Source organism: Ochotona princeps, chromosome 16 (genome assembly GCF_030435755.1).
Source record: "Ochotona princeps isolate mOchPri1 chromosome 16, mOchPri1.hap1, whole genome shotgun sequence".
Classification (NCBI taxonomy): domain Eukaryota; kingdom Metazoa; phylum Chordata; class Mammalia; order Lagomorpha; family Ochotonidae; genus Ochotona; species Ochotona princeps.
Genome location: NC_080847.1, coordinates 30,227,030 through 30,803,745, shown reverse-complemented (window position 1 = coordinate 30,803,745; position 576,716 = coordinate 30,227,030). Strand labels below are relative to the sequence as shown.

General features: G+C 39.8%; 3 protein-coding genes and 1 long non-coding RNA gene across 9 annotated transcripts; 2 read left to right on the top strand and 2 right to left on the bottom strand.

The window, feature by feature from the left end:
- The first annotated feature begins 803 nt into the window (after positions 1-803).
- On the top strand, positions 804-1,842 carry LOC131482199 (uncharacterized). Of its 2 annotated transcripts, none has more exons than XR_009246800.1 (3): positions 804-909; positions 1,023-1,194; positions 1,761-1,842. It is a non-coding gene; the product is annotated as an uncharacterized LOC131482199 (long non-coding RNA). The 2 variants fall into 2 exon arrangements; XR_009246799.1 differs by having other exon boundaries at positions 1,756-1,842.
- Positions 1,843-28,618: 26,776 nt separating this feature from the next.
- NETO2 (neuropilin and tolloid like 2) lies at positions 28,619-84,473 on the bottom strand. 2 transcript variants are annotated; one of them, XM_058674762.1, is made up of 9 exons: positions 84,366-84,473; positions 72,491-72,547; positions 69,388-69,528; positions 68,588-68,836; positions 61,895-61,939; positions 61,684-61,811; positions 49,894-50,122; positions 31,521-31,634; positions 28,619-29,936 (listed from the first exon to the last, which is right to left on the bottom strand). In XM_058674762.1, the coding sequence occupies exons 1-9, from the start codon at positions 84,397-84,399 to the stop codon at positions 29,356-29,358; spliced, it is 1,578 nt and encodes a 525-aa protein (XP_058530745.1). In that variant the 5' UTR covers positions 84,400-84,473; the 3' UTR covers positions 28,619-29,355. The 2 variants fall into 2 exon arrangements, with proteins under 2 accessions (XP_058530745.1, XP_058530746.1); XM_058674763.1 differs by having other exon boundaries at positions 61,916-61,939; positions 84,366-84,460.
- A 13,049-nt stretch (positions 84,474-97,522) lies between these two features.
- On the bottom strand, positions 97,523-308,601 carry ITFG1 (integrin alpha FG-GAP repeat containing 1). Its single transcript, XM_004583824.4, has 18 exons — positions 308,394-308,601; positions 306,230-306,302; positions 302,104-302,249; positions 299,957-300,014; positions 298,732-298,806; positions 277,697-277,791; positions 232,021-232,082; positions 223,906-223,987; positions 206,995-207,089; positions 201,663-201,835; positions 176,611-176,761; positions 176,168-176,276; positions 166,843-166,886; positions 148,529-148,607; positions 106,687-106,811; positions 105,940-106,022; positions 101,082-101,199; positions 97,523-97,922 (listed from the first exon to the last, which is right to left on the bottom strand). Exons 1-18 carry the CDS (start codon positions 308,599-308,601, stop codon positions 97,863-97,865), a joined length of 1,836 nt encoding a protein of 611 aa, XP_004583881.2. The 3' UTR covers positions 97,523-97,862.
- Positions 307,969-537,868, top strand: PHKB (phosphorylase kinase regulatory subunit beta). Of its 4 annotated transcripts, none has more exons than XM_058674471.1 (32): positions 307,969-308,081; positions 311,076-311,187; positions 353,954-354,043; positions 356,410-356,548; positions 360,431-360,530; positions 367,800-367,907; positions 370,117-370,197; positions 397,936-398,051; positions 410,387-410,450; positions 417,768-417,863; positions 418,983-419,180; positions 423,740-423,797; positions 425,728-425,805; positions 428,249-428,407; positions 441,889-441,983; positions 475,134-475,189; positions 475,672-475,765; positions 484,977-485,060; positions 485,480-485,584; positions 486,814-486,896; positions 487,016-487,106; positions 496,222-496,283; positions 496,372-496,534; positions 497,643-497,724; positions 503,225-503,282; positions 505,826-505,916; positions 509,196-509,398; positions 521,733-521,867; positions 531,576-531,705; positions 534,898-535,005; positions 536,736-536,876; positions 537,505-537,865. In XM_058674471.1, exons 2-32 carry the CDS (start codon positions 311,133-311,135, stop codon positions 537,637-537,639), a joined length of 3,258 nt encoding a protein of 1,085 aa, XP_058530454.1. In that variant the 5' UTR covers positions 307,969-308,081; positions 311,076-311,132; the 3' UTR covers positions 537,640-537,865. The 4 variants fall into 4 exon arrangements, with proteins under 4 accessions (XP_058530454.1, XP_058530452.1, XP_058530453.1 ...); XM_058674470.1 differs by lacking the exon at positions 307,969-308,081 and adding an exon at positions 308,840-308,981; XM_058674469.1 differs by lacking the exons at positions 307,969-308,081; positions 311,076-311,187 and adding an exon at positions 308,769-308,981 and having other exon boundaries at positions 537,505-537,866.
- Positions 537,869-576,716: the final 38,848 nt, after the last annotated feature.

The following is a 576,716-nucleotide window of genomic DNA, read 5'->3' as shown; positions in this document are numbered from 1 at the left end:
CACAAGCAGTGGCTTAACTTGCTACGTTAAAGTGTTAGACCCTTAACAGTGTTACTTCTAAAGAATGTCACCAACCTGAGGAGATCTATTGCAAATCAGTTGGTAGGTGGAGAGTAACATCCTGGTTTGGTAGATAAATATGAACCAAAGAGATTATCCCACAGATGTGGGCAGGTAGGGAGTGCTGGCAAAAGGATCTGAGATTTCTTTAAAAATATGTTTCTTTTTTTTGAAAGTCATAGTTGCAGAGAACAGAGAGACAGAGAAAGATCTTCCATCTTCTGATTCAGGCCTGGGCCAAGCCAGGAGCTTCATCTGGGTCTCCCACAAGTGTGGCAGAGACCCAAACACATGAGCCATCTTCTGTTGCCTTCCTTAGGCCGTTGGCAGGGAGCTGGGGCAGAAATGGAGCAGTTGAGATATGAACCAGCACCCATACGGACACCAATGTCACAGGTGTTGGATGGCATTACAAAGCCACAGCCCTGGCTCCAGGGGAGGTTTTGACATCACTGTCCAACTGCCCTGCACCCGCTGGGGTGTGACCATTGCGCCCTGCCTATGCAGAAGCTCTGGCCAGCACAGGAGCTCCCACAGAACAGCCAGCCATGGCCGAGTGATGGCGTGCTCTGCACCACCAAGCCCCATGCCCTTCCATGGAGTGGAGACGACAGTTCTCCAATGTTCCAACTTAAAACTAGAAGCAACTGGAGATATCCAACGTGACTGTACGTTGTCTCCTTGTAGGGCTTCTTATGTCATTATAATAAAATGATCAGAAGCCATGGCACTTCCAAGATTTCCATGGAAATAGGTGATGCTCAAACCCCACCCCAAACTCTGCTCCTCTGAATGCTCAAGTATGCCTCAACCCGAACAACACCCCAATGTCTCCTGAGAGAATAAAAGGTGACCCAAACCTTGTTGGGGGGAATTTTCTGAGTTCCTTTGGCTCTCTCCTGCCATTTTCCTTTGCTTTAAATAAATTCTGCTCTTCTGTACACTTCTATACCTCTTCCTAGCCTTTCTTCTTCTGATGGAACCAAGGCCTAAAGCAAGCCTAGCCAGGACCACCCTACAAGAAATGCAGGAAGATCTGGGGTGGAAGAGGGGCCTGGTGGGCTCTATGCTACACATCCGGAGCGATGAAATCTTCAGCTTTGCAGGGAAGCCACGCTGCTCTGCTCGCTCCAGGTGCTGTGCCACACATAGATATTTTGTGGGATAGAAGGTCTGTGGGATCGTTTCTTAGGGTAAATCAAACGCGAGGCTTAGTCACGGTTGGGGTCAGCCTCCAGTAGGACCCAGAGCAGTGGAGGGGCAACAGGTGCTCTGAGGGCTTGCTGAGGCTGCAGCCCGGGGAGAGGATGCTGCCTCCCCATAGGCAGAGGATCTGAGGATCCCAGCCAATTTCGCTTAAATTTCAAAGACTAGCAAGGCTCTAGTTGATGTCTGGATCGTATCTACAACTGTGAGGGCTGGGGAGGACAGCTTTTGTGACCCATAAAACCCAGAGTGTCTGGGGAGCTTTGCCAAGGTTGCGTGGTAACTGCGCTACTGTGGAATTCGAAGCCTGCGTTCCTGGGCTGTGGGTCCTTGCTACTCCTCAAGCCGAGGCAAACCGCATCGTGTCAGCCCTTCCTTGCTCTTCATCTGTGAGCTTCCCAGGGGCTTCTGGTGATCACTTTGTTGCGGCTTAGTAAACCAGAGGGGGTTTCTTAGCTCATCTTTGAAGTACCTGTGTTGTGTCTGAAGTTGAGCAGGTGCCCATCCTCGGCTGGACCTGGGCACACAGATGCACCCTCTTTCCTGCAGGAGCTCACAGCCAGGCTGGGGGTCAGGGAGCAGGTGCTGGCAGGAGGAGGCTGACAGGGGGCTGTGAGAAAGCCGATTGAGTACTTTGGCTGCCCGGTGCCTTCAGTCTGATCCTGGGCTCCCACAATCACAACCCTGAAGGAGCTGGGGTGGAGGATGGGGAGGAGGAAAATGTCCCTCATTTGCAGTGACAGGACTCCAGGCTATAAATAGCAACAGAAATAGAGCAGAGAGGTCATTTTCTAGCTCATGTAGACTTTTTCTTCCATCCGAGACAAGCATTTTGATGATTCTATCCGAACTCAGAAAATCCGTACCGCCTCCGTAGTCCCCCACCCCTGTGTCTGCAGTGGCCCTCAGGGCTGCTGACTCTCCTGGGCTGGGGGTCCTTGTCCGGGGTGTGCAGACCAGTGGGTATGGAGGAGGGGCAGCCACCACCCAGGCCCCCGTCCTTCCTCCCTTTCGTTCTCATGCAAAGTACCTGCAAAACTCATCAAAGGCAGCAGCTGAATGGGAGAAATTGATTAGCCGATCTGGTTTGCATAATGCAGTCATTGGCATTAGCAAATTAAGTCAGCTTGGCTTCCCTCATTGCCAGGCTGTTCGAGAGACGGAGAGGAGACACAGGCTCACAGTCCCAGGCCTGGCAGTTCTCCGGTGATCATTAGTAACAACAATCAACTGCTAATACTACTCTACAGCGATTCCTTCCAGTCACATTTGCAGGCTTGGTTCTGGCATCTAGGGTAGAGTTAGTGGGGGAGCCTCGCTCTCCCACCTTGATGAGCAATGGAAGGGGAGCCCTGGCAGGTGGGCAAGCTGCGGAGGGGCAGGGTGTGGCCAGCCACCTGCCCGTGCCACCCTTACCATCCATCTTGGTGTCCTCATGCCAGCTGAGCTTAGGCGAGAGCCAGGACTCGGGCAGTGCCTTCACCACAGCCTCCCTGGCAGGGGCCCCGGTCCTCACCATGCTGGAGTGAATCCGATAAAAGTGAACACTTGTGGCGTCTGCCCAGCCAGCAAACACTTTATAAAAGGGTGCTTCAAGAATGTCATTGAGAAATAGAATTCAAAGACTAATTTCAGTGAAAAATATTTAGAAATTCATTTAGAAACACATTTCTGCATAATGTGTTAGCCATACACATTTTATTTTTTTAATACATTTTATTATTATTATTATTATTTTATAGTACAGTTTCGTATTCCCTTATCCCCTCCCCAGTTCCCTCCCCCCGCAGTTCCTCTATATCATTACTAACATATAGTTCTTCATACTCAGTCATATGTCCATCATTGCGGGCATGGACAATGGCAGAGAGTCCAGAATCCTATTGTCAACATATAGTAAACAGTTTCATTGTAAGTCCATCTTTGTCTGGAAGCAGAAATGCATACCACACTACATCCTCACATCTGAATGTTAGTCTCCATTTCACAGCTACTGTACATCTCCTTAAATGAAAAGTCATAATACAAAATCAACAATAGAAAGAAAAGAGGAAATTTACAATGCCATGAAGTTAAATGACATGTTACTAGATATGACAGTCTCCATTACACAACTACTGTACATCCCCTTAAATGAAAAGTCGTGATACAAAATCAACAAATAGAAATTTACAATGCCTGAAGTTAAATGACATGTTACTAGATATGACAGTCTCCATTACACAGCAACTATACATCCCCTTAAATGAAGAGCCACAAAACAAAATCAACAACAGGAAGAAAAAAGAAATTTACAACACCAAGAAGTTAAATAACATGCTATTAAATGACTAATGTGTAGCTGAAGAAATGAAAATCAAGAACCTTCTTGAAGAGAATGATGCTACTGTATGATATACGAGTCATTGAATGATTTAATCAGAAGGAAGTGTTTTGAAGAGATGAAACTAACAGAGAATAACCAAACCCATGTGATATAGTTTCCGCTAATCTTTGTTGAAGTGTGTCTCCTCCAGACAATAAGCAGATGGGTTTTGTTTTTAATCAAGTGTACTACTCTATGATGTTTGATTAAGCTTAAGCCATTTACATTCAGAGTTTAATATACATGGGTGTTACGTTGGTCTTGTCATTTTAGCAATGGGTTGTTCATTGGTTTAGTCTTCTGTTGTCATTTTACTGGGATGTTCTTCCCGTTTGCCTTTGGTTTTGGTAGGTGCTATTCCTCTTCTCTGCCAAGAGAACATCTTGAAGTATCATTTGTAGGGCAGGTTTGGAAGAAGCAAATTCTTTTAGCTTTTCTTTACTGTGGAAGAATTTTATTTCATTTTCAAAGATGAAAGAAAGCTTTGCTGGATATGTTATGCTAGGCCATCAATTTTTTTCTTTTAGAATCTGGAATATGTCACTCCATTCTTTTCTGGCCTGTAGAGTTTCCTGTGAGAGATCTCCTGTGAGTTTAATTGGCATTCCTTTATATTGTCAATTGATTTTTTTCACGTGCACATTTAAGGATTTTTTCCTTATGTTCAATTGAAGAGAGCTTGATGATCATATGTCGTGGTGAAGATCGCTTTTGGTCAAGCCTGTTGGGAGTTCTGTGCCCCTCCTGGATGTTGTTTCCCAATTCTTTCTCTAGATTAGGGAAATTTTCTTTTATGATTTCATTAAAGACATTTGCAAACTCAGTTTCTCTTTCTGCATCTTCTGGGACTCCCATAACTCTTAGATTTGGCCTCTTAATAGTGTCTTTCAATTCTTGAATACTTTTTTTGGCCTGATCCAGCTCTGCTTCCAGCTTTTTGTTTGCTTCCCCCTGGTGACAGGAAATACCTTCCAATTCTGAGATACTTTCTTCTGCTTACTTCATTCTATTTTGGAGACTCTCCACTGTAGTTTTAATTTGCTCTACTGTGTTCTTAATTTCTGATATACCAGCCTTGATTTGCTTTATTGCTTCCTTAAATTCTTTGAACTCTTGCATGAACTTCTCATTGTTGATCAGAATCTTTAAAATGAGTCTTATGGATTCTGTGTGCCCCATTTTCTTGACGTCTTCCTCAGTCAACTCTGAGGTTGGCATAGCGTTTTGCTCCCTTGCAGGAGAGTTTTCGGCAATATTCATTGTGCCTTTGTCTCTTCTTTTGCTCTTGATCATTGTACTTCTGGTTAGCAGAGTCTTCTCCTTGGGGCAGGTTTCTAAGCTGTGTCACCCACAGGTCTACAATGCGATTCTACTTATTGTGGTTGATACACAACTTTTTGCTTGCAGCCACTTGTGCCACAACCTCCAGCGAGTTCCAGTTCTGGGTTCTTATGTCAGATTTCCACTGTGGTCTCCACAGCCCCAGCTCTTGTCTCATCACTCACCACCTCCTCTGATACCGTGGTGAGGCTGCACTGTTGTCTCTGCAACCTTTCTCCCACTTCCGGTTGGAGCAGGTCCCAGGGTTAGAGAGACACCAGGTGTCCTATATAATTAGGTTGTTAGTGGCTCTGATCTTGCTGGAACCTGTTGGACATTAGATCTAGGTGCCACACGGACCTATTTTGACCCGTACGATGCCACAGTCAGTATTATTTTCCTGCGGGACCAGTGCAATCTCGGACCTCAGCAAGTTCTCGCGAGATCAACACATGCATAGTTCACTGTTGTCCCCTGCAGTCCCAAAACTATTGCCACTGTGCGCAAAATGGCAACTGCCGTACAAGCACTAAGGTTCTTGATTTGCTGGCCGTCAGATCTGAGGGCTATCCAGACCTGCCCTGGGTGGAACCCGTAGAATGCCACGTCGTTGCAGTTCACCCAGACAGAAATGAGCTCACTCCCAGCTCAGCACATGCTCAGTCCTCTCCCTCGCCCTTTCCTCCTTACGCAAAATGGTGCCCAATTCAGCTCTAGGAGGCTGACTGGACTGTGAAATCCACTCTGTTCTCATACTGCCCGTCTGAGATCTGCTGCTCTGTCTCTGCTCCTGGTCAAATCAAACGGACCAGCAGAACAGACAGTTCTTTGTCTGGGTTCACCACCCGAGCTCCTAGTGAAAGTCCCTTCCCACCTGGTTGCTGGTGGAGTTCCAGCTGCTGTGGAGTTCAGATCGCCGTGCTGGAGTATCAGTCACTGCAACACCACACCGTTGTGTCCACTGCTTTCCTGTGTGTGTCAGTCTCCAGGTACCCCTCTGCTGTTGTTCTGTCCTTTCCTATTTCCTGAAATATGTCCTCTCTGCTTCATCCTGGTTAAATGTTTTTCCGTCTGTATAAATGTGTCCTTACCCTATTCTGCCATCTTGATTCTCGGATCTCAGGTTTCTAGATGCATTACACAGAGGAAGACAGTAACAGTAACTACCTTCCTGAGTGACTATTAGGGCTCCAAGACACATTTCAATAGAGTGCAACATCCTGAGAATTCAACACATGCTGACTGGTAAAGGCGGGGACAGGAGTGAGGAGAGTGGAAGTGATGGCTGGGCAGCCGCAGTGCATGTCCAGACCCAGCTGGGATCAGACATGAGGCCCCTGTCTCCTCTTCACCTCGCAGAGAAACCCAGAGAGCAGTGTATGCCTCCTCCGGCCCCACCCGCGCTGCCGAAGACTGGCAGGTGCACGTGGGATGCCTGGGACCAGGGTTTTATATTTGGCAACTGCCATGGGAAGGGAATGATGCTGGAGAGGGTGCTGCATTCCTGAGAATCCGAGTTTGTCAAGTGACTGAGTCTATTCTGGTGAGCCAGCCAGAGACGTGTGATTTATTGACATTTCAGAAAAAGCTGTCAGCCCATCCCAGTCAGCTCGTTCCAACGGAGGTGCAGCTCTCCCATCCTCCTCCTTGCTAGAGCTGGCACCACAGGGTGGGGGACCCTGAACCCATCCTGCTGCTGGACCTCCACCCCCTTTCAGACGGTCAGTGAGAACTCAGTGGCCTGGGGCCAGATGTAGCTGGGAGAGGAAGAGGTTAAGTAAGCAAAGTTGTAGCCAGAGACTGTTCGACGCGGTGGGCAAGGTGCAGCTGTAGGGGCTGGAAGTTTCGACTTGGACCTGTTGCAGCCCTTTTATCCTCCTGTCTGTCCATCTGTGATTCAACACACACCGAAAGGAGGGTCTGACTTCCCAAGGTGGTTCTTAAGGTCCCAGGTCTGTCTTCAACCCTGAGGTGTGACTGAAGTCCCCACCTGGGCAGCATCTCAGGCCACCCAGAATGAGGGAGAGAGAGAGAGGAAAAGAGAGAGAGGATGGACATGTGTTTGTATATGAATGCATGTGAACATGTGTGTGTGTGTGCATGTATGGGCATGTCTCCGTGTACATGTGTGTGCTATGTGCACAAGTGAGCCAATGCAGCATGCGGGTACATACGAGTAAACCTGCACGCATGTGCTTGTTACACACATACATGTATTTGGCAACACGTGTGGTTGCCAAATGAGGTTCTCAGATCTAGGACAGAGGAGCGCTAGGTGCCAGCTCATCTGAGTCAGTGTTGTGTTGGGCGGAGCCCTCCAGCACTGTCACTCCCCTTTGGCCTCTGGGCTGTCTGAAGATGCTCTCAGAGCCCCTGATGACTTGAGACATTGGCTGGGAAGCAGGCCTGGGGCGGAGGGTCAGGTCATCTGGCTTGGCTTGGAGTGAGCCAGATGTGGCTTGACCCAGAAAAACATCAGCTGCAGGTCTTGTTTTCAGCAAAACAGAAAAGGGCACACATGTTGGCAGCAAGTGCCCACAGGAAAGGAGGTGGGCTCTTCCTGTAATTCCCCGTGTGTACCAACTGGGTAATCTACAATTAAATTCAGTCCCAACACCATCCAGTTCACACAGACTCCAAAGTTTCAAGCTCAGTATCATAAGCCTACTCCCTCTCCCCCACGTCAGGTGCCAGTCACCCAGAATCTCTGTCCAACCTGATTACTCATCGGGATCTTCCAGCTTGGTGGCAGGGACCCAAGAACTCCAGCAAGCTTCTGCTGCTCCCTAGATATACCAGCAGCGAGCCAATTGGAAGTGGAGGACCTGGGACTTGACTCGGTGCCCATACGGGATGCCAGCATTGCCAGTGACAGCATAGCCATCAGCACCATAATGGTAGCAATGGATCATTAATCTCCAACCTCATCCAGCCTACTCCTCTCCAGAAATGGGCAGAGAGGAACTGAGGCAGCAATGATTTTGTCTTTCTGGGAGTCAATTTCATGCAAGGAGCCCCGCTGAATAATCTCTTTAGAACATAAAGACTCCCAATATTCAGGTTTTGGGAGCTCTGGCTAGTGGCCAGGAACAAGAATCCAAAAAAAAAAAAAGTCCCTTTAATCACAATATTACATTCTGTGAAACACTGTGTTTGATACATTAGCTATAGTTTAATATTGATTACATAGTGAAGCAAACTAGCCTGTGTTGCATCTCACCTGAAGGCACGGAGAGTTACCCGCAGTAGAGCTGCTCTTTGCTCAGTTTGAGCTTTGGGAATTGGCAAAGGGGCAGCGGGTGCACACACCAGCTCCTATTTACCAGACAGAGGTTGTGCCTAGCACACAGCACGTGCTCATGGTGACATGGTGCCCCTGAGAAAGGAAACAGCTCCACACCCTGATCTGGGCTGAAAGGTTGCCTGGCATCTTACCTTGTGTGATTTAAGGGAAGCTAATTAACCTGGGGAGTGGAACAATATCTACCTTACCATGGTGCCGTGAGGCCAGAAACAGAGTAGCACAGACAGTATTGAATGAAGAGAAAACCCTCACTAAGTACCATTTCCTTCTCCCTCTCCTGCATTTGATAAACCTATTTGCATCACACAGAGGGGCGATGTTGCAGGGATAGGTAACCTGCTACACCATAGGGCTGGCCTCCAGCCGGGGCGTTTTGGAGCAGTTCAACTGACCTTTTCTCCTCCTTTGGATATTTCTCATCCTATGGCTGTTGTTTGGCCTCCTGTGAGCTCTCTTACATCACAGGAGCCTCTCTGATCTCCTCAGCTGGCCTGGAGCCTTCCGGCCACCACATTAGATGTGTCTGCTTCACGGTCAAGGTGCACTTGATGAGGACCGGACCTTTTGCCTGTAGTGGCTGCAGCCCTGGGCTGCCAGCACAGCTGAAACCCACAAAGTTCAAATGGGCCAGCTGGCTGTCTGAAAGTTCTTTGCTTAGCAGCTTTCATTTGGAACCCATCACTATTCGTCTAGTTAACATACAGCTAATTAGGGGTGGGGCTTTGTCACTGCCCTGCAGGTCTCCTTATCACTCACTGTATTTTATGGTAGCTGCTTACCTCGCATCAGCTTTCTCCAAGAGTGTCTAGCGCCACATAGTTGGGATCCTGGTCTGCCCTGTGCAGTATTGCAGGCTCTGTGCCCGACCATCAGAAACATACAACCAGCACACTACAGTCATTGTTGAAGAGGGAAGTCAGTTCTGAGCACAGGTCCAAGGTCAAATGCCAAGGAGGAAATAAGGGGCAGGGAACCACAGGTGACAGGTGGATCCATGCAATCAAGGTTTGGGCCACACACCATCGGCAGGCAGGGTGCTGGGATCTAAGGGCACCGAAAACAAAGCTCTCGCTATGGGGCTGGCTCCAGCACTCACCCCAGCACCAAGAAGACACTCACCTGGTTGCCAGGGATTGACTCCACACCCACAGATTTTCAGAATTCTCAGTGAGTGCTTACAGACCCTCAAATGTAAAGGGCAACATTATGTAACATTATGTAAGTCAATGAAAGAGACAGAGATGTGCCTGTTAGATTCTCTGGCTACAAGCGAGGAGAACAGACTTGGGATGATGGAAGTGAACATGTAACCAAAGGCAAAGTAGAAGAAGCAGGTTTGGGATGGGCAGCAACAGCACAGCTCAGATGTCCTCTGATGGAAGATTGGTGTCACCTGTCTTCAACAGGTGAATGATGGTCCTGGGGAGGTTGCATAGAATGGGCAAGGAGGTGCTCCCATAAGGGATGAGCATTCGTGGATGTTGGTACCCTCAAGTAGATAAAATTGATGCTTGTTCACAGAAGGAAATCTAGGAAACACAAGAAAGTAAAAAGTAGGATCTGATGTCATGCTTCTGTGGGTTAAACCTTTGCCTGTGATGCTGGCGCCCCATAGCACAGTGCTGGTTCATGTCCTGATTGCTCTGCTTCTGACATTGCTTCCTGCCAATGCACTTGGGAAAGCTGCAGAAGGTGACCCAAGTACTTGAATCCTTGTCACCCATGTGGGAGATCAGGATGAAGCTTTTGGCTCTGAATTTTGAGCTGTTTGAATATGGCTATTGTGGACGTTTGGGGAATGAACCAGTAGATGGAGATTTCTTTATCTCTGCCTCTCCTCGCTATCATTCTGCCTGTAGTAACCATCCAAATATACACATTTGTATTTTAGACCCAAGTCTTTTTCTGCTCAGTTTAGCTGGGAGGCAATACAGAAAATTAGTCAAGATAATGAGTTCTGAAGCTGCAACACTGGGTGACTTCAGATATGCAGTTTGACCTAGAGAGCTATTGTGGATAAAAGAGAGGTGTTCTGAGGAAAAATACAGCAATGTCTGTCAGACAGTAAGTACTTAAATGCCGATGAATGCTCAACAAATATTTGATGTGATTAACCTCACAGAGAATCTATTATACTGCCATGTTGTCTGTCCCAGCTCTTCCCTGGAAACCCTTGGGTTTAACTTATCTCAATTTGGGGCTTCAGGTATATCATCCAATATTTCAGGGAGTAATTATTTATCTGAGGGACAAGCAGAGAGTTTCCATCTGCTGATTGATTCTCCAAAGAACCAGGGACACCACCCAGGTCTTGCTCGAGCCATCACTTGCTGCCTTCTGAGCTTTGCGTTAGCAGAGGCTGGAGTCAGGCGCGGAGCCAGGATTTGAACCTAAGTAGTCTGATGTGGGATGTGTGCAAACACCTGACCCCCTAGGGAGTACTTTTTTTCCCCATTCCATGTCTTAAAAGCAAAGTTAGCATATAGATTATCTGGAGTAATTTGGGAAGTGTGGAGGGGAAGAAGACAGTGCACTTAAAAGCAGATAAAGCATTACATCAGATGGAGCTGACTGCTCATTCAGGTCTGTTTGTTTTCTTCTAGTAACAGTATTCCCTTGACCCCTTTTCTTTTGAAAATGCTTTCCTAACCCAGGTGGTATGAACGGCTCTGTCTTGTTGACAGTCTCTGCCTTTTTGAAGTTGTAGGCCTAGCCAATTAGAGGTTCCCATTGGCCTCAGAATGTGGTTTTATAATTGCTGCTGACCTCGGGTTCTTGAAATTTTTGTCTTTGGAATGAGGGGGCTAAAACGATGTGAACACATGTTTGCCACGTGGAGAGAAGCAGACACCTGCAGAGATGCAGAGATAAGCCTGGAAGTACCCAGTCCCAGCCCCAGAAAGCCTGGGTTTTTGCAGAATGTCTGATTTCTGTGACTTTCCAGTATTGTTCCAGCCATGCAAACTGTATAAATTTCCATTTATTTTTTCTTAAAATGAGTTGTGTTGGGCTGTTGTTATTTTTAAGTCAAAGAATCTTGACTCATGCTTTGTTTTAAAAGGAAGGTGATTGTGTAATCATTCTTAATTTTGTCCATTCTGCCTCTAATGAGAAAGAATGTCTTCCCCACCTGGGCAATCCTCCATGAGCATGGGAACCCCAGACTTTTGGGGATGGGATTTGTCAGTTTCGTATCAGGATATCCTTGGGGCTTTACTCTGTCTTAGTGATTGCTGATGTGATGATCCACAGCATTCACTCCATCCGGCGAAATTTGATTCTCTCATGTCTTTGGAGTTGTTTGAAGAAACAGTGGTTCCTTTTATCTCTTCTGGTTTTCTTGGAGCTTGTTCTATTCCCTTTCATCTCGAGCTCAACACCACGGAAAGCTGTAATGGACTGAGATCCTGAAGTCTGCATGTATACATAAGTATACTGGCATCTTCCAAGCAATCAGAATTGCTTGGCACCTGCCTAGTGTTCTTACTCCCTTTAACATCACAGGCTTTTTTGTGTGTGTTTTTAAAGATGCCTGGCTGATGGTGGGGCTTAAAAAGTCTTCAGTGTTTGGTGGAGGTGCAGAAAGAAGGCTGTTCCTACTTAGAGACCCAACAGGCTCCTATTGTACTGCCCGCCTGCAGACTTGCCGGCCAGGCACTGTTTGGGAAGCCTGCCCACCTTCTCAATCTGCCCCTCTCGCGTTTCATCAAAATGCTCAGAACACATCAGGGGAACTTTCGTTTAGTCAATTTCAGTGCCAGACAAGTCGTCGTTTGTTGTTTCCTACATTCACTCTCTTACTGCTTTGAACCCTCTACCGGGGGGTGCCTTATCTAGGGGCAAGGGCAGCAGACCTTTAGCACCCTGTAAGAACACCGCAGGACACAGTGGAGAAGGCTCTCCAGGCCAGGGTGAGGGGTGCAGGGCCCGGGCGGAGCCTGTCATCAGTGCTTAGGTGAGAAACCAAACAGAAGCCACTGTGTTCCCTGCATGCACTTCCAGAAAGGTCTAGAGTTGTGACCTATTTGGGTTTTTAGTTCACAGAACTCCTAAGAAGAAATGAAAAAGGGTGTTTTCTCTCCTCTAAATAGTCCTTGACAAATCTTCACTATGTAGTTTGTTCTTGTTTTTATACTTTGTTTTGGTTCAGGATTAGGTAGTTGATTTGAGACCTCTGTTCTTTATTCTTTTTTATTTTTCTCTTTTAATTTATTTTGGAGAGAGGGAAGCAGGGAGGGAAAGAGAAGGAGAGAGGAAGAGAGAGCTTGAATGGGGAACAGAACCTCCGTCTTTTGTTTCACTGTCCAAATGCCCACAACAACCAGGATTGGGATAGACCTAGGCTGGCAGCCAGGAATTCAGCACAGGTCCACTGAGTAGAAGAAACACTGCTCATCACAGCTGCCTCTCAGGGTCTACACTGGCAGTAACTGTGCTCAGAACTAGAATCAGGAGTTAGGCATGCAGCATGTGGGTGTCTTAAACAGTGGATTAAATACCTGATCCCCGTTCTTCTTCTTTTCTATTTTTCATATGTATTATTCTTTTTCTCACATGTATTTCGCACCCACTGTTTCACTTTCCAAATGGCTGCCACAGTCAGAGCTGGGCTGTCCATAGCTGGGAGCCAGGAGCTTTTTCTGGACTTCTCACATGGGTGCAGGGACCCAAGGACTCCTGTGTCGCTGCTTTCCCATGCTATCAGCAGGGAGCTGGATCAGAAGTGGAGCAGCCAGAACTTGTGAACTGGTGCCCGTTTGGGATGCTGGCACCATGAGTGGAGAACCAGTATGCTATACCACTGTACCCTCCCTGTTCGTTTTAAGAAGTTGCTTACCAATATAAGCTTTGCTCTTAGTACAGCTTTTATGGCTTTCTATGAGTCTTGGCTCAATGTATTTGTGCCTTCCTACGTCTCAAGACAGCTTCCAATTTCCCTGGTGATTCCTTCTCTGGCCCGTTAGTAGAGTAGGCTGCTGAATTTTCACATAACAGTCGTTTTTGTCTCTGGCTTCATTTTCCATGGTTTCAGTTACCTATAGTCCAAAACTACTAAATGGAAAACATGAAAAATAAGCTGTGTGCTAAGCTTTAACAAGAAAGCTCACACTGTTGTGCTCTGACCTTCCTGAGAAGTGATTCATCCTTCGGTGTGGCACCTCCACATAGAGTGCACTGTCACCTGTGAGTCATTCTGTAGCTGTCTCCATTGTCAGCTCAGTGGTCATTGTGTCACAGTACTTGTGTTGAAGTAGTCCTTATGCTACCCAATAGCCCTGAAGTGCAAGCGCAGTGATGCAAGGAGGCAGTGGACCGGAGGACCAGTGGGAGCGCTGTGCTTGGCTTTGGTTCTAGCTACCGCTTATAAGCACTCACTCAACATGTCCCCGGAGGATGGATGAAGGCAGCTACTGTATTTTTCAGTTTTCCTTTTGCTGTTGGTTTCTAAGTTTCATTCTATGGGTGAGAAAATATGCTTTGTGTGATCTCAACTTAAATTTGTTGTTTTGTTGCCTAACATGTGGTCTGGAGAATGTTCTGTGTCCATCTGAAGGGTTTTCTGCTGGCAGTAGCAACAGAACTCTCTCCTTGACCAAGTTTAGGCTCCTACAACAACCTAAGCCTTGACTTAAGGTATCTGTCCCTATTGGGCCAATATCATCCTATGATAGCAAAAATCTTGTTAAGTCTGTTTACAGATCTTTCTCCCCTTACCTTCAGGAGCAGCCTACCATTGATACTGATCAAATTTCTTATCATCCTCATCCACCAGGTAAAATCCAATAGCCTGGGCTTGCTCAGCAAGAATCCTGAGATTACCCCGCCCCAGCTTTATTCCTTATTGCTTTCTTGTAGTAATTTTTCATCCTCTGACCCCCACTTAGCCCGTTGGCTGTATTGTCTTGTCTATGTTGTCTTCAGCACAGACATGGAGGTCATTTCCATGCTGAGGTCTCTTTTCTTCTATTATAATCATTCCTGAATAAAATCTCTCAAACTACTTTCAGGTTCTGGTTCTCTTTAGCATTGGGAAGATGTTTTAGGAATATTCATGTAGATACACATAAATGTACAAGTGCCCACACAGCCTCTTTTTGGCTTAATTTGTTGGCATTTGCAAATATAAATGCTACCATACAACTTCAGTACAAACTAGTCACCCAGTCATAGCTGAGCAGAAAACCTCCAAAACTTCCAACTAGTGCTGTTCTGAGCCTGCCTGGAGCTCCAAGGCATCAGCTACACACACCAGCTGCATACCCCACCCAGCTACATACACCAGCTACATACCCCAGCTGTACACACCAGCTGCATATACCAGCTACACATACCAGCTACATCCATCAGCTGCATACCCCACCCAGCTACATACCCCAGCTGTACACACCAGCTACATATACCAGCCGCATATTCCAGCTGCAACACCAGCTACATACACCAGCTATGCACAAGAGCTACATACACCAGCTATGCATACCAGCTGCATACCCCACCCAGTTACATACACCAGCCCCAAGGCCCCGTCAAGATTCAACTGAAGTTCCTGAACCTCTCTCCCATGCTTATCACTAATTCTGACTTGAGATGATATCCTGAAAGACCTCATATTCCTTGATTGATTCTTGGTACAACAAAAAGTACATCATCTTAAGAGATGTCAGGATAAATAATCCTAATTGGTCACTCTCAAAAGAAAAGGACATCAAGTGGCTGACAAGACAGGAAGACATATTCAAAATAACTTATCTTCAGAAAATGCAAATGCAATGAAATAATATCATACCTCACATCTGTTAAAATGACTATTAGCAATAAATACATTGGCAGCACCTGGCACAGAGGTGAAGTTGGTGCTTGGGATGTGTGTATCCTGCATTGTGGTGCTTGAGTAAGAATTCTAACACTTCCTGATTCTAGTTCCTGGTTACTGCGCATCCTGAATGACAACGGGTAATGGCTGGGCTGAAGCTAGGATCAAGCCAAGGGCCCAGAACTCAATCCAAGTCTTCATGTGGTGGGTCCAAGGACTTGAACTATTATCTGTTGCTAGGTGTAGCCGTAACAAGCTGAATTGAAATCAGAGTCTTTGGGACTCAAACCATGCACTCTGATGTGGACGCAGGAATCCCAAATGACTTTATAGAAAATAAAATGAGTATCTGAAAAAGAGAGGGAGACAAAAGAAAGAATTTGTTGGTTCACACCCCAAGTGACTACAACAGCTGGAACTGGACGAGGCCCATCCAGGAGCTAAGGACTCCCTCTGGGTCTCCCATGGAGATGACAAGGATAAAAGCACTTAGGTCATAATCCATCATTTTCCCAGATTTATTAGAAGCTTGCTGGATTGGAAGTGGAGCAGCTTGGACTTGAACTGACACTCTAATATTAAATGCCAACATCATAGGCAGTGAATTAACTCAGTGTGCCACCATGCTGGCTCCCTAGCTGGCTTATTAAACACCCGAAGATCACCCAGATTTCAGACATCTTCCTACAAAATAACTTTATCTCTTAAACCCATTTTCTATGAGTTTTGAAGTACCCTTACAGTTAGTAACAATGTACTATATTGTTGAAAATTGTTCAGAGTTAGATCTCAAGTATGCAGGATGAAGGAAACATGGACTGCCCTCAATTATTTTTGAAATGTTTTGTGAATTGAAAATTTCTTCAAAATAAAGTTACAAAATAAAGACAGGCATAAATTATGTGCATGCACTGTAATTAAGGGATCTTTAGATACCGTCAAACATGAAAAAATAGGATATAAGTAAGTTAAAATTCCATAGATGGATAGAAATATGAAACAATTAAAACTATAGCAAAAAGCTACAGGAAAAAATTATAGGGGGAAATAAAACTATAGGAATAGAAATAAATAAATTAGGAAATGGACAACCAATAGAAAAATAATTTAGACTACAGGCTAATCCTTGGTGAAGGTCAGTATGGTTACAAACTTTTAGCTGACTGTGATGGAAAAAAGGAGAAAAGATAGAAACCTACTAATACTAGGAATGAAAACAGTGATGTTGTACATTTTAAAGATGTTCAAAAGAAAATAAGAGAATATTATGAACACCTGAAAGCCAGTAAAATCAGCAACCTAAATAAAAGTTATAAATTCTTTGAAAGTAGCCTCAAGAAATGAACGAAAAATTAAATAGCTCTATTTGAATTAAAAAGTGAATGTCTCACTCAAAAGGTTCACACAAATGGAATTGCAGGTTTAGATGATTTCAGTGAATGTTGTAAAACACTTAGGGGTGAAATAATACCAATTCTTCACAAAATCAAAAAATGCAGAAGGAAGTAAAATTCTTCCCCATCCATTTCATGACCTGGGATTGTCTTCATAGCAAAATCAAAGACATCTCCAAAACCTTACAGATCAATATCCCTCATGAATAAGGATGCAAAAAATCCTTAAGAAAGTACTTGGAATTAAAGTTAGGAAGACGTATATACGTATGTATGAACAAGTTATAATATATGAACAAGTGAGTTTAATCCTAAGAATGCTTTAATGTTTAACATTTGAAAAGGTACTCAATTTAGTTTACCATATAAAAGAGGAAATGCATGTAAACACTTCATTATATGCAAAGAAGGTTTTTGATAAAAGTCCACCATCTGTACAAAATAAAATCTGTTAGGGCCGAGGCTAATTCTGAGCCTGCAGCTCTGGCATTTCTGCTAAAGGCCTGGGAAAGCAGCGGACTTTGGCTCAAGTCCTTGGGTCCCTGCACCCACGTGGAAGACCCAGAAGAAGCGTCTGGCTGCCCAGCTTTGGATCAGCCCAGCTCTGGCCATTGCGGCCAATTGTCAAATGATACAGTGGATGGGAAATCTGCCCCTCTCTCTGTAATGCTGATTCTCTTTTCTTTTCTTTTTTTTTTTTTTTTAAAGATTTATTTATTTATTTTTTTTATCACAAAGTCAGATATACAGACAGGAGGATAGACAGAGAGGATGATCTTCCATCCGATGATTCACTCCCCAAGTGAGCCGCAACGGGCCGGTGTGCGCTGATCCGAAGCCGGGAACCAGGAACTTCTTCCGGGTCTCCCACGTGGGTGCAGCGTCCCAAAGCTTTGGGCCGTCCTCAACTGCTTTCCCAGGCCACAAGCAGGGAGCTGGATGGGAAGTGGAGCTGCTGGGATTAGAACCGGCGCCCATATGGGATCCCGGTGCGTTCAAGGCGAGGACTTTAGCCGCTAGGCCACGGCGCCAAGCCCTGTAATGCTGATTTTCAAGTAAAATAAATAATTTTTTTTTGGTGTGGCAAAGGTTTTTTAACTTTAAGTTGAAAAAGAAAATATTCTCACAAAGAACAGATTCAGCTTACCAGCTTTGAGGAAATATTCAAGGTTTTGTTGGTATAAATAAATCTTTTTTTAAAAAAAATTAAAGTGCCTGGGGCCCAGCATGGTAGGTTAGTGGCTAAAGTCCTCGCCTTGTAAGCTCCGCGATCCCATACGGTTCTAATCCCAGTGGTCCCGCTTCCCATTCAGCTCCCTGCTTGTGGCCTGGGAAAGCAGTCAAGAACGCCCCAAAGCCTTAGGACTCTGCACCTGCTTGGGAGACCTGGAAGAAGCTCCTGGGTCCTGGCTTCGGATTGGCTCAGCTTTGGACATTATAGCCACTAGGGGAGTGAATCATCAGATGGAAGATTTTCCTCCCTATCCCTCTTCCTCCCTGTATATCTGACTTAGTAATTCAAATAAATAAATCTTTTTAAAAACAAAATAAAGGGCCCGGAGCCGTAGCCTAGCAGCTAAAGTCCTCGCCTTGAACGCCCCAGGATCCCATATGGGCGCCAGTTCTAATCCTGGCAGCTCCACTTCCCATCCAGCTCAATGCTTGTGACCTGGGAGAGCAGTCGAGGACGGCCCAAAGCTTTGGGACTCTCCACCCATGTGGCTTTGGATTGGCATAGCACCAGCCGTTGTGCTCACTTGGGGACTGAATCATCGGACGGAAGATCTTCCTCTCTGTCTCTCCTCCTCTGTGTATATCTGACTTTCCAATAACAATAAAATAAATCTTTAAAAAAAATGAAAAGGCAAGCTACATAAGCAAAAATTTGTTACCTTGAGCAAATCAACAGAAATAGCAAAGAAATTCATATATATAGAGATATATTTGAATAAAGATTATGAATTATATTCAAAATACTTAAATAAAAATATAAAAACAAGGAGAGGGTCACATATATCTGATACAAATCTTTATTCAGAATATATAAATATTATTCAAAAATAATTTAATTTTTAAAACTTTGCCAAAATAATCTGTACAAAGTTTGACCAAAGAAGATACATAATTACATGTACAGATGTACAACATTAGTTATCAGAGAAATGAAAATTGAAACAATGTGGTATACTCATTTGCATGATTAACATTAGTTACTCAAGTGACTGAGTACAAATAAAACAAATGGAACTCTCAGACATTGTTGATGAAATTGTAAAATGTAATTTTGAGAAAACCATTTGGTAATTTTGTAGAGTGATTTTGTAAAGATACTTTGTAGCAAGATAATTCTCCGCCTATGGTGTCAGCATCTCATATGGATGCTGGTTTGTGTGCCAGCTAGTTCACCTCCGCTCCAGCTCTCTGCTGTGGCCTGGGAGGACGGCCTAAGTCATCGGAACCCTGTGCCTGTGTGGGAGACCAGAACAAAGCTCGTGATGTGCTCAGTTCTGGCTGCTATGACCGTTTTTTAGAGAGTGAACTAACAATGGAAGCCATCTCTTTCTTTCCTTCTCTCTGTAAACCTGCCTTTCAAACAGAAAGAAAATAAATCTTCAAAAAGTATATGTTATTTTGGGCTTGGCATTTGTGGTGTACTGGATTAAATCACTGTATGCAATACTGGCATTCCATTTGAGAGCACCAGCTTGAATCCTGACTGCTCTACTTCTGATCTAACTTCGTGCTAATGCAGCTAGGAAAGCAGCCAAAGGTGGCCGAAGCATTTGTGCTCCTGCCATCCACATGAGAGATCTGAATGGAGTTACAGCCTCCTGGCTTTGGCTAGGCCCACTCCTAGCTGGTGCAGCCATTTGGGGAGAAAACAAACAGATGGATAATATTTCTGTGTCTTTTCCTCTGTCTCTCTACTTTTCAATGACAATCTTAAAATTTTCTTATGTGAAACTTAGAAAACAAACATCTACTCTGCGGTGATAGAAAACAAAGCAGTGGTTGCCAAGCATCGAGGAAAAAGGCTCCAGGACATCCTTGGGGGTGATAAAATGGTCGACATTTATGATGGGTGCACATATATTTCAGAGCTCGTTGAACATGACTTGACTTACATGCATTTTACTACATGTAAATTAGACTTAGTTAATTAAAAATTTCGTGTTATCTGTGGTTTGTGGAAAATTCTCAATCTGAGAACTAAATCTAATGTGGTCCTGGATCTAATCTTGCAGAAGCTAGCAGAAATCCTTTCAGGAAAGAGGTAATGGGGTACAAAGGGGTAGATCACCATGTGGGATGCCTGCTTTCCATACTGGAGATGCCGGTTTGAGTCCTGTCATCCTACCTGCTTTCCTGGTACAGCTTTCTGGCAAGCAGCAGGTGATGGTTCAAGTACTTGGGTTCTTGCCACTCAATGTGGGAGACTTGAGCAGAGTTCTAGGATCCTGGCTTCAGCCCAGCCCAGCATTTGCTGTTTGTGGGTTTTTAGGAGAGTGAATCAGCTGATAGAGTATCTGTTTTTCTCTCTCTTTCTATTACTGTGACTATTTAAAAAAATCAGAAAATCAGCAAGCATCCAAAAAATATGATGAGTATGGGTCAACGAAGACAATAATAGAATTGAAGCCTCATTTTAGGAATTACAGGACACAGAATACAAGGTATGTTTTCAAAAGGTTAAGGAGGGAAAGAGAATTAAACACACAGAAAAGGAAAAGTACTATTAAAATTACAGGCAGGTTTAAAATAGAACTAAACAGAAATTTCGGAAATAAGTGATAATGTTATTTAAACTAAGGACTCATTGAATGGTTAGAAGATTAGATGAGGTTGAGAATATGTATCACAAATAAAATATGAAGAGATGGAACTATTTAAAGATTAAAAGCTGTGAAACATAGAATTTTCCAGAATTGTTAAAAAATACATGTTAGATTCAAGAAGCATATGGGATTCAGAATAATAACATAAAAATAAATCCACATGTAGACATAGTGAAACGTAAAAGCAGATTTTCATAAAATCACTTAAGAAGGAAAAGAAAAACTACGGATACAGGAATTTAGATTTACAGAAGAAGCTGAATGATCATGAAATCAACAGAGGGGAAACAGTTGCCAGTAGAGAGCCTCACACACCTTTCAGCTCTGCCCAGCGATGAGGGGCAAGTGGAGACCTGCGGAAAAACAAGTGAGAACATCACCAGAAAAAGTGTCAGCAAGGAAAGTGACCACAAAAGCAAGACACGGGATGTGGCAAGAGAAAACGAATTGATGCTGATGGAGGAAAACCTAAATATTTCCCATAAAATAAAATGCTGACCTACAATGCCAGCCTCAGAACATGATTTCTTAAGCTGGGCTCTGGGTTTGTGGCTGCTCCTTATTCTTAATGCATATTCCTAAACCTTGAAGCATTTTTTTTTTGAAATAGAATTCAACAGCTTAGTTGTAGTTAAGAACAGAACAAAAATATCTTGAGTCCAAGAGCATTGGCAGTTGTTGCCCAAGGCCTGCCGCCCTTCACATCCCTGCAGGGGACCCTCAATTACTTCCAGTGGCATTTTGTGCTGTCACAACTGTTAGTACTACTCTAGAGGTCAGGGTGCTGCGGCTTCCTGTAGCCACAAAAGGGGCCACAAGCTACAAAGAATTAACTGGTTCAATCCATGCAATAATGCTGAGAGTGAGACACTGTCCTTTAGGATACAATGTTTATATATTTTTTTAAAATCTAATTTTCTCCTTTCTTTTCTCTTAAAAAAAAATCACATGGTGACTTTGTACCCAGTTTTCAGGTACATAACAATTTTCAGTCAGTAAAGATGCTTGAAAAAGTCATCAGGAAAACAATCAATTTCATCAATGCACAGAATAATGAATGTTTTGAAAGTGTCCAAGAGTTAATCTTTGGGTGGTTGTTAAAGCTTCATGAACAAAGCCACTGTAGGCTGCATTTGGTCATGCTTTAAGATGAAGTTTCCATGAAACAGTTAATTGCTTCCTGTCTCTTCAAGAAAGGGACAAAAAAGGTAACTGAGAAAGAAGCTGTTTCTGTTTCCTTGTTAGTGGCACATTAGTATTCGACAGTGGTGCCACACTAAATTCGGGGGCTGCTACTGAAATGTCGGCGTTAAATTCCAACTTTACACATTGGGCACGCTGCCGAAGGCAGCTCAGCATGTGAACGTGTAGATTACGGCCCAACAAATCAATGCTCTCCAATTGTTGGTTTCTGTAAACCTACAATTAAAAACAGTATGCAATCACTTTCTTTGCCTACCTGATGAGAGGAAGAGAAGCAAGCTATTTTTTCCCAGGATTGGGAGGTGAGAACACCAGCTTAAAATAGAAGCATCCTCCAATACACCCTTTAGGACGTGGCTTTTGATAAAAGCAGTCCCTGCACATCTCTTGGCCTACTGCCGACCTGCAGCTCTCAGGGCAAACCTTCCACTTTTTTTTTAACTACTTTCACTGGCAAACTTACACTTCCTAAGGTTTATGTATTTGAAAGGCCAGAGGGATGTGAGAGAGAGAGAAAGATTTGTTACCTGCTGGCTTACTCCCCAAATGGCATCAAAGGCCAGGTTTGGGTCAGGTTGAAGTCAGCAGCCTGAAGCTCCATCTGGGTCTTCCACAAAGATGGCAGTGGCCCAAATACCTGGGCCACCATCTGCTACTGATGCTAGATGCAGCAGCAGGGAGTGAGATCAGCAGTGGAGCAGCTGGGACTGAAACCAGTGCTCCCATATGGGATGCCAGGATCACAAGTGGAGGCTTAACCCACTGTGGACCCCCCTGCACCCACAACAAAATTAAGTTTCTTGAGAGTACTTGGTTTGATGCTGTAGCATTTCCTTTAAAAATCTGCAAGCACTTTGGCCTAATGAAGAAAAAACATGAAATCCTCAAGCAAAGAGGCAGTGATAACACAGCAAGGATTTAACAAAGTGTTGTGGTGAGGATTAAGCTCTTGGAAGGTAGGCCTTCCTCCCAGCCCCGCAGCTGATGGGAGGCTGCCGGAGCACTTCTGGCACAGGCCCGGTCAACTGGCCCTCAAGAGTGGCAGTATGTCAGAAACGATTTAGGATACAGTTATACCCACAAAGCAGGCACACAGGTTTTCATTCAAAGGAAGACTTATGGAGATACAGCTAAGGATACAGTTTTATCATTTACAGTAGGTAGCTCTGCTGTTAGCAAGCTACTGATGTCCAAATAATAAAAAAGTTCTGTCTTTCATGAAAACGATTTCTATTTCATCACAACAGAAAATTCTCTGTACAGAAACATTTTGCTTAGACTTCTAATTTTAGGGATAGGGTGGATCCTGGACACATCCAGCTTTTACCCTTGTTTTCTGAGCCAGTTACCAAGAACCAACCTTTCACATCAAGACAGGCCCTACAGTCCAGGAAATTGAGAGTTAATGTTATTGGAAATTTGAAAGTTATTGAATAATGGGAATACCTTCATAGAATCTGAATAGAATGTCATCTTTTATTTCTTTTGGATAACTTCATCTTACTCCAGGAATTGATGAGACTTAAAAGGACACTTTGCTAGAGTTTGGATTTAACTGTAATCACTGTCTTGCTGTCTTGAGGGGGAGAATCAGTCCAGTGCTTGTATTTGTGGCAGCAGAGGCTGAGCCACTTGCGCAGGAGGGGGACCAGTCTCCCTGTTACTGCTCCTTGGAGCCTGCTGGTTTCATCAAAAGGACATGCACATGACTGGTGAGGTTTCCCTGCAAGCGGAAAGCACATTACACTTCCCTCAGCCATTTTCACCCCAAGAATGACGCTGGCATGTGTCACTGCTTCCCTCTTCTAGCTTTGTATCAATTACCTACAGTTCCATTAAAATTCACCCCAAAATGTAGCAGCTCCAACAATATGACCTCAGTGTATGTGAGTCAGTATTGAGCAGAGTGAGGCCCAAGGCCACTGTCAAGGCACTGGCTGCACCAGGGGTGGAGCCTCTTTCAAATTCATACTCTTGATGATTCAGTTCTTTGAAGGCTATTGCAGATGACAGCCTGTTCCACGTTAGCTGCTAGCTGGAAGTCTCCGTTTCTCATTCCACAGGCCTCTCTAAAAGCATCTTGGGACAGAAATGGCTCCATCAGATCAGAAAAGCTCGTGAGAGGGTAAGAGACAGAATCCAGAACCTTTCTGTCAACTAATTTCAGAAGGATCTTTGCCAAGTGGCAGTGTGTCACCAGAGCTAGCTTTCAGTGAAGTACAGTGGATGTAAGAGTATGACTATCAGCAGGCAAGAGTCACCAGGAGCCATCTCAGAAACTGCCTTCTGCGAGCTTTGAACTGAAAGCTGATGACTGAGGCAGGCACTGGGGACAGCAGTTAAGACTATGCTTGGGTCCTTGTAACAGGATATCTGGGTTTGAGTCCTGCCTCTACTTAGGATTCTACATTCCTGCAAATGTGCACCTTGGGAGGCAACAGGTGATGGCCTAAGTGATTGGGTACATGCTACCTACATGGGAAACTTAGGCTGAGTTTTTGAATCTGGGCTTCAGCTTGATCCAGTTCCAGCTGTTGCAGGCATTTGGAGAGTGAACCTACAGATGTTACATAAAACAGGCAAAAATTTTAAAAAGTTGATGACCGAGACAAATTGCCTTCGTACAAGAAACTTGAAAGATACAGGATGAGTTTGAGCCACTTGCAGTCAGTTTTTTAATCGTTGTGTTCGTTTTTAGGGCTCAATTGTCTTACACATACGGCAGAGTGGTAGAAAAATTGAAGATACAGAAAAAAAACTCTGTTCACACAACTTTTTTTGTTTCAAGATTTGTGAATATTTTTCTGAAAAGCACTTAATGTAACATGACAATCTCATCAATGGAAGAAATAAAGCCAAGATTTGAAAAGCCTGGTTCAATACCTGAAGTTCTGATGAAAATTCTTTCTGGCAATCAGCAGCTACTTAAAACGTTTCAACAAATCATTTACCAGCTCAGAGGCCTAATGGCATCAGATGTTACAGAATGTGGCAAAGCTTGGAAGGTGAGAGCCCTTGTAAATAAGTGTTTCTTGATACTAAATAGCACAGAAAGAAAAACTGCTCTGTAGATTTTATTCTTCTGTGGCGCTCTGATCTGTATCTGATGACTTGAATTCAGAGGAGTTTCTGCCTTTCTTTGCTCTCCGTTTGTTGCACAATTTTCTCTACAGGTAAATTCTATTTATCTGTCTTCACTAAGCTGATGCTGTGACCCGGGTATTCTGCATTTCCAAAGGACAGCCTGTTCGGACAGCCCACTCTGCACACTGTTCACTGCTGTGTCAGTGACTGGATACAACTAGCTGGATCCGGCAGGCAACCTAAGACACCTGTGTGTGTGTGTTGTCCAGCTCTTCATTTGAAGCTTACTTGAAAACACAAATGATACCAGTTGTAATAGCTCCATGTTGCTTTTTTGAAAAAGTAATTAATTCAAAGCGCCACAGAGTAAGACACTGATTCATTCCCCAGATGGTCATAACGGCCAGCACTGGGCTAGGCCAACGCTTCTTCCAGGTTTCCCACATGGGTAGCAGGGGCCTAAGCACTTAAGCCATTTTCTGCTGCTTTCCAGGAAACTTCAGAAGGGAGCTCGATTGGAAGAGGAGCAGCTGAGGCTCAAACTGGTACTGATATGGAATACCAGTGTTGCAACTGGCATTGCAAGGCGGTCCTTTAAAAAGCTTCTATTTTTGATTGTTTTGGAAGCCACTAGATAGAAAAAAAATGATCCTACACTCTTTGGAACTGCTGCAGACTTACTGAGGCAAGAAAATGAAAACAGTTTTTAAGGGTCAAGATTGCTACAGTAAAGAATCAAATCCAAGAGTAAGTACATGTAAATTCTATGATCCAGAGGTTCATAGCTAGTAACAGTTTATTGTTTTTTGAAGGGTTCCTTCCTGACAGCATATAAACATGCTCCCCAGTCATCATGTCTTTGGCTTTGATAGTCATTAAGCCAACCGCAGAAATACATAGAAAACGTAAAGCAAATTCAGAATTTAAATTACTATTAGGAGTATATAGAAATAAGTTAATTTTTCATTAAGAAAAAGTCATCTCCTTAAGATATTAGTTATATATCCCAGGTTAATTTAACATTTTAATGGCTAAGAACTCAAAATCATTCTTCAAAACTCCACAGATACAGCACACAGATGTTTAATTTTCTTGCTTAGATTTTTGAGAGATCACAAAAACACTCAGGCTGTGTCTGGTATCAAGTCAATAGATTGTTAACAAACATTATTTATTAAGAATTCACAGTAATTGTCTTACAGTTTGCAGATGCTAAGGAGTCATGGCAACAAGCCAGAGGATAACATGGTGTTACATCTATAAACAAAGAAAGATGGCGAAGTATAAATGCTCTGAAGAAAACTAGCACAACACATTACATTTCAAAATCAGAATGACTGACAAACTTTATGGAACATCTGGCCTGTTTTAGGACTGCTTGACTTACAGCCGGCAAAAGCAGGGTGACAGCTGAAAAACAAGGAACAAGCCCTGGGGACGGATGGCTGAGGCATGGTACTCACTTGTCTTGGGCTCCAGTCTTCTCGTCAATAAGGTTGCACCAGATCATCCTTCTTGGATCCTTAAAAACACTGAAGAACCCACGTTTCTTCTGGATCTCTTCAGCATTACTTTAGTATGTTTAATAAGGTAACAGGGCCAACACAGCAGATACCATTTTGCAATGACAGCAGTCTCCACTGAGAATCACTCCTGGGATTGTGACCAGGCTTTCCCTGTCCTGTCTCATCAGTTGACACAATCCTAAAGCAAAGATGCATCCTCCTCATCAGTCAGAAAAATGTTTAGAGAGGGACATTTAGGAAGTTTTTTTACTGCTCAACAATACAAAATGACAAAGACATTGACAGATGTGATGTTAAATCAAAGCAGTATTTGATTTAAAATCTTATGTGAAATTATTTTCTTTCTGTTCAATCTCCATTCTTTCCCATCCCATACAAAAAGAATACCTTTTTATTCCAAAATACTTAAAGTGCTGAGATTAGTAGGTTACCTTGCAATTTATGGGCAGTGAGGGTTGACATTATGTGTTAAATTTAGAATGGAAGATAATGATGACAATATCAAGAAAGTGTATTTAACCCTGTCCTTGAATTGAATAGCTCTTCCAAGAACCGTATTTTGTTGGAAGATAATAAGGAGTCTTCAGAAAGTTCATGAGAAATGTTCTTAAAAAAACTATGCACGTGTTTAAAGAATTTTTTTGGTACTAAAATACTTACCTTTTGATTTCATTTGTTTTCCAGGAACTTTTTGAACTACCCTTATATTTGTCAATGGGGTAGTGTGCAGGAGATTGTAACTTCCACCAGATGGCTAAATTTTATTGCCAAATTTATGGCTTTTGCTCTAATTAAATAATCTGTAAAGCAGTTTCATTGACCTCAAAGATGAGGAGTATATATACAAAATTAGCAGTATTCTAATAATAGCTTTAACCTTGATAGCTCTGTTCTCTTTCCCTACACCCCACCCCAGATGTAGCTAGGAATGAATGGGGGGAAGCTCCTTGGAGCAATGATGCACAGTGGTCCAGCACAGGCTGAGCTGCTCATCGTCTGGTTTGTGCGCTCACGGGCGTGTGATTTACACCTCTGTGACCTTTGTGTACACTCTGCTCTGTGTGTTTTAAGTTGAGGCTATGATGCTCCTTATAAAGATTCTTACAAAAAAGAAGCTTCTGCTGGCAAGTTTGGATTTTCTACAGCGAAAAGAAAAATTTTGCAGAATATTTAGAAGTAAATACACTATCCAAACGTCTCTTGAAACTATGCATTTCTCTGTATGTTGTGAGATTTTTCAAACTCTTTTAAAAAAATCAGGATACAAAGTGAGAAAATAAAAACATTACAATTATACATAATGTAGTTATGCACACGGTCATAACTATTTTCTACTATAACCTAGAGATTAAAATGGATATATTTTTACATAGGAAGTAATTTCCTTTTTGCTTAAGATCACAGTTGGAGTAACTATGAAAGGCAGTTAAAAAGTTGACTTTCCTAAGTAACCTATTTAATGTCTGAATAGCAAAATTATTGAAAAAATTCAACTATCCAATTGGTTTCTCATGTTAGTTCTCTGAATAGTGTGTTCTTTAGTTTGTTTTGCTTTCCAAATTGTATTTTTTTCAACAGGGAAACATGCTAACTTAAAATTAAATAATAATATACTCTGTGTATATTATTCTATCTCCTGCACATTTAATTTTATAAAATTAAACATGTCTTAAAAACACATCTTGAAGCAGTATGTGTGTATATATTTAAGGTTAAAGCTTTCATGAATCTAAGAGAACATATCTATATATATTTAAAAGACTCAGTGGAATTCAGTGAAGCCCCAACTTCTCATTTGAGAATTTACAGGAAATACAGAAATGAGAATTATTCTATTATTTGTAATTTGGTAAACAGGTTCCTTTTCCATATATATACATTTTTAGATCTCAAATCTCAATACATCATAGAAGGAACATGTAACAAGGCATATGATTTATGCAGTGATATAAAGCAATAAATATAAGGTGAGAAACTGATAATAAACTAAATACAGTTAACAAAGTCTTATGAAGACATAATCAAGTTCTTTACAACAAATTGTATACAGCCCCATGATACACTACCTATATTCAAATCTACTAATGTGAATACTGAATGAAATCTGTATTTAGTTTGTCCAGTATCAAACAATACCAAAAGTAAAAACAATGAGTTCCATATTATGTTTAAAACTTATCATTTTATATACCATAAGAAACGTAACATCAAAAATGCTGTTTAAAAAAAGGGAAGTTGTTACTTCAGCTAAGAGCTAGAAAAATGTACTATCCCATGTTAAGATGCAATTTAAAAGTTTACAGTTGCTCAAGAATTTCCCACTAACTTCCATAAACCTTGGTTCCTGTATGTCGTAAGATAAAACCCAGTGCTAAGTAATCCACAGAAACAACAGGAAATAGATTGGTGATTGGAATCATTGCAAATCACGTAATTACTTGCTTCCCCAAAATGAATGAAATGACTGTTTACTGGAATGAACAGGCTTTCACTGGATATGACCAAATTCGAGCAATTTTGAAGGCTTCCTAGAAAGCTGTTGTGTTTCTCATATTTTAGTTATAACTGGTGATGATAATGGTATACATTGTGGGGTTATGAAATTTTCTAGGGTAACTTACACAAAATATAAAGCTGATAAATCATATCATTTACTACTTCTCACAGAAAAAGGACTGAGAATCAAGTAACAAAAGATGGAAGTAGAGAAATAAGTCCAAAAACAGATGGATGAAATACAACTCTGAGTCTTAATTGGCACTTATCACAGTAACTAGCTGTAATTTCAACACACTTCAGAAGAAAGGCTTATGCTGAAGAGTGCGGCAAATGAACCACTTATTTTTATATAAAAAATCAAAAGCTAAAATTTCTAAGTTCATAAAACAAACCGACTTAAAGAAAAATAATACGAATGTAAAGGAAAATCTTCTTTTTCAGTTTATTTTTGGATCAAAATATTGACAGCTGTATTATCAACAGCAGCACTCCTGCTGTTAATACTGAGCCAGCCTGGGCCGGACACGAGATGGCCACTCCCCTCTCCTAGCGCCGTGCAGCACCACACGGTGGTTCACTTGTATTGACTGAACACGTATATACTGCCTGATACAATGAATAGGTTAACAGCAAATAAAGGTTTTCCCAGTTTTGCCAGGGGAAGGGGACTTGTTGCTGGAAACAGCATGGGTATTCTGTGGGCTGCATACACACGCGTGGAATGACCATGTCACCTTAAGTCGAAGATTAAAAGTCGATGGATATGGATGCTTGTGCAGAATCTTCTCGCCCCCTGACATAAATTTCACAGGGAATCTCCTCCATTACTCTGTCTTCTAGGGCTTGTTCAGGGCATTCATGTGCCTGTTTAAAAGTGTAGCTACTTTTTTTGAAGGTGCTATTAAATGTCTTCATTGGCTGTGGTTGTGCAAAATCATTGCGGAAGGGCAGCTCCATGGAGCTGAGATTGGTCCTGCTCTGTTTGACACTGGCTGCTTGCGACCCACAGTGATGGTCGTGAATGCACCGGGAGGCAGTGGAGGAGCGCCGCAGCTTCTGGTAGTTGTCCAGCTCTTCCGACAAGTCTGCCAGGTCCGCAGAAATTTCTTTGTCCCTTAGTGAAAACAGTTCATAATGAGGAGGATCAAACACTTCTTGGAACCCCGTTTTATTAAAAGCAGTTTTGCAAGCCATGACCTTTTTTCGAGGCTGCTTCACTTGTACTAAAATAGAAATAATGAGAAGGACCAAGACAATCCCTGATGTAATGCCAATAATTGTTCCGTGAGTTTTAGTGATTTGCTCAAACACTCCTGCTTTTTTCTTTTCTGCAGAGAGAAAAAGCGTTTTCAAAATTTGTTAATATGAGTCTCAGCACAAGCTGGTAAGGTAATTTTAAGTAAAAGAGAACACTTGGGTCAAATATGCCCAAGGCAACGCAACTTCAAAACAGGTTTTTAAAACAAGATTTAAAAATCCTACAATGATTTCTGGTTAAACACAATGTAGCTTGACCGATTATAGGAAAAATAAAGTACTTGCTTCCTTTACTCAGAAGGTACACAAATGCATACAACTTGTGAATCAGATGCAAAGAATACAGGAAGTGGCACAGTAAATACTCTCGTTCTACTAAACATAGCTTTCTGCTGTATGGTAGGTTTCAGCCATGCTTAAGGATACCCTTTATATTTCTACTGATGACTACAACAGAACAACCAACACGATCAGGCTAATCCAGCCACCTGTTTCATGTTCTGTTTGATTATCAGAAAATACTTCAAGTACTGAAGACACCACATACGATTATATCACTTTGTCATATATTAAAACTATTAGGCTCTTGAAAGACAAAACTTTACGTATTTATTTTTCAGAACATATACAAGAACTATAGCATGAGGAATTTTATGGAAAATTTTTAAAAAAGCAGTTTTTAGAATGGATCTGTTTTTAGGGTATAACACTGAATCTGTCAATCGATTTTTTTTTAAGATTTATTTTTATCAGAAAGGCAGATTTACAAAGAGAAAGTGAGACAGAGAAACAGATCTTCCATCTGCTGGTTTATTCCCCAAATGGCTACAATGACGGGAACTGAGCCAATATGAAGCCAGGAGCTGGGGGACTCTTCCAGGTCTCCCATGAGGGTGCAGGGTCCCACGGCTTTGGACTACCCTCTGCTGCTTTCCCAGGCCACAAGCAGGGTGCTGGATGGGAAGCAGAGTAGCTGGAACGTCAACTGGAGCCCATATGGGACTCTGCTACTTGCAGAGGGAGGATTAGTCAACTGACTAATTTGATCCTATTAATTCATTATTTTTTAACAGAGATGTCTTCCATCCACTGATTCATTTTCCATATGGCCAATCTGAAGCTAGGAGGAAAGTTTCTTCCAGGTTTCCCATGTGGGTACCGGGGCCAAAACAGTTGGGCCACTCTCTCCTGCCTTCCTAAGCACATGAGCAGGGAGCTGATGGTAAGTGGAGCAGCTGGGACCCAAACCTGTGCCCATGAGAGGCTGGATCTGTAGGCAGAAGCCTCTTAATTATGCCACTGTCAGCCTTGATCTTTTATTAAATAAAATATTCTAGGCTACCTTTTAAATGATCTAGACAATGAATAAGATATCTTCAGAGTACAAAAGTCAAATTTTGACAATAAGGGCAGAAAGTATCACGACACACTTCCAACTTTTTTGCAAACAACAACAAAAGTTTTTGTTGAGAGTATTTCTTTGTGCTTGTACCATATCCAAGAGATCTACGATCCACTGACAAGAACACTTACAATTCTCCATTGCTGCTAATCAGCTACGCTAGGTAAGGTTTTAGAAAAAGGACATTTAATGTATCTTAATTAAAAGCACATTATTTTTTCTCAAAAAAGTTTGGTTTTTGCATAGTACTCACCTTTACAATGATTTTCATCCCAAGGGTATGCACAGTTTTGAATACCATTGCAGACTAAAGAATTATTGATGCACATGTTGCTATGGCAAAAAAAAGTACTGCCTGTGCAGGGAGCTGTAGGGGACAAGAAAATTACGTCGCTACAAACAGCAAAACTACAAAAAGCTTTTATTTTACTTTTTAGTGTCTGATTTTGCAAGAGTACTTTCTGACTGCAAAGGACCTCCCATAAATACACTCTGTATCACACAAACAATATAAGAGCCAAGATTCTGATGCAGATTGAAACGTTTTCTAAGGCTGGGCACCAGCCTTTTTACTGTAATGATGACATGAATTATATTCTCATAGCTCTCATGGGTCTAGTATATGGGTCAGGTAATGTTTTCAAAACTTTAAAAGTTGAGGAAGATGTGGAGTCAGAATTCTGTGTACATTGCTGGTGGGATTGTAAAAGGTGTGGCTGCTGCGAAAACTGGCAAAAAGTTAAATCAAATTCTCTTAAGATCTAGTACTTCCAGTTTTAGGCATAAACACAAAAGAACTGAAAGCAGGAAGAAAATACATTCTTATTATGTCCCATCCCGAACTCCACTCATTATATTAACAGGGCTGTTCACAGAAAATACCCACCTGTCCCAGGGGTTTTTCTTCCTCCCTCTCCCCCTGTTTAAAAACTACTCTCTTTATATTGACTTCCACAAATAACAGACCATGTATTTGTCTTTCTAGGTCTGCCTTATTTTAGTTAGTGTAACGATCTCCAGTTCCATTCACTGCCACATGGAACCTGATCTGACCTTGGTCTGTTCTCAATTGTGCAACATCTGAGCCCTTCAGGCACTTCTGTCCCAGCCTTGGACAGACGGTAACCCTTTGTCTTCCTCCCTTTGGATCAACTATACAGGAACTGTTAAAAATCAGCACATGAAAGTTGCCTGCATCCCCATGTCTATTGTGGGGTACTCACAATAGCTAAGATAATGAATTCACTCAGATGCCCATCAACTGATGACTGGATAAGAAAATGTGGTATATATACATGATGGAATACTATTTAGCCATAAAAATGGAATCCTGCATTTCACCATTATGCTTAGTAAACTAAGCCAGTCCCCAAGAAACAAACACATTTTGCAGACTTGAGGTAAGTAACATACAAAGCTCTGAAAAAAGGAGCAACATATATGAGCAAAACTGCCATTCTGAGATTTGATTATTGCCCTTGTCTATATTTTTTAGGAACAGTCGTTTTTCTACTTACTACTTGTTGAACTCTGTGTTCAGCAGAGTGTTAGGCTTGTGTTTTTAAAGAAAGCTGAAAGTGTATCACCGAAAAAAGCTAAGGAAATTGGAAGGGAGAGTGCCAGAGAGGGAGGGGGATAGGCTAGGGTGGGAAGTATCACTACCCTCTTAGAACCACATGTGTGAGATCCAGAACATCTGTTCTTAGATACATTCTAAAAACACTGGAAGCAGACCTCACACTTGCGTATCAGTGTTTCCATCAGCATTATTCACAGCTGTCAACAGCTGAAATCAGCTTAGGTTTCCACTGACAAATGGATGAAAAATGGAAATAATGGAATATTATTCAGTCATAAAGAGAACTAAAACTCAGAGAGATACTATAATAAATGATGTCTGAAACATGCTAAGTGGAATGAACCAAATGCTCCATTTAACCTAAGAAGTGTTTGATTATATATTATTTACTACGGGACAATACATGATTCTACTTAAATGAGGTACCAAAGAGCCAAATTCACAAACGCAAAGGAGCAGTGTGGTACAGGGACCTCGACAAAGGGAAATAGGGAGCTCGTGCTTAATGGTATGAAGTTTCAATCTGCTATAATGAAAAAGCTCTGAAGATAACGGTGTGTGGCTGTACAACATGAATACACCTAATATCACCGAATTAACTATGTACAAAAGTGACTGAAATTTTGTTACATCTATTTTACATGACAAACAGGCAGAAAATCCTTTCTTTTATACTTTAAAATATTTCAAAGGCAGGGATGGACATCTGTCTGCTGGTTTACTCCCCAAATACCCACCATGGCCAGAGCTGGACCAGAATGAAGCATGGAACTGGGAACTTATTCCAGGTCTCCCATGTGGGTGGAAGAACCAGCCACTTGAGCCATCACTGCTTCCTCTCAGGATGGGCATCAGCAGAAAGCTGGAATCGGGGCAGGAGTCAGGCCTCAACCCCAGGACTTCAACATGGGTGTCTCAAGCTGTATCTGAACTGCTGCACAAATAATGACCCCTAGATTAAAAAAAAAAATCTTAAAAAAATGGGATGAGTATCCTGTAATTTCTTATTTTGTAAAACCTCCTCCCTTTTTTTCAAGGTGGGATATCTTTTTCCTTAACAGTGACCACTCATTCATCTTCCAAGATCATCTCAAATATTACCTTGTGAAAATCCCTGAGTTTCCTTGGTAGCTAACCACTTATGTTTGCTCTTGTTATAAACCCTTCCACCTGGCACTTCCTGTTGTACACATGAAAATCTCATTAGGATTCAACGTGCTTACTTCTACTAGGAAATATGATCCTGGAATGTGTGGACTTAAGTCCAACACAGCAGTAGAAACTCTTTTCAGTGCAATATTTTCCCATCAAATAAGTTTGTAGAGGTAATCCCTTCCCAAAAGGCCTCAGTGCTGAAGCTGAACTAATCCAAAGCTGATGGCCAGCAGCTTTTTTCCAGCTTTCTACATTGGGTGCCTGGTGTCATTCTCCACTGCTTTCTCAGGCTATATGCAGTGAATTGGAAGTGGATTCCAGGACTCTATCTGGCACCCATATGGAATACCACTCTGGCAGGCAGAAGCCCAGCCCAACACACCACAGTGCTGGCCTCTCAATACATATTCTGTGCCATTTTTTCTTTGGATAATGTGATTATGTGATTTACATAAATGCAATAAATATTTCAATAAAACGGAAAGAATTTCAGCTGATTATTTGAACATAACATCAGGGCCAGAATTTCGCCAACCTGGTTAAGATGGAGGTCAGTTATCCCACATTAGAAGCCCTGGGTTAGTGTCCTGGCTGCAGCTCTTGACTCCAGCTCCCTGCTAATGTGCATCCTAGACAGAAGGCGGCCATGGTGGCCCAGGTAATTGGGTTCCTGCCACCCACTTTGGGCCCTGGTTCATCCCTAGCCCTGATTACTGTGTAGGTGTTCGGTGAGTGAGCTGTCTCAAAAATTAAAAAAAAAAAAAGTGAGAAAGGTAAAAATAAAATTATAATCAAAGAAAACACATTTATCAACTAAAAAATTCCATATTAAAAAATGACTTTTATTTGAAAGGTGGAATGCCATAGAGACAGAGATATCTTCCATCTGCTGGTTCAGGCCAGCCGAGGCCAGGAATGCTAGTCTGGTCTCCCATTTGTGTGGTAAGGTCTCAAGTACTTAGGCAGTTTTTGGCTGCTTTCTCAGGCACATTTTCAGGAAGCTAGGCTAAAGGTGGAGTAGGTACTCTGAAACAGAACACTGGTGCAGGAAGTGCTGGTCCCAGATTTTACAGTTTTAATTCTAAAAAATCTGCGCTTCATCAGAACTGAACATTGGAACTGGTGTGATGGCCAAACTTGGTAATCCTCCACCTTCAAGCACGTGGAGGCATTCCACGTGGGCACCAGTTCATGTCGGGCTGTTCTGATTGCCACTCAGTTCCCTGCTTATGACCTGGGAAATTAGTGGAGGATGGCCCAAAGCCTTGTGACCCAGCACCCATGTGGGAGACCAGGAAGAAACCCCTTGGCTCCTGGGTTGGAAAGGGGTCAGCTCTGGCCATTGCAGCCATTTGGAAGATCTTTGTCTCTCCTTCTCTGTAAATCTGCCTTTCCAACAAAAATAAATAAAAGAATTGAACATTATACTGATAACTTGAATATTTTATAGTTTTTTCAACATGAGAGAAATATGAACATTTTTTTTGACTAATAAGTATTGGTTCTTTCCCAAATATTATTTTTCTCTTAATTCATATACAAAAAAGAGTCACAGGGAAGCTGCCTGGCCTAGGAACTAAGACACTGGCTGGGATGCCTTCACCCTGTCAGCATGCTGGGATTTGAGTTCCAACTCCACTCCTGACTCTAGCTTCTGGTCGGGGCTCACACCCATGCGACAGACCTGACTGTGGTAGGCATTTAGGTTAGTAACTCAGCAAATGGGAAGTCTGTTATCAGATAAGAAATAACCTTTAAAAAGACAAGAATTTAGTATTTTTTTTTCCCCTCTGAAGAGACTCTCTTTAACATGCAGCTGCAAGAAGTTTGGGGCTGTTTAAGTAATATCAGTTATAAAACTGGTATTTAATAACTACCTGTCTCATCCCACTATTTCTTTCTAATTTCTGAATATGGGCTAGAAAGAGTTACTACTTAAACTGGGCTCCCAGAAAGATCCTAAAACATTGGTTAAGTGTAGTGAATAGAAAATACAAAAAATTGCTATTATAAAAATCAATCAAAACCTCTTTAAGTAAGATAGGATTCTATAGAAAGTATTATTCCTCCAAGTTCCAGGGCAGCAGATTACTAATCCATGGTAGGTCACTGGGAACCAGGGCTTGTTTGCCCCTGCCCCTATTAACTAACCCCCAGATAATTTAGGCATGACTTCTTTATTTACAGATGCTTAAACAGTCTCAAAGCCACACTTACCACAGAATTTCAACTACAGTAACTACAAGTGGTTTCACGATTTAAGAGTCTAAAACTGCCAAGGACTAAGTAATTTGGCACACAGAGCCGTCCAGTCCATAGTGGAAAAAGCAATGGGCTAGTCTCAATATTGTTTGTTACTAGTTCTTCTATAGACTCTAAGCAATACCACTCCTACCCTCAAGAGGGGAGTGGGTCTCTGTTTTCTAATGTAATGGGAGTACTTCTAGTTTTAAAATTTGATGACTTCTGAAATAAGCAGGAAAAAAGTGGCAGTATAGCAGCCGAGACACTGCACGCCAGGGCCTAGATTCCAGGCCCTGCAGCCTCTGAGAATGCAGCAGGTGATGGCTCGGGTAGCTGGGTTCCTGCAACTAACACGGGAACGCTGGACCAAGTCCCCAGGCACTGCAGGCACTCGGGAATTGGAGCTCTCTGCATCACTCTTTCGCATAAAATAAAACTAAGTAAATGAAAAACTGATACTATGAACTTAATGATCTTAATCACACTAATCTTCTCTAAGTACAAAAGCATATATACCTGATAATTTACTGAGAGATTTAACTTGTTAAACTATATTTAACTTGCTAGACTGCTGCAATAAGTGTTTTTTGCTTCAAAGCTCACTGTAAGGTATTAGTTATAAATGTATAAACCTTTATGACTTCAACTGAGCTAAGAGTGGCTTTTTAAAATAAGAACCGAGATTATTGGTTATTGATATGTGATACTAATGATTTGCTTCAATTCAAAACTATCATAAAACGGCTGAACTGTCTTTATAAGTAAGGAATAAGTGACAAAAATAGTGCCAGTTATGAAACAGTCTCTACTTAGCCGGAGGACTCTACTTTCTGCTTTTTCTCACTACTGGGTAATGGTGTGGGAATGAGGGGAGGCTTAGGATTCCAGCTCCCCCCTACTTTTGATGAGATGTGGAAATGATGCTTAAAGATGGCTCTGTCTGTCAGCTAAAACCTGCAGGGGACCTGTAGGCAATATGTCACTGAAAATCACATTATGGATTTATTCTAACAAAAATATCTTCTGCTGCTTTCACAGTTTTAGTCCTAGAAATTATCCACATACTTTCTTAAAGAGCAAGGTACATATTAGTATTCAGTGCCTGGGAAGAAGCTAAACATATCCTGATTGCTATTCTATACCAGCCATTTTAACAAAGCTATACTATTTTAGTCACATCTGCAATCTACCATGGGTAGGCATGAAGTGAATCTCTCATGCAGAATTAACTCAAATAAACTTCTAAAACACTGTTTTCATGGTTGGATTCATAACGATTAAAAATCATTGCAAGCTTAGAAAAGAAAGAGAAATAGCTCAATAACTTCAATTAATGATAAACATGTAAAAATTTACTGAATTGAGATATGAAATTACTTTTCAAGTACAGATTTTAAAACTGGGACTTTAAAAAATAAAAATCTATGAAATCTCTTATTTTGATCACTCCTATGGTTTCTTTTTTTTTTTTTTTTAATTGGAAAGCCGGATATACAGAGAGGAAGATCTTCCATCCGATGATTCACTCCCCAAGTGAGCCGCAACGGGCCGATGCGCGCCAATCCGATGCCGGGACCAGGAACCTCTTCCAGGTCTCCCACGCGGGTGCAGGGTCCCAATGCATTGGGCTGTCCTCGACTGCTTTCCCAGGCCACAAGCAGGGAGCTGGATGGGAAGTGGAGCTGCCAGAATTAGAACCTGTGCCCATATGGGAACCCGGGGCTTTCAAGGCGAGGACTTTAGCCGCTAGGCCACGCTGCCGCGCCCGATCACTCCTATGGTTTCTTAAGAGCACATTTCTTCTTGGGTAATAAAATTAAATTAGGACATGTGGCTAGATCTACAGAAGTCTTATAACTTCGTCTTAAATATCAGTTAATATGAAAGATATCACTTATGGGAGACTTTTCACCAGTTTAATGAAAATATTTTAAAATATTTATTTTATTTATTTGAAAGTGGAGGGGAGAGTGAGAAGTGATTCCATTTGTAGGTTTATTTTCTAAATAGCTGCCAACAGCTAGGCTCGGTCAGATCATAGCTAAGAGCCAGGATCTTCTTCCTGGTCTCTCATTTAGGTATCGGAATCCAAGGGCTGTCATCCATGGCTTTCCCAAACATATTAGGAGGGAGCTGAAGTGGATCAGAAAGGGAGCAGCTGGCACCTGAACCAGCACCCATCGAGAATATCACATTGCAGGCAGCTCCTTAATGAACATATCTGAACTAATGGAGAAATCACCAACTACATACACGGAAAATGCCACAGAAGTCATAAGCAGTGGAACTAAATCACCCTAGAGGTTTTGCTATATAAGATTTTGATGGGGACTACCTAAAAGAAATAAAATGTGAGCCAAAAATACGAACAAGAAGTCACATTCAGGAGTAAAAATAAATACATAGGATTTTACTAACATAGTTTTATTCAACCAAACTGATCTATGCAATACAGGTAACACAGAAATCCCTAAGGCTGTTAACCTTAGCAAGGATGGCCTTTGGCTAGCACCTGTGAATTTACCTTCCTTCATTCACTGACAAAGGTAGCCCTCAGTACCTAGAGCATCTGTAAACCTTTCCTAATGACAAACACCTATTTGCTTTTGGGACTTCAGAATTTTGACACCTGGAAAGCAAAGGTGTGCGCCTAAGAAGGCCCAATGAAAACCTTGGGGGATGAGTCTCTGACGGATTTCTCTAGGCAGAAATACTGCATACAAGATACTGCTTTCATTGCTGTTAGAGAATCAGGCACGCTCTGATTGGCCCTCATGGAAGAAGCCTGTGCAAGATGTTCTTGACTCTAACCATCTTTTCCCTGGCTGATAAACTCACTGTAATCAATCTGAGCTATGAATGCAAACACATTCTGGGTCCTGTAAATTCTAGCAAATAACCTAAGAAAACAATATTCAAAACATGTTCATCTTAACTTGAAATTAATATATAATATTATTAATGGGACACTTTACTTACTTAAAACCAAGTCTGAAATCTGGCAGGTATTTTTGTAAATATGGCTCATATCAAGTTAGATTGATTACATTACAACTACTCAAAACCTGCACTGTGCTATCAATCTTACAATTGTACCACACTTATCAGTTTGGATGTAAAGCCAAAATACCTGTTATGCTTATGAGCACAATGGATAAAATATAACATAATTTCAGAATAAATGTGATAGAAACCTATACCCTCGGCTATTTCTGGGACTTTGACATATGTATCTAACGGGCAAACAACGCCAACAAAAATAAGGCAGTGATGAAGAAATGAGGCAACAAAGCTATAAACATACAGAAAAGTAAAATGGCATAAGTCTTTTGTTATTACTGGTTGCTTAACTCTCCAAGGAAAAGCAAGAGATTGGTTTCAAAAAAAAAAGCAAGACTATCTGCTGTCTGTAAGATACTCACATTAGATGTATAGATGCCAAAATGAAAAGTGAAAGGATAGGAAAATTCCATGCACAGCTACTAAATAGCACCATTAGTGTCCACACTAATGTTAAACAAAAAATGGACCTTAAGTCAAAGCTGTTACAGGTGACACAGTTGACAGGAATTTGGATAAAAGGTTCAACTCACCAGAACAATATTAAAGGGGCTGGCATTGTAGTGCAGAATGCAAAGCTGATGTTGGTAGTGCCAGCATCTCATATGGGCTTCCAGTTTTGATCCAGCTCCCTGCTAGTGCGCCTGGGAAGTGGTGGAAGTTAGCCCAAGGGCTTGGGTCCCTACATCGACATGAGAGACCAGAAAGAAGCTCCTGGATCCTGGCTTCAGTCTAGCCCATCAGTTCCACCAAAAGCAGACAACTGGGGAGTTAAACAGCTGACAGAAGACCCCTTCCTCTCTCTCCCTCTACCTCCCCGCTGCCCTTCAAAAATAAATAAATCTTAAAAAAATATTATAAACATTCAGGTGCTAGAAATTACATGAAGCAAACTGATAGAGGGACAAATATTTGGGACTTCAACACCGTCATTTTCAATAATGGGTGAAGTCATGAGACATAAGATAAACATGGAAATAAAACATTTGCATAGTCTAAACCAACTGCACAAGGTGGACACATAGAAAAAACACTCCACCACACACAGAATGAGGCTCTTCCTCAAGTGTGCACTGAGCAGTTCATCCACATGGTCAGTCAAACATGCCTTAATGCATTTTTTTTTAAAGATTTTATTATTATTGGAAAGCCGGATATACAGAGAGGAGGAGAGAGAGAGAGGAAGATCTTCCATCCGATGATTCACTCCCCAAGTGAGCTGCAACGGGCCAGTGCGCGCCGATCCAAAGCCGGGAACCAGAAACTTTTTCCGGGTCTCCCACGTGGGTGCAGGGTCCCAATCCATTGGGCCGTTCTTGACTGCTTTCCCAGGCCACAAGCAGGGAGCTGGATGGGAAGTGGAGCTGCTGGGATTAGAACCGGCGCCCATATGGGATCCCGGTGCGTTCAAGGCGAGGACTTTAGCCACTAGGCCATGCCGCCGGGCCCCTTAATGCATTTTAAAAGCATGAAATTAGTTCCCAGAGTGATAGCTTAGAAGCTAAAGTCCTTGCCTTGCATGTGCTAGGATTCCATATGGGCGCCGGTTCTAATTGGCTCAGCACTGCCCATTGTGGCTGCTTGTGGAGTGAATCATCGGACAGAATATCTTTTTTTTTTTTTAAAGATTTATTTTTTTATTTTTATTACAAAGTCAGATATAAAGAGAGGAGAAGAGACAGAGAGGAAGAGCTTCCGTCTGACGGTTCACTCCCCAAGTGACCGCAACGGCCGGTACTGCGCCAAGCTGAAGCTAGGAACCAGGAACCTCTTCCAGGTCTCCCACGCGGGTGCAGGATCCCAAAGTCTTGGGACGTCCTCGACTGCCTTCCCAGGCCACAAGCAGGGAGCTGGATGGGAAGTGGAGCTGCCGGGATCAGAACCTGTGCCCATATGGGATCCCGGTGCGTTCAAGGCGAGGACTTTAGCTGCTAGGCCATGCCGCTGCACCCAAGAATATCTTTCTCTCATCTCTGTACATCTAACTTTCTAATAAAACCAAAATAAATCTTAAAAAAGCCTGAAATTACATGAAATTTCTTTTCTAATCACAATGGAAAAAAATTAGAAACCAAGAACTGAAGAAAAATGGTAAAATCTACAAATTTGTGAAAGTTAAGCTGCACATCTCACACTAATTTCAAAGTTGTGATTTCAAAGAAAACAGAAGGAAAATTATAAAACACCTTGATATAAATGAAACTGAAAACACAATAAAGCATATGACTGGTAAAGGCAGTACTGAAAGAGACATTTCTAGCTGAACTGTAAGAAAACGTCACAATTTTATCCTTCAAAGGACTGGAAGAGCGGGCAGAATCAAGATGGCGGAATAGGGGAAGGACACGTTTAAGCAGATAGAAAAACATTTAATCAGGATGAAGCACAGAGGACACATTCCAGGAAACAGGAGAGGACAGAACAACAGCAGAGGGGTACCTGGAGACTGACACACACAGGAAAGCAGTGGACACAACGGTGTGGTGTTGCAGTGACTGATACTCCAGCAGTATTCAGCTGACGGTGATCTGAACTCCACCAGCAGCCGGAACTCCACCAGCAACCAGGTGGGAAGGGACTTTCACTGGGAGCTTTGGAGGTGAACCTAGACAAAGAACCGTCCGTCCTGCTGGTCCATTGGATTTGACCAGGAGCAGAGACAGAGCAGCAGATCTCAGATGGGCAGTGCGAGAACAGGGTGGTTTTCACAGCCCGGTCAGCCCCCTAGAGCTGAATTGGGTGCCATTTTGCATAAGGAGGCAAAGGCAAAGGAAAAGACTGAGCAAACACTGAGCTGGGAGTGAGCTCATTTCTGACTCAGTGAACTGCATCAACGTGGCATTCTACAGGTTCCACCCAAGACAGATCTGGGTAGCCCTCAGACCTGATGGCCAGCAAATCAAGAACTGTAGTGGTGGTATGTCAGGTGCCATTTTGCGCACAGTAGCAAAAGCTTTAGGACGACAGGGGGCAACAGTGAACTGCACATGTCCTGAGCTCGTGAGAACTCACTGAGTTCTGTGGATTGCACTGGTCCCGCAGGAAAATAATATTGACTGTGGCATTATACAGGTCAAAACAGGTCCGTGAGGCACCCAGACCTAACATCCAACAAGTTCCAACAAGATCAGCACCATCAACAACCTAGCTATATAGGACACCTGGTGTCTCCCTAATCCTGGGACCTGCTCCAATCGGAAGTGGGAAAAAGGTTGTACAGAAAATGGTGCAGCCTCAGCATGGTATAACATGAGGTGGTGGAGAGTGGTGAGCCAGGAGCTGGGACTGTGGAGACCATGATGGAAATCTAACATAAGAATCCAGACCTGGAATTCGCTGGAGAGAGTGGCACAAGTGGCTGCAAGCAAAGAGTTGTGTACCAACTGCAATAAGTAAAATCGCATTGTAGACCTGTGGGTGACACAGCTTAGAAACCTGCCCCAAGGAGAAGACTGCTAACCAGAAGTATAATGATCAAGAGCAAAAGAAGAGACAAAGGCACAATGAATATTACTGAAAACTCCCCTGCAAAGGAGCAAAATCCTATGCCAACCCGAGTTAACTGAGGAAGACATCAAGAAAATGGGGGACACAGAATTCAGAAAACTCATTTTAAAGCTTCTGATCAAAAATGAAAAGCACATACAAGAGTTCAAAGAATTTAAGGAAGCAATAAAGCAAATCAAGGCTGATATATCAGAAATTAAGAACACAGTACAGTGAATTAAAAGTATAACGGAGAGTCTCCAAAGTAGAATGAAGCAAGCAGAAGAAAGAATCTCAGAATTGGAAGATATTTCCTGTCACCAGGGAGAAGCAAACAAAAAGCTGGAAGCAGAGCTGGGTCAGCCTAAAAAAGTATTCCAGAATTGAAAGACAGTATCAAGCAGGCAAATATAAGAATTATGGGAGTCGGGCCTGGCACCATGGTCTGGTGGCTAAAGTCCTCGTCTTGAACGCACCGGGATCCCATATGGGCACCGGTTCTAATCCCAGCAGCTCCACTTCCCATCCAGTTCCCTGCTTGTGGCCTGGGAAAGCAGTTGAGGACGGCCCAATGCATTGGGACCCTGCACCCGTGTGGGAGACCCAGAAGAGGTTCCTGATTCCCGGCTTTGGATCAGCGCACATCGGCCCATTGCGGTCACTTGGGGAGTAAATCATCGGACGGAGGATCTTCCTCTCTGTCTCTCTTCCTCTCTGTATACCTGACTTTGTAATTAAAAAAAAAAAAAAGAATTATGGGAGTCCCAGAAGGTGCAGAAAGAGAAGCTGGTTTTACAAATATATTTCATGAAATAATAAAGGAAAATTTCCCTAATCTGGAGAAAGAATTGGGAAACAACATCCAGGAGGGGCACAGAACTCCCAACAGGCTTGACCAAAAGCGATCTTCACCATGACATATGATCAACAAGCTCTCTTCAATTGAACATAAGGAAAAGATCCTTAAATGTGCACGTGAAAAAAATCAATTGACATATAAAGGAATGCCAATTAAACTTACAGGAGATCTCTCACAGGAAACTCTACAGGCAAGAAGAGAATGGAGTGACATATTCCAGATTCTAAAAGAAAACAATTGTCGGCCCAGGATAACATATCCAGCAAAGCTTTCTTTTGTTTTTGAAAATGAAATAAAATTCTTCCACAGTAAAGAAAAGTTAAAAGAATTTGCCTCTTTCAAACCTGCCTTACAAATGATACTTCAAGATGTTCTCTTGACAGAGAAGAGGAATAGCACCTACCAAAACCAAAGGCAAATGGGAAGAACATCCCAGTAAAATGACAGCAGAAGACTAAACCAATGAACAACCCATTCCTAAAATGACAGGATCAAAGTACCACCCATGTATATTAAACTCTGAATGTAAATGCCTTAAGCTCAATCAAACGTCATAGATTAGTAGACTGGATTAAAAAACAAAACTCATCTATTTGTTGTCTAGAAGAGACACACTTCACCAACAAAAATTAGTGGAAACTATATCGCATGGGATTTGATGTTTTCTGTTAGTTTTATCTCTTCAAAACACTTTTTTCTGATTAAATCATTCAATGACTCATAGATCATAGAGTAGCATCATTTTCTTCAAGAAGGTTCTTGATTTTCATTTCTTCAGCTACACGTTAGTCATTTAGTAGCATGTTATTTAACTTCTTGGTGTTGTTAGTTTCTTTTCTCTGCCTGATGTTGATTTTGTTTTGTGTCTTTTCATTTAAGGGGATGTATAGTTGCTGTGTAATGGAGACTGTCATATCTAGTAACATGTATTTAAATTCATGGCATTGTAAATTTCTATTTTTCTTTCTATTGATTTTGTATTATAACTTTTCATTTAAGGGGATGTACAGTAGCTGTGAAATGGAGACTAACATCCAGATGTGAGGATACAATGTAGTATGCATTTCTGTTTCCAGACAAAGATGGACTTACAATGAAACTGTTTACTATATCTTGACAATAGGATGCTGGACTCTCTGCCATTGTCCATGCCCTTAATGATGGACATATGACTGTGTATGAAGAACTATTCTTTAGTAATGATATAGAGGAACTAGGTGGGGGGGTGAATTGGTGGTGGGATAATGGAAATACCAGGAGCCTATGGAACTATATCATAAAATGACAATAAGAAGAAGAAAATTAAAAAAAAAAGCTGGAAGAGCAAAAGACAATGTAAAAGTAATAAAGTGATAAATATTAAAGATTTAAAAAAATAGATATGAAAACCTCAAAAGTTGGTTCTTTGTTAAGACAGTAAGACTGATAAACCTTTGGCTACAAAAAGGGGTCCAGTTGTAAAAGTCAGAAATGCAGGTGGGAACTATACTGTGAACCTTGCATACATACAGAGAATGAGTGATGTTAAGAACAATCGTATGTCAAATATAACACATCGTTAACCTACATTAAAAATTCTTAAAAGCATATATCTCACTAAAACTGTACCACAAATAAAAAATCTAGTAAATCTTACCACTGTCAGGGGCTGATACAGTAATCAAAACCTCTCAAAAAGAAAGGGTATTCATGATGATTTCTACGAAACATGAAAAAGTGTAACAACAATCCTTCAAGTCTTTCAAAAAGCTGAAGGAATAGAAGCACTTTATACTTACTCCATTAAAGTTAGCACTACCCTTATACTGAAGCTAAAGATACAGAAAATGAAAATATACAGCAATTTCCATTATGGAAATCCTCAACAAAATACTACTACAGAATTCAGCAACATGTAAAAGGATTATACACCATGATCAGCTGGAATTTTTTTTTTTAGCAATTCTGTAAATATTTTATTCAAATTACAGTTTGAGATGCCACATCTACATTCACAGCAGTTTCTTTCTTTCACATATATATATGAATATATATATTTATTTTAAATTTTGAATTTTTGAATTATGTGGTACAATTTCAAATAGGCTGGGATTCCCCAAACTCCCACCCCCAATCTTTCTTTCTTGTTTGTTTTTTAAAGACATCTATTTTTATTTGAAAGGCAGATTTACAGAGAGTAGAGACAGAGACAGAAAGATCTTCCATCTGCTGGTTCATTCCCCAAATAGCCACAATAGTCAGAGCAAAGTCTCCCTGAAGACAGGAGCCAGGAGCTTGATCAGCTGGAATTTATTCTTAATATGCAAGGATTGCTCAATGTACAAAATTAATCAAAGTGACATCACACACATTAATTTAATGAAAGGAAAAATCATACATGATGATCTTAATTGATAAGCAAAAGGGTTTGACCAAATCCAATATTCTTCTGTGACATAATAATAGATCAGGACTAGAAGGAAATTTCCTTAACAATGATAAAGGCCACGACTAAAACACTCACAACTAACATCCTAGTCAGTCCAAGTTTTTCCAGTAAGATCAGTAACAAGAAAAGATTGCCCCTCCCACTTCTATTCAACATAATTGTGGAGTTCTATCTAGCACGAGAAAGCAAGAAAAGGAAATAAGGCATCCAAATTGTTAAGAAAAACACAAAATTACCCCTAAATGCAGATAATATGGCATTATATGCAGAAAATCCTAAAGATCACACTCCACTGCCAATGAATTAAGTAAAAATATAGGATGTAAAATCAATAAATAAAATCAATTGCATGTTTTCTAAACATTAACAATAAAAAACAGAAAAGGAAATTAATAATCCCATTTATATTTACATCAGAAACAGTATACAGCTAGAATTAATGTAATGAAGGTGAAAAAAGATTAGTATGTTTAGAAATACATCTGCAGGAAGAAATTACAGAGGACTAATGGGAAGGTATTCTATATTCATAGACTGGAAGACTTAACGTGAATTAGTTGGGTGGGCAAAGCCCTCTGAGATAGTAGATGTCAGAGAAAGTGTAGGTGAAGTTTATTGGTGGGGAGATGAAAAACGCTAAGACGAAAGTTACCAACCAAGGAACTGGGAAAGAGGTGGATCCTAACAATGTTATCCCTAAGCAAGAAGAGAGGAGGAGGCGGTCCTTCCTGGGTTGCACTAGGAAGAAAACCTCCCCTGAGGGTTTTCCAAACATTATCTGGAAGAAGTGTGGCTGTAAAGGTCGCTTTGCAAAGACTGTTTCGGGCTGCCAGGTGGGACCAGAGACTCTGGCACCTGGTGAGGAAGAGGAGAGCAAGCAAAGTCAGCAGAACTTGAACAAGCCTGACCATCTCAAAGAATTCTAGAAAAAGAACAAAAAGAAACTCATCTGACAGCTGAGACTGCGAGTGACTCGGGCAAGAGGGCCAGGCACACATCCTGACAGCAAGACAGCAGAGGGTAGAAACAGCAACAGCAGCACAAGAGCCGTACGGAGTGACAGGCGGAGGAGCAGGACCGATGGGGGAGAGATTAAGCAGCCAGCAGGCCTGTGCTGGGAAGCCCTAGCTCCTGAAAACTTCATGTGGCCTGCTAAGCCACTGACCTTGCTCCCATGGGAGATGGCTTTTTTTTTTTTTCCTGCAGCATGCAAGCTGAAAAGCAACTGCTTAGCTGTTACTGTTTCCTTATTACTCCTGGTTCCTTTGCAGCGATCCCAGCAGAGCACCCATTCATTCACCCAACTTCCTTTATTCCTGGAAGAGCCTGTTACCCTCCCCAGCTGCTACTGCTTGGGCTGAATTCCCACCAGGAGTCTAGACTAAATCCACAGGTCCTGTTGTGGAGTTATATATGGCTGTGTTTGGAAACGGTGATTTGCCCCCTTCCCGTTGGTCTGACTTTGGCCAATTTGTGGGTAGCCTGTGGCATCTAGCACAGGGAAAGAAACGGGCTGGCAACAGAAAGGAGAGCACTTTTTCTGCTCCCCAATACCATTCTCCTGTGCTAGAAATGACAGCCAGAAATCACAATCAGGAGCATTTGCAATGTGGTTACGCTGGTGTATGACAGCTCAACAGACCACTGTACCAGCGAGCTAACCCAAGATCATCACTCTCTGTTGTATCTGCGATCACGTGAGTCAGCTGGTTCCACTTCAGGTCCCTGCTTAAATTCCTGGCAGTTAAAAAGAGAAAGGAAAAATCACCAAAACCCTTCAGAAAGGGTACTGGCAACATCTAACTACTTGTGACTTACAGCTTTTGATCAAGACGTAACTTCAACCACATTTAAAATACATATTCCACGAATAAAGGAATTGTTATTGTTAACAGGTACAAAATATCTGGAGTAACTCATGTGATAGACAGCCTGAGTAAAGATGGGACAATGTTCTGCACAGCTAAAACAGAAAATAAGAATGGTCTTCTATGGGATGATTTCCAGTACATATTGGTAAGTGAAAAATGCCAATCCAGAGAATACTGCTGCACTCATGTTAAAAAAGGATGGGTGAGATAAGCACAAACATACCCACGTGCCTGTCACGAAGGCCTACACAGACCGAGTAAGAACAGCACACCAAGAATGAGGGGACGAGCCTGGGGCAGTTGAGACGGCACGGAACACACCTTTCAAATCTTTTTGTGTAACTCAGGGAACAAGCGTCATATCCAAAATAAGAGCAATTTAGAGTAACCATGGTGTGACAGGAGGCAACAAATACAAACAGTCTCAAAACTGATCTAAGCAGATTATAAATAAGGTGACATGACCACACGGCGAGAGAAAAACAGTCAGATTAAGGAACTATTTTGACAGTAATGCTAAAAAGAACTGCACACAGACAAAATACTCTGATAGGAAATGTGTCACAGGGATAGGGTTAGTAATCCTGTAATTATGTGTATAATAGGGTAGAACAATTTTTTTTTATATAATTAGGGTTGCATTTCTTACTACAAGCAAGGGACCCCTGGAAATGTGAATGGTTCTAGGGTTGTTTCAGACAGTGGTGCCAGAAAGCGAAGGATTAAAAAATAATTGTGTACACTTACATAAGAGGCAATCTCGAGAAAGTCCTAATGACTAAAGCTTGATCTCTAACCAATAAAATAACATATTATGGAAAAGCAGCATTATAATGTAACAGAATAATAAAATCCTTATGAACTCACACTGGTTTAAGTAACTGAATAGAGTGAAGCTGAGCTGGCTCTTACAAGAGAATTCTAATAAATACATGTAGAAAGGATCGTGGAACTTGAAAATTAGTAATAACTATACAGGTAGAAAGCACCACTGACCACTGCAATGAATGAGTGCAAGGTTACTCGCATGACCTCAAAGAAACAGTAATTTGACAGTGCAGACACCCTTCAGATGGCACCTTAATGACAGGACTGAAGCTCATGCCCCTGGCAGTGGTCAGTCAGTGCTGTGGACTCCTGCTTCACTGGTATGATCTGCTGAGAAAGTCTCAGCATTTCTGTGGTGTTCCTGACAGCAACGCATATCCTTAATGGAATCCATATGAAAACACTGGACAAAAGTCAAACTGATGAGTATCTGCACTAAATAACTTCTTCGCGCACTCTTCAAACGTATCAGTATCATGAAAGACCAAGAAAAACTGACCACCAAAGACAGAGCGGAGCAGGGACGCAGGGATGCAGGACACCTGAAAGCAATATAGGAAACACCACCGGCAGAACTGGCGGTATCTGAATGAGATCCACCGATTAGGCAGTTGACACTGTATCCATGCTCACTTTGCAGTTTTGCCGTGATTTTGCCAAGACACAGAAGAACTCTAAGGGGAATCTAAGCAAAGTACATATGAGAATGCTACAATTGTTATGACTTTCTGAAAGTTGAAAACTTAAAAATAAAGAAAAGAGCATGTTTAAATTTGGGGGACTGTGATTTGGTATGTTCATAATTATTTACCAAGCTGAACAAATATTTCTAATTATTATCTTTATATCAGATAATCTTGAGGAAGTGTCTCTACAAACGTGTAATGCTTACCATTTATTTGAGAAGTGTAGTGATTATTTTTAGCCGTTAGGCCATGCCGCTGCCCCCCCATGTGGTGATTATTTCTAACCACGACAGTGAACTCCTTGAGAACAGACTCAGATGCCTACATCCTCTGTAACTTGTAGTTCCACCAGGTTAATGTTCACTAAGTATATTGTAATGGAGTAAAAATTATGTCAAATATTTCAATGATACATGAATTAGTTACTTACGCTCAATAAAGGAAGTAAAGAGCATTCTAAATCTGCTAAGCCGGCTGCCTTCATCTGCCCACATCCGTATCACTCCAACTCCTGTTTTCAGCATCACGTCATTGGCCACAGTGCTGCAGAACTTAGCCTTCAGATTTTCAATAGAACTGCTTCCATCATAGACTGCGACGAAGTTTCTCTTGCATTCATTTGAGTGCTCCATTTGATAATCTAGGAACCTCAGATAAATCTGCAACATTAAAACAAAAATACTGCTTCACAAAAAGATCATTTGCGTTTTTCTATTATCCACCGACAAAATCACAGACTGAATAGTATAGCTGAAAGAAAAACATAATAGACAAAAGCCTGAAGCCTGAGTAGTTAATAGAACTAAAAAATTGGTTCTTTCATAATGGGAACAACCATGAAGAAACTGGAGTTCTGTGTTTTGATTATAGAGAAAGATAGCTTCTTGCTCCAGTGAGGCATAACTAGACTACGGATTTCCCTTTTGCAAAAGCAATTTCAAGGGCATTCAGCTAGAGGTTAAGATGCAAATTAAAAGGCCTAAATGACTGTGTCCGGGTTTCACTCCTGGCTCTGGCTCCTAAGCAGCTTCCTGAAGCGAATTCAGAATCTAGAACGTAGTAGTGATGACTCAAGTAATCGGGTTCTTGTTGCTCACATGGGAGACCTGGATTCAGCTGCTGGCTCCCTGGATTGGTTCCAGCTTTTTCCCTTAGGAGAAAAAGCAGTCTCATGGTACCAACAAAGAACAGTCACTCATAATTCTATCAAACAGTGCGATTAAACAGTGAGCTTCTTTCCAGTCTGTACATTTTAAAGCCTAAGTTTCACTGTAATATGTGTAATACACAGAAAGCCTGCCTTTGCTGTTACACATCCAAAGTGTTCTTTTACAGTCTATACTCTGTACAGCCATATTCACTCCTAGGTTTTTCTTTCAGGATAGAATTCCTGTTTCATACCTCCTTTTTTTCAAAGATTTTACTCTTTAAATAACTATGTCAACATTTCAGACAAAATATGAACTATACCATCCAAATAAGTATTATTAGCACCGTCTTTAAACTTTACAGACATTTGGCTACTTAGCACTAAGATTTCTTAAAATACATTTGGTCCATTCTTGTTTGAAGATTTCCTTTGCATGGTGGGCTTACAAGGACTTTAAGCATTAATGTCTGGAAGAATCTAATGAAGTCATGTCATGATTTATAGGTACAGAGACTCAGCAATGTCACCAGGTTACTAAAGGCAAGGATCTGAGTTCTGATTGGTCTAATTCTGAAGTATGTGTCATTCCCAATGTATAGTGTGTCTTACACATTGACATGTCATATTCTCCAGTTGCTCCTATGTGACTCTGCAATTTAAAGAAAATTATGAGTACAGAATGAAGATTTTCTCTGAATTCCATTTGGTTGACGTAGCAAAAAACCACCTCCATCCTTTCAGGTGCTACATAAAACAAAAAAGGTCATGTCACACAGCTTTTCTTTTCTAAAATACTTTGATGGGAGAAAACTAAAAGCAATTAATTAACAAATATAGTTCAAAAAGTTAAGTTTACTTTATTGAAATGACCAGTATGCCACTTTCATGAGATTGATGAAAAATGACTAATGAAATAAGATTTTCATTTAAAACTACAAAGTTCATCGGGATATATTTTAGCATTAACGTGTTTATATATAAATACCATATTTATGTAGATATTTACCATTGACTCTCATTAACTTTTCAATTATTCTGTAATCAAACCACTCTGCTCATGGTTCTATGATAGTGAGCCATCACTTACACTGTAATCATAAGGTCTTCCAACAAGATTACAAGTTAAATTACACCCCACACAACTCTTGCTTATAGAAGGTAATGAGTTAGTGACTGGATTTCTAAAATTGAATTGGCAGAACCAGGTATGGCCAGTCAAGTATTTACTTTCTGCTTTTATTTCAACAGCAAGATACGTACCCTTCAAAGATATATATCTATATCTATATAGATATATAGATACCTATATATAGATATAGATATATATCTCAATACTTAAATATAAACATTGTGATAAGAATGGCATTCTTTCCTATTATGAACCAGTTAATAATTCAACCAATTTTCAGAAAACATTTTCAGAAATGGAACCCTCAGAAAGTTACCACTGATAAATGGACTACAATACTTGGATACGCTGCATTGTCAAAACACTGACATCTTTTTTAAAGAGTATTTCTCTTGAACATCATCCATTAACTGTTTCATCTCATTTTGAATACCCGAAAGTTATGACCTGTGTAACATTTTTTCTTTAAAAATTTAAAAACCTTTAAAATTTAAAATGAAAATTCACTTAACAATAAAATCTAATCACATTCCCATGTCAACTGTGCATCAAATTTTAACCGTTAATTTTCAAAAAAGCAGCATTCTCTAGCAGTCAATACTTGAAATACCTCCAATTTATATAAATATGGAATTATTTCTTTACAAATACTTCAATGAAGAGTAAGATCTAAGAAACAATGTTTGAGTTTATTTAAAGTATTTAATTCTTGTACTGCTAATGTTCTCTATTTTCCCAATATTCTTCCTAATTAGCTATTTTGAATGATTTAATTCCTATACCTTTTGAAAATTTTTGTAAGATTTATTTGTTTTTATTACAAAGTCAGATATACAGAGAGGAGAGACAGAGAGGAAGATCTTCCGTCCGATGATTCACTCCCCAAGTGACTGCAACGGCCGGTGCTGCGCCGATCTGAAGTCGGGAACCTGGAACCTCTTCCAGGTCTCCCACGTGGGTGCAGTGTCCCAATGCATTGGGTCGTCCTCGACTGCTTTCCCAGGCCACAAGCAGGGAGCTGGATGGGAAGTGGAGCTGCCGGGATCAGAACCGGTGCCCATATGGGATCCCGGCATGTTCAAGGCGAGGACTTTTAGCCACTAGGCCATGCTGCCGGGCCCTACCTTTTGAAATTTTAGGAATCTTTAAAATCACAACTGATGGAGGCCATGCAGTAGGTGTGTATAGCACGAAGGTGTGAAGAGAACAGCTCCCTGACTGGCAGGGCCCGGGGAGCTACCAGCTGCTTAGCAGGGCTAAGTGGATTCATCTCTGACCACCTAGACGCAGTTTTCACTCCCCCTCGCATGGACTCTCAACCACCCCACTATGTAATCTAGTGAGGCATTGTCTGCCCCTGTGAGATGGCTTTTACAACCAACATGAGCTTAAGAGTTAGTGTTACTGAGGATGTCCTGGTGAGTGGGCCTTTAACTACACACAGGAGTATAATTAAGTCTGTGCTGTTTACCCATTGCCAGAAAATCTGGCCCAGATATTTATCATGCTTTCAGGGGAACGGCTTGATAAGAGGAACCCTAAAAGTTATCCTGTTACTGTGACCCTAAAAGGCCATACTGCTATGACGAAGAATATAGCTACTGTAACCCTGAAGCCTATCCTGCTAAGGCAAAAAAATATGGTTACTGTGGTCTTAAAGGTTAGCCTGTCCTTGCAATTCTTTAGAATATAGAAAATGTAGCTGTTTTAGTTGTTTTCATAAATTTTTAGCTAGAGGAAATACAGGGTGATTTCACTAACATCATAAAGATATATTTTTGATTATTGTTTGATCACTTATGAAGTTGTAGAGCCTGCAGTTGTAGAGGAATGTAATGTTTATAACTTTTTGTCTTAGATCTTCATGTTTTTTCTCTCTTGATGTATTTCTCCCATTTAGTGATAGATAAGTTGTAGAATAAGAATTGCATTAGGAGTGTATTACTGCATAAGATGTGTTGTCTACTGAGAAACTCTTGGTTGCAACGTTGGAATGGATAATGCCTTGTCTAATACTGAAACAATTTGTAGAATTGTCTTTGGAAACACTCACTCATCCATTGTAGAGTTGAAACTTAAATAGAGTAACTTAGCTCATTGCTAACTGCAATTCTTTCCGCCGTTTTTACCCTTGCTTTACTTGTTTGGTTAACAAACTGTGAGCTTACAGACCTATGGCCAACTAATGTCAATAATCCTGATCCCCATAGAACAAGGCCCCAGTCCTTTTAACTCATACAAGATAGGGGTCTGGTTGATGCAGATGGCGCCTAGGTTATAGCCCAGACCTGAGGAGAGCAGATGAAGACTGGCAAGCCAAGATAAGCAAGGAATGTGGAATCCTTCCTCAATCATTTCTCAAGAAGTTGTAAATTGTGCCCCCCTGAAGCTATGTTAATATGCCCCTAAGAAAAAACTTTGTACTGCTTCTATATAAATAAAGCGGACAGCTTTCTCGCTTTGTCCACTACGATCAAGGAATCTGGTGGTCCGTCTCCTTTCTTTCTCTCTTCAGGCCTCATCCACGCACCCTTCCCGAGCTCCGAACCTCGGCTGGAGCTGGACTCCGGCACACAACATTTTGAAATATTTTAAATTGCATCAATTACAGAAAGAAATCATCATTTGCACATTCTCCTAAGGGTTGTCTGGCTTCCTTCTGCCTTCAAGACAAAATCTTCCATGAACATTGCTGCAGTCTCCTTCCACACACAGGCCTACACCGTTGCTGTGTGCAGCACATTGTTTTCAGCTTTGCCAAAGATCATCAAACTGCTTTCTAAAGTTGTAACAAACTTAACAGCTACAGCAAGAATTCCATTAAAAGGATTTCATTCCCCTCTGCTGCAGCCTCTTGTGCTGCTCCTGTGCAGTCAAAATCGCCTCCAGCCTTCATCCCTGGTGACCACGGTCTAATTCCTGTCCCACAGCTGGCACCTAAGTCAAATCGTCACATATTTAGCCTTTTTGGAGTCTAGATTCTTTCACCTGGCATGATATATTTGAGAATTTATTTTTATTGCTGAATGTATTTCACTATACAGATGTATCAGTTTATTTTGAAAATAGTTAAATAACTGGGTCGCTTCCAGTTTCTAGCTAGTAAACATTTACACAAGGGTTCCTTGTGTGAACATCAGCTTTCTTTTTTCCTGTATCTATGTCCAGGAAAGACTGCCGAGTCATATGGCACTTTCATAGGAAGCCAGATGTTTCCCAGAGTGGCTAAATGATTTTACATTGCTGCCAGAAATGTACAAGAATCTCATTTGCTTTACAGTTCCCAGCACTTGGTGTTAATTTTCTTAAAATTGTGGTTTCTTTTTAAAACAAAGGGAATATACTGTCACAAGATGATTTTAATTTGAATCTCATAATGACCAAATCTTTGGTGAATGCCAGTCAAAAATCTGCCCATTTAAAAACTGATTTTTATTCTGAGCTTTGAGTTATGGACACTTTGCAAATTTGCAGATGTTTTCTCCCAAGTTTGGGTGCTTGTCCTTTCAAGAAGCAGCTATCTTTCACAAAGTTCTAAGAAAGGAATACAGTTTATACATTTCTCCTTTATGGATGTCCCTTTGGTGTTATATCTAAGAACTCAAATTCAAAAATTTTCTTGTAAACATTTAATGGGCCCGACGCAGTGGCCTAGCGGCTAAAGTCTTCGCCTTGAATGCGCCGGGATCCCATATGGGCACCAGTTCTAATCCCAGAGGCTCCATTTCCCATCCAGCTCCCTGCTTGTAACCTGGGAAAGCAGTCAAGAATGGCCCAAAGCCTTGGGACCCTGCATGTGCGTGGGAGACCTGGAGGAAGTTCCTGGCTCCCGGCCTTGAACTGGCTCAGTTCTGGCCATTGTGGTCACTTGGGGAGTGAAGCACTGGACGGAAGGTCTTCCTCTCTGTCTCTCCTGCTCTCTGTATATCTGACTTTGCAGTAAAAAATAAATAAAAATCTTAAAAAAACATTTTATGACATCATTTGTGTCATGAAGTAACAGGTATAGGTCAGGGTCCATTTTATTTCAAACTGTCCCAGCACTGTTGGTTGAAGATTACACTTCACCACTGAGCTACCTTCAGATCTGCCCAAAATCAACATATTTGTATAAATCACATTTCCAGACTTCTACTTTGCCCTTTTTTCAGTACCACATTGTCTTGGATGCTGAAGTTTTACAGAAAACTCTTAAAATTACATAGCAAGTCTCCTACCTTTGTTCTTAAAATTATTTTGACTTTCAACTCTTTCCATAAGTTCTAGAAGTAGCATGTCAATATTTATCACAAATGTAGCTGGGACTTCAACTAAAATTGCTTTCCTCTCTATACATCAACCTTGAAAGAACTGGCGTTTTAGCACTGGTGAGCTGTCAACACATACTAAGAGCACATTCCCCACTTGCGGTTCTGTGGCCCCTGCCTTCCCTCCCCTGTCCCATCATGACTGATAAGTTTTCAGTTTACAAATGCTGGGCATACTCAATATCGGGAGAGTCTGTTAGTTCTGAATCATACTATTTCATTAATTTTGAGCTTCAATGACTTGCAGCTGGTACACACAAATTAATTTTTCTATACTGGTTTTGTGTCCTGCAACCTTGCTGAAGAGATTCTTTTGTTACAGGAACTTTTTAATAGATTTTGCAAATAGACAATCATACATCTACAAAATAACAATTGCTCCCCGTTTTGAAAAAAGATCTTAGTTAAATGAGATGGGGAAGGGGAGAGAGCACCTTTTAAGCCCTGATTGATTCCTCCAGTAACTTTAACAGCTAGAGTTGGGCCAGGCCAAAGCCAGGAGGCAGAAGCTTCATCTGGTCTCCCACAAAGACGCAGAAGCCCAAGTGCTTGGGGCATCTTTTGTTGCCTTCCCAGGTACATGCATGGAACAAGAAGGAACTGCACAGGTGCCTACATGGAATGCCAGCATTGAATGTGGCAGCGTACCCAACTCCTTGGACCACCCTCCGTGGCTGTCTCAGGCATATCAGTAGGAGCTGGATCAGAAGTAGAGCAGGTAGGACTCAAACCAGGATTCCAGTTATCCAGGGAGAGGCTAATCTACCTATGCCACAGCTGCAACTTCTAACGTGGTGTTGAACAGGAGTAAGCGTGCTGTCTTGAAGGGGAAGGAATTCGAGCATTCATCACAACATGTTGTGACAGCCACTGGTTAGTAAGAATTGTAGATAGTCGATGAGTCCTCTGTTAGACCTTTCCTGAGGTTTTGGTCATGAGTGAGTATTAAATTTAAATAAGTGAAAAAAATATTTTCTAGTCTTTTACAAGGTAAAGTACACTAAATTTTCAAATTCTGAACCAGCCTTGCTTTTTCTGGACTAAATCAAAGTGGTTGTGCTGGATGTTTTAGATATTACTTGACTAGTTGTTGCTAGTATATTGAGGATTTTCGTATATATTTTCTTGAACGCTCATCAGTTTTTTTACATTTTACTTGTGGTATCAGTAATATGTGTCTGATAAACTTGGAAGTGTACCTATGTCATTTCCTGAAGTGTGTGAAAAACAGATACTATATCTTCCTGAAGTTTTCAGAACAATCTGCTAGTGAATCCACTCCGCCTTGGCATTTTATTAGGTCTCTATGAATCTCATGTTTTGGATAAGTATAGGATGATTCACGTTATGTATTTCTGAAAATGTCTGGACAGTGTACCTTTTGAAGAATTTGTCCATTTCACATAAGTCATCTGACTTCTGAGCAAAAGCTCTTATTTTTTAAATGTTTCTTCTTTACCAATGTTTTCTTCTCCTAGGATGTAAATGATACAAACATTAGACTTTCTGAAACTGCTTAATGGGTTCCTGAAGCTCAATTTGTTTTTAACCTTTTTTTAAACTTCAGATTAATTCCTACTGACTGACTTTTAAGTATACCTCCTCTCATCTCCAATCAGCTGTGGTGCCTATAGAGCATACTTTTAAAAAATCTTCATGTATTTTTCCTTTTAGCTGAAAATTTCTACTCTTTTTTTTTTTGGTGGCTTCATAGGTCCTCTCAAGAAAAATTAAATTATTTATCTGGGAGAGGTACTGAGAGAGGGAGAGAAAAACAGGCATGTCTTATCCATCTGGTTATCCATCCATCTCCAAACGGCTGTGACAGCTAAGCACGGGCCAGGCCAACACCAGCTTCATTGTCTCCCACATCAGTGATTGCGTCATGTTCCCAGGCCACTGGCAGGGAGCCAGATCAGAAAGGCAGAGCAGCTGGGACACGAACCAATGTGTGTACGGAATGCCGGTGTTGCAGTTGGTAGCTCTGCCAGCTACGCAACAATGCCAGTCATTGCAGTTAGATTTCTATGTTGCTTCACTCTTCCCAGGTTTACCTTTACCTTACAAAGTAGTTCTACTGATACTTTAAAAGTTTTGGACACTCTGTTAATTGGATCCTTTTAGCGCTGTGATCTGCAGAGTGTCTTTCATTTAGGAATTGACCAGATTTTCCTGGTCTTTGGTTGAATAAGAATTTTCTGGAAATTTGAGAGGGAGCCTCCAAGTACATGTGCCTTCATCTACCAGTTCACTGATCAAACAGCTGTAACAGCTGCAGCCAGATCTGGGAGCTAGGGAGGCAACCCAGGTTTCCTATGTGAGTTACAGGGACTCCATTATTTGAGACACCACCACCACCTTCCAGGATCTGTGTTGGTGAGAAGATGCAGTGTAGAGCCAGAAATGGGAATTGAACTCAGCCATTCTGAAGTGGGATGTGGGCATGTTAATTGCAAGGCTAAACACCTGTTTGTGTTGTAGTTTTGCTTGCATCTGGATACTACAGTTTACATAGTTTGAGTAAGTCCCCCACATGTTCATATGTCATAAGCTCTGTCCTTAGTGTAGCAATGTTGATAGATAGTAGAATGTTCAAGAGGTAAGAGCTAGTGGATGATGACTCATTATATGACGTGGCTCCGGGTAAAAATTAATGCAGATCTCTTAGGACACCACCTAATTCTCAGAGTTGTTGGGAAAGGAACAATCATGGCCCCAGTGTCTCTCTTGCCCTACCTCACAGCATGACTGTCATAGTCTTCTCACACACACCCCCACTATGCCATCCTCCCTGTCATGTAGTCCAAGCATCTCCACCAAACTCCTAACCAAGGGGGTTATGCTCTTTGACTTCCAGCCTCCACAGCTGACACAAATACTCTACACATTACCTAGCTTCAGATCTCTTATCATAGCGTAAGAAACGGAGTAAGAGTCTCAGACAGCCCGAATATCATTTTGTGAGTTGTGGATTCTGCCAAGACTGTATAAACTGCTGATTTTTGTTATTTGTATTGTTTCATTAGGCAATCAAATGAGGTTTGGATAGCAAGTTCTGTCTCACTTTGTGGGGGTGGCAGTCCCAATATTGGCTCAATTTTCAAAGCATTTGTGGTCTATGTGGGTTTGCTGATTCTCACTTTAACTGCATTGTCAGGATCTGTTCTGACAAGCATTAGTAGATGTTCAAACTTTCTTTGTTAGTCTTGGGCACGGAGCAATTATAAGAAAGGTTTAACATATGCTGTAGAGAATATACAGGTAGTAAGGCAACATATCCATACTGTGTCGGTCTTTGTGCCTAGTCCTTCTATGCTTCATCTGCTAATTACTGATGCAAAAGAATTACCCACTGCAGCTGTAGATTTCTCAACTTATCCTGGTGAACATCCATTTATATTTTGTGTATTTTGAGGATACATTAGTATATACAATTTTAAGTTACTTTATCTTCCTTGTGAATTACTGATGTTCATGATTTCCATTTTTTAATAGTTGTATCAGCTCTCTTTTGATACCTGCCTGGCATTCCTATTCTATTTATTTTTTTACTTTCAAAATTTTCTTGTAAACAGGATACACCTGGATTTTTATTATAGCATTTTATTCATTTATTTTTTTTTCTCAGAAATACCCTTGTTTTTCAATGAGGCTAGTAGGTTATGGAAATTTAGATTAAGAAATAATTTTTCTCTACACACTTCAAAACAATCTTCTGTTGTCTTTAGGCTTTCATTTTTCAGAAAAGGTGTTTTCTTTTCACACAGTTAGAGAGATGGTTCTTTCGTCTATTGGTTCACTCTCTGAAACGGCTGCCTCAGGTAGCACAGAGCCAGGGGCAATCAGGAGCGTCACCTGAGTCTCCCACGTGGTTGGAAGGGGCCATCTGCTGCTGTGTTCCCAGGCACTGGATCTCCAGTGGAGCAGCCTGTGCAGAACCAGCGGCCATACGGGATGCTGGTGCTGCAGGTGTCAGCTTTACCCACCAAGCCACATAACAACCCCAGGGTTTCTATTCTACTACTGATACTTTTGGGTGTCAATCTTAGAATTATCCCTTTGAGAAAATCTTTTTTTCCACTCTGCTTGTTTTAAGAATGTGTCTGTCTTGGGTTTCAATGTAAGGTATCACTTAGAAACTTTTTTTTTCACTTGCCTGGAGTCATTATTTGTCATGCTGTTAATCAAATCTTGAAATATTTTCTAGTAACAGCAAAACAAAACAAAAACAAAAACAAAAACAACTATCACTCCCTCCTAGCACTATGTTTTAGGTAATTTCTTCTGATGTATTTTTCAGTTAACATACTTTGCAAGAAATACCTGCTACAGTCACGAGGGGGAATGGATGGGAAGAATTGCCCAATAACTTTAATGTATGGAAGTTCTCTCTACCTTCATATTTTTTTCCTTAGATACTGAAAACTCTTAAGTTCTTGGGGAATCTGAGAAACTTCTGTTTGTTAACTCTTATTCATGGTGGGTTATGAACAGAGATTCTGCAGATTTTGGGTTGTCAGCCTGCTTGCCTTCTATTCGATGTAAAATTATATCCCATATCTTGATAAAGGTTAGGTCTAGGTATAAAGTCTTAAGAGAGATGCCAGCCTCACTAGTATCTTAAAAAAGGCTCAAGAAAGCAAATCTGGCACCAACGTGTCGTAGTGGGTATCTCTTTTTGTGTTCTATCCTTTCATGTTCTACTTTGTGGGTTCCAGCTTTATGAGAAGAAGTCTCAGAGGGTCACAGAAACCCTACGCCTTTTTTTTTTCAGTGTGTGATTAGAACTTGGCATATCACCCCTCCTGCAACAACAGGTTACTGAAATCAGCCAAGGTAATCTGAATCATCAATATAAATGCTCTAATTTATAGCTGTCTTCGTTCATTTCTGGAGTATACATATGATTCTAAAGGGATATTTACTCAATATTTTCCATTTTTTTTAACAGCTAAGTTTTCTGGGTATTTAAACTACAGTATTTATCATGACTGTAGAGCTGACTTTCAGGGTATGTTCTCCCACTCTTTCCCTCTTCTTTTTCCTATTTTTATACACATATACATTAAACGTAATTTTAATTCCATTGATTTCCCTAGAATAAATTAAAGGCAGAAAGCAAAAGCAGTTAGCAAGCAATCTCAAGCTGTCAGAGTTATTTAAAAACATTCTTGTCTGCAGTACTTTTCAATAAAACTCTCCATGATTATCAGAATATGGTACAGTAAGAGAGAACTAATTCTCAACAAGTTTGTGTTTTACACTGCTAGGGTCACTGTGTGATCTTTGACAGGTTACTTAAACATCTTGCAGCCTTTGCGTCCCTATAAAATAAGGCTTTTAGGAATCCCACTGATCAATACCCGCACTCACCAATCACGAATCCACAGATTTTAAGAATCTTAGTCTTTTAAGATTAACACATTTAACATATGTATAATGCTCCTGAACTTTACATTTCAGTTTATTTAAATAAAACATGAATCTTAATAGCACCCTCAAAAGTGACAAGGTTTTAAAATGCTTAGTATCAGATTATATAATGATGATCTTTTTTGCACAAACTGAAATAATACATCTAACAAACTATCTCGTTACACATGTCCTCTGAGGTGACCCGTTAGATAGCAATACCTTAGCTTTTGGAGTGGCCTTAATTGTCCATATGCAATCAACTGCTTGGCCAGGTTTTGTTTTTTCTTCTTGTTCCACCTGACTAGAACGTACTATTCCATCAGCTCCTGAGAGCTCAAACTGGCAATCTAGAAGAAATAAATCAATGATGTTGAAAGGAAAATAAGATTGCTTCAAAAAGTCACAGGGAGAAAGAGGTAATATACTAAACCTGGGATGGGATTTAAAATACCTCCTAGGTAGGTAAAATCTGGATCTGTAACAGAAAAGAGAAGAAAGTCACAGCATTGAAATAGTTACTGCACAGCCAACATCTTAAGTTATTCCTAAAGCCTCAGTAAACACCAAGGTAAGAGAATTTTTCAACAACATTGCATATATATAATTGGCCACTTGGAAACTCACTTATATTTATGCTTTTAATTCCACGATATATTCAAATGTATTTATGTTACTTGAAAGCTCACTTCAATGGTCAAAAACAGTTGCCAGACAATTATATATAAAAAAAGTTTGCACAATACAGTGGACTATTATACACCCTTAAAAAGAAATATAATACCTTTTTGCTCAATCATATTAAATTTACCTTCTAAATTTTTGTTTAAAGAATAATTACTGTCTTAAGACACTACAAATCTACTTACCACCACTGAATTGTGAACTGAGAAATGATTAAACAGTAAACTTTGTTAAATGCATTCTACTACAATAAAAATAAGTCAATACAACTAGAAAACTGGTATTTTAAAAGCATGTGAAACTCAGACAAGAACTTTATTACGTCACATTTCCAGAATGAAAACGCTGAGGAACTGTCTCAGAATCATCAGCCTGGCAAACCTATTTAAGCACACACTTCACTGTAAATAAGTGGATGCTTCATTCTTTTTTAAATTGTTATCTTTAATCCCAGACACTGTAGGAAGTTATCGAACTACATACTGAAAAAGTAGGAAAATATTATTAGCTTAATTTACAAAAAATCTTGTAGACTGTTCTTTTAAGACTAAACTTTTCCTTGCTAAAAGGGAAAAACCAATATATATTTCACACTAAATCCTTTGTGGAGAAATGTCAAACAGAAATTTAAACGGGATCAGGGAAGGGAGAAAGTCATAGGTACTATCTGGCAAATTAATAAGAATCTCTTCATAGGTAGGCATGAATTCCAGAATATTGTAATCATTGCTCTGGAATATATATAACTGTAACAGTTATCGCCTGAAAGTGACAGTTCATTAGGAGCTTCCATGTCAGTAATTACCACCAATAGCTTAGAGAACTTTACTTTAAAAATGCTAACTTCTCAGTATTGTTAATGGATTTCAGAAAAAAATTGTAATCCAGTCCTGGTTTTGCTATTATGTAATTCAAAAAAAATCAGTTTAAACTGGCTTATTATGTAATTCTCCTGACATTTCTGTCATTACTTTAAAATACTGTGTACAGAAACTGAGGCATGATGAAATGCAAATAAATGGTAAAAGTCTAACTCAAGTATTTTATAATTTGTATTTAACTATATGCCATATAAAGATGCTCTCATGATATTTAAAACTAAAGGAAAGAAACTGTTTTTCCTCAAATTAAGCATTTTTACATGTATAGCTGGCAAATTAAACCATTTTTCTGTCATTGTAACAACATATCTGAGGTAAGCTACTTTACACAGAAAACTAACTTATCCAGTGCTGGAGGGTTCACGGTCATGACACCTCCATCAGACTGGCTCTGGTGAAGGTGTCAGTGGGAGTGGCATTAAAATGGAGATCATAACACACACACACACACAATGAAGCCAAAGAGTATGGACTGTTCCTGCTTCTCCTATGGGGTCCCATCTCTTAAAATGGCCTCACCACCTGTATAAGCACTACACTGAGGACCAAGCCGTGAGGACAAACCACATACAAACTATGGCAATTGGCTGACTTTTGTTTTTTAATGTCTAACAGCATTGTTTGATTCCTGCTTTTTCTGTTTTAAAATAATCTTCCATGAGAAAGAGTTAGAGATGAAAGACAAAGATTGATCTTCCGTCTTTCATCTCTGTAACTCTCTCTGGCTTCTGGCTGTCCCAACCAAGGGAGGTGAAGCCAGAAGCTAGACTTCATCTAAGTCTCCCACGCGGCTGGCAGGGGCCAAAACACTTCGGCAATTTTTCCACTGCAATTCCCAGGCCACTAACAGGAAGTTGGTTTGGAAGTGGAGCAGCAAGACAGGAACCAGCACCCAGGTGGGATGCCAGCATCCCAGGTGTCCATTCTACTTGCTGCGCCATTAAAGCTGGCACCTATTTTTTTTCTTACAAGAGGTCTATACTTACAAAGAACCAATTCATGTGTAAAATTTTGAAACAATGTCACAATGACACTGAAGTTTCAATACTTCAGTTAACTGGTATAACAATATAAGCAAACATCTGACCAATAAAACCAGATCAGTTATTTCAATACAGATTATTGGCTCTTAAGTTTATGTGAACTGCTACAAAAGGCAGAATATTCCATGTATAGCCTAGTCAAACATTTACTTTCCCTGGCATTTTTTAAAAGGCTCACTAGTTACTTTTTTAGATTTTTATTTAAAACAATTGTATTTATTATTGAGGCACACAGATGGACAGAGTATTCGTATCTACTGGATCACTCTCTAAATACCTGTAACAGCTCCAGGCCAGAGCAGGAGCCTGTATGCGAAAGCAGAAACAAGGTCTCTCGGAGTAAGTTGTTCTGGTTGCTGGTTGGTCTTGTGGTGGATCTCTTGCATGCATTTGTTAAGGGATCTTAAAAAGAAGTTAAATCTTTAGTCCTAGTAGGGTGATCAGCAGGCCACAACATAAGAGGAAAGAAATGCCCGGGGGCAGTCAGCTAACAACATATGCAAGGATCCTTTTGAGGGAACTCCTTTTACGGACTAATACATTCTGTCGATTTTGGAAGTTTCCAATTCAATCTAACTACAAGTATTTATCCACGTATAGCACAAGTTATTTGTGATAGCACAAATAGTATCTTGTACAGGAAGGCAGTAACCTAATGCAGTTTGGTCATTCAGGGCTACATAAGCAAGGGACTCTAAAGATTCTAGTAGCTAAAGAAAGGGAATGAATAATTGTAATGCTGTAGAAAAGTTGGCAAAGGGACGTGGACAATCCAGTAACACAGAGCAAGAAAATAATAGCAAAGAGGGTTCTGCAAGTTTGAACTACTTGCAGGTTCATTTGAAGGCTCTACTGGTCTGGTGTCAATTTATGGGAAGCAGGTTGCTCAGCTATTGTCTGCTGCTTGTTGTTTGATTCTGGTCACTTTGATCTTTGTGCTGGGGATAGATGTGAGATGTACTTAGCAGGAGGGTTAGTGGCTTTTTTAAAATTAAGAGATATAGTTCCATTAGTTTATGGTTTCCAACTAACTTCTAGAGTTAATTAGGAATACCAGAAAGTTTCTTTCAACAAGTTGGAGATAATTTTAAGTTGGAGTTTTTTCCAATAAATTCAGCCTCCCAGCCTCCCAGCCTCAGGTTGTATATGTAGACTTTATCTACTGGGAGTGTGCTGTTCAAAAAAATCTTTGATAAACTTAGTATTGTGTTGTATAATGTTAATGACCTACTTTCAGGGAGCTTCCTTTATAGAGTATGGACTGATGAATTCCTTCATCTAGGTACACAGGGTGGTGGTACTGATCTCAAAAGACGCTAACTGGGATGGTTATCTAGCTGAGAAACTCACAACCTACTCTCAGGTCTGAGTCTGAGTTCCAGCTCCAGTTTCCAGCCAATGGACATTCTGGGAGGGAGCAGGTGATGGCTATCAAGTATTTGGGCCCCTGCCACTCACATGGCAGTCCTGGACTAAGTTCCTGGATCCTGGCCCTGGGTCTGGTCCAGATCTAGCTGTGTGGGCATTCAGGGAACAATCCAGTGGATAGGGATTCTCTCTGTCTCTAAAAAGAGAAATAACTTATGCTTCCCTGTAGGAATATAATGGACAGATCTTGAGCCACGGCAGACTAAATGCTACCTATGTTATTGCCAACTGGGTTTATTCTAGCAGTCCAGAATGGACATGTGGATGAACGGGCTGGATTTTACAATCATTTTGAATTAGTCTGCCTTGTCTATCTGCTGCCATGGCTATGGCCTAATGACACAGAAACACTTAAATTGAATATTAAAAACACGCAAACAGTAATGAGCACATACAGGTACCTCCATGGTTTGGAAAGCTGACTAAAACTTCATTCCCAGACTCAAAAGAGCCACTTGGCAAGGGAAAGTGACGCATGGCACATAAACTCCTGGGAATATGATGGGAGACATTTGAGCAGAGAGGGCAAGCCTCCTAATAGTAATGCTGTCCGCACTGCATCATTTAGTTATTCCAATGGGGAGTTCCTAAGGGTTAAATTTCCTTTTGTGGATTGGGAGAATGGGGTATGAATTTGGGTCTACAAAAAGATGTTGCTTTTCCCTAAAACAATACTCTTCTCCCCTCTTCTTATATCATCAATAAAGTCACTTGGTCCTTTATTAACCGAGAATATAGGCCAAGGGTTTGAGAAATGGTAGAAACTAGGGGAACCTTCAGAGGCCATGGCATGTAAGATCTCCTGGAAGTTGTCTGTTACCTTATTTCCTTTGCTCTTGTCTGTCTGAGCAGATCGCTGGCTCTGATTTTTAATGACAGCTGGACCTTTGGAGCTTGAATTATGTTTAAAAGGACAAAGGCATGTTCTATACTCTTAATGCAGTATCCCAAGAAAGTCAGGAAGTCTGTATCCACAGTATGCCAAAATTAGGAGTCCTACCAAAAGAATACCTACTGTCTATACAGAGATTGGCAATGTTTTATTTAGCTATTATGGCTTGCTCTGGTGTGGGCAATAGAGTTCAGCCTGCAATGTGAACCTGGACTCAAAGAGGGACCCTTGTACTCTAGAATTTCATGCCAGGAAACTAACTTCTCATTCTAAGTGGAGAGAGATGTGGTAACTGCACTATCCTGAACTCAGGACTAAAGTGAACTGTGTCTGTTTTGAGAAGATTTGTTCCCATTAGAGGGCCACTGAGTGGAATCAGATGAGGTGATTTTTAGTAAATTGTGCATAGGCTCAGGCATCAAATCAAGGAAAAATTCAGTTGTCAGTGTGGGAAGTAACTTGCAAATTTCATAAACCGTGGTTCTTAGTATAGGGAAGAGGCAACGTCAACATGCTTAGAAGAAATGTAGGATCATGTTTAGATCCACAGGTGTCAAGAGGTAACCCCAACATTTAACTAACATCTGTCAGAACTGAAGTTTTTCCATTGGAATCTTATAACTTAACAGTCCAGATTATAGAGTAAGTGGATGATATTGGCAAGGCTAGGACAGGGAACACAAAAGCAGAGTACTGTGCTATACTGGAAAGCTAGATCAGCCTGAAGGATTTGAGAGAAGTAGGATAAAGTCTTCAAATATTTCCTTAAGGATGGACTGTCTGGGTATACTCTTTCTAGGCAAAGGCAAAGAGGTGCTGGCTTGTTGGAGTCTACCAGTACACTCAAAAAGGCACCAGAAGTCAGCAGCTAAAAAACTATTGGCAGGGGAAAACACTGGGCAAGGGATCAGGGATCATGGTGTATTGGAATCCAGGAATACAGGTTATTCCTGTATCCATAGCTGAATGGATCTGAAGTCTTACACAAATATCCAACTTATTTCATTAGGTTTGCAAATGAGAATGACAGGACAGTTCCAAGAGTTCAATGCATCCCATTTAGAGCTTTAGGGCTGACGCGGGTACTGGCTGATATTGGAGAAGTGCTTATTATATCCACCTGATTTCAACTGGTGGTGATGAATGGATATTGGACTGTGCCTTCAGGCAAGCGTGGGCAGAGTAAGAGTGACAAAACAGGAGGAAAATTGAGTACAGACTGCCTCTATGATGTCACAGGAAAGGTCTTCTGATGGGGATAGTCTGGCATTACCTTTCCCCTTAGGGAGAAGGACACAGGGTAGCTTTCTAAAGTCTTTGAGGGAGAAATGGAGGCAATGGAACATTTATATAGACTTATAAATACATACATATATATCACCTATAAAGGCTTACATTAAAAAGTAAATACATAACTTATGGTTATAAGTTATATAAATGCTATATTATATAAATGCTATATTGTTGAAACAGTCACAGGATTGAACACTTGGGGACAGAATGGGTTAAGTTAAAGATTTTGAGATGAAGAGAAAAAGAAGTAAAGACGGAGGTAGAGATTGCAGTGATGGTGATGTGGCCATAAACTCAGAAATGTTGGCTAGCCACTGAAAGCAGTAACAGGCAATAGAGTCTCTCTAAAAGGCCTAGTAAAATTAACTTCACACCAGATTTTGGACTTCTGGCCTCTAGAACAGAGAATACGTACTTTTTTGTTTAACTTAACCAAATTTCAGATTAATTCTGACAGCCTCAGCAAATGAATACAGCAAGAAGTGAATTTCAAGCACAACTTTGCAATGAACTTTCACAGCTGTTAGATGGCGCAGAAGGCATTCAGACTCAGGTGTGGAGTCCTCCAAGTACAGAGCAGTTTTCTATTAATCGCTACATTTTCTAGAGTAATCAAATGAGTGGTTTAACAGATCCAATCGGAAAAACCTACTAAAATAACTTTTGTGGGGAATTATGAAAGACAACTGGCTTATTAATTTTGACAATGTATTTAACATTGCTATGAACAAAAGGTAACATCTGATGCTTCAAAACCCAAGTGATATGGCTCAATTTTACTGTTGTTATTTTTAGCCTTCAATCTTCATGATTTAATATTTATTTAACTTGATAAAATATCTTTTCTAATCTTATGATTCCAAAATCAGAGATACTCAAAATTAAAAATATAATTTAGTATTTACCTGGAATAAATGAGTATTTTGCTCGAAATCCCAGTCCTTCAAGTTCTTCATCAGAACTAAACTTAATCCACATGAACCTCCCTGTTGATCTAATTAATGGAGGGCTTTTCATGCCACAGTAACGATCTATAAGAGGGGAGAAGCCAAAAGGGCCGTCTCGAATTTCCAAGTGATCAAATCGACATTCAAATGATGGCTCTATATAATAATGTTCATCAAAGGTCAATTCTATTCTTTGACGTGGAGCAGCTAGAAAACAACAAAATCAGGGGAGCACAAATTAGAATATAAACATGCTGACACAAAAGACAAAAAGCAAAACAGTCTGACTAAGGCTCATAATGAGAATTGTTATATAAGTCATAATAAATTTTATATTTTATGATAAAAATGTTGCTCTATAGAACTACAATAAATTTTTCCCTTTGGCATATGATACTTATTAAATTAGCTAAATTTACTCAATTGATTAATGAGTTCAGAAGCTAATGCTTATTTCATGATATCATGTATCATGATATACAAAAAGAAACAGAAATAAAAACAATTCACTAATGTAGACAAAAATTTCATAAAGTCCATTAATGGATGCCACTTAAGTCTCCTATCAAGGACATTTTAAATATAAAGTTCTTGTAAAACTGCAACTATTACTTTGTTAATTGTTTCCTACATAGAAATCTGTCTATCAATCCAGTAATTTAATTCAAAATACACTACAAGTTTATACTTTGTCCAAGCTGGTTTAAAGTAAAAGTTGTAAAAATTTACTCAACAAAAGGTAGAAACTGGTCAAATACCTTCCAAAATGTAGATACATTCCTTGTTTGGGGGGTACGAATCAGGATAATTTGGTGACGCGAAATGACCTCCATTGCTGGTTCGAATCCAAATGCCACACTGTGTTGCTGGACTGTGCTTGATTCCAATATTTTGTCCATCTCAGGAAAGAAAACATTATTCAAAACATTAATCATAGCAAAATTGAATAACATTTTCTCTCTCTCCAATGTTCCAAGTAGCTGCCCACTCTATGTTACATGCTTATTTCCCTAAGAACCACTGCCAAATTTTAACACAGTGAATTTGAATGCAACAGAAGTGAGACTTGTAAGGTTATATACTGTGCTTGTTGGAAAAAAATTGCTAGAGAGTAACAATGTTGTCAAAAAAGATAAAAGAATGTTGTGTCAGAGAGAGCAGGAAAATAAAATGTTTATATTCTACAAGGAGAAAACTACATGTGAGAATTTGGTAAAAATTAATATGAAATAATAAAATTCTGTTTTGACTTGTAAATAGAAGGGTTTCTGGAATTAATTTCTGACATGGCATCTTTGTATTTAACACCAAAATCAAATAATTTTTTAAGATTTAAAAAATTAAAAATTACACTGGAATTTCAGTTAAAAATTACACAACTCTGTCTCTTCCTCAAATTTTAATGCAAGAGTAGTGAGAGTATTTCTAATGGTTTAAATGCTAATGTACAAAGTAGCAGAATAGTAACAACTATTACAATAGGAAGTGGAATGTGGAGCGGCTTTTTAAAAACATGAGACTGCCCAGAAATTTATTTAGAATCTGTTCCACTTCCAATACCTTTGTATAAATCTACGACGTTACTGATCTATTACAATATTAGAAAACCAGAAAACACTGTTTTGAAAACGGTGAAATAGTGTTATTGAACTAGAGAACTACAGGTACCTGAGAGTGAAAAGATCAACTTGAAAACAGGGAACTTAGTGAATGTTAATAGACTGTGTGATACTCTCCTCTCAGCCGCCTCCTGCTGAACTCTCTGAAGGCCTTTTGTTAAAATAAAAGCTTCTAAGCAGGAAAAAAGACTGTTCTCTGAGACATTCAATCACTCAATGATATGGACTCAAGAGTGTCCGTACTTTAGGTTACTAGACAAAGTGAAAGCCAGGGTAAGTCACAATCCCTAACACACTAGCAGACAGGTAGGTGGCCATCAGTTTTATGATCCTTCTCAAAATGCAAGCAGGTATTCCAGGATCAGACATTTGAAGAAAGTCTAACATGAAAAGCAAAGCAAAACCAACAGCAGTGGGGGGTGAAGGAAATGCAAAGGATTTGAAGAAACTCTTTAAGAAGAGTTTTAAAAACAAAACTATAATCTCCTCAAAGAGAAAGAGAGCAAATTATAGTCATAAAACAAGAACAAAGATACTCCCCAAATGAAAATGAACAAAAAAACAGATCCAGTACACAAGAGGGTCCAACACAGTGGTGCGGAAGATCGAGCTACATCCCACACTGGAAAGCTGCTTTGGTTTCTGGAGACTTTGCTTCCAATCCTGTTTTGTGTTGGTGTGCCGGGGAAGGCAGCAGAAAATGGCCCAAGATCCTGGGCCCTTGCCAAACGTGGGAGACAAGGATGGAGCTCCCAGCCCCTGGTTTCAGCTCGGCTCAGAGACGGCAACTGCAGCTATTTGGGTGGTGAACCAGTGATGGAAGACTCGCCTCTCTCTCTTCCTTTCAATAAACCCTTGAAAAACGAAAGCTTCCAAAAAGGAAAAAAGTAGTAGTATTTTAGAGCAGAAGTTGCAAACTCTGGCCATGAGCCAATTGCACCTCCTGCCTGTGGCTGTAACTGACACGCCCACCATTTGTGTATTACTGTCCTAGGCTGGCCTTCCTAACAGGAGAGTTCAACAGCGTTGCAGCAACTGTAAAACCCATAAAGTTTTACATACTATAAGATAAAGCTGAAGAAGTCTCTCAGAAAGTGAAACTAAGAGACAGCAGAAAAGACAAAAAAACAAGAGGACAACAACCAAATAGAGATCCCTAAGAAGGAATAAGAGAAAACACAGAAAAACCCTAAAATTTAAACAAAAATAAAAAAATAAAAGTTTCCCAAAGATATAATTCATGTATAATGTAATCCTGAATACTGATCTAACCAGAATGATAGATGGGACGGATTGTAAGTATGTGGAAGACCTAGACACACATCTTATGTGATGAAAAATCAATATGAAATGTCTATGATGGAAATAATCAAATAACAGTGAAAAGTGTTATTAAAAATAAAAAGTACCAAAAGAATCCGTTAAAATAATCATTTTCCTGGATCAAGAAATGGGATAAGATCAAGGATGAATTCTTAATTAAAACTCTAGTATATTTTGATTCTTATACTTATATGTAATTTAAAGAAATAAAAAGATAAGCACTGGAAATGTCTTAATCTCTGAAACAAAAATCTGGCTCAATCGCACTAAGTTAGGGTGGCCATTTAGTGCAGTAAGACGCCAAGCTGGGACAGCTGCATCCCACACCACAGCGTCCAGCTCTGAGTCCTGGCTTGGTTTTTGATTTCAGCTTCCTGCTAGCACACACTCTAGCAGGCAGGAGACGATGGTTCAAGTTACTGACTCCTGACACCCAGCTGGAAGACCCAAACTGAGCTCCTGGTTCCTGGCTCCCACCTGCCCAGCCCTGGCCTTAGTAGGCAGCTGGAAGACTGAACCAGTGGAATGAAGTTCTTTCTCTCTGATTCTGTCCTTCAAATTAAAACAAGCAAAACTGCAGTATTTGAACTTTCATTAAATTAGAAAATTCATTAACATGGGAAATGGGAGTTTTATTTTTGCTTAGTGTGAAAATATGAACCTAATATTTGGACACTACCCACATTATACTGGATCAACTAGTGTTGCCAATTTTTAAAACTTATCAGGGCAGGACTTCATGTTGGAAAATTACTCCAAGTGAGTTTCTCCTAAATCCAACTGAACTGGGGTTGATGGTTAATAAAAAGCCTTAGGCCACTGCGATACTGAGGATTATGGAAATAGTAAACAAAACCTGCATTTCTTTCAAAGAAGCCATCCCCCCAAACATGCAGTGCTATCACTGTAAGTACTTTACCTGGGGTCTTCTGTGCCACAGCAATCCCTTCCACTACAAGCACTGTTACTAACAACACTAGAAAAATAACAGAAAAGAAAACCAGTTACAATATTCAATCAGTATTACATTTACTCAGTATATGGAGGAAAATCAGTGACAACAAAGAAAATCACTTTCTTCTATTCACAGTATTTGTAGATATTAAATGTTCTTTTCTCATTTACTATTTGACCCCTAAAGCAACCTAAGATATACTAGATTTTATACTTATTTATATAAACACTAATCATTGATACAATCTATAGCATTCTTTAACCAGGTTAAGATTTTTTTTTAATTACATTTTTGGGACCGGCACCATGGCTCAACAGCTTAACCCTCTGCTCTGTGACGCTAGTATCCCATATGGGTGCCGGTTCCTGTTCTGGCTGGTCTATTTCCGATTTTAGCTCTTTGCCTGTGGCCTGGGAAAGCAGTGGAGGATGGCCCAAGTCCTCAAGACCTTGCACGCCTGTGGGAGGTCCAGAAAAGGTGGCTTTGAACTGATGGAATCACCCTGTCTGGTCATTGGGGCCATTTTGTGAGTGAACCACTGGATGGAAGACCTTGTCTCTGTCCCTCTTTCTGTGAATCTGCCTTTCAGATAAAAAGAAGTAAATCTAAAAAATAAAATCATTTTTAAAATGTAACACCCTTTGCTAGCTTTAACCCTTGCTCAATTTACTATACTCCATCCTAGAATGTACATGCATTATGGCTTACTCTGCAAAGCGCTGTGCAGTGTAAGTCCAACTAGATTATCCGATGGCTCAGAACACTTGCAACAAGAATGGAAGGAAGGGGGCAGCACACTCCTGGAAATCAACTCAGTTACGGTTGCGCAGTATGATGTGCTGTTGTGTTACAAAAGCTAGCTATATTCAGACATCAAAGCTATTTTTATCCTAAGCCCAACATTTCTGAAAACCAATCGGCAACATACTGAATAATTTGTGTTTTGAAGGTTGTAAGAAACATTTTACTACTATGAATAGTGCACTCACTCTTTCAATGGAGGACCTACCAGTCTGGTATAAACAGCTGTGTGAACTGGAGTTCTTATTCACTCAGTCAGCAGCACTTACAACGGATTGACTGGGGAGAAGGTGAAGAATGCAGCAAAATGGCTGGGCTGGGAGCTGTGGAGGGCAGGTCTTCAGCCCGGCAGTCAGGAACCACTGCATCCCACCCAGATGTTACTGGGTTTTATTTCTGGTTCTGGCTCCTTATTCCAACTTCCTGTTAAAGAGGACCCTGGGAGATGGTGGCGATGGCTTCACCGGTAGTGTTCCTGCCAACCAGGTGGGAGAACTCCGCTGAGTTCTTGGATTCTGGCTTTACAGACATTTGCAGAGTGAGCCGGTGGAGAGGGACTATCTCAGTTCCTGTCCTTGAATACATTTTAAAACCTTTAACAGTAGATGAATCTACACTGGGGCTCAAATTTTGCCTTGAGCCAGGTGTGAGGTCTTTTCAGCTCAGTTTACTTATTTATAAAATGTGGATGATTTATTAATAACATCAACTTCATTAGTAGTAAATATGTTTACATACAACATTGCAAACATTAAACGAGATGATGGATCTAGTACCTTTTTCTGCCAAATACTCTGATACTGGGATAAACTAGCATTCACAGGGAGCCCATAGATCTTTAAAGCCAATCTACAATACAAGGTCAAAGAAGATTTAGTAGAGGTTAGGCAGAAAGCACAATGGAAGCAGAGAGAACAGAGCCATTTATTTTGCAGGGAGTTAAAGGGAACACAGTGATGAAAAATTTTGCAACTTCTAAATATACCCAGACAACAAAATATTAAGCTTCTTACCACTGCTTATACCAACAGTGCCATGATGTACATGCAGAGCAGAAAGTTGGAGTTAAAACTACACCTGGTGGATTATTTTACTACAAAACACAGGGGACAATGTAGAGAGAAAGGGTTGTAGGGGTGGAGGGTGGGACGGTGAGAGGGAGCAAGCCCTATGCCTGCAAAATTGTAAAATGGAAAACAAGAATAAAAAATTTTTGGAGCACACAATATATTCTGGTTGAACATTACAGGACTTGAACTTGGGAGAGGGAGAAAAACAACAGCTTAAACAGAATCATGCAGGCATGAGCATTAATCAGGTGACAACTCGAGGCACTGAAGAATCTGCTAGCCTTGACTGACAGTCACTTAGCCCAAAATGAACATCTCCCACCCCAAAGTCACCAATGGACAAAGGTAGGTTACGGTCCTCGCCATTCGTCTTCTGATTATCTGACCTCTTCATCTTGGACTTCTTGCACTTGCTGACCCGTGTCTGCTCTGACTTCCCCCAACAACTCCAACCTCCCTTCCCTGGGTTGCTAGCAGTGTGGAAGGGCTCCTGTTACACGGAAACAATTCCTTCTTTTAAGTCATACTCTTTGTGGGAAACATTAAAAAAAAAACCAGAAGATTTATGACCAAAGAGAAACACAGGGTAATGTATTAGATATTTGATCATTCAGCAAATTCATCTGTTTGGTATGAATTTATCTTGTTAAAAGGCACTTATTTCCCAAGGTATTCTGATGATAAATAACTGGCCAAAATGTTGTGCTCAGTACACCTCAGTACACCTTTCCCTCAGGAGTCACAGGCAAAACTATGTAGCATTTTTCACATTTACAGTTCAATTTTAAAACAAGTAACCCTAAAGTCAGGCAGGGCAAGAAATCAACAAACTGAAACTAGAACAACAGTATGACTATAAAAAAATTGTGCCAATAAAACAGTAGAATGAGCATTTGTAAAATAGCATATTTATGAAACATTCAAAGAAAATTTAGAGTAGAACAATCAGATTAAAAATGATATTACAAGTCAAGTACACCCACTGTATTCTTTTCCACTTAACTGAAAGGGCTGTTGGCAATTTTCTTTTTCCTCAAATAATTACTATTCAAAGCTCAACCAGTCAGATAAGCTGTGTCACTGAATATAAAAATGATAATATAAAGAGTAACATAAATTTGCACAGCAATTGGGAACAGGAATATTTACTGGTACACTTTCAGGGGAGAGTTGACTTTATTATTCTAAATTCTACATAATAAACACAGCTTATCAGGTTGTATAAAAGGATCTGTATTCACCTGAGCTACAATCAGATTGATATTAACACCGATTCCACAAATGTCAAACACTGAGATTACTGATATGTGAAGCAGTTCTGTGCTGTTTTGTTCCGTCTTTAGTCCAAATCCATGTGCCACTACTACCTCATCCTCTTAGCAGAAGGATCATTAATTCCCAGGTCAATATATCTGAATTCAAAGATAATGTATTCAGGAAGATACTAATTCCTTAAGGTAGATACCCAAATGGAAACCATTCTCTGCAATGGTGCAGCTTGGGTATGCAGAGGACTGCGTGTCGTCTGACTCCTTAAAAAGGCAGTGTTTATCATTTACGATCAGGTTTAATTCAGGCCTTGTAACCTCCTGTGTGCAGCCCTGATTTCAGTCATGGAGACAGGTGCTGTTCAAGGTGCTGGGACACAGATGAGTAGAAGAGCCACTGGCCTTGCTGTACCTTTTATAAATACCCTCATTCACCACTGTTCTAGCTCTAAGCAGAGAGCCTTGTCCCTGGCCCTTCCAAAGACTTTATTTTAAATTGTTTATTAAAAAAGGTCACAGTTATTCTTTTCACTGTTTCTCACTGCAGCAACTATGGCCATTGCAAAAAAAAATTGCTGGAAATACAGTAATATAATTGTTTATAGTTAATGCTGTTTGAAACCTAGAAACTCCAGTAGAATAACTTGGGGAATATTATGCCTACTACAGACAACAAGAGTAAAATAAAAACAAATGAACAAATAGAATACAGACATAATATACTTGTAGATAGTAAAACAATGTTGTAAAAGTGACAATTCTTTAAGTCATATTTATCCATATTTTAATCAATTTTTCAGACAGCTTTTAGGAACTTATTAACAAATTATTTCTGATTTTCATTTTGAAAACTTCTTATTGACCCAAAAAAACCTCAGAGATAACACAAATACATAAAATTAAAACAAAAATAACAACTTATTGTAACATCACACTCATTTAAAAATACAACAGTAGGCCTAGCGCAATAGCCTAGCAGCTAAACTCCTCGTCTTGCATACTTGGGATCCCATGTGGGTGCCGGTTCGTGTCCCAGCTGCCCTACTTCCCTTTCAGCACCCTGCCTGTGTGTGGCCTGGGAAAGCAGAAGATGGCCCAAGTGCTCGGGACCCTACACCCGCACCGGAGACCCAAAGAAGCTCCTGGCTTTGGAGCAGCTCAGCTCTGGCCACTGTAAGCCACCTGGGGAGTGAATCAGTAGAGGGAAGATCTGTCTCTCCTCTTTGTAAAAATCTGAATTTCCAATAAAAATAAATAAATATCAAAAAAATACAGGAGTACAGGAAGAAATAGATTCGTTAACAAACACCTGCAGTTCGCACTCCCTAAGAGGGAGGGTGATGAACCAGACAGGTCTTTCCCAGGGCGTATAGATAAGGAAACGAAAGGAAAAAAGCTCCAGAACAGAGACACACTCAAGAATTTATTAGATTATATATGCAGCATCTGAATTTCTTGGTTAGAGCTGTTTGGAAAAGAAATCTGATCTGTACTTCAAGTTGCACACAAAAACAACTAGATTTTAAAAGAGAGTTCACTTACTGAAGAGAGAGACATAAATGTTTTAAAATTTTACATATTTTATTCATATTTATACATAATTGATATATCATACAAAGAGCATCTCTAAGTTTGTGAACTTAAAAAATAAGGTGAGGGGTGAGCACCTGGCCTGGTGGGACTGCCGGCTGAAGGGGCAGCTCCTCTGTCTCCAACCCAGCTTCCTGTCCACATGCCCTGTGGGAGGCAGTGGGAATGGTTCCAGTGCCAACCACAGGCGAGATCTGGATTGGATTTTGGGCTCCCAGCTTTGCCCAGCCCAGAAAGAAGTTCTCCCTGCTTTAAGTACAATAAATAAATAAAAGTGAATTTTTTTTTGTTTGCATAAGTGTTCGAGAGAGAAACAAGTCTCCCATTTGCTAGGTCACTCCTGAAATGTGTGATGTGGTCAAGCCCCTGCCAGACTGAAGCCAGGGCCCAGACTCCTGACACGTCTCCCACTCAGGTGGCAGGGACCCATGTGTTCCTGCTGTCTCTTAGGGGGTGCAGAAGCTGGACTTCATGGCAGAGCCGGGACTCAAACCCAGGCACACCAATATGGGATACAGCAACGGGTGTGTTAAATGCCCAACTCCCACTTACTTTTGTAATACTTCATTTATAAGTTACAAAAAACGGGAAGAAAAATCATGCTAATAAAAAACACATGAAACACAAAAACAAAATAATTCAGTCTATATTTTAAAAATCAAAATTCTAGTGTTGGTTGACATACGGGAAATTAACATACAATCACATCCTGCCAAGGGAGTGTAAACTAGCACAACCAGGGGTGGGTGCGGGGGGAATATGTGCCAAGACTTTTAAAAGCGCATGGACTGCACCCCATAACCCTAAGTCCAGGTTTGGTAACGCAGTCACTGTGACAGTGGTTCTCACCATCTGGAAGGCCTGGGTGGGAGGAGGCATGTGGAATCCCACAAACCCCAATCCAGGATGATGCTGGAGGTGCTTCACCTGGCATCACGCTCTGAGGAGCTTTGAGAAACAGGAGAATGAGAGTTTATTTAAGCAGAAAGAGGCTGTTTGTTCTCCCATGGTGGTGGGAGGGACAATATGGATGGGATAAGCCAGGGCCAGAGGTAGGCAAAAACGAGTTTGGCGACCCAGCGCAATAGCCTAGTAGCTAAATTCCTCCCCTTGCATGCGCTGGCAAAGGCAGCTCCACTTCCCTTCCAGCTCCCTGCTTGTGCCCTGGGGAAGCAGCAGATGGCCCACAGCCTTGGGACCCTGCAACCACACAGAAAACCTAGAAGAAACTCCTGGCTTCAGATCAACTCAACTGCAGCTGTTGTGACCACTTGGGGAGTGAATCAGCGGAAAGAAGATCTTTCTGTCTCTCCTTTGTAAAACTGAATTTCCAATAAAAACAAATCATTCTTTTCTTAAAAAAATGAGTTTTGGGAATGATCTTCAGGTGAACATGATTTATTTTCTTATTATGCCTCTAACAGACACTTCCGGTAGCTTCTGGTAACACTTGTCGTGAACTTCTTTCGTTTCTACACAATTATCTTCACAGCATCTAAAACCTGACGTCCCTAGAGCTCTTTCCAGACTAATCTTACTTGACAGCACTCATCACTTTCACCGCTGTTACTATTTGACAACTCTGGCTTGTCTGGGTGTTGCTGTCTGATTTTTGCCTACTCCTATAAAGTTAGCTTTAGAATTGACATGAGTAACAGAATAACCCAAGCTAAAGGCTTCAACAAACTAGAGATAAGCAGTCCAGATCCCAACCGCAGGCTGCACTCCTGTGAGGGAGTTTAGCTCATTATTCAGCTGTGACTTTCATTTCCAAGGTTACCTTACGGCTCAACATGAATGCTGAAGCACCAACCATTATTTCTTCAGGACAGCTAACATGTCTGTATTCTGGCCAGCCACGAGCACATATACCCCTAAGAACACTTTCAGGGGGCCAGTGCTGTGGTGTAGTGGGTACATCCAGGAGGCTGGCATCCCCACATGCATACCAACCTGTGTCCAAGCTGCTTCACTTCCTACCCAGTTCCTTGCAAATGGCCTGAGAAAGGCAGAAGAAGATGGCCCAGTGTTTGGGCCCTGCCACCCACATGGGAAACCTAGAAGAAGCTCCTGGCTTCGGCCTGGCCCAGTGCTGACCATTACAGCCAACTGGTTAGAAGATCCCTTTTTCCCTCTCTGCAACTCTTTCAAAAATAATCTTTAAAAAAATTGCCAGAATATGCAGTTATTTCAAAACCCAAAAGTTTAATCAAAAGTACTTCCCCCTCAACTGTACACACCATTTTCTATTTGCATTTAATTGGCTGGACTTAGTCACACGGCCGTACCTAACCCTAGGGGAGCTGGTTTGAGCAGTCTTATGCTTTACCAAATCTTTGGAGAACTGCTTAAGAGTAAAATGTGTCTGCAGAGATTGCCACAGTTACAAAGTATACAGCAGTCGATGCAGTTACAAGAGATGAGCAGATCACATCACGATCTTCATAAGATGGTCCCACCGAGGCTCCTCGTGTTCAGAGTGAATCCACACTCCTCACGTGGGATGGCACCAGCTCAGGCCTTGACCGCCATCTCCCGCTGCACAATCCTTCCTCACAACAAACTCTCGCCTTAGGGCCTCGCTGTGCCTTCTGCTTAGAATCTTCTTGCATGGCTGGCTCTGTCCCGACGGGATGGTCTTGTGAGGCTTCCTGATTTCTAAATAATGTCTGCATTCTGCACTTCACCCTGTGTTGTTTACCTGGCTCCTCTAGCCCTGAGCTTGTTTCTTGACTTCTTTCTTACTTGGGGAGGGGCTTTGTGTGACGCACGGATGAGAAGACTGCCTGTTCTATGACAGCACTCAACGACCGTTAGACGAAGGCACGCTGGTGTGCTCACACCTCTGTCACCACGGCTCTGCACGGACAGGCACAAGTCTTTAACAGGAGCCAGCTGCTTCTCCCTCGGAGCTAGGTAAGGGGCTGGGAAAAGAACTAAGATCTCCCTGCTGCTTCCGACAGCTAGCTGCTACTCTTTCCTTATGCTGGCTCAATTTGCCTTTGCTTGTGATTTAATGAACACCTTTCTTTTTTTTTAAAAAAAAAGATTTATTCAGTTTATTACAAAGTCAGATATACAGAGAGGAGGAGAAACAGAGAGGAAGATCTTTTGTCCGATGATTCACTCCCCAAGTGAGCCGCAACAGCTGGTGTGCGCCGATCCAAAGCCGGGAACCAGGAACCTCTTCCGGGTCTCCCACGCGGGTGCAGGGTCCCAAAGCTTTGGGCCATCCTCGACTGCTTTCCCAGGCCACAAGCAGGGAGCTGGATGGGAAGTGGAGCTGCCGGGATTAGAACCGGCGCCTATATGGGATCGCGGGGCATTCCAGGAGAGGACTTTAGCCGCTAGGCCACGCCACCAGGCCCAATGAATATCTTTCTAAAGCCGTTCTGATTCCAGCGCTTACATGGTAAACATAATCTACCACAATCTAACTACCTGCTCATGACAATTTTCTATAGTGAAGAGAGTTCAACCATAGTCCACTACTTCTTTTTGATAGACTAGTTTGCAAAAAAGAAACAAAACAACAAAACTGTGCAAATTTAGCCTATCTCAGTCTTACTAAAGTAGATAGATGGTGAATTTAAGACTCGATCCTGCCTCCACATGCAAGTCACACTGCCAACAGTTTTTTTTTTTTTTTAAAGAAACCCTACCTGTAGGGATCTTATTCCTGCAGAACACAACAAACTACTTATGGGTCAGAGTACACAGACACATCAGCTTTGTAAGCTCTGTTTTCACTCTAGGAGTCTCACGACATCCATGGCAACCACCATCAAGTTTTAACATGATCAGAACGTGGTTGAGAAAGGACCTGGTATCTTCCAGTGCTATCATTTTCAATGCATCACTCTAGGCATGCTCAAAGCACGTGCTTTAATGTCATTTTTTCAAGAAAGAATTACACACTTAGATTAGCATACTGCACTCCATCAATGTTGCTGAAAAGTGAGCTCTGGGGGATGCAAAGCCACTACCTTTTTTTGGGAAGTATTTTTCAGAGTTTCTTCAAAGCCGTGCTGCTCTTAAAAGACAACCTGAATTAGAACATCTAGGCTCTTTCTTCCCCACTCAAAACCCTAATAACTGAGATCACAAAATACTTTGACCAGAATTTGTTTGCAGCACTCAGTTTTCTTAAGATTTAAGTTTGGCCTTAAAATGCAGATAAACTGGTCCTAGATGAATATTTTCTATAATAAAATCACTGTTTTAAAAACCTTCTGCCGGGAGCCGGCATGGTGGCTCACCAAGCTAACCTTCCTACTGCACGTGCAGGCATCCCATATGGCACTGGTTTGTGTCCCCACTGCTCATCTTCTGATCCAGCTCTCAGTTTGTGGCCTGGGAAAGCAGAGGAGGGCCCACGTGGGAGACCTGGAGGAAGCTCCTGGCTGCAGATCAGCTCACCTCTGGCCATTGCAGCCATGTGGGGAGTGAATCAGCGAATGGATCTTTGCCTCTTCTCTCTGTAAATCTGCCTTTCCAATAAAAACACAAACATCATTTAAAAAAAACCCTCCCAACTGACAGTGTCAGTACAGTTCTATTCAACACTGAATGAGAAAGGCCAAAAGGCTGATATTAAAAACAAAATGTTACTATTAAAGGGGTGACTTTTCGACATGATATTTACTTCTCCAGCTTATGTTCTTGGATGCAACTTAAACATGAAGAGCAGGAGTTAACACTTGCCGTATCAGACAAGATTTTTTTAAAATATAGTGCCAAGGGATATCTGGGCTGTTACATCACACATTTAACCACATTTAAACTCACTTAAGTGTCGCTGAGTCTAGGAGTGTGCAGAATGAATAAGAACATAAAAAGGCTTTATAATCTTGATGTACTTTCATGGGATAATAATGCTTAGCTAACTTTGACCAATGTTAGCTCATTTTTGTATGATATGGAGGAATCAGAAAGAGTTACAAGCGAATTATCCAGTTTCAGTAATACTGCCCACTAAAGGTTTAAAAGCCCAGCAGAGTTATTCTTCGTCCTCACTGCTGAAAGTAAAAGATGAAATATCAATGGCATCTTCAAGAACCAAGATTATTTTCTATTTTAAAGCTCACATACTCATTACGGCTGAAGTGCTTTAGTAGAAACTGACCATAATATTCCAAACACGGCTATTGGCACGTAATATCTACAATTACACAAATGTTAAACAGCTGTTTCAGAAAATAACTTATCCCACATTGAAGCAATTCGCCTTTCAAGGATACTTAAGGGACAGTTTTTCATGCCCAGCGGCACACAAAGGATTTTAGCACTGGAAAGGCCAATATTGTTAAAAGGTAATTTTTAAACCTTAGAATTTTTTTTTAACATAGAAACAAATGCAACAACGAAACCTAAATCCTGCCTTCACTCTTGTCTTTCTGGCTCCAAGATTCCCTCAGAGTCAACTTCTTGATGCACACTGAATCTTCACCAACCTAATCCCAGTGTTCAGCAGCAAATACCTACAAACACTCAGGGACAGCCTGCTTGCCAGTAAGCTCACAACAACACAACAACAACTTGACAACACTTGTGTTTGACACATACTCTCATTAAAGAAAGGAGACCAATACCACATTGTTTTCACTGTAGCTCTGCCAATACCATCAAATTCTTTCCTGAAAGGTATAACCAAAGGCTTTGCCAGGGTGGCCAGAGAGGGCAGTGTGTACCAACGGTAAAGACAGAAAAGCCGCAAATCCCTTCACCAGGGGAGGAGGCTACACTCCGCCCTGGCCAGCTCAGGCCGGCCAAGTTCTGCAGGTACAGCCCACGGACCCACGGGACCGCCTCCCGGGGCGACCCCTGGGATGGCCCACCAGGACGGCCCTGACCAGCCCACTGCCGCCGGGCTGAAATTCGGACAAGCAGCACCATCGGAAACCGCCTTGCGTGCCATTTCTTAAGCTCAGAAAGACCTCGATGCTCCAAGTGCATGAGGAGTTACACATACGGCTACAGGCTGTCAGAGCTTCTAGCCAAGGGTCACAAGCATTTATGAATTGGCAGGCTTCTTCATCACCCACAACGTCCTAAGCACAAGCTGTACCTATTACGGAAGTACGTAGTGTTGGCTAGTTAGACGTTTCAAAAAGCCGAAATACCAATTACGAATTTAGAAGTAATCTGGGCACTAATTTGTCTGATACCAAACCAAAATTACTCATTAACTCCCTACGAAAGCAAATTTTTAAAAAAAAGTGTCGATCCGAAGTTAAAAAAAAATAAACTACACAAGGCATACGGTCCCTGTCTCTCTATGTAAAAACATTACAAACATCCATTTTCAATCTAAATCGGAAGTCCTTGACCGACTAGTGCTGCTACTGCATACCCTCTGAGAACTGAAAGAAAAGGGTTTAAACAAAACGGTTTATTCAGCTGAGTTTCAGAAGCAAGTTTGTGGTGCCACTGGCTTGGATCAGCTACGCGGACACGCATTTATCTCCATTCCTTCTGGGCAACGTGCAGCGGCTACGTGCGTTTTTGGAGCCCGGGGCTGGGAGAAGCAAAGGCGAGCGGCGGGGTGCTGTGCGGGCTCGGGCCGGGCAGCGGGGCGTCCCGGGCAGCCGGGTCCGCAGTGATGCCGCAGCCTTCGCGGCCGCAGCAGGTGGCACCCTCTGCCCGCCCCACGCGTGTCCCTTCGGGGTTTCTATTATTGGCGCGGAATCACTTTTTACTGTGACTTTTTTTTTTTTTTTTTTGGTCTTGGTCACACACCGGCCTTCGCTTCGCTGACAACTTTACAAAGCAATCGGAGGCAATTCCGCCCACCGCCGGGGCGCGCGGGGGATGGGGGGGAGCAGTACCTGAAGTGCCCCCCAGCGAGCGTCGGAGGACCCTCCTAACGGGACGACCACCTCCCCCATCCGACCTCCTCCTCCTGACGACCCTCCACCCGCTCCAGCCTGTCCGCCACACACGCAGGGCTGCAGGTGCAGCGCGGGCAAGGCGGTCGCCGGCGGAGCGTTCGGAGCCGCCGCGAGCCCCTCAGACAAAGAGCCTCCTCGTCGGGTGTCGGGTGCCGGGCAGGGACGCCGAGGCTCCGGCCGCGGCCCGCAGGGGGCGCCGTCCACAGCCCCGGGCGCTTACCTTTGAGGACCGAGCAGAGCTGCTCCAGGGCCATGATCCCGACCGGCCCGGCGCTTCGCGAAGCCTTGTGGCGGCGGCGCGAACGGCGCTGCGCGGCGGCTGGAGCTCCGCTCCGTCCCTGCCGCTCGGGCCACCAGGACGCCTCCCGGCGGGACAGGGCTTACAGCCCGCGGCCCGCCATGGTCCTGGCCCCAGCGGTGGGCTCCGGCGCTGCCCTGGGTCTCTCCGACGGTCGCCCCGTGCCCAGCCCGGGAGCCGAGGAGCGCGCGCGGAGGCGAAGGCACGGGCCGAGAGCAGCTGAGCAGCTCCGCCCGCCGCGGCCGTGGCGCGGGCTCCACTCAAGTGGCGGGCGCCAGGCTCATTTAAAGCTGGGAGCGCGAGCGCCGCGTGCCGGCCGCGCGGCCTGTGCGCATGTGCCCGCCCTCTCCCCGGCCCCGCCCGCGTGCCCCTCGCGCCCCTCCTCGCCTCGCCGTCGCCTTGGCGGGTGTCCACCCGCAGCCGGGGCGACCGTTAGTGCTGGGGCGGGGCGGGCCCGGAGGAGGGACCCCCGAGGACCGCGGCCCCCAGAAGCCGACCCGGAGGGGGAGCTGCCGCAGGCTCCGGGGAGGGGGCAGCAGGTGGTGCGCTCGAGGCCTCGTGCCTCACGGATGGGGACGGACACCCGCTGCCCTGCCCCCCACCCCTCGTCTGGGCCGCTCTGGCCCCACCGGTCCCCGTCTCCTCCGTGAGCCCCAGGGGGCTCCGACCCCCAGGACCTCAGTTCAAGGTCAAAACTCCGCCGGCCTCGGGCGGGGAAGCTGGCTGCTGGCGCAAGCGGCCTGAGCGCTCCCTAGGTCAGCACGCCCAGATCAAGCACTTGACATTCCCACACACTTCCTGCTGTGGCTCGCCGAGGTAGGCATTTTCGTGAACGGAAAAAAACCGAGCGCAAAGAGGTGCAGTGTTTTGTCCTGAGCCACCGAGTGAGTGAGTGAGGGAGCAGGGCTCTCTGCCCCGTGAACGCCAAAGCTGGTGCTGATGGGTCGTTTCGCCTCCCCGATGAAACTTTAAAACACAGCCTGCGCAATTGGTACTGTGATTCTATTTTCTGAAAAACGCTGATTGTCCTAAAATTCCATTGCTCATGTATCACCTTACTCTCCCGAGCCCTGCCCCCCCGGACACGAACCTGTTGGACGTTAAGTACATGTGCTTAGCAATGGTTGTCACTGGAGAAAGAACCAAACGGAAGTCCTCCCATCCTTGATTGAATATTTATGCCTGTACTTGACAACTAGTTGGACTTCCAGACCACTGGAAAAAAAATTCCAGAGGTCCGAGGCTCTTTCTCCTTTCCTTGTATCCCTCCTGGAAAGGCACAAAAGTGTCATTCTCAAGGATTCCAAGTGGAAAAATGTACGTGACACAAATTAATATTACGCTGTTTTGCCTTATGTCTTCTATAATGTGAAAATTTGTGTTCCTGAGGACAGTCATCTGTCATTACATTAGGATTGCATACAAGAACAACTAGTAGAAAACATCGAAGAAGCCTTCCCACAGAGCATAGACGAGGACAGTAAGCTATTCCGGCTATGAAGTGTCAGTCACACTTAATGATGGACAGTAAGAATTGAGAGGATGGAGCGATTTCAACTTCTGGAACAATGTAGATTCTTCATGCATGGCGATTGAAGAGAAAAACTCAGTGTGTGTGATGTCATCAGAATGCTTGGCGAAGGAGGTGTCTAGAATGGGAAGGCCGGATGGCAAGCTTGGAGGAGAGCACCCCAGGCAAGGGGAAGGGGTGAGCACCGAATTCGGGGCGGACATGTTTAGAGGGGAAGGTTGAATAGGGTGGGCTTTGATTCTGGAGAGACTTGAACTCACGGGGGTCTGGTTCCAAGATCCCCATGGACACCCAAGTCTGCAGGTGCCTCGGTGCCCCGGAAAATGGCACAGCATTTGGATGTGACTTGCGGATTTCTCCTGTGTCCTTTAAGGCAGCTCCAAGTCCCTGAGGAAATGGGAACAGTATGTAAATAGTTGCCATACTGATTGGCTTCAGGAATCCTAACAAGAAAAAGAAGTCTGTGTCTGGTGTAGTCACTTAAAAAATCTGAGCAGTTTCCACTTGAGGTGGGTTGAATCCACGATGAAAAAACCAAGGATTCAGAGATAGATTGTACTTGCATGAATGACAGGGAGAGGAAGTTACTTGTACTTGATTCAGTATGTCCGAGGAATAGTTTCTTTTTTTAAAGATTTATTTATTTTTTATTGGAAAGTTAGATATACAGAGAGAAGGAGACACAGACATAAAGATCTTCCATCTACCGGTTCACTCCTCAAGCAGCTACAATGGTTGGAGCTGAGCCAATTGAAAGCCAGGAGCCAGAGCCTCTTCCTGGTTTCCCACACGGGTGCAGGGTCCCAAGGCTTTGGGCCGTTGTCCAGTGCTTTCCCAGGCCACAAGCAGGGAGCTGGATGGGAAGTGGGGCCACCACGACACGAACCGGCACCCATATGGGATCTGGGCGCATTCAACGTGGGGACTTTAGCTGCTAGGCCACTGCACCGGCCCAGAGGGATAGTTTTGTTAAAATACAAAGGTTTATTCTTGGGCATTGCATGATGATGACTCAGTTGACTAATGCTCCTCTTGCAGCGCCGGGATCCCACATGGGGCAGTTCACGTCCCGGCTGCTCCATCTCCCCATCCAGCTCCCTGCTGTGGCCTGGGAAAGCAGTAGAGGACAGCCCAAACCTTGGGACCCAGCAACTGCATGGGAAACCCGGAACAGGCGCCTGGTTCGAATTGTCTCAACTCCACTCATTTATACATTTAGGGAGTGAAACAGTGCATAAAAAGTCTTTGTTTCTTCTATCTGCTTTCCAACAAAGATAAATCTTTAAAAAAAGGTATATTCCCACCTACTTGAAAGTCAGATACAGGTACAGAGAGAGCTATTCAGTGATTCACTGTGCAAATTACAACAGCTGAGGATAGATCAGACTGAATCCAGGAGCTCTCCTGCGTACACAGGAGTAGCAGGGACCCAATCACTTGGGCCCTCATCTGTGCCTCTCAGGATGCACTAGCAGGAAACTGGATCAGCAGCAGAGAAGCCGGGACTCAAACTAGGACTCTGATATGGGATGTGGGTATCCCAAGTGGCAGCTTAACCCACTGTGCCACAACACCTGCGCCTCGAGGGACAGTTAGTGTAACTAATAGAGATCCGCGGAGGTTAATCTGACAGTTCAGTTGAGGATGTAATAAAAGACGAGAGACTAGAGACACGGTAGCAATACAGAAAGTAGATGCAAAGTGCTTCTTCATTTCACTTATTAGCTCTTCCTGGTAGTATCATTTCGATAAAACCTAAAGAGGCATCTCTCCTGGAGTGTATGTTGGCTTGGGAATAGGTTGTAATTGAGAATGCTCATTTTGTGGCTCCCTTTTAAGACACCTTTTAGATGTACTGGTGTGATCCTCTGTGGTAGATTTTTCGAGGAATGTGGTAAAGCACAGATCGGTGCTACTGTGTGACCGTGTCAGTAAATCCAAAGGAAAGCAGTTTGCATCTGTCTCAGCTGAGGGGTTCAGTGTTGGAGTATTTGTTTTCCTGGATGGTCACCTAGGAGCGCCTAGGCTGTTCCAAGATTACATGCCAGTTTCCAGGTGGCTGAGACACTGTTCTTTCACGGCATCCTAGCTGATACTCCAGGGTGGATTTCGCCTCTACGGTCCCTCACAGAATCAATCCTATAGCTTAAATGGTTTTCTCTGGGCAAGTCCCCTATAGCTCTTGGATGGGGGTGGCATTGGTTAATCTTTAGAATGAATCATTTTTTTTTTTGAAAAATATGAACTGTTTTGTACCATTGTTTGTGAGACAGATTGATGTCAACTGTTTTTTGCTGTATTTCAGCAGGGCTAGCCGTTTATTAGATGGCAACTTCGAAAGGCAGGTTGGTTTGTTTAGAGTTGGATATTGACTGAATATTTTATGTCTCTCCAGTGTTGGTACGTCTGAGTCCTAAGTTGCAGTGTGGTTGTGATTTAAGATGGGGCAACTATGTAAATATTAAGGTTAAATGAGGCTGGTAGGATGGGCCTTGGATCTGATTGAATTACTGATCTTCTAAGACGATGCACCAGGGAGCTTAACCTCTCACTTCATACCCAAGCACCAAAGAAAGGCCCTGTATTTCAGAGTACCAGTTCAAGTCTTGGCTGCTCTGCTTCTGACTTAACTCGGTGCTAATGTGCCTGCAAAAGGAAATTGAGTTCCTGGTTCCTGTCTTCAACCTGGCCGAGCTGTGGCTGTTGGGCCGTGTGGGCTGTGAATCATGGATGGAAGTTCTCTTCCTTTTTCTTTCTCTTTCTTTCCCTAACTGCCTCTCAAGTAAATATTTTAAAAATAAGCCAAATTTTGATAATGTGGGAAATCAGTTTATACTAAAATGTGAGTCTCAGAGCACTTTACTTACAGAGTGAAAAGGTGGGAGCAGTAATGATGAAACATAATATAAAAAATAAGGATCATAACATCTGAAGAGTTGTCTATTATTCAACTAGAGGGATTTTTTAAGGAAGTACAAGGATGTAAAGTTTTAGTTAGTGTGCCTGGGTCGCTATGACATAATAGCTATTGCATCCTGCTGGCTTCAATAGCAACTTATTTTCTCACAGTTGTTGGAGTTTGGAAGTCCAAGATCAAGCTGCCAGCAAAACAGGTTTCTCTTGAGGATTCTTGCTGGTTTGCAGAGCACTGCCTTCTCCCTGGGTTTTCTTGTGGTCTTGGTTCTGCACACGGGCATTCCTGCTATCTCCTCTTAAATCACTAGTTCAGAGTTGGTGTTGTGGCAGCGTGGTTAAGATGCCGATTGGAATGCCTTCAGCCCATTTGGGAGTGCCTGGATCCAATCTAGCTCTGCTTTCCATCCAGGTTCCTGCTGATAGACACCATAGGAAGCAGCAGATAATAGGTCACGTCCTCGGGTCCCTACCATCCATATCGTAATCCTGGGTTGGGGCTCTGGGCTCCTGGTCTGACTCAGCCTAGTCTGGTAGTTGGGTCTGGATATCTCTGACAGATTAGAATATCCCAACTTCTAGAATTTTCATTATTCTTTTATCATTTCTTTTATTACAGTTTTCCAACTATAGAATCCTTAAACAATAGTTTAATTTTTCCTATTTTTGAACTTCTGTTATATCTTGCATTCTGGCTAAACCTGGTGTGTTCTGAATGGAATTACTTCGTTAAATGTTATGGCTTCTCATACTTCACGACATAAAAATCCATGCTGATGGTCATTTTGGCATTTATAGCCTTTGGTCATTGCATTTCTGTACTTATTTCCTAGAGTATATACAGAAGTTTCTCTAAAGTAGAATTGGTGTATGGATTTACATGTCATTAACTTCAACATATACAGATAAAAAGAAGGGGCACTTTTTAAAGTGATACAAGTACTTTATACCAAAGTCCCCCAAACAGTATATGAAACTTCTTTTTCATTCCATGTCCTGGCTTCTTCCATCTGGTGGTTCACTTCCTATGGAGATGGGCTGGTCTAAAGCCAGGAGCCAGGAGCTTCTTTCGGGTCTCCTATGTAGGTTCAAGGTCCTAAGGAGTTGGGCCACCTTCTGCTGCTTTTTCAGGTCATCAGGTGTGAGCTGGATTTGAAGTGGAGCAGCTGGGACTCGAACTGGTGCCCATATGGGGTGCCGGCACTTTAGTGGAAGCTTAACTACCACGCCATAGAACTGGCCCCTAATTTATTCTTGAAAGGCTATTTTTAATTTTGCTACCCTATAATGTTACATCCAAAGGAAATAAAATCTGCATATGAGGAAGTGATCTACAACCCTATATTTATAGCAGCACAATACACAATATAGAGAACACATGGAAATAATACAGATACCTGTCCAAAGAAGAATGGATAAAGAATCTGTGGTATATCAACTCCACGGAATACTACTAAGCCATTAAAAAGAATGAAATTATGCCATTTGTAACAATATGGTTCCAACTGGACCTGGTGTGATGGCTTGTCCTCCCTTTGCATAACACCGAGATCCCAAATGGGTGCCAGATCATGTCCCAGCTTCTCCACTTCCCATCCAGCTCCCTGCTTATGGCCTGGGAAAGCAATGGAGGATGACCCATAGCCATGGCACATACAATGCCATGATACAGTTAAATAGCAGAATGTTGGACTTATGACTGTTGCTGAAGGATTATACTATTGTAATAAAATAGGAGAAATGGTGTATTGGAGGATTAAAATGGGCAAGGACAGGGAGGTGGAGGGGGAAATCACTATAGCTGTAAAACTGTATCATGCAGAGTAATAATATTAAAAAGACCCAAATATGTGAGTTTTATCTCTAGATTCTTTTATTTCCCATTTTTCACTGTTTCTCTGTCTCATTGTCAGTATTATACTGTATTAATCATTATAAACTTTGTACTGTTATCTAGTAGTTCATATCCTTGTTCTTTTTCCAAGATTGTCAATGAACTACTTCAGCAGTTTTGTCAATAACAACAGTAAAAACGCACTGGGATATTGAGTGACATTGTATTTGATATCTTTGAAATTTCTATCCACAAACATGGTATAGAGTGTCCTTATTGAAGATTTTTTATTTTAAAAAATTACATATTTGAACTACAGAGAGAAAAGTGTATCTTCCACAGGATATATTTAAAAAAAATATATTTTTCTTTCTTTGAAGGGAAGAGTTATAGTGAGAAAGCAAGCTAGCAAGCAAGCCAAAGAGTGAGCAAGCTTCTGTTCACTGGTTCTCTGGCTCGGACTGGGCCAAATGGTAGCCAGGAATTAAGACTTTCATCTGGGTGTCCTACATGAGTGATAGAGGCCCAGGCACTTGGCCATTTTCTCTTGCTTTCCCAGGCACATTAACAGGAAGCCACATCAGAATTGGAGAAACTGGAACTTGAACCACTACCCAAATGGGCTGTTAGTTCTGTGGGCAGTGGCTTGCCTGCTATGTCCAAACAGTGGCCTCTGTTGAAGGTTTTCTAAATACGTTTCAGTAAAGTGTTATGATTTACCTTGTGTTTTACTGATTCCTAGGTATTTGACCTTTTCATACTGCTGTTACTGTTTATTTATTTAAACAAATAAGTAGATTTTTTTAGTATAGCATTGATATATAAAAAATGAAGTTGATTTTAGAGTGTTTAACTGTTTTCCTGAGTACCTTTACTCTTTTTCAGTGTGTGGCATTCCAGTTCTTTCTCATCCTTGTTGGCACTGAGGACTAGCAGTGTTCGTTTAGCAATTGTCATAGGTATGTAGTGATTTTATCATGCATTTTGCTAATTGCTAACAATGTCGAATATATTTTCATGTTCTTATTTGCCCCTCATATTATCTTTGTTGGAGGGTCTGTTCAGCTTCTTGCCCACTCTCAAGTTTTTTTGCTTTGTTGAATTTGGAAACTCAGTATTCTGGAGATGTCTTTTTGGATATGTGATTTATAAATGCTTTCTTTGCATATTTAGTATTTTTATTCTTTTGACCGTGTCGTTGGCATGCAAATATGTTTTTATTCAGAGGAAGTCATACTCACTAATGCTTTTTCTTTATTTTATTTGAATATTTAAAGTTTTCTCATACTATTGTTTACATAATTGAGAGGGATATACACTCATATGGGCCTGTGATTAGGAGGGTGGTTTGGGTTTGAGGAAGGTTCATGGGATAAATCAGTTTTTTTTCTCTTGTGTCCATAATGGGATCACAGGAAAGGCGCCATTCCTTGCTGTCAAACTACATTAGCACCTGGAGGTGGGAGACAGTCATTTCATGACACTTTAGAGACTTCAATGCAAAGGGTGTTACTTGAGTGATTTTGATAGTTCTGAGAAACAGTTGGTTTCATTGCTAAAGGCTTCAGAAAATGTTTCCAAGGTCTCTTCATTGGCAATGTCCACCCAGGAACGTGCTACAAAGCTTGACCAGGAGATTTATCCAACCCGTTCTGCTTTCCATTCTCTGACAAGGAAATTGATGTCTCCTGCTGGCCTAGGTGAACAGACTGTCCCATGTGTATCTGGACATGCTGTCCACTGCAGAGGCATCAGCAACTGAGGAGGTACAGTCCCAACACATGTACTCCCAGGTTGGGCCTGGGATTTTCTCTGTAGCTTGAGTATGAGTCAAGTGGTCTAGCTGGGGAGTCGCCCAAGAAATCTTGTCTGGGGTTACCTCAAACTTGACTTGTGTGCACCAGCCAATGCATGGTCATATGCCTGTTCATTTTTGCCCAGCTTTATAATCACATGAACCCATGGGTGCTATTGTCTAACTCAGTCAGTCCACCACAGACCTGATCCTTATACATAGCAATGGGTGCAATGACCTAGTTGGGGTAACCCTCCAATAACTTTTACCAGTCCTGCCTCCAGTTAAAATTTTTGCATGTGCCACCTTCTGCTGTGGCCTAGTCTGGCCCAGCCCATATCCCATCTGGCTCTCATGCACACCCATGGGGACTGCAGCTTAGCTCAGCCTGACCTGCCCCCAGACCTGGCCCTCACATATACCAAAAGTTGCTGCCACCTTGCCCAGCCTGGTTGGTTCTCCAGTTGGTTCCACCTTGTCAGCCTGGTCCTCCCCAGTTGGTTCTCATGCTCACCAGTGCGAGGTACAAGTTAGTCAGGGGAGTAACATCTGTTCTCCTGCCAGGAATGTTCCCAGACTCCAATTTTGCACCTGCCATGGGGTATTGTGGTCCAGCCTGACATTACTTGCACCCCTTCGCAGCACTTGCCAGCTGGTGCTGCAGCCTAATTCAGCTGGCCCACTCACATTCTGGTTCTTGTGTGCACCAGCAGCAGCAGCATTCTAGCCGAGCCTAGCATGCCCCAAGTTCCTGCTCTCGCCGGCAAGTGCAGTAGCCTAATCCAGCCTGGCCCATCACAATCCTTATGTGAGCTGGCCGGTGTTGCCTTCCAATCTGCCTTGGTCTGCACCCAGTCCTGGCTCTCACTTATGCCAGTGTGTTTTGTGGACTGATCCTACCTGGCTTGCCCCAGACCTGGCTCACATGTATGCTCATAGGTGGATTGGCTCACACATATGCTAACAGCTAGATTGGAAGTATAACAGCCAGGATGTGAACTGTTGCCCTAGTATAGGTTGCTAGCATTACAAACAGTGACTCTAATTTTTCTATCTGAAATGACGTTTAAAATATTTATTTGCTTTTATATAGGAATGTGTGTGTACGTATTGGCCACGTATCCTGCAGCTTTGCTTAAGTCATTTATTTGTTCTGGCGCTGTGTGTGTGTGTGCGTAGCTTCTACATAGTCATATTTTGTGCTAGCAACAGTTTATTTCTTCCAACTTACATACCACTTTTTTTTACTTGTTAGTTCTGGTTAATATTTCTAGGACCATTTTAAAAAGTGTGTTAGTGTGAATAGGTCATCCATTGCCGTCTCTCACCATCAAGCATATTTTTAATTGTATGTAATTTAAGAGTGACCAATATTTTTTATTATTAAGGCAGATATCCTTACCCTTTATTATTAAGGGATTACTTTTTTTAGAAAGATTTATTTTATTTTTATTACAAAGTCAGATATACTGAGAGGAGGAGAGACAGAGAGGAAGTGGAGCTGCCGGGATTAGAACCAGCGGCCATATGGGATCAAGGCGAAGACCTTAGCCACTAGGCCACACCGCCAAGCCCATTAAGGGATTACTTTTTAAAAAGATTTATTTATTTTAATTTGAGGTTTTTTTTTTAAAACAGACTATACAGAGAGAAAGAAAGGTTTTCTCTCCATTGATTGACTTCCTATATGGCCACAATGGTCAGAGCTGAGCTGAGCTGAAGCTGGGAACCAGGGTTTATTCCTTGCCTCAAACCTGGGTGCAAGGGTCTAGGGCCTTAGGCCATCCTCAACTGCTTTCCCGGGCCATAAGCAGAGGGCTGTGGAAGTAGAGCAGCTGGGGCATAAACCAGAGCACATACTGGATTCTGGCTTGTGCAGGTGGAGCATTAGCCTGCTTATGATTTTGCTGGCCCCAAGGCAGTTGTATTTAGTTTGCATATACTTTTTAAAAATCAAGAATGGATATTAGATTTTGTCAAATCATTCTTTGTTTACTAAGAAGATGGGTTTTCTCGTTCATTGTTAATTTGCTGCATATTATGCAGGAACTGGAAGACAGAATTAAAAGTAAATGTAGACTTTATTTCTCTACTTGAACTCCATCAAATTAAAGATGGTTGGAATCTTATCTGTTGGGCTAGGTTGATTGATAGTGTTTTTCAGGTCATCTTGATGTTCTTTCTACCTGCTTTTTCTGTTAGGTATTTTAGAGGACTGTTGATATTTCCTGCTTCCATTGCACGCTTGTGTTTCTCTGCTGTCAGCTTTTACTTTACAGATTTAATTTGTACACGTCTGGGGTAGTTATATGAACAGTGGAGTCAACCTCGGTGAAGATGCTCTCCTTAGAGCAGGCTGACCCCCCTCTTTTTTTTTTTAAGGTGGGACTGTCTCATGACAGTGAAAACTATTTTCTTCTTTTTTTTTTTTCAGAAGAATTATTTATTTTATTGGAAAGGCAGATGTACAGAGAGGAGGAGGAGAGAGAGGAAGATCTTCCGTCCGATGATTCACTCCCCAAGTGGCTGCAATGGCTGGTGCCGTGCCAATCCGAAGCCAGGAGCCAGGAACTTCCTTTTGGGTCTCCCATGTGGGTGCAGCGTCCCGCGACCCTGGGCCGTCCTTGACTGTTTTCCCAGGCCACAAGCAGGGAGCTGGATGGGAAGTGGTGTCGCCAGGATTGGAACCAGCAACCATATGGGGTCCTGGCGCATTCAACATTAGACTCAATCCTTGATTTTTGATGCAGGGTCTAAACACTACATTATAGCATCTATAACAACATTCAGATTTTTCTATAAGAGTCTGTTTTGGCGATATTTTCTAGGAATTGGTTCATTTTGTGTAAACTTTTAAATTCATTGCCACAAAGTTTTTCTCAGTTTTCTCATTTTTAATGTTTGTTTTATCTAGTGCTGACTTTTTCCTTTCCTTAACTTAGGAAAAAAATTTTATTTGAAAGGTAAACAAACATTATTGTTATTCTTATTTTTAAAGGTTTATTTGTTTCCATTTTAAAGGCAGATTTATAGAGAAAAGGAGATACAGAGAGAAAGATCCACCATCTGCTGGTTCACTCCCCAAGTGAGCCACAATGGCCAGTGCTGCGCCAATCCGAAGCCAGGAGCCAGGAGCTTCTTCCAGGTCTCCCACGCAGGTGCAGGGTCACAAGACTTTGGGCTATCTTTGACTGCTTTCCCAGGCAAATGGGACATGAACTGGCAACCATTTGGGATCCTAGTGCATGCCAGGTGGGGATTTAACCAATAAGCTGTTGTGCCGACAACAGAGATTATTAAGGTTTCCTTACTTCCTCTAGTTCCCCAAAGAAGGAGGATCACAATAAAGAGCAAGAGAAATGTCAGAAAATGTTAACTTTTTGTTCATCAACATAATGGGAAACAGACTAAAAGTCCCAGCATCTATATAAGTTGTCATTGCAGATTTGTGGTCCTTTAAGGTAGGTATCATTCACTATCCTCACACGGATGAAGACGCTGAAGTGCAGAAAAGTGACTGATACAAAGCGACTAAACGGAGGAGTTCTCTTTCCGCTGCAGTATTCAAAATCAATGTGAAGTCATTGTCACTGATTCTCACTGTTGTGATACTCTTTTAATCTGATGCCCCATGATAAATGACCTTTAATATTTTGTTTGCAGATATATAAGTAGGATTAAAGTCATTGTGTATTTGATTATCATCAGCAGTACTACTTTTGGTAGATCCTGGCTTGAACGGGAAGAATTACGCTGTACCAATGACAGATATTAATTCTAATTGACTTTAAGAAGTAGTACCTGGCACAGGGTTGTGGGTCAGCAATTGTTTACTGAATTTAACCTAGCACTGCAGTCAGGAGGGTCCCATCTTGTCTTTGACTCATAATGACATAACTGAAAGCCAACATACCTCAATCTCCTTGTCCAGAGAATTGATTTACCCATTTTAACTGCTAAGGTGTGTTCATGCTCCCAAATGGTTATTTCAAAACTCATGACAAACTATTTCAATAAGGAATATTTATTAAGAAGATACATGATCATGCTATGTTTTGGGTAAACCACTAAACATACTAGTCAGTGAAATGCAAAGAAAAAAATCAGAACAAAATCATTTTCAGAGAAGTTTTGTGTTTTACAGTGATCACATAGCCATTGACACATTAGAAACTTATTATCATTGATATACACACCATTTCCTCAGTCTTATATCTAAGTCTTTTGAAAGTAACTTTTTTTGGCAACATTTTGTTCAAAATAAAAAATTTGCATTGAAGTCTGAATGTAAATTAGACTTTTCCAAGCCTCTGAGAATAGAAATGATTTAAGATCTGTAGATTTAGTTGCTGTCTAAGTAGTTTCTTCAAGAAATAAAATACTCTTCATTTATCACATGGTATCACATGAAATTTTTCAAATAAAAAATTTTAGGGCACATGAATCCTTGCAAGATGCTACAGTACAGTCTGTGTTAATATGTGTTAAGTAATCTTTATATGAAATGTCAACCTCCAAGAATTTAGGTTTTCCCAAATATATTTTCTCATGCCTGATGCTAAAATTCTGTTGAGTCTATAAACTTTACTAATTGGTTGTAGAAGTCTAGTAAAATCAAGTAAAATAGTCATAATGACAACTATCACTTGTTGAGCACATATTCTATGCTAGGCACCGACCATGTTAAGCACTTTGCATATATTGTCCCATTTAATGTTTACAATACCTCAAACAAGTAGGTGTTATTAACTCCATGTACAAACAACAACACAGAAGTTTAACAGAGATTAAACAATAGCCAAACTAAAAACTCAGTATTAGAACCAGGAGTTTAAGGCAAGTCTGTCTTACTGGGAATCCAAAGCCGGAATACTCAATTATTGTACTTTATCCCACTGCTGAGACTCCTGACCCACTCTAATGAAAGTGAATGCCTGACACTAATTTCTGCAATACATGTGCAAAAAGTGTAATCTGCGTCATTAGAATAAGAGGTAAGACCAATCCATGTGGCACAGAAAAAAATCCTGTCCATTTAAATATTTGTATTTACACATCTTTTTCCACTTTCAGTACTCTAATAAGATTATAAATATGTGAATACAGACATGCAACACTGTCCACAAAGGAACAAGAATATACAGAACCCAAATTTTTGCATACAAAGTGCTGTTTTAAAAAAGGACCTTGTGACATGTCAGACACATTTATTTGAATACTTACAACAATTACCATGGATGTAATATAAATAATGTTTAAAATCTCCTATTTTCTTCTCTATGCCGGCATTTAGTGTTTCAACTAGTCAAGAGAATAGCCACTCCATCATGTAATGTTAAAGGCGAGTCACATAGCATCAAAATGAAACCGATGGGCCTCTTGTCGCTTTTCTCTGTCATCTGCTTTCTGAAAAAGAATTTAAGACTATATATAAGAAAACGTGACAAGACTGAAATACAATTTCTGAAATATAAAGTGATTGATTTCTTAAAAGCCCTTAGATATTAGTTTAGGTATGATGATATGATACAATAACCTTTTAAAATATTTACAGTTTGCAGTAGCTATTTTATAACTAGCAAGTGAATTTGAAAACCACCAAGAAGTGTTGCTTAAATACTTATTAGAAAGTAAGGAGCAAAATGTTATATTATCTAAGGGCATAACCAATTCTTGCATTCACCTCCTCCATTCTTAGTACTGATATTAAATGAACCTTAAGTACTTAAAGTTAGTTTTTGGTCAACCTATCGATTTAGCAGAGAATTATTAAGCCTTTCCACCCAGCAGAGCGCTTTGCATGGTGTTTTTACATGTCCTGTGTTCTAACCTTAAAACAGTAGTGCTGTAATTAGATCTCCTGAGAAATTAATTTTCTACACAGGTCAAAAGCTATATAATACCTATTATTTTATTTATTAATGCATTAGAAAGGTAGTTATGCACAAAGAGGGACAGACATATATAAACACACATTTATACCTTTAAAATTCTTGAGCTTTGTTTGAAAGGTAGAGAGGAGAGAAGGAGAAAGAGACAGAGATCTCCCACAGATTGTTTTATTCCCCAAATGCCTACAACAGCTGCGCTGGGGCGGGCTTGCAGCCAGGAGCCAGGAGCTCCATCGTAGTTTCCCACAGGGTGGCAGCAACCCGCATGCCGGCTGCTTCCCAGGGTATGTAAAGGAAGGAAGCTGGGATCAGTAGGAGAGCTGGGACCTGGATCCAGGCACTCCACCGGTGCGGGTGTCCAAGGAGCACCTCAACTGCTGCCCCCGAGCCATGGCTCTTCATGCTGTGGTTTTGCTAATGTAAGGAAGTGGCTTTTTTATTCTTTCTGTAAAGTAAATCTTGAAACATTTATCAGAAAGATTAATTCACTCTCTTTTCATACGCTAAAAGAGCAGCTAAGATAAAATAATGGTAATTCTACTCAGTAAAATATAATTTCGATGGGCACAACTCTCCAAAGAAAGAAACCATCTGTTTTGGTGACATAAATAAGTTGTTTTTGGGGAGTAGTACTGGAACGCACTCATATATTTAAAATATATACTCACATATAGAAAAAAAATGAGCTTTTATAATTTATACCTGAAGTGCTAACAAATTATGATAATTATCATTTTCATCATATATATACTACATAAAAATCTACCCTTTTGCCAAAATTCTGTTTTCAATTATTTAGGGCTTTATCCTAAAAAACAGAGATCAGTTTATTAAAACGAAGCATATTTGATAGAAAAAAATGTTTATTATCTACTGTTTAGTGGCTAAACATTGGGGAATTCATGGAAATTCTGGAAAAAGAATGTCCATAGTTTTTTTTTTTTTTAAGATTTATTCTTAGTGGAACGTGGGATTTACAGAGCGAAGGAGAGACAGAAAGATCTTCTCTCCACTGGTTTACTTCCCAAGTACACAGTGCAGGAGCTGAACCGATCCAAAGCCAGGAACCGGGAGCTTCTTATAGGTCTCCCGCATGGGTGCAGGGTCCCAAGGCTTTGGGCCATCCTCTACTGCTTTCCCAGACCACAAGCAGGGAGCTGGATGGGAAGCAGATCAGCAGGATATGAACCGGGACCCATATGGGATCCTGGCGTGTGCAAGGCGAGGATTTTAGCCTCTAGGCTCACATCACGCCCTACCTTTTATCAGTAGATAATGAATACTGCACAAGCTCATTCAATCATTTTTCAGGCTACTATGAGACTACTTCTAATTCAGATTCTCTAAATACCAGGTGATTTAAGGGATGATCACAATTACTGAACATCATCAAACGTGCTAGTCCTCTGTGATGTGTTTGCATTGGTAAGAGATGCTGCTAACTTCTTGGAAATAGAAACAACCATCAACGATGTAACACTCTGGGGACGGGCATTTGCCACAGAGGTTATGCTGCCCCTCGGAACACCACCATTCCATAGCAGAGTGCCTGTACGACTCAAGTGATGGATGTTCAAGTACCTGCATTCCTGCCATCCCTGGGGGAGACCTGGACTGGGTTCTGAACCTCTTTTTCAGCTGGCCCCATCCGAGTTATTGTGGGCATGTGAGGAGTAAACCAGCAGCTGAGATATCAAACATGTAAATATGGCCAAGCATTCCCTTAAAGCAGCATACCTCACTTTTTTCCCCCCAAAGTTTATTTACTTCAATGGCAGAATCTCTCTCTCTTTCTCTTTCTCTCTCTCTCTCTCTCTCTCTCTCTCACACACACACACACACACACACACACAGAGAGAGAGAGAGAGAGAGAGAGAGAGAGAGAATATCTTTCATTTGCTGGTTCATTCTCCAAATGGCTGAACTGGCTCGAGCTGCACTGGTGTGAACCCAGGAGCTTCTTCTGGTCTACTGTGAGGGTGCAGGAGTCCAAGGATATGGGAAATCTTTTGTTGCTTTTCCAGGCCATTAGTAGGGAGCTGGGTCAGAAATGGAACAGCTGAGAATTGAGCCAGCACCCATATGGGATGCCAACATTACAGGATGAAGATTTACTGGCTACACCACAGCGCCAGCTCCTATACCCCACATTAAATTACATGCAGGATAAACTTAAAAAATGACAAATCTCAGTCATGTGAATAAAGTTGAAAACACTGTTTTACAAGAGCAATCTCTCTCATTGTTGCCCTCTGTGTCTTTCAAGTAAATCAAAAACACTTAAAAAGAGAAAAAAAAAAAAGAGGTGGGGGAAGGCTGGTGTTGTGGCACAGTGGGATAAAGCACTGTAGCAAGAATATCAAGAAGGTATAGTGTCCCGGCTGTCCTATTTCTGATGCTGCTCCCTACTGTTGTGCTTGGGAAGTAGCACAATGTGGCCCAAGTGCTTAGACCCTTGCCACCCATGAGGAGAGCCAGATGGAGTTCTTGGCTCTTGGCTTCTGCATGGCACAGTCATGCATGTGCGGCCATTTGAGGGGTGAACCAGCAAAAGGGAGATTTTTGGCTCACCCTCTCTTACTCTCTCTGTGTCTTTTAAACAAGCAAATTTCTTAAAAATAATAACGCATTACTTTAATAAACCAGATTTAATGTGTAATTTAAATGAACAGACCTTTTCCTGCCAATGTAAAATGCCAATTATTGCCAAGATGAAAACACAGACACCAGTGAGAGCTATGGCCGTCAGCAGAACAATGTTACTTGGTGTGAGGTATAATTTGGCACTCCAGCTGTAGGTGAAGAGAGAAAACAATGACAAATTTTAATTGAAAATAACACATTTCCATTGAGATGAAAAAGTAAAATAACCTATTCATAAATCAAACAGTGCATTTATTCATTTATCCATTCATTATGTAGGACAAAAAGTGCTAAGATCATTGATTCTGTAGAGGTCATATTTTATACAGAGTTGAAGTAAATGTTTTATCATACGTATTGATATTTTTCTCCATATTTCATCCTATGAGAATTATTCTTAAATAAGCTTATCAATGTGCACTTTGACAATCTTTGACATATATTTTACATCTTGATTGATGTGAATTTGAAACCTTTAACTCTGTGGCTCTTAAGGCTATGTAGCAAGTGGTCTAAGACTTCTGTATTCTCTTCTTTTTTTTCCTTGTCCACATATGCAGTATGATCAACTAAAACAACTACCAAATCTGAGGGGTTTTATATAGAGAAAAACCTTGTGAAAAACCTCTATCATTTCCATGTCATGAAATGTTACAGAGGGATCACATTACTATTGTAACTCAGATTGAGACATCTTACAAAATTACTTTTTGTCTTTTGCTGCCATTGGCAGCATACAGATTTAATGTCTTTGGCACAAATCAAACTGGCTCTTTCCTTCTAAAATAGTCATATAACACAAAAGCCTGATTCATGTCTTTGTCATCAATACTGCAGATAGTTGCATACATAGGGATTTTTGTTCTTGGAAATAGCTAATAGATGTGTTTCCATTTTAAAAGCTAAATAAAGGTAAACTCATTCTGATGAATAGCAAGCTAGTCATTATTGATTTATTTTGAGATAATTAAAATTTGTTGATCCATAAGTTAACCTCTAGTCAGTAAATTTCAAAATTACACCTTAAATAAAAATCAATTTGGTTTTATTAAGTACATCAATTTGATAGGAGCATGTCTTTGAAAAGAGCAAAAGAAGTGAAAAATGTTGAGATTATGGAGGTGGGAACTATGACAGAATTTTCAGGAAATCAGATTAGTAAGTAAACTAAGAAAACAGATTTGTTAGTCAAGGTCAGCTATTTTCAGTACTTTACTCACAGTGAAAAGGTAAGTCCTTTTATGAGATTGTTTTGAAAGTTCTTTTTATTTCTACTTTTTATTTATGCAAATGGAACAAATTGCATCTATTTCATATATGCAGTTTTGAGAACAAAATGGTGCTTCAGTCTGCCCTCCCTCCTTTCTTATTTGTAAGTTTTGCAATGACACGCTTCTTGAGCAAAAGACCCTAGTTTAGTGGGAATATAGACAACAGCTATAAGTAATAATTGAATGAAAAATGACCATGGTGTATGGTGTATTTAAAAATAATCAAAGATCATGAAAACAATGGTAGTATAAGATTCCCAACCACTGATTTGACACTTGTGGAACACAAAGCTTTACGAAGTATATTTGCAGCAACACTGGCACAGTCAATTCCCCTTCCTTTCCCTCCTCCTTCCTTTCTTGGCTCTCTCTCCCTCTCCTTCCCTGCCTTTTCCTTTCCTCGTCCCTCTCCTTCTATTTCAGTTCACACATACAAGGGAGGACATGTTGGTATCTGTGTTTGGCTTATTTCACTCAGCATGATGCCCTCCAATTGTGTTCAATTTGTTGCAAATGGTGTAAGTTCATCCTTTTGAAAGCAGAACATTCCATAGTGTGTATGCACTACATTTTCTTTATTCAGTCATCTAGTGGTAGATACCATGCTTGGTTCCAAATTTTGACAAACACAGTGCTATGATTCTCTCTTTGATGCAAAGTGTTCCTGTCTTTTGGGTATTATACCCAGTCAGTCGGACTGCTGTCTAATAAATGGAAACTCTATTTCTAATTTTAAAAGAAATTACACCATAGCTGTGCTAATTTACATTTCCACCAACAGTGTGTAAGTGTTCTTTCTCCGCATACTCGACAGCATTTGTTGCTCTGTTGGGTTTTAGCCATTCTGACAGGGGTGAGATGTTATTTCTTTGTGGCTTTGATACCCTTCTCTGATGGCCAGTGGTGTTGAGCATTTTTTATGTTTGTTGGCCATCTGTTTTTCCTCTTTTGAGAACTGTCAAGGTCCTCTGCACATTTCTTAACTTGATTGATTCTGTTGTTTACTTTTTAAAGTTGCTAGCATATTTTGGATACTAATCCTTTGTTAGAAAGGCAGCTTGCAAATATTTTCCCCATTTTGTGGACGTCTTTTTCTGTCTATGAATCCATTCTGTCTCTGTGCAGAAGCTTCTGAGTTTGTTACAGTCCCATTTGTTTCATGTTGTTTTCACTGACTATGCTCTGGGGGTCTTGTCTGAGGAGTCATTCCCTACATTCATGTCCTGGTGTGGTTCCCCCACAGTTTCTTCCAGCAACTTCATAGTCTTGGGTCTAATTTTATAAGTCTTTGATCCATCTTGAGTTTGGTGTATGGTAAGAGGTATGGAAAACTGTTCACATGTACACATTCAGTTTTACCAGCACCATTTGTGAAATTATCCTTATTCCACTGTATCATCTAAATACTTCTATTAAAATAAGTCAGCTGTAAATATGGGCATTAATTTCTGGGCTCTCTGTTCTAGTCCAATGATTTATTGGTTTTTATGCAGGTACCATGCTATATTAATTACTACAGCTTTTAGTATGCTTTGAAGTTAGGCATTGTGATGTCTCCAGCTTGATTTTTCTTGCTTAGAGTTGCTTTGGGTATTATTCTGGGTCATTTGTGAATTTAGAATTGTTTTTATTAATTCTATAAAGATGTCATTAGCATTTTGATGGGGGCTGTATTGAATCTCTAGGTTGCTTTAGGTAGTACACACATTTTAATGATACTGATTCTTCCAACACATGAGCAAGAAATATCTTAGCACATAAAGATTTTTTTCATTAATGTTTGATAATTTTCATTGTAGAAGTCTTTTACCTCTTTGGTAACATTTATTACTAAGGAGTTGATGTTTTTTTGTGGCTACCATAAATGAGATTTCCCTTTCTGTGAATTTATTATTAGCATGTAAGAAGCTACTGATTTTTTGTATGTATATTTTGTACCCTACAATGTTACTGAACTGGTTTATCAACTCTGATTGTTTTCTCACAGAATGTTTAGGTATTTTGATGTTCAATGTGTCATCTGCTAACATGGAAAATTTGACTTCTATCTTTTAATTTTAGGTCTCCTTGCTAAAATGGTTCTGCTTTTAAAACAATTTTTAAATACATTTTAAGAAATATTTATTTATATTGAAAGGCAGAGTTATAGAGCGCGAGCGAGAGACACATAGAGAGATCTTCCATTTGTTGGTTCACTCCCCAAAGAACCACAATGGCCAGAGTTGGGAGGACGTGATGTCAAGAACCAGGAGCCTCTTCTAGGTCTCCCACATGGCTGCAAGAGCTTTAGCTCTTGGGTCTTGCTCCATTGATGCCTTGGCCACTAGCAGGGAGCTGGATTGTTAAGTAGAACAGCCAGGACTTAACTGGCACACAAGTGGGATGCCGGCACAGTAGGTGGAATCTTGATTTGATAGGCTGTGGCACTGGCCCTTAAAATAGTTTTTAAGAATCAGAAATACAGATTATTTTTGGCCAAAAAAAAAAAAAAAAAACGGACAAAAAAGGCTAGTTTTCAGTTTTCTACTTAGAAGTAGTCTCTCTGACCAGAATCTCATAATCTTTTGAGACAAATACATAATATCTTGTGAATCAAAATAGTTGTATACTTCACATACTCTGCTGTATTCTATTTTTTATTTTTTATCTTGAGATTGTTCTAAGTGTCCATAACAGTAAATAAAAACAAGTCATCATACTGAACAAAACAGAAGTGCTACATTTTATATGGTTTCAAATTCAATGCCTAGATTTTCAAGTTTTGTTCACATAGAATATAAACGTACTAAAAAGAACAAAACAGAATTGAACCAGGACTAAGTGTTGCTATTGGTGTCACCCTATTTCAAGAATAGAGTTCCACTAAGGTTTGTTTTCTGAAGGAATTTGATTCTGAAGTCCATATATCTACTATAAAATACATCTATCCAATGGAGTACTGATAAACTAGCTCCCTGGGGTGGTCATCTTTGTGACTTCACTGAATCCAGATGGGAAGAAATGCACACAGCTCAGGAGGTGGCATGAGCTGGCACAGCCCAGGGTACAGAGCAGGTGATTACCCTGACACCCATGTGGGAGACCCAAACAGCATTCTTAGCTACTGGCTTTAGCGTGGCCTACTCTAGCTTTTACAGACATTTGGCGAGTGAGCCAGTGGTTGGAAGATCTTTTCTCTCTTTGTTTCTTTTCCAATCTCATAATCCAGTCAGCAACAGAGTTAAGCTTTTGCAGTACAAGGTCAGTTGACTGCAAACTTTCTGCCAAACCAATGTGGCATGTCTGAATATAGTACTTCTCAAATAATTTACATATCAATGGGTATTAGAAATATATAGCATCCTGAAATTTTAGAATTTATAACGGAAGACATTTATTTAAGGGGACTTTGTATAAATCTTTAATCAGTTAACCTGCTGCTTTCCTGATAGGATTGAATTTGTTCTTCATGAACAATGTCAGGAACCTTTTGTATAGGTACACTTACGCACTTCGTTTGCTGTGTGCAAATGAATAGGTACTGAGGAGAACAGAACGAGAATGAGAGTTTTAAAAAGGCATAACAGTAGCTATGATTCAGAGCTGACAGCATTATTTCATTTCAAGAAAGGACATTACCTTCGAGGGACATTGTGAGGATATGGAATGACAATTAGCTGGGAATTTGGAATGATTGCAGTCCACTCTTGTTTCCGTACAGACTAGAAAAACAATTTATACCAATTTATATCATATAATATCAAGAATACTAAAAAACACAATTACCTCAAGTAAGGAAAAATCTCTTTGAGAAAATGAAATCCGAGGTATTGATTAGCCTAAGTTTACATACATTAAACTCCAAACAGGGCTCTTCTACCATCTGTTGGAAAATTTTCTGATCTGTTCAGGGAAGGATTATGTTATGTCTTATGAATCCATTTATTTGGCAAATAATTTTGACACTTACATAGTAAGCACTGTTCAAAGTGCTTTGTACAAATGATGGTTGGATGTAATATACAAGTTAGGAGGAGACTGAAAATAAAAATAATTAATACACATACCTATTTATGTATGAAACAGGCATAATATTTTACAGATTAGTGAAAATTATTTTACTTATATATGTTAAATGGTAAAACATGTTAGGAAGAAAAGCAGGAAGGAAGGATAAGAAGTTGTGAAATTTAAGGGAGAAAGGAGGTAGAAACATTTTATGACATCTTTAAAATAATTATGATAAGCTTAGATAGGTTATTATCAACTGAAGTTTGAAATGTTTAAATTGAAGATTCAACTGAATTCAAGTTATACAACATAAATATTCAAAAAGTGAATATATTAAATCACAGGCTAAGTATAAACAAACTAAATTTTCCTTACCCTCTCTCCAGATGGACGGGGAATACCAACATAAAGATGGTCAAGAAAATTTGCACTTCGACCTAAGCCAAGAACACTGTATGGTAGTTGGAGGGCTAAATGTGCTGACTGGCTGAGTTGTCCAGCTAGATTTATTAAAGAAAAACAAAAGACAAAAAATATTATTGGAAACAGTGTCCCTATGAAATCTTAGAAATTCAGGCATTACAATTTATTTCTTACACACAAAAAATATGAAATGAAATAGCCAATCCAGTACTATACACTTTTATGAGATATAATTCATATACCATAAACATAACCCTTTAAAATATACAATTATGGGGTTTGAAGTATACTAAAAGACTTGAGCATCACCATAAGCCTTTTTTTGTTTTGTTTTATGATACAGTTCCATAGGCTCTGGGGTTACCCATGTCCTTCCCCACACCATAAGCTTTTTTTTTTTTTAAAGATTTATTCATTTTATTACAGCCAGATATACACAGAGGAGGAGAGACAGAGAGGAAGATCTTCCGTCCAATGATTCACTCCCCAAGTGAGCCGCAACGGGCCGGTGCGCGCCGATCCGAAGCCGGGAACCTGGAACCTCTTCCAGGTCTCCCACGCGGGTGCAGTGTCCCAAAGCATTGGGCCGTCCTCAACTGCTTTTCCCAGGCCACAAGCAGGGAGCTGGATGGGAAGTGGAGCTGCCGGGATTAGAACCGGCGCCCATATGGGATCCCGGGGCTTTCAAGGCGAGGACTTTAGCCGCTAGACCACGCCGCCGGGCCCACCATAAGCTTTTAAAAGAACATTTTCATCATTTAGAAAGAAGCCCAAATTCTAGCTATAGGTAATCACACCTCCGTTCTGTCTGTACATTTGCCTACTCTGAAGATGCCATGGATGCAGTCAGCCAAGATGTGGCCTTTTGTGCCTGGCTTATTTAGAACTGGTTCCAAGGTTTACCCATTTTGTGCTATTTTTCAATACATTGAAGTGCCAGGAAATATTCTGCTGTATGATATATTCTATACTCTGTTTTACTGACCAAGACATGGACATTGTTAATTTCTACATTTTGGTTAGCATACTCCTTGCTAACACTTCTTAGTGTAGGTCTTGATTATGGCCATCTTTTTATTTTTGATGATAGCTATCTTATGAAGTAGGATCTCCCTGGAGTTTTTATTTGTATATCAATGATTTGGAACTTCTTTTCATATGCTTATTAGCTATCTTCACTCTGTGAGGTTAGGAGTGATCTCCTTTTCCGTTCTGAAATGTAATGATTTGGATGTTCTGTTTTCCAATAAAATTTTGCAGCTTTTCAAAGTTTCTAAAGTTTTCTAGCTTCCCAGAAGTTCCTTTCATTATTTGGATCCTTTTTGTCTGCTCCATCTTTGATCACAGATTTAGTACCTGGATGTTGTCAGCAGGTTGCTGTTTGTGGTTGAGGATTTCATGAACTTATTCTTTCCTCCTATATCTACCCCTCCACCATTAACAAAATACTATCTAGTCACCCATGTTAAGACCACCAAGAACTTAACTCTTGAATCAAATCAAATAGTCAACACTCTTACGATGGACATTTTCTGGGGATTGGTTATTTCAGATAAAATACTGATAATACTATTGGGATGGAGACTTTATTGGAGTTCCATGGAAGTCAGTATTGGCTGCTGGCAACAATCCTCTATTCCTAAGTCATTGGGGGGCAGGTATTTGGCCTGCTGGTTAAGATGGCCACAATTCATTTTGCAGTACCTGGGCTCAGTGCCTGGCTCCACTCCTGTTATACCTGGGGCACGTTCTTGGTCCCCAGCTTCAATCCTGGTCTACCTCCTGCTACTACAGAAAAATTTGGGGAGTGATTTATTGGATAGGAATTCAATCAATTTCTTTCTGTGTTTCATACACAGACACAGTCTATCAAATTAATTTTTAAAAAGGAGAATGGGTGTTTGGTATAGCAATTAGGATGCCCCTTTGTATGCCCCACATTCCATATCAGAGTGCCTGGGTTTGAATCATGACTCTGCTTCTGTTCCAACCTCCTGCTAATACAGACCTTGGCAGGCATCAGGTGAGGACTCAAGCGGTCAGCTCCCTACCACTCTATCTGGGAGGCCTGGACTCGGTTCCCAGCCCCTGGTTGTGGCCTGTTTCAGCCCCAGCTTTGTGGGTGAGTCAGCAGAAGAGACATACGTGTTCTTCTCCCTCTGCCTTTCCAATAAACACATTTTGTTTTTTAAAAAGATGAATGTAAAAATAATTGTATGGAAACTTTAAAAAGTCGATCTCTACTATGATTCACTTTTACAGAGTATGTGTACTTGCTTTTGTTGTTGTACATGCTTCACCTGAGCGGTTCGGTGGAAATGTCTGGCCTGTGGCCCTGAAGAGCCACAGAATTATTTGTTCTGGCCCTGTCAAGGCAACTGAGGGCAGGACTTGAAATACATCTATAGCAGGCTAATTTTTCAACTGATAATTGTGCATGACCCATGAATGTTGTTATAAATACTCAAATGGCCCTTACCAGAAAACAATTCCCTACCCTGGATGCTAATTAATGTAGAAATACTTTAAAATTCATGGGAACTCTGCTGAACATCATCAGTATTACTGAAACATAGGAAATAACTGGAAAATACATACGCTTGATTGTTTGTATAGTCCTTGTGTTGGAAATCTTAAGATGTAATGGAAAGGAGCATGGATCTAGGGTCAGGCATTTACACAACTGAAGCGATGCAGCTGAAGTTGTGAAGCCACACACTGAACTGCAGAAACTGTAGAATGAATTTGACTTGTGCAGTTTTGCTAATGCAATAATACCTAAGTGTCTCACACAGTAAACACTTAATAAATGCTTTATTAACAAATACATTTGAGATGAATTAAAATTAATCATAATGATTTTATGACAGTACTAAGTCACTTAACAGACATCAAGTTAGTGTTATAAACTATTTTTCTAACATTACCTGAACTAATTTCTTTTTTTTTCTGAACTAATTTCTAAACTAAATATAGAATTTCATCAATATTACTCCACTAAACATTATACAACAAAAATTTAAAACTGCATAGAAAATAAGAAAACCATTATAAAGAATAATCAAAGGAAAATTAGCTAGAATCTTGTAAGAGATATCATTATATTTTCGTATGCTTAGTCACATACTTTTTTCCACATACATGCACAGATAAACACATCTTAGTATATTTCAGTAACAGTTTAATTGAATATTACTTTGTTAATATTTATTTATAATAAAGTTTTAGTAGAGATAGATTAGCAGAAATATTATGATACAGACATTCCATTGATTAAGGGGAAACCAAAGATAACATAATGTAAATGATATTATTGTATGTACCCTTAAAATCAATTTCTAAAATGTTATCTATGCAGACATTATAAAAACAATTTCTTCCTAGCTGTAGGGAACTGCCTAGCTTGCTTTGTGCTTAGGCCAGGCTAGCCCAGGCTGCAGCACACACAAGAACAGCACTTGAGAATCGGGCCCGGGGGTGGGCCAGGCCGCAGCACCTGTCAGCACATGCAAAGGCAAGGACTAGGGGCAGACTGTCCTGGGGAGCAGCCTAGCATCTGCCAGCACACGAGGTCCTGGTCTGGGAACAGGCTTGGTGGAAAAACTTGGGAAACTCTCGTACTAGGCTGCAGCTCCCATTGGTGAGCACAAGAGCCAGCATTGGGGAGAGGCCAGGCCAGGCAGGGCTATACCACTTTGTTGGCATGTGTTGGGCTGGAACATGTGGGAGCTGGGATGTCTGTGGTATGTGCGGGGCTAGACTACTTCACTTGTTGGTTCATATGAGAGTCAAAGATGGGGGCAGGTTGGGCAGGGCTAGGCTGCAAACTCACTGGTGAGCATGAGAACCAGGGCTGGAGGCTCGCCAGGCTGAACAAGGCAACAGTACCCATTGGTATAGGTGTATGCTGGGTCTGGAGGTGGGTCGGACTGAGTTAAGTCACAGGGTGCTCACTTGGGTGTGAATGAGAACTCGATGGGACGTGTGACAGGCTGGACTAGACTGCTACACAGGCTGGTACAAGCAGGAATGGGCTGCGGGTAGGCCTGGTGGGAGTTACTGGGGGTTGCCCTGATTGGGCTGCAGTTCTCACTGAGATATGTAAGGACTGAGTTTATTATGGACTGGGTTTGCATAAGAGATGCGGCTGGGGCGGAACTGACCAGGCCACTGCATTCACTGGTGTGTGCATAGGCTGATGAGGGTCAGGGACTGAATGGGACCCCACACTGGCTGGCTCACCCAAGAGTCAAGTCTGGTGTCACTCAGGTGAGGTTTCTTGGGGAACTCTCCAGCTAGCTCACTGGACTCAAATCCAAGCTACAGGGAAAATCAGTCTGACCTTGAAGTGTGTGTATCAGGACTGGGCTCTTGGCCAAGCTTTGTAGCAGGTGTCTGTCTGAGTATTTGTATGCACTCAGGTGGACTTGGTCAGCCCAGCAGACCTTGGATAAACTATCTCATCCCTGGAGCAATGGAACTAACAATATCTCAGAACTACCAAAACCACTCAACACCCCTGGGACATTATTCCTCACATTGGGTCTCTAGGATGACATCAAATGACTGTCCCCATCCCTGGGTGCTGATGTAGTTTGGCAGCAAGGAGCAGCCCCTTCCCCCCCTTCCCTGCAGATAACAGGAGAAAAAGAGAAAAATTAAGAAACATTTGTTCCAACCCCTCTTCCTGCATGCCTCAACCCTGCCCCCCTAGTCAGTGGCCCACACAGGCATACATTCACCTCAGCTGTGCAAATAATGTTAAAAATAAAATATTAAAAAATGAAAGAAATGATTTTCTGGCCTATGAATTAAAATGTTAATTTTTCATTATTGGAAATTTCTTAGTCTTTCACTAGTATAAAGAATGTGTTAGTGAATATCTGTGCATCAGTATTTGCAGCAAATTATTTTCTCATATTGCTAGATATGGACTAGTTGAATGGTAAGTAAAAGTTTGAAAATATTCTAGTTTTTTTTTTAACTGACTTTATATATCTGACAGGGAGAGACAGAGATTCTCCATCCATTATTTGATTCTGTAAATGCCCACAATAGTCAGTGCTGGCTCAGGTCAAAGCTGGGAGCCAGAAAAATGCATCTGGATCTCCTACAGGCAAGAATTTAGGCCATCATGTGCTGTGCATTAGCAGGAAACTAGAACAGAAGTAGAGCAGCCAGGACTTGAACCATCACTTCAGTATGGGTTGCCACTGTCCTAAGTGACCTAAGTATACCACATCACTGGCTCCTGAATTATAGAAAACCTCTTAATATAATACAATATTTTAAAAGAGAGACTATTACTACTTTAGCTGTCTATTAGCTTTCAGTGAAAATATTCAATCTGTTCCTTTTTAAAAAATGAAGTGGAATTCACATAACAACCATTTTTACTGTAACACTAAATATGCCTAGTATGTACACAATGTTGCACAAGCATAATCTCTCTAGATAGCTGGTTTCAAATCCCATTCCGCTCACCTTGGTAACCTTTGATTTCAGTCTTTGTGGACTTGGCTACTCAGAATTCTACTACATGTGATCATTTATGTTTGCTTGCCATCATTTAACACAATGTTTTCAAAGATCACATATGATGTAGCAAATACTATTCTTCCTTCCTTTTTAGGTATGCATATTTCGATTTATTTATTCATCACTCCACCTGATGGACACTTGATTCTGCTTAGAATTTGAGTATATACTCAAGGGGAATTGGGTCAAAAGAAAGTTCTAGGTTTGATTTTTGAAGAATTCCTACAGCAGCTGCATCATTTCTTTTTCCCAACAGTAATGTATGAGGGTTCCTATCACATCCTCACTGACACTTGTTAAGTTCTTCCCTTTCTATTAACACTGTAGTGATGGTTGTGAACTACTGTGGTTTCCATTTATTTCCTTTATGACAGTAATGTCAGTTGGCCATTTATTTCTGTATATTCTTTGGAAAAATGTCTAGACTCTTTTCTTTGAATTTCTGTTGTTGAATTGTGAATGTTCTTCATGTATTCTGGTTACTAGGAACTTATCAGAGAATAGATGTGCAAATATTTTCCACCATGTAAACCAAAGAGTTGCTGTATCATGTTCTTGAAAATGTTCAATGCACATAAGGTTTAAATTATTATGAAACCCAATCCATTTTTTTATGTTGCTACTAGTGCTAAGACTCCACTGGCAAGTTGGAGGAAATGCAAATTTGCACATTTTTTCCCCAAGAATTTTACAGAGGGCAGGCATTTGGTATAGTAAAGTTGCTGCTTGGGACTCCTGCATCCCATATGGGAGTACCTGGTTCAAATCCTGGCTCTGCTTCTGATCTGGCTTCCTGCTGACAGGCTGTGAGCTATAATGAAATCTGAGATCCTGGCTTTGGAGCAGATAAGCACTGATTGTTACAGCCTTTTGGGGAGTGAACGTGCAAATACAAGATTCATTCTCTCTCCCTGCCTCCCTCTCTCCCTCTCTGCCTTTAAAGTCAAATAAAGGGGGCAGCCCTGTGACAGCGCAGGTTGAGCTGCCACTTAGATGCTGGCATCCCATATGAAAGTGCTAGAAGTCCTAGTTCCACCACTCCTGATCCAGTTCCCTGTTAATTATGTCACAGCAGAAGACAGTCCAAGTGCTTGGGTTCCAGCCACCACAAAAGGCCAGAATGTATGTCATGGCTCCTAGCTTCGGCCAGACCTAGACCAGGCTGTTACAGCCATCTGGAGTGTGAACCACTGGATGAAAAATTAGTACCTTCCTCTCTCAGTCCCTCTGCCTTTCAAATAAACATGTACTGTTGGAACAATAAAATTATAATAGTGAATTTATTAGCTCTTACATTTAATACATTCATTTGTTCTTAACTGCCAGGCTAGATGCTTTATTTTTTTGTCTGTTCTTGTAATATAGAAGGACTTATTGAAGAGACTATTCTTTCCTCATTGAATTGTCTTGGCATCCCTGTCAAAAACCGATTGGCCATAGGTGATGAGTTTATTTCTAATCTTTTAATTCTGTTTTCTTGGTTTATATGTCTATCTTCAAGCCAGTGCCACTACTTACTATTGGTGTAAACTTGTAGTAAGTTTTGAACATGTGAAAGTTAAGTTCCCCTAACTTTGTTTTTCTTTTTGGAATCCCTTGCTGTTCTATAAGAATTTGAACATTGTCCTTTTCTATTTCTGAATAAGATTGTTGAAATTCTGATAGATTTTCATGTATCTGTTGATTGCTTTGTAGAATACTGACTCCTTAACAATATTTAGTGTTTTAATCCCTGAACACAGGCTATCTTTCCATGTATTAATAACTTCTTTAATGTTATTCAGAAAAATTTTTGCATTTCCAATTCACAAATGTTTCAGTTCTTTGTTAAACTCTTTAGTAGATATTTCACAATTTTTGTTCTTTAAAATTTGCCTTTTAGAATGCTTATTGCTCGTTTATGGAACATAAGTAGTTCTTTGGTGTTGATCTTGTTGAATTTATCAGCTCCAGTAGTATTTTCAGGTTGATTATCTGCTGCTGCTTTTCCCCAGGTCCTGCTGGATTGAAGTGGAGCATCTGGGACTCAAACTGGCTTTCCTGTTGTCATAGACTGCACCTTTACCCAATATGCCTCAATGCAGCCCCTCCTGAGTCCTTTTTTTTAAATTATGAAAAGGTATTGAATTTTGTCAGATGTGATTTTTGCATCTATTGAAAAGATGATGTTGTTATTTTCCTTTGTTCTGTTAGCATTGTGTAAATATTGATTTTCTTATACTGAACAATCCTTTTCCTGGGACAAACTTTACTAGCTTACGATATATAGATCCTTTTACTGTGTTGTGAATTTGGCCTGCCAGTGCTTCGTGGGGGGTTTCCCATCAGTGCCCATAAAGGATCTCAGTGTGCAGGTTTCCTTCCTTGTCTAATCTTTGCGTAAGGGTGGGTTTACAAAGAGGGTAGCAGAGAATGTGTTCCTTCCTTGTCTCTCTCTGTAAGAGTTTGAGTGATTAATGTTAGTACTTGTTCAGTGGCTGGTAGAATTCACTCAGTTGTCTGTTCTGTTTAGGGAGGTTTTGATTTCTGTTTGTTTCTTTGTTTGGTAAAGGTATTGAGGTTACCTAAGCGGTTGATGTTACTGGTTTGTACTTTTCTCTTAACATCCCTCATATCCTATGTCCATTTTTTTTTGCATTAGTTATTTTCCTGTTCTCTTTTTTGTACTCAATTTAGCAAAAGGATTTCCAACTTTGCTCATTTTTCTGAAGAGGCACATTAGAAGAAAATACAGAGGAAATATTTCAGGACATTCGTCTGAGTAAAGAACTTCTGGATATAACAACAGAACAGGCAAGCAAATAAATAAAATGATAGCAATAAATAAAATAAAATAAAATAAAATAAAATGATAGCAAACTAACATGCTTTGGTACAGCAAAGCAGACAAACAATAGGGTGAGGAAAAACCCCACAGAATGGGAGAACATACAAGGGGCTTCAAAAAATTCATGGAAAATGGATTTAAATGCAAACTTTATTTTGTTATGATTTTGAAATACAGGCAGTTTCTTTTTATTACCCATTTCTGCTGAACTTTTTGAAACCCATTAACATATGAAAACAGTTCAAATGATAAGGGTTTGTTTTTTAAAATATGAGGAACTCTAACATTTAACTCAACAACAGCAGCACACACACACACACACGCATGAGCACACACAAAATAATTTGAAGATGGGCAAATGACCCAAATGTTTCACAAAAGAAGATATACAAATGGCCAACAAGGATATTTTAAAAATCTCAATATTGCTAATGGTGAGGAAAATGGAAATCAAAGTCACAATGAGATATCACCACAGTTAGAACACCGATTATCAAAGAGACAATGGGGAAAGGAGATTTTAATGAGAATGTGATTTAGCACAACCATTGTGTAAGGCAGTATAGTGATTCCTTACATCACCAGAAAAAAAAATCTAAAATAGGAAGGGATTAATTAATTAATATGCCTGATACCGCTATACTAGAATATTTATTGCACCTCTGTTTATAACAGCCTAGATAGGGAATCAAACTAGGTGTCCATTGGCAGATCAATGAATAGAGAAAATATGGTATAAACAGTGGAATATTACTTAGCCCTGAGAAAGAATAAAAAATTCTGTTACTTAGAGCAGCATGGACAGAAGCAGATGATATTACATTTAGTGAAGGAAGTCTGGTGCAGAAAAGTAAATGCATGTTCTCACTCAAATACAGATGCTAAAGTTGTTCTCATAGAGATTAGAATGGTTACCAGGAACCAGTGGGTGAATGGTTACAGTGGTGTAGCTTAGAGGAGTAACTGCTAATGTTCTATAGCAGGATGGGATAAGATTAGATATTTGAATATTTCAAAATAGTTAGGTCTGAATGTTCCTGATTTAAAACCTTGATATTTGTTTTACTGCTCTATAGATTATATATGTCCAAGGCAACTGACATGCCAGTTAGCTCAATCTGGTAACACTGTACACAGGTATTAAAATGCCACATCATATCCCATATGAAAAAATGACTACATGTGACCTAAAAGGTTAAAAATGACTTTACATTAAAAATTAAGCCACATTTTGTAAGCAATATTGAGAGGCTTAATAGGTCCTAAATGCTGATGCTTTTCATATATTTAAAATACTTTTGCCAACAGTTGTATTATTTCTTTAGAATCAGGAAGTTGAGAAGTTAAGACAATCTGACCCACAAATGGGCCCGACTGGAATCCATCATGCTAAGAGAAATGAACCAATCCCAAAAGGTTAAATACCACATGTTTGCCTTAATCTGAGATGAAAAGATGACAACTTGGAAGATAGTACCTGTATATTGTAATATTAGTGCAATCTCTAACAACCTGTATCCAATGCAATAAGATAAAGCGATATAATCTATAAACCAACAATTAATGTCAGAATACTTAAGATCTACATCAAAAAACTGTAAAACCTACTATACCCTCAATACGCTATGTTAACCGGTAATGGGGAGGGAGTGCAGGGAAATCTTTCAGGACCATAAAAAGAGTGAGAAAAAAGTACAATATAGCCTATCAAGATCAAATCTGGTAATTCATAGACAACAGACTCAAAGCGGCACTAAACAACAATAAAACTACTATACCAATGCATGAGGGGGGAATCGGGTGCAATCCTGACAACTTCTTAACAGGAGGTCATGTGCATGGAGCAGGGGGGCACTCCAGAGTGGAGCAGGTGGTAAGGAGGAAGCTTGGATCCCAACCACGAAGACTCCCAGACCTTCACCACAAACTATTAATACGAGCAACAAGGACTATATCCCAACTGCCAAGGAGGCCACAGGGAATTGGATGCCCTCGGAGGCCGAGTACTCTGAGGTCACCCACCCCCAACCGGAGCTTCCGCTGGGGATGAAAGAAGTCCAAATACTACCGTGCAAAAACCAACGTCATCGGAAAGACAACCAGAAGCCCTGAGTGGTCCGCAGACACAGAAGAACAATAAATGTCCTTCGGGACCAGGGAGGAGAGCTTTCTCTGGTCCGAGCCTGGCTCCACCTCTGGACCCCCACCCTCCCTTGCAATGACCATCAGGATCGCTCCGAAAACCCCTCTCAGCAAACAAACAATCATACAAACTAAAAAAAAACTAAAATAAATAAACAACAGAAAGTAGAGCTTGAAATCTGACAGGAAAGAGCTGGCGTGGATTGGCTCATGCCTCGCTGGGGGGACACAAAGATTAGTCACTCCTCACCATGGTGTTGAGGATTTTCCTGCACACACCCCCCCCCAAAAATGTTCTGCACCTTAAATGTCGACAAATGTCTTGTTAGAGTTACAAGCCAGTCTAGATTATCCCAAAATCTGCCAAGATCAGCAAAATTATACTTCAACACAACAAATGGCTAAATACTAAAATGAAATAGACACGGGACAGCTGAATGGTACCTTATAGCCATTTTAAGGTATATAGCAGCCGGTCCTGTATACAAACTAAAATTGAGATGTCAATGAGCTAATCATAGGTTGTGGTTAGGACTTGCTGTTTTTTTTTTTTTTTTTAACATACTGGTTACTCAAAACCATGTCAATTCCATAATGATGCAAATTGCTGTTGATGTTATATTGGGACTCTTAATTGACTGTGATGATATTCGACCAGCTCTAACTTCGGACCAGAAATGGTCTCCCCAAGAAACTGTTCTCCCCAAGAAACTGGACTCCATGCTTGGTATATGTTTGCAAGGAAAGAATCTTGATTGAATTTGAACTGTAATACTGCATCAAGGTGGAGGAATCCACCAGGGGGGGGGGGAGGGGAGAGGTAGGGGGATTCCCAGAGTATATGGAACTGTCACATAATGCAAAATAGTTAATAATAATATATATATATATATATAAAGACAATCTGACCCAAATCACACAGCTACCAAGTGGTAGAGGATGGAGCTGGGATTTAATTTCATTAATAAAATTCCAAATCCCATGCTTTTTCTTATCAATTGAAACCTTATCTTCAATTGAAACAGAAGTGTGATATTTGTTTTACTGCTCTATAAAAAGCACTTCTAATGACAAAAACATTCTTTTCCAATGCCAGTTGTTGTTTTTACCGTTAGCATGTCTACAATATTTGTAGGGTCTAGAAATGATCCGGAAATCTGTAGCATTTTAGACACAAGCGTGGATTTCAGTTAACATGGCATTTGTTCGTCTCTGATGCCTAGGCTCCAGCCATACTTCACTGTTATAGTGTTCAAGTTCCTATTCTATACCCAAAGCCTGCTCTTTTGAAGCAGTTCTGGCTCACGAAGCTGACTAATCTTGTTAATTTTCAATGTTCTTTGCTGAGGAAGAATGTAATCTGATTGTATCTCTGCAGGATAAGATTAGGCAGAAGACAACGCTCTGGGAATAGACTAGCATTTGACACTAAAATAAGCTCAGCTTCCCTGGCTCAACTAGGTAGTTAAAAGGGTGATACAGCGTGAAAAGGTTACAGTTCTCATTGTAGAGCTATGATAAGAAAAACATCATCCCCCAGCTGTAGGTAACTGCCTAAATTGTCTTGTACCTACGCAACCAACAGCTGGCAGGCACTCTGGGTCTGGTAATGCCAAATCTTATATTACCTATACCAGTGTCCCAGAATCACTGCCTATTCTATTTTTCTTTTTTCCCCCCTAAATATTTACTTTATTTTTATTGGAAAATCAGTTATACAGAGAGGAGAAGAGACAGAGAGAGAGAGAGGAAGATCTTCCATTCGTTGATTCTCCCTAGGTGGCTGCAACGGTCAGAGCTGAGCCAATCCGAAGCCAGGAGCCTCTTCCAGGTCTCCCATGTGTATGCAAGGCTTTCGGCTTTCCCAGGCCACAAGGAGGGAGCTGGATGGGAAGTGTGCCCACTGGGACTAGAACTGGTGCCATATATGGAATCCCATCATGTGCAAGGGGAGAATTTTAGCTGCTAGGCGACCATGCTGGGCCCTCTATTTATTTATTTTTTTAATCTATCAGGGAATGGCGGGGGATGCTGAGCCAGGACACACAGCCCTAACTCCCAGGTGTACTGTACCATTATGCTGTCTGGGTGGGTTGGGGCCTGTAGATTGCCAAGGGAAGGGGATGTGGGGACGTGTTGGAGTGGGAGCCACTGAGGGCCTGTTTCCCAGCTGAGCAGTGACTTCTGGTGGCTTCCATGGATGAAGCTACTACACTCTCAGGTAGGCAAGCGAACTAAGATGATCTGCCTGTGGGAGACCTGGACTGGGCCGAGCAGCATTGCCCACTGCCTGCTGCCACATGCAAAAGCTGGGGCTGAGGGGCATGCCTGACTGGACCAGATCACAGTACCTCACTAAGAGTGTAGGAACAGGAAGTGGGCCACACCAGGCTGGGCTGCAGCACCCATCAGATGCAAAAGAACTGGCAGATTTCATAGGGTACTTTAGGGCTTTAGCAGCGCTGCAACACCCACCAGCTTGTGTCAGAGTTGTTGTTGGTGGTGTGTTGAGCCAGGCTGGACTTCAGAACTCATGGACACCCCATGGTGAGCCAGTGCTGGGAGGAGGCTGGGTTGGGACAAGCTGTGCCACCTGCTGGTACATCCCAAGGCCAGGACTAAGGGCAGATCATGCTACGCAGGACCATAACACCCACCAGCAAGCCTGAGATCTAGGGCCTAGGAGGAGAAATTGGAGAACTCCTCTACCAGGCTGCAGCTGCCACTCGGGAGCATGGAAGCTGGAGCGAGGGGTGGGCTGGGCCAGGCTAGGCTGCAATAGTTGATGAGAGCTGAGATGGGGGTGGGTCATGTTATGCTGGGCTGAAATATCCATTGGAACATGCAAGATCTAGGCTGGGAATGGGCCTGGTAGGGGAACTTTGGGGACCCCCCTGCTAGGCTGCTGCTCCCAGTGGTGAGTGTGAGAACTAGGTTGGGGGCAGACAGGCTGTGCAAGAATATAACATCCATTGGCATGCATGTGGGCTGTGTCTGAGGGTGTGCCAGACTGAGCTGGGCCCCAGCACCCATGGAGTCAAAATGGGTGTGGGATCTGCTGGGTCATATCAGAGCTGGGTCTGGGGGTGGGCCAAGCTGTACTATGCTACAGCACCTGCTGGTGAGAGCTGGAATGGGTGTGAGCCAATTAAGCTAGGCCATAGTATTCACCGGTGAGTGGCAGGACTGACGCCAGGTTATGTCAGGCTGGGCTGCAGCACAAGTCATATTCCGGGTGGGGAACAGGTCTGGTATGGAGAATTTACCTGTTAGGCTGCAGCTTTTGCTGGAAAGCATGAGAGCCAGAGCTGTAGGCAGGCCAGGCTATGCAGGCCAGGCCACACATTCTTTGCCATACTTGTGGGCTGGGTCTTGTGGGAGGATTGGAGTGGGTCAGTCCTCAGTACATGCTGGCATGAGTGAGAGCCCAGGAAGGAGTTCAGGGAAGGCTGAGTTTGGACCACAACACCCTCTAGTTCACATGAAGGCTGGGGCTGGGGTAGGCCAGGCACCTGCTGGTACTTGCAAAAACCAGAATGGGTGCAGCACCAGCTGGCTAGGGCTAGGGATGAGTTGTGTCAGGCTAGATGGCACTACCCCCTAGTAGGCACAGGATTCTGGATTGGGCACTCCTCTGCTATGCTACAGTTCCTGCTGGTGAGCATGAGATTCAAGGCTGGGTGTGGGTTAGGCTGGACTGGGAGGCAACACCCAACAGTGTGTGTGTGTGTGGTCCAGGTCTAGGGGTAGGTTGGGCTGAGCTATGCCTCAGCACCAATGGATGTGTGCAAGAGCTGGATGGGATGTGGGTCAGGCTGGGCCAGGACACAGCATAAACTAGCACATGCAAAAACTAGGGCTGGAGGCAGGCCTGATGTAGGGGCTATTGGGGGTCACCCCAAATAGGCTGTGGTATCTGCTGGTGTGTGTGAGAGCTAGGCCTGTGGTGGGTTGGGCTGGGCTAGGCTGGAGCACCTGCTGGTGTGCATTAGATGTGGCTGGGAGCAGAACTGACCAGGCAACTGCATCCACTGGTATGCGCGATGGCTGGTGTGCTTGACAAAATGAATTTGCACTGGCTGACATACACAAGAGTCAAGTCTGAGGTCACCCCAGGTAAGATTTCTTGGAGTACTCCCCAACTACATCACTGGACTCAAACCCCAACTGCAGGGAAAGTCACAGGATATGTGCTCCGACCTTGGAATGCATGTGTCGGGACTGGGCCTCCTTAGCTGCTGATGTCTGTGCAGTGGACAGTGTGGCGATGCACACGGGGGACACGACAGCCAGTCGCGCAGGTAGAGTGCTTAGTCAGAGAACAGAAGGCAGAAAGGTTGAATAACTCTCCTGGCCATGTTTTGTAGCCGGTGTCTGGGTCAGTGGATTACTGAGGTGGACTTTGTCAGCCAATAGACTTTGGAAAGATTTTCTCAACTCTAGTGCAGTGAAGCTGACAAAACTATCAAAACCACTCCAATAACATACTAAGAACATTATTCCCCACATTGGGGTCTCTAAGATGACATCAAATGACCCCCCCCCATTCCCAGGTGCTGATGCAGTCTGAATGCAAGGAGTGCCCCCCTCCCATTCCTCCGCTGTGGACACAGGAGGGGAAAAAGAAAGAAAACCCTGAAGTATCTGTCCTACCCACCGACACTCCCCACCCTAACAGGAGGCACACATGGGTGTACATCCTTCTCGACTATGTAAACAATATGAAAAATGAAATTAAAAATATTGCTCCATATTATGTAATTTTCAATTATATTTTCCTATTAGAAACAGTATGGTGTTAAAATAGAAAAAAATGTTTCTCTTTGAAAATTTGTAAAATTGAGCATGTCAGACTGGATAATAATATAAATAACAGAGGTTTACAAAAACAACTGTGAGAGAAATAGTATATTCAGACAGTTTTAATATTAAATATATTTCATTACATAGGGACTGTAACATAGAAATAATTTGGCCAATATGGTATCTTCTTAGTAAATGGCATACACTCTTTCTTTTCTATTTTTTAAAAAATTTATTTATTGTTATTGAAAAATCAGATAAATATAGAGAAGGAGAGACAGAGAGGAAGATCCTCCATCTGATGGTTCACTCCCCAAGCGGCTGCAACAGCCAGAGCTGAGCTGATCCGAAGCCAGGAGCAGGAGCTTCCTCCAGGTCTCCCTCACAGGTGCAGGGTCCCAAGGCTGTCCCCGATTACCTTCTCAGGTCACAAGCAGGGAGCTGGATGGAATGTGAGGCCAGCAGGTCACGAACCAGCGCCCATAAGGGATCCCGGTGTGTGCAAGGTGAGGACTTTGGCCACTAGGCTACCGTGCTGGGCCCCTGTATTTTTGTTTTTAAAGGTTGTTTCTGTTTGTTTGAAAGTTTTAGAGAATTGGAGAGTGGAGGGAGGAGGAGGGAGGGGAAAATGTGAGAGCAGGAGGGAGGAGGGGGTCAGGGGGGAGAGAGGGAGAAAATGAGGGGTGGGGGGAGAGAGAGAGAATGAGAAGATGTTCCTTCTGTGAGTTCACTCTTGCAGTGGCTACAATGGCTAAGGCTGGCCTAGGAGCAGCAGTCAGGAGTCAGGAGCTTCTTCCTGGTCTCCTACTTCGGTGCAAGGGCCCAAGCACTTCAGCCACAATGTTCTGCTTTCCCAGGTGCACTGGCAGGGAGCTGGAGTGGGAATGAAGCAGCTGGGACTCCAATCAGCACCCATATGGGATGCTGGAGTTGCACATGGTGGCTTTATGCCACAATGCTGGTCCCCATTTATTTTTTTTGTTAATGACCCGTTTTGGTTTCCTAGTTCCCTAAGATAATTGTGTGTTTATTATTCTGTTGCATTCTGCCTTGTTTCCAAGTGTAAATGATAGATGCTGTCATAATCAAGATTCTTTCTAGAATCTACATTTCTAGAAATGTAGCCTGATAAAGAAACAGAGCAATACTATGTTCTAGGTATCGACACATTGTTTTTTATATACCAATCTAATCAAGAGTAATTTGGGTTCTATTAAAATCAATGCTTCAAAGCTCTTTTCATACATTTTTAAATGTTTAATAAAGCATTTTTATTAAAAATTTTAATGTTTAGTAAAGCATTAAAAAATTCATTTCCCCCTGCACTTCCAGTCTATTTTGATTGCTAGCAGGGTATGTTTCTGATATATTTATTAAAATCTTCCTTTCTATCACAATTATTATAATCCCTTGTTCCTAAATGGCAGCTGAAGGTAGTAATTTGTATTGTTTATTTGATGAAAACCTTTTATTTTAGCCAGAAAAAGTAACTGTTTATCGTCTACTCCGATAATACTATTTCCCTGATATTTTAAAATAAGTCACATTTTGCAATATGATGAAATCAGTTTTAAAATCTACAGTCATTTTAGAAATTTTATGAAAACATTTAATCTGAGACCACAACTTGTCCTAAATATTTTGAATAGCATAGAGTATCACAATTGTTAAACATTGATGATTTTCAGTAACATGTTAGTGACCATTTTTATATACAAAAATTATCAACTATGCTAGCAGTGGCCAAGGATAGCAAATGATGCAATATAAAATTTTGTTTAACATTTACATTCATTGTTCAAGTATTTAATCAAATATTTAGAGTTAACTCTCACACATAAAAGAGTAATGGCTAACAGGTTAGCTGTTGTCAACAATTTAAACTTGTCTGTGCAATATCATATAATAAGCTGACCCTAGAAAAGACAAAAGAATAGACTTGGAATCCAGGAAGAACCAAGTTTGGACTTAAGTTAAAAAAATGGCATTTAATTTTTTTAAAAAAAGATTTACTTATTTTTTCTTTTGTGGGAATATATGTAAATGAAGTGAAGTCTGTATATGAGAAAGTGACCTGCAACCCTATATTTATAGCAGCACAATTAACAATAGTGAAGAAATGGAAACAATCCTGATGCCTATCGAAAGAAGAATGGATAAAAACCTGAAAAACTGTGGTCATCCACTCCATGGAATACTATATACTCATTAAAAAGAATGAAATGCTACCGTTTGGAACAAAATGGCACCAACTGGAGGCCAATATGTCCAGTTAAATAAGCCAGTCTCAAAAGGACAAGTATCATAAGTTCTGACATAAGACAACCTTCAGGCAAAATCCAACCAAACATATAGGAAACCAAGTATATATGTATATTCTCACAGATGAACTGTATAATAAATAGCACACCAGGCAGTGAAGATATGTGGCAGTATGCACCTCTACTCCAAAATAAAAGGAATCCCAATGAATCTGTTCATAGGATACTAGAATGTCTACCATTGTCTGTGCCTACAATTGCACGATACACTTAAATAGCAGCATGTTAGACTTGTGATTTGCTTAAGGATTACACCATTGCAATATGGGGGAAAATGTTGAGGGGGAAATGAAGAGGGATGTAGAAGACATTAAAAGATGGAAAAATTTACCATGTTCCTGGATCTACATAATCAACATCATACATACCAAAAGTTATATAAGGATTATATATATAGGGTCAGAGTGATCCCAATCGAAATTGCCTCAACACTCTTCTCAGAAATAGAAAAGAGGATACAGAAATTCATCTGGAAACACTAGAGACCATAAATAGGCAAACCTAGCTTCAATAATAAAATCAAGCTGGAGGAATCACAGTTCCAGACCTCAGATATATTACAGAGCAGTGGTCATCAAAACAGTCTGGTACTGGTCCAGAAACAGAGTAGATCAAAGGAACAGAATAGAAACTCCAGAAGTGAGCCCACACATGTACATCCAACTAATCTTCGACAAGAGAACTGAAAATAATACACTGAGAAAATTTTGTTTAACAAATGCTCTTGGGACAATATCTGCTTGCAAAAGAAAGAAGCAAGACCCCCACCTGTGACCTGATACAAGAGTCAGTTCTAAATGGATAAAGGACAAATTTAGCCCCTAGAAAGCATCTGACTATCATTGGATAATAGAATCAATTCATTTCGTCACTCCTCTGTAGTATTTTGGAATTATTTCTGAATTTAGCTTCTAGACAGCATGAAAGGATACAGTGATTAAATGTGTGTGTGTGAAATATGAGGTAGAACTTTCCAGCAGACAATACTGAGGAACTTCTTATCCAGTTATTCATCTTGGTACTGTGTTTCCAGGCATATCCTATTGGCTTGCACATGATATGCACTCTGTAGATGCCTGATGCAGTAAACTGAAGGTCTGGTAGTAAGTAAAACACAGAATTTGTTCAACTGTTTAACTTCAGTTTCTTTGAGATCTATGGCATGCTGTTGAAGATGGCCTTAAAAATATGCTATCTAAATTGTGGGATGCAAAGAAATCTGCAAGGAAAACAGGAAACTGATGACTGTGGTATTACGGAAGACACACGGTATCTGAATGCCAAGACATGTATCATAACACTGGTTTGTTTGGTTTTTTTAGTAAGTTCCTTAATGCCTGCCCTTTTAGCTCTTTGTTTATTCATGTAAAAAGCTTGCTGCATGAACACTGTGTGATTTCCCACAGAGATGAAAACGGATACACACTTTACCCTGGAAATGTCCATGGATACAACAATGAACAATACAATTAAGTGTTTCCTTATCTGAAGTGAGCACAGCTAACAGTGTGTGGCCATTGTAACAGTTTATAACTTCTGACGTACATACAAATGCATTGCAAGATCTAAAGCATAGTGCAAATACTGGTTTTCATGATTACCTTATAATCATTCCTTACAGTTTCTGGGTTTTTTTTTGGCTTGAATTTCAAAATATTAGTTTCCAAAAAATAATGTAATAATTGTTCACGGTCATGAAAATTTTGTAGTTTTTTTTCCCAATTTCCTATATTTTGAGTAACCTAAGAAATGCAGAACCCTGGCTGAAGCTATGTCTGTTAATCTGTTTCCTAATTATGCATTTAGAATGTTACGGGTTTTTTTTTTGGTCTCTTCTATGTTGTTAAATTTATATATAACTTTCCTATCACAAAACCCAATAATTAAAGCATTACATTTAGTAATTTTGTTACCATTATGCCAGTCTGTTTTCAATCACTACAAAAAGCAAACCCATTCGTACATATTAGCAGTAATTTTTTCCTCCTTCCAGTCTCTGCCAACTACTAATCTTGCCTATGGATTTGCGTATTCTAAATACAACCATCTAACGTGGCTTTTTGTTTCTTCTTTTACTTAGAATCAACTTTTACAAGATACTGTGATACATAGCATGCTTAATGCTTTTATGGTTGGCTAACAGGTTTTTCTATGGATATATCACATCATTTGGTTTATCCACTCATCAGTTGATGGGTATTTTTTTTTTTTTGTTTTGTCTGTTTTTTTTTTTTAAGATTATTTAAAAGGCAGGGAAAAAGAGAGAAATCTTCCATTTACCAGTCCATTTCCCAGAATGGCCCCAAGAGGCTGCCACTGGGCCTGGCTGAGGCCAGGAAAGAGGAACTTCATGCTAGTCTCCCATGTGAGCAGCAGTCAAGATTCTGAATACTTGGACCATCTGTTTTTCTAGGTGCCTTAGTAGGAAGCTGTATTGGAAGTCAAGCAGCAAGGCACTCTGATATAGGATGCCAGTCCCATGCACCAGAGCACCTGTCCCCACTTTTTGGACAGCTGTGAATACTGTTGCAATGAATCATGTGTTTTCAGTTCTTTTGAGAATGTACCTAGGAGTGAAACTGATGGGGAATATGCTGTTTAATTTATTTTAAATAATCTGAATTTGGTAACTGCTTTTCTATACCTTAATGCACATCAGAATATGATGAGGGAATGGCAAAGAGCCATTAACAATGCATGTTAAAAATAATGTAAAGAGAAGCCATAAAAGCAATCCACAGCATCCATAAAACCAAACTGCGTCAGGTGTTATGGCCTGTGGAGCTCTAGGTTAATGGTCAGTGTTCCTTTTCAACTGCCTTAGGGAGGTAAACTTTCCTGAGGTTATGGGCGGTTATGATTCAGATGTCACTCAAATAATCTTTTTGTTGTTTTTAAACTGGACAGCGTTTTATAAATGAGTTATCTGAAGAGTGTGGCTCATGCACACAGGAGGGCTATGCCTTTTTGAAGTGCAAAACAATGATCCTTTTGCTCTAACGGACCTTTTTAAGTAGCAACAAAAAAAGCAGAAGGCAGGACACCTGCTTAGTTTGAGAATGGAATAAAAGACATGTAACTACTTTACAAACCAAAGAGAGATTTTAAAAAATTAATGTTCCTAAAGTGCAAAATAGCTTTTTACTGAAACATACCATTTTTTTTAAAAAGATTTATTTATTTGGAAGACAGAGGGGAGTGTGAGACAGAAAAAGATCTTCCATGTACTGATTTATTCCCCCAATAGCAGCAACAGCCAGGAGGGAACCCAAGAGCGAGAGATTGCACTCTGGTCTCTATTATGGCTAGTAGGGGCTTAAACAAGTACTTGGGCCATTTTCCACTGCCCCTGCAGGCATCAACAGGAAGCTGGATTATAAAGCAAGCAACCAGGAATTAAATTCACACTCTGATAAATGGGTACTGACAATTTAAGTATGATCTTACCTTGCTGTGCTATAACGCACTGACACATGACTTAAAAATAATTAAATACCTATTAACATGTTAATGCAACTTGAAGAGAGGCACTTATTAGTTAACAATGGACAAAACCCATAAAATACATTAAATTTACAATAATTTCTTTTACATTTTAAAAAAGATTTGTTTAATTTATTGAAAAGGTAGAATTACAGAGAGGGAGGGACAGAAAGAGAAAGATTTCATCTGCTGGTTCACTCCCCGAATGGCCACAACAGGCTGGGTAGGGCTATGCAGCGGCCAGCAACCAGAGCCTTTGCCAGGTCTCTCCTGTGTCACAGGGGCCCAAGGACTTAAGACTTCTCCACTGTTTTCCCAGACACATTAGCAGGGAACTGGATCAGAAGTAGAACAGCCAGGACTTGAACTGGTATCCTTTACAGGATGCTGGCATTGCAGGGTTAACCCATTATGCCCAGCATTCAGTCACTTATTTTACATGGACTAACTTCTTAAAGCACCTGACTAAGGTAACTGTTCTCACTTTCTGCCTTTCTGTATTGATTTCAAGTCTGCACTGCCCTCAAACATCTTTCTTTATTGATGCATTTCTATCTTTTTAAATTCTAATACAACTTTTCCTCTGCAGTTATTATCTTTTAACAACAAACCAGGAGCCAACGAAACAAAATTCTGTAGTTTACAACTGCAATGATGCTATTTCTCCCGATTGGGTGGGTTAGTGGCACTGTCTTTTTTGGGGTTCACTTAGCTGAGTGGGGATAACTGCACGGCCCTCTGGAGTGCCTTTCAGACTTAAGGAAGCTGGAATAGTAGTCTTCACATGCAGTCTCAATGCAGCAGAGCAGAAAGGCAAGTCCCAGTGTGGCGGGGTTTGCCTTAGTCATAGCTGTGATATCATACTGGAAAAAGCTAAGTCACTGTGGGAGACGACCGCCGTGATATGGGGAGGTATGAATCACTGGTGGCTGTCAGTTTAGTACTTAGCATCTGACTTTCAATTACAGAAAGGTTGTGTTTTCTTCATTTTTTTCCCTCATTTTTCAGCTTGGGAAATTTCAGTTGATATCTCTTCATTAGTTATCTCCTTGACTGTCCACGCTCCTAAGGAGCCAGTCAAAGGCATTCTTCATTTCACTATGATGTTTTTGATTTCTAACATTTCTCCTTTACATTAGAGTCTTTAGCATCTTAACCATAGTTATCTTAACTCCTCAGAATTACACTTTCAAAGTCTGGCCACTGATCATAGCTCCTTCAACTACTTCTTTTGCTTTGTTCCATCTTCCGATGCTTCAATTATACACATTAGTGTATTTCACACTTTGAAAGTTTCTCATTGTTCTTGAACATTAATTTTTTTCCCTTTTCTCATTTTGTGCTTACATTTTAGTTTGCAAAAACTATTACTGATATGTTTGCAAAATCATTTATTCTTTGGTGATGTGCAGACCAGCAGATTACTAATGAACCCATCATTAGCATTCTTTATTTCAAGAATGTTACAGGGCTTTTTTTTTTTTGAGGGAGTTAAGATTTATTTATTTTACTTGAAAGTCACAGTTACAAGGAGAGAGGGAGAGAGAGTGCCCGTATGGGCTGCTGGTGTCACAGGCAGAGGATTAGTTTGCAATGCCACTGCACAGATCCCCCATTATAGTGCTTTTGATGACTATTATTTCCTTTTGAGTCTTAGAACTTTATCACTATGCCAAGAATATAATTTGTTGACAAATATATGCTTTTTCCATTGGGACATATTTATTGGGTCTATTGTTGTGGCACAGTACATTACAACACCATCTATGACATGAGTACTTTATCATGGAATAATGGGTCGAGTCGCTCTTGTTCCAGTGCTGATCCAGCTCCCTGCTAACGCATCTGGAAGCCCACAGTCTGCTTTAAGTGCCTGGGCCGCTGGCACCTGTGCAGACAACCCATTTGTAGTGCCCGGCTCCTGGCTCTGATCTCACCCAGCCCTGGCCATTGTGGCTATTTGACAGGTGAACTAACACATGAAAGAGTGCTCTCTTTTTCTCATCTCTGTGTCACTCTGCTTTTCAAATAAAACAAAAAAGGCCATTTTTGTTATATTAGGCATTTAAAAAATTTTTGTCTGTTTAACCCCAAGCCAATGACACATCTGAGTCTGGTTCTGATGTTTGCTTTGTCTGTTTAGACTGCTGTATTGGACGCTGTATTAAAGTTGAAGAAAGAAGATTTTCAGTGTGAGGTTTTATTTTAATCTGGCTAGGATTTGGGCTGTGTTTAGTGTTTGCTATAGTGTAGTGGCCAGCATCTTCAACTTCCTCTAATCTCTTTGCTTTTGTCTCCGCTGTTACGTTGGACTTCATTAGGAACTCTTCCTAAGGTACAGTCTGCTCTCAGCGATGTCAACACAGGGCAGTTTGTTAACACTGTTATCATACAGAGTCTTGTTTTGGTGGTAAGGTGTTGGGGAAGCAAAGCATTTTATAATCTTATAATTAAACTTCACAGTTCCTTAGCAACTCTGGATCTCAGGTGAGATAGTGTGGAGGGCTGCAGTGAGGCTAATTCCTCCACAGAAGCCACTTCTCTGTGAGCATAGTTTTGTCCTGAGGAATGCTCTGGGTATATATATTTCAACATTGCTATTCTTACCTTCACCCCAACACAGGGGATTTTGAGGGATCTTCCTTATGAGAATCTGATAGAGTTTCTAGAAGTAAAACCAACGAATTAACCATGGGGTCCATTTTAAATGTTTTTCTCTCTGTTTTTATTACAGAGATTTTGTATTTAGATACAGATAATATCGATAAGCTCTATAGTACAATTTGTCCTTATTAGTCTCAGAATTTACACTTTGATAGGTAGTAAAATCAGCGTGTTGTTAGTGACTTTAACAAAAAGTTGTAATAAAAATGGCGAATTTTTTTGCGCCATTAAACAAAAAACGTTTTTATCCTTTTGCAGATTTACTTGAAACAGTTATAAGATGAACAATTGGAGGGCAAGTATTAGCCTCCAAGTTTACCAGGTACAACAATGCCATATCTGGGCTAGTGTTGTAGCACAGCAAGTTAAGCTACTGCCTGTGAGGCTGGTAACTCGTATGAGTGACAGTGAGTCCTGGATGCTCTGCAATTGATGCAATTCCTTGCTAATGTACCCGGAAAAGCAGCAGAAGATGGCTCAAGTGTTTGGACCTCTGCACCCATGTGAAGGACCTTTGGCCAGTCTTTGTGGCCACTTGGAGAATGAACCTAACAATGAAAGATTTCTGTGTTTCCCTCTTTATAGCTCTGCATGTAAAAATAAATAAATAAATTCATTTTAAAAACAGAATTACTTTGAAATTTACATTTACTGCACAAAAGTGTAAGGGCTATCAAGTTAGAGGTGCGCTATAATGATGTACTTGCACACAGAAGAGGTTACAAATTAAAAGTATGCTATACATCTTCCTAGTATAGAAAGATAATCTACCTTATACAGATTAGTAAGCAGAAAACAAAAATGTTGTATTCTTAAACGTCACTTTAGTTGACATGATGGGGATAGTTATATAGGCTCCTAAATAGTTATTCAATTTTAAACCACAGAAAAAGTGGAATACTTACATTTCAAACTTTGTGTATATTTTTAGTTGTTTTTACAACTACTTATTTATGAGGTCTCTAAATGTGGGCACTATAAGCCCCTCCACCCCCAAATTAAGGTTCTTAGAAATTTAAATTCTGGAGAATCAAGATGGCGGAACACGTAAGGACACATTTAAACTTATGGAGAAACATTAGCCAAGGTGAAGCACAGAGGCCACATTGCGGGAACTAGGAGAGGAGAGAGAACAACAGCAGAAGGGCACCTGGTGACTGACAGACACAGGAAAACAGCAGACATGGTGTGGTGTTGCAGTGACCAATTTCCCAGCACCATTCAGCAAGAGGAGATTGGAACTGCACTAGCAGCTCGAACTCCAACAGCAACAAGGTGGGAAGGAGCATTCATCAGGAGCTCAGGAGGTGAACCCAGACAAACAACTGCTTGTGTTGTTGGTCTGTTTGATTTCACCATGGGCAGAAACAGAACAACAGGTCCCAGACAGGCGGTATGGGACCAGGGTGGATTTCACACCCAGTCCACCCTCTGGAAATGAATTGGGCGCCATTTTGTACAGGAAGGCAAAGGCTATGGTCAGTACTGTACATGCACTGAGGTAGCAGTGAACTCATTTCTGGCTCAGTGAACTGCAACAATGTGGTGCCCTACAGGCTCCACCAAAGATAGGTCTGAGTAGCCTTCAATCCTGACAGCCAACAGATCAAAAACTCTAGTAGTGGCACATCAGGTGCCATTTTCTACAGTGTGGAAAAACTTTAAGACTGCAGGGACAACAGTGAGTAGCACATGCACAGAGCTGGGAGTGAACTCATGCTATCACAGGAGGTGGAAAGTGGTGAGCCAGGAGCTGGGGTTACAGAGATCATGGTGGAAATCTAACATAAGAACCCGGACCTGGAACTTGATAGAAGGAGTGGCACAAATGGTTACAAACAAAGAGCCTTATGCCAACTACAATAAGTAAAATGGAATTGTAAACCTGTGGGTCACACAGTTTAGAAACCTGCCCCAAGGAGAAGAATCTGATAATCAGAAGTACAATGACCAAGACAAAAAAGGAGACAAGGGCACAATGAATATTACTGAAAACACCCCTGCAAAGCAGCAAAACCCTTTGCCAACCTCAGAGTTAAGAGAGGAAGACATCGAGAAAATGGGGGATACAGAGTTCAAAGCACTTGTTACAAAGCTACTTATCAATAACGAGAAGTACATAAAGCAGGCGTTCAAGGAATTTAAGGAATACGGAAAGGAATCAAGTGAAAGCTGATATATCAGAAATGAAGAATACAGTGGAGCAAATTAAAAGTGCAGTGGAGAGTCTCCAAAATAGAATGAAGAAGGCAGAAGTAAGAATCTCAGAATTGAAAGATATTTCTTGTCACCGGGGGAAAAAAAACAAAAAGCTGCAAGCAGAGCTGGACCAAACAAAAAAAAGAATATTCAAGAATTGAAAGACACTATTAAAAGGCTAAATACAAGAGTTATGGGACTCCAAGAAGGTGCAAAAGAAAAACTGGGATTAAAGGTGTATTCAATGAAATAATAAGGGAAAATTTCCCTAATCTAGAGAAAGAATTGGGAAACAACATCCAGAAGGGACACAGAACTCCCAGCAGGGTTGACCAAAAGCGATCCTCACCAAGACACATGACAAACTCTCTTCAATCCAACATAAGGAAAAGATCCTTAAATGTGCACGTGAAAAAAATCAACTGACATGTAAAGGCATGCCAATTAAATCCACAGGAAACCTCTCACAGGAAGCCACACAGGAGACCTCTCACAGGAAACCACACAGGAGACTTCCCACAGGAAACCACACAGGAGACCTCCCACAGGAAACCACACAGGAGACCTCTCACAGGAAACCACACAGGAGACCTCTCACAGGAAACCACACAGGAGACCTCCCACAGGAAACCACACAGGAGACCTCCCACAGGAAACCACACAGGAGACCTCTCACAGGAAACCACACAGGAGACCTCCCACAGGAAACCACACAGGAGACCTCTCACAGGAAACCACACAGGAGACCTCCCACAGGAAACCACACAGGAGACCTCTCACAGGAAACCACACAGGCCAGAAGAGAACAGAGTGACATTTTCCAGATTCTAAAAGCAAAAAATTATAGTTTGCCTCTTCCACACCTGCCCTGCAAATGATACCTAAAGATGTTCTCTTGATAGAGAAAAGGAATAGCGTCCACCAAAATAAAAGGAAAATGTGAAGAACATCCCAGAAAATAACAACAGAAGACTAAATCAATAAACAACCCATTGTTGAAATGACAGGACCAAATTATCACCCATTCATAATAACCCTGAATGTTAATGGATTAATGTCATTAATGAAATGTCATAGATTAGTAGACTGGATTTAAAAAAACAAAACCCATCTATTTGTTGTCTACAGAAGACATATCTCACCAAGAAAGATCAGTGGAAACTATATCTCATGGATTTTGATTTTTTTTAATTTAGTCTCATCTCTTCACAACACTTTCTTCTGATTACATTCTTGAATGACTCATAGATCATACAGTAGCATAATTTTCATCAAGAAGGTTCTTGATTTTCTTTTTCATTTCTTCAGTGACACATTAGTCATTCAGTAGCATGTAATTTAACTTCATGGCATTTCTAATTTCTTCTCTTCCTCCTGTTGTTCTGTTTTGTAGTTTTTCTATCAAGGGGATATACAGTAACTGTGTAATGGAGACTATCATATCCAGATGTGAGGATACAATGCAGTATGCATCTTTACTTCCAGACAAAGATGGACTCCCAATGAAACTGTTTACTGTATTTTGACAATAGGAGGCTGGACCCATTGCCATTGTCCATATCTGCAAGGATGGACATATGACTGTTTATGAAGAACTATGCTATAGTAATAATATAAGGGAATTCAGTGCAGTCTGGGTAGGGAGCTTAGGGAGGGGGCAAGGGAAATCCCAGGGTCTATGAAACTGAATCACACAATGATAATAATAATAAGAAAATAAATTAATTAATGGTTGTGACAGTTTAGGGAAAAAAAAAAAAGAAATTTAAATTCTGCAGCCCCATACCAAATCTACTTTACTGAACCTCTGGTCCTAGGACCCAAGATAGTGTTTCAGTTTCTAGGAGATCTGATATGTGTTAAAGTTTAAGAAACATTCTAATCAAAATGAAAAAAAAAGAAAACATATGAATTAAGGAGAAAGCAGTTAGATCACCAATTTATTAGGCCTTCAACTTATTTACCCTAATATGTTTACAAAACCTTGTGAAATAGTAATTACAGATTTTTAAATTCTAAGTTTGGAACCACCATAATAAAGAAAATATTTGTTCTCTGAAGATTCAATGAAAGATTTGCTGTATATAACTGACAGAAACAGAAAATAATATTTTAGAATAACTATCATCTCTGTAAAATTAGTAAAACTTCTTGAGGAAATGTTCACTTTGCGCATACTTACACTGGAAATATTCTTACTGAATTTCACTTTGTACCACATACTTATTCTCTGATTACTGATGGTAACACAATATAAATGAGGAGCCAAGCAGTATGGTGGGATGAACTGAGGATGTATCAATCATGTCCCCAAAGTCTTCTAAATGGATCCCACAAAGCTGCTCAGATATGCTGCAATTATCATGATCTTGACATTGGTCTGAAGTGTACAAATCTTCAGTGTAATCTCACTAGCCCTTTAATGAAAGGACTTACATTGTATGGTTTGTGTATTTTTATCAAGGGATATAGCATGAATTCAAGATGGCTGGTCATGGAAAACAGGTGTAGCTGAGTTCTAAGGATAAGACCCAGTGGAGTGGAGAGCTGGAAGAAGAGAATGGCTGGGCAAGGTGACTGAACGTCCCTGGAGTCCAATGGAGGGAGGCAGCTGCCACGCAGGCAAGGAAGAACTGCTGAAAATGCTCAGGATTGCAGCCGGCAGCCCAGGAGGGTGAATGCATAGTGCAACCAGAGTTGCAGAGAAAAAGCCTGGTGAGTTTTGAACCAATACAGGAAGACTTCTGGTGGGAGTCTTCGTCTTCCCCAAGGAGATGGTTGGAGGCAAAGGAATTCAAAGGACAAAACACTGGTGAAGGAAAACAAACCAGAGGAGGAACTCACAGGCACAGGTTTGAGTGACTCCCTGACTGAGGAGGACAAGACACTGGGAAGGGTGCAGCTGGGGAGTGGACCAATTGAGACAGGGAAACGCAGTGTGAGAACTGAATCTGTCCACTCCTGGAGGATCTGTACGCTGACCCCCAGAGAGATACTGGGATCACTGAAGAGGGAGACACAGGATCTCTGGGGGACAGAGCATGGACTCAGACACCAAGAGGTGGGAAATTGCGGATTCCTGGTCACATAAAACAATGGGGCACAAAGCTGAGGCTCTTGTTGTGTCTTCCTGTCGCTTGTTCCAGCCACACTGCTGGTGCTTGTGTGTTCCACACCAGTCTGTGTGTCCCTGAAAAAGGCAGGTCATGGAGAACCCTTCCCAAGCAGGTGCACAGAAGGTGTTCCTATGCTTCAGCACCTCCTGGACCCCAGACAGTTATCCCAGAAAACTCCAGTAAAACATTAGAGACTGAAGGCCCACAGGGGCACATATATTATCAATAGCAACAAAAGCCCACTGATCCAGAAGGCCATGGGGAAAGGTAGAAAAACAGGAAGTAACAAAGATGAGGGAGCTAGCACTTCTCTCAAAAATGAAAAAAAGATGACATCAATCTTGGAGCTGCAGGATGAAGACATTAAGGAACTCCCAAACAGGGAATACAAAAAACCCATCATGAAACTCTTCAAAGACAATGATACACAATGACAAGAGTTCAAGGAATTTAAACAGTATATCACCAGAGAGATAGATTCAACAAAACAGGTTCAAACTGAAATATTTGGGCTAACACAATAGAAAGCCTAAGCAACAGAATGAATGTTTTAGAAGAAAAAATATCAGAATTGGAACATAATCAATTCGAGAACACACAACTAATTAAACACTGGAAGAAAATCTGAATAAAGCCAAGAAATCTATCCAAGAAATGCTGACAATCAAAAAATCAAATATCAGGATTATAGAAATTCCTGAAGATGTGGAAAGAAAGGCAGGATTGTGGGAGATATTCGATGAAATTATAGTACTTCCCAAACACTGGGAACACAGTGGAAGCCAAATACAGGAAGGGCAGAGAATCTCAACCAGATCTGATCCAAAAGACCGTTACTCAGACACACCGTTGTCAAGCTCCCCAAAACTCAAAGTAGGGAAAGAATACTGAAACAACCACAGAAAGGATCAGATAACATACAGAGGAAAAGCAATGAGAATCACTGCCAACTTCTCAGAAGAGACCTTTCAAGCAAGAAGAGAATGGAGTAATATTTTTCAGATCCTAAAACAGAAAAATTGTCAACCTAGCATAATATAGCCAGGAAAACTCTATTTGTATTTCAAAATGGAATAAAACAGTTTCAAAGTAAAGAGAAATTAGAATATGCCAACACTAAGGCAGCACTGGAAACACTGCTCAGAAAGGTGGCTGAAGTTAGAAAGGAAGTTATTCATAATCAAGGAAGGCAATGGGGAAGATCTTCCCATTAAATAACAAAAAAGAAACCAGAGTTAAAAAGAGACTCCAACACAGAAACACACAAACACACCAGGACTTAATTGCAACCTTTCAATATTAACCCTGAACACAAATGGCCTAAACTCATCAATCAAAAGACAGAAATTAACAGAATGTATAAAAAAGCAGGACCCATCTGTTGCTTACAAGATACAAGGAAGCTGAGAGTGAAAGGATGGAAAAGGACATTTCACACCAATTGAAAAGAAAAGAGCCAGTGTAGCTATTAGATATAGACTTCAGCATGAAAAACCTTAAAAGAGATAAAGAGGAACATGACATAATGATAAAGGGAGCCATCCACCAAAAGAAATAACAATAATAAGCGTATATACAACAAATAGGAGTACCTAGCTATATGAAACATTTACTGATGGACCTAAGGGTATGCAGTAATCCCAATACAATAATAATGGGGGACCTTAACACTCCATTAATAGATCGACAAGACAGAAACCTGTTGTGGGATAAAGAGTTGATTCGTGCTCGTTGGGATGGGCAGGAACAGGAACTGGGCTTGTGGCTAAAAACACCTAGACTAATTGGACTCATCTGTATTCAATATCCTGCTAAACGAGGGTGTGGGGGAAGAGTATATAAGGAGAGGTGAAGAAGCAATAAACAGACTTTGCAGAGACTTCCACCATCACTGTGCTCCTGTCAGTGCTTCATCCCCAGACCCTCTCCCTGTCCATGTTACTGGCTCTGCTGACCGGAGCAGAAACTCAGCAACAGATCTCACATAAACAAGGGATTATACCATAATACTGTTAATGCAGAATTTGTAATTTAAAATATCCATGAAGTGTAAATCATTTTAAAATTCTCAAATGATTCTTTGATATGTATAATTATTTGTAGCATGAATTGTTGAGTTTTGTACCTTTTCAGATATGGAATCTATAGATTTATTTCTATTTATTTGAAAGCAGAGCATTAGATATCAATTGAGAGAGAAGTCTTCCACCTGTGGATTCACTCACCAAACAAATATCCACAACAGCTGGGTGTAGGTCAGGCCAAAGCCAAGGAGCCTGGAACTCCATCTGTACCTCCCATGTGGGTGGCAGGGGCCTAAGAACTGGAGCCATCACTGCTGTCTCCCAGGGTACACATTAGTAGCTAGCTGGACTGAAGCTGAATGCAGAGGGGACTCAGTCCCAAATTCTCTGAAAGGAGACAGGCTGTCCAAGATGGCAACTGAACCAGTTGTACCACAGTGCCCATCTAGGGACTAATGGAGTTAATGATTTTGATCTTTGATGTAAAGTATAATATCGAACTTGTAGCCCTTATGTTAAGAATCAAAAGTTATAATTTATATAATAGTAACCTACCTTGCAGTTATTTTGTTTCAGCTTAAAAATATGGCTGGTTAGAAATTTAGCACCTGACCAGGTAGCCTAGCGGCTAAAGTTCTTGCCGTGAATGCACTGGGATCCCATTGGGAGCCGGTTCTAATCTGGGTGGCCCCACTTCCCTGCTTGTGGCCTGGGAAAGCAATTGAGGATTGCCCAGTCTTGGGTTCCTGCTCCTGCATGGGAGACCCAGATGAAGCTCCAGGCTCCTGGCTTCAGATCGGCTCAGCTCTGGCCATTGCAGTCACTTGGACAGAAGATCTGCCTCTCTGTCTCTCCTCCCCTCTGTATATCCGCCTTTCAATAAATAAATAAATAAATACATTCACACACACACACAAAATAAACTTTTTGGAAAGTGAAAAAAAAATACAACTATTACAATGTGACAATATATTTTTCTGCCTAAAAGTGAAATAAAATAATATGTATCTTCTAGATTTTAATGTAGGTATTTCATTTTTAAATTTTTATGGCAAAATGATTACTTTTATTATTAATGATATATATTTCACCCAATTTAGGGTTCAATAATGAATGTTACTCGATAAATATACATATGAAGGTACTTATTTTTTATTACAGTTCAATTACTTGAGCATGTTTCTATATTGTTGTTAATTTTTTCCAACCCTTATCCAGGCAGAATAATTATGATGGGTTATCTGGCTTAGAAATTAAGACATTGGTTGACATTTGTGCCTTAAAAAAGTATCTAGGTTTGATGCTTGGTTCCCACTAATGGAAACCCTGGGAGGTGGAGGTGATGGCTCCAGTGCAGCTTTCACTCACATAGGAAACATGGACTGAGTTCCCTCCCACACTTTGGTTTCTAGCTACTCCTGGCTGTTGAGAATCTCTGAGGACCATTTTTCTGTCTTAAATAAATAAATCATAGTGGCCAGCATCGTGGCATAGTTGGTTAAGTCTCGGCTGGTCCACTTCTGGTTCAGCTCCCTCCTAATGTGTTCGGGAAGCAGTGAAGGATGGCCCGAAGCCTGGGGCTTCTACATGCATGAGACCTAGGTGGATTTCCTTGCTCCTGGCTTTGGCTAGTCATTAGGGGAGAAATCCAATGGATGGAATATATCTGTCTCAGTCTAGATCTCCATCAGTCCGTGAATAAATTATATGGAAGAGATGGTAAGTTCTTTTCCTCAGAAAGTATGTCACAGAAAGTTAGAAGAAAACTTGTAGTTTTAGTTACAACTCATAATGAAATGATTTTAACTCTGTGGTACCAAAACCACTCCACTGTATATATTTCAGATGAAATGTGAGTAATATAAAACTTGAGTATTACAGGTCATTTACCAAAAATTTTCATTTTTGATTCTCTGACATATTATGCATGTGAATTATACTAACTTTATGCATGAAAAAAATGAGAAAATATATAATTTACATGGTAAAACTGAATGAAGTTTTTTTTTTTAAAGATTTGGTTTTAAGTTTTATTGGAAAGTCAAATATACAGAGAGGAGGAGAGACCGGAAGATCTTCTGTCTGCTGATTCACTTCCCAAGTGGCTACAATGGCAGGAGCTGCAGCAATCCAAAGCCAGGGGCCTGGAGTCTCTTCCGGGTCTCCCACATGGGTGCAGAGTCCCAAGGCTTTGGGCCGTCCTCGACTGCTTTCCTAGGCCACATGCAGGGAGCTGGATGGGAAGTGGAGCAACCAGGATCAGATTCAGCTCCCATATGAGATTTCAGCGCATTCAAGGTGGGGACTTTAGCTGCTAGACTACTGCACCAGGCCCTAAGTTATTTGATAGACAATTGAATTTACTTTTACACTAGATTTTTAGAAAAGAAAAGTTGTTAAAGAAGCTGAGACTGGGCCAGGTTTCTAGCACAGTGCTTAAGATGTTCCTGTGATGGTCACACCCCTTACCAGAGTGCTGGGTGGCAGTCCCAGCTCCTCCACATCTAATCAGTTTCCTGCTAGTATACACTCTATACGACAGCAGGGCATGGCTCTGGTACTTGGTTCCCTGCCACCCACATGGGACTTCCTGAATGAGTTGTGGGCTCCTGATTTCAACCTGGTTTCAACAGCCAGTACTGACTTGTCGCTATTTGTGAAGTGAATCAGTGGATGGCAGTTTTCTTGATTTGTCTTAGTCTCTCTGCTTTGCATATAAAATAAAAGTAACATTAAGAAAAGTAAAAAAAAAACAAAACACAAAAAACACAAAAACAAAAAACCAAAAAAACCAAAACAAACAAAAAAAACACACAAGCAGAAATTATACCAGTAAAGCTTCATATGTTTTAAAAAGGAATTTTAGGGGCCCGGCGGTGTGGCCTAGCAGCTAAAAGTCCTCACCTTGAACGCCCCGGGATCCCATATGGGCGCCGGTTCTAATCCCGGCAGCTCCACTTCCCATCCAGCTCCCTGCTTGTGGCCTGGGAAGGCAGTCGAGGATGGCCCAATGCATTGGGACACTGCACCCGCGTGGGAGACCTGGAAGAGGTTCCAGGTTCCCGGCTTTGGATCGGCGCGCATTGGCCCGTTGCGGCTCACTTGGGGAGTGAATCATCGGACGGAAGAGCTTCCTCTCTGTCTCTCCTTCTCTGTATATCTGACTTTGTAATAAAATAATAAAAAAAAATAAAAAAAAAAATAAAAAAAAAGAATTTTAGAACACAGATTCAAAAGGAATTTACTGAAATTCTAAATAAAATGAGTAATGCTAAGACATGTTCGTTAGAAGCTGTCCTTTCCACTTAAACACACAGACACACAAACATGTGTTTGTAACAAATCTGTTTTCTTAATTGTTGTTTGAAAACCTTTCATCATAGTAACAGGATCTTGCAAGGTCAATGTTGAAAGTATACAACCTCAGGCAAAAGTGGTTTTCCCACTGGATAAAAATCACTTTTGCTTAGCTTGCTTTAGAAAGACACTACAGTAGTTATAATGCTAGCTGTGCTTCCCATGAAGTTAAAGTAGGTGGAAAGGATGAACAGTGGAGTGGAGGTGAATTCCCTTGGCTTTCTTCTGATACTAGGTATCAAATGCAGTACGCATCAAATGTAATTTGAAGAAGTTAGAAATTTAGCAATGTTAACAGATGTAAATTGAAGGAAAAGCAACCAAGCCTCACCATCTTTAGTGAGAGGACCAGGAAAGCAGCAGCTTCGACCAGGAAAGAAGACAGAAAAATTTTACATAACTGATCCTGGGCAAACTCTGATGCTAGCAAAGGGTACTAACCAGGGTTAGATGGTTACTCACATTACCAATGATCATCATCTTCCTCATTTTTGGAGATAGTGGAGACAACAGGGGCAGTCTGGCCTTTCATTCCTACCCTAAGGTAATGAAGTCAAATGACAGAGATAATGAAAGAAGAAATGTAGGATCATCATGGGGGAAGAGCAATGTATGCAAGTCATGTACGACAGCTGAAGTAAAAAGGGTAAGGCTGGTACAAGTGTAAGTGTATGTAGAAGTATATCTAAGTCTAAGTGGAGAATGGAAAACAGATGCAAAGAAAGCAAGGCTTTAATATGCCATTCAGGGTGGTGGTCATGAGTCAGGCACATGGTGAAAGGCAGTATTTATGTGTTTATAATACCTAGAGCACTCACTATAGAGGTTTAAAAATCAGTAAACAAGCTACAAAATACAAGATAAAATGGCAAGTAATCTATAAAAAAAAAGAAAAAGCAAACAGCAATATATAAAATGATGGACCCATGTCATTATTCCAATTATTTATTAAATGCGAATGGCATAAATAATGCCATCAAAAAGAAATGGCAGAGTACATTATTTCAAGTTTTATATGAAATCTACTTTATCAGTTCTTTTTTTCACGGGTCATGCTTTTGGTGCTGCATCTAACATTTCTTCACCAAATCTGAGTTTAGTAGATTTACTAGGTTACACTATAGAATTTCTATACACTGTGTATTATTATCATTCATGTCTTTCAGTTATTTTTAGTGATGTGTGCAGTGTATATTTCATATATTTTATATATGCATATATAATTCTATAAAATTTGCTGAAGACTCTTAAACTTATGGTTCGATTTTTACATTTTATCTACCAACTGTACATTTTCTCACACCTTGTTCTAAATCAATGATACACGCCATTCACAGTATGAGAAAATATATTGTACATTTTTCCCTTTCTCCCAATTCATTGACACATTCTTTTCTTTTCTCTCCTTTCTCCTCTATTTGACTTCCTCAGTCAAAGATTTGATCCTTACACATGTGTTGACCCAGTTTTCGAAGTATAGGGTCCAGCACAGTAGCCTAGCGGCTAAAGTACTTTTCTATGATTAGGTTTATTATGTGACACCCTCATTAGGATCTCTGTTCACGTCTCTATCCACACTATCTACAGAAATAGTACCATAATATCCAATAAATATTGGTTGAATGAATGAATAATAAAAAACAGGAAGGTCAATGTGATGGACAGTTTCTTGGGGGCTATTTAAAGTTGGTCAGGAAAGGTCTCTATCAGGATTCAAACATAAGTTGAGCTGTGAGTAATGGGAACTCAGTTAACTGAATTTATAATTAATAATAGAAGCACAAATATACACAAGATGATGGCAGTCTGTGCTAATAGTGCAGTGATGGAAAGAAACTGACCAGTTAGGATTGTGTTGAATCAGGATTAGCTTGATTTTTATGGAGTAATATGTGAGAGGTTAAGGAAATGAAAGTGAGAGTGAATCTTAGGATGAACCAGTTAAGCATTATACTAAAATGCAATAGGGTTGACATAAAAAAGTTGTGTGTGTGTGATACCATTATACTTATGTGAGGTGTTCAGAATAGGTAATCATATAGACAAAACAGCTTATGGGTGCCAGACGTAGTGGGGCAGGGATTATCTGCTGATAGGTATGTTATTTTATTTTGATGTTGGTGACAATGTTCTAGAACTGGATAGCAGTCTTTTCTATGCAACTTTGAATATATTAAAAACCACTCAGGGGTGGGCAGGTGTTTGTCGAGTGGTTAGGAAACTGCCTGAGTCCTTGCTGCTTCTTTTCCATCCAGTTTCAAGCGCTGTGGAGAAAAGGCAGTAGATGATGGCTCTAGTACTTGAGTCCCCGCCATTCACATGGGAGTCTTGGATTGAGTTCCATGCCACTGGCCTCTGCCAATCCCAGCCTTGGCTGTTATGGGTATTTGGGGAATGAATATTTCTCTCCCTCTCTCTTTGTCTGCCTTTTAAATAAAATGAAAATGTTAAAAAATGTATAAAGTCACTGACTTGCACATGTGAAAGCATGGATTTATGTTATGTAAACTATACTTCAAAAAATGAGTCAGGAATTTTGGCTTGAGTAACAGCAGTGTAGCCATCTTTTACAGAGAAAGATGAATGGGGCTTAAACTAGATGTGGCAAGATGGGTGATCTTGTGTTGTTTGCATCCAACTGGAAAAACGAAGTTGGAAGTTTAAATACTAAATGCTGGAGACATCTGACACTTTCTAAAGAATTTTTGATCACCATTATTAGGGTGTGTTACTAGTAACTTGCTTGGATCCATGCAGTCGGTGTGAATAACACGAAGGTGTGAAGAGAACAGCTCCCCTGCTTGGCAGGGCCCAGGGAAGCTTCCAGCTGTTTGACAGGGCCCGGCAGATTTCTCTCTGACCACCTTGACGCAGTCTTCCCCCCTTTTTGCATGGACACTCAACCACCCCACTAAGAATTCTGTAATCTCTTGAGGCATTGTTTGCCCCTGTGAGATGGCTTTTGCAACCAACGTGGGCTTGAGAGTTGATGTTATTGACAGTATCTTGGTGAGTGGGCCTTTAACTGCGCACAGGAGTACAATTAAATCCATGCCATTTCTGGACACCTTATTGTGTGCCTACCCATTGCCCTGAAATCTGGCCCAGAGATACAGCATGCCTACTGGGAAATGGCTTGATAAGAATTTTACAAACTAATGGATGTGATGGGCAGGCTGAAATTGCTATGACAAAAAATATAGCTACTGTGACCCTAAAGGCTGAGCTTGCAGGCCTAATGGCCAACTAATGTCAATGGCCCCAATCCCCATAAACCAAGGCCCCACTTATTAACCCACAGATAATTTAAGATAGGGGTCTAGTTGTCACAGGCGGCACCAAGGTTAGAGCCCAGACTTGAGGAGAGCAGGTGGGGGCTGGCAAGCCGAAATAAGCAAGGAATGTGGAATCCTCCCCCATTCATCTCTCAAGCTATTGTAAATCGCGCCCTCCTTGAGGCTATGTCAAACTGCCCCTAAAAGAAAACTCTGTACTGATTCTGTATAAATAAAGTGGACAGCTCGAACTCGGCTGGAGCTGGACTCAGGCAGTAACTGGCAGAAGAATTCAGTGATGTCGCTCAAGCATCCTATGATAAATAGAACAACCCCCACAACAAAACTTCTCCAGCCCAAAATGCCAGTAGGATGCCTGGAGCAACCCTGACTTGGGCTATGGAAGTCATAAATAATATTGTGACTTTAAAAACCCATGAGTATCCAGTTTTGATTTGGGGATTTCTTTCACATCCTTCTGTTTATCTAAATTGTAATATTATTTGCCAGGGATTTTATGGCACTGCAAACAGAAAGATGAATTAGGAAAGGATTTGAAAGTTAAGGAGCTTATGTTTCAGGAGGGAAGACAGAAGATGCAGATCCAGATGGTCTTAGGCTCATTTCCCCTCTTTTATTATTATTATAATTTGAAAGGTGAGTTAGAGAAAAAGACACATACAAACACAGGGAAGCTGTGAGGAAGACAGGGAGAGAGAGATGTTCCATCTGCTGGTTCACTCTATAAATGCCTGCAACAGGTGGAACTGAGTTGATCCAAGGGACCCAAGGACTTCAGCCATCTTCTACTGCCTTCCCACGACATAAGCAAGGAGCCAGACTGGAAGTGGAGCAGCCATGACTCAATTGGTGTTCCAATGGGATGCTGCACACTACTGGCAGAAGCTTAGTGTGCTCTGCCTTGCCAGCCCCTCCTCTATCTTTTGATGGCTGAACAAGGAGATGGCTAAGTAAGGCTGAGACTATACAGGTAGATTTGTCACTGTCTCAAATATTAGAACTATCTGCTCATTTCATCAAACATTCTTATAAGTATTTTATATGATTGAGGATATTATAAATGATATAATTTATTCTTTCAATATTTTGGACACATATTTTCCTCAGTTTAGCTGAGGGCTTAAATTTTTGTTCATGATACTTTACTAAGAAATTTTGTTAAAGATTTATTTGTTTTTATTGCAAAGGCAGATATACAGAAAGGAGGAACGAAGAGATCTTCTGTCTGATGGTTAATTACGCAAACATCTGAAATGGCTGGAACTGATCAGATCCGAAGCCAGGAGCCCAGAGTCTCTTCCAGGTCTCCCACGTGGGTGCAGGGTCCCAAGGCTTTGGGTCATCCTAGACTGCTTTCCCACGCCACAGGCAGGGAGCTGGATGGGAAGTAGGGCTGCCAGGACTAGAACTGGCGCCCATATGGAATCCTGGCGCATGCAAGGCGAGGACTTCAGCCACTAGGCTTCCATGCTAACTTTCCCTAGTCCCCCTTTTTAAAAAAAAGATTTATTTATTCATTTTTTAAATTGGAAAGTCAGATATACAGAGAGGAGAACAGAGAGGAAGCATTTTGAGATTTTAAAAAAGTGAAAGTTCTCTCATTCATTTAAAAGACAGTGATGGGTAGTGCATATTATTTCTTAAAGATGAATTCACTTATACGAAGGAGAGAACAGCAAAGAGAAGAAGAGACAGGGACGGAAAGAGAGAGAGAACAAGCATGGGCTTCCATTGTTGGTTTGGTTCCCGAAAGGCCTGGTCCAGGCTAAAGCCAGAGGGCACAGTTTTAAAAAGCAAGTAAAAATTACATTTAGAAAGACTGAAAGTAATCAACAGGCATAGACATGGATAAAGGAGCAGTGATTGTTTTGTAATCTTGCTTCCCCAAAGAGAAGTTAATTTGATGTACTCGCTATTACATTTTTATTAATGAAATTTATTCATTTAACTGTGTATATAATACTATTATTTATAAAGATTCATTTTCATTTTCACCAGTAAGCTTAGATTTTTGTTTTTGGCAATGTGATGATAAACTGCAAAATGTGTATCTGGAAACTGCAAAGTAACATTTGTCTTTTTCATATGTTAATGACTTGACTGAAGGCATCCAAGTGCTCCATAGCTTCCGGATGGAGCTGCAGTCACTGGGAAGACCAAGACAGGACTGGAGTGTTAGGACTTCTCTGGGCAGGAGAATGGGGCTGAAGGCTGAGTGGATCACCACTTCTCAACGCTTTAAACATCTGTGCTGATCTGGCGGTCTGTGTGACATCCTAAAGGACTGGGCTCACAAGCTTCTCAAGAGCTGAACCCCTGGAGGTCTTTGGAGGGTGGTGTGCTCCTTCACACATGGCCTTGTCCCATAGGGACCATACCCAGACCGTATGTCTTGAAATATAATAAAACAATAAATGAAAGTGTTTCCTTGAGTTTTGTGAGTTGCTAAAGAAAATTAAATGAAGGGGTTATGGGAATCTGAATTTTCAGCCATGACTTGGTCAGAAGCACTGATGGCACACTCTGGGCTGGTGATTAGCTTTGCAAATGCAGAAGAGGCAGTTTCATAGGACTGAGCGCCCTCTACTTGTGGAATCTGAAACTATCTCTAGGCAGGGGCATAACACTAAGTGAACTGGAGGATGCCAAGCTAGTGACCATTTCATAACTTGAGTGCTAGCAGAGAAAAGAAGCACCTGTTTTGAGGATACAGAAGTCTTCTACATGGAACTTTGTGCTGTGACAGCAGAAGAAAAACCTTTGCTACGCAGGTGTCTAGCTCTGCCTGAGTTATAATATCTTTACGAAATGAAATATCTTCATCTTATTTTCCTGTATTAGGGAATATCTTAGGCGGCAGCAGCATTATCCACACTTGAAAGTGCAAAATTAACTGATGAAAGATAAAATCATCTGCTCCTGAGGCCCTTTTTTATACAGAGTTTAACATGCACATGGACAAAAACGTATATATGCAGCTTCTTTAAATTCCTTACATCTTCATTTTCAGTTTCCTCCGTTTTCTTTGACAGTGGTTATTTAAAGCATTGGCTATAACTGTGCAGCCAACTTCTCAGATCTTTAAGCCAGTTTTCCCTCACTACCATTTATTTAGTGTTTGAAAGGTAGAGTTAGAGAAACAGGGACAAAGAGAAAGACGAAGGGAGGAAAAAAGGATGAGCAGAGAAACCGATGTGAGAGAGCCAGAGAGCTTATCCTTCCTGGATCCCTCCCCACATCGCTGGAACAGCTGGGGATAGGCCAGGCCACAGACAGGAGCCTGGAACTCCCTGTCTGTCTCCCACATGTGTGCAGGGGCCCAGGCATTTGCAACATCTTCTGATGCCTTCCCAGGTACGTTCAGCAGAGAACTGGATCAGAGGGGGAACAGTGGCGGCTTGAGCTTGCACTCACATGGGATGCTGGCATGACCGTAGCCCTAGCCCCAGCTAGCCCTCTCTTAGGAAAAGGTTTTATACTGAAGCAGCAATGACAAGTTAACCAGTTGTCAAAAGCAGATATCCTTTGCTCAGTTTTACATGCCTAGACAGCATATCCCTTTATTATTTAAATGTATACCTAGATTTTTTCCCCTTATGTTCATATATCCAAAAACCTATGTTTTCAGTGTCTATTTCACATGTGGACCAACCGGCAGTACTTGAGATTGTAGTATTTATTAATTATATTCCTAATTTCTAGTTCTGTTTTGTATGGTGAGTTTAACTAATTTACTCCTTGGCTCTTTTTTTTTTTCAAGGTAACTCAAGTAATTTCTGCTAATCTCAATTACTTCAACTGAAAAATGAAGACAATGAGTTGGCTCCATCACAACAGGAATTTATAAATAATTATACATTAGCATTTGTTTGAGGACCACTTATAACCTGCATCAAACTACAGAAAGACCAAGTGTACATAAAAAATTTTATTAAATAGTGAACAAAAGTTGCCACCATTTTACCTTAACCATATAATGACCAAAAGTCTCTTTATATATTCCGTACGTTGTATGTAGTCTTACCTGAGCCATTTTTCAGATAGCCGTTTGCGTCTACAGTTGTATACATGATATAAGGTCCTGGCTGATTCACGCCAAAGGGCTGCAAAAAAGAAAAAAATATTAAACCTTGGAAAGTAAGTGAATGACTTAAAGTTTTAGGAAAATACATGTTAAATAAAGAAGAACCTTCTTACAACTAAATATTACACAGATGAAAATTCCTTAAAGAATACTGCCATGAAGAGGCACAGATTCAAAAGCAAATTCAATTAATAGAAAATTACTAATTAGAGGTTTGATATTTGTATTCATTTAGCTTATTGTTTTAACTAGGTATTTCTCAGGGCCAATATAATGTGTGTGTGTGTGTGTGTGTGTGTGTGTGTGTGTATCTGTGTCTTAAGTTTACATATTTTACTTGAAAGTAGTACATCTAGAAGGAGAGACAGTTTCCATCTGCTGGTCTACTGGTTGAGCTGAACTGAAGCTGGCAGCCAGAGGCTGGCTGGTTTGTTTTTTTTAAAGATTGTGTGTTCTTTATAAGGGTGAATATTTTAAGTGAAAATTTTTCATCATTTGCAGTTCCACTGAGAACAGAACTACAACAGTGTTATGACATTTCTGTTGAACACAGCACTGCTTTTCCCTTCAGGGAGGGAAGGGCAGATTTTTCCAATAAATATCAAAATAAATAAAATACATCCACAATAATTGCAGTACAATAAAAAAACAGATGATTAGTTTTGCCACATTTAATCTGCTACATATACACAATACATCATTTTCCAGTTCACAAACATCTGACGGTTATCCGACTATCAGATCAGACTATCAAGTCTAATTATAATGATAAGACTTATCTACAATTTGTATATTGTTTCCTCTTTTTGGAACATTCCTCAATTCACCAATAAAATGCTATATTCCTTCTCATAAGAAATCAAGACTGATTAAATAGCATATAAAGAAACATACGATTGCATTGATTTAGGAAATACTTTAAAATTTTTTGAAAACTTTTTAAATTGTTTTATGATACAGTTCCATAGGCTCTGGGATTTCCCTTGCCCTTCCCTAAGTCCCCTCTACCCTTACTGATTTCCAGTATTACAATGGGTGTTCCTTCATTAATAGTCCTAACTCCATCACTCCACTACTGACGTGTTTCCCAATGTAGGCATGGACAGTGTCGGAGAGTTCAGCATTCTGTCAGGATTTTTCAGTTGTTTTGCTGAAAGTCCATCTTTGGTCTGGATGTAGAGAGACATAGTACACTAAATATGGAACGCCTCACGAATTTTCTTGTATCATGCAATTTTACTATACATGCTGCCAAAGTGAGCACAATTTTCTGAGACCTTTTGACAAAATGTTAGCCATTATGGTGGAGGAGTTAATGATATTTAAATAGGCTATTGATGTTCTAAATATGATTTCCATCCGTGAAAGGTAAGAAACAATGATTTTTTTGTTATTACAATACCTGCCTGATATTTTAAGAATTGTAGACATTCATATGCTTCTAATGGCCATGAGAAAACAGGCTGCTTTAAGGATGCAATTCTTCATAAGACTACTACTAATCGATCAGAACTACCATATTACTAACTGAAGAAAAGATTTGTGAAGAAATTCACAAAGCATTGAAAATAACTCGGTCACAAAGTATTTTTGCATATGAGATGAATATTACATTTTGTGTTGTTACATAATACTTTCATGGAAAATACTAAAATTTTATATCTATATTCCTGTGTCGCAAAGGAGCAAGAAAAAGCAATGTTCTTTGGCTGTCCACTTATTTTGGCGGGGTGGCTTAAAGATTTATTTTTATTTAAATGGCAGAATTAAAAAGAAAAGGAGAGAGAGAGAAAAAGAGAGAGAGAATGATCCTCCATGTGCTGCCTCACTCCCTAAACGATTGCAATGGACAGGGCTGAGCTGGTTTGAAGCCAGGAGTTTCCTCTTGGTCTCAACTGTGGGTGTTGGGGGGTCCAAGGACCTGGGTCATGTTTTGCTGCTTTCCCCGGCAAAAATGTAGGTAGCTGGATGGGAAGTGGAGCAGCTGGGATAGGAACCAGTGCCCACATGGGATGCTGGTGCTATATATGGAAAATTAGCCTGCTACAGCACTGCACTGGTCTAATAGGTGTCCAGTTTTAAAGAATCACAAATATCTAGACAGAAATTAAGCTATCTTCTTCATGCAACTGTGAGATTGTGGAAGTAGTTTTATCATAAAAATATTCTATAAGATATTTCAGTTACAATTTGTTGTCATTGAAATATAACTGCATGCATCTATATTACTTCCTTTTAAATAGATTATGCTGAGACTGACTACTATAGAGCATCATTATAGTACAGTTTTCATTCTACTGCTGATTAACAATGGTTTTCATTTTTTGTGCAACCATAAACATGACAACATTCTTAGATATGGCACCTGATGCATAAATGCAAAAGCTTCGGAGGGCTGGCTACCTAAGAGGTAAAACTGCTGAGGCATACAACACATGAATCTTCCAATCTTTCAAGCAGTGCAAACTTTGTCTTATCCTAGTGTTACCACTTTATTGCAGTACATAAGAGGTACCACTGCTTCACAAATTTAGCAACTATCACTTAAATGTGGAATACACTTCCGTTTTTAAAAAAAATTTATTTTCATTGCAAAGTCAGATATACAGAGAGAAGGACAGACAAAGGGGAAGGTCTTCCATCTGTTGACTCACTCCCCAAGTGGGCGCAATGGCTGGAGCTGAGTCAATCCGAAGTCAGGAGCTAAGAACCTCCTCCAGGTCTCCCATGTGGATGCAGGTTCTCAAGGCTTTGGGCTGTCCTCAGCTGCCCTCCCAGGAAACAAACATGGAGCTAGATGGGAAGTGGGGCCACCAGGATTATAACCAGTGCCCATACGGGATCCTGGTGTATGCAAGGCAAGGACTTAACAGCTAGGCTAGCACGCCGGGCCCAGAATACACTTTTTAAAAAACGATTTATTTATTCTTATTGGAAAGTCAGATATACATAGAGGAAGACAGACAGAGAAGATCTTCCGTTTGATGATTCACTTCCCAAGTGACTGCAATGGCTGGTGCTGCGCCGATATAAAGCCAGGAGCCAGGAATCTCCAGGTCTCCCACACGGGTGCAGGGTCCCAAGGCTTTGGGCTGTCCTCAACTGCCTTCCCAGGCCAAAAGCAGGGAGCTGGATGGGAAGTGGAGCTGCTGGGATGCAAACCAGCACCCACATGGGATCCTAGCATGTTCAAGGTGAGGACTTTAGCTAGGCCACCATGCTGGGCCCCAGAATACACTTTTTTAATAAAAATTGTTTTTGACCTCTCTAGGTTTATTTTGCTGGATAGAATATGCAAATATGATATCCATATTTTAATCTTGTTTTATTATAGAGAGGCTTGGAGATATTTAGGAGGTTATATTTATCACTATCTTATAACCTCAAATTTATTTTATGTACATAATCTATTATATATATAGGAAGACAGGTGGAAGGGAGAAGTCACTAAACAATTTCTTAAAATGCATTAAGAGTTTTAAATTATTTATTCCAGTTTGAAGTATTCTGCATACATCTCAACTTCTTAATGTGAAAACTAAAAAACTATTTTAGGAGCCTGAAGTATGGAAATGTCAGTTAGTAGTGATAACAACAAATCTGTGAAAATAGCAACTTCCTTCTCACACTTCTCCAAAATAGTTCACTTAGTGATTGTTATGGACTGCATGTCTACATCCCTCAAAATTCACGTTGAAGCCTTCATCTCTATTGTGATTATATCTGGACATTGGACACTTGAAAGATTTAGTTAGATGAAATCATGAAGGCGGGATTCTCATGATGGGATTAGTGATTTTTAAAAAAGGGGGCTTTATTCATTTTTATTGAAAGGAAGATAAACAGAGAGGAGGAGAAAGAGAGGAAGATCTTCCATCTGATGATTCACTCCCCAAGAGGCCACAATGGCTGGAACTGAGCCAATCTGAAGCGGCTCTCCTACTTGGGTACAGGAATCAGGCCATCCTCCACTGCTTTCCCAGGCAACAATCAGAGAGCTGGATTGAAGTGGAGCAGCTGGGACACGAACCAGCACCCACATGGGATGCAAGTGCCACAGGGTGGAGGATTATTCTACTGATATTTTTATTGTTTGTGTTTTCCACATAGATGGAGTAAGAAAAAAGGGAGTAACTACATATGGGTATAATTTCCTACACTTGATCTTAGCCAAAAGGCCGAGAAGTGATGGGTATAATTTCCTAAAAAAAATTCCTTATTTATTTGACAGGCAGGAAGGCAGGCAGAAAGGCAGAAGTGCTCTATCTTGCTTCACTCTCCAGATGCCTGTAACACCAGCAGTGGGCTAGGCTCAAGCCAGGAGTGGGAACTCGGTCTAGTTCACCATGTGGGTGGAAGTGGCCGAAATAGATGAGCCATCGCCTGCTTCCTTTTTGAATGCACAGGAGGTGGAAGCTGGACACTTGAACTGAAGCTCCAACTTCCTGGTTTTGGACTGGCCCAGCTCTGGGCATCTGGGCCATTTGGGGAGTGAAACACTGGATGCAATATCTCTATCTCTTCCTTCCCGTCTCTGTAACCCTACCTTTCAGATAAATAAATAAATCTTTAGAAAAAAATAGCTAAACTGAACTGATGTGAATAATCTAGGTCTGACATTTATACTTTTAGTAGTCTAAGCAGTTCTTGCTCAATGAAATGAGTTCCTAAAAACAAAAGCAATGTTTTATCTTTGAACTTTTTGTTGATCCAGAATGTATTTTCAAAAAATGTTAACTATCAACAAGGTTTCAAGACAAGGAGTTATTTCTATAGGTGCTGTGTATTATATCCCATCATCTAACAAATGCTTCTTCTATGTCAAAATTTTAGTACACATTTCTCACAAGCTTTAAAATTTCTGTTTAATTTACCTGACAGGCCAAAGTACAGAAGAGGCAACACACACACACACACACACACACTCACATAAGACCTTTCATCTGCTGGTTCAGTCTGCACATGCCCACAAAGGTAGGACTGGGGATGCGCCAAGAGCTCCCTACAGGTGTTCCAAGTAAATGCAGGGATCCAAGCCCAGGGCCATCTTCCACTTCCCACATGGGAAACAATCATGGCATTCCTAAACCTTGGCTTTGGCTTAGACGCTGTGGGCATTGTAGAGTGAATCAGTAAATGGATGCTGACTCTTTGTATTGCTTTTTCTTTTTTTAAGATTGCTTTAACTGGAAAAGCAGATCAGGTTTATGAACAGAAGGAGAGACCGAGAAGTATTTCCATCTGCTGGATCACTCCCCAGATGGCCTCAATGGCTGCAACTGAACCAATATGATGCCAGGTTTCCTATGTGGGTGCAGGCTCCCAAGGCTGTGGGCTGTGCTCTACTGCTTTGCCAGCTCATAAGCAGCGAGTTGGATGGGAAGTGGAGCAGTTGGGACATGAAGTCATGTCCATGTGGGATCCCAGTAATTGCAAGGTGAGGATTTAGCCATTGAGCCATTGCACTGGGCCCTTTCTGTATTTCAAATAAAATGAAAAGCAGAAATGTCTGATTTTTTTTGATTCAGAGAAGTTAAATTAAATTAAATAATATTAATTTCTCCATTTTTTTCCTCATAGAAGGAAAAAAGACTATTCCTGGCTCCCATGTCTGATTCCACGATGTGATATATTGATGTAATGCAGTCTGTTGTATCACACAGATCTTTCTACCCGCATGCCTATCTGCTGATATAAACTTGGATCTGGAATATCCATTTTCTTCACAGACTATCTTTTTCAGTAGCCTGTCTAAATCTTGATGGTTTCTGTGTCGATGCCAAATACATGATTATCCAATTTGTTTCTAGGTCTGGGTTCCTACAGTGGAGTCCACCTACATTCTAAATCATTGGCTCTGACTGGTAATACAAAAGTGGAAGAACATAGAAACATATTATTATATTTGGAATAATCAATACTAGGTTTAATTATGTGATATAAATTTAGATCCTAAAATACTAGAAAAATAATTTTTTTCTAAGAGGGCTTTATTTTCTCCAAGGTAGTTTTTCGTTTATCTTGCCCATATTTTAAATAAATATTCATTGTCATCTTTCCTTACCTTCGTTAATATTAGAACCATTATCAAATCTAGTTCAATATGAAATTTTCTACAGTTTCTTTGGAGAACTCCCTAATTGAACTGCCAGACTCAGAATCCCAACTATGAAAAGCCAGAGGACAGAACAGATCGATCAACTACCCCAGCCATATGTTGGCAGTGAAACACTGGGCAAACCGAGACTCTAAGATGGACTATGTCAATCAGTGGATTCTTCAGCGACCTCATCATGTTTGGAATGGTGAGATTGGCAGCAATTCATAACTGGTGAACTATCAAAAACCACTTGAGCAAGAACCTTGGAGCATGTCCCACATCAGGGACCTGGGATGGGTGGGAGACTGGGTGGGGCTTCTCCCTTAATATCCCTCTTTACCCCAAATACAGGAAAAAATGTGGAAGTAATACTCTTTGCTGTGGCCCTTGATCCTTTATGCCCTAATTAACTATGAAAAGATTGTCAAAAATAAAGAAAAAAAATGGAGTTAAAAAAAAGGACGGACACTTAGCCAAAATAAAGACAAATTTATTGTACTTTGGCAGTTAAGGGTAAGGAATAATAAATAGATACTTGAAGCAAGGTAAAGAAAAAAATTACTGATATAAGGAGCATGGGAAGAGGAGCAGATTTCCGTAGGGTAACGAGACTTTCATTGAGGAAGTCTCTGGAAGGTACAGAGTTAGCAGTTTTGGTGAAAAGAATTACCAAGTGACTGATAAAGTCCAAAAAAACTTTTAAAGAAAATAAAATAATCAAAACATTACTTGGATATTTAAAAACAAAAAAAAATCAAGAAATATGAATAAAATATCCCTAATTCTCAGAATAAAATATTCTGATTCTCAGCTATTTATGTGGTAGCTTTCACTAAAATATTGAAATCTTCATTAATTTACAAAGTTTTAAAAAGATTTATCTGACTAAAATGGCAAGATAATTAGAGTTCTAGTCTTACATAAGACAATTGGAACTCAAGCATTTGATTGGAATTTACTGTCCTTACTTCTCCAGAGATATACAGAGACACAGGAAAAAGATTACATTTACAAATAACAGTAGTTTTATTCATTGACTGATTCGTTGTTTATAGTCCCTTATGATTTACCTAGATGAATTCCTTTGATTTTAACAAGTCTTTAGGATGTGATAAGTTAAGCAGAGTAATGGTCTTCCTAAGACCACATTCATCATCTGACATGGTGATTTTCAGAATCACTTGAATATATGCTCTTTATTGTAAAGAATGATTTGATGACAAGTGTGATTAAGCATTTCAAGATGATGAGATTATACTGGATTATCCAGGTGGGCCTAATTCCAAAGGTTACCATGCATATCATAATGAAGGTTTCTTTGGTTGAACATAAATAAAATATACATAAATGTGTATGTGAGAAATATCAGAAAATCTATCGTGGAATGCCACTCAGACTCATAGCTGACTTCTCACAGGAAATCTTATAGGTAAGAAAAGACTGGAGAGACATAATCCAGATCCTAAAAGGAAAAAACCCTGTTAACTCCAAAATAATATTCCAGCAAAGCTTTTATTTGTAATTGAAAATGAAATAGAAATAAAATAATTACAAAGCAAACAGAAATTGAAAGACTTCAACTCTACTAGACCAGTCCTATAAATACTGCTTAAAAATATACTACAAAAAGAAAAAAAGAATTACACCTACCATAACTAGAGAACAAAAAAGTGGAGAACATGTAAAATCAGAAAAGAAATCTAAACTTAACATTGAGAAATCCAATGCTAAAATTACAGGACTAAATGGATACCTGTCAATATTAACCCTAAATGCATATTTACATCATTCAAAAGACATAAATTAGCTGACTGGCTCACAAAACGGGACCTATCCATCCGTTAGCTACAAGAAAGACAACTTACCAAGAAAGGAAATATAGAAAATTAAAGTGAAAAGAAGGAAAAGGATTTTCCAGGCCAATGGAAAGAAAAAAATTAGCTGGTGTAGTTACTCTAAGACAATGTAGACTGCCATGAAAAGCATTAAAGAAGACTAAGAAGGACACTATATAATGATCAAAGGATCCATTCAACAAAAGCAAATAATGGTGATCAGTGTATACAGCAAATGCTAGGGTTCCTGGCTATGTGAAGCAATTGCTAACAGATTTAAAGGAAGATACAGACTCCAAACAAGAAGAATGGAGGAATAACTTCAATGGACAGATGGATGAGACAGAAACTTAGCAAAGAAACAACACAGCTCAATTATACAACAGAACAAACAGACTTAATAGCTACAGAACTCTTCATCCTACAGACACAGAACACATTTTTTTTACCAGAAATGGAACATTCTCTAGGATAGACCATATTATAGGTCATTAAGCCTCAGAAAGCATGATAGAATCAAAATTATGTACTTTCTCAGAACATCAGGGAATGCAATGAGAGGCCAGCCAGTGAAAAACATGCCAGAAAATATGCAAACACTTGGAAACTGAACAATATGGTGGTGAATGAATAATAGGTTAAGAAGAAAGAAAAAGGAAACTGGAAAAATTCCATGAAACAAAGGAAGAGGTCAGCACAACATTTCAAAATTTATGGGCTGCAGCAAATGCAGTTCTGAGAGGGAAGTTCATTGCAATTAGTGCCTATATCAAGAAACTAGAAAGAAGTTAACTATACATTTATTTGTTAGTAAAGATTTATTGATTTTTATTGGAATAGCAGATTACACAAAGGACATACAAAAAGAAAGATCTTCAACCCGCTGGTTCAGTCTCCAAGTGGTCACAATGGCTAGAGCTGATCTGATCCAAAGCCAAGAGCCAGGAGTTTCTTTTGGGTCTCCCATGTGAGTGAATGGTCCCAAGACTTTGGACCGTGCTTTACTCGTTTCCCGGTCCACAAGCAAGGAGATGGATGGGATGTGGAGCAGCTGAGACACAAACTGGTTCCCATATGAAATCCCTGTGCATGCAAGGCAAGGACTTTAGTTACTAGCTACTGTGCTGGACCCGGTAACAATACATTTAAAGGATCTAGAAAAACAGCAAATTGATGGCAAAAATAGCAGGAAAAAACCACCAAAATCAGATAAGAAAGAAACAAACTTGACAACAAAATTGATAGACAAGATCAATAGGGGCTGGTACAAGGGCTCAGCTGTCTTACCCGCTCCGCTGGCTGTATGCACTGGCATCCAGTATGGGTTCTGGCTCATATCCGGATGTTCCACTTCTCATCCAGCTCCCTGTTTGTAGCCTGAGAAAACAGTGCAGGATGGCCCAAATCCCTGGGACCATGCACCCTTGTGGGAGACATAAACTGGGCTCCTGGCTTGGGCTTGGTTCAGCTGTTGTTTGTGGTCATTTGGAAGTGAACCAGCCAATGGAAGATTTTTCGGTCTCTCCTCTCTGTGACTGTGTGTGTCCAATGAAAATGAAAAATCTTTTATTTTTCCTCTAGTTTTCTCTTTTAAAATGTATTTTTATTTTGAATTTTTGAATTATGTTGTACAGTTTTGTATAGACTGGTATTTCCCACCAAACTCCTACCCCCAACAGAATTTTCCCCATTTTTCTACAATGGTATAGTCCTTCATAAGGAATCATAATTCCATCAGTCTCTTATTTAAGTGTACTCTGACACTGCTGTTACAAACAATGTCAGACAGTCTAGCATCCCTTTGTCTACACATTACTAACAGTTTCACTGAGAATCCATCTTTCATATGGAAACAGGGATGCATGTTACATTATACCCCCACATCTGGATATGGTAGACCCCAGTACTCCATCACTATACATTTCCATAAATGAGAAGCCGTGAAACAAGGTCAACAACTGGTATGAGTGAGAACAGCAGGCACCACACCCACCACCACCACCAAAAAGATGTGAAGGAGCTCTACAATAAAAACTATGAAATATTAAAGAAAAAAAGAAAAAAAGAAGTCATTAAAAGATGGAAAAATCTGCCATGCTTGTGGATGAATAGAATCAACATCAACATAATCAAAATGTCCATATTACCAAAAATAACCTACATATTGAATTCCAATAAAAATCCCAACAACATTCTTCTTAAGATCTAGAAAAGATGGCTCAAAAATTCATATGGAAACACAAGAGACCATGAATAGCCAAAGCTGTCTTAAATGATCAACACTTGCTGGAGGAATTTCAATACCAGATTTCAAGACATACTACAGTGTATTGGTAATCAAGAGCCTGATACTGGGTACAAAAACAGGGAAGATCAATGGAACAGAGTATAAACCTGAGAAATGAGCCCACACATCTATAGCTAACTAATTTTCAACAACAGAATTAAAAACAGCCAAGGACAAAGGATAGTCTCCTCAACAAATACTGTTGGGATTATTGGTTATCCACTTGCAGAAGTAACAAGACTCCTAACATTTCACCTCATACAAAAATCAGCTCTAAATATATTAAGGACCTAAATCTGCACCCAGAAACCATAAATATACTAAACAAACACAGGAGCATCCCATAAGGAATAAGTGTAGAAAAAAAATTCTTGGAAAAAACACCAAAGCACAGGCAGTTAAAGCCAAAATAAACTAATGGCACTACATCCAACAAAGAAGCTCCTGTACAGCAAGGAAACGGTCAATAAAATGAGAAGACAACCCACAGAATGGATTGCACTTTACACAACAGATAGAACATAAATATCCAAGATCTATAAAGCTGCAGGAACTCAACAAGAGCAAAACAAACAATCCTGTTAAGAAGTGGGCAAAGGATATGAGCAGAAATTTCTCAAAAGAAATTCAAAACGCTAATTGCCACAGGAAAACTGCTCAGTTTCCTAGCTACTAGAGAAGTGCAAATAAAAACTACAATGAAGTTCCATCTAATTCCAATGAGAATGGCCTAATACAGAAATCAGGAAAATACCACAATAGTTGGGAAGGATATGGGGAAAAAGGTACCATGATCCATTGTTGGTTGGAATAGAAACAAGTACAACCACTGTGGAAGTTAGTATGAAGAGTGCTCAGAAAACTGAACTACCTATTTAAGTATCAGAAAATTTGTACTTGTGACTTGTACAAGGGACTATTGCGATAATGTGGTGGAAAATTGTAGGAAAGCAGGATGGGTGAGAGGGGGAATGAGTCCCTAGATCTACAAAACGTATTGTGGGAAAACAATAAAAAAAGAAACAGACAAGCAGGGTAAGCATCATGATGTAACAGTTAAGCTGCTGCCTATGGTGGTCACATCCTATATGGGTGCTGGTTTGTCTTGGTTGCTCCACTTTCGATACAGCTCCCTAGTAATGTGCCTGGAAAAGCAGCAGATAATGGCCCAAGTACTTGGGCTCCTGTATGTGCATTGGAGACCAGGAAGAAGCTCCTGGCTCTTGGTTTCAGAAGCTCCTAGCCACAGTCATTGTGGCCATTTAGGGACTTAACTAGCAGATGGAAGACTCTCTCTCTTCTCCTTCCCCTTTTCTTCCTCTCTTCCTCTGGGTGTGTCTTCCTTTGTAATTGCCTTTGAAATATATAACTTTTTTTTTTAAAAAAAGAATAATAGAAGATTTAAAAACTCAGATGCAATGAGAAAAGACAAATGAAGGTTGGACAAATATTCATCAACCGCGGAACAATTACCAAACTTATACTATATATCTAGTTAGGAATGTAAGAGGGGAAAAGAGAGAAAGGAACACAAGGAATATCTGAGGCAATAACAGTTGGGAATTTTCTAAAATCTATGAATACCACATCAGAATTAGGAAGCTCAGAAAAGAACCAGGATAAATATTCATACTTTATACCCAGCCATATTATATTCCAAGTGCAGAAAATCAAAGCCAAAGAAAAAAAGTCTTGAAACAAACCAAACGAAAAAAAAAAAAAAAACAATAAAGATGACTAAGTGATCCATATATGTCCATGTCACAATTATGAATGCTCATGTGAGATTGGGGCCTCAATTTATACTAGTAATAGTATCAACACGCAGGGCTACAGGTTTTTTCTTCACTAATTCCCAGTGGCCTAGGTATAAGAGTGAATAAGAGAAAGACTGGATAAACCCAGTGTTGGAATTCCTCCAGGAACTGTTGCAGTACTTCACAGGCTTAAAGGTAGTTGTAAAAGAATGCAGATATGTAGTAGCTTGATACAGAGAGCAGTAAAGAGTAGGGTGGCTAATCAAAGCCTAGCAAAAGATTCACAGGGCTGAAAGTTGGCTGTGGGGCCCAGCGGCGGTGTGGCCTAGCAGCTAAAGTCCTCGCCTTGAACACCCCGGGATCCCATATGGGCGCCGGTTCTAATCCCGGCAGCTCCACTTCCCATCCAGCTCCCTGCTTGTGGCCTGGGAAAGCAGTTGAGGACGGCCCAATGCTTTGGGACCCTGCACCCGCGTGGGAGACCCGGAAGAGGTTCCTGGTTCCCAGCACTGGATCGGCGCAGCACCGGCCGTTGCGGCTCACTTGGGGAGTGAATCATTGGACGGAAGATCTTCCTCTCTGTCTCTCCTCCTCTCTGTACATCTGGCTTTGTAAAAAAAAATAAATAAATCTTTAACTAAAAAAAAAAAAAGAAAAGAAAGTTGGCTGTGGTCAGAGTTGGATAAACAATATTGAGATTACAGCAGTCCGTATCACCCACTGGCAAATCCGATCACCAGATCAGAGTGTGGGATGAGCCGGGTTTGGTCGCGACAAAACCAGTACACATTATGGAATGCCAGGGCGTGGTTGCCTGTACTGGATATGAATGCAGCACCCAACCAGCACACATGAGATCCAGGAAGGAAGGGAGGGGCAGAACTGGCGGGGGGAATAAGGGGCTGGTTCCCTCGCCGGACAGCTACTCCCAGTGGAGAGCGTGGGCTGGGATAGAGACAGACTAGACTATGCAAGGCTACAACACCTGTGCGCTGCATGTGGACTAGATCAGGAAAAAGCCAGGCTGGGCTGATTATTCCTGCTGGTGCAAGCATAAATTAGAGTGGGTGAGGGATGTTTGGGCATAGCCGCAGAAGCTGGCACTGGGGACTAATTCTGTCAAGTCAAATCACAGAACCACCTAAAGAGTGCATAAACCGGGACAGAGAGACCTGTGAGGGAAAAAGTGGGTTCCCCCTTCTTGGGTCACTATTCCCGTGGGAGGGCATGAAGACTGGGATGGGGGCTGGGATGGCTAGATAGAGAGGCACTCAACAACACCCGTGAGGGCTGGATGGTTGAGTTGGTTAGATAGAACTAAGCTTTAATACCCATTGACACGTACAAGAGCCAAATGGGATGGGGGACAGACTGGTCTTCTGCTACACATACTGGCAAACCAGGGTAGGGGGCGGGCCTGGTGGGGGTTATTGTGGGTCGCCCCGACTAGGCTGCAGCTCCCACTGGTTTGTGTGAGGGCCGAGTACGTGCTGGGCAGAACCAGACTGGACTGCAACACCCATTGGTTCCAGTGCAACTCGGGACTGAAAACAGAACCAACCCAGCAATTGCAACCACCAGCTGATCGTGGTGATGGACTGTGCCGGGCCCTGTGCTTGCTAGAGCATACAAGAAACTAGTCTGGGAATACCTCAAAGTTTCTTTGGAGATCTCCCTAATCGAACTGCTGGACTCAGAACTCTAATCAAGAAAAGACAGAAGACAGAGCAGATCAATCATTCATCTCAGCTATATGTTGGCAGCGATATATGGGGCAAACGGAGACTTTATGATGGACCATATCAATCAGTGGACGACCTCATCGAGTGAAACTGGCAGCGATTCATAACCGGAGAACTATTAACACCACTCGAGCACATATCTCAGAGCATGCCCCACATCCGGGACTCGGGGTGGGCGGGAAACCGGGTGGGGCTTCCCCCTCAATATCCCCCTTTACCTCAGATACAAGATGGAAACAATGTGGACATAATAGTATTACCCACTTCCCTATCCCCCTGAACCTTTTTTTTTTCTTTTCTTTTTCTTTCTTTAACTGTAATTAACTATGTAAAGATTGTCAACAACACAATAAAATAGATTATAAAAAAAAAAAAAAAAGAAGTGGGACACTGTTACATCAGCTTCACATCACAATTGTGAGACCGAGGAGATAAATTTTTTTTTTTTTTAATTTCTACCCTTGATCTTTAACAGTCCCAGTCCCAGATATGAATGCTTCAGCTGATGCTACACTCAGGTCATTCAGCTGCCCATTTTAATCAGGAGGCTTCCCTGGCTCTAATTTTATGTCTCTAACCATTCACCCAGGCTTCTTCCCTAGAGGATAAAGTCATGAATTCCAAGTGACATTCTGTCTAGGTGGAGTTTTTGTGAAGAGATCCAGCCTGAGCTCAGCTTTGCCTTCCTCTCTCCAACTCTGTTTTCCTCTCCCCAGTCTCTGCCACATCATGGTATAAGATTGTGTTTGTGCGTGAAGATCCAAGGCATTCCTCCCTCCTCTCTACAGCTCACTGGGGACCTCGGAGCATTTCAGCATCCTCTAAATCTGAAGATGCTTAAAGGATTGAAGAATCAGGGTTGAAATTGATGCAAATTAAAAGAAAAACTGGAATGGTTACAAAGGTCAATACATATAGATGAAAAGTCTTTGGCCACTGTGCTCTGATTTGAACAGGAATTCCTGTAGATATTTATATCTGAAAGTCAAAGTTAGTGCAACTAAGAGGGTGGAACCCAAATGTAAGCACAGCACAGTGGGAGGCTCTTTGGCCACACACTAGAGGGTGTGGTCTACGGAAGTAGTTCTCACAAGTGGATTGGTTACAAAAATCAAGGTGGACCTGATCACTGCCTACTTCCTGGCCACTTGGTGACCCTTCCCCTGCACACCTCATGTTGCTGCCATCCCTGACTTCACCATGTGGCCAAACCAAAGGTGGGGGGCACTTGATTTTGGATTGTGAGCCTTCAAATCCAAATAAACCCCCTTTCTTCATAGGTAGCTTTTGCAGCTATTTTGTTACAGTGAAAAATCGCTGATGAGTAATTTCTGAATGGCTTCTTTAGATTTAAGAATATTTTTCAAAGATTTTCCAAGACAGGTAGCACCATTTAGAGCTGATTTGGCATCCTGACACCAAGAGCTGCTCCTGTGAGACATCCCTAGGAATGGCAAGACACCAGACCAAACAACTGGCAAATATTTATTCTGGTATATTCTAAGATCCACATGAAAAATCTTGGACTCAGTTGGAGGCAAAAATTCAGCACCATAATAGTCAAACAGACATATATCTGTGAATTCTTTGTGCTCACTGCCTCCTTAACAACTGCCATTACCAGAAATTCTTGTATCAGTCAAAACTAGAACTCACAGTCAACTCAGGGTGTTACTACTAGCTCAAAGGAAACCCATGGGATTAGGGTGGGGATATATTTCTCCTCGTTCTGAGCTGATGATCAGAAGAATAACAAGGCCCAGGATTCAGATGAACTTTGTGTTCTTCTCCCTTATTGGTTATCTTTTTTTGAGTTATTTCAAAGTGGGGTAGGTATGAACCCAATCCAATGTGTAGATCAGCAGACAAGAATACCAAAGATTCCCCCTGCTTATCTGACTAAGTGGGGAAGTTATCTTTCAGATCCAGCCTGGGGTCGAGGAGATAAATTTGAATAAGAATGACTTAGTCTTATGTTTCAAAACGCAGATGGAGGAACATGGATGGGATTAGTACCTGAACAGTCTTTTCTGTAGCGCCCACACCAGTAGCAATGCCAGCCTCAGAACTACTCAGCTTCTAAGTTAACTCAGGTGATAAACAACTTTGTATGTTGTGTACATTTTCCCCTTACACTCATGTGGAGTCACACCCAGTGTATCACTTCCTACTACGATATAATGTCAAAGAAACATGAAGAAGGACCAAATTTTCACAAGTGGGCATAGTGTATAATGCTGTGTAATGGTGTATTTATTTCTCTTGTATTTGTGATAAAACTGTGATTTGAGATGTCAGTGAGCATGGAAGTGATACACGCACAAAGCAGTTCAATAGGATGATAATTTCAAAGAATGTCATAAGAGGATGGCTTTGAGGCAGATGCATCACCTTCAGAGAAACTCAAAAGTTCTACACTGCAAGAATAACCATCATAACAGCAGCTCTGCATGGTATAGATATGTTACTTCTCAATGATCTTGTCTTTGTGAGAATCAGCTTAATTTTGAATATTAAGCAGAAAGATAGTTTATAGGTTTTCGAATTTGCTGGGGTTTAGGTGTGGGTCACCAAGGGCCCAATGTGACTAAAGGCTTGGTCTGTAGGGTGGTGGCATTACAAGATGGGGGAATCTAGTGGAAGGACTTGGGACAATTGGGGTAGGCCATCTAGAGGCTCTGTGTGACACCAGTTCCTAAAATTTTTTCTTCCTGGCTTCCTGACTCAAGCTACAATTGCTTGCTCTCACACATCCTATACCATCCATCATTTGCCATGAGGTCCTAAACGAGAAGGGAGCCAATGCTGGTGCCTGTAACGGCTGGGGCTGGCCTGAGGACACAACCAGGAGCCAGAAATTTAATCCAGGTTTTCTATCTGGGTGTCACGAAGCTAATTAGCTCAGTCATCACTGCTGCACCCCAGGGTCCATGTTAGCAAAAGCTAGAGTCAGATGTATTGTGTACCTAGGCACTTTTGATATGTGACACAGATATGTAAATAAACCTCTAGGCCAAAGCCTTACCTTGTCAAGTATTTTGCAGTACTTAAAGTGAAACTAATACAGAAACATAGTATGCGTTATTTAGCTCTGCCTTATTGAAATAAGCTGAAATGAGTGAGTTTGGGGCCAGTGTTACAGTGCAGCTGGTTTGGCTACAGTATGCTTCACTGTCTTCCCCTATCAGAGTCCCACTTTGAGTCCCAGCTGCTCGGCCTTCCATCCAGCTTCCTTTCTGTTAATGTATCTGGGAAGGCAGTGAAAAACGGCCGAAGTACTTGGGTCTCAACTACTAACGCAGAGACCAGATGGTTTCTCCCTGCCTTTCTTTGTAACTGCCAAACAAGCAAACAAACAATAAATCTTTTCTAAGGTTCAGGGAGTTCAATTTCCAACTTTATTCTTTGTATGACTAGGTAATGAAAGAGCCACTGAATGTAGATATGGTAGGATCTGAATGTTTCATTTTAATTAATGCTTAAATACATCTCTGTAATGCTGTGCTAGAACATGCGTCTGAGGTGCATTTGGAGGTTGCTGTAGTCCCTGTAGGACTGACACAGGAATTCACGGAGCGGAACCGAGTGCTGGCTGCTAAGACTCATAGCTGGGTCCTACCTAGAACCTTTTCTCAAAGGGGCTGCCTTGTATAAACTATAACCCTTTCCTGAGAGCTGACTGCACACAGGTTCTGACAGACGCACACAGCTCTGTCTCTTTGCCTCAATTGTGGCCATTTGTGAATGGCGACTCATGTGAGAGCTGCTTGTGCAACCCAGACGAATTTCTGCCAATTCTGTTTCTGAATACAGGAGCAATCCTTGGGTCGGATCTGTTTTCACTCATGTTAAAAACTGAATTTTATACCTAAAATATTTAAACACAAAATATTGCTAGTGTAGTGGTTTAAGAAGATAGTGAGAATATGAGACTATAACATGGGATGAGAGTATATGAATATGAGAATATGAGACTGTAACTATAGCATTAGGTTGTAATTCCACTATTTAATAATTCTGTGATGGGATAATTTAACTTTCTGATTTACAGTTCTCCAGCAAGCAAGGTTACTGAAACAAAGACCTAAGTTGATCATTGCTGTTCACTTTGGCTTTCAAGTTAAGTTAATATTCCTTATCAAACTTCATATGAACTGGCTACTTCAAAAGCCATGTCTAATTAGTTTCACATTTTGCTGTTTCATTAGATAGCAAGTCAATATTAAGGCTATACCAAAAAAGTCACTGATTACTAATATATGAAACACCTGGTGCAATGTGATAGGTACACACATAGGACATAATTCTTGATGTCAAGAGATTACAAGTATTAAAAATGCCAAGACATTCAGAAAATGTCTCTAAGGATATCAGAAAAGTCTACATAAGAGAGGCCAGCTTTAAGGTGTGAGGTGTTTTTGGGAAAGTACTTTACCTACAGTAACCTGTAACTTGTAACAACTATATTGTATAAAGCTGTTATGTGGAAAATTTTTACAGAAAAATTTATAACCCAGAGTTAAGTTTACTTACTGTTATCTTACGAGGACAGTCATTGGAACAGAGACCACTAAGCACTGTGGAAAAACACAGAACAAGCTATTAGTACTGTTATAATGCAAACTGATATGTAAAGTGAACTTCAATTTTGCCCCTAAATTCATTAATATGCTCTACTGATCCATGATTATAAGCACAAATCATTTTAATTTCTTTAGATTGAAGCAAATTAAATTCCTCTTTATCTACTTTATGCCAATATTTTAGGAGTATTTATTAAGCTCTCAAGATGATGCTATTTTGTATACTCCATAAGTTAGTTCAATTATGATTGTATCATACCATACCCACTGTTGCCTCTATTTTCCAATTAGTTAAATTGCAAGGATGACTTGCAATCTGACAGAGGTCCCAAATACAAATCAATGGAATAATACAGTAACAAATAGAATTGCTAGCACTTATATTTCATTTTAAACTGTACTTCTTTTCACTTATCCAGTCAAACTTTGTTGGTTAATAATTTTGATAATCCTCAGTATGGAGAGCATTATAGAGAGCATAACTATAAAATAATGTTGAAATCCATGCACAACAGGAATTTTAAAAAATTTAATTAGTGAGAAAATTGCATGAATTTCAAACTTTTTGCTTCAGAATGAACTTATCCTTCTAATGTTTTACTTACTCATTTGAAAGGCAGGGAGACACAGAGGACGCAGAGACAGAATATGCCTATGTGCTGGCTTACTTGTTAGATGCCTGTAACAGCTCTGGGGCTTGGTAGGGGCCAAAGCTGGAGGCTGAGAATGCAATCCAGCTCTCCTGTGTAGGCGACAGTTGGGACTCAGCTACTTGCTTTACCAGCAAGATGGAAATCAGAACCTGGAGCTTGGGATTGAATTCTAGGTACTGCAATGTGGAACAGGCACATCTTAATTGCTAGGCTAAATGCCTGCTACCAAAACTTCTGAGCCCCTTTTCCTTGAATTTTTTCTTATATACCTTCATAGTTGTTCAAGGAAGGAACAAGATTGATTATTCAATAAATGATACTGGATAATTAGTTCCTTGAAGGAAAACAAACACAGAATTTTTCTCATAACACAAAACTTAGATTTGGCCAAGACACAATAATGAAAGAACTCATATTTCAATAACAAAATGAGCCAATTCAATTGAAAAAATGCACAAAAGCATATGAACAAACATTTCTCCAAAGATATACACATGGCCAATACGCTCATGCAAAGACAATGAATATCATAAGTCATCAAGTAAATGGAGGGAAAAACTACTGAAATTACCCATCTTCAGTTACAGCAAGATTATTTACATTAACCAAGAGGTTGACTGAACCAAAATGTTACTGCAGATGAAAGAACAAATAAAATATGGAAAATAATACAATGGACTACTATTCAGTCTTCAAAAGGTAAGAAATTCCATCACATTTTACACATGGATTGATCTTGAAGCCATTACAATAAAGGAAACTTAATCACAAAGAAAAAAATAATTTGCCTTCCATATCACATTTTGCACTTGGCATTCAACTAAATGGAAATCAAATGCACTGGAAAAACAAAACAAAACAAAAACAAAACATCCTGCATCTGCACAAAGCATGGGCAGACTTTGTATTGGTCATTATTTCCTAAACAATCTAGTGCAAATATTTATACAGTATTTATACTGTATTAGATATAAATCATCTAATGATGATGCAAGGCATATACAGAAGGATGTTTACATGTCATATGCAAACACTATGCCATTTTATGTCATAATGACAGGGTTTAGGTAGTTGAACACTTGGAGGTTCCTGAAGAATGCCACTATGTAAGAGGCACAGAAGCGCTGGGCTGCCAACCATGACCTTGCCCATTGGACCTTATTCACCTATATAGTAAAGAATATCCATTTATAATTTCTCATAATAAATGAGAAAAAAGTAAAGGGTTGCTCTGAATTCTCTGAAGGTATCATGGAACCCTGACATATAATCACTCAGAAACAAATACAGGATATGGCCTGGGACTTGTACTGTGGGACTGAGCCACAACCTTGTGGGACCTAAGCTCTTCTTCAGGTATAAAGAACTGATTGATTAGCTGGTGTATGTGTGTGTATGTATAAAACCCAAACATTTTTATGACTAGAGGTTAAAACTTGTTAGAAGTGACTATGAAATGACAAAAAGAATAAACAGCCGCTTCCAGCACCTAGAAAGTATAATGTTACAGACTCAATGTTTGCGGCCCTTACACATTTGTGTCTAAGCCCTAACCTCCAGCAAGGCTGTATTGGGAGGTAGAAAAGATTAATGGTTAAGAATCGTAAGGTACAGAATGAGTATTTTTTCATTATAAGAACAGACATAAGACAAAAGGCTGTTTTCTGTCTACATGCAAGGCCACACATTAAAGGTTATGTGAACAAACATTGGATGGCAGCCATTTACAAGCCAAAGCAAGGCCTCAGAATGAAATCTACCTTGCCAATTTTTTGATCTTAGACTCTTTAGCCTTCAAAACCACGTGAAATAAATTTCTTCTGCCACCAAGACTGTGGTATTTTTTTAAAGTAGCCTGAACAAATGAATACATGCACGTATTTACTTTTAATTTTACATAAATTAAATCATACAAAACACTTCTTTAATAATTCACTGCTTTTTGGGTTAACACAAACTTTTTTCATTTGAACCTTTTGATTCTTTACCTCACAGCCTACTTTATTCTGTTAAAAACACTATTGGAAGTTCACCCTTACAGACCTGGTGTAATTACATCCAGCTCTTTGCATAGCTGTCAGTTTCCTTGGGCCAAACTGATAGAAACAGAAATTCTGGGTCCAATCTTAAAGTTTTTAGTTTACAAAGTGAAATCAATCCCCAGAAAAGTGACGAAATACTGTTTCAGCAGATATTCACTGATCTCCTGGTAAGTACCAAGCTTTGAACAGGAATTTGTTCCACCTTGTATCAAGTCTGTGAAATTAAGTGTAATTGTCTCTATCCTGTCTCTCTGTTTTTTTTCTCCCTCAAGATGAAAGTGAAATTTGGGCACATATATTAGTCAAGGTCACAGTGAATGGAACTTGTTTGCAAGATCATGTGACCACTGCCTTTAATAAGACACTAATTCATTTAAAGAACACATTACTCTATTATTATGCAAGATGGGAAATCGATGAACCATTGGATTACTTTCTGTGTAAGATAAAATGTCTTGTTTAGCATAGTTTAATCCTTACTCTAAATTATACAGTCTCATTATATGTATACATATATAAAGTCTATTAAAATTTTGTTTCTGTGTCTAGTTTTGTCTTTTGGAATGCTTTCTGTCAAATTGAAGTTTCATGTTATCAGAAGGGGATCAAGATTCAAAATATTATGTTAACTTTTCCACATCTTAGAACTTTCTTCTATTGATTAAGTACAAAAAGTCCTACACGTCATTTATATATGATATAAGAAGAGATACCTACATTATTAGTAGAATGTGCCTTAGCTTTTGTAAAATAGATTCAAAAATAAACGATAGTAATTCTTGAGCTTAATTACCATGCTGATTGATAATAGCTCAGCTAGAAATTCAGAACTCCCAAATTACTATTATAAAGGCTAACTAGTTCTCAGTCTGAAATAATTATTTCCTCTACAGACCTTGAGTTTCTACCAGTGACTTCTACATGGCACCTGCTGTAACAGGAAGGCAGACTTAGTGTAAATGGCTTCTGGGTTCTCCTGGTAATGTATGTTCTACACGGAAAGAAATTATGTCACTAGCAGTTTTCAGTATCATACTGCTTTTATTATTATACTGTTCTAGAACTTAAGAGAAAAATGTTTAGCTTTGGCGTTATCATTAAAACTCTCTGTGACCCCCAGGTCAGTCTTCCTATTAAAGAAAAAGAGAGAGAGAACATAGCCATTCACATACATATGGCTTAATCTCATCTTCTCAGAATTCATGAGATAATGAAATTTAAAAATTTCTGAAAAATGGGAAAAGCATGAGATTTCTTGAAATTTACAGAATATATAAAGAACATTTATTCTCATTTTTTTAGGCCATTAATGTGACAAAATCATCAGAAAATTATTCCAATCATAATTTATTAAAATCATATACAAGTCGTTAAAAAACGAAAAGAACTAAATTATACACTTTTGAGAAACACAAAGTACTATAGTCACAGATTATATAATGACATTTTGGCCAACAACAGATCATGTAGATAAGGGTGGTTTCATAAGATGATATCACCTCATGACATCATAGCAATCCTGTTTTATGGGAATGTATTCTATGACCTGTGTATACAACCAGATCACCTACATGACACATTTCTTAGGATGCACCCTACCAGGTGAGACATGTCTTATCAGTTTTGATTTGTATAGTGTTTGCATTGTCTCTGTCCTCTAGTTTCTTCTTGGACCACATTATTCATTTTAGCTCTGCAGGACGTGAGTGTTGATTAGAGTAAATCTCAGAGGACTACCTGACACTGACCCTGGCTAGAAACCATAACTACTCAGGCATCCTATTCATCCAGTACAAGAAATTTCTGTCAAGTTGGCCTTTACTAACACAAGGCGAAGTCATGGGCAAGTTATTTCACTCCTTCTCCTCGCCCCTTTATTCTTTCAGGAAGATCTTTAAAGTAATGCAGTTGGATGAAATGATCTGTTCATAAAACTCTCGAATTTTATTATTCCAAAACAGGGTTTGTTTTGCTTAACGTTATATTCTAGCACAGAGAGCAGTATTTAGGAATTAAAGGGTCTTTGCATAAGGCTGCTTTTGTTTGGTATAACCACCTAGAAAGGGGGAAGGTCTGAATACACAGGGTCTGAATGAATGGGGCTGGATCCAGGATGATAGATCCTCTGTAAGATAAGATATGCGAAGCTGAACCAGGGGAGTAAGTGGTTATTCTGTAAGGTAAGTGCTCTTTCTCCTTACACAATACATAACATGTAGGTTGAATATCCCTCATGCAAAATGCTTGAAATCACAAGTGCTTCTGGATACTAGATTCTGTGGTTATTTGCATATACATAGTGAGTTAGCTTGAGGATGGGCTCCAAGTCTAAACATCGAATTCACTCATGTTTCACGTGTACCTTATACACACATCCTGAAGGTAATTTTATACATTTTTAGAGCAAATGTATACATTTTGGCTGTAATCCAGCATATGATGACACGTATAGTTGTGGTAACACATCAGCCCTCCCCAGTTTTTGAATTTTAGTTTAAGTATGCTCAAGTTGTATTATTAGAATAAAAGGTAACTGTAGGCATTTAACCTAGGAGGTAAAATAATGGTTAGGATCCTAGTTCCTTATCAGAGTACCTAGTTTCCATTCCTGGCTCTTGCTCTAATTACAGCTTCCTGCTGATGCAGACCTGGGAAGACCGTGGTGAGAGCTCAAGTAATTAGAGCCTTCCACTCACGTGGAAGACATGATTGTGTTCTATTTAGTTGTGGATACTTAGGCAGAGCCAGAAGATGACAGCTTGCTATGTTTTACAAACTAAAAATCAAAAATATGAGAAAACCTATTAAGGATATTATCATATGAAACAACATACTGACTAATTGGCAGAAGTTGAGACATTATCTTCTGCCTTCCAGGGTAAAAATGAATGGGAAAATGGAATCAGAACCAGGGCTGGACTTGAACCTGGGTGCTTTAATAGCTAAACTGCTGAGTGATCTCCTGCCTCTCAGTAGGTAATTTGCTGGTACTTCTCAGTAGTGCCCAAAGTGACTCCAGAGCATCACACACAAAACCCCAAACGAATGAGTTTAATGGGTGAAACAAAACAAAAGTGAGAAAATCTGCTAACCTCTTTCTTCCTTTAACTGCCTTTTTCTCCTTTCTCCTGGGGGCACAATGAACACATGACGCACTACAGGCAGGGAGCTGGGTCAGAACTGGAGCAGCAGGGACTTGAACTTGTCCTTATGGGATGCTGGTATCACACGTGGCAGCTTTACTGGCCATACCATAGCACTGCCCTGTCATTTACTTATATGACTAAGCATCTGCTACAGCAAAGAACTTACAAAGTCAAGCATCAAAGCTGATGATGTCGGATGTCATCGTATTAATTAGTAAATCTGCAGTAAGGATAGAAAGTTCAGTTGCACTGTTTTCTAAGAGCACAGAATGGAATTTTCTGCATAAGAATATAAGAGTGGTTTTAGAGCTTGAATTAAAGAACTTGCTGAATGCAGAGATAACATGATTTGTCCGAATACATACAAATTAATGCCTCTTTCACTTGTTATCTCTGTTTCTTAATGTCCAACATCTGAAAGCATTCATCTTCATCCAGACATACTTATTAACATATTGCATTCAGATGAAGTAAATAATTAAATAAAATGTGTTTTCTTTTAAAACACTTCACACTTGAAATAAGTAGTTCTTTAAAAAAAAACTTATTTTTTATTTTGCTTGAAGGTCAGACTTAGACAGAGAATGAATGAATGTGAATCTTAAATTTGCTGGTTTATTTCCCAAATAGCCACAAGAGCCAGGGTTGTGCATGGCTGAAGCCATGAGTAAGGATCTTCAGCCAGCTCTCCCACATGGGTGCAAGGGGTTCAACTAATCAGGCCACCCTCTGCTGCTTTCCCAGGTGCATTAGTAGGGAGCTGGATGGAAGTAGAACATTTGGGACTTGAACTGGTACTCATATGGAATGCCAACATGCCACGTGGTGGCTTTACCCAACTACTTCGCAACCCTGACCTTGAGAGAAATAGTTCTTTTAACTGACAGTGACAATACTATCACAGTGTACCACAGAGTGAGATGCATGTACAAATGATAGAAATTAGTTAAACCTTAGTTTGGAGTGATTCTCAAGTAAGCTTGAAAAAGTGAGGGAGAATAGGATATTTTGGAGACTAATAGTATGCTATTGTTCATTAGTGATTTGATTCTATTGACCAAGTTCAAGGACAGATCTTTTGGTAATGTTTTTTTGCTTTAGAGATGGTATGACTGCTGATGAATCTCCCTTTGAGAACCACACTTTGCATCAGTTAGTGACTATGCTGGAATTAGTAATTTCTACCTACAAATACCAAACTCTTACTCCAATAGTCCATTGCTAAACTAATGAACTGACCCAGATTATTTAAATTATATACATTCTAGAGTTAACAAAATTTAAATGGATTTGTCTTTTTATCCATAATCTTTAAGAAGGAAAAACATGCTAAACTGTATAAATTAATAACATAGCCAATTATACATATTTTTAGCTTTAAAACAGTCAACTAATGTCTGTTGAAGACAGCAAAGGAGAGGAGATGTTTAAATGGCTGATAAAAAAGTAACAGAAATGATTAAATGAATGTATTAGTATTTTGTGGCTGCAGTGATAATAAAGATGAGAGTTATTTCAGTCCCTCCAAGTCAGACTAAATTTGCTATTTAGAAAGGAAGATTACATATTTTGTCATTTTCTTCTCGAAACAGGCATTCATCATTTTGTTATTCTGTGTTCATTTCAAAACTGCAATAAATATTTTTATAAAGCAGATATGGTATTTCATTAACAAAAGATCTGATAACAGCTATTTTGGTATTGACTATAATAATAAGACACCAAATGTCACCTTCCAAAACTAAATTATAATTAAAACAAACTTTGAACAAACTAGCAATAGGATGAACTTCTTTAATATGATACAGAATATACCTAATGTTGTACTGAGTGGTGAATGATGGATTTTCTTCCTAAGATTGGAAACAGGGCCTCGGCCTGGCTCAATGGCTCAGTGACTAGATACTTCCCTCGCAAGCACTGGTATACCATATGGGTGCTGCTTCATGTCCTGGCTGCTCCACTTCCCTTCCAGCTCCCTGCCTGTGGCCTGAGAAAGCAGCAAAGGATGGCCCAAAGCCTTGGGACCCTATACCCCCATTGAAGAAGCTCCTGGCTCCTGGTTTCAGATCAGCTCAATTATGGCCATTGTGTCTACTTGGGGAATGAGGCAGAAGATGGAAGATTTTTCTCTTTCCTTCTCTCTGTAAATCTGTCTTTCCAATAAAAATAGAAAAGTATTTTTTCAAAAAAAGAATTGGATATAGGGTAAGGGCAACTAAGTTACTCTACTACCCTCTTGTAACACATCGAGTGAAATTCTAGCCAGCACACACACAAGAGACAGAAGACACACAGACCAGAAAAAAGGAAACAGAATAGTCCTGCCTGGTAGATGCATGCCTGTCTATGCAGAAAATGCCAAAGAAACTAAACAAAATCCAAGAGCCAATTAAGTGACTTAAGGTTGATGAATAAAAGATCCATGTACAAAAAGCAATCTCAATCACCATTTAGTAAAAGCAAACATGTGGAAACCAATAAAGTGTGTACTCATTAAAGAAGATAAAAATAGTTGGCCATACATTCATAAAACATGCACATGGTCTTTATGATGATCACAGGAATGAAGTAGTAAGAGACAGGGTGATAAGACTGGGAAGAGGGCACAGTGTAGAAAGACTTTACACAATGAAGAAAAGAGGAGACAGGCTTTTCACCGCTAGGAAAGATAATGCACAAATACATGAAAGACTGAAGACAGCCCTGAAGTACTAGATGACACAAGATGAGCAGTAGAATGCTACCTTATGAAAAGGGGTTATAGAAATAGTCATTATTTGTCTCATACAGAGTACAAGCAGGAGTCGAGGACCCTACGGGCAGAAGGTAGAAATCTGATCATAAAGAACGACATTAAAATAACCACCAAAATACCTTCCTATGAAATGCCAGTTAGCTACAAATGGGACAACTGAATTTAATGTGGAGAAACCTGGTAGCCATTAAGATGAGCAGGCAAGCAAGTGTTAACATCAGCTGGGGGGACAGGTGTTTTCTGCCACGAAGCAATGAGTAGTGCACAGCATTGCTTCCGCAGCTCCTTGCAGTACAACTTCTGAAAGGAATTCCTGTTCTGAGTTGGGCAGTCCGGAAGCCAAGTTATCTTGTAGAGTGTAAAACCTGCATTGTTTAAAACTGATAAGCCTCTGCAAAATAAGACTGAGGAACTGTTCCAGACTGATGAAATTTGAAAGAAGGTGTGGCAAGTATGTGTGACAGATATTTGCAGACAGAATCCTAAACCAGGAAAAGCTGCTGAAATCTGAATGGGATCTATGTATAGACAGGATGGGGTACTGAAGTTTATTTCCTGATTTGCAGATTTGTTAATAAGTTATATAGAAACATGCCCTTCCTTTTTGGAATGTTCAATTTGAGAGGAGAGAGAGAGAGAAAGAGAAAGGAAAAACAAAGGGTCAAAAACTACTCACCAATGACTTTAACAAAATAAGCATCTGCTTCAAAGTTATTTTTTAGTGTATGGATGGCAAAATCATTCTTTGTATATCCTTTACTTAGCACTACAATGTCCAAAATTCCCTGGAAAAAACAAACAAAATGGTAAGAACTAGTAGACCAACTAGAACGTGATCATTACAGTGATCAGCGGCAGATTCACCAGTCTCAAGGCATGATTTTGCAGTAGTTTAATACAAATAAACACTCACTGATAAACTATTTTCATATTTGCCTGAAGTGATCACTCATGTTGCCAATATTTTTGTTACCTGTGCTATTTAACATCAAAAGGGGTTTTCTTTAATGAACCCATTTGCTTTTGTTATGTTATCTACATTTTTATGGTCAAGTAAGGGTGAAAGCAGAAATAGAAGTGGATAGCAAACTCAAACACAGAGGACAGCTTCAAACTCACATCTTCGTAAATGTCAAAGAACGTGGCAACCATGGCATCTCTGATTTGATTGAGGTCCGTTAGCTCCCAGTAGACTTTGAACATTCGATGCACTTCCTCACAGCTTGCGTTATTACAAGGGACATTCTCCAGCAAAAAGGCCTGCTGATTGCTGAATGACAAAGGAGAAGCACTTAGTGAACATACCATTTCAGTTCTGTGCAGCATTAGCTGTGCTGAGTTTCCTAGGATCAAAGCAGATGGTCAACCGTGTATAGTAAAACTGAATGAAAAAAAATCTTTGACTCATTGACTATTGCACTGTGACACACACATACCCCATAAATGGCTATCCATTTCCAATCTAGGGCGGCAAAAACCTGACTTTTGAGGCTAGGGAGTTGCTAACATCTCTGTGTGGAGTTTCCAAGTCATCTGTCTTTTCTCCCTTGGTACTCCACCCTCACTGACCACTCTTGTTTCTCCCACCAATAGCCCATCAGAGTTAAGGTTTCTGCATAATCCTGCTGTTTCCAATGGCAGCTCCATTATAACAGTTAAATCATCACTTATGTTAATGCAGTTATTGTGAGGTTGTTGCCAATTTCTCTCTATTATACTCACACACATATACAGGGAAATTATTTTTCTTGGGAACTTGTACAAGGGTTGACACAGATGACCGTCATCTGGTCAAAGAGTATGCCAAAGTTAAATAAGTGAATCCAAATGGTTCTCTATAAAATATATCAATTTATACTTTCAATAATGTGTAAGTTATGTCCTTCAATAATGTGTAAGTTATGTCCTTCATATATTGTCAACGTATGCAGCATTGCTTCTTACTCTTTCTAGCTGAACAGTTTAAATATAATCTCATTGTTTTGATTAGGAGGAAGAGTGAATATTATTTTTAGGTTCTTTGGATTTTTTGTTTCTTCTGTGAACTGGTGCTTACAAATTTTTTCTTATTGATATTTAGAGCTCATCCTTGTTAACTTCATATGCTACTTCAGACGAATGCTGAAAGGATGAAATGAGAAAATGCCTGGTGAAGTGTTTAACACAGTACCTGAAACATAGCAAAGTACACATTCAAAAAAAACAGCTGCAACTATTATTATATAGCATTGTTGCTGCAAACATTAGTTCATAGTCTTATTTTGTAAAACATTGTCTGACATCTTTGATGAAAAGTTTTCTGAGATTTCAGTCATTTGCACCAATATTTTTATTTATGGCATATAAGAAAGGTTAAAGAATGTCCATCAAGCAGATGAAAAATGATATCAAATAACAATCTATAAAATAATGTAATGGAAAGTACTGGAAAAGCAAATATATACTATAATTCTTTGAAATTTAAACTTGGAGGCCAGTGCCATGACGTAGCATGTTAACTCTCTACTGTGACCCGAGTACTTCAAATGGGCACAGGCTCAACTGCTGGCTGCTCCAATTCCAATTTTGGCTCACTACTAATGGCCTAGGTAAGTAGCAGAGAGTGGCCCAAGTACTTGCGCCCTTGCATCCACAGGAAGACCCGGAAGAAACTTCTGGCTTTGGACCAACTCAGTTCTGGCTGTTGTAGCCGTTTCAGGAGTAAACCAGCAGATGGAAGATCCTTCTGTCTCTCTTTTTCTCTGTCTAATTTGGCCTTTGTCTCCCTCTCTAACTGCCTTCAAATAATTAATCATTGAAATGATATTAGATTTTTTAAAAAATATTTATTTTTATTGGAAAGGCAGATCCATAGAGACGAGAGACAGAAACTGCTTCTATCCGCTGGTCCACTCCCCAAAGTAGCGGCAAAGGCTGGTATTGAGCATATCCCAAGCCAGGAGTCAAGAGTTTCTTCCGGGTCTCCCAAGTGTGCGCAGGGTTCGGCCATCCTTGACTGCCCTCCCAGGCCTCTTGAAGGTAGCTGGATGTGAAGCGGGGCAGATGGAACAAGAAACGTTGCCTACATGGGATCCTGCTGCATGCAAGACAAGGACTCCAGCCACTAGGTAATCCTGCCGGGCCCATTCATTAAATTTACTGCTTATGGTTACCACTAGTTAAATAAAATAAGATGTAAAGATGACCTACACTTCAATTTTTTGAATAGGCATACTTTTCTTATTTTTATTTTAAATGTTTAATTGACAAAGTCTGCTTATTTTAAAAACCCCTCAAATTTTAAAATGGACGAAGATCTGAATAGACATTTCTGCAACTATGATACACAAATGGCCAACATATATATGAAAATATATTCAACAGCATTAGCCATCAGAGAAGTACAAACCAAAATAACAATGAGACATTATTTCATAACTATTTATATTTTTTCATAATATGACTATGATATAAAGAGCAATAATAACTAGTGTTGGAGAGAACATGGAGAAACTGGAGCCCTCAAACATGGCTGGTAGAAATGTAAGATGATACAAATGCTTAGAAAATAACCTGAAAATTATTCAAAAGGCTAAAAATCATATTGCCACTGGACTCAAAATTCCATTCCTATGTATAGCCCCCCCGAATGAAAACATATGTTTAAGTCAAAAGTTGTATGGATGAATTTTCACAGTAGCATTATTTGCAAGAGTCAGAGGGGAAACCATGCAAAAATATATCAACTGATTAATAAAATGCAATGAAACATTATTTGTCCATAAAAATGATATATTATGCTGATAACCTCATGAATCTTAAAATCATGCTAAATAAAAGAAGCCACTGACAAAGACCCACACATTATACAATTCTCAATAAAACTACTGTATATAGGGCCCGGAGGCGTGGCCTAGCAGCTAAAGTCCTTGCCTTGAACACCCTGGGATGCCATATGGGTGCCGGTTCTAATCCCGGCAGCTCCACTTCCCATCCAGCTCCCTGCTTGTGGCCTGGGAAAGCAGTCGAGGACGGCCCAATGCATTGGGACCCTGCGCCAGCGTGGGAGACCCTGAGGAGGTTCCAGGTTCCCGGCTTCGGATCGGCGCAGCATCGGCCCGTTGTGGCTCACTTGGGGAGTGGAACATCGGATGGAAGATCTTTCTCTCTGTCTCTCCTTTCTGTATATCTGACTTTGTAATAAAATAAACAAATCTTAAAAAAAAAAACTACTGTATATAAAAAAGCAATATCCCAGACCCAGGCATATAAACAGAAGGTGGAGTAGTTGTATTAACAAAAGGCAATATAGTCTTTAGAACACAGAATATTACTAGAATAGAGTAACTTTATAATAAAAAGGAGTCAGTTCTTTCAAAGAACATAAAACCATAAACGTATATCTAGTAACATGGCAAGAAATTACATTAAACACAGAACGGGAGAAAGTTAACAAATTTCACAAGTATGGTAAAAAATAATGTATCTCAATAATTCATAGACTGAAAACACTTGGTTTAGCCAGTGTTCAAGCAGACTTGAAAAACATAATAAAGCAGTTTGATCTGACTATATTTACTGAAAACATACTTACTGCAACATCAGGAAATGCAATCTTTTGAGGAACATATTATATATTTATCAGGAATTAATATTCTCAGTCACCACAAAATAAGAATCCACAAATATAAAAAGAAATTTAAGGCATATGATATATGTTCTCCGATCATAACAGAACTTAAGTTAGGAAGGATTAACAGAGATACTTCGCAAATTGAACCACAGGAATGAATTAAAACACAATCATAAATAAAAAGGGAACTCAGAAGTACTTTGAAAATGAAGACACAACATATTAAGATTTGTGATATGCCACTAAAGTGATATTTAGAATCATTCCTAATACTAAACACATTAAAAAACACAGGTCGCAAATTAATGACATATTTCTTTAAGCAAATAGAGATATAAGAAGAAATTAAAAGTGGAGTAAGTATAAGGAAGGAAATAACTTAAGTAGAAAACAGCAAAAGCAGAGAAAAAAATCTATGAAACTAAAAGATGGTTGTTTGCAAATAGCAATAAAATTGACCAGCCTCTAGCTAGAATCGCCCTTGGAAAAAATCGTTAAAACATCAGTATCAGCAGTGAGAGTTGATATCATTACATATCACTGATTATAAAGTATAAAATAATATTATTATATTAGTGTGTTTCTATTGCTATATCAAAACACTTTAAGTTGAATACTTCCTTAAAAAAAAAAGAGAGATCTGTGGCAAATAACTAAAACCTTATTGTTTCCTCCTACAAACTGGGTAAAAATGACAAGTGCCTCTTTGAGTCCTGGGAGAATGAAAAAAGAGGATATATGAAAGTAGCTAACACAATGTCCAGCTTGTAGGAGAATCCAATATACTCAATTGATTGTCACCATAATGCCCTGAGGGGTTAGTAAAAATAATCCAGCTGGTTGTTTTCTCTCCAGAAATAGATAGGATTTAGTAAAGTATTTCATTTTATGAAAGCCTGTGACAGACATCTTAAACTAGATTCATCTACATAATTCATATAAATATTTTACATGACTCCACAACCAGTAAAGATACTTCCAAGTCTAAACTGAAATAAACTTGGGGAGCATATCTGTTTTGTAATGTTTCTTTTGCAGATATTCTTGTAAATTTTAGAAAATAATGTCATGATTGAGAGTAAGGAGGAAAAGATCCTCCATTTATGATATAAAAATCACTTTGAAATCCTGAATTAGAAGAGTATAAATCAAATAACAATGTTTTAACTTTGTAATATGGCAAGTCAAGGAATTAATTTCATTTTCCAACATATTTCAACAGGAATGGCTGTAGTCTTCACTCTCCAAGGCTCTGGCTACATTGAATTACATTATCATCACATAATGTTACTGAATTTCCTTTTGATATCATATATGATCCCCCTGAAATCAGTATCTGAAACACTTAATTCTTGGTTTCCCACTTGAGTCTTGTAAGTAGGGATTTGCTTATTAAAAGTGCTAAGGATGTAAAACAGAAAACAGATTTAGCTCACAAGCTTCTGCTCTGCTCGGGTAAGGGTCTAATATGAAACCGTGTCACAGGAGTGTAGCATGAACACAAGAGGTAAATGATGAGTCCGAAGAGAGAGACTTTGGGGTCAACTTCAGCATTAGCACTTTCCGAAGCCAATGGCCCAATGATGTTATCACCATCTACCAGGCCTCACTTCTTAAGGGTTCCACTGGCAACAGATTTTCAACAGGGAAACTTAATGTCAACAAAATGAAAAAAAAATTGTTTAAGATGCCATTGGGAAAGTGAAAAGATGATCAACACAATGGGAGAAAAAAGCTTAAATAGCATAATAATGGATCTGTATGTAGAATATATAATATTGTTACAACTCAATAAAAAGTAAATAATTCAATCTAAAAGATGGGAAAGAATCTGAACAGTTTTCCAAAGGAGACAAATGACCAATAAGTACATGCAATAAAATCAGCATCATTAGCCATCTGTTAAGCCAAACCATAGGAAGATAACACTTCACACTCACTAGAATGGCTATCGTGAAGGCTGAGGGGATGCATATTTGGCACATTAGGAGCCCATATCCCAGATTAGAGTGTCTAATTTGAATCCTGGCTTCTCTGATTCCAATCCAACTTCCTGCCGATGCTCATTCCAGGAAACAACAGATGATGGATCAGCCAGCTGGCTCCTTGGCATTCTCATAAGAGACCTAGACTGAAATCCAGCCTCCTGGCTTCAGTCTGGTCCAGCCATGGATGCTGCTGGTTTTGGGGGAATAAATCAGTAGATAAAGATTTCTGTCTGACTATCAAATGAATGAGAACAAATTGAGGGCAGGAAGCACATAATTGCTAGTCAAGATGTAGAAAAACTGGAACCATTGTGCACTGTGTGGATGGAAATGTAAAATGGTGCCGCTCTTTGGGAAACAGTTCTGCAGTTCTCAATACATTCTAAAAATGTGTTTTACTCCTAAGTAAACCTCAAGAGAAATGAAAACACACCCACAGAAAAACTTGCTTACAACTATTCACCAGAATTATTCATAATAACCAAAAGGAAAAATGATCAAAAAGTCCATATAATGTAATGTTTGCTGACAACAGAAAGAAGTTAAGTAGTGATATATGCTGCTACATAGGCAAACCTTGAAAACATTACACTTAGTCAAAAAGGTGTATCATAAAGTACTGCACATTGTATGATTGAATTTTTTTTTTAAAAGATTTATTCATTTTATTACAGCCAGATATACAGAGAGGAGGAGAGACAGAGAGGAAGATCTTCCGTCCGATGATTCACTCCCCAGGTGAGCCGCAACGGGCCGATGCGCGCCGATCCGAAGCCGGGAACCTGGAACCTCTTCCAGGTCTCCCACGCGGGTGCAGGGTCCCAATGCTTTGGGCCGTCCTCGACTGCTTTCCCAGGCCACAAGCAGGGAGCTGGATGGGAAGTGGAGCTGCCGGGATTAGAACCGGCGCCCATATGGGATCCCGGGGCTTTCAAGACGAGGACTTTAGCCGCTAGGCCATGCCGCCGGGCCCGTATGATTGAATTTATATGAAATATCCTAAATAGACAAACATGCTGAGATAGAAAGTACAGTAGTGATTTCCTAGCACTGGAGAGGGTGGGAAGAAACATGGCAGGTAGAAAAAATGACAAAGGTAATAGGAGTTTAATTTTATAGCGATGAAAATGTTACAAATGTGATTCTAATGGTAGATGCATAACTTGATAAATGCAGGAAAAACCACTATATTGTGTAAGAATATGGTAAACATGTGAATTGAATGGTGTTTGAATTGTGATTCACAAAGTTGTTTAGAAAAATGAAAGTAACTGCAGAAAATTTAACTGTACGGTAAATGTCAGCACATCAAATGCCATATCAAATATCACTTCTCTGTATAAGCCAACATTCATACATCCAGGTTGCAGTCTGAGGGTGGTTTTAATTTCAAAGGCCATAAAATCAGCATGGCAATACACTACCACTTGACAATGTTTGGTTTATTCTGGGTTGTTAATGTGCTACATGCATCTGTCTTATTTCTCATTAAGAAAGGTAGCTGACGGATCATTTAACTTGAAGTTTGATTTTCTCCTTGGCTGCTCTTAGAGCTTGAGTGTCCATTTTAGTCATTTCTACTTCCACTGAGTTCTGTTCTAGAATGTTCTGAACTCTTCTCCTAATTTCCTAGTTTCATTATCAGTCTAAACTCACAGAGAAGAAAAAGAGCTACATTTTTTATATGGCAATTTGAAGAAAGACAGTTCTACAGAACTAGGTAGAAGAGAAACAAATTCTAAAGAATCACAAACAAACATTTCATTTGAGTGGCTGCTCTGAAACTCATGTTCCCTACTGGTAAATGCAGAATGGATATAAAACTTCCACTCTAAAATACTACAGATTATTGGGTGTTTAAAACATACATTACTGACAAAAATCTTCAAATAAGGCGATTAAATTGATATTCAGAGTAAAACTGACTTAAGCTTTTGGCAAAAGCTGTACCTTAATTTCCAAGACACTATTTCGGATGAGATTCAGTAGGCAGAAAGAAAATGTTTCCCGAATGAAAGAAGGAAGTGAGCATCTCTTCTAGAGCAAGTCTGATTTAAAGGGAAACTTATGGGATCTGAGTCTGAGAATGATGAACATTCTGGCAGATAAATGGTTAGTGAAAGATCTTACCATGTCTTATCTTTAGTCAAAGGCATGTCTAATATTGGCTAATATGGTGGCCACTACTCTTTTTTCCTAGGTATAATATTTGCCTAGGAAATATATTTGCATTTTTTATTATATAAAATGAAATATAGTAGGCATTTTCATTTTCGTTTGGGTAGTGATATAAAAAGCCTACTCAGATTTCAAGAATGCACAATTCCTGTATGCCACAACTCATAAAGTAAATATACAGAAGCAGCAAAGAGAGGAACGTTCTATTTTAGCTCTATTATAGTTGGTGAGACCACGAAGAGGTAGACAAGGAAAAGAGGGAGAAAATGGAAAATGGAAATAAAGAATGGATTTCCCATTTCTGATTTTGGAGATAGTTGCATCACCTCAGATCAGCAGAACAGCCACAACAAGCTTAGCAGAGAGATGACACTTTCCAGGGTGCCAGAGCTAGAACACACAGAACAGTCCATCAGGTGGTTACACAAGTATGAGGTTTGCAAACAGTGACTAAAATAGTCCAAATTAGACAAAGACAATGCAGACTGAGAATAAAGGGCTAAAAACAACCCTAGAAACATCAATATTTAAGGTCACCAGAGAAAGTCTCAGGAGAAAAGGACAGGAATAGTTAGGGAGGATATGAACTCCAGAGGAGTTCAAGGACTGAGCCACCAACATCCAAATGCAGGTAAGACCAAGTGACATAAAAGGCTGAGAAGGGCCCACTACATTTATCACCCAGAAGTCACTAACTGGTTTCAAGCTAGGCTTTTAGTAGGCTAAAGTGTGACTGTGGCAAGGCGAGGCATGAATCTGAGATATTAAAAACCCGAGCTGAATTAAGTTTAAAAGAGTTCAAGCAAGGAAAAGAGTTCATGAGTCAGGCAGGCTGTTCCAGATGTGGGTAGGAAGCATTTAAAGACAGAAACTACTACTGAACTTCAGGGACAGCTGGACTGTTTACAGCTGGTGTTTACCGTAACTGGGAAAGGTCTGATCAGCTGGTACTCTGTGGCCGAAGGTATGCTGCAACTCAGCTATTTGTTACAAAGGTATACTCCTAAATTAGGCTTTCAGTTTACGAGGTTGTGGTACAGAGATTTCCTCAGGACAAATGTGATTTAATTTGAGAGAAAAATAAAGTAGGGGGAGGGATCTGGAGTCCAAAAAACAATGTTACGTGGTCCCCCTGCCCCGCTTCTTTACATTGAAGGGAAGGAATGTAAGAGAGAATGAAATGAGATTTTTAGGATAAAGGAAAGGGGATGACTGATGCAGCAATATACAAGAGGCAGAACTGAAATGGAGAGTTTCAGAGAAAAAAAAATCAATGAGAAAAATGTTATAATAATTTAAGGTAAGAAAAAAAAATGAGTTGAAGTAGAGAGGCAACAACACAATTGGAAGAGAAAACAAGCCTGAAAATCATATTATAAATGAGGATTATAGTTACTTGGCAGAGAAGAGTAAAATGTAATTCCTAGTCTAAAATGTTTGGGTCCATGAATTGGTCTTTGTGATAAACAGGAAAATTATGAAGAAACTGGATTAGACGAGAAAGTAAGTTTGGTTTGAGGCAAGGCAAATTTGAAGAGATGGTCAGACATTCCCCTGTTACGTAAGACAAGGTCTGACATGAAGATGCAGCAGCCATTCACGTGGAGAAACCAAGACAGAGCACACTATAAGCTTGAGTAAGAGAGTCAAGGGAAATAAAGGGGAAAAAAAAATCAATAGGTCTATGATTAGACCTTGCAGAATGTCCTCAGCGGATAGACAAGGAATTATAAGAGAAAGTAACCCACAGGTGTAGAAATATATTTTAAATAAGAAAAAAAAACTATCACTCAACAGAAGTGAATAATTTGTTTGAACATATGTTTTTACATAAAAATCAAATATAATATGACTTTAAAAAAAGAATGTAGGACAACCCAAGAATCCTATAAATGAGATTGGTCAAATCAATCCAATGAAATATTTTGAAATTATTAAAATGGTATTATAAAACATGAGTGAGTGACATGTTAGACTGTTCACAGGCAAATGAAGAGGTTATAGAATTGCACTGATGGTATGATTTTACCTTGCAATACAAATAAAGCACCGTAATCACACTGATGAGGACACAGAGGCAGAACAGAAACAGATATCCATAATGTAACGGGGACTGTGAATTGATGGGTGAGAGTTTTAGTATATGTTATCCTACTCATTTGCATGTATTTTTCTAAACTAAGTAGTAGCAACTAGTTGTTCTCTCCCATCACCTACCTTACTTCATGGTATAGTCTTGGCATTACCTTATGTTAGGCTTGTTAAGACTTGCTGTTTAGCATCTACGTTCCTTAATTTTTCTCATTTACACTTTTCTCCTTAGAACCCAGAAGTCTGGATTAATAGAACAGGCACTCAGTATATAAAGTCAAACACCAAAAGCTTAACATATTGTCAACTCTTTCCTAAATTAGCCTACGTTTGAGCTGATCAACTATGATAGAATTATAGGAAAAGTGTGAAGAGAGGCGGTATGTCTGGTAGGAACATAATCCATAGTAAGAGCTTGAATCTGAAGACAGACACCTCTCTGATTGTCTACTGAGATATTCACGAGGCCCAGAGAGGGCTGGCTGTAGCACTGAAAAGTGGATGAAAATGAATGGGACTAGACAATGTGGCTGATTTTTATAAAATAATAATCTTGTAATTTACTTATGTACACAATTGCATCTTCCAATAAGCTCCTTCTACATCACTTATTTCAATATAATTGCACACATGTTTTGATTTCTTCTTGAGGATGCTAACATTCAATGTCAGCAGTAAGTCTGGACTTCAGTATTACTGTTCATATGGGTAAATGGACTGTGGTAAAGGAATACATCCTGGGTTCCTTCTTAAGAAAATAAACTTAACTAACCCATGAGTATGGATTATCCACTAGAAATCACAAGATATCGTGTCACTTCAGCCAAATATTTGCTTTGCTTTACTTCTCATCCTGTGAAAGTTATCTCTTCAGCACCTACCCCTAATCACTTGTGGTCTGGTGCTTTTCAACCCATAAATCAATTCTGTTTTAATGATTACCTTAAAATAATAATGTGTCTGTCTTTTAATAGCTGGCTGATACACTATTTTGTACAGAAATCAACATACAAAGAAGTGACATTTAACTGAATCATACTTTTTATATGACATATTTTAGTGAGACATAATTCACACATCACAAACACCATTTTAAAGTATAGAGTATAGTGACAAGGTTGCAAAACCATCATTATTAGTTACGTTTTATCCCATCATACAGAACTCACCATCTGTGCTAGTCTCCCTTCCATACAGGCAATTCAGAAAAAGAAATTTCTTTCTTCTTCTTTTTTAAAGATTTATTTTATTTTTTATTGGAAAGTCAGATATACAGACAGGAGGAGAGGCAGAGAGGTAGATCTTCCATGTGTTGATTCACTCCCGATGTGGCTGCAATGGTTTGAGCTGAGCCGATCCAAAGCTAGGAGTCCAGAGCCTCTTCTGGGTCTCCCATGCCGGTACAGGGTCCCAAGGCTTTGGGTTGTCCTTGACTGCTTTCCCAGGCCACAAGCAGGGAGCTGATGGGAAGCAGGGCTGCCGGGATTAGAACCAGCGTCCATATGGGGTCCCAATGCATGCAAGACGAGGACTTTGGCTGCTAGGCCACTGGGCCTGGCCTCAGAAAAAGAAATTTCTAAAATGGTTTAATATTAGTAAGAAACTGAACCACTCAGACTACCCCCCTGTGACTGAGCAAGGACAAAGGACTTAAGACAGATTTTAGTCCTGTGTACACTTGACTGACAAGAGATTCCAACCTCCTGTATTTTCCCTTAACCAGCTTGATCCTGCCTGCCATGATCATTAGCACAGCCTCTGCTCAAGAGTTCAACCTTAGTCCAAATCCTCTCAACTGTATCAATGGCTCAGCCTTAGTCCAAGTCCCCTCCACTATCCTAAGAATTCAGCCTCAGCTCGAGGACTGTCCCACGCCCCACTCAACCATCTTACCCTGTGTAAGTTTCCGTCTTGTATGACAGTGTGCTCTCCCTGCATCCCCAGGTAGCTTTCTGCCACGAGTTTGCCAGGAGTAAGTCCCTCTCAGACCCACCCCTCCAGAAAGCAAACAAACAAGCAAAAAGCCAAGCCAAACAAACAACACAACCCTGTTCTTGCTGTGAGCTCATGTTTTGCTTCCTCTTTATTTTGCTTTTCTTTTCTTACACCGGGTATGTGTTTATAACCTACTCTAAAACCAACTTCTATGAAATACTAGCTCACGAAGGCTAAGAAACCTATATAAACCCTAATACCTGGTAGAAAGAACTGACTTAATTTAATTTTCTTGGGAAAGAGCTGACAACATGCTGACTTCAGATAATTACCTACCTTATCAAAGGGCATTATCCCATCAATGAAATGCATTAAAATAAGATTAGGCCTGGGAATGTATACGTAATCACCTATTAAAGCTTTTATTAAGCAGAGGAAAAAAACCATTTAGATAATTAACTAAAACTTGGGTGGGAGAAGAAGCTGATATAACTGCTTCCTTTAGAAGAACAAAAACTTTTTGACATATTTTCTTGGCTCTAGCTTGACCCCAAGTAACCCCAGATTTAACCCCTGCATGTTTGTTACTTTTTAACACTTCTCACAAATTAGATAAAATTATCTTTCCTTGGGGCAACTGGGATGAGTCAGATGGACTAGCAGCAGTGAGGTCAGGTTCCTGTCACAGTGAGAAAAGAGGGAAGAGTTCCTACAAGACTGGACAAGTTGCTTGTTTCTTCCCAGAGGCTGCCTTCAGCAAGAGAAAGTACCAACCCCATGGCTCTCAGTTTCTAGTTTTATCATGAGAATAACAAAGAAAGAGGGATTCCACTCTTCTGAAGTTTTGGTGCTTTATTAAGGATAAACTAGAAAGGATTATGAATTTGGTCCTCCAATAAATTTTGTGTCTATTGTTTGGTTATTTCTTGTTATATTGTACCTTTTAAAATAGCAGAGAAGAACCTTAAATACCTTGGAATAAAGCTAACCAAAGATGTGGAAGACATGTGTGATGAAAATTAAAAAGCATTAAAAAAAGAAACAGAAGAAAATATTAAAAAATTCCGGAATCTATCAACATCATCAAAATGTCCATATTACCATATGTAATATACAGATTCAATGGAGTACCAATCAAAATCTCAAGAATATTCTCAGAGCTAGCAACAATGATGCAAAAATTCATATGGAAACACAAGAGACCATAAATAGACAAAGCTATCTAGAAGAATAAAAATAAAGCTGGAGGAATCACAATTTCAGACCTCCAGACATACTATAGGGCAGTAGTAAGCAAGAGTGCCTGATACTTGCACAAAAACAAAGAAGATCAATGCAAACAGAGCAGAAACTGCAAAAGTGAAAATCATAACAGACCAGTCAATCCAGAAACTATCATCTTGATTCCAACTGGATGTACAATGTTTGGCATACTAACTATCATTATATAATGTGTGGTTTAATGGCTGCAGAAGTCGAGTAAGACTGGAGAACTCTACTTTTCCTATGTAGTCTTCTATTTCATCCCATAGTATAAAGCACATGTAGAGGGAGAACCACACAGACTCATGTATGTGTGTGAGCTAACAATTTAAGAGTAATTCTGTCACTTTTAGATAATTTCAAATCCTAATTTGCAATTCTGCTATACACAAGAATATAAACAGGCAGGCTGTGATTATGGATGACTTTCATTTATTTCTAGAATTCATATAAATTTGTAAGAAAGTTTTGTATTCTGTTAAACCATGCATGGTTGTGCTATATATTAAAAAGCAAACAATCTCTTCTGCAAACAAAAGCCATTCACGGTCATGAACAAGTCAACAGTGCAGAATAAATCAGTGTTATTCAACACTGTGATGAAGGTGCTTGCCAGTGCAAATAGAACAGACAAAGAAAAGCTAAAATAGTTACATAACAAGGAATGCAATTATCTTTACTATCAAATGAAATGATCTATCTATACAGGAAATCCAAAAGAATGTACAAATTACTTAAATAAGAAAATGGAGCAGCGATGATGAATACAAACTTCACATATGAAAAAAACGCCTCTGGGGATGATGTTTAATCTAGTGATTATGGGACATCGCGTCCCATACTAGAATGTCCAGCTTCCTGCTGAAGTGGTGATGGGTCAAGAGACTTGGTGTCTGCCCCACATGTTCCTGGCTCTGGGCTTCAGCCTGGGCTAGTCCCAGCAGCTGCAGGGACCCGGAGCGTGAGTAGCTAGAAGGGAGTTGTCTGTGCTTCTCAAATAATTAAAGAAAAATCCACAAACATGCAATGCATGCCTTTTTTTTAATTAATTATTTTGCATTATGTGACAGTTTCATAGGCTCTGGGAATCCCACCACCCTTCCCCCCAGGTGGATTCCTCCACCTTGATGCAGTATTACAGTTCAAATTCAATCAAGATTCCTTCCTTTCAAACGTATACCAAGCATAGAGTCCAGCTACTTATTGTCCAGATGGGTTGAACAGTTTCTTGGGGAGACCATTTCTGGTCCGAAGTCAGAGCTGGTATAATATCATCACAGTCAATTAAGAGTCTCAATATAACATCAATAGCAATTTGCAACATTATGGAATTGACATGGTTTTGAGTAACCAGTATGTTAAAAAAAAAAAAAAAGCAAGTTCTTAACCACAACCTATGATTAGCTCAATGACATTTCAATTTTAGTTTATATACAGGACCAGCAATACATGCTTTTTTATATATCAATAATAATCTTTAGAGAATATAATAAGGTTATCAGTAATAACAGTGAATCTCTTAAAATATTTAGGAAAGATTTAGTGGAAGCTGTGCAAGGATTTTATGAAAGTGCTAAAAATTAAGAATACTTAAATAAAATGTGAATAAATGTTAGCAACCAGAACATTCATCACAAATATGTAAATTCTTCACAAATTAATCTGTTAATAGAACCAAATTAATGATAAACAGAGGGTCTTTTTCTTTCTCAGATAAAAACAATCCTAAGTGGAATAAAAAAGAAAAAAGGTTAAGAATTCACTCTTCTGAAGAAAAAAATTACAATAGGACCATCTCTCCCTATCTAATATCAAACAGTATTTTGGATTGAACATAATTCAGATAGAATTAGTGCAGAGACGGACAAAGTAAGGCTGCAGAATAGAAAGGACAGAATTAGAACTGAGTTCAAAGAGAAACTTGGCGTACAACACAGGTGTCGCACACACTGGGTAAAAGCAACCCACTGGTGAAATACAGGACAAGGAGCTGGCCGGGAGGAAAAGAACACAAGCAGATCTCCCGGATACAATGTACAAAAATACATCTTTTGTTACAGCAAAATCCTATCCATGAAAAGCAAAATCCTAAAAGTTGTGTGGCGAAATATGGGAAAATATTTTGATGACTATAAGGTATATTATTATTACCTAAATAAGATCAAGAAACATCAGACTATATATAAAATAATTTGTATTCACTTTTTTTGTGCATTTAGAGAATGAAATTAAGTATCATCATCTCTAATCTCTGGCTTTATAATTGCATAAGAAGTGATACTATTTATACCAAGAATCATGGTGCCTTATATACAAAGGCAGACATTTAATGCCAGGTTATATATGCAACAGAGCCACACAGATCAAAATAGACACTCGATGCACGTATTTTTCCCAATTATAAAAATTAAATAAAAACATATTTACAATATAATGATAATAGCAATGTAATGTAAGAAGTCTTAGTCCAAACTTGCAACAAAATAAACTGCAAAGTATCCACAAGTTGTTATTAAGAACTGAAATGTGATGAACCAGTTCAGGTGTGACTTAGTGTAAAATACAAGACTATTTCAAAATCTGCAGAAAAAACTATGCAAATTTATAAAACCAGCTATGTTTTAATTTCATTTTTCAGGTACATTCCACAGTATGCTTGTGCATAATGATTTTGAAAAACAGGTACACAAATGTTAGATGTAGTAACAGAAATGTGTTTTGAAGAAAATATTAATTAATTCAGTATTTTCCTAAGAGTGTGTGTGATGTATAAGCATATATAATTATTTTAGCTCTTATACTTGGGAGAGGAAAGGGCATGATTTTATTTCCCGCTCAGAATTGTCCATAATTGGAAAGAGTACCCCTAGCAAGCAGTCTACCTTTAACATTGTCACTCAATTATATAGAATAAGGCAGCAGAAATTTGCTTCAATTTTTAAATAAAGCTTTATGTAATTAGCTTCCACTCATTGTCCCACTTCATAAAGGGGAGCTAAAGTTTATGTACATTTATGGGTCTGAGTTTTGTCTTCTCTCGCCATTTAAAATAGCCTTCATAAAAGAGATTACCAATGGGGTTCCTGTGTATGAATTGTTAAGTGCTTAACAGACTTTTTTTTTCTTGTAAATAAGAAAAACACAAGGAAAGGTAGAGAGAAGACAAGACTTACGGGGGTTTCAGAAATATCTGAATAATCTGAAGCAATCCTAATCAAAAAGTAAGGATTTCTCTAAGTAGTTATTTCTTTTCTTTTCTTTTTTTTTTTTTTGGTCAAAAATTTATTTATTTTTATCGGAAAACCAGATATACAGAGAGAAGAAGAGACGGAGAAGATCTTCTGTCTGATGGTTCACTCCCCAAGTGACCACATTGGCTGGAGCTGAGCCGATCTGAAGCCAGGAACCAGGAGCCAGGAGCTTCTTCTGGGTCTCCCATTTGGGGGCAGGGACCCAAGGCTTTGGGTCATCCTCTACTGCTTTCCCAGGCCACAAGCAGGGAGCTGGATGGGAAGCGGGGCTGCTGGGATACAAACTGGCGTCCATATGGGATTGTGGCACATTAAAGGCGAGAACTTTATCTGCTAGGTTATGACACCTAGCTTTCTAAGTAGTTATTTTCAAGGTGATCTTTTGCTAAAGATCAATTTAAACCATTGTCATTATTTTCTTTTTTGGTTATATTGACTGTGCGGTATTGTGTCTAAGAGTTTTTGAACTAACCCTAGTTCACAAAGATTTTCTGTATTTCTTTTCCAAAACTTTTATAGTTTTATGGTTCAAATTTAATTTTTTGAATTAAATTTCATAAATGGTGCTAAGTTTAGGACAACGTTCTTCCTCTACTCCCACCATAAAGTTTAGCTGTTGTGGTACCACTTAGTAAAGATCATCTTCTCTTTGTAAAAAATCAGTTGGCTGTACTTCTCTAACTTATTCTATTTATCAGTGTCTACTGCCTTATCAAAACCACTCTATTTGTATTTATAAATTAAATCTTCAACCCAGGTCATGTGATTCCATCAATGTTATTTATTCATTAGAAAGTTATACTTACAGAGACATAAAGAAGGAGAGAACAAGCGTGCGAGAGAGAATGAATGAATGAATTTTCCCTCTCCTGGTATACTACCTAAGTGGCCGCAATGGTCAGGGTTGGGCTAGGACAAAGCCAAGAGCAAAAAGCTTGTTCTTACTTTCTCATGTGGGTGCAGGGGCACAAGCACCAGGACTACCTCCCACTGCTTTCCCAGGCCATTAACAGGAAGCTGGATTGGAAGTGAAGCAGCCAGGACTCAAACCAGTGCCCACATGGGATTCTGGCATAGCTGACGGTTGCTGGACCCTGGAAATTTTTAACATTTCATTTAAAATTTTTATTTATTTCAAAGATACGGGGAGTGAAGAATGAGAGAAAGAGTGCAAACAAGCACTCCTACCCTATGATTTATTCTCCAAATGCCTGCCAACAGTCAGAGTTTGGCTGGAAAGAAGCCAGAGGCTGGATATTATAGCCAAGTCTCCCATATATGTGCCAGGAACTCAACTAACTTGACCACACTCAACTAACTCCACTAACTCAACTAACAATGACTCTTAGTAGCAATACAGATACTATAAGTGCTGCTCATAGTAGATCAAAGGAAATAAGGAACACATTATTGAAAACCAGAGGAAAGAACAGCCTTATTAGTGAAAACAGCTTTGCTGATTTGTCCTACAGTTATATAAAAAGCAGAATTATAAACAGAAGTGAAGTATTTAAGGTTGGTATAGTTTCATTGTACTAAAAACTGAGGAGAGAGAAAGAGAGAAACTGAAGGAAGCATTTTTCATCAAAAAAGTATCAGAGCTTGATTTTGGAAATATTTGGTTTCTACAGGAAAAAGGTGAAAACTTACAGAAGGGATTGTCAAGAAAACATGCTCTGGACAAAGTCAAGGACATGACTTGACAATCTTTTGTCAGTGCCTTGGAAAGACCAAAGTTCAGCATATTCAACCACACATGGAGGTCTCTGAACTGGTATACAACTTACTGTGCTGCGTCAGCTTTCTCAGGAGAAAATAGAAACAGAGAATGACAGTGGGTTAAGTTGCTACTTGGAACACCTGCATTACCTGTCGAAATGTCTGGTTTAAGTCCTGACCAGCCTTTCCATTTCTTCCTGCTGGCTCTGGCCCTACCCAGCACTAGACATTGTGGGCATTTTGGGAGTGAATCAAGAGATGAAAGAGTCTCTTTCACTCTGAGGCTACTTCTCCAATTAATGGCAGTCCTCTGATACAGAAAGAAAAGTGAGACATTTTTGAGAAAGTCATATCAGCAGAAACATTGCTAGTGACAGGCACAGAATGAAAGGAAAGAAGTCTGTCAGATTACAAAAAACTCTGTACATAGCTTGATAAACTTATGCAGGTGTAAATGTGCTTATATCTTTCATGAAAAGAAACCAACAAAAAAGGAATACTCCAAGGATAAATCAAGCATGGGTCCAGCTGATGGAAGTAAGCCAGAGGTTTATTCCAGGCAAACAGAAGCACTGGATGACAGACACAAGAGACAGGGATTTATTTAAGAAATTGGCTCACTGAATTATGGTGGCTGAACATTTCTAACACTGGCAGTCAACAGAAGACACACAGGAGCTTATATCTATACATAAAAGATTCTTTTTCAATGAAAGGACATGAAGTAGTGAAATATCCAACAATACAAATGTACTTAATGGAGTGTGCCTTGAATTTTGAAACTGAGGCCAGTGTCCCTTGTATCATTAATGTTCTCCCTTTTGGAAGGTGAGTAACTACAACTATTGCTCCATACTTAACACATCACTATATTTTTGAAAGCAGATAACTGGTTTATTAGTTTCACAGGTCTACAGATAGAGAGCAGTTTGTTCCTCTTTCTATGGACAGCTGACCTTATACTGAGACACTTAGCTGTGCTAAATTCAGATCACAAGAAACTGTGGCATATATACGCCACAGAATAGTACACAGCCATTAAAAAGAATGAAATTCTACTATTTGAAACAAAATGGTCCCAATTGGAGACCATTATACTAAGTGAGGTATGTTAGTCCCAAAAGGTCAACTACCATATGTTCTCTTTGAAATAAGGCAACCACCATGCAAAATGGAAAGAAAATTGATGTTATCGGTAAACAAGTATCTACATATATTCTCATAGATGGACTGTATAATGGAGATTAGCCTACTGGGAAGTGAAGGTACGTTGCAGTATGCATCTTTACTTCCAGATAAAAAGAGGACTACTAATGAAACTGGTTAAAAATACCTTGATAATTCTAGATTTTCTACCATTGCCTATGTCTACAATGCCATGATACACTTAAACAGCAGAGTGCTAAACTTGTAACTGTTAATGACGGACTGTACTAATGTAATAATACAGCGGGAAATGGTGGGAGGGAAAAACAGAGAGGAAGAAAAGGAATGAGGAAGGGAAGAATACCAACGCTTATAAAACTGCATCCTGGAAAAATAATAATAGTAATAATAAATGTTTAAAAGAAGAAGAATTTTAGCATGTGATTCATTAGTAAAATCTTATCACAGAAAAAAAATGGACCTTTACAGATTTTAAAGGAGAATCTGGAGAAAGGCTAGCCGGCACAGTAGAATGTGCTGTTTGTCACTGCTGAGGCAGCGAGTCAGAAGCTCTCAAAATATAATTTGGCATCATTTTATGTTGGCACACTATGTTAGACTAATATTTTCCTTCATTTGAAGTGCAAATGTTATTGGACAAGCAAGATACTATGATCATCAATGAAGTGAAATGAAAGTAAAAAACATGCAAGATATTCTACCTTGGAAGAACTGATTTCAAAAAAAATCACATCACATTTTCTTACTCAGGCGGCAGCATCAATTTTAGGAACTTCAGCAATAAAATGAATAGTATGGTTAAATTTAGTAACTTATAAACCAAGTGTTTCTGTTCTACTTATTCAGCAATTTCATCAAATATCCTTGGTAAACATACTGAAGCATTTTCTGATCTTCAACAAGCTGTGATTGTAGGTAATTTATCTACCTAGAGGTATTGTTTAGTACCTAAAAATCAGTTAGCGATTCAGGTCAGAAGACATTTGTTGTAAGTTGTAATGTTAGAAACAGGCTATGCTTAGTAGCATCTGAACAGATGGAAGTACTAATATAGTATGTGCGACAAACGTATCTGGAAAAACTATTAGGAAATACTTCTAGGTAGAATATTTAAGTAATATTTTTCTTCTGTTGCCATTAAGGAGGCCTGTCAAACTTGTACATCTATGATAAAGAATGCTGAATAACCTCATTTCAAACAGAAATTATGAGCTACAATTTGATTTAATTTCAAGTGATAAGGAAACTATCTGATATACTGCACACTGAAAATGAAAAACTAAAGTGGTTGAAAATGTTCAGACAGACTTAGGCTCCTCAGCTTTGTGTAACTTCTGGAATATAATGTAACCTTTTCCTGGTGATTCAGAGACATCAATGCTAAGCTAAAATTTTTTTATAAAGCAAGGCTTCAGATAAAAATACAGATTATGGGCACGGTGTGGAAGCCTATTGGCTAAATCCTCTCCTTGCAATCGCTGGGATCCCATTGGGTAACAGTTGGTGTCCTCACTGCTCCACTTCCCATCCAGCTCCCTGCTTGTGGCCTGGGAGAGCAGAGGAGGACGGCCCAAAGCCTTGGGACCCTGCACCCACATGGGAGACCCAGAAGAAGCTCCTAGGCCCTGGCTTCGAATTGGCTCAGTTCCGGACTTCATGTCCACTTGGGGAATCACCAGCGGACAGAAGATATTGCTCTCTCTTTTTCTCTGTGGAGCTGAGTTCCCAATAAAAATAAATAAATAAATGTATAATAAAATACAGATTACAACTGAATAGACAATTATTTAACATCATCAGTGAAAGTCTTCTGCAATTACTCTTGACAAAATCTCAGATGTCAGTCTGCTGCTAGTCATTATCCATTTTATGGTGACTTGAGTGTGTATCACTGATACATTTAAATAGTAGTAGCCACATAATCCCATTTGATGGCAAGCAACTTTGAGAAACACTTGTTCTGGAATATACTGATGGATTTTTTTTTTTTTTTTTTACTGTCTACAACACAAGGAACTGTTGGATGTCATTTATTTTTCATTCTTATTCCCTTTTTTCCTAATGTCAGAGTGACTTTTCACTCTGTTCATAACACTACTTGAAACCTCTGCCCCACATCTGCTACTTTTGCTTATTTCCTTTTTGCTTTTGCCTATACCGTTTTCATTTTATGAAAGAAAAGGTTTGGATTTTGAAATTTTTTACAAAGCAAAAAATTTATCTTTGTTTGTAATTCACAGAGACAGTGGGAGAGGAGATTGCACGTGCTGGTTCACTCCTCAAATGTTAGCCACAGCCAGGGCTGGGAGAAGCTGCACCAGGAACCTGGACTGGCGGCTGCTTAGGTCTACAGTGGGCTGTAGGAGCCCAAGTCCCTGAGCCATCACCTGCTGCCTCCCTGGCAAGTACCAGCTCAGAAGTGGAGCAGCTTGGATGCAGACATCCCAAGTGGTATCTTAATGTTTACATCAACTGCTTATTCCATGGATTCTAAAAATTTTGAGCTCTGAATGGTGACTTATCAGCTGTGTGATATTGGACAAGAGGATATTTTCATATGTATAAAATAAAAATAATGTAGACTGAGTGGTCCTGATTCACTATACTGGAAGCTGAAAGTGTTTTTAATTCAAGTTCTGAAGTGTTTGCATTACCTGCGATGAGATTACTTAGGATGGAATTCAAGTCTAAGCAAACAATTCATTTATATTTTATATACTTACTTCTTATGTACAAAGCCTAAGGGGGATTTTAAAGAATATTTTAAATAATTTTTTGTGAAATAAGGTTTCATGGTGTGCTATTTCTTATTTGAGATGTCTTATCAGTACACAGCTTTAAGGTTTTGTAATATTTTGGAGTTTGCATTTCAGGATTTTTAGATTATGTATGCTCAGCCGATTCCAGTCCACAAAAACCTGCATGTTATTAAAATCACTTTATAAGCTAAAGATGTTTTCTCCCTGGTCTTAGCTAACAGGAAATATTTTGCCACTTACTGCTCTCTGAAAGAGGTTTTGGATGTTCTCCTGGCTGATGCTCAAGGCTCTCCTTCACGGCCAAAAACTTTGTTGTTAAAGCTGAATCAAGGCTGGATCTTCGTAGGACACGGAGTTTTGCTAAAAGTTTCATCCACTATGTAATTTATTAATAATACTCTTCTTAAACGTATTAATATCCTGATTATAGCATGTGGGGGTGATATGAATGAGAATAAAAACTAGGAATCAGACTTAAATATTTTTAAATTCTGAAAATAAGGAATATGAAGTAAAAATGCCTGACAAAATGATATGTCTAGACTACTGTACCATGTTAATCAAGACACATAATTATGACAAATGAAATACAATTTATTTTCCTTCTCTGAATTTAAACAATGACCTAGCAACACCTAGAACATTAATATAAATGCTTGTCAAATATCCCTACAGAACCCTAACAGCAACTCTAAATTTAACTTTAGATCCAATTTTACCTATGACATTATGGCAGTTAGTGAAGTACTTATGGAAAAATTCTTCCTAACGCAAACATAAAATGAAATTTCTGGTATTACAAAGATGAGCCTGAAGTTATTTAATTAAAACCCTTAATTTTTGTATTACTTTTGAAGTAATTTTTGAAAATTAAAAATTGTGACCAGAAATGATTCATGACAATTGTTTAATTAGATTATTAGTACCAATACTCATCATTATAATTTATCCTCAAATTTTTTGTAACAAAGCTTTAAATTCCAAACTAAAGATTTGCAAAATAAAATATTTTTTAGCTTTATTTTGTAAGTTATTTTTTAAAAGCAATTTCTAAAACATAATTTCATTTTTATTAATGTTTAATAATAGATTGTTGGAAAAAATGCTATTTGCCTATCTTAAAGAGTCAAAAATTCTGAAAACAGAACGTAGCCATGCTGATGAAACACAGAAAATGATAAACAGAGACCACCAAGCAGGAACGGAACAAGCACAGGATAAAAATACAAAACCAATACTGCAGTGCAGTGGCACAAATGTAAAACAGTGATCTTCACTCATGCTGTTAAAATGTCTTTATAAATGCAATGATGTAGGTATTTTTCATACAATATTACTTCAAAGGCTAACTTATGACAAATTAAGTATTTAGCTTGAAATAAAAAGCAAGTAGCAAGCACCCTGCCTCCCCCAAACCCTTCTTTTCAAAACAAGGAATACTACAAAATATGTGAATACACTATGGTTTCAGAATTTCTTTTCATAAAATATGTTACAGATCTTATTCTTATTCACATAGTTAATCCTATCTGAATTTCAAAATCTTGAGAAAATAGAAACAAAATTCTTCAGATAGCATCCTCTGAAATTAGAAATATCAACCAGCACTAACAATCAGCAACATAGCAATCTTGGAAATCAGGTAAAAATTACAAAATGCTTTTTTCAACAACAGTACGTGATCTTACCAGGCAGCATCATGCTGAATTCGTCTAGACACAACCTGTCTCCTGTTCAAATAGACTATTCCTCATCTACTGGTTGAATGGATATATCTGTACTGAAATCTATTCTCAACATTCATCTAATCCAAGAGAACAGAAATGAAACTGTAAGTAGTTGCTCTTACAAAAGTATCAAGGTTATTATAAATAAGTCTGATGGCATTTAATAATAATGCTTCTCACAGAGCTAGTGTTCACTGCTGAATTAGCTGTTGATAAAATTATTACTGAATAGTAAAGGAGCTTAAATTAATAGTTGATGATTAAAAAAAGAAAATATTGACAAACAACTTACGTGAATTGTAAATTATCCATGTATTTTACTAGACATGAGTAATCACAGATCTAAATTTATTTAAGAAGCAATTTAATATTTTTCTGAATAGATCTAAAGTCCACAATAAAGCAATTTTGCATTTTCATATGCTATTCTACATTCTAAATGTATAATAGTAATGTTCAATTCAGATATTTCCTTGGTTGTATTATATTTACTTTATACGCATAAGCTATCGGTATATAAAGTGTAACAACATGAAAATCATGTTCCTGGAAAATTCTGTAAACACAGTGTGGAGCTGTTATGACTTAAAGCAAAATCCCAAGAAAAGTTTAAGTACAGATCTTCCACTAATAATACACTTTTTTCTGAAAGTCAGATTTCTAGACATTATTGCTATTGAAAGCAGTATAAGTCTTATTTTTTTTTTTCTGGAGGACACTGTATTGCATCATGAGTCTGACAGTTAATGTGCAGCTGAGTCATTACTGATTCCAGGGTCAAGAAATGATTTCATGATCAGAACAAACCACAGAGAGATAAATGAAGCAGGAGTCAGAAATAATAAGGGCCTCTAGTTATGTGCTGATCACACCATAAGCTATTAATCTCCAGGGGCAGTCATATTTATGGAATCTGCCAAAATTATACTGATACTTCTATACTTAAAAAAGAGTAGCTGCAGCATTCAAAATCCATGATAATATCCTAAATAACAATAATCACATTAGAATTTTCAGTGTTATTACAAAACAACATTTTCTCAGTCAAATCAGTACATGCTGAGTATCTTACTGGGTAGTTAATTCACTTTCACTTCATTTAATTTTGACCATAACTCCATAATGGAGGTGCAATCATTGCTTTGACTTTATAGAAGAACAGTTTCGGTCAGCTTTTCCAAGGTTACACAGATGGTATGTCAACTTTCAACCCACCATTTTCTTTAGTTTCTAAATGTAATTGGGTAACTTGCCTTTCAATTTTTTTTATATCTTTTAAAGATCAAGTCCTTTGAATGGAAATTAACTAATTAAATTTAGATTAGAGGGTCATTTTTGTCTTGCAACTCTCTGCTCCTTGCTGAGAGAAGTTCAGGGATCAAACCAAGAAATAGTAACTGAGCCCATCATCTCCTCACTTAAGGGACTGCACTCAGAGAAGCAGCTTCACGGAGGTTTTCCAGTCTATGCCATCCCCATACCTTCCAGACGTATTCTTCAGTATGGCCAAAGCATCTGGATAGCCGTCCATGTTGTAATCTCCAATATGAAGGGTAATTGGCATTGATATTTCCGTTAGTCGTTTTTCATTCACAAATGGCACAAAGCCCCAGAGTGTGCCCTTATTGCTGAAATTCTGCAGGACCGGAACCCACTACGGATGAAGAGAAAGAACATTAGATTTTCAGTAACCTTAGAATAAATATTCAAAATTGGCCAAAGAAACCATCAATTAGAATTTTTCAACATAAGCATTTTAACCCCTGATCTGAACAAAATGGTGGGTTACTGCAACTTAAAAGTAGTCCCAGAGTGTATCACTAGTCATCTTGGTACACAGCTGGTACACAGCCAGAGGGTTTACGACTCAGTTGATATTAAAATGCATCTAGTTGTATTGTCCAGTTTAAAATTCTCACTGAATGAATTATAACCTCAAAAGAGTATTTTTAAAAATCAGTCATCATTATCTAATAATGATGGCATTTCAAAAGGACCAACTGAAGAATATGAGAGTCTCCTTGATTCTCTTTCATATGAAGAATCTCCCAAAAGTCCATGGAAAACACATATTATGAAAAAGCTATGTGTGGATTTCAAAATTTTGCACCCAAATAAACTTGTACTGTGTTGTTATGACATGTCTGAAGGCACTAACCACAAGGCATCAGGCTGAGAAGAGCCCCTATCAGAGCAACATTAACTGTGATAAATGTACAGCAAGAATAAATATAAAAAATATAAAATGAGGCTGGGGTGGAAGAGTGGTTAAATCACTGTTGCTTTACAAAAAGTGCCTCAAAGAACAGCAGCCTGAAACTGGAAAGCTCAGTTTCAGAAGAGATGAGACAAGCAGGAAGCCTGAAGAAGCAGACCATCTATATCCATTTGTGAGGAAAAACTTAATTTTGTTGTGACACCCTAAGTCAATGCTAATTAAGGCCGAAACAATGACACCACAGACATTATAATTGGTTCAGCTTAAGCAATTTCTGTTTACACGGGAGCTGTTGTGGGTGAAGAGGGGGATGTGGGGAAGGGGTTTGATCGATTCCACCGGTAGTTCACTCCTCAAACATGCACAAACGCTGCAATAAGCTAGCCCAAAGTTGCTGGGTTGGAACTCAGTCAGGTGTTCTGTCTGGGTGGCATGGAGTCCAATTACTCAAGCCATCACTGCTGCTTCCCAGTGTAAGTATTTGCAGGAAGTTTGATTCAGGAATACTGAACTCGGGCATTCCAGTGTGGGGCAGATGCCAACCACCTGTCCCATGCAGCATTTTGTCACAGAACTGAAACAGGTTGCAGCATGGCTTCATGATTCTGAAGACCGAGCACAACGAAAACAATGAGCAGCAAGAGTGAAAAGCAGGTCAATGAAAGCAAAGTGTGGTCAAAAATAAATGTCATGGAAACAGTTTTTTGGAATGCTTAAGGCATCTGGCTTGTTGACCTTCTAGAGGCGAAAAGAACAATAATATTTGTTTCTAAAAAAATTAGTCAAAGCTTTAGCACAAAAAATGCTTGGGAAAGCTTTACCAGAGTCTTCCCTCATAGCCACAATGGTTCTGTTTATTCCTCTCATTAAACAAGGGCAATTTTTTTTTTTAATTTTAATAGGAAATCATCTCACAACCCTGATTTGGTTCATTCTGACTTTTTTCCCCGAACTGTACATATGTTTAAAAGACAGTAATTTGTTTCATTTAATAACATAAAAAAGACTGCCACTGACAAGGTCAAATTCTCAGGAATTTGGGCCAGTTCTGTGTAGAGGGTTAAGCCTCAGCCTGAGGTGGACATCTCACTTGGACACTTTGTCCCAGCTGCTCCACCTCTGATCAAGCTTCTTGCTTGTAGCCTGGGAAAGCACTGGAGGATGGTCCAAGTCCATGGGACCCTGAACCCATATGGGAGACAGGAAGAAGGCTTTGCATCAGCCCACTCCAGCCATGGTGGCCATTTGGGGGTGAGCCAGTGGATGGAAGAGCTCTCTCTTTCTTTCTCCCTTTCCTTCTCTGTGTAACAGTATCTTCCAAATAAAAATAAACCTTAGATAGGAACATTTTCAGTAGTTTCAAGTTCCTTAGGTATAATTGTTTTAAAGTAATCCTTGAACTAGACAGTTCTTACATTTAGACAAAGTTCTTATTTTAAATTTTTATCTTACTTCCATTTTCTCACAAACTCTTTGAAGTGCCCTTGTATATGTAGATGATTTTATTCATGACCCCAAACCAAGAAGTTCCCAAGGCTCCCCAGACAACACTGCCGCAACTAACAGATGTTTCTCAGCCAAGCAGTATGAGCTTTCTCACTACAAGAGTAAGAAGTTAGACTTAAAAATTCTTTCATTTCTATATTTATTATAACAGAATAGACTGATTTCAAAATGAGCTTTTGGAAATTCTTTTCTCTCATGATTGCACAGATCTTCACCTTTAAAATAATTTAATGTACAACTACAAATCTGAGGAGCTAAAACCATGCCAATAAAATTGTAGATGTTTCCACAATTAGCTTAGAGTACAGATGCAGAATATGACCTGGAAATGCAGCAACAGAAGCTGGCACAGGTGACTTGAAATGGCAGGAGGCCAAACACGCCTATAGATTTCTTTTCCTTCTAAGCAGATAACTCATTTACATGGCTGCGAGCAGAACTACATTAAAAATGGCTTGTGGAGCTGCTGTGTCGTGTAGCAGATGTTGCACTTGACATTGTCATTTTACATTGGTGCTTCACTTCACTTCCAATTTACTCTGCTGATGACCTGGGAAAAGCAGTGTTTGGGACCCTGACACCCATGTGGGAGGCTGGGATGAAGGCTGTGGCTCCTGGCATTACTTTGGTTCAGCCCTGGCTGCTTCAGTCCTCTGGAGAGTAAGCCAGCAAAGGACTCCTCTCTCCTTTTCTGGAACTCAGACTTTCAAGTATACAAATATCTTCTTAAAAACTGGCTTCTTAAAAGAAGGCCTCGTAAACAAGGCATATCCAACATTTGACAGGTTGTCTGAAAAAACTGTAATTTTTATACTATTTAAAAATTGTTTTATAGAAATTTTAATGAAAAAGAATGACACACATGATTATTAAAATTAAGTTTTTAAAAAATGTGGTTTTTATTTTTAATCCCTTTTGCATTCTTTTCTGCAAGAATCAAAAGGTATACTGGGGCTGGAACTGTGGTTCAGCATGTAAAACCATTCCCTGTGACACCGGCATCCCATATGGGCTGTGGTTTGAGTCCTGGATATTTCACTTCGTTCCAGTTCCCTGTTAGCACGGGAAAGCAGCAGGACACGGCCCAAATGTCGGTGCTCCTGTCACCCAGGAGACCAGAGGAAACTCTGGACTGTGGGGTTCAACCTGGCTCAGACCCAGCTATTGTGGTCATCTAGGGAGTGAACTGTAACTGTGTCTTTCAAATAAATCAATCAATCTTTAAAAAATATAGTGTTTCATATCATCAAAATGCTTTAATAGTTTTGAGGTTGGAAAAAAATCTGTTGGTTTTGCTTTGGAAGAGGATGGGAAATTTCACAAAACATCGTTACCGCAAATTTCTGAGGATGACAGTTTATTAATCAGGATAAATTCCTATTGAGGTAAATGTATTAAGGCCTACAAAGTAAAAGGAAATGTTCTTTACTGTAAAATTCCTTAAAAAAATTTTAAGGACTTTGGTAATTAATCTTTCTAGAGAAATATCTGAGTAGGTCTGAAATAATCTTTTTCTTTAAAAGACTTTTTCATTCAGTTGAAAGGCAGAGTGAGAAAGGCAGGATGCTCAAGGGAGATATTTCAGCCAATAGTTCGATCTCTAAAATGGCTATTAGCCACCAATCCTGGGCCAAGTTGAAACCAGAAGTCAGAAGTTCCATCCTGATCTTCTACATGGGTAGTAGTGGTCTAAATACTTAAACTAGCATCTGTTGCTTTCTCAGGAGCATTAACAGGAAGCTGGATCAGAAGCAGATAGGCAGTGTGACATGGTAACCCTATATCGAAAGCAGAGGTTTAACCTGCAGTGTCAAAACACTGACCCAAAGTGAAAATATTTTTGCAAGTTTTTACTTTTTCAACAACTACAATTAGTTTTAAATATCTATGAACCAATAATGAGGTATTACTGTAAGTGATTCATACTTTAAAAAAGTTCAAGATAATCAAACTTCTGGTTTTACTAAATACTTTCAGTTATATGAAGATTTTTTTAACTGCTTCCGGATAAAATCTATCCTGAATTTTATAGCTCCCAAGGGCTATAAAAGAAACATGCTATTCTATCATTTGTTACTCCCCCAAAAGAAAATAAAACAGATTTATTCTATTACCATCATAACCTCTCACTCCTATATTAATCCTCCAGTTTGACTATCAGATTCTAAACTGTACTCATGAGCTATGGGTAAAACTAATTGTCGGAGAAAGAAGGAAATCCAGATACTATAATAAATGCAAAATTCGTGGGGTAGGCATTCGCCCTAGCTTAACATCAGCATCTCACAGCAGCGTGCCTTTGTTTGCTTCTCTGTTGCAGCTGCCATGCTAGTTTCCTGTTTTGCAGACCACGGGAGGCAGCAGGGACTGCTTAAATAATGGAATCTTGCCACTAATGTGAGATCTTGATTGAGTTCCTCATTCCTCACTTCAGCTCAGACTAGTCCTGGCCATTGATTGGACAGTAAACCAGTTGATATCCCATCACCATCATCCAAAACAAGGTTATGAAACTAGGTATAATGTATTTCTAGGTAATTCTGTGTCTAACAGTGTTTGACCATATTTCTGGCATTTAAAATGCTAACAGAACATAGGATCCAGAACTTTTTTGATCTAAAGATTCATTCATTTCTTTATTTAAAACACAATGTTAAAGAGAGAGATAAATTTTCCAAATGCTAATATACGCCCCAAATAGTCACAAGGGCTGGGATTGGAGCAGACTGAAACCAGGCACCCAAAACTCCACCTGGGTCTCCCCCGAACGTGGCAGGGATCCAAGCACGCAGACACTCTCCTGTTGTTTCCCCAGGTACATTAGCAAAGAGATGGAATAGAAGTGGAGCAGCTGGGATTTGTCTGCTGTAAATATGGGTTGTGCCATTGAATCAGAGGTAATTATAAAAGCACATTTGCCATCAACATATAGTAATAAACAGATTTAAGAGTGCTTCATTATATTGAAATAAGGAAGCCAATACCTTACTTTTGAGTTTCTATCCTGATTTTTCAGATACCTTGTTTAGCTGTTTGAAGATTTTTTCAAAGTGTATTAATTGGTCATAATGAAAAACTAGTGGACATACCTGCTTTGCTCCAGAGAGTGCTAAGTAGATGATGCTTTTGTGGCAATTTTGATCCTCACAGCCGGGTAGTAAGTGATCCATGTGTCCATCTCCATCTGCCAAAGGAAAGTTCATAAGCCCATTAACAGGCACAAAATCAAGTTTTCTTGTATGACAGGTTAAATGCTTTTACATTCAGAGTCTACATCACCTCGGTTAAAAATGAAGAATCTGACACATGGCTTTATAATGAATGTGATTCTATTAAAAATCCCTCTGTTCCTTGCTATATCTTTATCTGGACTGCATGCTTATCTTTGGTTAAATATTTATCAGAATTGGAAGCAGAAATTATATCAGAGTGTAGCTAAAATCATCAATTTTTAAAAATGTAGCTTTTTTACTTATTTACATAATTATTATTATCACCACAGGAGAAAAACAAGCACACTAACAGTAAATTGCTACATGGTCTACTTCTAATGTGAGACTCTAGAATTTATACATATTTCAAGTGTTTTTTATTCAGCATGAACCTCAAGTGCTATAATCTTCTCAGTAGTAGTTTTTTTTTTTTTTTTAAGATTTATTTATTTTTATTGGAAAAGCAGATTGAGACACAAGAGGAGACAGAGACAAAGATCTTCCATCTGCTGGTTTATTCTCCAAGTGGCTGCAATGACAGGCTGGAGCTGAACCAATCTGAAGCCAAGAGCAAGAATCTTTCGGGTCTCCCAGGTGGGTGCAGGGTCCGAAGGCTTTGGACAATGCTGTATTACTTTCCCAGGCCACAAGCAGGGAGCTGGATGGAAAGTGGAGCAGCTGGGACATGAATCGGCACCCATATGGAATCCCAGGCATGAAAGGCGAGGATTTAACCAATAGTTTATTGCACTGGGCCCCCTCAGTAGTATTTTTAAGAATAAAAAATGCAAATGAAGAGAATACAAATTTTTTTTCCAACTGTCTGCTTTTTACAAAGTTGCACATCGTTTTGCAAACACCTCTAGAGTAATAGTTCCTGATGAATGTGAAGTCAGTTGTTCTATTGAATCCTGCTCCCCCACTTTTTTAAGATTTACTTATTTTTATTGGATTATTTTATAGAGAGAAAGAGACATGCAGAGAAAGATCTATTGGCTGGTCCACTTTCCACGTGGCCTTCATGGCTGGAGGTGAGCTGATCTGAAGCCAGGAGCTTCTTCCAGATCTCCCACTTGGGTGAAGGGTTCCAAGGCTTTAGGCTGCCCTGTACTGCTTTCCCAGATCACAAACAGGGAGCTGGAAGGGAAGTGGAGCAGCTGGGACATGAACCCTTGAACATACAGGAACCCGGTCTATGCAAGGCAAATACTTTAGCAAAAGCTAAGGCACTGGGCCCCACTGATTCCTTCTTCCTACTGTCTCTTCTACTTAAAGGGGTTTACAAACAGAAAGGTAAACCTACTTAGGGAGACATTCAGAAAGGATTCGTCATACAGCTTGTAAATTTAGGGGCTGATTTTGTTTCTTTAATGAATCATTTACTTGATAATGTACATTATGTCATTTAACATAGATGTAGATGATATATTTGGAAAAAAATAAAAGTTCAATCAATACAGAAATTACCTTTATAGTATAGGTTTACATGTTTATATGTTAGAGATGTATAATAGGTCTAGCATATCTCCAACAATGTATTTTTCAAAAATTAAGCCACGTTGGATAAAAAGCTAGCTGCTGGAATCTGACCTTTGCTGGAAAAAAGGAAAATGGCACAGAAACTAAAAAATATATTCATATCATTTAGTGTAACTAAATGACTTAATTATTTGTAGCCCTCATAAATAATACTAATAAACCTTATTTATAGGCTCAACAATTACTCAAATCAATATATGAAGAACAACCTCAATTACATTATCTAAATTTAGACTATTTGAGAAGTAAATGTTGCAAAGAGATACTGTTCTAGTTGAAAAGCAAAAGGTTTTCCAAGAAGATAAATAAGTATTATGTCTCTAAGTGACATATAAAAAACAGCTAGCCAAGTTGAAAGAATTAAACACAAAGACGTTATTTATTAGCTGGCTCTACTGATACTTAGGTTTCATTAAAAGCCAAGCACATCAGGAGAACAGCACTAAGTGTTGCCCTTCAGTTTACCTCAGTGACAAAATACTCAAATTTTATTCTTATTTCTACTTCCCCTTTCCCTAGTTCTTCTTTCACGTAGTTTCATATTTCCCATGAATAATATGACCACAAATTAAACAATGTTTATATGAGTAATGAAAACACCATAACCATGTCATTGAGTATAAATAAAGAGTAATATTTTATATATGCATACACAAAAATCTAGGACTCCATGCAGGGCGCTGCTTTTTAGACTAAGTGTAAGCGATATAAGTGTGCATTTTATGTTATGAGGAAATGCTATAACTAAGAGCCCAACTTCAAGACTAAAAGGAACTTGCATTTTTCAAGGAAACATTTTTCATAGAATATCATGTTTCAGTTTTCTGATGTGTTTTAGAATATCTTTCTAGTAGAGAACAGAAATAAGACAAAGACTGCTGATTAAGCATTTAACAAGACTTTTCCATGGTTCACATTTTGCTCCATTTTTAAAATCATTTGTGTTGATTCTCCCCCTGAAATATTTATTTACAAACCATGCATACAATTACACGTGTATTTCCAATGAAGAGAGATTCTTCTAAATAGTCATAACAGTTACCATTTAAGATACATGCCTCTACCTTCTTTCTATGCTCCAACTTTGCCTATTGATCTAATAGTAATACATGTAGGGGGGTAGGGGTAAAGTCGCCAGTTAGGGCACCAGCATCACATATAAGCTGATTTGAGTTCCAGCTGCTCCACTTCCCATCTAGTTCTCTGCTAATATATATCTGGGGAAAGCAGCAGAGTATGGCCCAAGGACTTTGGCTCCTGTACTCATGTGGGAGATTCAGAAGAATCTCCTGGCTCCTATCTTTGGACCAGCCCAGGTCTGCCCTTGGTGACCTTTTCGGGAGAGAACCATCAAATGGAAAATCTCTTTCAGCTAAGAACTATAATTTGTTACACCAAAGCTCATATAAATAATGTCCTTTAGGAAGTGACCATGAAGAAAGTGATGCCGGGGCAGGTGTCTTGTTTAGCATTGTGACATACAGAGACATTATGACCGATCCCACGGAAATACAAAGAATTGTCAGAGATCATGGGAATAATTTCATGGAAACAAGTTTGATAACCTAGAACAAATGGAGAAATGCCTAGGCATACACATGACCAAAACTGAATCATGAAGAAATAGAACAACTAATGACAGTAATAAAAAGCCTTGGATGAAGAAAAATCCAGGATTGGATAGTTTACTGTGTAATCGTACCAAATATATAAAGAATGAACACCATTGTAACTAAAGTATTCCAAAAATTAGGAAAGAATTCTTTAAAATATTTTATGAGGTCAGTTTTATCTTAATGCCAAAACCAGAAAGACACAACCAGAAAATTGTAACCGTATATGTGTGGTGAAGAACGATGCAGGGGCCTCAATAAAATGTTAGCATGTTGAATCTATACCACATTAAAAATATTATTCATCATAATCAAACAGACGTATCTGAGGGATGCAAGAATGGTTGAGAATATGCAAAAGAGTAAATATGGCAGACCACATTCTACAGTGAAGGGTAAAAAGTCATATAACCATCTCAACAGATGGAGGAAAGACATTTTATAAAATCTAACACTTTTTCATGAGACAATTTAACATCTGAAAAAAATCAGGTACAGAAAGAATGTATCTCAACATAATAAAAGGTCACATATCAGAATCTAATGGCTAACATCATATTGCATGGGTAAAATTTGCTGAGAGCTTTCTAACATCTATAATATGATAAAGTTGCCCTCGACACTACTTTTATTTAACACAAGATTTGGAAGTGTCAGCCACAGCAATTGTGTGTGTGTGTGTAGTGGGGCAGGGGAGAGGAGGTGTTATACAAGTAAAAAGAAAAAAGGAAGTCACATTTTCATTGTAAATGACCTTATATAAATAAAACTTCAAAAGCTCCAGGAAAAAAAATAATAAATCTAACACATGTTGTATAATTCAGCCTACAGCACACAGTAGCAGTTATACACCAAAAGCAAACAATCTGAAAAAAAAAATCAAGAATGTAACATTATTTTTAATGGCCATAAAAAATTACTAAAAATATAGGAGTAAAAACAAAGAAGTGAAAGACCTCCTCTACAGTGGAGTTTATACCACGCTGATGAAAACAGAGAAAGAAACCAGAAGCGCCATTCACCCCATGTGCAAGGACTGGAAGAATCAATATATACCCATTCATTCTAGCACTTGTGTAAAAGAAATATCTGGTAAAATCACACATCAATTGCTTAGGAAACATGGATTCACTGAGGTATCCTCAGAATGTTGACTCATACATTGGATAACATCAAAAATTCACATTTATTCACATCACAGCACTAGCACCATATAAGACTTTCAGATACTGGGAGGCCGTCAACTCAATGGTAGGTCTATGTTTTGCAGAATTCCCAAGTTTTGTTTGAAAGGTCGCATTTTACATTAGCACAAAACCTTGTCAGTTATTTGCTTGAAGTGACAAGTTTGGTTTTTTTTAGAAGAAAATGAATCGCTAGTTTGTCAAACATATGCTTTTAAGTACAGAAGTGTGTTATATTATTACAAAAGAAAATCAAATGAGTGGCTAGTTCAGCTTGCAGCTCAGTAATACCAATATCTTTTAGCAAGACAACCATTGCACTTGCTATGCAGCATAAAGTATTTTGTGTTAGTTCTTATTCCCCATAAAGAATTTGGAGAAAATATACTTACAAACTTTTTCCTTATGACCTCTAAGTATTACTAATAACTTTCACAGTTCTTCCCACTCTGGTTTTAACTTCATGCTTCATGTCCCACACCACCCTGTTTTCTTTAGTAGCTTTGGACAAATATTCTTATTTTTACATGCTAGCTTTATCTGAAATTTCTTTCCATATTGAATGTGAGTGTTGATTTTACTGAGTTCAGTTATCCCGTGCTAATTATTGAATGGTGTATAACTTTCAGAAGGCACATTCAAAGTCTTTATCTTTTATTATCTAAAATTGTAAAATTATGAAAAGAAGTATAACCTGGCAATCATACGGGATCACTGTGAGAATTCTAAGTGGAAGAATCTGGAAAATATTACAAGTCAATAAACAAACATGGAGAATTTATCTTTCATTCTCTTCTCTATCACTTTGTTATCCTGTGTGGTCACTGCAGAGGTGACCACGCTTAGCAGATTGACACCAGAGTGAAAGTGTTTAACTCTTGGAAGGACAAAATGCTGCCAGCGAAAACAGTGAAACACTTGGTCATAAAAACTCAAAGCAATACTTTAGGATTTGCTGAATATTACTCCATATGGAGAGAAAAAAAATTAAATGGGATGCCTGCAAATTCTGAGCTACAATCTGGAATCCTGAGTTCAATGGCAAAAATAAATCAGTGTATTTTTTTTTTTTTTTTTTTAAAGATTTTATTATTACTGAAAAGCCGGATATACAGAGAGGAGGAGAGACAGAGAGGAAGATCTTCCATCCGATGTTTCACTCCCCAAGTGAGCCGCAACGGGCCGGTACGCGCCAAACCGATGCCGGGACCAGGAACCTCTTCCAGGTCTCCCACGCGGGTGCAGGGTCCCAAAGCATTGGGCCATCCTCTCCTGCTTTCCCAGGCCACAAGCAGGGAGCTGGATGGGAAGTGGAGCTGCCGGGATTAGAACCGGCGCCCATATGGGATCCCGGGGCTTTCAAGGCGAGGACTTTAGCCGCTAGGCCATGCCGCCGGGCCCAAGTGTATTTTAATTATAAAGTAGAACATGGCATGACAGCTCATGTGGAAAGCAAGTCTAAGTGTCTTCTTCCATCATCTAGAAAACTGACTGACAGGTGATGGCAGTATACAAGAGAAATACATAAAAGACATATGACCAATTGATCATACATGATTTTAAATAGAATTCAAGGCTTTAACTTTTACTAAATCAGACCCAAGTTTAACAGGATTTTAAAAATTTCATTTCTTGCTAAAATAGAACTAGAATATAGATGGAATTACAGCTTTCCCATCACATTTGTCAAGAGACATTTGGAAGACATGACAGTTTGTACATTGCCCTATAAAACTACATTTAGGGCCCGGCGGCATGGCCTAGCAGCTAAAGTCCTCGCCTTGAAAGCCCCAGGATCCCATATGGGCGCTGGTTCTAATCCCGGCAGCTCCACTTCCCATCCAGCTCCCTGCTTGTGGCCTGGGAAAGCAGTTGAGGACGGCCCAATGCATTGGGACCCTGCACCCGTGTGGGAGACCCGGAAGAGGTTCCAGGTTCCCGGCATCGGATTGGCGCGTACTGGCCCGTTGCGGCTCACTTTGGGAGTGAAACATCGGACGGAAGATCTTCCTCTCTGTCTCTCCTCCTCTCTGTATATCCGGCTTTCCAATAACAATAAAAAAAAAATCTTTAAAAAAAAAAAACTACATTTATCATTCATTATTAATATAAGGCTGGAAACACAGGTAGGACGAATAAAAAGTTGCCAAAAACCTGTTTTCTTTTACATCTACTAAAAGACATGAGGAATATCATGTTATACTTTTCAGAGGGCCAAATCATTAGCAAAGCAAAATTATGACACAGAAATATATTAAACATGGCACAAAATAAGTATAATGGACTCAGTTGTTTAATGAAACAAAAAATGTTCATAAACCAAATGATAACAAAGATACAAGTACTATATCAATCAAGGAAAAACAAGAGTCATTCTATCTATACTATTTACAAGGAAGGAATAAACTTCAAATCACTTAAAATATTCATTTTCAAATGATATAAATGATAGATTCACAACTACATACATAGGCTTACTTTGCTTCAGACATTAAATAGCATGTAGGTTAATTTTATATTTAGCTCACATAAATACAAAATGAATGCACCTATGAAACAGAAGCCAAGTCTGTACTGTGCCAGGCTTTACAGAAACGTCTTCAGAAATATGCAATGTTACAAAACATGAACATAATCAAACACAAGAACTGTATTTCTGAGACTACTGGTCAGAACAGACACGGGAGGGCTGGGAAGTATAAAATGGGAACAAGGATACAGAATGCCAACAAGATTTCTCAGTTTTTGAAAACACACATTTCTAAATGAGAAAACTAAACTATTTATGACACATAACAAGATGTTTTGAATTATGTATACATTGCAGAATGGTTAATTCCTCATTGCATCACCTCATTCTTTTGCATTGAGAATGCTTAAATTTGTTCTAATAATTTTCAAGTATATGATACATTGTTAATAACTGCAGATATTAGGTTGTACTTAACATAAATTTAGGCTTTGTGAATTGCTGCGCAACAGGACTCTCGTGGCGACTGTTTTTTCTCCAAGTACTTGGAGAAATCATTCTATTTATTACTAAGACTGAAATGAAAAAGCATTTTTCCTTTTCATTTAATCCCTGAATATTTTTTAGGCTTCAAAAGTGTCTCCTGAAAACCTTTCTGTTGATGCTGTTCTGTTTTGCTCTAATTCCTTGGTTATCAGGCCTTGATGAATTATTTCCCTCTTCCGGATTTTATACAGCAAAGTCATTTCCTCTGCTTCTTGTTCTGACCAGCCGTGGTTCTTGCCGTTATGTGAATCATGGCAGAAGACTACTCTCTTCATGAGTATGGCAGTAATGGGATAGAAAGGCCCAGTTCCAGTCCTGTCACAGTTCACAACCATAGAAATGCCTCCTAAGCATTACATACAGTAATAGCCTGGTTTATCTTACCTTACTAGCCTGAAATAGGACGGGAAGAAGGGTAGACTAGATTATTCTTTTTTTTATTAAATTTATTCATTAATTACATTGTGTTGTAATTACATAGAATCTGGGATTCTCCCCCCACCCTCCCCCCGTGGTGGGTTCCTCCACCTTGTTGCATAACCATAGTTCAAGTTCAGTTGAGATTCCCTCTTTGCAAGTATATGCCAAGCGTAGAGTCCAACATCTTATAGTCCAGTCAAGTCCAACTACTTATTGGGTAGACCCTTTCTGGTCTGAGGGCAGAGACAGCAGACTGGTCAAATAAAAGCACTAACATACCATCTGCAACAATTAACATCGTTATGGAATTAATTGACGTGGTACTGAGCAGTCAACATGTTAAAAATAAATGCGATTTCTTAACCACTTTCTGTGACCCCCCATTCACAGTTCAATTTTAGTTTATATACGACATATGATATAACATCCATAACATAACATGTTATGCTTAACAGACTATTCTTAAGATTAAAACCCAGTATCCATTATTTTATATTAATTATCACATGTGCCATAAAATTACATTTTTAGTTTTCCTTAACAAAAATACTGTATTTATGCATGGACATAGCATAATTTTTCTAAAGTGCCCACGTATCATGAAAAATGAGGAAACAGTTCCATTAATAATCCTTTAAGAATTGTGAATGTATCTTTAAGAAATCGATCGTATTATTTAAAATTTGAAGGGGCCAGCACCATGGCTCAAACAGGCTAATCCTCCACTTTAAAGCACTGGCATCCCGTATGATCCCATATGGGCACTATTCATGTGCTGCCTGCTCCAACTGCTGTGCCAGCTTCCTGCTGGTGACATGGGAAAGCAGTGGAGGAGGGGACACGGAGGAAACTCCTGGCTTCAAATCAGCTCAGCTGCAATTGTTCCAGCCATTTGGGTAGTTAACAAGTAGACGGAAGATCTCTCTTTCCCTTGCTCTGTAATTTTGACTTTGAAAAAAACAAATTTCAAAAAAAGAAAATAAAAAGAAAAACATCTAAGCCTAGAAGGACCTAGTTCCAATCTCAGCTGTCATTTGTTGGCAGTGTGCCCTTGGGCAAGTGATTTATCATTGCTTCGCCTTAGTTTTGTTATCTGTAAAGAGCAGAGTACTTCAAGATTATCCTGCAGAGATGAGATGATGGTCACACTAGTAAGCATGCATTTAGTGTTTGCCTATATACAAAACACTGTTCAGTGCTATTCATGTATCATTTCCTTTAATATCTACTGTGTTATTATCCTGTACTAAAAGAATCAGATGCCAGAGGTTAAGTAGCTTAATTTAACTCTGATTCCGGAATTGGTAAGAGGCAGACCTCAACTGAGGCCTGTCTCCTGAGCACATATTTTCTGTCTTTGTTCTTTACACAGCACATTAAGAGTTGCACAATTGGCAGGTACTGTCGGGTAATGAATGCTCAGACATGTCCAATGGTGCCACTACAGTATCAAAAGCAGCTGCTTTACGTAAGCAAAGAGTCATCAGAGCAAAGTGGAAACAAGGGAACAGCCTCTTAGTTGCTGTTGCAGAGCCTCGATGTTGAAGAGTGTAGCCCTTTGAAGAGTAAGGAATGGCTCCTACTAACATGGACGTTGAGAAGACCTGCTAAGACGGATTTTCTGAAAACTGCCTATGCTCATCTTTCATCGAACTATCAATTGTCATGAAATGCACCTTTGAAATAGCACCAGTAAAACTCTACATAAACACGGTCTAGTCTAAAGATAAAAAAGGATAAAATTTCGGAAATACATAGATTGGCTGGAAACATTCTTTCAAAATACAAACATTCTGGTGATGAGAGTATTTTAAATGTTCTTAGTTTTTTGGCTCTATGAGCATCAGAAAACTAGCAATTTTAGTTAAAACACAGTTTCAATTCTGTTTAGAACTATTGTTATAATTTCTACTTGCACATATTTTAGATCAGCAATGAAATGACCAAATGCATAGTTTTTAAGCTACTCAATAACTCTGTTATTTGGGTATCAAATTCTCAGGTCTCAGTTTCTTGTCTTTAAGAAGTAGGCCTTTTTCCCTCACGTGAGTAAATGATTCTAATGGAGAGACTATTTGAGCTACCTCTGAAAAACCGTTTTATTGGTTCATTGTGAGCCTTGTGCCAATGGGATTGAGGCCGATAAAACAGCTGATGAAATGACATTTCATCATTATCATGTTATTCACTTTCAGATGAGAATCTTTTATTATTCATCATTTTCAAAAGACAAATATAAAACCAAATATTAGAAAGAATCTTATAGCAATTATGATCTGCCTTTCATGACCACTAAACAAAACCTTTCAGCCAGTGACAGATGTAAGGATCCTTTTCCATAATGGTGATTTATTTACATATTTCATACACATTTCCCTAACTATTGATGCCTTTTATTAAACCACCAGTGAAGAAAATATAAGTAATTTCTCAGTAAATTTAAAATATGCAATGTTAGATAAAAAATTATGTCCTTAATTTCTATCATATTTGAGATGAGAGCTGAACCTCAGAAAAGTCACAAACCACATGTCCAGGACCAGATAAAGAGGATGAGCCAAGCTGACACCTGCTACACGATCCTTCAATTGTACAAGCTCATGTTCTTATTCTTAGAAACAGGTTATAAGTCAATCTGTTGGGCAAGACACTGCATTATGTCAGGATAATTGTTCAGGCTTTCCAATCGTCTTCTGCTGTATAGCAGTAGTTGATTCAAAGGTACCAGAGTCTCATTTTATCATAGCAATCTACATATACATGTATCGTAATTAGAAAGTATTCTAAATAATATTGTTAAGCACTGAGGAAAACATGCAGGCTTAGAATTAATAGGCCCCTAAAAAATAGCAAAGAAAATTCTGTCCTTACATTATGAGGCAGATTTCTGATACTATACCAAACCACGATTCATAAAAGTAAAATCAGATTAACTTGGCTATATGAAATTAATCATTATTTTTTAAGATAATATTAAGAAAATGCAGATAATCCCTAAATTAGAAAACATTTGCACACCACACATGTGATAGGATAGACAACAGAACAAAAAAATGGGATTACTTTGTCTGAGCCGCAAAGGGAATGGGTTAACCTATACAAGGCACTAGTAAAGCACATACTGAACCCACTATCTATTCTCCAGCTACCTTCTACTCATCCATCTATCCACCCATCATTCAACTCTTTAGTAGCTGGAAATTAAACCTACCTACATCTAAATAGTACACTTGGGTTTTACTTATGAATGTGGTATTTATACTGAAGGAAAATATTGAGCTGTAGATGACAGAAAATGAGGTCAATATGGAATTGGAGCTGTTTGAAACAGTGGGGAGTACTTCTAAAAAAGGAGGCACCAGGCTCTTCACATTCTCAAGCCCATATGCTGCTCTGAGAGCAGGGAATTCCCCTTAGGAAATAGATATAGGTTTGAATAATTTCTAAGAAGAGCCAAAGGTGTCTACAAAGAATCATTTTTATAATACTAAGGCCATTAAATAATGAAGAAATGTACACAGTGAAGTTCAAAGGGTAAATTTCTGGGTTGCTCTACTTATAACATGTTCATTCTTTTTTTATTTTTTTTTGTTAAAGATTTATTCACTTTATTACAAAGTCAGATATACAGAGAGAAGGAGAGAGAGAGAGGAAGATCTTCCGTCCAATGATTCTCTCCCCAAGTGACCGCAACGGCCGGTGCACGCCAATCCGATGCCGGGAACCAGGAACCTCTTCTGGGTCTCCCACATGGGTGCAGGGTCCCAAATCTTTGGGCCGTCCTCGACTGCTTTCCCAGGCCACAAGCAGGGAGCTGGATGGGAAGTGGAGCTGCCGGGATTAGAACCGGCGCCCATATGGGATCCCGGGGCGTTCAAGGCGAGGACTTTAGCCACTAGGCCATGCTGCCGGGCCCCACAGGTTCATTCTTACGATAAAGTTATAATGTGTCGACATGTTCCAATTAAGTTGTGGATGATGTTGGAAAGTGTTATTTTCCATAAAATCCATTGTATTTATCTACAAAATTCTAACAATACTGAAAAACATAATATTAACCCATAGAATTTTTAACTGTTTTACTATTCAAAGGGAAAATTACATAGTTCTAGCAATATGTATTACAAAATGCCAAGTACAGTAGAGTTCTGAGCCAGAAAAACAACTCTGAGCTAGGAAGATGAGAATGTATCATATATAATCATAATATAGCAAGGGACACAAAATACTGGTCTTTGTTATATCTATATAGCTTAAAAGAAATAGGCCAATCTGCTTTAAATGCTGACTATGTTTAAAAATCAAGACTCTGAAGCATCAATTGTACAATTTTTAAATGAATTACCATTTCCAATCAAAATGCATTCAATATATTCATCACTGTCACATCTGGTATGCCTCCCTCAACTAGATGCCTCATATACATCTCGGTTACAAAGCACAGATTCTCAGTTACAAAGCAGAAAGTCAAGGGATAATCACTTTTGCTATGGTAGCCAGCATACTGTACTTGCAACAGTGACATGGAATGAATGAAAATACAAACGGGTTGGACTTAGTATCTGTTTGAAAAAGCACCACAAAATTAGAATACTCTAAGAGCTTCTTATCACTTTAGATGTTATGTGTACACAAAAAAATCTCAGCTTTACTAAAAACATAACTGTATTGACAGTACTGTCTTTTAAAAAATATTTATATGTATTTATTTGAAGGGCACACACACACACACACACATACAGTGAGACAGGTAGACAGGATTCCTTATCCACTAGGTCACTTCCCAAATGGCCATAAGGCTTAGGCTGGGACAGGAGCCCCAAGTTTCTTCCAGACATTGACATAAATGCAGAGGCCCAAGCACTTGCGCCATCTTCCCACATTTCCCATGTGCTATACAGAACTAGATTATGAGTGGAACAACCAGGTCTCCAACTGGTACCCAAACACTATGCTTGCATCACGACTGCAGGTTCAGGCTGGTCCACCACAATACTGGCCTCTGGATCGCCTTTCGTTGATGGAACAGGGACAGGGAAGGCTGAGGGAGACAAAGGTCCAGGAGGCTAGAGAAAGAATTCCATATTCTGGCAACTCCGATTTGGACCATGTGAGAACCATACTGGCAGTACGAAGAAACCAAACGGGTATTATGAAATTGTAAGAATACAGGTGTCCAGGTAAATGTTAAATTAAAAGAAACACTATTCAACGACCTCATCGTGCTTGGAGTGGTGAGATTGGCAGCGATTCATAACTGGTGAACTATCAAGACCACTTGAACAAGTATCTCAGAGCGTGCCCCACATCCGGGACTTGGGGTGGGTGGGAAACTGGGTGGGGCTTTTCCCTCAATATCCCCCTTTACCTCAGATACATGAAAGAAACAATATGGAAATAATAGTCTTACCCAATTCCCTATAGCCCTTGAACCTTTTTACCCTAATTAACTATGTAAAGATTGTCAAAAAAAATTATTGATAGTGTATTAAAAAGTTTCATAACTATTGACTAAAAAAAAAAAGAAACACTAAAGACAATGCGTGTTTGTTGTCCATTGGTTGAAATTCAGAATTAAATAAAAGAGAAACATGAAGATGAATAATCACACTTTAGAAGGGTCCAAGTAACCCACGTTACAGTTAGATGCCTCCTTTGAAATCATTAATTATCTATTTTAGAGATTCATGACAATTTTTAGTTCAATCACTTAAGTTTCATCAAAATAATTAAAAATGATAAAACATCATTAGTTTTCATGATGCATATGAAATTCAGAAGTTTTTGTTCATATTAAAGGCTGAATGTACCTAGGACATATCCTAAACATGGGTTCTATTCTTAAAAAACCAGTAAGTTACTTTAACTAGAATATCTACACACTTAGGTAGATAATTCATCCAAAACAACTCATTTGGTTTTTACAATGTAAGTCACCTTGCAGGGTGAGGGATACAGAAGAGTGAGTAAAACGCACCACTGCATATATGCTGGTGTGTGTGCATAAGTGGAATGCATACCCTGCCACTGTGTGCATGGCTATGGAGATAAGGGGTCTTGGAGGGTAGGGTTTGTACGGGAAAATCTCCAAGAGGAGTTGAAATTTTAACAAAGCCAAAACGTGGTGAAGCAGTAAAATATGAGGATTATCTGGAAGATGAGAATGCCATGCAATGGATTAAGCAAGGGCCCTCAGGAGCAACTGTTTGAAGAACAGCTTGGAGGCCAGAATGGCTACAGTACGTTGGCATTCAAAGGCTCAGGGAGAACAGACTAGATGCTCTGGATAAGCTTTGTTTACCCTTTATTCATCCTTTAAAAGGTAATTTGAACAAGAATAAAAGTGTTAAAAACCATGTCCTCCAGTATTTGTATATCTGACTTGTATTTTGTTTCAGTGTCAAAAGCAACAAACAACCCAAACTTCGCCACGTCTAATACACAACTATTAGTTAGTACACCTCATCCTACTGCTTTCACATCTTACCAAATGAAACAAGCATCCAGACAGCTATTCAAATGAAAACACTTGTGTGGCTCTTCTCCATAGGGCACGTAGCACAGGGCCTCCTGTAACTTCTGGTAAGTGCAGGTGGTAGTTCGAGTTCCAGCTACTCCAGAAAAAGCAGTAGACATGTCCTGAGAGCTTAGGCCCTACCACCTATGCAGCAGACTCAGAAGCTTCTATCAGCTATTTGGGAAGTGAACGAGCAGGCAAAAGGTTTCTTTAACTTAAACCTTTCAAATAAATTTAAAAACTATAGTTCAAAATAGAGACTCACACTGAAGTTTCTACTTTCTACCGCTATTGAACTTCACGTGCTTGCCATACTGGGTCTATCGCTATGACAGTAAGTTGATTCAGTAGCTGAGTGAAGAGCAGCAGCAATGTGAAAACCCAAGGGAGCCTAACAAAGACTTACAAGAAAATTTATTTTGCTATTCGTTTAACTCCAACCCTGTGCTTCACTGACATTTGCTATTCACAATAGCCTTGTGAGGTAAATACTATGTCGTTTCTATTTTATTTCTTATATTTTTCAAAGATTTATTTTTATTGGTAATGTACATTTACAGAGAAAAGGAAGTATAGAGAGAAAGATCTGTCCACTGGTTCACTCTACAAGTGGATGCAACAGCCAGAGCTGAGCTGATGTGAAGCCAGGAGCCTGGATCTTGTTCTGGGTCTCCCCTGCAGGTGCAGGGTCCCAAAGCTTTGGGCCGTCCTCGACTGTTTTCCAAGGCCACAAGCAGGGAGCTGGATGGAAAGTAGAGCAGCTGGCACACACACCAGCTCGCATATGAGATCCTGGCACTTGCAAGGCAAGGATTTAGTCACTGGGCCATAGCGCTGGGCCTGACATCATTTCTATTTTATCAGTAATGAAACAAGTAAGTGAACCCTACTATATTTTATTTACATAACCATTGATGAACCTAGGTTGAAGTGTTTGTTCAGAAAAAGAGAACAGCATGGCAAGAATCAACTTCGGAGCCTGGTGCAATAGCATAGAGGTTAAAGTCCTCGCCTTGCACGCGCCGGGATTCCATATGGGCGCCAGTTCTAATCCCAACAGCTCCACTTCCCATTCAGCTCCCTGCTTGTGGCTTGGGAAAGCAGTCGAGGACGGCCCAAAGCTTTGGGACCCTGCATCCGTGTGGGAGATCCGGAAGAGCTCCTGGCTCCTGGCTTTGGATTTGCTCAGCTCCAGCCATTGCGGTCACTTGGGGAGTGAACCATTGGACGGGAGATCTTTCTCTCTGTCTCTCCTCCTCTGTATATCCGCCTTTTCAACAAAAATAAATAAATCTTTAAAAAAAGAATCAACTTCGGACATATTTAGATGATATTTATCTCTACATTGGTCTCATATCATATAAAAATCCTTGAAAAAAGATAAATGAGAGCCATGAACGTTTTAGAAGTTCCTAAATGATAAGAAATGATGACTGTGTGAAATCTTATGGAATACAGAAAATCACATTTTCTTTTTGGGTTGGTCATTCGTTATGGATGTCACTGTTGCTTGGGATTATAACGCAATTTTAATTTTTTTTTCTTTTTAACTGTATTTATTTGAAAGGTTAGAGGGAGGGGAGAAAGAAAGAGACAATTTCATTTTGTTGATTTACTCTCTAAATAGCTGCAGCAGCCAGGCCTGGGTCAGGCTGAAGCCAGAACTTCGTAATTCAATCTGAATCCTCCAGCTGGGTGACAGGCACCCAGATGACTGAGGCACCACCTGCTGCCCTGGAGAGCCCCAGGAGCAGGAATCTTGAATGAGGTACGGAGCTGGGATTAGAACCCAGGCACACTGCTATGGGATGTGGGTGTGTCAACTGGCAGCTTAACATATCATGCTCCAAAATGACTTAATAATCATATATCTAAAAGTCAAGTTTCAAAAACACAGATTAACTACTTCAAGTGTAAGTGTATTGTTTTGATACAAAAAAACTGAGCACTCCTAATTGAAAACCTAAACTGTTTTGAAACTGTTTAGGTGTCTGTATCTGATTTTATGTAATAGAGGTATACTAATACTAGATGGACTAGATGCAATACACAGATGTACTAGCATAAAGTAACTTCCAGATTATGTGTATAATGTGTCCTTAAATATGAAACACAAATTCACTGTTTAGACTTGCATTCTAGCCTCAAGAACTATCTTATTATAGTTATGAGAACACTTTAAAGCAGAACAAAAATGTGAAATCTGAAACACTTCTGTTTCTAAGCGTTTGGATAAGAGAGTCTCAACCTGCACATGAAAAATTTGGTATTCACTAGAAAAGCCTAATGAAAATTTTTGCTTCGCACATTATACCTGAAAATTGGATTAAGTTATATTTTTAAAACACACCCTTATTTTACTATGGAGCTGACCTCTTGCCATGCGTAATATCAGAACAGGCAGCTTTCAAATATTTACTCAGCCCTGAAGACTCTAAAGCCATTTTTTGAAGACATCAGGAAGAAAGGAAAAATTTAAAAGATTAAAAACAGTCTTACCAAAATCTGCAAAAGCTGATTGTCCAATCACCAGCATATTTTGAGGTTTTTCAAGTATACTACTGATAGAGAAGTTTCCATCCTGTGAAAGGCATATAATTGTGATTATTCCAACATAATCCATTCATTTTCCAAGTATAAAATACAACATTTTAGTTGATACAGGGAAATTAACCATTTGAGGCTTTTATTATAACGTACAAAATTAATTCCTCTTCTTCTATTCCATTTTTATTAGAAAACAAAAGAAACTGCCATGAGTCGAAAAAGAATACACAAATCTGAAATGTCTTCCTTGCTGTCATTTCTGGTATAATAAACCATCATCACAGTTTGAGACATAATTATAGTTGTCTACTTTCAACGATTATGAATTGCTGTGAAGATGTAGAAGTATAAAAGCTGGTTTCTTTCTTCCAAAAGTTTCCAGTCCAGTTGGAAGGCAGGACTTGAGTCAGAAAGAAAGAATAATAAGGTGACATATAAGCAGTACAAGTAGTTAACAAAGACATATTTATGGATTCCAAGAGAAGAAAAAAAATGTGTTAGGGACAATTAGAAAAAGAAAACAATCTTCATGTAAGAGGAGAATTCTATTGGTCTTAAATGGCCAGTTCCTTACTGACTCACTGTTATGTATCAATGAGAAGGATAGCAAAAGATCCCAATAGCTGCCAGGCACTAAGCAGAAACAGCTTGATTAGAAAAGAAGACATGAGATTGCTGATTGCAGTTATTCTGTCCAGAATTAAACAGCACACATCTGACTTCAAGAGCAATACACATTTCTTGACATTGCTGCCTTTCCTTCCTACAATTTTTGATTACTACACAAGAAAAGCGATCAAACACTGAATGTAGAATTTGGAGTCCTGATGTTGTCACAAATACCTCTGCTGTTTGATATACTGATTGTCATTTCTATACATTTTTATTCAGGATGGCTATGTATATACTTCAACATTATTTTTTCTTTTGTTGCTCCTCTAAAGATACTTATCTATAAGCCAACTCCTTAAGAAATCATCTCTGCAGGGCCCGGCGGCATGGCCTAGTGGCTAAAGTCCTCGCCTTGAATGCGCCAGGATCCCATATGGACGCCGGTTCTAATCCCGGCTGCCTCACTTCCCATCCAGCTCCCTGCTTGTGGCCTGGGAAAGAAGTCGAGGGCGATCCAAAGCCTTGGGATCCTGCACCCGCGTGGGAGACCCGGAAGAGGTTCCTGGCTCCTGGCTTCGGATCGGCGGAGCACATGTAGTTGCAGTCACTTGGGGAGTGAATCATTGGACGGAAGATCTTCCTCTCTCTCTTTCCTCCTCTCTGTATATCTGACTTTGTAATAAAAATAATAAATAAATCTTAAAAAAAATCATCTCTGCAGACCCACTGTTACGACAAAAGCCCCAAATGAAACATAAAAGTACCATGAATAAGCAAATAAAATCGAACTGTAAAAATTTACCAAACATTTTAACACTGCAATATCCCATGGACAAATCTATTCACCCTAACATTATTAAAGTATTTTATGTACTTTTGAAGTGATTTTTCTACAGAAGTCTTTATTATAAAGTACAATAAACCTCAGCTTCCCCTCTGGAAATAGCAGGGGCCTGCAGTTACTTAAGAGATGATATAGCAAAATTGTTACATGTCTACTTCAAATGTTAAGTGTTTGTATTTTATCTTTACAAAAGCATAGCATTATATAGAGTTGACACAATGTTTCTTACATGAGTGGAAGTATTTCTCTCAAAATACAGCAGCCTACCCTGAGATACAGGTGAACAGCAATCCAGTATAATGACTCAGGTGAATGAATCCCCTTGCTATAGGCCTGTGAAATACAGTAAGGATAGCTAGCAGTATACACCCTCACCATTCATCCCTACATAGAAACACCGTAAACTTCCCAGGTGACAGCCTCCTATGTCTAAAATGTCACATTCCCTGGAGAAAAAAGTACATCACTTTTCTAATTAATGAAGAAAGAATATGCAGAACACCTGCTACGCATGACAGAGCTGGAGAAATGACAATGATTTATTTAGATAAAGTTCCCATATTATTTCTCTGTTTTTTTCCCTCCACTTGGCAGTACAGATCTATACCATTTAATTTCCTTCAGGTTAGTATCATTTTCACATTTCGTATTTCACAAAAATGACTTAATGAACTATTTCAATATTATTACTTTTCCCAGGTTTATACTTTTAAAAATGCTGATTTAACTTATTTGAAAGACACAGTACAGAAGAGAGTCGGGGGGGCGGGGATCTACCCATTGGTTCAGTCGAGGAGCTAAACGCTGTCAAACTCTGTCAAAGTTCCCACATCGGTGGTGGAGGACTCAAGACAGAGTCACCACCTGCTGACACCCAGAATATGCATTAGTAGCAAGCTGGAGCAGAAGCTGAGAAGCTGGAACTGAAACCAGGTACTCCAAAATGGGATGCAGGCATCCCAACAGAGAATCAACCCACGTGCCACAATATCCACACTCTGAAGTACAGCATGGCTAAGTTAGTTTCAGAGATGAAACTGCTACGCAACTGCTTAACACGGGAACATGACTATGTGATTATTCTTCATTCCCATGCCACATACACAGAATATTGTGGTTGTAAGTGCACTCGATTAGGGGAAAGTTTAGTGGTTCTAGTTCCAGTTTCCCCGGATGTTGCATCATTTGGCGATGTCACACTGCTCTGGGGTTTGTTTCTTCAGCTTTTGAAGGTATAAAGATACTGTCTAGCTGCTGAGTTCTGGAGAAGAAATGCAGGGACAGACAACAAAGTGCTTTGTAGCGCAGTACGTCAGGCATCTAGTGGACAAGGTAGTTGTCGGCATTTTTTTTCACTGTGTCATACACTCCAGTGTCTGCCCTTTTTCAGAAGACTGACTTTATCTGAAATGCAGAGTAACAGAGGGTGAAAGAGAGAAACAGGTCTCCCTTTGGTTCGCTCTCTAAATGCCTGCAACAGCAAGGGCTGGACAAACCTGACGTCAGCAGCCAGGAATTCCACCTGGGTCTCCTATAGGGGAAACTGGAATCCAAGCACTAGCTTTATCATCTGTTGCCATCTCAGGCTCATTAGCAGGAAGCAGAGTCCTCAAGATTTGAACTGATACCCTAAAATGGAATGCAGGTGCCCAAGTGGTGGCTTAACCCACTGTGCCACAATGCCAACCTGTCTGTCCCGTTTTTTACTGTTTTCTTATGGAGGTCACTGCTTTTAGTTCCAGGTTGGTTTAACACTCTAGGAATTTGGCTGCAGCAATGTCTTTTTCTTTGTTTACTTGGTTTCCAGATTTCTTGGGCAAGAGTAGAAATTTCAGAGTGTGCCCTGTGACTAGTGGGGACAGAGCTGCCACAACAGCTGAAAATACCATAGTGGGGGAGTTGAGGGGACACATGGTCTGGGGACAAATTGGAATGGGGGCCACAGAGGGTTCATTTCACATGCACAAAATGACTTCCAAGGGCTTCCACAAACCAGGCCACAACACCCAGAGGTAATCAAAAGGGCAGAGACAGCGTGATCAGAACGGGGAATCTGGAGGGCCTTCTTGGGTCAGGTCAAAGCACCTGCCAGTGCGCCAAGAGAGCTGGGGCTGGGGAAGGACCAGTCAAGGTTGGTCATGGCAATAGATTGGGCTAGCCATGTTGGAGGGCAGGTCTGGGAATGGTTCTTTGTGGTTGCCCCGACCAGGGCACAGCAGCCACTGGCACATGTGAAGCCAAGGACTGGGGGCAGGTCAGGCCAAGCTAGGCCACAACATCTGCTGGTGAGTGTTGTGGCTGGAGGCCAGTCATGTTGGACTGGGCTATAGCACCCTTGTCGTGTAAGAACTAGGGCTTGGGGGTCGGGCCGATACGGGATCTTTGGGAACACCCCTCTTAGGCTGCAGCACCTTCTGCTGCAAACAACAGGCAGAGCCAGGGGCAGGCCAGGCTGGACTAAGCTGCAGTATTCACCAGTGAGAGCTAGTAATGGGGAGAGGTTGGCCTGGGCTAGGTTGCAGCACCCACCTGTATGTGTGAGAATCAGGACTGTGAGTAGGCAGAGTATGGGTTTATAGGGGTTGCCCTGACTAGGCTACAGCACCTTCCAGGAACCAGCAGAACCAGGGCTGTGGGTGGGCCAGTCTTGGCCAGGTCATAGCACCCACCAACAGGAGTGAACAAACTGGAACTGAAGGTGGATCAGGTAGGAGTTCGCTTTGGGGTCACCTGGACTTGGCAGCAACATACTGTTGAGCATATGAGCCAGACATGGGGGTAGGCCGGGCTGGGCTAGACCGCAGTATCCTCTGGTTTACATGAGAGTCAGGGTTGGAGGCAGAACTAACCCAGCAGCTGCAACTGATATGTGCCTTGGCTGCTGCAGGGGGTTAATTTGCTGCCCAAATTGCCTCACAGGAGGCTGAGATGTGAGGATCTCCCAGGTGAGGTTTTGTGTGGGCTCCCCAAAGAGACCACTGCACTCAGCCCAGACCTCAGGGAAAAATCACATAGATACGTGGTATGACCCCAGAGCACATTTGCAGGACTGGGCCACCTCAGTTGCTGACTCTGGTGCAAGAATACTCAGATGCCCAGGAAAGACAAGACAACCAGCTCACCTAAGCCAGTAGATTCCAAGCAATTCATCAAAAGATGTAAAGAAGGAAAGGTTGAACAGCACTCAAGGCCATGTTCTACAACAAGTATCTGGGTCAGTGGACATACTAAAGTAGACATGGACAATCAATAGCTCTAAGAGAGTTTCTCGACTTTGATATAAGGAAGTGAACATTTCAGAACACACTCAGGCATTCTTCCCCGTGTCTGGCCCTCAAAGAAGACATCAAAGGACAGTCTTTTTCTTGGGCACTAATGTAGTCTGACAGCAAGGAGCAGTGTACTTTCTTGCCGCTTCCTGCCACCCCCATCCCATCCTGCGAACACAGAAGGGAAAACTGAAACATATATCTCACCTACCTTCCAGCCCACCCTGACTCGCTCCATCCTAGTCAGAGGCCCAAATTGGTCTGCAACTACATCAGCTTTTTTTTTTTTAAGATTTATTCATTTTTTTTATTATAGCCAGATATAAACAGAGGAGGAGAGACAGAGGAAGATCTTCCGTCCGATGATTCACTCCCCAAGTGAGCCACAACGGGCCGATGCCGCCGATCCGATGCCGGGAACCAGGAACCTCTTCCGGGTCTCCCACACGGGTGCAGTGTCCCAATGCATTGGGCCATCCTCAACTGCTTTCCCAGGCCACAAGCAGGGAGCTGGCTGGGAAGTGGAGCTGCCGGGATTAGAACCGGCGCCCATATAGGATCCCGGGGCTTTCAAGGCGAGGACTTTAGCCGCTAGGCCACGTCACCGGGCACTACATCAGCTTTTCAACAAGTGTTAAAATAAAATAAAGTAAAAAAACTAATTAAAAAAAGAATAGAAATTTTAGGGACAGATCCCCTAATTTTGTCCCAGTTTGTTTGTTATCCTCGTTGCTAAACTGAGTTTTCCATTTATTTCTGCAATGTATTTTGTAGGATTTTCGTAAGAATTAATAAGATAGTTCACATAAAGTACTCAGTATGGTACCTAGCAGATAATACACATTTAATTAACAATAACTATCATTAGCAATAGTGATAGCAGTAGTAATACCATTATTTCTGCTATTACCCTGGTAACTGAACTGACCACTTCTGAGAAGGGAGACTTTTTCTGCCATTTTCCACTGGATTTCCAACCACAACTGCTATGTTGTAACCAGTATCCTTGCATGACTGACTATGAATTATATTTTTAAACATTTATTGCCAATAATGCAACATTAATACTGTTAAAAAATTATCAGGAAGCAGTATGTGATGACTACTCTGTGACTCTACTCTTACTCACTCTGGTACCTCTTTTGCGTCAGCGATCCACTGGCAATATTTGCAGACATTTCTGACCATCACAGTTGTAGGTACTCACCAGTAACTAATTAGCAGACACTAATGATAGTTCTATGCAAGCTACAATACATAGGAAGTTCTCCTCCACAAGAGATTACCAAATGATGATAGTGTCAAGGTTAAAAATTTGGAATAAAGGGTATCTGGCATTGCCATTTTTAAAAAACATTTTTTCTACTTTGTTTCTTGTGCACTAGCCCAACATTTTAAGCTTCCTTGGAATGCCTCTATTCTAAAATAAGGTCACTTCATTGTTTTTTTCTATTTCCGTTCTAGGCCACCAGTACACATTCTAAATTACTGTTGCATTAATATTGATGCTCAGTTTGCTCCTTTAATCATTCACCTCATTCTAGGTGACTATAAATTCTAACTAAGCTATCTCTATTACTTAAGACTTTTTACATCAACCTATCTGATATGCAGAAGCCAGATTAACTGCTAGTCCATGAAAACTTTATTTGTCTGTCTTCCTTAAAAAATGTAATAGCTTATCAACACATTTTTAAAGAATCAAATTACTTAGTTTAGAAATACGGCCTTTGCTGATCTTGTTTAAACCAATTTTTCTAAGTTTAGCTTTTAATTTTGCTTTTATGTTCGGGCTCAAATCAGCCACTCTCTACTTTTTCCGTCTGCTTTCTTTCTCACAATCACTAAAACCCTGCTCCCCTGGACAAGCCACTGCAAGTGTCACATCTTTCCTGAAGCCTTCACAGTAACTATGGGTGGAAAGCAGCTACTCAGTCTCTCCTGAAGTTTAAGATTTGTACCTGCCATTACAGTGGTCAGAACCATCTACACTTACACCTCAGCACCCTTCTTGTACTAAACACCCTGATCACCTCTGCATCTCCCAGAACATGATCATAACACTGTGTCTACATCAGACATTCTAAAAAAGATTTGTTGTAGTTATCACTGTTACTAGCTAGTATCTTTACAGCTTTTGCATTATTTTTGGTGGATTAATGTCATACGATCAGATGAGCAATCGCTGAAAATAAACATTTATTTTATAAAAACTGTACATTATCTCAATTATCTATATTCCTCTTAATTTGTACTTAATGATCTACTTGTGAACATGTTAACACTGTTTTGCTTCACTATGGTCAGTTTGAGATAACTTTCTTTCCTTGTAGAGTTCAGTTTTAGCAAGAATCCCAAATTTAGTTTACCCCCAGTTTTTTACTCAGTATTTACCCAAATTCTTTATCAACGAAAATCACCCAGCTAATATCCAATCATTTGGCCTCCATTCAGCAAGAACTTTGTTAAGCATAGAATTACCCTAGGTATTAGTAATTTCCCACACAACAGCCACAACTCTGTTCCTCGGGGTACTGAGTTTTCCCTTTGTATTTGGAGTACACATTGATCTCTTTTTCCTATTGCAAAATTCATAAAGTCCCCTTGAGTAAAATCTGCCTTAGTGCTTCACTTAATCTTCACAAACATTCTATAAAGCAGGGATTATAAAACCTAATTTCCATGTGAGGAAATTGACAGATGTTCCTGAGTTGGCCACTGGATCCACTAGCAATCCTATTCTTTACTATGCAACTTAAAACTCAACTTACATTTAAGGTGGTTTACTCTTCATTAATTACTCTTTCTTGTAATCTATATCAAGCTAAAACTCAAATCAAATCGTGATATCAGTTTGGGAGCCTTGCTCTCAAGTTAAAAAAAAAAAAAAACCCACTGGGAAGACTTGTTCTTAATCCTTGTCAATTTGGCAGTAACTTTAGTGTGGTTCTTACTTCTATATATATGCCTGCAGACAGAGGAAAAATTAGCCTTTAAAAAAGGCTTTCTTCATATACCATCATGCTGACAAATTAAATGACAATAACCTCTCTCAACAGCTGACAGCCTAGCAGGGGTCCTGTTAACATGTGCATTAGGGCAGACTGATTGGCTTAATTGGCAGTCATGCCTAAAAACCTGCAGAGGGGTTGGTGCAGAATGAATCATTTTCTTCAGCAATATTTAGTAGTTTGAATGCAGCAAAACGGCCACAGGCTCTTAAAGTTGTTCTGCTTATTGTTGAAACCAACGGACCAAGTGATTACTTTCATTTTATTTTCTAGAACTGTGCTTTTACAGAAACCATCATTTAAAAATGCTTAGAAGGAAAAGATTTCTTACCAAATTTTCCCATATTTCAAACTGGGGTTTACCAGAGCTAGACAATGTCGTGAGGAATAAATCTAGAAGGAAAATAAAGGAAATGTAAGGTTCATAGTTAAACTGATGGGTACATTAAACACCAGGAAGAAATACAAAACATCAAACCAATTACTAACAATTATATTTAAACATATTTTAAGTTACACTGTAACAAAAAGAAAGTAGGTGATCTTGGGCCAGCGCAATCAAAGAAATTGATTTGGTGTTTATCTTTCAAAAAATTCCTTTATTTTCAAGAGCAAGAATGCGTAGCATTTTCTGAAGTACACTTTTTAATCATTTCAACTGCAAGTTGAAAGGTGGTTTTATTATAATCACATTTTGCACTCTCACCCTAAAATTCAAATTTCATCTATGTATCATGGTCAAGGTTCAGTATTATTTTATCAAGTATTTCAGCACCCAAAATATTTAGTATTAATGTTAAATGAAAACTAAAATTGTTTCAACTTTTGAATAACAAAAGCTTGCTTTACTGGAAAACACAAGAATCTTAATAACTATTTGGAAAACAATAGGCTAACAGTCAATCAAACTTCCTGTAATACACAGGTCGGATGAACTAATAATTCTGAAATACTTTCATAGAAGCAACCTGATTTAGTGAATAGTAAAGGTTTTACAATTCTGAGGAGCTGGATAAGGTAATAAGCAGTTAGATCAGGTCCCTGCTAGAGTGAGAAAGAAGTTTCTTTGTGAGTGAACATTTGCTTCTTCCCGTAGGGTGCCCTGAATGAGACAAGGGTGCCAATCTTACTCTCTGAGTTTCCAGGTTTAGGAGAATAGCAGGAAAGCAGCAATACCACTCTCCTGAGTTTCCAGCTTTATCATGAGAACATAAAGAAGTCACTTACCTTACTCTTCTGATGGCATTATTGCTTTATCATGAGTAGACTACACAGGACTACAGTTCTGACCTTTGGTGGGTTTGATTGATTGATAGCTGCTATTCTGTTCACCCAAACTGTCTTGCAGCTTGCTTTCTTGGAGCCTCACCCCAGCCCTTAACCTCCTGGCTGAACACACACACTGAGCATTACCTTTGTTTGACACTGCTCTGCTCACTGTACTCAGTGGAAAGTCTTACACATACGGAGGTAGCTTCCTTCATCACTGTCTCCCCGTGACTGGGTAACTCTCAGGGGGATTAAATGACATTTTTTATTCTTTAAAAAGTGGAAATTACTCAGCGTGACAGAAGGCCATGACTATTTTAAATAAAAGATTTTTCTCCCTCATATCAAATGTGCTTTGAAAACTATCATTTACATTTTAATGTTTTCTGTGAGGGTTTTACATGGAATTAATGACAATGATTTGTGTAGTAATTATAATGCAAAGACTTTAATAAAATCCCCAGAAAGATAATTTTTTCACTCTTATAATGAGCTAAATTAAGAACTCCTCATTCCAGTGGGAACCATCATGTCAAAATTTCTGCATCATTTTCCGTAAGGTAGTTAGATAGGAAGTTAGAAATTAGCCTGTGTGTATGTCTTTGTGTATGTGAGGCTAATGAAAGAAAAGTTTCCTCAGGGAGGTAAGTAACAGTCTTGGAAACACAGCTTAGAAGCAGCCCAGTATTTTACACTACAAAGTCCTGCTCACGCAGGGAGCCTCAGCCTTCCCCATAAGAAAAGCTCTAGCTGAATCCTCTCCATTCAACCCCTAAGTGGTTTCTCAGCTTGGTTAGGCAATAAAAACTTCACAGAGTTCACCCAAAGAAGGCTTGGTAGGGGAAGTGCCTGGGCTCAGAGTCATGTTTACCCAGTCTGGTGATACTGTTGCCAATCAGCACCTCAAAGAACTGTGGAACCTCCAAACTAGAACCACTTGCATAATGCACAAAGTGCCAATCACTTCATTGGAGTGTTGGAAGAAGGTAGGTATTTATGGCAAAGCACACAGCAAAAAGCAGGGCAGCTACTGTTTAATTCCCAGGCTCCCCAAGGAGTTAGGAGTAAAGATTTCCATAGATAGAAATTGTGGCTTCAAGGTGCATGATCAGCCCAAATCCAAGCTCTTGGATTGTCAGTGGAGTTTGTGACTTTCCTTTGATTGGTCATTGATGCTGTGATCTTTAGGGAATTTATGATGGCCACATGAGCTCAGTTGGTCTGGGGACTCTGTGAAGGCGGCAGTTAGGCTCCTCCACCCAGACCTGGAATTCCCCTATAGAAATTATTTCAGGACACACTTGGCCATCGAGGTTCTTATCTATTTGAAATGTGAATGACTCCTTGAGTCTGGTGGTAAAGAACCTTAGAAGGTCCCATAAGTGAATTCCTTTTGGTAGAGAACAGGAAACAAACAAACAAACAAACAACTTAGGTTAATGGAAGCAGACAAGAGGCTGGGTGCTGCTTTTGCATTATAGGGATCTGGTGTCAACTGAGTAGACATTTTGATAGGAATTTTATCTAATTTATACTCAGGAAACCATTTGTCCTGGAGAACAAAGTGGAAGCAAAAGAGAAGAACTAGACCCCATTCCCTTATAGTCTGCTCTGAATACAGGCTGTGTGCTTCTAAGCTGTAAGCCTGGCCTGCCAGATGTACTCTCTCCATTAAACCAGTTAACCTTGCTTTCTTCATTCTGATTAACTGGTCACTCTCCCAGATTCTGTCTGGAGCGGTATCTGTCCATTTTGATGGATGCCCCATTCCACTAAACCTTGCTACCTCACTTAACACTCCTCTGTCTCATGTCTGAATTCTTCATTTTGCAAAGACAAAAACCTACTCCACTCATCTCCAGTAACATTTCCATCATACTTTGGCCACTAATATAGAAGTGTAGTCTTTTATGAGCATTATCACTTTCTCTGATGCCATATAAATACTCCCAATGAATTTTATCTCCATATTCATTTAGTAAATTCTTAAAAAAGAAACCTGAGGTTTTTGTGATGACATTCCAATTTGGTCTTACTTTTCCGTGCAGTCTCTTCACTGCTATGAGTATGATTAAAAAACAATGGCACAGGGTCCGGCGGCATGGCCTAGCGGCTAAAGTCCTCGCCTTGAAAGCCCCAGGATCCCATATGGGCGCCGGTTCTAATCCCAGCAGCTCCACTTCCCAGCCAGCTCCCTGATTGTGGCCTGGGAAAACAGTTGAGGATGGCCCAATGCATTGGGACACTGCACCCGTGTGGGAGACCCGGAAGAGGTTCCAGGTTCCTGGCTTCGGATCGGCGCGCACCAGCCCGTTGCTGCTCACTTGGGGAGTGAATCATCGGGTGGAAGATCTTCCTCTGTCTCTCCTCCTCTCTGTATATCTGACTTTGTAATAAAATAAATAAATCTTTAAAAAAAAACCAATGGCACAGATTGACTTTCATTCTTTTTCTTCGAGTATGTGTAGCAAATCCCTTAATATCAATTAAAGGTTGTCTTAACGATGTTTCTAGGTTTATTTCTTGTTATCCTCTCAGAGTTATATTCCATGAACAATACTGTCACCAGATTGCATCGTAGTCTTTCACATCTATTGTGTACAAGCAATCCTCTGTGCTGCCCTTCTATACAGAGCCAGCTGATGAGTTAACTCTTTAGAACTGGCTCAAATGCCTCCTTCCTTCCTAAGGAGTTGCCTTTCCAGGGGCTGGTTCTGTGGCATAGTGAGTCAACCAGCTGCCTGTAAGGCAGGCATCCCATATAGCATGGAGTAACTGTTGGAGTTACTTGCCTCTTCACAGGCATACTTCTGCCACTGTCACTCTCCAGTGATACTTCTATTACAGTGACTATTAAAACAAATCGTAAATTCTTTCATATATTCTTTGGTTTTGTTGTTCCTATTATTTGGATATGGTATGTGTTCAACTGATTGTTTAATAACTAAGGGACAGAATGCTATATGCATATTGTGATTCCTGAAATCTTGCTTGGATGCTCGAAAAACAGTTACTCTACTATGCCTTTAAATGGACATTATTGGGTCTTGTGTGAAATCAATTACTTAAACTTCAGTATGCATGATGACAGTGACTACGATACTTAAGTGTTTAAAAGCTGTTCTATTTTTTGGAAGAAGTAAAATTCACAGAAAGTGAAATGTTGGAATTTATTACAGGAAAAGTTGTTAAAACTGAAGAAAACCTGTTGAAACTCTTAAACAATTTGCGAATAAAGGAGGAGCCTTATTGCCAGTAACAGTTCAAAGGCTAAATGTCACACTAAGCAGCACTTTCAAGGGACTGGAAAAACTTTCCTGTACACACACATGAGCTAGGTAGAGACAGGGCAAGTGGTGGATGATTACTTTGTCACTGATGTCACATTCATCTCCATATGTATTTGCATAAAAGGTGATAAATTAGGAGCTTCTTTTTGCTCCCTAAACACCTGGGAATTTTGAGAAGTGTAAGACACCCTGCTGACTCTATTTCCATAGTTTCACTAGCTACTAATTTAGAACCTTGAAAAGTAGTACAAGTTAGATGAGGGAATGGAAGGAAAACATATAAAATCCTTCTTAAGCATATCATTTCATTATTCAGTTATGCAAAGAACAAAATTGATTATTCACTCTCAGGAGAAATAGAGAAAATTAATTATTAACGATTCAATATGAAGAGTTATGCTTCAGATTTGGAATGAGCTAGCTGCTAGAAAAACATTTCAGTCAACAAAGCCATAAAGTTCTCACTGCTCTATATTGTTCAGAGTACTTCATACAATTAAATGGAAAGCATTCAGAAGACATTCATGGACACTGTAAGGCTCCATCCAGGTTCCCTCTTGGAATGGAGATCTGATTGACTCAGATGGTGGAAATACTGCTAGTAGACACCTAGATTTGCACTCAGCCTTTGCAAAAGCTTTTGAGGATGACTACATACAAAATCTGATGAATTCACTCAAACTGAGGCCAACTCTGCAGGATATTTCTGCTCTCAGTGCTCTGACTGCTGGATTGCAGCTGCACTCTTGCTCCCCTTCCTTACACTGGTACCAGCTGCAAAATGTAGTCTTCTATCACAGGAATCTCACTCTCAGTCCACTTCCCAGAGACCTCAACCAGTAACAGTTGATGACAAAGGTGATCCCGAACGCTTCCCCTGACACAGGCTGGCTGTAAGGATTCCCTCATGGGGGGGTGAGCCTAAACAGCCCCACTGGTAGCACTGGTTTTGCCAGTGCTGTCTTGGCATGGTATTTTGTTGGAAGATAATGCACTACCTGAGAAATGGGGTAAATTAACTGTAGGAACAAATGGAATTAGATATTTTAGATTCAAAGGAAGAAAGAGAAGAAAGGTACAAAGGCTGTGCATGGTAGCTCAAAAGGAAATACGCAAGTTAAAGGGGATAGAGGATTACATGACAGAGAGATTTTCATCTCTTTGTTGGGAGAAGGGCAGGATGGACCAGACACACTGAATTCCCAGATTCACTTAAAACGTCAAGGTCTGCTGAAGTAGCCTACCATTCACATTAAACGGCTAGCATTCTCTCCTATTCAGAGGCAATGAACTGTCTCCCCCCCCCAAAAAAAACACTCCAGTTAAAAAAGAAGGGTTAACTCAGACATTGATCTGGCAAGGAATGTGAAGAGATACATCAGAGATAAAGAGGCTATTGCTTGAACTAATTCAGGACCTAGGTAACGTGGTAGGCAGAGTTCAGTGGAGTATGCACATAAAACTATACTATGTGAGTGCCTGGTCAGGGTAGAAAGTAGGAAAGATGGAGTGTGGCATGAAGAGTTGAATTGGCCATTATGTTGGATCCCCTTATTCCTTGAAGTGATTAATTCTCTCTCTCTCTCTTTTTTTTTTTCTTTTCTTTCTTTCTTTTTTTTTTTTTTTTTTTTTTTTTTTTTGGTCTTGGAGGTGAACTTTTAAATGTGAACAGAAAGGAAGGTAGTTTCAGCTGTGCTTGAGATACTGGCTTGCCCACATACCCTGTCAAGAGAGCATTGGTTTCAGTTCTGGCTTTGCTTGTCATTCCATATTCTTGCTAACACATACCCTGGGATGTAGCAGTTGAGGGTTCCTGCAACTAAATGGAAGATCTACACTGAGTTTGCAGCTTGCATATGGAGCTCGTCCAGGGCTGATAATGGTGGATATTTTTACAGTAAATAAGAAGATGCGTGAAAAATCTGCCTGTTTGAATTTTAAATAAATAACATAAATAGGGTTTTTAAAACATGCAAGAGAAATTGCTGACATCAGTGGTACTGACTTGAAGAAACACTCCATAAGGAAAGATTCAAGCAAGACTTAGTGAAAAATTCAGGATGCACACACTAAGGCTAAGTATTTTTCCATTATATTTCCTTAAAAAGTTAAAATAGTGGGGTCCAGCACAATAGCCCAGTGGCTAAAGTCCTCACCTTGAACATGCTTGGATCCCATATGGGTGCTGGTTCTTATCCCGGCAGCCCCGCTTTCCATCCAGCTCCCTGCTTGTGGCCTGGGAAAGCAGTCTAGGATGGCCCAAAGCCTTGGGACCCTGCACCCATGTGGGAGACCCGGAAGAAGTTCCTGGACTCAAGGCTTCTAACTGGCTCAGCTCCAGCCGTTGCAGCTACTTGGGGAGTGAATCATCGGACAGAAGATCTTCCTCTCTGTCTCTCCTCCTCCTCTTTGTAGATGTGCCTTTCCAATAAAAATAAATATATCTTCAAAACAAAACAAAACAGTGTAACATGAAATGCTTTACCCTTAGAAAATACACAGTCAAGTAAGAGTACACAAAAACATTAGATGATTTATACTTCTGTGGTAAAGGCCTGTGCAAGGTCAGAAAAGAAAAACCTTGCCTTGGGAATGGCATGTAGCCATTTGCATGTAACTATTTCAGTCCTTGCTCATTTGCACAATGATGCTAGCCAACAGCAGAACAGCACTGAGCTCAGTTGGTGCGAGTAAAGAATATTACGTGTATAAGGATAACTAGTAAACCTTATCAGTAACTATGTATATATGTGCAGTTTTGATTAATTTCTATAGTCACCAGGTAGCATTAAAATATCCAATCAAAAATGTGCGTAACTATCTATGGAAGACAATAAAGCTAAAACCATATATATATGAGAAATTTGTTTCTTTGGCCATGCGGCTGGAGTTGAGGAGGAGCTAGGAGGATCGGGTGGACGCCTGAGCGTCTCAAACCTCGGGCAGCCATGCTGCCCGGGGTGCTCGGGTGCCCTGCCACGAGTCCAGCCTAGCACAGCCAGGCTTACCACCACGTACGTAAGTACATGGGGTGAGCCGTTCGCGGGCGGCTTCCTGATCTGCTGGAATCCTGGTTTGATGGCCCTCTTTTAGGAGTGGGAGGGTTGTCCCAGGGCTCTGAGAAGCGGATCTGGACCTCCTCAGCGCACCATGCGGCTGGAGTGGGGGAGGAGCTAGGAGGATCGGCGGACGCCTGAGAGTCTCAAACCTCGGGCAGCCATGCTGCCCGGGGTGCTCGGGTGCCCTGCCAAGAGTCCAGCCTAGCACAGCCAGGCTTACCACCACGTACGTAAGTACATGGGGTGAGCCGTTCGCGGGCGGCCAGTGCGCCATTCGGCGCCAGGCTGCGCCTGCTGGCCACCCGGCCAGGAAATTCTGGAATTTGATTCCTTTAATAAGCTACAGGAGTCACTCCATGCTGAACCCACACTTCTCTGAGAATGTGTATTAGTCCTTAAGAGTCTCAATGGCAGTAAATCTTCCTCTGAAGAACCTGTAGTCACTTTATAGTGCAGATTACCAACACCAGTCCCTTCAAAAGCAAAATTCTGGGCTTGTCCAGCAGGATACCCCATTACCTGATAGGAGGAGCGATCAGCAGAGTGGTCACAGAAGGCAAGACTATGAAATTGTCTGGCATTTGAGAACCATACTCGGGGCTAGAATGTGTCAGGTATGGGTGGACCAATCCCTGTGCAAACTCTGACCCCACTGGATGGTTTAGAAGGGCCGGAGGAGTCTATGCAGGAGGCATGAGAGTCTATGGGGCGCGCTGGGCTGACCCAGAGCAACCTCTGGCATACTTAACACTGGCTGGGAACAGGCCTGGTTGGGGAGCTTGGGGGAGGCCCTGCTGGGTGGAGGTTACCAGTAAGGGGCGCAGGAACTGGAAGGGGGCTGAGTTCTGGTCGAGTCACAGTTGTACTCCCTTGGCACAGACATGTATTCGGACTTGATGTACCATGCTGGGTTAGACCGCAACACAGTGTGGTGCTCTGGAGGACCAGGGTAGATGTGGGACGGACTCGGCTAGGTTTCAACCCCAACTGAGCCATAGATGAGCTATATGTGGGTATGGATGAGCCGTGGCTGGGCTGAAACTCTCAACAGCAGGAACCAGAATGGGTTGAAGAGCGGTGCTGGCCAAAGGACCTGCTGGTATGCGTGAAACCTGACCCCAGGAAGGGGTCTGATGGAGGAATCTGAACAGTTCCTCTGACAGGACACTGACCCTACAAATAAACGCAGGAAGTATGGAGGTAAACAACCCAGAAGAGGCTTTGGAAAGTGACCCACTGGCATACATTTGGCTCAGGTTGGGGGCAGACCAGGCTGAGTCGGTTCACGTCATCCACTGGCAAATCCGAGTGCTGGAACTGTGAGGGGGCCTGGCCAGGTTAGGTTGCGATAACAACAGTACAAAACACCAAATGCCAAGGTGAAATGGCCTGTGCCAATAGGGAATGCAGCACCCAACCAGCACACCTCCCACTGATTTAGGTGAGGGACGAGTGTGTGATGGGCAGAGCCGGGAAGAGCTGCAATACTCATCGGATCCAATGGAGGTCGGGGCTCAGAATAGAACCAACCCAGGGGTTACAACCACCAGCTGATCGGAGTGATGGACTGTGGCGGGCACTGTGCTTACTAATAGTACATGTAGGAGCCTGGACTGGGAACACCTCAAAGTTTCTTTGGGGATTCCCCTGAACAAAATGGAGGAATCAAAACATTAACCAAGAAAAGATGGAAGATGGAGTAGATCAATCAACCACCTCAGTTATATGTTTGCAGCGAAAAACTGGACAAGGGGAAACTCTAAGATGGACTATGTCAATCAGTGGACTCTGCACCAGTCTCATTGTACCTGGATTGTTGCTGATCTAATTGATCAAGGTGACGCTCTGCTGGCTCTGCCCTCAAACCTGAGAGGGCCTCCCTAAGAGGCCGTTGAACTTGACTGGACAAGTGGGATGCTGGACTCTGTATGGTGTGAGCTTTTAATTAGGGAGTCTCGGTGGAACTTGGGCTGTGGTTATGCATCAAGGTGGGGGGACTCACCATGCGGGAGGGGTTTGGGGTGAAGGGGGGAGAATCCCAGTACCTATGAAATTGTGTCATGTAATACACTGTATTAATGAATAAATGAATAGAAAAAAAAAACAATGAAAATGCAGCAAAATGGATTCAATCAGAAAGTAAAAGAAGCCAGTCTCAAAAAGAAAAAAAAAAAAAAAGAAATTTGTTTCTTTGTTTAGAGCTCAACCTTTCAGATGCAAATCCAACTGAATCTTATATTGCCATAATGACGATGATGATAATAATAATATTTCTTGCTAAAGTCCTGAGTGTCTCCTCTCTGTTATCAGAAAATCTTTAACATTTCAACTATCTGTATTTATACCTTGAAAGGAATAATCTATTGAATTTTTTAGGATATAGTTTTAAAAAACTATTTTTATTTGAAAGGCAGATTTACCAAGAGAAGGTGAGACAGAGAGAAAAACCTGCAGTCTGCTGGTTCACTTCCCAGGTGGCCACAACAGACAGAGCTGACTCAACTGGAAGCCAGGAGCTTCTTCTTTTTTTTTTTTAAAGATTAATTTTTATTACAAAGTCAGATATACAGAGAGGAGGAGAGACAGAGAGGAAGATCTTCCATCTGATGATTCACTCCCCAAGTGAGCTGCAACGGTTGGTGTGCGCCGATCCGATGCCGGGAACCAGGAACCTCTTCCGGGTCTCCCACGCGGCTGCAGGGTCCCAAGGCTTTGGGCCATCCTCGAGTGCTTTCCCAGGCCACAAGCAGGGAGCTGGATGGGAAGTGGAGCTGCCGGGATTAGAACCGGTGCCCATATGGGATCCTGGGGCGTTCAAGGTGAGGACTTTAGCCGCTAGGCCACGCCGCCGGGCCCCAGGAGCTTCTTCTGAGTCTTCCACGGGGTATAGTGTTCCCAAGGCTTTGGGCCATGCTTCACTGCTTTCCCGGACCAGAAGAGGGAGCTGGATGGAAAGTGGAACCACTGGGGCACCAACAGGTGCCCATATGGTATCCTGGCATGTGCAAGGTGATGGTTTAACCACTGATCCATCATGCTGGGCCCAAATCTTCTGATTTTTAATCTTTATTAAGTACAGCATAGCCCTTTTTTTTTTACATTTATTATTATTGCTATCATTTTATGATACAGCTCCATATTCCCTATTTTGGCCGGTACGATGCTACAGTTGGTATTATTTTCCTGTGGGACCAGTGCAATCCACTGATGTCAGAGAGTTCTCACGAGCTCAGCACATGTGCAGTGCACTGTTGCCCCTTGTAATCCTAAAACTTTTGCGACAGTGTACTTAATGGCACCTGACGTACAACCACTACAGTTCTTGATCTGCTGGCCATCAGGTCTGAGGGCTACCCAGACCTGCTCTGGGTGGAACCTGTAGAATGCCACATCGTTGCAGGTCACTGAGTCAGAAATGAGCTCACTCCCAGCTCAGCGCATGCTCCGTACTTTCCCTTGCCCTTTCCTTCTTAAGCAAAATGGCGCTCAATTCAGCTCTAGGGGGCTGACTGGGTTATGGAATCCACTCTATTCTTGCACTGCCCGTCTGAGATCTGCTGCTCTGTCTCTGCTCCTGGTCAAATCAAATGGACCAGCAGGACGGACAGATCTTTGTCTGGGTTCACCTCCTGAACTACCAGTGAAAGTCCCTTCCGACCTAGTTGCTGGTGGAGTTCCGGCTGCTGGTGGAGTTCAGATCACCATGCTGGAGTATCAGTCACTGCAGCACCACACTGCTGTGCCTGCTGCTTTCCTGTGTCTGTCAGTCTCCAGGTACCCCTCTGTTAGTGTTCTGTACTTTCCTATTTCCTGAACTATGTCCTCTCTGCTTCATACTGATTAAATGTTTTTCCGTCCGTTTAAACGTGTCCTTACCCTATTCGGCCATCTTGATTCTCATAGCCCTTCTTTGCAAGTGAAAGGTTCTCTTTTTAAAGCTGGCATCAAAAGTGCTGTGGTTTGGGTATGGTTTGATAGTACAATAGCTCAAGTGCCATAAGCCTAGAATTGATGTGGCAGTGCTGAGGTGGGAGAACCTTTAAGTGGTGGGACGCAGGGGTAGGTCATGGGGGCACTGGCTTTGGAAGAATTTACTAGTGGTAATACTCCAGCTACTGTGAGCATCAGCTAGTACAAGCCTGCTTCCTCTCTGGTCTCTTGCAGCATCTCTCTTTCTCGAACTGCTGTCACTGTGATGCCACTGTCATAAGAGCTGAGCAGATGTCAATGCCCTGTTCTTGAATCTTCAGAACTGTCAGTTACATAAAGCTTTTTTCGCGCCCGGCGGCGTGGCCTAGCGGCTAAAGTCCTCACCTTGAACGCCCGGGATCCCATATGGGCGCCGGTTCTAATCCAGGCAACTCCACTTCCCATCCAGCTCCCTGCTTGTGGCCTGGGAAAGCAGTCGAGGACAGCCCAATGCACTGGGACCTTGCACCCGCGTGGGAGACCCGGAAGAAGTTCCTGGTTCCCGGCATCGGATCGGCGTGTACCGGCCCATTGCAGCTCACTTGGGGAGTGAATCATTGGACGGAAGATCTTCCTCTCTGTCTCTCCTCCTCTCTGTATATCCAGCTTTGTAATAAAATAAATAAATCTTAAAAAAAAAAAAGCTTTTTTCCTTAGGAAATACTCAGCTTTGGATATTTTATTACAGCAACTGAAAACGGACTATGCTAAAAATAATGCATCAGGAATTTTAGAAAGTTAAACCAGAAGTTTAACTGTGCGAACTAAATTGTATTAGGAAAGTCATCACAAAGCTTAATGATTAATAATAACATAGTATCCTGTCAATACACTATGATATAAAAAATTTAAAATTGTGATTTCTGGCACTGTCTATTCCTTCTATGTGACTATCTATGTTGAAATTTTAAGAAAAAGTATTTCAATCAGAATTTTTATCTTAAATTCTTAAATTTTTTTGAAAGGCAAAGTTATAGAGATTCCCACTTACTGGTTCACTCCCCAAATGACCATAACAGCTAGAACTGGCCGAGTCTGAACCCAAGAGCTTCTTCTGGGTCTCTCACATGGTTGTAGGAACCCAAACACTTGGTCCATCCTCTGCTGCTTTCACAAGCACACTAGCTGGGAGATGGATTGCAAGTGGAACACCCAGAACTTAAACTGGTGCCCAAATGATAAGTTGCAGGTAATGGAGGTTTCAGGTAGTAGACTCACTAAGGCTCAGTGCTGGTCTCACCAACGGAAATTTTAAAGTAGTATTCATAATGTCATTTCTAAAAAAAGTAATATTATTGTGGCTTGGTTTAAAAAATATTGTTAATAAAATATTTGTCACAGTTTCTGGGAGTTTCAGGCATATCCACCAAGAATGTTTCAAAGCAGTATTTCTATGCTTGGGCTAAGAGGATATGCCAAGCTCTTGTTTATATCTGTCCAATAGTACTTCCATTTTTCTTAGGTCAATTTATATTATAAGTGTAGCCTAACAGAGTGGAGAAAGGGTATATTTAAAATAAGACTCTTTCCCCTCATTTGTTAATTAAAAGAACACTGAAAGGACTAACAGAAACCAATGAAAGCCAACAACTTTGTGCAGCAGCTGTTTAAATACAATTTTTTGAGGTATGCAACCCTAACTTAAGTAACAGGGCCTAGTACAAATGAAATGGTCAGTCAGTAAAGAGGCACTGGCATGCAAAGTGAGTGTCTCAGAGGGCAGACACAATGAGAAGCAGGGGACTCAGTGACCCAAAAGAGTTCACCAGTGACTAAAGAGGACAGCACCTAAATTCTAGTAGATTGCTATTGTTTTGGTGATATAATTTTTAACATAAAAACTTATAGGCTTAAAACAGTAAAACTTAATTCAAAACATTTGAAATGTAATGCATACAAAAAAAATTTTAAATACATCTGCAGAATGATTTTGGGTCAGACAGAAATCCCAACGTGAAACCTCTAAATGTTAATGGCATAATTACATATTTGTCTGCAGAGATCAAATCTTGCTTGTCTTATTTCACAGTATTAAATAATTCTGTCAGGGATCAACATTGTGATTCAGCAGGTAAAACTGCTGCCTGCTATGCAGGCGTTTCATATAAAGCCAGGCTTGTGTGCAGGGTGTTCCAATTCCAATCTAGCTCTCTGCTAAAGGCCTGGAAGCACAGGAGGATGGTCCAGCTGCTTGGGCCCTTGCCACTCCTGTGGAAGACCCAGATAGAATTCCAGGCTCTTGTCTTTGGCCAGTCTCTGATCAATTTGCTGTGGCCATTTGGAAATAGAATCTTAGATGGAAAATCTCTCTCTCATCGTCATTGTCTCTTCCTCCCTCTAACTCTTTCAAACAAATAAATAAAATCTATAAAAAAAAAGTCTTTCAGATAATACTCTTTACTAAAGTACTAATTCAGTAAGATGATACCAAGAACATGTTTGAGTGTGTTGTCTTCATAGACAAGATACCATTCTTAGGAAGATGTCTAATCTTGGAGGAATCATTTTAAAATTTCACTTTGACTTAGACATATCTTCCCTTTCATTCCTATAACGTGCCTCCAAGAAGACGACAGCTCTGACTATCTGACTCTCTAACTTGAGAGTCCAAGTTAGGCAAAGTCAGACTCAGAGCTGTAGTCTGCAGTACAGGCACATCACACTGCTGAAAGCTCTATACCAGGTAAAGAGTAAGTAAAATCCCATCCTAAAATTCACCAGGATCGGAAGTACTTAAAAGTACATCCCAGCATGTATATTATGAACATGAAAATACTGCATTGAAACAATAACCTCCAAGTCAGGCTGCTAGCAGTAAATATTGAAAGGCTCTATTAACTGTGTTGAAATAAAATATCTAACAAGGTCACAATGCACATTTGTGAAGTGTTGTCAATGAGAACTGGGCAAATTCTTAATACATTTTTTATTCTAAGACTTGCATATTGAACTGTTGAAAGAAATGCATTCAAAATAACTATGAGTGAATGATTTTCAAAGACACATTGATACTTTCAAGCCTAGTATTATATGTAACACATACTATAACTCAAAATCACATTTTTTTTTTTTTACGTCTGTGACGCTAGGAACTTTAGGAATTTGGGGAAATACTAAAGTTTCAATATTTTTAATCATGGAAGGTTTGTATTGGTTAACAGACATTCATTCAGAATTCCAATATGAAAGGCCTCTTTACCTCCACGGAAAGCCTTTTTTTAGAAGGTAAAGACCTCAAAAAAGATGCTAATACTTAGTAATGAAAAGAATTGGAGCTAGAAACTTAGTATCACTATGGTTTCCTAATTTTCCCATCAACTCTCATTTATGTCCAGTTGCTTGCAGTCATTTCAGCCTGCAGTTGGGTCTCCTTTTTCCACTGGCCTCTTTTATTCCCAAACCTCATCCTTTCTTACCACGTCCACCTGTGCTTAATACTTGCCTACAAAAGCTGTACTATATGAAAAAAAAGTGTTTTTCTGGCAGCTAGAACATGGGATGCTGAATTTTTCTAAATGAAAAGATTATATATCAATATATGCTAAAGTTACAGGGTGTCCAAAATAATGCATTTGTAAATACATTTCTGTGTGAGCTGTTTCATTTTTAACAGAATTCTAAATGTTCAAGCTATGCTGGGCACTTACACAGGGCTTTAAAGTTAGAAAAGAAGCCCCCATTTTCATCACAGAAACAGTGGCCAGGTATTTAAAAATCAAATGCATTGTGAAGGTAATTTGTTTCTGAACTAGCACAACTGAACCAAGATGATGAATGCCCTAACACTTAGGCGAAGCAGCTACAGAGTCTCTCTCATACCTGCTGTCACACTAAACCTTAAAACACAATGCAGATGGCTGACTGAGTTTAGGAGCTTATTTCTTTTCTAAAACCAAGGGTAGTTACAAACGCAGAAAGAATTTTTTGAAATGGTTTAAACTCATAATCACTGAAAAGCAAATCTCTGAGAAGAGGCAGTTAAGCACCTTTCCAGAAACGCTTAAGCTCTGCGCTATCTGTTCCTTCTAGCTGTCCTGTTTCCTTCCTGTATACCAAAGAGGAATATTCTGCAGTTTACAATAACAGTAACCACAATGAGATATCCTGTCTATATTATTTATACACACAATGTATTATGTGTGGAATAAATTATGTGTGGAAAAGAGTATTTTCTAGTATGCAGAGATGAAAAATTCTTGAAGGAAAAACATTCCATTAACCATAAAGGAAAAGCCAAAGTCTTAACCACCTGGAGGAGATTCACTCTTCTTTATAAAATGATGTGGTTAGACTAAACAATCTTTGAGACTTTTTTTCACAACATATTCACTTGCTCATGCAATATCTTTTAAGTTATCTTTTATGTTACTGACACCCAATACAGCTTTAGAGACAAACACCAATGTTGCATGCTGCATACTTATGAGGAACTCTGTCCCAGAGGTGTGGAAACAAATACCATGAGGCAAAGGCAGTGTCTCTGCCAAAATCACAAATGTGTATTTGTGAGAACAGAGATCCTGCAGGTGCTCACCCCTACAAGGGGTCTGCAGAGGGCTTCACTGAGAAGGTAACATGGGCACTGACCAGAAACTTAATTAGTTTTAGAAATTATTAAACTCAAGTTAGTGAAAACATAACACTAGCAACACATGAAATTTTATAGTTTGTGAAGCTTTTCATATAATAAGTCAGTTGGAATCAGATTATTAAGAAATTTCAGATTCAAATAACTTAATATAGTTATTCCAAAAAATCAATTATATATGGCTTATTGTGCTACAATAACATACATACTAAGTACTTTCGACAATCACAAAATTGCTGGCACACCCATTTCAGCTGTACACAATCTGAAGTTAAAAATAATTCTGGGGCCCAGCAGCGTGGCCTAGCGGCTAAAGCCCCGGGATCCCATATGGGCGCCGGTTCTAATCCCAGCAGCTCCACTTCCCATCCAGCTCCCTGCTTGTGGCCTGGGAAAGCAGTTGAGGACGGCCCAATGCATTGGGACACTGCACCTGTGTGGGAGACCTGGAAGAGGTTCCTGGTCCCGGCTTCGGATCGGCGCGTATCGGCCCGTTGCGGCTCACTTGGGGAATGAAACATCGGATGGAAGATCTTCCTCTCTGTCTCTCCTCCTCTCTGTATATTCAGCTTTCCAATAATAATAAAATCTTTTTAAAAAAATAATAATAATTCTGAACAATGAATAATTCTGAGCACTTCCTTCACATTACAGTGTTTAATAAAGCATGCTCTAAATTTCACATGAAATTACAAATATATTTCTCTTAAAGCAGAAGCACAACAGCAGTTAAACATAAAAATTAAAATATATCAAATGTATTAAAATGACCTGTCAAACAGCTACTGAAATAAGAATTAAGAAACTCAATGTTAACTATAGCAGTGTAACTTAAACAATCTGGAAAGCAGAGAGTTGTAATGCAAATAGTAAACTTCACAGTGACTAATTAACCTCTAATCAACCTTACTGCTCCCTAGGCTTCTCTGCTACTGCAACACAAGAATGTTATTTATAGATCATGCTCAGAATGTTCAATTTAATAAGAAATAACTTAACCTTTCTTTGTTAATGTCAAAGGGTCTCATATGAGAACTGGAACTTTAAGCATTTGAAACTGAAAACTTAATCAAAACAATACACCAGAAGGACAAAAAGGAATGGCTTATTATGGGAAAATTCTTTCTTAAGATTTATTCATTTTTATTAGAAAGGCAAATCTGTAGAGAGGAGGAGGTGAGAGAGAGAGAGAGAGAGAGGGAGAGAAGGAAAAAGGAAAAGAGATGATCCATCTGCTGGTTCATTCCTCAGTGGCCGCAACGGCCAGAGCTGAGCCAATCGAGAGGCAGGAGCCAGGAGCTTTCTCCATGTCTCAGACATGGGGGAAGGGTCCCAAGGCTTTGGACCATCCTCTACTGCTTTCCCAAGGCACAAGTAGGGAGCTGGATGCGAATTGGGCAGCTGGGACATGAGCCAGTACTCATATGGGATCCAGGTGTGTGCAAGGTGAGGATTTAGTCACCGGTCTATCATGCTGGTCCCATGTTACTCCATCCTGACCTTGTACATGGCTGGCAAGGGAACAAGTATGTGGGTTATTTTATGCTGTCTTCTCAGGTAAATTAGCAGGAACTGGATCAGAAGCAGAGCAATTGAGACTTAACGGGTCCCAATTTGTGAAAGTGGGTCTTCCTGGCTGCTAGCAAGGCAAGCCAAGAAGATCTGAATCTATCGTGTCTATCAGGCACTGGTCACACAGAAGGAAGCACATCACCGCTCCAAGCTCTGCAGCCCTGGCTCAGGTACTTTGTGTAGGATATGCAAGCTGTAACAATTACGCAGCTCTCCAATGAAGAGCCTAAATTTATTTGAAACCTAGTGTGGGGAAGTCAAAGCCCAAGAGTGTATTCAAAAACCAACGGAAGTTGAGTAGAAATCAATGAAAAAAATCCCTGTCAGCTTTATGAAAGGAAAATCACAGGCCAACTGGTCCACCACAGAGAACCAGGGAAACAGTTGCAAAAACACTTTCTGGGATCTGAACAAACCTACAACACCAAAACTATAACACTAACCTGCAAAGGAGTCCAAACTAAATTACATCAGATTTTAGAGCCATTTATGTGCCCAGGTATTGTCAGAAACAACAGAAAATGAGTTGCAAATTATAAAGTCTTAATAGCTAAGTGTGACCAGGCAGAGATAGAGCCTTATTAACATTGATGTCATTGAGAATGTTTGGGTGCATATGCAAAGCTGCAGCCTTTAAGGAATAATGTGAGACTTCAGATGGCAGAGGAGACACTCTCCATTAAAGCACTACAGTTAGTCACTAAACGATCAAATTCTGATAATCAGTATGTGTTGGGGCAGCGCGGAGGGGGTGAGGGTTGCTACGAAGTATAAGAAAGGGGGCAAGTGGGCGGTTCAACAGGCTAATCCTCCTCCCTCTGGTGTTGGCATTCCCTATGTCCTGGCTGCTCCACTTTGGATGCAGCTCTCTGCATGTGGCTGGGAAAGCAGCAGATGATGGCCCAAGTCCGTGAGACCCTGCATCCACATGGGAGAACTGGAAGAACTCCTGGCTCCTGGTTTTGGATCACCTCAGTTCTGGGTATTGCTGCCATTTGGAGAGCAAACTGGTGGATGGAAGACCATTTTTCTCTCTTTCTCTGTGAAAATCTTTCAAATTAAAAAAACAATTTCAAAAACCATAAGACTGTATCCACTATTTCTTGATATCTGGCTGCTGACAAGTTTGACCTTTTCCCCTGCACACCACACCTGGGCAAGCTGACAGGAACAACTGGGAGTGAACTCAGTTGACGTGGGCCTGCAGTTCATAACATGGAAGCCCTTTGCCCATGCACAGTAACCTTACCCAAGCCCCAATCCCAAATCATAAAGCAAGGAAACAAAGATCTCTAAGCAAGTCTCCTTTCCTTGCTTGCTTCTTTTAAAATCATTTTTTTGAAGATTTTTATTTTTATTCAACATGGGTGCAGGAACCCAAGGACTTAGGCTATTCTGTATTGCTTTTTCCAGGCCACAATCAGCGAGCTGTATGGGAAGTGGAACAGCCAGGCACGAACTAGCACCCACATGGGATCCTGGTGCTTGAAGGGGAGGATTAATCAACCAAACCATTGCACTGAGCCATCTTTGCTTTCTTAATCAATCTGCAGGTCACGTTGGAAGGATGGTCCTCATACTCTCAGACAGCCTCATTATGTGAATAGCAGACTTTTTCAGTCTGTTGATAGGCATACCATTCTCAACAACTGACTCAAATTTTGGAAGGGTAAGTGCTGAAGCTTACTTCTTTTGTGAGATGGACTCAATATTTTTCTAAAATGACCAATTAGAGAAAAAAATATGATGTGTATATGAGAAAAGAATACCAAAAACCTGGTGATAGAAACTACTGTGAGAGGACCAAGATATCAAATTTAACAAACACTTTAATCTTGCCATTCTAAGAACATTTAAAAAAATAAGCCAAATAATACTTAAAAAAAAACAAATGTTCATGTCATAAGAGAAAATATCAGTAAAGAGATAAATGATAAATTAAAATTATTGCTAAAAATATGTATGTTTAAAAAATTCAGAGGGGCTCAACATTTAGATTTCAACTGGCAGAAGAATCCGCAAACCTCTTAAATTGAGAGAACATTAAAAGTGAAAAAACAATAAAAAATGAGGCAAAATAAACATGGGATTAGGGGAATGTGGGACAAACATGATATGGAAGACTATGGAAGACAGGGAAAAGAGAAAAGAATATAAAAAATATTTGAAGAAGTAATGTCTGAAAAATCTCAGATTTGATGAAAGGCATTAACTTACATACCTAAGAAACTAAAATGCATCCATGCACAATTAACACACAGAGATATACGACCCAAGATCACATTAAAAAATGTCAGTCACAGAAAAAAAGAAAAACCTTAAAAGGCGTGAAAGGAAAACAATTTGTTAGGTCTGAGGAATTCCTAGCAAGATTAATGGCTGACTTCTCAGCACAAACCATGGATCCCAGCAGGCAAGATTGCAAATTCAAAGTGACAGAAGGAAAAACAGCAACCAGAAAGGCAGTATTCAAAAATTTTTTCCACAATTATATATCTTGGAAAAAAGTCCAAAAAACAGGCTTTACAATCATGTTTAGCTGTGTGATTTATGGACCTTTGGTCTCTATTTCTTCTATTATCCACAATATGGGTATAATATTCTAATTTATTTTAAATCAACCTCAGGTCTAAATAGGAAAAGGATGGCGTCCGACACACTGCTTTGCACTAAGGTGCCTACCAAGGAGCCATCTCTTATAGGTATAGTGATAAAAAATGCCCAACACTGACTTTACAGAATTTACAGGGTCTCAGTGAGAAAATACCTAATAACCCAAACACAAGCAATGGAAAAGCCACCGAGTCACATATCTCTGTTCACTAAAGGCACTAGCTCCTTGGTGCTCTAATTCAAGACACAGCCTACGCACAATTGACAGGTTGCTCAGGAAGAGACCCAGTGTAAAAGCCGCTTTCAAGTCAAGAAATCACAAGTCGCTAATGGGGAATAATGGAGCGAGTGAACCAGTCAGGAGAGGGAAGGGAATGACAACAATGTTGGAGGAGGAGCACATCCAGAATGGAAATAGCGCTGGCACTTTCGGGTAAAAGACGCTCAAAATGCTCAGGAAGAGATGTGGAAGTCCACAGGGTCCCCAGCGTTCCCGAGATCTCTAACAGCAGTCAAGGACAAATTCTCCTGAAACGTCTGCTCCTCTTCCACCAAGTAATTTTCATGGGTGCCCGAGCTCTTTTTCCTCTGAAGGAATTAGAAACCTGCAGTATAATGCTATGAGGCAACGTGCAATATGCTATCTGCAGGGCCTAGTAGAGCTGATCTGTCCTGTAAGCTCAGGAGTGGGTCACTGAGAGTTTGGAGAGATCCTACAAGGATAAGTAGCAAGTAGATAACAGCCAAACTTGGTTCTTCTTTAGGGCTGACTGAATTTTTCTCGCCAAAGGTGGTTATTGTTGAGAGTGCCTTTATGCTATCATATTCAAAGCTTGTCATTAAATATTAGGCCATACAACTATAACAAACTATCATGGATTTTTACTGTTTGAAGATTTGGGGATTAAGCAAAACATGGGCAACCAAAACACATTAAAAATATTGGTGTCGTTTAACACATATAGGTTAGAATTTAGTTCTCTTTAGGTAAACTGAAATTCTAATTATGAGAATGGTTTAGGACACATTTCTTTGGGTAAACATTTTAAATAATTTGGTCTGCACTCTGATATTAGTACTTACTATTAGTACTTATTTCTGTGTGCAACTAAAAATGATCTACTCCAGAGTATTAGGTTTGCAGTACCAATTATTTTATGTTTAGTAGTTCACACCCTAAATGTTTTTGGAGGAAACCTATTTCTTCCTTTTATCTGCAATATAGTTTTAGTGGTCATAAAAGATTAACTTCAGAGCCTGGCAGCATGGCCTAGCAGATAAAGTCCTCGCCTTCTATGCCCCGGGATCCCATATGGGCACCGGTTCTAATTGCGGCAGCTCCACTTCCCATCCAGCTCTCTGCTTGTGGCCTGGGAAAGCAGTGGAGGATGGCCCAAAGTCTTGGGACCCTGCACCCGCATGGGAGAATAGGTTCCTGGTTCCCAGCTTTGGATCAGCACAGCACCGGCCGTTGCGGCTCACTTGGGGAGTGAATCATCGGACAGAAGATCTTCCTCTCTGTCTTTCCTCCTCTCTGTATATCTGACTTTCTAATAAAAATAAATAAATCTTAAAAAAAAAAAAAAGATTAACAGGGCCTGGCGCGGTGGCCTAGCACCTAAAAGTCCTCACCTTGAACACGTGCCGGGATCCCATATGGATGCCAGTTCTAATCCCAGCAGCCCCGTTTCCCATCCAGCTCCCTGCTTGTGGCCTGGGAAAGCAGTTGAGGACAGCCCAAAGCCTTGGGACCCTGCACCTGTGTGGGAGACCCGGAAGAAGTTCCTGGCTCCTGGCTTTGGATCAGCTCAGCTCCGGCCATGGAAGCCACTTGGGGAGTGAATCATCGGAAGGAAGATCTTCCCCTCTGTCTTTCCTCCTTTCTGTAAAAATCTGATTTTACAATAAAAATAAATAAATTTTAAAAAAATTTTAACTTTAACCTAAAAGGACAGAAAAATTTAAGGTTAGGCCTAACTAAAATATCTCAAAGATAAACTCTGTGCTGCTTTCAAGGGGGAAAAAAAGTGTGTGTTTGAAAATAGTATATATTGGTAAGTTACTGATTGACTGTAACTCTAAGGAGTTTAAACTTCAGGAGTCCCTGCCTTGGCTTATTCTATGCTCCTGCTAGATTTGCTTTATAATCTGTCGTTAACTGATAAATTGTCCTCACATGTTAGCATTTATCTTAGGAACAGAATTCCATTTCATTTTTGTTTTAAAGATTTTATTATTATTGGAAAGCTGGATATACAGAGAGGAGGAGAGACAGAGAGGAAGATCTTCCATCCGATGATTCACTCCCCAAGTGAGCCGCAACGGGCCGGTGCGCACCGATCCGATGCCGGGACCAGGAACCTCTTCCGGGTCTCCCACACGGGTGCAGTGTCCCAAGGCATTGGGCCATCCTCAACTCCTTTCCCAGGCCACAAGCAGGGAGCTGGACGGGAAGTGGAGCTGCCGGGATTAGAACCGGCGCCCATATGGGATCCCGGGGCTTTCAATGCGAGGACTTTAGCCGCTAGGCCACGCCGCCGGGCCCTCCATTTCATTTTTTAGAAAAGATTTTATTTACTGGACAGGCAACACAGTGGAGAGAGGAGACAGAGGGACAAATCTATTGTCTTGTTTGTTTACCAAAGCAAGAAGCTAAGAATCCATCCAAGGGTGCCAGGGAATCAGTACTTGTGCCATCTCACACTCTTACTGCAGGCCTATTAGCAGGGAGGTGGAATCAGGGCAGCAGAGACTCAAATCAGCAATCATGGGACTGCAGTGTCATTAACAATAGTTTAACCCACTGTGCCACAATACTGGCCCCTAGAATTCTACTTTAAGCCCACAACACACAGGAGTACTGGGTACTGTGCATGGTACGGGCATTATGTGCTTTCTGAGAGTGTTTATGATCTTATTACAAGCCACAAACACTGTAATTGAGGTTTTGCTTCAAGATTCCAAACTGAGGGCTGGCACTGTGCTGCAGCTGATTATAGCTGTAGCACCAGTATGCTGTTTCACAGTTCACATCTGAGCCCTGGCTTCCTGGCTTCTGATGCAGAATCCTGCTAACTCCCCTGGGAGGGTAGCAGAAGATGGCCCAAGTACTTGTGACACTATCACTTAACAAAGGAGAAGAGGATGGAGTCCCTGGCTCTTGGCTTTAGTCTGGTCATGGCTGGACATCGGAGGAATGAACTAGCTGATAGAAGATCTCTTTACTCCTCTTCCTCTTTCTTGTTCTTTCAAAAAACTGTCTTTTAAAAAAACCCAATTGAAAAACAAAAAGATGGCTTCTTTAGCAGAAACAAACCATGCTAAATTACTTTTACTTGTTGTGCCTCTTAAACTTAATTTCTAAAAATGGGTACTGACAAGCAACGGCCAAATTTAAGCATCTGACGCTGTGGATGACACCTGAAACTTCTTGGTGCTAAGGAAGTAGAACAAGATATCTTGTAGTTCAAAACTAAAGCTCAGTGTTCTTCCAGTAAGCTTTTTAAAAAGCAGTAATGGAAAAATTAGCTTCCTTGGTTTAAGGGACAAGCAAAAATGATGGAACTAAATTTTTTTATACAGTTTTGCTTTAAATGCCAAAACACATCATCAATTAAGGGTCCCAATTAGATTCAGTAAATTTCTACTAAGAGAAATGTGAACAGCTTAGCCAAAATATTTTCAAATGACTTATTTAAGCTGAATGTTTATTTCCATATTCTTAACTACACCACTATAATACTGGCATATCATGCACTGCTTGGAGAGTCCATAAGATATTCTCACTTCCTTAAAGGCCCTGGAAGATCAAACATTCTACTCAGGGGAAGAACGCAGGGAAAAAAGCTCGATACCAGTTTACCTTACAACTACACCTGTGAAAAGGTAACTGGCAGAATTCAAAACATCAGCACAGATCTCACTTGTGACTCAGAGCAATCCTTAGGTGTTTGGAATACATAACAGAAGTGAGACATTAAGTATTTTTGACAAACAAAAAAGCATGGTTTTTTTTATTTTAAATTGTGTTTAAATGTGTTTTTGTTAGCATATAATCAGTTATAGTCAAATATATAGGGACGCAAATACTGTTTTAAAATGGAGTTTTCTATTTCAGAGCTCAATTAATACTAAAAAATACTAAATTTCAAGATGTGAAAATAAACCCAAATTCAAGAAATTGCATCCATTTATAATGCAGAAAATATACTTATTGCCTCATGTCTGCTGTAAGCAGTATGCAGTCCTGGATATCAGATTAAGACCACATCTATATTCAGAAAGCTGGTGCAAACAAATATCAGGCCGTGCAACACAGTCTGCTACTAATGTTGCATCAGTCTCTCGGTAAAGCATTGCCTAAAGTTTCAGATATCTGATGACTCAATTCATAGCTACTCAGTTTTCTAGAGGATATTTCATTCTTACTTTTTAAGATTTATTTCATTTATCTGAAAGGCAGAGTTAGAGAAGGAAAGAGAAAGAGATCTTTCATTCTCTGCTTCACTCTCCAAAAGGCTGCAAAAACTGGAGCTGGGGCAGGTTGAAGCCAGGAGACAGAGGCTTCATTTTGGTCTCCCATGTCTGTGCAGGGGCCCAAGCACCTGGGTCATCCTCTCCTGCTTCCCAGGTACATTACCAGGGCGCTGGATTGGAAGTGTAGCTGGGGGGCTCAAACTGGTCCTCATATGGCATGATGGAGTTGCTCAGAGTGTTTTAACCCACGGTGCCAACAACACCGCCCCCTGGATATTTTGCCTTTATGCTACTCTTAGAGGACAGCAGAAAATATTCAACCACTTCTTAAGTACACTGGTGGGAGAGGACGAGAGAAGAAAAGTCTGTATTTTCTCAGAGGAAAAGATACTCTGCAGATGTTCATACTCAGAACAACCACACTGCTAAGTACTGAAAGACAGCAGGTACAGCTGTCAAGTGCCGCTAATGTGTGGGTACTGCTCCAAGAGTAGCAGGAAGGGGGGATGGGAAAGGAAGGAAAAAAAAAAGGGAAGGAGAAAAAAGTGAAGGGAATAAGGCAGATCATCTGCCATGTACAAGAATGAGAGGCTACAAATTCAAGCTGTGATGAGAAGGAGTAAGTGAAAGAATTAAGAGAGTTTGTAGACTTCAATTTAGAATATGAGATGGGCAGTACTGAATCTAAATGATTTTGATGTATTTTCCTTAGAGAAAGACTACAAGCATGTGTATACAGATAAGATTAATGTGTCTGCACAGAAGAGAATGAAACAAGCTATTTTTAAGAGGGTGTGAAGTGATGTAGTATGGACAGAGAGCAAAACGGAAGCTGGAGAAAGAAGGGGTGGATATGAAGCAGTGGAATCAGTTCATGAACTGCAGGTTCCAATAAGGTCCACCAGTGTTGCCAGGAAGGCAGCAGGCTAGCAGACTAGGAGGCTAGGAAGTAGCACTGGTACAACCTGGTGGTGATTGGGAAGACAGCATGAATGAACTGAGATGTTGGAGGTAGGGAAGTGTTTGGCTGGTTCACTTCTGCAGATGCTGAGATAGCTAAAACAATGTCAGAAATGCAGACAGTTATCCAGTTATCCAGTTATCAGATGTTAGTAAAGGAAGGAGAAGATGATTGCTACAGAATTGCACAAGTAGGCCAGAATCAATTTCAATGTGGAACTGGGGAATAAAAATCCTGATCTCTTAGCAGCAGAATGCATGTGGTATATTCCATTTGAGACAGCAAAGGGGATGTTTCTAACAACTATGAAAAAGAATGTGGGTGAAAGAGTTAGCTGTGGATACATGTTCAAGAAGATAGGATGGAAATGCTAGAGAGAAAACCCAGTGGGATTTACAAAAATGAAGGGCTTTACAAAGACGAAGAGGATAATCACCCTTACCAGGAACTGGTGGTACAGCTGTCAATGTACTGAAGGAGTCTTGAGATGAAGCTTGAAAGGTAGACAGGAATGATGTAGACAAGGAGAGCTTGGTAGTTCACAAGATAAAGCAACAGTCTTCATGCAGGGGCTATTTGGAACATTTGGTAACATGCTTGGCTGCTATTAGCATTCTGAGGAAGAGGCCAAGCACATTGCTAGACTGCCTACAAAGAATGGAGCACCTCTTCATAAGAAAGAAGTCCTTGGCTCAGAATGTTGCTGGCGCCACAGTTGAGAAATCCAGAGGTAAAGCAAACAGTCAAGGCATAGCAATGAGAAAAATTACAGAATGCTCGGGAAGAAGCAAGTTTGTTTAGCTGAAGCATAGGCTGCCGTGGGGGAACAAGAGCTAAAGCTGGAAAGGAGGCTAGGACCACACTGCATGAGGGCAAAAGGGGCCACCAGAAAGACAGCCGCTGGAGGACTCTGAGAGCAAATGTTACATCATGGGGGGAAGGGGACTTCTCTAAAATTGCAACCTTACCAATACTTTGCTTTTCTAGTTTATAAGCACTTAGATGCACAAATTTAATTAACCTTTAATTGTTTAAATATACCACAACAGTAAGGACTTAGGTGAGACACCACATTCTGAGTTGACCAGGCACTCAAGCAAGCAACTCTGAAATTAAGATTCTAAGCAACATTTCTTTAAAAAAAAAATTTTTTTTAATCTCATCCTTAGAATAGGATGAGATACATTTGGTTATACAACATGATGTTATAAGATGCATGTAAAACCTTCACTATAGTGAAAAAGGTTTACTGATATGTTGTCTCATATAGTTGCCATTGTGTCAAGGGGAGTTATAAACTACCGATTTAGCAAACTAATACAATACACTAAAGTATAGTCTTCCATCAAGAACACTATGGTTTATGAAGACTAAAATCACTAGATCCTTAAGACTTACACTATATCCTGCTACTCTGTATCCTTTTACCTCCATGTTCTCATCCCCTACCTCCAGACTCTGATCCTGGGAAACATCGTTTTATTTTACTCTCTGTCTCTATATTTCAACTTTTTTTTAAGATTCACATATGAGTAAGTGTGATATGTAATAGTGTTCTTTTTGTGTCTGGCTTACAGAATTTAGCACAATGGCCTTCATGGGAAAGGGCAGGATTCTGTCTTTTTAAAAGGCTGAATAACATTTCATTCAGTTGGGTGTATATACCATTGGGTTGTATTTTATTTCTTTAAATAGACATCTAAGCTGATTTCCCATGTTTTCTACTGTGAACAATTCTGTAATGAATATGGCACTGAGGGTATCTTTATGAAGTATAAATTTCATTCACTTTGGGTATATAATCAGAAGAGGATTAGCTGAAACATAGGGTAATTGAATTTTTAAACATATTTAGAAAGTCCATACTGTCTTCCATAATGATGGCATTAATCTACATTCACATTTACAACATCCAAAATATTCTTTTGTACATATCCTAATCTCGTTTTTGGTAAAAATCTCGTTTTTGGCAAATCTCATTTTTGGTACTGTTAATAGGAGTAGATGATATTTACCAATAGTTTGCATTTGTATTTTCCAAGTGATTAGTGACGTTGACCTCTCTTTCATATACTTGCTGATAATTTTCATGTCCTCACTGGAGAAATATTTATTCAGGACACATTTTGATTGGTTTATATCATGTTGAATTGTGTGCATTTATAAATTTTGTATATTCACTCCTTATTTGATATATTGCTTGCAAAGGTGTTTTTCCAAATCTGTAGGCTGCCTTTTCATTTTTAATATGACATTGCAACCCCCTGCCAACTACTAAAAATAGAGAAATATGCAAATTTTTAAGTTCTTCTAGCTCCCTTTCAGTGTCTGTTTAGAAGTGCTCAGAGACAATGAAATGGCAGGAAGCAGATAAATAGCACAAATTCCTCCAGAAAAAAAAAGATTGTGGAAAGTGTATTAATTAAAGCTAAAACATGGGACACTAAACTTCTTCGATCATTGCAATTCCTCCTCAAGAATCACCAGGAAAGAGATCCTCATTAACAACACAGGTTTGGTATTCTGTATTTTTTTTTTCTGCTCTGTAACTTTGTTGGTTCATTTCAGTCAACAGTTACTTTCTGATATGATGATAATTTATGAAGGTCTGAACAGAGCCAAAAAAATCCGTTTCTATGAAGAAAACATTAACTTAAGTATCCTATTCTGTTTCTCTCCCTGAAAATAAATTAGATGACAAACAAGGTCACAAGGTAATTATGCCCCCAAATGAATCAGATCCTTTCTGACAAGCAAAGAATTGGACCTGCTGGCAGGCATTCTGTTCACCATGATAACCACAAAGCCTGGCTGTCACTTTCACCTACCTTCTCCAGGGTACCAAATGTAGTCTGAGTGACAATAAATAGCTAATACCATTTCAAAAATACTGTTTATACTCGGGGGAAGTTTATTTTATTTACGAGACATTTATCACAGAACCACATGCATGGATCAGGTTAGCTAGGACTCACAATGGAAGACTTTCCCACCATCAGGAAGTTAATAGCATCTCCCCTGTACTTTTAATCAGATAAGTGTTTTTCTTCACAGATCAAATTCTGAGGCCTAGGAATACTGTGACAGACTGTGAAGGGTATCAGAAATATCATTACCAAGATGCAAATTCATTTACTGCTATCATCTACTAACAGATAGTACATGCAGGCGGAAATAAAATAAATAAGTGGAGAAATACTAGAGAGAGCTACTTTCATTATCTTTAAGAAAGAACATTGTAAGAGACAAAGCTTTGTAGGCAATAATTTCTGTCAGACAAAGTTCAGAAACTTTCTTATCCATCTGTTATCACCTACAATAGTTTCCCTTCCTTTTCATGTAGCATATAGTTGTAACTCACATTTTAAAAATCCTGTAGTTAGCCTATGGGTCCCTAATAAAAGTAATGATTTTGTTTTGTTTCATATGATAATTGCCTTTTTGTTCAACTGGGAAGTCAGTTTTCTAATACTTTCAAAGATTGAAGGCTACATATAATTATATGATTCATTTTCCAGATATTAAGTAAGTCATCTCTGTCAGCGGGGTCATGCATTCTTCTTAGTATGTATGCTGTATTGTCAGAGTCCAGTGATAATTGGATGGCATTTTCATTTTATCTGTGCTTATAAAAGAATGGAATAAAGGAACAAATAAACTTTATTGTATATCTGTGCTTCAGGCACTGCCTTGGATATTTTACATGTTTCCTCTCATTTGATTCTGTATTCTACAAGGCGGGAAATATTTACATTCTCATAAAACTCAGGATAAATAATTTGCCCAATGCTTTCACTGGTACAACCAGGATTGTGTCCACTGTACTGTACAGCCTTTCTTCTTAACCACTGCAGTCCCTGATGTGATCACTTTTCTTACTCATTCATGTATGTATCATCAGACACCAGCATTTCAGCAAGAACCAGTGCAAAAATGGTGAACAAGACAGAGTCACTCTCTCCAAGGATTCATATACTCACGAGGAATGAAGGAAAGCAAAAAAGCAATTCTAACACAGTACTGGATATTGTATCGTGGGTTAAGGTTGGCCTCACAGAAACGAGAAGACTTAGTTAAGCTCGGAAAGATATGCCAAAGTCAGCCAGATGAAGAGGTGGGAGAGCTAAATGCATCTGGAGCACATCCAGGCTCTATATTGCAGGAAGCATGAAAGAGATGGAGCTCGGAAGCGCTAAGACATTGCACAGAGATCAGAGTACAAAGGCCCTGTGAGCCAGCAGAAGGAGCATGGAATTCCTTATTCTAGTTATGAGGTGTCACAGTGACCAGTTTTGAAGTTTATATATTTTTATTGAAAAGACAGATTTACAGACAGAAGGAGAGACAAAAAGATCTTCTATCTGATGGTTCACTCTCCAAATGCTTCTAAGTGCCAGAACTGAGCTGATCTGAAGTCAGGAGCCAGAGCTTCGTTTCCCAGGTGGGTGCCCATGCTTTGAACTATCCTCTACTGCTTTGCCAGGCTACAAGCAGGGAGTGGGATTGGAAGTGGGGCAGCTGGGACATGAGCCGGTGTGCAAATGGGGTGTTGGCACTTGCAGGTGGAGAATTATCCAGTTAAGCCATTGTGCCAGTCCTGTCACGTTGAGATTTTAAACCAATGTATTATAAGATCATATCTCTACATGTTAGGATGTTATCTGGAGGCTGAATTGTGGGGTTGTGGAGGGAGACTGACAGCTTCGACAGCAGTGATAACACCGTAACAAAGGCAGGAAGAGATTATCTGTGGTCTAAATCCAGGTAGTTGTAATGGAATGCACAGAAATTAATGGTTTCAAAAGTTTCTTAGGAGGTTGAACAATAAAGATTTGGAAATTGGGTGTGAGGAATATTAAGAGGGGAGACTGAGAATGATTCCTGAAAATAATGAACAAGTGAGGAGAAGTTCTTGGTATCCACCTGTGATGGGGGGCAGTCAGTTGATGGCCAGCACCTGCTTGTCAGGTTAAAGGACATTGGACAGCACCCCACCCATCCTACCTCCTGTGGAGGCTTCAGAGGCTCCTCCTGCACACCCTGCCCCTCCTCCTCCTTGCGCCACTGAAGTTGACTGACAGCATGGAAATGGCTCAGGAGGCTCCTAGCACCTGGCCCCATTCTGCCTCCTATTGTGCTCGGTTAGGTTAATGAACTGCAGGAAAACTTTGGGCTCTAACAGATCACTTCCTTCCTCCATCACTCAGTTAACTGAATGTATGGAAACTTTGTTCTGTGTGGCTCTCAATCTGACTGGAGGATGAGAATTTATATACTCCTGACTTTGGCAGCCCAGCTTGAGGCAGTGTAGCTTCAGGAGTGTAGCAGGAGCTGCTGGTGCCAAATCGGGTGCCACATCTCTTGCCACTCCACAACATCTCAAAACAGGAAACAGCAAGACTTTGAAGGAAACTGTTTCGGAGTTTGAAATGCCTATGTGTAAGAGGAGTTGTATGGTTTCTCGGACAGATCTGAGATAAGAGATGTAATCTTAGGATTCAGTGTTACTGATGTAAGCTATGGAGTCAATCAATTAAGTTCCCAATAGGAGAGTGATATTAAAAGCGCAAAGGGTTGAGTAGAAAATTCTGGGCTTTACCCCCACAACATTTTGAAAAGAGAAAACCAAGTTTCAATGTGATCAAAGAAGAGAGGGGTTATGATGAGACACTGTAAGAGACAGATTGCCTCATGGATAAATAGCAGAAAAAAAAGAGAGGAAGTTGAGTCAGGAGTTCTGGGACATCAAGATTAAATAGGTCCACTGGATGACTGAAGGTGGGCACAGAAACAGCTACTCAATGGAACAGACAGTAAAAGATGAAAATCAACTGGAAAATGGCCTGGGCAAAACATTTTTAATGAAGCCAAAGACAATTAGTTCATTAAAAAACAGTGACTTAATGCAGGTCTGACAATGCACCCTTGTCAAATCTCTAGACACAAGAAACCACGCCAGCATGTCCTCCTCTTGCACTGTTTGCCGTGGTCCTTTGCATTTCACTCTGAGACGAGCTCTCACTCTCCAAACTCCCACATTCGTTCTGAAGCTGATACTGCTTGGTATCTTTCCCACACGGTATCTCATTTCTGTGTCTGTTCATGACACAGATGATACTTCACAAGGACACATTTTTTGTTCCTAAGAGGCTGAAAACTCCACATTTGCAAGAATGGACAGTTTTATTCACAAACGCACGTGGTATCTACATGATGTTTGATGACTGAATGAGCAAAGTAGCACATTTTTATAGCATAAATCTGAAACTACAAATTCATTTTTATATACAGTGCTTTCAAATAGTCATTATCTTTCAGTGGTTCAGGAAACAACTTCATCAGGATTTCAAATTAGAGTATTCCATATACAGTATGAGTAAGCCTTGTTAATTCCTGTAAAAGAATATTTATAAAGAAATTCCTACGTTAAAATGCAGTCCCTACAGGTGAGTGCAAGAATCAAGGCAAGGAGCAAGCCACCCAGACCATGCCAGGTAACAGTACCTACCAGCATACACGTGGGTCAGGTCTGGGGACAGACCAGGCTGAGCCAATTCATAATATCTACTGGTAAATCTGAGAACCAGGACAGGGTGCAGGAGCCAGCTCAGGCCGCAACACCAACCAGTTCACATTAGGACCAGGACAGGGATCATAATGGGATGGGATGAGCTGCAGCACCTATCAGGAGGAGCTGGAAACTTGGGGGCAAACTTGATTGAGCCAGGTTGCAGCATACAATAGTGTATGATAAGGTGAGGTGAGCCATGCCAGCCTGGGTTCAGTAGGTGCCATATTTTTGCACCCTGGGGGCCAGGGTGCTGGTGGGGCTCAGGTCACCTGGCCAGGATCCTGCCCATAAGGCAAGCTGAGTTCATCAGCCTCGGGGTAGGGAAATCCAGTAGGGCTTGGGTAGACTGGCCCAGTTGCTGGGGCCCACCTATATATTTGAGTGCTGGTTTGGTGAGCCCCAGGGGCGAGGGATCTGGCAGGGCTTGGGTTGCTTGGCCTGGGTCCTGTGCCCACCTGTGCAGTGGGTGCTGGATTATTGAGCCCCAGTGGAGCTTGGGTCGCTAGGCCCAGATCCTGGGCCCACCTGCATGGTAGGTGCTGGGTTCATGAGCCCTGGGGGTTGGGGACCCAGGGGAGTCCGAGTTGCCTGGCTCAGCTTCTTGGCCTACCTGACAGGGGGGTGCTGGGTTCCTGAGCCCTGGAGGCAAGGGATCCAGTGAGGTTTGGGTCACTTGGCCCATGAAACCTGGGGGTGGGGGATCTGGTGGGGCTCAGGTCATCTCACTTGTATGCTTGGACCCACCTGTGGGAGAGGTGCTGGGTTCATGAGCCACAGGAGTGGGGGAACTGGTGGGGCTCAGGTCACCTAGCTTAGGTCCCTGTGCCTGCCCGTGAGGTTGGTGCTAGGTCCATGAGTCCTGGGGGCAGGGCGGCCATTGGGGCTCAGGTAGCCTGTCCCAAGTCTGGGGGCCAGCCTGCAAGAATATGCCCTCCTTAGTGAAAAAGGCAGAGTAGTGGATGCAGAACCTGACAAACATGGAGACTCTTTTGGAACTGTAGCAGAAAGAGAACAGCGAACTGGACCACTACCCCAGCCAAAGGATGACAACAAAAAGCTGGGTAAATAAGACTTGAGGTAAAAAGACTTGAAGTCGACTATGTCAGCCGACGGACACTGGGAGGGTTGCATCATCCTTGGTGAAATCGACAGCATTACAGAATTATCCAAACCACTTGGTCAGAACATTCAGAACATGCATACACTGGGACCCTGGTTGACATCAGGTAGCAGTTCCCCATCCCTGGGTCCTGGGACATATGGGAAGCTAGGTATTGCTTTATCCTTGCCCTTCCCACAGAAACAAGAAGAAATAGCAAATTTGGAAACAATGATTTCACCCAGTTATTCCTAACCATTGGTCTTTCCCATCCTAATCAACCATGTAATTATTATGAAAAAACAAAAAGAATATTTATAGAACCAAACATGGTATAACTAAGTATATATAGATGTGCTATAACTATTTTCCTACTAAATTTTCCTATTAAGTAAGAAACATTTAAGGGGCCAGCACTGTGGCACAGTAGGTAAAGATCAAGTTTGCAAAGCAGCCATCCCATAGGAACACGTATTTTTGTCCTGGCTGCTGCACTTTAGATCCAGATTGCTGTCAATGACTTAGTAACAGCACAAGACGATTGGCGAAGTGCTAGCACCCCTGCCAATCACGAAGGAGACTTGGATGAACACAGCCCTGACCTTTGTGGCCATGTGGGGAATGAAAAAGTGGGTGGAGGGTCTCTCCAAGTAACTCTTTCAAATAAACAAATACATCTTGAAAATAATTAAATAAATAAAAGTTCTAGCGCCACCATATCAGGATATGGGGTAGTTTCCTGATTTTTATAAATTATACTCTCTAGGGGAAACAAAAGGGGGGGAGTTACTTAAAAACTAGGCTGTGAACAGAAGAACCCAAAGGTGTACACATTGGGATCGCTGGCCAGTGCTCTTCACAGGGTTCTGGCTCTCGGCACCCAAAGCCTTTGTTCATGGTTCTTAAATTCAGTGTTCTTCCGTGACTATGTGTATTTCGCAAAAACTTCCATTTGGTGTCAAATACCCGATTAGGTACACTTATTTCATTCAACATCAATAGCTTCTGAGAGTCAATTTACTGGTTAGTGATTTAAATGACCTAACTGGTCACCCACATAAAGAAGTCGGTTTAATTACAAAACACAAATGAGCATCAAATTTTTACCTTTCTACAGAACCAAGGAAGAAATTTGTAATGTATCTATGGACTGAAACACAGTTGCATTTTCAATAGATGGAAAGTAAACCATATTTCAAGGAATAAATGTCACCAACAATGTGAGTCAAAGCCAGAAATTCTATGGTATTACTTCGACGAATATACTGTACTATTTTATGAGTAACATTAGAAATGTTTTTTAAAAGATAACAAACAAATCTTATTAACTACATACTCTATGAAAATATGAGTAAAATAACACTTGTTACACTTTATCTTCATATTTTTAAAAGACCACATTTGCAGTTTATGTTGCTATTTACTCATAACACACATATACCCACTTATTGCGCCCCCCACAAAGGTTCTTCTAGTTTGTCAAAGCATAGCATGTCAGCAATATGTTGTATGATGTACCTTCTAATTTTTCAATAGGTGAAAACAATTAGATTATTCCAGAATGTAAGACAGTCTATAAAAAGTGACTGAGCTTTTCAAAAATGTTATTATATTCTGTTTCGTAACAAGGTGACCCTACGGTTAGATCAAAAAAGATCATGGAACAATAAGTACTAAATATATGTGGATGCAGGTTTTGCCTAGATCCAAATAGGGAAGAAAAGAAATTATCGATAATATGCCTAGGCTAATTGAGAAAATGTGAGCATGTGCTGGGTATCAACTGATAAGAAGGAATTACCACTAACCTTCCTATATTGGTAACGGTATTTCTGGTATTCTTCCCAGGTGCTTACTAAATATTTAGTGTTGAAATGGGAAGATGCCCACAACTCATAAAGTTTAGGAGGGAAATAACAGCAGATTTCTGAGCTTCTCTAATGTGTTCATTCATTTACAGAAACCGATGACACTATGTAAAACTCTCACAAATACCAAAGATTTCAAAAATTAGAAGACCCAAGTACCTGAACTTTTACCTCCTGTCTCCTAGGACGTGCAACATCAGGAAGCTGGAACTGGAAGCACAGCCAGTACTCAAATCTAGGGGTCTGGTGCACGAAGTGAGCAGAGCAAGTGATATCGTAACTGCTACACCAAATATCCATGCTCTAATATTCTATGCTCAGATAGACTTTCTGTGGGCGGAGTGATGGGAACAGGGGTGGCTGTCCTTGGATTACACCATGGTACTAATAATTAGTATTCACAGCTATGAAATAAGCCAGCATAACATTGCTATACCAGGATATTATTGTATAGTCTCTCTGAAAAGTGTTTACTCCATGAGCCAATGTGTGTAACTATCAGAGGAATTCCAGCAGACCTGCAGTAACACCTTTTCTATTACTGTTTCTCTAGCGCTTCATCTTTATCAAAGAACATAAATGATAATATCAAAAACAATCTCCGTTTTTAGCAAACATATCTCTTCATCTCTGCTGATAAAGATCAACTATTATTCAGAACAGGATTTGAATCAGTTCAAACTGAATGCATTTAGAAATGATTCATAAGATAGCTTTGTGGTATCCTAAGGCTATTTTAAGCTGTACTTTTAGAAAAAAAATGAACAAAAGTAGGGAAAAATGTTACCATTGTTTTCACTATCTTCTTAGATTAAAAAAGCCAAAGATTCTAAGATTTGTTTATATTTCTGATAAATCCCTGGTGGTTTTTTAGAGAAAGACCATTAAATAATGTGTGTTTGAACTCTGGCAAACAAACAATGGTTTCATCAATCATTTCCTTTTTAAGCTGTTACATTTCTAGCTAAAAAATGCATACCAATTAAGAGCAATTTGAACAGTTAAAATTACACTGTACTATAAAATTGTTTGTATTGAAGCCTATGTTATGTTAGCAAAAATGTGACTATTATACAGTAGTTATCAATCAAATCTCTATTTGGTGCCTGGCATTATTCTGGGCACAGGAGAAGCAATAATGGAAAACAGTCCACTCTCCTACAGTTTACATTCCTGCATTGGATGAAACAATAAAAATAATAAGTATATGGTATTTCAGCAGATACAAGGATGTTGGAGTGATGGAAGTTCATAGTTTTGAATTATTCACCTAAGAAAATAGCAGAAGAAACAGTTATAAAAATTTTAAAGTTTTAATATCTGAGGCCAACATAATGGGTAAATCTATTATCACACCAGTATCTGATATAGGTGCTGGTCCGTGTTCTGGCTGGAAAATTTCAAATGCATTGCCTTGCTGATGGCCTGAGAAAACCAATGGAAGATGTCCTAAGAGCCTGACACCCTCCTATCCATGCAGGAGACCTGACAGGAATTCCTGGTTCCTAATTTTTATTTAGAACAGCTCTAGCCATTGTGATCATCTGGGAAGTAAACCAAAGAATGAAAATATCTTTGACTGTGCCTGGAACACTTTCCATTAAATAAACAAATCCTTTTTAAAAAAGTTTTAATTCGATGTTTAGTATAGCTTATTTGCCATAGTCATGCTATTTTTAAACAAGTGAAAATAAACTGCATTTACTGTCCTTTCCTTCTCTTATTGCTCTGCACTCATTCTGTTCGAAAATCCAGCCATTTCCATGTCCTCAACAGTGTAGAAGATCTCTAATCTTTAGGTTCTGATCTTGACCTATTTTCATAAACCATAGCATCAAACTGATACCTGCCTGCATATATATCTTATTCCCAAACATATCTTTATTTAAACTTAAATTTGTCCAAATAAAAAATATCAAGAGAAGTAAGCCATGCAACTGACCTCAGGTACTAATTCCTAAGTAATTTCTTTCTCAACTTGACTTTGAACATAGTTTGGACACTGTCAGACAAGGACCTGCAGTCTGGAATTTTGAAAAAGCACTTATCTTTTAGTCGTTAGAAGAAGTGAAATGACAATATGGTTAATTGTTTGTGGAATAAAGTAATGTGCCAGAGCTAACCTAAGTGACAAATGGCATTTCGGCTCATTTGAAATGGTGGGCTTTATTTTCTTAAAACGGATTATTGAAGTGAATGAGACCATAGTGATCAGATCACTATGCCAAATAATTTACAGAGTATTAAACAAATTCAACCTTTGAAGATTATTTCAAAAGCTGTTTAAGACATGAATCAGAATTCCCAGTGGTATGAAAGTCTTTTGGGTGAAAGGATAACAGAATATTAAAGTAGAAAATTTAGGAAGAGCTAGCAAGCAACAAGGGAGAAGAGCAACTCACAAAGGAAGCATACTGAAATGGTTAACTTACATATTAACAAAAACTGCATTTCAATCACCTGAAAACCGCATTTTCAAATCATAATGACATATCACTTTTTACACATCCGACTAGCAATCATTCAAAAAACAAAAATGTCTTGCATTAGCAAAGGCAGCAGAGATGAGCACAATCATAAGCCCTGCTGCAGAACCACACAAAAATTAAGCTAAAGTTTCCAGTAATTTAGCCAATTATTTCACGTTCAGAAATTCTACTATAGGAATGTTAGAGAGATGAGCAGATAATAAGGCATCAGAGCCTTAAGTTTGGTAAATAAAAATGTAAAAAACTGCAATTAGAAAGAAAGGAAGAAAGAAAAAAAGAAAGGGAGAAAGAAAGAAAAGATTTATATTACAACCACAACCTGGATGAGAATCACTGAAAGTCAAATTATTTGGGCAATTATATAAAAAAATAAGGAATAATAATGTAGCAAAAGATTAAGCTGTACTTACTATTCAGAACTCATTTTACATTAAAAGTCTTCCTTCCTTTAGACTGCCAAATTATGTATCTTCAGGAACAAGTCACTATAGACAATGAGAAGCATGCAACTCTCCACTGTATTTTTATGTGCTAAATTTTCAGTTCAACAGTATAGGGTTTTAGGTCCCAAGAACAGTTCCTAGTACTATTCCCAGCCAGTTCAGTGTACCTCAGTTTGTAATGAATAAGCACTTAATTCATTCTGCCACGTATCACAGGTAGACCTGTCATATTCTTCCAGAAAACACTTAAAAGAACCTTTATTGTTGTCAGCAACCTCCAGGACTGCTTCATTCATTCGCAGTTAGTATGTTGTATAAAAATGTCACTGTAAAATCCAATTATGTTTGAAAACTGGTAAATAGCAGGCAGAACAGGAAATGGGGGAAAGACTCGGGAATTTATCTTGTCTGTCACAACAGTATTGCAGATGACAAAAGAGATGATGGGATTGCCTTTTTCTACAAAAAAAATTCCAATTAATAATATATGCAGAGAAGCCACAGATGTATGTCACATATTTCCACCTTCTACTAAAATAATGGGTGTGGGTGTGATGATCATCACAGCTATTAAAATCACTGGAGTGCATTAGAGTTGATGACCCATGCTGAGGAAAAGTGGGCTGCTAATTGATCAATTTTAAGATCATAAAATAAAGAGAACTTAAACTATGTGTTTCCTAACAAACTAAAGCAACATCTAGAAAGCATTCCTGACACTGCTTGACCCAGTGGAGTCTGACTGTTACTGAGGCACTGAATGTAGTAACTATATGCCAGGGGAAACACATGAACAGGTACTATGCTACCAACATGGAGATACAATCAGAAAAATGCAGACTAAAATTTTATAGCACAGAATAACAGACCCTGTTTTAGCTTCTGGTTTGAAACTGTGGCATTTTGGGAACTTGAGTCTCTAGATGTGCATTAGCAGGAAGCTGGAATTGGGAGAAGAGGTGCCATTTAAACCCAGGCACTCTGATACAGAAATGTAGACAACTCAACTGGATTGTTAACCACTATGCCGAATCCAAAGCCCACAATGAAGAGTATAATCTTATTTATTAGTGATAAACATGAATGCATATGTAGATGGATTAAAATCTACAATTAAAAGATGCAGACTGAATGGATTAATTAAAAAATTAGAACCAAGAGTATGTTAACAGTAACAAACTGACTTCAGCAAAAAACAAATAAAGGGATGGAAAAAGACATGCTAAGCAGCTAGAAATTAAAAGCTAGCATGAATAAACTACATTTTCATGAAAAAATTGAATTCAAAATTTTAAAAAGGAGACAGAGATTGAATCAGTAAATAAATCCCTCTCAACCAAGGAAATTTCTGGGTCGGAGGGCTTCGCTACAGAATTCTACCAAATGTTTCAAGAAGAAATATTTAAACCCCAATCCTCCAGAAGCTTGTCCAAACAACAGAAAGGGAGGTGATTCTTCCAAATTCTTTCTATGAAGTCCTATCACCTTAATACCAAAGCTAGATGGAGACATAATTGAAAAACAGAACTGCAGACCATTATCCTTGATGAACAGAGACAAAAAGATCCTCAACAAAACTAACCATAAGGATCCAACGGTACATCAGGCAGATCATTCACCCAGATCAGGTGGGACTTATCCCTGAATGCAAGGATGGTTTAATATCCACAAATCAATAAATGTGATATACCACATCAACAAAATGAAAAATTAAAACCATATGATCATCATAGATGCAGAGAAAATCCAGTACCATTTCATGCTAAAAATGTTAAATAACACAGGCATAGAAGGAACATTCTACAACACATGAATATACAAAATACTGGATATACAAAATATCCAATACCAGCATCATACTAAATGGGAAAAGACTGAAAGCTTTTGCACCAAGATCTGGAACTAGACAAGGATGTACACTCTCCGCACTGCTATTCAATATAGCATTGGAAGTCCTGGCTAAAGCTATTAAATGGTAAAACAGGAAAAAAAATGAAAAGGAATCCAAATCATAACTGAGGAATTAAAATCTCTGCTTGCAGATGACATGATTCTACATAGGAGAAGTGAAAGATTTGATCAAGAAACTATTGGAACTCATAAGAGAATTTGGCAGGGTAGCAGGATATAAAATTACTGAACATAAATTGATGGCAGTAATATACACAAATAAGTCCATGGGTGAGAAAAAACTTGTAAGTACAGAATTAACCTAACCGAAGATGTGGAAGTGCTTTTGATTAAATTTAACAAAATATTAAAAAAAGAAATAAAAGAAGATATTAAAAGATGTAGAAACTTACCATATCATGGATCAGTAGGATCAGCACCAGCAAAATGTCCATATTTCCAAAACTAACATACAGGTTGAATGCAATCCCAATCAAAATCCTAACAACATTCTTCTCAGAACTAGAAAAGACGATATAAAAGTTCAACTGGAAACACAAAAGACCATGAATAGCTAAAGCTATCCTGAAAAATAAAAATTGAACTAGAGGAATCACAATTCCAGACCTCAAGGCATACGGCAGAGCACTGGTTATCAAAACAGTCCGGTACTGGTATGGATACAAAGACGATCAAGGGAACAGAACAGAAACCCCAGAAGGGAGTCCACACATGTACAGCCAACTAATCTTTGATAAGAGAACTGAAAATAATCCAGGGAAATAGCCTGGTCTCTTCAATGAATGCTGTTGGGACAACTGGATAGCAGCCTGCAAAGGTAAGAACCAAGACCCCACCTGTCATCTTACACAAAAATCAGGTCTAAATGGATCAAGGACCTAAATCTGTACCCAGAAACCATTAAACTACCAGAAGAAAACACAGGAAGCATTCTTCAAGATACAGGAATGGGGAAAGACTTCTTGAAAAAAGACACCAAAAGCACAGCCAGTTAAAGCCAAAATAAACAAACGGAAGTACAAGTCTAAAAAGCTTCTGTGCAGCAAAGGAGCTGAAAATACAGTGAAGAAGCAACCAGCAGAACGGGAGAAAATCTTTACACACCACACAACCAATAGAGGACTAATGTCCAGGATTTACAAAGAGCTTCCGAAACTCAACAACAGCAAAAATAAACAATCCTGTGAAGAAATGGGTAAAGGAAATGAGCAGACATTTTTCAAAAGAACAAATTCAAATGGCTAACAGACATATGAAGAAATGCTCAGGCTCCCTAGCTGTCAGGGAGATATAAATGAAAACCACATTGTTGTTCCACCTAAGTCTAGTGAGACTGGCCTACATTCAGAACTCTACTAGAAATACCTGCTGGTGTGGATGGGGGAAGAAAGGTACCCTCCTTCACTGCTGGTGGGAGTGTAGGGTAGTATGGAGGAGTAGATAAAGAAAATGTGGTACATTTACTCCAAGAAATACTACTCAGCCATTCAAATGAATTAAATTCTACCATTTGCAACCAAATAGTACCACTACAGCCCATTATGCTCAGTGGTACAAATATCACATGTTCTCTCTGATATAAGGCAACATTCATGTAAAATACAAGATCAATAGCCATGATGTTTTTGCTACATCTGAGAGGATCTGATGTTATTATTTTCATTCATTTAAAATAGTTTTTTTTTATTTACTCATTGACTCATAGGTCACAGAGTAGCATCATTTGGTTCAAAGGGTTTTTTAGTTTCTTTTGCATTTATTCAGTGACACATTGGTCATTTAGCAGCATGCTATTTAACTTCATGTTGTTGTTAATTCTACTTTTTCTTCCTGTTGTTGATTTTTTAATGCATTTTCATTTAAAGGGATGTATAGTAACTATGTAATAGAGACTATCATATCCAGATGTGAAGATACAATGCAATATGCATCTCTATTTCTAAATCAAAGAAGGGATCCCAATGAGATTGTTAAACATATCTTCACAAAGGGATGCTGGACTGTCTGCCATCGTGTGTACCTATAATGTCAGGATACATTTAAATATTTAAATGATGGAATTACAACTGTTTATGAAAAACTATACTACTGTGATGTTATAGGGGAAATCAATGGGAGGTGGTGCGGAAGGGAGAAGGGAAACCCTAGAGCCTATGGAACTATATCATAATAAAATACATTTAATAATAATTAAAATTCTAGCAAACAACCTAATATTGGAACACAAAGAAGTAGAGAATAATCAAACCCAAATTAGTTGATTATTGAAGAAAAAAGAAAGATCTACATAAATTTTAAGATTGCAAGTAATTTTAACTCTTAACACAGAAATACAAAGGATCACTCTAGGGAGTATAATAAAGAATTGTATATTAACAAACAGAAATGGATAAATTTCTGGACATATACAACTTCCACAACAGAACCATGAGGATATAAGACAATAGGAATAAATTAATAATAAGCTGCAAGATGGGAGTCTTTAATGCTTGGAACCCAAAAAAAGAAAAGCCAAGTAATAGATGCTTTCACTGTTGCATTTTAGTTTCAAATAACTTTTTTTTCAAACTATATTAATATAATGAAAGGAAGGGAACATTCTACATTTACTCTACAAAGTAGGATTAGTCGGAAACCAAAATCGGGACATAACAAGAAAAGAAAACCGCAACAAAACTTCCCTTTGAACAAAAATTTCTATAAAATAATTGTGAATAAAATCAGACAGCCCATAAATAAGACTACACAGCACAATCATGTGGAATCTATTCCAAAGATTGAAGGATGTTTCACCATACTCAATTCAATAAGCACAGTTTATCACATCAACAAAATTACGTATAGGGCCTTGGTGCCATATCTCACCATGTTAATCCACCACCTGCAAGCCCCATAACTGTGTAAGCGTGCCACTTTGTGTCCCGGTTGCTCCACTTCCCATCCAGCTCTCTGCTTGTGGTCTGGGAAAGCAGTGATGAATCGTGCAAGTCCTTGGGACCCTACACCTGTGTCGGAGACCTGGAAGAAGCTCCTGGCTCCTCGCTTCAGATCTGCTTGGCTCTGTCTCTGCAGCCATTTGGGGAATGAACCAGCAGATGGAAAAGCTTTCATTCTGTCTTTCCTTCTCTCTGCAAATCTGCTTTTCCAATAAAACTAAGTAGATCTTTAAAAAACAAAACCCTATAGGATACAGGATATAAAAACAAAATCGTCTAACTAGACACAGATAAAGCATTGCACAGAATTTCTTCATGATAAAAAGTCTAAGAATAACACAAACAGGTAAAGAAGTAATGTACCTAACATGATAGAGGCCAGAAATAAAAAACTCAAAGCTTACACCACATCAAGTGGGGAAAAGCTGAAATTGTTTTCTCTAACACGAGGAACAAGACAAAACTGTCCATTTTCACCATTTATTTTGGAAAGGTAATGGATGCCTTAGCCAAAGCAATTAGATAAGACACAGAAATAAGAGGTGCTCAATTAGTCAAGAAGGAGGTCAAATAATCCGTGACATGATTTTATATTAAAAAAAATGACCAATTAGCAAACAAAAACACAAAAATGTAGATTAAATGACAAAAGAAAGTTGGTAATTTATAAGGAATAAAATTAACATTTAAAATCTGTTTTACTTCACACAGCAGCTACCAGAAAGTAAAAAAAAAAACAAAACTTCAGAATAAATTTAAGAAGAGAAGGAAATGACTTGTATAATAAAATTACAAAATGCTGACAAAAGAAATTGAAGATGATACACACGAAATGAAAAAAGTTCTTATGTCCTAGACTTGTAGAATTAACTTTGTCAAAATGTTCATAACTTCCAAAAAAATCAATAAACACAGTGTAATGCCTAGATAAACACCAGTTATATGAGTCAACAAATTAAATCCAAGATCAAATATGTGTGGCACCACCAAAAGAAATTCAAATAGTCAATGCTATTCTGAGCATTATTAATATCTGACTTCAAAGCATCCTACCTAGCTTTGGCAATGAAAATATTGCCATTCAAAACAGAAAGAGAACCACGGTACATAACAGAAAACCCAGATATAAATACCTACATTAATAGCCAACAGATTGTGGACAGCGGTAACACGTACATGTATTGAAAGGATCTTCAACACCTAGTGTTGATTAAACTAGTTATCCATATGCAGATGAAAGAAAACAGACCATCACTTCTTACCCTATGAAAAAACAATTTAAGATGGATCACAGAAAAAAAAAAGATGGATCACAGACGGAAACTGAAACTACAGTACTTTGAAACAAGAAGAAAACACTGAAAAAAAGTTTCAGGACATTTGTCTGGGCAAAGATATCTTTTGGCTGTGACTCCCAAAATACAGGCAACAAGCAATATTTGACAAAGAGGAGGAGAACAAATGAGAGAAAACATATGTAAATGATCTGATAACATACTAATTTCTAGAATGTATAAAAAATTAAATAATTATATAGCCAAAAATAAATAACGCAGTTACAAACTGGGCTAGGAGTTAAATAGACATTTCTTAGGAAGATAGGAAAACTGCTCATCGGTATATGTGCAAACCACCAATCAATAGGAAAGCATAACTGAAAACCACAATGAAGTATCATTTCATTCTGATTAGAATGGATTTTACAAAAAAAGGAAATTAAACTAGAAAATGTCATTAAAGATACAGAGGAAGGGGAACATTCACATATTGTTGATGACAATGTAATTCTACGATGCGGTCATCATAGAAAACAGTATTGCAGTTCCTTTAAAAAAAAAACAACTAGAAATAAAACTGTTAAATGATCTCTAGCACTGCACTACTGAGCTTATATCTAATGTTACTAAATCATATGTTAAAAAGACATGTTTATTGCAGAATTGGTCACAAAAGTCAAGATAAATTAATACAAAAATGCACTGCCTGATGAATACATAAAGGAAATGTAACAAATGTGAGGTGACTGACAAACAGAAATTCTCAGTTATATGCAAGGGTTCTTCTCAGAGTTCATGGAAAAACAGAATTAAAGATAAGCTCATTCAGCATAAATTTTAAAACAGATGTGTAATTTTTAAAAACATTTACATATTTACTTGAAGGGCAGAGACAGAGAAGAGATAGGAAGGCAGAGTAGACTAGCCAGGTTAGGCCACATCAGGCCAGCCAAAACCAGCAGCCTTGAACTCTACTGCGGTCTCCCAAGGGAATGGAAGGGGGATAAACAGTGGGGCTACATTCTGCTGCATTTTTTCAGACCTTCAGTAGGGAGCTGGATCAGCAGTGGAGCAGCCCAAACTCAACATGGTATTCACATTGAGAGGCTGGCATCTCAAGCAGTAGCTTAATCACAACACAGCCACCCCAATCCTCCACCAAATGTAGACTTAAGATTGTATTCATCTGAAAGGCATTTAGAGACAGAAACAGAGATAAAGATCTTCTAGTTGCTGGTTGACTCCCCAGACAACAAGGACTGCGCAGCGTCAGGGAGAAGCCAGGACTTTCAGTTAGGTCTCCCATGTGGCTGTGAGGGCACAAGCACTTGGGCCATCTTGAACTGGTTTCCGGGAACAGTGAGCTGGATCAGAAGTGGGAGAGCCAGAGCTCCGAATGGTACCCATGTGGGATGTGCATGCTGCAAGTGAGGCCACAACCCCAGCCCACTCACCCCCATAATTATTTATATATATATATTTTCCATGAACTTACGAAGCACCTTCGGATGTGGAAGCTAAAACATGATCTTACAGAAGTAGAAAATAGAACAGTGGCTATCAGAATCTAGGGAGGGTACAGTTGAAAACAAATATTTCATATTTTTGCAACTCACCTGCTGTAAAATCTTGAGTCATATCAATAAATGCATGAGAATGTGGAATTCGCATTTTGCTTTCCGTTGTCAGCGCAGGATGCCAAGATAAATTTCTACATAGGAAAACAAAAATCACATTTTTAAGATAAATATCTAATGAACACAGTTTGAAAATGCAAAAATATTCATGAATGTAAAATATTTTGAAGTTATTTTGAAATATATTCCACATATCATAAAACCCACTCTTTTGTAATTATCATGGTTACTAGTGTGTTTGCAATGTATCAACATCTTTCGACCTGAAAACATTTTCATCATAACCAAATGAAAAACCTACATTCACTGGTCCCTCTTTAATTCCCCCTCCCTCTAGCACCTAGAAACTAGTAATTTGCCTTCCACCTCAATACATTTCCCTATTCACGATATTTCCTATAAGTGGAATCATACAAAAAAAGGACTTGTGGCATCTTACTTTCACTTAGATTGCTTCAGAAAATTTCAGCATTTCTGCTCTTTTTATGGTGGAATAATATTCTATTATCTGGCTATGCATATATATTTTTAGATAATAATTTTTATTCATTTTTAATGGTTTATTTTTGTTGGAAAGTCAGATATACAGAGAGGAGGAGAGACAGAGAGGAAGATCTTCCATCCAATGGTTCACTCCCTAAGTGGCCACAACGGGCTGGTGCTGATCTGATCTGAAGCCAGAAGCCAGAAGCTTCTTCCAGGTCTCCCACATGGTGCAGGGTCCCAAGACTTTGGGCCATCTTTGACTGGTTTCCCAGCTTACATGCAGGGAGCTGGATGGGAAGTGGAACTGCTGGGATTAGAACCGGCATCCATATGGGATCCCAGCACGTGCAAGACGAGGACTGTAACCACTAGGCTACGCTGCCAGGCCAGATAATAACTTTTAGTTTAAAGGTAGATTTTACAAAAAGAAGGAGAAGCACAGAGAAAGTTCTATCTGCTGATTCAGCCCTCAAATAGTTGTAACGGCCAGAGCTGAGCCTATCTGAAGCCAGGAGTCAGGAACTTCTGCATCTCCCATGCAGGTGCAGGGTCCGAAGGCTTAGGGCCATCCTTCACTGTTTTCCCAGGCAACAAGGAGGGAGCTGGATGGGAAGTGGAACAGCCAGGGCACAAAGTGGTGCCCATATGGAATTCTGGCACTTGTAAGCTGAGGATTAGCCAGATGAGCTATATTGTGCCAGCTGCTGATCACCCATCGTTTTTCCAGATTTTATTTATTTTTATTGGATTTACAGAGAAAGAGTATACATATTTTGTTCATCCACTCATCTGCTCAACATTTTGATGTTTCCACTTTTTTCTTCCATGAATATTCATATGTAAATTTTCATACAGTCAGTTTTCCAATTTTTTTGGTATAAATGTAACAGTAGAAAGAATTGCTAATTCATGAGGTAACTTTTTGAAAAACTGTTAAACTGTTCTCCAGATTGGTGCTACCATCTTATATTTGCAACAGCAATGTAGCCAGGTTCCAGACCTCTACATTTTTGTGAAGTTATTATCCATATTTGCAGGTGCTGAAGAGGGTGTGAAACAGTAGCTCAGAACGGTTTAATTTGTATGTACTTTTCTCTTGTTTAATCCTATTGCAAATGTCTTCATGTGTCTTTTTGAGCATTTGAATATTGTTTTGGGACAAATGTCTACTCAAATCCTTTGCTTGTGCTAAACCTGCAGTTGTAACTGTACTTTATGGATTGCAGACACTAGACCTTTATCCTTTACCTGACTTGCCATATGCATGTTCTCTGAGCCTGTGGGCTGCCTTTTGTTCATTGTAGCCTTAGTTTCAGCTTTTGAACAATAAATTTGAGGAATTCCACACTACCTACTTTCATTTTGTTGCTTGGTCTTTAGGTATCATACTGAAGTACTGACTAATGAAAGGTTGAATAATTACCTATTTCCTTCTAAGAATTCTGTAGTTTTATTTGTGTATCAATGTCTGTGATTCTTCTGACTTAAAAAAAAAAGAGAGTAAGAAAACTGGGGCCAGTGTAGCAGCATAGTATGTAAAGCTGTTATTTGTGATGTTCATATCCCATACGGGTGATGGCTCATGTCACGTCTGGTCTACTTGTAATCCAGTTCCCTTGACGGCCCCAGTTTGGGCTTTGCTACCCATTTGTGAGATTCAAATGAAATTTCTGGCTCATAACTTTGGCCTGGTTACATTATGGTCACATGGAGAGTGAACACAAAGACAGCAAATCTGTCTCTTGTCCCCTTTATCTTCCTTCCTCTTTCTCCAACTCTTACTTTCAAATTAATATTTTTTAAGACAGTAACAGACTTCATAGCTTATTTGATTACAGAAAATAATTATTTTCTTTCAAAATATTAATTCCAAAGGCTTTAACAACGCAGCAGAGATCAATGCTTTCAATGTTTTTTCTGCCAAGGATTATGTGGACGTTGCAGCATCACTTTTGGGCCACACCAACTATCAACTTTCAAAAATCAGATACACACTTACTAATTTTTAAGTCTTGCCTGCAGTTTTCTTGGCAGGACCAAATGAGATGCTTTCAAAGGACTTACACGGCTTATGGGCTGCACTTTCCCCACCACTGCTTATACAAATCAGTAAAGGCAGAGCAAACAGAACTGCGGTGTATGTCCCACACTGGAGTGTGTGAGTTCTAGACCTGGCTCTAGGTTTTGACTCCACTTCTCTGCAAATGAAGACCCAAGGAGGCAGCTCAAGTCATGGAGCTCCAGACTCCTCCTGCAAGACTTCAATTGCTTTTCTGATGAGTGGCTTCGCCTTGGATCAGATCTGGCTGCTGCCGGTCTTGGGGGACTCAACAAGCAGCGGGGAGATAGTTCTGGGGCGCGTATGCACTCGTGTTTTCTTTCTTTCTCTCTGTCTTCATCACTCAAATAATATTAAAAACACTTTTAAATGAAAACTGTGAAAGTTACATAAGGGTAAATCTTCATGATCATTGATTTGACATCAGGCTCTAAAGGACTAAGGATTAAGCAAAAAAAGGATTAAGCAAAAAAAGAAGAAAACAGATTATTAAACCAATCAAAGTTAAAAACATCTGTGCAACAATGGACACAATCAAGAAAGTAAAAACACACTAATGGAATGGGAGAAAATACTTGCAAATCATATGCAAGGATCTAGTAACTGGATTGTAAAAGTACTTTCCCAACTAATTTCAAATTTGACAAAGGGCTAGACATTTCTTCAAAGAAGAAATATACACAACCATCAAACACATCAACAGACGCGCAATATTATCAGGCACTAGAGGAATGAAAATCAGAACTACAATGAGAAATTATTTCAAAACTATTAGGATAGTAATAACAACAATTAAAAAAAACCAAAACATCAAGAGTTGAAGGAAATGTGAAAAAAAAAGCCAGAAATTTATGCATTGCTGTTAGGAATATTAAGGAATTGGGCCCAGGGTGATAGCCTAGCAGCTAAAGTCTTTGCCTTGAATGCACTGGGATTCCATATGGACGCCGGTTCTAATCCCAGTGGCACCGCTTCCCATCTAGGCCCCTGTTTGTGGCCTGGGAAAGCAGTTGAGAATGGCCAAAATCCTTGGAATCCTGCACCTGCATGGGAGACCTGGAAAAGCTCCTGGCTTTGGATCGGCTCATCTCTGGCCATTGCAGCTGCTTGGGGAATATCTTCCTTTCTGTCTCTCCTCCTCTGTGTATATCTGCCTTTCAAATAAATAAAAATAAATCTTAAAAAAAAAACCCGAATGCAAAGTATTGCAGCTGCTTTAGAAAATTGTTCGGCAGCTCTTTAAAAAGTTAAATTAGGAATTACTACATGAAGTTACATTTCTACACCTAGGTATAAACACAAAACAGATGAAAATAAGCACCCAAACAAACACTTTTACATTTTAGTAGAGCTATTCACAACATCAAAAAGTAGAGATATAGCATTCAGCCAGTAACAGTGTGTTATACAGACAAAATGTCATGCAAGTGACCCTTGGTTTTCTACCTATCCTGTCATAGTTGGTGCAGAATGAAAACGTTGAAACAAAAATTGCCCCAGACCTTCACCACAAACTATTAATACGAGCAACAAGGACTATATCCCAACTGCCAAGGAGGCCACAGGGAATTGGATGCCCTCGGAGGCCGAGTATTCTGAGGTCACCCACTCCCAACCGGAGCTTCCGTTGGGGATGGAAGAAGTCTAAACACTACCGTGCAGAAACCAACGTCATTGGAAAGACAACCAGAAGCCCTGAGTGGTCCGCAGAAACAGAAGAACAATAAATGTCCTTCACGACCAGGGAGGAGAGCTTTCTCTGGTCCGAGCCTGGCTCCACCTCTGGACCCCCACCCTCCCTTGCAATGACCATCAGGATCGCTCCGAAAACCCCTCATAGCAAACAAACAATCATACAAACTAAAAAAACCTAAAATAAATAGACAAACAACAAAAAGTAGAGCTTGGAATCTGACAGGAAAGAGCTGGTGTGGATTGGCTCATGCCTCGCTGGGTGGGACATGAAGATTAGTCACTCTTCACCGTGGTGTTGGGGACTTTCCTGCACACCACCCCCCCCCCAAAAAAATGTTCTGCACCTTAATTGTTGACAAATGTCTTGTTAGAGTTACAAGCCAGTCTAGATTATCCTAAAATCTGCCAAGATCAGTAAAATTGTACTTCAACACAACAAATGGCTAAATACTAAAATGAAATAGACACGAGACAGCTGAATGGTACCTTATAGCCATTTTAAGGTATATAGCAGCCGGATGCGGCCCGGGCGCGAGGGTCCCTGCCACGATTCCAGCCTAACACAGCCAAGCTTTCCACCACCTGCGCAGGTACATGGGGTGCGAGGCTCTCGGGCGGCCAGTGCGCCATTTGGCGCCAGGCTTCGCCTGCTGGCCGCCCGGCCAGGAAGTTCTGGAATTTGGTTTCTCTGATATGCTGCATGAGACGCTCCGTGCTGAACCCACAGTACTCTGAGAATATGTATTAGTCCTTAAGCTTTTCAAAGGCATTTAATCTTCCTCTGAAGAACCTGTAGTCACTTTATAGTGCCGATCGCCAACATCAGCTTACTTAAAAGGCAAAATTCCGGGCTTTTCCAGCAGGATGCCCCATTACCTGATAGGATGAGGGATCAGCAGAGGGGTCACAGAAGGCATTACTATGACACTGACTGGCATTCAAGAACCATACTCGGGGCTAGAATGTGTAAGGCATACGTGGACCAATGCCCTGACACTCTGACCCCATTGGACGGTTTAGAAGGGCTGGTGGAGTCGATGCAGGAGGCATGACAGTCTATAGGACGCTCTGGGCTGACCAGAGCAACCTCTGGCATAGTTAACACTGACTGGCAACAGGCCTGGTTGGAGAGCGTGGTGGAGGCCTTGGCTGCGTGGAGCCAACCACTAAGGGGCACAGGAACTGGAGGGAGGCTGAGTTCTGGTCGGGTCACAGTTGTAATCCCTTGGCACAAATATCAATTCGGCTTTGACGCACCATGCCGGATTAGACCACAGCACAGTTTGGTGCTCTGGAGGACCAGGATAGACGTTGGACGGGCTCGGCTAGGCCTCAACCCCATCTGAGCCATATATGAGATATGCGTGGGTATGGACGAGCCGTGGCTGGGCTGAAACTCTCAACAGCAGGAACCAGAATGGATTGAAGAGCGGTGCTGGCCGAAGGACCTGCTGGAATGCGTGAAGCCCGACACCATGAAGGAGTCGGAGGGAGGAACCTGAACAGATCCTCTGACAGGACACTGACTCTACAAATAAACGCAAGAAGCATGGAGGTAAATAACCCAGAAGAGGCTTTGGAATGTGACCCACTGGAATACACTTGGCTCGGGTTGGGGCAGACCAGGCTGAGTCGGTTCACGTCATCCACTGGCAAGCCCAAGTGCTGAAACTGTGTGGGGGCCTGGCCGTGTTTGGTTGCGATAAAAAAAAAAACAAAAACAAAAACAAAAAAACAGTACAAAACACAAAATGCCAAGGTGAAATGGCCTGTGCTAGCAGGGAATGCAACACCCGACCAGCACTCCTCCCACTGGTTTAGGTGAGGGACAAGAGTGTGATGGGCAGAGCCGGGGAGAGATGCGATACTCATTGGTTCCAATAGAGGTCGGGGCTCAGAAGAGAACCAACCCAGGGGTTAAAACCATCAGCTGATCGGAGTGATGGACGGTGGCGGGCACTGTGCTTACTAGTAGTACATGTAGGAGCCTGGACTGGGAATGCCTCAAAGTTTTTTTTAGGGGGATTCCCCTGAACAAAATGGAGGAATCAAAGCATTAATCAAAAAAAGATGGAAAATGGAGTAGATGAATCAACCACCTCAGCTTTATGCTTGCAGCGGAAAACTGGACAAGGGGAAACCCTAAGACGGACTATGTCAATCAGTGGACTCTGCACCAGCCTCATCATACCTGGACTGTTGCTGATGATATGTTGGTGCTTCTAATTGATCGAGGTGACGCTCTGCTGGCTCTGCCTACAAACCTGAGAGGGCCTCCCTAAGAGGCGGTTGAACTTGAACTGGACAAGTGGGATGCTGGACTCTGTATGGTGTAAACTTTTAATTAGGGAATCTCAACGGAACTTGAGCTGTGGTTATGCATCAAGGTGAAGGAATTCATGATGGGGGAAGGGTTTGGGGTGAAGGGGGGGGAATCCCAGTACCTATGAAATTGTGTCATGTAATGCAATGTAATTAATGAATAAATGAATATTTAAAAAAAAAAAAAAAAAAAGGTATATAGCAGCCGGTCCTGTATACAAACTAAAATTGAAATGTCAATGAGCTAATCATAGGTTGTGGTTAAGAACTTGTTTTTTGTTTTTTTTTAACATACTGGTTACTCAAAACCATGTCAATTCCATAATGTTACAAATTGCTGTTAATGTTACATTGGGACTCTTAATTGACTGGGATGATATTCTACCAGCTCTAACTTTGGACCAGAAATGGTCTCCCCAAGAAACTGTTCAACCCATCTGGACAATAAGTAGCTGGACTCTATGTTTGGTATATGTTTGCAAGGAAAGAATCTTGATTGAATTTGAACTGTAATACTGCACCAAGGTGGAGGAATCCACCAGGGGGGAGGGGCGTGGGGAGGGGTGGGGGATTCCCAGAGCCTATGAAACTGTCACATAATGCATAATAATCAATTAAAAAAAAGTAAAAAAAAAAAAAAGAAAAAAAAAAAAACAAAAATTGCAGCTCTACTGAACATGTGCAGATTATTGCTTATCATTTAATTCTAAAGAATTTGTAGACAAACTTACATTTTATTAGGTATTACAATTTACATTCTTTTCTATGGCCATGCTACCCCAAATGTGCCCAATCTTATCTAATCTCTGAAACTAAGCAGAGTCAGGCCTGGTTAGTACTTGGATGGGAGATAATTTACATTCTATTAGGTGTTACAAATAACCTCCAGATGGTTTAAAGTATCAAAAAATTGTGTATGTCATACCAAAATATTTTGCCATTATATAAGGGACAATGCCATTATATAAGGGACAATCCCCTATGGATTCCAGGGGATAATATAGACAGAATGGAATATTACTTGGCTATAGAAGGACTGCAAAACTGATATACAATACAATATGGATGGACCTCACATAGGCAGGATATGAAAGCAGGCAGAAACAAAGGCTGCATAATGTATAAACCCATTTCTATGAGATAGTCACTAGTAAATCCATAGAGATTAAAAGCAGTAAGTGGTTTCCAAGGGATGGTGACAAGAAACAAGAGAGAGTGACTGATTAATGAGATCAGGATTTCCTTCTCGAGTGATGACAAGGTTGTGGAAATGCAGCTGATGGTGGCAACACATTGAAAGTTAACAAATGACACCAAATTGTACTTAATAACCTGCATAGCTAGATTCTATTGTAAGCATAATTGTTAGTTTGTTAAGTGAATTTTACCTCATTTACACATACATATAAAGCAACCAATAACAAGTTTCATTCATATATCACCAAGCCAGTGTCTCCTAATGTTAACATGTAATATAACCATAGCATAATTATCAGAAGCAGAAGATAACACTAGGTAGACTACTATTAACCACAGAAGAAAGAACAAGTTTAATCATTCTCTATAGTCCTTCATTATTGAGAATATTCTCATGTCAAAGGCACTGTTATCTATCAATACCATGCTTCCTTCAAAAGTCTGTTTGTCCTGTGTTCCGAGCACATTTCTATACTAACAGCACTTCGCCTGTGTTAAAGTTGCTTGAGGAGGCATCCACAAGGCTTATCCAGGATCTGGTTCCCATGGTCGGCAAGTAAGTGGGAACTGAACCAATGTCTCAGTAGCATGTCCTACTCTTTCATGAGAATTTGCTATGTAATTCACAGTATGATATTCCATTCCAATTTGGAACCAAAGATGCGACTGTACCACACGGAAATTTAAGACTGTTGAAGTCCAGCTTAATTGACAACATGGTATCCAATTGACTGGACAGTAAAGATTTGATGTCTTTTGAAATCTGACACATGTGGCAAGTGTAATTGAGGGAAAAGAATAACAATTCACAGAGTCACAATTTTTTCTATATTCAAGTGTCTTTTTTCTACAAACAGTAACTGACCACTAAATGCTTCCCCATGACCTTCCACACTCATTTTATTGCATATCGGCCCTAGCCCATTTTAATGTAAGCAAGACTGTAAAATAAAAACCAGGAAATTCACATAAATTATTTTAACATTTTAATGCAAAGCCTATCATATAAGAGCATAATATTCAGAAACATAAAAATAGAAAAATTACAATTAGCATCTACACTAATTTAACCAAGCAATTCATTTGATTATTATTCTTTCATATTATACAAGATAAGAAATCTTTGAAGTATTATCTGTTAAATCCAATTTCATAGCGGTCAATTTCTCTTTCTTCCATGGTTGCATAACTGCTAGTCATTAAGAATTTTTAATTACTAACAAAATTATCAGAATTAGGTGAAAGTGTCTGATTAGTTTGTCTTTCACTTCAGCAGACTTTTGTAATTTTCATAATTAATACAGACCAACAATGAATTTAAAATACGGGTTTTTATACAGTTGAACTCATGAGGTTGACAATGTGACACTATTCTTAGTAATCATCTGAGCAATTATTTATACGATTCTCTATAAAAAATTTTAATACACTACTTTGAAATAACTTGATAGCTAGTTTTGGAAAATCTCAATAAACTCTGGGCATTTTATTCTATTAGTTATTTAACCAAATATGTATCTGAAAAGAAGAATGCAGAATTCTGACATAACAAATCATAGTGTGATATATTTTATGTCAAATTTAACATAAAAAATGAGTTTTATTTGACCCATAATAGTTCCTAAAAGTTTTAACTTCATTACCAAACATAAAAAGAAAAATCACAGCACACTCATCAGATTTCATATAAAAATCAGGTTTTCCCACTTTTTTCCGAATCAGAAGGTATGGGAAACAATTTGCCCTTATCAGATACTGCTAATGCCTATAGGCAGCTTAGGCAACAATCTTCCCAAATTGCTATATTCACTTTGGTTTATTGCCTGGTAAATTTGAATAGTTGAATTTCTGACTCCTAATAAGATAATAATTATAATTATAATCATGATTTTTTTGAACATTTCAAATCAAGTTCTTCAAGTTCCTCAGAGCACTTTGTTTTATATTTATTGACTATGCCCTGTAAATTTACACTGACACTGGGGATCCACAAAATCCCCCATGAGCCTTGGGACCGCCTGTGTGGTGGGTGTTGCACCCATGAGCCTCAGGGGTGGAGGGTCTGGCTTGGTCCTGGGTCTCCTGGCCCAGGTCTTAGGGCCCACCTACATAGTGGGTGTTGGGTTCATGAGCCCTGGGGGTGAGGGGTCAAGCAGGGCCTGCGTCTCTTGGCCCAGATCCTTGGGCACACCTGTGCAGTGGGTGTTGGATCGGTGAGCCCCAGGGGTGAGGGGCCCAGAGGTCTTGGTCTCCTGGTCCAGGTCACCAAGCCTGCTTGCACAGTAGGGGCCAGGTCTGTGAGCCCTGAGGCTGGGGCTCCAGTGGGTCATGGGTCGCATGGCCTAGGCCTTGGGCCTGCTTACACACTGGATGCTAAACCTGTGAGCCTCAGACACTGGAGTGTGGAGGGCTCTGCGTCTCCTTGCCTAGGTACTACAGCCTGCCTACATACGTAGTGGGTGCCATGTCTGTGAGCCCTGGAGGGTGGGGGTTCCAGCAGGGCCTGGGTCTCCTGGCCTAGGGCCTTAGGTCTGCCTGTGCAGTGGGGGCTGGATCCGTGAGCCCCAAGGGTGGGGGACCTGGAGGGACCTGGGTCTTCTGATCCAGGTTACCAAGCCCGCCTGCATGGTAGAGCCAGGTCCATCAGCCCTGGGCCATGTGACCACCTGTGAAGCAGTTATTGAATCCACGAGCCCAGTGTGTGTGGGGAGGGCCAGCATGGCCCTGATCACCTGGCTCAGGTCTTTGAGCTCACCTAGGAGAACTGGTCCTCTTCAGTGTAGAGGATGGAGTGCTGGATGGCAGACCATGGTGCACATGGAGGACATGGTAGCTCACTAGGGCCTGAAGAGGACATCTGGAACCATTGCAGAGAATGGAGAACAGAACATATGGACAACTACCCCAGCCAAATGGTGACAGCAAATACCTGGGTGATTGGAGACTATAAGGTTGATGGTGTCAGTCAATGGACATTGGAAAGGATTCCTCGTCCACAGATCAGTGAGACTGACAGCATTTAGAAACTATCACATCCATCTGGGCAGAACCTTTGGAATATGCACCTCTGTGATTCTGGGTTGATACCAGGTGGCCCTTCCCTTTCTTCAGGTACTGGGGATGATTAGGGGACTGAGTATGGTCTATCCCCTTATCTCCTCTCTCCCCCCCAGAAAAGGGAAGAAGATAAACAAAGCTTGGAAACAGTGATCACAGCCACTTCTCCCTGACCCTGGATCCTTCCCACCCTGATCGACTGTGTAAGCATAAACTAAAATAAAAAGAGAAATAAAAAAAAAAATCTACACTCACATCCCGCAAAGGCAGTAGCTACCTTAGGCTTTATATTATATAAATGTTTGTTTATCATTCTGATGATTTCCAATGTGGAGAAGAAGGAATTGTTTGCTTTGGTTGTATCCTTTAAGAACAGCTAAAACTGAATATATATATATACACACATACATACACACACAATTATGTATCAGAATTATTTCACTTAAAAATTCATAGATGAAAACAAAAATCATTTTTCTTAATACCATTAAAGTTGCTCTGTGTATACCGTTTTCAGCAATAAGAATCCCAACATATTTTTTAAGCAACTGAATTCATTTATACAATAATCTTTTCATATATGTGTTCAACTGTATTTGAAGGTTAAGGTCACAATTACAAACTTCTCTGATTATAAAGGAAGAAGCAGCAAAGATGAGAAGTTGGCAGCTCTAAACTGTGTTGAGTCTATCTTGTGACATTTTTTGACCTGTGTAGAAGATTTCAATTGTAAGCTTCTCCTAGCCACAGAAAACATAAGAATGGCAACATGTAATACTAGATAGCCTCACCCTTCATCTCAAAGAATAGTATTTATCAAAGGATGAAATTAAATATAATTAATGTCAACAGTAATTTTTGGTTGCCCATAGTAACCACTCTTTGACATGCCTGCCTGGTAATCCACCCAATTTTCAATTATTATTATTTTAGAGCCAATAAAACCAGGTATTAGGAGACAAGCATGGCATGAAGAAGCTGTCTGGCCAAAATTATTATTTATTGTTATTTAGCCCAGTGCCCTTCAAACATTTTTTCTTAGATATTCTCTGAAAGGATTTTGAATATCTATGTAGTCCCGAATTTATAAAACCATTTCTAATACAATGATCTAGCACTTTTCATAGTGTAGTTTCAGTATAGATGATCTCTGAAGTTAACAGAATTATTGAAATGTTAACATAAAATAATAAACAATTACTTTCAAACATGTATCTGATGGAATATAAATACAAAGTGGAGTCATTATTTATAACTACCAAAAAAAACAGGACTTTAATATCCAGAAACTGTACTTTTCCCTGAATCCTTTAATTTGAACTTCTATTCCAGTTTTATAAAGAATTTCATTATGGGCCTGGCAGTGTGGCCTAGTGGCTAAGGTCCTCGCCTTGAACGTGTTGGGATCCCATATGGGCGCTGGTTCTAATCCCGGCAGCTCCACTTCCTCTCTATCTCTCCTCTCTGTATATCTGACTTTGTAATAAAAATAAAATAAATCTTTAAAAAAAAAAAACAACAAATCTCTAAAAAAAAAAAGAATTTCATTATGAAGTAAAATGTTTTAAAAATCTTAAGTCTTACTAGTAACAAATATTAAGATAAATTTTCTGAGCAAAATCATGTCTGAAATCATTTTTTAAATGATTCTCAATGTTTATAAAGATCTATTTGAAAATGAGTTTACTAGTGTCTAATTTTTGAAAATGCATATAGTTTGATAATAAAGGTACAATTTGAAGAAACATATTTTTTAAAAAAGCAGATGAGTATTAAACTATATACATATACATATGTGTGTGTGTTAATGCTAGGAGTAAGATCCAGCTGAAAGCCTATTCCTATTTTTCAGTTTTACAGATATAAATGTTAAGAAACCTGTTTGATTAGCCCTGGCATGATAGCGTAGTGGTTAAAGTGCTTGCTTGCACGTGCCGGGATCCCACATGAGCACCAATTCTAATCCTGGTGGCCCCACTTCCCATCCAGCTCCCTGCCTGGGACCTGGGAAAGCAGTGGAGGACAGACCAAAGCCTTGGGACCCTGTACCCGTGTAGGAGACCAGGAAGAGCTCCTGGCTCCGGGCTTCAGATTGGTTCAGCTCCAGCTGTTGCGGCTGCTTGGGGAGTGAACCATCGGATGGAAGATCTTCCTGTCTCTCCTCCTCTCTGTATATCTGACTTTGTAATAAAAATAAATAAATCTTTAAAAAAAAAGAAAAAGAAACCTTTTTGAGGTAAATTGGTAAGTATGAATGAACAGGCATTTATTATAGCAATGATTCAATTTTTTGCCTAGTTACATTGAAGTGGAAATCGGCTGGTGTGTGCCTAAAAACCAAGCTCACAAGGACCCAGCAGTCACACGCTAAGAAACCAGGTTTCACAGGAACAGCAAGGTCAGGTGAAGACAAGAACACTGAGAGTAAGAAAGTAGATAAGGAATGCTGGCTTTAACAGCTTGGCATTTCCCTAGGCTCGTTATAGCCCCAAAGCTAACCACTGTGTATTTGCTTCTGTACCCCGATTGCTTGTCCTAACCACTGCCAAACAGTTCATGCAACTGCTCTATAAAAAACAGTGACGGGGGTGGGTTCCAGGATGGGGCATCTTGCTCGGATCCCAACTCCAGCCACCAAGTGCACGTGGTGAGCTGTTCTCGGGCCTGCCTGGGTTCGGGGGCTCCTTCCTTTTGGGGTGAGTACACTGAGGGGGGAAGTCTCCGTGACTGGGTAGGTCTGGGGCCCACCCACCGCCCTCATTGGGCGGTGAATGGGATTGGGGAGGGGCGCGACCTTGGGCCTGGGGGTTTAAAATTCCAGCAGCCTAGAGGCTGTTGGTGGGCTCCAGGATGGGGCACTCCAGCTACCAAGTGTACATGGTTAGTTTTGCCCAGTGTGCCATATGGCTCCAGGCTCTGCTTGCTGGCCGCCTGGCCAGGGAGCTCTGGGATATTGGTTGTCTGAATCGCTGCTTAGGTAGCTCCAGGTTGATCCCACTGTGCTTCTGGGATCTGAGTCAATCCTAAAGATTCCCAATGGCAGTAACTCTTCCTTTGAAGAACTTGTAATCACTTAACCATGCTGAGTGCTGAACACCAGTTCATGCAAAAGATAAGGATCGGGGCTTGTCCAGCAGGATATCCTTTTACCTGACATGATGATGGATCAGGACACTGGTCACATTAGGCAGGGCCATAACATTAACTAGCACTCGAGAACCATATCGGGGGGTAGATTCTGTATGGGATGTGTGGGCCACACCCTGTGTAAAGTCTAGCCCCACTGGTAATAAGCCCAAGAGTTTGGGTGGTTTTGGACTAAGCTAGGTGTGACCAAGGAGCCTGCCATCAATCACAGGTAAAGGAACCCTCAGCAGTCTGGACTGGTCAAGGCAGCAGCACCTGAATGTGCATCCTGAATAGGGTGTGGGGTAGGCCGGACTGCAACATTCACCAGCTCATATATGGCCAAATGGAAGGCAAGACTGCGCCAGGCACTGGCCTAAAATCCATTGGCATGTATGAAAACTGAGTCTGGGAGGGGATCAAGTGGAGGAGCTTGGGAAACTCTCCTGGGGAGTCATAGCTCCCGCTGGTGAACATGTGGTCCAGACCTGGGGGTCGGACAAGCTGGGCAAAGTAGCTCCAACAGTTGGCTAATGTGTAAACTGGTAATGGAATGAGATGTACCAGGCAGGACTGAGCAAACCTTAGCCTACAAGCGAAACTAGAAGCCAAATGGAGCACAGATCAAGCCGAGCTAGGCTCTTGCATCTACTGGTCTACGTGAACCACAGTGTCTAAGGCAGAGGCCAGGACAGATAAGGGACTGACCCAAGCTGAGTCAGAGCAGCCACTGGCATGCGCGGGATCTATGGCTGGGAACAGGCCTGGTTGGGGAGCTAAGGGGACACCCTAACTGGGTTGAGGTTCCCACCAAGGGGCGCGTGTGCTGGAATGGGGGCTGCATTCTAACTAGGAAACAGTTGTAGTCTCCCGTGGCACTAGTGTGGACTGGGATTGGATGCACCAGGCCAGACCAGACCCCAACATCATCTGGTGTCCTGGAGAACCAGGGTAGATGTGGGATGGACGGACTAGGCTAGGTCTCAACCCCCTACTGAGCCATGTGTGAGCTGTATGTGGGTATGGATGAGCCATGGCTGGGCTGAAACATCCAACAGCAAGAACCAGAATGAGTTGGAAGCCAGCCAAGAAAAGCCACTATTCCTGCTAGGACAGGAGGTGAACTGAGTAGGGCTGGCTCATGGATGCCCTGGTACGTGCAAAATCTGGCATTGGGAGGGGTTCTGATGGAGCAGCCTGAGCAACTCCTCTGGCAGGACACAATCCCTGCAAGTAACCACAAGAAGCATGACAGGAAACAGCCCAGAATAGGCCATGGAAAGTTTCCCACTGGCATACATTTGGCATGGGTTGGGGGCGGACCAGGCTGAATCAGTTCATGTCATCCACTGGCAAATCCGAACACCAGAACCAGAGTGTGGGTCAAGCCAGGTTTGGTAGCAACAAAAACCAATGCACAATATGGAATGCCAGGGTGAGGTTGCCTGTACTGGATGTGACTGCAGCACCCAACCAGCGCGCGTGAGATCCAAGAAAGGAGGGGGCAGAGCCGGCAGGGGGATTAAGGGGGTGGTCCCCTCACCGGACAACTACTCCCACTGGAGAGCTTGAGTTGGGATGGGGACAGACCAGACTAAGCAGGGCTATAACACCTGTGCGCTGCATGTTGACTAGATCAGGGAAAAGCCAGGCTGGGCGGATTATTCCTGCTGGTGCAAGCATAAATTAGAGTGGGTGAGGGTTGTTTGGGCTTAGCCACAGCATCAGGTGGCAGAAGCTGGCACTGGGGACTAATTCTGTCAAGTCAAACCACAGAACCACAACTCTCTCAATCACAGGGATTGAGAGAGACCCGGGAGGGAAATAATGGGTTCCCCCCTCTTGGGTTACTACTCCCGCGGGAGGGCATGAAAACTAGGATGGGGGCTGGGGTGGCTAGACAGAGAGGCACTCAACAACATCCGTGAGGCCTGGATAGTTGAGTTGGTTAGATGGAACTAAGCTTTAATACCCATTGACAAGTACAAGAGCCAAATAGGATGTGGGACAGACTGGACTAGTCTGCTATACATACTGGCAAACCAGGGTAGGGGGCGGGCCTGGTGGGGGTTATTGTGGGTCGCTCCGACTAGGTTGCAGCTCCCACTGGTTGATGTGAGGGCCATGTACGTGCTGGGCAGAACCAGGCTGGACTGCAAAACCCACTGGTTCCAGTGGAAGTCAGGACTGAAACCAGAACCAACCCAGTAATTGCAACCACCAGCTGATCATGGAGATGGACTGTGCCGGGCCCTGTGCTTGCTAGAACATACAAGAATCTGGTCTGGAAATAACTCAAAGTTTCTTTGGGGATCTCCCCAATCGAAATGCTGGACTCAGAACCCTAGCCAAGAAAAGACAGAAGGCAGAACAAGTCAATCAACCACCTCAGCTACATGTATTGGCAGTGAAATACTGGGCAAATGAAGACTCTATGATGGACTATGTCAATCAGTGGATTCTTCAACGACCTTATTGTGCTTGGAGTGGCGAAGATGGCAGCAATTCATAACTGATGAACTATCAAAACCACTTGAGCAAGGATCTCAGAGCATGCCCCACATCCGGGACTTGGGGTGGGTGGGAAACTGGGTGGGGCTTCTCCCTCAATATCCCCCTTTACCTCAGATACAAGAAGGAAACAATATGGACATAATAGTCTTACCCACCTCCCTATAGCCCCTGAAACTTTTTACCGTAATTAACTATGTAAAGATTGTGAAAAATATAATAATAATAATAAAAAAAAACAGTGACAGGAAGAGGACCCGGGCCCAAGCATTCTGGAGTGATCCAGCCTGGTGCCCTCTGGAGTAAATACATGTTAATTCCTTTCCACAAGTGGTTACTCAGTCTCTGGTGGTCGATTTTCACAATAATATGCGTGAAAACCAATTATGTGTTACCAGAATTTATTGCAAAGGTCTTCTTTGAAGCCTTTGAAAGGAAGGAATCAGACAGACTGACTTGCAAAAGGATGTAAGAATTCATTCATTAGAGCCATTCATTTGATCAATTTTTGATAAGTATACCAAAGAGTTACCAAACAACTGGATTATACTAACTACCCTGCATTTAGAGAGATCTTGTATAACCAACCATTCACACCAAAACTTCTTTTACTCTATTACTCAACAATTTTGTATGTTGAACACAATACAGCAAAATGGTTTCACATTGTCATAAACGTTAGATACATATTTCCATCAAAATCACCCTGGAAATTTAATACTAAGAAAATATGCTAATCTTCTGTGGATAAAGGTGTTATGGTTATGTGTGCTTATACATATACATGTGTATATGATATTCATGAATGAAAATGTGAAAACAGAACTGGGGAAAAGATGAAGATAAAATAGCAACTAATTCTTAGTTGGTAACTACTGAAAATAGGTCATAAGTGCAATATATGCAAAGTGAATATATCATACATTCTACTTTCATACACAGTTGAGATTTTCCAAAATAAAAACTTCAAGATCTGCTAGCTAAGCGCGTTCAATTTGGGAAAAAGATCAATTAGAGGAAATGCTTGCTAAATAACCCAATCTGCAAAGTTAGCCCTTACTGTCAAATCAATTTCTATCAGAAAGAATTTGACCTTGACTTTTTCAATGCAAATAAGTGTGTGAATGGGTTTTAAGGAATATTGGTAAAATTGCTGAGAAATGACAAAGTATATGTTGTAGAACAGTCAAGATTAAAACAATAATTTATGTATTTTTATAAAATGTTACCTAATTGGATAATAAAGCAATATGCTATTCATCATTAGTTACCACTTTTCAATGCAATGTAATGTACCTAAAATAACTTAGTTATAAAAAGCATGACAAAAGACAGACCCTTTATACAGTAATTGTGCTGCATATTCAATTCTGAGGTCTAACTTTAGAATTACCTAAAAATTAAGCATGAGAGTAAGAAAAGGCACTCTGATTTTATCAAATTTTTCTGACTTTAATAAAAACACAAAAATTTAATTGTCTCACAAGCTGGTATGAAATTTTCTTATTAATTGACTAAAAAATCCAATAAATTTCCTAATTTAAAAAAATGCTTTACCTTAAATGGTATTTTCTTTGTATGGTTTGAGAAAATGCCAATTATAGAAAAATACCTTTCGATACAAAATAAATTATACAAAAGTTTTATACATGGGTTTGACAGGACTGGAGGACATTCTGTTGTTTTGTCTCATGTATAGTAATCATTACTCAAAATTACTTTGGCAGAAAACGTATCTCAATTCCAGTTAATGATATGCCTTAAGGAAAGCACTAAGAATCACTGCTGATGTCTGTCTTTGGGAATTTTGTGTTTCTTTTGTACTCTTTTTTGTTTGCTCTCCCCAGATTATCAACAATATACTTTTCGATAGTAATTAGGGAGCAAAGAGGAATTATTATTAGAACAAAACCTGGTATTGCCAGCACAACCTCACAATAGCATTTCTGCATTTAGAATACTTCATGAACCAAAATATTTGATTTTTTTTAATCAAAATTTTTCTTAAAGTGAAAAATGCATGAAGACAAAAAAAAAAAACCCTTGAAGTTCTATATTAATTCGTTATTTTGATTAATCATAAAAGGTTTATCTTTCTTTGGTACCTACACATTTTCATTTTGCAGGAAATGCATCATTAGTAAGAATCAGAAAGTGTAAAGAATATGGCAGATTAATGTGGAATATGAGGAAGAGAGTAAAAATGGGTTAATCCTCAGGCATGTTCATTTTAGATAACCACACCTATGAAACCCAAAGATTTTAGGAAATGATTTGCTTAGTACAACCTGTACCCACATACTCCTTAGCAAGTCCTTACACAGTCTACTGTACATTAACACAGCTACCACACTGAACTTCCAAAGATGGACACATATTTCTTTTTTTAAATGATCTTCTGGCTTTCAGTTTTGCCACTCCCACACCATTTCCCACAGAATTGAAAAAATCCTTTAATCTGTTTTGATCAGCAGCAAAGCTGCAGAATGAAGGTAGTGCGTGTACAGAAATGAAGGCTTCCCAAGTGGAAGCTTCATTATTAACCATTTATTTCCATATTATAAAATGGTCACTTAACTGTTGAATGAGCCTTGTTAGCCACTGCTAACCCAATAAAAGAAGACCATTTAAACAAAGTGTCAATCCTGCAGTTAATACATGTTTTAAAATCCAAACAGGTTTGTTTGAGAGTCTTTCTTTTCTTCCTTCTCATCCAACTTGGAGCCACAAGGATGATATGTAAACTGTGTGATTCCATGGCACGCCTCTTCTGAAGGGGCAAGGTGGACTATAGGTAGTTCTCTGCTGTGTTGCAAACATGGAAAGGTAAATAAACGTGTTCTATAGTCTTCAGTTAAACTATTCCTTCTCAGACACAGAAAGCAATTAACCATGATGTCTGTCATGAAAAGCTCCTTGCTATCACAACTGCTACCACAATTATGTATTAGGAAGACTGTTCTTTATTTTTTTATCAACTCCAGAGGAATTATCATGAATTTGAAATTCAAGTTTCCAGAAAGCTCTCTGTAAAGCTTTTCTGTCCCCGGACAGGAAGAAAGGCCCAGCACACATACTGGCAAAGAACAAAGCATATATGAAAAGATTACAGTACTTACAGGAGTGGTATGTATATTTTTAAGCAACTATTGGCAAATGGAACAAAGATAAATAAAGCTTATTAACATGTGGAAGCCAAAATGCCTAAGGTGGAAGATTTCATCAAGATAATATCTAAACTTCCCAGTAAAATTATACCCTTCCAATTCCAAAACATTTAATCAATATTTAAACAGCAACTTGTACAGTTTGTATTGCTAAGGTAGAGGAGGGTAAAAGCATTAAGTAGGCGTTATATAGAAAGCAGTTACAGATAAGAGTCAAACTGCTAGAGAGAGCTTATGTGCTGAACAAATGCTCTTTTAAAAATCTTTAGGAAACATTTCCAATTGGGGCAAGTCCCTGTGGTAAAGGGAGTAAACTGTCCCTTGTGGCCCCTGCATCCCGTAGCAGAGTTCAGGTTAGAACCTCCATTTCCTGTTAATGTGGCAGGACAGGTAGCTGAGGGTGGCTCAAGTCCTTGGGTTCTTGACCCCTCGTGGGAGACCCAGACAGTTTCTGGTTCCTGGATTCGGCTTGGCCCAGTCCCTTTTGAGGGCACTTGGAGAACAAATTAGTGGCTAGAAGTTGTCTCTCTCTTTCTTTCTCTCTCTGTGTCTCTATCACTCTGCCTTTTAAATAAGTAAATCTGTGGGGAAAAAAATGAAGAGGTAGGTGCTGTAGCACAGTATGTTAAGCTGCTGCTTAAGATCCTACTATTGGGCCCGGCGGCGTGGCCTAGTGGCTAAAGTCCTCAGCTTGAACGCACCGGGATCCCATAGGGCACCGGTTCTAATCCCGGCAGCTCCACTTCCTATCCAGCTCCCTGCTTGTGGCCTGGGAAAGCAGTCGAGGACAGCCCAAAGACTTGGGACCCTGCACCCACATGGGAGACCCGGAATAGGTTCCTGGTGTCCAGCTTCGGATTGGCGCGCACCGGCTGTTGCGGCTCACTTGGGGAGTGAATCATCGGACGGAAGATCTTCCTCTCTGTCTCTCCTCCTCTCTGTATATCTGACTTTGTAATAAAGTAAATAAATCTTTCAAAAAAAAAAAAAAAAGATCCTGGTATCCTATATCATAATGTTGGTGTGAATTCCAGCTACCCTGCTTCCTATCTAGTTTCCTGATCATGTACTAGGGTAGAGTGGTGGTGGTGGGTCAACATGATGGTTCAAGTCCTTGGGTTCTTATTATTCACGTAGGAGATCTGGATGGAGTTTCTGGCTCTTGGATTTGGCTTTTCACAGCCACCTGTGAAGCATCTGGGTAGTGACCCAGCAAATGCTGTTTGTCACTCTGCCTTTCAAACAAATAAAAATCTTTAAAAAGAATAAAAACAAGTATTTCCAATGAGTTGAATTTTCACCAATGGTTGAAGCAATCAGTTCATACAGGCATACAGTCTCTACAGTCCTACAGTATAGATAAAATTAGTTAGATGGTTATAATATGTACTCACCCTCCTAATAGTATCTGTGACTGGCTGGATTCATTTGTAACACCAAATACATCAGGAATTAAATCACCATTGAAACTGAAAAATAAACGTTTAAAATATTAAGCAGGTACTTCCTTAGACTGGCACTTCTATTGCTGCTTATTAAAGAAGATGAAACAAAATAAACTTTGGGAGGTATGTACATTACAATGTTTTCTAACAATTAGCTGTAATAAATCAGAGGTCTACAGATGTGTTATCTCACTTCTAAGCCTCAGTGTGCAATCCTGTCCCTGAAGCCCCAAGTCTGCAGAGCTTGCATTGTGGTCTGGCACTGGATCAGCACTGGGGTTTCTGGGGACTGCCTCTCAGTGACAGCACAGGGTGGAGCTTATTTCTAAGCCATGCTTGACTTAGAGTGTCACCAAGACACTGACTTCTGTGTAGAAGTTTGGGGTCATCTACAACCTCTGCATGTTCATTTACATCCTTCAATGCTAATTTCTAGAAACTTACTTTAGAATCATGACCAAATTTACTTATTTACACAATCGTAGGAGAAGTTGATCCTTTGTTGACAAAATTAATACTGGCCATTAAATACAACAAGAACAAAGGAAAAAAAAATATACAACTCTAAAATAAAACAAGCTGAGCGCCCTTAAGGAAGTTAACAGCTCATACAGCCAACAGGCCCTGACCTACCTTCAATACTAACTACAATACTAATAACTGTAAGGCAGGCAGTACTGAACAAGACTGTGGACATTAGACATCTAAAAGTGAATTCTACCTCATTACTAAATATTCTGCCAGAAATCTGTATTAAATTATAACTCCAAAAAAAAAGAGTTGTTAAAAGGACAAACATTTCTCCTTCATGCAGAAATCTTTAAAAACTCCTGAAAGAAGCCTGCATAGCTCATATCTGTCAATCAAATACAGCTTTATTTAAGAACAGCTACTTAACTCTTTGACAAAGTTAACATTAACAGGAATTGAAAATAGATACACTTCAATCTACAGTAACCAAACAGCAGCATACATCTTTTCCATCTTCAAAAACAATGCATTTTATTTTTCTTTCCTCCACCTTGACAAGCCTCCTTTAATCAAGATCATAGGCTTGTATAAGCTTCAAGAGAAAGTGAATTTAGAATCTACTTATCAGGCTGATTTCTATGCAAAAGATTTGTATATTTGTCACCTTAAAATCATACCAAAGAAAGCAAAAACTTATACTTACTCCATAATCAGTGGTTCATCCGGAAAAGTCCTATTAAGCACGGTCATATTGTTAGGATCTGCAAGGAGAAAATGCACAGAAATTAGACGACATTTCACATTAGCTTTCTCTCTGTTTTTATGCAAAAAATGCTTTCAGTCAAGGTTATCTCTTAATTCATATATTATAATTAATCAAACACCAAGAACCAAATCTAAATGGACATCAAGACTGAAAAGACAAAATACTGACAGAATCCATTTAGATTGAACAGGACTACAATGGCTTTGTTTTTCTAATAAAATATTTAGTTATTTGAAAGAGTTACAGAAAAAGAGGCAGAAACAGAGAGAGATCCTCTACACACTAGTACATTGCATGCATGGCTACAACAGCCAGGGCTGGGCCAGGAGCTTCAGATGGGCTCCCATGTGGATGTCAGGGGAGCAAACACACCAGTAATCTTCTGTTATTTCTCCTGGGCCATTGGCAAGCAGCTGAATTATAAGTGGAGTAGCTGGGATAAGAACTGCATCCCATATGCCATGCTGGCATCCAAAAGCATGGAGGCCACAATGCAAGCCCAAACACCTGGTGCCTTTTGAAGATTCTACCTGGGTAGCTTGTAGCTGCCTTTCAATCATACAATTTACCAAGGAAATCATGGGTAATCAACGAGGTTTGCTGTAAAGAAGTCAATATACCCAAGACTACTTGACTCTGACACACCCACACTCGTACAAATTGGTACTTCATACACGGTACTCCTTCCTAAAATACTTCTTGTGTGTAAAAATATGGCGATTACTACCAAATTCATATTGCCATATGTGACAGTAAACACAACTACACTTGTTCACCTTGGAATTTGGTTTAACGAACAAAGTTGTCTGTTTAGGAATATATATAGAGTTTCAGGCAAGATTTACGCTTTGTGGGTGGTTACAATAGTCTTCCTACGGCTATTTTAAAACCGTTTTTGTGATTTTCTGTCACAGATAGCCTATACACTGAAACTATCATTTTCCCAGATACTCTTAAACCTGAGACGCTGAATAAAAGTTAAGCTTTAACAACTAGATACACTGTGAGTTTTAAAGGGAGCAGTGAGTCGAAGGATGTGCCTCTGTTATTGCTAAGTTCTCACTGTCTGCTCCTTGAACTTGCACGTCTCAGAGGCTGGCTGCAGCACCCCATTTTCTGGTGAGAATCACTGTAGGCATAGCAGTATTCCAGTGGGGCTAAGCGCATGGCCGAGTCTAACGGCCAGAGGAGCCAGCAGCTTACTTGCTGCCAGAGAATAATATTCCTGAAAGTTCAATCCAGAGCTTATTGGGTAGCCGTCACGGTATTTCTATATGCTATTAAAATGTTTTGGTAAATCTCTTCAATAAGTCATCAAGGGTGGATTTCATTCTCTGCAATTAGCTCAGCACAATTCTGAGCTGAAAAATCAAATAAGAAAATGGATATAAAACCAATTTTTAAATTCCTAATATTCAAGAATAGTATTTTTTTAACTGATCTTAGAACAATCTTGTTATGCTAAGAACACCTAGTATTGGGGCTTGGCGGCGTGGCCTAGTGGCTAAGGTCCTCGCCTTGATCCCATATGGCCGCTGGTTCTAATCCCGGCAGCTCCACTTCCTCTCTGTCTCTCCTCCTCTCAGTATATCTGACTTTGTAATAAAAATAAAATAAATATTAACAACAACAACCAAAAAAAAAACTTCAAAAAAAAATTAAAAAAAAAAAAACAAAAAAAAACCTAGTATTGAGCACAGCACAATGGCTCAGTGGCTAAAATCCTAGCCTTGCACACACCAGATTCCATACGGGCATCAGTTCATATTCTGGATGCTCCAATTCCCATCCAGCTGCCTGCTCGTGGCCTGGGAAAGCAGCAGAGGATGTCTCAAAGCCTTGGGACCCTGCACCCATGTGGCACATTCGGAAGAAGTTCCTGGCTCCTGGCTTTGCATCAGCTCAGCTCTGGTCATGGAGCCACTTGGGGAGTGAACCAGCAAAGACAATTTTTTCTCTGTCTCTCCTTCTCTTTATAAATCTGCCTTTCAATAAAAATCAATCTTAAAATACCAGATAATTTTTTTCCATCTTTTAAAAAAATATTTAATGAAAAATCATAAATACTCTTAAAACAAATTCACCTAATGTTTGATTTTGTCCCCAGAAGATAACAGCTCCTAGTTCACTGTTGCCACGATTTTTGGGAAGATATGTCAGCAGGACATCCATTTGTGAATCTCCATCATAATCCCCAGGCACTACACTTGTTATCAATTCACTGTAATTCCTAAAAGAAAGCAGCATTCAAAAATATGCATACAAGTTATTGAAGAGGACATAATCTGCACTTCTTCCATTCAAAATATTTTAATCCAAAATTTAAAATTCTGCAAACTGATTAATCTTAATGTCTTCCTTATTATTATGATTTGAGAGGCTTAGGGAAAGACAGTGAGATGGGTTGGGGCATATGAGCACTGGCACAGTTTCCAAATGCTTGCAGGGACTGGGAATGGGCCAGGCCAAAGTCAAGAGACAGACACTCAATCTAAGTTTCCCACATGGGAGACAGAGAGGCAATTACTTACATCATTACTGCTGTGTCTCAGAGTCTGCACTAGAAGGGCGGGAAGCCTACATAAAGGACATTTTGACCTTCCGCCCAGCTCTTCTCTCTTCTGACATTATCAGCCAGGAATGTATAGCCCATCAGTCCAACCTAGCAGTTTCCATTTAGCTCTTCAGCATTTATTCTTAAATGTGAATATACACCTTCCATTTGAAGGAAATGTGACTATTATATCACATCAAAACAGTGAAAAATAGAGCTAACCAAAGAGCACCAAAGAAAATCTCAAAATTATACCTGGGAAAAAATTATGCCCACATAAAACAAACAGCAGGTCAAAGGAAACAAACAGCAAAAAAACAAAGCAATAAAAATAAAAAATATTTCAGATAATAACAGCAAAAATCTATACAGAGCCAGCATTGTAGTGCGGTGGGTTAAGTTAGCAGCAGCAGTGCTGGATTCCAAAGCTCAGTGCTGGGTTAAATCCTGGCTACTCTGCCTCAGATTGATGCTAATGTGTCCGGGAAAACAAAGGAAGACAGCCTGAGTGCTTGTGTCCCTGCCTTCCTTTGGCACACTAAGATGGAGGTCCTGGTTCCTGCCTTCAGGACTGGCTTTGACAGGGCTGATGTGGCCATCTGGGAACTGAACCACAGTATATAAGACTGTTGTGCCCAGATTTTGAGATCCCCAGAAATCACCAGGAATCTGAAGTTGATCCAAGTGCACAAGAATGGTATATTCAAGTTCAGCACATCAGAGCCTGGGTTCTTGGTTGAGGGCAGCAAACTGGTCGGCCATGACCAACACCCCTTACCAGAGTATGGCCTTGAACAGCACATTCACAGGGTTTTTATAGGGGCAGTCCACAACAGCTTGACAAGGGGCAATTCACAATAGCCTGCAAGGTGAGGGGAAATATCACACATTTCCTACCTATCCTGGCTGGACAGCCCATGCCTCCAGCAACTGAGCACCCACTAAATTACTTGGAGCCACCTTTGAGATAACCAGACTTAGGTGGGTCTTGATTCATAAGAATTGGGGCCCATCAGTGCTAAGGGTCACATAGGCCATTTGGCCAGCAAGTTCACAGTTTCTTAGTAGCAATGAGCCATGAACAAATGGCTGGGATTTTGATACTGAGGTTCTTTAAGATCTCCCTCTGTCTGTTATTTGCTTCTTCTACCTGCCATCTGCCATTCAAATAAGCACATAATAATAATAATAATAATAATTAAAAAACAAGGTCTAGAATATAAAGTTGAGAAAATTTTCCGGAAAAAAAATGAAAAAAAATCAGAAAGAAAAAGAAAATAAGACAAAGAAACAAAAGAGGGACCCAAGTAAACCTGTAAGTTACGGATATAAATTCCTAAGAGAAAAACATAAGTACTGTTAAAGTCCCCAAGATGAAGACCTCTCCCTTAAATGGGTCTACCTAAAGCCCAGCATAACAGCTGAAAACCAATTTACAGAAATCTACACCGTCATGACATCAGAGCAAAGGGGATACAGAAAGGTCTCAGCATCAAACATTAAAAATAAAACAAGATATATTTGGAGGAGCAGGAGAAAGAATAGGATTGAAGCTAGAACATGACAGTGAAAGTATTAAAAATGAGTATGGAAACATGAAGGACTTGCCATGCTTCCTTTTTCAAACATCCCCCAAAGAATGTACACTAGGGAAGTAAATGGAGAAATGAATAAGAAAGTGACACAAGAGTCACTTTTAACAAATCAAAAAACAGCGAAGAGAAAGTCCCAAAACTGTAAGTAGGCAGGACGCTGGAGGAACGGTAGAAGTACAGGCTGGGTAGAAGCCACACAGGACCCATTGGGGAAAACAAACAGTGCACAGCAGACATATAGCAGTCATGAGGAAAAAACAGGCAAAAAATTCAGAATACATACATAGAAAAGCATACAATCTTTTTCACAAAGCAAGCATTTTGTAGAAATGGGAAAGATGGCTAACAAGTGAAAGGTTGTGTACTACTTGGTTCTGACATGTTGTTAGGGCATGTGTTAGTGCAGCGGTTAGCACAGTACTGGGGAGTCTGAGTGTGTGCTAGTTCTGCTTCTGTTTCCATGTTCCTACTCATGGAATGACAGGTACTTGAGTCACTGCCATCCATGTGAGCAACCTAGATTTGAGTTCCGAGCTCCCACCTTTTATCTGGCCCAACCCCAACTGTTGCAAGCAACTGAGGCGGCAAACATTTCAATGAAAAAATAAATCTCTGCCTCTTAAAACGTATAAAACATGAATTAATGGCTAAGATATAAAAGAATGATTACTAACTCAAATAAAAGTTGAAACTACGGTGTGACAAAAGCACAATTCAAACATGTTAAATGGATCCTAGCAGTAAAGCAGTTCATGAAGTGGGAAAAAGAGGAACGAAGGTCATTTTTACTTTGAAAAGTATCCCTTCCAGGCTGCTGGTTCACTTCTAGTATATAGATTCAATTTTGTTTCTTTCCTACCCTAAACATCCTACTATCCAGTACCCAAAAACATTTCTCAAAAGGGACGTGTTCCTGTTTATCCATTTATAACTTTCCTCTCCCTTTTCTAATTGAAGATCAACTTTTTTTTTACACGTTTCAGCTTTAATTAAGCATTGTAATGTTGTAGAGTCTGAGCACCAATTATCTCTCAGAGGAATTTTTAAAGGTTTCCTAAATCTTCCATACATTAATTCATCCTACACACAGTTAAGAATTAAGTCAATTAAAAATACTGTTTCCCTTGTCAGTTCTTTGTACCAGAACCTGAAGTGGTCTTTAGCTTCTCCTGGGCCCCAGCTGAAACTCCTTAGCATATTTATGAAGGTCACTCTGCCCTGATTTTATCTTCCCAGTTCGGAATGCTCAGTTGTGCATACTCTTCTTTTGTTAGACATATCTTTCTGTACCTCTTCACAACTGGTGCCTTTAACTGCCATCTTTCAATGCTGTTTCCAAGCTTGAATGCCTACAGCTAATTTTTATTCATTTCATTCATACATGGTCAGGCTCTCTGGAAGCTGTCACCCTGGTTTGCAATGACCCATCTCTTCTTCTTTGAATTCAGACATCAATCAATCCTTTTTTTCTTGTACTTTCATCATCCTGTTGGCTCACCACCATGGAAGGCTAGGACAGGGTGGGGGGGGTCACTACTGCTTGTAATGCCAATCACACAAAAGAAAAATAAACTAGTATTTGAACATTTAAAAGAATCCAGATGTTAAAAGCCTGATCTGAAGTTAAAAAAAAAAAATCCTAGACTTTTATCAACTAGCTGTCAAAAAACAAACAAAACCTTGAAGGGGTTCTTTTGCTTCACTACACACCTTCCCTTCTGCCACACTCAACTGGCAACATGAAGAGTTTCCTGTGAGTGATCTGCTTTCAAGACACACAAAAAGAGGAAGCATTCTCAACACATTCAAGGAAGCAAAGCAAGACAGGACATTTCTAATGGAAAAGACCCGAATCCACACAAATTAATACTTTAAGCCGATTTTGAAGCTTTAGTAAGTTCATGTTTTTTTCCTAAGAAGTTGCTACTACAAATAACCAGGAGTTCTGCATCACAACACCATGTAATGAGACTGCTTTTAAAAGCCTTCTAACCAGCCACTGCACATGTGTTTTTATACCAACAACTAACATTATACAGAAACAAACACAATCATACTTACATCAAGGATAGGTTTACTTTTGGTTTAAAATAGGGTGCGTTCTGGTCTGCCAAAAAGACGACTAAATTATTTCCTAAGAGAAGCAAATATATATTAGAGAATGTTTCCTGGCAGACATCCTGTAAATAGTCACAAGCTTTCTGAACACTGTTCTCCACAAAAACAAACAAACAAACAAACAAACCCCTTTCATTAAACTTCAGTTCATTTGCCTTGTAAAGGATAGTCCTATTCAAAAGGATAGGGAAACGTTTAAATGCCATATGGATAGTTATGAATGATTCATAACTCAGTTGACTCATACTGCCCCTGAAAGCTCCAGGATCCCATATGGGTGTGGGTTCAAGTCCCAGAAGCTCCACTACCAATCAAGCTCCCTGTTGGGGCTTGGGAAAGCAGTGGAGGACGACTCCAGGTCTAGGACTCTGCACCTGCATGGAAGGAGCTCCTGGCTCCTTGCTTTGGCTCAGCTCAGCTCTAACTAATGTGGCCATTTGTTGGAGTGAACCAGCAGATGGGAAATCATTGTGTCTCTCCTTTCCATAAATCTTCCCGAAAAAAAAAAATTTAAAAATCTTAAAAAAAAAAATTGAACTGCTATAGACTTACTGAATTTTGAATCCCATTGGTGGCTTGTCCCAGCCAGACCAAATGATTTCACGGGCCTATTACAGCTGAATGGCCAAACTTTTTCCAGCAATAATCAAATAGAATGCATATACTTAACTGTAGCACAGCTCAGTATTCACAGCAATAAACAGATGGGAAGCATGAACTAGTAAAAATGGTTGATCAAGACAAACTTATGCCAATGAACTCTGCCTAGAAGTCAGACTGGTTGTTTCTTTTGGGATTCTTTTAAATCAACCAATCTTGTTGGAGCTGTCTTGACAAGACACAACCACTGCTCCTCAGAGATGGGTTTGGCTCCTCACCGAGGCAGCACAATGAGGAGACAGAGACAGCCTACTGACAAGGCCACAATTAGGCAAGGAACAGAAAAAAACTGCATTCTTGGAGTTCAATGAGCACTCCTTGGGACATCCTCTCAAAATTGTTCAAACACAGGACATTCTTAAACACAAGTCTTTGTCTCCAGGTTGGAGAAAGACCTGCAGGTTTGGCAGAACGCAGCTTCTCGCCGTAAGAGGAGTGATACAAAGTCAGGAAACACCCACAGAGCACACGATGTTCAGGGGTCCTGGAAAGGGACTCAATAAGTTTGGGTCAGGGTCTTTCCGGTCAAGTTTCTTTTTCTTTCTTTTTCTTCTTCTTTTTTTTTTTTTAACAGATTTTTCTGGGCCTTACCTTTAAGTGGCACCTAATTTTCTAAGTGCTCAGTAATGTTAAGAAGCCTACCCTGCCCTCCCACCCCACATCAGGACCAAGATTTTCACAAAAAGTTTTAGTGATGGCTAAAGCAAAAACCGAAAACAAAACAAACAAGCCTCCCCAAACCCACAAAACGGAAACAAACAAACAAACAAACAAACAAAAAAAACCACACTTTTTTGAAGGGTCAGGTGTACACAAAGGACTAGCCCCTCAGGGAGGTAAACACATTCCAAGGAGGCACTGTGCTTATAGGTGGTCCCTGCACAACAAAGGTTCCAAGAGTTGTGGGAGTGTTCGGTGCCTTGAAGACACTTCAGCCTCAGATAAAGCTGGGAGCCTCAGAAAGGCAGGAGTGGGTGAATCAGGTAAGTGGGGAGGTAGGGGCAACTTCCCTGGGAGAGCAGCCTGTCAAGTTCCATTTTTACAGCTCATCCAAGAACAGTGCAGGCTCCTTGGCAGAGAACATGGAAGCAAGCTACAAAGACTCCTGGGAATCAAGAAGAGCTGTGGAACACAGGTGATTCCACGGGCAGGAAGGGGCACGTGGAGGGGAGGGTGCTGGCTTCTAGGGAAGAAAGGCAAAACACAACCTGGTTGTTGTCATGGCTTTGGAAGACAGGTCAAAGTGTGGGTGGCTGGATCAGGACATGAGCTGCAGAAGATGGAGATGGGGGTGGGGAGCAGGTTGTCAAGGAAGCTAGAGATGAAGGGTGGGCCGGGAGAGACGGGCCAGAAAATGCAGAAGGACCTGTCGTCCCGACAAGGGATATGGGAACACCGGGATGGGCGCACGGACAGCGGACATGGGGAGGGCCCGGCAAACACTGACTTTCGCGCAGCACGAAGAGGTCCGTCTGCTTGTCGGAGTTGAGGTCCCCGAAGGCCGCCAAGGTGCCCCAGGCCTCCGCCCCAAAGAGCTCGGCTGTGACGTTGTGCAGTGCCCGCGCCGGGGCCGGCCCGACGCCCAGCAGCGCGAGACCCCCGAGGAGAGGCGCCAGCAGCACCCAGGTGCTCGGCAGCCGGCCCGCCGCCGCCATGGCCGCCCCTCGGCCCCCGCCCGCCGGCTCGGCGGCGCGCTTGACGGCAGCCGCAAAGCACCGCGCGGACAGCCCGGAGAGACAGCACCAGCCCCGAGGCGCCCCGGAGCCGCCGCCGCGGCCCTTCTCTCTTCCTCAGGGCTGCCTCTCTGACGCGGGGAAGGCCGTGGAGTAAGGGCGGAGGGAAGCTAGCTCCGCGCTCACTTCCGGCTGGCCCGACAGTGTCGCGCGAGAGGGCGGGGCCGGCCAGGCGGTGCTGACAGGCGGCCCCGGGGGCGGTGGCCCGAGCGGCGACCTGAGGGCGATGGCGGGGGCGACGGGGCTGATGGCCGAAGTGAGCTGGAAGGTCTTGGAGCGAAGAGCTCGGGCCAAGCGCTCAGGTTTGGCTGGCGGGGCGCCCCCGCTTACCCCCACCCAGTGGGTGGTGCTCCACCCCCCAACCCCTGGGGCGGGAGGCAGGTGGGGGTCCCGGGAAAGAACCTGTGCCCCGTGTGTACCCATTAGAAAGCAGGAGGTGGCCTTGGGCTTGTTGCCCAAGGAGGTGACTGCCCCCTTCTCCTCTAAAAATAAGTTGACGCTCTGTGTTGCCCACCAGCTTGGTCCGTGAGTGTTCCTCTTCCAAAAGTAGTGGCAGTTCCAACTTTGCCAGGAGCCTGGCCCCTAGAAAACTGGGGGCCACACACATTCCCAGGCGACCCCCTGTGTGTGATCCTCTTTAAAAATAATAATAGTAATAATAGTAACAACTTCGTTTTTAGTTATGGCTATGACCTGTCTCCAGAATGCCGGCAACCACTTGTTGCCTTATTTTGTTTCATAGAGGCGTTCGCATATCCCACTAGCTCTGAGCCCAGAAGGACAGAAACTGAGGGAAACAGGATAGAGCCAGGATCCTACTAAGTCAAGTTGAGCATAGTTGGGTCCTTAAGGAAGCTGACCCATTCCCTAAGGGCCACAGGACCTTTAGTTTCCAGTGGTGTTTTTCAAGTCCAGGACCATAAAGGTCAGACAACCTAGTGCAGGCAGTCAAAACAGCTCAAGTATCCTGAACTGCCTTGTTCAAATCGCCAAGTCAGGACTTTAAAGTTAGCACTTGTGGGTGATTTCTCTTAAGAGCGGATTGAAAATATCGTTACTCCTGGCTGTTTGGATATATTCTTCAGCAAAAACAAAAGTGTTCCCATTAGCAAGAGAAATGGTAGAATGAAAAGCCTTTGAATAAAAGACTTCTCTTGTAAATGATTCATGGAATATATATATATATATAATTGTGCAATGTGAAAGGCATTGATAGAATAATTAGCTGCAGTTGCATTGATGAAAAGATTTGTTTTTCTGCTCTGATTATGTTTTGAGTTCTTTGAGTTTGTGAAGTTTTGATTGTTGGGTGTGCATGATGCCTTTTTTAGTTTATACAACGTGGTCTAGTTTTATAAATCATGACCCAATCTTTGTTTATAGTTTTATCCAGGTTTTAAACCTGCATAAAGTTCTGCACTTGTGTACTTATGTAAAGCTACCACTGACAACACATGAAAGATTTTCTGAAAAATCAGTCCTGACTTACATGTTAAAGTCCGTAACTGCTACTTGGAGTAGTCGTGTGTATTTTTGTTTCAAATTTTTTTTTTCTTAGAATTTTTTTGTGTCACATGTAAGTGGTGAATAGACTTTATAATGTCTATCTGGGCTATGAAAAGAGGGATTGATTGATTATGTCTGGACAAGGAAAGTAACCAGAGTTTTCTTACAGGAAGCTGAGCCCTGCCCCCAACGTATTTCTGTAGCATTTTTCTTTCTCCTCCATATGCACTTAGTGTTTCTTTTCTTCTCCAGTCTTCATTTCCTCCGAAATGCATGCTATAACATGAAGCTTTGAAAACCTGACTTCTTTTATCAGACAAAAACACTTAAATCCAGTTTCAAGTGCAAAGTAGATAGTATCGATGCTGAATGTTCCTTTGTGTTTACATCAGAGTAAAACAAGATAGCTAGTTGAAAGTTATTAGTAATGCTTGAAGTTTCAGACTCTTCTGTTATTTTGAAATACAGATGATAAAGTTACTTGACTAAATCATCTGCTCCCTGTGACATTGAAGACCATTGATTTGATGGTATCTGTTACTGTTAGTGTCTCGGAGTGGAGGTTGCTTTGACACTGTGTGCTAACCTGACTCTGGCAGGTGCTCCTCACAGAGTTCTGAGCATTGTTACATAGTAGCATAATTACTGCACAATGGAGGATGCTACTCTTCTGTAACGGTTCATAAGTGGATCGTCTATGTTTTATGCCTCCTCCATAGCAGCATATGTAATTCATCAAAGGAAATCAAATTTTCAAGTCATAAAAGAGAAAATGAAATTACATAATGATCTGCAATTATTGCCTTTGTTGTGCACTGCATCATGTTAATAACCGCTCACACTGCTTTCAATTAATCTAATGCTGATTGCTTCTAACCTTTACTAAACAGTTTCGAAATTGCTGTAGTTTAGCCTGCGACGCTTGTGATTAGAGACAACAGTTTGAAATGGCCAGCTCACCTGATGCGGTCGTCTCTACTCCACCCACTTTCTTAAGGTCTGGTAAGTGTGAAGACCCCAAAAGGGTCACTTGGTAATTTTAAACAGCTTTGTCTCTGAAACAAACTTCTCCCTAAACTATTATTCTCTTTTTTTATTTCCTCTTATGTGGGCCCGGCTAAGCCCGAGCCCCATTTCTGCCAGCAGGTTTGCATTGTATTTTGAATGTTGCTTGTGGTGTGGAATTTGGAAGTGCAGAGCAGAGCTCTTGCCCTGATGCAAGGTGTTTGACCCTTGCAATTCTTTTGTATCTGGAAGCATAGCGTATGTTCTTGAATGATTTTTGTCTTTTTAGATAATGAAACTTCACAAATTAAGCATTTCTGATCAGCCTCTCAATCGTCTACTCTGCATCAACTCCCCATTGCCATAAACTTGCGCCAGGTCTTGAAATGACTGTTGTGAAGCAAAGTGCTTTCCTCTCCGTCCCATACATGCCCAGTGTCAGGGGCAGGTGTTGGCACAGTGGCTCTCAGTGTTGTTTTGACATGCTCCCTGGCTCCCCAGATAAATGCACAGGGTTTTGAACACAGTTTCAGGTGGATCATGGACCTAGGATTGACAAGGTATGGGTTCCTATGAGGAATCCAAGCCTTTGGATGTAGTTTTACTTTGCAAAAGAAGAAATAGGTTAAGTGATCGTGAATGAAATGTAGACACAAGTCCTGAGGCCCTTTTTAAGATAGGTTATGGTTCACCATGGGCTATTGAAAACATGTGGCTAAACTCCCTGGGGGGAGTCAGTTGTCATGAGCCTGCTCTTTTTCTTTCATGTGTCTGATGATGAATATTCAAATTTCAGGATTCCTTCACAAGTGAGGGTGAGAAGACCCTCCCATCCCTTATCCCCCCACAAACCCAGTAAGAATGAAACACTTTATGGCTTCATCATAGCCATTGTGAAATTATTCCTCTCTTCCAGAGGAGAATAAAATGGAAAATTTATATCCAGTCATATTTTAGCAAGCTAGAAGAGGCAGATTTTTCAGACAAGAACTATGAAACAGTTTAAGAAAAAAAATTGTTCAGTCAAAAGCAGAAAATACGAAGTTTGTAATTTAGGAACTGAAATAATCCCTGTTTGGTTGTCATTTACTGAATGACAGAATATTTCAACAGTGCTAAGAAGTGATTCTTTCGATGGAAAGACTAGAAGGGCATGTCTCTGGAGTGTTTTTACTTTGTTAAGCACCAACCTGTTTTCCATCTTGGCTTTCCTTCTAGAGTTGGTTGGATTTTCGCCACTAGAAAAGTCATTCAGTTAGGGAAATAGGATGCTTAAGATAAACTTTTATGCATCAGTAGTTCTAAGAATTTCCAAGTGCAAGAACTATGTTTGAACATTGTGTGGAATGCTTGATATATAAAAAGCTTTTCTACAACTATATTATTAAATTGAGATTGAATGCACTAAGAAGCAAAGTAGAAAAATGCCAGTCTTCAGTGTTTTAATCCATTTTAATGAGTGGTTCTTCATAAATGGTTTTCAATGTTTATGTTTTTTGGGGGCTATTTCTCTATCCACAACTAAGTGAGAATATAAAGTACTGCTTAAAACATTTGCCTGTTAAAATAACTACTACTCTGAGTGATTTGCGTTGGTAATCTATTTGCTGATTTAGAAATACATATATTTTTAAATGAGTTGTTTCACCATTCCAGTTCCTTGGGCATTATCATTGCAGAAGAGTGTTTTATTGCATGATTTAATTTACCAATCATTGTAAAACATGTTCTGAGTTTTACAGCTGAGCTTTTTGACTGTTAGTTTTGCCTACAATCTATCTGTTGTTGCCAAAAATGAAAGCCTTGACTTGTGGAACATCACTATGTACCTGCATTCGTTTCTATATTTTAACCATCCTGGATATGTTTGTGCTTTCTATGTTCTGTTACCTCAGAGCTTTTGTTGTGAGTTCCTGTGTTCTCATGTGTGCATGAAATTGTGCTTTAACTGCTTACGGGTCAGGGTACTGGGGTTGAATGTAAATTGTATTGACTGCTTGAATCAGAGAGATCTCGAGAGAGAAGTTGTTCTATAATGAGCTTCAGAGCACAATGTTCGAGGTGATTAATTTATAAAATTCAACAAGTGAAGTAAGTAAATAGTATTACTGATGAAGCTCAGTGGGTTCTTTCCTCAGCTTTGTAGAGAAATAAAAAGCCAGGAAACAACGGCAAAAGTAAAAGATTTTGTATTCAAATCAAAGAGACGGGAAAACACTGCCCCATGAAAAAGCAGGGAAACGGAGCGTCTAATTGGACACATTAGGGGAAACAGGTTGGACATTTTGAAAGTTTTTTTTCTTTCTTCAAGCATAAAGAGGGATATGGGGTACCCGGCTGATGAGGGTATTGATTATCGTGCCCTGTTCTGGGCGGTGGCCTGCAACCTCCCGCTCCCTCAGTCTGGGCAGAGGAGCAGAGAGAAATGCCCCTGGCTTTGGTTGTCTTGGCAGCTCCAGGGTCTTGTTTGTACAGCCAGTCCATCCAGTACTTGCACACAGTGAACTATGAGATGGAGCTAAGAATTGTCCCCCGCCCATCTCCTGCTTCAAGGCCCTAGATGCGACCTCAGTTAGTAAGCAAAGAATGGGTCATCTTGCACCTCACAGTGTTTTCTTTCTCATCTGGTCACTGCATGATCTGTTGCCTTAGCAAAGTTGACCAGCTGTAGCAATCACCTTGGAATTAAAGTTAATTTGCAGTAATGAATGTAGCATATTGGGATGAGAGAAGTGGCTTGACATTTTTGCTTTTATTCTTATAAGGCAAGGTATTTGAGAAGTTACTCCTTTTTTTTTTTTTTACATTTTATCTTTTTAAAATTTATTTATTTTTTTATTAATTACATTGCATTATGTAACACAGTTTTATATGCACTGAGATTCCCCCCGCCCCTCCCCAAACTCTCCCCCCATGGTGGATTTCTCCACCTTGTTGCATTACCATAGTTCAAATTCAGTTGAGATTCTTTCATTGGAGGTATTTACCAAGCATAAAGTCCAGCATCGAGAAGTTACTCCTTCTTAAAGCAAATCATCAGCTTACTTGTACCTTGGCTTCCTTAGTACCTCAGCATCGCATAAGTGGGTTTCAATATACGGCCTGCGTTCTTGCCTATACTTGTCTCTCTTTAGATTAATTATCTTCAACTTAATTTTCCTGGAATATCAGTACTTGATAAAGTTTGGTTGTGCATATAGGGCCACTCTCATTTTTTTTTTGTTTCATGCATTTGTCTAATACTGCTCTTTTTAGGCTTTTAGCATAATTTAACAGCCAGATATTAACACATTTTTTGCATCTGGAAGAGACTGTGGGTCTTAGGCTTGTGGATTTTATAGATTGTAACCCCCGTTTAAGACACTAATGGAGAAACACATATTATGTGTACAACTACGACTTGGCTCTCTGTTGTTTCCTGCCTGTTCAATCTTGAGTAACTTCCATCTTTAAAATTAAGGTCATAAAACTTACCTGGGGAAATTGCTGAGAAGGTTAAATAGTAATATTATATGGAAAATGCTTGAAGTTTAATTCCTGTTCAACAGGTTTTAGTTTGTCTCTTTCCCAAAACTATGTGTCTCTTTTTTTATGAGATTGCTGATGCAGATAAAATAATGAATTACACGTAGAGACATGATTGGTTAAGGGTCTCTCATTCGAATAGGTACCCTCCAAGTAGCAATTTGATTAAAGAATCCTATCATGCTACAATATACTTAACTTTAGTCAAATAATCCAAAATCTATAATTGATGGAGCTGTATTATTTAATGGTCCTTTCCTTTGTAATTTTAACTCTTGTTTTTCTCTAAATCATCTCATTTTTAACAATGTTCACTATAAAGAAATTTTTTCTGGCAGTTTCCGTGGAAATTCATACTAGCAGCAAGTAAAGCAGTAGTTTTCTTTTATATAGTCAGACGGTATTTTTGGCTTACATTGAGCTGTGCAAATGATTTGTTTACTATAGGATGGAATTGGACCTGCCAGCATGGCCTAGTGGCTAAAGTCCTCAACTTGCACGCACCAAGATCCCATATGGGTGCCAGTTCTGATCCCAGCAGCTCCACTTCCCATGCAGCTGCCTGCTTGTGGCCTGGGGAAGCAGTCGAGGACAGCCTCTCTCTCTCCTCTCTCCTCTCTCTCTCTCTCTCCTCTCTGTATATCTGACTTTGTAATAAGAATAAATAAATCTTAAAAAAAAAAGTTAGAGGAGGAGAGACAGAGAGGAAGATCTTCCGTCCAGTGATTCACTCCCCAAGTGACTGCAATGGCCGGTGCTGTGCCAATCCGAAGCAGGAGCCAGGAACCTCCTCCAGGTCTCTCACGCGGGTACAGGGTCCCAAGGCTTTGGGCTGTCCTCGACTGCTTTCCCAGGCCACAAGCAGGGAGCTGGATGGGAAGTGGAGCAGCCGGGATTAGAACCGGCGCCCATATGGGATCCAGGCTTGTTCAAGGATTGGACCTTAACAGCTGAGCTATCGTGCAGGGCCCAGACTGCTTCTGTCTTGTGGAAGACTGCTCTTCAGCAATGCTGGCTTCCTTTGGTCACTTAAAACACATCCCCTTTTCATGTTAGCTATTCCCTCTGGCAGGGTAGCTCTGTATATTGCTGTTTGGGTAGTGATTCCTTCTTCTTCTTCTTTTTTTTTTTTTTGCTTCCAGTCTTAAACTTATCCTCTTAGAAAGACCTTTTCAGCCTAGATAATTTTATGTGACCTCAGATTCATCACAATAATCTCTAATGTGTTTTTCTTTTATTTACTATTTTTTTTTCTTAGTTTTCTGGTTTGTCTCCATCTGCTAGTCTGCATGAAAGCAGTCTTGATCTGTTTTGTTTCCTAGAGCCTAGAAGAGCACCTGGAACATAATAAATGTACAATAAATTATATTGCTTAGCAAGTCCTATTATTTATCACAACTAATTCCTCACTGCCCCTTTTGAGATGCAATGCCATAATGTGATTTGTGTATGGACTTTAGTGTCATACAACTGAGCTCAAATATGAGTACTGATACCATGGGAACTGCATCTAATTGCTTTATTTAAGCTTAAAACTTAAAATTCATGATGTATGTCTAACATGAATTATTTTGTGGAGAGCAAACAGTGTCTATGGACGTATGCAGTAGTACTCCTAGAAATACTATTAATAACAATATTGGTTATTGTGTTGAGGGTGATAGCATTGACAGCCCTTTAAGCTGCTAGTCTTCGTTGAGTATTTAAATTTTGCAACATTCTGTGCTGTGTTACTGTTATTATCCTTTTGAAAACAAAACACAGGGAAGTAACTTACTAAGCTGATGAATAATCAGGCTGGGATGCAAACAAAGCAGAGTTCTGCTGCTGGCCAGTGCTGTCTTTCCCCCTTCACTGTCAGCAGTGCCTGCCACTTTGTACATAGATGGGATTAGTTTGCAATTTGATGATGTTATTTGTTCTCATTTGTTTCGGATTAATCTATGTGTATTAGGCCTTTTGATGTCATCCGTGTTTGTAACACAGATGCTTCTAACTTGGAGTGGGGTTACCACTCAATAAATACATCATTAGTTGAAAATAACTTAATTGAAATTCATTTATGCACCAAACTTAACCTAGCCTAACCTCTTCTTTCCATGTGCTCAGAACACTGAGATTAATTAGCCTACAATTGGACAAAGTCATCTAATGCAAAACCAATTTTATGATAAAGTATTGAAGCTTTCATGTAGTTTACTGAATTCTTGTTTGCAGAAATGCTGGTGACACAGTTTATTGTAGAGTGTCATGATCACTTGGCTGTCTGGGTACTGTGGCTGACTGGGTACTGTGGCTATCTCCCACTGCCCAACTTTGTACAGCAATATCATTATTACTTTGGGGAAGGATAAGAATTCTAAACTGGGCACGCAATTCCTAATGAGTATATATTGCTTTCAGACCACTGTAATGTCAAAAGATCATCAAGTTCAACCACCATTATGTCGGAGACCGTCTATACATTATCCCAATCTTTGCAAGTTCACAACTTCTGTCTAATGATATTCTGTCATTATCTCTTGTCACCTCTGTAACTAATATATCCTACAGGCTGCAGCCTGTATGATTTTTCTAAAATTAATTTTCTAAAATTAATTACTCCCTTGCTTAGTATCACTCATCAGTTCCCTCTGAAAGCATTGGGGCAGGGACTTAAAAACAAAAACACTCCAGAAGTGACATTTAAGTTGAAGAAGGAAATGAGCATCAAGGGAGAAATGGAGATGAGGACATTCTAGACCAGGATCTAGCTCGAGATGAGGACATTCTAGACCAGGATCTAGCTCGAGATGAGGACATTCTAGACCAGGATCTAGCTCGAGATGAGGACATTCTAGACCAGGATCTAGCTCGAGATGAGGACATTCTAGACCAGGATCTAGCTCGAGATGAGGACATTCTAGACCAGGATCTAGCTCGAGATGAGGACATTCTAGACCAGGATCTAGCTCGAGATGAGGACATTCTAGACCAGGATCTAGCTCGAGATGAGGACATTCTAGACCAGGATCTAGCTCGAGATGAGGACATTCTAGACCAGGATCTAGCTCTATCTAGATAGAACGATTGTTTTTTCAGGAACATTAGGAAGGTGGTTTTGGACCAAGCATTTTGAATGATAAGAATCAGTATGGCTCAAGGGCTGGGATGGTATATATGTGTCTGTGTGTAACACCTAGCATGATGCCACACACAAGGGAACGTGGCCTTTATCTGGTAAGAAATGGCTGTGGAGGCACAGATGCTAATGGTGTCACCAGTCTGTTTTCAGAAAATGTGGCTACTTGACTATATATAAGTACATATATAGGATAGAGTATATATATAGTGTGTGTGTATATGTATATATACACATATAGTTAGTGTGTGTGTGTGTATATATATATATATATATATGTATATGTATATATAGCACATGTTATGGCATAGCTTGCAATGCCAACATTTTTCTTTTTTTCCCCCCCCAGAGCATGATGGTTTTTATTGTCAAAGTTTCTTCTCTTTGAGTATTCCTACTGTTTTTTTAAATTTTTATTTATTTTTTAATTCATTTTATGACACGATTTCATAGGCTCTGGGATTCCCCCAACCCATTCCCATGCCCTCCCCCAATGTTGGATTCCTCCACATTGTTGCAGTAGTACAGTTCATATCCAGTCATGATTTCTTCGTTGCGAGCATGTACCATGCATAGAGTCCAGCATCTTATTGTCCAGATAAATTCAAAGGTTTCATTGGGAGACCATCCCTGGTCTGAAAGTAGAGCTGGCAGAATATCATTGCCTCCAAGCAAAAGCCACAACATAACGTCAACAACGATTTACCACATTATGGAATTAATTGACGTGGTATTTAGTAACCATTATGTTAAAAAAATGCAAGTTCTGGGCCCGGTGGCGTGGCCTAGTGGCTAAAGTCCTCACCTTCTATGCGCTGGGATCCCATATTGGCGCCAGTTCTGATCCCGGCTGCTCCGCTTCCCATCCAGTTGCCTGCTTGTGGCCTGGGAAGGCAGTCGAGGATGGCCCAAAGCTTTGGGACCCTGCACCAGTGTGGGAGACCTGGAAGAGGTTCCTGGCTCCCGGCTTTGGATCGGTGCAGCACCAGCCATTGCAGTCACTTGGGGAGTGAATCATCGGAGGGAGGATCTTCCTCTCTGTCTCTCCTCTCTGTATATCTGTATATATTAAAAAATGCAAGTTCTTAACCACATCCTGTGACTACTTCATTGACATTTCAATTTTAGTTTATACACAACCGGCTGCTATGCACCTTAAAATGGCTATAGGGTACTATTCATCTGTCTCATGTCTATTTTCATTTTTATATTTAGCAGCTTATAGTATTGAAGCATGATTTTTACTGAACTTGGTGAATTTTAGGATAGGATAGTCCAAAAAGGTTTATAACTCAAACATGCCATATGTTAACAGTTGAGGTGCAGAACAGTGTTAGGAGGGGTGTGCAGAGAAATCTTCAATACCTTAGTGAGGAGTAACTAATCTTTGTGTACTACCTAGTAAGGGATGTGTGAGTCCAAGCTGACTGTTTCCTGTGTGTTCTAAGCTTTCCTTATTGATCTCTGTCTATCTGATCTAATGGGGGCTCCGGAGCAACCCTGATGGTCATTGTAAGAGAGGGTGGAGATCCAAAGTTGGAACTAAGTAAGGTCGAGAGAAAGCTCCTCTCCTGAGTCCTGAAGGAAGCTTACTGTTCTTCTGTTATTGAGGACTGCTCAGGGCTCCTGGCCGTTGTTCCGATGACCTCAGATCCTGTGAGGAAGGATCTGGGCTTCTTCCATCCCGCGTGGGAGATCTGAAAGGGAATGGATGACCTCAGAGTTCTTGGCCTAAAAGAGCACTCCAATTCCCCGTGGTCTCCTTGAATGCCAGCATTTCTAATGGGTGTCAGTTTGTTTGCTGGTTGTACCACTTCCCATCCAGCTCCCCGATAATAGACTGGGAAAAGCAGTGAAAAATGCCTCAAGTGTTTGGGCGCTTGCCATCCATGTGGGAGACCCAGATGATGCTCCTGGCTCCTGGTTTTTCCCTGGTCCACCCCTCGCCTTGTGCCTGTGTCCACCTGTGGCTTAAACCAGCAGATGCAAGAGCTCTCTGTAACTCTGATCTTCAAATAAATTGATAAATCTTTAAAAATATATATCTTGTAAAAAATATATGTAGCAAAATGTTCGGATAGTTATTTTAATTATAATAATTTTGTCCATATTTTAAAAAGTGCCATTGACTATCCTGTACCTGATGCATAATCTGGCAAGTTACACAAAGTACTGAATGTCTTTGCTTGATTTTGGTTGAAAGGGGTACCTACTAAAAGTAGGATTGTGGGACATAGAAAGATTTCTTTTATCTATAATTACACAGTTAGGAAATACTGTAAGGTTTTGCAAAGGTCTGTTTTCAAATCACTGTTTAGAAAGCAAATCAGAGAAAATTATAACTACATATATTTACACTACTTTTGAAAAGTTGGCAAACGCTTTCTGATAATTGTTTGTAGTTTCGTGATACATTTTTAAGCAGTTCATACTTGTTCTTCTTTTTATCTGATTAGGCCTTGACACCTTCACGTTGTAGAAAGTTTTTAAAAGATGAATAGATGTTTACTATTTTTAATCTTTGTATTCTTTGCTTCATTTGGACTTTATTAGAATTTTTAAAATACAAATTGCTTGACTACTTTTTAAAAATTATTCTTTTTTAACATCTTAATTTCATTGATACCTTCTTTTTTTTTTGGTAAGGACTTTGCAAATTTTCTTGAAGAAATTACTCCTTAGAGCTCATGAAAGTTAACTGATTTTCCACAACACTGAGAGGATATTCATATATGTAGGATTGATATTAGTCATTGCAATGGGCTCTGATATGTTTTATGTTTCTTGTGTTCCTATATTTTGTCTTTCAAAATGAACATCATTAGGTTTTAATTTATTATATGGACATTTGCTTGTGTTTTGTTCTATTGTTAATAACATCTCACTATTTACCTATCCATTTTTTTGCCATTTAAATATTCAGATTTGTAGCTTAGGACTAAATTTTGCAAATATGTATAACCAAATTATAAAGAGGAACATGCTGTTTGGATGATAGATCAAGTCTTATTATTGAAGCTGTTCACAGAAACTGGAAAGAGTATGCTTAGTGTCTGGGGTTGGAGAGTTGAATATTGGGCAGTCATCTAACATAGTACAGCTTCCTGATATGCTTTGAAAGTGTGTTCATGTAAAATGCTTACGTTGTATTCTTTACTATGTTTTCATCTTCCTCAAGCAGTTGAATATTTCTCTGCATATTTAAATTTAATTTTCATACAGTTATGGGTATTTTGTAAGTTTGGCTAGAGATATCTGATGGTTAAGTAGAGGTAAACAATATTGGTGTGTAGAGAGGATGAAGTTGGCTTTCTGTGACTTTATGTACTGTTCTCATGAGGTTTTATCTTAGTGGGAATCTTATTCGTTTTTTATAATTCACATCTGAACTGATGACTTCAGATTTGCTGTGATTTCGGTCTTGCCCTTTTAAAACTACTGTCTTTGTGAATGTTTCTCTCATGATTTTTCACTTGTGTCATTAAGTTGAAGTTGTGCAAGTCCAATTCTTCACAAATTAAGAATAGGAGATGAAAACAAACTTTAATATTTTCTTCAATTTTAAATATTTTGATATAGTTGCTTGCATATCTATTTTGAAGATGAAAATTTTGGCACAATAATAGGTAATAGGGTCTCTTTTTTCTTTTGTAATTTGGTCATACATCTTGCTATTTTATTAAATATCCTTATTATTTCCTCTTTCCTTGGGTGAGAAAATAACAGTCCCCTTTTAAATAACAGTGACCTTTAACTAAATGATTCTAATGGACAGCACATTTAGAAGTCAGTTGCTTTTATCTGGAAATTTGGAGTGAAAAACCTGGAGTTCTAGAAAATTGTGTTGTTCATCTTGTTGCTTTGCTAAGTTTGGCAGTAAAGCCATTCCCATTGACTGAGATTCCTTTTAACTCAGCAGGTTTTCATGCTTCTAAATAACACCCCAAAATAAAGTTAATTATAAAATAATCATTTAACATGATTTTATTTGGTATGTCCAACATTGATAGGGAGCAGTAATTATTTTCATTGGTTGTTCTTTCTGTTTTGCAGACTTTGCCATTGAGTTTCTTCTCCCCCTTTTTTTAAAATGTATTTGTTTTTATTGGAAAGGCAGATATGCAGAGGAGGAGAGATAGAGAGGAAGATCTTCCGTTTGATGGTTCACTCCCCAAGTGGCCATAATGGCTGGACCTGAGCTATTCCAAAGCCAGAAGCCAGGAGTAGCTTCTCGGTCCCCCACGTGGGTGCAGGGTCCCAAGGCTATGAGCCGTCCTCTACTGCTTTCTCAAGCTGCAAGCAGGGAGTTGGGTGAGATCTTGGTGCTTTCTAGGCAAGGATTTTAGTTCCTACATATCACATCAGGCCCTGATCTTCTCTCTTTTTTTTTTAAAGATTTATTCATTTTATTACAGCCAGATATACACAGAGGAGGAGAGACAGAGAGGAAGATCTTCCGTCCAATGATTCACTCCCCAAGTGAGCCACAACGGGCCAGTGTGCGCCGATCCGATGCCGGGAACCAGGAACCTCTTCCGGGTCTCCCACACGGGTGCAGTGTCCCAATGCATTGGGCCGTCCTCAACTGCTTTCCCAGGCCACAAGCAGGGAGCTGGATGGGAAGTGGAGCTGCCGGGATTAGAACCGGCGGCCATATGGGATCCTGGTATGTTCAAGGCGAGGACTTTAGCCGCTAGGCCACGCTGCCGGGCCCTGATCTTCTCTTTTTTTAAAATAAGGTTTGACTAGCATGTTGACTTTAAAATCTTAGACCTTTACCTTTTCTTTTTGTTAAATAACCTTTAAATGATCTGCTAATAATGAAGACACTTCCAAGTTAAAAATTGTTAATATAGAGGCATTTAAAATAAAATTTTGCCTTATTTCACATTTCTGAGGGTCATTATCTTTTCTATATAGAATCTTTTCATGAGTTTTTACTTGTTCTTGGCATGATTTCAAAGATCCTGTTGTTGTGTCATATTATTTTCATGGAAAGACACAATGAAACTCAATTAATTTGTTTTACCCACTGAATCCCAATTCTCAATAGTATAGCTTGCAGCTTTGATAATCATTTGCTTAATGAACACAAGGATAAAAATCCTACCAAATAACCTGCTGATTATTAATGTTTGAAGGAATCAACAACTATTGGGGTTTTAATTTATCAATGGACTTCCTTTCCTGCTTTACTTTTTTTATACCAAATACTTATACCAAATGTAAGCATTTCCTAAATCTTTAACTCCACCTTTTTATCATTTTGTTATTATTTCTTGAATATTTCCTTCCATCTATATCCCTGCTGTCACGTCTTAAGACCCTGCAATGTTTGTTTTGACCAAAAGTGGACTCTTATGCCTTCAAACTACCATCATACTTATTTTTCAAAAGTTTGGATCTTGTGACATCTCTGGCTCTCTTCATCTAAGCGATAAATTGAAAGGCTTTCACCTGCTGTTCAGTACCCACAGTGTTGGACTTCTGCGTGCTGTTCCAGCCTCCATTCCCGTTTTCCCGCTCTGCTGCAGCACTGTTCAGGGGCCTGCGGCTCACAGCTGGGTTACTTTCTCTCTGGCTTCTGCAGCTTCATCGTGAGATTCCTTCTGCGTTATCTAGCCTTTCCCTGGAAGCGCCGTGCTTTTGATGATTTTGCCTCAGTGATCTATTTTCTTTAAGTATTTTCTGACAGCCCACTTCTCTGCATCTCATTTTTCAAAGAGTTGCTCTACTGATTCGTATCATGCTTTATACATATGTCTTTTACATGTAATGTGACTATATTGCAATTAGGTAATGTGTCTGTTTTTTTTTCTGGACTAGAATCTGTTTGGTCAGCGTCTTGTTTCTTGTAATTTGGCATATAGGGATTTGTGCCTTAAAATTGTTAGGTAGGAAATTTGAGTGAAATAATGAATCATACTAATTGGATTAGTGAAGCTTTGATATAGAATTAACTTTACAGTACTTTGTTGGCTTTATCATATTGCCTTTTTTTAATAAGAGTTTTGTTAAATTTTAATTGTTTTAATTAATAATTCATATGGTAAAAAAAAATCCTTCGGGCATGGCACAGTAGCCTAGTGGCTAAAGTCATTACCTTGCATACCCAGGATCCCATATGGGTGCCGGTTTGTATCCCGGTGGCCTTGCTTCCATCCACCTCCTGCTTGTGGCCTGGGAAATCAGTAGAGGATGGCCCAAAGCCTTGGGATCCTGTACCCGTGTGGGATGCCCAGAAGAGGCTCCTGGCTCCTGGCCTCGGATCAGTGCAGCTCCAGCTGTTGCAGCTTCCTTGCAGCTTTGATGGACACACGATCTCTGTTTCTCCTCCTCTCTCTGTATATGACATTCCAATAAAAAAGAAATAAAATAAATCTTTAAAAAAAATCCCCCACTGCTCAAATCAAGAATGTTTAAATATAGCTTTCAAGAAAAAAAGGTAATAAATGAAGTGATAAAGGAAAATAGTGCCTAAGTACATAATAACGTTATGGTTTGATTATGTTAAAGTTAGTGCCTTCTTAACCGTGTCATCTGTGAGGACAAACCATATGACTCCAACTGGTTTTGTACCTGCATAAAAGTCTTTAATAATCTCTGTATATTGGTTTTTGCCTTTGCAGAGGAAAAAGATGAAAGAAATCACATAGATGATTCATCTACATTGTTATGAAATATCAGAATTTTCACACATGTAGAAGATCACACATATTTGATTTAGAAGGCCTTGTGTATCTGCATAGAGTTTACCCATGATACCACAGAGTTTGTATTTGGCATTTACATTTTTTAAATATGGTAATAAAAGAGAATAAGATAATGCACTTTTAACTGAAGTGGAGAAAATTCAACATCCTGAATCCTACCATCAAGAATAAGAAGTGAGATGGAGACCAGCATGGGGCATGGCAGTTACAGGCACCTCCTGCAGTACCAGTTCGCGTCCTTGCTGTTGGACTTCTGATGCAACTCTGTGCTAAATGACCTGCAAAGCAGCAGAAGATGGACAAGTGTTTGGGCCCCTGCTCTCCCCCAGGAGATTGTGAGGAAGCTCCTGGCTCCTGGCTCCTGGCGTAGCCCTGGTTATCATGAATGGGAAGTGAAGCAGTAGATAGATCTCTCTTTTTCTCGGTCTCTCTCTCTCTCTGTGTCTGTCTCCGTCTCTGTAAGTCTGACTTTCAAATAAAATTTGAAAACAGTGATACATAACCTATTTCTTGGGAGAATCTTAAAAAAAACAGTGCTAAATAATGCCCCAGAGAATAATGCATGTTTTCAATGTTAGACTTTTTTAGATCAAAGGCTAGTTATTGTTATATTTGTAAAAGAAGGCTTTCTTTTTATTCTTGTACATTGCAGCTACCTTGAAACGGAAGTAAGAAAAGGATTAATCTAAGTACAAAACAGCTGCAGAAAGTGGTAAAGAATGGAAACATTCCAATAGTCAGCTGACATCAACAAAGTGTGGTAATCAATACTAAATTACTCACACTACACCTTCATGTCTTCGAGAGAATGTTCAGTAAGATTGATTTTTTTAGAAGCTGCTAATGCTACATTAAATAGATGTGATTTTCATAAGAAGAAATTAAACTTTTGTAGAGAGGAACTTAAGGAATATGCTTATCTTTTTGTTTGTTTCATTGTTACCTGAAACAAAGAAGCCATGCACAATTTAATGTTTAGATCTTACCTCTTCTGTGTACTACCAGTGTAACCTTGGTCGAGTGTCTAAACAATGGGTTGTTTCTATTTTTAAGATGACAATAGGGCCCAGCACAGTAGCCTAGCGGCTAAAGTCCTTGCCTTGCACGTGCCTGGATCCCATATGATGTTCTAATCCCAGTGCTCCGCTTCCCATCCAGCTCTCTGCTTGTGGCCTGGGAAAGCAGTTGAGGACGGCCCAGAGTCTTGGGACCCTGTACTTGCGTGGGAGACCCAGAAGAAGCTCCTGGCTCCAGGCTTTGGATTGCACAACTCCAGGCTGTTGAGGCCACTTGGGGAGTGAATCAGCACATGGAAGATCTTCTCTGTCTCTCCTCCTCTCTGTATATCTTTCCGATAAAAATTTTAAAAATCTTTAAAAAAATGACAATAATAGGATTCACAAATAAGGTTGTTGAGAGGATTATATAAAATCGTGCCTATAAGTACTTTGCATAATGCAAGTGCTTACACAATGCTATGTTTTATTATAGTGCAGCTAATAATGCTTTTATTATTTGCCTGTTCTAGCTCCTTAGTTAACATTGGACTGTATTTTTTATTGTTGTTATTTTCCTTGATACAGTTTTTTAGGTATAGCAATTCCCCCCTTACCTTTTATTGTCCTTCTCATTCTTCCCTCCATCACTATTTCCCCCCATATTATTTTTTTAAAGATTTATTCATTTTATTACAGCCAGATATACAGAGAGGAGGAGAGACAGAGAGGAAGATCTTCCGTCCGATGATTCACTCCCCGAGTGAGCCGGAACGGGCTGGTGTACGCCGATCCGAAGCCGGGAACCTCCTCCGGGTCTCCCACGCGGGTGCAATGTCCCAATGCATTGGGCCGTCCTCGACTGCTTTCCCAGGCCACAAGCAGGGAGCTTGATGTCCCCCCATATTATTACAAGGCATAGTCCTTCAGCAACAGTCACAAGTCCAACATTCTGCTATTTAGGTGTATCATAGCATTTTAAGTATGTGCAGTCGGAGAGTCTCAGAGCTATCAAACAGCATGTATCAGAACTATCAGAACTGTCAAAAGCACCCAAGTGATACCTTAGAACATTCTCCATATCACGGTTTCTAAGATGATGTTAAGTGGACATCTTCCATCCCTGATGTGGTTTGTCATCTGGCAGCAGTCCCTTCCCCACAGTAATGTGTGTCCCTTGCTCCTCCCATCACCCTATAGGAGAATGGGGAAGAAAAGGGAAAACTGGAAGTATTTGTTCCAACTACCTTTCCCCACCCCTCGACCCTCCACATGCTAATTAGTGGTCCTCATGGGCGTGCGTCCTTGTCAGCTGTGAAAACAACATCAAAAATAAAAACAAAACAAGAAACATTCTGTAGATATTTAAATCCGTTTGTTCTGTTGTGTGCATGAGCTCTGTATTTCCTTGCTGAGTTTCTGTCTGCTGGGGTCTTTGTTGCTCCACTGTATCCACCAGTTGCCAGGTTTCCCCTCTGCCATTTGTTTGCCCATTCCTGTGTCCTGGGATTATAGTCTCTGCTTCTCCGTCGCTAATCCTTCTCGCAGTCTTAACTTGTCCTCACCCTATTCCGCCATCTTGCATCTCTCCTAGACTGATGTGTTTATGTTTAGTCTGTCACGTTGCATATTGACAGTTTTCACTAAACTTTATGTTCTTGGTAAACTTTATGTTCTTGGTGACATAAGTAAGACTACCAAGTACAGAGCCTGGAGATCTTATTTTTGTTGTTAGCTCTGCTCTTAACTAGCTCTGAAATTTTAAAATTTCTTCCATTTAAATAGAAGCTTAGACCACATTTTGTTATTATTTAATTCTGCTTTAAAATACTATGATTATTCACCGCTGATTGCTAAGTGGGGCTGGGAAAAGTATTTCTAGGATCTTAAGGCCTATGTTTGGTTAATTTTACAATAGATTTTTTTAAGATAGGGAATTGATTAGGCTTGCTCAAAGTTGAAGTATTGATATAGCTTTCGATTTGTCTGTATCACGATGCAAGGGTCTTGAAGTCAGTCTTTGTGAACAAGATTCTTGATAAAAAGGCAGTTTCAGTTGTTTCATGGACTTTATTTTCGTGGCATTGTAGAGTTGGTTTTCCTTAAGAAAAGTAAGTTATTTGATTTTTTCTTTTTTGGCGTTCTCAACATCTCACATCCTCTTCCCTCTTCTCCACTGTTTTTTAAAGATAAAACATAAATGCAAATTGTGACTCAGCAGCTCTAGGGCAATTGTTGAAAATCTCCAACAGTAACAAGCTCAGAGGCAGGGTCCTTGCTACTGCAGGTTGGCCTGCACTTGAGTTCAGCAATGTGTGTTGAGAAGCAGTCATTTGTAACACTAGCCTGCAGGTATCAGGCTCTGAAGTAAAGCATAAGAATCCTTTTTGCAAAAAAAGTAAATTTCTTTTAATTCCTTTTTCCATGAACCTTTCGAAGTACCCTTGTAAATTACTGCTCATACAGATACTTTTGGAAGTGACTCTTATCTCTTTCTCGTTATCTTCCCAACAGAAAGATTATAGTGATATAGTAGATGTTCCAAGGAGCTGACTACCTCCAGTTTGTAGTGTTTTCTCACTAGATTGAGTGTAAACGATAGGCAGAATTGGCCGGCACTGGAAGTCAAGTTGATCTCCAAGCAGCACTCTCCACTCGCTGATCCAAATTAAATTTGCTTTTCTACTAATGTCTGAAAAACGGAAATCCTGGCTGCTTTAAGGTCTTAGAAAAGGTTCTTGGTGGTGGAAGAACAAGGCTAAGGTTTTATTCTGCCTCCTTTCTCATCTCATAAAGTTTACAGCTCATAATTTAAACAGAACAGCTAGTAAACATGTGCTGTAGAAATCCTTTTTTCCTAGATACTCTTGTAAGAATACATTGATGATCTTTTAGAGTGAACATAAATTGGGGACAGGTACCTCAAGTGCAGTAATTTTCTTTGAAATGTAGAAGCAGCAGCAAGCCGACTTCAAATTAACTACAAAATACTGACAAGTTCAAGGCAGATTTTCATTATAATTTCATGTTACAGAATTAGTTTAGTTTCATTTATAGTACTACAAGTTGAATACCTTAAATATCTACTGTCAGGACTCTAGTTTGAGTTTCAATTTTTTCCTTTAATGAGGTCTTCGTAACTAAATTATAATGTAAGTCTAAGTAGAGCAAAAATTTTGATAGCTTTAGTGTTCTTCCAGTGTCACCTTCTTTCACTTTTATATTAAGTAAAAAAAACTAATAGTCCATAAAAATTTACATTTAGAATAGACACTAAAAATTTTAGGTCAAATTATACATAGATGAAATAGTGCTTAATGAGTTAGTACTTAAAATATACCTGTTTTAATACAGTTTTATAATTTTAAGTGTGTACATTAGGATATAGTTTGAATTTCATTTTGATATCTCCATTCTAATGTGGGTATTGTGGTATAACAGTCATTTTAATTTTTTTAGTAAAAAGATTTATTTTACTTGAAAATCATAGTTATGGGGCAGGGAGAAACAGAGATGTTTTATTTGCTGAATCACTCTTCAAGTGTTTGCAACAGCTAGAGTCAGGTTGAGTAGGGTCAGTCCAAAACTGGGAGCCAGAAAATTTTTTTGAATTTCACAGATGGGTGCAAGGGCCCATGAAATGCAGCCATGCTTCACTGCTTTCCCAGGCCATAGGCAGGGAGCTGGATTGCAAGTGAAGCATTCAGGACTCCAGCCAGAGCTTGTATGGGATGCCCCCAGTGTAGGTATAGGATGAGCCTGATCACTGTGCAGGGCATTTGTCCTTGCTTCAACAAGAGGATTCTGAAATTAACTTAACAAAACAAATTATTCAAGAATTCTTTGATTTCCTATCTTAAGTCCAGTTCTGTCCTAAATAGTGGAGGTGACAGTTTAGAGCAAGGAAAACAATGTTTGATTCATATTATGCAGTTGCCTTACTTAGCCTGGTCCCCTACATCTCACTAAAAATCCTGTGAGGTTATATAATTTCTCTCACTTTTTAAATAAGATGAGCTAGCTCAGAGAAAAGTCCTAAAAGTTGCAAATTTACTTATCTGTAAGTGCAGACCATTTCTTTCTAAACTCTTGTACTTTCTAGGGTCTCTTAGGTGTTGAGACACTCTCACTCCAAAAATTTGTTGATATGCTGGGAGGCAGTGTTAAGTAGGTGACCTCTTTTTCCTGATTGAACAGGGAGACAGTTGTCATTCAGTTTGTTGGGAAAGTGGCTCAGAACAGAGCAAAGATAGGATAGGAATTGACAGCCAAATCGAATTTATTGTTGAAGAGAAATTTGTCACAAGTGGCCAATTGCAGACATGCAAAATTGTGCAAACCACAAAGTAGTGGCCCAGTGTTTCCTCAGATTACAAACTAAGCCTTTCATAGCTTATGGGTCTTGGAGCATTTTGAGGGGTTTGAGAGTTCAGAGAGGCAGGTGAATGAGTAGAGCTGAGGTTCTTTTGAGCAGGATTTCAAAGCTCAAGTGGACTTTTCCTCCCTGATTTGGGAATAGATGGATGGAAAGCAAAGTGGAGAGAAGGGTGGGGAACAATAGAAGACTCCAGGATCTTTTGACATGCAGAAGGAAGTCTCAAGGGGGCATTCAATCTGTTGACTGTAGGGGTGGCATAAGGCTGAGGCTTGTCTCTTCATTAAGGGGAAATGTGAAAGTTGCTTGTGAAAAATGTGGCATGGATTCGGCACAATTAAGATTGGCTAGGTAATTATTAAATTAAGAAAGACAGTTCATCATAAAGCCTCAGGACAGAACTGTAGCAAATTGCTGAAGTCTAGGATTGTACTGAGGTATAGAATGGAACATTCAGTGATGTTTCTGCCATGTGTTACTTAACCAGTGACCCAAACTTTGCTGCGTTTGATGGAAAAAAAATTAACTAGCATTTATTACATATAAACTGTGTTGTCTTTCAGAAATATTTCTAATTTAATTTGGGTTGTAAATGTCATGATTACATTTACTTTGTAATTTATAGCTTATTTTGTTTTCTGTAAATCAAGATTTATTCAGTTCATGTCTGTTGCACACCATGGTATTACAACTATGTTTAATTAGTAGTTGTACAATTCATATTAAATGCACTACTGAATTTTGCTAAGGTAAGCACTTAGACCAGGTTCACCAAAGTGGTAGATGATAAATGGAAATTACTCGAGTCCATTTTTCAAAATGCTAAATGACTTCACAGTGTTATTTCAGTAGAATAAAATGTGATCTAGGGTGGATGTTGATCCCAGTTGTTAGAATGCCTTTTGGGAACACCTGAATCCCATTGAGACGTACATGGGTTTGATTCCTCTCTGGTTCCTGATTCCAGTGTCCTGCTGTTGGGGAACCTGGGGGACTGTGGTGAGGATTCAGGGTGTTCAGTTCTTGCCAACCAAGTTGGAGACCTGGACTGATTTCCTGAAAACGAACCTGCTTAACGTAAAAGAAGGACCCAACCTCTTTTCTGTTTCCTTTGGCCCAAGGTGTCCTTGCCTGCCATTTATCAAAAGGAATTCACTGACTTGCAAGAGTGATCCAGCTGGCCTTCCAAGGTTCTAAGCACCAGACTCCAGGAATCATTTGCTTCTCCAGTAGATGGGAATCTCCATGGTCAGTGTTGTCCTAGAAGTGATTTATGCAGGGAAATTCTAGTTCTTGACAGAATGTAACTTCTACCTGATTGTAAACCCCAGACCAGCTGGAGCTTACTTGGCTATCGTAACAGCATCACTGATCTCTCAAAAAAGGATCATGGGTACTATTGAGCAAGTAGGAACTTGCGCACAAGCTAATCAGGCATTTCTCACCCCCAGATTCAATCTGTAAGAACCTTCATCCCTAACTCCAGGAATTAAGCAAAAGCTGCCCAGCTCCTTTGCAGTGAACTTTGCAGTAAATACCTACTTTCTTCCAAAATGCCAGTGTCAGTGATTGGATTTCTATGTGTTGGTGAATTGTACCCAGTTTGTGGGTTCTACAATGATGCCCCAATCAGTTTGAACTGTGGCAACACTCCCAGCTTTGGCTGTGGTCCAACCTAACCGTTATAGAGAAATTAACTGGCATATAGAATATTCACTCTATCTTTTTCAAAAATTTTAAATCCAAAAAAGTGATACCGCGATATACCTGCCATCAATTGTTTTTGTTTTTCCAGCAACTCGAAGGCATAATGCAATTTTAAGTGTGTGCTCTAAGTATTGAGCATGGCGTATAGTGAAATTCTCTTGCCCTCCATATATTCAGTTAATATTGGGCTAGGACTATCATTCAAGTCTTAGAAGTTTGTAATTTAAAAATTTCTCATGTACTATATGAAATAATGACTTTGGATTTCTCTTGAGAAATTATTTATGTTCAGATATTTTGTTTGCTTTTTAGTACAATCCACTTTAAGGCTGCATTTGTTTATTCTTGAAATGTGATGCTGCTATTGCTCAAATTATTTTTCACTCATCTTTTATGATTTCATTCATATTCCTCTTTATAAGCAGTAAAGTGGAACAGATTGTTTTGCTTTATGGTCACAGTTTACATTATTAATTACATGATTATTTATTATACTTAACTTCTATTTTGATGAATCGCTTTATTCATAGCAGCAAATTCAAAGTAACTGTTGGAAAAGTTTAGACATCAAAAAATAGTGATTTTATTTGTTCAGTAAGTATTTGTTAAGTGCTTGCTGTGTGCCTGGCAGTGTTGGTAACTAGGTTGTTGAAGTGAATAAAACAACAACTGTTGAAAATGTTAAATAACTTGTGTATCTTCCTCCCAAAAAGATGTTCTAAAAGCTTTTTGGAAAGATTGGAATAATTGGAATACAACTTTGATCTCATCAAAACCTTACAAAATCATAAGACATATAACAGGGATTCTACTCGGCTATAAATAAGAAGAGAAAATGAAATTACTAATTGAATGATAGGTATTGGTAAGGTCAACACATGAATCATCAACCAGACTTAATATACTTAAATAGATTTTATAGGACATGTTCCTTCTGTAAAGGTCATTGAAAGAACTTAATACCTTTTTATGAAAGCTGAAATAGAGATGGTATAATGGCCTTTTCACATCTCATTTGGGTAAGTTGAATAGGCAAATTTTATTTCCTTTTTATAAAGTTGTGTTATTCATGTATGCCATTTCATAGATAACATTTAAAGGTTTTTTTTTTCTGTTTTACTTTGCCTTACTGGGTATCCACTTGAGAGAAACAGACAAAATCTTGAGGGTTCAAATGAACTGTTATAATAAAAAGAGGTGTTAGTTAAAAGTTTGTATATATATATATATATATTTATGTATGTCCATATGTAATTTTCAAATAGTTTACGGTTTAAGGTAGAAAATAAGAGTAGAGATTTAGAGTTCTGACTTAAGTAAAGCATTTTTGGAGAACAATATGGTAAAAGGAAAAGAGCACACCTGTAGTTTGTAGATAGCCCTATGTTCAAATTTCATCTGCCATTTGATTATTTCTGTATAATCACGGCTGCACAGCTTTGTCAGATAATGAAATGGTTAATCTATCTAAATAAACATGTACAGTGTGTGGTGGGTAAGCAGTCAAATTTCTTTTTCCCATTAAAAATTATATGCATTAATGAATTACTATCTTCTGAATAGTATTCACACAATTAGAAGCATACAAGGGTACTTCAGGAAGTTCATGAAAAATGTTCATTATTGTCAATAGCACTTTTCTAAGAATTTTTTAAAAAAAAGATTTTTTACAATTTTTATTCAAGGCAAAACTAGAGAGAGACGAGGGGGAGAGAGAGAGAAAGAGAATCTATCCACTGCTATTGGACTCCCTAAATGGCTGCAGCAATGCGGGCTGGCCAGGCTTGTGTCTCCTAAGTGGGTATAGGGGCATTTGGGCCATTTTCAGCTGTTTTCTCAGACATGTTAGCAAGGAGCTTCATCAGAAATGGGGCAGCCAGGACTTAAGACACCTTTATGGATGATGTTGTTAAAGGTGTGCCTTAACATGTTGTGCCACAGCACTGGTTCCTCTATGAGCTTTCATATAATGTAAAAAAATCACTCTTCTCCCCCTTGTGCTAATCTTTAAAAATTGATATGTTTTTAAAATTGTATATGTGTGTGTGTGTATGTATGCGCATATATGTACAATTACAAATGTCGTTTGTATGGCTATGGTTATTGCTTGGTTTTGCAAAATATAGGCTCATGATGTACACATGTCTTAGAAGGTGTTATACATTTGTCGCACCATGTTGTTATGATGGCCTACTTGGAGGTATTTCATCAAATAGAGGTATTGCTTCATTCATTTGCTGTCCTATTTAGGGCACATTTATCAGTGTTAAAAATGTGCATCATTGAATTGAACAAAAAATCATAGTTTAAGTTTTATTTCTTTATTTCGTGAGGAGATATCAATGATTTTGAACATGAAAAAAATGTTGAGTCATTCCAGTATACTGGGAATCTTGACATGTGAAAGTTATTAAGTTAATAAGTATCCACTTTAAAGTGATGAAGATGTTTTCAAACTCCTTTAACCCTGGAAATCTTGCTCAAGGAGGTGAGACTTCATGATGAAATTGGATGTAGTGGCTCAGTGATTCTACATGGGATACACTAAACATAGATTATTGTTTTGTGGGAACCTTTGCTCTCTTAGAAGCTCAAAAATTAACCTTGAAATAGTTTAGTGATGAGCTGGTAATGTGGCTTGCCTGCACAACGGTTGTGTATTTTCATATACAAGCCTATCTCTTTACTGTGTTTACCTTGTTTACTCACCCAGAACCTTTCTCACCTTCCTCAGCTTCCTATATGTATTTATGTGTTCCCCAAATGTGCAAACCTCTTCAAACTATGGAATTCTCTATGTAATAAAACATACGCAAATTATGCTTAGTCATTTTTGTATTGTTTATTTTGGATTTTTTTTCCTCCACATCTTACTTCCATATATATTTGTAAATTTACAAAGCAAAGAATTCCCATATGCGCCACACCCAGCTTCATTGGTATTATCATCTCATCTACATATATTTGTCACAATAATCAACATTACATTATTCAATTTGAGGAATATTTTTTGAGCTCCTACTTATGAGGGAAAACATGTAGAATTATCTTTCTGTGTCTTGCTTATTTAGTGTGCTAGGATGTCTTTCAGTTCCATTATTTTACTGCAAATGAAAGGATTTCATTATTAAGGCTGCATATTGTTGCATTGGGTGTTTATATATTTTCTTTATTTACCTAATGCTGGAAATATTGGTTGAGTTCCTGTCTTAGCTGTCATGAACAGTGCTGTTATAAACATGGGACAGAAGGGATCTCCTTGATGTAATAATTATGTATTTTTTGATATATGCCCAATAATGCAATTGCTGGATCATATGAAAGTTTTATTTCTAATTTTTAAACAGATATGTATTATTTTCTGTAGTGATTACACTAATTTGTCTTCCCAGGAGGATTTCCCCTTCCTGTATCCTTTCCAATACTGTAACATCTGTTTGATGATAATAGCCATTGTCACAGGGTTGAGGTTTTTATTTGCATTTTCCTGGAACCAGCGATAATGTGTACTTTTTCCTAATTTATTGACCATTTATATTTCTTCTTTTGAAAACTGTCTATTCAGGTACTCTCCCCATTTTAAAAATAGTGTAGTTGTGTTTTTTTTTGTTGTTGTTGTCTTGTATTTTGAATTCCTTTATGTTCTAGTATTAATTCTCTTAACAAATGAGTAGCTTGCAAATACTTTTTCCCATTCCTTCGGTTTTATCTTCAGTCTAATGTTTGTTGTGGAGAGGTTTCTGCTTTTGATATAGTCTCATTTGTCCAGTTTTGCTTTTGTTGCTTGAACTTTTGGGTGTTACATAAGAAATCATTGCCAACACTTCAGTTGCCTTGAAATGTGTCTTTTGTTTTCTTCTAATAGTCTCATAGTTTTAGCATTTAAAATTTATGTCTTTGATTCATCTTGAGTTCATATTTGTATATGACACAGCCTAGGGATATAATTTTTCTATTCTACATTTATATATCCAGTTTTGACTTTTCTTGAAAAGACTTCTTCCTCCGATGTATGTTCTTTGCACCTTTGTAAAAATATCAGTTGGCAGTAAGTATGTGGATTTATTTCTGGGTAGTGTTTTGTTTTGTTGATCAATGTGTTAATTTTTTTATGCTAGTATCTTGGTAATACTATAGCTCTGTAGTACACTTTGAACTTAGATATTTTGATACCTTCCCGTTGAATTTAGTTTTCCTTGGGTATCCTGTTGGTATTCTGGATCTTTGGTGGTTCAGTATACAATTTGGGATTTTGCTTTTGATTTTTGTAGGAAATGTTGGTGGCATTTTGATAAGGAGTACACTGAATTTGCAGATTGCTTTAGGGATTATGGGCATTTTAACCATAATAAATTCTTCTAGTCCATGAGTTAGAAGAGTTAAGAATGTCTTTTTTTAATGTGTCTTTCATGACTTTATTTTCTTTTTAATATTTACTTACTTATTTATTTGATAGGCAGAGTGACAGAACAAGAGACAGATGGATATCTTCCATCCGCTGGTTCATTCCACAATGTCTTGGGATGTGCCAGACAGCAGCCAGGGGCCTGGAATTCCATGTGAATCTCCCATATTGGTGCCACGGTCCAAGTTCTTGGGTCATCTTCCACTGCTTTTCCTGGCACATGGACAGGGAGCAGGATTGGAAGTGAAGCATCTATAACCTGAACCTGTGTTCCAACATAGGATGGCCGCTTCAGAAGGGGCAGCTTAACTGCCTGTTGCCACAATGCTGCTTCCCCATTCTCTGCTGAGCATTCACTTCTTTGCTTAGATTTATTCCTAAGTGTTTAATTTTTTAAGCTATTTTGAATAGGATTTCATTTCTTTCTTGATTTCTCCTTTCAGCAAGATTATTATTGATATATAAATATGCTCTGCTGAGGCCATGTTATGGTATAAGAGGTAAAGCCACCTCCTACAAAGCAGATATTTCATATGTGTGCCAGTTTTTGTCCCTTCTGCTCCAGTTCCATTCCAGCTGCCCGCTGATGGCCTGGGAAAAGCAGTGGAAGATGTCCCAAGTGTGTGTGCTCCTGACACCCAGGTGGGTGACAGAGATGAGGCATCTTGCTTCAGCCATGCCCAGCCCAGGACGTTGTGGCCATCTGGGAATTGAACTACTGTAGAAACTGAACTTTATCTCTCTCGTTGTCCCACTCCACTGTTAACTCTGACTTTCAAATAAATAAATCTTTTTCAAAGCAATGCTACTGTTTTTATATGTTCGTTTTGCGTCCTGCAGCTTCTCTGAATTGGCTTATCATTCTGAACAGCTTTTGGAGTGGGTGGAATGTAGGTTTTACTTGTATATCATGTCCTCTGAAAAGCTGAATATTTTTATTTCCTCTTCTAGTTTTTATGTCACTTATTTCTTTTCTGTAATTTTGGTTGCTAATACTTCGAATACTATGTTGAATGAGAGATAAAAGTGGACTTTCTTGTTTTGTTTTAGACTTATGGGGAAATGCTTTCAGCTTTTCCCCCTCCAATATGATATTGGCTCTGAGTTTGTCATATTTAAGCTATGTTCCTTGTATACCTAATTTCTATAGTGATAGTTTGTAAGCATAAAGAGATGTTGAATCTTACCACATGTGTCTTCTGTGTTTATTGAGATGGTCATATTGTCATATGGTTGTGATTCACGACTGTTATTGATTTGTGAATGGTGAACTGCTCTTGCGTCTCTGGGATTAATCCCACTTGATCATGTTGTATGATCTTTTTGTTTTGATGTATTCAATTTGCTAGTATCTTGGTAAGAATTTTTGCATCTATGTACATTAGGATATTTCTATTTATATTTTATCTTTTTTGGTTTTGGTATCAGAGTAATGATGTCTTCATAAAATTTTGGGAGATTTATATTCTTTGAAATATGTTGGAATAATGTGAAAAAATGTTGGAGTTATTTCCCCTAAATTTTTTGTAGAATTCAGTAGTAAAACATTTAAGTACTGGAGTTTTTTAGGTAAATTTTTAAATTTATAAAGCATTCACCCAATGATTACAGAATGCAGATTCTGTAATCAACCCATGGAACATAGGCAAGATCATATATTAGACCACAAATAATGTCTCGGTAAATATGAAAGAATTGGTATCAAGTCATCCATCTTCTCAGGCCACAAAGAAAGAAAACTGGAAATTAAGAACAAGTTGAGCAATAGACAATTTACAGATACACAGAAGCTGAACAGTGTGCCACAACATACCAAAGAGTCATTGAAGACATTGAAAAGGATATCAAAATTGAAGCTAGTGGAACACCCAGAACACGTCAGATTGAACCCTGTGATACCATGAAAGTAGTATTTAGATGGAAGCTTATAGCAAAAAGATCTTACGTTAAAGGGAAAGGGCGCCGGTTTGGTAGTTCATGAGCTAAGCAATAGCGTAAAGTGCCAGCATTTCATGTGGGCACAGGTTTGAGCCCTGTCCACTCAATTTCTGATCCTACTCCCTGCTGATTGCCTGGGACAGCAGAGGAGGATAGCTCAAGTCCTTGGGTCCCTTGGGAGACCTAGAAGAAGCTCCTGACCCTTGGCTTCAGATCAGATCAGTTCTGGATGTTGCAAGTATTTAGCTATTTGGGGAGTGATCCAATGGGTGGAAGAACTCTGTCTCCATCTCTTCTCTGTGTAAATAAGATGAATAACTCGTTAAAAAAGGAAAAAAGATTGCAAATAAGCAATCTAATGCATTTCAAGCACTTATGAAAACAAGCATAGGAGCTGAAATTGTGATGGAATAGGTCAAATCATGACTTTAATCATCCCTGTCCCATGTCAGTGTGCTAGTTTAGAGTCCTGGCTGTTCTACCTCTGATCCAGCTGTCACAGGACACATCACTTAGTAAGGGGCTCTAAATGCTGATACTACTCACAACCTCCATACCAAGAAGGTCTTGTATTAGTCAAGTCAGATTATTCTGACCATACCTGCAGGTTGTGAAAGTCCTTAAGGTGACCTCAGGAGATCCTTTGCTTTTAGGGTGTAGCTGTTCCATTTTTTATTTTTTTGGAGCAGGATGTCGGAAAATTAATATATGTCAGGTCAGGAGGGGGTTAATTTGTTGAGTCCTGCTTCTGTCCTGTCTCACAGGGATTTTTGTTATTTACTGCTGCTTTTTTATTTTCACACAGTTCTGTTTTTGTTTCTTTTTGTTGTTGTTGTTTTTTGTGGGCTTTTTAGTCTTATCACTTTAAATCTTTAAAAAATCTTCTCCCTGCTTTTTTGAAAGGCTTGTTCCTGATTGAAAAATCCAAATCAGTAATATATCCTATATCTGTAAGATTGTAGAATTAGCTGCTTTCCATCAGCTATGGCAGAAGAAAAGTGTAAAATTGCAATTATAAGAACCGGTAGATTTTGACTTGTTTAGTTGCCAAAGGTAAATAAGAACTTTAAATGCAAATGAGAGCTATTTGTTGATCATTTCTGTGAGCTAAGATTCTAGTTTTACAGGTTTTAGTTATATTTCTGTTAGTAAACGAGAACCAGAGAAATATGAATTATGCTATTTGTGGGTTGTTTTTTTTGAAGATTTATTTGTTTTATTTGAAAGGAAGATTTTTATAAAGGCAGATGAAAAGCAGCTCATCTGTTTGCTGGGTCACTCCCCAATTAGTCCCAGTGGCCAGAGTTGAGCTGCTCTGAAGTTGGGAGTTACCTGATTTTCCCAGGCTCCCATGTGAGTGTGGAGTCCCAAGGTCTTGGACCATCCCATACTGCTTTTCCAGGACACAAAGTAGATAACTGGATTGCAAGTGGAAAGGCCGGGAAATTAGCCAGTACTCTTCTGTGATTCCAAAGGCTTGCAGGTGGAGGATTAATGTGTTGTGTCACCAAGTTTGCTCCTGCCATTTATGTTTTAGTTTAAAGTATCAATATCCAGTATTGGGTGATTTGTAAATTTTTCAAATGTGTTGCTTTAGACAGGGCTTTTATAGATATGCATATACATATAAAGGCCTGGTAATTGTAAACATTGTATGCCTGTGGTAGATTTGAGATCCTGCTTAAAATTATTATATCTGAAAATTTAAGTGAGTCAAATGTTACAATATTATTCAATGTGAATATATTGTCTTTGAAAATTATATTTTATTCTTTCTTTTTTTATATATATTTTATTCTTTCAACAGGACATTTCTATTTGAATCCTATAGCTCAGGACTCATTCCTAAGGCTTAGCATAAGTGGATGTTTCTATTTAACATTTTGTGAGTAAAATTCATCAATTGAGAGGCAGAAAGAGGATGAGAGCAAGCTATATTAGACTACACTCCCAGTGGATCCAGGTGCCTTGATACATCGAGAGCTGATTTTGTGCAAAGTGACAGGTGGAGGTCTTGCTCTACGCCAGGTCTTACTTTTGCCAGGAAATATCCAGTTGTCTCACAGCATTTGTGGAAGATTAGTTGGTTTTACATGAGTGGGCTCATTTCTTGGTTTTCTATTCTGTTCTGTTATCTTGGGGTTTTGTTTTTGTTTTTGTACGTACTAGTCTCTTGATTATCACTGCTCTGTAGTGTGTATGGAGGTCTGGAATTGTTCAGGATAGCTTTGGCTATTGGTGGTTTTTGTTTGTTTGTTTGTCTTTAATCATTTTTTGCAGCTTTGAGAAGAATGTTAGGATTTTGATTAGGATCACAATGAATCTGTAGATTACTTTTAGTAATATGAACATTTTGATGATGTTCATTCTACCAATCCAGGGAATATGCTAAATTTCCCCATCTTTTAATGTTTTCTCTTCCTTTATTAATTGTTTTATAATTTTCATTGTAGAGATCTTCCACATCTCTGGCCTGTGAACAGGGATAATTGACCTCTTTGTTTCCAATTTGTGATCCTTTAATTTCTTTTTCCTGCCTAATTGCTCTGGTCACGACTTCAGATGCTGTATTGAAAAGAGGTAGTGAAAGCAGATATCCTTGTCTGCTCACCTATCTGAGTGGGAAAGCTTCCAGTCTTTCCCTTTCAGTATGATGCCAATGTTAGGTTTTTTATATATTGCTTTGATTGTGTTATAGAATATTCCTTCTATGCCTATCTTGTTTAGAATTTTTAACATGAAGTGATATTGCATTTTATTAAATGCCTTCTCTGCATCTGTTGATAGTCATGTGGGTTTTATTCTTCATTTCATTTTGTTGATATGGAAAATCAAATTTATTGGTTTGCAACAAGTTAAAAGATCTCTGCATGCCAAGGATAAGTTGCACCTGGGTGAATGATCTGTCTGACATAGTGCTGCGTTCTGTAGGCTAGCATTTGGTAGAGCATATGCATGAGTGTTCATCAGAGATGTTGACATGGACAGTGACATGGATATTGACATGAATATTAATCAATATTAAGGTGATGTTGGTTTCACAGAAAAAAGTCTGGAAGGATTGCCTCCATTTCTGTTGTTTTGAATATATTGTAGAGGATTGGGTTAAGTCCTTCTTGACATGTTTGATAGAATTCTGTAGTGATGGCATTTGGTCCTGGACTTCTATTTGTTGATTGGGATTTAATTATTGATAACATTTCTTCCCTAATTATAGTTCTACTTAGTCTCTTAACTACCTCATGATTCCGTTTTAGCTAATGGTATGTCTCTCTGGTAATCTGTCATTTTTTTCCCCTCTAGGTTTTATGATTTGTTTGTTCAGTTGTTTATAATAGTTATTGATTATTCTCTGTATGTTTGAGGTTACCATGTTATAAACCTTTTTTTTGTCTCTGGTTTTATTACTTTTTTCTTTGTCTTTTTCTGATTAGTTGAGCAAATGATGCTTCTATTTTGTGGACTTTTTTCAAATAACCAGCTTTTGAATTTATTATGTATTGAATGATCTATCTGTTATTAATTTATTGAATTATGTATTCTTATGTATTTGAATTTTAGCTATTATTGTTTTGGTCTCTGATTATTGATTTCTTTCTTTTCTGCTAACTTTGAGTATATTTGCTGTCATTTTTTAAATCCATCAGATGTATTTTTAGCTTCTTTATTTGATGCCTTTCTAACTTCTTTTTTTTTTTTTTTAAAGATTTATTCATTTTATTACAGCCAGATATACACAGAGGAGGAGAGACAGAGAGGAAGATCTTCCGTCCGATGATTCACTCCCCAAGTGAGCCGCAATGGCCGGTGCGCGCCAATCAGAAGCCGGGAACCAGGAACCTCTTCCAGGTCTCCCACGCGGGTGCAGGGTCCCAATGCATTGGGCCGTCCTCGACTGCTTTCCCAGGCCACAAGCAGGGAGCTGGATGGGAAGTGGAGCTGCCGGGATTAGGGATTAGAACCGGCGGCCATATGGGATCCCGGGGCTTTCAAGGCGAGGACTTTAGCCACTAGGCCACGCCGCCAGGCCCCTTTCTAACTTCTTGATGATTGCTATGATTGCAATGAATATTCCTCTTAGCACTAATTTGGCTGTGTCCCTTATTTTTTTTTAAGACATTTTATTTTTATTGGAAAGTGAGATATATACAGAGAGAAGGGGAGAGAGCAAAAGAAATATCTTCCATCCACTGATTCATTCTCCAGGTGGCCACAACGGCCAAAGCTGAGCCGATCTGAATCCAGGAGCCCGGAGCTTCTTTCGGGTCTCCCAGGTGGATGTAGATTCCCAAGGCTTTGGGCCGTCCTCAACTGCTTTCCTAGGCCACAAACAGGGAGCTGGATAGGAAGTGGAGCAGCCAGGATTAGAACTGGCGCCCATATGGCAAGGACTTTAGCCACTAGGCTAATACACCAGGCCCACATAAGTTTTGTTATGTTGTTTTAATGCCTTCATTTGTTTCAAGCAATTTTTTAACTTCCCATTTGCTTTCTTCTGAACCTATTGTTTATTCAGCAATAGCTAGCTACGCAGGTCTCCTTTCTCTTCTCCTGTGATCGTGTATTGGGGCCACACTATTGTACATTCAGCCTTTCAACCACTCTTGGTTTTTAGTGGTGGTCTTCATTGGGGAGGTGCCAATTGTGTACTTTGTGGACCACAGGATAGTCAGTGATGCCCAGTTCTCTGTTTGTGCTCCCTTCTGGGGATTTTTATCTCCCTGAAATCTGTTAGTGGCTAGGTCAGAGAGCAACCATGTGTTATTTTGGCTGGAACTTGAGCAATATTACTATTATTTTCCTGGTGGGACTAGTAAAATGCATTTGTTTTTTTTTTGTTTTTTTTTTTTTTTTGTTTTTTTTTTTTTTTAACAATTCACTGATGTTTTTATTCTAAATAACTTGTTGATAATTTCCCCATATGCAGCCAATCAGGTATTTGTCAACTAGCCAAGGAAAACCACCATTCTAATACTCAATGCATCTTGAAGACACTCTGAAGTACACACACACTCTGGTTAGCTAAGCAGATCCTCGCTTCTTTTTTTTTTTTTAATTATTTATTATTTAACTTCATTAATTACATTGTATTATGTGACACAGTTACATAGATACTTGGATTCTCCCACCCCTCCCCAAACCCTCCCACCATGGTGGATTCCTCCACCTTGTTGCATAACCACAGCTCAAGTTCAGTTGAGATTCCCCCATTGCAAGCGTATACCAAACATAGAGTCCAGCATCTTATTGTCCAGTCAAGTTCAACGGCTTCTTAGGTATACCCTCTCTGGTCTGAAGACAGAGCCAGCAGAGTATCATCCCAGTCAACTGAAAGCTCCAACATACCATCAGCAAAAATTTACATCATTATGGAATTAATTGACATAGTAATGAGTAACCAATATGTTAAAAGTAAATGCGAGTTCCCAGCCACCTTCTGTGACCACCTCACCTATACTTCAATTTAGTTTATACACAACATATAACATTCAAAACATAACATGTTATACATAACATCATATCATCTTAAATTAAGGCAAACATGTGGTATTTAACCTTTTGTGATTGGCTCATTTCCCTTAGCATTATGGTTTCCAGTTTGGCCCATTTGGCCACAAAGAACTGCATTTTGTTGTTTTTAATAGCTGAGTAGTATTCCATGGAGTAGATGTACCATAGCTTTCTTATCCAATCCTCTGTTGATGGGCATTTTGGTTGCTTCCATGTTTTGCAATTACTGATTGTGCTGCTATGAGCATAGGAGTGCATGTTGGTTTCTCATAAAACAAGTGTTCTGGATATATTCCTAGGAGTGCTATTGCTGGATCATACGGTATGTTGAATTTGAGTTGTTTGAATATTCTCCATACTGATTTCCATAGAGGCTGTACCAGCCTGCAGCCCCACCAGCAGTGGAGTAGGGATCCCTTTTCCCCGCAACCTCGCCAACAGGTGTTGTTGGTGCTTTTATTCATGTGGGCCAGTCTTACTGGCGTTAGGTGGTACCTCATTGATGTTTTAATTTGGATTTCCCTTATTGCCAGGGAACTTGAGCATTTTTTCATATGTTTATTTGCCATTTGGGTTTGTTCCTTTGTGAAGTGTTTGCCCATTTCCCGTGCCCATTTCTTGAGTGGCTTGCTTGTTTTGACATTTTGGTTGTTTTGTAGCTCTTTGTATATTCTGGAGATCAGCCCTCTATCACCTATGTCATGTGCGAAGATCTTCTCCCATTCTGTGGGTTGCCTTTTTACTTTGTTGATTGTTTCTCTAGCTGTACAGAAGCTTCTTAGTTTGATGAGGTCCCAATTGTTTATTTTGGTCTCGATTTCTACTGCATTTGGAGTCTTTTTTAGGAAGTGAGGGCCTACCCCTAAGTGTTCCAGTGTGTTTCCAACATTTTCTTCCAATAGTTTGAAGGTTTCTGGATGTAGGTTTAGATCTGTTATCCATTTAGATCTGATCTTAGTGTATGGTGAGAGATGTGGATCTATTTTTTTGTTTCTGCAGGCTATTAACCAGTTGTCCCAACAGCATTTATTGAACAGACCTTCCCATTTGCCTGGATTGTCGTTTGTCTTTTTGTCAAAGATTATTTGGCTGTATCTGTGTGGGTTTCCTTCTGGTGTTTCTATTCTGCTCCATTGATCTTCCTCTCTATCTTTGTGCCAGTACCACGCTGTTTTGATAACCACTGCCCTATAGTATGTCCAGAGGTCCGGAACTGTGATTCCCCCTGCTAACTTCCTGTTTTTCAGGATGTTTCTAGCTATCCGTGGTTTTTTGTGCTTCCAGATGAACCTTTGGATCATTGTTTCCAGTTCCATGAAGAATGTTTTGGGCAATTTGATTGGGATTGCGTTGAATGTATATATTGCTTTTGGTAGTATAGACATTTTAATGATATTGATTTTACCTATCCAGGAGCATGGGATGTTACTCCATCTTTTGAGGTCTTGTTCAATTTCTTTTTTAAGTAGTTTGTAGTTTTCTTCAAATAAGTCTCCTACATTTTTGGTTAGATTTATTCCCAGATATTTCATACTTTTCTCTGTTATTTTGAATGGTATCTTGCTGGTTAAGTCTTTTTCCATCTTGGGGCTGTTCGCATACACTATGGCTGTTGATTTTTGTTCATTAATTTTGTACCCTGCCACTCTACCAAACTCTCGTACAAGTTCTAGCAGTCTCTGTATTGAGTCTCTTGGCTCTTCTACATAAAGAATCATATCATCTGCATATAGTGAGAGTTTGACTTCTTCGTTTCCCTTTTGGATTCCTCTGATTTCTTTTTCTTGTCTTATGGCCTCAGCGAGTACCTCTAGGACTATGTTGAATAGTAATGGAGAAAGTGGACATCCCTGTCTTGTTCCAGATCTCAGTGGGAAGGGTTCCAGCTTTTCTCCATTCAGTATGATGCTGGCGTTGGGTTTTTCATATATGGCTTTAATTATGTTGTGGATTTTTTCATCTATGCCTATCTTGGTTAGGGTTTTTAGTAGGAAGTGGTGTTGGATTTTGTCGAAAGCTTTTTCTGCATCTATTGATACTATCATGTGATTCTTGTTTTTCAGTTTTTGGATGTAGTGTATCACATTTATGGATTTGCGAATGTTGAACCATCCCTGCATTCCAGGGATGAATCCTACTTGATCTGGATGAACGATCTGTCTGATGTGTTTTTGAATTCTGTTGGCCAGGATTTTGTTGAGAATCTTAGCATCAATGTTCATCAAAGAGATAGGTCTGTGGTTTTCCTTCTCTGTTAGTTCTCTGTCTGGTTTTGGGATTAAGGTAATGTTGGCTTCATAGAATGAGTTTGGAAGGGTTGCCTCTTTTTCTGTTGTTTTGAAGAGTTTGTAGAGGATTGGGGTCAGTTCTGTTCGGAATGTTTTGTAGAATTCTGTAGTGAAGCCGTCTGGGCCTGGGCTTTTCCTTGTTGGGAGGTTTTTAATCACTGATTCAATCTCTACTTCAGTTATGGGTTTGTTCAGGTCGTTTGTTGCCTCTGGGCTAAGTTTTGGCAGGTGGTAGAAGTCTAAGAACTTTTCCATTTCTTGGTGATCTTCTGATTTGTTGGAGTACAGTGCTTTGTAGTAATTTCTAATTATGGCTTTAATGGATGCGGTGTCTGTTGTTATGTTGCCTTTTTCATCTTTGATGCTGTTAATTCTTGCCTTCTCTTGTTTTTTCTTTGTCAGTCGGGCCAGTGGGGTGTCTATCTTGTTTATCTTCTCAAAAAACCAGCTTTTTGATTCATTGATTTTGTGTATGGTTTTTTTAATTTCTATCTGGTTGATTTCCTCCCTTGTTTTGATGATTTCTTGTTTCCTATTGTGTGTGGGGCACTTCTGCTGTTGTTTTTCCAATTCCTGGAGGTGTGTGTTTAGTTCTTGTATTTGGTGCTTCTCTTGGGTCTTGACATGAGCTCCAATTGCGATGAGTTTACCCCGTAGCACTGCTTTGGCAGTGTCCCACAAATTTTGGAATGTTGTGTCAGAGTTTTCATTGGTTTCCATAAATTTTTTGATCTCATCTTTAATTTCTTCTCTGATCCATTGTTCGTTTAATAGCATATTGTTCAGCCTCCAAGAGTTTCTGTATTTCCTGGGGCATTTTGAATTGCTGATTTCCAGCTTCATTCCATGGTGGTCTGAGAGGGTACATGGTATGATTCCTATCTTTTTGAAGTTATTTAGGTTTGCTTTGTGTCCTATCATGTGGCCGATCCTGGAGAAGGTGCCATGCACTGCTGAAAAAAATGTATAATCTGTGGCCTTAGGGTAAAAAATTCTATAAATGTCAACCAAGTCCAGTTGTTCTATTGTTTGTATGAGCTCTGTTGTTTCTTTGTTGAGTTTTTGTTTTGTTGATCTGTCTATTGTTGTTAGTGGGGTGTTAAGATCACCCACTATTATTGTGTGCATATCTATGTCTCCCCTTAAGTCCGTGAGTAATTGCTTCACGTAGCTAGGTGCGTTTGAATTTGGTGCATATATCTTCACAATGGTAATTACTTCCTGATGGATCAGTCCCTTCACCAATATATAATGTCCTTCCCTGTCCTTTTTGATGTGTGTCAGATTGAAGTCCACATCATCTGAAATTAAGACAGCTACCCCAGCCTTTTTTTCTCGTCCATTGGCATGAAATATCTGTTTCCAACCTTTCACTTTCAGCTTCTTCGAATCTCTTCTGGTTAGATGTGTCTCTTGTAGGCAACAGATAGTTGGGTGCTGTTTGATAATCCATTCTGTTAATCTATGTCTTTTGATTGGTGAGTTCAGGCCATTTGTGTTAAGAGTTAAAATTGAGAGGTTGTGATTTTGCCCTGCCATACTTGTTTTTGTGGGTGTTGATATCTGTGTAATTGCCCTTCCTTGTATAGACTTTAGTGGGGAGATCTTCCTGTTTGCCATCTTTGCTTATGATTCACCTCCTTTTTTTCTGGAATTAGTGCATTTCTAAGGAGATTTTGTAGAGCTGGTTTTGTGCTGGCATATTCTTCTAATTTCTCTTTGCTGTGAAAGTATTTGATTTTGTTCTCAAATACGAATGAGATCTTTGCTGGGTACAATATTCTTAATTGACAGTTGTTCTGGTTCAGGATTTGGAAGATCTTTGTCCATTCTCTTCTTGCTTATAAAGTCTCTTCAGAGAAGTCAGCAGTGATCCTGATTGGTTTTCCCCGGTATGTGATCTTTTATCTGCTTTGTACTTGTCTCAGGATTCTTTCTTTGTCTTCATTGGAGTGGAACTTGAGCACCATATGTCTGGGTGAAGATCGCTTTGGGTCATATCTGCTGGGAGCCCTCTGACCGTCCTGGATTTGGGCTGGGTTCATGTTCCAAGTGTTTTGGAAGTTTTGCTGTATAATTTCGTCGAGCACCATTTGCATTCCTGACTCTTTTTCCGCTCCTTCAGGAAGGCCAATAATCCTAATATTCGATTTTCTAAGGTTGTCTTTCATTTCTTGTATGGTCTTATTGGCTTTGTTCAGACTTGTCTCCAGCTGTTTAATGAACTGGGTATGTTCGTTTTGTGTGTCTTCCGTTTCAGAGATCCTCTCTTCTGCTGTATTTGTTCTGTTGGTTAGGCTCTCAATTTTGTGCTCTAAGTCAAGGATTTTACTTTTCATTTGTTGTATTTCTGAGGCTATGTGGTTCTTGAATTCCTTGAAGTCCTCCCAATTCTTCTCATTGTCTCTGACATATTTTAACATTATTTTTTTGAATTCCTTGTCTGGTAGATCTTCTATGTCTTCATCTCGGATCTCCGAAATAGACATTGGCTTTTGATCCTTTATTGGTAGGGTGTTGGCACTCTCATCTGGATCATTACCTTTTCTGGTATTTCTTCCCATTGTGTTAGTGTTTCTTTAGGCACCAGTGTGCTGAGGGGTCTCCAAGCACTATCCTGTAGAGATCGGAGTCTGCAGGCGTGGAGTAGCAGGGTGTGGGAATTTTCAAGGCACTTTTGGTGCGTCTCCAGAACACTGGACCTCAGGCAGCCACTTCCAGGGCCCAGCAGATTCAAAGCGCACTCTCAGCTCGTCCCCTACAGGTATGCTACCACAGGGCGTGGGGGAGTGAAGGCACTCTCTGTGCGCGCCCCCTGTGCGCGCGATCACAGGGCTCGGAGGATTCTAGGTGCTTTCTCGGTGTGTCCCCAGTGCCAGGGACTGCAGGGCGTGGAGGTTCCAGGTGCTCTCTGAGAACGCCTCCTGCACGTGGGTCCGCAGTGCTCTCCTGGTTCGTCTCCCAAGCACGGGACTATAGGGCTTGGGGTGTTCCAGGTGCTCTCTGGAAGCGCCTCCTGAGCAGGCCCGCCCACCCCAGCTCTTGCAGGGGACCGACTGCCCCAGCGCTAGCACGGGACTGCCCAGCCCAGAGGCGTGCTTGGGTTCCTGTGGGATAGCACCGCCCAGCTGAGTGCCAGACCGCAAAGGCACGGGGGAGTATTCAGTATGCCTTTTGCCTTTCTCCCAGACACAGTTTTGGCAGTTTCAGGGCACTCTCCCGGTGTCTCTAGACGCTGGATTCTCGGGGGGGGGGAGGGGTGGGGAGACGAGCACCAATTGTGTTCAGGCTCTGTGCATGCCCCTGGGGGGGCCAACTCCCGAAGCCTCCAACCCACCACTGTCCCCACCCAACTCACTCAAACCTCAGGTTCTTGCAGTCTGCCTCTTCCTCTGGTGGGAACCCTCGCCGCGGGTGCGTCTCCTGGCTACTGGTTGCTGGTCCCGGCGGGTGTAGGCGGGTGTAGGCGGGTGGAACCTGGAGGCTGCGGCGGTCCCGGTGGGGCTTGGCGTCCAGGGTTGGCGGATGCCGGCGGGTCCCGGTGACTCAGGGTCCTGGTGTCCGCAGCGGGCAGAGGTCCTGGCGGGTCCTGGTGACCAGGGTGAGCAGATGCCAGCAGGTCCCTATCACCGCCGGTCCTCACGGCCACAGCGTCTGCGGGTTGGTCGGCGGCTTTCAGCGTCTGCGGGTGAGTCGGTTGGCGGCTTTCAGTGTCTGCAGGTTGGCGGCTTTCAGCGTCTGCATTCAAAGGTGACTCAGCAGGTCAGGAGCAGAAAGTCGTCTTCCCTGCCCTTCGTTTTGTTTTTCCCTGGTTGCTCTTCCGAGTTGTGTGGATTTTTTTGGTTCCACACTGTCCAGGGAGCTTCACGTTCTTCTCCCTGTAGTTCTATGCTGCTCCACTTACACTTTTGTCGCGTTCTAGCCCTCTCTGTCTGTGAGCTCTCTCACAGTCTTCCTCCTATGTCGGCCATCTTGCGAGTCCCCCGTAAAATGCATTTGTAGTATCAGATTGCACTGAAGACCCTTGGAAAGCCGACTGTGGGTTCTCCCAGAACTTACTGCCTGCACAGTTGACTGTTGCCCTGCTCCCAAGGGGCTTTGCCAGAATACTTAAAATGAGGCCAAATGTTCCGCCTGTATCAGTGCTGGAGGGCTGTGTGGTAAACTCCAGCCTCTGGTCTTGGCTGTTCACAGCGGCTCTGTTCTCTGTTTCGGCTGAAGATGTGATGCCAGTGATCAGTGGGACCCACGATGCCTTGGTGGGATTCACCGCCTGTGTTCCCAGTTTTCTTGCCTTTCTGCCTGTTGGTGGAGCTTTGGTAGCTGGTGGTGTTTCCACAGTTTTTGTTTTGTTCTGTTTTGTTTTTTTGTAATGAGAAGAACAGGATACAATTATTTAAGGGGAAATAGTTGAGGGCCCGGCAGTGTGACCTAGCAGCTAAAGTCCTCGCCTGAATGCCCCAGGATCCCATATGGGCACCGGTTCTAATCCCGGCAGCTCCACTTCCCATCCAGCTCCCTGCTTGTGGCCTGGAAAGGTAGTGGAGGATGGCCCAGTGCTTTGGGACTCTGCACCCGCGTGTGGGAGACCCGGAAGAGGTTCCAGGTTCCTGGCTGGCAACACCAGCCATTGCGCTCACTTGAGGAGTGAATCATCAGACGGAAGATCTTCCTCTCTGTCTGTCCTCTCTGCATATCTGACTTTGTAATAAAAGATAAATAAATCTTAAAAAAAATAGTTGAATAAACGATTCAGTATCCACAATATGAAAAATAAAGCTGCCATTTGAACAGCGTCTTAGAGTGACTTTAATGTATATTTCATGTTGGATGGGAACAAAATTCAAGTACGGCTCTCCTATAGCATGAACCCATTTTTAATAAAACAGGCAGATAAACTCTCACATCATGTGTGTGTATATGTTTAAGATTCTATAAATTGGGTCAATAAAGGCAGAAGTGAGCCAGCAATGAGATAAGATGCAAAAAGTGAATTTCCACATTAAAAATAGTATTCATAAGGGATTTGCATAAAGTTCATGGAAATTGTGTGCTTAGGAAGACTATGTATGGATTTCAAAAAATTTTGCATGATAAGCTTATTTCTTAACTGTTTTTCCGTGAGCTTTAAAATTTTTATTATTATTATTTTTAATTGAAAATTCAGATTTACAGAGAGGAGAGACACAGAGGATGATCTTCCATCTGCAGGTTAACTCCCAAGCTGCTACAATGGTGGGAACTGCGCCAATCTGAAGCCAGGAGCCAGGTGCAAGGTTGCCAGGTCTTGCTCTGTCCTCTGCTGCTTTCCCAGAGCACAAGCAGGGAGCTTGATGGGAAGTGGAGCAGCCAGAACAGGAACCCGTCCCCACCTGGAATCCTGGCATGTGCAAGGCGAGGACTCTATCCAGTAAGCTACTACGCTGAGCCCTGAACTTTTTTATTTTCATTGAAAACAAAGGAAAGACACAGAGAGTAAGAGCTCCCGTTGGCTGGTTCACTCGCCAGATCACTGCAGTGGCCAGAGCTGAGCTGATGCATAGCAGAAGCCAAGAGCTTCTTCTGGTTCTCGCACGTGGGATGCAGGATCCCAAGGACATGGGCCGTCTTCCACTGCTTTTCCAGGCCACAGGCAGAGAGCTAGCTGGGAAGTGAAGCAGCTGGGATGTGAACTGATGCTCATCTAGGATCCACGTGCTTGGAGGCAGAGGATTTACCACTTGAGCCATTGCACCTCTCCTTTATGAACTTTTGAAACATCCTTGTATATGATGATTGCATTTGTGATGTATTTTTATGTATGATTCTAATAATTTAAAGAAATTTCTTAAATGCACCAAAATGTTAGTGATAATTGTACTAATGTCATGCAGTTTTATATGTATTTATCTGTTATTTTTAATTTGAAAAGAAATTACTGTAATTCAGGAAGAAAATAAGAATCAAGTGAGAATTTGATTTATGGTATAATTCTTGTGAAAGAATAACCTCAAATTACCTTTTAAATAGGATTTACCTCCTATTGATACAGCTTCTTTACCTAAACATTTTTATGTGTATCATTTGTAACATTTTAGTATGTAATGTGTTGTTTCTTAAAGCTTTCCAACCAGAACTACTAAACATGTGTTCAGGCATAGATACATTTTTATAGTGTCATGCCCTCTTAGATTCACTTGTTATTTCCATACTTACTTTACTGATTTTTTCCCCTGCTAATAGGATTTAATGTATTCTGCCACTCAGTACCTTGTACTTATCTTTAATCATCCTCATGCCCTTCCTCCTATGCTGTAACCCTGGTAGCATGCTCCATGTATGGCGCAGTGTTACGTTTACACTGTCTTTATTAATTGAATGACTAAAATGTATTTGTCTTAGTCTATCATTGTGTATGAGGAAATGAGAAAACCAAGGGATCATCAAAGACTTGCCGAGTCAAATTTTTCCATGCAGTGAAGAAATTTGAGTGATATAATGTTTTCCCCTCATGTTTTTTACTCCTTTTAAAACAACTCAATTGGTGATTTTTCCAGAAAAATTAGATGACTCCATTTATTCTTAAATGCAGATTATTTTAGTTTTACATAGCTTGCTTATTCATATGTATATTTATTATTTAATTATGCTTTAATGTACATTCAGCTGTGTATGATTTTATTTCTTTCTAAAACCCTAGCTCCACCAATAGAGCTGTAAATAAACAGTGAAGCCATTTTGCATTCATATTCCATTCCCCAGCCAACATATCCCTGTGCATCTGTGTGCATGCATACAATGTATGTAACTCAGGATTATGTGGCTGATGTTGCTAGTACCTTTTTGACTTGTGAGCTTCACTGGCAATGTACGGACTCCAGAGCTTTATTTATTACATACGGACACCATGGGGGCCTTTTGATTCCTTCCCAATTGCTGGCCTGCTCACGTTCTTTTACCTACTAGAAGCTAATTGAATGCAAGAAGAAAGCAGGACATGGTTAGGTCCTTACCTCTGTGCAGGCTGAGGCACAGAAGCCTGATATTTTCCTATTTATGTTTGTAGGTCTTTCTTCACTTTGGAACCATATCCATTTGGTGCCATTTGGAAGAATGTTTTTAGAAAATCACTTCTCTCAGAACAGGTCATTTTTTACTCCTCACTTTTGTCCATAAATCATTTCTTTTCAACCAAAGAAAATCAAACTATTGTCTTTTCCTTACATTCCTTTACAGTGTTTACTATTGGCCTTAGTATCGAAGGTACTCCCAATACTCTGGCTTTAAATGGTATAATTGGTGTAATTATGTAATGAAAGATATGCTTTAATTATTTAAAAAAAACCCAAAATCTCATGCCGACATGATCCTCTCTAAGCCTCTGGTAAAGTATAGGGTCATTTTGTGCGCACTGTTATTATTAGTCTGTGTGGTATGCATTACCTGTGTTAATTGTGACCTTGAGGTGTTTATGATTTCCGAGTGCTTTTACAAGAATGAGAGTATTTTGTCTGCTATGAAGGTCAGATGTCTTTCAGTCAGTAGTTGAGAAAGTGCACTAGTCAAGTGAACAATTTTGTTTCCATTTTGTGAAAAATCATCATGATCATTGTATAATCTGCAGCATACTGTGCTAACACCTTGGAGTACTCCTCGTGACCGAGAAACGCGAGGAGCTCTGCTTGTAGTCCTGAGAATCAGGCAAGGGTGTTATTCAAGAGCTTCAATGTGAAATCTAGTTGAACTTGCTTAGAGAGGATGGTTTTGGAATCTATGAGCGTTATCTGTTTTCCTTGACGATTTGGGGTGTGATTATTTGACTAAAAGTAACCTGCTGAAAGCAACCATATTAGGAGTAAGGTTTGAACTTAAGGACACATATTATGTGTATTTCTTAAGAACTGCAAGTTATTGATCTTTTGGCCACCTTGTATGTACTAATGATATTTGTATTGTTGAGACTAGTGTACACATTACCTAATTTGATTCCGTACTGGGGTTGCGGATGGGAGTGTTTTGTGACATTTAGTTTTTCTGTATTTCCTTTCATGGTGCTTTTCCCAGCAGTGAGATATGCTAACTCACATATAGAAAGGATAATTGGGTTAGGTAGTACTTCTTCATTTCTTTACTTTTTCTTCTTCTTCTTCTATTTAACTTGGATAGATATTGCAGAATTTGATGGATTTTCATCTTTTTTTTTTAGGCTCAGTTTATGAACCTCTTAAAAGCATTAATCTTCCAAGACCTGATAATGAAACTCTGTGGGATAAATTGGATCATTATTACAAGATTGGTAAGCACAACCTGAGGAAGACATATCCTTAGTTAGTTGAGATTGGTATTTACTGAGTGCAGTGTAGAATGCATGTTATGTGGGTGATGTTCTGTTAATTGGATATTGTGGTAGTTTAAATGCTTAGGTAATTACATATTCCAGGTATGCATCAATCTTGGGTCTGTATAGGAATCTCGCAGGTCATATGTAGCTCGAACTAATTTAAGAACTGTCCCAATATCTTCTGTGCATTTAAACTTTGTAAGCATTACCAGATTTGAGAACTTGCTACTTATTCATACACATATATTTCATGTACATATTAACTCTTACTCATTTATGTTTACCTAGTTCCCATTTCATATACATTTCTAATTTGTTGATATATAATAGATAATTTCAAGTTTTATTATTATTAATTGCATTTCATTGATTTCTTTTTTCTTTTATTTTGCTTTTTTAGCGTGAGCCTGGCAAATTTAATACGAATAAGCGACTTTCAAAAAAAATTTTTTTTAAATTTATTTATTTTTATTGGAAAGGCATATATATAGAGAGAGAAGTAGAGAGAGAAAGATCTTCCATCCACTGGTTTATACCCCAAGTGATCACAATGGCCAAAACTGAGCTGATGCAAAGCCAGGAGCCAGGAGCCTCCTTTAGGTATCCAACTCAGGGTCCCAAGGCTGCTTTCCCTGGCTATAGGCAGGGAACTGGAAGCGAAGTGGAGTATTTTGGAGCCATGAACTGAGACCCAAATGGGATCCCAGATTGTGCAAGGCAAGGACTTTAGCTTCTTAGCTACTGTGCCAGGCTCCATAACTTTGAAATTTGTATATGTGGGATTTCTGTTTGCTTGACTCTAAATGCAAATTCCCATTCATTTTTTCTAAATTTACTACTTGTGTCATTTTGTGTCCTAGTATAGAAAATAACATTTAACTTGCCTTCCCCTACTAGATTTTTGTCTGTTTCAACCTTGTGTAAAACTTGAATTCTGTTTCTTTTGGTGAAGATTCTGACATTCAGCGGTATTTGGTGCCCTAGTGAAGATGCTGCTTGGATGCCTGCATCCTGTGTTTCAGCGCTTGGACTGAGTCTTGGCTCCCTCTTTCAGTTGCTGCTTCCTGTTAATGTGCTCCCTGGGAAGCTCAATTACCTGAGTCCTTGCAGCCCATGGGGAGCCCCTGATGTTCAGGCTCCTGACTTTGACTTGGCCCAGTACCAGCTGTTAACAGACATTTTGGGAGTTAATCTATAGATAGAAGATCTTTCTATAGCTATGTGTTTGCCCCTTCTTTTCTCTCTTTCAAATAAGAAAAAAATCTTGGCATGCTTTTGTGTATGTTGTCATTGTCTTGGTATTAGTAACTAAATAAATGGAGTTAGAGTTTTTAAAGAAATTTCAATTAATTATTTTGGACTATGGAAGTTGAGTTTTTACTCTGAGAAAAATAATGGCTTCCCTGGCATTCTGAGAAAAACAGTTATAAAATCAGGTTAATGTGCAATAAAGACAAGTAAATTTTAACTCTGATCGATGTCGAGGAGGAGAGTATTTTATTTTAGATCTTTGAAAAGCCATTCTAGAAACTAGTCAACACGCACCAATCTAGATTATATTAATTTACTGTATTTTGGAAAACCATGCCTATTGTAGTTAGAAGTAAAGCAGCTCCCGAGGAATGTGATTTTAGTTTGCTTGTTTTCTTTTTTGGGGATTATTTTATGAAAAGTTATAAAACATTTAATTCTAGACTTAAGCAAGATGTTCACAATTACTTGCTGGCTACTATGTTCCTTTTCTATAAAGATTCAGTTTTGAAATGTTATACATGCTTAATCTGTATAGATGATAAAGAGAAGGTACGTGTTCCTTTGCACACTAGGCTCTCATTAGTATCTGGCTACTTTGTGATCTTTCCTCCTCCTTCATGTGTTGGTAAATTACTTATAGTATTAAGATTGTTTTTGTGATTTAGCAGATATATGCTACTGTTTGTTGTACATTTACTTTAAGTTTCCTATTTAATTGATTTTTAAAAAATACTGTGATTGCTTTTTTTGGTGGTGTTACCTGATTTTAACTTTATATGACTTCTGTCTCTTATTAACTTGACCAGGATATGCTGAAGTTTCCATAAGTGCCTTAATTACCTGAGCCCTCTCCTCCAAACTTGAAAGAACCCCTCCTTCTAGGGTCAATTTACACTTAGGTTACAGGGACATGAAGTAATTTTCACATGTATTTTATACTACAGCTAACTTTAGAAACAGCAAAATTATTAGAAATAGGATAAGAAAAGCAAAAAGGATTAAGATCTTTCAGTCTAAGGTAGATGCCTAGATGTGTTATTCATTCTCTGACTTGTCTTCCTCTGCAGTCAAGTCAACATTGCTGCTGTATCAAAGCCCAACCACAGGCCTCTTTCCCACTATAACCTGCGGTGGTGATCAGAAGGCGAAGATCCATGACAGCCTGTACTGTGCTGCTGGGGCCTGGGCTTTGGCTCTTGCATACAGGTGAGCTGGTGTGGAACCAAGACAAATTGAGCAGTTGACTGTCTTTTGGTTGTGTTACTGACTCATTGTGTGACTTGTTGCTGCCCATGTCCCATTTGTGGCCTGTAAGCTTTCATTGACTAAGGGTTTACATTACATTGTTTCTTTGGTTTGATGAATTTATGGTCATTTTTTTCCTGTAGTTTTCTTAATCACCATGTCTTTTTTTTTTTTTTTTAAGATTTAATTCATTTTTATTGGAAAGTCAGACACCTAGAGAGGAGAAGAGAGAGAAAGATCTTTCATCCGATGATTCACTCCCCAAGTGAGCGCAACAGCAGGTGCTGCGCCAATCCCAAGCCAGGAGCCAGGGACTTCCTCCAGGTCTCCCACACAGGTGCAGGGTCCCAAGGCTTTGGGCTGTTCTCGACTATTTTCCCAGTCCACAAGCAGGGAGCTGGATGGGAAGTGGAGTTGCCGGGATTAGAACCGGCACCCATATGGGATTGTGGTGCTTTCAAGGCAAGGAAGGACCTTAGCCACTAGGCCACCATGCCTTTGCAAAAATGACATATTTTCCTTTTTCTCATTATGCTGATTATTTCTAATTATAGAAGGAATTGATGGTGAGTGAATTTTTTTTTTGTAAAGATATTTATTTTATTACAGTCAGATATACAGAGAGGAGGAGAGACAGAGAGGAAGATCTTCCGTCTGATGATTCACTCCCCAAGTGAGCCGCAATGGCCGGTGCGCGCCAATCCGAAGCTGGGAGGCAGGAACCTCTTCTGGGTCTCCCACGCGGGTGCAGGGTCCCAATGCATTGGGCCGTCCTCAACTGCTTTCCCAGGCCACAAGCAGAGAGCTGGATGGGAAGTGGAGCTGCCGGGATTAGAACCTGCGCCCATATGGGATCCTGGGGCGTTCAAGGCGAGAACTTTAGCCACTAGGCCACGTTGCTGGGCCCAATGGTGAGTGAATTTTTAAAGTCATAAAATTGGAGCTTTGGAGCAGGTTTTGGGTGTAGTGTTTACAATGCCAGTTGTAATGCCAGTGTGCCTTATTGGAGTGCCTACTAGTTCCATTCATTCTTGCTTCTAGCTTCCTGCTAACTTTGAATACTGAATGGCAGCAGTTCAATTAGTTAGGTCCCTACAACACACCTGGGAAGCCCAGATTCAGTTCCCATCCCTACAGTGGGAGAACTTGGGAAGAATATTTCCAAAGAACAGATGTGCAAATGTCATGACAAATTAAAACAAAACAATACAAAACAAAACCAAGCCCAAAGAACTACTGCTTTCCCAATTGTTCTACCGGGAACTAGTTCAAAAGCAGAGCAGCTGAGACTCAAACTGACACCCATATGGCATGCCTGCACCTGTGTGTGGATGGCCGCTTTATCCACCAACAGGAGCACTTCCTCCGAGGGTAAGCCAGTGTCAATATAGCTTAATGTTCAGTGCCTTCTGATTTGCCGCATCACATATACTGACTTATGCCTAACTAGAGTCTATCCATAGTAAATAATCAGAAACTATTCAATGGTGACTTCTTGCAAACCCATTTGCCTGGTCTCAAAAAACATTGGTGTCTGGGACCAGTGTTCTGGTTAAGGCTGACATGCCTCTGATGCTGACATCCTGTATCTTAGTGCTGATTTCAGTCCTGGTTGCTCTACTTTTCTTGTTCTTTTTTAAAAAAATATTTATTTTATTTATTTAGAAAGAATTAGAGTGAGAGAGGAAGAAATAGAGAGAATCTTTGATTATCTGTCTCACTACCCAAATGGCCACAATGGCTGGAAGTGGGCCAGGCCAAAGCCCAAAGCAAGGAAGAAGTTCTGCGCCTCCTACTACCTGGGTATGGAGGTGCACTTATGCCATCTTCTCTTGCCTTCCCAGGTGCAATTGCAGATAGCTGGCTTGGAAGTAGAGCAGTGGGATCCTGATCCTATACCCACTTGCAATGCTGGTGCTCCAGGAAGTGTCCTAAGCTGCAATGTCACAAAGCAGCCCCTAGGTGCTCTATTTTTGATTCTGTTAATTGTACTGAAGCAGCAGTAAAAGATGGCCCATGGACTTGGGCTGCAGTACCCATGTGGGTCACTCAGATGTGGTTCCTGGTTCTTCGCTTCTTGCTTTCGCCAGACCCATCCTCAGCCATTTAGCCACTTGGTGGTTGAGCCAGTGTTTGTCTAAGTTTTCTCTCTCCATTTTTGTGAGTCTGCCTTTTATTTAAATAAAACGTATGATCGTGGCTAGGTTAAGAGACTGAACAAATGTAACAACCAACTATAATATATAATTGTTGACTGGTTTAAACTTTAAAAAACAGTAAGGTACATTTTGGAGATAATTTGTAAGTTTTAATTTAGACTATGTGTTAGATAACATAATATCAATGTGAATTTTTTTGTTCTTAAGAGATACTTTTGGAGAATGTACAATTGAAGAATTATGATTACTTTCAAATACTAAGAGGAAAGAACTAATGACTATAAACCTATGTTATCAGCTGAACAATGAAAGTTTTATTCTTTATTCCATCTGTTTGAGGTTTTTCTTTCTTTTTATTTATTTGTTTTTTTTTTTTTTTTTGTAGATTTAAAGTTTTCTAAATAAAAGGGTGGAGGAAAATGGCATTACTAAATGTTAGAGTGTGGGCAGCTTGTGGATAAATGTCAGCCATTAACCTTTTTCAAAAAGGCTTCAAACCATCTGATAAAGACTTTAAAATCCTTACTTTACAGGATGCATTATTTGTGTGGCATTTCTGTCTTTAAAAATGCTTGTGTAATGAGGCAGTGGGGTAACAAACTGTAGAGCAAACTTACAATAAATTTTACTGCAACTTACTTTTTATTGACACTCACCATCCTGTTTTAAGATGTTAATCATTCTCTTGGGCCAGGCACAGTGGCCTAGTGGCTAAAGTCCCCGCCTTGCACGTGCCACGATCCCATATGGCCATTGGTTCTAATCCCGGCAGCCCCTCTTCCCATCCAGCACCCTGCCTGTGGCCTGGGACAGCAGTGGAGGATGGCCCAATGCTTTGGGACCCTGCACCCACGTGGGAGACCTGGAAGACGATTTTGGCTCCTAGCTTTGTATCAGCTCAACTTCAGCCATTGAGGCCAATTGGGGAGTGAATCATTGGATGGAAGACCTTCCTCTTTCTCTCTCCTCCTCTCTGTATATATGAATTTCCAATAAAAAAAAAATCTTTAAGAAAAGTTGCAACTTTTAAACAGAATCTTAACCTAGTTTAATGGATTTTAGTTGTCCTTTATTATTATTATTTTTAACAAGAGATATAAACTGGAGTCCATTGATTTGAAATTAAGACCTAAGAATACAAAACTCTATGCTCACATATACAGTGTATTTTGTACAGTGTGTTGAAGACATGCTTGACTCTGACTAAAGTCGCAAGATGGTATTAAACACATAGCAGATCAAAGAAAGCATGAATTTATCTTACCCTGTACTTCTTTAAATCCTCGTGGCCATTGCATGACCTAAAGTAATGAGTATTAAAATTGCCCTCATTCTATAATGATGCATTTTTTAAAATATCTTGATGGATTTTTTTTTCTAATATGGAATTATTGTTTAAAGTTTCAGTCAAATCATTGTACAAAATATATGCTATTTTAAAAGCCTTTGGCTTACTTCTTTAAATAAAAAAAAGGAAAATATGTACAGGATTCATCATAGGATTTTTTTTCTTAATTGCAGTACTTCTACATTTGCTGGGAAAATGGAATTTCACTGTGACAGAATTAGTAGACATCACGGGAACACAGGATTAGCCAGATAGTTAAATACTTAATTATAAAAAGCTTTGCTTCCTTGCCAGATGTATTTCCAATTTGTTTCATGAGTTATCTCTCTCACCCAGGCGCATTGATGATGACAAGGGAAGGACTCATGAGCTGGAGCATTCGGCTATAAAATGTATGAGAGGAATTCTCTACTGCTATATGCGTCAGGCCGATAAGGTAAAACACTGCGGTGCGGACTGGAGTTCTCACATCCTTCCGAAGGATTAATTTAACCAGTATTGCCATAGCATCTTCCAAGGAAGAATTACTTTAAAAGGTAAAACCATATCCTAGGGTATTCCAGAGAGTTTAAAGCAGCCTGTGCCATCCAAGCTGTGGATCTGAAATCCTGAAATAGACACCTTAAGCAAGAGGTGATTATAAATTATTACTTGAGCTTACTGTTGGTTCATGTTTTGCACCTGATATTTCCTTGATGAAGAGCTGATTTTTTTTTTTTTTTTGAACTTAACAAATGTCCTTAATTCCAACCATTATTTACTATTTGAAGAAAATTTATGTCAAATTGCCTTGGGACATGTAAATTTCTCTGGCTAAAATGAACTCTAAAATTTAAAAATATGGTGTTTTCTTCATTTACATGCACAATCCAGAAAGTCTAAGAAGCTGAAGTAGATGGAGTTATGTGAAAACTAAAGGTATCCAACAATTTTTGAAACTGTAAGCTGTATGTAAACATAATGTGCTGTTTTGCCTACTTATCTGTATCTCTGTGTCCCCATATGTTAATACAGTCAGTGCCTGTATGCATTAGGGCACTGTGGATCCCCAAGAACAACCCCAGGTTTGATGATTCACTAGCAGGAGTCATATGACTCGGTGCATACTCATAGTATTTGTTCTGGCTTCTTAAAGTAAAGGGGAAAAAGCATAAGGAGAAAAAGACTGGGGACCATGATTAGATTTAATAGGCTTAATTGCCCTGGCAACTAATCGTGACAGCACTTGTAAAACGTTATCTACCAGGTCATATAGGTGCCTTTTCCTAAAAAACAAAATTCTAGGTTCTCAAGAGTGGAATGTGTTGTTTAACATAACTTATATTGTTTTATAGAAAGAATTCAGGCGTAATGAGCCAGTCAGTCTTATGTAGAGAGTTTAGAAACACTTCTCAAATCCAAGTTCCTTCATATTGGCCAAGGGTATCAGTTCTAAGATGAGCAGTCTTGGGCCTACCATGTAAATTTTTCTCTGATCGGTTAGTGTAAATGAGTGCACTGATTACTGATCTGTGCAGTGCGTGTAATATTTGACAAATTACTTAACTTCCGGGCTCGGCAGTGTGGCCTAGTGGCTAAGGTCCTCGCCTTGATCCCATATGGCTGCTGGTTCTAATCCCGGCAGCTCCACTTCCTCTCTATCTCTCCTCCTCTCAGTATATCTGACTTTGTAATAAAAATAAAATAAATTTAAAAAAAAGCATATACTATATAAAAAAAAATTACTTAACTTCCCTGTGCCTCAGTTTCTTTGCATTGCTAATTATATGTACATTCAATATTTCCTTTGTAGAGTTGTTATAAAAATGAAGTTATGTATGAAAGGCAACTAAGTGATCATGCAGTCAATATTTGTTGTTATAACCATTAATATTAGCTGCTTTTCCTTCTGGACCATGCAGTCTGCATTTTAATGCACAACATTAATTACACAGGCAATTTTGAATGCAAATTTTTATCTTATCAATATGGGAAGTTTGAATTTATGCTTGGAAAGAATTTTAAAACTGATGGCATATCTTTTAAAGACCTGTATTTGAAGTCAGAATTTTTTAAAAAGTCATTTATATTCTGCCAGAATATGATAATGAGGAAGTTATTTGACAAAAAGTGTAAATTCATTCATATACTGACAAACTTATAACTTGTCAATTAATATTTGACTTTGCAAATCATTATTTCAAGGGTGTTTAAAAGTCTGCTGAGATAAAGTATTATATATTGATATACTTGTATTAATCAAGAATTTTTATTTTGATGTAGTTGTGGTAAAATTATTTTTTCCTCAGTGTGTCATGTTGCTCATGTTTATTTGCTATGTATCATTTCATGAATTCCTAATGTCTTTATTTACCCATTTTCTACCTAGAAAACAACAGACTTTAAATTGTTTAACAGAAGAAATCAATGATAGAGTAGCTTAGGATTCTTTGTGGCATAGTCAGTCAATTGTTAGCGGCCTTATCTAAATATTATTCGATTTTACTAATCAGTGAACACAATTATGGATTTTTTAAAATAGTCTGAGTGTGCTTAATCTGTTTTAAATTCCTTCAATTAAAATATTAGCATTCCTTTCCTTGTGTAGCCATTATGATAGACCAAATAAATTTTTCAAGAATATATGTGTCGTGCTGAGTTTTCATGTATACCACAATATGCCTGGGTTTTGATACTGTTGTGTTTATAACTGCCTTACAAATTTTGAAGGATCTTCAGTGCTATAATCTTCTTGCCCTAACATTTTAATATAAGAGAGGGTTGTAATTCACATGTGAGTCTCATAAACTGACTCAGAGATTGTTCCATTAATCCAACTCAGTCCTCACTTCTTTGTGCTCACTGTTCTGTTCCTCTACTCTTTGCCATTTTCCTCATCATCTATAGCAGTAAGAAATATGAACATATTTTAAATGTGAAATATTTTAAAGTTGCTACAGGACACATTTGTAATGTTCCTTTGGTATTAAAAACCATGTTTTCTGTCTTTTGAAGTGAAACCATTACCTAAAAGTTCTAGGGCTTCTTCACACTTACTGATGTCTCATGCCTTGCATGCTTCTTGATACATTTTTTAAAAACATTAGCTGAGCACCAGGCTGGAAGGCTCAGTGGCTAAAGTCCTCACCTTGCCCGTGCCGGGACCCCATAGGGGCACCAGTTCATATTCCGACTGCTCCACTTCTTATCCAGGTCCGTACTTGAGGCCTGGGAAAGCAGTCGAGGACAGCCCTAAGTCTTGGGACCCTGCATCTACATGGGAGATCAAGAAGAAGTCTGGATGATCTTTTTCTCTGTCGCTCCTTCTCTGTGTAAATCTGCCTTTCCGATAAAAAGGAATAAATCCTTAATTTATTAGCTGAAAGTAATGTTTTAAGTTTATTGCAATATGTAGTACAATTTATTGCAAATTGGAGTACATTATCATTGCTTTATATAATATAAACTAATCTACTCTTGATTAGTTTTATTGTCTTGATGAATATCTCAATTCCTAATCTCAGGTATGTTTTACACTAATGACTCATAAATATACATATATATGAGTCATTGACCATCTTTTCTAATGTATCTTTTCACAAAATTGCTGTGTATTTGCAAGGCAGAATTACAGTGAGAGAGGGAGAAACAGAAATCTAACATGTGCCTTCGACTTCCTGAATGGTCACCATGACCAGGCATGGGCAAGGCCAAAGCAGAAACCAGGAGCAGAATCCAGGCCTCCCACCTTGGGCGGCAAGACCTGCTGCGCTCCAGTTTTAGTGGCAGGGAGATGGGTGGAAAGCACAGCACCTGAGACCTGAGCTGATGCTTCCATGGGATGCCAGGGTTCTCGGTGTCCCTAGTTTCCTAATACTTCAGGAGATCATTGAGAGAGCTTCTCAGGTTGTTTTCACATGTAATTAGTACTTCAGGCTGCAGAGATTTCCTTTATAATAGGCTGTGAATGTTATTGTGCCTTATTATCTACTTAAAACATTTGTTTATAATGTTAAGTCATTTCTAATTAATGAGAAATCATTAAAATTTTATAAGCTTTATCCTTCCAGGATTCCCTCTTAAGATAATTATTTTCCTTTAAGCACACATTTCAAGGTTATAAAATATGAATGGATGACAAAATACCCAGCTTCGTGGTCCTATTGAGCAATTGTTTATTCATAATAGTAATAGTTTTCACAGAAAATCTAAAGTTAAAAAGCTGAACAGGGCCCGGCGCAATAGCCTAGTGGCTGAAGTCCTCCCTGTCATGCACCTGGATCCCATATGGGCCCCGCTTCCCATCCAGCTCCCTGCTTGTGGCCTGGGAAATCAGTTGAGGACGGCCCAAAGCCTTGGGACCCTGCACCCGTGTGGGAGACCCAGAAGAACTCCTGGCTCCTAGCTTTGGATTGCTCAGCTTTGGCCATTGTGGCCACTTGGAGAGTTAACCATCAGACGAAAGATCTTGCTGTCTGTCTCTCCTCCTCTGTGTATATCTGACTTTCCAATAAAAATAAATAAATCTTTTTAAAAAAAAAAAAAAACTGAACAAATGCTATTCTAGATCTATCTTTGCTTGAAAAGTTTTGTGCATATCATTCTTTATATTTAGTTCCCAAATGCAACACTGAATAAAATACTAATTAATGTCCTTTTGTTTTTGCCTGCTTTTTAGAGTACTTTTTGTTTGTAAATGATATACAACATGCCCCACTAATCTTCAAAATTCTAGAGTTTAGGTCTAATTTTTTTTTCTGAAATTCTAAATTACTGCTCTTGTAGCAGCTTTAAAACGCAAAACATGGTTACATAATTCTCCATTTGATAGTCTTTAGTCATCGACTCAAATTTTTCCCCTGACATAGTGATTCAGTGTAAGTTCTCCTACTGAATTCTTGAATGTCTTAAAGACAAATGACAAATACCACTTTTTTAACTGTAGCAGTACCTCTATTAAACTGGTAAGGCCTTATCCTTTTAGAGCGCTGTCAATTAGGAAATATATATTTTATTTCAATTTAGTGACGTTCTTGTGTAGGAGCCCAGAATAATGTTCAGGACTTTGAAATAATGGCCATGATAGTATCAAAGGAGTGCTCACATTGATTGCTATTTGTGTAGTTCAGGCTCTTGCATTTAAAATAGGGTAGCCACCTTCTTTGAGTTAATATTGAATGACTTGAGTACTCTGTCATAGGAAAGGTACATCCCTAACTGAATTCTCGTTTTTTGATTTGTGTGCAAAGGGAACTTGGGGAAAAAGATAAAGGTAAATCAGCTCTCCACAACAGTACTACTTAGTATATTTACTATGATAGGCAACATAATATTCTAAATTGTGTTGTCGTGCAGTATAGTAGCCAGTAGTCTCACCTGTCTGATTTAGCACTGATTTGTCACGGGTAGCTGGTAGATAGCAACTATGTGCACAGTGTAGCTTCCAGAGTTTTACTAGCTAGTAAGAGTCAAAAGAAAACTATTCCTCTACTCACAATACTTCTGACATCAGCTATGTATATTTTTCACACCAAAGAGAAGCACCAATTATCTTACAATTTAATTTTACTAAAAATTTTATTTATTTGGAAGACAGAGGACACAGACAGCGGTGTTTTTCATCAGTTGCTTCTCTTCCCAAGTGCCTGAAACCAGAAACTTGGAACAATATCCATATCTCCCCTGTGGGTGATAGGAAGCCAGCTACCTTGGCTCTCACCTGCTGCCTTCTGGAGTGTACATTAACAGAATTCTCTTAGCAGATTTGAGAGCAGAGGGCAGGAATCAAATCCAAGTACTCTGATATGGGATGGAAGAGTTCCAAGAAATATACCCCCTGTGCGAAAAACTAGGCCTTCTATAAGTTAACTTGATTCTGCCACAAGTTAAAGGGTCAGTCCTACAACACGGTCCCCACATTAGACAACAATTACAAATGGAAGCTCCCTGAAGGTATCTGCAATTTTGCCTGACTTAGATAAAGCCAGAGATCCTCATGATTCTCTTAGCAGGCTTTAAAAGTTGTTAGAGCAGTCCACAGAAGTCAGAGCACGTGCTATTTATCATTACTTTTACTAAAAGATACGATGAAAGATACAAATGAACTGGCTGATGATGTGATCTGTAGGACAAGATTGGAAAGTGTCCTGAGTACCTGACTTTGGTGCCTGTCCTCTGAGGTCTGCAGGCCTCCGCCATGTTGATGGATTCACCAACCAAGAAACTCCAAACCTGTCCTCCAGGTTTTTATGGAATATATATTATTCCAGCATGACTATTAAAATTGCTAGCCATTAGTTACTACGTAAGTTACTAAGAAGATTGGGTGAAATACGGGGAAGGGACAATCTTCTCATCCTGTGGTTGGATTCTCTGGTAGCAGGCAGCACCGTCTACCTCCATTCTGAAGCTGCTCCTAGGCCTATCAGCAGACCCTTCAAAGGGTGGGCATTGTATCACAGTTGGTTAAGCTGTCACCTGGAATACCTGCATCTCATATTCAAGTGCTGGTTCAAATCCCAGCTATGCTTCCTCCAACCTAGATCCCTGATAGTGTACTTGGGGAGAAGCAGATGGTGGCTCAAGTACTTGAGTCCCTGCTGCCGAGATGGGAGACCCAAATGGAATTCCCGGCCTTGGCCCAGATCTGCTTGATAGGCCACGAGATTGGTTTTTAAGGATGAGAAAATTTTATTTGAAAGATGGAGAAGACAATCGCGTTCTTTCTTTTTTCTTTCTTTTTTTTTTGCCTGGGAAATTTAGACTTTAATCAGAAAAAACAAATGACATGAATTATGGAGCTAATAGTGAATCAAATGAAAAAAAAAACTAGATGACAATGTTTAGTTTCCTTTTGCAGAAATCAGTGATACTACATGATCCTAAAGAGATACAACCCATTCGGCATTATTTGTATACAATGGGTACAAATGACAATAGGGTTCAAGATGGCTCCTTTGCCAAATAAAAGGAGGCAATTTTATAACCATCTAGGTATCGTCATCATCCCTTACATCTCTTCAGAGAGAAGAAAAATCATTGCCTTTACATAGAGCAATGCTTAATTGTATTTATTTTCTGTTTCCTATTTATCTTATCCTCTGAGATTTACACAGTACTTGACACGTTTGGCCAGGGAGAATTGAACCAGGCTCTAAGGAAATGGTTGTGTCTTTTTTGTTGTTGTTGTTGTTGACATTTGTGTGTTAGATCATTTATCAGTATAATTCTAGAATATATTTTCTGTCAAGTTAGTAAATATGGATGTGACCTGTGTTCTTTTAGAGCTAGTGTCTGAGCTGTGAGCATATGTACAGAAAGGAAAGTGAAAGCTTTTTCACAGATGCCTAGGTTAAAATCTGTGTTCCTTAGAGAAATTATATTCCAAGTTTGAACACTTAAGAATTAGAATGTAAAGTAAATCAGCATTTTACTCCAAAGTAAAATAAGATGCAAAGCCTGGAAAAAGCCATTTCTTCTTCATTGCCATGCTCGTGATTGCACTCGAGTTGCTATGCTTGCGTAGTAGTAGTTCACACTCATGTTAACTATTAAATTTGTAGTAATGAGCTTTGTTCTTTAGAATGGTCCCATTTCTGCCTTGTTCACTCTTCCTCCTAAGACTTTGCTTTCTGCATTAAAATATTTAATGAAAAATAGTATGTTTACTAGTCTTAGATGAATATGTGAATTATCAGCCTTATCTGAATTGTGTATTTAATTGCAGGTACAGCAGTTTAAGCAAGATCCACGCCCAACAACCTGTCTCCACTCTGTCTTCAATGTGCAGACGGGAGATGAGTTACTGTCCTATGAGGAATATGGTCATCTTCAGGTAAAAGGGAGAAATCACAACTTTTCTATGAGTAGAAATTTAAAGCTGTGTAATTTTTAAGAAAAAATATATTTTATGTTTTATTTAAAATGAAAGTTTAAAATGAAGCTTGAATGCAGAAAATAGTGAAATCCTAACCACAGGTATGGGTTAGTGACTGTAACTGATAATATATAACAGAAAATCACAAGTTTTTCTTATTTGCCATTCCAATCATAATATTTGAAATGTGAATAAAAGTGGAAGTGTGCCACTAGAAGGCTGAAGAAGAGCCTGGTGTCAGTGCCCTGAGAGGATACTTAGGTGAGGCCGGCAGTGCAGTTAAACTCTTTCCCACTGTATTGATGAAGATCACTGAAAAGTTCATGTTAGTCTCAGACTTTAAAACCAGAATATGAATCGCTTCTCTGCCTTTTGGCTAAGATCAAGTGTAAAACCAGAATATGACCTTGTCAAGGTCGACACTCACTGGACCTTGAGACTTGAGAAGTTAGGAGGCATCCAGGATAGACCGGAAATGCCAGGTACTAGTGGCACACATTGCTGCTTTGTCCAGGATTTCCTGGGCACAAGGAAGTTACTGTGCCAACTTTCTCTCAGTTGCCCAGAAAGGAACAGGAGCAAACTGAGGCAGACACAAGTCACCAAGACTATTAAAGAGAAATATTTATATATGTTAGGCTTGTCTAGGGAGAGATTTACATCTTCTTTTCAATGGACTTAAATTGGCATTTGCATTTTGATGGCTAAGTTAAAATTTTGGGCTGCCCTTTTTCACATTTAATAACCGCTTTATTGAGACATAATTCACATAACATAATTCACCTATTTAAATTGTATCATTCTGTGGTTTTAAGTATATTCACAAAGTTGTCACAATCAATCTTTGTCATTCCAAAAAGAAACCCCGAATTCCACAGCTCTAGGAAAAACACCAGTAAAGTATCTTTGTGTATTTACTAATTCTTGATACTCATATAAAGGGATTACATAATGTATGATCATTGATATGTAGTATCTTTGATTTAGTGTAATATTCTCAAAGTTCGTCACTGGAGTCCTCCAGAGAGACAGAGCTAAAAGGGTATGTGTGTGTGTGTGTGTGTGTGTGTGTGTGTGTATACACAAGAAGGTATTTGTCAGAGGAGTCAGGCCAGAGGACCATAAGGCTGACAAGTCCGATGCAGCCATCTGCAAATTGGGAAATTAAGGCTACCAGTAGTCCAAATTGAAAAAAAAAAACCCTCAAAACCAGAGATCCTGATACTGTAACTCCTAGAGGGACGACTCAGAAAGCCCAGTGTCCTCAAGAAAGCTGTCTTAAAGTTGGAGAACCTTGCATACTCATCCCAGGGCAGGAGAGCACATAAGAGAGAAGCAAGAATTTGCTCTTTGCCTCTTTGTAACATGGAGACCCCAGCCTACTGGATGATGCTGTCTCCTGTTGGCTTGAATCTTCCCCACTCAGTCCATTGGTTCGTAGGTCAGCCACAGCTGGACATGATCTTTGATAGCTTTGTATGTATTTCTTTACCCATACAGTTTGTGATCCAAACCTTCAGTGGTTATGCAAGGTTGGCGTGTGCTGTGGCCTCTACCTTTCCTCCTCCTTTATCTGATAATTTAATATTCCACTGAGGCGTCTATGACCTTTTTTTCATTAAAGTGGGAAGTAGCTATGATTTTGTGGTTTTTTTAGATTATGTATCTTTTTAATTAGTAGACTCATATTGATGAATACGAATGTGTTATAGAAATTCTGTGTTCTCTGAAGATAAGGCACATTCCAAGATGCATTGCGTATTGTTATTTCTGTGCTGGCATGGTTATAATGTCTTGCTTACCAAATAAGTTTTTACTCACCTGTGTTTGAGATAGATTACTGTTCTGTTGCTTCTTTTGGGGTAAAGCTGTTCTAAGGTAAAAGTAAATTGCACTCAGAGGTTGAAAGTATATGTTAGCAAAGACATGCTGTAGAGATACTTGTCAGTAGTTCTACTTTCAGCCACTTTCCTAATCAAGGAATAGGAAAGGGATTTTAGAATTTTACGTTCAAAGTTTTGATTTCATTGTGAATTAAATTTATACTTCCATTATTCCACAGGAAAGGAAATAGTTTTTGAGTGACAGTATTAAAGCAAAAGACTTGTAATTTTAGCTTGAACATTTGATTTCATAGTATATTTTTGTGTTTACTGTGACCTTTCAGATCAATGCAGTGTCCCTCTATCTCCTTTACCTTGTGGAAATGATTTCCTCTGGACTCCAGATCATCTACAATACTGATGAGGTAGGGTTTCCTCAAATTCTCTATAACTCATTTTCATCTCTGGTGATACCTTGCTTTTTTTTACTTTTAATAATGTGTTTTTAGTTTCATAAAGATGAATCATTCTTAGATTCATATAATCAGAAAATATTTTAGCTTTCAAAAGTGTTTAATATTTTAAATTCATTTTTTAGAATGTGCATTGTATAGGACTTGTAGTAAAGCTTTAATCCTTTATTATTTCAAATGATCAAATGTAGCTTCGGACAGTTTCAGGAACAATGGAAGAGAACTGCAGATACTCTCAGCATCCTCATGTCTTTTTGTAAGCCATCCTTTTAACAGCAAGAAGAAACATCCTATTGTACTGTATTGATTTGTAGACCTCAGTAGGGTTTCTTATGTTTTCTAAAAGAAGACAAATGCCATATTCTTGTTCTTAATGGGAAAATTGTAAAGAATTTATATTCCAACGTTGAGACACATTTATTTCACAGATAATAATGCTTAAACCACACTCAGGCACACATGCTGACACATTTGGAAATGTGCCACAATGAGGCTTTTTTAAAAACAGCTTTTATTCTTGATGTGGTTTGTATAATGAAAACTCCATTAAGAAGTAGGCATACTGTATAATTACATTATGTGCTAAAAACCCAAATTATCTTTGGACTGTACTGAGAGTACTAGGAAATAGATAGTCCTCCTGTCAATAGTTTGTAGTCTTGTACAACTTTACATTGTACACATTTACAGCTTTATATAGTGGATAAAGCTTATTTACAGGTCAAGACAAATTATGCAGAAAAATAATATGAAATTAGTAATTTCAAATATGGCTTCTCCAGATGATTTATCGTATAATTTCACCTTTCAATATATCCAATAAATCAGTTTTTTTTCTTTTTAAATTTTTTTAAGGATTTATTTACTTGAGAGAGTCAAGATGGCAGAATAGGGCAGGTCCACATTTAAACAGAGACTCATTAGCTAGGGTGAAGCATAGAGGGCTCATTCAAGGAAATAGGAGAGGACAGGCTGATGGCAGAGTGGGACGTGGAGATTGATGGGCATGGGAAAGCAGCAGAGACAACATTGTGGTGTTGCAGTGACCAAATACCCCAGTGGTAGTCAGCGAGCAGTGATCTGAGCTCCATCACTGGCTGAAACTTCACCAGCAGCCAGGTGGGAAGGAGAGTGCACTGGGAGCTCAGCAGGTAAACCCAGGCTAAGAACTGCCCGTCCTGCTGATTTGCTTGATTTGACCAGGAGCACAGATCAAGCAGGTGGTGTTAGGAACAGGGTAGATTTCACAGCCTAGACCCCCACCAGAGCCACATCGGGTGCCATTTTGTGTAGAGAGGCAAAGGCTGTGAAATGGGACTATGCATGCACTAAGTTGGGATAAAACTCATTTTTGGCTCAGTGTGTTGCAGCAATGTGGCATCCTACAGGCTCCACCCACCATATATCTGGGCAGCCCTAAGGTGTAATGGTCAGCAGATCCAGAACTCCACGAGTGGCACATCAGGCACCATTTTGAACAGTGTGGCAAAAGTTTGAGACTGGAGATACAACAGTGAGCTGTGCATGATTTGAGAGCAACTCACTTCCAGCTCAATGTGTTACACTGGTCCAACAGGGAGAATAATACCGACTTTGGCATCCTACAGGTCAAAATATGTCTGGTTGGCCCTCAGACCTAACGGCCAGCAGGTTCTGGCAAGATCAGCACCACCAGCAATCTAGTTATTTGGGACACCTAGTGTCTCCCTAATCCTGGAACCTGCTCCAGCAGGGAGGCAAGTTTTGTACAGACAGTGGTTCAGCCTCAACCTGATTTCACAGGAGGTGGAGAGTGCTGAACCCGGAGCTGGAGCCATTGAGACTGTGGTGGAAGCCTAACACAGCTCAGACCTGAAACTTGCTGGAAGGAGTGGCGCAAGTGACTGCAAACAAAGAGCCATGTACCAACTGCAATAAGTAGAATCGAACTGTAAGCCTGTGTGTGACACAGCATGTAACATATTGATATTAGACAGATAGTAGAGGGCTTGCATTAACTCTTTTAGTAATTGAAGCTCCTTCTATATAAATTTATTCTTCTGATAAATTTAATCCTTTATAAGGTGTCACTTGGGACCATATTGTTTTTAAATTGTGTATTAGATCCTGGATCAGAATTTCTTCTTGTTACTAAATATATTCTCATCATAGGACAAAGAGGACAAGTAGCTAGGAAACTACCATTCATTCTCTTCTCTATTTACTATCAAATTTTAGATTTGCCACACACTTTGTTTTTCTGAGGACTGAAGAATGTAGAGGTGGGAGATAGACATGTACATATAGACATGTACATGAGCATATGATATATATGTAGTGCTGTGTATTTTGTTGTGTATCTTTGGGTTTTTTTTAAAGATTTATTTATTTTTATTGGAAAGTCAGATATACAGAGAGGAGGAGAGACAGAGAGGAAGATCATCTGTCCGATGATTCACTCCCCAAGTGGCCACAACGGCCGGTGCTGTGCCGATCCGAAGCCAGGAGCTAGGAATCTCTTCCAGGTCTCCCACGTGGTTGCAGGGTCCCAAAATCTTGGGCCATCCTCAATTGCTTTTTCAGGCCACAAGCAGGGAACTGGATGGGAAGCGGGGCTGCCAGGATTAGAACTGGTGCCCATATGGTATCCTGGCACATTCAGGGCGAGGACTTTAGCCGCTAGGCCATGCTGCTGGGCCCGATCAATACTGGTTTTTTTTTTTTATTAAAAATGAGTACGTATGAAGGAGACGAAGTTTTGTAATTCTTCCTTGGCAAGCCTATTGTCTGTTTTACTTAATTGAAGAGTAACTCTTTATTTTACTTTTTAGAAAAGGCTTATTTATTTTGCTTGAAAGAATTACTGAGAGAGAGGGAAAGGAGAGGGATCTTCCATGGAAAATACCTCAACTGGGCTGGACTGGTCCAAAGCTGGCACTCAGGATCTTATTCCTGGTCTCCGACATTTGGGCCATACTCCACTGCTTTCCCATGCCATAAACAGGGAGGTGGACCAGAGGTGCAGCAGCTGGAACATGAACTGCCACCCTTATGAGATGTCAGCTCTGCAGGTGAAGGAGCGGCTTGCTCTGCCACTGACAGCCCTGAGAATGATGTTCACCTAAGTCATCACCTAAGTCAATGGAAATAACACATTTACATGTAATAACTGCTACATCGAATTCCCTGACTCTGCGACATTTATATAGATAAATCTACAGTTAGATTTTAAAAAATAAAATCATGTGGAAATGAGTCCAGAAAATCTTTATTTTAAATCGAAGATACACACACAAATTTGTATAGCAGTGTGATTTGTTTTCCATTTAGAGGTAGTATTTTCTTGCTATTATAATAGAGTTCGATTACATAAAAATATGTATAATTATGTTACAAAAGGAACTTCCTATACTTTGGTTGATCTCACAACTCTAAGTTGTAAGAATACATTGAGGGCTTGGCAGGTTCATGCCATGTGCTGTAGCTCCAGCATCCCATGTGGGCACTAATTCATGTCCCAATTTCACCACTTCCAACCCAGCTCTCTGATCCTGGCCGAGGAAAGCAGCTGAAGATGCATCCACGAGGAAGGCCTGAATGATCTTGTCCCCTGCTCTGTCTCAGCTCAGCTGTGGCCGTTGCGGCCATTTGGGCAGTGAGCTTCAAATGGAAGGCCTTCTCTTTACCTGTTTTTCTCTCTCCATAAAATCTGCCTCTCATATCAAAATAAATCTTTTTACAAAATGCATTGAAAATGATAATTTACATGATTAAATTTCTGTCTTCCCTTTCTGTGTTTGGTTTTCTTTTGTTTTTAAGATATTAACCTGTTAGTTATGTGTTTCTGTACTACATCTTATGCTAAATCTTACATGGAAGTGTAGAAACTGCCTAAATTGACTCTAATGTATCTTCTCTGGGATCATTCTGTTAACATGACTCCAATTTTGTTAGCCATTTAAAAGTATTTTATCTGACAAATTTGTGAATCAAACATATACATGTGAGCTGACACTCAGAATTTTCATTTGCTGGTTAAGTCCCCCTTAAGCATTGAGCGTGGGCCAGGGCTGAAGCTGGGAGTGGGAAAATTAATCTTGGTTTCCCATGAGCCATCTTTGCTCCGTATTGGGAAGAAGCTAGATCTAGGAGTTGGAGCTGGGAATTGAATCAAGGAGCTCCAGTGTGGCACATACACAACGACTGGGCTAACTGCCTGCTTTTTAGTGTGGTAGCCTTTAGTATTAATGAAGGGTCATAGTCAGTGTCTCGCCATTTTAGAAAAAAAAAAAATAGCCAAGTTGTTTTTCTTAAAAATTCTAAATTAGTGCAGTAGCTTAGTGGCTAAAGTCCTCACCTTGCATGTGCCACGATTCCATATGGGCGCTGGTTCATATCCCAGAAGCCCTGCTTCCCATCCAGCTCCCTGCTTGTGGCCTGGGAAAGTAAATGAAGAGGGCCCAAACCCTTGGCACCCAGCACCCATGTGGGAGACTTGGAGGAGGCTCTGGGCTCCTTGCCTCAGATCAGTGCAGTTCCAGCCGTTGGGGAGTAAATCAACGGATGGAAGATCTTCCTTTCTGTCCTCCTCTCTGTATATCTGACTTTCAAATAAAATTAAATAAATATTTTAAAAATTTTTTCCAAATTTTGGCTTAACAAACCTTTACTTGGAGCCTTCTATAGAGTTAGTTGTATTGACAATATAGTTTGTCAGGTGGTTCTGTATGTGTTTGAGTGTTGCCACCATAAATGAAAGTACATTTATGCAGGAGTTCCCGATCACTTATTCAGCTCTTGAAGAGGGCAGGATTGATTTAAGAGAGACTAGTTACATTAACAGTCAAGGGGAATTGTGTTTTGGACTCTGTTGGTGGATGTAATTGCATTTTGGATATACCATACAGGTAGAATCAGTAAAATTAAGTTATCAATGTCTAAGTAGCATGAGAAATAATGAGTAAAAGATCATACTGCAATTGTGGACGTACATATTTGGTTATTAACTGACATATTGGAGAACATGAGAAGAGGGTTAGGTGAATAGCAGTAGCATGGGTAGCAGTTGTTTTTTGGATCTGTTGTATTTGACATGCCAATTAGACAATGAAGTAGATGTAACTCAATGGTGATTGGATAAGCTGGTAGGAAGTTGAATAGTGGGGTCTTGGATGGACCCAAGAGCCTGGGAGCCTGTGATATGATGGCATAGTTCTTGGAACCCGACAAAATTAATTTTGGTATGTTATAAAATATAAGTTACAGAAAATACTAAGAGAATTCAGCAAGGGAGGTTATGAAGGAAAGATCAGTGAAATAGGAGATTGAAGTATTTTAGAAACCAATGGAACAAAATGTGTGAAGCAGCAGGGGACAATCGGCTAACCAATAATCTCTAGAGGTCAGATTAACACTGTTGTCATTGATTAATTTTTTAAATTTTCTTTTAATTTCTTCAGTGACATGTTATTAATTCACTAGCATGTTATTTAACTGCATGGCATTGTAAATTTTCTATTTTTATTCCTGTTGTTGATTTTGCTTATGGCTTTTCATTTAAGGGGATGTATAGTAACTGTGTAATAGAGACTATCATATCCAGATGTGAGGATACAATGCATTCTGCATCTCTACTTCTAAATCAGAGATTGGCTCCCAGTGAAACTGTTAAACATATCTTCACACAAGGATGCTGGACTGTCTGCCATTGTGTGTACCTGCATAATTACAGTTTCATTGTTTGTAACTGCAAAACCTACAATACCATTGTTTGTATCTGTAAAACTAAATTGCAGAATGATGGACTTATGATTGCTTATAGAGGACTATACTATAATAATATAGGGGAAATCATTGGGTGGGGGGATTAAGGAAGGAAGTAAGGGAAATTCAAGAACCTGTTGAACTGTGTCATTGAATTATAACAATATAAAATTGTAATAATGAAAGTAAGATGATAAGCAAACCAGAACAGTTTTGAAAGCGAAAGAGGGCAGTGCACCAGGAAATAGGCTAACTCGGGTTTATGCAAACATTGTCATGAAGTCTCTGCGAAAGGTGTCGGTAGGAACAACCTTGAAGGAGCAGAAGGGAGACTAGGCAATAAGCACCCGAGTTTTCTTTCTGCATCCCGGGGTACTGATGCGGTTTCTCCCCTTCCCTCCGGCCTACCCCCAGATACAGGAAGAAGAAAAAGGACATTGGAAACTTTCTCCTAATCCTTGACCATTCCTACCCTAATCAATAGTCCACCTGGGCATACTCAATTATGCAAATATCATAAAAAATAAAGTTGGAAAAAAAAAGATAGGATTGCAGAAATGAGATAACATGAAGACAGGGATGCAGCCTCAGGGAGGATGTTGTTTGAACTGGTAGATGAGCTGATAGGAAAGATACGAGAAAAGTGTTACAAGGCACGTGTGCTGTACAAACTGGGTATATGAGTGTGAGCAGGCAGTGACACCAGTTGCATTCACCTTTGATTGTTCCTGTTTTCTCAATGTGATATAAAGCCAGAATGGCACCCAGGTACGAAAAAGAACCATTCTGAAGGACAAAGGATCAGTAGGTCTCCCCATGAAACTGTTGAATTTATCTGGACAATAAGATGCTGGACTCTCTGCATGGTCCATGCCCGCAATGGAGCAATAATGACTGGTTATGAACTGTCCTGCTATAACAATATGGAGGAATCCAATATGGGGGCAAAACTTTTTGGAGGGGTTGGGGGAATCCCAGAGCCTGTGAAACTGTGTCGTAAAATGAAATAATAATAATAAAAATACTGTTTCAATAAATAGCATAGATGTAGGAAACGAGAAATGTGGCTTCATAAGTTATTCATTACTGTGGTCTCTGAAAGAATATTTTATCATGTTTTATTCTTAATTATGGAAATTGGAAGCTTGTGTACATAAATGATAAAAGCTATTTTAGCATTGTCATCTTTAGAGATTTTGTAGTAGATAAATCAGCAAAACAGTTCCTAATGCTAATCAGAGATTCTTTTATTATTTTAGGGGTATTCCAATCTAAAGTGGAAAACATAGGAAAAATAGTGCAGTAGTGAGGACTACACCAGTATTGCTTTTAAATATACAGATCTAAGTATTAGTTAGAAAGGCAAAGCAACAGAGATCGAGGGAAACAGTGATTTTTGTTTTGTTTTGTTTTTGTGATTTTGTTTTAAAGATAAATGTTTTCCTTTGAAAGTCAGAGTTACAGAGATAGAGAGATTGCTATTTGCCATTTTGCCACGGTGACTGGATCTAGGCTGGGCTGAAGTCAGGAGCAAGGGATGTTTTTTAGGTGCCGCGTGGTGGTACAGGCCCCTGTGCACTTGGGCCATCCTCTGTTGTTTTCCAAGCACAGTGGAACTTTGTCAAAATTGAGCAGCTAAATCTCCAACTTGGAGCCGTGTGGAATGCTGACAGGTGGTGACTTCACTGGCTGTGCCACAACACCAGCCTCAGATTTTTTTGTAAAATAATTTTTTTAAAATTAATATAAAGAAATCATTTTTGTGCATTCTTTAGTTTTAAGAAGATGACAATATTTTTCTCATGGTACTCCCCTGATTATTCTCCTGCCTTGCTCAGTTTTTGCAGACATGATTTTAATCTGCCAAATATTCACAGGCCTAATGCACCCCTAGTCACAATATTCAAGAAGTATAAAAGAGGAGGAACACAGTTTCATTCAAGTATAAACATACACTACCAATAATTATTACATCCCGAAATGACTATTTTATTCCTCTGCATTTTTTATATTCCTTAATACCTGCTGCAAATCAGAGGAAGTGGGTGATGTTTATCTTTTTGAGACTTGTTTCATTAAGCATGGTGGGTTTCCATTGCATCTGATTTCTTGTAAAAATCAGGATCTCATTATGGCTTACTAATTGTCCACAATGTATATACACCATATTTTCTTTATCCAATTTCAGGTAATGGACATCTGGGTTCGTTGCTATCTTAGCTATTGGGAATTGAGCTACAGTACAGGGACTTTCTATTCTGTAGTTCTACCCATGCATCAGCATTTTTTGTATAGATTGATTTTTATTTATTGAGAAAGAGAGAGAGAGAGAGAGATCTTCCATCCATTGGATCACTCCCCAGATGACTGGGGTGTGCCAAGCTGAAGCAAGGAGCTAAGAACACATGTGACTCCAACAATTTGGAGTCTCTTCTGCTTTTCCAGGCGTGTTGTGGGGGGAGCTTGGTTGGAAGCAGAGCAGCTCAATTTTAGCAAACAGCTCCTCGCCTTTGCCCAAGTTCTCAGTGTGACTCCAAGGCACCCATCTGCAGTGCACAGCTTTCACTTTCTGGTTTTCCAGATCCTCAAGTTGAAGCAAAGGTGTAAGGTTGGGTTCACAGGTTGTTTCTAGTGTTCTGTAAGCTGTACATGTGTAGACAGCCTTCTGATGTTTTAAGAATACCAGGGGTAGGGCTCGGCGGTGTGGCCTGGTGGCTGAGGTCCTCGCCTTGATCCCATATGGCCGCTGGTTCTAGTCCCGGCAGCTCCACTTTCTCTCTGTCTCTCCTCCTCTCAGTATATCTGACTTTGTAATAAAAATAGAATAAATCTTTAATAAAAAAAAGAATACCAGGGGTATTCTGCAGGCCCCGGTCTCCCAAGGATTAACTCCACAGCTTAGCTTGTTTCTCAGAGCATAACAGGATTGGTAATTTTGGCCTGATACATATAGCCACTGGCTTAACCGCAAGTTCCTGCTTCCTATTTGTCAAGTTATCTGCCAGGGGATTGGATAAAACTCAAGGGATTTAGGGTGGCCACTAGAGGATTGGATAAACACTGGGAGGAACTGAAGGGATTTAGGGTGGCCACTACTGGGAGGAGCTAAGCAGAGTATAAAAGAAAGTCTGGAGTTGCAATAAAGATCATTCTGTCATCGATCGGCATTGGGTGTACTGCGTGTTGCCTTGTCTTGTCTCTCTGCGTTGTCTGCGTTGCAACCCTAGTCCCTCCGCTCGGCTCGGATTACGTGGCGACGAGGGCGTTGCCAACAGTATTCAAAAGATTTGTGGAAAATATGTCTAAAGAAAATTAATTTATGAATTTCAATACATTGTAGCACCAACATTAACAACTTTAAATATCTTTTTCCTAAACTTTAAAATTATTTTTCTATGAATTCAATTCCCATTAGTAATTATGTTTAATGTAACATTTTTCCTCTCCCCATAGCACTTTCAACTTGAAGTTTATTCATTCTGTGTGACATCTGTTAACCCAGGAATCCTAATACATTTTTTTTTAAAGATTTTATTATTATTGGAAAGCCGGATATACAGAGAGGAGGAGAGACAGAGAGGAAGATCTTCCATCCGATGTTTCACTCCCCAAGTGAGCCGCAACGGGCCAGTACGCGCCAATCCGATGCCGGGAACCAGGAACCTCTTCCGGGTCTCCCACGCGGGTGCAGGGTCCCAAAGCCTTGGGCTGTCCTCGACTGCTTTTGCAGGGCACAAGCAGGGAGCTGGATGGGAAGTGGAGCTGCCAGGATTAGAACCGGCGCCCATATGGGATCCCGGGGCGTTCAAGGCGAGGACTTAAGCCACTAGGCCACACCGCCGGGCCCCTAATACATTTTACAAATCATTTTTATAAAATAGCTTTAATATTCTGTGACATGTAACTGCATTTAAAAGTCTATGTGCAGTACATCTAATGGGCGCCCATGTGCTTGAAATATGCAACCAAATGCCAAATGAAGTAAAAGTAATTTCTTCATTATCCAGTATTTAGCAAACACCTATTAGCAAACACCCATAGCATGCCTTCTTTTGGATATATAGACTTCATGAAATAAGTTGTTAGAGTCTTAGTGTTTTAAATAATGCTCTTCTTCAAAATGCTTATATATATTTTGAATAACATTTCTAAGTTTTTCAAAATTGATTAATACCTTGACATTGCTATCACTTCATTGATCTTATAATCAGTGAATTTATACATATATCCAAATTAGTACCTTTGATTTTTTTTACTATATTTAAATTCTTAAGTACTTACATTCATTAATTATAGAATGTTATTGAATAAATTTTGGCTTGTCATTGCTAATAAATGACATATGAATGAATGAAATTGATCTTTTACCTGGTTCTTCCTAAATTATGGCTCACTCTGAAGTCTTAGATTAATTCCTCCTGTGTTGTTTACTGTGGCTCCAGTACCTTAGAAAAAAGGGCGCTTGTTTCCTCATATGCTGAGTTGCCTGGAAATGACTAATAGTTTATCTTACTTTCTTTATTACCTCAAAGTGGCTGTTCTAAAAAGAATGAAGATAGTTCTTAAGAAGGGATCTGTTAGCTTCCTTTAATCAGAAATTGCTGCTTTTATCAGAAATATCAAAGACTTTTCAACTGGTTTTTGCTTTTTCCTCACTGATCAGAGTGCTTGTATAGCTCCCTCTACCTGACTATGGTTGCTGAGAAAACGGGGACTTTTTTTTTTAAGCATATTGTAAGTCACATATGTAACTAACATTTTCTGGAAGCCAAATAATAAAGATAGATGGAACTATTGTTACAATGTGCTTTCCTATGTACAGTATATGTAGAATAATAATTCAGTATTTAATAAACATGAAAGATTGTATAACAAGATATTTTAGATGGTGTTTTGCAATATCTTCAAATTCTGGTATGTATTTTACACTGAAAGTCCCTTTAAACTCTGACTGCATGGTATGTACTAGGTAGACATGTTCATTATGCCTACTTTATCTGCTACATGTGATTGTTTTAAAATTATGGGAAAAATGTTAACTGATTGGAAGACATTTGTCCTGTGAAGGAGCAATCCCACCTCCAGATTTTTTGTCTGTTTCCTCCATTCTGTATCCTCATCCAAAGTCATCCAACTGACTGTCTCTTGAAATTTTCACATCTTGGAAACCTTTTTTCCTATCCCAAATGGTAATTCATCCTTGCTTTGTTGATGGCTGTGACCTGTTGTTACTGAAAATTAATGCAACTTGCTGCTCATTGGTGATCAGAGCTTTTTATAATACTTTGGCTGTTTGAATAGTTATAATTTAAGTGTGATTCACATATTTTAATGAGGAGTCAAATATTTTCATTTCAGACATTGGGAAGCTTACATAACATGTTTTTTAAGCTTTGTTTATTTGAGGTCCCAGTGTGCTAACCTAGTGGCTAAAGTCCTCACCTTGCATGCACTGGGATCCCATTTTGGGTGCCACTTCATGTCCTGGCTGCCCCGCTTCCCATCCAGCTCCCTCCTTGTAGCCTGGGAAAGCAGTCTAAGATTGCCCAAAGGCTTGCGACCCTGCACCTGTGTGGGAGACCCGGAAGAAGCTCCTGGTTCCTGACTTTGGATCACCTCAGCTCTGGCCATTCCAGCCACTTGGGAAGTGAATCATCAGGTGGACGATCTTCCTCTCTGTCTCTCCTCCTCTCTGTATATCTGACTTTCCAATAAAAAGTAAATAGATCCTTTAAAAATTTGTTTATTTGAAAATTAGAGTTGCAGAAAAAGTGATCATCCATCTGTTACCTCATAATTCCATCCAAGGCAATTTGTTTTATTCTATAAATAAGATAAATGAAAAGAATAAAAGCTATTTTATTCTTTTTTAAAGTTTTATTCATTGTTTATTGGAAAGTGGGATTTACGGAGAGAGAAGCAGTTACAGACAGAAAGATTTTCCGTCTGCTGGCTTACTCCCCAAGTGGCCACCAATGGCCAGAGCTGAGCTGATCTGAAGCCAGGAGCCAGGACCTTCTTCCAGGGATCCCACATGGGCACAGGGTCTCAAGGCTTTGAGCCATTCTCGTCTCCTTTCTCAAGGCACAAGCAGCGAGCTGGAAGGGAAGCAGAGCTGCTGCGATGGGAAATGGAATAGCCAGGATACGAACCAGTGCTCATATGTTCTCTTGACACATGAAAGGCAAGGACTTTAGGCACTAGGCCACCATGCCAGACCCTATTTTATTCTTCAAATAAAACTAATTGTCACAAATTTTTAAAATATTTGTAGCAGAATAAAATAACTTATTATGAAGCAAAATTTATGTTTTGATCAAGTATGTTTGTTGCAAGTATATCTAGAAGAACTAAAAGGAAAACTTTTGACTTTCTCTTTTTACTATGCCATGAAATTTTCACTTTGTTTATTTAAAAACTTTAGAAATGCCTTTTATAGGCATTTTAAATTGTTCCACTACTTGATGTCCAGTGTAATAGGACATTACAATAGGACAATAAAAAAATCCCTTTTCTTTTTTTTAAAGTTAACTGCAGTACTCCAAACTTCGCAAAGCCTGTGACTTTTGAATAAGAGTTTTTTTAATTGGGATGACATAAATTACCCATTTCCCCCTGAAATTTTACAGTTCCTGAGTGACAGTTCTCTATTACAGAACACTTTTACCTGCAATAGTGTAACTGTTAAAAGAATAACTCCTCTCCAAGGATAAATCATTTTTATAAATTTAGATGTCAGGGTACAGTTTATATGAGAAAATAATTATTCATTGATTTTAGTGTTCCTGAAATTTATGACCACACATTATTGCTGTTGTAGAAGAGGAGTGTCATTTTCTTCAATAATATCAAAACATTAAAATGATAATTAGCTTTTCTATCAGCTTTGACAGAATGTGTATATTTATGCCAATTTCATTATCCAGGAATTTGAAAAAGCAGGAGTTCACGTCTGACAGTCCACACTGCAGAAAGCCCAAGCCTTGCTGACCCCACTGCTTCTCATAATCAGGCCATGGGGAAGAGAGGCTGGAGCCTAAATACCTAAGCGACCTGTGGAACTAATTTGCCCCACCAACCTGTGCTATAGATGTGAGAAAAAATATATACATATATTTGTGAACCCAAGCACATACAATAAAGTAACAAAAATGCACAACTTCTTGTTACTGGTGTTTGTAGCTCGAGGGAAAGCCCCCATGTAAGGATACATAAACATTTGTATAAACAGTCATGTGAGGAGCAAGCTGTAGCCATACGGAACAGTTTGTAATTGGCAAGGAGTATGGCTTAGCCAGGATTCTTGGCCTGTGGATTAGCCAATTTACATAATTTCTGGACTTTAGGTTCCTAGAGCCCTAACTCCACCTGTAAGATTTTTGATTCTAGGGCAGTAAGGTGGGATAGATAAAATCTAGAGTGTGAGAAAATGATTGTAGTCAGGAACTGCTAATTTAGAAAAAAGGAACTGGCCAGCAGATAACAAGGGCTTCAAAAGTTTGGTTAAAGATAGCGTTAAAAAACAACATGCAAACAAAGAAAGCAAAGGATTGGCCTATGTCTTAAAGTGACCAGATCCCACGCAGAAGCCTAGATCTAATACCTACCACCAGCTTCTTACTCCAGCTCCTTGCTAACTCGCTAAATCATGGAAATCAACAGTGACTGCTCAAGGAATTTGGCACCTACCACCTTTGTTGGATATTTTTGAGTTTCTGTCTTATAGCTTCACCTTGACCCAATCCCAACTGCTAGAGGTATAATTCTTACTGCATCCATGCCTCCATGTGAGTAAGTGAAATTACGATAAAAGACACTATTTTTACTTTGATTATGTATCATAGTTGATTTATAGACCATACATTCAAGTGATTTGATAATATAAAGAATAAATGTTAATCATTACAGCAATATCTTCACTGGGAACATACAATACTATTAATGTAGCAGCAAAATACCTATACTTCAGTGACTTATTTATTTGAAAGAGTTTAAAAAGGGGACGGGGAGGAAGAGAGAAAGTTAAATCTTCCATCCTCTGGTTCACTCCCCAGAAGGTTGCATCAGCCAGGGATGGACCAGGGTGAACCAGAAGCCAAGAGCTTCTTCCTGTTCTGAATGGCACTATCCCAGGTCACTGTCTTCTGCTCTTCCAGGTCATTAAGCAGGGATCTGGATCAGAAGTAGAGAAGAGGGATACGACTCAATGCCCACCTGTGCTGCCAGTGTCACAGGTGACAGCCTTACCCACTGCGCTGTTCCCCAGATAGTTGTGTTTGGTCTAAACCAATAGTGTGCAAATAAAACCGAAAATGCAGCTTTCATGACTGTACTGTCACATCACAGGTCATTTCTGCGATGAGATGTGTTTAGTTATTTTCCCTGCACACAGTTCTCAGCACAAACCAGCTTATAACCTAACTCAGTTCTGACACCATCTGAAGATGAAATTAGATTTCACAGTTTAGGGATCCATCCCCCCAGTGCTGTCTTTGGACTTTAGACACCAAGTATGAGTCTCACGTTGTGAAGTGTACTACAGCTTTTTCAAAGATCCTAACAAATGCGGAAGGCAAGATAGATGTTAAATGTACTGAGTGCAGAAAATAGTAAAATCCTAACCACAGCTGTGGATTAATTACTGTAACTAACAATGATATAAAAGAAAATAGCAAGTTTTTTATATGCCATTCCTTTCATAATATATTAAATATATATTACATATATAACATATGTGTAATGTCAATAAAGGTAGAAGTGTGCCACTAGAAGGCTGAAGAAGAGCCTGGTGTCAGTGCCATGAGAGGATACTTAGGTGAGGCCGGCAATGCGGTCAAACTCTTTCCCACCATATTGATGAAGATCACTGAAAAGTTCATGTTAGTCTCAGACTTTAAAACCAGAATATGAATCGCTTCTCGGCCTTTTGGCTAAGATCAAGTGTAAAACCAGAATATGACCTTGTCAAACTCGACATTCACTGGACCCTGAGACTTGAGAAGTTAGGAGGCATCCAGGATAGATCATGCGATTGCAAGTTCCCGAGACTTTGGGCCATCCTAGACTGCTTTCCCAGGCTATAAGCAGGGAGCTGGATGGGAAACGGGGCAGCCAGGACATGAAATGGCACCCATATAGGATTCCAGTGCATGCAAGGCGAGAACTTTAGCTACTAGGCTACCATGCTAGGCCCGATGAAAACATTCTTACAAAATAGGTATATATAATAGTCAACTATTAGAAGCATTCCCTTTAAGTTCAAGGACAGGAAAAGAATATTTATTATGTAAGTTTTATTCAATATTGTGCAGATAACCTTAGGTGAGAAAGAAATGCATATGAATAGGAAAAGTGGAAATAAAAAAATTTCAGTGGTGTTACTGTTTACATAATAAATCCAAGTGGACTGCTGTTTAAGCTATTAGAAATCATAAAAAAAAATAGCTTAGCCACAGTGCTTAGATGTATTTTTTCACAAGGGAGATTGTTTACTTATCTGTAGAGATTGATAACTGGTTTGGAAAATAAGCGTGATTTAAACTAACATTGCTGTTATTTACCAAGAAATGAACGTAACAGCAAATGGACAATATTGTACAACTTAAGTGGTAGCAAAGAAGAGGATTTGCATAAATACTAATGTAAATCACGTAGCTAGACACGCAGGCTTAATATTGTAAAACTAGCAAATCTTAAGCTTCTTGGAACTTGACAGATAAAATCTGAAATTCTTATAGAAGGATAAAACATGAATGGCCACTATGAAGAAGGGAAAGCAAAGGAGACTCACTTTAATGCCCTATCATACTTGCATGTCCAATATACATGGAATTAAACCATGTGATGCTGGTACAGTGACAAATAGCCCATAGACTAGAACTGAGAATCCCAAAAGAGATCTGGTACACACTTCAGGCTTACATATACATCAGGAGCTAGAATTATAAAAACGAAGGCCTCAAACAGCAGCACAGTGAACGTTTCAATAAGTGGTACTCCACTGTTCTTAGGAAATAACTGTGGCTGCCTCCATTTACATGAAACCCAATTCCAGGTGTGAATGATGAATGGGAAAATATTATACCTGCAGAACTGTGATGTTCAAACTTTTTGATCTCAAAATTTCTTTAGACTTAAAACTAAAAAAAACTTTATGGAAGTTTTATTTGGTATTTGTTTATTTTGCATGTGTCATAATCATTGCTGTAGAAATTTAAAGATGTATTAAGATGATTAATTTGAAAAAATCCATTTGCTAATGTAAATATGGTATTTTGTGAGAATAAACATGTTCTCCAAAATAAAAATGATTGAGTGAAAAAGTAGCATTACTCTACATTTTTCGATAGTTTTTGTTTTGCTCTTAAGGGAAGAAAGACATCTGGATTCTCCCAGCTGCTTTTCCCTTCTGTCTGTTGCCATATCACATACCACATAACCCCTAGAAAGCTCATTTTTACATTTTTGAGGGAATAACAATGAAAATATTTTGACTTCATGGTCTGTCCAAATTCCAGTATCACACTTTGAAAACCATTGTTGAGGATACTTTAGACAACTTTCTTCCCACTCCAGGCCAAAATGATGCCTTCTTCAATAAGACATAATAGTATAAACTACACACAAGGACAAATTCATGATTTTTATTCATTCAGGTAACAATTGTTCATCAGAAACAACAATAAATAAAATGAAAATAAGCTGATGAGAAGATGTTTGGAATACATGTATCTGACACAAGTTATGCATCTAGAATATATAAAGATCTGCACTAATAATCATTGATGAAAAGCCTAGTTACAGCAAATTAGGCAGCATAATCAAGGGAATTCAAATAAAATCCTGATGATTTACCAATTCATATTCATCATATTGGTGTAATAAAAGAGTTGTTTGATTCTAAGTATCTGCAAAGGATGCCAAGCTGTGAGAATTCTGTAAGTGGTTGGGCTGAGCGTATATTCCCATCACTATGTGGAGAACAATTTGGGAGCATCTAGTTAAGTGTAAGGTGCATTTTATGATCATGCTGCAAAACCGCTTTCAAATAAAACTATTGATTAGAATTTCCCTATTTGCATACCAGGGATAGGTTGCAGAAATGCCAAATTCTTAAATTCCAGAAGGTGTTTTGGGGGCTGGGCTTATTCTGTCTTCAAGTCCAGCAACCTCTCTGCCAGCAACCTTGTCTCATTACCTTAGTGTGCTGTACAGATTTACTTTTTGTGTGCTGTGAAGTCACATGGTTGGGAAGTTCTTTCCTGGAGACATTCTAAATGTTGATTGCAATAGTTGTGCACAAAAATGTGTTACTGTAGGAATTCAGTGAAGAAATGTAGAAGAGGGAAATGAGACACAGTCCTGTGAGCTATTAAAAGGTTAAGATTCCCACTCCGTAAATGAAAGTGCCTTTTGTTTGGTTCTTGTATCCAACTCATGATTAAGGTTCCCACTGTATAAATGAGAATGCTTTTCTTTGATTCTTCTGTCCAACTCATGATTACAGTTTCCTGCTAATACAGATCCTACCATTCACACAGAAAAAGCTGGATTTAGTTGCCTGCTTCTAGTGTTGACATCGACTCAGTTCCAGCTGAATGTGAACCTGAGTGTAGGAGCTTTCTCTGTTTATACCTATCTCTGTCTCTGCTGTAAATATTTTTAAATAAATGGTATATTTATTCATTTATTTAGAAGGTAGACTTTTACAGAGAAAGAAAGGAAGAGTTTTCCAACTAGTGGTTTGCTTCTCAAAGGCTTTAACAGCCAGAGGTATGCCTATGTGAAACCAGGAGCCAAAGCCTTCTCCTGGGACTTTGACATAAACACAGGGACTCCAGCACCTGGGCCATCTTCCACTACTTTCCCAGACACATCAGCAGAGAGCTGGATTAGAAGTGGAACAGCTGGGATTTGAAGCTGCATCCATCTTGGAAGTGAGTGTTACAGGTTTCAACCTCACCACTATTCCACTGGTGTTAGTCCCCAAATAGCTACAGTAGAAATTTCTGTGAATGCAATCTACAGTGGCATAAACCGCTGTAACTAAGTGATCAAGATTATGGTTACAAGGAAGAAAATGTATTAACATCATGAAACTTGGGTTATGATGCACTAAGAAAGTCACAGCAATATTTCCATTTTATTGCCAAAAATAATTGCCCTAAGTCCAGGACATGTGATCAGAAGTATCAAGATCTGAAGCCAGTTTTATAGCACTGCTGATTAAGCCGCTGCTGCCTCAGTGCCAACCTCGGATATCGCAATATGGATTAGAGTTCCAGTAGCTTCACTTCCAATCCATGTGTCTGCTAATGTGCTTAAGAAAGCTGCAGAAAATGACCCAAATGCTTGGGCCTCTGTCCCTGATGTGGAAGACCCAGTGGGCAATCCTGGTTTCTGGTTTAAGCCTAGACATTAATAACATTAATAACATTAATGGTTATTAGGAGTGTGGTACAACATAAGACCTCTTTATCTCTTGTTCTTTCTGTGTTACCCTACCTATCAAATCAATAGACATGCATTTTAAAAAAAAGTATCAAGGACATAAAAACCAGGGGAAGAGTGAAGAAGTAAACTAAGGAGATATGTCAACCAAATACTCTAAGGATTATAACTACTTTACGTTGGATTTCAGGAAAGGTTTTTCTGAGGTAAACTAAGGTTCCCCAGAATTTTTCCTTTTAAAGCAACTACTGTCTCTGGAAGAGGGAGGTGGCTCAGTCACACTAAAGAATGTAAAATAATAAAAGCCTTAAGGATTTAAGAACACACAAGAAAATAATTAAGATGGCAGAATAGGGTGAAGACACATTTAAACAGAGAAACATTAGGGTGAAGCAGAGAGGACACATTCCAGGAAACAGGAGAGTACAGACCAAAAGCAGAGGGGCACCCTGGAGACTGATGGACACAGGAAAGCAGCAGAGATAACAGTATGGTGCTGCAGTGACCAGATACCCCAGCGGCATTCAGCAAATGGTGATCTGTACTCCATTGGCGGCCAGAATGCCACCAGCAACCAGGTGGGAATGGGACTTCACGAGGTAAACCCAGACAGAGAACTGCCTGTCCTACTGGTTTGTTTGATTTGACCAGAAGCAGAGACAGGGTGGCAGATACCAAACAGAAGATGTCGGAACAGGGTGAATTTCACATCCCAAACCTCCACTAGAGCCAAATTGGGTGCCATCGCGTGTAGGGAGGCAAAGGCTATGGGACCGCACTACACATGCACTAAGGTGGAACCAAACTCATTTTGGGTTCAAGGAATTGCAACGACATGGCATCCTTCAGGTTCCACCAAAATAGGTCCAGATAGCCTCCAGACATGGCCAGCAGATCAAGCACTCCACAAGCTTCACATCAGGTGCAATTTGGTATAGTGTGCTGGGACAACAGTGTGCTGTGCATGTGCTATCATTCTGCATGAACCAGAACTAGGAAAAATGTTGTAAAGACAACAGAGTAGTAATAGCAAAGGATCACAGGAGGTAGAGTGCTGAGCCAGGAGCTGGGGCTATAGAGACCATTGTGGAAATTTAACATAAGAACTCTCTGGAAAGAAGTGGTACAAGTGACTGCAAACAAAGAGCCAGGCACCAACTGCAAAAAAATAAAATCAGACTGTAGACCTGTGAGTGACAGAGCTAACTCTGAAAACTCTGTAACAGAGAAAACTCTGCTAACCAGAAGTTCAATGACCCCGAGCAGAAGAAGAGACAAAGGCACAATGAATATTACTGAAGACTGCCCCATGCCGGAATGCAGCTCCAGCCGAGTTCGGAGCTCGAGTAGGGTGTGTGGAGTCGGCGATAAGAACAGACATGGACACCGTCACTTGGTGCCTCTTGTAACAGCTCAAGAAGAAGCTGTCCTTTTTATTTACTCAGACACATTACAAGCCTCTGCACAATTGTTTGTTCTGTTTTTACTTCGTGGCTAAGTGGGTAAGCACAGATGTTTGATTATTTTATTTTTCACTTTGTGGTCAACCAAGTGCTCTTGAAGGTAATTTTGTAAGTTACCATAATCATTTTCTTCAAAGCAAGCCACTACTCATTCCTCAGTAGTAGCCACTGGGTGACAGCCAGGGCTTCAAGGCCAAAGCACAATTACTAATACATTCCTACTGTATTTCTATTTCTACAACTTGCCCATCATGTAATGGGAGAAATATGTTACAAGGGAAAAAACAAAAATCCAAAAGTTTCAAATGTTAAATCCCCTTGTAAGTACAGGCTCTATAACCCCATAAACAATCAAATAATAATCAAAAGCATGTCTCTGATATTAATGAAATCACCCTATGATTCCTTTAGTTAAAAAATTATAAAAGCGGCTAAAACAGCTACATTTTCTATGCTCTAAAGAGTTGCAGGGACAGGCTAACTGTTTAGGGTCACAGTAACTATAGTTTTTGCTATAGCAGTTTCAGCTCATACTCCCATCACTTCCATTAATTTGTAAATTTCTTATCAAGCAATTCCCAGAAGGCATGCTACATGTCTGGGCCAGATTCTAGGGCAACGGATGGACACACAGTTAGGTGTCCAGAAACGGCATGGGCTCAATTGTACTCCTGTGTGTAGTTAAGGCCCGCTCACCAGGACATTATCAATAACATTAACTCCCTAGCTCACATCAGTTTCAGAAGCCACCTTGCAGGGGCAAACAACAATGCCTCAGTAGATTACAGGATTCTTCGTGGGGTGGTTGAGTGTCCAAGCAAAAAGGGGGTGGAACTGTGTCAAGGTGATCAGAGAGACATCTGCTGGGCCCTGCTGAACAGCTGAAAGCTCCCCTGGGCCCTGCCAAGCAGGGGAGTTGTTCTCTTCACACTTTTGTGTCATCCACACTTACTGGTCGGACCCCAGCACCCCTGCAAAGGAGCAAAAGCCTTTGCCGATCTGAGTTAACTAAGAGATGCATTGAGAAAATGGGGGATACAGAATTCAGAAAACTCTTCATACAGCTCATTATTAACAATGAGAAGCACGTAAAACAAGAGTTCAAGGAATTTAAGGAATATGTCCACACTGGAAATTAATCAAATGAAAGCTAATATTTCAGAAGTTAAGAATAAAGGGGAGCAAATTAAATGTACAGTGGAGAGTCTCCAAAATAGAACGAAGAAGGCAGAAGTAAGAATCTCAGAATTGAAAGATATTTCTTGTCACCAGGGGGAAACAAACAAAAAGCTGGAAGAAGAGCTGGACCAAAGTAAAAAAAAGTACTCAAGAATTGAAATGCACTATTAAAAGGCCAAATACAAGAGTTATGAGAGTCCCAGAAGTTGTAGAGAGAGAAGCTGAGTTTGCAAATGTGTTTAATGAAATAATGAGGGAAATTTTCCCTATTCTAGAGGAAGATTTGGGAAAAATATCCTGACGGGGCACAGAACTCCCAACAGGTCTGATCAAAAGCAATCTTCACCACTACACGTGATAATCAGGCTCTTTTCAAACATAAGGAAAAGATCCTTAAATGTGCACGTGAAAAAAAAATCAATTGACATATGAAGGAATGCCAATTAAACTCACAGGAGATCTTTCACAGGAAACTCTGCAGTCAAGAAGAGAATGGAGCAAAATATTCCAAATTCTAAAGCAAAAAATGTCGGCCCAGGATAAAGTACCCAGCAAAGTTTTCCTTTGCCTTTGAAATTGAAATAAAATTCTTCCATGGTAAAGAAAAGAATTTATCTCTTTCAAACCTGCCCTACAAAGGATACTTAAATATGTTTTCTTGGCAGAGAAGAGGAATAGCATCCACCAAAACCAAAGGCAAATGCGAAGAACATCCCAGTAAAATAACAACAGAAAATTAAATTAATGAACAACCCATTGCTAAAATAATAGAACCAAATTACCACCCATTCATATTAACCCTGAATGTAAATGGATTAAAATCATCAATCAGAAGTCGTAGATTAGCAGGCTGGATTACAAAACAAAACCCATCTATTTGTTGTCTACAGGAGACACATAGAACCAGCAAAGATCAGCAGAAACTGTATCTCATGGATTTTTATGCTTTTAGCTTCATTTCTTCAGAACACATTTTTTTCTCATTAAATTCTTCAATGACTCATAGATCATACAATAGCATCCTTTTCTTCAAGAAGGTTCTTGGTTTTCTTTTTCATTTCTTCAGCAACACATCAGTCATTCAGCAGCATGTTATTTAACTTCATGGTGTTGTAAGTTGCTATTTTTTCTTCCTGTTGTTGATTATGTTTATTGGCTTTTCACTTAAGGGGATGTTTAGTGACTGTGTAATGGAGACTATCATATCCAGTGTCGTGTTGTTTAACTCCATGGCATTGTAAATTTCTGTTTTTCTTCCTGTTGTTGGTTTTGTTCTGTGGCTTTTCACTTGGAGGGATTTATCATGACTCTGCAGTGGAGACTGACATGTCCAGATGTGAGGATACGATGCAGTGTGCATCTGCACTTCTGGATCAAGGATGGACTCCGAGTGAAACTGTTGGATGTGTCTTAACAATGGGATGCTGAATCTCTGCTACTGTCGATGCCCACAATGATGGACTTATGACTGTTTATGAGGAACTATGCTGTTGTAATGAAATGGGAGAAGTCAGTGAGGGTGATGGATTAAGGCAAGGGGTAGGGGAAATTCCAAGGCCTATGGAACTGTATAATAAAAATAGTAATAATATGAAAATAATAATAATAAAAAATGAAAAACAGATACCAGATGGATGGGAAAATATTTTTTAATAAGCATTTATCTTCCAAGAGGGCTTATGTTCAGTTTTTGAGCCTTTTCTAGCCCATGAAATCAATTGATCAGACCCTGCTAATTCAACCTAATGAGGGATTAATAAATCTGTATCAGTCTAATTTTTCAGTTAATGTTGTTGTATGATCCTTGACTGGTTATAAATATCCAAATAACCCTTATCAGAAAAAAGTTCCCCACCCATGAAGGGGGAAAATCAATTTACAAAACTGTATTGATACTGTCAGAAGGGAGATCCTGGAATGTTTCCAGTAGTAAGGGAAATTTATTAAATCAGTTATATAATATCCATCTTTTCCATTTAACATATATAATAAAAACGTCAGTTAACTTTATATTTAGTGTTTGAATTATTTCAGTGAACATTTATTAAAATCTTTATTTTCAAGGGCTTTCATTGAGACATTTGCACCTCACGTCTTATATAATTTCACCATTATCTTTAGTTTTTTTATTCCCAGATTGTCCTACTACATATTGTTTGTATTTGTATAAAAATTTTTAGTTAATACACAATAACCGTAAATATATATGGGATATAGCATGTTAATTTAATCTGTGAATTCAGTGAAGAATGAGCCAATCTGAATAATCAATATTACCTCAAACATTTGTCATTTCCTAATATAAGAACATTGAAAATTCTTTCTTCTAGATATTTCACAATGTATATAAAATTGTCATTGAGATTTTTTTCTTTATTTGAAAACTCATTTTATTTAAAAATATTTTATTTTATATTTTATTGAGGGAATGTGGTAGAGACAGAGATCTTCCATTTGCTGGTCCACTCCATAAATGATCAGTGCTGGGCCAGGCCAAACCCAGCAGCTAGGACCTTCATGCATGTCTCCCACATGAGTGGCAGGGGCCCAAATACCTGGGTCATCTTCTGGTGCTTTTCCTAGGCCATAGAAGGGCATTGGATCAGAAGTGGAGCAGCTAGAACATAAACCGGGTACCCATAATGTGATAGTGGTGGCAGATTTACCTACTTAGCCATAATACCAACACCTATATAAAACATTAGTATTAAATATAGCCACCCTGTAATAGTATAGGAAGCTGGAACTTATTCCTCCTGTCCAACTTCACTCTTGGACTTGTCAGCCAACCTTCTGTAGATGTATTTAAGGGCCTGATGCTTACAATTGACCTATTATTATACTGTTTTGTTAATACTGATTTGTTAGAGTCAATGCTATCAGTTTTATGTATATAGACATATATACATATATCTTTGCCTTTGGAGTTTATGGTAAACTAATTAGAATAATGTTCGTTTCTTCAATGTGAGAGCTTTTCAATGCTAATTTGCCATATTTCTTATCACACAACCTTTAATTTCATGAAGTCTCTCAAGATTTTGTGTTTTTCAGCACAGTATTACTTTAAATCAGTTTATCCCAAAATGTGGTTGACTGGTTCCTTTTCAGTTGCTCTGGTTTGAAAATATTACAGATATTTGAGTCACCGTTCTACATTTTTTTTAATATTCAGAAAATGCTGCAGACCACATTTATAACTGACTGTCCTGGTTCTTTTGGATTAGAAATAATTCTTGGGCCCAGCGTGGTAGTTCAGTGGCAAAATCCTCACCTTGCATTCACTGGTATGCCACTTGGTGTCAATTTGTATCCCAGCTGCTTCACTTCTCATCCAACTCACTGCATTTGGCCTGGGAAAGCACAGGTGATGGCCCAAAGTTTTGGGAACCTGCACACATATGGGTGACCTTTTGGTAAAAGTGCCTGGCTCCTGACTTCAGATCAGCTTAGCTCTGGCTTTTTGCGGCCACTTGCAGTGTGAATCAATGGATAGAAGATCTTCCTTGCCCTCCTTCTCTCTGGAAATATACCTTTCCAATAAAATAAATAAGTCTTTAAGAAAATAATTCTCCAGACGCTTTTTTTCAGAGTGGATTTCAAAGATTTAGACATCAAAGCAGTGCAACCCAAATTAGGTATCAGTATGCCAATCAAGCAAAGCTTAACTAGCAACACTGGGTCCATAAACTAGATACAGAATTGAAATGAATACTCACCACACCACAGTCTTGGAAATGATTAAGATTTTTATTTGTATATTCCAACAGTCTTGTTTTCTCAAGTGTCTAATTTTTAATCAAAGGGCAATATTATTTGTGTGGGAAATGCAACAAATTTACATGTTTGAGTTCTGAGAATCATGTTTTCAGTTTCTTATAAGAACCATTTAGAGCATGATGTTTTTCAATTTCAGATGTTTTGCATTTAAAAAGAGTAGTGTTAAACTAATTTATACTGTGTCAGAAGTCCCGTAGAGTTTAAGGTATAACCACATAATCAGTACACTAATGATTTTGTCCTGAATTATATACATATTTGCATTAATTGGTATACTAAGGGAAATGATTTCATCTTAATAACAGGTTTTTTCTGGGAAATGAGTTTAAAAAAATGTTTTGCACAGCTTGTGATACTTTGGAGTTGCAAATAAGGGGTAGTGAACCTGAATACTACTTAAAAAGGAGAAACAAACACATAAAGCAAAAATGAGTTGTGTTCCTACTATAAGTGTAGTGAGGGTTAAAGTCAGACACTCAAGCCAGAGAAGTTATGCCTTGGGGCTATAGGAAGATTCATAAAAAAAACTTTTCAGTTATTAATGTGAAGCTGTCAAGATTGATAAGACTTTTGACCAAACGTGTTGCTAAATGTCTCTTTAGAAAATTATTTATTTTTATTGGAAAGGCAGATTTTTACAGAAAAATGGAGAGACAGAAAGATCTGCCATCTGCTGGTTCTCTTGCAAAATGGCCACAATGGATCTGAGCCAGTCCGAAGCCAGGAGCTGTTCATGAGTCTCCCAAGTGGGTGCAGTGTCCCAAATTTGGGGCCATATTCCACTGTTTTGCCAGGTCTCCATCAGGGAGCTGATGGGATGTGGAGCAGCCAGGACTTAAACCAGCACCCATATGGGTTTCTGGCACTTGGAGGTGAAGGATTGGCTTGTTGAGCCATCCCTAAATACTTAATACTAAATTAAATACTTATTACTAAAATACCAAACCTGAGCTGCTTTTGTTTTCTTTTTAGATTTATTTTTATTGGAAAGGCAGGTATACAGAGAGGAGGAGAGATAGGAAGGAAGATCTTCCATCTGATGATTCACTCCCCAAGCGGCCTCAGCAGCCAGTGCTGCGCCAATCCAAAGGCAGGAGCCAGGAGCTTTTTCCAGGTCTCCCACGCTGGTGCAGGATCCCAAAGCTTTGGGCCATCCTCAACTGCACTCCCGGGCCACAAGCAGGGAGCTGGATGGGAAGATGGGCTTCTGGGATTAGAACTGGTGCCCATCGGATCCCGGCACATTCAAGGTGATGACTTTAGCCATTAGGCTACCGCGCCGGGCCTGAGCTTCTTTCTTAAAGGCCATCATTGTGGTGCAACAAATTGAGCCGCTCCACTTCCCATGCAGCTCTCTGCTGATGTCACTGAAAGAGTGATGGAGGTTTACTGGGGCGCCTGTAGTGCATGAGAGTCCGGAGGAGACTCCTGGCTCCTGACTCTTGACTTTGGCCTGTCCCCGGCCCATTATTGCTGTTTGTAGAGTGAATCAGCAGGTGGATGAAGTCTCTTTGTCTTTCCCTCCCATTCTATGTAACTCTGCCTTTCAAATGAATAAATCTTAGAGAGAGAGGGAGAAAAGCATAAGAATCAAGTTTGTTTTGTCTTACTGTTTTTGGAGGGTCACAGTCTGAGATTCAGCAGCCCCTTAGCCTGGCTGGATGTGTCTCAAGGTAGGATCACATTACTCGCTAGGAAATAAGCAGAAAGCCAACTCTTCCTCTATCCTTCCTGTGGTCTCTCCTGAGAGTGTTGTCAAGGGGCTGCACCTTTGCTCTGGAATCACTTGCTAGAGCCTCCACCCTTAATCCATAACCAGTAATTCATTAATGTGTAACATAAAGCTTGGGTGTTTAAATGTCTGCTTAAGTTTGAGGAGCTAAATTCTGTTCAAATGCAACAGAATTGATGTGAAAACTCACTAGTCATTGTGGCAGTATAAATATTGGGATTAGAGGAGATGCATAGTATCAAAAACATTTTAACAAATGTAGCTTAAAATCTAGTTACTGTTTATGTGTGACAGATGTTGCTATGGAAATAAGACCACCAGAGACTCGATAGCCACTTGTGGAAAGGAAGTAGCCTTTTTTCTAGAGAACATTGGCCAAAATCTCTCTCTGATGGATGAACTCCAAGGTTCTTTTGCCAGTAAGCTTTTCTAGGGTTAAATCACAGGTTTTTGCATGGGCGGGCAAGCAAGCAAGGGAATGCAGTAGCAAAGACTCAGCTGTTAGCCATGAACTGTCAGGACATTACTCCACAGTCCCTAGCACCTTCTAGTCTGCAGTGTAAGCTGTCCTCTACGTGACCTACGTGTGAGCCTGTTTTTATTGGGGCCTTTATGCAAGCCTAGTTTTGCCCTTCAGATAGTTGACAAGCATCGTATCTAAATTTTAGAAAAGGTGCTTCGTGCACTCAGTAGAGGGCATTGGCTTCAAAAGCTAATGTGGAACAAAGTTCTCTTAAAGGGTTAAAACAGAGAGGACTTCCTCAAAATGGAGCTTACCCCATTGATAAGAGTCCATTTCCCACAGGTAACAGCAGTATCTGTAGCTATAAAAAAGGCAGGAAGATTACATTTTTGGAGAAATAACAAACCCAAGACTTCCTATTGATTTAACACGGAACTGGCAATTTGCAGAAAAGGGTAATACATTTTCATCTCCAAAGTTTCAGTTTCACTTAATATTTTGTTTAGGTCATTTAGATTATGAATATTATATAGTATCAAAATAGTGTTTATATTTTTATTAATTTTTAAGATAATATTCAGTTTTCAGGAGCAGTAATAGATGTTTCATTAAAGAATTTTAGTGGGAGTATTGAGAGAATTTAGATTTTATTCCTGGACTGTATAATATTAAGTTTTTACACCAAGTAGGCTTTATAGAAATCTCAACAATATTTGAATGTTCATAACAATGCAGTAATCTCAGGAATTTCAAGATGTTAAAAAATGTGTGTTGGGAGACGAGTATGTATTTGAAATGCCGATGATACCTAATTGTTCTCTTCAGTGTCCTGAAGACCCTGTTATTGCATATGTCCTCATGTGTCCTCTCTCTTCTTGTAGGTCTCTTTTATTCAAAACCTTGTATTTTGTGTGGAAAGAGTTTACCGTGTCCCTGACTTTGGTGTATGGGAAAGAGGAAGCAAATATAATAATGGCAGTACAGAGCTACATTCCAGGTAATGTGCTGATTTCTGGGGTTTCCTTTTTTTTGGTAAAGGTTTATTTTTATTGGAAAGTCAGATATATAGAGAGGAAGATCTTCCATCCAATGATTCACTCCCCAAGCGGCCACCACGGCCAGAGTTGAGTCACTCTGAAGCCCGGAGCCAGAGCTTCTTCCGGATCTCTCACAGAGGCACAGGGTCCCAAGGCTTTGGGCTAACCCAAAGCTTTCCCAGGTCACAAACAGGGAGCTTTTTTTTTTCTAAATACATTTTATTATTGTTGTTTTTATTTTATAATACAGTTTCATATTCCCTTATCCCCTCCCCAGTTCCCTCCCCCCCCCAGTTCCTCTATATCATTACTAACATATAGTTCTTCATACTCAGTCTTATGTCCATCATTGTGGGTATAGACAATGGCAGAGAGTCCAGAATCCTTTTGTCAAGATATAGTAAACAGTTTCATTGTAAGTCCATCTTTGTCTGGAAGCAGAAATGCATACCACACTACATCCTCACATCTGGATGTTAGTCTCCATTTCACAGCTACTGTACATCCCCTTAAATGAAAAGTCATGATTCAAAATCAACAGTAAAGAAATTTACAATGCCATGAAGTTAAATGACATGTTACTAGATATGACAGTCTCCATCACACAACTGCTGTACATCCCCTTAAATGAAGAGCCACAAAACAAAATCAACAAAATCCGGGAGAAAAAGAAAATGAACAACACCATGAAGTTAAATAACATGCTACTAAATGACTAATGTGTAGCTAAAGAAATGAAAATCAGGAACATTCTTGAAGAAAATGATGCCACTGCCTGATCTACGAGTCATTGAATGATTTAATCAGAAGTGAGCTTAATGGGAAGTAGGGCTTCTGGAATTAGAACCAGTGCCTGTATGGAATCCTGGCTGTTAGCTGTTGCACTGGACCCTGGGGTTCCTTTTTGTTATTTAAAACCTATGAAATTTCAGTATGAATAAAAATCAAAGCCTTAGATTGGGACTGTGTAAATTTTTTTAACCATGTTAATTTTCTAACACACTTTTTCCACCTATGACTTGGTGAATTCCTCTTAAAATGAGAGTCTGGGAGTCCACTCACAGAGCCCTTAAATAAATGAGGACAAGTGAGAGGGCCCTTGCCCAGTCTCCTGAGGTATTATGCATATCAGCAGCCTTTATCATTAGTCTGCAGTTGGGTTTTTCTGCTTAACCATATCATTTTCTTTTTCCACTCCAAAATTATATAATTTGAAATGTCAAGCACATTGGAAGTTTGAAGCTCCAGTTGTATATGCGTTGCATGTAAAATTTCCTTCCCTGTTCTAGAGCTATTTTTATCCTAACCACAGATTCCTATACCCTTCAGTAATACAACATTCAGTCTTGACTGTAGACACTGTGCTCAACATCTTGAACTGTATTTTAGTGTGTTTGAAAAAACAGCAATAGTTGATGACTGATACTGTTAAGGGATTTCCTTTAATCCTTACTTTTAAATAGCCTTATTGATTCATGGTATTTTAATAAATCCTAATTTTATGCCTTGGAAGTCATGTTCTACATTGTAGCTCATCAGCTACACATTTAGGAAAAGATGTACTAAACGAAATGAAACAGGTCTTTGGCCCAGCAGTTCCGATGCTGCACGAGACACGTGTGTTACTGCCTGAGTTTGAGTCCCAGTTCTGCTCTGGATTCCAGTTTCCTGCTGATGTTCACCCTGGTAGGCAAAAGATGATGACTCAAGTGCTTGGCTCCCTGTTACATACGTAAGAAACCCACTTTGAGTTCTGGGCTCCATGCGTGAGCCGACCTAATCTTGATATTGGTGCACATTTGGGGAGTAAAGCAGCCTTTCTCTATTCTTGTCTGTTTGTATCTCTCATTTTCTCTCTCTTTCATATACAATGAAAAGAAGCAAGTAAATATTTAAAAAAAAATAAAGCAAATATCGTCACTGTAAGCTGGTTTGGGTTATTGATAATTACGTAACATAGAAGGAATAATTTAGAACGTAATGGTTAAGAAGTACCTGCAGCTGGATACTTTTTGAACAGGCAGACTAATCACATATAAAAAATAAGCTGATATAACATATTTACTAAAGTAAATACTGCTCCAGATCATTCAACGTATAACCAAAAGCAAGGTTTTATAAACTTTGTGTGCCTAGGTTTTCTCAACTATACAATGAAGCTCATAAGTTTCAAATTTTAAAGTTATTCCAATGGTTCAGTTAGTCTAGCTAAATGATGGGACTCTTTGGCATTAGTAAGAACTAGAGTGCTAGAATGCTTGCACATTAAAAAGAATTTTCCATTAACAAAGCCTGAAATTAAAAAAAAAAAGTTTTGGATTAAACCTGATACTCCTACACCTTTCTCTTTAAGTATATATATATATATATATATATATATATATATATATATATATTTTATAAGATTGACCATTTTTACAAACAAAACAGTAGCAACCAGTGAGGAAGTTCGAGTAATGTATGGAAGCTCAGTTCACACATTATACAAACTAAGAGACAGTAAATATAGAAAGATAGTATTTGTTACATTCGCTGACCACCAGGGAAAGAATAACTCAGCCAACTATATGAAAAGAATTGAGATGGCTTTTATTTCAGGGAACCACGGTCACGGGCTTCCCTTCCCCGTGCAGCAGAAAGGGCAGAAGTGAAGGAGCCAGCTGCAGAGGAAGAAGAGCACGGAGGAGACGGGGAAGGGGCTTTCTAAACTCTCCTTGATACGGAAGCCGAAATGGGGGTTGCCATGGCCCTTATTAGTGTGGGGATATGGGTCTGCCCCTCATTCTTGCAACGGTGGTCTCATTGCCTGAGGGGCCCACCAGAATTCCACCATCCATTCTGGGTTTGGTCAGAGGTGAACTCCGCCCTCCTCTGGTTACCGTGGTAACCATCAGTATTATATTTCTGACATCTTCCTAATCAAATTCTCAACATTCTAGGTATCAGTCAAATTATAAGAAAGTGAGTCTGATTAATTAGGCTGCGTTTTAAATGCTTATCTTATTTTTTAGTTGTCATTTTGAAGTCTCTTCCTTATGTTTTACTACTCCCTACGTATGTAGTGATCTGATCGCACTGACATTAGGTTCAGATTAAATTTTTTGTGTTGTTAAAGATTGATTGATTTGTGGATTCGTGAGCCCCTGGGGGTGAGGGATCTGATGGTGCTCGATTCGCCTGGCCTGGATCCTGGGGACCACGTGTGAGGTGGGTGCTGGGTTCATGAACCCCTACGGTTGGGGACCGGGTGGGGCTCGGTGTGCCTGGCCTGAGTCCTGAGGCCTGCTTGTGCATTGGGTGCTAGTTTTCTGAGCCTCTAGGGTGGAGGATCCAGTCGGTTCCCGTTGCCAGGCTCGGGTCCTGGGCCCACTTGTAAGATCAGTGCCGGGTTCTTGAGCTCCGTGAGTGGAGGATCCAGTGGGGTTCAGGTGGACTGGCCCTGATCCCTTGGCCCACCTGAGCGGTGGGTTCTGGGTTCTTGAGCCCCGGGACAGGAGTCTGGCAAGGCTTTGATTGCCTGGCGTGGGTTCTGAGATCCGTATGTGAGGTGCATGCCAGGTTTGTGATCCCCGGAGGTGGATCCGATGGGACTCAGATTGTCAGATCCTTTTTCACTGCCAGCGAGTGGAGGCAGACCCTGCTGCACGTGGAGAGTATGGTAGCCCCTTTAGCACCGTAGCAAAGGAAGAACAGAGCAAATTGGACAGCTACTGGAGCAAACAATAACAGCAGAAATCTGGGTGAATGGAGATTTGAGGTCGACTATGTCAGCCAATGGACATTGAGAGTGTTGCCTCACCCTTGGATTGGAGAAAAAGAATTTCAGAACTATCCAAACCGCTTGATCAGAACCCTCAGAACATACACACTACAGAGTGGGACTCTGGGTTGATATTGGTGATGGGTCCCTATTCCTGGGTACTGGGACGTCTGGGGAGGCTGGATGTGGCTTCCCCCTTATCTCTCCCCTTCCTCCAGAGAGAAGAAATAGAGAATGAAGAAACAATGATTTCACCCACTTTTCCCTAATCCTCAATGCTTCCCACCCTGGTCAACCATGTAATCATCTTTACAAAAAAGATTGATTGATTTGAAAGTTGTAGTTACAGAGACAGGGAGTGTGAAACACACACACACACACACACACACACACACACACACACACAGAAACAAACATAGCAGAGACAATCTTCCATCTGCTGATTTACTTCCCGAATGGCTGCAATGGCCAGGGCTGACGCAAGCCTAAGTCAGAAGACAAGAGTTTCATCTCTGTCTCCCACATGGTGGAAGGGGTCCAAATGATTGGGCCATCTTCTGCTGCTTTCCCAGACATTAGCAGGGAGCTGGATGAGAAGTGCAGCTTTAGGGAACAAAATCACATATGATGCAGGAATTGCAAGCAGCAACTTTACCTGCTGTACCACAATACCTGTTCCAAGAATGAACTACGTACACCAGAAGTTTCTCTGTGTCTTAAAAATGTGGTGAACTCAGAAAGAGCCTTGTGAGACTGTTGGGACAACCTACTTGAAAACTAAAGTTTTCTAAATCTTCTCATGTCCCTGAGGTACCAGTCCTCAAGTTGAACAATTAAGGATTTTGTTTTAGGGCTGAAAAAAACATCATGTGAGATTCTTTGCTAATTTTTGCAAAATTAATCTTAATTGTACTAGACCAGTTTTGTTCAGATGGCTGGGAAATGGCATTTGCCACTTAGTTTTGAATGATGGGTTTCCATTGATAATTATCTATGGCATAATATTTTATAACACCCACGAAGAACTTTAAGTTTTTTTTTTTTCCCAAATGTTTCTCAGTCCAGGTCACCACAAACCTGTTTTTGCTATGTCATTTCTGGTGCCAGTTGGATGTGTTTGGGAACAGCAGGAGAACTGTACTCCATGGTGCCTAGGAACACAGTGATGGCAGTGATGGGAAGGAGGCTGGTATTTTTCCTTACCGAGACCTGGGTAATGGAATATATAGCTGCTGCTGGGATCAAGTTATAGCATTTGGTCAATTGCTGCTATAGATTAGCTTTGAAGTCTCTTGGCCTAATTGGAACTGTATCTTTTTATACAGTTAATGCAATATTCTCCTTATGCTGTTCTCAGTTTCGGACAGCTTGAATTAATATATACGATGCTTTTCAACTTGTCTTTGGTTTATGCCCTGATAAACCCATCACTGATTGAAAATGTAAGTCAAAACTGGATTTAGGGTCTGTCACTGTGGCCCAGCATATTAAACCACTGCCCACAACACTGACACACTCTCCATGTGCAGTAGTGTCTGTGTCCGCATGCGAGGTGCATGCCAGGTTTCATGAACCCCGCAGGTGGGGGACCCGGTGGAGCTTAGATTGTCTGATCCTGGTCCTTGGACCTGCCCGCGAGTGAAAAAGGCATAGCAAAAATCCAAGAGCCTTGGTTTGTTTAATGCTTTGCTCAGATCCATGTTGATCTACTTTGGACTTCAGATTTGCTGATATCTCTTCAATCCAACTTCTTGAATTATTTGCCGTTTCTTAGATAAACTCCAGAAGCTTTGTTCTGTTTTATCTCAACAGTACTCCCTACTTGTTGAGCAGAATCCACTGTAACTGCAGTTCCGACCTTCCTAGGGCTTCAGTGAAAGGTGCTGTTGCTCTGAGTCATGAGGATTCTCTTGAGATTTTTCCTGTGCTGCCATTCCTTGCTTTCCTGATTTTTCTCCTGACTTTCCTGTAACCGGAAGTAGGTATCACTACCTCTTAGGGTATCCAGAGCTCTTTCAGGCTTCTTTCTTCTGTTCAATATGCAAGTCTTTCCATATCCTTCTATTTTTATTTCTACGAGAATGCTTTTGAAAAAAGAGTGGAAAACTGAATTAAAAGTATTTTGGTGCAAAAAAGTTTTAAGTCCATTCATGGTTTTATGATGCTATATACATTTTGATGAACTTTTTGAAGCGTCTTCAGTTGTTATTTTCCTCCATGCTATCTTGCCTGTTTTTAGTGCCAATTCTTAACACACAGTTACATATTTAAATAGTATATTTTTCAGCTCAAAATTACATTTATTTATTTGAAAGGCTGAGTTACAAAGAGAAAGAGAATCTTCCATCTCTTGAGTCACTCTTCGCTCCCCAAATGACCACAATGGTTAGGTTTGGGCCAGGCTAAAACCAGGATTCATCCAGGAACTCCATCCTGGTCTCCCAGATGCGTGGCTGGAGCCCACATAGTTGGGCCATCTTTTATTGCTTTCCTGGGAGCATTATCCAGGAGTTCTAACTAGAAGTGAAACAGTTGGGATTTAATTCAGCACTCCTGTGTGACGCCAGGGTCCCAGACAGTAGCTTAGCCCACTGCACCACAAAGCTGGACTCCTTTCCACATTTAATTCAAGTATGTTAATGTTTTAATTTCTCCCTTCTCTTAACGTAATGTTAAGGACCTTCCTGTTCTTTGAAGATACCTTTAAACCGATCCCTTTTTGTTTTGGAAAACAAATGAATATTATGGAATGTGAATTTTACTGTCAAACGTTAACCGGATTTTTGGTTGTTGGGAAGCAAGAATGAAAAACTGCATTTAATAAGTTAGTTATATGGACATGTGCCCATGTAAAAAGAAATACTATTGAACTATTAACTTCTAGATTACATTTTAGAACATAATTCCCTCTGTTACTTTGTTTGAAAACTTGCTTTAAAAGCAATGATATTTAAAATTTGTTTTTTTCGATTTTTTAATGTTCTGTTTACTTTTCATAAAAGGGAAAGCTGGCACTAGAACATTAGATAAATAACTTGTGGGACCATTTTACTCAGTTGAAGATTTTTTTCTTGGCTTTAATTCCATATAGTGATTATTATATCTAATAATTTATATTCATATTATAAAATATACAATTTCTATATCATATTATTTTTAGATGTAAATTATTACGTGTTTACTCTTAGCTCATTTTTGATGTTCCAGTCATTGAACTTCCAGAAAAGCTGCCATTGACCTATTCTGCTTCACTTTAATTGCTTTCATCATTTTGAACAATTCATGAACATACCTTGAGGCTGCAGTCCTGTAATATCCTGGCTCTTTTAGGATATGTGATTGTGTAGCTCATGTTGTTAAGGCATGGTATTAATTGCAGGAGATTATTTATTTATTTCTCACATCTGAGAGTTCCTTTTGTGGATTCTATGATGGGTTATAAATGCCTTAATCCAAACTCATCATCTTTTCTGTAAAAACTTTGATTTATGTTACAAATCACTTTTTTATGCACTTTCTCCCATGCAAATGCTAATTTATTTTCATCCTTGTAAGTTCACAACAAAAGATGTTTTCATACAACCATTAACCAATAGTGTTGGATTAATAATAGTCGTGTAGTATGTATATATTTGATGCCTAAAAATACAATAAACTAATCTCTGAGAATATCTTAAGTTTTTTAAGATTTGTTTATTTGTTTGAAAGGCAGAGTTACAGAGAGAAGGGGAGAATCGGAGAGAGTGAAGTTTTCTGTTTTCTGCTTCATTTCCCGAATGGTAGAACTGAGCAGTGATGGAGCAGGCGGAAGCCAAGCACGTGGAACTCTCTGCAGGTGTCCCATGTGGGTGCCTGGCGTGCGAGCACGTGGCCTTCTGCTGCTGCTTTCCCAGGTGTAACTGACAAAGCCGGTTCCAATGTTGAGCAGATAGGACTCAAACCAGCACTCATTATGACGTGCTCAAATCTCCCTAATTCTTTTAACAATGTGTATTTTATTTGTTGTTCAGATATCTCTCTAGGAGTTATCTGAGTTTGTAAATATGCATTGCCACAGAATTAAATAACCACTGGATCATAAATTAGCATAGTTATGAATTTCTGTTAAGTCTAATTATTTGATGAATTGCACTGGGAAACAAAGTTGAAATGGAGATAACTAAATAAACATTTACTCTAGCCCAGGTATGCCATTGTTCCTTTTAGAATGCTAGATATTCAGAAGACAATTTCCACTTTTGTCTCCTAGTTCTTTTTGCACCTTTGATAAGGAGAGAACCTTGGGCTGGCTACGTGATACTGATTGCAGTACAGAGTTTCTTATGTATGAATATTTACATTTTCATATTATTCACAGTATTGTAGTTACGTATATTCTTTCTCACTATCTTCCTCCTTTCCTTCCTATCTTGCTTTCTCATATATCAGTTTAATTTTTTTTTTCAATGATTTTTCTGTGTAGACAATATTTTAGGATAGGTCTGTTATTGGCAAAACATCTTTCTTTTCTTCATTTTAACAAGTTCATCTTTAAGATTTTCTTATTTTTCTTGGAAAGTAACATTCACAGAAAAAGAGACAGATAAGTTCTTTCATCCACTGGTTCACTCCCCAAGTGGTCACAATCTGCAGTGGCCAGAGCTGAGCTGATCCGAAGCCAGGAGCCAGGAGCTTCATCCTGGTCTCCCACATGAGCGCAGAGTCCCAAGGCTTGAGCCGTCTTCTACTGCTTTCCCAGGCCACAATCAGGGAGCTAGGGAAGAGAAATGGAACAGCCGGGATCCGAACCTGCACCCATATGGGATGCTGGCGCATGCAAGGCAAGGACTTCAGCCACTAGGCAGGCTATCACACCAGGCCCCTTATTTTTCTTTTATTTTAAAATGTCTGGATTTTGAGTTTCTAAAATGTCGTTTACTTTTTGTATTTATCTGTTGGCTTGAATGGCAGTATGACCTAGAGAGGTAGAGTCAGAGAGAGAGAGAGAGAGAGAGAGAGATCTTTCAACACTCCATCCAGGTCTCTCATGAAGGTGGCAGGAACTTGAGATATTGTCAGTTCCCTCCTAGGCGTGTTGGCCCAAAGATGGCTGAAGGTGGAGGCAGCACTCGGCCTCAGGCGGTCCAGCACTTTAACCTTTCCTGCTGCTCTCTCCTCCTTTTTTCCCTTAAGGCTGTATTTGCTGGTATAAGACACTGAGTAGGAAGTTCTTGTCCTTCAATTATCAAACTGCCTTATCCACTAGCCTTGCAAGTGGTTTCTTGTAAGTAATCATAACTGTCACTTTACTCTGTTCCTCTCCAGCTGTCTTGTTTGGCTACTTTCCCCATTTTTTTGTTTTGTTTTTGTGTTTAGTTTTCACAAGCCATTATGTTTCTTAACATGGATTTTTTTTTTATTATATTCTTTTTGATTTTAAATCAGCGTTTTCAATCTATAACTTCTTATCCCTTAGTAATTGGCAGTTTTTCTGCTGAGTGTTTTTGGACACTGCTCTCTTAATCCTTTCTTTAATGAATGTAATGACAGAAGTGTTAGATCTTTATTGCAGTCCCTGATCTCTGTTTGTCTTTTTCAGTTGTGTTTTCTCTTTGTCTAGAACACATATTCTGCGATTGGGCCTGCCCAGTGAGCTTCCCCCCCCCGCCACTAACTATATTTTTCAGTTCTAAAAACCTTACTGAGACATCTTTTTTGCAGTTAAACTCTATTGACCTTTTTTATTTGATATGTGCTTTTTCTGGTTCTAGCATGAGTGATTTTTGCTTTTCTGAGATTTATTTATTTGTTTGAAAGATAGGGAGGAAGGAAGAGACAGAGAGAGAGAGAGAGAAGCAAGAGAGCTCTTCCGTCCTCTGGTTTATTCTCCAAATGACTCAACCAGTCCAAAACTATGAGCCTGGAACTTCATCTGATCTCCCACGTGGGTGGCAGGCTCCACGTGTTTGGGCCATCTTCCAGTACCTTCTCAGGCACATTGTCAAGGAGTTGAATCGGAAGCATAGCAACTGGGACTTTTTTATTGTAGAACCCTGCCTTCACAGTCAATGGTTTAGTGTGCTGTGAGGCCCAACACTGTTCCCAGTATGAGTAATGTTTTTAGAAATTTAGGAGTTTTTGAGTATTCTTAAGACCATGGATCTTTTTAAAGTAGGTTTTTGACACCTCTCTGTCAGGATGAAGAGGGACATGTAAACTTATTATTGTCAGGTGGGCATATAAGAACAAGTTTCTTGTTTGAAATCCAAGATAGAGACTGCTCAGTGCTGCTGCATCTGAAAGGAATGCCTAGCTTCCTATTAGGCCTCAGCTTTTCGGACTGTGTCACCAGTGGTTCCCATTGGCCTCCGTCTATGTGATAGGAGGAGAGTCACCTTCCCATTGCACCTGCTGCGATACCGTCCCGTTGGGAGGGGAAGATTCATTTCAGTGCTGATGAGTGGGAGTGGAGGCTCTTCATGGAGTCACAGCTGATGGTTGATGTATGTGAATGGCGGGAAGAGGAATTCTTACCATTCAGATTGAGATGTCAAGGATGCCATCCTTGTACTTGTCTGCAAACACCATGGCTAATGGTTGAAGGTCTGAGCACAATGCCTCGGTAGATTCTTGAGTACAGAGGTCGGTGAAATAGGATCATTCTTTCCTGAATGATTATGATCTAAAGGTTCTGTTTTACTAAGCCATGTTCTTCAGTCTTTTGATCAGAGATCAGGTTCTTATTGGGGCTTTTTGTGTACAACTGTTGTTACTTCCCAGTTGTCTCCCTCTTTATAAGCATGAGACCATGTTTACAGAAGAGGTTGCAAAGAAATCCATGAAAGTTCTGACAGTATTTTATTCAACAACCTTCTTCTGAGACTTCTTGTGTTTGTTTTATATATAATGGACAATGGTTTTTTGTTATACTTAGTGAAAAAATAGCTAAAATTTGCCAAGTGCATCTTCCCATTACCATTTATTTTAAAAATAAGTATCTGACCTATTTACTATCCTGTAATGAAGAGTAGTATTTGCTTGAGAACAGCTGATGTAAAGTACTACAAAAAATGTAGGTCATGATGACATAAATAGCTTAGAAGAATTGTTCTGAGGACGTAGTATGCAATTAAACACTTGACAGGCTTTTTATTGCTGATTATTGAACTCAGAGGAGGAAGAATTGGCATTCCTCATAAGTTCTGGGTGATGCGGCTGTGCTGCTGCTCTGGGGACCTTACTTTTTATAATCTCAGTTTTGCTTTTGTTTTTAATGCATAATTGGTGATACCATTAATTTTAAATGATGTTAATGGCATATGTAGTTGCTTTGAGTAAGATTTAAAACTGTGTGATGTATAGTAGCTGTGTAATGGAGACTGTCATATCTAGTAACATGTCATTTAACTTCATGGCATTGTAAATTTCTATTATTCTTTCTGTTGTTGATTTTGTATTATGACTTTTCCTTTGAGGGGATGTACAGTAGCTGTGAAATGGAGACCAACATCCAGATGTGAGGATACAATACAGTATGCATTTCTACTTCCAGACAAAGATGGACTTACAATGAAACTGTTTACTATATCTTGACAATAGGATTCTGAACTCTCTGCCATTGTCCATGCCCACAATGATGGACATATGACTGTGTGAAGAAGTATACTTTAGTAATGATATAGAGGAACTAGGTCGGGGTGGGCAATTGGGGCTGGGATAAGGGAAATACCAGGAGCTTATGGAACTGTATCATAAAACAACAGCAATAATAATAAAATATAAAAAGGTGCACCCTAAAAAATGTGTAAAATAAACTTCAGATAGGATCAAATGTATCTGCAGATATTTATAAACTGACAAAAAAAATTGTTATGTTTTTAATGAAATGGATTTTCCCATTATCCAGTGGTATTGTATGCGACATTTGAGAGGCCAAAAGAGTAGGACATTAAGGTAAATGGTACTCATTTTATTACAAAGAAAAGAATGTAGCAAAAAATCAGAGATATGCTCATCAGCTGATTCTGTGTGAATAAAGCAATGCCTGTTTCATTTAATCCCAGAAAAAGAATATTTGATTGAGTACAATAAGCCATTGTGGTAAGCTTAACATTGGCAAAAGTCTTTTTTAAGACTCAGAGTTGACATCCAAAGCTCTGTTATATTGATCCAAACTAATGATGCTCAACCTGCTAATTAGTGTGTACATCATAATACGTAATACACTCGCCACTAAGTTTCATCCTTTTTGTGTGTGTGCTGTTGAGCTGGTGAACAGAAATGATACTGGAATTACAAGCTGTTTCTATCAATAGTATTATCATTAGTTTAGATGAAGGATGAACCTAGAAATATTTTTCCCAGAAAATGATTAGGAATAAAAAGGAAAAATTTAAATAGTGAAATGTCAGAATGAGGTCTCTCAGACATTCTTCTTGTTACAGAGGTTGTTATAAATGTTAATAAAGAAGCTAGGTTGTGAATATTCACAAATAATGATTCATATTTTGTAGCCTGATATTTCACAGTAATAATGTGTTTTCTTTTCTCTTCCAGCTCTGTTGGCTTAGCAAAGGCAGCTTTAGAAGCAATTAATGGATTCAACCTTTTTGGTAACCAGGTAAGAAATAAAAACATTGGAGGCCAGTGCCATGGTATACCAGGCCAAGCTTCTGCTTGCGAGACCAGCATCCCATATGGGCGCCAGTTTGATTCGCCATTTCAAGTCCCAACTGTTCCACTTCCAATCCAGCTTTCTGCTGGTGGCCTGGGAAAAGAAGCAAAGGATGACCCAAGTCCTTGGGCCCCACTTTGCACCCACATGGGTGATCTGAAGGAAGTTTCTGGCTCCCAACTTCAGACCAGCCAGCTCTTGCCCTTGCAGCCATTTGGGGAATAAACCAGCAGGTGGAGAATCTGTCTCTGTGCTTCTCTCCCTGTAACTCTGCCTTTATAATAAAAAAGAGAATAAATATTTTTTAAAAAATGAAAACTTTGATTATTCAAATTTAAGTTTAGTTAACTTAGCTATTCAGTCATAAATTATTTGCAGGATAGATGATGGGGCCTAGCACCTTAAGAGACTGTGTGCAAAGAGCCTCTACCTGCCATCTGCCCCCCAGCCCTATCCCATGTTAGAGTTCTGGAATTTGTTCCTGTCTCCAACATCCATTCAGCTTTCTGCTGCCCTGAGCCCTACAAGGAAGCAGGTGATGGTTCAAGTACCTGGGTTCCTGCTACCCAGGCAAGAGATGGATGGAGTAACTTGTTCTTGGCTTCGGCCTGGCTCAGCCCTGGCTTTAGTAGGCATTTGCAGGTGAACCAATGTGTTCCCTCTTGCTGTGTCATTCTGCCTTTCAAAGAAATAAAAGCAAATAAGTTTCTGTTAAAATAAAGCAAAAATATAATCAGAATCTCTGAAATTTACGTAATAGCTCATGCCTAAACAGGTTTTCTTTTGAAAATTTCAGTTTTCTAACTAAAAACCATGACTTAATTTTGAAAAAAAAAAAAAACAAACTCTTGAGAGCGCTGTTTTATTTATTAACTTTTCCCTGTAATCTCTTATGCATTTCTTAGGAGTTTCACATTTTTAAGTATTTATTGACATTAGATAACACATTTTTTTTCAGCTGTCTTCAGGTTGCTTATAGTTAATATATATCATTGGATATTTCTTGCAGAGCAACATTTGTGTAAAATATACAGTCGGAGAATTGGACATTTTGATCTTAGTATCGCCCTCAATTCCTATAAACAGATGTCTGAAATCTCATTTTCCAAAGGGATAGAAGGACTAATCAAGCTCTAATCAACTGACCATGGACTGATTTGTCAAGAGAAGGCAATGTAATGTCGAGGCTATCAGTCTGAATCAAAAATGTATCCTAATTTTCTTTAGCATTTTTGTGAAAATTCCCTTGATCGCAGGCAAAATGAGGCTTCTAGCTGATATCATAACTAACCCTGAGCTGTTAAAATCCTAAGTTGATGAAGGTACAGTTTAGGAAGCTACAAGGAAGTATCAAAAAGGGACATAGTTTTTGGTTAGGCAGGGAAAATTTTATATATCTGAGGTCTTGAATTTAATTAGTTTCAAATTGCAATATGGTAACGCAAAGCTCTTTTCCATTTGCACCCCAGCTTCCTCTAGCAGATGGGCTCTAGTTGTATTCAGGGCATGAGAAATGATTATACAGAAGATTAGAAAGAGAACAGTACCTGTTTCTCATCTGGATCCCTAAATGATGACCCTGGATTACTCATTTCCCATGTACATAGATAGATAAATAGATACATATGGCAAGACTAATTGTATTTTTTTAAAAGTAGGAGCAAGAGTTAAGATTACTTTATGCTCTGTATTTCTACAAATGAGTTCCTTGACTTTGATCCATTACTTATGTAAGTTTTAGCTTTCTCATATAACAGAGAGATAATGATAATAGAATCTGATTAAACATTTTCATGCAAAATCAATTTTTTTAACAGAATTATTGCCAAAAAAATCAATATTGTATCTTGCTGCTGTTATGAATGAAGTACTGATAAACTGAAGATGGGAAATTCAGAGTTCGGACTGACAGCCGCCTAAAGAGAGTATCTCAAGGAGAATGAGAGAAATCATGGCATAAACGAAAGTGGTGTAACAAAAATCTGAAAGATACAGGCTTTCTTACGCTACCTTCATTCCATAACAAATAGTGAACTGAGTATCAGCATTGGCTGTTACTCACTAGCGGCCAGCAGTACTTGTAATCTATCACATCCTTTGAAGTACCTGGGTTTTAGTGTATGTTAGTTTCATATCTCTGCATGCATTCCACTACATTTATGCCCTCTACGTATATGCCTAACTCAACTCATCTGTTTTTCCCAGGAAGTTTTTTTTATAGATTTCTCAACTGTAAGTCTAAACCACTGAAAATTGCTTTCTGTGCATCTAAATTCTGAGTTATAAATGTACTGCCAGTATTATTCCTCAGCTAGTTTTTCAGTTGGAATCTTGGATTCATTTGAGGAATTTTAAAAAGTTTTGACGCCTGGGCTCTACCCCCAGGGATTCTGATTTAATTGATGTGGGAGGATGCCTTGGCATTGAGGTTTCTGAAAACTCTCCAGGAATTCTAATATACAGCCAAGGATGAGAACAACTGCTCTAAGGAGAGTTCATTTTGGATCCCTGTTGAGACCATGTCCATTTTCAATGGAGCTTAATAGCAAATGTGTATAGAATTGGCCATCTCTTGATCATTTCAAATAGAAATAATTCCTTAAGCCACAAGAAGGGCTGCTTTACAGCTAGAGCCATTTCCTTTTTCACAGGATAGTCAAAGAATCAATGTCCTAGTTTTACAAATGTCCTTTTATCTTTTTTCCTGATGTACAGAATTGAGGAAAATTTTAGCATTCTTACCTGTATAACAGTAGAAGTAATAATGTTCCTGCTAAACAGTAGCAAATTTATAAGTGCATGTGATTTTTTGTTGTGTCATTCCATGTACTTGAAAGTGTTGTGATCTTAGTTAAACTTTGATAAGAACTGACATAAAGTGTTCTTCATCAAATGGAAACCCAAAGAAACAACCTCAAAACTTGGGAGATTTCATATCATGTGTGTCTTTAGAGTTATTTCTGAAGATTGTGGATACAGTGTTCTGGGGATTGGATCGTGTGTCCTTAAGTGATTTAATTTAGAGCTTTGAAAAAGTGTATGCCCTATTGGTGGTAACTCAGGAGAGGCACAGACCTTTGGAGACCAAAGGTTTCATCTCTAAAATATGAGTCTTCTACCTCAGAGAGTTGAGGTAGCTCTTCTCTCTCTTTTTATTCTTCCAACATTCACCTTGTGTATTATTCAAGAAAATAGCCCTTTGCCTAAAACTATGCATTTTCTACAAACTGTATAATAAAATGGCCTACAATTATAATGTTTAGTTTACCTTAAGACTGATTCGGAGTAGAGTCATGTTAAGAAACAGATACATCTTCTGTTGACGAGATCAACAACATTTCAGCACTATTGAAACCACCTGGGCAGAACCCTCCTCGTGTGTGCTATATTGGGATCCTGGATTGATATTGGGTAGCCAATCCCTATTCCTGGATGCTGGGATGGTTGGCAGGCTGGTTATGGCTTATCTCCTTATCTTCCCTCTTACCCCACCCTCAAAACAGGAAGTAGAACTACAAAGTTTGGAAACAATGTTCACACCCACTTTTCCCTAACCCTTGATCCACCTCACTCTGATCAAGTATGTTAATATCTTAAAAAAAATCCTCTTGTAATCTTCAGTATGGGAATCATGTATTTAATTATTTCAGATCTTTTCTGTATTAATATACTGACAAGTATATACACTTATCAATATTTGACAGTATTTTAATAATATTATTTAAGTAAATCATAGACATAGTAAGCAACATCTCTGAATTTGCGGTTTAAATCTCAGCTCTGCTTTTCTGAGACCCTGATGCTGAGGTTCATTTTTCTTATAGTTTGGGAATCCCTTTAACAATATGTGAGCCGAATTCCCTTTTAAGGAGAGGAACCTGGACTGTGAGAGGCCCTGCTGGAAGCGACTCTTGGATCTAATAGAAAAAGTTACTTGTTTACACACCCGTGCCACCATAACTATGGTGTCGAAGGGGATTCCTGCTCATTCTGGCATGCTGCTTTCCATATTCTGCCAGAAAGCCTGCAGGAACTAGCAAAAAAATCTGACAGTATTTAACATGGCTGGTTTTGCTTCCAGAATAAGAACAGAAATGGTCATGTGGAGTAGATCTACTGACCATTTTCTTATTGTTTTGGTTTTTGGTCCCAAATGAGAACAGCAAGTCCATTAGTCAGTCCCACTGAAATGAATAAAATTAGGAAGAGGAAGATCCAGACAAGCCTTCAAACCATTTTACTTTTCATTTAGACTGTGAGATCAGGGGTCATGGATAATATATATGGGCTTAAAGACCATCTCAAAGTATTTGTTCTGGTCTTGATAATACAAGAAAGAGGTAGTTGGGTCAGTGAGCCCCTTCCTCATTATTGACATTCACGTCCTCATCATGCTGGTCAAGTAGGATACTCATCTAGTGTTTTCACTAGTCAAAAACAGTTAAAGAAACCTAGCTGGGGAATAAACGTTGAGCTGTCAGTCTTAAAATATGTTGTGTACATGGAATGAGGATATTATAACGGGGTTGTGATGATTTTAAGCCACGGTAGAAGAAAATAAAATATCCAAAATTAATCAGGTACTCTGAAGTGACATGTACACGTAAAACACCCTTTCATATTCCTGACTTTGATTGGACAAATCAAGATACTGACAAATGAGCTGATGCCAAAATCTAAACGGTGATGACTAGAGTGATTGCTCATGTTATGCAAAGTATTCAAAGTGATACTGACATCTAGCTTCCTTTGAAACTTGCAGGCCTAAAATTAATGTGCCTGGTGATTTAAAGGAGGTGATAATTAAATCCTTGTTTGTGCTATCCTTTGCTGACTTTCTAAAAACACTTGTTTCTGGATGGATGATTGTTTCGTATTCCCTGGGTAATCTTACCCTTCTGAAAATCTGGACAATAATGCCAAAACTGTGGTATATATTTTAAAAGGGCAGATAAACAATAAAGTTAAGTGACCTTTAAGTTAAAATATGTGAGCACTCTTAGTTTATTTTTCCCTTTGGGCATGTTTCCTGGAGGCTGGCAGAAGAAAACTGAGGCCTGAATAAACACTTCATGAAATTAGATAAATAAACCATTTATGTGTGGCTAGAAAATGCAAGTTGGCAGTTAATGGTAGTTAGATAAGAGAGAGAATTGCCAAATTTTCCATTTCAATTCATTATTTATACAATGTCCCATGTAGATTGCATCTCTTAAAAATCCAGTTCCAGGGTAGCAATTTGGCGTGCAATTAACTTTAATAATTACTGGCCTAAAGATAGATTATAACTCTTAATTAATTTGTGTATTCATGGGCACCTAATGTATTACACTCATCTGTTTTCCTGCTGCTTTGTTCTAACCATCCTACTTCTGTTTTCTCTGAAGTTCCAATCCTAGCTTCAGCTCTCACAATCTCCATAACGTGCCCAAACATCCCTGGGGATGTTGCATAATTACTGTTCTTCCATCTGAGCCATGTGGAGCTTAGCCATGTATTGCAATGTACAGTTTTTCCATTTCTTTGGTAAATGTCTTGTTGAAGATTGTGTGTCACCAGAGTTAGTTCCTTGAGAACACAGGTCGTTGTCAGATCTGGTTTGTTTTCTACCAAGCGAGTGTATGGCACTCTGCTAGCAACAGCTTCTGCTGGAAGCTTTGTGGGACAAGTAAAGAGGCTGGGACTCTAAATGACGAGAAAATTTAGCATCGGTCTGGCTGTTGAGACACATCCTCACCCTCCCCTGTTCATGTATTAATCCACCTGTCAGAGTTAAAGATTTTGGAACTCGATGTTATAAAAGAGAAATCATTCTATTTTAAGAACTAATAATGTTCATGTATGAGCTTGAATTAATAGGAAGTATATCTGATGTGTCTGATGTTTGGATTTAAGGTTTGTTGCTACTGAGTTTTGAAGTTTCAGTCTGATTGGAGATATTTTAGTTTCAGGCTGAAATTGGAATGACATCCAGAAAGTCAAACTGAAGCAGCATGAAATTTATGGTAGTTCTCTTCCTCCCCCTACCCCACACTGTATGCTTTTCTGAATATTCTCTTATAATGAAAGCAGTCTTTGCATTTGCATTTCATTCTGTGCTTTCAAATGCATAGCTCCTCATTAAAGGAAGCCATGTTCACTTAGAATTCTGCTATTGAATGTAGAATCCACTACTAGCTAAATGCTGATTAACCCGATAGGCAGAAACATTGATATCGTCTCTTACATTTTCTTTTTCTTATTAACGATTCAGTTATTTATTTATTTGAAGGAATTATACACACACAAAGATCTTCCAGATGGCCCAATAGTCAGCTCTTTTACCAAAGCCTGGGGCCAGGAGCTCTATCCAGGTTTCCCACATGGGTGCAGGGTTGAGTCATGCTATTTTGGTTTCTGGATCATTAACAGGAAGGTAGGTAAGATGTGGAGCAGCCTGAACTTTAACCAGCACTCATAGGGGATGCTGGCATGACAGGCAGTGGCTTAACCCAGTATGCCACAATGCTGGCTCCAACACTGTCCGTTACACCTGTGCTGCTTGTCAAGTTTTGCTGTTACTTTTCAGAGTTTTTTCAAGCATACGGTAAATTTTATAACCTAGTGATTAAAACATACATTTCTGTATAGGGGTCTTGATTGTAAACCTTTGCTCTGTGTCTATGATACTTTAAACTTTTCTTTTAAAAACTTTACTGAGTAAAGTCAGTTTAATAATGTCTGCATCTGGGGATTAAAGAAGCCATGTGAAGTGTATACCACAGTGCCTGCCTGACACTCAGTAATTGAGACTCTCTTCATCTCTGTCAAGTGCTTTGTCTTATATCCATAGTCCTAGATTATTTTTAAGATTTTTTTTAGTCTGATTATATAGTCAGCATTCTTTATAAGGAGTATATAAATCAGAGTTTGTAAGTCTGAATTAGTTCTTGCTTTGTCTCTTGTCATGGAGGGAAAATATTTGCGTTATAATAATTATCCTTCATTGGTTATCATATAATTAATACATCACATTTGATTCCTCAGAAAATCATGGAAATGGAGAAATATAAGGCAATCTTTTGTGATTATAAAATTAATACATAATGTAACAAATTTGAGAAATACTAAAAATTTGAGAATTACGAGAAGTCCAAACATTCAAAACCTTTTGGAGCCCTACAATCAAATGCAGTCACTATAAAAATATTTTTGAGTTGCTGAATGTTCTGTAAGTCCATTTTCTTAAGGATTTAAGGATTTTTGTTTTTGGTTTTTTTGCAGGGCTGTTCTTGGTCTGTTATATTTGTGGATCTTGATGCTCACAATCGCAACCGGCAAACTTTGTGCTCACTATTACCCAGAGAATCAAGATCTCATGTAAGTTGTTTTCATGATAAATTGATGTGGACTGTCATTTAGGATTTGTGTTTAGTTCTCATTTGTTTCAGAAGAGGGCACCATAAAATGTTAGAGGTCATCCACAGAGACAGAAGACTTGATGGATATCGTCTTATTCTTCAGCCTTTTGAAGTCTTAGAGAGTGAACATTTCTGGAAAAGCTGTTTTGTCTTTTGAGTCTTTTGTAGAACAATAGAAAAACAGAATCATTTTTGAAATAAAGTAGTATCTACCAAAATAAATCATTTTTTTGTCATGGCGTATTTGAAAATTTTGTGGTTTTTTTGGATAAGATTTTTCATGTTCCTGTTTCTCTTCCATTTAATTCCCTTGTATTTTTCATTGGCTGATAAACTTTAATGTGCTTATACTACCTTATTTCAGATTTTCCTAGGAATTATTAGTTTTATTTTACAAAACACTCAAAGTGTAACAATTTAATTATTTTTAAATAGTCATGTTTTAAAAATCCCCAGTGCCTGTGAAACTGTGTCACATATTGCAATGTAATCAATAAAAAAATATATATATAAATTAATGCAAGATAATGATAGAAAAATAAAGCCCAGAGATATATAAGGGTCACTGATTTTAGCATTCATTCACATAATCTCATGGCAACAGTTTTTTTTTAACGTTTTTACATATATACATAATATTTTTATTTTTTGCAGAGCCAGAACACTATTGTTCATAATGATTGGCATTCTGTTTCTGTGAATGGACAGAATATAAATTTTAATGTCTGCTAACTACTTGCCTAATGTTGGACATTTTGTCTTCATTGTTATAGGCTGATTTTTATGAAAAGCCAAATTGTGATGGCAATTAGTGTTGACTTTTTGCATGCAAGTGTAACTATTTTGGAATTTGAGTCCAGTGTTAAGTAACGGAAATACTTTATCAGTGAATACAGTTTTGTTTCCTTTGTAAGGTTTATTGAAGCTTGCTATAGCAATGTCTGTCAGGCCCTTGGAGCAGAGCAAGCTCACTGTCAGTTACCTACGCTATCTGACTTTTCATCTCTGTGCCCTTCCTTGGGCTGCATCCATAGAGTGCCACGGCAGGTACTCACCCTCCTTTTCTTAACGTCCCCAGAACACAGATGCTGCTCTCCTCCCTTGTATCAGTTATCCTGCATTTGCCCTGGATGATGATGTTCTGTTTAACCAGACACTTGATAAGGTCATTAGAAAATTGAAAGGAAAATATGGATTTAAGCGCTTCCTGAGAGATGGCTACAGGACTTCACTGGAAGATCCCAACAGACGCTACTACAAACCAGCCGAAATTAAGGTATCAAAAGCTATTCCATGGATTGGCATTTAGCCTGATGTTTGTGGCACTTGTTAAGATATCTGTGTTCCACATCAAAGAGTTTACAGTGATGGTTTGATGGCTGCTTCAGCTACTGACTCCAGCTTCCTGCGAATATAGAGCCTGAGAGACACCAGTGATGGCTCAAGTAACTGGATTCCTGTCACTCATGTGGGAGACCTGGATTGTGCCCACCTGTTGTGGATAATGGGGATTAAGTCAGCAGGTGGGAGTGGTCTCCAGTTTTCTTGCTCTCTCTCTCTGCTTGTCAAATTAATGAGTAAATAAAAATTTTAAAAATTCCACATGGCTGGGACGGCAAGTCTGAGCAAAAGTACACATTTAGGAGGCTGGCTTATTGACTTCTATATTCTGACTCTGCCAAAATAGCAGTCATGGTCTTGAAGTAAATTAAGTAACTTCTTTGATCAGTATTCTTCATTGGCAAAATACTGGTATCTACAGCATAAGATTCTTGTGTTGATTAACTGACTTAATATAATGTATGAAAGGGCTTAGACCAGTGGTTGGCACATGGTAAGTTTTCAAGGTTAGCTTTTATTACAGGTGCAGCTCATTTGCTCCAATTGGGCCATATTGATTAACTTCATGAACAGTTTTTCTATTGAATATCCAGACATTTGCCTGTCTGCCCTATAAATTTTTCAAAGAACAGATTTTTTAAATTTTGGTTAACAAAAATGAGATTCATCCTTAAGTTTTCATGGAAAATATATATTATGAATAAACTGCATAGATTTTTTAGCACCAAAATGAATGTTTTTTAATCTAGTTTTTGTACTTTTTTTAAGTACTCAGTATCTGTTTGTTACCCATATTTCAGTTCATTAAGAAATTGTCTCATTAAAACTGATATTCAAGGGCCTGGCAGCGTGGCCTAGCGGGTAGAGTTCTCGCCTTGAACGCCCCGGGATCCCATATGGGCGCCGGTTCTAATTCCGGCAGCTCCACTTCCCATCCAGCTCCCTGCTTGTGGCCTAGGAGAGCAGTTGAGGACGGCCCAAAGCTTTGGGACCCTGCACCTGCATGGGAGACCTCTGGGAGGCCTCAGATCCGCACAGCACCGGCCCGTTGCGCTCACTTGGGGAGCGAATCATCGGAGGGAGGATCTTCCTCTCTGTCTCTCCTCCTCTCTGTATATCTGACTTTGTAATAAAAAATAAATAAATCTTTTAAAAAAAAAAATCCCTGATATTCAGGCTCAACACAATGGCTCAGTTGCTAATTCCTCGCTTTGCAAATGCCAGAATCCCATGTGGGCACAGGTTCATGTCCTAGCTGCTCCACTTCCCATCCAGATTCCTACACCCACATCGGAAACCTGAAGGAGGCAACTGGCTCCCAGCTTTAGATTGGCCTAGCTCCAGCTATTAAGGCCATTTGGGAGTGAGCCAGTGGAAGGAAGATCTGTCTTTCCTTCTCTCTATAAATCTGCCTTTTAAATTAAAAAAATTTAATCTTAAGAAACGACTTCATTTAGACAGCAGTCTTTACAGTATGGCTTTCAAAGTATTTAGTTTTAGAAACATATTTCAGAAGCGTTGTACTGCTACCTTCAGGTTTATGTTAACCACTTTTAAGCTGTCCTAAAAACTGTTACATGCCCCCAAAATTAATCGTCTGTGACACTGCTATAAGATTTTTGCTACAGTGGAACAGATTGAAAATTACTTTTGTAAGCATGTTCACAACTTTGAATCACTCACTGAGGGTAAGTAGTGTGTGCATGAGTCGGTAGATAGATAATATTGAGGCATCAGTAGACCTTGTAATTTGTTTGGCAGTTAACATTCTACTTTTCTAAAATTCAGCAGGCACTTAGGTGTTCTAGACAGCTAGATGAGCTATTTATTGTTTAATTTCACAGTTGATTATAATTTTGGGGCATTTGGAACCAATTTTATTACATACATGTTCCAAATTTTACAGTAGCATTGTTAACTATTTGTTAGGTTGGGCACAAGATGGACTTATCTCTGAAATGACTTCAAGATATTTCTTCTCTAGTTACTTCATTACCTGAGCTGACTTACAACACATTTTAATTATACCTCCTGCAACTTCCATCATGTATACTTGTAACTTTGCGTCAGTACAACAATCACCTGCTATGCCACTAAGCATCTCAAGGTGCCACCCCAAACCCGGGACATCCATCTTGGTTCATCTTCATCACCGCTTTCGCTGCTTGTCAGTTCTTCTGTGCCAGGAACTTTAAAGCATTTTTAACTTTTTTTCTTTTTTTAAAAATTTCAAATTACCAGCATTTTCCTCTTATTTCCTGCTCGATAGCAGGAAATATTTCTACATGGCTTCTTCTGCATTTTTCCTATTCATACTTATCTCCACACCCCTTGTCTTACACATGGTGCTCTGTTTTCTTCTTTACCAGGCTACATATGTATTCCATCATATTCTTCCTTACTTTCCTGGGAATCTCATTGAAGGTTAGTTTCTTTCTTTAATAGATGCATGGCCATCTCTATTTGTTTCTCTCTTCTCTGCGCTTCCCTTCTATTTTACTCCTCCAACTTAGCTTCTTTAGCATAAGTACATTGGGGCATATCATTAAACAAGCAAATAAAACCCCCTCATATTCTTACTTACTTTCCTGGGATTCTCATTGAAGGTTAGTTTCTTTAATAGATATATGGCCATCTCTATTTGTTTCTTCTCTGCTTTTCCCTTCTATTTTACTCCTCCAACTTAGCTTCTTAAGCATAAATACATTGGGGCATATCATTAAAGAAGCAAATAAAACCCCCTCTCAACTCCTTTTCCTATCTGCCTCCCACTGTCTTTCTCCTTGAAGCCACCTTTCCAAAAAGTGTGGTCTACACTTCGTGTGTTGGTTGCCTCCAGCTCACACTTGTTCCCTATGGTCTGGCTTTTCCTCCCAGCATTACCCAGGTAATCCATTTAGGTTACTGGATACTGGGGGTGCGTTTCTGACCTTATGCTACCAAATGACTCCTTGGCGTGGAATGTGTGAACCAAGTCTTCTCTTTTGGAACACTCTGTTGCCATGACCTATTCCCTCCGTAGTTCTCACTCACTTCCCTTGTCCAGTCTCCTTTCCTCTCCTGCCTCCTGTTACACATTGCTCTTCCCCAGGCCTCCATCCTCAGCCCAATTGGCCTTTCATTTCATTCCACTTATTCCTGAATCATCCCTCTGAGTGCCCTACCCATGGCTGCAGCTGCCTTTTGCCATCTTTACTTAAATGCCCTACAGTCTACCTGTATCAAACTTGACACTCTTCTGCCTGAGTCCCAGACCTGAGAGTCGTTCTAGGCTGCCTCTTCTAGCTCACATGTCTGTCATTCACCCATGCTGGCTGGCTTACCCCCAGCCCCATGAAATCAGGCTTCCTTTTTAAAAAAAAATTTCTGTTTTTTAATTTTTTTATGATATAATTCTGTAGCCTTAGGGCTCTCCCATCCCTCCCTTACTATCTCCCCTACTCCCCCCCTGATTTCCCTGTATTACCACAATTCTATAGTCCTTCAACAACTGTCAGAATACCAGAATGAAGGCTAGAATATTTAGCCACCTGAAAATCCCCTTTGGTGACACTTGGCAATTTCTCCAGACATTTTTGATTATGAGAACTTGGTGGGTGCCGCTGACATCTCTAAAGAATGTGGTCAGGAATCCAGGACAGCCCTTGCCCACAGCAAAGGTGTATTTGGCCCCAAAATATCAGTTGTACTGAAGTTGAGAATCCCCAATTCAAGTAATCGTCTTTTCTCTCTAGATTGCTCTGGTAACCTTACAAACAATTTGTTTACTTCTTACCCTACAGCTCTCTTCACTACTGCCAGCTGTCTGCCAAAACAATTAAATCTAATGAATAAATCTTACCCTGCTCAGCATTCCTCAGTCACTGTTACTTCCAGTCAGTCTCAGCCTTTATGCTTGGCCTGCAAGCCCTCTGACACAGCTGGCCCAGCCTGTCTTTTGTGCTTTAGTTTTCACTCCTTTTCTCTGCATAATCCAGAGATACTGAGTTGCTGGTACTATCCTGAATACACCTGATGTCTCTGCACATGTGTAAATCGTACTGTTATTGCTGTGTGTCAAGTTTTCTTGTCTTCCCCAAGAAGTCCATCCAGCATTAGTGGAAACATCTTTGCTACAAACTTCCCAACCCCCAGGAGAGGTTCACATGTTCCATTTTGTATGTTTCTGATAGACTATGTGCAGTCGTTTGGTACTGCTGGCCTCCCCGCTAAGCTGTGAGCTCTTGAAGGCTCTTGGCTTTTGTCTTCATAGCTCTCTGTCCAGTCGACACCAGGCATTAGTAGATAGTAATTACTTATTGATTGACTGCTCAAGGATGAATTGAATTAATGAGCTTTGGCAAAATAGGATCCTAAGAAATTTTAGGAATAACAGTATACTTATAAAATCAGCTGAATTTTAAAATATTACTCTAAATAAATCATTTCCATACACCTGAATTGTAATTTTTCTGATTTGTTAGGGGAATCCTAATGTTTTGTTTTCTGTTTTAGCTGTTTGATGGCATTGAATGTGAATTTCCCATATTTTTCCTTTACATGATGATTGATGGTAAGTGAGCTTTTACGTAGAATTAAAGCTATGGGGTATAAGTTACTCAGAGAAGAAAAATAAATATGACTTCTTTCAGTTAGCAAAATAAACTGTACTTCAATAATGCTTACTGCTCTGCATTTCTATATGGTTATGATTTCCTAGTGGGTATTAAATTATTAAAAAGTTTAAGAACACTCTGAAATATTTAAAAATGATACTGTATACTCTAGAACAGAGATCATCTGATTAAAGCTTAGTTTTCAAATTTAATTGCTAACAAGACTTTCTAAAAGGAATTTCTTGGAAATTTCTTGAATTTCTTGGAAAACTATCACACACATTCGCATAACAGTTTTAGTTTTACTCTTTAGTTTTGTCTTTTACATGGAACTGATGTAATTATAACTGGGCTAATAGATTTTTCTGTGGTAAAATCTTTGCAATGCTTATTCAACTCAGTTGCTAATGGGCTTTATATTTTATTAGGAGTTTTTATTTTTTTTTTTCCTTCTTACATTGTTTTCTTTCTTTCTTTTTTTTTTATTAATTACATTGCATTATGAGACACAGTTTCATAGACTCTGGGATTCCCCCAGCCCCTCCCTGTACCCTCCCCCCATGGTGGATTCCTCCACCTTGTTGCAGTATTACAGTTCAGATTCAGTCAAGATTCTTTCTTTGAAAACATATGCCAAGCATAGAGTCCAACATCTTATTGTCCAGATAAATTCAACGGTTTCCTGGGGAGACCATCTCTGGTCTGAAGGTAGAGCTGGCAGAATATCATCCCGATCAATTAAAAGCCCCAACATAACATCAACAACAACTTACCACAACATTATGGAATTAATTGACATGGTATTGAGTAACCAATATGTTAAAAAATGCAAGTTCTTAACCACATCCTGTGACTACTTCATTGACATTTCAATTTTAGTTTATATACACAACCGGCTGCTATACACCTTAAAATGGCTATAGGGTACTATTCAGCTCTCTCGGGTCTATTTTCTTTTTAGTATTTAGCAGTTTATAGTGTTGAAGCATAATTTTGCTGAACTTGGCAGATTTTAGGATAGTCTAAACTGGCTTATAACTCTAACAGGGCATATGTCAACAGTTGAGGTGCAGAACAGTGTTAGGAGGGGTGTGCAGAGAAATCTTCAATACCCTAGTGAGGAGTAACTAATTTTTGTGTCCCACCTAGTAAGGGATGTGTGAGTCCACGCTGACCATTTCCTGTCTGGTTCCAAGCTTTCCTTGTTGTTCTCTGTCTATTCCAATTTGTGTGTGTGTGTGTGTGTGTGTGTGTGTGTGTGTGTGTGTATGTGTGTGTTTGTGGGGGGCTCCGGAGCAACCCTGATGGTCATTGTAAGAGAGGGTGGGGATCCAAAGTTGGAACTAAGTAAGGACAAGAGAAAGCTCCTCTCCCGAGTCCTGAAGGAAGTTTACTGTTCTTCTGTTTCTGTGGTCCGCTCAGGGCTCCTGACTGTTGTTCCGATGACCTTGGATCCTGCAAGGAAGGATTTGGGCTTCTTCCATCCCGTGTGGTAGATCCAAACAGGGGTGGGTGAGCTCAGAGTTCTCGGCCTCTGAAGGCACTCCAATTCCCTGTGGTCTCCTTGGCAGTTGGGATGTCATCCTTGGTGCACGTACTGATAGTCCTTGGTGAGGATCTGGGAGTCTCCAGGGTTGCGATACGTGCCTCCTCCTGTCCACCTGCTCCACTCTGTGCATATGACCTCCCGTTAAGAGGTTGTCAGGATCGCTCTTGTTTTCCCCTGTATATCTTTGTAGTTTTACTATTGTCTAATGCTGATTCGAGTCTTTTGTCTATGAGTTACCTGTTATGTTACTGATAGGTTATACTTCATGTCTTCCTCACACATTCTAAGGAGTTGGAAGATTGCTCAGTTGCTAATGGGCTTTATATTTGACTTTTTAGGAGTTTTTAGAGGCAATCCCCAACAAGTAAAGGAGTATCAGGATCTTTTGACTCCAGTGCTTCATCAGACCACAGAAGGTACAGTCTTTTTTCCTGCCAACATTTCCTTACTGTCCTTTTGACATGTATAAAAGAATCCTGCATAAAATACTACACTTTGTATTGTATCGAAATATTGGATGTGTCTTACCTGACATTATAAAGAATAGTCTGCATTAAGTTGTTGGAATTTTTTTAAAGGAAGTCATTAGACAAGGATGGGGATAAATTCAGGAGTTCATGGTTATAGTAATTCTAAGGTAATTGCCAAGTGGGCAATGTTTTTTCATCTGCTTCTTATTTGTAAGTTCTTTCTTTTGTAGTTTTACAATAATATTATCTAGGTCACCAAAGATGCCATGGTAAGCCAAGTGTTTCCTGTCCTTAGAGAGGCTCCAGTCTGGCCTAAAGTTACTAGCATTACAGAGAACATTTAACCTCATCTTTGGAGTTGCTTCTAGAACATTTGGCATTTTGTTTGCAATGCCTGTTGTGGTCCTAAAATGTCATTTTTTGAGGGTTGAATTAATATTTTATAAGTGATCACAATGCTGAATTTAATAAGTAAGGTCAAAATGCACAGTTTTATGAGTGAGAGTACATTGATTTCTTTCCAATACCAGCAGCGACTATTAATGGAAAATAATTGATGTTCCTGTGTATCTGGAGAAGTAATTCTCAATGGAGCTCCAAAGATGATGTACTAGATATCATTGGGGTTTGGAAATGGTAAAAGTGTAAGAATATATTCTCATGAGTAGACATCTTTGAAGGAAGTTAAAATTGATAATGTGATTATTAAAACAAAACAAAGAATGTTTTGATGAACACAATATAATGTGTAACCTGCAATCATATCCTTGGAAATATTCCTTTGTTACATGCTGTTTGTTATATTCTTTGGGATTCTCCACAAATATCTTAAACACTTCATAGTTAGTCTCACCCTTTTGAATGTTTATAATTCTAAAAGTTGTGGATAAACATTGAATGCCAAGAAAATAATAATTTTAAAAGTCAATTATGTATCTGTTATCACAGCATGAAATAATAATACAGTGTTCTTTGTAACTCATGTAACATATGAAATCTTTTGTATTCAAAAGTAGATTATGATGCCTTTGAGGCAGGGTGGATGAATGGATGGAGAGAGACACACAGATAGCTCACCTACGGCAGAAAATCTGATATGTGGTAAACACTAATAATATAATGTTATAACCAATTCTTGATAAGATGTCCAAATCATCAGACTTGGGACCAGCACTGTATGCAGTCACTTTGCCTATTATATCACCGCACTGGCCCTGCAAAAACTATTTTTACCAGGTCAGGTGGCCATCTTAACTACTGACCAACTTTGCTTCATCATGATAATAAAAAATATAACCATGGGAGGAGACAGGAAGCTCATGAAACATGCAGTGTATGTCACAGCTTGTTATCCCAGTTGTGCATATGGGAACAAAGACCTACCCATAACGTGATAAAGGATCTACCTGTTAGTAACATGTACTGCCCATGTTGGATAAATATGATGTAAGAATCTACCCCTAGCCCCTGTGGGCACAGCTCTCACTCTCTCAAATATAGCTCAGTTAGCCATCCAATGTATACTTTTTCAGGGATCAGAAAATCCTACTGTGCTTTGTCTGTGTCCCATCCTCCAATTCTTTCTTGTGTTAGTAAGAACCTGGGTCCCTTGGCTCTAACACATTGAGGTGGTGGCTTAATTCCCCACAGGTTTCATCAAGCTCAGACAGTGTTGCTCAGAATATTCTCTTTGTCATAAACATTTTTACTAGTCAGATGCTAGAGACTAGTGGCTAAATAAACAAAATTTGAGGGAAATTGGTTCGTGTATTTTTTTTAGTGAATTAAGTTTACTATGCACTTGTGTTGCAAAAAGTCTGCTGCAACACATTGTTGTGTCATCCGTACACATCCTACTCCTTAATATTTTTGGTTTCTGCAAAGAATCTTTTTAAATGAATTTTGCCACAGGACAAAACAGATTGTTTTTTCTTGAATGATACTAAATGAAGGATAAGGGGCTTAATGTTAGCAGTGATTTATTTGCTTGAAGCAGTGTCTCAAGGTTATAATTCTTCATTGGACATTACAGTGGGTATCTTATTTGTGATGCTTCCACGGACTAACCCTGTTAAGATATCTCCCTATATAGTTCTAAATACTTAAATATTAAACATTTGTTTATATTGGTAATGGAGATTATGTTCCCATCACTGGCTAAAGTATGATTTATGATATGTTATCAAATTATTTTAAAAAATCAAAACAATCTTCTTTATTTTTAAATTGGCCATGAAATCAAGATAGTCCATCTTCTGTAGTTGGTCAAGTGTTACCACCTTTACAACCTTTCTCTTTTCCTACTTCTGATCATTGTAGTTTCTTGAAGGGAAGCCTAGAGAGGACACAGATTTGTTATATTTTAAATACTTATTTCTAAACCCTATAGGATATCCTGTGGTGCCAAAGTACTATTATGTGCCAGCTGACTTTGTAGAATATGAAAAAACAAGCCCTGGTAGTCAAAAGCGATTTCCGAGCAACTGTGGCCGTGATGGAAAACTGTTTCTTTGGGGACAAGCCCTTTACATCATTGCAAAACTCCTGGGTAAGTGAAGAAAAAAATTTTTTAACCTCATTATCAAGCCATTAGTAACTCTGTGTCTTTACTAACGTTTTTCATGAGTTTAAGAGATGTTTCATGCTATTAAGAAGTCTTTGGGAAAATTTTCTTTATGTATAAATGTATTAATGCATTGATATCACTGAATGATGATGAAGTCAAACAGGTGTATGTATTATGATCATTTAGGTGGCTTCATTCAGTAGTTAGATTTCTAGCAGATGTCTATGGATGCCTTAGTTACTGTTATATGAGGTAATAAAATTCTGATTTAATGTAACACTCCAACTTGGTCATAGCTTCAGTAAACCATTTGCTGTAAGGAATCGGTCATCTCAAAGTTCTCTTTTCCAATGAATACATATTGGGAATTTTCTGTTAGCTGCCCATTATCCATACATTTTGAAGTTCTCTTTTAGCTTTTTCTATAACTACCACTGCACCAGAGTACTTTTAGAAATGCTGCAATTAAAACAAATTTGATAAACAGAAAAAGGCATATGTATCATTCTTTGTGAAAATTTCAAATAATATTAGCATTTGCACAAAAGGAATTGTATCACTTTAGAGCCAAAATTCCTTTAAAGCAAATAGATTATGAAATAGGCCAATTGTAAATACTGTACCTGCACTAGAAGAACTGCTTTCAGTATGAAATACTGTTATTATCTTAGTTGTTTCTAGAATTATAGCATTATTTCTAAATTTGTGCTACAAGAGTAATCATCTTTGGTTTCTTTTTTTACATTCCATTAGTGAAGAGTATTTCAAAGGCCAGATTTCCAATTTGAGCTTTATACAAATGATATGTAAGAGCTGACAGAAGCTAACTAAAAAAGGGAAAATTAAAATAATGCTATTTTCAATATGCTCTCATCCTGTATTTTCTGATTCTCTGTATATACTTAATGCCAATTTAAGAACATGTAGAAACTTTCTCTTGATGTAAAGAGAAAGCTTTTTGACATGGAATTGATATTATTGATATAGATTTTGTGTTTAGATTTTCCAAAGGGGGAAAAAGTACACATTAGGTAGTTTCTGTAGAATCCAGTTGAGGGAAAGTTTATTTCTGGCTAGCATGTTATTTCTAACTTGGCATAAATGCCATGGTAAATGGTATAGATAAGCATAACATTAAAAATTTAATATTCAAGGTATAGATTTCTATATACTATGCTTGGAAATAATAAATAGACATTTATTTAATGACATTTTTTCCTGTGATTCTGAGACTAATAAGACCTGGTACTTGGGACTTGCAATTTTTTCCTGCTTTTTGCTGAATTTCTGGCCTGGGGTTAATATAATCAGAAAAAGTGCTGTTTGAACAAAGTATCAGGATGAAATTGGCACGCTTAATGTATAGGAAAGGCAGAATTGATTCTATTGCACATAAATAAATTGAGCTTTGAAAAAATGAAAAATATTTCTGAAAGCATTGGAACTTCCTTGTTTCAAAATAAATGTGTTCAATCCAGGCAACATTTCCTCTCATTAAGACCAGAATGAGCATAATTTCATACCTTCATTCCTGCTGCACCATAGAAAGAGCAATGGTAGGGCTTCCTTTAGAGTCAGTTTCCTTTTCTCTGGTGAGCTTCTAAATGAGGCAGTAATTCACGTGCAGAAAGTAGGCTGTTTGCTCTGGTCCCTTTTTGACATGAGACAAAGTGCATATTTGTTAGTACCCTGGTCTAGCCTGATGTCATCGGGAGATCAGCTTACTGTCTAAGATGAGGAAAGCCCCAGAGGATTCTGTCACTTAGTTGCTCTTAACTATTGTATACTTACTTCCCTCAAGATCCATCAAATGAATACAGATTTTCATTAAGATTCCAGGCACCACATTTAGTAACGAAGTATATTTTATTCATTAGAGGAAGTTCAGTTGGATATCTTCTGAACATTTTGTGTGCACTTAATTGGATTTACTATTTTTGCATGAAATTCTTTTAAAATGTCTTGAATATATGACACTCATTAACTCGGGCCAGTTTGTATCACAGTGAAATCTAATAGGAATATTTTTGCTCTAAGTATAGTTAAAGTGAATGGGTGCGCAGCAGAACTGTGTGACTTAATATGCGGTTTTCTGAAACAAGGCCTGTACTTTCCTACTGTCTTTTTACAAGGTAGTGAATTGGAGTAGACATTGTGGTTCAGTGGGTTACACTACTGCTTGGAATGTTTATGTGCTATATTGGAGTGTTGGTTCAGACCCAGCTACTTCTCCTTCAAGCTTCCTGTTAATATACACGGCATCTCAGTGGATGATATGCAAATACATGGATCCATGCAACAGATACGCAAGATATGTTCTTATTAAATGTTTTAAACAGAGAAGCTGTCATATAATTCTAACTGTAAGAATTTTTTTCTTCTACACTTCAGTTACTTTTTCTAATATATATGCATCTATGCATTAGTCATTGACATTGATGACACATCCAGGTACTAGTGAAAGATTCTAAATCATTAAAGATTATCAACTTACAATCTAAAGCAGGTAAAAAGAAGAATTTTTAAAGGGTCATTTATTTTTGGGCCTAGCACGTAGCCTGCTGGCCCAAGGCCTCACCTCCTACGTGCCATGATCCCATATGGGTGCCCGTTCATGTCCTAGCAGCCCTGCTTCCCATCCAGCTCCCTGTTTGTGGCCTGGGAAAGCAGTCGAGGATGGCCCAAAGCTTTGGGTCCCTGTACTCACATGGGAGACCCAGAAGAAGCTCCTTGCTGCCTGCTTCAGATTGCTCAGCTCCAGCCATTGCGGCTACTTGGAAGAGTGAAACATGGAACAGAAGATCTTCCTCTCTGTCTCTCCTCCTCTCTGTATATCTGACTTTATTTATAAATTTTTATTTGTATTTGAAAGGCCAATTTTACAGAGAGAGAATGAGAGAAAGAGAGAGAAGGTCTTCCATCTGCTGGTTCACTTCCCAAGTGGCCACAACAGCTGGAACGGGGCCAATCCAGGGCCAGGATACAGGAATTTCTTCTGTGCCTCCCCCTGTTAATGCTGCATCTCAAGGCTTTGGGTGTGGGCAATCACCCCGGGCCCTTGCCTGCTACCTATTGGGCATGGGACACCACCTACCTGAAGCACAGCTTCCATCCCTGTATGGGAAATGTGACCTCTGACATGACTGGAAGGTCAAAGGAAATAGACATGCCCTTTAGGCAATCACAGTGTTATTATTGCATGGGGGGAAGGAGGAGGACTGCTGGAAGATGCCCTCCTGCCTTCCCCTCCCTTAATCTTTAAAACTTGTAACTTGTGCATTATAGAGCAGACATTCATCACCAGCTTGTCTCCAGAGATTAAGGCTAATGAACACCATCACTTCACCCTCGGTGACTTTGGAGCCTGCTGGCAGGTTTAAACCCTGAGGTTTGGGTCATCTGTTGCTTTCCCAGGCTATACATGGAGAGCTGGATTAGAAGTGAGGCAACCAGGACATGAGCCAGCATCCTTATTGGGTGCCAGCACCACAACGCAAAAAATTACCCTGTTTTGCTACCATGTTGGCCCCAACAGAAGAACTTTTTAAGATGAATATTTTAAAGACGTTAATTAATACCGAGGGTTAAAACAAGACCTTTTGAATTTAAGCCTGGATTTTTGAGCAATGTTAATTAACTGTAAAATTTTCCCTCGTACACCCTAATTTTCACAATGAATTTTATGAAGAGTATTTTAGGGGATAAGTATTATTTCACTTCCTTAGATGATTTATATAAGAACCTTTTAAACTGATAAATAGAAAAAACTCATTTTTAATCATTTTAAGATATACGTAAAGTTCTCAATTTCATTTCTTGAGTCTTTTGGTATGTCATTATTTGGCACTTGATTTACTCTTCCTTAGAAACTATTTTAGGTGATTATTAAGTCCAAACAAAGTTGTAGCCATGTGGTATAAATGACTTTTCTGACATAATCATCTTGTTCTCCACTTCTCCCAGAGCTTCTCTCTCCCTTTTTCTCTAATCGTTTCACTGGTTTGAAAGGCAGAGAGCTCCCATCCACTGGGTTGCTCCACAGGTGCCTGCCACAGGCCCAAGCCAGGAGCCTGGGTCTCAGCTTGGGTTGTCAGTGGCAGAGAGCCCTGAAGCTGGATCGTTGACTGCTGCTTGCCAGGGTGCACAGTAACAGAAACCTCGAATCCAGAGAGGAGCCAGGACTCACACTCCTGTGTGGGTTCTATGTATCCCAGACAGCATCTTAGCTGCTATGCCAAATGCTCTGTCCCTTCTTTTCTTCTTTGTGTTCTTCCTCTGCCCTGATAGAAAAACCAGCCATTAAGGGATCATGAATTTAGGAACCAGATAATTGGGGTTTAAGTACAAGTTTCACCATTTCCTGCAGTTAAGATTTGGAGAATTCTTTTCCATGAACATCAGTTTCCTTATTTTTCTCTTATGAGAATAATCCTAAGGAGATGTAAATAAACCATTCACTTTAAGAGTCATACTGATTGAGCATCTCAGGTCTGAATATCTGAAATCTAGAGTGGTCCAAAGTTCAGATCTTTTTGAGTGCCAGTAATATGCACACCTGACATGTTCCAAACTGCCATCAAGCTAAAAATACTGTCTAAAATTACCTTCAGATGGTACATATAAGGCATATATGAAGCATGATTGAATTTGTTTAGATTCAGTACATCCTCAAGATAGATGTGATATCTTGAGATATCTTACATATATACATACACACACACATACACATGTGTAACTCCAAAGTCTGAAACCCTGTGCTCCCAAACCTTTCAAATAAGGGATACTCAACTTGTGCATACTAGCATGCTTCTTCTACCTTCTATTTTCCTTCTCCCCTTTCTTTCTTTTGTAGCTGCCATTTATGAGATAGAATATCTGAATATATGTTTTACACCTTTTGTGAGGCAGGGAACTCAGGATGCTAACATGCCCACCTTGCAGCTACTCCTAATGCCACTGAACCAATCATGGAAGAACATGGCTTCCCCAGTTACTGCTTTCTTTATTGTTTCATCTACTCATAGATTCTACGTCTGCTTACTGTCTGTTGGTCAGCTTGATACTCAGTAGCTCTAAAACAAGAGCTATAGGAAATGTTTGTCTCTAAAAACAATGTACTGTTTATGATATACTACTTCCTGTTTTCAGTGTTTGTAGCTCAGGTAATTCCATTTGTGTTTGATTTCATTAATCACATTTCTTGCCCAAATATCTCCCAAGATTAAAAACAACTAATTAAACCTGCAAGTTGCATGCCTTTTTTTTTAAAGCATTGGTCAGCTGTCCCCCAGTGTGTCTGAGGACATGAGAAACTGAGGTCTTGATTTTCATTGGTCTGTTGACCTCAAGTAGAATCACATGGTTTTGTTACTGATCAGTTAAAGATACAACGAATAGCTGGGAATGCACAGATACATTTCAACATTGAGGTTGCTAAGAGATTTCTCAGTGGTTACACTCCAGGAAGCTGGAAGCAGAAAAACATTGATTTTTGAGCACTTTCATTATCCTTGTTCGTGGTATCCACGTGATTGCCAGTGACCTACCGTGCAATTTCTGTCCAGCAGGCATTATAAACATCTTGAGGGCACATGTAGCATTAAAAGCTTTACGTAAGAAGTTGTTCCTTCTTTAGCTTATTTTATCAATAATTGGCCTTCCAAAAATTAAGGTGTTGTAGTTGAATTGTTATTAAGGTTTGGAAATTTGCATGAAATTGATATCATCCCTCATTTTAGTTAAGCTGAATGTCAAACTAATGATGCCTTGAGTCTAAAAAGGCTCTTCACACATTTTGTCATATGGTTTCACAGAAATGACTCTAATGGTGCCTACTTTAAAGTGTATCTGATTCTATACTCCTTAACAAGAAAAGAAAAAACTTTATTTGAGAGGCAGAAAAAGAGAGAATCGGACAGAAAGAGTGCCCATTCTCTAATTGATTCCCCAAATGCCCACAGCAGCTGGTCAGAGCTAAAGCTGGGAACCTGGAGTTTAAACCAGGCCTCCCATGGGGATATCAGGAACCCAATTGTTTGATCCATCACTGTTGCTACCCAGGGTCTGCGTTGGCAAGAATCTAAAGTCAGGAGCCAAGAATTGAACCCAGATGTCCTAGTGTGAGATGTTGGAGATCTTAACTGCTAGGCTCAATGCCTGCTTCTCATACTCTGTGTTTTATAGATATTATCGTTAAGTCATCTTCATAACTTCTTTGTATGATGGCTGCAGAGTGTTACTTATGAAGAAAGTTGAAGCCTACAGGAGTTCAGCAGTTAGCTCACAATCACGCAACTCATGACTGACAGTATTTATTGGTTAATTTGGAACTCTGCAGAGTGTTTATATCACCTGAAACCTCCATGTCATTAAATAGTTTATATGAAAACAAAAACAAGAATAATCAAATAGAATATTAAGTAACATTTTGTTTTCATTTGCATGGTAGCATTTAATCCTTAAAAGTTCATCTCTGTTGTGTAATTGAGTCAAACGATGAAATATAAAAACGTGGAATATTGTGCTGTAACATATGATTCATGTTTTACATTTTCTTTTCCCCCAAGCATTTCATAATTTCATAATGTGTTTCGTAATATGTATGTTGCTAACCTTTGTATTACTGCAGCTTAGAACCTGTTAGGCTTTGAAACACATACTTTTACTCTGAGAGTTATCTGTTGAACCTAGTTTGTTTTGTCTAGGACAATTTTGGTGCCATGACTTAAAAAAATTGATCTTTAAAATTTCCTTTATATGGTCATGTCATTAGAGAAGCAAATGCTTCATAAATTTATTTGCCCTGACATTTACTGTTTGAGATACATATGGGATATATTTTGTAAAGCTTTCCGTGTGTGAAAATGGAAATAATAAAAAATACTTGTTTTCTAAATTTAAAGAAATGAACCCTTACTTGTAGAATTACCTGATTATCTTTGACTTTGATACTCCCATTGTATACGTAGAAAGCTCTCTTATTCTTGCTGTTTTGTTTTCATTTTAAATATACTGTTGTAGGTGAAGTATAAATTATTGCAGGCTTACAACTGTTCACCAAAAATACCAAGGCTACTGAACTGACACAATGAGGACCTCAGTTTTCCCCCATGAGGAATGAAAAACAATGCAGTATGATGGGGGGTGGGGAGTAGGAGAGGAAGGACAGATGTTTTATTTAACCTAGTCTTATAATGATCCACTTTAACTATTATTCAAATTAAGTTGTTCATTATGGGAGTTAGTTCTTCTATATTTGTTAACAGGTTTCTTTCCTTAATTTGATAAGTCTGTTAAATGCTATTGTTTTCTAGGTGTTGTGATAGGACTCAGCCATAAATATGAACTTTGTGGTCCATGGGATTATATGAGAGTTCTTTAAAAATATTTGTGGAAAATAGAATTAAAAGATAAGCTTATTGTGTTATAAAAATTTTAATTTTTGAATATGGGGTCTGTAAAAAGCTCAATGAGAATTCATATTATGATTAAAAACAATGCACATATTCTAAGATGTTTTTTTATCAATGTTAATTTTTCATTTTAATAGCATTTTGCATAAACTTTAAAAATTTATTTGTAAGTACACATGTATTGCAATATTAAGGTAGAAGTATCATACAGAAAGCCATTAATGAAATGCAAAAAAATAGCCTTTGAAACAGTACATTAACTTGTTCATGTCAATTTTAATAAATTAGCATTTGTACTTTCCAAGTAGTTATGGTTTTTTTCATTTATTTATCACCATTTGTAATGACAAAATAATGATAAAATTTCATCTTTATTGTCTGACATTGAAGTAGTAACAGTAGAAAAATGTATGTGTTGGTTTTGGCAATTTTTTCACATCTCAGTGGTCATACAAATGAGACACAAAAAATGATTTGCTGCTTATGTAGAATATCAGTGTACTAATCAACCCACCATCGTGACCAAACTGCAATTATAAGCTGAATTTACGTGTTGATATGTGCCATAGTTAAGCCTATAATGGCTTGATTTACATTTTGCAAAAAATAAATGTTTTTCAAAGAGAAGGAGAAAATCACCTATAATAAGCAACCTGATTTGGGTTGAAAAATTGAGCATATCAAGGTCGATTTTGTTCATTCATTCCTCCTCCTGGTCTTTTCTTTGCAGAGTTACATAGAATGTCAGAGGGCAGCATTGACATGTGGTTAAGAGCACAGATTCTAGAAGCGCACTGTCTCAGCTCCAGCAGGTGCAAACCAGGAGCCCTTCTCATCCACACTCAGTGCCCCTGTTTTGTCATCTATAAACTGATCATGTTGTTGAGAGGATTAATGGATTAACATATGGGAAGTGCTTCCTGTCAGGAATGTAATAAACACTTGAGTGTTGCTGCTAGTACAGGCAGCTTCTGCTCCTCCTCCTTTGTCTTGTTAGCCTACACTTCATATTTTTTTAATTGTTATTAAAAGATTGTCTCCCTTGGTGGTTTAGTCTATTGGATAACTTTGTAGAATTGCGTGGACGGTACCCCAGAGTTGAAATATAATGTAGAAATACTCCCAAAGCTACAAAGAAATTTACAGCCATTCACTTGATGCTCAGTTTTGTAGAAGTATTCACTGCCTAAAAGCAGAGCATAGGGGTTAGCGTTTGGCCTAGCTGGGATGCCCCAATCCCTATTAGAATGCTCGGCACTAGTCCCAGCTCTGTTCTGGATTTCAATTTCCTGCCAATGGGAACCCTGGGAGGCAACAGGTTATAGCTCCAGTTTGAGTTGCTATCTTTCACATGGGAAACTGTTTGAGATCCTGGCTTCTGGCCTCACTCAACCAGTCCTGGCCTTTGTAGGTATTTGAGGAGTGACCCAGTGAATAAAATTGTGTATACTCTTTGTCTTTGTCTCTGGAATGAATAAATTGTTCCAAATAAAAAATATATGCTACTTAGATATAACGTGAGACATGAGCTGTAATTTTTTAAGTTTTTGTGTTTACTTAAGAGGTAGAGGAAGAATGAGAGTGCGAGCAAATTCCTATCTACTGGTCCACTCCTGAGATTCCTGTTGGAGCTGAAGCTAGGAGCCAGGAGCCACTAGCCAGGAGCCAGGAGCCAGGAGCCAGGGGCCAGGAGCCAGGGGCCAGGAGCCAGGAACTCAATCTAGGTCTCTCATTTTGGTAGCAGAATCCCAAGTGCCATGAACCATTATCGTTTTCCCACAAGTTCTGTATTTGCAGAAAGGTGTGTTTTCAGTGCCTGGTTATCAAACTCAGGCATTCTGATACGGACTTGATCCAGCTAACCTCTAGGTCAGGGATGGGGAGCTTTTTATTCTGTTAAGGGTATTTTGTGTATTTATAACATCATTTATAACGTGGTGCATGCAAAACTATCCATTTAAAAATCATCCTGCTCTAGGGATATATAGATTTGCTCAATTTTGACTCCTGCTTGTGGTTGCCTTGGCAGGGTCACAACAGAGAAGTTCATGGGCTTTATATGGCTTGCGGGATGAACATTCCTTACCCCTATACCACTTAAACCAAAAGCATTATTTTTAGTAGTTTTATTGAGGTACAACTAGCATAGCATACATTTTGTCGATTTAAAGTTTACTGTTTACTTACATTTAGCATAATCACGTAGTTATGCAACCATGATCAGAAACAATTTTTAAAACATTTTCATTATCTTGCAAGAAGACAGCCTATTGCAATCACTCCCTATTTTTCTCTCATTATTTTACTCTTTCTTTTGGTACTACTCAGTTATTAATCTACTTTCTGTTTCTTTGGATTTTCCTATTTTGGGCATTGTATCTACCTTGAATTGTAGGTACAGTGTGTAGCCTTTTGTTTCTTGCTTGTCTGTTGCATAGAATGTGCTTAATGTTCATCTAAGCTATAGCCTATGTTAGCATTTCACCATATTTTATTTAGTCATTCAGCAGTGAGTAGAAATTAAAGTTATCTCCATTTAAAGAGTATTATGAATAATGCTGCGATGAACTTTCATATAAACATAACTGCTTGACACATCTGTTTCTCTTGAATATATATACCTGGAAAAAGAGTTGATAGGTCATTTGCTGACTGACTACTAGATTTAATATTTTGAGTAACTCTCAAGCTATTTTCCAAACCAATTGTATAATTTTGCTTTTCCACCAACACCATATGGGGATTCAAACGCTTGTTCTTACCTGTTTAATTGTATCTATCCATATAGTAGGAACATGTATTGCATTAGGTTTTGATTAGTATTCCCAAAGTGATTATTGATGCTGAATATCATTTCATGTGTATATTGCTCATTAACTTCTCTAAAGATATTTCTGTTCAGACAGCAGAACTGTTTCTTGTTTAATTGATTGATCAATTTTAGAGAAAGACAGATTCCCATTGGTGGTTTTCTTACCAAAAGCCACAAGGCCACAGGATTGGGAACTAGAAACTTGCTCCAGGTCTCCCTTGCAGAAAATAGAAACCCAGTTTACTTGAGCAATGGTTGCTGTCTCTAATTCATGTTAGTAGGAAGCTGCAATCTAGAGCCCGAGAAGGGAATGAAGCCTAGGTATTTCAGTGTAAGCTGTTGAAAGTCTAACTAGCATCTTAACTGCTAGGCCAAATGCCTGCCACAAATACTGTGGCTGTCTTTAAATTGGGATTTTTATTATTTTTTTTAAAGATTCATTTATTTTATTACAAAGTCAGATATACAGAGAGGAAGAGAGACAGAGAGGAAGATTTTCCGTCCAATGATTCACTCCCCAAGTGAGCCGCAATGGCCGGTGCTGCGCCGATCCGAAGCCGGGAACCTGGAACCTCTTCCAGGTCTCCCACGCGGGTGCAGGGTCCCAATGCATTGGGCCGTCCTCGACTGCTTTCCCAGGCCACAAGCAGGGAGCTGGATGGGAAGTGGAGCTGCCAGGATTAGAACCGGCGCCCATATGGGATCCCGGTGCGTTCAAGGTGAGGACTTAAGCCACTAGGCCATGCCACTGGGCCCTTAAATATCATTTTTATTATTGTGAACATTCCCTGTGTATTCTATATACAAAAATCTTACACGATATATATTTACAAGTATTTTGTCTCGTACTGTGGCCTGTCATTCCCTTCCTTATGGTGTTCTAAAAGGTGCAAAAGGTTATAATTCTGACAAAATTCTAACCAATCTATTTTCTTTGCCACCTATGCTTTGATATGACAGATTTGTATATTGTTTTCTTTTGAGTGGAGTTTAATGTAGATGTCTGTTATAATTAGTTGGTTTTAATATTGTGCAAATACATACTTAAATATATTTATATTCTTTAATGATACATAATTATACAGATATGTAGGGAACAATGTGACTTTAATCTCAAAAAAGATATTTATTTGTTTGAAAATCAAAGTTACAGAGAGAGGAAGATACGGAAAAAGATCTTCCATACACCGGTTCACTCCCCAGATGACCTCAACCAGGAGTGAGGTGCTTCCTCCTGGTCTCCCATGTGGGTGACAGGAGCCCAGCTACCTGGGCCATCTTCTGCTGCTTTTCCCAGGTCATTATCAGGGAGCTCGATCTGATGTGCAGCAGCCAGGACACAAACCAGTGCCCCATTGGGATGCTGATATGGCAGGTGGCACCTTTCCTACTATGCCACAATGCCAGCTCCAACAGTGTGACTTTTGTACACATATTGGACAATGTGGATTAATCAGACCAGGGTAATTGGTACAGCTATTTCTTTGCTTTGGGAATATTCATATATGTCTCTGCTAGCTATTTTAATATACTCAATTGTTGTCAACCACAGCTACCCTACTGTGATATAGAACATAAGAAATTAATTCTTCTCATTCAACTTAACCCCTGTGCCTATGAAATATCTTCATCCTCTCCCCGTCCTTGACACTGTTTAGCTGGCTCTGGTAATCACTATTCTATTTTCAACTTCTGTTAGATGAACTTCTTAGTTTTCATATTAAAGGAGAACATGCAATATTTGTCTTTGTATGCTTGGCTTATTTAACTTTTCTTTTTCTTATTTTACTTCTTTTTATTATTGTCATTTAATGATACAGTTCCATAGGCCCTGGGATTTCCCTTATCCCCTCCACAATCCCCCCACCCCACTGAGTTCCCCTATATAGTTACTATAGTATAGCTCTTCATACACAGTCATATGTCCATCATTGCGGGCATGGACAATGGCAGAGAGTCTAGCATCCTATTATCAAGATACAATAAACAGTTTCATTCAAGTCCATCTTTCTCTGGAAATAGAGATGCATACTGCATTGTATCCTCACATCTGGATATGATAGTCTCTATTACACAGTTAAATCCCCTTAAATGAAAAGCCACAAAACAAACTCAACAACAGGAAGAAAAAAAATTAACAACACCATGAAGTTAAATAACATGCTACTAGATATGATAGTCTCCATTACACAGTTACTATACATCATCTTAAATGAAAAGCCACAAAATAAAACCAACAACAGCAAGAAAAAAAAATAAATCAGCAACGCCATGAAGTTGAATAACATGCTACTGAATGACTCATGTTTCGCTAGTTCCATCTGTGGAGCCGCATTTGACAGAATCTCATTTTTATGGCTGGATAATATATATTGTTGTATAAATAAGATATACCACATTTTCTTTCTCTGTTAATTTGTTAAGGGACGCTTACTTTGGTTCTACATCTTGGTTGTTGTGAATAGTACTACAATAACTATTTGAGTATAAATGTCCCTTTGACATGCAAATTTCAGTTCCTTTATTATTGTTCCTAATAGTGAAATAGCTGGAGCATATTGGGGTTCTATTCAAGGTTTATGTTTTTTTTTAAAGAAATACCGAGCTATTTTCAATAATGGATGTAGTAATTTACATTCCTTCAAATAGTGTAAGAGAGTTCCTTTTGCATTCTTGCCGATATTTGTTATGTTGTTGTCTTTTGATGATACCCACTGTGGCTGGGGTAAAAGTGATTACTCACTCTCGTTTTGATTTGCAGTTCCTGATAATTAATGCTGTGAAATTTTTTCATGTGTTTGTTGGCCATTTGTGTATCTTCTTTTGAGAAATGTCTATTCAGATCATTGATGCAGCAAATGCATTTTTTAAAAGATTTATTTATTTTATTACAAAGTCAGATACACAGAGAGGAGGAGAGACAGAGAGGAAGATCTTCCATCTGATGATTCACTCCCCAAGTGACCGCAACGGCCGGTGCTGCGCCGAGCCAAAGTCGGGAACCAGGAACCTCTTCCGGGTGTCCCACATGGGTGCAGGGTCCCAAAGTATTGGGCCGTCCTCGACTGCTTTCCCAGGCCACAAGTAGGGAGCTGGATGGGAAGTGGAGCTGCCGGGATTAGAACCGGCGCCCATATGGGATCCCGGTGCGTTCAAGGTGAGGACTTTAGCTGCTAGGCCATGCCGCCGGGCCTGGCAAATGCATTTTTAATAATATCACTTCCTCTCGCATTTTTCAGCTGATGAACTAATCAGTCCCAGGGACATTGATCCTGTCCAGCGTTATGTGCCACTACAGAATCAACGTAATGTGAGCATGAGATATTCCAATCAGGTAAGGAAATATTGCATTGCTTGGCTTTAGTTTATCCACAGATACTTACCACTTAATTGGGAGGAACATTTTATTCTAAATGTGTTCTGAGAGACAAGCTTATCTCTCTGCTGATTAGTCAGGATGTAGTTATGGTATAGGGCTGCTCATTGTGAGGAAGTGGGAATCATTGGATCCAACACTGGATGCAACGTTGGATCCAACATTTAGATCCTTCTTTAGGGTGGCTAAGTTGAAAATGCCAAGTGTGTCTGAGATGGTTGTAGTGCATATGAATGGCAAGGCTGATGGGAGCACGGGAAGTGACGGTGGTGAGATGCCAGGAAGGATCCTTGCTTGGTTTCTGTGACAGGATAGATGACTGACAGAGTCCATTTTAGCACTGATGGTGGCATGTCATGGAAAGAAATAGTTATTACATACTTGAAGTCTAGTAGCTATAGATTCAGACTGTGTTATGTCAACAAAATAAGTGTTTGCACTTTCAGCAAGATTGATGTTGACGTGAGCAAACCCTCAAGTATTAAATGATACCAGTAATGAGAACTGTTAAAATGATAGTGTTGTAGATTGTGTAAACTGCCTGAGGAGAAAGGGAATGAGTCTGGGTGTGTGCCTGGGATTCAAAGCAGTTACCATGCACTTAATAAGAACAGTATCAATGCTTACAAAGGGTACACTTAAAAACTGAAATGCCACTGCAATAAAAAAAATGCATATACATATCACATGTGCATACACACACACACACACACACACACACACACACACCCCAATAACTGCTTGTCTTAAAGAGTAAAAAGGAGAGCCAGTGGTTCTATTGGATGCTATCACAGTATTTCTTTGACCATTTTGCTGGTCTTCAACAAAATCTGTAAGCACTGTGGGTGGTGTATAGACAGAACACTTGTAAAGAAGTGTTAAGATTTTCTCAAAAAGATAAAAGAAAGTTTTCACTGACTTCTTAGCTGCTATCAAGGTAACATTTGAGATCAGTACACCGGGTAGTGTAAATGTATGGTCTTGAGATGTTCGTTTCTACATGAGGAATTCATACAATAGAGAATGCATCTAATTTCATATTACCCAGCGCTGTGGCTGTTAAAGCTATTTTAAGACCAGTGTCTGTCATTTGCATAGCATTTCACATGTGTTCCCTACTCCTCTAGGCTGGTGAAGCTTCAAAACCTTTTCTAGGAAATAAAGTAATAGTTCACAGACTTGCAGCATGGAGCTGGAGCCAGAAAACATCAAAGCATCTTATGTGCAGATGGTTAAGAAACTCTAAGCTACTTCATGCTTGACACATAAGGAAAGTTCTGTGTAATTTTTGGCACATAGTATGCTTGCAACTCTTCCTCTCCCACTCAAAGCTTATCAGATTATGAGTGAAAATGCACTCAACTTGTATTTTTTTTAAATCAAAATCATTTTCTAATTTTGCTACTAGCTGATCTGTGGCATGCCTCCTAGGTGGAACCACATCTTGGGTAAGAGAAGAGATCTGGGCTGAGGAATGGGACTCCTCTCCTGCAGCCAATGTGGCAGATTACATCTGTGCATATGGAATACAGCAGGCTAAAGCTATTAGGAGTGCATGTGTCCCAGCCTATTGAGAGCTTGGTTATGGTATGTAAAATGCTGAGATCCCCTTACTGCTTTCATATCCATTTGAAGCAGTAAGCAAATATCTATTGATGAGGCTAGGTGAGGTAAATTGAAGATATGCCTAGAATATTCATCCCCTCTGCTACAAATGTTGATGTTAGTGGCCACTCACTCATGACAGACTAGGTCTGAGAAGATTGACTAGATTCCATGAGTTTTTACAAGACTTCTTTTTATTTCCTCTGTTTTCACTGAATAGCATGTGAGGGTATGTGAACATTTTTACTTCAACCATAACATTCAGTGGCAGCTGTTTGACATAGAAGTTAACTCATTACTTGGGACTGGGATACCTCCAAACTGTGTTGGAGTGCCAAGGTTCAACCCATTGCTGATTCTAGACTAGTGCTTATCTACACCCTGGGAGAAAGCAGATGAGAGATACAGTGGTTGAGTCTCTGCTACCCATGCGGGAGACTTGGATTGAGTTTCTAACTTCTGGCTCTGACTTAACCCAGCTCAGTATTTGGAGAGTAAACCAGTCACTGAGAGACTTCTGCCTGTCTCTATGCCTTTCAAATAAATAAGATAAATAAAAATTAAACTCATGTTTTCAAGGAAAGTCTGTGTTTACCTCAAGTATTAGGATTCTGTTGTTTATTCATTTTTTTGTGCCCCAGTCTTCTGCTAGCACTTCCTTTCTGCTTGAAGAACTTTCTTTAGACATTATTTATGAATAGGTCTGCTACCAGCAAACTCCTTCGTGTTTCTTTGTCTGAACAGGTCTTCATTCCTGAGAGTTAGTTTGGTTGCATTATAGCTTACAGTTTTTATTTTTCGTATTTCAGCATTAAAATATTGTGCCACTTCCTCCTAGTTTCAGATGAGAAATTTCCTGTGTAACGTATCATTTCTGTCTCATCTGAGGGCTGGTGTGACACTGGATAGAGGGCCAGAAGATGTCAGGCTTAGCTAATGAGGAGGAATGTGCTCACTTGTTGGTGTCACTGATGTGGAGCAGGGTTTGGATCGCCTTGTTGTTGCTGACAGTAGGTGACATGGATTTCCTGGGTAGGTGACCAAGTTGGAGAGCACTGTATGGTTTGTTTGTTTTTTTGTTTGTTTGTTTTTAAGATCTACTTATTTTTATTAAAAATGCAGCTATACAGAGATAAGTAGATACAAAGAAAAACATCTGTCTGCTGGTGTTCACTCCACAAGTGGCCACAATGGCTGGGACTGACTTTAACCCAGAAACCAGGAACTTCTTCCTGGTCTCTCACTTGGGTGCAGGGTCCCAAGGCTTTGGGCCATCCTCTACTGCTTTTGCAGGCCGCAAGCAGCGAGCTGGATGGGAAGTGGAGCCTCTGGGACACCAACTGGTGCCTCTATGGGATGCCAGCACATGCAAGGTGGAGATATCACCACTAGTCTACCTGGTTAATACAGCTTGTTGGGGGCTTCTTTGCTGATGCTTCGGCTGTGTTGAACCATCAGTGCTCTGACTGTGAAGCAAATGTCCACTAGGACTTTGGAGCTGCTGCTGAAAGCCAACTGGCCACCTGTACCTCAGCTGAGAAGCTGCAGTAGAGCTCCCCCACTCTATCACTATATCCTTGTTGCTCCCCAGTCCTTCTGCTGGAGAGGAGACTTCCCATCTGTGCCTCGGGCCTCTTCTGCTCCATGCCCAGCGTAGATGGAATCTCCAGTGTCTCAATGCACTGCCATTTCTCAAAGGGCTCCAGGCAGTCCAGCCCCTTTCTAGCTCTGTGATTCCTTTAGTGTCTGTCTATGTAGGCCACCTTGTTCCTATGTCTGAGTTTTAATAGTTAATGCATTTTCATAGTCAGAAAATACATAGAAAATTTTCTATGAGTCAGAATGAAAGATTCTTACCTTTCCTGACTTGTCTTTCTTCCTCAGAGTAATTTTAAAGCAATAATGGTTATCACTTATCAAGCACTTATTTTTACATAATAGCTTTGTTAATACATAATTCACATGCCCTACCACCCACTAATTTATATAATTCAGTGATTTTTCGTATATTCATCACAGTCAGCTTAGAACATTTTATTATTAGGTGAAAAATCCTATTCCTTCTAGCAGTTACTTTCCACCCTACCCTAACTACTAATCCTGGGCCATTGTTGTGGCACAGTCAGTTAAGCCACTGCCTGCAACACTGACATTCCGTATGTGTGCCAGTTTGAGTTTGCACCTAGCAAAGCAGTAAAAGATGGCATGAGCGCTTAGACCTCTGCCTCACACTTGGAAGACTCAGATGGAGTTCTTGACTTCTAGCTTGAAAATGCCCAGCCTGGGTTGTTGAAATTACTAGTCTATTTTCTGTCTGTTTGAATTTGCCTCTTCTGCATATTTCAGCTGCATAGCTTCATGTAATAAATGGTATTTTGGCCTCTTCCACTTAGCCTAGCGTTGTCAAGGTTCCTCTTTGTTGGTGTACACACGTCAGTACAGCATTCCTTTTTCTGACAGAGCAACATTTCATTGTATGGACATACCACAGTTTTCTTCCATTCATCAGGTGGTGGCCATTTGAATGCACTCCACTTCTTCACCATTACGAATCATACAACTGTGATCTTTGACGCATAAATTATTGTGTGGCATATGTTTTCATTTTTCTGAAATATATATAGCTAATAATGGAGTTACTGAATCATATGCTAACTCTAGTTTAACATTTGCAGGATTTCCAGACTATTTTCCAAAGTAACTGAGTTTGCATTCCTACCAGTCCCATGTAAAGGCTTCAGTTTCCCTACATTCTTGTCACTATTTGTTATTGTCCATCGTTTTGATGATAATCATTGCAGTAGGTGTGAAGTTATATCCCATTTTAGTCTGTACTTCCTTAGTAAAAGTGAACATATTTGCATGTGTGTATTTGGCAGTTTTTGCATATAAATATAATCCTATTTAAGGAAATATATAACCAATATATTTAATATGTATAATTTGAGGAGATATATAATTAATCTTTTTGTTTTTAAGTTACAAGAGTTCTTTGTGTATTTTGGATATGAGTTCCTTATATGGTTGTAAATAGTCTCTCCAACTCAGGGGACTGTCATTCCATTTTCCTGATGGCAACATTTGAAATAGAAGTTGTTTTTTTTTTTTAATTTTGATGAAGCCTAATTTATCTCTTTTTTATTTGGTTGCATGTATTTTTGTTGCCACCACAAAGAAACCAATATGTAATCCAAGACTAAAGAGACTTATGCCTGTTTTCTTCAAAGAATTTGTTCCTACATTTACATCTGTGTTCCATTTTGAGTTAATTTTTTGTCATGGTATGAGATCTAGCTTTTTCCTTTGTCTTTGGATATCTAGTAGTCATCATTTGTTAAATCTGAACAGTACATATTTTCTTTTTCTTTTGTGTGGTAAAAAATAGATAATGCTTAATATTTTAGCCATTCATTAGTGTACCATTCAGTGCACTAAACATAATTACAGGGTTGTTTAACTATCACTGCTAGCTGTACCCAAAGTCTTTAAATCAACCTTAACAAAAACTTCATACCCATTTAAAAATGACTTTCCTTTCCTTCCTCTCTCTATCTCCCAGGAAAACTCTGCCATGCTTTGAATATTCAAATTCCAGATACCTTATAATATGCAGAATTACTTTCTGCTTTTCGCGTTATTTTATGAAGCATCATTTCCAGAAGAGTTTTTGTGCTTTTTATTAGTGTGGTGTTTCTCATCTTGCTTATTTTTTTGGCACCTACCTGGTGAATGTGATCCTGCTGTCCAATCAGATATTAGTGTGAGGAATGGCCTAGTTATCATTCTTGTCATGAGGAGTCTCCTCCCCTCACCACACCAAGAACACGTGACTGGGGATGGATTTTTTTGTCTCCTGGCTTGCCTCACTCTGTCGGAGAGATGATACAGAACTAAACCTCTGTCCCCTTTGCTAAATGCCAGTAGCTGAAGAGTTTTACTTTGAGGATGCTAATTACCTGACTCTGGAAGTGCTAACTACCTGAGCCAGTTCAGTCATTTGGAGAAAAGCCTTGCTTCTCTGTGGTTCCCAGCATAGAGCCTGGGATTGGGCACTGTGACCTTTACTCTAACCTTCTGTGCTGCTCTCCCTGTCTCCCACTTGCATTAAATGCCTGCAAATCTAGTGCCCCTCTGGGGCCGTTCAGGTTAGGTTAGACATTGTGTTTTACGTAGGTTTTCTCAAATATGCTTATTTATTAATACATTTCCAGTTGCTATCTTTTTATACTAGAAATTATTGAGATATCTTATATCTGGTAACTTTTTTTTCATGGATATGGCTTAAGTCTGTTTATTTTTTTTATATAAATAGCATCTTTTGTCTAGGTCTGAAGAGGAATGTGAGTTGAGTGCAGATGCCCACTCTCCCCTCTACAACCTGGAGTGTGACCTTGTCTCCTCTGCCTGAGCGTGTCCTTTTCTTCTACTCTACTAAGTGCTGCTTTCAATCTTGGTCAGGAAACCTCACACTGATCTGAGCAGGGTAGATACTCATTGAACATTTGTAATGCTCCTGAGTAAATGCAAACCAAGCAAGTTAAACACTAAGTATTCATATTGCAAGGTAAAGTATGAAGGATAATAATTTGCCCCAATTCTTCATTATTATTTGAATCCCTTTTTTAAGATTTACATATTCATTTGTAAAGAAGGGAAAAGCAGAGGAAGAAAGAGAAAAAGAGATATCTTTCATCCTCTTGTTCACTCTGCAAATGGCTGCATGGCCAGGACTGGATGAGGCCAAAGCCAGAAGCCAAGAGCTTCATTCACATCTCCCAGATGGGTTCGGGGGCCTAAGCACTTGGACAATCTTCTGCTGCTTTCCCAGGGATAATAGCAGGGAGCCAGGTCAGACATGGAGCAGACAGGGCTCAAGCAAGTGCCCTTGTAGCGTTCTGACATGGCAGGCAGAGGCTGCACCACAGAGCCAGATTCCGTGCTGCCCTTTTAGCTCTACATTCCTGTATTTGATTTGAAAAAATAAAGACAAAACAAAATAGTATGTTCTCCCACTCTACAAGTTTCTCCTCTTTAAACAAGCCATGCAGTTGGAAATCTGCCATTAAACCTGCTTTCCCATAACAGTTTGCATACACTGTCTTACAATACTTGTTGTTCAGTTATAATTGATGACTTACATATCTGCCCATTAGCAAAATCACCCAGTGTGAAAAAATATATTTTCTTCTTTATCTTCTCTGAAACTAGCTTGGTATTTGCCAGTGTGAGAGGTTACAAATGAGAGATGTAGAAGGATAACCACTGCTGGCTGTATTTCCAATGTTTAAAAACAATGTGCAAGTCATTTTATTTGCACTATGTTTTATTTAAACACATTTCCAAAATAAGTTTTATTACACCCATTTTACAGATAGATGTTGTGAGTCTCCAAGAGTTTTATGGTGAATTCTTCAAGTTCACACAATTGTCAGGTTGCAGACTTGACCAGTGCGTTCACTGACAAAGGAAAGGAGAGAGTGCTGTGCAGTGATTCCACAAGAGGTGTGAAAGTTAACAGAAGGAAGAACTCACTTCCTGCACAGTATGGCTCTGTGTTACATCACTGGAAAACAGTTGCCCTGTACTTCCAAATGCTGACCGGCCTATGGAAATTATCTGAAAACCTGAGTGAAAGGTGTTGTTAACATTAGTACAAAATATACATTGTTGTTCTTTCACACAGCATTTACGCTGCTGTAAGGATGTGACTGCTGCTTTCTTCTTCCTTGTTAGGCTTGATTGAGTCCAATTCATCAAATCATTGTTAAGGGATTTCAGACATTTAGCAAGCATTTTGGAGTGCTCAGTCCTTCTCCTCTTCCATCTTATTCTTGTTCAGAGACCGAGAATCTTCTGTTGCCATGGTAACTGATGTTTTGATTGAGATGTTACACTGTTCATACACCACCTCTGCAATGTTAATGTAAGATGATGTACATTAAGAGAGGTGCTTCTAGCTTTTGCTGGTGCCCCATATTTGGAAGAGATTGGAGCGCCAGGTCAGGAACTTACGTGCAACTGGCCATGTGCATTTCACTGATTAATTTTATTTTGCATTATCAGTATCCACATTGAGAAGGTGATCATGTAAAAGACATTTACTTACTGTAACTGGGGCCACTTCCTGGAGTTCCATACCAGGTGAACTGTTTTGAGATGCATGTGTATTAATTAGAATAGACAAGACCCGTTTAATGTATGTGGAATTCCTGATTGAAATGATCATATTTCAAAGTGAGAGCCAGGAGCTGGCATTTAGTATATCACAGTTATAATACCCCCATTCCATTTCATAGCACCTGGGTTGGATGCCAGTCTGACTTCCTGGGAGGGGGATGTTTGAGGGGTGCACCAAGCAAAGGCTCAAGGTTGGGTCCCCAACACCTGTTTGGGACACCTGAGGTCCCAGCTACTGTCTTCAGCCTAGTCCGCACCCTAGCTGTTACAGGAATTTGAGGAATAAATCAATAGATGGAAAATATCTCTCTCCTTCCCTCACACCTACTCTCTCTTTCTCTCCTCTTCTACCCTTCTCTCTTTGCCTTTCAAGTTGATAAAAATAAACAAATAAGAATTGAAAAAGCAAGAGCCAGCCAGAATTGTTTCTCCTTCCTTCATTTTGCTTTTAAACCAATTTGAGAAAAAAAAAAAGATTTTGCTTCTTGAGGTAGATCTTGAATGCAGCAGAATTTTTACGTGAATAGGCCAATCAGTTATCAGAAGTTATAGGAGAAAGTACTCTGCTATGTTAATATTCAAGGATAAAATAGAGAGGTTTCATTTTGTTGGCTGCTCTGCATAGCAGACTGGCTCAGAGCACAGCCGCTGGAGACACAGTGCATATTTTAAATCCAAATCTGTGTCTTGGTTTCCTCACATGTTAATTCAGAATAACTTTGTAGTTATAAGGCTTAAATAAGTAAGTAAGAGTGGAGAGTTTAGAATAGTTAGAATAGTTCCTGATTTATAAAAGTCAATAAATATTAGCTATTGTTATTCTGTTTGCGTATTTCTAACACATCGTTCATTCAGGTGCCAGCAGTAAATGAAAAAGAAAAAGTTGTATTGCTATTGAACATAACCCAAGGTGGAAATTAAAGCTATGGAAACAGTCCTTAAAAGCCCAGGTTCAGGTTTAGTTCTTTGTCAGTGTGAGATAATGTAGATGATAGATTAGGTGTTCTAGGAAGGGCAGACAAAGGAATCTATCAAGAAAGTTATAACAGTGTCATAGATATGAAAGTATGCAGAATTTGGACCATGAGAGGACGGTTAAAGATGGCTGACTGCTTGTCTGGGAAGAGCAGCAAACTGTTGGCATCTATTCAGGTGCAAAGCTTAAATCCTGCAATGTTCACCTGCATGCTTACCTGGGAAGGTCTCCTAACATCTCTAGAATGTGGTTCTCTAACCCATGAAATTATTTGGCTAGGTTTGATTAGTAAGTCTTCCAGCACTTTTGTTGCTGGCTCCCACAAGAACAGATTATTGATAACCTTTGAATAATTTTAGTGGGGTAGTGTGCCCGGAAGCCAGATTGTAGAGAGTTAAAGAGTGATTAAATGGAAGACCATCTGTTCTGGAAGTTTGGTTTGCTGCAATGCGAGAAAGGTGATAAGCTCATCCTAATTTAGTGGATGCATTGTGCAGCACTCTTGCAACATGCTTTTTTATTGTTGCTTCAAATCTATTCCATATTTTAAGGTTTCATTAATGTTACAGAATTTAAGGAATTTTTGTGTGTGGCTTAGTTTTATTTGATTCAATTGATGCTAATGCTCCAAAAATAATTTGACTAGCTTGTAATATAATTTCTACTTAAAGGATTAAGTAGAAATGTGGCTTGACAAAGAAAGTGTGGGGGGCAAAAAAAAATATCTACAAGCATGAGAGTGAATTTAAGGACTTAATAGTTCTTAAGAAGTTTTTATGATTATCTTAATAGAAGAAAATAACATAGTCAAGGCATCAAAAATGCTATGAAAGCCTAGCCTGAGTATTTCAAAGGTACAAGAGGTTATCCCCAGGTAATAACAGCTGCAGTCTTTATGGGAAATGAGTCCGTTATCAACTGGTATTTGTACCAGAACCAATTAAAATCAAATGCCTTGATCAAAAATATCCAGAACTGAGAAAAGTTTAATTGAAAGTAAAAAAAATAAATGAGCTTAAACACATTTAATAGCAGCATTCTAATTAACCCACCGAACTTATTAGAAGTTCCAATAACAGGCATGATGTATAATAAAATATTTAATCTACAAAATGAAGATTTCTTATAGTCATGTTTGAACTGTTAAAAAAAAATGGATCTAAGCCAGCAAGCAAGATTGGTGCTTCAGAATAAAGATGTACATGAAATAGTTTGATCTGCTAATGAATGTATATTTCTGGTATTTTGTCTGAGAAAAAAGTCACATTTATTCATAAGTATGAATTAATTTATGAACTTATCTCTTTTTTTCTCTTGTGTTGAATCCATTCTGCTTTCTAAATCTGTATCACTTCATCCAATTCTAACTCCACTTAATTTCATGGTCCAGGTTATTGAGGAATCACATGTGACTCCCCTAATCCAGAGAAGATTGGCCTATCGGGTCCCTTCCTCACTAAGGAGTGATTGTTTCCATGAAATTCTTGGAGATTCCCAGATGTTCTTGCTGTCAGGTTGTTGAAATAAAAATCAGTAATTTTGCTCAGCTTCTTAAGGCAGTATTTTGCATTTGTACATCATTATCATGGTAGTGCAAATCACGTAAACTGATGCACCCTTAAGAGAATTCAGTTCATGTTCTTCTTTTTTCTTTTTTTTATTGATTACATTGCATTATGTGACACAGTTTTATAGGCACTGGGATCCCCGCCACCCCTCCCCCCCATGGTGGATTCCTCCACCTTGCTGTATTACCGCAGTTCAAGTTCAGTTGAGATTCTTTCATTGCAAGCATATACCAAGCATAAAGTCCAGCATCTTACTGTCCAGATAAGTTCAACAGTTTCTTGGGGAGACCGTCTCTGGTCTGAAGGTAGAGCTGGCGGTTATAGAGTTAGATTACACGAAATGCAACCAGGATCAGCAAAATCATGCTTCAAATGCTATGAACTGCTAAATACTAAAATCAAAATAGACATGAGACAGCTGAATAGTAATCTATAGCCATTTTAAGATGTATAGAACCCGGTTGTGTATAAACTAATAATTGAAGTGTCAATGTAGAAGTCACAGGATGTGGTTCAGAACTTGCATTCTTTTTTTTCTCTTTTAATATTTTGGTTACTCAATACCATGTCAACTAATTCTATAACGTTATAAATGGTTACCAATGTAATGTCGGGGCTTTTGATTGGTTGAGATAATACTCCGTCAGTTCATGTTCGGTGACGCCTAAGCTTTGGGTCTGAGGAGTAGAGCAGTACATTTAATATGCCGATTAAAATGGACTGGTCTGCCTTGACAGCCATTGGAGAAAAGACCAATACGAAAGGAAGGGTTTTTATCCACAAGAGTGATTTTCCAAGCTGCAGATTTCAAATTTAGGATGAAAGCCTGCATTTATTTACTAAGTCACACACGTTTATTTAGGTCTGAACAAAAAATATATACATGTGTTAATCTATCCTTTTTCTTTTTTTTTTTTAAAGATTTATTTATTTTTATTGGAAAGGCAGATATACAGAGAGGAGGAGAGACAGAGAGGAAGATCTCCCATCTGATGATTCACTCCCACAGTGACCGCAGCGGCCAGTACTCGCCGATCAGGAGCCAGGAGCTCTTCCGGGTCTCCCATGTGGGTGCAGGGCCCCAAGGCTTTGGGCCATCCTTGACTGCTTTCCCAGGCCACAAGCAGGGAGCTGGATGGGAAGCGGGGCTGCCAGGATTAGAACCGGCGCCAATATGGGATCCCGGCGCGTGCAAGGCAAGGACTTTAACCACTATGCTATCATGCCAGGCCCTATCCTTTTTCAAATTAATAAGGCATTATGCGTTTTTGAGTATCCAGATGTCTAAGATTTTGTATGAATTATCTTTCTAAATACTAAAGAACACCACGTATGTTTGAAATGATATTTTAAGGTGATAGTATAATGACTCTGTATAGTATAGATCTAGCTATAAAATGTGTCCATTCTGCTTATTAACTGTGCAAACGTGGACAATTATATAACCCAAGTCTCACTTTCTTCATCTTTTAATAGGGATAATAATTCCTCAATCATGATGGTCTATAATGAAATGACATTATATGTAAATTTCCGAACAAATTATGTGTCACATTGTTACAGCTAAATATCATTGCAAAGTTTGTTATTTAAAATAACTTATTATATAAATAGTATTACCTGCTTACAGAGCAAAGATCCTGAAAACTGGTAGGAAATATATTTCCATATTTTTATTAATGTTATATGATGGCTTTCTTCCTATGTTGTAATTGCTTTCATGGATATTATTTTATATTCACTAGCACTCATTTACTGTCCAAATTCTTTTTTGTATTATTGCTAGAAAATATTGGTTTAAAAATTGTGTAATGCTTCTTCATGTGGCTGCATTGAAATGTCCTTTACTATTTAGCCTCATGCAAAAAATTTATATTTTAGAAGTTTATTCTAATAAGAGCTGGTAAAGATTTGATGTTTACTGCAGCATTGTAGGATTTTCAGAAGTATTGATGTGCCTAAATTACTTTTCATTAAAATGTGTATTTTAATGCTTTTCTGTTCCTACATGAAATATATTCTGTGGCATTGCTTGGTTAACAAAAATAAGGAAAAATATTATAGGATACAACAATTTAAATTTCCACTTACATGAAAATCATGATAACAAAAATCGCTTTCTAAAAGCATTTCTTCCCTCAGGCAAATTTTTGGATGTTGGGAGTGTTTTCTTTTTTAAAAGATTTATTTTATTTGAAAGACACAGTTACAGAGAGAAGGAGAGTTGGCTCACTCCCCAAATGGTCCCAGTGGTTGTAGCTGAGCTGTATCGGAAATCAGGATCCAGTGCCATGTGTCTCGCTTGGACAGGGGCCCAAGGACCTGAGCCATCCTCCATGGCTTTCCCAGGCTCTAAGCAAGGAGCTGAATTGAAAGTAGGGCAGCCAGCAGAGGACCTGGTGCTTTTATGGGATGCAGTACTGCAGATGGAATGCTTGGCTTACCATACCAGGATGCTGGCCCCAAATGTTTGTTTTTGTTTAGTTTTTGCTTGTATTCTTTCTTCTTTTTCTTTTTTTTTTAAATCGTGTGTGCGTGTAACATGGAGGAGCTGATTTCTGTTTGTTTCACTCAGCTCATGGTCATTTGCCTTACACTTATATTTATTGCCTGAACCTCCACATGTATGCAGGATATACTTAGGATATCCAAAATATAATGGGAGAATACTGAGATTTTAAGGCCATCATATTCTGTGAAGCCAAAGACAGATTGAAAATGGAATATGTGAGGTCATTCAAGCACAGATTCGCAACTGGAACCAGGTGTCTAACGGGTGCCCTGATGAGCCATAGTAATACACATTGTAGTGGAAAATGGGCATTTATTGCATAGGACTTACTTTTTTTTTAGGGCTTACATTATTAATGACATTTTCGTGGTTCCCATAATCCCTTATTTGTGACTAAGTTACCTGAGTCATAAGCAGCATTTTTTGGATTTTTGTGGCTCCTACAGTGATTCTATTAAATATTTACTTATTAATCAGTTATTACAGGTGACATATCAAACTTCATATTCAGTTTCTGTCATTTCTTTGTGTTTTTCATAAGTTGGGAAAATTGCTGGTTCTTTTACTTTTTTAATACTCAAGAAATTCAAACTTATCAATGTAAAATACTGCTGGTGTAACCACAGCCTTTTGTGGTTTCTATTGATTAGCATTGTGGGTGGCAGTGAAAAAAGGATAATTTGTGTTTGGGGGACTTTCTTTTCCTTTTTTTTTTAAAGATTTTTTTTTTATTGGAAAGTCAGATATACAGAGAGGAGGAGAAACAGAGAGGAAGATCTTCTGTCCAATGATTCACTTCCCAAGTGACTGCAACTACATGTGCTCCACCGATTTGAAGCCAGGAACCCAGATTCTCTTCTGGGTCTCCCACGCAGTGCAGGGTCCCAAGGCTTTGGGCTGCCTTCGACTGCTTTCCCAGGCCACAAGTAGGGTGCTAGATGGGAAGTGGGGCTGCCAGGATTAGAACGGTGCCCATATGGGATCCTGGGGCACGTTTAAGACAACTTTAGCCATTAGGCCACCGTGCCGGGCCCTTCTTTTGCTTTTTGAATTATTTTTATTTATTTGATTTTTGAATGCTTGTTAAAAAAGGTGAGGGCATTTTAGACCCATGTGGACCATATAGAATTTTTGAAGTAGTGTCAAAAGAGAGTATAGTGTCAAGCATAGAGTCATTTCAATAAATATTTCATGTTATAATCAATTTAGAGAAAATCAAATACTGAAGATTTAATCCATTAAATTTTTTTTCAAAGACTTATTTATTTTTATTGGAAAGGCAGATATACAGAGAGGAGGAGAGACAAGAGAGGAAAATCTTCCATCTGATGGTTCACTCCCCAAGCAGTCGCAATGGCTGGAGCTGAGCTGATCCGAAGCCAGGAGTCAGGAGCTCTTCAGGGTCTTCCATGCGGGTACAGGGTCCCAAGGTGTTGGGCCGTCCTCGACTGCTTTCCAAGGCCACAAGCAGGGAGCTGGATGGGAAGTGGAGCTGTTGGGATTAGAACTGGCACCTATATGGGATCTTGGTGCATTCAGGGTGAGGACTTTAGCCACTAGGCCACTCTGCTGGCCCCTGAACCATTAAATTTTTAAATCTCATTATAATATCTCTGATCAGGACTGTCCAGTAGAAGTTCAAGCAACTTTTTAATTTTAGACTGTTTTTTTTTTGTTATGATCAAAAGTTAGTGCCAATGGTTTTTTTTTAATTATTTATTATTTAACTTCATTAATTACATTGTATTATGTGACACAGTTACATAGATACTTGGGTTCTCCCCACCCCTCCCCAAACCCTCCCACCATGGTGGATTCCTCCACCTTGTTGCATAACCACAGCTCAAGTTCAGTTGAGATTCCCCCATTGCAAGCGTATACCAAACATAGAGTCCAGCATCTTATTGTCCAGTCAAGTTCAACGGCTTCTTAGGTATACCCTCTCTGGTCTGAAGACAGTAGACTGTTTTTTTTTTTTTAATTAGAATTTAGTTCCGTTAAAGTATTAGCTCTGGGTACTCATGGTTTTAACTTGGTACAAACACAGCTTATGCATCTGTTACCTTTTCTTGAATTGCATTTGGTTGCATCCAGTTCTTTAAACATGAAGAAAAAAACCCCAAACCTCAAACAGGTTCGTTTTAATAAATCCTTCCATATATGCGTTTTTCTGCTACTGAAAATTGAAAAAGCATATCAAAATTTATCTTTATTGCAATCAAACCATTCAAAAACCATAAAATTTAATCATTGCTTTTGAATGTTTGGGTCTAGCCACAATAAGTATCCATTATTTATGTAATGTTTCCTTTATATCTCTTTCCCACATGTACTTTGTACCTCAGTTCTTGGTCCAGGATTTCATCTCCTTTACTTCAATCCTCTAATACACATGAAAGTACTTGAAATTTACTGGTGCTGCTTCTCTGGGTCAAATAAAAAGAACTAAAGTATACTGGAGCTCATCCAAGTACATTCAAACTAATGATTTCATAATATTTTATTGATATCCTGATAGGAGAAAAATATCACAGTTAACATCAGAAATTATCAAAATTATTAGAATAGAAGTCCATCTGAGCATAGAAGAGCTTTCTTTATCTACTATGTAAAGTTACTAACAAGAGCAATATAAGAATAAGTTATATGCCGGCACTGAATCTTTGTCTTAATCCACTCCCATCCTAGCATTCTCCAAAGGATCCCATCCATGATATGGTCAGGGACTGTGTGACATTTTAACGTCTCACTTCTTGATTCACACTAAATTCCCCTTAAAATTAATGACATTGTTTTCTAAGCTGAAAATATGCAGATTTTCAGAGGTATCTCAGTTTTGCCAGCCTTTCTCAGATAGCAGGTTTATCCGTCTCCTCCTTTGGGACATCTGGAACATCTTCTCAGCTGTTGTGTTGTTAAGGCGGATCTTCTCCTGTAGAGGTTCGGACTTAGGTCCTTTGGTAACAGTTCTTCAGAGTTGAAGGGAGAGGCTGCTGAATGCTGAGAATTTCCTTCAGTGGCCATCACAAAACACTCAGGGTCTAGGCTGAGTGAAACTTTTAAATTTATTATTTTTATTGGAAAGTCAGATCAGATTTATGAAGAGAAGGAGAGATAAAGAGAAAGATTCTCCATCCACTAGTTCACTCCCCTAATGGCCACAGCAGCCAGAACTGAGCCCATCCAATTCAGGAGCCAGGACTTTTTTCTGGATCTGCATGTGGGTGCAGGGAGCTTTGGGCCATGCTTTGCCAGGCCATAAGCACCGAGCTTGATGGGAAGTCAAGCAGCTGGGAAACAAACTGGCACTCATATCGGATCCTAATGTTTACAAGGTAAGGATTTAGCCATTGAGCCATCGTGCTGAGGTGCCGGGTTAAGCATTTGTGTGGGATCTGTAGCAGTCCAGTTTAGCTCTTAGGTGTTGGAGCTCAGAGAAAGTGTCCTGGACTTCTAGTTACTCCTGGGTGGCTGGAAAAGAACTAAATAGCCCGGAAAGACCTGGAAAGAACAACCTTCCACAGAGAAGTGAGATGAGTCACTCCAGTACTTCCTAAGGATGGTATTTAACTAGAAATGTCAGCATATAATGCCTAAAACACATGTTGAAAGTCAAATTCAGAAGCTAAGAGAAAGACATATTCATATAGTTCCCGTAATTTCATGAATTTTTAAATAGATTTTACAAATCTCCACAAATGTTGAGCAAATATTTACATTTTGATATTCTACTTATGCATGTATGTGTTTTTGATGAGCATCTTTTTGTTTGACCTCAGTTTAAAATATTGTCCAGAGGCCGATCCATGGTACAATACTGGCATCCTGTGTAAGCCCTGGATTTAAGTACCAGCTGCTCAACTTCTGATCCAGTTCCCTCAACTTGAGCCTCTGTCTCACCTTTTGAGTCTCTGGGAGACCCAGAAGGAATTCCAGGCTTTTGGCTTTGGTCTGGTTCAACCTTGGCCATTGTGGCCATTTAGGGAGTGAACCAGCAGATGGAAGAGTGCTCTAGTGCTTACTCTCTCTCTCTCTCTCTCTGTAACTTAGACTTTCAAACAAATAAAGGATAGTCTTTATGAAAAAAAAAAAAAGATCGGATGCCTGTAGTTTATAGAAGTGGGTAGTTTATGAAGATAGATTGAAAAGGATATTGTAGGATGGTCACATGAATGGACACTAATTATGACTCTTGTGATCATATCATTAATCAGCAGCTGAAGAAACTCAAAAGTCAGCCCAAATAGAATTAAATGTGGTAATGATGAATGAATAATCCTATGTAGCACAGCATGAACCCTCCTTTGTACTTAAGTCAAAATATTAAAAGTGGAAGATAGGGTTTAAGTTTAAAGAAGAGTCTATTAAAATATCGAAAACCAGACTAAAGATTCTCCTGCATGTTAAGATCCTCATCTCCAAGTATGACATTTTTTAATTCTAGAAATCTAATAGAAGTCCCATTCCCAGCCATTAACAAACCTTTTCCCGCTCCATTAAATATATAAATATATAAATATATAAATATATAAATATATAAATAAATAAATAAATATATATATATATATATATATATATATATATATATGAGACAAGAGAGACATAAAGTCAAAAAGAGATCTTTCATCTGGTGTTTCACTCCCCAAATGCCTGGAAAAAAGAAAACAAACTGAGGACTTGCACAATAGCCTAGCGGCTAAAGTCCTCACCTTGAACGTGCCCTGGGATCCCATAGGACGCCGGTTCTAATCCTGGTTGCTCTACTTCCCATCCAGCTCCCTGCTTGTGACCTGGGAAAGCAGTGGAGAACAGCGCAAAGTCTTGGGACCCTGCGCTTGCATGGCAGACCTGGAAGAAGCTCCTAGCTTTGGATTGGCTCAGTTCTGGCTGTTGGGGCTACTTGGGGAGTGAACCAGTAGACGGAAGATCTTTGTCTCTCTTTTCCTCTGTAAATCTGCCTTTCCAATAAAAATAAATAAATATGTAAGAACAAAATAAAACAAACTAAGCCTGACTAAAGCTGGGCATCTTGAGCACAGTCACCCTAGATCTCCCACATGGGTAGCACAAACCCAAGTATTAGCAGGAGGCTGGAATTGAGATCTGAGCCAGGATTCAAACCCAAGCACTCCAGTAATGAATGTAGGAATTTATCCCAAGCAGAATATTTTCCTTTGTTGTATTTGAAACACAGTTACAGAATCAGAGAGAGGGAAGGGATCTTCCATCTACTGATCCACAAACCACTACCCGAAATGGCTGCAATGACCAGGAGTGGACTTAACCAAAGCCAAGAGCTGGGAGCACAATCTACACACTCTAGATTTCTGACATGGATAGCACTTGTGCTATTTTCCACTGCTTTCTCAGACACATTTGCAGGGAGCTGGATTGGACAATGGAGTAGCTGGGACTCTACCCAGTGCACATCTGGTATGTTAATGTTGCAAGCAGTGCTTTATTCCACTGCTCCACATTGCCAGTCCCCAAGCAACATCTAAACTCTTGTGCCATCCACCCACACCTTTTCTATCCATCTTTATATCGATGCTCATATTTTCATGCTGTAACTTCCCTGCTAATGTATTCACTTTAATTTACAATCATGGTTAAGTATTCCCTTTCTTTAAAAAAATTAAACATTTATCTATTGATGTATTTCCTCAGGTTTTCTCTCTCAAAACTTTCTTTCCTTCTCTTGCAGGCATCTTTAATGCAACAGTTGTACCATTTATATTTTTTCAGCTTTCTGTTATTCATTGTACTGTCCAACTCTCCCTGCTCGTATGGCTACTCCACTAAAGCCACATGCAGAAGGTTTTTGTTGATCTTGTAATTGATAAATCTCTTCATATTTTAGTCTGTTTGACCCGTGGACTATGGCATTATTAAACATTCTCTCGTCCTTTAAACTATGGAAACATGAAAATAACCGTTGGTCCGTCTTCTCCTGCCTTAGTTTCTGCTCCTAAATCCAGTCTTTTCAATTGTGTTTTGCACGTATTACCCAAGTCCTTTCACTTGTTGTTTCTTTCCCCCCATCTATAATCCAGGACACAATAATCTCTCCCCTGCATGTTCCGACCAATCCCAGGTGTCCACTCTGCGTTCTTGTTACAGTTGGCCAGGACACTCTTTCCAGCTCAGTAATTTGTCCTTGGGAGGAGTATGCAGTGCCGAAAGAGACAGTAAGACAGGTTTTTTATACTGTCCCCCAAGTCAGGGCCACTCTTCTTACATGACTCTCATATTGTAACAGTGGTGCATGTGTCTTTTACATTCATTTTCACTCTGAAGTCAAGCAGTGCATTGAGTAATTCTCAGTGCACTGAAAACTTTACCGTGCAGCCAGTAAGATGCTACAGTTTAACGTCCGGGGGCCTAGATTTTGTTTCTAAATTTACCACTCACTTAATGGGAGTATTTGCTGTTTCCCCTCTCTAGGCCTCAGTCTCCTCATCAATGAAGTGGGTAACTGATTTTATCAAGTAATTTAATTTTTTTATACAGATTCATGTGGAAACATTTCAAGATTGTGTTGTTGTAGCTGGAGTCATGCTCCCAGTCTGTGACTTCCGCCAGTATTCATCATTACCCACGTGTGTTACCAGTTGATAAAGCACATCCTGCCTTCTAAAGCCTGGAGTGGCATTTGGTAAATACATGGCTTAAGATGCCCACATCGCATTTTCAGTCCTAACTCAGCCTCACATCCAGCTTCCTACTAATATACACCTGGGAGGTACCATGACGGCTCATATGCCCGGGCCGTGCCACCAACATGGCAGGTTTAGACTGAGTGTTGAACTCCTAGCTTCCCCTTGGCCCACAACAGGCTTTTTACAAGCATTTGGGGGAATGAACCAGTAGGTAAAAGAGTATTTTTCCTGCTTTTAAAATAAATGAAAAAGCAAATTAAATAAATGGGTTTTTAAAAAAGATTTATTTATTTTTGTTACAAAGTCAGATATACAGAGAGAAGGAGAGACAGAGAGGAAGATCTTCCGTCCGATGTTTCACTCCCCAAGTGAGCCGCAACGGCCGGTGCTGTGCCGATCCGAAGCCGGGAACCAGGAACCTCTTCCGGGTTTCTCATGCAGGTGCAGGGTCCCAAGGCTTTGCGCTGTTCTCCACTGCTTTCCCAGGCCACAAGCAGGGAGCTGGATGGGAAGTGGAGCAGCCGGGATTAGAACCGGCGCCCATATGGGATCCTGGTGCGTTCAAGGCAAGGACTTTAGCCGCTAGGCCACGCCGCTGGGCCCCAAATAAATGTTAAAAAAGCAGATTCCCTCCCCCCTTTAGAAATCTTCCTTTGGACATAACGCACCACCTGAGATCCTTGGACGTGACACAGAAACACTGAGTGGCATGACTAGGTTTTGAAGAATATACTCCCCCCATCTGCCTCCATATCTTCTCTCATCCTCCTTTTCCTGGTGTTTCCTATTAGTTTCTTGTCATTTAGTTTTCCCTTTGATTTGATGAACTCCACGAGTCATGTTTCTCCTGCTGGGCCCATCTCATCATTTTATTCCTGGGAAATACATAGGAGCTTTAGTACTGTCATTTCCTTAAGACAAAAATATAGAAACATCCAGTTACAGTAGATATTTATAAAGGAGTAAAAGCAAGTTTATAAATACATTTGTAGTGACAAGTGTTCACTATTCTGTTCTAAGATAATTGTGATCATTGTTAAGAATTGCCATCAAAAAGCATTACCCAGAGTGGCAGGGGGAGCTTTATTAGGTTTATTCACTTGGGCATTGGAAACTGTGTCTGAGGTCAAGGAATATTGCTTCTGAAATTCATTTTTTTCTTCTTAAATAGAAAGATATAAAATTGTCAATCCAATATATAAATATGCTGAATGGACATTTTCTCCCTGGCCAGCTCTACTCTGGAGCCGTATTGTTATTCCTCTGATATTTCTACTTAACGTCTCTCTGCTTTCCTATTAATTGTCTCCATGTTGCTGCCTTGGCATGGTTGAAACAAGATGCTATTGCATCTCAGCCAGAGTGTGCCTGTGTCCAAATTGCAGAGCCTGTTACTTGGCTCCTACTAGAGAGGTACTGTGGGTACAGTGCCTGCACTTGAAATTGAGATGTGTAAAGCATCTGCCTGGTTTCTTCAGCTAATGAGGTTTTGCTGAAAAATGAGTATAATGAAAAAACTGCTAGATGTTGGCAGGACCTGCTGATGAAGGCTAATGAGCATAAATGAGTGTTCTGTAAGGCACACCCCACAGCAAAGGCATACAGTGTTTCAAACGTATTGCCCCAGAGGCAGGACAGGCTTCCAATGAGATGTGGCCTGTGTGTTTTTTTTTCCCTTCTCTGCCTCCTCCCTTGTCTTTCTTTCAATAAAATACCGATGCTAAGTTGGTCAAAAACAGGTTCTTTTCTGTATCTTAGGGTATATTAAAAATCAGAGTAATTAGACTGGCATCAATTTAGTGTTTTAATAATTAGATTCAAGGTTATGCCATGGATTCTTTAATAGTAGGAGTGAATGGATATCTTATTAAAGTGTAGATCACCCAGTTCTTTTTTTTTTTAGAAAACCAAATTCATTTATTTATTTTTAACATATATTTTTATTGCATTTCCTTTTTGTTAGAACTAATTACATTGCATTATGTGATACATTTTTTTATGCACTGGGATTGCCCCCGCCCCTCCCCCTACCCTCCCCCCACGGTGGATTGCTCCACCTTGTTGCATTTCCATAGTTCAAATTCAGTTGACATTCTTTCATTGGAGGTATTTACCAAGCATAAAGTCCAGCATCTTATTGTCCTGGTAAGTTCAATGGTTTCTTGGTGAGACCATCTCTGGTCTGAAGGTAGAGCCGGCAGAGTATCATTCCAATCAATTAGAAGTCCCAACATAATATTTCCAACCATTTACAACATTATGGCATTAATTGACATGGTATTGATTAACCAATATGTTAATAGGAAAATGCAGGTTCTCAACCACAACCTGTGACTTCTTCATAGACATTTCCATTTTGGTTTACATTCAGCCGTATTTTTTTTTCTTTTAATATTCATTTATTCATTAATTACATTGCATTACATGACACAATTTCATAGGTACTGGGATTCCCCCCCCTTCACCCCAAACCCTTCCCCCATCATGAATTCCTTCACCTTGATGCATAACCACAGCTCAAGTTCCGTTGAGATTCCCTAATTAAAAGTTTACACCATACAGAGTCCAGCATCCCACTTGTCCAGTTCAAATTCAACGGCCTCTTAGGGAGGCCCTCTCAGGTTTGAGGGCAGAGCCAGCAGAGCGTCACCTCGATCATTTAGAAGCTCCAACATATCATCAGCAACAGTCCAGGTATGATGAGGCTGGTGCAGAGTCCACTGATCATTCAACCGTATTTTATACACCTTAAAATGGCTTAGATTGCTATTCAGCTGTCTCATACCTATTTTAATTTTAGTCTTTAGCAGTTTATAGCATTAAAGCATGATTTTGCTGAACCTGGCTGTTTTTCGGGTGGTCTAACTCTATAATTCTAATAGGATATATGTCAACAGTTTAGGTGAGCATGTTTAGGAGGGGTGTGCAGAGAAATCTTCCATACCCCAGTGAGGAGTAACTAATCTTTGTGTCCCACCCAGTGAGGTATAAGTGCATCCCCGCTGACCGTTTCCTGTCTGTTTCTAAGCTTTCCTTGTTGTTCTCTGTCTATCTATTCTAGTTTTGTTTGTTTGTTTGTTTGTTTTGAGGGGTTTCTGGAGCTCTCCTGATGGTTATTACGAGAGGGGGTGGGGACCCAAAGTTGGAAGCAGGCAAGGACCAGAGAAAGCTCCTCTCCCTAGTCCCGAAGGAAGTTTACTGTTCTTCTGTTTCTGTGGACCGCTCAGGGATCCTGGTTGTTGTTCCGATGACCTTGGAACCTGCAAGGCAGGATTTGGATCACCCAGTTCTTAATCTGCGGTCTTGGACTTCTAGGAATTCACTAGATAGATTTCTTAGTGTCTTCAGATGAATATGCAGTGACTTAAATGCATTTTCCATAAAGCAGTATGTGTCACTTTAAAAAAAAACAGCAACAACAAAAGATTTTTTAAAAATTTTGTTTGAAAGGCAGCTACAGAGAGAGAAAAGAGGGGGAGACTGATAAGTCTTCCGTGTGCTGGTTCATCCCACAACTGTCACAATGGCCAGGGCTGCACCAGCCATAGCAGAATCCAGAGCTCCATCTTGGTCTCCTTCATGGGTCCAGGGACCGTTCTCTGCTGCTTTCCCAAGCAAATTGAAAGTAAACCAACTGGGACTTTAATCGGTTCTGTTATGAGATGCTGGCATTACCTGTAGTGGCTTTACCTGATTTGCTGCAGAGCTGGTCCCAGGAATATGTGTTTAGAAAAGGTCAAATCCACTCATGGATGGTTCTAGAATGTCACTGGATTGTCACTACAATCCGTATTTATTCTTACCTATGCCAAACTCCAGGGTTCAGGGATCCATAGCTGTCTCCATGACCTTGTAAAGGCTAGAGGGATACATCACTGATGTAAAAGTGTGTTGTGCTTGGTGCCCTTCAGTCTCCAAATATTCTTTACTGGTTTTAGTAAGTTTCTATATGTGAAATCAGAACTGCTCTAAAACTGAAATGTGCAAAAGGGAAATTTTGGTCTAATGCTCCAAGTATGTTTGTATCTTCTATTTTACTTAGTGTCTTTCATTGGCTGTGTGCATAAAATTGAACTGTTAATCTATTCTTCAAAAAAGTGAAAATTTGTATTGTCTTAAAATGCCAAGAAGGTGTTTTATAGAAAACATTTGGGGTTGAATTTTCTTAAAACCTGACCTTGAGTTGATGAAACATGGACCAATGAGACTTGATAACACATTGCTCCCACCTCTTCGTATAATGTGTGCCTTAAACAAGTGATAGCGTGTTTAATGTGTCAGCTTGACTGTGGGCTACCTAGATACTCAGTCAAATATTCTGGGTGCTTCTGTGAGAATGTGTCTGGCTAAGATTAATAGCCCTGAGCAAAACAGGTTGCCCTCTTTGATATTAATTAAACGACTGCCCATATGCAGTCATTTGAGTAGAACACCAAGACTGACCTTCCTGTTAGTAAAAAGAATTCTTCCTGTGTGACTGCCATTGAACTGGGCCATTGCCTTTTCTCCTGTCTTTGAACTTCAGTGGAAACATCATCACTTCTGGTGTCTTGGATCTCCAGTCTTCAGACTGGAATTATACCTGCAGCCTTCCTCCTTCCTGGTTTTCAGGCCCTTAGACTCAGACTGAAATTAAACCAATGAGTTTCCCAGTCTCCAGCTTGCCAACTAATCATGCAGATCATGTGAGCCAATTCCTTATGATAACATTCTCTTTCTCTTTCTCTCTCTCCCTCTCTCTCTTAGTGTCTGTGTGTGTATGAGAGAGAGTGTGTGAGAAAGAGACAGAGAGAGAGAGAGAGAGAATGAGTGCCTGATTCTGTTTCTCTGGATGATACAAACCACAATGAGGATGACCTATGAGGTACATACTACTACATCTGCTACGCTGACTCTAGGCTTGGTCATACCTACAGTCGGGTTGTACTCTATCACTAAAGAGATGTGTGACCTTTGGCAAGTTACTTAACCTCAGTCCACCTCAGTTTCCTGATTTTTAAAACAGATTCTTTTGAGACTACACAACAAAGTACTTGAATAACACATGGCACACAACAGGCTCTCAAATTTGTTAACACTCTAAGCATTCTTAACATTCTAATCCAGACTGTAAAATAACTATAAGCTCTGAAGTAAGGTAAGTCTCATCAGCAAGCTGTTTGTGATATTTCACAAGGAAGTTGTAAATGGACATCTGTCTCCCAGAAATGATGCAGTCTTCCCATTGCCCCCTCCCCAAATCGAAAAACACTGATCTTTGCTGATGAATCTCCAAATGACCCATATTTTCCAGTGGTCCTGCTGCCTCTAAGTGATTTACATTCAGTGTTTATTCCAAAGTTAAAGCCTGATGTTTAGTGATACTACAATTTAATCATATCCATTATAGAGATTTTAGTTCATAAGGTTGAATTGGCCTGGAAGTATTAAAAATATGAAAAGAACATTATTAAGTATTATAATAATTACTAAATAAAAAACTAGCAACTATGATGAATATAAAAATGTCATAAGTACTAGCATGTGAAAAGGGCACCTTAATGTTGTTACAGGTACTAAGAGTATCCTGTTTGTGTAGAAATCTGGAAAGTCTAAGATACAGAAACTGTAGAAAGAGACATGGTAATAGCAATTGTGTGGTTATTGGTTGGAGGATTGGATAAATTGGACATAGTGGGTCCATAGTGCAAATGAGAGAGACTCTTCCTTCAAAACTATTTCATAACATTAAAATATTGGAAGCCGGGCTGGCACGATGGCCTACTGGCTAAATCCTTGCTTTGCATGTACAAGCATCCCATATGGGAGCCAGCTCACGTCTCGGCTGCTCGGCTTCCCTTCCAGCTCCCTGCTTGTGGCCTGGGAAAGCAGCAGTGGAGGATGGCCCAAAGCCTTGGGACCCTGTTCACATGTGGGAGACCCAGAAGAAGCTCCTGACTCCTGGCTTCAAATCAGCTCAGCTGTGGCCCACCTTTGCAGCCACTTGGGGAATGAATGAACCAACAGATGGAAGATCTTTGTCTCTCCTTTCTGTTGATCTGCTTTTTCAATTAAAAATAAATAAATCTTCAAAAACAAAAGGAGCCTTCTGAATGAATTATCTATTGTATCTTGAGTCTGTGAATTAGCTGTTGAAAAAATTAAAGGAACAAGAAGAAAAGCTGAGATTACATTTACATGAAGGCTTCTCATATGCTCTTTGAAAGTTATTATACTGTTTTATTTATAGCTCACTATTGAAGAACTTGTAACCATACTAGTTTGACCTGATTTGACTGATTTAAAAACCAGAATCTAGACAGATGTACATATCGTATCTTAATTATGATAGTTTTAAATTTTGAGCAAGAGGAGTTCCAGTTTTAATACATACTAGCCTAATTTATGGGAAAGCAATAGTGCAATAGCTCTTCCACTGTACAATTCACAAATTTTAAGGTGGTAAGCTTGTGTTATGTGTATGTTTTATTACTGTAAAATGTATTTACTTACAGAAATGAAAATTTTTAAGACAGTACCTTTCAAACTACTCATTGTTTATTCTTAATTATGTTATTAACAAACGTATGCACTATTTTATACTTTATGGAAATACCCAAGCATGTAGCTATTTACCTTTGTTAAAGTATTCTTATTTATGTTTGAAAACATTTGCCATGTTTACCTGTGTTTTGCTAGTAACAAATGTAATCGGTTGTACTTAAAAGAAAAATTCTTCCTCCAGACCATCAGATGAATGCCAATTGCCTTTCTTTTCCTAAGGAGTATGTGCAACCTGGGTGAGAAAAGTGAGCAGGAAGGGGTTCTCCAGAAACTCATTCCATCTTCAAGCAGACCACTCCTATGCCTTCCAAGGTCCAAATAACTTTTGAAAGAGATGGCTTGTGCCAAATGACTCCTAGAGACAGTGTCCCCTCTTGCTGGACACATCAGGGTACCCTGATGTTTTTGGAGAGTTTTTAAAACAGGCAAGATGGGAAGAGTGAGTTTACATCAAAAAGGGACAAGAGGAAATGTCTAAATGTGAAAGGACAGCGGACAGGAAGTGGAGGTGGACGTGAGTGAACGTTTTTCTAGTGGAATGTTCTCAAATAAGTAGGAGACAACCAGGAAAGAGAAAGCAGCTAAAGCTAAACCAGAGAAACACTGGTTTTTTGAACCAAAGGGATAATATCCTGCAGATTACATAACTCTGTTTATTTGTTTACACATCATTCTTCTCTTTTCTTCATTAATTCAACCAATGTTTTTGACAACCTCCTGTACAAATCATTCACATATGAAAACTGACCTGATTATAAAGTGCAGAAGACAGGAAAAGGTAGATGAGAAGCAGAAAACTGGGGCTAGTGACCTCAGAGTTCTGTTACTGCAGTTGAGGAAGCAAGGCTAATGTTTCCTGAACTCTTATTTTATGGCAATGTTTTATGTTGTCCTTTAACTCTGTGATGTAATTATTCTTAGACCTAGTTTGCAGGTGAGAAAATGAGGTTTATTAAAGTTAAGTGGTAGGGCTAGTCACACAAAAAATAATGGTATCACTATTACTTCTATAGCAGATAAAAGTATGCAAACATAGCAGTAGCCAACATGGATCACTATCCGTGCCCTTGAGGAGTTACTTTGTGTTGGGAATGATAAGAATAAGACAGTGTCTGGAGTTGACAGGTGCTTTGAATTAGATAAAATAAAGCAAGGTGATAGAAAGGTGACGAATATGCCTGGAAAGATCAGATTTTGCCAGTTAAAGGTCTCTGTGAGGAAGGGATGATAGATGAAACCTACGGAACAAGAAGGTATACCACCCATTCTGTGGGTGGTAGTGAGCTAGCAGAGAGTTCAGGCAGTCACATGGAGTCTGGTAGAATGAACTGCTTCGAGTGGGTGGGTTGTAAGGCTGAGGCAGGTAGACCAGTTAAATGAACCCGGAAATAATGTGGTGACTTTGAGTAGAATGATACAAGTGGAGGAAGAAGTGGTAGTGCTTGTGTCATAGTGTGGAGAATTAATTAGGTCTGATTGGTAAGTGAACAGTGCTTTGGAGTAGTAAACAATATACTGTACTGGATAAAAGATGAATTGGATTGCCTTGTGTAGTTCCCATTTTATGGACTTACCGGCTATGGGATGAATAAATCTTTAAGCATTTTTTACTTTGGTTGTGTTTTTTTTTTCTCAAGATTTATTTATTTTTAACTGGAAGGCAGATTTACAGAGAGAAGCAGAGGCAGGTAGAAAAAGATCTGCCATCCACTGGCTCACTCTGTAAATGGCTGTAATGGTTAAAGCCAAGGCTATTCAAAGCCAGGATCCTGGAGCTTCTTCAGGTTCTCCCACATGAATACAGGGTCCAAAGGACTTGGCCATCCTCTGCCGCATTCCAAAGACATAAGCAGAGCGCTGGATTGGAAGTAAAAACAACCAGGACACAAACCGGTGCCTATATGGAATCCAGGCACTTACGGTAGAGGATTGAGCCATGGCAGCAACCCCTACTTCATTTTTCTCACCTGTGATTGAGGATAACCTAGAGTTTGAGGTGAGTTAATAATTTGATACAGCTACCCAGTGCTTGGATGGTTATATAAAGTGTTGCAAACTTTTATGGGTAACTAGACTATTATTGGGTATGAGGTTTGAAGAAAAGAGAAAAATCAAGGCTGGCATCCATTAATTGGCCAGTGAGTTCATAGTGTGCAGTCTTAAAGAGATAAGGAATGGGCCCAGCACGGTGGCCTAGTGACTAAAGTTCTCTCCTTGAACTCACCGGGATCCCATATGCGTGCTGGTTCTAATCCTGGCAGCCCCACTTCCCATCCAGCTCCCTGCTTGAGGCCTGTGAAAGCAGTTAAGGACAGCCCAAAACTTTGGGACCCTGCACCCACATGGGAGACCTGGAGGAAGTTACTGGTTCCTGGCTTTGGATTGACGCAGCATGGCCATTGTGGTCACTTGGGGAGTGAATCATTGGATGGAAGATCTTCCTCTCTGTCTCTCCTCCTCTCTGTATATCTGACTTTGCAATAAAAATAAATAAATACTTGAAGAAAAAAAGAGAGAAGGAATACTTTGGTTGTGAATAGGTTTAAGGTTCAAAATTAGTAGTTCATTTTTGTCCATTTCAATTTTATTTATTATATAAGGAAATCAGGTTCACTGCATGGACCTGAGATTCGAGTGTTTGAATTCCAAACCGGCCCTTTTTCTACTTCTTAGGAGGCAAAATCAGCAGTGATTAAATACAAACTCTGCAGTCAGAAGGTTTGATATGAATTGTAGCTCTGACATCTGTCTTTAGACAAGTTTCTCAAGACTTTTTTTGCCCCATTTTTTTTTTATCAATAAAATAGAAATGTTTGTCAAGCACTTCAGGCAGTTCCTAGCACATACATAACATGGTTATGTTACATGTTTGTTGTCATTATTAGTTTGTAACATTGAAAGATTAAAGATGTTTTGTGAAGAAATAATTCATATATATGATTAATATATATAAATGATTAAGATATATACTTATTACAAAAATATATATTTGATGAAAGAAAAAGCACCAAGAATGATTCTGAGAGTCTGAAGTAGAGTGGCCCATTAAATGAAATATCAGCGTATTTACAGGTGAAAATTTCAGTGTCCATCCAGACCATAGCATTAGGGACGGGTAAATCACATGAGGACGCCTTTCAAAAGCTGTATAGAATTCTTTGAGAAAGAACTCTCCACATAAAGATAGGATAGTGTCTCATCCAATTGTCCTGAAATGATGGGAGTCAGTGAAACCTAGAGCAGCATCACAGATATTACAGCAAAGCTCCCCAAAGAGAAGAGCAGATGTCCTGATAGGCATGGGAATAGCTAGCAATACACATGCAGCAGGAGTTGGTGCCCATTAGCCAGTGTGTCAAGCACTGCGCTCAGTGCTTTGTTTTCTTCTGAGTTAGGACCAGCTATTATATTCTCTACAGAAGTGGAAAACTTTGAAAGCATCTAAATGCCCGCACAACAGGAAATTCTTAAGTAATGGCAATATATTCATTTAATGTATTGCCCAACAGCCATTTTTCTAACGAGATTGGTCTGCCAAAGGAAGAAACCGGCGAAATACCTTTATGTTGTTAATGCTGCAGAATATGGTGGGTTCATTGCCCTTTGCTCCCAAACACACTCTGTGATGCTGGTCTTCTAAAAAGAGAATACCTTCATTAGTGCCCAACCAAGAGGCAGGAGAATAGAACTCAGATATGCTTTCTTGACTGGGATGTGGGAAAATTTTGTGGATTGGGTAGAAGAAAGGTGGTGTGTAGAAAGACCAGACAAGACAGGTTCTGACTGCAGGGGCTTGGAATCAGGCCAGCGCGGCAAAATGGACTTGTTCACAACCAGTTTTCTGTGTTCAACAGAGCCCTAGTATATTTGAGTTCAATGTCAAGATCTTTCTTCTGTCCATGCCCAGGCTGTGTAACCTGCAGGTCTCTGCTCAGAGTTTCAACCAACTCTTAAAAACAAAGCAGGAAATTTAAATATGCCACTAAGCCTCTTGTTAAATAAGTAAGACCTGGGAACTGTCAGGAAAACAGGGGATGCATTTGGCCTTGCAATGAAAATATCAGCTCCTATACCTAGACTACCTAGTGGAGTACCTGCATTTGAGTCCTGACCCCACACTTGATTCCAGCTTTTCCTGTTCATGCAGACCCTGGCAAGCAACAGTGACAACTGCTGGGTCTCTGTCTGGCACATAGGAGACCTTGACTGGGTCTGTTGCTGTCAAGTTTAGCCGTTGTGGACATTTGGAGAGTGACCAAGCAGATGGGAGTTTGCCGTCTCTCAAATTGATACATTAGTAAAGTAAGATGACATCACAGCTGCAGAGCAGGCATTGTGGACCAGAGGTTAAGCCATGACTTGAGATATTGGAGAGGCTGAGTTTGAGTCCTACCTCTGCTTCTGGTAGTACTCCTTGCCAGTGCTCATGCTGGAAAACTGCCTCAAGTACTTGAGTCCCTGCACTTATATGGGGGACCTGCATGGAGCTTGTTGCTGCTGACTCTGGTCTGGCCCGTCCTGCAATGTTGGAGGCAGTTGAGGAGTGAATGAGTGGACGAAAGAACTCTGTGTGTCTCGTTCTCTCTCTCTGTCGCTCTCTTAAATCTCTATTTCTGTATCTCCCTCCTTCCCTTTCAAATAAAGAAATAAAGCATCTGGAGGAAAAATCACATCTTTGAAGGACAAAGAAAAAAATAAGCTTAGATTGGGGAAACTCGCAGCAAGATTTTGAGATTAGAACATCAGACAGAAACCTGATAAAGGGGTATTCTGACTCAGTAAAAGTAATGGTTCAAAATCAGTAACAAGTTTATCTATTATGTAACCTATCTATTTGTAACTTACATGTATATAAACTTATCTATTATCTGTTTCTCCCAGTAACCTCTAAACTCTTTTTTTTTAAAGATTTATTATTTATTTTATTACAGTCAGATATACAGAGAGGAGGAGAGACAGAGAGGAAGATCTTCCGTCCAATGATTCACTCCCCAAGTGAGCCGCAATGGGCTGGTGCGTGCTGGGTGCAGGGTCTCAGTGCTCTGGGCCGTCCTCAACTGCTTTCCCAGGCCACAAGCAGAGAGCTGGATGGGAAGTGGAGCTGCCGGGATTAGAACCGGCGCCCATATGGGATGCCGGGGCATTCAAGGCAAGGACTTCAGCCACTAGGCCACGCCGCCGGGCCCGCCTCTAAACTTTTTAAGGAGGGAAACTGAGTTATATTCATTGCATAACATCGGAGTTTAACCTAGTGCCTTATATATTAGTGTGTTCTTATATATGTATATAATTTATAAACCTGAAATCAGAAATGATTACCATATTATTAAGAAAAATATCATGCAGAAAGAAGTTATTAATTGTATAAGGAAGTGGTCAGATAACTTGATGGATTTTAGAAAATAATATTGGTGTTTTGGAAAAAAATGGCAAATATGGAAAAGGTGTTTCTACCCTTGGTAGTAAAAAGAATAGAGCTGTGAGAGTTCCAAAGTGGGAATTTCTGTGTGAGTAGAGACTGGGTAAAGATTGAGTTATGATTGAGTTGAAGGCCCAAGATCCTTTCGGCAGATGGATTGTGAATCAGAACTTCTTTAACTGCTGGGAATTTATAATTAAACTATTCGTTAATCATCCTGTAGTACCTCAGCCAGACACAAACCAACATGCATATGTGTACTAGCCGTCTTATATCTGAATACTCAGAATGCTATCATAAAACAGGCCTATGACTCCAAAGAACGCCAATTTGCCAGGTAGAATCTATAAACTGATATTTATTATTATTGAAGTATCATTTGCATTCCTCCATTTGCTTTCACTTGCTTTTTATGTAAGAAGTCACTAGGGTCTTAATGATTATAGAGCATGGCCCATAATAAAATGTATCTTCCTCTTGATGAGGTAAATGCTAGATTTCATCCAAAAGTAAAAGGGCTTCATTTTTTTTTTTTTAGAAATCTTGATGATGTAATGACTGATTAATTTTTTCTGATCCTTTTAAGAAACACTTAATTGGAAGATCTTTATCAAGTGAAGTAGGATTTATAACACTTTTAGTGTACATTTTTTTGGTTAGGTTATTATATCATATTTTTTCTTGTATAGTTATTTAAATCACATAAAATTCTACCCAAAATGGCATTTTCATGATGATTCTGGGAACCATCTCTTTGATTGTATGATATTTACTGCTGGTTTATGTATTCTGATTTTTTTTTTGGCCTGCCATCATACGTAAATTATAGTGGCATATTGAGTACCTTAGAGAGAAACTGACTGATGGTAAATCAAATGTTTTATAGCATACTATTGGGAATGTTGAATCATTACTATAAAGTTGTATTTGATCAGGATTTTCAGAGCTCCTTGCTTAATGTTCTCTGTTCATTATATACAGGTTCAAACGTGCATTCATTTTAACCAGGTAGAATAAATCTTTTCCACAAAAATAGGAGTGTAAATATCCAACAGTATCTTTGGTTATAACTGTTAAGCCCAACAGCTTGTATTAAATGGACATAATGTTCATTATATGGTCAACAGGTCAGTTCATTTTGTACCGCAGGAGCTGCATATTTCAACCAAGCTATTTTGATGTGTAAGATGCCAAGAAGAAAGTGGCTAACAAGAAAGGGAAGAGCCTTATATATGGTTAAGATGTCAAATGAACAGTTTTAACTTAATATCATTTTTATAGGGGATATATAAATTGAGTTTTTATTTTTAGTTCCTCCTCTTCCCTTCTGAGTTAAATGATGGAAAATGACTGAGCTCCCAAATTGCTCTTATGCATCATTCAAAATAGCCTTGACAGTCTCACCCCTCTGGTAGTGATGAGATTTATGACTTTCCATTCTTTGGTGCTCCATTACTCTGTCCCCACCATTAAATTGATTAGTAGGCAGTGATGAGCAAGGAGAAGGAAGTGGCCACTTAGAGCCGGTTGGTGTCCATCATTTTAATGAACTGCCTAGAGATGGTTAATATTGTCCTTGATTCTCATTGTAGCTGATGATTGACCATATCTTTCAGAATGCACTTCTCCTCCCTTATTTTGTATTACAGGGTCCACTGGAAAATGATTTGGTCATTCACGTAGCATTGGTTGCAGAAAGCCAACGGTATGAAATACAGAAGAGTGATGTGTTCTTTTGTGGTGAGGGGAAGGTGGGAGGAATCATTGCTTTATGCATATTATACCGAGTATGATAGTAGAGATTAATTTCTTAGACCTCTTGTCAGGGTTTCAAGGAAGTCATTAATGTCACTTTAAATGCCAGCACAACAACATTCTTTTCACATTTAAAAATAATTTTGCTCACGTGACATGAATTTTAAAGATCAAGGCAAGTGTTGCCTCGGATATAGTTTTTGAGAAATGGCACATTGTGGTGATTCCCGTAGTCACTTCCCACTCTGCCAGTCAGCACCCAGAACTCCCAGAAGTCAAAGTCTCTGATTCCAGTGCAGCTGGCATGTTGCAGATGTTAACAAAGTACCGCCGTACACCCTGTTTGCTTTGCGTGCTTCTTTGCCTCAATTACTTCACAACTTCCCAGCTAGTAAATACAGTGTCTAAGTTTTTTTTCTCTATTTTATTTAGCCTTCAAGTTTTCCTCAACACATATGGTATTCAAACTCAAACCCCTCAACAGGTAGAACCCATTCAGATATGGGCTCAACAGGAGCTTGTGAAAGTAAGTAATTCTGCCTCTTTATGCTTTGGATTGGTGATAAAGATTAGTGGTTGGGCTTAGTTGTAGATAAGTTGCAAAGCTAAAGTCTGATCCTGAGATAGGATCATTTATGCTGAAGTTCAATTGCGAAGCCTGCATTATTGGATGTTGTCCCTATCAAACTCATTTTGTATGTATGGACACTACATAAGTAAGTCTCATTTTTAAAAAATAGGGTATGGAAACAATTCTCATACATATTTCACATATACAGACTTTACTTATACCCTTTGCGACCTCCCGCCCATGCTCCTAGCCTCCCTCCTCCTTCCTTTCTTATTTCTTTTTAAATTTTTATAATTCGATACCTTCAGTTTATTTTATAATCACAGGTTAACCTTCATTAAATAAAGAATTTGCCAAGTATTAACTAGAAAAACTGCTGTTCCTAATGAGTATAGATAAGGACCATAAACTGTATTCAAATTTCAAATTGTCAATTTTGCTCATCCATTACATTTTTTATAACGTCTCTGTATACTAGTTACCACAAATCAGGGAAGACATGTTTACCTTTTTTTTTTTTAAGATTTATTTATTTTCAGTGGAAAGCCATATTTGCAAAGAGAAGCAGAGACAGAGAAAAGAAAAAAAATCTTCCATTTACTGGGTCACTCCCCAGATGGCCGCAATGACCACATCTGAGCCAATCCGAAGCCAAGAGTTTCTTTCAGGTCTCCCACAAAGGCTTTGGATCATCCCTACTGCTTTCCCAGGCCATAAAAGGGAGCTGAATGGGAAGTGGACCAGTAGGGACATGGACCAGTGCCCATAATGGATGAAACACTTGGAGATGGAGCTCATCCAATTGAGCTATCTGCCGCCTCCCTCCTCCCTTTTAAAAAAAATACTTGCTCATTTACTTGAAAGAGCTACAGAGGGAGAGAGAGAGAGAGAGAGAGAGAGCGAGCGAGCGAGCGAGCTGCCTTCCACTGGTTCACTCCTTAGATGGCCACCATATGAGTGAGCAAGGCTAAAACCAGGCACCACGACTTTTTCCTCGCATAGCACAGGTCAAAAGTTTGGTAATATTGGATCTCACACTTAGATCTTTGTTCTAGAGTTGATTTCTGTATATGTGTTTCATCCTTTTGCTGCATAGATCCGTTATTCACAGCACCATTTTTTTGAAAAGCCTGTCATTTGTTAAAGGGTTTATTTTCAGACTGTCAAAGATTGATTGGCTGTAACCGGGTGTATTAATTTCTGAGACTTGCTTTCTGTTTCACTGGTCTACATTTTCTGTGAGTACCAGGCTGTTTTAATTATAACTGCCCTGTAGTATGTCTTAAAAGCTAGTATTAGGATGCCTGTCATTTTGTTTTTGCTGTTTGCACTTGTGTTAGCTATCTGGGGTCTCTTGTGTTTTCACATTAATTTTAGCATTATTTTTCTAGATCTGGGAAGAACATCATTGGTATTTTGATTCGGATCACATTGAGTCAGTGAATTGTTTTGGATACCATGGACATTTTAATTATATGAATTCTTATATGCACATGCAAGTTTTTCCCCATTATTGTGTCTTCTACTATTCCTTTCTTAAGTGTTTCATTATAGAATTCTTTCACACCCTTGCTTAAATTTACTCCACAATATTTATATTTTTTATATCTATTATAAATGTACTTATCTTACAATTTTTCTCAGTTATGACATTGTATATGTAAAGGCTATTGATGTATTTTTTTAAGATTTATTTATTTTTTTGGAAGTCAGATTTTACAGAGAAAGAAGAGATAGAGTGAAGGTCATCCATCTGTTGGTTCACTCCCCAAATGGTCACAAGAGCCAAAATTGTACTGATCTGTAAAAGGGAGCCTTCTGGGCTTTCCATGTGCTTGCAGGGTCCGAGGCACTTGGGCCATGATCCACTGCTTTCCCAGTCCATAACAGAGATATGGATTAGATGTGGAATAGCTGGGACACAAAATGCAGTGGGATGCTGGTGCCACAGGACAAAGGACTAGCCTGCTGTGCCACTTGTCCAGCCCCAAGGCTGTTGGGCTTTGTGTGTTGATTTTGTATCCTGCAACTTTACTAAACTCTGTTATGTTTTCCTATATTCTCTTAATGGAGTCTTTTGGTTTCCCTGTATGTTTAATCGTATTACCTTGCAAGCAGGGATAATTTAATACCTTCTTTTCCAGTTTGCATTTATTTGATTTCTTTTGCTTGCCTGATGGCTTTGGATAAAGTTTCCAGAACTATATTGAATAGCGGTGGTGAATGTGAACATCCTTGTTCCATGTTTTAGTGGAACTGTATCCAGCTTTTCCCAGTTTAATGTGAAGCGAACTATGGGTTTGTCATATGTTACCTTGATTGTGTTAAGGGATGTTCCTTCTGTACAAAATCTGCCTAATATTTTTGTCAGGAAAGGATGTTGTATTTTGTCAGATCATTGTGGTGTTCTGTCGGTGTACACATTATACACATACATCTCATTGTGGTCTATTATTAATCTAGGCTCAGCAGTTAAAGAACAACTTTATCTTAATTTTAGTAGTCATTTAATTATTCTTTGTATTTGGCTTTATTTCTTCCCTTTTTATTAACTATTAAAAGATTGTTCTCATTTGTAATTTTTCTGTGCAGCTACTTCTCTCTCAGCTTAGTGTTAGAATCTGAATTTCAATTAGATTAATTAGGTGAATTTTGAAGTAATATAATTATTGTGAAAAATAAACTTATCATTAATGTAGTTATTGTGCATATTTGAAATAGGATTAAAAGGGACTTATTTTTTAAAAGATTGATTTATTTATTTTAAAAGTCAGAGAGAGAGAGAGAGAGAGATCCTATCCACTGTTTTCTGCCCAAATGGTTGTAATAGCCAGTGCTAGGACAGACCAAATCTGAGAGCCAGGAGTTTCAAGTAAGCCTCCCATAAGGGTGGAAGGAGTCCTATACTTGAATCATCCTCCATTACTTTCCCGAGTCTGTTCGCAGGGAGATGGGTCACAGTGGAGCAGCTGGTACATGACTCAGTGCCCATTTGGCATGCCAGTGTCACAGGTGATGGGTTTTCCCACTCTCCCAGGACATCAGCCCCGGAAGATGATTTTTAAGGCCTTTTATATTCACTGTTTTGCAGATGGCTCCCTAAGTGTGTGTCAGTGACATGAAATGCTTAGTTCCCACAAGAATTTTGTAAACTACCATTTTCTGATAATTATTAGAAACAACGAAGAAACAGACTCCCCAGCATTTGGCACAAATGGTTACAGCTGTCTCTCAGTTGACCAGGGTTAAGTTGATTGGATTGATAAACACGGTTGTGGTTAAAACCTTGATGCTACAAAGGAATAAAAGCCTAGAGAAGTAAGAAGCATATTATACAGGAAAACCCAAAGTCGTGTAGTTGCCAGTTTAAGACTTAACTCACCTATTAGGCAGCACGAACTGGAACCTGCGTATCAGGTCATCAAGAGCTCCTCCAAGAGTTCTTAAGCTTCCCTTAGCAAATTTGATTCCCTCCCACCACCTGCTACCCTGTTGCCACAGCCTAGGGAAAGAGAGGGGTAAAAATGCAAGGATTCCTAGAGGTATGACAGTAAAATCACACACAGGTATACATTATGGAAAGCTGTTTTTCATGGTAGAGGAGAACAGAAGACGGTGAGACCAAGAGGGAACTGAGGAGCTATGTGACAGGGAGAGAGACAAGATGGAAAGGAAGAAAAGGATGTTGGACTTAAGGCTGTCACACAGCACACTTATTTTTCATTGCTGGCTGTTTTGACTCTCTCACTGAAACCTCTAGAGGATGATAAAGGTTGTTCTTCAGTTAACATACTCTCAAAGCAAATGAATGCAAATCTGTTTTTTAAGTCTGATTAATATTCACAACTTTTTAATAGAAGTGAAGCTATAAAAGAAAACTTGCTTTTGAGATTTATTTTCCCATTTTTAATTGTTATTATTTTTCATGATAGAGTTTTGTGGGAATAGGAATTCCCCCTCACTTCTCCTTCCCCCCTCCTCAGTCCACCTTCTACGAATTTGCCCTCATATTATTATAACAGTATAGTCCTTCAGGAATATGCACAAGTCCTGCATACGGCTGTTTAAGTGAATGATGGCATGAATATGTATATGCACTTGTAGAAAATCTTATATTCTGTCGTCAAGGTATATTTCCCCGTTTCATTGGGAACCCTCTTTTTATTAGGTGTGTATACTGTCATATACAATTCCTGGTATGCTAGTCTCAATTATATAATTCTATCTCAAATACAGGTCCATCTATGAGAACATATGTATATAATTTTACCAGTATATCTTTTTCATTTCTATTTTGCATGAATGTTGCCTTTTATTAGAGAGAATATATTATTAGTCCGTTGGGGATTGGCTGATTTCACTGAGAATAATGGTCTCCATTTGGGACCATTTTATTGTAAATGAGAGAATTTCGTTATTAATGCTTGTATAGTAGCCCTTGGAGTAGATGGATCATAGTTTCTTTATCCATAGTTTCTTTATCCAAGCCACTTTCGACAGGCCTTTGGGTTATTCCCATGAGGTCACTATTCTTCTGGATTGTGTTGCTATAATAGGATTGTAGGTCACGTTCTCATATGCAGTTATTTGGATATATTTCAAGGAATGGGATAGCTGGGTCATACAGCTGATCAATTTTCAGTTGTCTTAGTACTCTCCATGCTCACTTCCAGAGCGATTGTACTAGCCTACACTGCAACCAACAGTAGGTTGGCACCCTAGTACCTTTGGCTCCACATCCATGACAACAGGTGGTGGTAGTAGATTTCTGAATGTAGAACGATCTCACTGGAGTTAGTTGAAACCTCGATGTCATTTTTGTTTGTAGTTGCCTGATAGCTAAGAAGCTTCAGCGTTTTCCTCACGTCTGTCATCCATTTGAATTTGTTGTTTAGACAAATACCTGCTCATTTGAATTTGTGTATTTCTTCACAAGCTTGTTTTGCTCTTGTTCACTTTCTGAAGCTCTTTGTGGTCTCCCATCTGTTGTGTAGTGTGCAAAGATTTTTTGCCATTCTGTCTGTTTTCTCCTTATTTTGTTGCATTTCCTATGCAGTACAGAAACTTCGTAGTTTGATGTAGTCCCATTTGTTTATTTTAGCTTTGACAGTCTGTGCTTTTGGTGACTTTTCTATGAAGTCTTTTCCAACACCTCTATCTTGTAGAGTGCTTCCTCTGTTTTCCTCTAATAGTTTGATGGTTTCTGGGTGGAAATTTAGATCCTTGATCCATTAAGAGCTGATTTTTGTATAAAATGAAAGGTGGGGTCTTGCTTCTTACTTCTGCAGGCTGCTATCCAGTTGTCCCTATAGCATTTGTTGAAGAGACCAGGCTTTTTCCCTGGGTTTTTTTCAGTTCTCTTGTTGAAGATTAGTTGGTTGTAATGTGTGAACTCCCTTCTGGGGTTTCTATTGTGTTCCATTGATCTTCTACTGTTTCTGTACCAGTACCAGACTGTTCTGATGACCACTGTTCTGTAATGTGTCTTGAGGTCTGGAATTGTGATTCCTCTAATTTGATTTTTATTCATTAGGATACCTTAAGTTATTTGTGGTCTCTTATGTTTCCAGATTAACTTTTTTTTTAAAGATTTATTCATTTTATTACAGCCAGATATACACAGAGGAGGAGAGACAGAGAGGAAGATCTTCCGTCCAATGTTTCACTCCCCAAGTGAGCCGCAACGGGCCGATGCACACTGATCCGAAGCCGGGAACCTGGAACCTCTTCCGGGTCTCCCATGCGGGTGCAGGGTCCCAATGCATTGGGCCGTCCTCGACTGCTTTCCCAGGCCACAGGCAGGGAGCTGGATGGGAAGTGGAGCTGCCGGAATTAGAACCGGCACCCATATGGGATCCCGGGGCGTTCAAGGTGAGGACTTCAGCCGCTAGGCCACGCCGCCGGGCCCCTCCAGATTAACTTTTGTATCATCTTTTCTATTTCTGAGAGGAATGTTGTTGGGATTTTGATTGTGATCACATTGAATCTATTTGTAACTTTTGGAAACATGGATATTTTGATGTCCTTGCTTCTTCAGATCCAGGGACGTGGTAAATTTCTCATTCTTTTAATGTCTTCTTCTATTCCTATTGTTAATGTTTCGTAATTTTCATCATAGAGGTCCTCCGCATCTTTGGTTAGGTTTATTCCAAGGTGTTAAGGTTCTTCTCTGCAATTTTACAGGCAACTGTACTTAGCAGTTCCTTTCTCTGCCCTAGAGTTGTTTCTGTACTCTGAGACCATCGATTTATGTTCATTTATGTTCTATGCTGCTACCTTATCAAACACTCTTATTAGTTCCAAAGTCTCTTGAGTCTTTGGGTTTTCCCTTGTTTAGAATCATGTCATGAGTTCAATTCCTTGTTTCTCATTTGAATTCCTTTCATTTCTTTTTACACCTAATAACTTGTGTGGGGACTTCCTTTGCTATGTTGAATAGCGGTGGTGGAAATAGACATCCTTGTCTAGTTCTAGATCTTAGTGGAAAAGCATCCAGTATTTACCCATGTAGTATGATGCTGACATTGTTTCCTTCATATATTGCATTGATTGTATTGTAGAATATTCCTTCTATTCCTATCTTGCTTAGGGTTTTTATCATGAAATGTTGGTTTTTATCAAATACATTCTCTGCATTTATTGAGATGATCATATGGTTTTATTCATTTTGTTGATGTGATGTATCACATTTATTTCTGAAAAATGTAACATATTTGAGGGAAAGGGGGCTTCATCTAGTGTTTTGTGTTAGCGTTTTTGTTGTTGTTTTATCTTAGCTTAAAATAACAATGGTATTTACCAGAAATAGCTACTAAAACAAGATTATAGAAGTACCCACATCCTGTTACCTTTTTGTTAACTCAACTTACATATATATGTATTCACATTACAGGTGTGATTATCTTACCTTGTAAGATACACAGTTTACAAAATTCAATTATTAACCAAGAAGTATTCAATTTTGGGGGGTTATAACCAGTAATACAACTTTGTATTTCTTCTATTTTATCTCAGTATCAGTAAAAAAATCTATCAAAAACTCAGTGGGAGGCATTTATGTACTAGGAGTTGTCTCAGTGTTAGAAGAAGATAAGTTTGGGGAAAGTAGCTCTATAGTCACACACACCACATAATCCGTGAGTCATACATCGTTCTCAGGGAAGAGCTGTTTTCCATTTTATTTCTATGGTTGGTCACTGAATCCTGTGTTTTTTCAAGGCAAGTCTACTTTAAGCCAAAGAAAATTCTTCACGGACAGTTCTTGAGGACTTTAGTTTTGCAGTCTTTTAAAATTATTTTTATTATTTTCTATGGTGAAGTGTTACAGGTTAGCAATTCCTGTGTGCTTTAGCTTCCGTACACCTCTGCGCTGTAATGCGTACTGAGTGCTCGTCTCAGTGCAGGTGGCTGGCTAAAACCAACAGTGTCTAACTGCCAATATTCACAGCACATGAGGCACGTGGAGGTGCTCCCCCATTCGCCCGCCAGATTTTTCCCATCTACTCCTGCGGTGCTGTTCTCTGTCAGTGTGCAAATGCTGAAATACATGTGTGTACAATCACAGAATGAACAAAGGAACACTTTTGTAAAAACATGAGTTTTGTATACCATGAAGTTGTGATTTGAAATTAGTTCAAATCTCAATCAGTAGATGATGGAGAGTGATGGTTGAGTTCACCTTTAGAAAAATTTACATTATATTTCTCCCTCATTAAATGTAAAAATAAATTCCAGATTAAAAATGCAAATACTTTAAATAATTCAAGTATAAAATCACGAGAAGTAAAAGAATATTTTTAATGGTTACTGGTAGAGAAGTCCACTCTTAGATTAACAGTACCAAAGAGGCCATTCAGAAAATGATTGTTAAACTGAATATGGCATAAATAACTAAACTCCAAAGGTGCTTGTACAGTTACTGCTAGAAATTGACTGTTTTGAAATAGTACCTTCTAAAATGATGTCTGGCCTTCTGTGGAGTCATTCTCATATTTCATACCAAGAGGGAATAAGAATTAACTGGATAAAAATGCTTGGTTCAAGGGCTGGTATTTTTAATATGCCCGTGCACTGTTAGTACCAGTATAAATTAATATACAAGGACATTATGTTTCAAAGAAAATGTAGATTATCTTAGGTTCAGAAAATCTAGTAAATGACTCTGTAAGTATTAACAGCACATTATCCAAAAATGTTTAGTGACCTATTTTAAACTTAAAAATTATAACTACATTTATTAGGCAATATTTATCAAACACTATAAGAAGACTTGTTATTAGATCAGGTCATCAGCTTAGCAATTAATTCCTAATTCATTTTAAGAAAAAATATCTTTACCTCATAGAAATTTTAGCAAGTTTTCAGTCTTTTTTTTCCACTGCTACCCTCTCCTATTTTCTGATACCTCTACTGACTGTTGTTGTCCAGTTATTTTATTTATTTTATCATTTCAATATTGAAACAAGAAAATACATAGATTCATTGTAGCATCTTAAAGCTGGAATTTAAACTATATTAAGTTCAAGAAATGGGGCATCCATCAAATTATCAACCCATTACGTGACTGTACATACACTATGACATATGAGTATAATATGGCTATATGTTTTTCTGTGTGCTTTAAATAATCACTAACATCATGTATACTTTGGATAATTCTTAGCTAACACACAACATGCATTAAAGCAGAATAGTTGTTCAGTAATGAGTTCTAAGAGTAAGAATTGCTTTTAGCATAAGGTTTGAATTTTTCCTAAGAATCTTTATAGTCTGAAAAAAATCAACAAAGATATTTCCATTTTGATGGGAGAGATCTGAAGGTAGAAATTTAGTAGGTGATGTGGGTATCTTTTTGATGACATAGGAAACACTTGTCTTTTTTGCGTTCTTTCATGAATGAGAGTCATACATATTGCATATCTATGATGCTAAACTTGGGAGTGTTGTTAAGTGGATCTACAAACTTTGCTTTCAGATATCTGTGGCCCAGAATGCAAATTTACATCTTTGACTGGCTTGTTTTCCTTGGATAAAGTTTTTCCTATCTCTTTCTCCAAGAATAACACAACTTAACATGGCAATAGTCTGGTAGAAGGAAGCAGGAAACAAACAAAAAAAAAAAGCCTGGGTTCTTACCTGACCTTAATTTGCACCTTTTGTCTCACAGGCATATTTTCACCTGGGTATCAATGAAAAATTAGGACTCTCTGGAAGGCCAGACAGGCCCATTGGCTGCCTCGGAACATCAAAGGTGCTCATGAAATGACCCCCTACTCTACAATTCAACCTGTAAAATCACGTGCTAACATGTATCCACTGTCATGGTTCGTTATGCACTTGGGTTAATTATCTGAAGTATTCTTTTCTGCCGAGTCAATCTTATCCTTCTTAATCATAGCACAAGAATCTTAAAAGAATGAATGAACATCTTGCTTTAAACTTATTTGTAAGCCTTCCTTATGAAATACCAGATCATAATAATATCTACTCTACTTTTAAATCTTGTTTGCATCAAGAAACTAAATTTTCTTAACATATAGATTTCATTCAGAAGATTGATTTACTTGCTTATTCAAAATTAGATATATTTGAATTATTACTGAGACTTATCATATCTCACCTTTGTCTTTATTTTGTTCTGTATTTTTTTAAAAAAATTTCTTTCCATAGATTTACCGAATTCTGGGGAAGACTGTCGTTTGTTATCCTATCATCTTCGACCTCAGTGATTTCTACATGTCCCAAGATGTTTTACTACTGATAGATGACATAAAGGTAGCTTCAGATAACCTCTCTATTGAAATGAAATGACTTTTGTTTTACTGAGTTTAACATATGCTGCCAAATTGAGTGCTTCTGGGTGTCGCTGCTTCGAGGTTAGCAAAGTGTATGAAGCTGGAAGTAACACAGCATCTGCACAGCTTTAGAGAAAATGTCTCAGTTACATTCAGCATTAGGATAATGAATGGAGTCTGTCTTATGTAAGGTTGTTATGACATAACTTGTCATCCCTCTCTACAAATGGAATCATACACGCCTAAAATATAGAGTTCAAGAATGATCATCTGCGGGGATAAAATCATCCCAGTGTATCATCCAGAAGATTAATTCTCATTGCAGATTACTGTGGATTTATATTAACCGCACATAGAAGAGATCGAAGTGTTTTGAAAATGGCATTCATGTGCTTGTAATGATCACTTTTTGAGCAAAAGTTGAGTCAGCAAAATAGCTTTATTTCTTTATAATGTCTTATAAGACCTTCACTTACTCATCACTGTGTGAGTTAAAATCTCCTCCACATGCATTTGCACTTGTAGGTTTATGCAAGCTTTGAATTGAAGGCTGAACTCTGTAGCCAGACGACATGTCATAGAATCTTGGCTCTATCATTTTCCAACTATTTTTGTTTTGATCAAGCTGCTTATGTTCTCCATGCCTCTACTTTCACATCTATAAAACAGACTGCTACTAATGCTAATGTCTATTTTGAGATCATTAATGTATGTAAATCCCTCAGAATAGTGCCTCATCCATGGTGAAGTGTTTCATATGTGTTTGACATGAAAATGGTTAGACAGAGAAATAGATGGGTATGTAGTCAATTAAGGAATTCCTTGTGTATTCCTGATAGTCTATGTGAATTCAATCCAATCTCTTCTACTGCCATAAAACAAACCCACTGTGATGTGAAGTAAGTACCTTCTGGATGATAACAAGAATAATCCATGTTTCCTCTCTGCCTTCTCACAGATCATGCTTGAACTGTAATCTTCAGGCTAAAAAATAAAAAGAATGTTGAAGAGAAGAACTAAAAAGCACTTAAACATGTGCCATGTGATTAGAGACTGAAGTTTGAAATCAAAATTGTTTCTGGCTTAACCTTTAGTTCCTAAATTATCCTGGGCTTGGTTGTACACTCTCTTGTTAATTTGTTGGCTTTTTGTCACCCAGGTTGACGATACTGTGCTATTTCTACATCCTGTCTATTATTTTTTTGATAGAATGCACTGCAGTTCATTAAGCAGTATTGGAAAATGCATGGCCGCCCACTTTTCCTTGTTCTCATCAGGGAAGACAATATACGGTAAGTTAATGAAAGAGATGAAATTCATGTTTTCAATATATAAAGCCTATTTATTAGTCAGTTACCAGTTTTTGGATTCTTTAGTTCATATGCACATTTTATTTGTTTATGTTTTATAGAGGTAGCCGGTTCACCCCCATACTGGATATGCTGGCAGCCTTAAAAAAAGGAATGCTTGGAGGAGTTAAAGTTCATGTGGATCGCCTGCAGGTAGTCTTTTCAGTTTCACTATGTTTCTGCTTTCACTCCAATTAATCAATAATCCATTTATTTCTTAATATGTGTTCTACTGAAGAACTTCTTCTTAACTGTACCCACCTTTGTATTCCTGTGTTACCATGTCAGTTTCTTTGACATACCAGTCAGATACTGATACCATGGCAATGGTTTCCTAAGCATATTTTCTCACTTTAATTGCTTGTCTCTAGCCAGTTTTTGTGTTCAAGAAAACCAGGGTTCATTGTAATGAAATGACCTTGAACTTTTAGGTACAAATTGTTCTTGACTCAGTACCCTTGTCCAGTAGCATCCAAACTGGAGGTAATACTTGTTCCATTTGAAGTTCGTAACTCCCAACTTACAAAGAAATCCTCTTAGATTCCAAATTATTTCTATCAGCCTCTCTGTGAGCACTTATCTCTGCTTTGTGCTTGGATCAGTATGAATTAATTACTGTGTCATGAACCCACTGGGATTTTGTTTCTGTACTCAATCTCCTCTGCCTGGAATAGTCTTCCTTCCTTTAGTGTCTCTGGGCTTTGAATTCTTAGCAAACTTGAAAGGCCAGCTCTACAAACTGTCCAAGACCAGAAACAGTTCACTTCTGTACTATACTTTAATTACATTTAAACTGCTGAGATTATGTGCCCATTATGGTTTTATGTGTCTTATAATGGTTCTATGTGTCTTATTTTATGTGAAATAACCAGCATCCCAGGAGGTTTCACATAGTAGGTACTGAGTAAAAAGAAGAAACTTTATGAAGAAGGACCCATTATAAATGGCACATCCACATATTTATTCATTGGTGACTATGTTTTACACATGTGATTAAATTTACTTATTTTTTCAAGATTTATTTATTTTAAAGGCAGAGATAAAAAGGGATAAACAAATATCTTCCGTCTTCTGGTTCGCTTCCCAAATGGCCCCAATGGCTACAGGTAGGCCAGTCTGAGGCCAGGAGGTTTTCCCATGGGGATAAGGGTCCCAGGACTTGGGCCATCCTCTGCTGCTTTCCCACGCACAATAACAAGTGGAGCTATGACTCAAATTGACATCCATAATGGGGTGCTGGCCCAAAACACAGTGCCAGCACCTGATTTTACCTAAGGATTTAAACCTCCTTCTGCTATGTTGTGTTTTGGTTTTGCTTGCAAGGCAATTTCTTTCATTTTTTTTTTAATCTGATAGCTCTTCTGCTGAGTTTTGTGTTTTAACTCTCATGCTTTTAATTTTTCTTCTTCCATAATTCATGTTCTGTGAAATTTTTTATCTTATTTTTCTGAGGATTTTAACTGGTTGTTTTCAAGTTTTCTTCCCTGCATTTTCTCCTTCAGATTTCCTGTTCATTCCTTTAGGTTAGTGGTGTTGGTCAGATCTCTGGTGATCTTTAGGTTCCTATTCACTGTTAAGAATGAACAAGTGAAAGATTTGTAAAAATTTGTACATTTGAGGACCAAGATTATTGTCTTGATGAATTCGCTTACATGGTGGTCTGGTGGCTAAGTTCCTGTTTGGGAAAGGAAGCCACAGGTGCCTCTAACCTCTAGATATTTCTTTTCTGGATCTCTTCAGTTTCTCCAAAAATAAGCATCAAACATCATGCCTAGAATCATTTGCTTGGTTTCCATATTGTAAGAGCAGAATGGGAGAAGGAAGTCACTATGATGTTTAGAATTTGTCACTTAGTCTGTGGTCTGATGCACTCCCTGATGTGTGTGGAACATTGGAGTAAAGCACCTTAAGCAGAAAAAAGTTCTTCGAAAAATTCTAATGCTAGGGAGATGAAGACAGAGGGTTGTTAAGGAAACTAGAAACTATTTAAAGAAGCTAGAGGAAATGTGTTAAGGCCTTGCTATGAATAGTTAGTTCCTTCACCTTGCTCTCCGCACACCTCAGGGTTTTGAGACTCTTTTCCTATTTACTTTGTCTTAATGGATTTGTATGTTCGTGGGTTTATACCTGAAACATTTGTTTGACATTTTCTTGGGCTATCATGGAAGTACGGAGTACATGATGATCGTATTAACCAAAATTCTACTCTTGCTTTTATACTTAGATTTCCCTTCCATTCCAGGTTCTACCTAGATATATTTCTTATTTTGAAAATCAGACTTCAGAGAAAGAGTGCCGGTCAGTGCCCAGCCCTGGGTCAGGCTGACAGCAGGAGCCAGGAGCTTCATGTGGTTCTCCCGCTTGAATGGCAGAAGTCCAAGCCCGTGGGCCATCCTTGCCTGGTTTTGCTAGGCCATTAGAAGGGAGCTGGACCAGAAGTGGCCAGCCAGATGGGAGCCAGCATCCATGCAAAATTGCTGGTGTTGCAGGGAAGCAGCTTTACCCACTCTGCCACAATGCCAGTCCTGATATTTTTTATTACTCATAACAAATATTATGGATCTAAGTGAGAAAAAATATGTTATTAAAAACCTAGGAAATCTTAAGATAAAATTTTACTTTGTGCTATCCCATATTCTTAGATGGAGAAGATATTATAAAGATGTTACTTCACCTATATTAACTTATTTTGTTATCATATTCATCATTTCAGTGGGGTTCAACTAGATTTTTTAGACTCTCATAAGACTAAGGGCCAAAATGTAGATGTTAGGTGTACAAAAGGATGAAGAATTTTAATTAATATCCCAAATATTCAGATGACTTCCTTAAAAGTCTATCAAACATAAAAGGGAATCAGAAACAGGTCAGTGTTCATTAAAAAAAGAAAACAGCATTATCCAGAGCTTCAGATTATTTCTACAGTAATTTATTTACACTATAAATCTATCTTCCATATAAATACTAGCAGGCATAATAGGTGTGAGGATGAAATGACAGAGAACCACAAGGAAGCACAGACAATAGAAATAGCCCTACTTTGGGTCCAGATAAGTGGAGTCATCAGATATAAACTCTACAATGACTATGATCAGTTATGTCTAAGATAATTCATTGGAGAATTTTAGCAGAGACTGAAAATATAAAGAAAAATCAAATGGAAATTTTATATGAAAAACTCAGCGATTGAAATTGAAAATTATGTCAGACAGCATGATAGTTGCTTAGTATAATTGGTTTGCAGGATGTACGTAATGCAGAAAAATATTCCACATTACATATAAAAAAATGAAAATTACATGTGATCAAGGAAATCCCAATAATTGATAGTGATTTATAGATCTATTTTCAAACATTGGGGAAAAGAGTTCATTTCAGATGACTTAGATAATTTAATGTAAAAAAGCATAAGAATGTCTATCTTAATATTAACAAATGAAAATGTCAATTTTGACACGATTAGAAAGCTAGTTTCAGCAGTTGAGGTTGACAAATTCTCACTTTTGTGTTAAATTTGAGTTTAAAACAATTATACTTTGCTTTCAAGTTTTATACTCTGCCCTATTTTTGAGGAGTTTTCCTTTCATTTGAAGAGTAAGACAAATTATAAAGACAGTGTAAAGACAGTGACATTTTCTCTCAAGGCAATAAATTAAAGCTTTCTCTTTTTTTTTTTTTTTTTTTTTGCTTCTTTTAAAAGAAATTGTGCCACAGTGTGGCGTTTTAAAGATTGAAAAAAGGTCCTTTATCTCCTTCACCCTCTTACACTGAGAAAATTTCCACTTCTATATTGTTGTACGCAAGCTCAAATTAAGATCTTGATACGCTTCATCTAATCCTCTCTTTGCACAAATAGGGAGCCAGGGCCCTGAGTGAGAAAGCGGCTGCTGCAATGCAGAGACGAGTTGTTAGAGAGGAAGCGGAACTCAGGACTTCTTGCTGTGACGTGCTCTGCACTTCAGCCTCTGCGCTTTCACTTGCATCATTGTCTTTTTTGCAAAAGAGTCTAAGTGTCCATTTCATTGCTTCCTCTCTCTCTCTCACTCGCTCACACTCTCACTCTTTACATTTTAGTTATGCTTCAGAAGCTTGAGAATGGCTGACAGTTTTGCTTTTCATAATTCGAAGAGTTTTCTAGTTTTAAAAAAATAAATGAAAGTTCACTTGAATATTTCAAACGAAAGGCAGTCTATCAAAAGAAAAACTGTTTCAGAATTGCAACCATTAGTCACGCAAGCTTTCAATCTTTTGGAACCTCTTGTGTATTTAAATATATACTTTGCCATCTTTTTCTAAAAAAATTATTTACTTGAAAGGCAGAATTACATAGAAGGAGAGAGGTACAGAGAGAGAGAGAGAGAGAGAGAGAGAGAGAGAGAATATTTTCCATTTGTTGATTCACTTCCCAAATAGCAAATGTGGCAACGTTTTACCAGGCTGAATCCAGGAGCTTTATCTGTCTCTTTTACATGGATGTAGGGGCTCCCAGGATCTTGGGCCGTCTCCTGCTGCTTTCCCAGGTGCAGTAGAAGACAGCTGGATTGAAAGTGAAACAGCTAGGGGCTTGAACTGGTGCCATAGGGGATGACAGCAATGGATGCAATGGCTTAACAAACTATGCCATAACACCGACCCCTGCCTTTTAAAAATTGTATTAAAACATGCTGATCATTAAACTTACTATCTTAACCATATTTAAATGTAGAGTTCACTGATTTTTGTGTGTTCATGTTGCTGTGCAACTGATCTCTGAAACTTTTTTTAATCTTGGCAAGTTCATTAAGCAAGTCACCATTTCCCCCATCCTCCAGCCTTTGGGTAAATTGCTAGTAACAATGACAGCTGTCAGCTCTTCCAGAATTGTATTCAAAACCCTTTCACATTCCATATCCATGATGGGCAACTTTGATCATTCCTTGACCTTCATACCCCCCTGTCAGCTGCATTACAGGACATTGCCATGTCCCAACTGTGCCTTCTACTCCCAGCTCTCTGGAAAACTTCAAAATCACTAACAGTAATGACAGCTCCTCCCACCTTGTAGATTTTTCTACATTTTAGTGTTGGCTTTTCCTGTTTATCTTCTAGCTGAATCACACTTCATTTTTGCAACACAGCTCGATGTCTCCTCTTTAGTGAAGCCTCTGAGATGGGAATTAGTTTCCCCATCCCATCCCGTGTGCTCCGGTGGCTTTTTTGCTTGAGCCTGTCTATCTCTTCTGTCACTTTCTGTGCAGCTAGCTTCTTGTGCTGGCCCCTTTCTGTGATTTGTAAATGCTCCCAGGCCAAGCTTCATGCCCCTCTGCTTTCCCAGAGCACCCTGCTTGTTACAATTCCCTGTGAGAAGTGTGTGCATCCCAGACCATTGACTGAACAAGTAAACCAAATGTAGATGGGACTTGTTCCAGGGGAGAGAACAGCAAAAATCGGAGCAGATGGGGTCCATGGTAGGACGAAGTACAGTCTTGGATCATGTTGTGGTGGAGAGGACGTAGTAGCATATGATGCAGAATCTTCAAGCTGAATAACTTTTTGAATATTATATTGCATTGACCTGTAAATAACAATAGGTTATCACAACTAGAATATTAATGCACAGCCAACTAACCTTTTTTTTGTTTTTACAAAAGTAATCTTGGAGCCCTTTTTACCAGTTAAGTTCTAGAGGCTGTTCATGGAATGTAACATTATACTAAACAATCATTTCATAGGAAAATATTGAATAAAAAGTATTTCTTATGTTTCAATCTTACCTGTCAGCTTTTAGGATTAAGTAATTCCTGATTGTTTTCTTTGTCTCCTATCCCACATTAGTTAAATTTTATTTTCTTAGATTGTTTCCAGAATTTAACCATTTCACATTATCTTCAACACGAACATAATGATGCAAGCTCCTGTTACTTCTCTCTCAGAATTTTGCAGTTATCTGCTAAGTTCCTACTAGAACTAAGACACCTTCTTCCTGCTCTTCCTGGCCGTACCGTTCTGTTTATGGCAGGTGTCATAGCCTCCCATGACTTCCTCTTCCATACAAAATGAAACCCAAACCCTTCAAATGGTTTATGTTTCCTCCGTGCCGTGGGCCTGCTTCTCTGACCTTGTCTCCTGTCATTGTTCCCGCTGGTTTTATTTCAGCTCTTCTGTCCTTCTAACGTATACGAAGTATGTTCCTGCCGCAGGGCCTTTGCATCTGCTGTTCTCTCAACCGTGTACTTCCTTAGCTGAGATCCACACCGGTAACTGCAGTCCCTCCTGCAGTTTCTGATTACACGTTGTCTAGTACAAAAGTCCTTTCTAAACACCTGTGTAAAATGGCTAACTGCCTAAGTGCCTTACTTCTGCTGCGCACTTACAGTAATAATACACAAGGACATTTTAAAGTGCTCTTAGAATATTGCATTACAGCATTCATTATTTGGAACATCGTGCCTGAAGCCCAAGTATAAACGAGATTATAGAAAGTAGAAAATCTGCAAGAATTGGTTTCTAAAAATTTGCAGCACAAAAAAATTATCTCTAATTTCATCCTTTCTTGAACTTTTTTTTAAAAAGTATCTATCTATTTTTTTGAAGATTTATTTATTTTCATTGGAAAGGCAGATATACAGAGAGGGGGAGAGATAAGAGGAAGATCTTCTGTCTGAGGTTCACTCCCCAAGCGACCGCAATGGCTGGAGCTGAGCCAATTCTGAAACCAGGAGCCAGGAGCTTCTTCCAGGTCTCCCACGCGGGTGCACGGTCCCAAGGCTTTGGGCCGTCATTGACTGCTTTCCCAGGTCACAGGCAGGGAGCTGGATGGGGAGCAGGGTTGCCGGGATACGAACTGGCACCGCTATGGGATCCTGGCGCATGCAGGACGAGGACTTTAACCACTACACTATCACGCCGGGCGCCTGTTTGTTTATTTTGAAACTCAGCGTTACAGAGAGACAGGGAGAGAGAGGGAGAGAGGAAGAGAGGGGGAGAAGAGAGAGAGAGATGTATTTTATTTACTGGTTTACCTCGCAGATGTTTGCGGTGACCCTCCCTTGGCCAGCTAGGAGCTTCACCTGAGCTTCCCATGTTGGTGGCAGGGGCCCAGTCATTTAGACCGTCTTTCACTGTTCTCAGGCCATCAACAGGGAGCTGGATCCAAGGTGGAACAGCTGGAACACAAACCACTGGGCACATGGAATGCCAGCATCACAGACTGCAACTTGATCTACTCCACCACAATGCTGGCCCAACTATGAACTTGTTGAACTGTCCTCATATACATACATATACACATATACGGTTTATTGATTTTTCTGTCTCTTTGACATACCTAAGCTTCGATCTCAAGAGAAAAAAAGTATTTTATTTTGTTCATGCTATATTCTCAGAATTTAGCATGATCTCTGGAATATCGTAGATGTTCAATAAATATTTGCCTAGCAATTACATGAGTAAAATGCAAGGTATAGAGATTTGAACCTATATGTTATGAAAAATCATTCAGCAAATATTGTGCGCAGCTCTTTGTGTACACATAGGCTCTGCTCTGAGGTTGTTCATGGTCAAAGAGGGGCTTGGCTGTAGCTGGTTCACCCAAGCCTATATAGTTCAGGTGGACGTTGGGTTTTCCTTGCTCAGACTCTGTAAGGAGGTATTAGTGTCATTGAGGCTAATTTGTCTTGCCTGCAGCCCCAGCATGGTGGCCTAGCAGCTAAAGTCCTTGCCTTGAGCACGCCGGGATCCCATATGGGCGCCGGTTCGTATCCCAGCAGCCCCGCTTCCCATCCAGCTCCCTGCTTGTGGCCTGGGAAAGCAGTTAAAGACGGCCCAAAGTCTTGGGACCTTGCACCCGCATGGGAGACCTGGAGGAAGTTCCTGGTTCCTGGCTTCGGATCAGCACAGCGCCAGCCATTGTGGTCACTTGGACAGTGAAACATTGAACAGAAGATCTTCCTCTCTGTCTCTCCTCCTCTCTGTATATCTGCCTTTCCAATAAAAATAAATAAATCTTTTTTAAAAAAAAGTCTAGCCTGCCATCTGTAAGTATGTGTTCTTGACAAATGCCTTGTTGATGAATTTACGCAGGAGAAGGCAGTGCAGCTCTGGGAAGTTAGCTGACAAGGGCAACATTCCCTGTCTCCTGTGTCTTCACATTTGAAATGCATAGTTAGAAAATAAGACTAATATATGCTAATCAGTCTCAATTTAAGAATTCTCTTGTATTCTAAAATGTAAGTTATATTTTGCTTTTATGCTGTACATTCTTTTCAATTTTTCTTGATAACTTATCAGATAATTAGAAATTATGCATAATGCCAAAATTATTATTACTTGTGGGCTTAAACTCTTCACCAGGAATGACTAGTAACCATAAACTTTTCATGAACTGGTACTCACTCATTTTCTCAACCTACGATTGGGAACTATTAGGAAATAAATGTATCACATAAGGTTGTCATATGTCAAAATGCAAAGGAGGATTTACCTGGGCGATCAATACCTTCATCTTCTTGAAAAAAGTGAAGACCTGACAGTATCCCATGATTGGACAGCGCTGAAATGTATTGTAGCATTGGAATCCAAAGTACAATTCACAGTCTTCCCAACATAATTTTAGTATTTCATTTTTATTAGTTTTGAAATGTTCCTTTCTTTCAAAGAAAAAGTTTATTTATGTGTCTTGGAATTTTTTTAGAGAGAAAGGGAGAAACAGAAAAGATCTCCCACCTGTTGGTTCACCTTCCTGGTGGCTGTTAATAGCCAGCTCTTGACCAGGCTGAACCGGGAGCTAGAAGCCTCATCTGGGTCTCCTACATGGATGGCATATGGGACCCCAGTACTCACAAAGTGGCCCTCACAAATAGAGCTGTCTTTGCCTGCTTTTTTCCAATTCCTTAGTAGCTAGTTGGACTGGAACCCGAGCAACCAGGACACAAAATAACACTCACATGGGATATGGCATTCATTACACACTATGACACAACTCTGGTCCACCAAATTTCATTTTTAAACATTTTAATAGAAATTAAAATTATTTTAGTTCTCAGTTTTAAAAAATGGGTAAGAAGAGTTCAGCTCATGTTGACTTCCTTAGTGTGATCCTTAAACTTGCGCCTTGTGGACATATTGTATGCTGATAGGCTGTCATATTTTAGAATGTTTATTTCAGGAATTATATATTTTTTAAATAAATTTCTTTCTGTGACGTTTTACTTACCTGTAGAGGAGTATGTTCACAGGTCAGCAGAGTATTACCTAATGAATGTAAGAATTTCAAATGTTTCCTCCATAGACACTGATATCTGGAGCCGTCGTAGAACAACTGGACTTCCTACGAATCAGCGATTCCGAAGAGTAAGTCCCTTTGAACTATGTGGTTATCTCATTACCTTGAATCACAGTAGGAAAGCAGGAAATCTGAAGTGTGCTTTTTAATTTCCAGACTTCCAGAATTTAAGAGTTTTGAGGAACTGGAGCCTCCCAAGCATTCCAAAGTCAAACGACAAAGCAGCACCTCCAATGCTCCCGAACACGAACTGCAGCCAGAGGTCTCCGTCACTGAGTGGAGAAACAGACCCACCAATGAAATTCTTCAAAAACTGAATGTAAGGAAAACGCAGTCTCCCGAGGCTCTAACTGAGCGTGTGCTGGAAGTCACTCCCGGAGGCGGGTCATGTGTCTTCCTGGCCTCTCTGTGCGGGCAGCAGGTGATCTGGAGGTGGACACTCTGTGTAGCCCTAGTGCGGGGGGAGAGGTTGTGCCTTTGTTGCTTTGCTCTGACATGAACGTGAGCATCTTGGCGATGGTTAAAGAGTGCAGATGAGCGGCACTGCCTTGGAAATGAACATATTGTACGAAACATCAAGCGAGTGAAGGCGCTGATGCTTGCCTTCGTGTCCTCCACTCTGCTATTTCACTGCCCTGTCCCTCCATGCCTCACCGCACCTTCTGTGCGGCCCTGGGATTGCATTCTAATGCTTGCTTTAAGTCTCCTCTGTTGCTGAGGAGAGCAAGTCTCACACTGCATTATGTGAATGTTTTGGAGCTTAGCATTTCACCTTTCTAAGGTTACATTTTTTAATTGAGAAGATGTAGGAGTAGGCTCTAGTACTTATCAAACAGATAAATTCCACCAGTACATCTGTAAATACCCGAACACTCTTTGAGACATGCAAATCAAAGTATGTAGACCAGATAGAAACCCTTTTAGATCAATACCATATAGATCCGTGTGAATATGACAGAAAGCATATGGTAAGTGCCATACTATATAGACACTCTACATGTGTGCTCTCCGATCCTTCATCCCTGCACAGTCAGGATGACAGCAATGTCTTCTTCCACCGCAGCAAGCAGAGTTAAGAGGAGAATGGTTAAGTGACTGGACCCAGTCTCTAAGAGAGTCGCAGAATCAATATGAGTGTGCGTAGACAGCTGGTTTTTTGTTCACAGCTTATCTTGTTTCTTGGTAATTCTGATTATTAAGTTCAGCTACCCCAGGAAGCTGGCTTGTCTAACCTCTGTCTCCATGATATCTAAGATAAATTGTATACTGTCTTGTCTTTGGTATGATTCTCAATGACATTTTCTCTCTCCTCAGTTTCTTAGCAGTATATTTCCTCCCCACATCGTGTGGTTTTGTGATTAGTTACCCCCTGTGGTAATTCTTGTACTCATTTCGTTCCTGTTCCTCACAGTGATTTATCTTTTCAGGACTGCAGTTGTCTGGCTAGCCAAACCATCCTGCTGGGGATACTGCTCAAAAGAGAGGGCCCGAACTTCATCACAAAGGAAGGTAGGAGTCCATGTCCAGGAGAGCAAATTAAATAATGGGACCTCTTTATGCTTAACCGTATATTGCACGTGTCTAAAAAATACCTACTAAAATGTTATAGGTCATTTCCTCCCATGAAATGTTTCCAAGTGGAAAGTGTTCATTCCTACCCCGTGGAGTAGAATAGACTGTTCGATGCGTGAACCCCTAAAGGGCTCGCCTGCAGTGGTGCCTGATTGTTTCTCGGATAGTCTGAACAGTGCGGGAGCCTCGATCTGGCCTGTGACTGTTCACCTACAGTGACGCCATAGTTCCTTTTGACAGTTTGGGTCTCCAGTTTTATTTTTTTTCTAACTTTTCAAGAATTATATTTAATTGGTAGATCTATAGAAATTAGCTACCTCATGATCTACAGCAGCCGTTCACAAAGAAACATGGCATTTGACAGCATTGTGCTCTGGTTAGTTGGGGTTTTTTTTGGTTTGGTTTAGATTTATTTATTTTTATTGGAAAGTCAGATAGACAGAGAGGAGGAGAGACAGAAAGAAAGATCTTCTGTCCGTTGATTCACTCCCCAAATAACCACAATGGCTGGGGCTGGGCAATCTGAAGCCAAGAGCCTGGAGTCTCTTCCAGGTCTCCCATGCGGGTGCAAGGTCCCAAAGCTTTGGGCCGTCCTCGACTGCTTTCCCAGGCCACAAGCAGAGAGCTGGGTGGGGAGCGGAGCTGCCAGGATTAGAACCGGCGCCCATATGTGATGCGGGATGCATTCAAACCACTAGGCTACTGCGCTGGGTCCTCTGGTTAGTTTTAATAAAAATAAATCCTTTCTTATCATATCCAGTCCACTCTGAATTAAGAGTGAAACCCAATTATCCCTGAAATCTACACTTGATTATCAAGGCATCACTGGAAAGAGTGCTTGAATTCTGTATCATGATCTACTTCTTCATTTTATACTACAGAATAATATGGGAAATATTTCAGATACTTAAAGTGTAACTGCATAAAAGCCTCTTGCTTCATTAGAGGATACTCTGTTCATAGGTGTGTTTCTGATTGATTGGAATTGGAAATTGAGTTAGTTCCCTGAACAGCAGTGTAATTAATGATATTTATAGTCCTGTTAATGAACTACATGTAATTATTTTTAAAGGAACTTTTTAAATTATAATATTTTGCATTATTTTAGCTGATAACATTCTTGAGTATTATTAAGAAAAATCCCTGTAGAATTCTTCTTAGTCTTAATCAGTAAGTAGAAGCAGAATTTTAACATTTTGTTAGGAACCTGACATTTGGAATAATTATTTTAGTAGTGTTATTAAATAAAGCAAACTTTTATGAAATAGTTCATATTGAAAATAGTGATAGAATTGTTTTCAACTATTTATTTAAATGGCAGAGTTACAGAAAGAGAGGAAGCCACACACAAATACACACACACACACACACACACACCAGAGAGGGAGAGAAATAGAGAGGGAGAAAGAGAGAAGTACATTTGTGGCTTCACTCCCCCAATGGTCACAGTGGCCACGCTGGGCCAGGCGTAAGCCAGCAATGAGGAGCTTCATCCAAGTTTCCTTTGTGGGTCCAGGGACCCAGACACTAGGATCATCTTCCACTGCGTTTCCCAGGCCGTGCTCAGGGAACTGGATCTGAAGCAGAGCGGCTGGAGCCTGCACTGGTACCCATCGTGCTTTGCTGGTCTCACAGACAGCAGCCTCTGTGTTATTTATTTTAATCTTTTATTTATTTATTATTGTTATTATCATTTTATGATACAGTTCCATGGGTCCTGGGATTTTCCCTTATCCCCTCCCCAATTCCCTTCTCCCCCAACTGAGTTCCTCCATATCATTACTAAAGAATAGTTCTTCATACACAGTCATATGTCCATTACTGCGGGCATGGACAATGGCAGAGTCCCGCATCCTATTGTCAAGATAGAGTAAATGGTTTCATTGTGAGTTCATCTTTCTCTGGAAGTAGAGATGCATACTGCATTGTATCCTCACATCTGGATATGTTAGTCCCCACTCCACAGCTACTGTACATCACCTTAAATGAAAACTCGTAATACAAATCAACAATATAAAGAAAAATAGAAATTTACAATGCCGTGAAGTTAAATGACATGTTACTAGATACGACATTCTCCATTACACAGCTACTATACATCCCCTTAAATGAAAAGCCACAAAACAAAATCAACATCAGGAAGCAAAAAGAAAACAACAACACCATGACATTAAAAAATGTGCTACCCAGTGACTAATGTGTCACTGAAGAAATGAAAAAGAAAATCAAGAAACTTCTTGAAGAAAACGATGCTAGTGTATGATCTGTGAGTCACTGAATAATTTGATCAGAAAAAAGTGTTTTGAAGAGATGAAACTAATAAAAGCAAAAACATCAAAATCCAGGAGATATAGTTTCTGCTGATTTTTGTTGGTGAAATGGATCTCTTCTAGTTAAGAAATACATGGGTTTTGTTTTAAGTCCAGTCTACTAATCTATGCCATTTGATTGAGCTTAAGCCGTTTACATTCAGGGTTAATATGTATGGGTGGTACTTTGGTCCTGTCATTTTAGGAATGGGTTGTTCATTGATTTAGTCTTCTGTTGTATTTTACTGTGTGTTCTTCCCATTTGCCTTTGGTTTTGTTTGGTGCTATTCCTCTTCTCTGTCAAGAGAGCATCTTTAGGTATCATTTGTAGGGCAGGTTTGGAAGAGGCATATTCTTTTAACTTTTCTTTACTGTAGAAGAATTTTATTTCATTTTCAAAGACAAAAGAAAGCTTTGCTGGATATGTTATCCCGGGCTGACATTTTTTGCTTTTAGAATCTGGAATATGTCACTCCATTCTCTTCTGGCCTGTAGAGTTTCCTGTGAGAGATCTCCTGTGAGTTTAATTGGCATTCCTTTATATGTCAGTTGATTTTTTTCATGTGCACATTTAAGGATCTTTTCCTTATGTTCAATTGAAGAGAACTTGATGACCATGTGTCTTGGTGAAGATCACTTTTGATCAGGCCTGTTGGGAGTTCTGTGTCCCTTCTGGATATTGCTTCCCAATTCTTTCTCTAGATTAGGGAAATTTTCCCTTATTATTTCATTAAATATATTTGTAAAAGCAGTTTCTCTTTCTGCACCTTCGGGGACTCCCATAACTCTTACATTAGGCCTCTTAATAGTGTCTTTCAATTCTTGAATACTTTTTTAGGCTGATCCAGCTCTGCTTCCAGCTTTTTTGTTTGCTTCCCCCTGATGACAGGAAATATCTTCCAATTCTAAGATTCTTTCTTCTGCTTGCTTCGTTCTATTTTGGAGACTCTCCACTGTACTTTTAATTTGCTCTACTCTATTCTTAATTTCTGATATATCAGCCTTGATTTGCTTTCTTGCTGCTATTGCTTGTGTAAAATATTCCTTAAATTCTTTGAACTCTTGTATGTGCTTCTCATTGTTGATCAGAAGCTTTAAAATGAGTTTTCTGAATTCTGTGTCCCCCATTTTCTCGATGTCTTCCTCAGTGAAATCTGAGATTGACATAGGGTTTTACTCCTTTGCAGTGGAGTCTTCAGTAATGTTCATAGTGCGTTTGTTCTTCTTTTGCTCTTGGTCATTGTACTTCTGGTTAGCAGTTTTCTCCTTGGGGCAGGTTTCTAAGCTGTATCACCCACAGGTCTGCAGTTTGATTTTACTTATAGCAATTGGTACACGGCTCTTTGCTTGCAGCCACTTGTGCCACAACCTCCAGCAAGTTCCAGGTCTGGGTTCTTATGTTAGATTTCCACCGTGGTCTCCACAGCCCCAGCTCCTGGCTTACCACTCTCCACCTCCTGTGGTACCATGCTGAGGTTGCACCGTGGTCTGTACAATCTTTCTCCCACTTCGGATGGAGTAGGTCCCAGGATTAGAGAGACACCAGGTGTCCTATATAGCTAGGTTGTTGGTGGCGCTGATCTTGCCAGAACCGGTTGGACATTAGGTCTGGGTGCCACACGGACCTATTTTGACCTGTACGATGCCACAGTCGGTATTATTTTCCTGCGGGACCAGTGCTATCTACGGATCTCTCTGAGCTCTCACGAATTCAGCACATGCACAGTTCACTGTTGTCCCCTGCAGTCCTAACACTTTTGCCACACTGTACAAAATGGCACCTGACATGCTGTACTAGAGTTCTTGATCTGCTGGCTGTCAGGTCTGAGACCTACCCAGACCTGTCTTGGATGGAACCCATAGAATGCCACTTTGATGTAGTTCACTGAGTCAGAAATGAGTTCACTCCCAGGTCAGTGTATGCTCAGTCCTTTCCCTTGCCTTTGCCTCCTTAAGCAAAATGGCACCCAATTCGGCAGTAGGGGGCTGACTGGGCTGTAAAATCTACCCTGTTCTCGCACTGCCCATCTGAAACCTGCCACTCTGTCTCTGCTCCCGGTCAAATCAAACGGACCAGCAGGACGGACAGTTCTTTGGGTTCACCTCCCATGCTCCCAGTGAAAGTCCCTTCCCACCTGGTTGCTGGTGGGGTTCTGGCTGCTGGTGGAGTTCAGATGACCGTTAGCTGAATGTTGCTGAAGTATCAGTCACTGCAATACCACAGCATTGTTTTTGTTGCTTTCCTATATTGTCAGTCTCCAGGTACCCCTCTGCTGTTGTTCTGTCCTCTTCTATTTCCTGGAATGTGTCCTCTCTGCTTCATCCTGATTAAATGTTTCTCCGTCTGTTTAAGCGTGTCCTTACCCTGTTTCACCATCTTGATTTTCCACAGCCTCTGTTTTAAGCCATTTTATAACCTTGAAAGTAATGCTTATCTTTCCCTTAGATATTTGCAAGGTTTTAAATATTTTAGGTTAAGTACTAATATAATATTATTTTGTTTTTCTTTAAGGCCATAAAAATAAGTTCAGGGTAAAATAGTGAAGACCTTGTTCTGCAGCTTTAGCTCCTTTTGGGTGCTGTGTTCTGTTACTGTGTTGAGTTACTGACAAACACTGATCATGCCAGATGGCTTCTAAATTGCAGCCAAGAAATGAAACCCAAAGAGAACCTCAATAAAGTTTCACTGAGCAATTAAATGAAAAGTCATATATATATTCAGAGCTTATAATATTTATTCAGTTTGCTAATGATTTTTCTGTGTTCTATTTTTCTATTCTATAGTAAAATAAGATTGTGTCTGTTTAAAGCTAACATTACATATTAATAAAACAAATGAACTTTAAAAATTAAAATATTCAGTGCCATATATTCAGACTGAGTAGTAACAATGAGAAAATTCATATTAATATATCAGGTAGCTTAGAATATTAATGGTTATGATATATTGATATATATGATATATATCGATGTATAACATATATAGAATGATATATATGCATATACGTATACATACATATGTATCAGCTTTAGTGATACAAAAAGTCCAGAATGAGTTTTTAAAGAAAAATACATGTTATGCGTTTAGAAGCTTTCTTCAAAAAAAAACTCTGTTATCCAATGTCTAGGTACCGTTTCGGATCACATCGAGAGAGTCTATAGAAGAGCTGGCAGCAAAAAGCTTTGGTTTGTATTGGCATCCTTGTCATTATGTTGTATGTGTGTGTTGTTATATTCAGTGGCTTAAAGATAATGAACCAATCTTATTAATGTTTGCTCATTCTGATGATGCTGATTTGTTTTTAAACTCCAAGTTTACAGCATTACCACTGTCGAATTTCTAAAGATATACCTACGTTCCAGTATTGCTTGGCTCTCTCAAGAAGTTAAAGCAAGATGTCTGGCAATGAAGACCTTTTTGTGTTTGCATGTGGAGATTCCACCAGGATGATATATTAATGACTCTGACTGCTCTTCCTGTTGCAGCAAAGTGCTGCTGTAGGTTCCACTTAATGTTTAGGAAACCTGTTCTGTTATTAGAGAAAGGCATGAAAAAGACGAGTGGATTATTGAATCATAAGCAAAAGTAATATACCTTGCTGGTAATTCTGCCATAGTTAAATGAATCCCAGTGATTATAATTGTTCCATGAAAAATAGTCAATTTATTCAACAGTGATAGTATCTTCTCTGGCTTTTCACAAAAAAAAAAAAAAAAAACTATAAGCCAGTTTAGGTAAATATCCATAAGTTCACAATGAGGTAGATAAGCCTCAACACATAGCCTTGTGTGTTTTTTGAAAGATTAATTTTTATTGGAAAGGCAGATTTACAGAGAGAACGAGAGACAGAGAGAATGAGAGGCAAAGAGAAAGACCATCCATCTACTTCTGTATTTTTGTATAATCCTAACAATTTCACTCATAGAATCTAACAAATTTTAAAAGTAAAGTGTGCATGTATTTACATATATATGTGTGTGTGTTTGTTCTGAGACAACAGATAGAGAGATCTCTAATCTGTTAGTTCGCTCTTCAAACATCTGCAGTGCCTAGGAGAGTCTTAGTGAGTGAGTGAGTCCAGTCAAGAAGATAGAGTCTGGAACCAGAGGCACACATTGAGCTCAGGCACTCCAATGTAAATTACAGGTGTCCTAACCAGTAACTTAAACTATAGGCCTAATGCTTGTGCACATGTGTACGTGTTGGGTATGTGTACATATGTATTAAATGTATTTCCATTCCCATAATCCAACTTATCTAGATTTTAAATTATTCAGCTTCAAGAAGTATAAGCAACCTCACTGAATCTCAAATTTCTAGTTTCTAAAATGAAAGCATTAAATAACTTTCTACTAGTAGCAATTCAGCTCTGTGGTTAACAGGCCATTCCTCCACAGAGGAAGTAATGTAATAATCTTTTTGGTTAAGTCTCTCAGATGTTTACTATAAATTCTTAGTCTAGGGAGGCATGCAATCCAATAGTTGCTTCTTTGTCACCAGTAAATTGCAAGTGTGATCTGTAGTCTTATTTTTGGCCACGTTTATGTATAATATTTTCATTTTGGATAAATCATTAAGTGGCAGACATTTAGAATGCTGATTGTTATGTTTCAAAGAACAAACTCCTGGAAGTTTTATTTATTCTATTTTCCCTTTTATGGCTTTCTACTGACACACCCAGGTTGGCGGTACGCTATGGGGCTGCATTTACCCAGAAATTTTCTTCCTCTATAGCCCCACACATTACTACTTTTCTGGTACATGGGAAACAGGTAACATGCACAGAATTTGGTAATTCCAGCTGCTTGAAACGTGTGAGCTTATTTGCACTTTGAAGGTTAAACATGTTTATTGGTCTTAGAGTGTGTGGGTGAAAGCTTCTCTCGTCATAGGAAGTAAATGTCTCACTAATTTTGTCAGTTATTTTCTTAACTATCCATGTTGAAACTAAGAAATATAAATGCTGTTTATGGAATAAAAATTCTCCTGCTTTCATGGGTACCCTGGAAATTTAAAAATTTTGCAACTGGTTGCAACTGTGTTTTATTTTCCCCGGTCTAAATGTTCCACATGAATTTTTAGTTTTGGTGAAAAAAAACTTTATGTGTTGCATGTGCTGTGCTTTTAAAAAATCTGTTCTTCCTAAATTCTAAGATGTTTTTCCAGAAGTGTGAAAATAGCAGTGTTAATTCCTTTTCCCGACATTCTGGCTTTATCAAGAAAAAAAAATGTTGGTATTTCATTGTAGCACTTCTGAAAATTCAACACTGAGTCCCCTAATCCAAAAATTTTGTTCTCTGGGCACCAGAGAAAACATGATTTAAAGTGGTTATAAGACTAGACCACATGTACCTGTGACAGAATTCATTTAATAATGAATTGAAAATACAAAATTGGAGTAGATTTAATCCTTTCCATCCCCCCTACCCTGCCCATTAGAAAGAACAATTGAATTCCATTTGCTTTCTTTTCAGTTGAGAATAGTGTACCAATATGACATTTGGCACAGCCTGATGGCACAAGTGAGTTAGTCATGCCGCCCTTAATCTAGGTTTGACTTTGGGAAATTTTAGCTGTAAGGTCCAGTGTCTCGGGCTGATTGTTTCCTCCAGATGACTATGTCAAGACCCAAGCATGTGTATTTTTAAGGCTCCCTAATCAGGGGCCGCATTCATTTATCAACTTTTAGATTTGTGAACATCTGGCCTGCTCTCTTCTTTACCTCCAGGTCGGTTGTACGGCGTGCAGCAAGTCTTTTAAATAAAGTAGTGGACAGCCTGGCCCCATCCATTACTAATGTTTTAGTGCAGGGCAAGCAGGTAAGTATCTTCTTTTCAGATACTCACTGAGTCACAATCTCAAAGATTTCTGAGCAGGACCCAGCATTTGAAATCTAGCAGAACTCAGAGTCATAGACCCGTCACAGGCAGATGAACAGTGGTTCAGGCATGTCTAGAAAGACTCCTGCAAGCAAAAGGTGTACATAGTCTTAAAGATGCACATTTATGAAATGGGCCATTCCTTTTTCCTGCTGCACCTTCGAGCCGTAATTCTCAAATGCCAGTTAACTTCAGATCAGTGCCGATGCCAGTGAAGAAAGTGAATACCCACTGAAGTATTCTAGTCAGGTTTACAAAAGGCTGAGCAAAGACAGCTGACTAGCAAAGGACACATTTCCATCTCCTCCGTACGATATCCTCCTTCCCTTCAGAAATGTATTGGTGTTCAGGATCTGTCTGTCCTTTACCCTCTAGACCCTCTCCGCCTGCTCCTTCCCACTCACCAGGGCCATCCACGGGTAGCAGGGATCTCTGTCTCCTAGGGGCTCTCATGGGAAGCCTGTGACATTTTTTCACAGTGAGTCTCTGTCCTCACGGTACCTGTGAGCCCCGAGAGACCAGGGCCTGGGTCTTGTCCAGTGCGTGTCTCAGTGTGCTCTGCATGGGATCTGGCTTGGAGTAGGTACTTAGTGAATGTGAGTTGAATTGGATGTGGCTGCTCACTCTTTGTTCTCATTTCTGCTGGTTCCGATTACCTGGCTGAATCATCTTTTTGTTAGAATGAAAACCAGTTTGCTTTCTTTCTCTTGTTTGAGAACATTTGCTATGTGTTTCATTGTGTTTTTTCTGACAGCTAACTTCAGGATATCATTAGCTTTAGTAACGTAAAGCACTTTAACCTTCTTTAATAGAATCGACCAACTGCTCATATTGTAGTGCTGTTAATTCCTTAAGGTTGAAATCACTTCATCCTAACATCCAGCTTCTGGAATATTAGAATAGTTAGTTATTTTCCTGTAATGTTTAATAATAATTGAAAAATAGTTATACTAATTTTAAAAACCTCCAAGAAAATCAAATGATTTTTCATGTACTTGTATGTTGTGTTCTCTATATTGTTAAGAGGTAGGATTTCCAGCTAAAAATGAATCAAAGTATAGGAGGTAATGTTTCGAGTGCCTTTCTTCCCTAGAATTCTTACTTACAACTAGTCTTCTATTTTTTTTTCTGGTCCAAGACAGTGTTGAAAGAAAGTCAAGCAAGCTTTAAGAAGCTATTGGTTTTTTTTTCTTTTTTTCTTTTTTTTTTTTATTAATTATTTTGCATTATGTGACAGTTTCATAGGCTCTGGGAATCCCCCACCCCTCCCCCTCCCCTCCCCCCTGGTGGATTCCTCCACCTTGATGCAGTATTACAGTTCAAATTCAATCAAGATTCTTTCCTTGCAAACATATACCAAACATAGAGTCCAGCTACTTATTGTCCAGATGGGTTGAACAGTTTCTTGGGGAGACCATTTCTGGTCCGAAGTTAGAGCTGGTCGAATATCATCCCAGTCAATTAAGAGTCCCAATATAACATCAACAGCAATTTGCAATATTATGGAATTGACATGGTTTTGAGTAACCAGTATGTTAAAAAAAAAAAAAAAAAGAAAGTCCACAGGCCAAGCCAGAGTGCCGGGGCCCAAGTCGCAGCTCCACTTTGGATGCCAGCTTCCTGCGCATGCAGCAGGTAAGGGCTCACGTCCTTGGCTCCCTGCCGCCAACATGGGGGACCCAGACTGAGTTTCTGGCTCTTGGCTTTAGCCTGTGCCAGTTCCAGCTGTACTGAGACCTTGCTCTCTCCCTTTTTCTCACACAGACACTCCTTTCCTTGTCCTCTACCTCTCAAATAAATAAAAATATAATAAGATAAAAATTCACTGCAAGAAAAAAAAAAAGAAGCTATTGGTTTTCTTGTAGTATATTTGCAAGGTGTTAGTTCTACTGCATTTGAACCTTTGCAGTCACTGGCACCTATTTCTGGAAGGAAGTGAATTAGGATTGCCACATTCATTCTGCACTAAAGGAATTTTGCAACTCGTGGTTCTCAGATTCTATCCCTCTGCCTAGCAATTCCAGGGCCTACCCTGTAGCTATCATTGGCCCACTGCCCTTCAGACTAGCATGTCTTCCAGGACAACAGTCATAGAATCAAGTAGTCCAGGGGCCAACAGCTCAACTTCATGAAAAGACATGAGAATGGTACATTCTGAGTTTGGATTTTCTCCTTTAGGAGATACTGTCCCAAAAACAAAAGTAATAGTGTTTCTACCACACACTTTCATAAAGTCACCTCAAGTTCTCTAATATGAAAGAATACTTTAGATCATTGCTTCCAGATGCCAAACGGCTCTTCTTTATGTAAAAGCAGTCACATTGGGACTGACTGGTCGCTACCATTGTGATTTGGTAAACCAACAGTTCTGTTTTCACTTCCTTAAAAGTTTGGGACAAAAGACTGCAGATTCTGTTTCTCTCCTCACCTCTGAAAACTCACATGCTGTCTGATATGCTGTTCCTTTTCCTACCTCTCATCATGCATTGTGCATAAAAAAGAGATAAGACTGCTGGAGGCCGAATGCCAAAAATGGACGAAGAAAGAGAGCAGTAGTGCTGCCAGCGGTAACGGCACTTTCCACTCTTGAATTTCCTTGGCCATTTCCGTCTGTGCGTTTTTCTTTGCCAGGCTCCTGGCTTGGCTGTTCATTTCCCTCCACAGGTGAGAGATCTGTCATCACATATGTTAGCCCTCACTGGACGCCTCGCATCCTGCCAGGAAACGTGAGCGTACACAAGGGCCATGTGACCTTGCACCTGCCTCTGAAAAGGTTACAGAGTTTAAGAGCAAAAGCTTCTGCCTGAACCAATAAAAGAGCAGAAAGGTTTCCTCTCAAAAACAAAATCGCGTGGATTGTGCAGTAAAAGCAAACAATTCAAAATATTCTGGGTTCCCTGGGGGAGTTTCTAGTAATGAAGTCAGTCGTAATAGTTATATCTTAATAATTATTTATATCCATTAACCTTCACTCCCTAACTAGGGCCCTCACCTGCCCTTACATTCTAGTCCAGACTGGGAAACCAACAGGAACTCCACCGAGAGTCATTCGTTCAAAGCTATTTTTAATAAATAGCAAGAACAGTTATTCCACCTAATTCCCTAGCTTATATGGAGTAATTTCAGCCTGCCAGTCATTCTGAGCCTTGGTTTTTTTTTTTTTTTCTTTTGTCCCCTGGTAGCTAGATTTTTTTAATAATGAAATTCTGCCACTCATAGGTAACTCTGGGTGCCTTTGGACATGAAGAAGAGGTTATCTCTAATCCTTTGTCTCCGAGAGTAATTAAGAACATCATCTATTATAAGTGTAACACCCATGATGAAAGAGAAGCAGTCATCCAGCAAGAACTGGTCATCCATATTGGTTGGATCATCTCTAATAACCCGGAATTATTCAGTGGCATGCTGAAAATTCGAATCGGGTGAGTAAAGCACTTTTCCTTTGCTTAAAGAGAACTGTTCGGGTTGTCCTCTAACAGCCTCGACCTCTCCGAGGGGAGCAATACTCCAGATTTCCGGTGTGTATTTAGGAAAGCGTATCGTCTTAGCCATGGAGGGAGGCAGCATCTGGTACTGCGAAGAAATAAATGCTAGCAGCCTGAAGGAATCCTCATGTTTGTTTAAACTCCCAAGCTAGACATAGCAAAGGAACTGTATTCTCTAGTAAAATCAAACTAGATTTTTCAACAACTGCATCATGTAAAAGATTGAAGACAATAGTTGTTTAAATTTCTGTAAGTAAAGTGGATGAGGCTTAAGAGAAAAATGCTTTTCAGTTTAGGGGACGCACTCAGAAACTGCCTGTGTAAGAGCACTGTGCATCCTTCTACTACCAAAATGTAAATTTCATCTTTAATAGATAAATTTAGAGAAGAACTTGGAAGTAAGACCCTGGCAATCTTGAATATTCTCATCAAGAACTTGGAGAATTAGCATAGTATAAGGAAAGTTGAACAGGCTCTGGCGTTCACCTCGAATGAGTTCAAGTCCAGTAGCCTCGCTTTGGTAACAGTCTCAGGGTTTCCTGTGAGAATGGAATCACTCCTTTATTAAAATGTAATTTCTCTTAGATAGCTGTCACGTGAAGGTATCCAGTGGTACCGGAGTGTGCAAAGAATAACCTAGCACATGGGCAATTTGTGGAGTATCCTCAACTGTTTGAAAATATGAATTCTCATTTATTGAGGGCAAACTCAGGTGTGCACATGTGTGAGTGACAAGTAATGTAGCTGGCTCACTGTACATTTGGACTGCAGTGTCTGTGTTTTCTATTAATAGAAATCTTAACAATTGCCTGTCACAATTTGCCAATGTATCAATTTCTTGCATTGTTGTCAGGTTTTTGTTTTGTATAAATTAAAGCTTTTGTCCTTGTTATTTCATTGCTTTTATCAATTTATCTTCCTTTGTAGCATTTATTGCTTTTCCATTTCTTAAAAAAATGTCGCAGAAAAGAGGAAATTAGTTTAATGAAACCTTGTGTGCACAGACTGTGGCCCACCTCTGCCATATCGCATTGTCAATCGTATTTTACCCCCATTCCCACATATCACACCTCAGCCACACCCTCCTCTAGGTTTTTTAAAAGATAGTCTCGTTATATCATTAATACTTCAGTATGTGTTTCTAAAAATATACTTTTTCAAAGCCTAACCATGATGCCATTACCATTTTATCTGCAGATACTACCAGGCCTGCTTTCTTTGTTATATTTTGTTTTTCCCCTTTATAGTCAATGTTCTTTATAATATGGAATATGTGTGTGCCTATACTTGTAAGCAGCTTTGCTGTACTTACAGCATAATCTAAGGATGTCTTTTTCGTGTTAAAAGAGGCAACTTGAAATTTACCATCTAGCCATGCTCAGCTGTGCAGCACATTAGTATTAACTGTATGCATATTGTATTTCAGTAGAAATGCATATTTCATATTCATGTCATTTTTAAATATTTAACTTACTCCTGCATTTCCTACAAAAATTTCAGTCTATTGAGTTTTTCTGTTACTCATTTTATCCTGTTTATTAATTTCCCTTTAATTTCTTAGTTTTAATTTTGCATGGGAATATGAATCAGTTTCAGAAAATTAATTACCCATTTTTTCCTTATAAATTGCATATAAAAATTCCTTACTTATTTGGCAGTATCTGTATACCTGTTGTTTGGTTGGTTCTCAGTGTGGTAATTTAGTCTTTAATGAACGCACAAGTACATAAAGACACGTCTTGTAACAGTCTTCATTTCAGCCTTGTTTGACATAATGAAATGTCGGAAACAACCTAGATATACACACATCTTAAACTGTTTCATGGGAAATAGATATTATGAAAAATGTACATAGATTTCATTTTTTTGCACCAAAATAACTCATCTTAAAGTTCATTTTCTCTTTTTTCTCATGAATGTTTTGAAATAATACATGTGTTAAAATATTTAAAATACGTATGAAACAGTTCAATTGTTTTCTCCAGGAGATTCCTACTTTTTAAGTTGTATTTTTTCAGTATTACCTGAAAGGCTTACCTTACTGGTTTTTAGACTTTCTGTTTGATTTAAACCATGGTGTTATGTACATATTTCAGGTGAATTATTTATTTTTTTACTTCCTCTTTCTTTTGATTGAAAGTGAATTACTGTACTTGCATAAAACCTGACCTGCATGTTTATCCCTTAAACATGGTCTCTTTCAAAGTTTTAAAATATTCCGACTCCATTTTAGGAAATTAGAATTATAGTTAATTTGTTCATTGTGTTTGCCATAATATTTTCAACTCCAGCCTCATAGCCTACATTTGGAAGTACAGACATGAGTTTTTTTTTTTGTGAGTGGATTTTTGATGAAAAGTAACATGACTTTCAAATTCAGGCATGTAGGTTATGACTTCCAGAGAACTTTTTTTTTTCTGTTAGAGTAGTTAATGTTCCAGTCGGGTGAGCCTCTTCAAGAGATTGTCATCTCTACAGAGATTTAAATGAAGCCTAAAATAACTATTTCCCAAGATTTTACAATGCTATGTAAATCTTTTTTTTTTTTTTTAGATCTTACAAGTTCCATAGCACCTCCATTCTTGAATTCAGACCTGGCCTAAGGTTCTTACTCTTCATGGGAATATGTGTTTAGCGCTTGCTAAGTTTCCTTTCTGGATTTATATCAAGTACTCTAATCAGTGCCTTTCATCAAAAACAGAACAATTTTTCCTTAAATTGTGAGTCACCCAAAATAAAAATGTCAGGGTGAAAGCGTGTGACTTTGTAATAAACAATAGTAGAAACCTGTCATGAAGAAATTTCTATGAAACCTTAATTATTCTCTATTTTGAAACTTATCCTGAAATTGTGGAATTATATTTCCATTGTTTAGCATATTTTTACCTAACTCAAACTATATCCTCTCATATGAGTTTTTACAGGTTAGCCCTAATCATTTGAACATTTTTAGTTGGGGAAAGGTCTAATTTTTAAAATAAGAAGTGATTTATTTGAGAAATTCTGCTGAGAGTAAGGACTAGATTTTATTTTACTTCCTATATTTGCCACAGATTAGCTCATCAGAAATGCTCAATAAATGTTTGATTATTTGTCACAGTGGATATAACAAGTAGAATCAAGCAGTTTACCTTGAGTTGGTGATGGAAAATTTAGAAAAACAAAGGATACTATGTTTTTGTGCTCATTAGAAACGAACGACTTTTAAATTTGTTAAAATACTTGCTTTTTGCTACGTTTCATTGGAATTGGAGAGGCAATAATATGACCTAGTGGCTGGACACGAGTTGAGATGCACCCATCCTGCCCTGGGTTTGCTCCTGCTCTGAGTCCAGCTTCTTATGGATGCAGGCTTGGTGAGGTGAGTGTTTGCCAAAGTAATTGGGTTCCTGCCATCCTTGTGTAAGGTCTGGATTGGGTTTCTTGGATCCCAGTTTCCGCACCCAGGAGGAGGCTATTGTGCTAACTGGAGAGTGGGCTCATAGGTAAGAGTGCTGTCTGTCTTTTAAATGAATAAATATATAAAAGAAAATTCAGGTCACATCCTTCAGGATATGACCAATTTATTTATTTTTAAAATTAATTTATTTTTTTAAATGATCTTAGTTGATTAGGGTACAAAGGGTCAAGGGCTACAGGAAAGTGGGTAAGACTATTGTTTCCACACTAACATCATTTTTTCCCCCTGTATCTGGGGTCAGGGGAGAAACAAAGGGAAAAGCCCCACCCAGTCTCCCACCCATCCCAGGTCCTCCATGTGAGGCACGCTCCAAGGGTCCTGCTCAAGCAGTTTTGATAGTTGAACAGGTCTGAATTGCTGCCAATCTTGCCGTTCCAATCACGATGAAACCTATTCAGAATCCACTGGCTGACATAGTCTCTTCATGATTGGGATTCTGAGATCAGCAGTTCAGTTGGAGGGATCTCCAAAGAAACTTCATCTGAGATGATCCCAAACCTGATTCTTGTGTGAATTTGCCAGTACAGGGTCCGGCACAGTCCATCGCCCCAATCAGCTTATGCACATGCTGGTCGTTGCAATTGCTGAGTAAGTTCTGTTTCCAGCCCTGTCTTCCCCATGAACCAATGGGTGTTGCAGTCCAGCTGGATCCTACCCACTTCATACTCGACCCTCACGCAAACCAGTGGGAGCTGCAGTGTAGTTGGGGTGACGCCCCATAACCCCCACCAGGCCTGCCCCCTACCCTGGTTCCCATGCTTGCCAGTATGTACCGCAGGCTTGTTCAGTCTCTCGCACACATCCCATTTGGCTCTGGTGCTTGTCAAAGGGCATTGAAGCCTAGTTCAACCCAACCAACCTACTATCCAGCCCACACACATACTGGCGAGTGCCTTTCTGTCTAGCCACCCGTCTGCCCCTGTCCTGGTTTTCATGCTCTCCAGTGAGAGTGGTAACCCACGAGGGAGGTGCCCACTATCTCCCTACTAGGCCACTTGAACTTCTGGATTGTGCACTCTCCAGATGGCTCTGGCATTGAACTCTAGGCAGCACCATCCGAAGGTATGACCTAAAATAGGATGTGGAGTGGGCCAAGCTGCAACTGGAAGGGGGCAGACCGGATGTGGCCAAGCAAACTTCAACTCACAAAAAGAATAGAAATCAGGATGGAACACATGTCATTCCAACCTAGGCTCTTCCACCAACTGGTCTGCATGAGGCAGGGATACTATGCCGGAGCATCGAAGGTAAAGGCCGAGACAGGTGAGGGGCTAAGCCAATAAGGATATGAACAATTTAAATAGCATTTTGTTTATGTGAAAGTTTACTCGTACAGATAACAGGTATTACTATACAACATTTTTTTTCCTTTCGGTTACTAACAGAATAGCAAAGTTAGTCACCTGACAGTACAGACTCCCTTATGGGGTACCTCATTAAGCAGCGTTTTCAGTAGAGACCCCAGTAAAAATCATCCACAGGAATGAATAACACATGCGCACTATGCTGAAAACATTGCTGCAGTAGCATCCTCTGTACTTGTTGCATCACCGTAACCACAAATGTCACTTGCTGTACCTATGATATGCTTGGCAAAGGGCTAAGAATTTTTTATGTATGTTATCTGGTTTAATCTCTACAAAAAGTTGGAGACATGCTCTGAACCAACTTTTCACAATAAGAAAGCAGGTTGCTGAATCAAATTCATATTTTTGGAAAGCCAAAAGATCGAGATTTACACCCAAGTCCAGCGGGCTCCAGACATTGTTTCAGTCTGAAGCAGAGTGAGTGTGTGTGTGTGTGTGTGTGTGTTCATTTATGCATTCCATTCTCCCTGATAGGGTGTTTGATATTTCTAAAATTTTATGACATATGATCTGGGCTATGTCCAAGAATTTGTGGAACAGTGGTGATGTGCCATGGGCCTTAGATGTGTTTGATGTCTTGTTTGTCCTTGGATCAATACTCTAGGAATTTAGGAACACCATGGATCTTGTAGTTCAAGATCACTAATCTCAGAAATGAGATTTTTCTTTATCTGTATTCATCATGATACCAAGGAATGGGCATGATTTGGAACTGATTCTTCCACGGTAGCCCCCTAGCATACTATGAAAAGTTAAGTCATGCTAGAGGAAGCTTTTTACTTCCTTATATTACTGTAGAATAACAGTAGCAAATAGACAGTTTCATCGTCATAATGACACACATGAAACATTTTCACAGTATAAGCCTGCCTGCTTGTTGCTGGATCAAAATTAGCCAAGGAAGCCAAATGTAAGAACGGTTGAAAATGATTTACTTTGTTGTATTGTTAAGGTCAGTAATGCAGTAGAGGTAGGATTTTCACAGGGACTTAGCTGTTTTCACAGGTCCAGGATGAATGTCTGTGGCCCAAATTAATAGTGTTAATGTTATTATTGGGTCCAAGGGCTTTTAGTGGGGCCAGCAAAGGGAAAGGCAGCCAGATGTAGTCAAAGAGTAGACAGTGCTATTTAGCTCCGCTAAGGAAAATAATTCAACTCCCCTAGGGCAAAACCACCCTCACCACAGCATCAGGCCCTGTCCAGTAACTGGATACCTACCAATAGGATTGTTACAAGTGGATAAACCTGAATCTGATTCCCGCTTCTGCCAGTGTCTAAATTCTGGATACCTTTATGATCCTATGAGCATGTGTAGAAGTACTTTATTTTTATTCCTTCTCAGAGGAAGAAATAATAGTTACCAGGGACCCATATTCTGAGAGTTTGACCCCTGAATTATCTTATATAATCCTCAAAAACACCTGTGAGATGTGCTTACAAACAAGCTGTTTGAAATGCAGCGGATAATTTCCATAAGCGGTCCTGTCAATGGACCAGACACTAGGATATGAAACCAATGTGAGTAACTGCGGTTCCGGCTGCCCCCTCCCTCCAAGTGTCCTGGCCTGTGGAACAGGGAGACTGCTGCAGTCCTGGCTTCCTCTTGATTGTGGCGATTCTCGGTAAGAAGCATCACCACATTTTCCGAAGGGAAAATCCTCAAAATAACCAGTGTAGCATGTGATAATGAGAGTCTCTGTCTTTTCAAAGAACAGGTATCTCGGGAGGTTCTTCTTGCGCAAATCCTTAGAATCCACAGGAAGAAGCAAATCCCTTACACACACACACAATTTAAAAAAGAACAATGGGTGGAGGGACAGGGTTATAAAACACTTTTTCTCCCGCTGTGTTTTATGGCAATGAAATATCTCCAATTCACGTAACCAGCTTTTTACTAGTGTCCCTATCTTTTAAATGCTAATTATTTAGTAAGTAGACCGGTTGTTAGATTATATTCGGATACCATATTCTTTTTGAAACACCAACATCCACTAATATGAATAGGCATAAGGAGTTAGTATATTTACTTTAATCATGGTACGTCTTACCTAGAATTGCCCTGTACTGTGTATACTTTTATCCCTCTTGTTTATCCTCTCTCCTTGAGGTTTGTTTAGTTATTTTTAAGTTTTATTTTCATCACCCATTGCCACACTTGCTTTAAAAGCAATAGCTTCTTTCTCTTTCTCCAATGTTAATCCTGCCAATGTAATTTCCTCAGCTTCACTACTATCAGGCACTCCAGTGAACAAAATTAACCTGCTCACAGGAATGGTATTCTAGACTGATAATGATTTGATTTGCTGTCTCATTATTGATTTGTGCTCTAGCTTTCATGTTGAAATAGCTCAAGTTCCTGACAGGCCCATTACTGTAAAGACCTCCAATCAACCGTTTTCTGTGGCAGGTCTGTCAGTCAAGCTTTGGTGAGAGATAACCTAGAGGATATTTGTTATCAAGCCTTTCTCATCTCTGCTTTTCAGACCATCAGGACAGCTTCCTTGGCCAATTACGATCCACACGTATCTTGTCCCAGAACACATCCATGGATGCAGTGCTTAGAGAAAGCCACTGGTATCCTAGGTCCAGACTGTAACCCTGCCTGTGCAGTGAAGACAAGACATCACTAATATGTTTCCTGCACTCCTTCATAAACCTTGCAGGTTGATATTTGGTATGAAGTAAGGAAGTGATGTTGATGGAGCTGAGCTCTGCTACTTGTCTTCACAGTGATTAGATCTGTAGTGGAGTGAGTCATTTTTCTCCAATTACCAACTTGTCACCTTTTCCATATTAATATCAATCAAATAAGAATGTCTCTTCTAATAGCTTTCCTATATCATTTTATATTCTGCTTTAGTTAGCTTGGGCTGGCATTAAAAAAAAAACATTTCAGGTGACTTAAATATTTCCCCTCACAGTCAGAAGTCACAACTGTTTCATTCTTTTTCTGGTTAGACTTTGTCTTGAAAACAACCACTTTCTCACTGTGTCCTCATTGTGACGAAGAAAGCTCTTTAATATATCTTATTTGGATACTAATCCCAACATAAGGACTCCATCCTCGTGACATTGTGGTCATGACCCTGATTGCTTCTCAAAGACTCCATCTCTAAACACCAGCTTACTGTGTGTGTGTGTGTGTGTGTGTGTGTGTGTGTCTGTGTAAGGAGAGAAGTGATACAATCCCTGGTTACCAACGTGTTTGATGGAGAATCATTCTTCACTTGTGTAGCAGTTCACTTAGCAAATCCTTGTTACTACCTTGAAATAATCTCAAGGTGATTATTGAAAAGTTGTATCTTGCCAAAGATCCATAATTCTTTATGACTTTTTCTTCCTAGTAGGCGTCAACTGTCTGGTTTATACATAATGCCATATTTAAATGTACTCTATTTTCTGTTTCACTCTTTTTTCGGATACCTTGGAAAGAAAAATGGTGTTATGTAGTGCCCTCATTAACCTCACAACAAGCCAGTCTTTAGAAAGATAAGCTTATTGCAAGGATTGTACACCTCTTCGCACGTTCCAGCAATCCTGAGGAATTTGTTGTCCTCAAGTCAAACCTTGATATGTATAAAGGTTGATTTGGTCACTCCTCGTGTGTTTCTGCCACTTTTTTGTTTGTTTATTGGCAGGTAGAGCATGTCTCTGGTTCTTTAGACAAGCTGAATTTATAAAGATCTGGTCCAAGGATAACCTTCATTTTTTTTTTTGATCTCCCACATTTGATTGCTTGCTTTCTTTCTCCATTTTACATTTTGTGCTAAAAAAAAATTTTAAATCACATTTTGCAACCTTGTCTGTGGAAGTGAAGGTGAGAAGCCAAATTTCCCTGTGCTGTTTTTTATTGGTAGTCCTAAAAATGGGTAAAGTATATTAGATTTTTTTTATCTGTGATGCTCAGTTGGTAATTTAGTTACTCAGAGTCTCTGACAGATGTTTGTCTATGTCCAAAGCTGTTCTGCTGTTCTCATTCTAATATTTTCAAGAATTCCAAGATCTAAAAAAGGTTAATTTGGGCTAATATCTTTGAATGAATAAGTATATTTTAAGTAATATAACAAAAACATTCATGTTCAGTTTGCTTAAATGAGTGAAAAAGCGTCACCTTTTTCCTTGGTGATTTTTAGTGTAGCATTGTCTCTAATGTACTCACACATGTGCTGAGAGTTTGGATTTGTTAAATGGAAGAAAGATACCTGAAGAAAAACTTTTTTATTTCCAACTACCTTTTTTATGGTATTAAGGGTGTAAAAGGTAGATATGATAGACTATGTTTAGTTTTAATGACTCAAGTTATTGGAGATCATTGAAAAGTAATTCTTTAAAAAATAACAGTGTTATTTGTATTTTAAGAGGCCTCCTCCCCAAATTGATTAGGTGTGGCATTTGGCTAAGTAACTCCAAAACTTTGATTAAAATGAAAAATACTTTCCCTCTACATTGAGTCTGAGAAGTCACGAAGGAGGAATTTGCTAATATTTTTATGATTCTTTAGAATTTCAAAAGCCTTTTTATATACACTTTCTTATTTCTCTAAATTATTTCTTAAGGTAAATTAAAAGGTAACACTAATGTGCTCATTTGAAAAATAACTTGCCAGTGGGACACAGCTGTTAATTGTTTCTGATTTTCATTGTGAACAGCTTTAAATATTTATACTAGAGCTATTTGATAAATTCACATATTTCCATCACTTGTTAGTTATTTATATTTTGCCATGTTTTATTTTTAGCTGTAATATATTATAAAGAAAGTTCTAGACATCTTGAATATTTATGTGACTGTGAATATATATCTAAGAGAACGTTTTCCTTTCTTCTTTGCATTTTAAGTTTAATTAGTTTTTAATAAATCTAGTAAGTTGATTACATACTGTTTTCTCCAATTCAAATTAGCAATGATCCTTTATGATCAACAAATGCTCAATTCTTACACTTTCCTGATTATTCACAAGATTCTTTTTCTTCCCCCAAAGTTCTTGAATCAGAATTTAAGTCAAGACCCGTGGGTGGAATTGGTGGTTATAACTTTTAATCTAGATCAATATTGCTCAACCCTGCTTTTCCTGTCAGTTGATTGACCTGTGACCTGTTGAGGAAACCAAAAGGCAGTCTCCAGAATTTTTCCTGTGTTCCTTCCATCCTAAGTTGTCTCAAGTATAATTTTTAATATGAAGAAAGAAATAAAATGCTTTTAGTTCATGTCCAGACTAGAAAGTGAAACTAAGTGAAAATAAAAATTGAATTGTTTTGTCTAAAGCAGGATTCCATTGAGTAGTTTCTTGTAATGGAAATATTGTGCCAACTAATTTAATAAGCAACTTCAACATCAAAGTGTCCAAATAAGTATGCTTGTGTGTCATTTTGATTCAATACAGTCAGTAATAATGAAGATGAATCTGTAAAATATCCTAGTCTGGTAAAACATGGATTTCATCTAAATTTGAAGTCCAGCTAATAGGTGAAATACTTTGAAGTTGGCTAGTACACTGTTACAGTCTGAACTTTCAGAAATGGCAACAAAAAATAATGGAGAAGGTAGGAATTGCTGAGTTGCCTTAACCGTGGGCAGTAAAGAAAACAGCCTTAGAAGTGAGACATGACCTGTGGCCGCGTGGCCTGGCGCGGTAGGCAAGGACATATCCCAGGTTGATATCATTCCTGAATCAAACTGGGAAGACAGAACACTCTTTCCTACTGTTCTCTGCACTGGGATATATTTGCACAGTACCCTAAGAACACATCACTGTTATTTTACAAAGCACCCTTGGTAGAAGGACTTTAATATTCTGAATAGGTCTAGTTGCCTTATTTCATCTCTGTATCTGAAGTAACCATGTGGGTCGTCTGTCAAGGCCATGTGCTAAGAGAAGTATAATGTCACATCTGAGTGCAATGATTCAGCCCACACTTTTTGTTTGTTTGTTTTTTCAAAAAAACAGCGCACAAACACATCAACAGTGTTATCTGATTCATTCCCCCCAGTGTCCACATTTACCCAGTACTGGGAATAGCTAAAGCCAGGAGCCAGGAATGCAGTCCAGGTCCCATTTACATGAAAGGACTTATTACTGCTGCCTTCTAGGGACCGCATTAGCCAAACGTGAAGTCAGGAGTCAGAGCTAGGAGTTGCCAATACCCCAGTGTGGCACTTGGCTATCTTAAACTGACACGCTACATGAATGCCTGCTCTGTGACTCTGCCACTTTAAAATTTTCATTGCTGTAACCAAACACTTCTGAGGTGGACCGGTGCTGTAATTCAAAGATGAGACTGAGACAACATGGGTGATGATAGCCAGTCTTGAGAGCTGTGCTGTACTGCCTCTGTGATTTGGTGTTCACGAGGGATTTATGGATAAAGCATAGGATTGTGTGATGTAAAAGTGACTCCCTGACTTTTCCCAATGGTATCTGGAATTCTGGTTTGCCAAGCACATTATTATTTCCAGAGTTTTCTTTGACTTTTCACAACTTGTTTGAATTCTTTCCCCGGGATACAGAAAATGAAAGACATGAAACTGTAAACATGCTTTTTGATAGGTTCTCAGATGGAAAAATAGATTTCTTACACATAAAATAATTAAATATTGCTTTCTAAAGTGTGTTGGTTAGAGTAAATTCTCTAATTATAGCTAATGTGTTCTTGTATTTTTTTTAAGATTTATTTATTTTTATTGGAAAGGCAGATATACAGAGAGGAGGAGAGACAGAGAGGAAGATCTTCTGTTCGAAGGGTCACTCCCCAAGCGGCCGCAACGGCTGAGCCAGTCCGAAGCCAGGAGCCAGGAGCTCTTCCGGGTCTCCCATGTGGATGCAGGGTCCCAAGGCTTTGGGCCGTCCTCGACTGTTTTCCCAGGCCGCAAGTAGGGAGCTGGATGGGAAGCGGGGCTGCCGGGATTAGAACTAGCTCCTGTATGGGATTAGGTGTGTGCAAGGTGAGGGCCTTAACCGCTGAGCTATCGCTCCAGGCCCTTGTATACTTGTATTTCAAAGGCAGATATCCTCATTAGGTTCCATCCTGAAGAATGACTACAAAGTAAAGGAAATTGATTTGTAAAAAGTACTTTGTTACCCCTCGGAAAGGAACATTTATATAAAGACACATCAGCTAACTTTAAGAAAATGTAGTATGACAGCTATTCGCATGCAGTTGCTCTCATGCTGAACTGGATACAGTTTCGTTTGGCAAGAACCTAAACACTGATCGGCTTCCATGCTTTACAACCTACCCGTATGTGTAAGAGCAGGACTTCATTTTTAAGACTGATTGCACACCTTAGTCTCGATGGAAGTAATCCTATTACTTGAAGAAATTCAAAATGGCCTTTTTCTCCTTCTCCTCTCGTGGGTCAGTGCTGTCAAGGGCATTGCCAAGAAAAGCATGAGGTGGTTTTATTTCAAGGATTATGGATTTCTGCTTTCCTGATTTTGTTTCAGGTGGATCATCCACGCTATGGAGTATGAGCTACAGATCCGCAGTGGAGACAAGCCAGCCAAAGATTTGTATCAACTGTCCCCTAGCGAAGTGAAACAGCTGCTCTTGGATATTCTACAGCCTCAACAAAACGGAAGGTAGGGAAGGCCCTTTCTTACCTACAGGGCGCACCGTCATTTCCACTGTGTGTTTATGTGTGTGAAAGTAAGAAGAAAAGAAGAAGAAATAAAATGGAGTAGAATATATAAACAGAGAGTAGTTAAAATGTCTTCTGTTCAGTTGTGATTTTGTATTGATTGGAATTTTATGGTTTTTTCAGGTGGTGTTGATAGGCATTTCTTCATTTTCACTGTTTTGTGTAAAATGTAACTTCATATCCCTTCCGTTTCTTTTCTGAGCATGTGTAACACTCAGCCTCTCATCCCAACATTTTGGCAGCTGCGAGATCAGGTTTAATGGCGTAGTTTAAATATGCTAATTGTGACTCTGTCTCACCAACGAATCTTTAAACTTCAGAATTAAGCTCTTTCATGGACTTAACATATTAAGAACAGGAGCAAAACAAGGACATGTAAATTGCAGTGAACTGTCTGGCCGGTTAGCTCAGTTGGTTGGAACGTAGTGCTAGTAAATTGCAGTGAACTTATAATACAAGCTTTGCTATAATTATTTAGTTATGTCTTACATCGAGTAGGTTTGAACAAATGGAAAGTCATTCTTGCTGTTAGATAGGAGCACTCAATATTATATCAATTGTAAAATTGATGCTGTTCTCTTTTTTCTAAGTTTTTTTTTATTGGAAAGTCAGACACAGACTTTCACACATACAGAGAGAGACAGAGAGGAAGATCTTCTGTTCATTGATTCACTCCCCAAGCGGCCACAATGGCTGGAGCTGTGCCGATCTGAAACCAGGAGCCAGGAGCTTCCTCCGGGTCTCCCATGCAGGTGCAGGGACCCAAGGCCTTTGACGATCCTTGACTGCTTTCCCAGGCCACAAGCAGGGAGCTGGATGAGAAGCAGGGCCACCGGGATTACAACCGGCGCCCATAAGGGATCTTATTGTGTTTTAGGCTAGGATTTTAGCCACTAGGCTACTGTGCCAGGCCCAATTTGGTGCTATTCTAATTGCATTCCAACGAACTATTTCATGGAGTCACATAAGTCATTACAGAACTGGATATGGAAAAACAAACATGACATAATTGGAAAAATGTAAGAGATCATTCCCAACAGACATGAGACTGTACTGTTAAGTCTCTATTAAGTTATAACAATATTATGTTGCCACATAAGCAAATAATCCGGTTTAACAGAAGAGAAGAGTCAGAAAGCATACCAGGAACTTTTGTAAATTTACTGTGTGTTGAAGTAACATCTCAAATCATGAGGCAAAGACGGACTTTTCATTTGTTATTTCTTGAATTGCTATTACATTTTTAAAATGTATGTATTTACCTCTTTGAGACAGGGAGAGATTTCCCTGTCTGCTAATTCACTCTCCAAGCGCCTGCAGTCGCTGGCTATGGGCCAGGCAAAGGGCAGAATCTGGAAAAACAGTCTCTGTCTGCCATGCAGGTAGCAGAGCCCCAGTACTTGAGCTATCACCCGCTCTCTCCCAGGGTACACATTAGCAGGAGACTGAGATTGGCAGTGGATCTAGGACTCTAATTCAGACACACTGCTATGGGACATAGGCTTTCAGTATCCTAACTGGCCTGCCAAGTATGAGCTGTTTAAAGAAATTGTACTGGAACACTGGACAGGCAATTGGAAAAAAGGTAAAAATCAAATGCATGCTTTTGCCTTACCCCAAAATAAACTCAAATGGATTTGAAAGGTCTAAATGTAAAAACTGTCATCATTCAAGTGATGAAAGATATGGATAAGTTCCTTTTTAACCTTGACAAGAAAAGACTCTTTAAAACTGTAACTCAAAGGCAGCAAAAGTAAAATCATATTACAAATATTATAATATAAATATTTCTAAAAATTATATTAAAAAGATAAAAAGATTAACCCTGTCAAAAGACAGGTAGAAATGAAACTGAGTGGACCTCCCCCAGATAGCAGTATCTAAGAATTCTTAAAAATTGAGGAACAGGGCAGTGTTTATTGTGGCAATGGGTTAAGCCTCTGCTTGGAACACCTGCAATGGATTACACCTCTGCTTTGCATCTAGCTTCCTGCTGATGTGCCTATGAGACAGCAGATGATTGGTTAAGTGCTAGGTTTCCGCCACACATCTGTGAGATGCGGCTGGAACACCTGACTGCTGTTGTAGTCCTGTGAGGACGGGATGCATGGATGACGCAAATTCTCTCTCTCTCTCTCTTCTTCCTTCACTCCCTTCCTCCTGCTCCCCACTGTAACTCCCACTGTTTGTTCCTCAACTTCTTATTCCTACTTCCCTCCTTCTCTGCCTCCCTCTCGTCTTGTCTTTTAAAGGATTCCGGAGATTCCAAAAATCCTGGAGAAAAATGGAAAAGAAACGAAATTAATGCTTTCTTTTAAAAAATCATTTTTCATGATACAGTTCCATAGACCAAAGTAATCCCTCTTCCTCCCTCCTCACTGTGCCTCCTCGCAGCTACTGTTTTCCCCTATCTTATTACAGTAGTATAGTCCTTTATCAGTACTCACAAGTCCATCACTCTACCACTTAAGAGTATCGTGACATTGTATGTAGAGACAGCGGTAGAAAGCCTAGCATCCTGTTATCAAGATCCATCTTTTATTCAGAAGTAGAGATGCCTTCTGCAAGGTATCTTTACTTCTTGATTTGCTAGTCTCCCATTATGCAGTTCCTCTAGGTAAATATATGTATGTATATGCTTACCTATATATTTTTTTGACCTTGTATTTTGCATGAAGCTTGTCCTATATCAGAGAGAATATATGAAATTTGTCCTATTTGGGGTTGGCTTATTTCACTGATCATAATGGTCTCCAGTTGGAATCATTTTGTTACAAATGGTAGAATTTAATTCTTTTTTTCTACATTTTATTATTATTATTATTATTATGATACAGTTCCATAGGTTCCTGCCATTTCCCTTATCCCCGCCCCAATTCCCTCTCCCGCACCTAGTTCCTCTATATGTTTACTAAAATATAGTTCTTCATACAGTCATATGTCCATCATTGTGGGCATGGACAGTGCTAAGTAGTGTTTGGCAGAGTATGTGGAGTGGATGTTGTTAGTAGATTTCTGAATGTAAGCCAGTCTCATTGGAGTTAGGTGGAACCTCAATGTGGTTTTTATTTATATTTTTCTAGTAGCTAGGGAGCCTCAGCATTTGTTCATGTGTCTGTTAGTCATTTGAATTTCTTCATTAAATAAATGCCTGCTCATTTCCTTTCTGCATTTCTTCACTGGGTTGTTTTTTTTGTTTTTGTTTTTGTTTTTGCTGTGTTTGTTGTGTAATATGCAAAGATTTTCTCCCACTCTGTCTGTTGTCTCTTCACTTTTTTGGTTGTTTCCTTTGCTGTACAAAAGTTTCGTAGTTTGATGTCCCATTTGTTTGTTTTAGCTTTGACAGTCTGTGCTTTTGATGACTTTTCTATGAAGTCTTTTCCAACACCTCTATCTTGTAGAGTGCTTCCTCTGTTAGGTTTGATGGTTTCTGGGTGAAAATTTAGATCCTTGATCCAATAAGAGCTGATTTTTGTATAAAATGAAAGGTGGGGTCTTGCTTCTTACTTCTGCAGGCTGCTATCCAATTGTCCCTATAGCATTTGTTGAAGAGACCAGGCTTTTTCCCTGGGTTCTTTTCAGTTTTCGTGTTGAAGGTTAATTGGTTGTAATGTGTGAACTCCCTTCTGGGGTTTCTATTGTGTTCTGTCGATCTTCTACTGTTTCTGTAGCAGTATCAGACTGTTTTGATGACCACTGCTCTATAAGGTGTCTTGAGGTCTGGAATTATTTTTGTTCTTTGGGATAGTTTAGGCCATTCATGGTCTCTTGTGTTTTCAGATTAATTTTAGTGCTCTTTTCTATTTCTGAGAGGAATGTTGTTGCAATTTTGATTGTGATCACATTGAATCTATTTGTAACTTTTGGAAATATGGACATTTTGATGTCCTTGCTTCTGCAGATCCAGGAACATGGTAAATTTCTCATTCTTTTAATGTCTTCTTCTGTTCCTTTTGTTAATGTTTTGTAATTTTCATCATAGAGGTCTTCTGCATCTTTGCTTAGGTTTATTCCAAGATCTTTTAAAGGGGATTGTGTTTACCAGTTGTTTCTCAGCCATGGAATTGTTTGTATACTAGGGCCATTAATTTGTTTTCATTTTTTTGTACCCTGGTACCCTACCAAACTCCCTTATGAGTTTCATGATTAAGTCTTTAACTCTCCTGTGTGTAAAATCATGTATGTCGTATGTTAGCACAGGTTATTTTAATTCCTAGTTTCCAGTTTGAATTCCTTTCATTTCTTTTTCCTGCCTAGTAACTTTAGCAAGGATTTCCTATACTATGTTCAATAGCAGTGGTGGAAGTGCATATCCTTGTTTAAGTTCCAGATCTTAGTGGAAAAGCTTCTAGTCTCTCCCCGTTTAGTATGATGCTGGTGTTGGATTTTTCATATATTGTTTTGATTGTGTTTGTAGAATGTTCCTTCTAATCCTGTCTTGTTTAGAATTCTTAGCATGAAGTGTGATTGGATTTTTATCAAATGCCTTCTCCGCATCTATTGAAATGATCATACGGTTTTTATTCTTCAATTTGCTGATTTGAAGTATTACATTTATCAATTTGCATAGGTTAAACCATCCCTTATTATAGGCCCTCATTCTAGGGATAAATCCCACCTTGTCTGGGTGAATGATCTGTCCGATGTATTGCTGGTTGGATTCTGTTGACTAGTATTTTTTTGAGGATTTTTGCATCTATGTTCAGCAGGAATAATTGTGCATAGTCCTCTTTCTATGTTGTGTCTGTAGCTGGTATTTGTGTTAAGGTGATGTTGGCCTCACAAATATAGAGTGCAAAGATTGCTCCCTTTCTATTGTGTTTAGTGTTTGAATATTTAAATATTGCATATTTGAATAGCTTATGGAGGTTTGGAGTAAGTTCTTGATACGTTTTATTGGAATTTAGATAGCAGAAGCCATCTGCTTTAGGGCTTTTCATTTTTGAAAAGGTTTAGTTACTAATTTAAAATCAGTCACTGATTTTAAGTCCTACAGATATTTTTTATTATTAATTGCCTCATGATTCAATTTTAGTAGATTTGGGTAGCCAGAACATTTCTTCTGGGTTTTCTGATTTGTTAGCAAATAGTTGCTTGTAATAATTGCAGATTATCCTATTTACATCCAAGGTATCCATTATTAGATTTCTTTTCCATCTCTAATTCTGTAGATTCTTATATCCTCCCTCCTTTTTTTGATTAGTTGGTCTAGTGGGGAATCTGTTCTGTTGATTGTCTCAAAGTACCAGCTCTTTGATTAATTGATCTTATGGATTGTTCTTTTGATCTCTATTGGGTCTATTTCTTGATTTTGATTATTTCTTTTTTGCCTGCTAATTTTGGGTTTGTTTTGTGCCTTCAGGTATATAGTTAGTTCATTTTCTGGTGCCTTTCTAATGTGATCAATCCTGAAAATGGTTCCATGTACTGATGAAAAAGAAAGCGTATTTTGTGTCTGTAGAATGGAAGGTTCTGTAGATATCAGTGATGTTCATATACTACAGTAAATCCACACAATAAAGTAGGTAAGATATAGTTGTGAAAAAGAATGACAAGGATCTTTTTAGCCTGATAGGCGATCAAAACATCTATAATTTTCTGCTGTTCCTGTAAGAAACAAGGTAACATTTTTAAAAGTTGTATATCGTATTGGTGCAGAAGGAAAAAAGTAAATTAGAAACTAATAAATTGACTACCTTATGGGAATGGTTGAAAGAAAGGATGAAAATATTTAGAAAACAGTCCAGTATGAAAGGATTGAAGGGAACACAATGTTTCCCAAAGCCTACAATTTTTTATTGTTCTGACTCTTAAACTACGGTAGTAATTCGTATACTCACAAAACATATTGTAAATTAAATTGAATCAGATGCAAAATTAATGACGATAAACTAAAAAAAAAGTAATAAATGAACTTGTGTTACAAATGAATAATATTACCACAGTGCAAGGGTAGAGATAAGATAATTAACCAAAATACCTTTAGAAAACATTGCTTGGGCCCGGCAGCGTGGCCTAGCGGCTAAAGTCCTCGCCTTGAATGCCCTGGGATCCCATATGGGTGCCGGTTCTAATCCCGGCAGCTCCACTTCCCATCCAGCTCCCTGCTTGTGGCCTGGGAAAGCAGTCGAGGATGGCCCAAGGCTTTGGGACACTGCACCCACATGGGAGACCCGGAAGAGGTTCCAGGTTCCTGGCTTTGGATTGGCACAGCACCGGCCATTGCACTCACTTAGGGAATGAATCATCGGATGTAAGATCTTCCTCTCTGTCTCTCCTCCTCTCTGCATATCTGACTTTGTAATAAAATAAAAATAAATATTTATTAAAAAAATAAATTAAAAAAGAAAACATTGCTTATACTGAATTCTATACAACTAAAGAGGAAAAAAATTATGCACAAATATGAACTACCTGATATTTTTCTCAAAGAAGTCTGTAATTGGCAATTCAGAAATCATATATATACTAGAACTGAATAAACAAGTAAATGTAAATAATGAGAATCAAATTACTCACTATTGTAAAAAGTAGTTACAAATATAGAAAGAGGTGGGCGGAAAGTCAGTATATATACTGTGTAGTTGGATTGGGATTGATACGATTAGCATGAATTCATGGTTTTAGCACAGAGGAAAAAATGTTGGAAGATACATGCGCTCCTGTGCATAACTCATATATCCACATATTTCCTCTCTGTCTGCTGAAACTGCAGCGTTAATGAGCAAACTTATTCCCAGGTATTGGTTTCTAGTGATACCATTCTCCAGTGAAATGAACTGTCATTCTTTGGAGCAAGTGTTGATTCCAAGAATACAAAGTGATTCTGAAACATGTGTTGGAAAGACACTGGAACAATTGGAAAAAGCCCCAGTAGCTAAAACTTGGGTAATTTTAGAAACAAAATATTGTGCAATAAATGTTAGTGTGTTCATGGTTAAATACATAAATGAATAGAAGATAAAGGACTCTAATGTGGAATTCCAATTATTAAATGTAAACACAATGATAAAAATTTTTTCTTAAAAAACCAACACTATTAAACAGTAATCATTGTTACAGGCAAGAACCATCATTGGACAGAAGTAAGAAAAATCAAAATTTTGCATAATTTCAAAGTATTTACACTCAAAATACTTATTAATTACAAGGAAAAAATAGAAAACCTAGCCGACTCCAACTTAACAAATGATTATGGTTAACATTACAAGTAGTGAGACACATAAGCATGATCTATAATGCATCAAAAAGGGCACAGCATCACGCCAAAAGTGCACAAGCTTGGGCTTTTCATCAGAATACCAATACTTTGTAGGTCTTACCAAGTAAGTAACATCACCAGAATTTCAAATTTGTGCAAAGTAAAGGAATACTAAGTAGGTGTCACTTAGCAAAGTGACTGAATGCCATGTGGAGTTCTGGGTTGAATCCTGGACCAAACCAACAGCATTAATGGGAAGGTTGTTAAAATTTGAAGTTTCAGAGGTTCGTTAATTACATTTTATCACTACTCAATTTCTAATTGCAGTAATCATGCTACAGTTATATATGACAACAAGATTTGGAAAGACTAAGTAGAAGACTTATTTTTGTGACTTTTCTATAAATTCTTAACATTAAAAAAATCTTTTAAAAAGTTTAAAAAAAAGAAGAAGAAGCCTTTTAAAACAAGTCTGTACCTCCCTGTGAGTATGCGCACATTTCCACTTGTCCTTTTAAATCTATTAACTGCGTGTCCTAGGAGTATGAAAACATTCTGCTATTACTGTAGCCACACAAACAAAATAGGACAAACTCAATGGCACAGTCTGGAATGTTCAGTTACTCAGAGTAGAACATCGCCAACCTGGGGTGATCCCTACAGCTTGAGTTCCTTTACCCTGAACCCAGTGGTGCAAGTCTGAGTCTGCTAAAGAAAATTCACAAACACAGAAAAAGATGCCTGTCTTATTCACATCAGGCTAAAACTTCATTGATCTTTTATACACCAGAACAGAAGTGTCTTTTGCATTTACCACATACTGAATAGCTGGGTTTTTTTTATTGCATTTCATTTTAGAACATCGTTTCATAGGCTCTGATGTTCCCCCATTCCCTCCTCGTGCCCACCCCCATGGTAGATTGCTCCACCTTATTGCAGTATTACTGGTCAAATCCAGTCTTGTTTCTTTCATTGCAAGCATGTGCCATGCGTAGAGTCCAGCATCTTATTGTCCAGCTTAATTCAACTGTTTCTTGGGGAGACCAACTCTGGTCTAAAGGCAGAGTTGGCAGAATAGCGTTCCGACGAATTAAAAGCAATAACATAACATCAACAACAGTTTCCAACATTATGGGGTTAATTGACATTGTATTGAGTGACTGATATGTTAGAAAATGCAGGTTCTTAACCACATCCTGTGACTACTTCATTAACATTTCAATTTTAGTTTGTATACAACTGGCTTCTATCTACCTTAAAATGGCTATAGGGTACTATTCAGCTGTCTCATGTCTATTTTCATTTTAGTATTTAGCAGTTTATTGTGTCGACGCATAGTTTTTAATGAACTTGGCAGATTTTAGGATAGTCCAAACTGGCTTATAGCTTTAACAAGGCATATGTCACCAGTTGAGGCACAGAACACTGTTGGGAGGGGTGTGCAGAGAAATCCTGCATACCCTGGTTAGGAGAAATTTGTTTTCATGTCCTACCTAGTAAGGTATGTGAGTCCCCACTGATCGTTTCCTTTCTAGTTCTAAGCTTTTCTTGTTGTTCTCTATTTTAATTTTTTGTTGTTTGTTTTGTTTTGTTTTGGGGGGCTCCAGGGCGACCCTGCTGGTCATTGCAAGAGATGGTGGGGATCCAGAGTTGGAACTCTTCTTACCTGGCAGGGGAGATACTATGATCATGAATAGCTATTTTCATGCCTAGAAATAGTGGTGATGCGACTCCTTTCTTGGGGTTCATTTCACTCTACTATCTTTCTAAGTACCAAATGTAAAATGGATTATCTGTTCCTGTCTTCAGTTTTTGCAAAACTATACTACTGTGTCACTCTGGTCTTTTGAAATTATGCAAATTCTACATCTTTAGCCTTTTGTGAATGATGTAAATATAGTTAAGATTTAATACTCAATCCATAAAATAAAATGTAGAGTAAAATTCTGATGATAATGATATGTAAGATATTTTTGTTTGACTTTTCAGTAGCAGCAGCATGTGTAAATATAAACATTTATGAAATTTAAAACAAACTAATTTCATTATATGTATGGATTTTCTGAGCATTTGTTTATTCATTAATTTATTGACTGTTTTTATTAAGTAACCTTCTTGGAGAGGTGCACGGACATGAAATATGTTAAAGTTGTTATGAAACTGGTCAGTTCTGAATTTTACATGAAACTCTGTTCCACTTAGTAGAGGAAAATCATTTGATCATGTTGCTATTTAAATATTTTTAAAATTGGAGGTTTTTTTCACCCCCTGCATATTTTCACTATGAAGTATTTAGTAAATTCCATCACATACGGCAAATACGCATCATTGATGGGATTTGGCTTTTATTGCTTGCCCTGTTGGAAAATGTAACCCCATATTGCAAGCCCTGCTTTCTACCAGAACAAACCTAATTGTCAAACTGAAGCATTTTCCTCTGGTCTGTAGATGTTGGCTGAACAAGCGACAGATCGATGGGTCTTTGAACAGAACTCCCACTGGGTTCTACGACCGAGTGTGGCAGATCCTGGAGCGCACACCCGATGGTATCATAGTAGCAGGAAAACACTTGCCACAGGTAAGGCCACCGTGTTCCTTGTCTGCACTGCAAATCACCGCTCTGCGTTTAAAGGAGGGATGAAGAGATGAAATATTAGCAGATAAGGATTCTACTCTCTTGGATTGGAAATATGTTCCCCAGTTTAAGATGTTTCATGCTTTTTGTTTCAGTGTCTGTGTGTTTTTTTAAGACGCTTGTTTGACTAAAATGATATATTGCTGAGAAGTTGTACTTAACAAATTGCATTATCAATCTTAAGATGTTACAAGGAAGTTCTCATGAAAGGTGCCACACGGCCGGGCTTCTTGCTGAACAAACTGTACTTCCTTTGCCTGCTAGTGAGTTTAAGGCTCATCTTATCCCTTGACCATCAGGTGGTGCTAGGCCAATGCTGGGGGCCTCATAAGCAGTAAAGTGAGCAGGATGTTGAAAAGACAGAACAGTTTCAGGCCTCAGAAGCAAAGTGGAATAATAACACTCGGGACAAGGAAATCAGTATTTAGGAACTGGGCTGACAGTGGCAATACAGGAACTTTGTAGGTCTTTGGACTGAAAACCACTTCTTTTACCCATAGCATAACTTACCTGTGATGAATTAACACTGTCTCCTGCATATGGTTTCCTAAGGTGCCTAAATTGACCTGCTTGTTTGAGGCAACTATTTTTATGGACTTGGTTATGGTGTCTAAATCCTTCTGCTTACACACAAGTGAGAATAATTAGCCTTTTGGAAATGGTGTTCTCTACTTTCCTCTAGTGTTGAAACTTCAACCAAGTTATTATTTTTGTAAATATTCATTTTATTTACTCAAAAGGCAGAGTAACAAAGAGAGCCAAAGAAACAGAAAGAGGGAGAGAGAATCTTCCTTCCATCTGCCAGGGCTGGGCCAGACCAAAGGCAGGAGCCTGGAAACTTCCTCTAGGTTTCCCACATTGGTGACAGGGACTCAAGCATTTTCATTCAACTTAATTTTATGTCTGTTTTCAAATACATGCTACATACATACATACATACATACATGCTCTGAAAGAACTCAGAAGAAATTAATGACGTTCTTTTCCTTGGAACAAAGTAGCTGTGTGTTTAGGGGAATAGTGTGGACTTTTCACTGAAGTCATTCATAACCTCTCAAAATTTGAACTTTGTGAAGGTGTCGTTTCAGAAGGGGAATGAAAACATGTTAAAAGTGTGCCTTATGCTGCTCTGAATGTGTGGTTGTATTCGGTGGCCAGCACAGTTGCCCAGCGTTTCCTCAGATGTTCTGTGCTCGCTCTTGGCAGCATTGTACCTGGGAGCAGTTGGGCTCCTGAAGTTTTGTGACACTACTTATTCCCAAGTCCTTTCAGAAAAGTAGGAAAGTCAAGCTTCCTTTATCTTTGTTAAAGTTAATTACCATAATTACATTATAGCTAAATTGGGCTTTTAAAGGAGATGTTTTAAGAGGAAACTAATATTGAGCCTGGCATGACGTCCTAGTGGTTAAATCCTCACTTGGCAACCACCGGGATCCCCATATGGGTGCAGGTTCATGTCCCAGCTGCCCCACTTCCCATCCCTGCTCGTGGCCTTCGAAAGCAGTGGAGGACAGCCCAAGACCTTGGGATCCTACACCCATGTGGGAGACCTGGGAAAAACTCCTGACTCCTGGCTTGGGATCAGCTCAACTCTTGCCATTGTGGGCACCTAGAGAATGAGCCATTGTACAGAGGATCTTTCTCTTTGTATCTGCTTCTCTCTGTATATCTGCCTTTCCAATAAAAATAAATCTTTAAAAATAAAAAAGAGGATATTAATATGAAATCATGAAAAGGTCTTCCTTCCCTTCCGTAATACTACTAGATAACTGAACAATTATGATAACTATGTCTGGTTACTGCATTTCATTTTCCCCCAAGTGGGCACAACCTATCAGCATTAACATGTGTGTTAGATTAATTATGTTTTAGATTGCACTGGCTATGGAATACACTTAATAGATTGTACTGAATGTAAGACTAAGGCATTATTGGGCTAAAGTCCTCGCCTTGAAAGCCCCGGGATCCCATATCGGCGCCGGTTCTAATCCCGGCAGCTCCACTTCCCATCCACCTCCCTGCTTGTGGCCTGGGAAAGCAGTCGAGGACAGCCCAATGCATTGGGACACTGCACCCACGTGGGAGACCTGGAAGAGGTTCCAGGTTCCCGGCTTCAGATCGGCGCGTACCGGCCCGTTGTGGCTCACTTGGGGAGTGAATCATCGGATGGAAGATCTTCCTCTCTGTCTCTCCTCCTCTCTGTATATCTGGCTGTAATAAAATGAAAAAATCTTTAAAAAAAAAAAAAGACTAAGGCATTATTACACCAGGCTGGTACTTAATTAAAAGAGGAAAAAATCACAGGATCTTTGGATCCCAGTTTGACTACTAAATAACAGCATATTTTTATGAAACGATGGAGAAATTAACTGTCCGTCATGATTGACCATGGAGTGTGTAAGTAGGTCTCGTCTTCTGTCTGCCTCTGGTAATAACACATGACTCCATCTGCTTTTCACCATGAAAGCCTAACATTTGGTGCCTCCCCTCCATTTTTTGAGACTTATCCACCATGCCCAAATTTAGATCTAGATTCGAGCTTATTTTTGGCTTTCACTTTGCTTCTGAAAAGTTATATGGAAGAGTATGCAGTACTCTTATTTAAATAAAAGATAAAGGGTAGAATAGAAAACATTATTTTAATTTTGCTGTTTTTTGTTTCCTTGCCATTTCTGCATGGTAATATTGTTTTTACTTGTCCGTGTGTGTTTTTATGCTGTGGTCTCAGAGGGAATCTGCCACAGAGATGATGTAAATTCAATAGCAAGTGACTTACATGCTGAAGTCAGACAGCAAGCATAACTCCTTGTGTTAATACTGAAAGCAACATGCACCATATTTGTCATCTCAGTCTTTGTTTGTATTTTGAAGTGGCTTTCTAATTCAGTCCTGTTCCCTTAAAACATTAATATAATGAAGATAGCTAGTAAATAAAAGGTTTCATTTATCACAGTAGTCAGCTGTTTGGCTTCAGTAGTGTGACATATTTCAACCCAGTCAATCTAGTGGAAGAGCTGAGAAAGCTCTCTGAGGTTTTATAAAGACTAGAAAAAGGTTATCGATTAGAAAATGCAGTTCCTCTGTTAAAAGAGAGATAGGCCATGACTGGATGTTAATATGAGGTTTATTTTTCAGCAACCAACCCTGTCAGATATGACCATGTATGAGATGAATTTCTCTCTCCTTGTTGAAGACATGTTGGGGAATATTGACCAGCCGAAGTACAGACAGATCATTGTGGAGGTTTGTATATAAAAACATAGATTGCTGAAGAAGTACTTGCTTTCATTTCCCTGAAAACTGGCATAAGGGAAATTGCCCAAGAATTCTCTCTCTTACCTAATCCTGATATCCTCTAATTGAGACCTAAAGGAGGTGGCCATACTTGACCCAAGCCAAAGCACGTGAGAACCTCAAAGACCTTAAACTTTGGCAGGCTCAAACAACTGACAGTTCAGCCTTCCGGGTACCCACTCACCCATCAGTACAAAGCACATCAACAACATCATGACAACAACAACAACACAAGCATCCTTTTTCTACTTTTTTCCGATGTTTTCTATTGATGAAAGTAATACAAATTTCTGTCACGGAAAGTGTTGACAGTTCAGAAAATCATTAAGAAAGAAAAAAATTCCATCCTTCCCCTCTTCTATTAGCAAGAGCTTTTGTGTTTCTTCAGAGTAGATAATAAGTCTTACCGATGGAGGTTGCCAGTGAGCACTTAACTGGTGGTGGCTCCTCCTCAGTCCATCATTGCTGAGTGAAACTGAGCCTCAACTCTGACCTTGCAGGATGACAGTGGAGACAGCCAGTCAGTTTCATACACTTGGGATGAGAAGATGTCAAGGGTCAGGAAAAGATGAGATTATTAGAAGGTGAAATTTTCCTGAGCCTGCCAGGTCTGCTGTGCGGCATTTAAAGCATTTCGTGCACATAGAAGTCCTTCCTGTTGACCAAAGTCATCTTTTTTCCAGAAGAAATTTTCTCTAGAGCTGTAGCATCACTGTGAGTTCACCTGGCTAAAGCCATGCGTCACTGTCTTCCCACACTGTGACCTCTGAATTTTACTGGAAGCGTTTTGGGTTTTGCTTTTTGTTGTTGTTGGTTTTGGGGGTTTCTGGTGGGGTTATGAGTTTGTTTTTGTTTTTTAAGTTTTTTTTTTTTTTTGGTTCTTTTAGCTTCTGTTTTGGAAGTATCTATATAACAGACAGTAAGATTCCCAAATTGACAGTCACAAAATATGTTTCCTGTTCGAGTATCCAGTAGGAACCATAAACAGTATCAGAAAACCTTTCCCAATTATTGCACACCCAGGCCTGGTCTGTGCATTAGAATTTATTATTTAAAATGAACATAACTTAGGTTAAGTGTTTGGTATGGCCAAATAGTAGGCTAAGATAGTTTAAGCTAAAACAGTTTGCACAAATGAACTAGTACTCACATCAGAAAGAGTGTATTTATGTGAAATATAGCCATCCCTGATAAATTGTTACAGCATCAGTCTTTTTCTCAACACGGGGTGCACAGACCCCGTGTTGTTTGGTCATGAACTTACTAGTTCCAGGGTCTCCACTGAAGGCACTTGCTTTTGGCAGTCATGCTCCAGTGGACACTCTTCAAGTGTCCTGCCAACAAGGGTTGGTACTCAAAAGCCCAAAAAGGAGTTTAAATCTTTTGATAAATAAGATAGCAAATCAAGGTTAAGAAAGTCACGTATATTACTAATGTTATTCCAGTGACTAGAAACACTTTCATATGTCTGTAGTGATACACACAACAAAACAAAAATGTGTAGTTTGCAAACAAAACTTAGGCTGCTAGCTTGAAAGGCAGGTAATCCTTCAGTCTGTTACAGGACACACTGCAGAACGTTAGAATAATGCATCAGGCTGATTAAAGAAGGAAACCATGTCCAGTCTATGACACTATTATGGTTCACATAACTGGCTTTCAACATCTGTCTCTTCTAGCTGCTAATGGTTGTGTCCATTGTACTGGAAAGAAACCCTGAGCTAGAATTTCAAGACAAAGTCGACCTAGACAAACTCGTGAAAGAAGCATTTCATGAATTTCAAAAGGATGAGAGTCGGCTAAAAGAAATTGAAAAACAAGTAAGTAGAGAAAACAGCTTTTGGTAGAATTCCTTCATTGTCCCTGTTCTTCAAAAATATCCCTAATCTTCTCATTTTACTTACAAAACAGGTGAACCGAGTGCGATGCAGAATCTTTGAAAGGAAGTCTGATTTACTTGAGGAATTAAAGTTACTTTTTAGTTAATTATTAGTTCAGCTATGGAGTTCTGACAGAAAAGAAATGTAGGAAGGAATAAATTTCCTTTCTGTAGTTAGCAGTTAAAATGTGTTTGCAGAGAGTAACTATGGATCCCGGAAGGCTATAAAATTAAATTCTGAGGAAGATGGGAACGTAGCAGCAGGCTGCATTGGAGCCGTGGACTAACTAATGCAGTCGCTTCTAGGTTTGCTGTTTAATATTTTATGTTCATTTGAGAAAAGGCTCCCTAAACAAATAAAAATGTTCAGTGAAGAGAATTCCAAAAATTGCTGCGTTTTTATATGCTGAGAAGACACCCCAGGAAAATGAAAGAAAACCCTGGAAGCTCATATTTGCCATGAAGAAACCTTCCTGTGAATTTGTGTTTCCCCTTAGGCTGACACTGATTTCACCTTTTTACCTGCCAGCTCTTTACACACACAACTTGCTTACTGTCTTTCTCTGTAGGACGACATGACTTCCTTCTACAACACTCCCCCTCTGGGAAAAAGAGGGACTTGCAGCTACTTGACGAAGGTGGTGATGAATTTGCTGCTGGAAGAAGTCAAGCCAAGCAACGAGGACTCCTGTCTGGTTAGCTAGTGAGGAAGAGGTGGGAGGCCCGTCCAAGGCACATTGCTTGCAAGTTAGTGAAGTTTTGTGTGGAAGCTTAATCTGTGCAACCAGTAACATGGGCGGTGATCGTGCTGGTCAGGCCTTTGCCACACCCTTGCCATGGCCAGTCTAATAATGGTAAGAAATACTTTCAATCAAGTGAAAACGAGTTCTCATGATTATGCCTTTGCGAAAGAATTCTTCATTGAACAATAGGGATAGTTCACTGCTGCGTGCTTTCTGATCAAATAGCTCATCAAATGAGTGTGCTTGAGGCTCAATTCTCACCTTCCTGCCATTAAAATGGATTTGCCAACTAGAAATGCATAATGGAAGCCAAAACCTTGAAAGAATGCTGAACTTTTCTTAGTGGCATTGTCATGCCAGAAGGAAAAAAAAGATATTGATATACATCACAAAAGCAAAATCAGCCAACTGATATTTGTCTCTCAGCAGCTACATCATTGATATTTTGGTATCAAGAGCTGTTGTAGAATTTTTACCTTGTAACATGACAATGGTTTTGTATTTATGATAAGTATAGGGCTTAGACTAAAATATAATCTAATAAATCTATGCCTTATCAAATACTTTTTTGAGATTTAGAAAAAAATAAGATGAATAGGATTGTTCAGAAGTATGTTAAATTCAGGACTGTTACACTTGTTGGTGTGAGTTAAGACCTTTTAAATCATTAAATTTTATTTCTAAATTGATGAGTGTGTCTGGATGTATTCTTTTTCCAAGGTTTACATTATTCAGTTATTTTCGATGTTTCCATTTTACTGATTGGGAGATGGAAAGGAAGAGAAATTGTGATACCTATTACTGTATTTTGCTATTAAATGTACTTCAGCAAACTTTGACAAAAACAAGTAGATCAGTCTTTTGAAAGTTATGAATTGTATTGCCTTTCTGAATTACCCTGAAGCCTATTAATCTGAGCCCTGGCCCCAAAGAGAGTCATTTTTCTGACCAGTAATGAGTTTCACATGAGAAATCAAATTTGTCATGTAAAAAAAAAAAGTGCAGCCGTTCCTGAAGTCTTGAAGGATCTGAGAAATGACTAATATTTCAGTAACATGTCCATTGGTAACTAAATGGAAGAGTAAACACATGAGATCTTGAATGGGAAATTGTACTTGGAGAAGAATGAAATCAAGTTTATTTCAAAGAACATCTTTTCGAAGTACAAGATTTATTATTATTGTTTGAAATATTTTACTTTCAGATGGGTTTACTTATTTGGCTGTTGAAACGCCAAACAATATTTCTTTGTGAAAATTTTTGTTTATTTATGATACAGAAGATTGTCACAGGAGAGAAGAATATGAACAAGAGTGATACTGAATGATGAAGCCAGCTTATAAAACATAAGCATGAAAATACCTGTTCTCTCCTATGTACAACAATTCTCTCCTATGGAGAGAGAACTGAGGATTGGTACTTTATAGATGGAAGACTGGGAAGGGAAGGAAAGAAGAAAAGACAGGAGGAAGGAGGGATGGAATAGGGAAGGATAGGATGGAGAATGGAGGGAAGGGAAGAAAGACGCTTGAAATTCTAATCTGCTGACATTTGAAAGTCAATTGTGATGTGATTTTTAAATTTTTTGAAAAATCTGATCAGCTGCGCAGTTGCCAGGAAACTGTTTAGTTGAAATGAGACATCAGTCACAAATGCATGTTTCCTGAGTAGAAGCTTCCTGCTTACACATTATATTTGCAAAATCAGAAAGTTTTCCCATGCTACTGAAAGTATGCAAAAACCTGAGACATGTGTCATCTTTGTGCTTTGAAGAAATTCAGTTTACTGTTCTGAAAGCATCAATAAATCTTGATGCTCACCTTTGCAGAAACTGCTGTCTGTTTCCTAACTGGAAAAGCAAAAAAAAAAAAAGGAAAGAATTAGAACAAAACTTACATGAAATTTAGCAAACCCATTTAATCGCGAGAGCCCAAATGTTTTAACAGCTGCACTAGAGGCTGTCTGAAAATATTAGCCCATTCATCCAGGGATGACAAGGTTTAAATCTGATTTAAAGCTTCCTCTATTGCGATGGCAGATTCATTGCGGATGTTTATTGTACAAGCAGCGGCTGTTGGAAGCTCCTGACTGAATATCAAATTCAACTACGTTATTTGAAGTATCGTTGTAAAAAACACAATGTTTTCCAGATTTCTTGCCATTTCATTGAAGCCTGCAAAAGTCTTTCTTTAAAGATCAGGACGTGGGATCATCTTTAAGTCATCTTTCATTTATGATAGCCTCACGGTGCCTTAGGGACACACAGTCATATTTACTGAGCATGTGAATACATTTACCTTTTCACCCATACTTACTTCCTTCGTTTTTTGAAGGGTCTTGGTGGATACATATGATTCAGATGTGCTGTTAGCGCTTTGTGAGGGTGTGTGTTAAGTCCAGAGCATCTACAAGTCCAGGAGTCAACACTATGTGAAAACAGTCACAGCAGCATGGAGACCACAGGTTGCTCAGGACAGCTTGAAAGGATCAAAAGTTAAACAACCGGATCATAAAAATTCCTATCCCAGGAGCTAAAAGTACGAATGGAAAATGAGAGAGGAAGAATGAAATGAGCAAAGCCATACCAGTGGTATTCAGACAGATGTTCTGTAGCCATGGACTCTGAACAGCAGCAGGGAGAAGATGAGCATTGGACTCCTAAGCCGCAGCCTTTCAAAAGCTGTTTAAGACTGGGGACAAGGCTAATTATAAAAAACAACACACATTTGGAGGGAATGAGATGATTGCTGAGCCAGCATCCAAGGAGCAATATGGGAAAAGTTGTTACTCCATCAAAGCTTCACTCTCCTTGTCCCCTCACCCCTCAGACCGCTGTCCCAACATTATTCTCCCACAAGGCTTCTGCCCAATCACAGCTGAGAAAATGCACCCTTTTTTCTGCACACTGTGCCCCATGAATGAGTTACATTGCTGCAGAAAGGAAGACGGAGTGCTACCTTGGGGTTGGGTATACAGAACTTCCATCAGCCAACAGCTGGGAGCACCCAGGCCTGGTCGGACTCCATGCTTGGAGCCATTGCCACAGCCACCACGACCACACAGCCAGTGCACCATTTGGTGCTAGGCTCTGCCTGCTGGCCGCTCAACGGTGAACTCTGGGGTCTTAGAGGTGTGGAATTGCTGCCTAGGTTGAGGCCACTGTGCATGTGTGTGAGGAATCAATCCTAAGGGACTCCCAACAACATGGTAACTTTTCCTTGAAGGTAAGCGAGGGTACTGAGACCTGATGGTTTGGAGGAGAGAGACTGGACGATCTGCATGGGTTAGACTGATACACCAGCCTACTTGTGAGTCCTGTGCAGAACTTGTTATCAGTGAACAATGCTGACAACCACACAGCAGTCCATGTGAAAGCTAAAGCTGGGGGATTGTCTAGTAGGGCTAGATCCTAGAACCTGACAGAATGTAGGATCAGGGGACAGGTCACATTAGGCAAGGCCATGACACTAAACAGCACATGAGAGAACCATGTCTGGGAATAGATTCTGTGGGGGATGTGTGGGCCAAACCCTGTGGAAATACTAGTCCTGCTGGTTAGCTCAAGAGTTGGGGTGGTGATGGGCTGAGCTAGATGTGACCTGGAACCTGCCATCACCCATAGATAAAGGAACTGACAACAGTCTGGGCAGGTCAAGGCAGCAGCACCCAAATGTGCATCCTAAACAGGGTGTGGTGTGGGCTTATACAAGCCAAAATAGAAAGCAAAACTATGCAGGGCACTGGCCTAACACCCACTGGCATGTATGAGATCTGGGTCTGGGAGTGGGTCAAGTGGAGAACCTGGGAAACTCCCCTAGTGGGTCACAACTCTCACTGATGATCACATGGTCCAGGCCTGGGGGTTGGGCAAGCTGGACAAAGTAGCTCCAATGGCTGGCTAATGTGTGAGTTGGTTATGGAAGGAGGCAGACTGGGCAGGGTCGAACAAACCTTAGCTCACAAACAAGAACAGAAATTAGGCTGGAAGACAGGTCATGCCGAACTAGGCTCTTACACTGACTGGTTTGCATGAGCCAGGGATGCCAGGCCACAGGATCGAAGGCAAAGGCCATGACAGGTGAGGGGCTATGACAGCTGGGTCAGAGAAACCACTGGCACGCACGTGATCTATGGCTGGGAACAGGTCTGGTTAGGGAACTAAGAGGACACCCTAACTGGGTTGGGGTTCCCATTGGTGAGTGCGGGGGCCGGAGTGGGGGCTGCATTCTGCTCTGGATATGGCTGCAGTGTCCCTTGGCACAAGTGTGGACTGGGGCTGGGCACACTGAGCTGGGATAGACTCCAGCACCATCTGGTGCTCTGGAGGACCAGGGGACATGTAGGACATTCTAGGCTAGGTCCCTGCCGCTACTGTACCATGTGTGAGCTGTGCCTGGGTATGGACAAGCCTTAGCTGGGCTGAAACATCCAACAATAGGAACCGGAATGGCTTGAAGGCTAGTCAAGAAAGGCCATTGTTCCTGCCAGGACAGGAGGTGGACTGAGTAGGGCTGGCCCATGGACCTACTGGTATGTGCAAGATCTGGCATTCGGAGAGGCTCTGATGGAGGAGCTTGGGAAACTCCACTGGCAGGACACAGTCCCTGCAGGTGAGCACAGGCACCATGATAGGGAGGAGCCCAGATCAGGATAGCATAGGTCAGGGGCCGACCAGGCTAAATCAGTTCACATCACCTGCTGGAAAATCCGAGCACCAGAACAGAGTGCAGGTTGGGCCGGGTTCGATCTCAATACATGCCAGTACACATTACAGCTGGGATTGGGTGCTTGCTGGGCTGGGCTAGGCTATTAATTGGGGTAGGCGGGCCAGGCCAGGCTATAGCACCCACTGGCAAATGACGAGGTGAGGGGGCCATGCCAGACTGAACTGCAGCGCCCAACCAGCAAACGTGAGAACCTGGGAGGGAGGGGGCAAAGCGGGTATGGGGGATGTGGAGAGCTCCCCTGCTGGACACCCACTCCCACTGGACAGCATGCATTGCAATGGGGACAGTCTAGACCGGGCAGGGCTAAAACACCTGTGGGCCTCATGTAAACTGAATCAGGGAGAAGCCAGGCAGGGCTGACTGTTCCTACCAGTACAAGCATAAATTAGAGTGGGTGAGGGTTGGTTGGGCTTTGCCACAGCATCAGCTGGCAGATGCTGGCACAGGGGGCTAATGCTGTCAAGTTAAAGTGCAGAACCATCTGGAGAGTGCATGATGTGGGAGTGAGCCCAGGAGGGAAATAGTGGGCACACTCCCACTGGAGAGCACGAAAACCAGGACGGGGCAGTGGTAGCTAGACAGAAAGGCAACCAGCAGCATGTGCATGGGTTGGATCATGGGGCTGATTAGGTTGAACTAGGCTTAATTATCCATTGACGTGTATGAGCTGACTGGGATGTGTTGGGCAGACTGGACCAGTCTGCTGTACATATTGGCAAGCATGGGAACCAGGGCAGGCGATGGGACTGGTGGGGGTTGTGGGTCGCTCCAACAGGACTGCAGCTCCCACTGGCTTGTGTGAGGGCCGAGTGTGTGCTGGGCAGAATCAGGTTTGACTGCAACACCCATTGGTTGCAGTGGAAGACAGGACTGGAAACAGAACTGACCCAGCAATTGCAACCACCAGCTGATTGAGGTAATGGACTGTGCTGGACCTGGTATCAGTATGCACACACAAGAATTTGGTCTGGGATCGCCTCAGACGTAGTTTCTTTGGGGATTCCTCCAATCGAACTGCTGATTTCAGAACCCCAACCATGAAGAGAAATGCAGGTTCCATGGTCTGCCATGGAGTGCAAGTGTCAGAGCTGAGCCTCCTCAGAGGCTCAGACGGAGCATTGGACAACATAACTAGGTGCACATGGAGGATATGGCAGTCCATAAGAACCTGCAGAAGACACCTGGTACCACAACAGAGGACAGAACAAATCAGTCAACCACCCCCGCCATGTATTGGTGGTGAAAACCTGGGCAAACAGAGACTCTAAGGTACATGTGTCAGCCAGTGGATTCTGGAGAGAGTTCATCGTGCTTGGAATGGCGAGAGTGGCAGTACTTCAGAACTCTTGAACTATCAAAACCACTTGAGCAAGACCCTCGGAGCATGCCCCACATTGGGGACCTGGGATGGGTGGGAGGCTGGGTGGGGCTTCTCCCTGTATCTCTTCCCTTACCCCAGATACAGAATAATAATAATAATAATAATAATAATAGTAATAATATGGAAACAATGGTCCTACCCACTTCCCTGTAGCCCTTGACCCTTTGTGCCCTAAACAACCATGTAAAGATTATCAAAATAAAATAACTACAGAAAACAAAACAAAACAAAACAAAACAAAACAAAATAGAAAGCCGATGCAGCCCATAGCATGACACACAGCTCAGAGTAAGCTGGTCTCCTCTGTCTCAGGGCACCTGTTGTCCAAGGAGTGGAAAAGAGACTGGGAATTGGCATTTTGACTTCACAGCTAGGTGGAAGGCCGGTGAGGAGCCAGTGTGACGGAGATCCACAAAAACCAGTTCTCTGCAACCAGCAGTAGCCTAAGGCACAGAGCTGTCTTACAACCTGGAAGGGGGCTTAGCGGCCCTGGTGACTGGACTTGATGACTGCCCGCTCTTTGTTTTTCTTACTTTTGCTAATTAAAGCTTTTGAATCTCACTGTGCCTAGTTAGGGCTTATTCATTTCTAAAACCACTGCCTTAAACAGGGTAAATGTTGGCTTTTCGATTTGTGACAAATTCCCCTTTCTCATTCTCTTCTCACCGGAAGTTGCCCCCGTTTGCCTGCCACACATGGGAAGAATGGGCACAGCGAGTGGCTTTTGTCCCCTCCTCCTCAGTGCTAGTGAGGGAACGTAACACAAGCCTGTCCGGCCTACTAACTTCGCCTCTGCTCCACTGATTCTGGGGTTGACCTGTTCTCTTTCATCTTTTCTGTCTTCTTGAAGACTCCACATTCCTCCCTGTGTCTTCTTGCTGCAGAGGGAGGAATTCAGCTGGAAGCAGCTGGCAAAGAAAAGAAACAGTTCACAAAGGAGTGGGAAGAGGTTCTTAAGACCACCCAATTATACCTGGGCACCCACAGCACGCCAGGCAGATAGACTGCGTAAGAAAATGCTGGCAATGAAAAGCACAGCTAGCAAACACGTTCTGAAACAAAATTTACCCCAGCAACTAAAGCATGCTCAACAACAAATGCCCTGTGAAGCATTTCTGAAAACTGCCCATGTTTGTGAGTGCCAAAGAAAGCCTCGAAGCAGTCAAATTAGAAATACTACAGATTGTGAGCTCCGATGTCAAAACACAAGAACAAAATCTAAAGCCTAATGAAGTGGAAAAGAAAAGAAAGTGACCTGTTGGAAATTTGAAAATCCCTTCTTAAAACAGAAATTTAAAAATTGCAGAATACTGAAGCTAAAATTACTTCGTGTAAGATGGCTACAAAAATATTTGAAGAAAAATGCTTAGCTTTAAACATAGCGCTAAACAATACAGAAAGTAAACAAATTAAAGTAAGTGAATTAAAAATCAGTTTCAAGAAATTAAAAATTATATGATAAACAAGGAAAAGCATACAAACCATTACGAATGATAAAAGGAAATGTTAACAAAAAAATGAAATAAAGATCTGGATTTTTTCCTTAGAATTTTATTAAGACATAACTGAGAAAAATTATGTATGTTTATGCTGCTAAGATGTGATGTTTTGATATGCGTGCATTATATAAGTAATTAACGTATGAATCATCTCGCGCACTGTATTGTGGTGAAAGCATTTAAGAGCTCTTCCCTCTGTTGCCTTAGAAATTTTCAAACCTGCAATGCATCATTACTGTAGTTATACAGGATTGGTTTTTTTGAAGAAAATGTTAAATAGCTATACCGTCAGTTTGCTCAGCTGAATACATTAGCTTACATTTTTGGTGCTGAGAGCTTCTTGTGCATTTAGTGCTTACTGCTCCACTTTAAGTGATAGGAACTATTGTCATTCTGCATATGAGGAAACTAGGATGCAAACCTTACCCGTCTTTCCCATGGTCCCACAAGCAGGTCCCAAAATTAAAACTCAGGAAGAGAAAGTCATCGCAGATGCAGAGGACACTTACACTTTAAAATGTAAACGATCATTGGCATTAGAAAATTCTCAAACCTGGAATGCAGTTGGCTCAAAGATGCTTCTGAATGAAACAACTTGTCTGTTTTCCAAGACTTTAGCACCCTGGGATAGGTCTGGAGGAATCTCCTAGCCCACAGCTGCTTTTCAGGAGCATTGGTCCTGCTGTACTGGAAAGCTTTCTTTGGGATCATGGAAAAAAAAAAAACACAGGGAGGCAGTTTCCCCAAATGTGAGAGTTGAAAATCTTGCAATTGTAAAAGGACATTTACTTCTGAATCTGACTTAATCTGCTTCGTGCTTTGTGAAAAGACCTGAGATAGAGCTGACAGAAAAATTGGGTGCCAGCTGCATCTTGCTGAGAACACTAACAGACACCAACTACTAACAGAAGTTCAGAACGTGGGTGTGCTTCCCGGTCTTTTTAAGCTCACAATGAAATGAGAGTGAACTCAATAGTGTCAGTCACTTACCGTCGAGCACCCATCCTCCCATGTTCCCACATGTGGTCGGCAAACACAAAGTGAGGTGGGTAAATGAGCTCTCCCATCTCATGTGATCAGCGTGTGAAACCAACGGGGCAGGTTCAAGTGGCCATTTTGGCTAAAATACCAGCTGTGCCACCAGTGAGGATGATGTATTCAGAAGAGGATCGGATCGCTTAGAAACGTGTTTGTTTTGTGAGTCTGAGAGTAGCTGCTATAATCAGAAATCTTCCATGCAACATGTATTTCTGTCTGTCCAGTTTCCATTATTTTTTTTTCAGGGAGACATAGCAAATTATGAAAGCACAGCTCATGACCTCAAATTTTGGCACACAATTATTTCCCTTCTGATCAAGTTTATGCAAGTTTCTGGGTGGAAAAGCAACAATGAATCCAAGCAGAAATAAAATGTTTCAGTTCTGGTTCTTGCTTTCTACTTCCTAAAACTTAAAAAATTATGGAATGATTCTCTAGGCTTTGAAAAACACTAATCTGCTCTAAAAGATTCAGTTTAATTTGAAGATGTTTTTCTGAATTTGCATTTTCTTTATTAACTTGTTGTCAAGGGCTTTTTGGTATTCACAATTCCTTGACCCTGGATTTATTTGACCACCATTTAGAGGCTGAGTATTGCACAGTTATGATTTCATCCCGGTGGTCAGCAATCATTAACATTCCTCTTGCCCTATAAGCTTCCTTATCTCCAGCTGAGAACTATGGGACAGGACATAGCCAATCCTGAAGACTTGGGTTCAGACCCTACATCTACCATTTTCTGCAGGACAAATCTCTGGTGCTCTTCGAGCCTTAGATTTCTTATCCTCTGAATGGGTTGGTCCGGTGTCCTCAGCAGAGGGAAAGTTCCCCTTGTAGACATGGAAGAATGGAACTGTTATTCCATTCCTGCCACCTTGACCTGCTTGTTGCTTCCTGCACGTGCTAATCTTCCTGGAATCCCTTAGCTCTGTTCACGATAGCCCTGCTTAGAACTGAGATCTTGCTAGGGATTGTCTCTTGAGTGAACTCTTTCTTAGGCCATAATTCCATGAGCATGCTATATTTGATTGACGGGGTCAGTAGGGATGTAAACAGCTCTACTTATCTAAAGTTCAACATCTTTATTGATCTTTTGTCTTTATTGATTTGATTTGACTCAAATCATGCTGTCATACAGAGCAAATGAGACAGGAGCTTTCCAAGCTATGCCTCTGTCCCAATTCAGGTGAAGAACCACAAGGAGGTGAGCTCCCTATGGAATAGCACAGTGGGTAAGGAGGAGGTGGGCAGCAGAGGTGTAGATTGTATCCACATGTGATGGTTCTTTTGAATCCAAACTCTCATGCCTGTTATGAATTTTTGCCATTAACACGGGACATGAGATGGCCACAAGTCACACAGTGATTTATTCCAGCAGGAGAGGTGGTCACAGGGAATGGAAGAGAAATCAGGTTAAATGAAGATAGCCACAGGAGTAGAGGGAAGGTAGAGAGAGAGAGAGATCTCCTGCCATAGTGACAGGCAGGGGCTCCAAGGGAAGAGGGAGAGAGAAGGAACAAGATGGGGAGGTATGCACACAGGCTCATGCTTTTATGGCCAAGGGCAGGTAACATGGGGCCATCAGAGATTGGTGGATAGGACCATGGATGGGCCATGGGACATTGGTAGGTAGGACTGTCAGGGCCACAGGAGATTGGTGGATAGCATCGTCAGGTTTGGTGCCATGAGGTTACACCAGATTGGTGGGAGTAGAGTTACAACCTTACAGCAGATTGGTGGAGAACAGGGTTGCGAGGAACATGGTGCCAAGTGCAGAATGGTGGGGGTCTTATCCATGTTCAGAACTAATGCTCAAGTCATTCATTACACTCTTCCTTTTGTTATATATAAAGGCAAAGGGGTGTCATTCTCGTCCACAGTTTCTTTGAGCTGAGTTTGGGTGCAGTGTTCTCTAGGTGGCAATCTCACAGCGGTTGGGGGAGAAGTGAAAGGTCTGAAGAGACTGGTATCCCTGCAGAAGTAGCTGGTTAAAGGTTAGATCAGAAAATTTTGGGGGGCATTTGAGTGAGGATACATTTTTTAAACAAAAGAGATAAGGCAAGGGGCTGTAGTGAGTCCTATGAAGGATAGTATTAAAGCAGGAGGGAGAGTGGCAATCCAAGACATTAGGGCAGACTGAGTCCAGAAAAACCAGGAGTTGTCATTGGCTTGAGATTGATGGAGACGAGCTTTAACAATCTGTTCATTGGCCTCTGATTCGTTAATGTAAAGGCAACATTCCACTTGGAGGAACATACAGGTACCTTCTTTTTTACAGTTAGGAGGTCCAGGGCTCTCCGTTTTGGAGGGTTACCTGTGCAGGAGAGGTGATTTGGCACTGGAGAGAGGCTAGGGAGAAAGCAGTTATGTGTTGCTGCTAATCCAATGGAGGAGAGGGAAGAAACAATGGTCAGCCTCATGAGTATCAGGAGGAAAACTGCACGCTTTGAGCAAGCTGGCGAAGGAGCAGCCATGAGAGTTCCTCGCTGTACAAGGACAGCTAGGGCACTATTCTTATCAAAAGGCAAGGGCCATGGGCATATGGAATTGCTTCTGGCCTTGATGGGGGCATTGCACACTTAAATGAGCCTTGGGGAGAGGAGTTAAGGATGGTTACTTGAACTGTGGTAGAACAGGAGGAGTTATCATGTTAGGGATGTACATCGGGATGGAGGGAGATGTTACTTATCAGAGGTTGTTTTTGAACAGTAGTTTGAGTTCTTCCAGAGGCTCACAGGAATACATAGTCTGTATGGGTTTGCCACAATGAAGAGCTTCGTTCCCCGGCGGTGCCTCTGTGGTGGTGGATAGATCATCATGGCAGGTGTTGACCTTCTGTGCAGATTCACCATTCTGAACGTTCTTGGATGGAAGTGTCCGCCTGGCTTCAGCAGGGTCCTGGGGTCACTTCTTCTCAGCCCTGATAATGCCCAACATTTCAGGCCTGCCTGCAACTGCAGATCTTCTGCGGACACCTTGAATTTTCACATTAGAATCCAGGATAATCTGCCGTATCTCCCAGTCCCCCACCCCACAGACCCCATTACATAGAGTAGTGATTTAGATTGAGTTGTCAAGATGATTTTCCTGGCTGCTTCAGAGGAAATGATGTTATCCTGGGGAGTGTAGACTCCTTAGACAAAGTCACGATCAAGCTCCCTGATGCATCCTGCTTCCACACAAGATACTGCTGTGAATTAATATACCTCCTCCCCTTCCTCCCCATACCCTAAACACCCTTAGGGTTCATTTGTTCTTGCAGGATCCCTCCACTGTCAGGGTATGAGAAGATTACATTCCAACAGTTAAGGTCTGTCTCACCAGCAAAAACTCTGTGTGCATTTTCAGGATACAAAAAGCATTCCTTGTCCCTTTCGATCTGTGGCAACAGAATTGAATTTCAATAAACATTCTGTTCATTGTATAAATGAAGCTTCAAAGACTGCCTATCTATAAGTCAGTCCAGGTTGATCATGGTCTTCCAAATGAAGACACAGATGTGGCCTCCATGTCTGAAATGCACATCTTATTCTCTCTCCAGTCCTTTATCCTTCCAGATTCCTGAAATTCCACTGATCTTTATATTGGAAAGCCAAGAATGCAAGATAATTGCATACAATTGTGGACTACAGGCAATCTGCAGGTACACACATTATTTCATAAAACCATTGTTTTGTTTAAATGAAATATTGAGCACTAGCATTCAGTAATGGCTAAATAAGTTGGGTGTCTCCATCCAGTACCCACAACAGAGCTGGCCATATAGCAGAAACTAGGCAAAAGCTTGCTGAGTGTAAAAAAGAGGGTGAACAATAAATACTTAATATGGGAGGGATTTTCACAAGAGGCAATGTAATTGCTTGTCTGAACACAGGAATGGGATTCAGGGCTATTTGGTGGTTTTATATGTAACTGTGCAATTAAAGATATTTGGTCAACCTGTACATGTTCACCTTATCTCGAAAATGACATGTAAAAACACTAAGCTTGATGTTCAGCACCACAACTGAGGTATGACTTAAATCATTTGAAAGCAAAAAGCTGAGCATTCCAGCTTTGCTTTGTAAAAATAGCTTTGGAATCACATTCTGAAGCTAGGAGGTTTTATGCAAGTGAGTAACACGGGTGATTTTTCAGCTTCTGCTCAACAGGGGAGTCAGAAGTTCAGTGGTTCTCGCAAATGCTTCAAGGGTTGAGCCATTCATTGCCCAAGGGGTAGAGGTGGAGGATGAGCTCCACCCAATTCCTTCTTCCTTTGGCACAGTGCCTGAAAATCAGATAGCAGCCATTTGGTTAAAATACATTAAGCCAGCGATATATGCCGGGCCAAAGTGTGCAGTGTTAGTTGGAGTGAACACCTGCTTTACTCACCTTGCTTTACCGTTCATTGGAGGAAACATGCTCATTCCCAGGTCTCTCTGTGTACCCTTCTCATCGCATGCATCAAGAAAAGCAGTAGCAATCCCAGCAAACCTCAGAAAGCCAGTGTGAAGAAGCAATGTTGTAAAGTACTATAACCCTGTAACATATGGTATGTAATCACTGAAGTTTGCTGGAAAAGACAAGTCTGCACAGTTGTTGTTTCATCAGACCTTGTATAAAATGCAGTCTTAACCACATACTGGCATTGTACTATTGTGCATCGGAGAGCCAGGCTTTAATATGCCCAGATTGTTATTAAGAAAATTACCACACAAGTCTTTGGGCCACCTCAAAGCTTTCATAAAAATCAAAGGTTGCAGGAATCTTGGCCGAATCCTTCCAATATTAGCAATTCACCTGTCTGATGACCTCATCTTCTTCCATATCCTGCTTTGGGATCTAAGTGGTCTTCTTCCCCCTAGAAACAGTGGGACAATGTCCAGCTCAGTGCCCACCCTTTCCTGACCACTCCAGAACTTCAGTAAACACATTCCACTTTTTAAAATTATCTTTTATTATTTTATTTATTTTATTTTTTCCCATAAAATAATTATTTTATTGTATTCTTATTATTTCACTATTTCCATTATTTTCCATGATACAGTTTTGGATCATGAAAATTAGAGATTTCCCTGTTAACCTACCCTTTCTCCCACCGTATTTTCCCCTTCTGCCATTTCCACCCATATTATTACGGTAATATAGTCCTTTGGTAACATTACAAGTTTATACTGCTATTTAAGCACATCATGGAATTATAGGTATAGACAATGAAAGAAAATCTAATATTACATTGTCAAGGTTAATTTAGTTGTTTTCCTGAAAGTCCTCCATTTATTAGGGAATAATATCTTTATTTCACAGTGTGCTAGTCTTCTTTACACAGTTTGTCTATATGAATATTTATGTATACTTGTTCACCTATATAGCTATTTAGTTTGCATTTTGCATGAACATTACCTTACATTACAAAGAATGAATGGTGTATGTCTTTTTGGGGTTGAATCATTTCACAAAGCGTGATCGTCTCTAGTTGGAATTAGTTTGTTGCAAATGGTAGAACTGAATTCTTTTTAATGGCTGAATACCATTCAATGGAGTAGATGCACCACGGTTTCTTTATCCAGTCCTCTTTCAACAGGCGTCTAGGTTGTTTCCATGTCTTCGCTATTGTAGATTGTGCTGCTAACAATATAGGGTTATAGTTTTCATTTTATCTGGATATATTTCCAGAAGTGGGATAACTGGGTCATATAACTGATCAATTGTCAGTTGTCTGAATACTCTCCATACTTACTTCCATAGTGCTACACTAGCCTATACTCCCACCAGCAGTAGGGTAAGGTACTTTGCTCCCCATATCCATGCCTCCAGGTGTTGCCAGTAGAGTCCAACCAGAGTTAGTTGGAGCCTCAATGTGGTTTTCATTTGTATTTCCCTAATAGCTAGGGAACCTCGGCATTTATTTTCATGTATGTTAATTATTTGTATTTGTTTCTTAGAAAAATGCTTGCTTATATCCTTCTTCAATCCCCCCCCCCCCCCAGGGATGTTTGTTTTGCTGGTATTGAGTTTCTGAAGCTATTTATAAATCTTGGATATTCGTATCCAATCTGTTGTGTAGTGTGAAAAGATTTTTTCTCACTCAGTTGCTTCATCACTTTATTGATCATGTCCTTTCCTTCAGAAGCTTCTTCGTGTGATGTAGTCTCATTTGTTCACTTGGGCAGAGACTGTGCCTTTGGTGATGTTCCTAGGACATTTTTAATTTGTTTTTGGTTTTTACCGACACCTATATTTTATACAGTGCTTTCTATGTTTTCCTCTAACAGTTTGATGGTTTCTGGGTGCATAAGTAGGTCCTTAATCCACTTAGAACTGATTTTTCTTTTATAAGATGCAGAAGTTCAAAGAATGTGTTACACAGCACAGGGGCACTGATACAGAAGATTCAAACCAACATGAGAGTTCAATAGGGCAAATTTAAACATCAATGGAAGGGCCTCAGGATGGGGCGTCTTGCTCAGATCCTGACTCCAGCCAGCATGTACATGTGGTAAACTGTCCCCGGGCCTGCCTGGGTTCGGGGGCTGCTTCCTTAGGGGTGAGTACACCAAGGGGGGAAGTCTCCATGACTGGGTAGGTTCAGGGCCCACCCACCGCCCTCATTGGGCAGTGAATGGGATTGGGGAGGGGCACGACTTTGGGCCTGGAGGTTTAAGTTTCCAGCAGCCTCCTGGCTGCTGGTGGGCCTCAGGATGGGGCATCTTGCTCGGATGCCGACTCCAGCCAGCATGTGCATGTGGTGAGCTGTCCCCAGGCCTGCCTGGGTTCGGGGGCTGCTTCCTCTGGGGTGAGTACACCGAGGGGGGAAGTCTCCATGACTAGGTTGGTCCGGGGCCCACCCACTGCCATTTCGTGCCAGGCTCTGCCTGCTGGTCACCCGACCGGGGAGTTCTGGGGTTTTGGCTCTTTGAATCGCTGCTTAGGTAGCTCCAGGTTGATCCCACTGTGCTTCTGGGATCTAAGTCAATCCCAAAGATTCCCAATGACAGTAACTCTTCCTTTGAAGAACTTATAATCACTGAACAATGTTGAGCACCAGTTCATGCAAAAGCTAAGGGTTGGGGCTTGTCCAGCAAGATATCCTATTACCTGACATGATGATGGATCAGAAGACTGGTCACATTAGGCAGGGCCATAACATTAACTAGCACTTGAGAACCATATCGGGGGGTAGATTCTGTGGGGGATGTGTGGGCCACACCCTATGGAAATTCTAGCCCCACTGGCTAGCTCAAGAGTTTGGGTGGTGATGGACTAAGCTGGGTATGACCAAGGAGGCTGCCATCAATCACAGGTAAAGGAACCCGCAGCAGTCTGGACTGGTCAAGGCAGCAGCACCCGAATGTGCATCCTGAATAGGGTGTGGGGTGGGCTGGGCTGTAACATTTACCAGCTCATATATGGCCAAATGGAAGGCCAGACTATGCTGGGCACTGGCCTAAAACCCATTGGCATGTATGAAAACTGAGTTTTGGAGGGGATCAAGTGGAGGAATTTGGGAAACTCTCCTGGGGAGTCATAGCTCCCGCTGGTGAACATGTGGTCCAGACCTGGGGGTTGGACAAGCTGGGCAAAATAGCTCCAACAGTTGGCTAATGTGTAAATTGGTAATGGAATGAGATGTACTGGGAAGGACTGAGCAAACCTTTGCCTACAAGCAAAACTAGAAACCAGGATGGAGTGCAGGTCATGCCAAGCTAGGCTCTTGCACCTACTGGTCTACGTGAGTCAAGGACGCTAAGTCACAGTGTCTAAGGCAGAGGCCAGGACAAGTGAGGGACTGACCCAAGCTGAGTCAGAGCAACCCTGGCAGGCATGATCTGTGGCTGGGAACAGGCCTGGTTGGGGAACTAAGGGGACACCCTAACTGAGTTGAGGTTCCCACCAAGGGGCACGTGTGCTGGAATGGGGACTGCGCTCTAACCAGCAAACAGTTGTAGTCTCCCTTGGCACTAGTGTAGATTGGGACTGGATGTACCAGGCCAGCCCAGACCCCAACACTGTCTGGTGTCCTGGAGGACCAGGGTAGAGGTGGGACGGACTGACTAGGATAGCTCTCAACCCCTATTGAGCCATATGTGAGCTGTATGTGGGTACGGACGAGCCACAGCCAGGTTGAAACATCCAACAGGAAGAACCAGAATGTGTTGAAAGCCAGCCAAGAAAAGCCACTGTTTCTGCTAGGACAGGAGATGAACTGAGTAGGGCTGGCTCATGGACGCCCTGGTATGTGCAAAATCTGGCATTGGGAGGGGTTCTGATGGAGGAGCCTGGGCAACTCCTCTGGCAGGACACAGTCCCTGCAGGTAAGTGCAAGAAGCATGATAGGAAACAGCCCAGAATAGGCCATGGAGAGTTTCCCACTGGCATACATTTGGCATGGGTCGGGGGCGTACCAGGCTGAATCAGTTCATGTCTTCCACTGGTAAATCCGAACACCAGAACAGAGTGCAGGTCGAGCCAGCTCTGGTCATGACAAAAACCAGTGCACAATTTGGAATGCCAGGGTAAGGTTGCCTATACTGGTTGTGACTGCAGCACCCAACCAGCACGCGTGAGAACCAGGAAGGGAGGGGGCAGAGCTGGCAGGGGGACTAAGGGGGTGGTCCTCTCACCGGACAGCTACTCCCACTGGAGAGCGTGAGTTGGGATGGGGACAGGCCAGACTAAGCAGGGCTATAACACCTGTGCACCTCATGTAGACTAGATCAGGAAAAAGCCAGGCTGGGCGGATTATTCCTGCTGGTGCAAGCGTAAATTAGAGTGGGTGAGAGTTGTTTGGGCTTAGCCGCAGCATTAGCTGGCAGAAGCTGGCACTGGGGACTAATTTTGTTAAGTGAAACCACAGAACCACCCGAAGAGTGCATAAACCGGGAGTGAGAGAGACCTGGGAGGGAAATAGTGGGCTCCTCCCTTTTGGGTTACTACTCCCACGGAAGGGCATGAAAACTAGGACAGGGGCTGGGGTGGCTAGACAGAGAGACATTCAGCAACATCCGTGAGGGCTGGATAGTTGAGCTGGTTAGATGGAACTAAGCTTTAATACGCATTGACATGTATGAGAGCCAAATGGGATGAGGGACAGACTGGACTAGTCTGCTATACATACTGGCAAACCAGGGTAGGGGGCAGGCCTGGTGGGGGTTATTGTGGGTCGCTCCGACTAGGCTGCAGCTCCCACTGGTTGATGTGAGGGCTGAGTATGTGCTGGGCAGAAGCAGGCTGGACTGCAACACTCATTGGTTCCAGTGGAAGTCAGGACTGAAAACAAAACCAACCCAGCAATTGCAACCACCAGCTAATTGTGGTGATGGACTGTGCCGGGCCCTGTGCTAGCTAGAACATACAAGAATCTGGTCTGGGAATACCTCAAAGTTTCTTTGGAGATCTCCCCAATCGAAATGCTGGACTCAGAACCCTAACCAAGAAAAGACAGAAGAAAGAACAAGTCAATCAATCACCTCAGCTACATGTATTGGCAGTGAAAAACTGGGCAAATGGAGACTCTATGATGGACTATGTCAATCAGTGGATTTTTCAACAATCTCATCATGCTTGGAGTGGCGAGATTGGCAGCGATTCATAACTGGTGAGCTATCAAAACCACTTGAACAAGAACCTTGGAGCATGTCCCACATCCGGGACTTGGGATGGGTGGGAGACTGGATGGGGCTTCTCCCTTAATATCCCCCTTTACCTCAGATACATGAAGGAAACAATATGGAAAAATAGTCTTACCCACTTCCCTATAGCCCTTGATACTTTTTACCATAATTAACTATGTAAAGATTGTCAAAAACATAATAAAATTTTTTTTCAATAAATATCAATGGAAAGCCTCAGTAATAGAATCAGTGAATAAAGAATTTCACAACTCGAAGACCACCGCATGTGAAAATGCTGAAATAGTCAGAAAGCTGGAAGTGGAACTGAGTCATGCTAAGAAAAGTATTTCAGAATTAAGGGACCCTATTAAAAGGCTGAAAAATAATTATGGGAGCTCGAGAAGCCACAGAAAGAGAAGCTGTGTTTAAAGTTATACTCAATTAAATAATAAAGAAAAATTTCCCTAATTTGGAGAAAGCATTGGTAAAAAAAATACAGAAGGGACACACAACTCCCAATAGGGTTGACCAAACACGATCTTCACCGTAACACATAATGACAAGCTATGTTCAGTTAAACACAAGGAAAAGACCCTTAAATATGTAAATAAAAACATCAATTAATATATAGAGGAAGCCCAGACTCACTGCTTACCTCTTAGAGGAAACTACTGGCCAGAAGAGAATGGAGTGACATATTCCAGATTAATATCTTGCCTAGAAAAGTTTTCTTTCATATTTGAAGAAAATTCTTCAACAGTAAAGAAAAGCTCAAAGAACTGATGTTTTCCAGACCTGCTCTACAAATAATACTTAAAGATGTTCTTTTGACAGAGAGAAAAAATAGCACCTATCCAAACCAAAGGCAAATGTGGGGAATATCCCAGTAAAGTGACAACAGAGTAATACATCAAACAATGAACAGCCCATTGCTAAAATACAGGACCAAATTACTGCCTATTGATATCAAACCCAAATGTAAATGACTTAACTTCATCAATCAAGCTTCACAGAGTAGCAGACTGGTTCAAAACATGAACAGCATGTATCTGTTGCCTGCAGGACACACACCTCATCAACAAAGATATGTGGAAACTGAAAGTGAAAGGATGGAAAAAGATATTCCTAGCTAATGGAAAAGAAAAACAAGCCTGTGTAGCCATTCTTATATCAGATAATATAGTCTTTGATGTGAAATATATTAAAAGAGCTGAAGAAGACACCATATAATGATCAAAGGATCCATTCAGCAAGAAGAGATCACCTTTGGCTTCCTATGATGGTTTTCTTGTTCATTTCTAATTTACTTGGGTTTTCTTTCTTGCTTTTCTTTGATAGTCTGACTAAAAGGGTTTTTTTTTTTTTTTTGCTAATTTTCTTTCAAAAACGCTCTTTTTGTCTCAATTCCATTTTTTTGTCATGATTTTTTTTAACCATTTCTTGCTTCCTGTTGTTTTTCTTTTTTAATAAGTCCTGGAGATGCATTATTGGATCATTTATTTGAGATATTTCCAGTTTTTTGTAATTACCAGATGCTAAACACAGCTTTTGCTATCTCTAATGGGTTTTGATGCTTTTTTATTTTCATTTTTTTCTAAAAAGGCTTTTTTCTTATTAATTTCTTCAGTGGCATATAGGTCAGACAGTAGCATGGTTTTCTTCAAGAAGGTTTTTCATTTTCTTTTTCATTTCTTCAGCAACACATTGGTCATTCAGTAGCATGCTATTTGATTTCACATTGTTCTAAATTTTCTATTTTTCTTCCTGTTGTTGATTTGTTTTATGGCTTTCCTTTTAAGGGGATGTATAGTAACGTCTTATCCAGATGTGAAGATACAATGAAATATGCATCTCTACTTCCAAATCAAACATGGACTACCAATAAAACTGTTAAATATATCTTGACAATAAGATGCTGGATCCTCTGCCATTGTCCATATTTACAATGTCAGGATATGCTTAAAAAACAAAATGATAGACTTATGACTGTTTATGAAGGACTAATTATTGTAATAATATAGGGGAAAATCAGTGTGGGGAGGGTTCTTGGTGAGGGGGACAAATTCCAGAGCCTGTATCATAAATTAATAATAATAATAACAATAAACAATGAAGTGACAGCTCCAAAAGCCCCAGTGTAACAGTTTTGGATGTTCCTGGAAGTGTGGAAATTGAGTTGGGCTGAAAGATGTATTCAATGAAATAATAAGTGAGAACTTCCACAACAAGGAGAAAGAAAGGAGAAACCAAATCAAGTAAAGGCAGAGAACCATGAATAGACTCAACCAGAAGTGATACTTACCGTGGCACATGATAGTCAAGCTCTCTTCAGTTGAACAGAAAATAGATATTTATGTATATGAGAAAATTCAATTAACCTGCAGAGGAACCTCAATCCAACTCAGAGCTGACTCCTCAGAGGAAAAACTATAGGCCAGAAGAGAATCAAATGACATACTCCAGTTTCTAAACAACCAAAACTGTCAGATCAAATTATATTTGAAAAGGAAATAAAATACTTCCAAAACAAACAAAAACTGGAAGACGCTGCCTCTGATAGTCCTACAGATGTTGCTTAATTCAGAAACCCAATGCTAAAATGACAAGACCAAATCACTCTCCGGATTATCCCTGAATGTAAGTGGCTTAAGCTCATCAATCAAAAGACAGGTTAGTGGACTGAATCAAAAAACAAGACCCATCTATCTGCTGCCTATAAGAAACATATCTCACTAACCAAAATACACAGAAAATAGAAGTGAAAGGATGGAAAACAACATTCCAGGCTATTGGAAAAGAAAAACGAGCTGATGCAGCTATTCTAATATCAGACCATAGAGACTTCCACCTGAAAAGCATGAAAAGAAATGAAGAAGGGTGCCTATCATAATGAAGGCAGGCATTTGGCAAGAAGAAGTAACAATTTTAAATGTATATTTAGCAAAAGCCAGATGAACTAGCTATATAAAACAAATATTACCTAATTTAAAGGGAGACATAGACTCTAATAAAATAATAGTGGGCGACCTTAATAACCCACTAACTTCAATGGACAGATCAATGACACAGAAACTCAGCAAGGAAGCAACAAAGCTCACCCAGACAATAAAACAAATGGACTTAATTGATATCTGCTGACCCTTCCATCCTACTGGTACAGAATACCTTTTTGTTGTTGTTGTTGTTGTCGTCAGTACACAGAACCTTCTCCAGGATTGATTGCACTCTACTCCCCAAAACAAGCTTCAGCAAATTTTAAAAGGTAGAAATCATTCCATGCATCTTCTCAGACCATCAGAGACTGAAGCTGGAGACCAACAAGTCAAAACACCCCAGAAGATATGTAAAGACTTGGAAATTGAACAAAGAGTTATACAAGAAATCAAAGAGGAAATTTCAAAAATTGCTTGAAATGATTGAAGACATCAACAACGCAGCATATCAAAACTTGTGGGACACAGTCAAGATAGTGCAAAGAGGAAAATTCATAGCAATCAATGCCTACGTTAAGAAACTAGGAAGCATCATGTAGTTGACCTAACTATGTGTCTGAAGGAGCTAGGGAAGCAATAGCAAAACAATCCCAAGATTAACAGGAAAATAAAAAGAAAGAGAAGTCCGAGTTGATTATGTATTTAATATGATAACCATTTGTGTGCTGTGAATTGCATTAAGAGTTATGTAGGGCAGAGATGATGCTTACTAAATGTACAAAATGGATTGATGAGATTAGCCAGTTAAATCTTTTCACCAGTAAGGCACTCAACAGCCCATGAGATATTTATTAAAAATGTCAAGTAAATCCTCTTATTTTTGTATCATAGTGTCAAATAGCAGTAAAATAAACATGTTAAGATCCTTAATCTACTGCTATGTTTCACTGTAAAATTTACCTTTGTTAAAATTTGCTTCTGTTCAAATTTGTTGAGATCGCACGTAAAAGTATCCTAATATTACTTTGGCTGGTATTTTCTAATTACTGTATAATATTTTGGGAATGCAAATTTTATTTGAATGTCACCTACAGTTAAGCATGTGTCATTTGTTTTTCTTGCTCAGGTTCTGTAATTTGATGGAATGTTTTTATTATAGTTTAATAAATGTTTGCTTTATTTAAAAAAAAAAAAACAAAAAAACCAAAGGTAATACAAAAAAAAAAAAAAAAAAAAAAGAAAGAAAGAAGGGAGAAAATAAGCTAAATAAAGACCAAAATAGCAATATACAAGATCAATGAATTAAAGAGCTAGCTATTTGAGAAAAAAATCAAGAAAATTGATTCCCCACTATTAAAAAAAAAAAAGGTGGGTCCCCAGCGTGGTGGTCTAGTGGCTAAAGTCCTCACCTTGAACATGCTCTGGGATCCCATATGGGCACTGGTTCTAAATCCAGCAGCCCTACTTCCCATCCAGCTCCCTGCTTGTGGCCTGGGAAAGCAGTCGAGGACGGCCCAAAGCCTTGGGACCCTCCAACCATGTGGGAGACTTGGAGGAAGCTCCTGGCTCCTGGCTTCGGATTGGTGCAGGTGTGGCTGTTGCAGTCACTTGAGAAATCATCGGATGGAAGATCTTCTTGTATGTCTCTCCTCCTCTTTGTATATCTGACTTTGCAATAAAAATAGATAAATCTTTAAAACAAAAGGGGAGGAGGGAAGACACAAATCAACCAAATCAGAAACAAAACAAACATAACAATGGATCCCTTGGACAGACAGAATAATCAGAAACTGTTACAAGCAGCTATACGCAAACAAACCAAAGACCCAGAAGAAGTTACAGATCTCTGGACACATACAATTTACCAAAACTGAGTCATAAAGTAATTAAAAATCGAATAGATCTATGGCCAGATTAGAAATTGAATCTGTAAGTAAATCCCTCCCAAGAAAAGAAAAGCCCAGGATAAGATATCTTCAGTATTAAATTCTATCAAATGTTTTGATAGGAACTTACCGCAATCTTCCACAAGCTAGTCTAAATAATAGAAAAGGAAGCAATCATTCCAAACTCTATGAAACCAACATCACCTTAATACCAATGCCAGTGCCAGATAGAGACACAACAGAGAAAGAGAACTACAGACTCACAGCCCTAATGGGCACAGATGCAAAAATCCTCAATAAAATATTTGCTGACAGAATCCAACGATAAGTCAGAGAGATTATTCACACAGGCTAGGTCTGATTTAACCCAGGCATGCAGGGATGGTTTTTGATGATAACAAATAATGTCTGGTTAATGCTGAAACCAGTTACTTTAGGCTCCACAAGAAAGAAGCAGAATTCCCTCACACACTGGTCAGCCATTGCAACAATGCTGGGATTTCAGCCCCTCCTGCCTTCACTGACACTTTTCTTCAGCAGTCATGGCCCTTCTCTCCGTTGGATCCCTTCTACTGCCATGAAAATCTGCTAATATCTCCCTTGGTGAGGAAAGATCTTCCTGCCTCACTCTATATGGCCCTCTTCCCGTTTACTGCAAAGTTTTCCAGAACAGTGCCATACTCATGTCCGCTTCAGTTTCCCCACCACCTCATTGTCTGGGAAATGGCTCCAGCTGAGGCACCAACAACTTTCATGTCACCAAATCCACAGGCCTATCTTTTAGGCTCCATCTCTCAGCAGTGTTCAGGCAGTCTCCTTAAAACTCCACATTCCCTTGCCCTCTGAGTTACCACTTACTCCTGGGTTGCCTCCTCTGCTCCAGTAGCCCTCTCTTGGTCTCCTCAGCAGTTCAAACTCTCACCCACCATTAAACACTGGAGTCTGCCTTGGCTTGGCCTCTGGCCTCATTCTCTGCTCTGTAGTTTTTCCACTTGTAGCCCTTCAAGGCCAGCAGAGCACTCTGCAACAATGACTCCTGTGTTTATGTCATCTGGCCAGATCGCACTTCTGACATCAGTGTGGTATTGCACGATGGACCTGACCATTCAATCGATTGCCTCCGTTGTTTCTGTCTTCAACATTGAACCCATGGTCATCTGTCTTGGAATTCAGACTCATGTTTTTTTTTTCATAATCTACATGGCCAGCTGTGGAGGTGTGAAATTTCGGAATCTATTACTGCAGTCAGTCAACCAAACCCTTTCAGGTGTGTTCTAATAAATCCTGACTTCAGCCCATGATGTTCCACCTCTCTGACATAAGCCACGGACATCTCACTGCAGGGTGTCTGTGATGGCTCATTTGTGATCTTCCTGCTTCATGTCCCCTTCAATCTTTCCAGGCATCAGTAGGCAATATCCTTTGGAAATGAAAAATGTGAATATGGGAGGGGTGAGATAGCGACAGACAGGAAAGTTTCAAACTCCTAGGGAAATAGGAAAGCTTTTGTTGGAAGATAAAATTCAGTCAGTTTCTCAGTCCCTCAGCTTCACTGCTAAGCCTTTTCCCCTGGCTTTTCTTAACCTCCTCCTCCTCCTCACGTCCATCTTGCCTGCTTTGGTTGCTTCTACTCACCTGTCAACCTCCAGCACGAAAGTTATTTTGCAATTTGACTTCTTGGAATCTCAATATTCAGAGTATCCTATTTTATATTCCTCACTTTTTATCCCTTAAAAATGTATTTATTGTTGTCATTTGGGAAATGAACCAGCAGATAGAATCATTCTTCGTCTCTCCCTCTTTCTCGCTGCCATTACTTTCTTCTTTCTGTCACTCTGTGAATGCATGAAAAGTCATCAAATCATGTATTAAGTGGATTGGTTGCCTGATATAAATCATTTCTCAGTGAAACTGCATGAAGAAAAGAAGCAAAAGGACGGGCTTCCACCAGAAGAGACAGGGAGCTTGTCTGTTGTTTCCCTGGGGTGCCCGGCAGGGAACATGGTGCTTTGTAGGTGGAATGGTGGTGAAGAGGGTGAGTACATACAAGGGCTGCCCTGCTGAACCAGTCTGCTGTCTGTAAATGTTCTGCTGTCCTCTTAGATTGGAAAAATAAGAACTGGCTTTGATGGCTTCCACCCAGTTATTTTAATCCTTGCTATGCCAGGGAGTGCCCTTTGGACCATCGCCATTCTGCAAGAGGAAGCTGAGATTCTGAACCTGGAGCTTTCAAGCCCATCACAGCCATGACATTTTCAGGTTTCTCCTCTAAAGTCTTCTGCTTTCAGTACCAGGCTGGCTCTCTGCACCTGCAATCACTGCCAGTGATGCTGGTGACCCTGTCCTCCTACTGCTGTGTATATTCTCCATCCCTAAGCATCATCACCTACAACTCACAGGGAAAGCTAATGAGCAGTGGCAGATGGACGAAGAATCATTGCTGCCATTGTTATTACTAGTCTGTATGGCTCCACAGAGGTCTGCGTCTCTACTGATAAAAATTCTATGATCCTGCACAATCCGTGAGGCATGGAGGGTGTCATGGGAGAGACATTAGTCTCAACATATCCTCTGTTCTCACCAAGGCATTGATCTTGATTCATTTCAGAGTTGTTTTCAAGGGAAGCCAACCCTGTGGGGTGTTAGTGTTAGGCAATGTTAGGCCCATTCATGTCAAGAAACTGCTGCTTTTCTTATTTATTTATTTATTTATTTATTTATTTATTTATTTATTTATTTATTTATTTTTAATACAAAGTCAGATATACAGAGAGGAGGAAAGAAAGACAGGAAGATCTTCCATCCGATGTTTCACTCCCCAAGTGAGCTGCAACGGGCCGGTACGTGCCGATCCGAAGCCTGGAACCAGGAACCTCTTCCAGGTCTCCCACGCGGGTGCAGGGTCCCAAAGCTTTGGGCCGTCCTTGACTGCTTTCCCAGGCCACAGGCAGGGAGCTGGATGGGAAGCAAAGCAGCCGGGATTAGAACCGGAGCCCATATGGGATCTGGTGCGTTCAAGGCGAGGACTTTAGCTGCTAGGCCATGCTTCAGGACCCAAAAACTGCTGCTTTTCTAAGTCAGGATGTGTCAGGACCATTGAGAAATTTTACCTCAGTGAGCAAGCCCTGTTAGGCACTGTTAAGCAGCACTAGACCCCTTCATGTCAAGAAGCTACTGCCCTGCTAAGTCAGGATAAGTTAGGGCCACCCTAGTGAGCAAGGCCTATCTATGGTGACCAGTGTCGCAAGCCCTATCTGTAGAGTACATCTGAGAGCAGGTGGTCAGTGGCCCTATCGTCCGATTCCAAGAAACAAGATGAGCTATTAATACCCGGAACCCATAAGGATGATGTGTCTAAAGTGATGTTACTCTTTAAGGTAATTGGAGGATGTGTTTAAAATATGTTACTGTTTAAGCCGATTGCTGTGTTTAGACTTGCTTGGGCTATGATGCATGTAGAGGGCCTATATAATCACTGACCTTTCCTTGGTTTGGGGTCTGATCTCCCCTTGACTGGCCTGCGTACCCCAAGAATGGTCAGATCCCACCATGCTGGAGTAAGAAACTGCTTGCTTTTGCATTACCAGTGAGGCTCTTTGTCATTCATGGGAAATTGACAAAACCGGATCCTAACACTACCCACATGGGAGATTCAGATGAGAGACTCACATGTGGTGTCAGACTGTCTCTAGAGTGCATTAAACCGGTACTTTCTATCTTTTCCAATTTGCGTGGCATCTTCTGTTGGAGTTACAAACTCAAATGCCATTTCTCTGTATAAGCTCTAGTTTTAATTAGGAGGATTCGGCCATGGAGGCAGAGTTAGCTTTCTACTTTTACAACTACTGCCACCAAGCTGCTGGTGCCTGGTTCAAAAGTTGTCTTCCATGAAACATTCTTGCCAGGGCAAAGGAGGCACCTGGGGGCTTCCAGGGGACCTCTTGTCCCACAGTTGGCCTGTGTTCTTCTGCAGCATTAGTTGCAGTCCTTTGAGGCCACCAATTGCCTGTAATTCATGCTGTCAACTTTGGAATCATCCAAATATCATTTGCTCCAAGTGAACTATGTTATGATTTTGTTCCTGCTGATTGTAGATGAGAGATCAGAACGTACCCCAGATGTACTATTCTTTCACGGAGGAGTGGGCTTTCAAGAACAACAACAACATAGCAGTAGCCAGCCTTTGCCAGCTTCTGCTGCTGTGCCTCGAGCAGCTGGAGCAGCTGGAGGAGCTGGAGCAGCTCTGTATTCCTCACAAATGAGCCTTATTGTCTCAGCCATGGTGAAGTGTGGGAGTCAAAAACGACTTTGTGATGAATTTCAGTCTCTTTTATTCTTTGCCAAGTTGTGATTTGCACTCCCAGCACTGGTGTTTTCTGGTCGGCTAATGCTGGATTAGGGGTTTCTTTTCTTTAGCAAGGTCTCTTGACAGCCGGAAGGAAGGTGATGATAATGGGATGGGGGAGGAGGGGGAGGAGGAGATAATGGATCTTTAAGCAGTTTGGGAGAGACACAGAAACTAGGGCAGGGGGTGAGCTTTGAGGGAAACCTAGGCACAATGCTGGTTAAGAGCACTGATGATTGAAAAATCTGCTCTGCATTGTTTACAAGAAGAAATCATCAAAGTGCTTTTGCAATCGTCGCTTAGCAGCTCACAATTCCATTTGTTTGGGAGGGACGCAGCACGGTGGCTTAGCTAAATGATGAGGCCTCTAGGCTAGGGGATGGACTCAGAGGGAAAGAACCAGACCTAGGAGATGGAATAGAAAAAAAACATCTCTTTTTGTTTCCCAGGGCTCTTTGGAAAAGGCCGGTAAGCAGAGGACGCTCTGCTACGGTTTGAAAGCTCCAGTGTCTTGGTTCTCAGAAACATTTCCTCATCCGGCTGCTTCCTGGGGTATATTTTCCACCTTAGCAGTCCTCTGGCTTGATGCCATCTTCAAGGAGATGGCTAAGGAGATTCTTGCTAAATGCATGCATCAGACTAATGGTATCATAGAAGCTAAAAACATTTGCATGGATTCATGAGACAGACCATTTCAAGGCAGGACCCTAAGGGAGTTTCCTCCCTTCTTCTCTTTGCGACTTCCTCACCTCTCCTCATTACCTCTCACCTTGGCTGCTCCAAGGACATCTTCAAACCTGTTTTATCTTTCTAGCCCAGCCCCCCTTGTAAAGTGCTGCATTCCATCAATTTCCTCCTCTGTCCTTTTGATTCGCCGACTATTCACCGAAAAAACTCTGGACTGGAAACTTTATAAACTGGGTCCCAGGGAGAGTCTCACATTCATCGTCTGCAACTAATTCTGCAGCCTGGCTGGCCCTGAAGCAGCAGGGTGCTGGGGCAGCTGGCACCTGTGCACATGGAGAAGGGATACTGCGGACACTCGTGCATGCCTGTGCCACAGTCCCATGAGAACGACTTCAGGCTTGCTGCCTCATCGCTTTTCAGGAACACGTCTCTAGTCTATGTATTGACCCATACCCAGCTAACTTCTAGACAGAGGAAGAAATGTATAAGTGAACTACATTAATTTTTTCTCTGCTGCTGTTTGAGCTTCTCCTGGTAAAACAAGGAAAATACGGACTCTGCTGTGTGATTTGCCTGCTGTCAGGTGGCGTTCATGAGAAAGACAGATGAGCACAGCAGGGCAAGGTGGCTCTCTCCTGGATTCTGTGGTATTCTTGTAAGTCGCACGCCTTGTGGGAGCCACTCCCAGAACAGCACCTTGTGTGACGTGAGCTCTTATTTCTCTTCTTGAAGCCAAACCATGGTAAGATTTCCCCCAGACAGTGTTCCTGGAGGGCATTTCTTGCACCTCATCTTGTGATATCTGCCCCCAGGAGCCATCAGACTATTACTTGTGCTTGGTTTTCTAAGTTTGTGGACTTTAGCCTAGGAAGGAGTTTGAAGAATTCTGGCAAGCTGTCACAATTGTAAGCAAATCAGTGATATTTTTCATGCTTTCTCTAAAGGCGTTTCTTGTTAACTCAGGAGCACTCTGTTGTTGAACTTCCCAACATCGGTGAGTTTTGTTCCTCGAAACCATGTAAATTCTGTTTCTTCTTCCAACTCAGACCCTGATTTTGAGGAAATCAATTTGCCTTCCCAGGCTGAGCCTGTCTCCCTGAACAAGCTGTCATGAGAAGACTCCGACCAGCACTGCCGGTGCCTGAACTCTGTGTTCTCTGCCCTTGTGTGGCAGTGGAGGAGAACAGTACACAGACCACATCTTTTCCACAAAAGTCCCACATGAATGTACCTTGTCACAAGGTGGGCATCAACACCCCTGTGGCACATAAAGATGGACCTCTGTGTTTAGCACTGGATTCATAGCTGAAGCACGGATGTAGTTGCACTGACTGGGCACCTTTGGGGATGGGGGTTGTAGCAAGTACTTGTGCTTCTTGTAGTTTTGCTTTAGCATGAAGTCCTTTCAAATCTTGCCCATCCACAAAAGCTAGAATCTGCAACAACAAAACACAGACAAGGCACCCGTGGAGCGTGTTCTATCTTTATTTCTCGCTGCTTACTATTATGCTTCCAAATGAGACCGGAAGGCTCAAAGTTGGTTTGCACCTGTCCCATGTGTCCCCATGAAGTATTTCAGATTCCAGTTGACCCCTTTGGTCTCCACACTATGTCTGGATTGGGCAGAATTTACATTTTGACGTTGGTGTCTTGTATGAGGGAGCTTCAAAGGGTGCATGGAAAAACGGACTTCTCTGTTAGTGTTAGTAGAAAGCTGTAACCAGTAGTCTAAGTTTGACACTGATACGAGACACATGTATATTTTCTGCTAGGCTAAATGCCTGCCCCACACATGAGGATTTTTCCCTATCAAGTGATTATTGCTGGATTGGTGCTGTTTAAGGTATGAGTTTCTGGTAAAATTGCAGTCTTGCAAAAGGCGACAAGACACAGGAAGTCTCAGATCCATAGCAGCGTCCTTGTTGGCATCCTGCTGGTCAGAGCAGCCCTGGATGGGGCTGACCTCTACCTGGAATACTCTTTTAGCCTGTATGGCCACCCAGTCTTTGCCAAAGGTGAGTAGGCTCAAGTGGTACCCACAGTGCCCCTTCCAGATCCTGACAAGGGCAGTGAAGCCCACAGCTGTCTCCCGTCTGCTGCTGTTGCTCATCTCAGCAAAACTCTTGCTCAACTGAATGTGCTATACCATGACTTTCTCATCCCCGAGGCTTCTCTCTCTCTCAACACCTTCTGGCGGGCAGCGAGTTGCTCCACATAGACCTGGCAGGCAAGGGGCTGGCATGCCAATCCTCACTGACACAGTTTGGGAGAGCTAAGGTGTTGCTTCCATGAGCCCGCACTTACACAGGGGAAAATCATTCACTTGCCAATTAGGCTAATCACTGTGGTGCCACCGCTCACCATGCCTGCCATCATCACCCTCCACATGTTAGGTTTTCAGTCCATTTTCCCCTAAGCTTCTGAAGCCTCTCATTTCATTTATTCCTAATTGCTCTTCCTTAATGCTTTAAAAAGTTTTACATGCACCTTCTGGCTGGGGAAATGGTGAGCTGGCCATGCTGTCATCATGCTAACGGGAGGCTGATTTCTCTGATGTTGGGGGCAGCTGTCTTTTTCCAAGGTCTCTCAACAAGGAAACGAAACAACCGTGTCTCCCCGTTCTGCTCTCCTGCTGGCTTCTGCGCTACTAGCACACAGCGGTGCCTCCCGTAATCCACGGCTGCCAATCTGCCAGTCTGCCATCCTTCAGCGGTTTCCCAGGAAGGTGAGGAGGGGTTGCAGCCTCCCCAGTCAGACGTGGCAGGAGGCTGGCCCTGCCAAGCAACATATTGGAACGGAATCTTCTTCAGGATACCCTGTGTTCGAGGCTCAAAACAAACATCTTGCTTCAGGGGTGGCACGAAGAAGAGACTTAATCAGAGAGCTCCCCACGTCTCAGTTCTCATTCCTTGGCCTTCAGCTCCAGTGATAGCTTGAGTGCGGCTCTCTTTCCGAGAAAGTGAGAGACCAGATTTCTGACTGGGATCCTCCCACCCAGCTCAGTTCCCGTGGTAATTCCATTTTAATTAGTGTCTTAACACAATCTTGGCCACTGATTTCCCACTGCTTCTTAGGCCCATCTGTTAAAGCTGCTTACCTAAAGCGCTCACGCTTATTTTAGTAAGGGAGCTAAAGGAGGACAAAGGAAATCATACAACAAAATAGTAAACTAACATATGGAGGAGTATGACAGCAATGGCCGGCTGTGACTGAACACTCCTTGTGTCAGATACTGTGCACGCATTGTTGTTTCATCTCATCCTTGTTGCGAATTATGTAGAAGAGAATATCTCCATCGCAAGTGATGAGCAACTGAGGCTTCATGGGGCTCAAAAGGCTTTGTCAAGGTCACGGGGGTAGAAAGCCGAGAAAGTAGAATTCCAACCCAAGTTGATCTGCCTCTGGAGCATGTGCTCCTAAATGTGTCCCTCCATCCTCTGGGAATTTCTGAATGGAACTGGACTTGTTCAATTGCCCAACAGCTTTTTCTTAGCCTGCCTCTCATCTCCTGTCTGTCTGTAAACACATTATTTACCACCCTGAATGTCAAGGTCCCCACCTAGGGTGGTGAAGATGAAATGAGATCATGAGTGCCAACTGATTTGTGTTGTGTCAGAAAGCCATGGATACATTTCTCTGGAGGTTCTTATTTACAAAAAGACATTTGACCGCATACCTTTAGCAAAAAATCCCTTTCTCGGGCCATTTTATCACATGTCAAGAATGGCCTTGCTAGTGAATAATATCACCAGTGAAGTGAGCTGTTTGCTCCCAAAGATTTACGTTTCAGTAACCAAAAGTGAGGCCACCCGGCGTGGTCAGCCTGGAGGGAGAGAAAAAGTCAGAGAGGCCAGGCGTAGGAGGCCTGGGTGAGTGGCCTCCTTCCTCGCAGCTGCCTCCCACCTGTCGAAGGCCAAGCAGAACATAAAGAATCTTGTTTTATGTCTGCCCATCTTTCATCCAGGAGCCAATTGAAGCTTTTGTGGTGAGAGCTATTGAAATCCTAGGGCTTCCTTCAATTTGATTTCACTAGAGATTGGTTTCAAGAGAGGCTTGAGAAATCATGCAGTGTAATTGAATGATTGGTGTACTTTAATTAAGGCAGTGACATGCAACAGATTGCACTTGAGCAGTTGATTTTGGGATGGTGGGGTGGCTGTCTGATGGCTAAAGCTAGGAGAGGCTCATGTTAATAACCCGGAAGGTGAAATTGCTGTCTGCGGGTTGGTTTGTGATGTGAGGTCTGTGGGGTCACACTTGTATGTAGACTCTACTAGATGAATGATGGGTCCTTAACCTATTTCCATGTTAGCTGTATCTTAATGCTTAATAATGGCCAGTTCTCTAGTAGTTCAAGAAATGCATGGAATTAAATGATTGCTGAATAAATGTGAAACCAGTCTACTTTTCTTTCAGTCGTCACAGCTCTCCTTTCTCATCCTGCAGTTTGTTCCTAGTGGAATACGCAACTCATTTTGCTACTAAATCGGTCAGAGTACAGTTTGAGAAGTAAGCAGGAAAATACACTAACAAATTTATCTACTGCTAGCTCAGACGTAAATTGCTTAAAGATTACATGGCATTTTGGAAAGTGGGTCACAAATTGTCTTTAAAAACCAACTGTGCAAAGACAAAGTTTTTCTTAATTTTTAATAATAAAGATTCAGAAAGCTTGAAAGTAGAGCTAATTATAAGACAGATGCATGTGTACAGAAGAGGCAAGTGCGGTTTTTGTGGCAGTGGTGACTAGGCCTCCAGCTGGCATCCCCCGGAAGGCTCTCTAAGAACTGCTATTCACAGGGACTCTTCAAACCGATGCCTTTGTCATGTATTCCTGACTCATCTGTCGCTCTTGTCTTACTAGTCATGTTTGGGGCCATGTCTTTCTCCAGCAGCACAGGTGGTATCCAGTAACAACCTACAGCATACACTACCAAGCTCTTGGATCTCAGATACAGGGCTGGTTTGATGGAAACACAGCATTCTCACCATGTATACAGAACTGCATAGGAAGAGGCAGTAGCAGGACACACTGCATTTTTTAAAAAAAGATTTATTGATTTTTATTGGAAAGCGAGATATACAGAGAGGAGGAGAGACGGAGAGGAAGATCTTCCATCCGATGGTTCACTCCCCAAGTGGCCACAACAGCTGGAGCTGAGCCAATCCGAGGCCAGGAACCAGGAGCTCTTCTGGGTTTTCCACTTGGGTGCAGGTCCCAAGGCTTTGGGCCATCCTCGACTGCTTTCCCAGGCCACAAGCAGGGAACTGGATGGGAAGTGGAGTTGCCGGGATTAGAACTGGCATGCATATGGGATCCTGGGCGTCCAAGGCGAGAACTTTAACCACTACGCTATCACTCTGGGCCCACAGTGTGTTTCTTTTAAAGAGGATCTATTTACCTATTTGGAAGGGAAGGAGAGAGAAAAAGAGAGAAACTTTCATCGAATGTTGCACTCCACAAATAGCTGCAACAGCCAGGACTGAGCCCAGCTAAAGCCAGGAGACAGGACCTCCATCCTGATCTCCCTTTAGGTGGCAGGGCTCAGGTTCTGGGCCATCTTCTGATGCCTTCCCAGGCATATCATAGAGAGCTGGATTCAAAGCAGAACACCTTGGTCTTGAACCATGATCACTTGGGTTGTGGGTATCACGTGGTGGCTTAACCTATTGGATCTGAATGTTACCCCACAGAGAATACTAAGGGGTGCTTAAAAAGCGAGAGCCTTGTTCTCTCTATTGGTTTCTCAGTTTTTCCATGGTGATCCCTGACTTGCCAGCTCACAACAGCTCTGGTGTTGTTCATCTTCTGAACCACATGGGCTGGAAGTAGTAATCTACAAACCATTGCTCCCAAGCACAGCCATCTTGTCCCTTTAAGCAGATCATCACCTCCCTGACACCCGCAATCCTGTGGTAGATGTCTTGTTACTTACTACCATGAATCTTCATAAACACACCATGTAATTCGTGTGCTGGCCTCATTATTGAGAAGAAAAGGCATTTTTCTCCATTAGTCTTCTATTTCTCTGTAAGTGAAACTTCTATGTTCCTGGAAGTGGATCTGGCTTTTCAATATGAGTTCTGTTAATTCTCTGCCTTACCCTTTCCTCATATACATTCACCAACCTTCCTCAAAAGCCATGAATGGAGGTGGGTATTTGACTTTGCACTGTGGGATTCCTGTACCCCACACTGAAGTGATTGAATCTGAGTACTTCTGATTTCAGCTGTCGGATGATGTACACACCGCAAATGACCAAGCGATGGCTCAAGTTCTTGAGTTCCTACCAACCCACCTGGGTTGAATTTTTGGTTCCCAGTGCTGGCCAGACCAAATGAAATCTATCTTTCTTTCTCTCAACCAGTAAATAAAATAAACAAACACTTTAAAATTTTTTTATTTTCAACTTTGAATTTTATGATACAGTTCTATAGAGTCAGAGACTCTCCTCCCCCATAGTCCCACCTCCCCGAATGATTTTCTCCATTTAGACACATTTTTAAAAGTCAATAATAGTTTTAAAATAGGTTTATGACACTGGTTCTTGTTCTCTTCTTGACAAATTCAAACCAGCTATGGAAGCAAGGAAGGTTTGTAGAAACTCAGCCTTCATCTAGTGTATCCAGGAGCTTCAACCAAAAGAATTTCTGTTATTGGGGAGAGAGAACTGAAATATGGTACCTTTTGCATACTGATTTTTTTCTTTTGCCTAATTTGAGCTAAATTTAAAGCAGTTTCTTCTGAAACAGTCCGGCTTACTTAGGAAGTCTGCAGAAAACTCTAAAATGTGTAATACTTCTATCTTTTGGGAAATCATGCTAGTCCATAATGGTTATCTTAGGGATCCATGTACTTGGTTTTATTCAGAATGTAAACGATGTTCACATTTAAATTTCTTCTGCAAATTAAGATGCTCAATAACATTGGAATCAAAATGTAAAAGAAGCACTAGTGGTGGCAGAATTAGGAAGCAGAGAGGAAAGTACAGTTAGGCGCTGATGATTGAGGATATCCTTTTAAAATACACCACTCCAACTAATTGGCTCTATTTTCACTGCTTCATCACTGAGAAAAGTAACACAACAATCCCAATGTGATTCAGTGGAAGAACAAAACTGACAAGAGAGCCTTGTCCTTCTGTTCTCAGCAATCTCATTTACCTTAATCATTTGCTAGTTGTTTATTTCTTTGGACTCCATTTCTTTAGAAGTTAGATGTCTATACTGAAATCCCTATGGCTAGGTATGCCAGTCAGCTCTTGGCTATGAATCACTCCAGAACAAATCAAGTATTTACGTAATTCATGATGCCATGGATGATTGAGCAATTCGTTGGTCTTACTGGGCTTACTCACACATCTTTAGTGAGCCGTGGATTGGGTAGATGATTGCTAATATCACTTGGGCTTTCTCAAATGCTGGGCATTTGCTAATCAGCAAAGACACTGAGTTCTGTCCAAGCCTACCTGATCCAGCCTACTGCCATCACAGTGGCATGGTCTCAGAAAACAAACACACCTCTTGCGGCTTAGGATCATAACCAGTGCACTGTCTTTCAGTGCCTTTCAGTTTTGTTGGCGACTGGCACCAACCCAGCTCAGAGTTGGAAAATGGACTCGGTGTCCCGAGAAAGGAGCTATAATGTCAGACACAGGAAGTTTCAACAACTGCGGGTTTGGTTTCTGTTAGCAGTCGTTCACACTGGGAAAATTTTATACACAAATAGATATAAACACAGAACTTGTTTTCATTGCTGGGATATAAGGGTAATGATCAGTGTAAGAATCATCAGTGTCAGAACTTAAGTTTTTCCTTTATTTTAGGTATTTTTTTCTTTCAGCATTCAGTCTTGGTGATTTTGCTGTTGTGTCTTTCTCCATTACCATTGGGCTTCATTCGCCAAGGTCTGGAATTTTTCCGAGTCCAAGATCGTTTAAGAAGCTAATATTGGTCAGCCTTGTGTGCTCAGAATCTTTGTATTCTGCATCTTAGTATTTTGGTTTATAGTAGTTCATTTTTTTCAAGATATTCATACAAAATATTTTTGTGCATTTAGGAAAGATTAATTTACGACCATCAGATTTAAAAACACCTTGCCCAATGGAGAGCATGCATTGGGATGTGGGCAGACTAGACCAGGCAGGGCTACAACACCTGTGGGCCTCATGTAAGCTAGATCAGGGAAAAGCCAGGCAGGGCTAACTCTTCATACCAGTACAAGCATAAATTAGAGTGGGTGAGGGTTGGTTGGGCTTTGCCACAGCATCAGCTGGCAGATGCTGGCACAGGGAGTGAATACTGTCAAGTTAAACTGCAGAACCATCTGGAGAGTGCATGATGTGGGAGTGAGCCCAGGAGGGAAATAGTGGGCACCTCCCTGTTGGTTTACCACTCCCACTGGAGAGCACGAAAACCAGGACAGGGGCAGTGGTGGCTAGACAGAAAGGCAACCAGCAGCATGTGCATGGGCTGGATAGTGGGGCTGGTTGGGTTGAACTAGGCTTCAATGTCCATTGACATGTATGAGAGCTGAATGGGATGTGGGGCAGACTGGACCAGTCTGCTGTACATATTGGTAAGCCTGGGAACCAGGGCAGGCGATAGGACTGGTGGGGGTTTAAACTGACTAGGCTGCAGCTCCCACTGGCTTGTGTGAGGGCCGAGTGTGTGCTGGGCAGAATCAGGTTTGATTGCAACACCCATTGGTTGCAGTGGAAGACTGGGCTGGAAACAGAACCGACCCAGCAATTGCAACCACCAGCTGATTGAGGTAATGGACTGTGCTGGGCCCTGTACTGGCAAGTACACACAAGAATTTGGTCTGGGATCGCCTCAGACGTAGTTTCTTTGGGGATTCCTCCAATCGAACTGCTGATTTCAGAACCCCAACCATGAAAAGAAATGCAGGTTCCATGGTCTGCCATGGAGTGCAAGTGTCAAAGCTGAGCCTCCTCAGAGGCTCAGACGGAGCATTGGACAACATAACCAGGTGCACATGGAGGATATGGCAGTCCATAAGAACCTGCAGAAGACACCTGGTACCACAACAGAGGACAGAGGATAGAACAAATCAATCAACTACCCCAGCCATGTATTGGTGGTGAAAACCTGGGCAAACAGAGACTCTAAGGTACATGTGTCAGCCAGTGGATTCTGGAGAGTTCATTGTGCTTGGAATGGCGAGACTGGCAGTACTTCAGAACTCTTGAACTATCAAAACCACTTGAGCAAGACCCTCGGAGCATGCCCCACATTGGGGACCTGGGAAGGGTGGGAGGCTGGGTGGGGCTTCTCCCTTTATCTCCCCTCTTACCCCAGATACAGAAAAACAATTGTGGAAATAAAAAATAAATTAAAAAATTTAAAAAATTGTAAAAATTAAAAAGATAACAACAGCAACAAGAACAAAAACCGTTTTGAAACACTCTTTTGTCCTCTCTTGAAATTGTCTTCTGCCAATATTTGTGGACCTACATCTTGTAACTCCTGTGGGAACACTGAAACTCCAGACAGGAGGTCCCAACTCAGGGGCAAGCGCAGATAAGTCTGATGAATCCATCAAGTGCGTTATACAAGAGGTAACAGAAGTGCTGGGTCCTGGGGTGGACCAACAGTGCTTGACACTGGCTAAATGTTAAAATTAACTATGAAGCTTTAAAAACAAATCTCTAGTTATACTGCCTGAAATCCAGACTGATCAAGTAGAATTTGTGAGAAGGGGACTCAGATATTAGTGTTTAAAAATATTTCTTTATGTGTGTGTGTGTGTGTGAGAGAGAGAGAGAGAGAGAGAGAGAGAGAGAGAGAGAGACTCTCCAAATGCCTTTTGGAACCACAAAGCCTGGAGCCAAGAACTCAATTCAGGTCTCCCACCTGGGTGGCAAGAACAGCTATTTGAGCCATCACCGCTGCCTCTCAGGGTTTGCGAAAACAGGAAGCTGGAGCCATCAGCCAGAGCCAACACACATCTTAACTGCTGTGCTAAACGCTTGCTGCAATATCAGTTATTTTTAAACTTAGGTAATTGCAACATGCAACCAAATTTATGAACAAGTAAATGAAGCCAGAGCTTATCAGCTTTTAATGTGTTGGCAAATGACCCGAAGACATTATTAAAATAGACTCAGGTCTATCCGGCGTAGGATGGGTCCAAGAGTTTTTATTTTGAGTAGGTTGGTGAATGTCACCAATGCTGTTGTTTTTTGACATGTTGTGAACAGCATGGAGTAGAGACGTCACAAAGCCCACAGACCTTTTTCTTGGTAAGGAGGGCTTGAGTTACTGACATTTTGAGGGATGATGGGCCTCCCCAGGCCATGCGCAATACCAGCTGCCATACTTGAGAGCTGGGGCAGACCGAGGCCTCTGTGTTTAAAGGAACAGTGTGTCCAATTTTAGGTTCAACTGTTTCTCAGTAACAAGGACAATACCTGAAGGGGAAGCCAGGGCAGTAGTGACCAACTGCGTCAGCTTCCTTCCTCTCCAAAACACAGTGGAAAGAGGATAATTACAGAAAAATGACTCCTGACCACCCTCTGCAGGCCAAGTCTTGGGCTGTGAGTGTGGCTGGGTGGGTAAACACTAAAAACCACCCACAAGAATCATCTCTGGTCTTGAGGTCAGGGGGGACATAGCCAAGGCTGCACAGGACAAAGGTGCTTCTGCTGAATTACGAAAGGTGATCAAACTGGGTTAAATATGAAAATGGCAGTGAAAAGAGGAAAGTGCCAATGAGCCAGGAACCCAAAGAAAAGGAGTATTTTCCAGAATTGTGTATTACTCCCCTGTAATGAGAACTGGAATTATCTGTAAAAACATTTTGCACCGAGGTTTTAAAGAGAAGAGATAAAATGTTTAATGTGCACCACCCTGGAGGGTGCCTCTTTTTTCTATTTTAAATGATAATCCTAATGAAACACCTATAATGTGGGAGAGATCAAGTTATA

Bases quoted from the DNA above. Each gene is read 5' to 3' on its own strand.
- NETO2 (XM_058674762.1), bottom strand. From the start codon at position 84,399: ATGGCCCTGGAGCAGCTCTGCTCGGTCCTCAAAG. The intron at 61,940-68,587 runs GTAAATACTAAA...TTTCTGTTACAG, and splicing joins AAAATACTCATTTATTCCAG to ATCCAGATTTTACCTACCTA. The intron at 31,635-49,893 runs GTAAGTAACTAA...TGTCCCCTACAG, and splicing joins CTTTACTTCCTTTATTGAGC to CTCCCTGCACAGGCAGTACT.
- ITFG1 (XM_004583824.4), bottom strand. From the start codon at position 308,601: ATGGCGGCGGCGGGCCGGCTGCCGAGCACCTGGGTGCTGCTGGCGCCT. The intron at 306,303-308,393 runs GTCAGTGTTTGC...TGCTTCTCTTAG, and splicing joins CCTCTTCGTGCTGCGCGAAA to GAAATAATTTAGTCGTCTTT. The intron at 201,836-206,994 runs GTATGTCCACTA...CTTCATCCGTAG, and splicing joins CACTCTCTGGAGCAAAGCAG to TGGGTTCCGGTCCTGCAGAA.
- PHKB (XM_058674472.1), top strand. From the start codon at position 308,906: ATGGCGGGGGCGACGGGGCTGATGGCCGAAGTGAGCTGGAAGGTCTTG. The intron at 360,531-367,799 runs GTAAAACACTGC...ATTTAATTGCAG, and splicing joins ATATGCGTCAGGCCGATAAG to GTACAGCAGTTTAAGCAAGA. The intron at 398,052-410,386 runs GTAATGTGCTGA...TTTCTCTTCCAG, and splicing joins AGTACAGAGCTACATTCCAG to CTCTGTTGGCTTAGCAAAGG.